This window comes from Talpa occidentalis, unplaced genomic scaffold (assembly GCF_014898055.3).
Source record: "Talpa occidentalis isolate TD23 unplaced genomic scaffold, MPIMG_talOcc4v2.1 talOcc4.2, whole genome shotgun sequence".
Lineage (NCBI taxonomy): Eukaryota > Metazoa > Chordata > Mammalia > Eulipotyphla > Talpidae > Talpa > Talpa occidentalis.
The window spans coordinates 60,682,108-61,258,823 of record NW_023602073.1 but is presented as its reverse complement, the minus strand read 5'-3'; the positions used below and the strand labels follow the sequence as shown (position 1 = coordinate 61,258,823).

The 576,716-nt window shown below is 42.2% G+C and overlaps 6 protein-coding genes, 1 long non-coding RNA gene, 1 other non-coding gene and 2 pseudogenes across 11 annotated transcripts; 5 read left to right on the top strand and 5 right to left on the bottom strand.

The window, feature by feature from the left end:
• Positions 1-1,402: 1,402 nt before the first annotated feature.
• On the bottom strand, positions 1,403-1,505 carry LOC119253604 (U6 spliceosomal RNA). Its single transcript, XR_005127139.1, has one exon. It is a non-coding gene; the product is annotated as a U6 spliceosomal RNA (small nuclear RNA).
• A 45,664-nt stretch (positions 1,506-47,169) lies between these two features.
• Positions 47,170-81,706, top strand: KCNK5 (potassium two pore domain channel subfamily K member 5). Its single transcript, XM_037519643.2, has 5 exons — positions 47,170-47,565; positions 75,739-75,850; positions 76,916-77,082; positions 77,319-77,487; positions 79,486-81,706. Exons 1-5 carry the CDS (start codon positions 47,380-47,382, stop codon positions 80,346-80,348), a joined length of 1,497 nt encoding a protein of 498 aa, XP_037375540.1. The 5' UTR covers positions 47,170-47,379; the 3' UTR covers positions 80,349-81,706.
• Positions 81,707-134,313: 52,607 nt separating this feature from the next.
• On the bottom strand, positions 134,314-168,589 carry LOC129146455 (uncharacterized). Its single transcript, XR_008553207.1, has 3 exons — positions 168,520-168,589; positions 156,178-156,263; positions 134,314-134,454 (listed from the first exon to the last, which is right to left on the bottom strand). It is a non-coding gene; the product is annotated as an uncharacterized LOC129146455 (long non-coding RNA).
• Positions 168,590-168,705: 116 nt separating this feature from the next.
• Positions 168,706-174,590, top strand: SAYSD1 (SAYSVFN motif domain containing 1). Its single transcript, XM_037519642.2, has 2 exons — positions 168,706-168,948; positions 173,673-174,590. Exons 1-2 carry the CDS (start codon positions 168,742-168,744, stop codon positions 174,015-174,017), a joined length of 552 nt encoding a protein of 183 aa, XP_037375539.1. The 5' UTR covers positions 168,706-168,741; the 3' UTR covers positions 174,018-174,590.
• A 13,315-nt stretch (positions 174,591-187,905) lies between these two features.
• GLP1R (glucagon like peptide 1 receptor) lies at positions 187,906-215,528 on the bottom strand. Its single transcript, XM_037518711.2, has 13 exons — positions 215,468-215,528; positions 215,113-215,355; positions 214,097-214,204; positions 206,887-207,005; positions 206,436-206,542; positions 202,988-203,141; positions 202,314-202,473; positions 196,129-196,189; positions 195,237-195,306; positions 195,015-195,103; positions 194,568-194,706; positions 193,652-193,693; positions 187,906-189,276 (listed from the first exon to the last, which is right to left on the bottom strand). The coding sequence occupies exons 1-13, from the start codon at positions 215,526-215,528 to the stop codon at positions 189,139-189,141; spliced, it is 1,491 nt and encodes a 496-aa protein (XP_037374608.1). The 3' UTR covers positions 187,906-189,138.
• LOC119253095 (non-histone chromosomal protein HMG-17-like) lies at positions 196,899-198,120 on the top strand. Its single transcript, XM_037520750.1, has 2 exons — positions 196,899-197,014; positions 197,832-198,120. Exons 1-2 carry the CDS (start codon positions 196,899-196,901, stop codon positions 198,118-198,120), a joined length of 405 nt encoding a protein of 134 aa, XP_037376647.1.
• Positions 215,529-243,911: 28,383 nt separating the features above from the next.
• DNAH8 (dynein axonemal heavy chain 8) lies at positions 243,912-567,571 on the bottom strand. Of its 4 annotated transcripts, XM_037519639.2 has the most exons (93): positions 567,502-567,571; positions 558,101-558,621; positions 557,858-557,992; positions 550,779-550,863; positions 547,520-547,671; positions 542,494-542,683; positions 537,758-537,921; positions 533,963-534,139; positions 531,029-531,142; positions 527,056-527,163; positions 523,661-523,762; positions 517,446-517,592; positions 511,909-512,106; positions 509,120-509,196; positions 507,337-507,436; positions 506,503-506,622; positions 504,636-504,771; positions 501,843-502,030; positions 495,848-495,928; positions 495,328-495,444; positions 494,389-494,508; positions 480,127-480,259; positions 478,736-478,848; positions 476,055-476,161; positions 466,356-466,431; positions 464,905-465,097; positions 457,525-457,721; positions 456,862-456,988; positions 454,278-454,513; positions 452,399-452,503; positions 450,097-450,210; positions 448,465-448,527; positions 445,091-445,191; positions 441,048-441,185; positions 440,640-440,880; positions 439,178-439,377; positions 437,399-437,552; positions 435,917-436,080; positions 434,013-434,115; positions 432,353-432,457; positions 431,832-431,993; positions 428,382-428,606; positions 422,165-422,337; positions 420,620-420,798; positions 415,295-415,482; positions 412,844-412,930; positions 412,637-412,744; positions 411,476-411,610; positions 409,420-409,581; positions 407,236-407,482; positions 406,905-407,146; positions 406,681-406,821; positions 401,798-402,035; positions 389,519-389,661; positions 388,864-388,998; positions 388,351-388,473; positions 383,130-383,343; positions 378,830-378,939; positions 374,240-374,403; positions 372,849-373,041; positions 368,536-368,658; positions 366,836-366,966; positions 361,662-361,815; positions 360,185-360,349; positions 358,872-359,098; positions 356,515-356,633; positions 353,543-353,646; positions 352,175-352,351; positions 349,993-350,160; positions 349,285-349,500; positions 345,227-345,364; positions 343,962-344,089; positions 342,990-343,161; positions 341,044-341,199; positions 336,590-336,745; positions 335,291-335,473; positions 331,112-331,217; positions 329,217-329,469; positions 328,916-329,106; positions 322,987-323,108; positions 319,653-319,771; positions 317,453-317,655; positions 310,145-310,218; positions 308,020-308,172; positions 307,486-307,641; positions 299,227-299,343; positions 297,057-297,158; positions 288,730-288,890; positions 265,189-265,345; positions 261,022-261,174; positions 260,751-260,940; positions 247,478-247,599; positions 243,912-244,423 (listed from the first exon to the last, which is right to left on the bottom strand). In XM_037519639.2, the coding sequence occupies exons 2-93, from the start codon at positions 558,584-558,586 to the stop codon at positions 244,136-244,138; spliced, it is 14,220 nt and encodes a 4,739-aa protein (XP_037375536.1). In that variant the 5' UTR covers positions 558,587-558,621; positions 567,502-567,571; the 3' UTR covers positions 243,912-244,135. The 4 variants fall into 4 exon arrangements, with proteins under 4 accessions (XP_037375536.1, XP_037375532.1, XP_037375534.1 ...); XM_037519635.2 differs by having other exon boundaries at positions 260,751-261,174; XM_037519637.2 differs by lacking the exon at positions 567,502-567,571 and adding an exon at positions 567,363-567,460 and having other exon boundaries at positions 260,751-261,174.
• Positions 286,809-287,639, top strand: LOC119252418 (actin-related protein 2/3 complex subunit 3-like). The gene has a single exon (XM_037519641.2). It carries the CDS (start codon positions 286,850-286,852, stop codon positions 287,384-287,386), a length of 537 nt encoding a protein of 178 aa, XP_037375538.1. The 5' UTR covers positions 286,809-286,849; the 3' UTR covers positions 287,387-287,639.
• On the bottom strand, positions 520,295-522,198 carry LOC119253094 (dnaJ homolog subfamily C member 2-like; annotated as a pseudogene).
• Positions 567,572-568,381: 810 nt separating the features above from the next.
• On the top strand, positions 568,382-574,879 carry LOC119251415 (small acidic protein-like; annotated as a pseudogene).
• Positions 574,880-576,716: the final 1,837 nt, after the last annotated feature.

Genomic DNA, 576,716 nt, shown 5'->3' with positions numbered 1-576,716 from the left:
AGACAGCCCCTCTCTCTGCCACCTTGAGGCCTTTGTCTGAGCCATTTCCTCTGCCTAGAACACCTGCGGGGTCTCCCCACCCCTCATCCCACACACACTCCGGCCCTTTCTCCCATGGGTGCCTGACTCAAAGGACATCTCAGAGGCCTGACAGGACGAGGCCCTTAAGCCTGCCATATGACTGAAACCTTTATGGCACCTATCATACGAGCTTATCACTTTCTATTTATCTGTGTGTTTATTTCAACTTAATTCAACACAATGAATATTTATGGCGTCCCTACTATGTGTCAGCTCCCCTTCCACAGCAGCTCCTCTGGCCCAGTGCCAGCATTTGGGGTCTCCTTTCTGACAGCCCCTCTGAATCTGCTGTTTGCCCTCAAGGGCCCAGACCAGCCCAGCCAGGAGACCAGGGCCTCTCTCCCAGCTGTCCTTTCCAGGGTCCCCCTGGCCTGGCAGTCGGGGCCAGTGGAGCAGGTAAGCATGAGCCAGGCACCTGGAGGCGAGTTCTGGATCAGCTCTGGACACAAGCTGGGGTCAGTCACTGCCCTCTCTGGGCTTCAGTGTCCTCATTTTTAAAAAGAGTAAGTCCTTTGGTATAACTTTGGATGAATCAGGCCTAATTGGTGTCATTGTGCTTTGTAGTTGTTGCAAATTGAAGGTTTACGGCAACCATCTTAAATGGCTTGAATTTACCAAGTAAGAGATTTGGAGCTGGCTCAAATCTTATCGGTGCCATTATCCCAACAGCAAATGCCTACTTTGTGTCTCTGTGTCACATTTATTTAAGATCTATACATTTCTGTAGACCTAATTCTATTGCACATTTAATAGGCTACAGTCTAGTGTAAACCTAACTTTTATGTGTGCGAGGAAACCAAAAAATGTCCTTATTGTGTTATTTATCACAGTGGCCTAGCACTGAACCAGCGAGTTCTCTGAGGTGTGCCCTTAGGCTCTGAATAACTGATGAAGACCTTTATGGAAAGTCCCTGGTGGATTTTAGCTTTCATTCATTCACCATTCATCCATTCACTCGTGGACACACATTTATTGAACATCTCCTTTAAGATGAGTTTCCTGTGAACAGAGACTATGTTCTATTATCCATTCAGTTGCTCTATTCCTTTTGTTTGTTATTCTTTGTAGATGTATTATTTTTATTGGGGCAACATTGTTTTACAATACTGCACACAGTGCAGGGGAAGAGGATCACCCCTCCTCAGATGTGCCTTGCCACATCACACCCGCAAACAAAGCACCCCTGATGCTCCATCCCAGTCCACTGGGCCACCGCCCCATTGATCACCCTGACCCCTCTCTGGTAGCCTCAATTTGACAGCCAGATTTCTAGGGTTGGTTTTAGTTTAGTCATGTCTGTTCGCCTATTTTGTTTCTTGAAAAAAAAACGGAATGCTTCACAAATATGCGTGTCCTCCTTGTGCAGGGGCTGTGCGAATTCTGTGCCATTCCAATGTTAGTGCAGGGGCTACCAAAATGAGCCTCTGCCATGCTTGGTACCTCTTACTTGGTAAATTCAAGCCATTTAAGATGGTCATTGAGGGCCTCCCCGGTGGCGCTGGCGGTTGAGCGCAGCGCTGTGAAGCTGCCCGCAGCCTCTGCAGCGCCGGTTCGATCCCGGCCGGCCAGCGAGGGTCCCACATGGCGCGCAGACCTCTCCTGCCGCCCGCTGCTCCCCTCAGCAGTGTACTTCAGTCCTTCTGCCTGCTCTGCTCCCCGCTCTGGCTCTGGTGAATTCTCTCACCCTCCCGCGCTTCTGACAGTACCCAGTGCTTGTATAAATAAATAAAAATAAATCTTAAAAAAAAAAAAATGATGGTCATTGAAACATGTATTTAGAGCCATTCTTAGGGGGTTGGGGGTGTTTTATAGTCAAACTTTGTCCTTTTATTTTTTAACACCTTCCTTTCATGTTTTGTTTGAATTTTATTTCCATTGTCTTATCTGTTACTTGTATAGATTTATTTATTAGAGGTTATAGTGAGATCTATACCCATGATCTATTTAATAGTTTGATTTCAAGTTCATTCTAATGGCCCATGTTTTTTGGTTTTTTTTTTTCCAAGATTTATTTTTATTTACTTGTGCATACAGGAACTAGGGTCTAGGCCAGAGGTGCAGGGGGAGGGGGTGAGAGGGTTCAGAGACAGAGTGGGGAGCAGAACAGGTGGATCTACTGAAATACACTGCTGAGGGGAGCAGTGGGCGAGTCAGGAGACGTCTGCTGCACCACGTGGGTCACCTCCCTGGCTGGGGATTGAACTCATGCTGCAGTGACTGACAATAGCTTGATAGGACTGAGACTTTAACCCCTGCACCACCAGGGAGGCCCTGGCTCAATTTTTCACTTTCCTCCTCCATGTTGAATAATTTTATCTGTTAGTTCTAGATGGGATTTGTTTTTATTTTATAGTAGTCCCTTTAGTATTTCTTTCAAGGCCAGTTTGGTGGTGATGTATTATTTTAATTTCTGTTTTTCTGTATAGTTTCTTATCCCTCCTTCAATCTTGAATGATAGTCTAGCCAGACAAAATATTATAGGTTGGAAATCTTTTTCTCTGAGGGTTTTAAATAGTTTCTGTCATTTTCTTCTTTACTGCAAGTTTCCACCAAGAAGTCCACAGATGGTCTAGTAAATGTTTCCTTGCTGTAACTCTTCTTTCACTAGATGATTTTAGTATTCTTTCCATCACTATTTTTCAGCAGTTTGATTGTAATGTGTCTTGGGTTTTTCTGTTTGGTATTATTTTGTTTGGGGTCCTTCAGTCCTTTGAATTGGGATATTTTCTTTCTTTCCCAGTGTAGGGTAAAGAAAATATCAGGCTTTTCTGCCCTTCCGCCATCAGGATAGATGATGGATCCTTGTCCTGAATGCATGCCTGATGGTGGGCACCTGGAATAGGGTGTGGGCATAGGTAGATGAGATTCAGCTGAGCTAAGACTGTGCTTTTAAGGGCGGCGTCACGGGGGACGCCAGGAGCAGCAGCAGCAGCAGCAGCAGCAGCAGCAGCAGCAGCAGCAGCAGCAGCAGCAGCAGCAGCAGCAGCAGCAGCAGCAGCAGCAGCAGCAGCAGAAGTAGAAGCCGAAGCAGAAGCCGAGAAGCAGCAGAACGAACGCTAGAGAGCCCAGATAGAGTGAAGACTTGCCTGCCAGCCTCCCAGCCCCCCAGCCAGCACCCCTGCCTGCCATATGCCTGGTGAACCCCAAATAAAAAACCTGCAAAACTACTGAGGACTCTGACTCCTCCTTTACCCGGTCTGCATGGGATCAGAAAACCTGCACTGTGCCTGTTCCTGCCCCTACACCCAGATTAGGGAGCTTCTTTCCTATTTTTTCTTGAAATATATTTTCTATGCCTTTCTCTCTCATCTTCTGGGACCCTCATGATATGGATATTGTTTCTTTTTAAATTTTCCCAAAGAGTTCTTAAACTATTTTCATTTTTTTTTTAATTCTTTCTTCTCCTTGCTGTTCTATTTGTGTTTTATGGCACAATGCACTCAAGCTCACTGATTCTATCCATCTGAATTATTAAATTCAGTTAAGGTGTTTTTAGGTCTATTAGTTCAGTTTGAAGCGTTCTTGTATTTTCTCTATCATGATTGTATTCCAGCTTTTGTTCATCCATTGTTTTTCTTATTTCAACAAGCACAGCTGTAACTGTTACCTAAACTCCTCATCAAGCAGGTTACACAGTTCTGCTGGATTAGCACTTCTCTTGTGATTTTATTGCTCCAGCATTTGTGGGATGTTGTTTTGTCTCTTTATTTTTAGTTTTTATGGGTTGAGACAGGAGCTTTCTTTTCTTATCTTGATGAATTGGCCTTACATTACATTTATAGTTACAAGATGTAATCCTAGATTATTTTCCTGGGATCCTTGGGTGACCAATGCCTCTGCACCTGTTCAGATGACCAGAATACTAACACCTGCAGGGTACAGGAGACAGAGCTGGTGCAGTAGGGACTGGGAGTTTGCTGCTCATGAGCACCATGCGGTTCAAGCCTCCTAAGGGGCTATGGGTATCCAAGGTGGGGATGGTGATCAGGGAATCTATAGTGACCTTCCCCTACCCAGGCCAACTTCTTGAAGTATCCCAAATAATCGTATGCTAGCTTCAACGCCTTCGCTGTAATTCAGCTCTGGTATATGATCTCTGCAACCAGTCATAGATATAACACCTGGAAGGAACTGGTCACTGCCTGAGTGTGTTCCCTTTGCCTTTCAAGTACAGAGTCTTGCCCAGGAGCTCTTGCTCCTGTTGCTAGGGCCAGATGCTTTGAACTCTGGTTAATGACAATGTACCATTTAGTATTATCTCCCCTTTGGCTGTGGTGGACATGAGGCAGGTGATTTGTATAACAAAGCTCAAGCTGCAGAGAAAAGCATAGTCTGTTAGGAGACACAGGTGAGCCAATCTAGCCCTCCGTAATAGTGGGTTCCTACTATTCAGGTCAGGGTGCCTGCCCCATGAGCAATTGAAAAATCAGCACCTTACACAGACCCCAGACTGGCTGCCACCAAGACTATGTACTGTCCTCAAGATCCCTTATTGAGGGGTGCAGTGTTTCATCTCTGGCTTTGGGCACCTAGATGCTATCTAGCTCTGTAGCATCTGGGTTTGTAGTTATCGATTGAGTTACCGCTGTGGCATTCTACCTCGGGTCTCTGCAACCCTACCCTGTAGTTCTCCAGCTGTAGACCATCCGTCCTGCAACCGACCCCATGTACCTCCTCTGCAGCGCAGTCCCTGATGTGGGCATGAGCAGAAGAAACCTTTTGTATTGCAGCTGCCCCTTCCTCTGTTGGGTTGCACAGTCCTGAAAAAGCTCCAAGCAGTTAAATAGTAGTTCTTCCTACCCTGTGTTGTCCCTCTTGATGCTGTTTATCCACTACAGATGGATATATAATCCAGTTGTAAATACATGGAAGAATCAAACCTGGTGTCTTCACTCTCCCACCATCTTGCAGGACTCTCCAGAAACCCTATTTAAGTGAAGCTTGGAGGCAGAGAATACCCACTTATTAGTAAATCAGCAAACCAGCTTGTCTTACATAGCCCACAGGAGGTGCTGCTGTTTCCCACTCTGCTAGAACTGAGGGGGAGGTCCTCCAGAGGACTATTTAGGGGACTGTTGAGCTTGGATTCTGGGAAATGAATGTGGATCTTGTCATAGCTCACTCTCCAATCTGCCTTGCTATTGTTTTGAATAAACACATTTCATTATTGGAATAACTGATTGATTGATTTTTCTTAGGTCAAGAGTTGCATGGATCATCTGCAGATTCATTCACTCTTGTCATGTATTTGAATTTGACTACCTGCTGCTGAGACAGACATGTGGCCTAGGCTTTGGGGCTGGTTGTTAAAGGTGATGAGCATTGGGAGAGGAACAGAATCTGCACTGCCCCATAGGACAGTGGGGAGTCACACACTGTTCTTTGGACCACATTCTGTCCCCTCCAGGTGTCACAAAATCCCACTTTGTTTTGATGGGATGAGGAAATAGACTCCACCTCTTGATAGAAAGTTTCTAAACATGGAAACAACCCAGTGTTCACTGATGGATGAGTGGGTAAACAGATCCATCCACTCGTACAATTGAATATTGCTTTAGAGAGGAATGACAGGAAGGTTCTAAAGAGCAAGTGAAAAAGAAATATGTTATGATCATTTTTGAAAACATGATAGGGTAAATAAAGTTGATCAGGCTTGTATGTCATTGGCCTCTGTGGCTATCACCTGTAGCCTTGATCTTGTTAACGCAGAAGGCACATGGGTGTGGGGCACACGTGGCTGACTATGGACACCTGAGCATGGGTGTGTGTGCATGTGCAAGTGTGCACACCTGTGCCTAGGAGGGAGGGAATAAAAACGGAGGTACCTGGGGAAGGGGACTCATGTTGCTGACTCTCTGCTGTCCTATTTCCCCTGCTTACCATTAAGACCTTTGAAAATTATGCCAAGGACTCCAAAATTCTCTCATTAGAATCAACAGTGAAACTACCCAGCCTGGGATGGTTGCAAAACAACAACCTACCATAAAAGTGGAGAGGAAACCTCCTTGCTTTTTTCTTTACTTTTTAATTGTGATTAAATACATGTTACATAAAATGTACTATCAATCATTTTAATGTACTGTTCAGCAGCAATAAATACATTCACACTGTGGTGCAACCAACTACCATCCATCCCCATAACTCCTCATTTTACAAAACTGAAATGCCATACCTATTAAACAGTAACTCCCCATTCTCAACCCCTGTCAACTGCTATTCCACCTTCCATCTCTATAAATCTGACTCTAGGGCCTCCCCGGTGGCGCAGCGGTTGAGCACTGGGTTGCGAAGCTGCCCGCAGCTTTTGCAGCGCCGGTTCCATCCCCGGCCGCTGGGCGAGGGTCCCACATGGCGTGCAGACCTCTCCTGCCGCCCGCTGCTCCCCTCAGCAGTGTATTTCGTCAGTCTGCCTGCTCTGCTCCCCGCTCTGCTCCCCACTGCTAGTATAAATAAAATAAATAAATCTTTAAAAAAAAAATCTGACTCTAAGTACTTCATATAAGTGGTATCATACAGTGTTTATTTTTTGTGAATGATTTATTTCACTTAGCATCTTGTCTTCAAGAATCACCCAGGTTATCGCACATTACAGAATAGCCTTCCTTTCTAAGTTTGACTAATATTCCACTGTATGAGTGGATTTGCTTCTCCATTGATCCACCAATGGACACGTCGGTTGCTTCCATGTTTTACCTGTTGTGAATAATGCCACTATGAGCATGGATGTACAAATATCTCATCAAGATCCTGCTTTCAACTCTTGGGGTTATATACCCAGAAATAGAATTGCTGGATCACTTGATAACTATATATATATATATATATATATATATATTAAAGATTTATTTATTTATTTATACAAGCACTGGGTACAGTCAGAAGTGAGGGAGGGTGAGAGAATTCACCAGAGCTAGAAGGGAGAGCAGAGCAGGCAGACTGATGAAGTACACTGCTGAGGGGAGCAGTGGGCGGCAGGAGAGGTCTGCGCACCATGTGGGACCCTCGCCGGTGGACAGGGATCGAACTGGCGCTGCAGAGGCTGCAGGCACCTTTGCAACCCAGCGCTCAACTGCTGCGCCACCTGGGAGGCCCTTGGTAACTATATTTTTAATTTTGTGAGGAAACACCATACTGTTTTTCACAGTGTTTCTGCCATTTTACATTCCCACCAACACTACACAGGTTTCCTTCCATTTCCTCTACACCCTCTCTGTAGGGTAAATGAATTAATCAGGTTTTTCACACCATTAGCCTCTGTGGCTATCTATCATTTGTGGCTTTGATCATGTTGCTGCAGAAGGTGCATGGGAGTGTGGGGACAGGGCACGTGTGCCTGATTGTGGACACCTGGAGCATGGGTGTAGGCATGCCTAAGTGCACACCTGGGCCTAGAGGTGGAGATAAAAGCAGTGGCAGTAGCAGCAGTGAGAGGACAGGTGGCGTGACTACAGAGGAGGCGAGACCATGAGACCACATGTGAGCGAGAACATCAGAGAGAGGCCAGAGAAAGAGCACAAAGATTCATGGGGGCACTGGGAGGCTCAGTTGCCTGCCTGCCTCCTAGCACCCCCTGCCTGGCCCATGCCTGCCTCCTGGCATGCCAGCCTCCCTGCCTGGGGTACCTGTGTACCTGGTTCACTGGGAAAGCAATAAAGCCTGGAAAACCCACCAATGGCTCCGAACTCTCTTTATCTGTCTGCCCAAATGGATAGTGAACCTGCTTTCTGCTTGCTGGCACAACTCTCATCAGTACTTTTCAAATTTTTTGATAGTAGCCATCCTACTGGGGATGGTATCTTCATTTCCCTCCTGATTAGTGGTGTTAAACATCTTTTAATATACTTTTTATTTTTTCTTCCATCCTTTTATGTCCTCATTTTCACAGTTCCCCTCAGGGGTTGGTGCTTAAACCACAGTGGCCCGTGAATTTGGTGCTTCTACTATGTCACGGCCCACCCATGAGAGAATGTGATACCAACTGACATCGCACAGTATCACCCAGCTGCTGTGAGGACATGCGCTGTGAGAGCCCAAGGGGACATCTGCCCAGACCCAGGGGGAGGGGAAGCCAAGGAGAGCAGAAATATTTCAGATAAGTCAGTCAGACAAGTGGGGGTGGGGAGTGTCAGGGATAGGGTAGGTGGGATAAGTCCTCTGTGCTGGGTGGGAACAGCGTGTGCAAAACCGCTGAAGGAAGAGAAAAGAGATAAGCAGGAGAGGATACACAGACCAGTTGGGCTTTATCTGGAGTCTAGTGGGAAGTATTTGAAGGGTTTTAAGCAAGAGAGTGTATAAAATTTTATAATCAACTTCAAAGTTTACTTTGAAAAAAGTGAAATGGATTTGAGAAGTATTTAGGAAAGAGAAACATTGGGTGTTGGGGCTAGTTGGGCATAGGGGAGAGGAAAGGGCAGTTCCCCAGGTTCTCATTGCAGCTCCACCTTGGGGTTTGCCCAGATTCTGCCAGGGCAGCACCTTTGCAGCGTTTGCCAGGAGCCATTATGCTCCTGGCACACCGTGCACACCTGTCAGGTAGCTGGGCCCACAGATGTGACAGAGCCCCTGGGACACTCCCTTCCATCTATGAATTCTTTAACAACCACAATGCATGAGTAAGATTCCTCTGGTCTTCCAGAGAGAGCTGCCAAGTTGCTTTCTGAGAGGAAGAGCTACAGGGCTCTGCACACAGGGGAGCATATCCCCAGCCCTCCCCTCACCCAGTGCACAAACTCCAGAGACCAAGTGCCCACTGACCTTCAGCTGGGATACCTGGGTAAGGGAGGACATGAGGATGGAGAGCTTTCTAGCACACCTGAGGGTGGGAGGTGGGTCTACATGAGCCTGGGGGCCTGTGCCACTTGCTCTGGTCACCTACCACTAGCACCCTTGTGCCCAGGGCAGCAAAGCCACAGGTCAGGGGGCCCTATATTCCTGGGACAATAAATTTCAATCAAAGAATTCAAGAAGAATATTATTTTTATATTTAAAACACCAGATACACCAGATTATATTTAATACACCAGATTTAATACACCAGAAAGTAAACTTTCTGTGCCGCTTGTAGAGAAACAGGAAGCTTGCAGGACTCTGAACTGGCTATTTCCAGTAACGCCCTCAGGGGAGTGCAGTCTGGCCGTGTGGGCACCACTTTTGTGGAAAAGTCAGAGAGTGATCAGGCAGCCTGGGTCCCCAGGACAGGCTCTGCAAACAGCAGCCGCTGAGAACAACAACATGTGGAAGGAGCTGCGGGTCACACAGGTGTGATAAGCTGCTCCCAAGGCAGTGACCACAGAGTCTCTGACCTGGAGGGGACGGTAGAAATTTGGCTGAACCTCTCTCTGGTGATCGCCTCTCTGGGCCCTGAGGGTTACAGGAAGTCACTTCTGTTATCTCTCCTTCTGGCTGCTGCTCCAGCCAGTTCGCTCCAGCACTTGGGGCCCACCAAGGACAAACCAGGGCAGCCCAGCGGACTTCAGTCAGAGTCAGCAGGAGGAAGCAGAGGGAAGACAGCCAGTCCTTGCCCCTCTGTTTGGTCTCTGGTTTCACTAGCAGTGCCCATTCACCTTTGCTCTCTGGTCAATGTGTACCAGAGTGGCTGGAGGTTAGACAGGGGACCAAAGGACAGGTAGGTATGGACATGTTGTGGGATAGTGGTGGGTGAGGAAAGGGTCACAGTCCTTTGTGGTCTGGAAGGAGGAGAAAGAAAAGAGGAGAAAGTGCACAGGAGACAAATAAAGGACTGTCATCTTCCTCAGACGTGAGAGACACCCTAGGAAGGACACCAGGCCACTAACTTCCTAACAGTGGGTCCAATAATACCTCTGAAGAGGTGCCAAGTGGCCTGGCTACAGGATATTTGGTACAGAAAAATGAGAGCTGAACCCACTCCTCAGGAAGCTCCTGATAGGAAGGGGAGACATGGCCCTGGCCTCAGGGAGCCCCAGTCTGAGCGGGAGCCCATTCCCTGTCCTCAGGGAGCCCCAGTCTGAGGGGAGATCCAGCCCTGCCCTCAGGAAACCCCAGTATGAAGGGGGACACAACCCTGACCTCAGGGAGCCCCAGTCTGAGGGGGCAGACAGCCCTGCCTCAGGAACCCCAGTCTCAGGGGTGAGACACAGCCCTGCTTGAGGGAGCCCCAGTCTCAGGGGGGATAGAGCCCCTATCCCAGGGAGCCTTGGTCTGACAGAGAGAACTGGCTATGCTCTAAAAAAGGCATGGTGGGTTTGGTCTCCTTATGGCTCTGCAAAAACTCTGGCCAAGCTCACCACAGGTACTTCTGTGACTTTGCTTTGAATTTCTGTAAACAGAAATGGGAAATCCCAGCACCTGAAACTCTTTTAATCAGCCTTCTCAAGTGCCCTTCCCTGGGTGACTCAGCTGTAGGAAAATCACAGCTCCTGAGTGAACCCGGAATGAAAACTGAAAGGGGAGCAATGAAAGGCTGCTATTGACACAGCCTGCGCAGCTGATCTGCTTGTCCACACAGGTGGCTCGTCCAGTCAGTCACCAGCCCTTCCTAAGGCCACTGACAGAGCTCGTGGGGGTCCAGGCCAGGAGGACACCCATCCCCCGGAAGCCCCTACAGCAGGGCTGGGTTCTAGGTCCAGGCTGGGTTCAGTGCCCAGAAGTGAAAGTTTGGATAGCCTGAGCAGCGGGGCGGGAGGCCACTGGCTGTGCAGGACTTCAGGGACACACCACACCCCCAACTGAATGCCCTCCCTTGCCCTTCAGAGTGCCAGTCCTGCCCTCCTTCAGCCTCTCTGGCCCCTCAGAACTAACAACACGCTGTCTGAGTCCCTGCCAGCGCGCGCTGCCGTCGCCTGACTGACTGGGATGGGAGGGTGTGTATCTTCTCAGCTATAACCTCAAATCTCAAGAACAGGTATTTTAAATGTAATATTTGTGGGCCCAGCTTTTGGAAAAATATAAATGAATGAAACTAGAACTAAAACTCCATTTTCTTGGCAGAAGCAAAAGGTCAAAGGACACCAGCCCCACAACCTTTTCCAGGAAGGGTGGGAAGAGACGCCTCCCTAAGCTGAAAGGAGCCTTAGAAATAGTCAGCAACCAAGGTCCAGCAAGGGGAAGAGACCTGCCCAAGGCCACACAGCTTGCCAGGAGCAGAGAGGCAGGGCTCCCACTGGGGTCCGCTGTCTCCCTCTCTCTGCCTGGTCCTCCACCCTTGTACCTGGACCCTGGGCTCCAGGCCAGGCTGATACCTAGCAGGAAACACACTGTTCTGTTCTCTCTCTGGCGGGGTGGGGCAGCACAGACATGGCAGTAGCTGACCAGCTCCACCCAGGGTGGGCAGAGATCATCATGAGAAAAGGCTGGCCAAGCTGGCAGCTTCTGTGGTTCAGGGAAAGCTGTGCTTTGCAAACATGGAGCCCCATCCCAAGTCTAATGCAAACACCAGGACGTTCCAGGCAGTGGGAATACCAGGGCTACCCTTCACCTACCAGGCAGCTCCAGGCCTCCCTTAGGCTATTGTCCCAGAATAGGCTGCTCTAGAGGGGCCTGCCCATTTTCCTATTGCTCCCCAATGGCAGCAGTGTTTAGAGATGATCATAAAACTTACTACCTGACTCTTCACAAATATTTCCTCACCTTAGTCTCTTTCCTAGGCACAAGGTAACTGCTATCATTATCCTGTTTTACAGGACAATGACATTGGGGCTCTCAGATGCAGTGTCTTGCCCAAGGTGGCACAGCCAGTCACCTGTGGAGCTGGGACACCACACTCCAGCTCCCTCTTTAGCACCATCACACCTCTCCAAGCTCTCAAACTCCTCCCAGGACCCTGGAAACAGGAAACAGACTAGGGATAAATGATAAAGTGGCTGCAGAACTGGGGGACTATGTGGTGGTAGGATTATTGCTCAGCCAGAACTGCCCTGTATGTGGGAAACCCATTTGCAGTCCCCTTTGCTCACCTTCCCCTGCTCAGGAAGGGAGGGGACAGGACTAGCATCTGACATCAGAGAAGCACCTACTGGGTGCCAGTCTGGCCCAGGCACTTGTAAGGTGATCTTTAGCCCAGGGCAGGGCAGCTAATTTGAACTTCCATTGAACTAACTGTAAGGCTGGTGCCTTGAGGGTGAAATCTCCATGACAGGGGCCCAGAGCTCAGCTCTCTGGTCTCTTCTGCCCAGTACAGTCCTCATGATGGAGACACAAATGGCCCCTACTGCATTTCCTTGCAGGGTTGCCTCAGAAACACTGCAGAAGGCAGAATCCAGATGGCAGTCCAATGACTTGGTGACATTCAACGTTCTTAGAACAGACATTGAGGGGTACTGGTGCCAGACTCTGGGGACCAAAGGGGACAATGAGGGGTCACTGCCCTTGATGTATGATGGGGGGTTGAGTGGAACTGCAGGTGTCAGCACCAGATTTGGAGGCTGCACCAGATTTGGAGGCTGCCCAGACCTGGGGATGGAATGATTAACTTGGGGGGGGGGATGGGAAGGAAAGAAGGGTTACTGCAGAAGAACTTAGCTGTGCTTTGAAAGGCAAATTGAGATAACAGGTTTTCCTGCCCTAGAAACCACAGGATTACGTGGAAATTTGATAATCACAGGAGATAAAGGAAGGGAAAGTGTCTTGTGACCTGATTTAAAAAAAAAAAAAATCCTAACAGACAACTTGAGGGCCTGTTTCTTTTCCGCAGGTGAGGTAACAGACTCAGAGGCAGAATGTTTACCCAAGGTCAGCCAATAATTTATGGGATAACACAAACTTGAATCCTTCTCAATCCAATTCTGGGTTCTGGTTCCTCCACACTGACTTCCTCAGAGAGTGAATTGCGTTGCAAAGTTATTTTCTTAGTATCTTGTTTTATGAATGCAAATATACCCTCTGGACTAGTGGGCAGCGTGCTTTGCAAAGACAGGGCAAATAACCGGGCAGAGAAGAAAATGCAAATGTGGAAAGGGAGGGAGAAAGGACAAGGGACAGTTTGGGAACAAGTAAGGCTTGGGACTAGGAGGGTGATTAAGGTACCCAGTCAATGGGGGTCAAAGAGGTCTGTCTGGAAGTGAAAAGCAAGCTCAGACAAGGGAGATCAAAGTGTCAAACACAGGCTTTGCCAGATTATCAAAGGCTCAGGGTCCAGACCCTTCCTGGGTGAGAAACTGACATCTGACCCCAAAGACCTACACCCCCACCCAGCCCTCTCAGTCTCCACTCATCTGAGCACTGCACTGGCAGAGGGGAAGGGGGCAAATGGGGGTTCCCTCACCATTTTCCCTTCTCTGTGCAGAAAGTACGAGAAGAATAAGTGCCATTCTGAAATGGTCCACCCTGAAATCCACCCCCAAAGTGGGGCAAGAGCCTTGCTGGATTCCTTTCACTTGTTTCCTAGAAATCATGATCTGGCAGTGGGGTTTTGATTCCAAGAAAATGCCATTTTCATTTCATTTCATTGAAAATGTCAAGTTGAGAAACTTATCCCCAAGTTAAGAGGACTCTGAGGATAATGTATTTTTTTTAATTCTTTGTTGACTTCCTCCATTCCACCTTCCAACCGCCTACATCATGAAGCCATGGACAAATTTGGAGACAACTCAAAAAAAGAATAAAAGAAACTAAAAATTGTACATTACCCCATTCCCTAAGTGAAAAACTTCAGTTAACAGTTCGGTGTATTTTCTCCCGCTCTTTATTCTACATCTACATGAGAATTTCACGGAACACTAGGTGGCTACAAGGCTTTTTAGGGCAACCTTCTGCCTCCTAGCAGGAAAAGTGAACATGGTTGCCTTTTCTAAAAGGCCTAGAGGCACCCACAGAAAGGCAGGTCAGTGGGTCTTCTTGGGGAATCCGGATGCCAAATAATTTGCATGTATTGATTTTTCAGCTTGATTTACAAAAACATTCCTGGGACTTTGACCAAATCCAAATCTACTCTTCCAGCTAGTCCTGTCTTCTTAGGTGTTTATCGAATCTCATGCTCCCGTTTGCTGCAGCCTGAGTTGGAGTCCTTTCTTATACTCAGAAAGAATTGTCCCTGTCCAGGCTGGTTCATTCAAAGTGGTTAGGCCAACCACCACCAAGCATGCCTCAAGGCCCTATGCCATTGACTCCACATTTGGAAAGGTTTGGATAGGCAAATTGTGGGTGTCAGTTGATGATAACAGTAGCTGCCACCTACTTGAGGTTGGATGCCCTAGTGAGCTCTTTACATTGTTGTCTCGACTGACCCTCACAGCCCCCCTGACCTAAATCCTGCTCAAAGAGGGGGGCACTGAGACTCAGGAGCTATAGGGTTATGTGCCTGAGGACACCTGGTATGACAGTCCAAATTCACTGACCTTTGCACTCTTCTCCTGTAAGTCCACTAGGCCCAGTGGAAAGCATGGTTATATGTGAGTGCTGAAGGCAACTGTTGCTCACCCCAAGATAACCCCATGTTACCACACTGCTGTGCTACCATTCCCACCAAAGGCAAAAGATCAGGCCTTTTAGTTAACCTGAGGAGTCTTCTCACATCTAAAAGCATAAATTCCATGAGACTATTTAGACCCTGTAAATAATTGTCACCTCCATTATTGCTATCAAAGGTGACTCAGGAACCCCACTTTGGGGATAGCTAGCAAAGTCAGCACATTTAGTCCCTGGTCCCCCATCAGGTATTCAAATATCTTGGGGATCTCTTCCCTATTGAGTCATCCATGGGTGATTTATTGAGCATCTAGGGTAGACCAGGCACTGGGTCAGGATAGAGGCTCAGGTACTCCCAGGGGTGTGAATTTCTTCATAACCTGGATATACCTGTTTATCAGGTCAGATTCTCTAGGAAGTTGCTGCTGAGATGAAGTTAGGCCTGGGAAAGGGGCATTGGAGTGACTTCCGTGAAAGGAAATGGGCAGAAGCAGGATTGGGCAACACACATTTCTCTACCAGCCCATAGGGAAACTCCAGAGCAAAGATTAACCGCTGGAGGAGCACTGATGGAGGTGAGTGGAAATGACCAGGCCCTGGAACAGATGCTGTGTTCAGCCACCAGCCCCCAGTCTAGGACTAGAGAGCTGTGAGCCAGGGCGCTGCCGGACAAAATAGGAAAAAAGTGCTTGGTTTCCTCAGTCCAAAAAATGGGCAGATGAACTAAAAAGACATGTCTCCAAAGAAGAAATTCAAATGGTCAACAGGCATATGAAAAAATGTTCAACATCACTAATTAGAAGGAAATGCAAATCGAAGCCACAACAAGAAACCACCTCATACCATGGAGAATGGCCCATATTTAAAAAACTTTAAACAACAAATTGTGGCAGGATGTGGAGGAAAAGGAACTCTCTTACACTGCTGGTGGGAGATCAAACTCGTCCAATTGCTATAGAAAGCCGTGTGGAGTTTCCTCAAAACACTAAGAATAGATCTACCATGTGATCAACCCAGCAATTCCACTCCTATGAACCTACCCAAAGAACACAAAGCACTAATTTGAAAGGAAACCTGTACCTCTATATTCATTGCAGCACTATTTATAACAGGCAAGATAGGAAACAACCCAAATGCCCCAAAACAGATGTCTGGATCAAGAAGATGTGGTATGTATACACAGTGGAATATTATTCAGCAATAAAAAAGATAAACTCATGCCATTTGCAGCAACATGGATGGAGCTGGAAGGGACTATGCTAGCCTAAATTAGAGGAGAAAGATAAACATCATATGGTTGTTCACCTATATTTGGAATATAGAGAAAATGAACAAAAGGTCAAGGAAAAGACAAAACTTGCAAGCTGACCATTGATCTGAGGCATACAGCATGGGAGGGGCAGAAGGAGGGGTCAAAACAGTGGAGGGAATAACACAAGGGATTGTGGTGATAGATCATGAGTGCTGTGGTGGTGGGAGAACTATGGGGACCACACCTGAGGGGAGAAACTAATTACTGTATAAAAATGAACAATGGGGGCCTCCCCGGTGGCGCAGCGGTTGAGTGCTGGGTTGCAAAGCTGCCTGCAGCCTCTGCAGCGCCGGTTCGATCCCCGGCTGCTCCCCGGCCACCGGAGGAGGGTCCCACATGGCGCGCAGACCTCTCCTGCCGCCCGCTGCTCCTCTCAGCAGTGTACTTCGGTCCTTCTGCCTGCTCTGCTCCCCGCTCTGGCTCTGGTGAATTCTCTCACCCTCCCGCGCTTCTGACTGTACCCAGTGCATGTATAAATAAATAAATGAATAAATAAATGAATAAATCTTTAAAAAAATCCTAATTCTTAAAAAAAAAAAGAACAATGATGTAAGAAAATAAATAAATATGGGGAGGGGGAAGTGGGTGGTGACCTGGGTGCCTCACTCTCTTCACCCTACTCCCAACCCTGGGGTCCCTGAAGAGGCTAACAACTGGAACTATCAGCTGACCACACCCCTTTCAACTGGGCAAGTCACAGGACAACGTGGTGTGTCTCTGTGTGGGTCACATTCTGCCATTTACCTTGTGTTTCCTGGGGTCCTCCTGGGTGCCAGGCTTTGGGGAAGGAAAATGAGCAAATCGGACTGGCTCTGCCCCTCAGAGCTTACAGTGAAGGGTGTCTCCCTGCACGTCCCTGGGTGTGCCTCAGTGCCTGGGTGGGGGTCAGGTGCCCACCTGCAGAGTCAGAGCAGACCTAGAGCTCTGGCTGTGACCACCTAGGGCCTGCACACATGAGACACGCACGTGCACACAGAATCAAGGGGCAGGATTTTCGGGAAAACTGCCATTTCAGAAGATGGAGGACTGGAGGGGCAGGAAGAGGCTGCTGGGCAAGTGGGCTGACGGGTGAACCATGTGTGGTGGGACACTCTTTTAGGAATGTGTCAAGAGCAGGAGACTGCAAAGGGATCTCAAGAAATCCTGGTTGCCAGCTGGGCTCGAAAGAGGAGCCCACAGAGGAAACATTTCTGCTTCCTTAAGAACTGGGGAATGGAAAGAGAAGGGAACTTGAAGAAAACCCAGAGACTGAGGTCCAGGGCTGGGCAAGGAAGGAAAGGAGCAGGGAAGGGGAGGGCAAGGGTGAGAGCCAGCTGAGGGCCAGACAAGGCACCTGTCACTCCATCAGCCATCACTGACCCTGAGCCACATGCAAACCATGCATTTGAATAAGGAGTGGCAGGGCTATTTGTATAGCCTTTCCATAATGCCCCCAGGATTCCTCTTCACTGAAATGAGTACTTTGCCCAGGCCAGAAAGCTGGGAGTCCTTCTAGATCTCAGCCCATCAGCAACCCAACTCTATGAATCCTGCTCTTGGCCTCACTGGACCACCTCCCCCTCTGTCCCCTCGTGTCAACTGTCTCTAACTCACCTGTCTCCCACCTCCCTGCTCCCTTGGATTCATACTCTTTGCTACAAAACTTATCATAGTACTCTACCCCCTAAACCCCTTACCTTGGTCTTTAAGATAAGGCCTTATTGTGTTTTGCAGCCACCTCTGCTCCCCCTCTTGTAGCTCTGCCTTGCAACTCTTTCATCCTCAACGCACGCCCACAACCCCAAACACCCCAGGGGTGTGTACCTCTGGACCTTCCTGCTTCCCACTGTCTGGAATATGGCCTTACTTAAGCTTACTCAAACTAATGCTGAATGAAGGTTTATTTCTAGCTTCTCCTTATCAGACAAGAACAGCAGGGTGTGCTTGCAACAATGGGACAAAAATACCCCAAACCATTTTAAACAAGAAAAACAAAAATCCCAATCTCTCATCAATTGACAAGCTGTGTTTCAGAGCGCAGGCCAGAAAGAGTACACACTGTCCTTGAGGTGACATTTCATTGCCTGGAGACACCATTACGTTTCCATGGGAGACGGAACTAAGATGCCTGAGTCTTGGTTAGGGGAACAACATTCAGAAGCAAGGGGTGGTCACTCTGTTGCAGTTCTGGATCCAAATTCAATTTGCAGAATCAACTGATGAGACTGCCAGCTTGTGTTTTCTATATTCTTCCACCCCATAAATACTGCTCAAAGCCCTATCCTTGGAGAGATTGATTTGAGAGCCTAGCCTCCTGTCTCCTGCCAGGTGACCTGACATTAAACTGGTTCTTTTCTGAAAAGCTGGTGGCATGGTCTTCGGCTTCCGTGCCGTTGGGTAGCATGTCCATGTTTGCCAGTTATGACTGCTGTTATCTCCAGCTTGTGCAGCCCTACCCCAGGAAGCCTTCCCTGGATTCCTCATCTCCACTCCAAAATGAGGTGTTTCTGCTCCAATTCCCTACCGTGGCCTTTACCAAGAAGAACAAACCCCTGTCTGTCCTGCCCACGTGCTACCTGCAGGGCACGGCACAGCACCCGTGTTTTCAGCAAATACTCTCCGGGCATCTGCTGAATGGCCAGCACCACAGTGGGCCCTGGGGAATGATGGGGGATTATTTTCTGTTCTCACTGTACTTATCGTCTTGATTTTTGCGTCTTTTGGTGACTGTGTGGTTTTAGAATGGGAAAAGGAATAGTGGAGAGAAAAGAAAGGGAGGGAGGGAGGTGGGAGAGAGAAAGGAGATAGTAAGGAAGAAAGAAAACTGTTCCTTATCCAAGCTCCTGCGTAAGGTAAACCAAGGTCTTCTCAAGCTGGGGCCCTGCCCTGTCCAAGTTACTTGTCTCCCTTCTTGTCACTATATGTTTCCAAGAGAATGCAGCACCCCAAGGGGTCACACTCTTCCAGCCTCTGAGCCTTTGCACTCCCCTGAGCTGTGCCTCCTCCTAGACCCCAGCTGCCGCTCTTGGAGTTCCTGGCTGCTTCTTAGGACTCAGCTCCATGCACTGTCTACCCAGCTTGTGTCACATGATTTTTCTCAGGGTTCCCGTGGTGTGGGCAAGCTCCCTGCTGGCACTACTCCTGTCACAGGCTAGCCACTCCATGCCATCTTTCTCCCACCAGGCTGTGCACTCCAGGAGAGCAGAGGCTGAGTCTTACTCACCTAAGAACCTAGACCCGCGCTGGCACAGACCAGCCCCTGGCTGTCAGTGGAGCTGAGTGGGAAAATCTTGACTCAAATCCTGCACTGTGGTCAGCACCTCAGTCTTCCCGGTCCTATTCAGGCCAATACACCGGAAGGCCAATCAGGGCTGACCGTCCAGCCAGCTGGGCCCTGGGGGCTCTCCATGTTTCTATATGGCACTTTCTCCCTGTAGTGATGTCACCCCCACACCCCCACCCCCTCCCCATTTCCTTGAGGGTCGTCAATGCTAGGCTTGTGAGGGGCCTTCAGGGTCCTGAGCCCAAGTGTGGCCTATGGCACCTCAGAAACTTCTCTCTGCCCCCAGTGGCGAATCACCCGACCTCAATACCACAGATTTGTTGTTGCTGCATTCGAGCCTTACTTACATAAAAGCATCACACCACGTGCCCCTTCTTCCACTCAATGATGCGTCTGTGTGATTCACTCGCTTTGTCACACCCAGCAGTCCCGTCTGTGCTCAATTTCTCCCCTGTATGCTATCCCGCTGGATGGCTATGCCGTAACTTATCTTTCCATTCTCCCTTTCATGGGTTTTGTGGACGTTTCCAGTGTTTGACTCAAGGGTGGTGTTGTGAATGTTTTTAGCAGTCTTATGGTGAGGCCACACGTGCACTCCTTTGGAAAGAAACCTAGGAAAAAGTTGTTGCATCATGAGACATAAAAGTTGTCAGCTTGAAAGACGTTGACAGTTTTCCCAAGTTGTTGCACACTTGCCTTTTTATTAAAAAATAAACCTTCCTTTTAATAAAAAGGAAAGTCTAAGCTTCTATAAACATATGTCTCCCCTGATCTTCACAAGCCCAGAGCTGGTAATAGTGTGTTGAGAGGAAGGAGGGAAGCTGGCTCGGTGACAAATTGCACACAGCATGCCTGATACCTTTGGAATTTTGAAGCGTGTTAAAGTATAACCTAGGAACTTTTTTTTTTAACTAAGGGGAGAAAAGCCCTATTGCTTATTCAGGCAGCTTCTAAGGGTCTTTGGAACACCTCCTTCAGCTTTTGCTCACCCACAGATCTCTGTCTGAGACGCGCCCTCCTCACCAGACTGTCCAGTCTTAACTCATACGTGAATGCTTCAGTCTCCAGGAATAGAGCACTCCTCTGTTCCCTGCAGAGGGAGGCACCCAACCTGCTGGGAAGGAGTTCCCAGTGAGAAGCAGGAATTATGGAGCCTCGGAAAGAACAGAGGAGATGGAAAATAGAATTGGATAACAAACACAGGGTTAAGATTCCCAGGAGATAGAGAACAAGGTGTGGTCCAGATTCACCCGAGATGATCTGGAAAGACTTGTTAGGAAGGGTTTGAAGGGCAGGGGTGACAGAAGGAAAAGGAAAAAGGGAAACACCACCCGAATGTATATGGGAGGTGGATATGAGAATGTGTGGGCCATGGGGTGCTCCTCCCTCCTCCTTTCTGTTTGGAAACTTCCATCACCTCCCCACACTGACACCCATATCCCCGACCCAAGAACGCTGGACAATTCTTATTCAAGGACACCCTCTACCACCTACTCACTCAGGCCTAGGAAGCAGACGGAGAACGCCCCTGGCCCACCCTGGCCCGTGATCTGTCAGGGAGCACCTGCACCGCTACCTGCAGCCAAGAGGAAGTCGCTTTGAGCTAGCCCTGGAGAAGGGAACCAGCACCTTCTGGATGCATCCACTTCTCTCCACTCCATGTCCTCTGAGAATGACTAAGAAGCATCAGGCAGCCGTAACACCTGTGCATGTCCTCTGAGAAGGACTAACCAGCCATAACACCTGGCAGAATTTAGAGATGTCACTCACTTACTCTCTCATTCATTTCTTCAGCACAGCACTATGGGCCAGGTCAGCAAAGGTACTAATGACAGAAGACAGACATTGCTCTGCTAGCTTATGCCTGAGATGGTTTCTCTGGTTTGATGTGATTTTAGAGAGTGTTGGAAGATTTCCCCTTCCCAAATGAAGTTTTTCCTTTAGCTTACGTGAAATCCCAACATGATAGTTGCTTAACTTTTAATGAGCAGTGGATTGTGGGGCTTGAAACTCAAACAGTTTGGGAGGGGACATTCTTAGAAAAGTAATTAAAAATGACAAAGTTTACAAAAATATCCGGGAATTGCCAGGGCCTATTTCAGGGCCTGGGAAATGCCCAGGGAAGTGAAAGATGGGTACTAAAGCTTGAGCTCCCTAAGGTCTCAGTAAATCCAGCCCTCTATGGGCTAAAGTTTTGGAATGCAGGCATTAATGAAAGCAGTTAGTCCTCAGGATAAGGTTCATGGAATTGTTATAGGACCTGACCCAAAAGAGCGGTCCTTTGCACTCTAGGGAAAAAATTCAGCAGAGCACTACGTATAGTTGAACAGGCCAGGCCTGATGAAAGACTCGTACTTGAGTGAGCCAGTGCTGGGGAGGAAAACAAACCAGGCTCCTCAAAGAGAGAAGATAATTAAAGAATTGACCCAAGGGGCGGGTGCAAGAGAAAAGCATCATAACTTGTTCTGGGTTGGTCCAGGGTGACACTCCAACTGTGCATGCAGGCTCTGGGCCTTCTACCTCCAAAAAATTGTGAGATAATCACTAGTCAGGGTCTAATCCTTTTGGCCTACAACAGCCCCTCACAGTCAGGGTGGGGGCCAAATTATTTGGACAGGGTTTGCCATTCCACAATTCTAGTCCACCTGTTCATACTAGACTTGGGGCAACTCTTATCCTACCAGGCTCACAATTTCTTTTACCTAGGCTTTCTCAGAGGATGCTGGGCACTGAGGGTGGGCATTCTGGCAAGGAAGGAGGGGCTCCCAGAGGAGTTAAGGCCCAGAGAGGGTGGAGGCAGCAGAGGCAGTCAGGTTCTGCCCTCCCAGACAGAATTCCTCCACATTGTGGGCTCATGGCACGCACAGCTCCTACTGCCCTCAGGGACCTTTCCCCTTCCTTGCAACCCATGGGGTCCTCTCTCCACTTCCCAGCAAAGTCAAAGTGGGTTAGGGGGCAGCATGTAGAAATATGGCCCAGGCTGAGCTTCCCCTCCATCTGAAAGATGACTGGAGAAGAGAGAGTGATGGAAGGTGAATGGGCTTGTTCTACACCAATCCCATGTGAAATTTCTAGGCCTCAATCTTTGCTCTGATTCAATGCAGAAGTGGGTTAATCAGCTTATACCAACCAAAAACTTGTGAAAGTCCATGGTCCACCAAGTTCTTTCCAGTCAGGAAGGTGATGGTATGTTTTAATTAAATTTTAAAGGAGGTATATCTATTTCCATCTCTGCTCCCTATTTTTCAATAAATTAATTTCTTTTCAACCTAAAGATCTTTCTAAATCTTGACACAAAACCTGGAAGTCATAAAATAAAAGCATGATAAATGCAGCTCCAAACAAAAAAGTGTTTTTTTCTAAATTCCACTGACATCATCATAAACAAAATCAGAAGACACACACAACAACTTGAGAAAGTTTTGTTATTAATGTCATAAACAGGTAGCTTATTTCCCTAATATGTAAGCAGTTTCTACAAATAAATAAGAAAAATCCCACATTCTTCAATAGGAAAAACTGAACAAAGAACATCAACAGATAATGCACAGAAGAAAAAGATATTCAAATGACTGTTCAAGCAGTTGAGCGCAGTGCTGTGAAGCTGTCTACAGCCTCTGCAGTGCTGATTTGATCTCAGCAACCCACATGGAGCAGTAGACCTCTCCTGACTCGCCCGCTACTCCCCTCAGCAGTGTGTTTCATCAGTCTGTCTGTTCTGTTCCCAACTCTGTCCCTGGTGAATCCTCTTAGCCCCCACACCTCTGGCCTGTACCCCAGTTCTTGTATAAATAAATAAATCTTTAAAAAATAAATTAATTAAAAAAATTTTATAAATTTTTGGAAAAATGTCCCACCTAACCTGCAATAAGAAAATTTCCTATTTTGACTAGCACTGACATACCATTTCTACCTATCAGATTGGCCAAGATCAAACATTTGTCAGTACACTGAGTTGGCAAAGATAGAGAAAGAGCACTCAGCACTTTCTGCTGAGCATGTAAATTGGAACAAACCCTCTGAAGAACAATTTGGCAACAACTCTCGGGATTATAAGTGCACATTCACTTTGACCCAGCGATTCCACTTTGCTCTTGTAATTTTTGCATTTAAAACCACCTAACCATATTAAGTGTTCAAAAGTAAATTAGAGCAAATTGAAAAGCTTCCCCCTAGAGTGATGTGAGTACTTACTGAGTGAGCAAGCAGTTCTTGTGACTCAGTGAGGGGAGAGGGCACAACTTCTTACTCAGTGACACATGATAATGGATGTGTTTTTTTACCATTAAACAACTTTAAATAGTTTTTAGATATTGTCATTTATTGTTTTATGTCTATCCACAGTGGTTGGTTGGTTAATAAGGGGAAGTAGAAAAATTACTGATACTGAAGCATAGCAACCCAAAAGGGGTTTCACAATTTGCTTCCTAGGGCTCCTTACTCAGTTCATAATTTGCATTCCTCAGATCATTCATTTTAAAACATTAAGATGCTTTCTGTTCCTCAAAGATAATATTGAAATGTAACAATAAAGGGATGAGTCTTTTCAACTGAACTATTCTTGCATTGAAAACAGAGAAAATATATAGCTAATGTATTATGTGTATGGAGACATGCTTGGAAAAACCAGTCTGAAATCCTCTCCCATGGTGTAGAAACCAGATTTTAAATATATGACAAGGGGAGGCCACCTTGGTGACACAAAGGGTTAAGTCTCAGCACTATGAAGCAATCCACATCTACTGCAGCACAAGTTCGATCCCCAGTCAGGGAGCTGACCCACATGGCCCAGCAGACCTCTCCTTTCTTGCCCGCTGCGCCCCTCAGCAGTGTATTTCGTCAGTCTGCCTATTCTATTCCCCACTCTGTCTCTGGTGAATCCTCTCACCGCCCCCACACACCTCTGGCCTGTACCCCAGTGCTTGTATGCATAAATAAATATATCTTTAGAAAAATTAAATATATGACAAGGAGGAAGCTTTCCTCCCTGCCTGCCTGTGACTATGCAAGGGCCTCTCCCTTCCTTTCTCCTTTTCCTCATAAACCTGTCCTTTTAAGATGTAAAATATTTATATATTTGTATATAAAAAGATATGTAATATTTTTGTAAAACATATATATAATAAGGAACCAGATGAACTTTAATGATGTGAAATACAAGAATTTACACCATGTCCTGAAACAGTTTTTGACAGTTGATGGTCTAACATGTAAACTAGTATCAATCAACTTTAAATACATTCTATACATTCATTATATTCAATCCCTAATCTAAACCCAATTTAACATGTCATTGAATTTATCCAATAAATACTTAAATAATAAATATGTTGGAAAAACTAAGTCTTTATATATCATAAATATTTAATTTAAATAATTTAATACATAATCTTAATATATTTCACATATATATATTTTTAAAGATTTATTTATACATACAAGAACTGGGGTACAGGCCAGAGGTGGGGGTGGTGAGAGGATTCACCAGAAAGAGTGGGGAGCAGAACAGGCGAATTGACTAAAGTACCCTGTTGAGGGGAGCAGTGGGCAAGTCAGGAGAGGTCTGCTGTGCCATGTGGGTATCTCCCTGGACAGCCAGGGATCGAACTCATGCTGCAGTGGCTGCGGACAGCTTCATAGGTTGTGTCTTAACCCCTTGCACCACCAGGGAGGCCCTATTTCATATATATTTAACAATATATATTTAACTAGAAAAATAGTTGTCATATTAAAAAGCACTGAAAATGACCTTTTAAAAATATTCAAGCAATTTCCAACATTATATATTGAGGTTGAAATGTCAAAAAATTTTGAATCATCAAGAAACATTTCTGAAGCTATTGACAGTGGCTTCCAAGACTTAACAGCCTGACATGGCGTCCTTCAACATCCGAGGCTGCCCAAATGATGACCCCTGGGCAAGCGCCCAAATGAAGCCAGTGGGGGTTAAATACTACCTTACAGAGATTCCCTAAATTCAGCAATTTGTAAATATTCATGATCTCACTTGTCTTGGAAACTTCTATCCATCCATTAAGCATCATCCATCCCTCCCTCCCTCTCTCCCTCCCTCCCTTCATCCACCTTGTTATTCTCACTTTACAGATGAAGACACTGAGGCCCAGAGAGGTTTATACCACTTGCCTAAGGTCACGGGGGTGTCAAACCCAGTCCTGCAGATCTCCTCGATGTGTCCTCTCTCAGAGGTGGCTATAACACACCTATCACCTCTTCCTCTGCATCCCCCTGTGTTCTGGGGATAAACCTGGTGTTTTTATGATAAAATAAGCTTGGAAGCAATGGCAGTGGGGTCTGGGAGGTAGGCCAAGGCTGAAGGGTTGTTGGAAGAGGCGCCTTCGTGGGAGGCTAGGGCAGAGGGCACGGAAGTCAGCATCAGCACTTCTCCATGGATGGGTGAGTGGTGCTCAGGGGTCATCATTGCCTGACAGGGCCAGAGCCTCTGGAAAACCCCTTGACCAGGCTCTGGTAAATGTTTAAGTACTGGGGTGATGGTAAGAAGTATGTCTTTGGAGGGGAGGGTGGTGTTCAGGTGCAAGAAGCGTGAAAAAGGAGACTTTAACCCCAAGAGTGGGTGGTCTCCCCCCAGCCTCCCCCTCCATCGTGTTCCGCAGAAGCCAGGAAAGAACTGCCTGGGAAGGCCCCTCTCAGGGGACCTGTTCTGAGCAAAGGTGAGAGGTGAGAGACTCTTGAGTCTAGGAGTCCCTCTCCCCACCCTCCTCTTAATCTACGACAGTTTAGTCAGGACTGGGCTTGAAATTAGTGCTTGGTTGACCTCTTTGTGGGGTCAACTCTCCTGGGTATGTGACTATTTAATCTCTACACCCCCAAACCCCAACCTTTGCCACCTCCTGACAGGGCCACTTTCCCAGCCTCTGCCTTCCCAGTCAGATTCCTCCTGGACATGGGACCACCAACCCCTGAAGATCCAAATGTCCAAATGAGTCATCCAAATGACTCAGGCAAGAGGAACATAGTCAGAGTCAGGGTTGCTGAGTCCCAAAGACAGTGTCCTAGCAGGACTGGGGTCTGAGGCTTGCTTGGCCCTGGGCAGACACCACTGGACTTCCTAATGGGGTTGCTGCCAGCTGGGAGCACGTGACTGAAACCACCAGCTCTCCCCTCACCACCATCAATTTCATCATCACTAGCAATCTACCACCATGTGTTCTGCAGATCCTCGATTTGAACCAGTTCCTCTGGGGGCCAGGAAAGTGGAGGCTGCTGGTTGCCACCTCATATCTACCCTCCCTTCTTACTTATCATATACTCAGTAGCTGGAAGAGGCAAGGTACCCGGTTTAAAATAAACAAACTTTTCCCAGGCTCCCTTTCAGAATGGGGTGGTCGATGATGTATTGTGGGATTTTTGGAGGGGAGGGTACTCCAGGGAAAATGTATTAAAGGGTGCTGATTGAGCTGGGCTGACAAATGCCTTTCGTCCTATTTCCCAAACCACCTCCCTCCTCAAACATGCATGTGCTGGCTGGAGCTCTAGCTGCCGTCTTAGACTAACTACGAGGGAACCCTGAAGATGGAGAGTCAGAAAGCTGGAAGGAGCCCAAGGCGTCATGACATCATGGGGTGACCACAGCAAGCCTGGACTGACTTATCTCAAAACTTTTTTTACTTGCGAGAAAGCAAAGTTCCATCTTATTAAGCTACAGTCATTTAGAATATAACTTCCTAGCAACCAAATGCAATTCCTGACTGAAACCTGAACTTCTCTACAATTCCCTCTCAGCCAAGGGTCCCATGCCCTGAAGATCTCAGCTGTGAGGGGTGATGTCACATGTCTTCAGGCAGCAGGTGGGAGGGATTTGAGGTGGGAGTAGTTGGAGAACGTGACCCATGTACTCAGATCTGTGACACCATCTGCCATCAGGACATTGTTGACCCAGGGGAGAACCCTCCTCGCTGTGTAATCAGGAGCTAAACAAAAGGTCTAGGAGGCAAGACTGACTTTCAAGCCAGGGTCCACAATCTCAGTTTCTCCCTTCCAGAGGCCTCCTGGCCTAATTCATGAAGAGCTGGAGTCCTCCCAGATGTTGCTACCCTCTGATGTCTGTCTGAGCAACCACCCCTGGTCCTACATCACAGCTCCTCGGCATGGTGTGGTTTCAGCCACGGTCAAATCCCACTGAAGCTCATTCATGTGAGGAGGCTGCCTTATGGCCCAGGTCGTCCCTGACATCTCCAGAGCCGACTTGGTCCACCTCACAGCCTGAAAGTTGTGGACGTCTCTGAAGCCACCTTCTCTAGGTACGAGATAATGCTCTGGCTCCTGTCCTTCGGCTGGAATGCTCGGGAAGCAGCCTGGACTCTTCTCAGGATGTCCCTGCCTAGAGCGGCTACCTTGATGTTATAACTTATGTTGTTATAATTACGATGTTATAACTTCCTCTTTCTCTGACTCATTCTACCCTCGCTCCTGCCTCCCGAGACCCCCCTCTCAAATAAATTCAGGGCTAAGAGCTGTGTCTCAGCTCTGTTTCCAAGGGCGCTAAAAAAACTCTTTCACCACCTCACTCAGCTCAGTCCTGGCAAGATGTCTGACACATGTCCTAGTTCCTGCCAGTTGTCGGGCAGGACCCTGGGTGCTGTCGAGTCCTGAGGACCCTGGGTGGACTGTATTGGTGAGATTTCCAAGCAGAGGTCCCTGAAGACAGAGATCCAGGCAAATAGGTGGGCCCTTGGAGGAGGTGATATTTGAAAAATGTGGGCATAAGAAGAGAAAGAAAGAAAAGACCCCAAAAGAAGTGAGTCTGATGACTTCTCCTGGACCATGTGGAGGGCAAGAAGAAAGTCATGAAGGAGAATCTTCAGATCAATTTTGTCCATGACATAAAAATAATGCAGGAGAAGACTGAACACCTGAGGCAGATAGTATTAACTCCATTTTACAGATGCATAAGCAGAGGCTCACCAAGGGGTAGAGATTGCCCAAGATGGCACAGCTCATAAGTGGCACAGTGAAGATTTGATCTGGAGCCATGTGGCTTTCTCAGCCCTGGCTACACATCTTGATGCCCTGGAGAACTTTGAGAAAACACTGCCAGTACCCCATCCTCAGAGGTCCCTTCCTAATTGCCTGGTGAGGTTTGCACATTTTTGCAAACTCCTCTGGAATTCGAATATGCGGACAGGAATGAGAACCTCTGATCCAAGGTCTAGCACCTCCTATTCCCTGAGCGAGGTTCTTACTCCTTGGAAGTTGTGTCAGCACACAGGAAGCAGAGGGCTGCCAAAGGGGCACGGCAGGGAGGGCAGGTTTGCACACAGGAGCCCTTCTACCTGACTGTGGAGGGTTCAGGTCTGTCAGGCACTGGAGGTTAAATTGAGCAAATAAGTAAATATTGGGGGTAAGTGGGAGCTAAGTTTCTCCCTGTCAGAGAGGCACTTTGTGCACGTGTGGGAAGGTTAGAAAGGACCTTGAAGTCTGGGAGTGGATTGGGACATCTCGGTATGAAAATATGGTTTTAAATATACTACGCAGATAGATACTGACAGAGTTACGGATGTCCGTGTGTGGGGGTACACACCATATGTCCCTCACAGGGATTCTGTATTTGCAAGTTTGCCTGCTGGTTAAAATGTATTTGCAACCTCAAAATAAATACCCAGGACACTTTTGAGGTCATTGACAGACAATCACAGGGTGGCAGAGAGTTTTAGCAGTCCAACACGTGCCTTCCCGTGGCAGTCAAATAAGGCACACTTGTCTCAGCTGTGACCAAGTGTCCTTGCTGGGAACTATTTAGTGCCACATTTATTTCTTGCCTTTTTGTGATTTAGTTGGTGATTTTGCTGTTTAAATACACCCCAAGTGTAGGGCTGAAGTGCTCTCCAGTGTCCCTAAAGGCGAGAGGGCTATGATCGCCTTACAGAGGAAATATGAGTTCAGTAGGCGCCATTCAAGCATGAGGTAAGCTGCTGCCCATGAACAGTGTTGAAGAGCAGACAATACGTATTAAGTAAGGTGTCTGACCAGAAACACACATAACACAGGGTTATCGGTCAGGTGCTGAAAATGTGACCAGGGGTCACAGGAGCCTAACTCTGTATATCCCCTAGGAACAACGGCCACCACGTATCGGTGGTAGCTTTACCTCTGTGAGTGCTGAAAAGAGGCAGTACATAGAATTATATACACACATATTATACACATATATCTATTGTGAAAGTGTCTATATAGAGCAATGCACCAGTCATAGCACCATGTTGAGACCCCAATCGCTTTCTGAATGCTATTCTCCACTAAAGGGAACCAGGACTCTTTATAGAAACAGCAGGTTCTAGGACAGGAGCAGGAAAATGCAAATGGGCCTGAGCACTTTATTGTGGCAGAAAGCCAGGGAAGCTCAAAACATCATAGCGACGTGACTAAGGACACGAGGAGTCAGCAAGAAGGAGGTCCATCTGGCCCAATTTGTGACAACTTGAACATGAGAATAAATAATATTAGTAGAATTCTGCCAATTAAAAACATTAGAAATCCTTGAGCCCATCCTTATCCAAACAAACTAACTAAGAGCAAGGAAGTTTCCCTTATAACAGAATACCAATGACAAATGGTAGAAGGAATGCTGTAAATAGAGAAATTCTCATTTGACAGCCCCCACACTAGTGTTTGATTCAAACAGGAGTTGTCCACGGACAGCTAACGCTGGTGCTGGTGGGCAGAGGGATGATGAGGCGCTGTATATTCGCAGAACTTCATTGCATCTCTCCACAAAATACATGTTAATTACAAAGGAGAGATGGTGACTTTGGGGTGGAGAGGCCTCCAGACACTAATTTGACCAAGGAAGGAAGGTGCAGAGACATATCTGTGGTGCTTCTGTGAGGAATGCAGGCATGGCCTGGGGCTGGTCAGGAGAAAGCATCAGATACCCCAAGTTGAAAGCCATCCTACATAATAGAACCCCCAATCTTCTTTTTTTAACCTGATATAATTTTTTCCAGTTTTTATTGAAACATACAGCATTACATACAACATAATTTGACATATGCATATATCGTAAAAGTATCTCCACAGTAAGTTTAGTTAGTACAAACCACCTCATAGTTATAAATCATTTCATTCTTCAGATGAGAACTTTTTTAAAAGATTTCTTTTATTTATTTATGCATACAAGAGCTGGGGTATAGGCCAGAGTTGTTGGGGGCGGGTGAGAGGATTCACCAGAGACAGAGTGGGGAGCAGAACAGGCAGACTGACTGAGATACACTGCTGAGGGGAGCAGTGGGCAAGACAGGAGAGGTCTGCTGTGCCATGTGAGTTAGCTCCCTGGCAGGGGATCGAACTTGTGCTGCAGTGGCTGGCGATAGCTTAATAGTGCTGGGACTTAACCCCTTGCACCACTAGCAAGGTCCTGATGAGAACTTTTGAAATCTACTCTCTTAGTCACATTGACATACACAATACAGTATTGTTAGCTATAGTCACTGTGCTGTACTTTACACTTCTAAGACCAATTTATCTTCTTACTGAAAGTTTCTACCTGATCTCTTTCAGGGCACAAAGGATGAGGCAAGATGGAGAAACTATTCTAGATTAAAGGAGACAGATGAAGCATGTCCACTAAATGCAATGACTGGTCTTGGATTATACCCTGGAACACAAAAGGAAAAAGACATTGGCACCATGGGCAACATTTGAACGCATCTGTGGATTGAGTGGTGCTCATGTACAGTATTAATTCCCCAATCTCACTGTAGAGTGATTCAGAGAGGAGATGATTCTTGGAGTTAGGGGTGATAGGCATCATGTCTGCAATTTGCTCTTAAATGTGTATATAAAAAAAGAGAAAGTGACAAAGCAAATGCGAAATATTTAAGAATCTGAGTGAGGAGGATAAGGGTCCTTAGCACAGTCCTTGCAAGTTTTCGATACACTGGAAATGATTTCAAAAATAAATCATTTTTTAAAAAGTGTATCCAGTGCTTTGCAAATTGCCTAGAAAGTATGGGGGGGAGGCTGTTGTTATAAGTTGTTTTTTAGAATAAGGGGTTATTCCAAGAGGGTGTGTTAGGGGTGGGGGGTCGGCATTGCCATGGTGTATGTGCTTATTTATTTTCCAATCCATTTTCCATTCCCCCGATTAACCCTTTCTCCCCCAGGGAGAAACAATCCATGCCATGGCCAGGGAAGAGCCACACCTGAGAAAACACTAAGCCTAGGCTCAACCATGATGAAGGCTGCAGCAGAAGTTTTTATGACCCTTCGTGTCTTCTCATCCTTCCTGTCACAACTGCGTGCTCCTCTGCCATCTGTTTATACAGAGATCTATAAAACAACACGGCTTCATGCCTCGCTTGCTCAGAGCCTTGGGAATATCGCCACAGTGCTGCTGGCTGGAACAACTTGCTTCCTGCTTCCCAGGCTGAGTATTCCCATCCCTGTGGCCTTCTGTGTCAGAGTGGAGAAGGACCTAGAGTAGGCAGTAGGGAACCACCAATCCAAAGTCACCCAACAAGGTCAAGGTCAGCTAGGGCTGACTGCAATTCAGTGTTGAAGGTATTATCAGCCCAAAATGGGCACTGACACAAAAGGAAAAAGACATTGGCACCATGGGCAACATTTGACACTGGGCAAAGAATAGGCATTTCTTTAAAACCTAGTGTGCAGGGAACCTGCTATCAGGCATAGAGCATTGAGAAAAAGGAAGGATGCCCTCAAGCTACCACCATCACCATCATCATCATTTTCATCACAGCGAGGTGTCGGGTTGTGCTCTCTTCTGATTGTCAGTACTCAGAACAGAGTCTTTGCAAATGATGAAGTTAAGATAAGCTCACTAGGGTGGGACCTAATCCAATATGACTGATGTCCTATAAAAAAGGGGTGGGGGGAATTGGACACAGAAAGAGACATGTACTTAGGGAGAACAGCATGTGAATACGAAAGCAGAGATTGCGGTGATGGTCGACAAGCAAAAGAATGCTAAAGGTTTCCAGCCAATCACCAGAGTTAGAAGTGAGGCATGGAAGAGCTTCTCCCTCATACTCTCAGAAGAAACTGACCTTGCCAAGATGTTAAACTTGGGTTCTCAGCATCCAGTTCTGTGAGACAATACATTTTTGTTGTCTAAGCCACCCAGTTTGTAATATTCTAATATAACAGTGCTGGGGAACTAATACAGTCTCTATCGCCATCAGTGGTTCACCATCACCACCACCATTATCACCATCATGTCCATCACCACCACGACCACCACCATCCCTATCCATCACTAAATCCATCATTCGTGGATTTAGATGGAGCCAAATTCATCTAATCCTCGCAACACTTATGAGGCAGATATTATTGTTATACACATTTCCCACAGAATATGAAACTAAAGCTTGGAAAGGTTAAATCATCTTCCCAAGGCCACACAGCCAGGAAATGTTTGCATTGGCCGCATCGTCCCCCCAGGACTGTTCCTTTCCTCTCACCTCCAGAGCCACCTTCCTCCCCAGTCATCAACTGGTGTCCCCAAAGATAAGACTCTCCCAACCCTGATGACAGCAACTGTCAGCAGAGGTGTCAATCACCTTTAGATGCAATATTCAGGTGGATTATGATGGATTGTTATTGCACCAGTTGATGGCTAGGGGCATTCACCAGGTACACAGTAATCATGACTCAGAAGGAAATGATCTGAGCTGCGTGCAGGCATTCCTAACGACTATCAGAAAGAGCCCAGGGGTGTTTGAATTTCCGTGGCCAACAAGAGCACATGGTTCTCCACATTCTCCATTCCACCTGGCACACTTCTTAGCACATCAAAATGCTTCCACCGATGTTTGTTGAATTATTTTCACGTTTCCACCCCAACTAGACTCCCTCATTTTTATCAAATCTCATCCTTCGTGCATCTTCATCCTAATATTTATATCTCATAGGGATAGGAAATGATCACTTTCAAAAGTTCTAAAGGAGTTCTTAGGTTTGGGCCTGTAGTAGATGCTTCCATACCCATCTTCTAACTGCAGACTGTCACTGTTTATAGAACTGGCACTTGTCTGCAGGTGTTCACAGAGCTTGTCACTTTTTACAAGGCCTATAGCTGTCCACAGATCCCACAGCTATCTGCAGAGGGCATCTTTACCAAGCCACTAGTTTGTAAATGTTTAAAAAATTTTTAATTACGACTTCAGATTGTAATTGCTGGAAAATAAGCAGCTGTTACAAGCAGAACTTGCAGGTGTTTATAAGCCTAGAGCTCTTTATAGAGATGATAGTTGTTTGCAGAGCTCTTCCTTTTTTTGCAAATGCTGTAATTGTTTGCAAAGCTTGTTGAATTTGATCAGTTTGCCTGCTGGGTGCTTGGCTTTTGGCTGGGCTTTTCTCTCTGAGCTAACAATGGGCATGTCTGATGAAACCACAGACTATGTGTCAAGCATAATGCCAAGAGATTACAAGGATACAAAAATAGAAAGGAAGGTCCCTGGAAGAAGAGATTTTTTCCACACAGTTGGGGTATGCACAGGCTGTCCCAGAATAATCTTCAAAGGTGTGCAGAGCGTGAGAGATGGTGAGTTACTCTAGGATCAGCCCAACTGGCTGCTCTGGAGTCTGTTCTCCACACACATCTGGGACAGCACAGCTCCAATTGATGTAGACCTCTCCCATGCCCTGCCCCATCCCCGCCCGCAGCCACAGCCTTCAAGCAGCACCTCACCCACTGCATCATCCCCAATTACACAATAGCCTCTGTCTTTCCTTCCCTCATCAAAACTCCTTTCTGACACAGTCCCAATCCTAGTTAAACTTCAAGGAGAAAACGATACTGGAAACCAAATTTGCAACAAGCTTTTAGCCATTGGGATGTGCTGCAATGAAAGGACATTTACATTTTGTAATGAGAGCCTTGAAGTTCTTCTCCAGAGAAACACCCCTTGACGGTGACTTCCAGGCACAGGACAAGCAGACATGAAAGGGGTGAATGGCAACACTGGCTGCCCAAGGAGAGGGCTTGCGCTGCAGACACCCCAACTTTTTGGCCATAGCTATACTCTGGTTGAATCTTCCTTGATCTAATCCTCTCTTCCCAGTGACTCATAAGCCCGTTTCAGGGCAAATGTGCACCCGGAATGAGAAATGGTTCTAGTTGAGGCTTGAGCTGAAGGACGATTCAGTTGGTCCAAGGCAGTGATTTTTACTCAATCCAAGGTCGGCCTGTCTACATGCTCCTAGGTGTTTGTTTTCTTAAACTCAAGCTTGCCTCTGACTCAGTACATGTAACTGATGGCTGTTTCAGTTTCCAGTCCTTGGTTTTGAGGGCTAGTCCAGTTCTCCCCTGCTTCTGTCTCAGCCCTGGGATCGGTTTGCATCCTCATTTCAGCAATGCTTCCTCTCCTTCAAGAGCTCTGAAGCCGGTCACGGCTGCCACTGTCTTGGTTGTCCAGCTTGGGAGCAAGTGTAGGGCAGTTGGGTTCATTTGGGAGCAGGTAACTGCCATTTGGTTGCTGTGATCCCAAATCTGTCTCTACAGACCCCTAAATTCCCAGTCCTACATTCCCACTGCCCTCTGGGTTTCTTCACCAGGGCTGCTGAGAGCATCTAATATGTAAAGAGCCCCAAGGTGAGCACATCATCTTTCCCACCTCTGCTCTACTCTCTCTGCTTTATTCCCTGCTTGGCAGTCCACCTAATTGTCCAAGTGAAAAAAAAAATCCTTTCTCTCTCAGTCCTGATAGTCCTACCTCCAAAAGCTCCCTTACTCTCTACCCTCAGCTACTTTATCAGGGCAAGGCAACAGCCTCCCTCCTGCTCTATCCAGACTCCCACATCAGGCTTCAGCCTGTCACCAAATACTACGAGCACCTACACTGGGCCCATCACCAGCAAGTGCACAGAGAGCAAGATGGTCCCGTCTGACTATTCAGCAGGGTCTTTCTTTTCTTTTCTTTTTTTTAAAAGATTTATTTATTTATTTATACAAGCACTAGATACAGAGTCACGGGAGGGTGAGAGGATTCACCAGAGACAGAGTGGGGAGCAGAACAGGCAGACCGACGAAGTACTCCTGAGGGGAGCAGCAGGCGCGTCAGGAGAGGTCTGCGCGCCATGTGGGACCCTCGCCAGTGGCCGGGGATCGAACCGGTGCTGCAGAGGCTGCGGGCAGCTTCGCAGCCCAGCACTCAACTGCTGTGCCACCAGGGAGGCCCAGGGTCTTTCTCTTCTTGTCTTGAAAGAATGTTTTTCTACTCTTTGGTTTTTAATATTTCCGATACACAGATGTTCATTGAGGAAAACAAAATGTGATAAGCATAATCAAGAAAATAAAAATTACTTTTTTATTAAGATGTAATTGATATTTAACATTGTGTAACTTTAACGTGGTTGCTTAAAGTTACTTAAAGATACTTTTATATATTGCAATATGATTTCCCCTGCAGAGAAGCCAACACCTGTATCAGGACACTTAGTTATCATGTTTGTGTGTGTGATGAGAATATTTAAAATATAGTCTTTCTTAGCACCTTTGTAAAAATCACTCTTGAATCTACCACTCTTTCCAACTCTATAGCCTCCCAGGGCCCCTCTCCTCCTTCCAATAACATTGTTAACTTAGGGTGTATTTCTTCTTCTTTTCCCCCTTGTCCCGCTTCCCTTCTCATTCTTACCCCTGAAGAGAATTTCTTTCTGGACATTTTTCTTCTCCCTATTTGATGTTTTAAAACACTGTTGATGTCCCTTCTTACCAATAATGCATTCATGCTTTTGGTAAATATCTATTACTAAGCTCCACCATATGCCAGGCACTGGACTAGATGCCTTAGGAGGAAATAGACATCAAATAATCATACAGATTAATATATGATATTTTTTTAAAGATTTATTTATTTATTTATACATGCACTGGGTACAGTCAGAAGCGTGGGAGGGTGAGAGAATTCACCTGAGCCAGAGCGGGGAGCAGAGCAGGCAGACTGATGAAATATACTGCTGAGGGGAGCAGCGGGCGGCAGGAGAGGTCTGCGTGCCATGTGGGACCCTCACCCTGCGGCTGGGGAATGAACCTGCACTGCAGAGGCTGCAGGCACCTTTGCAACCCAGCGCTCAACCGCTGTGCCACCAGGGAGGCCCAGTGTTTGCATTTCTAATTATCTTATAAATGTTACAAATGGCTAAGCCATTTTGTTTTTATTTTTCGTTATTTGAAGCAAGAGCCAAATAAAGGACCATACAGGTTAGTGTCCAGTAAACCAAAGGTTCTATTCAATCTTTCTGCCTCCCTCCCATCTTTTCCTTTTGTTAAAGAAAGCAAGTCATGCGAACTGCATCCTGTCAGCTACATCCTTCTGCCTTATGGTTCCTTCAACATATTGTTCTGTCCTTTGTATTTCCTGGGAATGGTAGTTGTATCCAGAGACTTGATCAGATTCAAATTCAATTGTTGGGAAGTCTACTTCTGGTGCTCTTCCCACACAGAACGCAGAGTCATCTTTATCTCTCTCCTGGAGGTGTTAACAGCCACTGAAGGGTGGGCTCTGCCTAAGACATTCGTCCACTGGGGGTTCGTGGTGCTCTCGTGCCAGAGCCAGAAGAAGATAAGGGCAGGTTGGAGGCTTAGGTGGGACCAGCGTTTCCTGAGCCAAGGAGGACTTGTTGGTAGAACAAGGAGTTACAGGGTCCCTGAGACCTTTTCTCTCCATCACCTCTGAGAAGGCACCCTTGGAAGGGAACTTCTCCAGCAAAAGAAGCCTCTCTTGGCAAGTGAAGACAACCTCACCTGGGCTCTTCCTGTGCTTTGGGGAATTGTTAGGGGGAAAAGGATGTCCTAAAGCTAATTCCATACAGGCTTTGTGGACTCCACCCCCACCCCAGGCCAAAGCCAAAGACACTGGGAACTCCAAATCCCATCACCACCAAAGGGAAGGTGGCTGGGACCTGAGGGTGGGGTTAAGCAGCCAGGTTGGTATAAAGCCAGACACGTGGGCTTTGGAGGGGTCCCCCATTTTGGCTCTCCGCCAGCTCGCAGCGTCCGGCCAGCGCTGAGAGCGACTTTGGGTTTCCAGGTTGGTGGATAGGGTAGGACGCATTAAAGACTTTATTTCCCTATTTTCTCCCTGAGTTGTACATGTTCCTTATTTCCTTTTCCCTTGTAAATAAACCTTTTTATTAACCTTTTGTGTGTGCCTGTAGTGGAGTATTAATAAGTCCCTTTTAAGCGCGTGGGTGAGGACCCACAACCAGGCAACCCGTTCAATATCGGGGCTGCCCTATAACAGCTTCAGTTTTAAAGGCAGCAGTAGGGCGGCTCTGCTGTGCCCCAGCAGGTAAAAACCTGGCTCTGGAGGGACTGGGGATTGGGTGCTGGAGGAGTAAAGCTTCCTCAGGCCCAGGCCCGTCTAAGTGCTCTGAGGCTTCTGCCATCAGACCAGCAGGGGCTCCCATCCTGGCTTCCCTACTCTCCATATTGGGCAAGTTACTTCCTTTCCCGGAGCTTCAGTTTCCTGACAAGTAAAATGGGAATAATTATAAGGCTTACCCTCATGGTCATGTTGTTAAATGCAGCAATGTTGTAAAGTGCTGAGTGCAGTGCCTGGCACGTGAGGAGTCCACAGGAATGGTGACTCACCATGACATCACTCTGACCAGTCCCTTCCCTGCCCTGACAGTAGGACAGTAAGAGGAAAGGGGCTAGGCCAGGTATCCTGTTAATTAAAAATGAAGCCTCAATAATCATTAGATGAAGAGTTTATCAGATAACCAAAGTGAGGATTCGAACCCAGGAAGCAGTTCAACAGATGTACTCTGTGAGAGCTGTTCCAATAAATACAGGCTTGAATTTAGTTTATATAGGTAGGAACAATGAGTCATGGACATGAAGAATGTAATTATTCTTGATAGGAGGGGCTTCTGGTTCTAAGTCGTCCTCACCTAAAGATATGCTGATGCTAGAGGAAGGCTAGCAGGATTTAATCTCTTTCTTTCTAAAGAATGTACTGCAGAGATCCAAAGGTTGAGCACTGCAGTTAAATCTTCTTTATCCTTGGTCACCACCTGGTGTGAATGGCAGGCTCTAGCTTCAGGCAGCAGATTCCTGCATATGAGACAGGATAAAGCTTGTTGACGTTTAAGTCTCTGAAGATGCCTTTTCTTTCTTGCCTGCTAGACTAGGGGCAGGATCCCCAGGAATTTTACAATATATTTATAGTCCTAATATGTTAACCTTCAGTAAGGTCCTTAAGCTGATCCCCAATCAATGGCTGCCCCAGACCAAGTCTGGCTGGGTCCCTGACATAAGGATTAAAGAATTTGGAGGTTGGTTTGACAAGGGAGGTGAATTGGACCTGGGACGGAGATTCTAATCCTGTGTAATAGTAAACAAATAGCATCTGACATGTTGGGATCCACGTAGTAAGGCATGAGGCTTCAAGCCCCTGATGCCTGGGTGCCTGTGAGCTGTCACCCGGAAACACATGTCACAGGTCTTGAAGACCAAAGTCCTGTATGTGCTCAACTTCTGTTTATTGCTCAGCTTCTGGCTCTTGGACATCTGCTCTGGAGGCAGAAATTTCAGGAATCTCAGTTCCCCCTTTCCCTTGGCATCCTCTTCATCTTCCACCCCATCTCCTCCAATCTTCAGGCCCCACTTCCAAATGCGAGGACAAGTGGTCAATTGTGTCTGGGATCTTTATGTTTTTTGGCAGTAGCCATGTTGGGGCCAGATGGGGTTGTTGTGAGCACTACACAGTGAGTCTGGATAAGGCCAGAGGGTGACGGAGGTTAGGGGACGCAGCTGGCGGATGCAGCTGAGGGAGAGGCTTGTGTGTGGGTGAAGTGTTCAGGCAATGGGCACAAGAGGCAGATTATCATGGGTGCCAACCTCCAGAAAGCAACAGGCCCTGCTAACAACAGTGTAAAGTAGCTAAGCCCCTTAGCATGTCTGGAGTCCCGTCTGCCCATCACTGCCAACTCTCCTACTCTCCTCCTGGTCTTCATTGTCCCAACCCTGGACTGTTGCCACCACCTCCTAAAGCACACAACTGTCTGGGTGAACTCCTGAAATGCCACAGTGATCAGGACACTTGCCTGCCTCAGCACATCCAGACAGAATGCTTAAACTGACTTTTGTTTCACCCCTCTGGCTATCTGCTAAAGCCTGTGAACTGTAAAAATGTTTTGAAATGCATTAAATAAAAGGTGCTGTTGCCAAGACAACAGCCCTGGTAACATCAAAACACAATAATCAAAAATATTTTTTAAAATAATATTTGTATATAGTCATATATGTATTTTCTTGTTGACATTCAAGGTTATGTTAGTTTCAGGTATACAACATACTAATTTGATATTTATATAAATTGCAAAGTGATATTGGGGCAGTGGCAATGGACATAGTGTGAAGATATGCATTTGTGGAAGTTTGAGCCTATGACCCCCAAAGATGCATTGGTGTAATCAACTGTACTTCAATAAACATAATTAAAAAAAAATAAAATAAAAATGGATAGATCTAAAATAAAAATTTAAAAAGAAAAATAAAATGGTGACTCTTTGAACTGTTCTTAGTACTACAAAACCCAAATTGCTCCAGTATGAAATGCTTTGTTTCACTAGAATTTGGTTGTTCTAAAAGTAAGCAAACTTGGGAGTTGTAGCAGCAAGTTTTTCATTTTACTGGAAAATACTTCCTTTACGTAGAGTTTCCCTGCCCTTAAAAAAAGTCATATTGTCTGGTTACATGATTGTTTAGAGTGCAAATGCGATAAGATGGCAAAATTCTCAGAAAATTGCCAAACGACCACCACAATAAGTCTAGGTAACAGTGATCACCATAGAGAGTCACACATTTTTTTTCTTGTGATGAGAAGTTTTAAGATATACTCACAGCAATTTTCAAACATGCAATACAATATTATTAACTTTGGTCACCAGGCTGTAATTACTCCCATGACCTAACAGGTGTTTTAATTAACAAGTTATATCACAAATTATAGCAGTGGATCTAACAACTGGCATAATTTTGAAACAATATATTGAGACATCTGACACCATTTTCTTTCTTTCCTTTTTTTTTTTTTTTTTTTTGTGGGACCCTCGCTGGCAGCGGGGGAATGAACCGGCGCTGGAGAGGCTGCGGGCAGCCTCGCAGCCCAGTGCTCAACCACTGCGCCACCAGGGGAGGCCGACACCATTTTCCTGTGTTGTCAAAAGCTACTTCTATTGGTGACAGTTTGTTGCTACTGAGGATGGATGCCTACATTTATTACTGAAGGTGGTATTAATTTCAAATGGAGGCCTCCCCGGTGGCGCAGCGGTTGGGCGCTGGGTTGCGAAGCTGCCCGCGGCCTCTGCGGCGCCAGTTCGATCCCCGGCTGCTCCCCGGCCACCGGAGGAGGGTCCCACATGGCGCGCAGACCTCTCCTGCCGCCCGCTGCTCCCCTCAGCAGTGTGCTTCGGTACTTCTGCCTGCTCTGCTCCCCGCTCTGGCTCTGGTGAATTCTCTCACCCTCCCGCGCTTCTGACTGTACCCAGTGCATGTATAAACAAAACAAAAACAAACCAGCAAACAAATAAATAAAGCATGCCTCTATAAAAAAAAAAAAAAAAAATTTCAAATGGAGTTTAAAGCAATGAAAGAGGTAAAATAGGGCCTCCCCAGTGGCGCAGCGGTTGAGCGCTGGGTTGCGAAGCTGCCCTCAACCTTTGCGGCGCCGGTTCGATCCCCGGCTGCTCCCCGGTCACCGGAGGAGGGTCCCACATGGCGCGCAGACCTCTCCTGCCGCCCGCTGCTCCCCTCAGCAGTGTACTTCGGTCCTTCTGCCTGCTCTGCTCCCCGCTCTGGCTCTGGTGAATTCTCTCACCCTCCCGCGCTTCTGACTGTACCCAGTGCATGTATAAACAAAAAACAAACAAACAAGCAGACAAATAAATAAATGGAACATGCCTCTATTAAAAAAAAAAAAAAAAAAAAAAAAAGAAAGAGGTAAAATATTTTTGCATCCTGAATTCTATCCATGGATCTCTTGGCCACCGCAGGCTAAAACCCTTAACAGTGGCACCTAAGACCTTTGTCTGCATGAACACACACACACACACACACACACACACACGCACGCACGCGCGCACTCACACACACCCCATCTTTGTGGTTTTTAGACTTAATCTCTGGCAGCTCTGCCGCCTAGCGCTGGTTTTGTTGAGTCTCTTACAGCTACCGCCTCACTTTCTGACTTCATGATTTATTCCACTCTGCTGGGCCCACCCTGTTCACCTGGTAAACTCTTACATGGCTTCCAAAATAACTATCAAGGTCAGCCCCTCTTTGAAGTTACTGGACTCTACCCAGATAGAACTGACTTTCCCCCTATACCTTTGTGCTTCCCGGCCCCCAATCCTGGCTAGGATTTTACTGACCCTTTGTCTTCTGGACATTCAAAGGCCCTCTGGGACAAAGACTGTGCCCTATCTATTATGGTGTAGACCCAATGCTTGGCACAGAGCCTGGCACATAGTAGCTGCTCAAAAAAACACCAAAGTAATGAATGAATAAATAAATGTGTGAGTGGGAGGTATTATAAACAGTCACCAAAGACACTAGGAAGGGTCAGAATGATAATGTCATCTCTACCTGTGACCAGCAAAGATTGCTGGCTGAAAGGGACAAGTGAGAACAGGTCATCATGTCCAAAAGAGATAACCCAGGCTACAGAGGAATTTGCAAGAGGAAGGCAAGAGAAGCAGACTCAAGGGGCTGCCAGGTGCACCCAGTTACCCAAAACATGCCCTGTTGTGTTACTCTAAAAATGACCCAGTCTAAGAATAGCTTCTGGGGACCTCTGAAACTTTCAGAGTGGGGACCTGTAACTCAGTTGTTTTCCTGGTTGTAGAAATTTTAGATGCTGGCACACAGAGCTGAAATTCTATTTTTTTTTTTTTTTTAAAGAAAAGAGACCTGTACGAAATCTTCAAATATAAATAATTCAGAATCAGTGCTTGAGAGCTGCTGTTAACCTTCAAGGACATGTTTCTCCATCACTTATCTGACTCTCCAAATGAAGGACGTGCACCTTTGGTGTTAAACATAACCAAAACCCTTCCAGGAAAATGATGATCTGACTTCACAGTCACTTAGCCACCTCTCTCCTCACTGCCTAACTCATTCTTGTATTTCAAATATCTTACTGGACATCCCTGGTGGCACGAGGGGTTAAGTCTCAGCACTATCAAGCTATCAGCAGCCACTGCAGCCAGGGAGCTGACACACATGGTGCAGCAGACCTCTCCTGTCTCACCAATTGCTCCCCATAGCAGTGTATTTCAGTCAATCTGCCCATTCTGCCCCCCACCTCCACTCTGTCTCTGGTGAATCCTCTCATCCCCACATCTCTGGCCTCCACCTCCATTCTTGTATGCATAAATAAATTTAAAAAAAATCTTCCCATATCTTACATTGAATTTACAAGTTCTATTTTCACTGCTTTTTAAAATTGTGATAAAAAACACAAAAATGGTAACTTTTACATTTTTACAAATTTTGAGAGGAAAGTCCAGTTGTTTTTTACTATATGCACTTTATATAACAGATCCCTGGGACTTTTATTTTATCTTATAAAACTGAAACTCTAGGGGCCTCCCTGGTGGCGCAAGGGGTTGGGCACTGCCCTCTGAAGCTGTTCACAGCCTCTGCAGATGGATTTCTTGATTCCAGACCTGCCAGGGAGGTAACCCACATAGCGCAGCAGAGCTCTCCTGTCTCACCCACTGCTCCCCTCAGCAGTGTATTTCAGTCAATTTGCCTGTTCTGTCTCTGGTGGTTCTGTAACAGGGTGGTCCCCAGGAAAGGGGGAGGTTCCAGGTTCTCTGCCTCACCCAAATGGAGGGTGGAGCTGAGCAGGGAGAGGAGAAGCTGCAGAGGAGACTGAGGAAGGAAGGAAGCAGGATGGAGCCAGAAGGAGACCTGGAGGAGGCGCATGGAGCCTAGAGACACGTGAAGAATCTGCGCTTGCCTTTTGGTCGTGGACTGGGTGACACAGATGTGGGTGAGACCCGTGGGGAGGTGTCAGTGGCAGCTTTTATCTTGATTTTGATTTTGCTCTTTTCCTTCCGGGCTTGTCTGGTTGTTTCTGACTCTTTTCTGTGGGTCCCCACTGGAAGATGCTTTAGACTTGTGGCAGGCTCTGGGGCCTTGCTCTGGGCCAATCCCATTTGGATGGACTTTTACCCACGAGGGGACGGGTAACTTTGGGTTCTTGATTTAGAAACTAGATTCTTTGCCTTTCCTGTATTGTTTCCAAATTGTATTAAAGTTCCTTCCCATGAAAGTCTCATGTGTTTTGTGTTGATGCGGCGGATGGCAGAACCCATTTAGAATAGGCGGGTTTGCGGGGTTTGGGCTGCCCCTCTCTCTGCCCTGTAACAGTTCCCTTCAACCCCCGCACCTCTGACCTGTACCCCAATTCTTGTATGCATAAATAAATAAATCTTAAAAAAAAAATTAAGACTCTAATACCTGTTGAACAGCCTCTCACCCTCCCCACCCGCCGTCCCTGCAGCTTTCTGTGTCTGAATTGGGCTAATTTTGAGATCTGCCATAAGAGGGGATCAGGCAGTATCTGCCCTTTTTTCTATCTAGCATGATGACCAATGACCTCAACTCATCCAAGTTGTAGCATGTGACAGAATTTCCTTTTTTAAAAGAAGGCTGAATAATATCCCATTGTATGTATAGACTGAAAGGTCCATGCAGCAGGCCGGAATGCAGGAGCCTGGCTCTCCTTGTCTTTACCGCGCCGAACCTTTCATAGACCACTATTACTTCTCTTTTACCTTAATGTCATTGCTTTGTGATTTTATTTTGTTTTTCCTGGCATAAATCAAGAAGGTTGCCTTATCATGTGCATTGAATTTACCACTCAGAAACCTTGAAATTGAATAAGTAGAGGATTCGTAGACATGAAAATTTAGTAGATCTTTCCCCCAGTTTTAAAATGATCTGTTAGAAATAGAGCAAGTTTATACAGTAATTGATATGCCTTTCAAACACAAGTTCCTTTATAAGGCATTTTATACTGTCTGTCAAGCAATCAAGGAGAACAAAAATGAAAATAAAAACTTTCGACCTTGTGCTTTGAGAACTATAAAACTTTTTTAAAAAGGAAACAAGGTTTTCAAGTGATTGAGATGATATTGAACCGCTTTCTGCGATAAATGGCTTTTTATAGGGTTCCTTAGAGAACATGGGAATTTCACAGGGAGGCTATTTATTCCCCTGGAAATTCTGAAACAGAACAAAAAGAAATGTTCCTGAACAGAAATAAAAGGCTGTGTCATAGCGTTCTGAAAGGATTATCAGAAGTTCATCCACTAGAGGTATATAAACCCTTCAACCTAACAGAACTGAGGAAGAAGCAAAGGTGGGTATGGCTTCTTTTGTGACACAAGCTCGGAAGCCTGACCTTGGGGGAAACAACTGATTGGCTCTGCTAATTATCCAGGTAATGCTAAAAAAAAGGTCGGTGGCTATGTGGTGAAACATTCCTCAAAGCTTTTCAAAAGATAGCACATTGAAAGGATAATCAGTCACTGGTGGATAAATAAACATAATAATAAACCTACTGGAATGGTTTTATTTATCTGCAACTAACACAAAGCACACCCCACCCCCACTGCCAGTTAAACTTCTTTTTCCATCCTTCGGACTCAAGTTGTCTAGACATTCACCTGTTTCAATAGTTTATATTTCTCAAAGCCCCCCCATTGGGCATAGCTCATGATCTCCAAGGAAACTGTTGATCCCAATGTGCGGATGGGGCTAAGGAGGGTGGGAAGGGGCAGAGAAGGGGAGGAGAAGCAGGTTGTATGTGAAAGGAGACAGAGCAGAAGCAGGGAAAATGGAGAGTTTTGTTAAGGGGTTTGGAAAATATGGGAAGGTAATGCATGGGGAATAGCAGAGGATGAGAGAGTGAGAATGACATTGGACACTGAGAGGCAAGAAAGAAAGGGACCAGAAATGGAGAGGTGGGCAAAGCAGAAAAACAGAGAAAGTAGAAATTACAAAAACTTCAAATAAAAACCAATTCATTGTAAAATACTCGGCAGTGTTTTTGTGAAACAGTGAGACTGGAATGGGAAGAGGCTCTTTATTTTCTTAGGAAGAGAACTCAGACCGGAGGTGGGAGAGGAATGGTAGAGAATTTTCCAAACAAAGAGAGAGCCTGTGGCCTCTTAAACTGCCCCCACCCTTCCCTGGGTGAACTGTTCTTACCCGACTTTCTCCGTAGGGGGAGGGGAGCCTCGCACAGGCTGGGGCCTGGAGGGTAGAACTGCAGAGTTTGGGGTGCAGGCCACACGCAGGTAGAGAGTAGGTGGTGGGGAGTAGATGGGAGATGGGCTGCGGCTAGAGAAGAGGGGTCTATATCGGGTGGGTGAGGGGACCCAGCCTGCGTGCGGAAAGAGTGGTCTCCACAGAAAGCCTCCCCAAGACCTTGTCCAAGATGAGCCTGGATCCAGGGGGCTCCTAAGGAGACTTCAGGGGCGCAGAGTCAGGAAACGAGTCAGGAAACGTGGGGCCTCGGAGCTTCCTGCTTTGCCACCTGGGGACAGCACCAGGTGGCACAGAGAAACCCAACATCCACAAGCCCACATCAACCTTTCCATCCTGCATGCCTATCCCCTCTGCTCCAGCCTGATTTGGAGATACCAGAGATACCGCACCCCCACCCTCCCAAGTAAAAACTGCTCCAACTCTGGACACCTGAGCGACCACACCCCACCCCTCCCGCGAGGAGAAGAGAAAGGTGGGCTGCCTCGCCGGCCCGCGGAGACCCACCTGAGCGGCTCAGGAACACCCCGCGGTGCTGAGCCCTGGAGACAGTGTGCCCCTTTCAGTTTCTGGCTTTCGCTGGTTGAGAGGTTGAGCTAAACAAACCCAACAAGCTGCTTAGGATCCAAGGATGGAGGGCAGCCAGGAGTGTCATCACTTGAGTGGTAGCAAGGTGAGGAGAAAGATCCTGGGCGTGATGTTGACAAATCTATTCACCCCTTTGTTGCGTAAATACTTATTGAACGGACTAATTATAATAAAGAAAAAATCAAAATCAACAAGCAACCATAAACCAGAGACACACTAACGGGGGGAGGGGGAGCAGAGGAGGGATTAGGGCCAAAATAAGGGGGGGTGGGTATTGCATACATTGTGCAAACATGAAAAATGCTGTAAGAATTATATAAAATAAAATATATTAAAAAAAACTTATATTGAACATTTACTATGTAGCTATCCAGAATCCCCACCTTGCCCAGTTCACGTTTTATACTGTGTTGGAAGGCGACAGAGTAAACAAATGAAGTGAAGTTATTTAATGCTCAAAAAAAAAAAAAAAAGAGGCCAAAAGGTGATGGGGGGGGTGGAGTTTGCAATTTTAAATAGACTTGGGGGTACGAAAGATGTCAAGTATTTCCACTAGAGTTACAGCGGCAGAAGGAGGGGAGAAGTCGCGAACCCAGCAGCCCCCACCTTTTCCGGATGTGGGGGTCTCCCCAAGACAGGTGAGACTGGGGCGCCAGGGAGTCAAGCCTTGGTGGCTGGGTTAGAGTCCCTTTCTAATACCCTTTTCCCAGGCTCCTAGCAAGGCGCGGGGAAGAGACTGCGTCGCCAGCGTTCGTCGCAGAAACATCCGTACGTGAAAACTGGATTAGAATAAAAATGCAACAGTAATGACTTCCTGACCCCCGGCATTGGGTGCGCTCGCCCCAGTGACCGCACCAGCGCGGAGAGCGCGCGCCCCCATCCCGCGCGCAGCTCCTCCGGCAGTGCGGGCCGCGCAGCCTCCCCTGGCGGCGGCCCCCGGGAATTTACCCGGCGCAGGGCTCGCCTCCCCGCGCGCCCCGCGCCCTGACTCCAGGCCCGCGCGGAGCCCGCGAGGGGCGGGGCCTCGAGGGGGGCGGTGCTGGGGGACCCCGCCCCGAGGGGGTCTGGCGCGGGCGGGCGGGCAGGGCTGGCCCCGCGCTGATTAAAGAGGCGCGCCGGGGCGAGCGCGGCGCTCACTGCTAGTTGGGCGCGGACGGCGGGCGCACGTGTCTCCCCTGAGTCTGGCCCAGAGTTCCCCCAACTCTTCGCCCCCGCGATCCAGGGCAGCCCCTTAGCCGCGCGGGTGGCCGCCCGCCCCGCCGCGTGCGCTAGTCCCCGCACAGTTCCCCGCGCTCCGGGGCCCGACTTGGAGTAGCGAGTTTGTCGGGGGGATCGGCGCCCGGGGGGACGAGGTACTGCGCATGCGGAGCTCCAAATTCAAACAGCTGTTTCCAGAGGCTGGAGGGCGGGTGGACGGGGAGCCTCTGAGGCTAAGGGAGGCTTTCTCCAGGCGGCGGCCGCTCGGGAGCCATGGTGGACCGGGGCCCTCTGCTCACCTCGGCCATCATCTTCTACCTGGCCATCGGGGCGGCGATCTTCGAGGTGCTCGAAGAGCCGCACTGGAAAGAAGCCAAAAATAACTACTATACGCAAAGGACGCATCTTCTCAAAGAGTTTCCGTGCTTGGGCCAGGAGGGCCTTGACAAGATTCTGGAGGTGAGCCGCCGCCGGTACCCCTATAAACACACCTAGACCTGGCAGGAGCATTAGGGGTGCTCAAGGGAAGCCCCTCACATCTCTGGATGACTCTTAGTCTCTATGGGTAGTCCTGGGGGGAGGGGGTGTGACAGGATTTTTTACCGGGTGCCGGGCTACTGGGATCTATAGCTCCCCCGGGGACCCTGGAGTCGCCCACGCGCCCATGCTCTGGATGCGGGTTTGCTCAGAGAACTCCCTCCCGGCTTGACCCTCGCGTGAACCAGGACCCGCCGCTGGCTCGGTGTGGGTGTGCGGGTGCCTCCCTCCTTGGAGGGAGGCTGTGGGGTGGATAAAAGCGTTTATCTTTCCTTGGAGACACTCCCGGAGTTCGGGAGCCAAGCCGGGTGCCACCCCCTCGCGTCTCCACCTCCCAGCTCGCCGGCCAGTGCAGCGCCCGACCGGCTTTTCGGAATGAGACCTGCTGAAGCTGCGAGAGAGTCCCCCGGCCGGAGCCTGGACAGGGATCCCCCATTCCCCGCAAGATTTTGCAGAAATTTAGGGACTCTGTCGAGACCCTGCGGAACTGCGGCTGGTGGCTGGAACGAGGAGGAAGCCCTCAGGCCTTTGAGAAGGCTGACATCCCCCAAGGGCTTAAAGTCAAACTTTTTGAAAGTAGCTGGTTGAGTAAAAGAACAGAACCCGGGAGTCCCTCTTTGATGGCAAATGAGAAAGGGTTGCAGAATTTTGGTGATGGGGAGGTATTTTGTGTTGGCATGGGGAGCCTCTTATCTTTTGGTGCATATGTGCGATGGATGGCATTGACCTCACTGGGATTAACTGCCAGGCTAACCATCCTGACAAACAGTTTTGGGAGGACTTCCACCCCAGTTCGAGACTTCGGCTCTTAGTCTCAATCATCCACCCTTCTCATTCAGCACTAATGACCTCCCACCAATGGAACAGCCAGGACCAGGGTAGGAGTCAGTGACTTGTAGATTAGCCTGGATTGTAAAGTAGGGGTAGATTGTCCAAGGGGTTATTTCTCTTGAGATGAAAGATGCCAGAAAGGAGGGTTGATGAGAAATAGCTCTTAGTCTAGCAGTCTCCCAATACTTTATGGCTGTCTTACTGCCTCTCATTGTTCCTGCCTTGGTTTCCCCATATGTCAATGGGAACTAGTCTGCTTTCATCCATCCTTCCTGGCCTGGACAGTTTTTGAAAGCACTGGAGAACAGGAAGGTGGTCTTGCTGGGTACTCTTTTAATCCATGGTATTCGCACAAGTGAGCCCTTATAGGTGCCTTCTGGCAGCTGGGCAGTTAAAGACATGCGTGCTCAGGGTCCATTGGAAGGGGGAGATTTAGGCCACAGGTTGCATGTTGGATGTAAGTGGGCAAAGTTTCTAGCCCTGTAGCTGTTTCCGGGTGGGGCCAATGGGAACTGTGGTTGATGGGGAGGATGAACTTTGGAAAGTAGTTGGTGGATTTAGTTCCTAGTAGCAGCCATTCCAGGATGGGTGCCCTGTGTGTGTGTTGGGGAGGGGGTCACTTTATAATTTCCCTTGAGGAAACAATTCCTCTGGAGAAAGAGTTGTTTAGTTTGCTCTAGGGCTTTGTTCGGAGGGGATGAGGGCCAGCGGGGATGCAAAGAAATAGAGCTGGTCTTAAGTGTTTCACTCTTAGCTGCTCTTCTGCTGCTGCAGGGGAAGGAAGGAAAGAATTCAAGGCTGAATGTGGGAAAATAAACTTCAAAACACGAGAAGAAGGGAAGGGGGGGGGGTCTGGGTGAGGCAGTCGGTTCATCTGGTTGGTGGTAGTAGCTTTGGAGGCTAACAGCTTTCTGTAGGTGTTCTAGCAAACAAAATGCCTCTTTGAGATTGTGATCCCCTCCCTCCCCCCCTAAAAAATGTGGGCAGGTATCTCTTTAGACAAAGGTTTTGGGCATTGGGCCAGTCTGATTAGGAAAGAATTATGGATAGCCCTGTACCCATCCCTGGCCAAAAAACTCTCAAACTGTTTCCAACTGGGCAAGTCCCCTTCCCTTGTAGGAAAAACCCAAAAAAATGGGCTAGTGGAAGCATTTTGCCAGCATCGCTTTTGGTCTGCAGAAATCCGCCTTGTTCTGCTTTCACATGTGTGACTTGGGGCATGGCCTTAAGTCTCAGGAAATTGGCTTAAAGCAAAGCGAAAACTCAGAAGTCCTCTTTCCCATCTGGCAGCTTGGGCATTCATTTTCCACCTGAGGTGTTCTGTGTTTTATCAGATTCTGAATCACCTTTGTAACCCTAAAGGGGTCCCTGACTAGGAATTCCTGAGGTGGGGGCTAGGACTGGGGAAGTGCTGGGAGGGGGGGTGCAGTCTATGTTGGAATTTTTTTTTAAACACTGGAAATTGCGTGCTTTCAAATGCATGAGAAAGGGAGGTGGTGCCCCTTTCTTCTCTTTGGAAATAGACCTGAGTTGTTAGGTGCTTCCTTCCCTTTCGTCCTGTGGTTAAACTGAAGCGCAAAACTCAGTGATCGCTTGGTTGCCCTCCTTCCTGCAGAACCTTCTTGAACCCTTGCTCTCAAGCTTGCTCCTTCAGGTATTGGGTGACCCGGTGCAACTAGCCTCTTCCCAAATTACCAAGGCTCCCACAAGAGGAATCAGCTTTTATTGAACTCCTTACTGTGTGCTGGGCATTGTGAGTGATGCCTCATGGTATAAGAAAGGGCACAGGTGGGTTTTACCAGCTGACTCGACCACTTACCCATCAAGTGGTTTATCTTTCACCCTCATCTGCAAAATGAGGGTCTGATGAGCTTCAATTAAAGTAGAAGGATTCAGCAAGATAGCCTAAGAGGAAAGCCAGCAGGCCACCATCTGTCTACAGCATTAATTGAACACACGTTGGTCAAGGCTTTTACCATTGTTCTTTAAGGTACTCCTTACAGCAACCCTAAGTATTCAGATAAGGAAATTGGAGTTCAGGGACCTCAATGGGGAGGGCACAGCTGAGCACAGGAACCAGGCAACCCAGGGTGCCTGCATCCAGAGCCTGATCCTTGTACATGTCAGCCCCTTGGGCTTGTGAAGCTGCTGAATGGTTGGTATCTTGTGAGCTTAGTCAATTGGTTCTGTCGTAGTCATGTCAGCGGAAAGTTCTATTTTCTGTTTCCCCTACAACGAACTCTCCTGTGTTGTAACACCTGGGTGACCTGGCACCTCCTATTACTGAAGTGAGCAACAGACCAACCCACCCCACTACTTGGAAGCACAAAAAAAAAAAACCCCAAAAAAACAAAATTGGAGGGATGGGGTGAAGAGAGGACAGACACAGCCCCTGTGTGCAGTCAGCATAAACAAGGAAGGATTTGAGAGCTCACCATGTGCCAAAATTTTGAATCTGCATCTCCTGTCCATTCATAACTTAGTCCTGACTACCATCCACCACCCCCCTTTATAGATACTGCTTGAAAAGATGATATAACTTGTCTGGGGTCATATAGTGCAGGGTCAGATTTCAAATCAGAGCGTGCTGTCTTCCCAAGTGTACGGGTCTTAGCAGGCTTGTATTAAGCCCCCACTGTGCCAGACATTGGGCAGAGGGCTGAGAGCACAAAAATGAATTAGATACGCAGCGCTCAGATTGGCAGCTGGAGAGAAAGATGAATTAGGAGGGTTTAGCAAGAAAAAGAAAGGGGAAGTGGGGCCTAACAGAAGGCAGGCTATTGCCCTTTCTCAGCCTGGGGAAGGAGGCTGCAGGCTTTATTTAGGCTGTGGCTCTGGCTGGTGTGCACGAGGGGCCCCCTCAGCTCTCCACTGAGGCATCCCATTCCCAACTCTGGGTTTTCCTAGACAGCTCACATAGCTTTCCAGTTCCCTGAAGCCTCTTGGATCACTCAGGCCTCCTTCCTTCCTAAGCCCCAAACTGTACTGTCCTGCCCTAAGTCTTTCTGAGTGTGCCTGATCCCTCCTCTTTTATTTTCTAGACCCTTCTTACTACACTGGGTGTTCGAGTCCACAGTAGTAGAGTAGTAAGGCTAATTCCAATTTTGTGGTCCTGACATTCTCTTATTAACACCACTCCTCCCAAAGTTTCAAAGAAAAAAACAAAACACTGCCCCCCCCCCCCCATGGATTCATTGGTAAAATTACATCTGACCAAAATACTTCGAATGGGGCTCATTACTTGAATTTTGGAGAATGGAGGGTTAACATGACAACCTCTTGTTTCAAGCCTTGTTGGAAATTGTGAAGTGCACTGGTCCACTTAACTGCCTTTGTAAGCAAGGGAGCACAATGGATCTTTTATCCCCGATGGTGGAGGCCTCTGCTTCATTACTTCAGGCTTGAACTCTCACCACCAGGCCTGCAGATGTGGAAAAGGGGAGAAGTTGGGTTTTGAGAGGAAAGGGAAGAGTGTGATCCCTTTTGAACTGGCTGGTTGTGTTTTGTTGTTGGTATTGTTTTGTTTTGTTGTTGTTGGGGTTTTTTTGTTTGTTTGTTTGTTTCTTGCTTATTTTCTGCTTGAAGTTGAGAACAGCCAAGAAAAAAAATTCTCAAATTGATAAATCTTAGTTATCTGCCCTGATTAGAGTTTTAACAGTTAAAAGTGGATTTTTTACTAAATCATTTGGAGAGTTAACTGGAGCCCTTAAGGTCACTGTGATAAAGAACTGCAGGCAGAAATGAGCAAGTGCTGAAAGGTTTTAGTGGGGGGTGGGGGGCGTCCCATAGAAGGGGGCAAGGGAGGTGATGATGGTTGCTTCTAAGTGTTTTCCTGGGGTCTTGCCCTATTTATAGCTTGGCGTTTAAAAGAAACACAATCCTCCGGTTTTGGATGCTGTGCTTGGCTGACTCTGACCTCAGGCCAAGAGCTTTCATCTTGAACTTGGCTGTTTGCTGTCAGATCGGGCTCAGCCTCTGAACTCTTATATGTAGTGTTGGGGGGAGGGTGGCAGGGAAATATAAGGCTGTGGGCAGAGGAGCTGGGTGCCTGAGATGGAACCCCAAGATAGTCTCTGAATGAGTTGATATTCATTCTGAGTGGTGTTACAGGAACTGATTGGCTAGAACTGGGGTGACAGGCAGGGACAGAGGTGGGTGTAGGAAAGTGCATAATATCCATTCACCTTTTTCCCATGTTCCTTCTGGGGTATGAAGAAGGTGTTAGAGGTGAGTCTTACTTAGAGTCCCCCTGGACTCCCTGGAATAAGAGGAGCTCAGATCTGTCCATCCTCTCTAAGGATGGGCTGACATGCTCACAGCTGGGATCTTTCTCCAGGAGCCACTAACCTCACATCTGAGCAGTACCTCTGGGACCAGGGGGCCTCTGAAGGCAAACTATCATGTTAATCTCACAGGTCCTTGAACAGAGTTTGTCACATAGTTCTGAGACATGTCAGCCACCCTCACCACCATTGCCCTTCTAGACACACAGTTTCCCTGCTGTGGGACATCCATGTCCAAGGATGGTGAATACAGCTAGCATCAGGGATGGGTTTTCGTTTTTATCATAGTAAACTGCACCATGTTAACTGTCTTGAAGTGTACAGTTCAGCAGTGTTAAATATCATATCATCACCTAGTTGTGAAACATCTCTAGGACTTTTTCATCTTGCAAAACTGAAACTAGACCCATAAAACAGCTCTTCTCTAGCCCTCCCCAACCCCATTCTGCTTTCCATTTCTGTGAATTTGACTACTTTAGATGTGTGATAACTGAGTGGAATCATACGGTGTTTGTCTTGTGTGAAATGGGGCAGGCACTGTGGAAAATTGCATAGCGATACCTCAAAAAAGAAAAAAATAGAATATCCTAGGATCCAGCAATCCCTGTATCGCAACCAGGCTTTTAGAGTTAGACAAAGAAGTGGAGTTGGAGGTTCTTTCTGGCCCCCAGTCCCCAGGGTGGTGCAGAGTGCATCATGGTCCTCGGCAGCAGCCACAGGCCGAGGTGAGGGTCAGATGACTAAGCCTTTCTGGGTTTAGCCAAGGAATTTGAACTCACCAAGTTTTTGCAATGTTCAAGTAGAGGAGTAACAGCATTTCACTCCTTCACAGCCGTTTGCAACTTAAAAGAAGTGGAATATTCTACTCTGAAGTAACGGCATTTCTGTAGGCTGGTCCCTTCACCCCATGGGTGTTCTGATAAGAACGCCTCCTCCCTTTTCCTTCTGCTGTGATGAAGAAGTGTGGGTTTTTCCACCCAGTCCACACAGTCACAATCCCCCCTAAAGCCTTCATCCACCCTCCTTCATTGCTCCTTTGTGTAAAAGTGGGGGTGATGTGCTCAAGTTCTGAACAGCTGCCCGAGGCCTCTGGATTTTTTGTGGGGTGATAATCTGTTCCCCAAACCTCAGAGAGCTGGGCAAAGTTAAGGTGGAAACACCGAGGGGGACCTCCCTGCTGGCTGTTGTTTCTCAGAAAGCAGCAGGGGCTTTAGTCCTTGAAGCTCAGGACAGCTGGGGAGAGAAACAGGACTGCAGTGGCGGGACTGCAGTGGTGGTGGCGAAATGAGGGGAAATGGGTCCTACGTGCTGAGTGACGGGTTGCAGATGGGAGAGCCGGGGAGGTGGACGAGGGTCAGGAGGCCTGGAGGATGCAGCTCCTGCTTCCTGAGGCCTGGACAACCCCTTCACCTTTGGGTTCTGGCTCTGAACAAAGCTCAGGCCCTGCCCTCAGGTAGCCCTTAATCTAGAGAAAGGCAAGCAACTGTTACCAGGTAGACATTGGTAAGCATTCCAAGTTTGCACCTTGAGATGAGAAGGGGGGGTTGGGGGAGGGGAGTTGGGGCCAGCCTTGAAGGCTGTGTGGTGTGAGCAGTGGCCCTGCAGGCACTCATTCTGAAAAAACCTACTGTGTTGCAGGCATATATATCTCATTGAACCAGTCCTGTGGGTTCGGTGTTACTGCAGTTCCCATAATGGAAACTGGAGGAGAGGAATTACCCAGGTCTACATGGCCTAGCAAGAGACTGAGTGGCCTCCTCCTCACTGACTTCAGAGCCTTAGGGCCTGTCCCGAGTGGAGGACGCAGATCCAGGCAATGTGAACTGTTTTTGTGCATCATCTCCTCAAAGGTATTTTTACCAGCACAACCTCATGGTGGAAGCATCAGAATGCACCAGAGAGGGGAAACAATTTACTTGAGGCCATTTAGCTAGGAAGGGAAGAACAGGCACTTGAACCCAGGACCCACACTGTGAACAGTTCTGCTCTAGGTGGAGTTATAGTGCAGGTGGGAAAAATCAAGGAGAAAGGCTGATGGGTGGGAAAGAGCAGGGAGTGCATGTTTTCCCACACTTAGGGTACATGGGACAGGGTGCTTACTCAGCTGTGACCTTGAGTAAATCGGTTATTAGTGTAGTATCTCCCACCTGCCCACAGAATGCATGTCAACACAGCAGACAGTGCCTGGCACGAGCAGCAGGTGACTCACTGAGTTCCTGTACCCTTCTTCCTGTGAGGGCCCTGTTGATGATGCCAGCTTCAGGCCCCACCATGGGTTGAGCTCATCTGGAGATGGCAGGTGATAAAACCCACCACAGCTCTCCTAATGGGTTCACCCACTGTTCTCCATTTCTTGCAAAGTAACTCCATCCCTCCCCTTGGAAGAGTTAATGTCAACACCTGAAAATCTGGAAGGATTACTTCTTCCTTTTACCAGGGCCCTGCTCCCTGCTCTGGGGGCAGGGCCAAGCTCTCTGCCCGGTCCTGGCTTGTCACTGCCCTTGGGTAAGCCTTTTCCCTTCTGGAGAATTCCTAGGTCCAGATGGACTCCCTGGAGAGTGGTCAGGAAGGATCTGGGGTCAGAGTTGTGCCCCCCTTGGGGCAGATTCTACCCACCTCCCCTCTCAGGAGGCTCTTGCTGGCCAGGTCTCTTTGATTGTCTTTGAAATGTAGTTCAAAGCCAGTCATTCTAGTTTTCCTCTTTTCCATCTAAATATTTGGGTTTCCTGCTGAAATATTTAGGCAGGATTGTATACTTCTGGCTGTTGTCACCTCCCATGGTCCACTGTAATCTGGCAACAGCTGCTTAGGCAGCCCTTCCATGAGGGAAAGTCCTGAAGTTGGGGAAGAAGCCAGAGGCCTGGTGCTTGGGCAGGGCTGGGGGCTCCTAGACCACTCAGGCTGCCGGGGCCCTAGTCAATCAAGCCCCTCCCTTTGTGAGGACCAGTGTTTGGGGCTAAAGCCCAGAGACCCTTATTTGAACTACTGTGTAGGGATTCTAACCTGGGTCCAAATTCTCCCTGAAGTACCGGTTTGTACTGTGTGACCCAGGCCAGAATTCACATCTCCAATTATTCAAGAAGCCTCAGAAGGCTTGTTAAATTAGGCCCCTAGACAGTATGAGCCCCATGTGGGCAGGGCCATAACTCCCCACCTTTGGCGCTGTGTTCCCAGGCCTGGCCCTCTAGACATGCTCAGTGTATGGGTTCTGGGGGGCCCTTGACTTCCTCAGACATGTCTGTTGGGTGCCAGGCTCTGAGGGAGGTCACCCATTGCCATGTGGACCTTCAGGTTGCAAGTCCAGTCAGGAAGTTCCAACCTCTTGTGAGGTCAAGGTACTTACTTGAGTGGATTCAGCCAAGCTTAGCCCTCTGGCTCCTGGTCATAGAAGCTCCCGGTCATGGAGGTGGTGGTTGGGGGAGCTCAAGGAGGAGAGAACGGAACACTGTCATTATCAATATTTAATATTTTGCTATTAAATTTATTTTGATATTAAATTCCCTCTAAACACCACAAGAGGTGGGGCTGCTTGCCTTGAGGTTATGGACAGACGTTCAAATCGCATGGCCTTTGCAAGCCCTGAGCACAGAGCCTGGGAGAGAGTGATGACTGACACCCACCCCCTCCCCAGGGTCGTGCAGATAACAGCAAAATGCTGGCTCCCAGTCAGCCTTTGTGAGGTCAGCTTATTATCATCTTCTCTCTTTGAGGGACTTCGAAAACTCATAGCCCTCTCTCTGCGTGTGTATTTCCAGGAACCCCTTTCTCTGCTCCCCTTCCTCCCATCCCTTGTTTCATAACTTTTCCTAAACTCCTTTTCATTGAGATTAACAAGGCCAGTCCAGCATGTTTAGCCTGTCTGTGCTGGAGGGGAGCCGCAGATTTGCTTTCAAGGAATTTGAGGCAGAGCAAATACCCTGTCCTTCAGCCAGCAGATATTTACTAAGCACATACTATGTGCCCAGGCCTGTTTGAGGCCTGCTGCAGAGAGAATGCTCCCCGTCTCTGCCTTTTGGGGAATGTCATCAGGCCACGTACGGCGGAAACCAAGAGGGCAAGTGGACGTGCTGGGGGAGGGAAGCAACACCCCCCTGCCCCTTCCTTGTGGAAACTGTGTTTGATCTTCAGAGCCTTCTGAGGAGGAGCAAGAGGAAGGCCGGGCTGTTTGCAGGAAGGCCGGGCTGTTTTGCAGGGGAGAAGGTATCCCCAGCTGATACCTCCTTGGCATGACTGGATTCAGCAATGGGTTTTTCCCACCCCTCAGGGCCTCCCCAACATGCTGACCAGGGATGTGGCCCCAGGGGAGGGGGCAGGGGTGTTGCCTGCACCTAGGTGACCTCCCAGAAGCTTGGGAACACAGACTTTTCACACTTCCCAGACTCCACCCTTGGCAGAGACCCGCGCCTGACTGTGAGGTCCAGCAGCCAAAAGATGTGCCCTTTGCCAGATGGGAAAACTGAGCTCAGTAAAGAACTGGGGACTCAGAGTCTCTATCGTCAACGCTGCTCGCCCAGGCCCAGAATATGGTTTCAGTGAGTTTTTGGTCACCTTGCCTCTTACACCTTTTTAGTGACCTTCAAATTAAAACCTGCATGGTGTTTTGGAATGCAGAACACTTATTCTTGCGCTGAACTGCCCAGCTGATTTCCTAACCCGCCTAGCACACCCTTACTGTGAGTAAGGTGCTTCCCTACCACTATGAGGGTTTTTTTGGATATAGTATAAAAGTTGAAACTGAGGCTTTTGGGGGCCATCTGGAGCCTGGGGTAGTAATGAACTGCTGCCTCCCTGGACAGTTTCCCCATCACAGCCGGCATCCTGCTCCCCAAGTATCCCTGCCAAAGTGCTGTTGGCTGACTGTTTCTCAGGAGCCCAGAGCCCACCTTGGAGTCTGGGGTGGGGCTGGTGGATGATGGAAGAGGAGGGGCAAGCTCTGGGCACCTCTCCTAGTGGTGGATCATAAAACATTGAGGCTGGAGGGTGCTTCATAGTTATCTAACTGACCTCCCTTTATAGTCCTGCAGCCAAAGCCCAGACCTTGGGAGGTTATGTAACTTTTCCAAGGTTAACTGTACTCACCAGGTTGGGCAGGCTGAGGAGGGAAGTACAATAAAGAAGCAATTAAAGCTAAGTGGGGGCAATTAGGGAAGGCTTCTTGGAGCAGGGGCCACAGGAGGTTGGTTGAAAGGTGATCGCCACCCAGCCTAACAGGGCTCTATCCCTTCCATAGCACTCTACCAGGGATCCTGGTGGGGTCGGATGAGACCCCCCCAACTCTGAAAACACTCTGTGACTTCTCCCGCAGACTCAGCCTACATCCTTGTGGAGGCTGAAGTAATTTAGGCTTGGCTACCCCGTGTGGCCTCCCCTCTTTCTGCATCCCTGCCCTTGATTCCAGCCAGCCTCCCTACACACAGGACCCCATCTCTGAGGAAGGAGAGGTATCTGACAGCCCTGCATATTCCCAGCAAGTTTCAACTTTTACAAGAAAAAGTTAGTGGCAGTTAGTGGGGGAAGGGCAGATGGGCTCTGTGGGGAACTTCATTCTCAGATAAGACAAGTGAAGCAGGGAGATTAAATCACTGAGTCAAGATCACGAAGCTGGTGGAGCAGCCCGAAGCTGAGCATTCTGAGTTCAGAGCCAGGACTCTGCAGAGTGGCCTCGTTTTGACTCGCAGTGTCCAAATTAGCACCAGTCCTGCCCATCTTGCTAGGCCACATGCCACCCTCGGGACTGGGTGCCCTGCTCCTGTCCTGCCAGCTTCCACGGTGCTGTGTGCGCACTTGCTGGCCTCTTGCAGAGCTCTGCTCGCTCTAGTCGTGCAGGTTCCGACACCAGCTTCCATCCACATTGACCAGATGTAGGTTTGTTTGCCATTTTTGAGTGAGAAGTTTTATTAAAGCGGGAAAACCTGGGTTGTGTAAGTGCATGTCACAGCTCAGAGTTGACCTGTCTATTCCACCCCCTTCCCCCAACCCGTTTTCCCTGTGTCCTCATCCTTACAGTCCTAACAGATCCCTGACCCCACACTGCAGGATTTGTGGGTCAGGGGACTCAGAGACTGAGCCCCAAAGCTTGCAAGGAACCAAGGAGCTAGAGAGGAGGGTACAAGTGCTGTGGGCTTCCTGTCTGCAACCCCATGTCACTTGCCACTTCCAGTTGGCTTGACCCTCAGCTGGGACACATTTTCCACATCCCAGGTGATTTCGCAGGGCTGAACCCTAGCAGGAGTCTGGCTGCCCCTTGGGAGGGAATAGCTGTAGTCTTGTCTTTCTCCTGGGGTATAAGTGCCACCCAGGTACCGCCTGCCTGGCTGGGCACAGAGATTGGCTGTCCGGCAGTATACTGAGGACCCCAGGACAGGCCCCATGTGGACTTGAATGTTTGTTTTGGCTTGGGTGCCCCTTGTGTTCTGTGCAAGGTTCTTGTGCCTCCCATGCCCCCGGGAGCGTGATGGCACCTGTTCCCAAATCCCTCCAGAGGAGAAAGAATGGTAGCCCACGTCTTCCCAGTCACTCCTGTTCAAATAAAACCCTCACCTCCCGGGCTGAGGAATGCATCCTGACAGTGTTAGCTTTGGAAGGGTGCCCTTCCCTGCTCAGCGTCCCGGCCCCCTTTGGAGCAGCGGGTGGAAGGGCTGCCTGTCGAGAGGGAGAAGTGCTGACTGCGCTAAGTGGGGCAGCCGCTGCAGGAGTGTCTTGTCAGCATCCCCAGGGAGCAGGAAGAGGGAGGGTGTCCTGATTATCAGCTTTTCAACACCCCGCCTCCCTCACCCCCCACAATCCAGCCTCATCTGGGCGAGATCTGTCTACTGAGGAGTAAGTAGCTCTGCGAGCTGGGGACTGGAAGGCAGAGCTGCCTCCACCCTGGGCCTCTGGCTCAGGAGACTTGCTGTGTGGCTCGGTCAGGTCGCTGCCCTTCTCTGAGCCAAGGACTTGCTCACTTAGGCTAATGAGTTATTACTAAGGCTAATGAGCACCAGCTGTGTGCCCAGGACTGGCTTAAGGGTGGTGGGAATTATAAGTATTAGACATTATCCCTGCCTTTGAGGTTGGGGTGTGTGGCCTCCCGCGTAGGATAAGCTAAGTAGGGGTGCGGCATATTGTGTTCTGAGGTAAGAAAAGCTGCTGTAGGCCTGGGCTGTTGGGAAGGGCTCCCCTGAGCCTGGGCCTGGGGGGTTCCCTTCCTTTGAGTCCTGTCAGTCTCAGAACTAACCTCCACCCCCCGAATTCAAGCACCAGGCACTGAGGTAACTTGTTTCTACCCATTCCCACCTATCTCTACAAGGCCCTTGACTTGTGCCCCATTAGATTCCAAGCCTTGTACTGTGCAAGAGGGTAATGATTCAAGAACATGCTCAGCCATGAAGCGGTCTCCTTTGTCTTCTCCCACCAGTCGCCAAAGCCAGAGGCAGGACCATCACAGTGGTCCTTTAGCTTTCACATGAGCCCACCTCCTATCTGGGAAGCTGGGGGGACGGGGGGCGGTTCCTGCTACCACATTCTGCCCCCACCCCTCTGCCCTCCTTGCCAGGGACACCATCCTTGGTCGGGGCAGACCTGCTAAAGTAAATTAGCATCTTTCTGGCTGTGCATCTGTCTAGACCTGGGGGGCTGCCCTGGGTCCAGGGCAGGCAACTTTGGACCATGGAGTAGGACGGGGGTACATTTGGATCTTGCTCTAAAAGTTTCCAGCAAGCATGCTGGGGATCCACCAGGTCACAGATCTTGGTTTGGGCACTGCTTTTTGGAATGCTCGGGGTGGGGTGAAAGTACTCAAAACCCCTGTCTCCCCCACCTGCTCTGTCATTGGGTCTGTCAGGGGTCATCATGGTCATTTCTGAAAGCTCCCCCTCCTAAAGCCACTCTTGCTCTTCCAAACCTGCACTCTGCACACACTTCAGTCTCTGCTTAGTGAGCGACTTGGTGGCCTGTCTGACCTGTGAGTGGGAGACGCCCACAGCCGGACCCTGTGGCAAGGATGCTTTTCTGGTGCTTCAAATTGATATTACTCAAAGTGGGTCTAACTCAGAGCCAGACTTCAAGTTATATAAAAAACAAGATGGGGGTAGGGTAGAGGGCAGCTCAAGTATGCGTGTGAGGTTACTTCCGTGTCAACATTGACTCAGAAATCGATTTAAACACAGAAGGCAGGCAGTGCTGAGTCTGGGAGGTGGGATTATTGGTGCCTATTCCTCTTTCTTCCTCCCAGTTTTCTGCTGTTGTGTCCCTTATAAAACAAAGGAGTCCTTTTTTAAGGTAAGATAAATGCATATGTCGTTAGCCCCTCCTGCACCAGCACCTTTTAATGCATGAAGTGAGCAGAGCACAGGATAACATGGTTTTGGCAACATGCTCTGAAAACTGCTGTCACTTCTGTACTCACTGAGCAGCGTTAGTTTTGACTTTAGCTGCCAGAGAGTGGTGACTCCCTGGGCAGCAGAGCTGGTGATCACTTTTGAGGGGAGGCATCTGCAAGTCTGAAGAAACCAGGTGGTTTAGTCTTCAGACCGAGAAGTTTGAGATTGTGCACCCCAGCCGAGAGTCACCAAGGAGAGTGGTTCCCCAGCAGGCCCGGGCAGAAGCAGGGGAGCCCAGCGACTGCCCAGGGTGTTGGCATCAGCCTCCCCTGCAGACAGGCCCAATGACAAGTATTGTCTTGGCTTCTGTGTGTACCCAGCTCTGCCAGGTCCCACAAGGGCCAAGACTTTTGATTAACCACAAAATGTAAGTCCAGGTGAGATTCAGGAAAGCGAGGGACTGTGCATGTCACCCTGAGCAGGAGTGTGCTGCGACCCTGACCCAGGCTCCCCAGAGTCAGACCCTGCCTGGAGGAGGATCTGGGCAGGAGATGTTTGTTTGATTCTGTCATTGTAGTATTTACCACCTGCTTGTCACTAATTCATTTGGACATAATACTCATTATGGTGGTGCTTCATTTTAAATGAGAAAATTAAAATTTAGAGCCCTGGTCACACAGGCCACATTTTAAGAGCTTGGTAGCCACATTGCCTACTCGCCCCTAGAACATCCCATCAGCATACATGGTTCTATGGGGCAGTGCTGGAGCACGTCAGGAGTTAGCTGAAGTTCCTTCTCTGCTGGTGCGCAGTCCAATGCCAGCTACTGCTCTTGGGTGGGAGCGGGAAGGGCTGGCCCAGCAGTCTTGGAGTGTCCAAAGGCGAGGGGCTTTGCCATCCCTGCCATTGCATGCCACACTGAGGTGAGCACACCCACCTGCCTGGCTCACAGAGTTTGCAGGCACCTTGCCCTCTTAGAGTGCTTGGCAGGAGGCTGACTCCTGGCATCCCAGACCATCTTTGCTGGGTTCAAGCTGTAAGAATGAGTCATTCAGTCTTTTTTTTTTTTTTTAAGATTTATCCATCCATTCATACAAGAACTGGGGGCACAGGCCAGAGGTGCAGGGGGTGAGACAATTCACCAGAGACAGAGTGGGGAGCAGAACAGGCAGATCTACCAAAATACACTGCTGAGGGGAGCAGTGGTCGAGCAAGGAGAGGTCCACCATAACACGTGGGTTGCTCCATGGCTGGTTGGGGTTTGAACTCGTGCCACAGAGGCTGCAGACAGCCTCACAGTGCTGCACCCAACCCCCTGCACCACCAGGGAGGTCCAAGAATGAGTCATTTTTGATGGATCTCCAGCTAGATCTCAGGGTCTCCAAATTCTTCCTAATCACCCAATTCTTGTGGTTTGGGGTCATGGGTGGGGTAAAGTCATGGGTGGGGTGATGAGGACTATGAGTGTATCTTCCCACCGCAAATCTAGAAAGAATGGAAGAAGGGTGTGGCTGGTGCGATTTGGAGGCATCTTCCACATTACCTTTAGGCCGCAGGAACGGGGGTGCTCAGGGTCAGGAAAGGTGGAAGAAGTGGGGTAGGTAGAGATGACACTGGACTAGCTCTTGTCTTGGAGCCTCAATTTCCCATTTATGTTTAGGCTGTTTGTCCTGCTTTGTGTGCTTTGCTGTTCGGACTTGAGCAGGGTCTGGCGCCAGTCTCAGAATGGTCCTGATCTTGCTACTGGTTTCTCTTGCTGTTTCCACAGTCCTGTAATGGCGTGCCATCTGCCTGCTTGTCTAGACCCAGAAGTCCTTTTGGTCAGGGCTTGCAGTCCCTGAGTTTTGTTCACAGCACCAGGGCACATGGCCTGTGCTCAGCAGTACTTAATCAATTACTCCCTTTGAGCAGTGCAATGCAAGAAAAAGTTGACTATGACTCTGATCCACCTTTTGCGTTATATTATCTTGGGTGGATTGTTCTGTGCAGGGTTGGGGCTGAGGCCTGGGCCCCTGTGGTATTTGTGGTAGGCAGGCCCAGCCACTCTTCGCCCCTGAAAAGAGGAGAATGGCCCTGGTGGACATCATCATCTTATTCTCTTGTCCCTCCACTCTTGCTGAGAAGGGACACCTGGGGGAGACACCTGGAAGCCCACTGCTAGGTCACCTGTTTAGCTCTCAGTGGCCCAGGACACACAACCCTGCCTCAGCAGCCTTGCAGGTAGATGGGCCACTCTGGACTAGTCTAAGAAGTGGCCTTCCCAGCCGCCACCCAGTGTGTCCTGAGCAGCTGAGTCCTGTAGGGGACAGGATGTCTCTCCCTGCTGGCCGCACAAGATAGTCCATGGGAGGTGGGGGTGAACGTGACAGGGCGCTGAAAGGAAGCCTATCCCAACATCAGGTGTCTAGAAACTAGAAGTTCTTAAGTCAGGAGCACCTGCTCCTCATGGTCAAGTCCAATGAGCCTTTGTGCCCGTAATCCTACCCCAAGAACTGCTGGGGAGACAGCATTGTTCCTTTGCACAAATGAGGAAACTAAGATGGCTGGTGGCATGGGCATAGCTGTTGCTGTGGAGGCCAGCATGTGGACGGTCCCGACTCCGCTAGGAGGGTTGAGAGGCAAAGGGTGTCTGGGGTTAAGGATTTCCAAGCCTTGCTTAGAAAATGCTGTGGCTTAAATCCAGCTCTGACAAAGGAGCGAGGATGGCTGGTGTCTAGGCTGACCCTCGTCCTTCCTGCCTCCTGCTTCTCCCTGCCCTCCTGCTATTGGTAAGGGGATTGTCTCAGTCAAATTCAACTCTCCACTAGGAGTTTCCCTTTCCTGTCCCTGGTCCTGGGACCCAAGGTGGGGGGTAAGAGGTATTTCCCACCCCCATGTCACCCCTCACCTCAGCTCAGACTCTGTGCAGGGAGGGCCCCGCAGTACTTTTCCACACCTTCAGCACAAACCTGCTCTGCTTCTTCATCCTGGTCACGTCCACGCTCCGGTAGGCTGGGGATGGAGGTGGGTGGGGGCAATGCTTGCAGAGTGGAAAAGGCCGAGGCTACTGGGCCTTCCTGCTAGTCTGCCCATACACCCCTCTGCCTTTGTGAAGTGCCCAGGTAGCCACGGCAGGGGTGGCAAGTGGCAGGGCGGGGACTCTGGTTGTATATATCATGCCCCCTCTCTGTTCCCGCACTATTCGGGGATCCTCTTTGTGGTGTGAGCTCTGTCTGGCAGACTAGGGTGTCAGGTCTGTGCACAGCTCCCCTTTTATCTATCTGGCCCAGTGATTTCAACTGGGGGCCTCCTGCTCTTGGCTCTTGCTTATCATCACTCAAGTCTTCTGGTGGGATTTGAATCTGGGATTTGGGAGGCTGTTGAGAGAGAAGGCTCCCCCACCCTACAAAGAGTACCATCTATCCCCAAATGCCTGTGCTGCTTGGTTAGTAGTTTTTTACACAATTTATTCCCGCGAGCACGCAGGCCAGCTGTTGTCCGTCTCCAGCTGGAGACTGAACCAAAGGAAATGACCTGTAGCCGCAGGGATTTAGGTTAGAGTCAGACCATAAGGAAGGATTTTATGGCAGGTGGTTGGCCCTTGGGAGGCTCTCACAGGGGGTTTTTGGGGGTCGGATCATCCTCAGAGGACCAGATCTGGGTGGGAAGGGTTGGTTTGTAGTGAGCGTGCAAGGAGGCTAGCTCACAGAAGTGGAAGAACTCAGCTGCCTTCCCCTAGTACAAGGGTCATTACCACCACCTAGTATCCTTCTGGAATTTTTTTTGCTTTTTAATTAATAGATTGGTTTACATTTTAACCCTCTGGTCATCTTAAATTAATAATAGTCAGAGTTAATAGCTCCTTATCGACTGAACACCACCCTTCAAGGATGCACTGTTACTTATTACCCTGAGCCAAGCCCAGCCCAGCCACAGGCCAGGGGTGAGGGGAGAGAAGGGAGGGGCAGGTAGAGAGGCTGCTTTCTTGAGGACCTCGGCAAGGGTGCATTTGCCTGTGATCTGGGGAACTTTGAGGGCCAAGAGGTGGGTATGTCAGTCACAGCCCATCACCAAGGATATGGGGGTCACCTAGAGGGGTGAATATGGCAGGTGACAGGGCAGCTTTCAGCTCACGGAGATGGGGGTCCAGGACATTGGTGGGAAGAGTCTTGTCCTCAGGGCTGGCAGCTACCAGAGCTCAGGAGAGCCTGGTGGAGCAGAGGGTGTTTCCTTGCCATTTCTGGAGGAGAAGGGACATAGTGCATGACTGGGAAGATCAACCAAGACATCCCTCTGGGCCCCCACTTATCCCCACCTGTCTGCCTCTTTCCTTTGGAATCCTGATGACTCCAAAGTCTGCATTGCTGCTGACTCACCGGGGCTAGGACTTCCGGACGCTTTGTCCTTGCGAACAGTGAGGTGGGTGAGATGGAGAAACGGCCATGAGACCTAGAAGTAGTCATCCAGCCCCGCTGCCTGCCCCTGTCGGGGCTCCCCACCAGGCCCAGTGGAAGCCAAACCTCAGTTAAATACAACCCCAGAACCCACCCTGCTGCTGTGGAAGCAGTCATTTTGGTATTGGTCTTGGAGACGCACCCATTCGTCGGATAATACTGAGTCCCCATTATTGCTAGGTCTGGTCCAGGGTTGAGGGATAGGGAAATCTCTGCCTGCAGACCTTGTAGCTTATTTAAGGGAGATAGAGAGTAGGTCACAGATATCTAATAGGATGTCGTTTGACAATATGTGCCACCCCAAGCCCTGATCTTGGGGAAGGACCACACCATGGTCACTACCAGCCCTTCTCTCTCGCCCACCACTCCCCTCAGGTGGAGACAGCCTCTGCATCCCTCTTCTACCTGCATTCACTTTTCTGCCCAGTGCCCGTTTCAGCAGCACACCCTTTGTGCCAGCACTGAAGCCCACACTGTTTCATGTAAACTGCACCCCAAGCGGTGAAGTCTTTGTATCCCCACTTTTTAGATATGGGAAATGGAACTCAGAGGGGTGAGAGGACATGTCCATGTGAACCTCTGGTGGATGGTGGGGTCAGGATTTGAATCCAGCTGTGGATTCAACCCAAGTCCCGGGCCTTTCCTCTTCTGCCTCAGTGTTGCTGTTGGAGGGTCCCCAAGTGGACATTGGTGATTTTGCATTGTGTGGGCCATCTAGAACGAGGATGAATGGGGAGCAATGAATCAGGAGAATGGGGAGCAAGCTGGCACGGGGTGGGGAGGCTGGGCTGGTGATAAACTAGATCTCCATCAACCCAGAGTGGGCTGATGGCAAGTCAACATTTCCTATGACCTCCTTTGTGGCCTGCATGAGGGCTGTTTTTAGAAACATCAAGTGGTTGGTGACTTCTGTGTTGCTTCTACCATAGTGCAAGGTCCAGGTAAACCTGGGGCGTCTCCAGGAATGGGAGCTGGAGGGGTTAGACAGAACACTCATCCTAAGTCACTCAACTGGCTGTGACCACACATCCCTTTTACAGCTCATCACCACCTGTCCCCTGCCACCCTGCCTGTTGTCACCTTCCTGGCTCACTGTGGTACTTCTCAGTCCAGTCCCAGGATGGAGAATGGGTGGTCTGGGTGTTTGGAACAAGCCTCCCTGAGCATCGCAGGCTTCCGGCTGGTGCTTAGCCATCCGCTTGCTGTGACTGCCACCATATCACTAGCTCTCTCTGGCTGGTTCCCTCAGCTGCAAACAGAAATCATTGATTCTGCCCCCTTCCTGAAGGGTCTGGAGAGTTGGTGAGATTTGGCCAGGGATTCCAGGTCTGAGAGGCACCCAGTGGCTGTGGGGTTTTGGAGGAGGTAGAGAGATGCTGGCTCGAGGTTTCCCTTAAAGGAGTTGAGTGGGGCCCACAGGTTTCCCAGCCAGCCTGTGTCCTTGCCTGGAAGGGGCGGGCCAGAAGCTGATCCCTAGTGCCCCACACCCTGCTGGGGCAAGATGGGGGTTCACACTGGAAGGTTTGCTGTTTTGCCCTCCTGTCATATTTGAGGGAAGCTGGCTGGAAAGCTTCCTGCTCTCACGTTGTTGACCATTTAGTTGGGAGATGATGCTCAGCTTCAGTCAGAACAGAGAAAGGTCAGGCCTCCCTGGATTTGGATCTTAGGGCAGGGAAGGGGGCCAGGCTGTGAATCCAGATTAGAGACAGTTAACCTGCACAGCCACCAGGGGCAGGGCAGGTGTGACCTGGGGGCTAAAGATGCTGCAGGTATGACTGGTGTCCCTCTGGTCATTCATGCCTGTGACCTGCAGGGAACAAGGCAGGGGCTGGAATTTGAGGACACTGCCCCAGAGGGTCCTCTGGTGAGTGTGTTTGGGCAAGGGAGGACTCCTTCCTCTTCCCTGGGGCCAAATGTCCCACCAGTGGGACCAGGCCCTTGAGGCCCCCATGTCATACTCACGCAAGGGGATTTCCAGTCTAACCTGTCTGCTCAGCCCTCCAAGCGCCTGAGAATGCTTGCTGACATCCCATCCTGAGCTCAGACCCCACCAGCCCTTCCCTGTTTGCTTTAGCCAAACCTGCAGCCCTCCCAGGTCAGCCAGTCCCTGCAGAGTTCTGCTCTGGGCTTGGCTCTCACGGGAGGGGCGCCCAGCTGCTGGGGGTTACCGACCCAGCCTGAGAACAATGGGGGCAGGGTCACCTGCCTTGTTTTCATTGTCCCTCCTGAGTGTGGACTGGGCTCCCAGGCCTGAGAAAATCGGAAGCTCAGAGGTTTCTGCTGAAACTGAGTTTGCCTCTGGCAAGGGCTTGCCCTGTGAGCGTGAGACCCAGCAGTGCCTCTGGGCTTTGCAAAGACTGCTGAGAGATGGCCCCGGAGGGCAGAGGGGAAGCTGGACAGGAGGACAGTCACCACCATGGCGTGCGGGCCCTGGGAAGGGGAGTGCATCGGTGCTGGGCCTTACCCCCTGACAAGGAGGGGAGGAGGGTTTGGGTCTAGTGCAGCAGCTTTGAATAATAATAGTGTCGCCTAGTGTCCCAGTTCCCGGTCCAGGCCCAGATTTCTTTATCTCTGGAGGTAGGACCCAGATTAAGAAGCAGTAGTATAGTGCCCTAAAGTATGCATGGAGGGTGGGGATGATGCGGTCTGGGTTCCTGGCGTTGGGGTTTGACATAGGCATGACTGTTTTTACATAGCCCCACCAAGACAAGGGAGGCTGGGGGGCATCTCTAGCAGGCTGCTAGACTCCTGCACTGCAGACAGCAGCCTGAGTCAGGGCTAGGCATTTTACTTTGGGGGGACTAAAGAGGAATGGATGTAGCAAGGCTCCTCTGCCATCCCGTAGAAGGGTCTGGAGGACAAGGGTCAGGGTGGGACGTGTGAGCGAGGAACAGGGCTCACTCCTGAGGTGGTCAGGAAGCTGAGCCCTGAGGATGAAAAAGTATTTTCCCAAATGTGCTATGGAGGTGCTGACCTGTGCCCAGAAGCCCTGGTTCTGAGCAGAGGCAAATGACTTGTAGAGAGGTGGGGGGGAGGGGGGACAGTAGTCATGTTGCAGTGAAGGAAAGGGGCAGAGATCAAGGGTTCTTGGGAAATCTCACCAAGTGACTGAGCAGAACCTGGGTAACAGACCCCACATTGACATCCAGCACGCCACATTTCCAACAATTCGTCTTTCTCTCTTCCATCTAAAAACATAAATATTCTGTGTAGGGATCGGAGCAAATCTGATGATGTAGATAAGCATAAGAGACATTAACCAAGTCCACTTTGTAATAGTTCAGGCCTGGACTTAGCTAGGGCTCTGACACCTTCAGTTCCACAGATACCCACTTGCTCCCCCAGGAGAGACGGGGCCCGGGCAAGCTGGGCCTGCAGCTGGCAGGTATCGGGGTGGCACCATTGGGCCCTTGCCAATACCTGCTCATAATATGCCTGTTCTCCAAACCACACCCTGGTCACCTGGGCTGAGATGAGGGGGTGGTGAGAATACCAAAAATTCTTTCTCCCTGCCCTCGCATCCTCCCTCCCTGGACAGGAAGATGAAAGGCCTGAGCTCAGTGCCCACACCTGTCACCCTCCACTGAATGAGCCAACGGTGCTTGATAAGCTGGTGCCCTGGACAGCTGCATATGAGGCCCAGGCATTGTGTTTCAGTAAACACCCAGGTGAGCCCAGTGGACAACCTGGACTGAGCCACAGGCTCCATGACTGTGTCATGGCGATGGTCTCTGAGCCTCAGTTTCCTCATCTCAGAGCAATCTTCACACTCCCCAATTAAGGAAAGGTGAAGTTGAAATCATGTGTGAGATGGATCATGAGATGAAGCGAGATAATTGAGGGCTCAGCTAATAGTCTTCATTCTCTAATTGGTTTTGGGAATGAGAGTTACAGGGACTAACTTCTTTCCAAGATACCTTGATCTGCCAACAGCCCCAAAAAGGATGGTCAGATGGAGAATTAGCTGAGCAGCTGACAACTAAGCAGAACTCACCAGGCCCTCTCCTCTCTCCTCCTTCTCAAATTGCTGCCTGGAGGTGGGGGGATCCTAATACCTAGGATCTGGGCCCCTCCCCCTCTGCCATTTATCTGTTCATAAGTTCATGAGTCTTTAACACTTTGAAAACCATTGTTCTACATAAGGCCTAACTGCAAATATTTGCTCATAAAGTGTTGTGATAGGTTTACTAAAATCTCCCATCTGTCCTGTTCAGGACCCTGGCCCCCTTTAACTCCATTCTTGGCCCTCTGCCCTGGGGCTAGGGGGATTCTTTCAGACAAGTTGGACATACAGATAGATGTAGACATGCAGGGGAGTCCCATATGGAGTCTGGGGGTGGGAGATGGATGAGGGTATTGTAAAGCTGGGGGCAGCTGGGCGGGCAGTTGGCATTGCCTCTGCAGCCTGCCTGCCTTTCCTGGAATGTACGCGAAAATGGCCAGGGTAGCAGGAGCCTCGGTCACAAGGGTCTGGAGAGGTGGGCTTTCTGAGATTAGTCTTGGAAATGCCTCTGTTCCCGCTGCCCTCTGATGCCTTTCACACACGCCTCAGCCCCACATCCCGACTCTAGCTGTCTGGGAGACCCACCGAGCCTCAGTTCTCTGTGCTCCCCTTGGATTTTTTTGGGTTCCCCTTGATTTGGAGAAGTCACCCTATGGCCCTAGGAAGCAGATTGATCAGACTAGGAAGGGACAGTTTTCTTTGTTAAAACAGGGAGATGTGGGAAGAGAAAGCTTAGGGATTATCTCTTCTTACCCAGGCCTGTCCTCAGTTAGAGGAAAGCAAACTCTTCACTCTGGGCCAAGCATTTTCCCCCTGGGTCTCAAGTCACCACAGGGCTGGTTTCCTGACACACATAGTCCTGACTGGTTGCAGATTCATTTATTCAATGCACACCACTGAAGTTCAAGGCAACTCTCATATTTTAGGGTAGGTATGATATTTGGCAGATGGGGAAGCTGAGGCTGCTATGCTGTTATTTATCCAGAGACTCAGTGCTAGCAATTGAAAGGAAACCTTCCATCCCTACCCCCAGTTCACATTAGGGCAGTCCCACATTCCTGTGAGCCTCTTCCTGAGAGATAACAGGGTCTGTGTGTGAGAGATTCATCTAGATTTACTGCTAGCCTAAAGTGCAAAAGGGGTGGGCTTATAAGGATTCAGTGAGGAAAGTGCTGGGCCCACAGCAAACATTCCTGCCCATTCTGTCCCCTGTTCTCAGCTCATCCATTCCCCCTGGGAGTTTCTGACGAGGATAGACCTCCCCTTCCTGCAGGAAGGACAATCCCTCCTGGCACAAAGGGACTTCCCCAGCTCAGCTGCCACCCCTCTTGGAAGAGAGAGCTTTGCCTGCCTCCCTCACCTCAGCCCTTCCCCAGCCCCATGTACCAGCAGGCTGGGTCAAGTGGAGACTTACGCCCTGGAGGGTCTTGCACAGCAGGAAGGAGCTCTGGTCTGTGTGGTGCTTCTGGTGCCTTAGCTGCCACCCCGACAGACTGTCAGCCTACCTCAGTTTCCCTTACTCCACTCATGAAGGGAGAGGCCTCTCATGCATGCTAAAGGTGGGCTTCATATCCCAAGCCCTGGCTGTGTCCTCTCCAGACAAGATTCACCCTCTTGTCAGCTTGAATCTCCAGGAAGGGCAGGCCTAGACAGCTGCCAGTGCAGGGGGAACCCAGCAGCTGGGGGTGAGGAGCTGTCCGGAACCCCAGATTTTGTGGACAGTGCTACCCAGGAGGGTGGGGTCAGGACAGCTGATTGCCTGAAGCCAAGGCAAGGGCATGAAACTTCTAGCGGCAGGACTGGCTAGCAGCACTGAACTAGGGTTGGAGTGGATGGACTGGTTTTAGGGGACTGTTTTTTCAGCTGGTATGAAGGGGTGGAAGTATGCACGGCCTCCTTCCTGTGGCCTTTATGGGAAAAGGGGTGGGATACTAGTGATTAGGACCCAGACAGGCCAGGCTTCTCCTGGTTTCATTGCTTCAAGCATCTGACCCTCCGCTACTTAGTGTAACCTCTCTACGCCTTAAATCCTCATTTGCAAAATGGAAAAAATTATGGTATCTTCCCAGCAGGATTCTGTCCTCATTAAGTGAGTGAAAAGCATGCAGAGTGCTGAGCACAAGACTTGGTGCTCGGCAAACTCTCCATAAATCACGGCAGCTTTAGTACGAGGTGACAGAGGTGAGCACTGTGTTCTGTCCTCAAAGGAGCTGCCTGGACTGCATGCAGGATCCCGCCCAGCACTCTCCAGGGCAATGTGGAAAATGAAAATATTGTCTTGTATGAATTTGGGAGCCAAGTTAAAGAATCCTGTGAGTGAACAGGGGCCACCTCCTCCAGCGAAGCTGTTTCCCTAACCCTGAGTACAGCCGGGTGTTAGCCTGGCTCCCACACACCCCCCGCAGGGGTGGCCTCAGTCTTGGGTCAGCACCTCTGTTCTGGGAATTTTCTGCCTTGGCCCATACGACCCTGATCATAACCAGTGAGGTCTCCTCACCAGAGCCACAGCTACCCATGGTGGGAACAAGGAGCAGGCACCCCAAGTTCACATCTGAACCTCTGCTCCCCGAGCCTAGCTTGCCTCACCTGTCAAGTGATGCCTGGCAAATTCACAGGGAGAGCCGTTAGATAGTATAGATGTCCTAGCGAGGGGTGTCTGACATACGGCAATACTCAAATCCTACATCTCTCCCCCAGCATGCAGGTGGGGCCAAGCTGTTCCCCAGGCCAGGTGCTTGGGACCCCAGAGAGGAGGCAATGGGCAGGAGCACTTGGGGGTGCTGGGGCAAGCAGAGGGGTGAAGCAAGGGCGGTGGGGTCTTGTAACCAGACAGTCCGGAAATAGCCCAGTCTGCCACTTACCAGCCCTCTGAGCCTCCACCTCCTGACTCGGGCAGTGGCCATAACTGTGACCACTGGGATTGTCATAAGTGAGTGGTACTTCCAGCCCCCCATGGGGGAAGGCACTTCTGAATGCCCCCTTTGCTTGCCCCTTTTTGGGTGACCAAGGAGAGAACGTGGAGCTCACAGGAAAGCATGGGAGGCTGAGGTTGCCAACTATTACCAGGAGGGCACATCATTGGCAGGGTGAAGGGCAGGATGCCCGGCTATTCTACCTCTCAAAGCCCCCAACTTTAATGTCCTCTTTAGTTACCCTGTTTGGCCAGCTTTTTAGCACTTAATAAAAGGGTCCCCAAATCACAGATGGCCTTTGGTGATTCAGTGTTTCTTATGGGAGCAGTGTTGACAGAATGGGGGAGGCTGTCCCGTGATTTGCAGGGCATCTAGCCGATCTGGCCTTGCCCTTTGATGCCAGCAGCTCCCCCATCACCCACTAGAGCAGATGGGTGGAAAGACAGGGATTTGTCTGCTGTGTTCCTGGAACGGTGCCTGGCATGTACAATGTCCCTCGCTCAGGTAGCATTTCCAAACACTTCCAGAAGGTGCTCCCATTCCCAACTTGAGATCTTGCACTTCAACAACATCCCAGATGAGTAGGGATCAGACCTAGGTCCAAACTTTTCATTATGGATTATGAAATAAATTGCTACCAGGGGGAACCCATTCTCAGGTGGTTCCTTATCCAAGAAAACAACCCTGTCCCCTCTTGGGCCTTGACCTGTTCTGTTAACAAACATATCATGTGAAGTTCAAGACCCAGAATGGAATTGGGTGCTTCCCCCACACGTGGCCTGACCCTCAGAGAACAATGGACTCATCACTTCCGGCCCTGAATAGATGAGGTGTTGACATGGCCTGAGATTGCATTTACTTTTCTTTTGGCAGCCTCGCCAGTGTTTATTGGTTCATAGGCCACTGAAACCAAGGACTGTCCCTTCCATCCTTCCCACCCAAGTATCAGGCATAGGCATTTTAGACAGTCATATCTTTTTACTCTGTGTCCATTTTTCTGGTCTAGGTGATTTTGAGTCCTGAACTGCCATTGTGGTGTGCTAGCTCTCTCCCAGCCCATCCTTGTTTCCAGTTTTGCATCCTTTTCAGATTGGATGGCCAGCCATCTAATGATTAAAATATTGAAGAAGCAAGGCCTTTGGCATGATAATGGAGACTTCAGGCCTGCTTGATAATGATCAATATTTTTGGGGATTGTTTATCTGCCTTTAAGTGGACCCAAATTAATCCCAGCTCCACCCCACATTTCTCTGTCTTGTCTACATGAATATCTTTAAGCCCATCTGTGGAGCTGCCTTGTTGAAATCTAGATTTACTGCATTCCACCAAACTTCAAGGTTTTGGAGAGGGAGATGCACTTAGCTGAGCATGACTTGTGGTTGGTGAACCTGTGCTAGCTTCTAGTGCCCACCACTTCCTCCTGCATGTGCCAAACATTCTGCTGTCCCCAGTTAGACTTCTGGAAGTGTCCAGCTTTGCTTTCTGTGTTTCTTGAATGCGCTTTTTGTCTGCATGAGGATGGGGACAGCTTGTCCTGACATCTTTCCTATCCCTGAGATTCCCCGGAGGTGGCCAGGGGTGGCATTCCAGTGGCACCTTTCTCTGGTCAGCGGCGCAGTTCCCTCTGAAAGCTTCTTCAGGACTCTTCCTGTCTTGGGCTGCCCTCCCTGACCACTGCACTTTCCCCTCACTTGAATCCTTTATTCGAGACAGCAAAAGCTGAGACCAGAGGGAGTGGAGTGGGTCTGCTTTGTCTGCCATCTGTTTAACATCAACACACAGGCCCCGCTATTTCCTTTTTCTCCTGTTTCGAACAGATTTTTTAGTAAACCTTTTGGGTAGACCTTCACCATGGGTTTTGTTTTGTGTTTAGCTCTCCTCTTGGCTTGATTATCTCTAAATGTCCTGGTGATCCCACATGGCATTGACCTGGCCAGCTAGACAGCGGGCCTTCTGAAGGCAGGGCTGAAGGCAGCTGTCTGTCTGCCCACCGACTGCTGCTGAGATGCTTTGGAAATGTGGTGTGGTTTGATGGCCTGTCAGACGAGCATGTCATCATGGAAAATTCTTTATAGAGTCTGCAGATCCATTTACATGGGCCTGCTGCTGCCCCTGCAAACTGCACATTCTTTCGGAACAACCCACCCTTCCCTTTCCCAGCATACTTCAGACACGCGCGGGTGGGTTGCCATCGGGACTTTTCTGCCTCCTGCTACTTCCGCCCCTCATACCCACATTCTTCCGTGATTTTTGGCTTAGTTTCATAGGGCCTTTGGTTCCTAGTCCCAGGAGTAGAGTTCCACCCTTGGGTAGAACTGGAATCCCATACTTAATACAGATCCTGGTCCTCCGTGAACCCTCTTCTGGGGCTAGAGGCAGGATCTGGTTAGGTGGAAACTGGTTTTTGCAGTTTTGAGTTCCTGGACAGATAAGGTCTCTCGTTATCCCCACAATTCCCTCATGACCTCTCACCTGCTATGCATACCTGCTTGAAAGCTCTATGGGGACTAATGATGTGATTTTGACTCACCCCGATAATGTACACACCACCTTCTGATGATCTGATGATCTCTCCTGACCCAGACCTTGAAATTATTCAGCTCAGGGCAGAGAGAGAAAGGGATATAGAGAAAGGAAGGAATGAGGAATCGTAATGGGAGACAATAGAGTCCCTGGATCTGGGAGGAGGCCAGCTGATATTTATGCTCCTGGAAGACAGATGTAGGGGGGATTGAGAGCTGGCCTCAGCAGGTATCCTGACAGTGGGGTGTGAATGTTGTATGGGGAGGGCTCCCTCCTGAGCAGTAGAGTACTTCTGTGGAGGGCTTCAAGTGGCATAGGGGTTCTCCGATGTATCTGTATCACATCTGCCTTTGAGAGGCAAATGAGTCCAGTGTGGTGGTTCTAGAGTATGCTCCCTGGGCCAGAAGCCTCTGTTTCCTGGGAACTTGATGGAAATGTACCTTTTTCAGGCCCTTCCCCAGACCTGCTGAATCAGAAGCTCTTGGAGTGAGGCCCAACAGTCTGTGTTTAAGAAGCTTTCCAAGTGGTTTCTATTACGAGCTAGTAAGTTTAAAGAGCACAGTGACTCAGTCAGAGAATGAACTTTGAAGCCAGATTGCCTGGGTTTTTGTATCCTTACCAGCTATGTGACCTTGGGTAAATCACTTAACCTCTTTGATTGCAGAATGTTTTATCATCAATAAAATGTAGCAAGTGCCACTTGTTAGTGTGATGGTTGAATGAGAATCTATAAGGAATTTAACAGTAAGTTCTGTCAATTACAAAGCATCTGTGAGTCTGGCCTCTGAATGTCATTGTCTTTCTTTTTAGGTAGTTTCTGATGCTGCAGGACAGGGCGTGGCCATCACAGGGAATCAGACCTTCAACAACTGGAACTGGCCCAATGCAATGATTTTTGCAGCCACAGTCATCACCACCATTGGTAAGTCTTCTAGGACCTTCCAGAAACCCACTTCCCTGCCTTATCTATACGGAACCTGAGAGGAGCCCAGCTGTGGTCACATGGCCTTATTGGGGGCAAAACCAGACCATTTGGAGTCTCTTCTTTTGGCAATTTCCTGGGGATTTAGCAGGACTTTGGTGACTGGCCATACCTGATAGACTGTCTTTGGGAGTCCAGACGTGGGCTCTTGGGACAGAAAAGACACAGCCTGACAGCCAGAGCATGTAGGAGGTTGAATAGGTTGCTGACTGTACAAACCCAGCTTCAGTTGCTCACCAAGCTGCCTGTCTACTCTGATTATCCACGGCGGCACCAGCCACTCCATATGTCACTATCAACCCCATTCTGTGGGTTGACTGGGTTCAGCTGGGTTCTTCTTGAGTTCTCTGGGGGAGTGGTCCTCATGGTGGCTGTGGCCAGAGTCATCAGAAAGCCCAGCCCAAGATAATCTTTTTCTATCATGTTTGATCCATGAGGCTGACTGTTGGCTCAACCAGGTATGAAACAGATGCTTGGGTATCTCAGTGTGGTAGCTGGTTTCCTCAAGGAGACTCCCAAAAGATCAGAGGGAGAAACAGCAGGCCTCTTAGGCCCAGCCTACCCAGCATCACATCATTTAGCCTGTGGACAAACAAGTTGCTAAAGCCCAGATTCGAGGGGGCGGGGGAGATTTGGATGCCACCTTGACATCGTGAGCAGCAGATGCTTACATAAGAGGAGAAGGAATTAGGAGTGATTCTTAAGAATGAGCTAGAGGAAGGCCTGTTTATAGTAGAGGCTTGGTGCTCCTCAGGGAGCTCCCAGTCTGATGGAGGAGACATACCCTTCCATCATAATTGTATGTAAATGATTATGATTATAATGTGATCAAGGAAATACTGTTTCCTAAGAATTCATATTAGATCAGTTACTGATGTACTGTAGAGAATTGGTCTGTTCAAGCTGGGGGTGTGGGGAGGGTGGGATACAGGGAGAGACCACTCTGAGTCTGGGTCCATCAGCCAGCTGTGGCTCTGTCCTTGACCTCACTCCCTTACTCTTTAGGTTATGGCAACGTGGCCCCTAAGACCCCAGCTGGGCGCCTCTTCTGCATCTTCTACGGTCTCTTTGGGGTGCCTCTCTGTCTAACGTGGATCAGCGCCCTGGGAAAGTTCTTCGGGGGACGAGCCAAGAGGCTAGGCCAGTTCCTCACCGGGAGAGGCGTGAGCCTGGTATGTCCACAACCCTAGAAACTGGACAGAGGTGGGGGACCCTGGCATGTGATGGGAGGGTGGGAAGGATCCCAGAATTAGAGATACTAGGACAGATGACAAGATGGCAGTGACAGCCCTCCTTGGTGGTATGCTGCCCAGCTGGCCTGCACCCGGGCTACCTCCCTGGGTCCTCCTATGGGTTTCCCCCATCTCCCCAATGTCTGATTTGGTCTCCCCATCCATCACTCTTTCAGCGGAAGGCACAGATCACATGCACAGCCATCTTCATCCTGTGGGGCGTCCTGGTCCACCTGGTGATCCCACCCTTCGTGTTCATGGTGACCGAGGAGTGGAACTACATCGAGGGCCTCTACTACTCCTTCATCACCATCTCCACCATTGGCTTTGGTGACTTTGTGGCTGGTGAGTCCTGCCTGCAGCCCCACCTTCTCTTTCTCTGCCTTTCCTCCAGTTTCGCTTCAGCTGGCCTGCATGAGGCGGGGCAAATAGGCATCCATGCCCTGGACACTGCCCCTCTACTGCCCCCTGTCAGTTACAAGAGCAGATGAAGGCCCGAGGTAATTGCTGGAGACTTGTATTTCCCTTTCTTGGGATGCACTCCTTCGCCCCCTTTCGTGTCTTCAGTATTGGGTTTTCCCTCACCTCCCTCTGCTCCCCTGTCTCCTAAGCTAATAGTCACTGGCAACTGGGTTAGGGGCTTCCACCTGCAGGGTTTGTACCCTGCCCCAGCCATGGCTACCAGGGTCCTCATTACATGGCCTGAGGGCGCTGCCCTAGAGGCTTGGCTCAGAGGCCCAGAACTCTGCTCTTACCACAGTCAGCCAAAAGACAAGGGAGGCCTTCTTTCACACTGCCCTGCCTCCTTGTGCTGGACACGCCTTCCACTCATCTCCATAATCCACACTGGCGTTAAGTTTCTTTGGTCCCTTTGTCCATCCCCAGGCACTCATGTATTTGGGGCTGTGGCCTGAACGACGTCTTGGTTCTTAATCTTCTTGACACCCCATTTGGCTGCCTTGAACCTGGTGTTTGTTCCCTCCTTGCCTGCTGCACTGCCCAGTTGACCTCTGTCTCTGCTCCAGGGGCCTCTGGTCTCCCCCCCTGCCTTTTCCCAAGAGGCAGGAGTATAGGTCACTACACTTTTGCCCCATTGTTGGTTGACATGCCAAATACTGGGATGGGCCAGCTGAGTGGGTCATAGCAACAGGAAAGACAGGCCTGAAGACTCCACTGACCCTGGCAGCTCTGGGCCTGCTGTATTGGGAGATAAGTTAGAGTAGGGGCACAGCCTGCCACTGTTGGGAGACCCTGAGCAGCCTAAGGAGAAGGCTTTATACAGCAATGAATGTCATGGTACTTTCTGAGCTCCACTAGACATTGACCCTCTGCCTCGGGGGGTAAAATTGGTTTTGGAAAACAAAAACTAATAGCCCCTACCTCACAGGGTAGTCAAATGAGTGTTGAGGATAAGGTGTTGCCGTTTTGTGCCCACTTTTGACCGTGAGCCTGGAGAAGATTGGCAGCATCTCCTGTCTCGGGGGTGAGACTCAGCCCCTGCCTGCAGAGAACACTGATCTGATGGGGGAGGTATAGTCTTTACCTGGAAAGAGTGCGCCTCTGGGAGGAAGACCCCTTCAGTCTCTTTTCTGAGTTACTCCCAGGTTAGAGGGTAGACTGGATATACAGAATATAGTTGCCCAGGAGGATCAAGTTACCAAGAAATCTCCACTAATTGGAGGAGTACGAGAGTACTCAGAGCTGTGGAGTGGCTGGGGAGGGGCCTGGAGTAGGCTGAGGCTCCAAGGCCACCCAAAGAGCCAGACTGAGGGGGAGCAGAAAGAAGGTCAGAGGTAGGTGAGCCTCTCTGGAGAATAGAGGCAGCTCACTATTCTTCTTGGCAGGATCACGGCCCACAAGCATCTCAGGCCAGCCATGGCCTCATTCACATTAAAAGCAATGAGTCCATCCCCAGCAATAAGGATCTCCTGATCCTGTTAAGTACAAGATAAACACTATAGAGTGCACCAGGGAGCATGGTGTACTGGAAGGAATAGGTGAAGAGCAAATGTTGTTGAACTACTGCTTGACCTAAGAGTTGGTTCTGTTTCCAGCTCCCCCTCCTTGAACTTCCCTCACCCTAAGGGACTATACTCCTGACCTGACATTTAAGGAAACTGAGGCTCAGAGGCAGGTTGGGTACCGGGGTAGGGACATGAGTGACTGGGCCAAGGTGCTTAGGGATGGATGACCGTCCAGGTTCCAGAAACACCTTTCCTTCGCGGTGTCTTTCCTTCTGTGTTCAGGTGCCATGCCCACTCTCAGACAGCACTGCTTTGGCTTTGGGTGTTGCCGGGTGCCTACTGACCTTTCCTGACCCTGGGCTTCCTGTCCTGTCCACAGGTGTGAACCCCGGCGCCAACTACCATGCCTTGTACCGCTACTTTGTGGAGCTCTGGATCTACCTGGGGCTGGCCTGGCTGTCCCTCTTTGTCAACTGGAAGGTGAGCATGTTTGTGGAGGTCCACAAGGCCATCAAGAAGCGGCGGCGGCGGCGCAAGGAGTCCTTCGAGAGTTCTCCCCACTCCAGGAAGGCCCTGCAGATGGGGACCCCAACATCCAAGGACATCAACATCCTCAGCTTTCTGTCCAAAAAAGAGGAGACCTACAATGACCTCATCAAGCAGATTGGGAAGAAGGCAATGAAGACAAGCGTGGGTGGGGAGAGTGTCCCAGGACTGGGATTGGGACCTCAAGGGGGCGGGCTGCCAGGCATCCCCCCATCCCTGGCCCCACTGGTGGAATACTCCAATAGCCGGGTGCCCAGCTTGGAAGAGGTGTCTCAGACACTAAGGAACAAGGGTCATGTGTCACGGCCCCTCAGTGAGGAGGCCAGCACAAAGCCCCCTGAGGATGGATCCGCCAGTCCCGAGGAGGGCACTAACCAGCTGGACCGCATCAGCGAGGAGGGCGAGCCATGGGACGCCCAGGACTACCACCCGCTCATCTCCCAGGACACCAGCATCACCTTTGTGAGCGAGGAGACCGGCCTCTTGGACGAGGACACCTCCAAGTCCTCGCTGGAGGACAACCTGGCCGGGGAGGAGAGGCCTCAGGAGGAGACCGAGACCGAGGCTCCCCTGAACCTGGGGGAGATCCCCTCATCCGACGAGTCCACCTTCACCAGCACTGAGTCTGAGCTCTCTGTGCCTTACGAGCAGCTTATGAACGAGTACAATAAGACAAACAGCCCCAAAGGCACATGAGTGGGGGCCGGCTCCCCGCCCCACCTCTGATGGCTGCTGTTCCCCTCATCCTGGAGTGCCCTACTATGGCCCTGGGGAAGAGGAGTGGCCCTAGACCTGGGAGTGGGGGGCCAGGAGCCTGCCTCACCTTCCATCCCTTCCAACTAGATGCTACCGGTCAAACACTGCACACCCAGGACAGGGCCTCTGTTCTCCATTGGGACGGACATCCCGGCAGTGGAGGCATCTGTCCTGAGTACGGTTGGTATAGCTGACGGTTCAGAGATATGGGCTGGCAGACTAATCCTCCAGGAGCCCTGTACCTGTGTGGGTCTTCGGCCCATCATCTGGTTGAGAATGTCACACGGTTGCCTAGGCCAGAGCTTTGGCCCTTTGAGGTCACCAGTATTAAGGAGTTCTGGCAGTGAGCTAGGTGTTTTGGGGAGAGGAAGGAGTGTGTGAGACGTGGTCCTGCCTTTGCAGGAGACACAGTTGTGGTGTGGGGGGGCCTGGCACTTGGCACCCAGCAGTAGCAGCCCCATCCCATCCCCCTCCCTGCCTATCCAGCCCCTACTGTGGATCTCAGTAAGGGTGAGATCCCCTGGGGGAAGGGAATACAGAGATAACGGGCCAGTGGGCGCTGAAACACTCCTGGTACATAGGATCAGAACCTGTCCAAGTGTGGCCTGGGCTCCTAGTTCTTGATTTTCTGGGACCCAGCCCAGCCTGGAGAAGCAGCTCAGTTTCCCACCACAGACACCCCTCGGCCCTTCAGTGGTAGATGCAGGAAGTAGGAGAAAGAGGATCGCAGATCATGGCTACTGGGACTGGGGCTCCCAGAGCTGTGGGTAGCCAAGAAGCTGCAGGTGTGGGCTGGGCTCTGGATGCTTCTGCCCTTGCCCTCCCTGTGCTGCCAGCCACCTCCTTCCCTACTGCTCCCAGGACCAAGACCTCAGTGTTCCGCCCCTCCCAGTCTCTCCCGGCGGTGCCTTGGCTCCCAAGTGGAGAATGGCCAAATATGTGAATGTGTAAATCAGATACTGTTTGGAGAGAGAAAGAGTGTGTGTGTGAGAGAGAGAGAGAGAGAGAGAGAAAGAGCGGGAGAGCATGCACGTGGCACATACACAGACTGGGAGGGCAAAAAGGAGGGAGAGAGGAAGGATTTGTGATGGGGTGGAACAAAAACATAATGTGAAACTGTACAGAATTTTATGGTGAGGGGCTGCATACCCTAGGGCTGGCCCACTCTGCCCTGTGTGTTTTGTTTTGTTATTTTAAAAATAAACTGCTGTTTTATATACCTAGCATTTGTTGTCTTCAGAGCCAGAGGGAAAGAAGGTGAAAGAACAGAGTCCATTGATTGGGCTCTCTGTGGATCACTCCCCCCCCCCCCCCCCCCCCCCCCGCCTCCAACTCAACTGGACCTTTCTCGGTGGGGAGGGGCATTGTTGCAGGCGACTAGATGCTGGGTGGGAGGTGTGAGATCACCCTTGACCCCTCAGCCCCTCCCCAAGATGAGGCCAAATGGGCCAGAACCCCACCTACCCCCAGTATGTGAAGAGGGTGATGGGGGTGTGTCTGCTCCACTGATCCTGTAACCAAGGGGTATGATGGCCTAGCAGGGGTGACAAGGAGCTGCCTTCTATTTTTCTGTGAAATATTTTAATGAGCTCATCTTAATGCCTCACCCCCACTCTGCAGGGGTGTCCCTGCCTGCCCTGGAGTGGCACACACTGTATGTACATACTGGCAATGATGTCAAGTGTAATTTATTTTAACATTTTTACAATAAAACAGGAGATGGACAGGCTGGCCTGGTGTCTGCTTTGCGGGGGGCAGTGCTGGGAGGATTGAGGACAGCCTGAAAGGTCAAAAGAATTGGGGTGCCCTGGAAGGGAGAAAATAAAAAGGTGAGGTAGAGGGTCAGGCTACTTAAAGTGAGGTGGTCAGGATAGGCACCTGGAGATAGTAAACAGGTCTGAGTGAGGATGGAGAGGAACAATCCAGAATCAGTCAGGAGGAAGGGGGACAAGAACAAACTTTTTGTCCCTAGTTTGCCGGGCCACATTTACATGCTTTCCACTCAACAATACACAAATTCATTTGATTTTGCAATGACCCTGTGAGGTGGGCATCACATCCCCATTTTAGAGACAAGGAAGCAGGCACAGAGTTGACCTATACAAGAGCCCAGGAAATGTTCAACCTGCATTCATGGTAGGCACCCCACTGCTGTGCCTGTTCCCACAGCTGTGACGTGATGAGCATAGCAGTGCTTTGTGGAATGTTCGACAGGGAAGAGAACTGAGGACACCGCACCTGAGCACAAGGGTTGGGCACCAGACCGCAAAAGACAGTGAGAGAAGGGTCAGCCAAGCTCGGCACCTATCATCATCCATTGAAAGAGGGAGGGATTGTCATGCTCCAGAGGCTCAATTCTTGAGACTGGTTAGCCTCTTATAGGACAGACAGACACCGGGCCCCTTCCTAGCACCACCTGGGAAAACTTTTGGGAAAAACTTTAAGGAGTGAACCACATTTTTGTGAGGGCACATGTGTAATCACAAAGGCTCATCTGTTGAAAATCCCAACCAGTTCTAGAGCTCCTTGATAGCATCCGTCCCTCTGCCAATACATCCCAGGCAACAGAGAGATCCATCACCACCTGGACTCTCCATTTGTTCAATGAATGTTCTTTGAGAACCTACCATGTACCTACCAGGCTCTGTTCTGGGCACTTGGAAAACTACTTAGTGAAATGGACAAAAATGCCTGCATCCATGGAGCCTAGATCTGGTTTCCCTTGCTCTCATTTCTGGTGATTTTTCATGATCTGTGCTTGGTACTGTGTCCTGCCCATATCCCCCCAGGCTCTTTTAAATCTCATCTATTTGTGCCTCTTAGTCTTCACAATGGATATCATTAGCCCCATTTTTTTTTTTTTAGATTTATTTTTTATTTATACAAATGCTGGGGTACAGGCCAGATGTGCGGGAGGGTGAGAGGATTCACCAGAGAGAGAGTGGGGAACAGAACAGGCAGACTAATACACTGCTGAGGGGAGCAGCAGTCACGACAGGAGAGGTCTGCCGTGCCATGTGGGATTCTCGCCAGCCGGGCAGGATTGAACAGGCACTACAGAGGCTGCGTGCAGCTTCACAGCGCTGTGCTCAACCGCCTGTGCCACCAGGGAAGCCCCTCATTAGCCCCATTTTATAAACCAAGAAATTGAAAGAAATGTAAGACTTGTCATCAACAAGTATAAAGTGGCAGAAAACAGCCTCACTGACGTGCATTCCTCAGTCTGCCCCCTGGAAGTCCCTAATGTGATGGGGAGAGGCAAAGACCCACAGTCTGATGGAGACACTTCCTCAGAGTACAATCCAGAGAGGGAGGAGCACAAAATAGGGACGCAAGCACAAACCCTTTGTCCCATCCAGGCCTCGCTGACCTCCCACATGATCCTGGAGCAGCCACACAGTTCCATGCCAAGACTGATAAAAAGAAACCCGGATGTTTGGGTTTCACCCTGGTACTGGAAAGGGCCAGCCGAGATTATCCTTAGCCACCAATGCATTGAAACTTGCTTGACCCCAGAGCCAAGTGAGGGGGAAGGAAGAAAGATCTCTGGGAGTGGCTGCCCTTCTGTGGGACCCTGATGTTTAGGCTCTGCCCTGCCTATCAACTGTCCACTCCTGAAGTAATGGGTCCCCAATTTCCAAGGTTATACCCAACCAGGAAAGAGCTGTCAGTGTGTGAGTTGCTAGGATGTGTTTGTGCAGCTCAGTGGGAGGGCCTCCCTGAAGTTCTGTCCCAGTCACTAGGCTCCCTCTCCTGGATCCCTACAACAGCACAGCACCTGGCACCAGGTTGGGGCTTCACGGATGTTTGTAAAGTGAATGAAGGAGCCCTATCGCGGGTCTCCCTTGTCTATTTCAAATGGCCATCACTACAAACAGCTGAGATGTATCCCAAATTCAAACCTGACTCTTTATATCCTGCTTCAATTCCTCAAGGGCTGCCAATGCTCTTCCCAGCCCCTGCCTCTCTCCCATCTCATCTCCTCCCCTCCTCCACAACAGCAAAGTCTCAAATGTGCGGTTCCTCGGTTTTTGCATGGCTCTCCTCTCTCCTGCATAACCCCCTAGTGACACTGTGATGGTTGTTTCTTGCTTTTCTTTATCTGGCAAGAACAGCAGTGCAGACTTGGAACAATGGGACAAAAATACCCCAACCCATTTTATTTTTTTATTTTTTTGGAAAGATTTATTTATTTATACAAGCACTGGGTACAGTCAGAAGTGCGGGAGGGTGAGAGGATGCGCCAGAGCCAGAGCTGGGAACAGAACAGGCAGACTGACGAAGTACACTGCTGAGGGGAGCAGTGGGCGTGGGTGGGAGAGGTCTGCGAGCTATGTGGGACCCTCGCCCGGTGGCCGGGATCAAACCGGCGCTGCAGAGGCTGCGGGCAACTTCACAACCCAGCGCTCAACCGCTGTGCCACTGGGGAGGCTCCCAACCCATTTTAAACAAGGAAGACAAAACCCCCAATCTTTCATCAGTTGACAAGCTGTGTTTCAGAGCATAGGCCCGGAAGAGGATTCACTGTCGAGGTGACATCTCATTGCCTGGAGAAATAGCCATGGAAGATGGAACTAAAATGCCTGAGTCTTGGTTAGGGGACAACATTGAGAAGCAAGGGATGCTCACTCTGTTGCAGTTCTGGTTGCAAATTCAAGCTACATCATGAGTTTGCAGAACGCAACTGATCAATCTACTAACTTGTATTTTCTATATTCTTGCAGCCCATAAATACTGCCCAAAGCCCCATCCTCCGGGAGACTAAGAGCCTTGCCTCCTGTCTCCTGACAGGTGCCCTGACATTAAACTGACTTTTCTCAAAAGTTGGTGGCATGGTCTCTGGCTTCCATGCCGATGGGCCCACATTGGGCAGCACCAGGACCTGTGGGATTAAAGGTAGACATCAGCTTCTCTGGTAATAGTTCCACAATTACTTGCCCACCTCCCAGATTCAGGTCACAAGTTCCTCAGTGCCCAAAGCCCTTCCCTTAGCAAGCTGACTGCCTCAGTACCATTCCAAGTTGCTTGTCTCTTGGTGTCCCCATCCCATGACTGGGAGTCTGAGGGAGCAGGGAGTGACTTTGACTTCCCACAGCTTTCAGTGTGGGGAAGGCTTCAGGTTTCCTGTATTCCTGGGGAGACACCAGATCAGGAGGCAAAGCTTGTTCCACCGGGGTGAGTCCCAACAGCCTGGTGGATGCTCTTGAGGGACTTGCCACAAGATGCAGTGTCCTGGTGAGTCACTCAATAATGCCAAGTCACCTGAATGTGGTGACAAAGCAGGACAGGGACACAACTTAACTCATTTCTCCCCACCTCGGGGAGTACATCTGGAAGGCCCTTGCCTTCTGGAGTCTCCCCACAAGCCTCTCTCTTCACCACTCATCACCACCAAGGCCACAATGTCCCGTCTGGCCACACTTCCTGGCCACTGGGGGGCTGGGCCTCCACCCCCAGCAGCCCCAAATACCCATGCTTCCTTGGGGAACACATCTGCTCGCAGTGACCCCTCGCCTCAGTTCCAGTCACTGACAAAGCCCTATCACAGCCATTCCTTGTGATTGCACAACAGACCTAGGAGCCAGGTGTGGTATTTTATAGCCCAATTTAGGGTTTTTTTTTCCAAATGAGGAAACTTGAATGTCTTAGCTTGGCTTCCCTGACCTGGTTGATGGTTGGAGGTAATAGCGGGAAGGGAGGGGCAGATAAAGATGGAGAAAGAGGAAAAGGCAATAAAAGGGTATTGTTGAGTCAGTTTTGCAATAGTGGGCAATTGGGGTCAACCCTGCTGGGGAACTCCAGAAAAATCTATAGAATACACCTCACAATTGTCCTTCTTAATCAGAGAACTGCGCTTATCCACAGGGATGGCCTCAGGGCATTAATCCCCACCTCCTGCCACGCAGGCTGGGTGGGGCTGACTGTATCTCTTAGTCCTTGTTCTTGGCAAAGTGACCTTGTTCCTCCCCAGTCAGGGCTGCAGTCTATTTCCCTTGCATGTGGGCTGGCCCTGCGACTGATTGGATGACTTGAATACTGTGGAATTACCCACTATGACTGCTTGCTTTCCTTCCTTCTCTCTCTCTCTTTCTTTCTTTCTTTCTTTCTTTCTTTCTTTCTTTCTTTCTTCTTTCTTTCTTTCTTTTTCTTTCTTTCTTTTTTCTTTCTTTCTCTTCTTTTCTTCTTTTTTTCTTTCTTTCTTTCTTTCTTTCTCTTCTTTCTTTCTTTTCTTTCTTTCTTTCTCTCTTTTCTCTCTCTCCTCTCTCTCTCTCTCTCTCTCTCTTTCCTTCCTTCCTTCCTTCCTTCCTTCCTTCCTTCCTTCCTTCCTTTCTCTCTTTCTCTCTCTTTCTTTCTGTTAAATTTATGTGTTTATTTTCTTACATCGTTGTTCATTTTTGCACAATAATTGGCTTCTTCCCTCAGATGTGGTCCCTGTAGTTCTGCCGCCACAGCACCCATGGTCCATCATCACAGTCCCTTGTGCTCTTCCCTCCCCTGTTTTTGTTATAGGACAGGGAGAGGGGCAGCCCAAGCCCCGCAAACCTGCCTATTCTAAATGGGTTCTGCCATCCGCCGCATCAACACAAAACACATGAGACTTTAATGGGAAGGAACTTTAATAAAACTAGGAAACAATACAGGAAAGGCAAAGAGTCTAGTTTCTAAATGAAGCACCCAAAGTTACCCGTCCCCTCGTGGGTAAAAGTCCATCCAAATGGGATTGGCCCAGAACAAGGCCCCAAAGCCTGCTACAAGTCTAAAGCATCTTCCAGTGGGGACCCACAGAAAAGGGTCACAAACAACTGGACAAGCCCGGAAGGAAAAGAACAAAATCAACATCAAAATAAAAGCTGCCATTGTCACCTCCCCACGGGTCTCACCCACATCTGTGTCACCTAGTCCACGACCAAAAGACAAGCGCAGTTTCTTTACGTGTCTCTAGGCTCCATGCGCCTCCTCCAGGTCTCCTGGCTCCATCCTGCTTCCTTCCTTCCTTAGTCTCTTCTTCCAGCTTCTTCTCTTCCTGCTCAGCTCCACCCTTCCTTGGGTGGGGCAGGGAACCTCCCCCTTTCCTGGGGACCACCCTGTTGCAATCCCCCCTTTTAATTTTATTCCACCATATCTATGGTGGCACAATCTCAGGGTGTAGTCTTAGGAGACTGTTTTTTTCAGGGTTACAATGTGTGTAAGAGAAGCAACAATTAGCAGCATTGTCCATGAATGTCCAGTATGACAGTTTCATTACTTAAAAATAGTCCATTATCCAAGCCAAAAGAAAAAAATTTGGAGCATTGGCTAAAACAAGATAGCAAATATATCAAAATCACAGGGAAAAAAATGTTAAAATGGTTCAACTGATGTAAAACACAAATTTTCTCAACCTTGATCCCAAACTTTTAACAGCATAGCAAAAGTTTGCAAACTAAATCTACTTTTAAACCATTTTTCCTATTTTTGCATAAAATCACAGGGCAGAAATAACTAACAGCAATTTTTAGCTGGCTTTGTTGAAATATTCCATACACGATCAGAGCGAACCGGTGGCATCCCGTCGATGTAGGCTTCAGGTATAAAGTTGGTCTCATCAGACTCCACCTGGGCTTTCCTCTTCTCGAGGGTACCAGGGCATTTTCGTTGGCCGGGTTGTCCAGTCCTGCCAATGGAGGCAAGCTTCCTCACCTTCTTTGGAGGTCTCTGGAACCCTACAAACAAGGCAAACAGGTTCTCCTCTTCTTGGTTCAGCTCTTTTTCAACTTTTTGGAAGAACTCCACACAAAGCCACACAATCAAACTCGCGTCCAATTTTTTTTTTTTTTTTTTAAAACAGACAAAATCCCTATGGAAGTTATGCAAAAACAGACTCTAAGATAAGTAGCAAAAATTACTACCACTATTTGTATGCTGTGTTGGTATCAAGGGGAGAGAAAATGTGACAAGTTAGTTTTGCTGGAAAAAAAAATTACAACCTTTCTGCAGATCCTGGTTACTCAAAACAAAACAAAACAAAACAAAAACTTTGTGGATTCAGGACAGAAATGCATAAAAAAAATTTCCAGTATGTCAAAGAAACCTTAGTAAATGTCAGGTGTATTTCCAGGTCTATTCAGTCCTTTGTAGGAAAGTTTTTTTTCTCTCAACAGTTCCATCAATAGGAATCTGTTGAGACCTTTTCTCCCTATATTTCCGGAAACAATTTCTGTAGGTGTGAAACAATTGAATTATACAATATTACAAGGTGACAATCACCATTGACAATTTACACACATACCAGATACTACTGTTAACATTTTGTACATACCAAAGTTTTACCATTTTCCCAAGTGACAATGCTTCCCTTCCAGTTTTACTTCATTAGGTAAAAGCCAAATAAAACAAATTCATGTAATGCCTTCCCAGGAGGAAAAGGAGAAACTTCGTGGAGTGTCTCAGGAGCTCTACTGAGGTTCCACAAAATTTCCTTGCATCAGTCAAATGACAGGCTACCAAATTTGTACTTGAATTTAGATTTCTGGGAAGCTTTGCCATAAATATCAGAAAATTAACAGAAACAACAATATTCAATCTCTGTGAAGGCACCGGCTTAGTTCAGTAGCACAATGTTGACAATCAAACCATAACTTTTAGTTTTTCTCATAACCAGAGACTCTTTTTTTTTTTCAACGTCTATGGGCACCATGTATACCAATCTGTCAATCACTGGAGGTCAAGACAGACATGAGGACATACAGACATACAACATATAGACAAAGACAGTTTTGTTTTTTTTTTTTTTTAGTTATGCCACGTAGAATGTTATGTAACTGCAGTTTTACTCCATAGGCTCAGAAAAAAAATGTCAAAGTCCAAAAAAAATGTGGAGTGTTGCTGGCAGAAAAATTTCCGGTTGTCATCCTACAAACCTAAGACTTTGGAAATAGGAAGGAAAAGTTTTATTAATCACAAGAGTTACACGACCTTGTTTATCACATTAGGGTTTTCAGTGTTGAAGACTTTTTGTTAGAAGTCAATCCTGGGGTATTCTGTACAGCAACTGAAAGAATAAAAATAGCAGTTAACTTTTAAGCAAAAGGAGTCATCTCTTGTTAGCCACCAAGCAGGCACTCCTTGGGTTTCCTGGAATAGAACCTGAAAAAGCAAAATCAAAATATCAGTAATTAACTTTCAATTAAAAGGAGTCATCTCCTTACTTCTGTTAGCCACTCTGGGACAGAAGCTGAAAGAGCAGATTAAACATCTAAGCACAAATTACACCTCCCCCACACTAGGGAGGGACAACAACAACACAGGTATGAAAACCTGGTACAGTTACATGATGCACCCTAAAGAGTGCTTTCCACAACAGACCTTCCTCAGTAGGAAGCAGAAACTTAGAATCTTGTCTTACACCAGCAATTGAACAAATACAGTATTCAAAATGGCAAACATGCCCAAAACAAATTGTGTAGACAAAATTCACAGCAGCAAATCCTTTCAGACTCAGACAAAATCTTGTTAATTTTCCTGATCCAGACTTTTCAAAAATTCAAGTTATCTCCAAGAATCCATCAAGGATACCAGCGATTACCAGTTACTGCTTAAGGCTACTCTTTCCTTAACACCCAGGCATACATTTGCTAATTTAAACACCACTGCTCCACAATTGGCTTGCAAAATCCATGAGGCTGAGAGCAGGAAGTTGCCAAAGACAAAGCAACATACCACTGAAGAACCATTATTGCCTTTAGAAATGCTAATGAGACAGCAGAGATTGCAAAAAGAAAGAAAAAAAAAAGTTCCAAGTGGCCTCAGACGCCATCTTTGATCGGGCCACAAGGTCCAATGTACTGCCTAATCTTTTGAGTAAAACTGGCACAGAACAATTTCCACAAAATCAAATGTCTTAGCAAGTCACTACAAACAAATTACATACAGACACACAGATCTTCACAAAGCCCAAGCCAGTTTTTCAACAGCAAATAGACATATGAAACAAACATACTGGAGAAACCAAAAATCACATTTGCGCTTATGGTAGCCAGCGCCACAGGGAAGCCCAATTTCCCCATGGGGCTGACTAACCACGGATGGCTCTGTCCTAAATCTTCGTGGTCGCCAAATCTGTTATAGGACAGGGAGAGGGGCAGCCCAAGCCCCGCAAACCTGCCTATTCTAAATGGGTTCTGCCATCCGCCGCATCAACACAAAACACATGAGACTTTAATGGGAAGGAACTTTAATAAAACTAGGAAACAATACAGGAAAGGCAAAGAGTCTAGTTTCTAAATGAAGCACCCAAAGTTACCCGTCCCCTCGTGGGTAAAAGTCCATCCAAATGGGATTGGCCCAGAACAAGGCCCCAAAGCCTGCTACAAGTCTAAAGCATCTTCCAGTGGGGACCCACAGAAAAGGGTCACAAACAACTGGACAAGCCCGGAAGGAAAAGAACAAAATCAACATCAAAATAAAAGCTGCCATTGTCACCTCCCCACGGGTCTCACCCACATCTGTGTCACCTAGTCCACGACCAAAAGACAAGCGCAGTTTCTTTACGTGTCTCTAGGCTCCATGCGCCTCCTCCAGGTCTCCTGGCTCCATCCTGCTTCCTTCCTTCCTTAGTCTCTTCTTCCAGCTTCTTCTCTTCCTGCTCAGCTCCACCCTTCCTTGGGTGGGGCAGGGAACCTCCCCCTTTCCTGGGGACCACCCTGTTGCATTTTCACCCCTCTCCCTCCCCCTCCCTTGCTGTGTATCTCAGATCTATGGTCAGCTTGTGAGTTTTATCTTTTTCCTGACCCTTTATTCAGTTTCTCCATATTCCACATGTAAGCGAAACCATCTGATATTTACTTCTGTGCTTTCTGAACCCACATGTGAAGGCCTGGCAGTTTCTGCACTTGTGCTCTTGGGGAAGCCAGCTGCAATGGAAGAAATCCTTGAGACCCCTGCTGTGAAGAACCAAACTACATGGAGAAGCCACATGGAAAGAAAACCTGCCCAGCTGAGGCACCATCTTGGTCATTCCAGCCCTGGCTGAGGCCATGTGCAGCCAAGTCCAGCCATCCCCCCAATTATGGGAGCTATGACTGGTGGTATTTTAAGCCTCTAAGTCTTGGGCTGGTTTGTTACACCAGAGTAGATAATAGGAACATTGACTGAGTGTACCTGAGTCAAGCAACCTTCTACCAGGCTTCAGAGAAAGTTCTGAGGTTGGAAAGCAGGGTGGCACAAGGCAGACTGAGGAGGCACCAGGTGGCAAGAAGGGGACTGTCCACTGCAGCTATGCTGATATCTGAGGGCTTGGGCATGGGGTGCAATCAGCACCTAATACCCTGAGACTGAAATTCTCTGAAGTGGGACCTTCCTGGTGTTGCAAGGGGATAAGTCTCAGCACTATGAAGCTATCAGCAGCCACTGCAGCACAAGTTTGATCCCTGGCCAGGGAGGTGACCCACATGGCGCAGCAAACCTCTCTTGTCTCACCCGCTGCTCCCCTCAGCAGTATATTTCTGTCAATCCGCTTGTCTGTTTCCCACTCTGTCTCTGGTGAATCCTCTCACCCTCCCACACTTCTGGCCTGCACCCCCAGCTCTTGTATGTATAAATAAATAAATCTCAAAAAAAAAAAAAAAAACAACACAAAAAACCCTAGCTCTCTGAAGTGGCAGAATTGACACCAAAAGCTGTTGGGTCTTATGCAAGATGAAGTTTTTGACTTTCAAGATTTTGAAGTCCCCTCTCCTTTGGAGTTTCTAGCCCTTTCTGCTGTTTAAACAGTTCTGGCACACCTGGTGCCAGAAGCCATGTGTAGGATAAGGTAAAAAGTATCAGGTTTTTCTGCCCTCCCACCATTAGGATAGATGATGGAACCCTGTGGTCCTGAATGCATGCCTGATGGCAGGCACCTGGAGTAGGGTGTGGGCATCGGTAGATGAGATTCACCTGGGCTAGGACTGGGCTTTTAAGGGCAGCGTCACAGGGATGCCAGCAGAACCACAAGAAGAGCAGAGAGCAGAGAAGCAGAGAAGGCCGGAGAGCCCAGATAGAGTGAAGACTTGCTGGGGGCTTGGAGGCTTGCCACCCTCCCGGAACCCAGCACCCCTGCCTGCCGTGTACCTGGTAAATCCCAATAAAAGCTTGAAAAGCCACCAAGGGCTCCAGGACTCACTCTCCCTCCTTCACACCGTGTAGCGTAAGGTAAAAGGTATCAGGCTTTTCTGCCCTCCTGCCATCAGGATAGAGGAGGGAACCCTGTGGTCCTGAATGCATGCCTGATGGCGGGCACCTGAAGTGGGTACACCTGCGCTAAGACTGTGCTTTTAAGGGCGGCATCACAGGGACGCCAGAAGCTGAGAAAGCAGCAGGAGAAGCCGAAAGAGAAGCCGAAGAGAGAGAAGCAGAGAAAAAGAAGCAGAAGCAGAGAACGCCAGAGAGCCCAGATAGAGTGAGGATTTGCTGGGGGCTGGGAGGACTGCCAGCCTCCCGGCCCCCCAGCACCCCTGCCTGCCATATGCCTGGTGAACCCCAATAAAAGACCTGCAAAAACCCACTAAGGACTCTGACCCCTCCTTTACTCGGTCTGCATGGGATCCTAGAAAACCTGCACTGGTCCAGTCCTGGCCCTACACACCGTCTGCTTGGGTCATAAAGAGCCTGCTCCGTGTCCTGTCCGCCTGCCTTTACACCACGTAACCTAAATAACCACATCTGCCATTAAAGGTATCCTTAGTATGAAAGGGCTCTGTCTGGGCTATTTTATGTGCATAAATTTTATTAAATCCCTATGTAGGGTAAAGTAAAAAGTATCAGGCTTTTCTGCCCTCCCGCCATTAGGATAGATGATGGATCCCTGTGGTCCTGAATGCATGCCTGATGGCGGGCACCTGGAGGGGGATGTGGACATATGTAGATGGGACACACCTGGGCTAAGGCTGGGCTTATAAGGGCAGTGTCACAGAAGAAGAGCGAAAGAGAACCAGAGGAGAACCAGAGCAGCACCAGTGGAGAAGCAGAGGCCAGGATAGAATGCCAGAGAACCCAGAAAACATGAAGATTTGCCAGGGGCCGGGAGGCCTGCCAGCCTCCTGGCCCCCCAGTGCCCCTGCCTACCGTGGACCGGGTAAATCCCAATATAAGTCTGCAAAAGCCACCGAGGGCTCCAGACCTCCTCCTTACCCCGTCTGCTCCAGTCATAGAAATTCTGCTTCGTCCCATCCTGCCACTACACCCTACAACCCTCTGAGGTCAGTATTATAATCCCCACTTGGAAGCTGAGGGTCAGAGTGGTTATGTAACTTGCCCAAAGTCACACAGCCAGAAGTGGAGTGTAGGGTCAGGAATGACCACTGAGCAGGTTTTCGATGATCCCATACAGACCGGGTAAAGGAGGAGTCAGAGTTCTTAGTGGTTTTTATGGGTCTTTTATTGGGATTTACCTGGCATATGGCAGGCAGGAGTGCTGGGGGGCCAGGAGGCTGGCAGTGCTCCCAGCCCCCAGCAAGTCTTCACTCTATCTGGGCTCTCCGGCCTTCTCTCTGCTTCTCTGCTCTTCCATTCATTCTGCTGCTTCTCGGCTTCTGCTGGCATCCCCGTGACACCGCCCTTAAAAGCCCAGTCGAATCCCATCTACCTATGCCCACACCCTACTCCAGGTGCCCGTCATCAGACATGCATTCAGGACCTCAGGGTTCCATCATCCATCCTAATGGTGGGAGGGCAGAAAAGCCTGATACCTTTTACCTTACCCTACATGGAGCCTGTGCTATTCAGCCCATGCTTACTGTATAAGCCTGCTGGTGTCAAGTTTTCCTGCTCAAAGGTGAGGGAACAAAGAGAGGGGGTCTTGACTGCAGTTCCTAGTCATCTGCAAGACAAGCATGGCAAACCAATCAGCAGGTCAGCCTTGTGATGACTACCAAAGAATCACCAGGGGATTCCTAATGTCTTGGGAGATTCTGACTCAGCAGGTCTGGGGTATAACCCAGAAAAACATAGGTTCCAGAAATACCTATTGAAGACTGCAGAGGTCGGTTCCTTGTGTGTTTTTGGCATCTCCTGCCCATCCCTTCCAGGCTGTGTTTGCATTTGGCACTGAAGTTTGTTTACCTCCAGTTACGTGAAACATCCTCTTCATTCTTTGATTCCTTCACCTGTGGCTCTGGCCAGCTGAGCTGCTCTATCTGGCTGTTGACATCACAGTTTATTCAATTCAAATGACCTATATTGACTGAGTCTCTCCTAGGTTACCTGGAACACCTGATGTTGATGACTAAGGAGGAAGGAAAATGAGCAGATAATTACCTTCCAGCACTCAGGCCTCTGTCTTACACAGATGATTGTCCATTCATAGAAAAGGTTCTGGCCCAGTGGTCTGGAGCCCATTCAAATGGGCTCATGTAAACCACTGGTTAAAGTTTCAACATTTTACAGGCTGATTGTATGAAAAACTACATTATATAACCCTACAATTAAATTGTGCTAAGATCAAAGGTAATTGGGCCTCCCTGGTGGTGCAGGCGGTTGAGCGCAGCGCTGTGAAATTGTCTGCGGCCTCTGCAGTTCCGGTTCAATCCCCTCTAGCCTCAGAGCAACCCACATGGCAAACAGACCTCTCCTGTCTCACCCACTGCTCCCCTCAGCAGTGTATTTCATCAGTCTGCCTGTTTTGTTCCCCGCTCTGTCTCTGGTGAATCCTCTCACCCTCTTGCGCATCTGGCCTGTACCCCGGTTCTTGTATAAGTAAAAAAATAATAAATCTTAAAAAAAGGGTTAAAAAAGGTAATAAAATTTCAAAACAGGGCCTCCCTGGTGGCACAAGGTGTTAAGCACAGCCTCTTGTGAAGCTACTTGCAACCTCTGCAGCACAAGTTCAATCCCCGGCCTGCCAGGGAGGTACCCACATGGTGCAGCAGACCTCTCCTGTCTCACCCGCTGCTCCCCTCAGCAATGTACTTCAGTCTGTTCTGTTTCCCATGCTGTCTCTGGTGAATCCTCTCACCCCCCACACCTCTGGCCTGTACACCAGTTCTTGTATGCATAAATAAATAAATCTTTAAATAAATACTCAAAATATAACTTCCTAATGATGTTTGAGGTTATTTGCATCCTTGCTAGGTGTATGGTAGAGATACTACATAGCAGCTTGCTACCACATTTCTTTTTTAACTATACATTTCAAGGCATCTAGATGGTAGTTTAAAATCAGCCATCATGGGAGTATTTTGTAAGGTAAGGTAAAAAAAGTATCAGGTTTTTCTGCCCTCCCGCCTTTAGGATTGATGATGATCTGTGGTCCTGAATGCAAGCCTGATGGCGGGCACCTGGAGTAGGGTGTGGGCATAGGTAGATGGAATTCACCTGGGCTGAGAGCCTGGGCTTATAAGGGCGGCTTCATGGGGACACCAGCAGACAGGGGAACAGCAAAGTGAAAGGAGCAGAGGAGAAAAGGCCATGAAAGAATGCTGGATTGCCCAGAAAGAGTGAAGATTTGCCAGGGGCTAGGAGCTCCTGCCGGCCCCCCTACCCCTGGCACCCCTGTCTGCTGTGTACCTGGTTGTAGGGTAAGGTAAAAGTGTCAGGCTTTTCTGCCCTCCCACCATAAGGATAGATGAGGGAACCCTGCGGTTCTGAATGCATGCCTGATGGCGGGCACCTGAGTAGTGTGTGAGCATAGGTAGATGGGATTCACCTGGGCTAAGACTGGGCTTTGAAGGGCAGTGTCACGGGGACACCAGCAGAAGCCGAGAAAGAAGCCGAGAAGCAGAACAGAAGCTGAGAGAGAACGCCGGAGAGCCCAGATAGAGTGAAGACTTGCTGGAGGCTGAGAAGCCTGCCAGCCTCCCGGCCCCCCAGCACCCCTGCCTGCTGTGTGCCTGGTAAATCCCAATAAAATCCTGCAAAATCCACTGAGGACTCTGACTCCTCCTTTACCCCAGTCTGCTGGATCAGAGAACCTGCCCTGTGTCCTTCCTCCCCTTACAATGGGTCATGCTCTAAACCAGAGGCAGAAATGGGAAGAGAGTGTTTGTGTGGCAGGAAGGTAGTTTTGCCTTCAGCTGATCTCTGAAGTCTCCAGCCAGGTATTTCTCCCCAAAGCCTAGTCCAGGAGCTGCCTTGCCCTGGCTGAATGGCACTGGCCCGTCAGTCGAATTCCCCTCCCCTGGGCGTCTTCATAATTAAAAGGGACACCCTTTTGGCAAACACTACGTTTGGCAACTGAACTGGGGCTATAGGGTGGGTCAAGATCTAGATTAAGGCTGCAAGGATTATACTGTTGAACAAAAACACCTGCGGGACACACCGGCTCCTATGCCTGACGTAAGCCAACACAGGAGAGAGTCTAAGGCCTTCCAGAAATTCCCCTTCCCCAGTATAGGGAAGGAGGTGACTCCACACCTCCATGGTGTGGAGTCCATGGCCCCAGTCAGAAGAAAAGTGGGTGCTACAGAGATCCGGTGCCCTATGCTGAAATCCTCCCCGTAGCTTCCTCAGCAAGCCAGCTGTAGCACCAGTGACTTCTGCGTCAGGCATGTGAGCCTCTGCCTAGCAGACCATGAGCTTCGGGCTTCTGAGCCACATGTGGCGCTGTCCTCCTGACAATTACATTATTGACCACTTACTTTGTGTCAGGCTCTATGTGGGGTACCTCACAAGAGAACCCAGGAAAAAGGTCCCTCTTTCTTTGCTCTTTACCACTCACAAGCTCTGTGCATGCCTTGGTGGTAGGAGGCAGAAGGGGAAGATTGGAATTGGGGATCCTTATGACCCAGCGTAACTGCCCTATATTAGACTGGGTTCTCCAAGAAGCAGATGCCTTGGATAGATTCAAGGGGAAAGGATTGTATTAGTGGAACAACTGAGAGAAACTGGGAGCCCCATCTTATTTTGATCCCCAGCAACTGGGAAGGAGCGGAGGTTAGCATCCTAGATAGCCTGACAGACTATGGGAGGCCTGGAGAGGCTGTTGAGATGTTTTCTAGTCAAAGGTGGCTCAAAAGAATCCCAGGTCTCCTGGAAATGCACCAATTTGGCTCCTGCTCTGCCTAGTCACTGGCTGGAACAGCCCAGATCTAGGCACAAACCTGACCACAGATCTCAGGCACAGCAGCTGGGACCATTGGTTTATCATATTCCCTATAGTCACAGGTTTATGGAGTGCACTTTCATAGCCACTACTGTAATTATGGGGGAGCAGAAAGTGTGTTCATGTAGAAGGAAACAGTAGAGAGAGGAGAATGGCGTAGCTATGGGAATGGAGTAGTTGTGAGTGTGTGTGTGTGTGTTTGCATGTGTGTGCAAGCACAGCATGAAATCAGAGACAGAGGGAGTGAAAGGAGACAAATGGAGATAAAGACAGAAGGACAGAGAAAAAGAAAAACCTGAGTGTGAGTGTAGGGTACAAGACTCCTTTCAAGTTACACAAGAGCAGGACACTGGATCACCATGGAGCAATTGGTATACATCCAGAGGAGTGACTGGGAATGCCCAGGGGCCAGTGACTGATGTGCTTTGCACGCCAGGGACTGATCAGTGGAACGCCTTGTTAATAAGATTGGAGCCATGGTGGGAGTCTGGTGTATATCATTGGACTCACCCTTGATAAAGCCCAACATCCAGTGTTCAATGAAAAGGCCAGGATCTTGCTCTTGAGTGGCGTCCTGCATCCTATAACCTGCTCCACGACTCCTGTTTTTTATCACTGCAGTGCTGCTGATGCAGCAACTAAGTATAGAGAAGACAGCTTTTTAGCCCTCAGCTCCTTGCAGGTCTCTGCAAGGACCCACCCCTGGATATCCTTGACATTGCCTGCTATATCCTCACCACAAGTCCCTTTTCTGGAACCAGCTAAAGTGGTCTCTGATTCCACCATGGAAACAGCCTTCATGGTAATATCACCATTTCTCAACCCCAAAGGTCCTAACCTGCCGTCCCAGGAGAGGCACCTCAAGATGTTAGCTAATGAGAAGTTATTTCTCACACTCACTTCTACTGGGTAGCCTGATTCTACTCCAACCCCCTGGAAAGATTCTTTTAGCAGTTCCTGCCTCTCCTGGGATGTCTTCTCTGCTCTTCTTTACCTGCCAGGTAACTTCACATTTGCTGGCTTGTTCTGGAGATGTTTCCTGGGTGCCTATCTCATTTTTCCAATCTAAGAGCTGGTCAGGGATTGCTCTTGGCTGGCTCAAATTGCAGGTTCTACTGTCTCCTAGCTGTGTGACCTTGTTCCAGTCACTTAACCTGTCTCAACTTGTTTCTTCAAAGGAAACATGGGGACTATATGCTACCTCAAAGCCTAACACATAAGGCACTTGGTGTTACTCCACGTTACTGTCCATAGGGGCAATAGGTGTGATACAATCATTCCTTTCACCCTCGGGAAAGCTTGTCAGTGGCTCATGGATGTTGCTAGGAGAATTATGAACAACTTTCATTTTCCAGTTCAGACCCTGACAATTTAGTGCCTCCCCTCTCCTGTTACCTTAGGGAAACTTTAGGCAGCCATAAACCTGAGATTTACCTGGGATTAGGCCTCATGTCTTTGTCTCACTTCATCCTCCCAACAACCTAGAGAAGGGGAACTATGTATTCCTGTTTGCTTATGAAAATCTGGTAAATTGTTGAGTTGGCCTAGGTCACAGAGCTAATAAGGGGAGGATCCGGTGCTGTACCTCAGATCCCTGGGGTGTCATCCCTCCTTGGAGCAGCCCCCCAGCCCCTGGGCCCTGAGAGTGGTGGGAGGGACCAAAGTCAGACAATGCAGCTTGGTCTACCTGCAAAGAACCATGCTGAGATTTTTTCTTAATGGCAGTGCCCTCCCTCTCAGTGTCTTTTTGCCCCTCCTTCTGAGTGAACCCTTTATTTTGGTCACAAGCACCCCCAACCTAACTCTCTGTACAGAACAGAATACTAGAGACAAAGGGAATTCATACCTTACAGGAGCACCTATTGCAGACCAAGTACAATTTAGTCATTGACTATTAGTGTTAATCTAATAATAATAGTTTAATCCAGTGGCTCACAACCTTGCTGTGTACTGGAGCCTTTTCAAAATATGTCACCTAGATTCTACTCCAGCCAATGAAGTTGATGTCGTTTTTGGGGTCAGTGGGTTTGGAGTGTGAGGTCCTTGGGTTCACTCTGGGAAAGGTTTCACCAGAGGTCCCCCTTTCAGCAGCACGTGGTGAGTTTCCCAGGAGAGTTTCTCCATGAGGCAGATAACATTAGTTATATTTAAAGAGCAGGTTCATTAGGGAAAGGATCACAAGAGTAAAAGACACTTGCATAAACACAAACAGGCAGGAAGAGCTGCCCTGAAAGGGAAAGGTTTGCTGAGAGAGGCCTGCATGGTTGCTGGCGGGCAGCCTTGAGGAAAGCTGTCTCTGTTGAGGAAGGTCAATGAAGAGAAGTCCTGGCAGGTACAGGTCATGGGTGGACAGGAGGTTGCTGGCCTGCAGAGGGAGAGAGTTGGTCAAAGGAAGCACCTACATAGTCGCAGGTGGGCAGAAAGACTGCTGCCCCTTTGTGGGGGCAGAGTTAGGTTTTATCATCTTCAGGGAAGGGCTCATCTTTGTGGGTGGATGATTTGAGCTCTTGACACTCCCTATAGCAATCTGATAGTTTCTGGGTATTGTGCCTCCTGATCTGAGCATTGATGCCTAAGGGTCTTGGTTTCTAGGTTAATGGCTTACACTAATCCTTTCTACCTCCACCTCCTTCTGTGAGTTAAGTTCTTGACCTTGTATTTCCTTTCCAGATTTTCTATTCTTCTCCTTCATCAAAGTCAGAATGAGAATCTCCAATTTAGTTGAAACACAGCCCCCTCATATTACAGAGGAGAAAACTGAGGTCCAAGAGGGACAGTCACTTCCCAAAGTCACAAATCTGAACCTGGTTCCTTCATGTCCAAACTCCCAGTACGCTTTGTGAATAAACTTGGTAAATAATTGCTAACGCCATCTGTAATGAATGTGAAGTGGGAGAGGGAGAAAATTCGTGAGTGTAGTAGATATGTTTGAGATGATTTCCTTAATGGTGAACCTTCCTGAAGATGGCACAGCCTAGATAGCCATCTTTGAACCATGTGACCCATACTGATGAAACTTGTTGACTAGAGGAAGAACCTAATCCAAAATGAACCAATGAACCAACGAGATAACAGATGGGCATTCGAAATTAGGCTGAGAGACTGAGTCAGGCAGCTGTGGGGAGCTGAGCTGTGACGTCATGGATGCTTCAGAGTGGTAGCAGGTATTTGGGGTCATGTGTGAGCCAGTGAGTAGTGAAAGGAAGAAGGTGTGCAAAGAGATATAGGAGGAGAGAGCAAACACATAACAAAAGAGGCAGAAACAAGGACTGGGAAGGCCTTGTTTCTCAAGTGTTGTACCCTTTATATTGCCCTTCACCTTTTATAAGTAGTGGGTTCCTTGCCACTCAAAGAGCCTTGATCAATATAGGCAGAGGGAACAACCTGTGTAAAAGCCTATAGATACAAAAACCCTAATAGGGTCTCCATGTTGCCCCCAACCTCCAATAGTATCCCACTGAGAATTGAGTTACCCATCATTCAAAGTGCTCAGGCAAAGGGTAGGTGTCTACTTCTTGGCAACACTGGCAAATTGAACTCAAAGTTCCTGCTCAACCATGTGATTCTGAATTTCCACAATGGGCAGGCAAAGGGGTATTTTAAGATTGTTTTTTTCTCCTCAGCACCAGTGCCCCATGCCTGACACCTGGTCACTGGCAAGGAAGCCTGTACCCCTGGGGATGGGAGTGGGGCCCACAGTAAACAAAGAGCAAAGAAAGTTCCTTCTGCCCCCACCCCCACATCAGCACATATGTCCCCATGGTGGGAGAGACAGGGGTGTGGAAACAATAGGAACCTATGAGTCATGGGGGTAGGCAGGATGATGTTTCTCCAAAAGGCTCCCTCTAGCTATGTCCGGAGGTGCTGACGAAGGCAGCTGCCAGGCAGTGACACCTAGAATGACCCCTAGTTCTGGGCAGTCACTGCCTTGCCCCACATGATTTGGGTTTTCTTTTCATCTGTTAATTCACTTTTATTTTTAGCAAAGTGACATATATGTATAAATACTTTCAAAAAGTCAAATAATACTACACAGATTGTGACGGAAATCAGCAGTTGCCTGCCTCACCCTTCCCCATCCCCAGTCCCTAGAGGTTGCGACTTCTTTTAGACTTTCCAGCTTTTTCTTCCTAGGTTTCCTCTACTTCTCTAAATAATATATGACTGTTTTTTTTTAATTCCATTTTTTAGTTATTCTACTTTAGTTAGTATAAATTCCCTTCTTTCTACAAAAGATGACAATTAGCTCCATTTTGCCTCTGACACACATATTTCTTTCCCTAGTCTCCCAGTATGGCTAGGATACCATATTGAGATGCCCACGATGGTATCTTAATTTATAGTTAGATCTCAATTTGGTGGTTTCATTACGATTATGACTATGTATGTATATGTACACTTGGGTTATACTTTCTTTCTTGTATAGCATTTTGCATTCCATTTTTTTTTTCATTTATTTGTTATGTTCCTGTCACTGATTAATTCCCAAACTTAATGCTACTATTGTAAAACTCCTCTCAGAAGAGAAACCTATCAGTTCCATCTATTTTATCTTGACATTGCTTCCTGTTTCTGCCTGTATAGTTGCTGTCTAGGCCTGCTACATAGCTAGCATCCTGAATTGTCCCTTCACAATTGTTTGGTAATTCCCTTTGACTCCTTCCTACATTGGAGCCCTTGTTTTCTGAATCCAACACCTTCTTTCTTTTTTGCTTGCTTCTTTGTCTGGTGAAGCACTTCCTCCAGTTTCTTTTTGAGAAATGGTACAAGGAAAGTAAAACTTTTGAGAATTTGTATGTCTAAAACAATCTTTATTCTACCTTAAAGCTTGGTAGATAGTTTGGCTGGGTATCCAATCTTAGGTTGGAATTTTTTTCCAGAATTTTGAGGGTTTTTTTCCTCTTTATCATCCAGCTTCCTGTGTGACTGTAGGGAAGTTCAGTGATGTTATAGTTCCTGGAACTTTATATGTCATTTTTTTCTCCTCTCTGAAAATGTTTTAAAATCTTTTTTATTTCCTGGTGCACTTACCAGAGTGCTGAAACCTCAGTGTCCTACTTCAGTCTAGAAGCTCATGCATGCACTTTGATGCTTTTCTTTGTTCATTGTATGCTACCTTCTTGAGTTAGGCCTCTTGAGTCAGTTCTCTGATTTTCTAACCTTCACTTTTTATCTTCTTTTCCTACTTTTAAGAGGATTTTCCCACTAAACTTTATCATTTAATTCTCCTATTAATTAAAATGATATCCATCTATATATTTTTATTTGTTTCTTTTTCTTCTAGCCTTTTATTAAGAAAATTGGATCTATACAGAAAAGCAGTGTACTTATATCCTTTCCCTCTCTGTGTATGTCAGTGCTATTCAATAGAAATACAATGTAAGCCATGTATGTGATGTTAAACTTTCTACTAGTCACATTAAAAAGGTAAAAGGACACAGGTGAAATTAACTATAATATTCTATTTATTTCAAAACATCATTTCTACACAATCATTTTAAAGCTTAATAAAATAGTTTACATTTTTATGTTAAGTCTTTGAAATCCAGTATATATTTTATACTCACAGCATATCTCTTCAAATGATATCAAGTGCTTAGTGCTTAGTAGCTACTGTATTAGACAGTGCAGGACTAAATTGAATAATAATATAATTATAATTATATATAATATATTACATAATTATAATTATTATTTATCTATATATGAACTATGTATGTTTTGGAAGAACATTTAAAAGAAATTTATATACCATATTATTCTTAGTTTTTAAATAATTTAGCCTGGAGAACCCAAACTTAAAGACTTTCTGCTATGTAATTGTTATCATACTTAAGAAAATTAACAATAATCCCCCAATGTCTCTTATATCCTATCTATATTCAAATCTCTTCAATTGTGTCCAAGTTTTCTTTGATAGTGGGTCTGTCTGAACTGCCATTGCATTTAGTTTCATTTCATTTTCAAGTTTCCTTAGTTTTTAAAATAATCTATAATAGTCTTCCTTTCTTTTTGTTTCTCCTACACCATTGACATTTTAATGTTCTAGGCAAGTTGTTGCACATTCTGGATTTGTCTGGTTGTGTCCTCATAGTATCATTGGTTCATTCCTCTATACCATGTATTTATTGGAGACTGAAAGTTAGGTCATGGCTAGATTCTGGTTAAATATTTTTAGCAAAGATACTCCAGAGGTTGCTATCATATTTTAAATTTTCAAGAACTATTTATTTTTCTGTGAATATTACTTTTTCTTTAGCATCCTATTTTTGTTTCAAAGGTGGCAGTATTTTTTCATGTCTGAAATTATTATCTCAAAGAGAAATACACACACATATTCTGCTTTCTGCATTGCCTCTAAGTTATGTTTTTGTTTTGTTTTTTTTTTTTTTCAGTGACACCTCTCTTCTAATGCCCAGTGATCTTTGGTTTTGTGTTCACATTTAAGACCAAGGCTCTGATTATATGAGCAGGGCTTGTGCTAGTGAGCTTGGTGGTAAACCAACATTTTCATCAAGGAACTTCTAAATGTAGTTGTAGATTTTTCTCTTGGGCCAAATACCCTTGAGAGGAGACCCTGAATTTGCTGGGGAATTTGAACCTGTTTCCAATGTTCTGGTATAGAATGGGAAAGGTCTCAGATACATACTATTCAGCATTCAGACCTGTACTTAATTCCCTGGATCAGTGTATAAACCTCTCTGTTAGTGAGCCAGTCAGTTTTCCACTGGGATGGGGAAGGCAGTATCCAAATTTGTAAGTCTTGGAAGGGGTTTGGGGCTAATGGTGCTAATTTACCCACTTCCTGTACCCCTTCATCTGGCATTTGCAAGTGCTGAGCCCTTCAATGCCCCCTACAAGCCAAAGCATTCTGCTTCTTATTGCTATTCTGCCCATCTTCCTACCACTCCCAGGCAGCTTAGGTGCAGCTTCTGTTGGGCTAAGTAACTATCCATCCCTTTTCAACTTCCAGCATTTTGCTGACTAATCTATGACTTTATTCTTCTTGTCCTTGCAGACTATGCCCCATCATGGTTAACTTCATGGGGTTTTAGGAGACAGAAGAGATAAAAATCAGTCCTCCATGCTTTCTCTTCAACAATGGCCCACTATCTGGATGTGAAAATTGAGGCTTCGAGAAATTTAGAGATCCCACATTCAATACCCAATCCCACTAAGAAAGCAGCATGGCCAGAAATCTTGGAGAAACTTGACCCCTAAAAGCTTTGCTCTGTAACCTGGCTTCTGGGAGGATGAGGATGCCAAGACTCAGAATTTGACCACAACAAAAGGGTTCTGAGATGGTTCCCTGGTCCCAACCTAGCTCCTGCAGAGCCTTTTAACATCTTCAGACTCTAGCACAGTCCTTGATGTCTGTCCATCTATTTGCCCTCCCCTGCCTTCTAGGGCCTGATCCTTACTTGCTCTTCTTTTTCTCTCCTTTTATTTCTTTTCTCTCATTTCATTATCTCACTCTTTGTATCTCTATTTCCTTTTTTTCTCTCTCCACCTGTTTCTCTTTTCCTTTTCCTTCATTCTCTATCTCCGCTCCCACTCTTCTCCTGCTTTCTTTTCATCTAACCCTGACCTCCTTCTTTGGTAAATCAGGACCTTTTCTATTCATAACCAGTGGTTCTCAAGTAAGGTTGATCTCCCCTGCAGCTCCAGCAAACTTCTGGCAGCTTGGGGCAGAGGCTTGGTGCTACTGATACCTAGTGAGTAGAGGTCAGGGGTGCTACTAAATATCCTACAATGCACAGAGCAGTCCTCACAATGAAGAATTATCCAGCTCAAAATGTCAATAGTGCTGAGGTTGAGAAACCCTGTAACCCCTAGTTCTCTTGGAGAAAACAAGACTGGAGAGCAGAGGCCCAGAGAAGGAGCCATTGCCAGCAGCCAGCTGGGATGAGTAGCCCAGACAGTGGGTGGGACGCAGCCTCCGGAATCTGCTGATGTTAGTTTTGGCCTTCTCAGGGTCAAACAATCTAGTGGGAAAAAACTCCTTAGCCATTCCAATTGCTGCTGCCAGCTGTTTACCTGGCTGTGAGACCACCCCTAGTCCTGGCTCAGAAGCAGGTAATGAAAACACGATCAGCCCTCCGTCCATCCCAGGCTGACTGATCTCTTCTACCCTGTGAGGGTAGAAGAAGTAGCCTGTGACTAGTATGAACAGTGGAGACTATAACCCCACATTACCAAAGCCTTCATGGGCTGAGTTTACTTCCTAAAGTTGGTAGGAATGAATTGTAGGTGAATTGTGAGGCAGGATGGAGCCTGGCCCTCAAGAGCTCAGTGAAGTAGACCAAGAGCTGAAGGTCAAGAGGCAAATCCAGGAGACACCTGGATGGGTACTCCAGCTTCAACTCTACCCTCAGCCTCTGGGTTACCCACTTTGGCAGAGACTATAGGTTGCCCCTAATATTCATTCTTACATAGTGAAAGAATTTTTAGTTGGGCAAATGGCTGCCCAGCTAAAGACTACATCCTCCAGACTCTCTTGCAGCTAGGTGTGACCGAATACTAAGTGCTTTCTGGTCAATGGGATATGAATAGAATTGAAGGGTAAAACATCCAGATCATTGTTTTAAAAGGAGGCAGTGTGGGGCCTCCCTGGGGGCGCAAGGGGTTAAGCACTGCACTATGAAGCAATCTGCAGCCTCTGCAGCACGAGTTTGATCCCTGCCCAGGGAGCTACCCACATGGCGCAGCAGACCTCTCCTGTCTTGCCCGCTGCTCCCCTCAGCAGTGTATTTCAGTCAGTCTGCCTGTTCTGTTCCCCGCTCTGTTTCTGGAGAATCCTCTCACCCCCCGCATCTCTGGCCTATACCCCAGCTCTTATATGCATAAGTAAATAAATCTTTTTAAAAAATAAAATAAAAGGAGGCAGTGTGATAGCAGGGGCTGGAGCAACCATTTTGAGCTTTGGGAAGCTATATGTTGCGAAACTATGTACTAACTCTGTGCCATCCACTTAAACTTTTACACTTGAGAGAAATGAAATAATTTATTGTTTTAGTGACTATATTCTAGGGTTTCTTTGTAATAATAGCCTAACAAATGTCCTAATTAAAAACTAAGTCTTACCTGAGTTATACTTAGGCTAAGCAATATTGGTGTCAATTTCTGCACCCCCAACATTTCAGATAACAAACCTGTGACCCAAGGTCACATTTACAATTAATTTATGATGGAACTGAGGCTTGAAACCAGGTTCAAAGCATTGGTTTGAATGAAGCCCAAGGTTCTTTCCATTTCTGACATTCTAGGATTATTTAAAACCTCTTAATCAAGGGGTGTGGCAGGCACCAGGGAACTGGAGACTTTTCCATTCAGTCTTATCTGATCCAGTGGTCTTTTCCATTCTCTACCCTCCAGCCATACTGGCCTTTGTAGCTCAGATCAGCCACGCTCCATCCTTTCCTTGTGCTATTCCTCCGCCTGTTAAGGCCCTCTTCACCTAGGTAACTTCTTCAAAATGCAGTTCAGGTGAGTGACATTTCTTCAGGGAAGTCTTATCTGTCATCCCTAAATGTCCCAAGGTGATAGGAACCATATCTTTTTTTCCCTTTATTATTGTATCTCTAATGCCCAGCACCTGCCACAATAAACAAATTTGAAATGAATAAACAAATCCATCTGGGAGACCAGAGACATAGCCACACCTGGGGGCTGGGAAACAACTGGACTTACCTTAAAAGGTGACTTCCAGATTAAGAGCAGAGTCTACTGAGAGTAATGTTATCATCTGTGCCTCACCCACAGGGCAACCTTCATCCAGAGTCCAGGAAGTTTTTACAGAGTGTCTAGAGTTGAATTTGTTTGTTTGTTTGTTTTTTAAAAATTTATTTATTTATGCATACAAGAACTGGGGTACAGGCCAGAGGTGTGGAAGGTGAGAGGACTCACCAGAGACAGAGTAGGGAACAGAACAGGCAAAGAGACCAAAGTACACTGCTGAGGGGAGCAGTGGGCAAGTCAGGAGAGGTCTGCCACACCATGTGGGTAGCTCCCTGCCCAGGGATTGTACTTGTGCTGCAGTGACTGCAGATAGCTTCATAGGTTGTGTGTTAACCCTTTGCACCACCAGGGAGGCCCTAAATGTTGAATTTGAAAGTGAATACCTGGACTCTGATTCAGTAGGTTGGGTTTGGACCCAAGATTCTCCACTTCTAAGAAAATCCCATGTCTTGCTGCTGCCCATGAGCCACATTTAGATTAGCAAGTTGCCAGGGGGCCTGAGATTCCATCTGCCCACCTGTCCACTCCCTAACTCTCTTGGTTTCTTCATGGTGCCCCAGAGCCTGGCTCTTTAGTTCAGGGAAGCAGATCTTTTGTCTTTTCAGCCTCCCAGGACAGTATTCAAGATCAAGGCCCAGTCTGTTGCCTCTAGAGGTGCCACACCACAAGCCTGGCAACTGTACCCGGCAGGTCCTGTCCTGGCCGTCATCTACCACCTCCTTCCCTCTCCAGGCCAGCTTTCCATCTTGGCATTGGTGGCTGTTGTAACACCCTTGGACCAGTGCCATCCCTTTAATTCTGTTTTGCCAATATTAACTGACTTTAAAAAACAAAGGCTGTGTGTGTGTGTGTGTGTGTGTGTGTGTGTGTGTGTGTTCAGGAAGGCTGCATAAGAAAAGTGAACCTAGTCTTGTCACGTGCCCCCTTGAAGCATGCTTCATGTGTATATATGTGTATCTGTCTGTCCAAGGGCCCTGGGCATGTCTGCCTGGCCTCTGGCTCTGGTATGGTACTCTGAGTGTGTGTGGTGTGTGGAAGGGAAGGCAGTGAGAAAGGGCTTCATCCCCAGTCCTCACCTTTTGCCTTCAACAAATAAACATCTTGTTTGTCCACCAGGCAGTAACCCCAGGGCATACTCCTCCTCCTGCCCCCCCAGGGCTCAGGACTGGCTAGACCTGTACAGGAAGTCTGGCTGAACCATAATCCAGCGTGGGAAATGCCAAGGTAGGAGGTGCAATGCCAGGTCCGATGATGGGGACAGGCAGTGCCCAGGCCAGATGTACCTTCACTGCACTGTGCTCAGAATGCAGCACTACCCGTCTCCCTGCAGTGACCTGGGAGCACAATGGGGCCATTGCAGAGAAAAATCTCATCTGTAGAATCTATCTTCCCAGGAACAGTCCCATATTGACAGGAAAGCTCTGGGGCTGCAAGTGCCTCTGCCCCATCTTCTTAGCTGGGCCTGCTGGGACCAGGTGGTGGGCAGAGCCTCCCAACCCAAAGCTTCCATCAGAGGCATCAAGTCAAGGCAAGGGCAGCCTCAAAAGAGAGTGAGTGCCCAGTCACGGGGGTCTGGGCGTCTTCCCCACAGTGAGCATCTGTGGTTGTATCAATAGATGTCAAGCTCTTCACCTCTCTGCCTCCAGACCAGCAGAACTTCAAGGAAGACAACTGGTCCTGAGTTTAAAGTCTTAGAAAAGCTGACTTCTGGGCCTCCCTGGTGGCACAAGGGCTAAAGACAGCGCTGTGTAACTCTCACTAGCCACTGAATCATGAGTTCGATCCCTGGCTGGCCAGGGAGCTAACCCACATAGCACAGCAGGCCTCTCCTTTCTCGCTGCTCCCCTCAGCAGTGTATTTCAGACAATCCATCTGTTCTGCTCCCCACTGCATCTCTGGTGAGTCCTCTCACTCCCTGCACCTCTAGCCTACACCCCAGGTCTTGTATGCATAAATAAATGGAAAAAAAAAAAGAAAAGCTAGCTTTCCAGAGGTTCTGCCTCCCCACGTCACCCATGTCTGCCTTTCTTCCTCCATCTCTCCTTTAGACAGTGTTCATTCCAGGCATCACTTCTACTTTCCATGTTTATGAATGAATTGGAGTGTCCCCAGTTCGTTCATTCAGCCCCCATTTCAATTCAGGACAGAATGCGACTAGGATCAGGCAAGTGACAGAAGGGGTTTTCCAAATAGCACTGGTCTCAAGCTCCATTCAGAGTCCCTTCCTGCCCACACCTTGACTCCCCAGGCATGAGGCCCAAACAAGGGCAGTGGTACATATCTCTGGAAGATGCCAAGGTCTTCCTCTCTCTCTCTCATCTTCTAGGAGTCAAGACATGTGTGTGGGTGGGTGCCCTGGAGTGTCATTCTCTGCTTGTGGCCTGACCTCCCCTGTGGAGCTTGGATAGCTGGTTGTCAGACCCTTCATCCCATCCCTCACGTCTTCAGTCATTCTACAGAGTCCCAGTCCTTCCAGGGCCCTGCTTGCTCAGCAGCCAGACCATCTATCAGGTCATGTGAGGTTGGGAAGGAATAGCTCCATAGAGTGGGCTCACATGCCTTCCCAGTTACCATGGCGATAAGGATGCAGGTGAGGAGGGTCATCACTCTCTGAGCATCAGAAGCCACAGTGTGGGGGTGAGGGTGAATTTGAGACCCTGAGTCCAGGGGAGGTCCAGAGCCTTGCCTTAGCCAATGCAGTCATTATCCTTGGAGTTTGGGCTGTGTTCTTAGCAATTACTGAGATTTTTTTTTAAGTTATTTTTATTCACATATGCATACAAGAACTGGGGTACAGGCCAGAGATGTGGGTCTGAGATTATTCACCAGAGACAGAGTGGAGAGCAGAACAGGCAGATCTGCTGAAATACACTGCTGAGGGGAGCAGCGGGCAAGACAGGAGAAGTCTGCTGCTCCATGTGGGTCAGCAACCTGGTCAGGGATTGAACTCAGGCTGCCGTAGTGACTGATAGCATCATAGTGCTGAGACTTTAACCTCTGCGCCACCAGGGAAGCCCTGCACTTATTGAGATTTAATCTTGAGTCTTTTAAGACTTCTAGATGTCTGCCAGTGGGTGAACATGTGTTCTGCACGTGCACATACATGAGAGGGAGAAGAAGGTAGAGCGATAGTAGAGAACAGAGGCAACAAGACAGTGGCAGGGAAACAGATATCCCATCAGAGACAGACTTTACCTCCCTCCTCAGACTGGGGCTCCTTCAGGCAGGGCTGTGTCTCCCCTCAGACTGGGGCTCCCTGAGGCAAGGCTGTGTCTCCCCTCAGACTGGGGCTCCCTGATAAGCTGATATACCTGAGAATGAAGAATATTCCCAAGCCACACACACTCGATACTTATGTGTACGTTGAGTTTGTGTGATGAGCCCACTGTGTCTTCAGAAGCTTCTGGAGGAAGTCTCTGCTTTTGGGTAGAGTTTAGGGAGTTCCAGCCTGGGGGATGATTTGGATGGACTCATGAGCCTGGGATTCCCCCACAGGGCTGCCTGGCCCCAACCAGTTCACTCTGCCTTTTCTCCTGTTTCTGTGAGGCAGTGAGTGTTGAAGCCTGAGATCTGTGGGCCAAGGCAGCCACTGACAGAGCTGTCCTTTCCTTGCAGTAGCAACAAAGCTAACTCACAGGCGCCATGATGGACAAAGGGCAACCCAGGTCTAGCAGGCTCTGGCCTGCCTTCCTTCCTGCCCAGCTACCCACATGAGAACCCTGGTCACCCCAACGCCCCGTGTGGACCAGTAGGGCAGGCCCCTTCTTACCAGTCAAAATGCCTCCTTGAGCAAAAAGAGGAAGACAAGACCAGGAGGCAGGAAGGACATGGACAAGACAGACAAAGGGTGTGAAGAAAATAAGACAAATCATGAGGGAGGAGGCACAACCACTATACAATCCCACGGGGTAGGCGTGGGCCTTTCAGTCATCATCTTGCCAATTTCGTGTTGTCACAGAACAAACAGAACTTCCACTAGAATTTATACCTCGTGATGATTGGGATCTTTATTTTGTTACTATCGCATGCTGTGTATCTCTATGCCTGTACACAGTCGGTGCTTAATTAATATTTGTTGAAGGAGTGACAGATTCTCAACTGTAATAGCTTTGTAGATGTTTGGCCTCTTCTGTCAGGTTTCTGAAGGTTACGTGTTTCCTTGGCTCTCCACCCCCACCCTGCTTGAACATGCCATCCTCCCCTGGAATGCTATGGGGCATTGGGCCTGGTGGCCAGGAGACCAGGGTTCAGGGGTTGAGCTACTCCTCTTGAGGTGTGGGATTAGGCAAGGCTCTGCCCCTGGGTCTCCGTTTTTCCATCTGTGAAATGAGGAGAATGCATTAGTTTAGTGGTTTGCAAGGTCTTCCTTCCTGCCCCACCTCAACCCCAATTAGGGAGAACTTTCTTCAAAAAAAAATTATAAGCAGCAGCTTAAAATGCAAAACAGCTGATTCTAGACAGTCTTTGAAAGAGAAGGGGAGACAAGGGGCTTTAGTTCTGTCCCCCCCCTCACCCACTCCCTTTTTCTTCGTAGTATCCCTGGGGCCTCTTTAAGACCCTCTTTGTACCCTGTGGCCCCAGTTTGAGAACCTTTGGAGGGGCTATTCTTTCAGAAAATCCTGAGGAAGGGAAGAGAAAGAGGAAGACGTAAGATGGAGCCAACTCTGTCTGCCCAGAGTGCCCAGCGAGCAGCCGGACGGGTGGTCAGCATGGATTTCATGGTAACTCAGACCCCAGGGAGGCCGTAGTGAGGGTCTCTAGTGATGTTTGAGTTGGGGCTGAATGTGGGTGTTTGTGGTGGGAATGAGCCAACTCCTCCAGCAAGAGGCCAACTCCAGGCCAGGAAAACCTGGAACAACCAATCTGAGCCTGAAAACTGATGAGTCAAGCACGGAAGGGAAGGGTCCTGGCATCTGGGAGCTGTGACAAAGTCTTGGGAAGCAGAGCCCCCTCCCCAGTCTGCGGACCTCACACTCTGGCTGTTGGTGGTTGATGGCATGTGCACCACTGCCCCCTTGTGGTCACACCAACAGCAACACTGAAGCTTCTGTCCCTGGGGATGCTGAAAGTGCCTGGGAGCTCAGAGTACCTTTGCCTTTGGTCTCACTTACTCCCATAGGCCAAGACCCACGGATCAGGAACCACCAGAAACTGAAGCCATGGAGTATGGTGTACCCTGTTTTGGGCATCTAGAGATTAGAGCTTGCTGCCTCCAACAAGCTGTGTGTCCAGGACAAGTCAGAGAACTTCTCTGAGCCTCCACATGCTCGTTTATAAAATGAGACGAACAGTTCCTGTCCTGCCAGCCCCAGAGACCATTGTGAAGTTTATGAGCCCCTCTTTGCATACTAAAGATTGCTATAGACTCTAGCTTGGGTTGGAAAGGGGCAGGTTGGAAGGCACCAGCCTGGAGAAAGCAGTACTAGGGGTGGGGAAAGCAGTACTGGGGAGGGGTGGGGTAGCAGGGACAAACATGAAAAGGAAAGCCAGAAGGAGAAGCTAATTTATGCAGGTGACAGCAGACACAAGCTCCAAGAATTCCTCAGTCCTTGACATTAAGAAACTCGTCCTATCTGCAGCCTTCTCTCACCCCAACAGTTCCCTGTCAGGAGCTGCAGCCTGACCCTCCAGTCCTCTGTTGGGCCTCCTGCAGCCCCCATGGCTGGACACCACGCTGTGACATCAGGATCTTCCCATCTGCTGAACAGCTGATGCACAGGAACTACTGCACTTCCTTTTCCCAGCCTTGACATCCCCATGCCCATGGCCACCTTAACCCCAGCAACCCCCATTACTATCTGGAACTGCACCTTTTGGATCTATCTTTTTAGCAACAGCCTCTTTCAAGGCAATTTAGGCTTTTTCTATCACACACCAACTTTTCCCGCCTCTACTCATTATCAATTCCAGAGCCTCTTCTGTATCTTCAGGCATTTGTCACAGTGGCACCCTGAGCCCCCAAAGCTAGAAGGGAGGCCTCACAGTTCTGAAAAGGAACCAACCTTACCAACACCATAATTGCAGACTTCTGGACTTTGAAACTGTGAGGCAGTAAGTTTCTGCTGGTATAAGCCACCCAGTTTGTGGTTACTGAGTTATGGAAGCCCTAGCACATGCATGTGAACATTCTACCCTGTTCCAGTTTCCTGGCTCTGCTCCTGCCCCAGGACAGCCCCTCACTGCAAGCTGGGCTCCCACCATCTTCTTCAGTCTCTGCAGTTGGTCCCATTTACTCCTGTCATATCCATGTCTGCATCTCTGCTGTGATCTCAAGGCAGATTCTCAGGCCCCCAGTGACTACCCATCACCCTGCTGACAGTGGTCGTCAGAGCTCACATTCTGCCTTTATTATGGGGCACTAACTTGCATGCTCTCATTGAAGCCTCCCATGAGTTAAATGCCAATATTATCCAAATTGCCCAGTGGAAACTGAGGTTCAAAGAGGCTAAGTAACTTGCCAGTAACACAGCTGGAATAAGCTCCAGGTAGGTTTTTGTTGAGAGTCTGCACTCAAACCCACTGCACCCTGAGCCTCCCCAGGCCCCTGCCTGCACACTCGTTGTCCTGCCTCTCTGAAAGTCACTATTTTCTGCTGCCTGCTGCATATTTCTTTTTTTTTTTAATTTACTTATTTATGCATATAAGAACTGGGGTACAGGCCAGAGGTACAGAGGGTGGGGAGAGGACTCACCAGAGACAGAGTAGGGAGCAGAACAGGCAGATTGACTAAAACTGCTGAGGGGAGCAGCGGTTGAGACAGGAGAGGTCTGCTGCGCCATGTGTGTCACTTCCCTGGCTGGGGATTGAATTTAGGGCCACAGTGGCTGGTGATAGCTTCACAGTGCTGAGACTTTAACCCCTGCTACCTATTTCTACCTGCATAACCTGAGTTTTACTCGAGTTCATGGTGTATAAAATACACACACACACACACACAGAGCAGCTCTTTATGCCACTTCCTGTAAGCACCTCAGAATTGCCTGGAGAACTGACTTCCCTTCAGTCTTGCTCTGGCGCCTCTCAGGATTTGGGAGAGTCTGGGACCGCTTCTCCTTTTGGAGATCCCAGTGCTTTTTTTTTTTTTAACTGAGGTATTTTTATGACCAGTTGATTTAAAATTTTTAAATACAGTAGTACTCACTTTTGGGAGGTGTAGTTGTTTTTTTTATTTCCACCAGAATCTGGGCGTCTTTTTTCCCCACCACCATCCCTGTGCCCTGTTGTCCCTTCCCCATCTTCCTCCTCCCCACCTGCCCCCCACTTAACCTCAGGATCCTCAGGATGTTTACTGGTTTTTTTGAAAGTGTTTTATGTTTTCACATTATCTGCTATTTAAATGTCCAGTATTTGGGCCTCCCCTGATGGCACAGGCGGTTGAGCGCCACGCTGTGAAGCTGTCTGCAGCCTCTGCAGTGCCAGTTCGACCCCGGCCTGCCGGCGAGGGTCCCACATGGCACGGCAGACCTCTCCTGTCTCGCCCACTGCTCTCCTCAGCAGTGTATTTCAGTCAGTCTGCCTGTTCTGTTCCCCGCTCTGTCTCTGGTGAATCCTCTCACCATCTCGTGCATCTGGCCTGTACCCCAGTTCTTGTATGCATGAATAAATAAATTCCCTCTATCTTTCATTCTTTATGGCTATATAGTACTCCATGGTGTGACTACCCCACATCTTCTTGACTCAGTTGTCCATCAGTGGACACTTAGGCTGCTTCCATGCCCCAGCTATTGTAAATAATGCTTCTATGAACATTGTGGATCACAAAGGTTTTTGTGTTGATGGTTTCATATTCTTTGAACAGTTGCCCAAGAGTGGAATTACCAGTTCATGGGGTATTTCCATTTTTTAGATAGTTAAGGTAAATCCAGATTGCTTTCTATAATGGTTGTACAAGTTTCCACTCCCACCAATAGTGTAAAAGGATATCTTTTTCTTCACATCCTCACCAGAACTTGTTGTTGGGGGTCTTTTTAATATGTGCCATTCTCACTAGTGTGAGATGATATCTCATTGTCATTTTAATTTGCATTTCTCTTATATGAAGTGGTAATGAACATTTTTCATATGTCTTTTGACCTTCTGGATACATTCTTTGGTGAATTGTCTGTTCATATCTACTGCCCATGTATCAATTGGGGTATTTGGTTTTTTAGTGTTAAATTGTGTGTGTGTTTTAATGTATCTTGGATATATTAACCCTTTATAAGTTACATATTGTGTGAATATTTTATCTCATTCAGTACAGTGTCTATTTTAACTGTCTTGCATTTTCTTTCTTTATATAGAAGCTTTTTAACTTGAGGTGATCCCCATTGTTAATTTTTGTTTAATTCCCTTACCACAAGGGTTGGTCACTAAAATATATCTTTATTGTTGATATCATGGAATGAATCACCAATGATTTCTTCTATGTATTTTATTGTTGCTGGTCTCTTATATCTAATATTTTTGTGTATGATGTTATAGAGTAATCCAACTTCATTTTTTTTTTTTTTTTTTTTATTTTTTTTTTTTTTGGATTTAGCAGATATTTATTTATTTATTTTTTTTTTATTTTTTATTTTTTTTATTTTTTTTTTTATTTTTTATTTTTTTTATTTTTTATTTTTTTTTTGAAATTTTTTTTTATTTATTTATTTTTTTAAGTTTAATTTTTTTTTTAAATATTAAATTTTATTTTTATATTCCCCCATACAATTGCAAACGCCCCATTCTGACCCCAATCCTTCCCCTCCCGCCCCCCACCCCCCAAAAAGTGTCTCTGGTTCATAGTTTTTTGTTGATTTTGATTTTCACTTTCTTATATTGATTTTCCTGGTCCCTTATTTAAGTTTTCTAGATTCCTGCTATGAGTGAGACCATCCGGTATTTTTCTTTTTCTTTTTGGCTTATTTCGCTGAGCATGATCCCTTCCAGTGCCATCCATGTTGCTGCAAATTGCATGTGTTTATCTTTTTTGAATGCTGAGTAATATTCCATGGTATATATGTACCACATCTTCTTGATCCAGTCATCTATTTTTGGGCATTTGGGCTGTTTCCAAAGCTTAGCTATTGTAAACAGTGCTGCTATAAACATAGGAGTGCAGGTGCTCTTTGGAATTGATGTTTCTGTGTCCTTTGGGTAAATACCTAGGAGTGGAATTGCTGGATCATATGGAAGCTCTATGTTTAGTAGGTCCAGAAATCTCCACACAGCTCTCCATAGTGGTTGGTTAATGTATGGTTTTCCAATCTTCCCAGCACCATTTTTTTAAAGATTTATTTATTTATTTATTTGTTTGTTTATTTATTTATACGAGAACCAGGGTACAGGCCAGATGTGTGGGAGGGTGAGAGGATTCACCAGAGACAGAGCGGGGAACAGAACAGGCAGACTGACTGAAATACACTGCTGAGGGGAGTAGCGGTTGCGAGAGGATAGGTCTGCTGTGCCATGTGGCACCCTCGCTAGCCGGCCGGGATCCAACCGGTGCTGCAGAGGCTGCAGACAGCTTCACAGTGCTGCACTCAACTGCCTGTGCTACCAGGGGAGGCCCCCAGCACCATTTATTAAAGAAGCTAACTTTTCCCCATTTTTTAGTTATTGCCTCTTTATTATAGATTAGGTGCTGGTATGTATGTGGTTTTATTTCTGTGCTTTTGGATACTTCCATTGGTCCATGCATCTACTTTTGTGCTGGTACCATATTGTTTTTAAAACTGTTGCTGGGCCTCCCTGGTGGCTCAAGGGGTTAATTAAGTCACAGCACTATGGAGCTATTCGCAGCCACTGCATCATGGGTTCAATCCCTGCCAGGGAACTGACCCACATGGTGCAGCAGATCTCTCCTGTCTCTCCTACTGCTCCCCTCAGCAGTGTGTTTCAGTCAGTCTGCCTGTTCTGTTCCCCACTCTGTCTATGGTGAATCCTCTCACTCCCTGCACCTCTGGCCTACACCCCAGTTCTTCTACACACAAAAAAAATCCAAGCATTTATTATATAACAACAGAATAATGAATATTGAGGCAACAGACACCTAAATTACTTGATATAGAGGAGCAAAGTCCACAACATGGCCCAACAGAAGAAGTCAGAGATCAGACCATCAAATGGGTCACACACAGAGAGCTCATAGTAGAACCCTCAAACAAAAATAATAGAAGTAAAGTAATACATAAGACAATGGAAATGGAACTTTAAAAAAACCCAAAAAATAGAAAAGAAAAACCAAAGTAGGAGGCCTCCCTGGTGGTGCAAGGGTTAGGTCTCAGCAGTATGAAATAATCCACAGCTACTGTAGCTCGAGTTTGATCTCCACGAGGAAGCTGACCAACATGGCACAGACGCCTCCTGTCTTGCCCACTGTTCGCCTCAGCAGTGTATTTCAGTAGATCTGCCTGTTCTGCTCCCCACTCTGTCGCTGGTGAGTCCTCTGACCCCCACACCTCTTATATGCATAAATAAATCTTAAAAAAGAAAAAGAAAAACCAAAATAACAACAAAATGACAAAAAAAATTCTCATGTCTCAAATCACCTATAATTATACATAAATGGCCAGAACCTACTAGTCAAAAAGTGTAGAGTGACTAAATGTATTTCAAAACAAAGCCCAACCTTCTGCCATTTATAAGAAACTCACCTGAATAACAAAGACAAGCGTAGATGTAGAATTAGATGCTGTGGTATACGAAAATGGCAACCAAAAAAGACAAGGATCAACTATACTTATAGTTGATTAAGGTAGACTTCTAATTAAGAAAGCACTGAGATACATAAAAAAATAACAGAACTTAAGAGACATACTGACAACAGCATAATGACACTAGAGGACTTTAATTTACCACCTACAACAATGCATAGATCAACAAAGAAAAAATAGGGAGAGAATAAATATAATCAAAATGACTATCTTGCCTATGAAATGACATACAAATTTAACACAATCCCCATCACAATCTCAGCAATGTTTTTATAAAAAATGAAGAGAAAAAAATTGAAATTCATGTGGAACCACAAAAGGCCTTCAATTGCAAAAGCAATCCTGAATAAAAGAGAGAAGTAGAGGTATCATGTTACCTGACTTCAAACTTTACTTACAAAGCAACAGTGTTGTTTTTTTTTTTTAAAGGTTTACTTATCTATGCATACAAGAACTGGGGTACAAGCCAGAGGTGTAGGGCGGGGCGAGGTGGGGGAAGGGGTGTGAGAGGACTCACCAGAGACAGAGTGGGGAGCAGAACAGGCAGATTGACTGAAATACACTGTTGAGGGGAGCAGCGGGTGAGATGGGGGAGGTCTGCTGTGCCATGTGGGTAGCTCCCTGGCTGGGGATAGAAATACAGCTACAGTTTAACCACTAGGCCACCCGGGAGGCCCTGGAATTTTTTTTTATGTGCAGTTGGTATAGATAAATTCTTTTAGTTTTTGCTTTTCAGTGATGCTCCTTACTCTTCCTTCTGCCTTGAATGTTAATCTTGTTGCATAAAGCATTCTTGTTCAGGAGTCTTTTTCTTTAAGCACTTTGAATATCTCTTTCCAGCTCCCTCTTGCTTATAATGTTTCTACTGAAAAGTCTCATTGCTGTTCCTTTATAGTTACCCTTTTGTTTCTCTTTGTGTCTTTAATATTGGGTCCTTATTTTTGGTTCTCAAAAGCTGTATATTATAATGTGTCTTGGTATATGTGTGCCTGATATTAATGTCTTTGGAACTCAAAGCCCCTTGGATCATAAGATTTGGTTTGTCTTCCAGATTGAGATGGTTTTCAGTGATTATTTCTTTAAATAAATGTTCAATGTCTTTCCCTTTTTCCTATCCTTCTGGGGTCCCCATGATGCAGAAATTAGTTCTCTTTAAGTTGTCCCAGAGGGCTCTTTTCTCATTTTTAAAATTATTTTCCTCCGCATTGCTCTATTTGTGTGCTCTCTACCCTTGTGTTTTCAAACTCATTGATCCTCTTCATTGTTTCTGTTTGTCTACTATTGAGACCCTCAATTGTATTTTTTAAATCAGTTATATAGTGTTTCTTAGCATTGTTATTCTAATCGTAGCTACCTTACATTTTCTTTGTCTTTATTCTGCTGTTGTTTTATATCCTCTGGTTGACTTTTGTTTGTTTTTTGGTTGGTTGGTTGGTTGGTTGGTTGGTTGGTTGGTTGGTTGGTTGGTGTTTAGTTCCACAAGCATTGCTGGAATTGTTGCCCTGAGTTCCCTTTCTATCTGAGTCAGGGATCCTTGGCTCTGGCATTGGTAATGTGTTCTGTCTCCTCATTTAAAAAATTTTAAGGGACCTCCCTAGTGGCACAAGAGGTTAAGTTTCAGCACTCTGAAGCACTATCTCTAACCACTGTAGCAGCACGCGTTCTATCCCCAGCAAGGGAGGTGACCCACATGGCACAGTTGACCTCTCCTGTCTTACCCCCTGCTCCCCTCAGCAGTGTATTTCAGTAGATCCGCCTGTTCTGCTCCCCACTCTGTCACTGCTGAATTCTCTCACACCCATACCTCTGGACTGCACTGCAGCTCTTGTATGCATAAATAAATAAATCTTTAAAAAAAATAAAAAATTTTAATGGGTTTTAATAGGAACATATTTTCAGACCGTTGTCTTTGCACCTTCTGATGTAATCTGGGGACTAACACTGGCAAGGAGTAATAGGTACAAAAGAGGGCTGGGGCAGCAGGCACCAAAGGATCACACCTCCAACAGACTCAGGAATTTGAACTTAATGTGCTGTGGGTGCTAGAGTTGTATGGTGGGAATCCACAGTTAGCCCCTCTTCTAGGCCAGCTCCTCAGGTTTAGTGTCTCTTACAGTCTTGTGTCCACTTCCACTCTAGGCTATTTTAAAGCACTAGATGTAGCACTGGACACAGATTGCAGTTGAGATTGGGTTATAGGCCATGGGTTGTTCTCTTTTCTTTCCCATCACAGATTCTTATCCTGGAGTGTTTGTTCCTGTTATTGGTAAGTGCTTGAGCTCCAGTTTGTCCAAGAGGTTGTTTTGATGTTAGCCCTGGGGTTGGGGGTGGCAGGTATTTTGGATATATCAGATTGAGCTTTGAGTAGCAGCCTCTATTCTAAGGAAACCCAGGTGCTGTGTACCGATTTGGGTGAGTTATTCTATATTAAGAGCATCAGATTCAAGCCAGTAATTCCAATTCTGAGCCTCCACCCCTGGAGCTCCCTAACAGTGCACCCTTTGTCCTGCATGCTCATACACCCCTTATCCAGTGCAGTGCTGAGTCTCAGAAACTCCTTGATGTTTACCCGAGTCGACAGCTGTAGGGAGCTCTGCACAGCAGCAGCTCCTCCCTCTTATGGATCTTATTGTCCCATTATCACTCTAAATAAAGATTATTTAATGTTTCTCCTACCCCTTGCTGCTATACCGATGCTCGTAGTATGTTCTGTGATAGTACGATTTTTCCCTGAGTTGGGGGTGGGTGGGTTGTCTTTGTTTTAGATATGTTTAGTTGTGAGTATCTAGAGGAGGCAAGCCCGGTGTCTTCACTCTGCTGCCATCTTACCAGACCTCTGGTGGTGTACAGTTTTATCAATTTTGACACATGCCTAAATTCTTGTAACCATCACCACAAACAGGATACAGAAAAATGTCAACACCATAAAGTATGTTAACCTCTGGAAATCACTGATCTGTTTTCTGTCTTGTATTAGTTTCCTGTGGCTGCTATAACAATTTCCCACAAACCTGGTGTCTTAAAACAACAGGAATTTATTCTCTCACAGTTCTAGAGGCCAGGAGTGCAAAATCAGCTGCACTGGCTGAAACCAATGTATTGGCATGGCTTCAGTCCTTCTGGCGGCTCATAGGGGAGAAGGGGCTCCTTGCTTCATTTAGCTTCTGGTGGCTTCTGGTGCCTGCCAGCCCTCCGTGGCTGTGGCTATAGTAATCTGATTATGAAAGCCAACATCATCAAATCTTTGTTCCATCTTCATCTGGCCTTTCTTGAGAATGTCTTTCTGCCTCTGTCTTATAGAAACACTATTGATTGTATTTAGGGCCTACTGGCTAATTCAGGATCACCACCTCATCTCAAGATGCTTAGCCTAATAACATTTGCAAAATTCTTTTTTGATAAATTAGTTAACATTCACAAACCAGGGGTCATGATGGGAAATACCTTTGGGTGAGCCATAGCTTAGTCTACATATCTTAGCACATCTTTCAGAAGGTCATATAAATGGGATCATGTAATCTTTTGAGACTGGCTTCTGTCGTTCAGCATAATGCCTCTGAGACCCAACCAAGTCATTATATGCATCAAGAGTCTGTTCTGTTTTTATTAGTGATGAGTGCTATTCCTTTGTATGGATGTTTATCTATTCATTCTCTAGTTGAAGAACATTTAGATTATTTCCAATTTAGGTGATTATAATCATGCTACTCTAAACATTTGTGTGCAGACTTTTCTATGAATATGAAATTTCATTTTTCTAGAATAAATGTCTAGACTAGGATTGCTAGGTTTTGAGGGGCGTGTATGTATAACTATAAGAAATTGATAAAACATTTTTCACAGTTGCTATATCATTGGTATTCAGTGTAAGAAAGTTCCAGTTGCCTCACATCCTTGCTAGCACTTGATATTTTCAAAATTTAAAGCATTTTAATTGGTGTAGAATAATATATCATTGTGGCTTTCATTACGTATTTCTCTAGTAACCAAGAATGTCAAGCAGTTTTTCATATGTGTCTTTGCCATCTGTATACCTTCTTGGAGTGTCTGCTGAAAATTTTACACCTTTCTAAAGTTTTTCTTGCTTATTTTCTTACCATTGAATATTGTGATTTCTTTATATATCCTAGATATAAGTCCTTTATCAGATATGATTGGCAAATGTTTTATCCCACTCTATTGCTTGAATTTTCATTCTCTTTATCATGTACACAGCAGATCAAGTTTTCAATGTCAGTGATGTTAAATTTATCTTCTTTTTTATGAGTCATATCTTTGGTAACATATCTAAGAACTCTGCCAAATTCCAGGTCACAAAGACTTTCTCTGATGTTTCCTTGTAAGGATTTTATTGCTTTACCTTTGCTGAAAACATGTCATTAAGTTGTGTTTACATTTGTCAAAAATAAATTGATCCCATTTATGAGTCTGTTTCTGGATTCTGCTTTTCTCTGCTGAACTATATGTCCATTCTTTCCCCAATACTATGTTGTCTGTAATAAGTTGTCCCCAATACTATGTTACTGTAACTCAAAATAAATCTTAAAGTGTGGCAGTGCAAATCATTCAATTTTGATTTCCTATTTCAAATTTGTTTTTGTTTATTCAAGTTTCTTTGCCTTTCCATATAATTTTTGGAATCAGCTTGTCTGTATCTATGAAGAATCTTGCGTTTGGGTGTCTTTGCAATTGTGTATTTAAATTCACCAGGAGATAACCTTAGAAGTTGACATTTGTTTTTTGTGGTTTTTTAAATATTTTTATTTATTTATGCATACAAGAGCTGGGGTACAGGCCAGAGGTGTGGGGGTGAGAGGGTTCACCAGAGACAAAGTGGGGAACAGAACAGGCAGAATGACTGAATTACACAGCTGAGGGGAGCAGCAGGCGAGACAGGAGAGGTCTTCCTCACCATGTGGGTTTCTCCCTGGCTGGCCAGGGATCGAACTCGTGCTGCAGAGGCTGCGGATAGCTTCATAGTGCGGTGCTTAACCCCTTGCGCCACCAGGGAGGCCCTGATGCTTTTTTGAATGCAAGTCTTGGCCCCACCCAGCACTTCATCTCCCAATGGGTCCCAAGTCACTGTCTTTGGCCACTCCCTGTGCAGTCACCAGGTTTATGTTACTTCATTCTTCTATTAACTGTCGCATTTGAGTCCACCCTGCATTGTCACCAACAAGGGTGTTGAATAAGAGGGTTGAACACTCTATGATATTACGCTGAATGGGTATAATGGGTACCTACTGGTCCCTATTTAACTCACTGTTCTTTCTGCATCTTGCTAAAATCTTTATCTGGGACCCTTTGCTGGTTCCCCTTTGCTTACTAATCAAGCCCAGAATCTTCAGGTTGATATTCAAGGTCCCTCATTCTGACTGCTGCAGACCTCTTAGTCTTCTCTTTTCCTCCACCCTCACAGTATCTCCCTCGTCACACTGGGAGGAGTCACCATGTCTTGAGAGGATCTTAGATATTCCTACCTGAGTTTTCTTTCACTGGCTAGTCCTTCAACCCGGCACTCTCCCCTTCCCCCAACTTTTATCTGACTATTTATATCCTGTTGACTGATATATTCAACCAATGTTACTTATTGAGTGATTTATTAAAATGCCCTGGCAGACAGAAACGTATGCCTATCCCTCAGGACCTAGCATGTACACAAGTAGCTGAAATGTAAATAATTTTTTTTAAAGATTTATTTATTTATGCATACAAGAACTGGGGTACAGGCCAGAGGTGTGGGAGGTGAGAGGATTCACCAGAGACTGAGTGGGGAACAGAACAAGTGGATTGACTGAAATACACTGCTGAGGGGAGCAGCGGGTAAGTAGGAGAGGTCTGCTGCACCACTACGTGGGTAGCTCCCTGGGCAGGGATCAAACTCGTGCTACGGTGACTGCAGGTATCTTCATAGTTTGCGTCTTAACCCCTTGCGCCACCAGGGAGGCCCTGAAATGTAGATAATTTATGCTAAATGTGAGATCATACAGACTTGAAATCTCAGAGGAGGGAACATATCTTGAGAGATCATCAGAGAAAGTTTCCTTTAAGGCCTAAGCCAAACTTTGCTTCTTCAGGGACGCCCACTTACTTCTCAGGAATGTAAGGAACAGTGTGAGTGTGTGTGTGTGTGTGTGTGTGTGTGTGTGTGTATCTTGGCTTGACAGGGGCCACCTAGAAATTCCACCTGAAACTCCACTCTACTAGAGTAATATTTCTTTTGTTTTAACTGAATAAAAGTTAGTGTACTATCGATTTTTTTTCTTTTTTCTTTTAAAAAAGATTTATTTATTGGGCCTCCCTGGTGGCTCAGGTGGTTGAGCGCCACACTGTGAAGCTGTCTGCAGCCTTTGCAGCGCAGGTTCAATCCCTGCCGGCCAGCGAGAATCCCACATGGCACAGCAGACCTCTCCTGTCTCGCCCGCTGCTCCCCTCAGCAGTGTATTTCAGTCAGTCTGCCTGTTCTGTTCCCTGCTCTGTCTCTGGTGAATCCTCTCACCCTGCCACACATCTGGCCTGTACCCTGGTTCTTGTATAAAAATAAATAAATCTTTCTTTTTTAAGATTTATTTATTTATGCATACAAGAGGTGGGGTACAGGCCAGAGATGTGGGGGTAAGAAGATCCACCAGAGACAGCATGGGGAACAGAACAGGTAGACTGACTGCTGAGGGGAGCAGCCGGCGAGGCAGGAGAGGTCTGCTGCACCATGTGGGTTGCTCCCTGTCTGGCTGGGGATTGAATTCATGCTGCAGAGGCTTTGAATTGCTTCATAGTGTGGTGCTTAACCCCTTGTGCCACCAGGGAGGCCCCTCAATTTTTTTTCTTTTATAATTATGCACTAAGAGATTTTTCAAAAATGTAGATGTCACCGATGTTTTTGAACTGTACCTCCACAAAAGATAACTATGTAAAACACACTAGATGATTCACAAAGATAAATCTTAGTATCTGACTCAGTTGGCAGATCTTTAATTTCCACAGTAAAGTCAGTAGAAATAAAACTAATAGAATTTTCAAACAATTCATACATGCAAGGAACTTCTTATCTTACTCATGGAGTAATGATGTGTTCTAGTTTATTTGTGGAACTTTCACAAGGCTTATTCAAAAGGCCAGATCTTGCTGGTTTCTATTCCAAAGATTGTTTCCAACACTCCCTTTCTCTGGTAGTATTCCAGGACTGGCTCAGTTTGGGCATTTAGCTTCCTGACAACTGTCTGACAGCCTCACGCTGAGCAAGACCAAGACGTTCTCTATCCAGGTCATCACTGCCCACCATTTGGGGAGGGTTGCATTCCATGTTGTATACTCAGTCACTAGAGGGATGAATCTATTAGTAGTTCTTCATCTGTATGCTAGCTAGCTGGTTTAATAAGTAATTTTTGTTTTGACTATTCAGAAAAGAGATAATACTCCCTCTCAGAGTGCAAGAAATTCAGGGGGGGAAATGCCAAGCATAGCCCACACAAATTTTATGAGATTGAAGGGAGAGATATATTAGTATTTGCTACCTGACTCTGAAAGGGAAAATGGTGAAAGAGTTTCAGGAACAAAAATATAGCCCCAAGGCCTCCCTGATGGTGCAAGGGGTTAAATCTCAGCACTATGAAGTTATCATAGCCACTGCAGCTCCAGCTTGATCCCTGGTCATACAGCTAACCCACATGGCTCGGCAGACCTCTCCTATCTCATCCATTGCTCCCCTCAGCAGTGCATTTCAGTACATCTGCCTGTTCTGCTCCCTAATCTGTCTCTGGTGAATCCTCTCACTTGCCTGCACTCCAGCTCTTGTATGCATAAATAAATAAAATAAATCTTTAAAAAAGACCAATTATTGCCACAAGAAATACCAAGAGTGGAGGGCCTCCCTGGTGGCACAAGGGGTTAAGCACTGCATTATGAAGCAATCCACAGCCTCTGTAGCATGAGTTCGATCCCTGGCCGGCCAGGGAGCTCCCCACATGACACAGCAGGCCTCTCCTGATTTGTCCGCTGCTCCCCTCAGCAGTGTATTTCAGTCAGTCTGCCTGTTCTGTTCCCCACACTATCTCTGGTGGATCCTCTTACCTCCTGCATCTCTAGCCTGTAGCCCAGCTCTTTTATGCATAAATAAATAAATCTTAAAAAAAAAAAAAGAAATAACAAGAGTGGAAATGTGAAGACACTGATGTTGTTTCTTCCTTATTTTGCTCTCCTCAATATCTCAGAATATCATATAACTCTCTGGATTTGTTCTTGAGTTATCAAAAAAACTGAAATTATTGATTTGATTTTGGAGCCTAGAAACATGCCCAGAAAGGTTTATTTGGAAGAGTCAATAATTACAGCACTGCCACCTATGGCAGCACTGGTAAATTACAGATTCAACTTCCCTAACTTCTTACAAAGTTTTCTCAAGCAGTTTCCTGTCAGTTCCTCCCTTTCCTCCCCTGGTCTCAGTTAGCCTGGCCCCACCAATGCTTCTAAAATGGGCCATTTCCAAGCAGCTCATTTTAATTCGATTAACTTATTAAAATGTAAAATGAGGGCCTCCCTGGTGGCGCAGCGGTTGAGCGGTTGAGCGCTGGTTTGCGAAGCTGCTCGCAGCCTCTGCAGCACCGGTTTGATCCCTGACCACCCGGTGAGGGTCCCACATGGCTCACAGACCTCTCCTGCTGCCCACTGCTCCCCTCAGCAGTGTACTTCGTCAGTCTGCCTGTTCTGTTCCCTGCTCTGGCTCTGGTGTATTCTCTCACCTTCCCATGCTCTGACTATACCCAGTGCTTGTATAAATAAATAAATAAATCTTAAAAAATAAAATAAAATGTAAAATGAGCAACTTAGGTGTCATCATTTAAGCTTCTAAGACCCTCTCTAAAATGGCTTCTATTCCAGGCTCTAAAACTTAGGATCCAACAATGGGCTTCAGGGAATATATGACTCTTTTGAAATTGTCAAAGTGTATCAGTATGTGTTACAGGACAGGGTGAGGAGCACCCCAGAACCCCCAAACCTGCCTGCTCTAAATATGTTCTGCCATCTGCAGTGTCAAGACAAAACACATAAGACCTTCAATGGAAAGGAACTTCAATACAATTAGTGTGCAGCAAATAAAAGGGGAAGAATGTAGTTTCCAAATCAAGCACCCAAAGTAACCCATGCCCTCATGGGTAAATGTCTAGCCAAACAAGGTTGGCTCAAAGCAGGGCCACTGAGCTCCAAAAGCCTGCCACAAGTCTAAGGCACCTTCTGGTGGGGACCCATAGAAAAAGGGCAGAAGGGGCCCATCATATCTGGGACAAAAGGAGCAAAATCAAGATAAAAGCTGCCATTGTTAACCTCCCCATGGGTCTGTCATCCACATCTGTTTCAACTGTCCAGGTCTGAGAAGCAAGCACAGCTTCTTGACCTGTCTCTGTTCCATGTGGCTCCTCCAGGTCTCCTGCTCTCCATCCCTTTTCCTTCCTTTCCTGGTCTCCTCTCCAGCTTCTTCCCCACTCAGCTCCACCCTCCCTTGGTTGGGGCAGGGAACCTGGAAACTCCCCTTTTCCTGGGGACCACCCTGTTATACATGTACACATGGGCCTCTTTTCTGAGGAGGGGGTGTTACCAGCAAAGGGCCTAAAAACTGTCACCAGGTCAGAACCTCTTTCACTGCTTCTGCATCCGGCCACCCACCACCACAAATACAAACTGAAGTGCCTTTGGTGTGGCAAAGTTTAAAAAAAAATTTTTTTAACCAGCAGGATAGAGGGAGAGGACAAAGGTCAAGTTATCCACCACTTGTGGAAGTGCAACTAAAGGAACCAGTAGGGTAAGGCAGAGGTCTGCACTGCTGGCCTCCTCACCCCAACTCCCTGTCCCAGGCCTCTGCCTTCCACAGCAGCTCCTACAACACAAAGAGCAAGCCCACTTACATCACTCCATTTTATTTCATTTTTTAAAAAGATTTATTTATTTATGCATAAAAGAAATGGGGTGTAGGCCAGAGGTGCGGGAGGTGAGAGGATTCACCAGAGACAGAGTGGGAAACAGAACAGGCGGATCTACTGAAATACACTGCTGAGGGGAGCAGCGGGTGAGTCAGGAGAGGTCTGCTGCGCCATGTGTGTCACCTCCCTAGCTGGTCGCCTCCCTGTCTAGCCAGGGATTGAACTCATGCTGCAGTGGCTGCAGATAGCTTCATAGTGTTGTGTCTTAACCCCTTGCACTACCAGGGAGGCCCCTCTGCATTTTAAAGGCCCCCCCATATGACCACTCCACTCTGCTCCCTGAGACCCCTCACTCAGGACATCCGGGGCAGAGTTCAGCTCCTCCTTCAGGCGGGAAATGCCCTGGTGGTCTGTGTCCAGCTGGAAGGCTGCTAGGCTGTCCCGAGGGCCTGAGGCTGCAGGGTTCAGATGCCCAGGCCCATCCCCCAGGGCTCCTTATCCTTTGACCAGATTTTCAAAGAAATCTGTAACTCCAAAACTATTGCGAAATTCCTGCTTTGTGGTGACTCAGGCCAAGCTGACGCTTGAAAGGAGGACAGAGACTTGTCTAAATAAGTGAGCATGAGAGAGGGAAAGAGAAACAAATGACATATTTGAAGTTGTGAAGTACGGAAAGATTCGAGCTCTCCCTCCTTTCTCTGCCTCTCTGCTCCTGACAATGTCTCCTCTCTTCTCCTGCTTTCTGTCCCCACATGGGGAGTAGGGAGGGAATTCAAACTTCACTTGAGATGAGTGACCATCTGTCTTTCCAAAGGTTTATGGAGGAGAGAAGAATTTTATAGCCTCCTGGGGAGATAGATTAATCCAAATTAGCTTGAGGCAAAGGAATCAGGCAATTCAAGATAACACCATTTAAAACACCAACCCCCTTATTTGTCTCCAGATCAGGTGCCTGAGCTCTGCATAGAAAGTTGATGAATGATTTAGTTATGTTTTCCGTTTGGGGAAAGTGCCTGCTTTTATCTCTGTGATTGCTTCTTTATTTGGCAACTCACAAACTTATCTGTTTTCCCTAATATAATTGCCTGGCCCCTCTCCGCAGCTCGCAGTAATGTCAGCAGCGCTATCTCTCTGTTTTCCTCTGGAGTTTAATATTGTTTAAGCAAACTAATTGGACTCTATTTCACTTCGCTTTATTTTCCTGTGCCAGGCCTAGCAATGGGTTGTTTGGGTTTTACTTGTTTTGTTGCTTCTCAAAGTTTCACTGGTGAAGTTCCCAGGGATATTGGTAGTCCGCCTCCTCCCATCCCCCGCTTTCCTTCTGTAAACAATTCCCTTCCTCAGTACTGAGGCGTACAGCTCTAGAGGAGGTGGGATTTACAGTTAAATAAAGATCAGGCCCTGTCCTTGGGAACCACAAAGTTTGCACTTCCTTAGGCAGAGCTACCAGGGAGAATCATGAAATCTGCTCACCCTGCACACAAGGGCACCCAGCCAAGGAGTAGCCACTCTGCTTGCCAGGCCTCACCCCTGGGAGCAGGGCTGAGTCCCCCAGGAGGAAGGGATGCCTTTTCTTATTTGTAAAAGGCACCCTTCTGGGTTGAAGCAGCCCTTTCCTTAGTATATAGTTGTTTACCAGAATGAAGACATTAACACATGATTTGAACTCTAGAAACCCAGCTTTGGTCTTGAATATTCAAGACCTTGGTCTCTGTCTGAGCCTCAGCTTCCTCATCTGTATAATCAGGGTGTTGAATTCTAAGACCTGTGGGAATGCTGTCACTTCAGACCCTTTAATATTACTTGTCAGATTTAATGGAAGTAATTCCATCCATCCATCCATTCATGCATCCATTGTTGTGAGGAAGAATTGGGGTGTAAGTCGGAGGTGCTGGGGTGAAAGAATTCACCAGAGACAAGTTGAAGAACAGAAAAGGCAGATTTATTGAAATGCTCTTCTGAGAAAGCAAGGGCAAAACAGGAGAGGACTGCTGCCCAGACAGAGGGTCCTATTCCAGGCATCAATTATTGGCTAGGGTGACTAGTTCTGGGTGCATCCTGACTGATGAGCTGCATCATCAACTTTATCCATTCAAGTCTCCCAAACTTGCTTGCTGGACAAGAAGTGGGGGCTTAGCTTTCAAATTTAATAATGATACCACAACACCCACTCCATCCATTTCAGGAATAGAGACATCCAGGGGGAGGGATGGTTTAGGCCATTGCAGGAAAGAGATGCCAATTCTAGAAAAGTGTACTTGCCTGATCTCTGAGGACACGTCTCTGCCTTTGATAAAGATCCTTTCCCTCCACCTGAGTGTCAAGGTATTTACATGTCCCACTCCAGAAAGCAGCCATCATGTCATTACAGATGCAATCAATACAATCAGCGCCTGCAGCCAGCCATGTAGTGCGGAGAGGCTGGAGAGTGCGTGGGCCTATCTACCACTGCCTCCTTCTGAAATATTGCTAGGGCCATAAAGACTAATGAACTTCTCCCTCCCAGCCATTGACCTCGTGAGGGGTGGTGAGTATTTTCACAATCAAAGCACCAGCAGCCCAAATGGGAGGCAACAGACAATTATAAATATTGGATCAAATTGACCTTGGATACCTGGGGAGGGCACAGAGCCACAGCCAAGTCTTAAAGCAGCAGGGTATAGCTGGCATGCTGAGGCAGGAAGTGAGGGATAGCTGTGCTGGAGAAATCTTCCTCTGGGACCCCTTCTGTACCAGAGCAGGCAGGCTGGGAGGTTTCCAATCGCTTTCATGTGCTTGATTTATTTCTTCTTTTAAACCCAGTTCTCCTCCAAAGAGGATTTGTAATGACTAGCAATAAAGACACCTACAAGTTAATGTAAAGTGAACTGGGAAGTTTAAAGCCTGACTGTAGGCATCACAATTCATTCATTCGTTCATTCATTCATTCATTCATTCACTTGTCCACTTGTTAAAGCAGCAGCTCTCTCCATCACACCCAGTACTATGCTGAAAACTGTTTGATTCCTATGGCTTGTGTCATTAAGGACTTTACAAGGTGACTGAGGGTCAAGATGTGTATGAGGAAACTGGGGCAACTTCCTGGGGTAGGATCCTCAGAACAGCTCCATGTGGTTTAATCTTCTACTGTTACCATCTTGAGGGGTTTTTTTTAGATTTATTTTTATTTATTTATGCATACAAGAACTGGGGTATAGGCCAGAGGTGCAGAGGGTGGGGAGAAGATTCACTAGAGGCAGAGTGGGGAGCAGATCAGATCTACTGAAATAGACTGCTGAGGGGAGCAGCAGCTGAGACAAGAGAGGTCTGCTGTGCCATGTTGGTAGCTCCTGCCTGGGGATCCAACTCACACCACAGTGGCTGGCCATAGCTGGATAACACTGAGACTTTAATCCCTGAGCCACCAGGGAAGTCCCATCTTGAGATTCTTAATACTTTTTTCTTTGAATCTGTGTTTTAGCTTCGTGAATACAGAATCCCACTGGACTCACCACGTGTGGTAGTTGGGTGACCAAGTACTAGGTAAGCAGCAAGGTATGTCTATGACCAAGTGAGCAGGTGAGAGCCCAGAGAAGCCATGCCTTCCACTAGAACTGGAGCTAGCTTTGAAAGAAGGCAGGGGTGTTCTAGGGAACATGAATGACTCGGGAACTCTATTATATACCTTTTCACTGTTTTAGTCTGTATTCACCAGCCACTTACACCAAAAACAGTGACAGAGAAGAAAGCAAAGTTCCTTTGCTCTTCAGTCCTTCTTACTTTACTCATCAGTAAACCAAAGAGAGTGTGTTGGTGCATGTGCCTGAGTCAAGAAATGAATTTTGAAAGGTTGGTTAGTTTTGTGCAATTTCTACTGTTCTGATGAGAACTAAAATCGTATCATGTATGAGAGAGACTGGTGTAATTTCAGGGATTTTTTGTATGAGATGAAGTTCTCTATATTCGTTTTTAATTGCCCTAGGACAATATAAAAAGGGATGGTAAAATTCATACTAACAGTGAAAAAAAATTTTATTTAGTTTGACATAAACGACTGACCCCATGCTATGTCAACACCCTGAAGAAAGGAAAAAAAAAAAAACCTATGTGGTTTAGTACCTCTGATGGCACTCCCCCTGGCCCCCTGCTTTTTGATCAAGGGACTTGAGATTTCATTTTGCATGAAACCCAGCAAATTATGTATCTGGTCCTGGGTAGACGTCTGTCAAGCGGGGCACAGGAGCAGGCTGCACTCAGAGGACATCTTTCATAGGATCTGAAGATCCTGTCTTCCTGGAGTGCTAGTCACTGATGTGTGAGGCACTGGTGTTCTGGTTTTAGTTATATTCATTTCTGTCCTCAGCTGACTACTTGTTTCTTCTCTCAACAGCAGCTCTTCCTGCTGTCATGGATTTTCTAATCAAAAAAGAGCAATTTAGCTTTTATTACATCTCATTGCCTACACCCACCCCTCCAAGCCCTGTAATTCATACTGTACTAAAATCCCCTGCTTACAAGTTTTCACTTTCTCTGCAGCTGCTCCCCTGTCCTCATTCATCTTCCGCGGAGCAAGGCCTCCCTGCCTGTCCTCGTCATTAAGGGTTTCTGCTTCGACTGCAAGACCGTCCATCCATCTCCCTGGTGAGCTTTGATGGAAAGCTATGTCCCAGAGCCCATGTCCAACTTCCTTGTGCTTCTAGGCTATGCTTAGCTGACACCTCATTACTCAGTTTGGATTGGAAATGGACTCTACTTCTTTCAACCATTCTTCACTTTGTCCAAGAGATAGTTTTTGTCTGTTTTCTCTGACTTATCCTCTCATTCTGGTCATCAGTAGCCTAGTGCAATTATTCAAACCAACTGTTTTGTCCTCTTTGTGCAATAGAGCATCTTCTAAGCTGTTCTGAGATCTTTAACAGGATTAGTTCATTTACTAATGAGCTAAGCAACAGTAGTTCCATGTCCACTTACATCTGGAAATTTTTTCTTTAACTCAGTGGTATATAGTCATCATCTTTGCTTAGATTACCTTTACTAGGGATTCTTCCCCTGCTCTGGAAGTTTGTAAACCATGTGCAACCTTTTCATATTTTCACTTTCCCAGTGGATTCTTCATATTTCTCTGTTCCCCAAATAGCAAGCATATTTCCTGTGCATTTGAATTACTTCTTCAAGTCATCTGATTGTATCTTTAAGCTCAGATACTTCCTTAGGGAGGTAGGGGGAGGGTGTCTTGATTTCTCTAAAAGATAATCTTTGCTGCTTTGATATTTTATTCTTGATTAGATAACTTTATATTTCAGTAATTTCATAGCTACAAGGAAAATAGAAAGTCTAGTATAATGAATGTTCCATATCCTCCTCACCAAGATTCACTAATTGCTAACATTTTGCCATATTTATGTATGATACATACTTTTTTTCTGAATAATTTGGAAACTATTCACAGGTATGACACTCCATTCCTAAACATTTCAGCATAAATATTCTATAAATAAGGACATTCCCCATAGAATTATAGTACAATACTCACATCCAGAAAAGTAGCAATAATTCCAAAATCTAAATTACAACCTGTATTAAAATTTCCCTACTTGTTCCCAATATGAATCTACAACTTTTCAATAATTTCTTTTCTTTCTTACAAGATCATTTTAAACTACCCTTTATGAAAGGAGTGTTCTTCCCCCAAAGAAACTGGCAAATGCACCACTCTTAAAAATGTCAGTAAAAATTCCACATTCCCAGGGCATGTTATAAAAATCCATCCTGACCTAAGTTCTGCAGAGTGGTCAGTAACTTCTTGATATATTAATTTAGGCAATCTTCATCTCCATGGCTGTCAGACAAAGTTACTTTTCTGTGTTTATTTCTTGTCCCGATTTGGAGACACTGATGCTTCCAAACTTGTATCAAGTTCCCAGACTCTTCCAACATTTTTAAATCCTTTCCAGGCATTTCCATTCTAGAAATGGACTCAATTTCTCCGGGAGCATCATTCCTTGTGGAATTCCTGGTTATGGTCCACACTATCTTTGGGTTGAAGTTAGTTCTCTGATAGTTTGTTTTGTTTTAAAGATTTATTTATTTATGCATACAAGAACTGGGGTACAGGCCAGAGGTGGGGGAGTGAGAGAATTCACCAGAGACAGAGTGGGGAGCAGGACAGGCAGACTGACTGAAATACACTGCTGAGGGCAGCAGCAAGTGAGTCAGGAGAGGTCTGCTGTGCCATGTGGGTAGCTACCTGGCCAGGGATCAAACTAGTGCTGCAGCAGCTGCGGACAGTCTCAGAGGTTGTGTCTTAACCCCCTGCGCCACAAGTTCTCTGGTAGTTTATTCAGAAAAAGTTTATATGAACAATCCTTCTAAAATTCTTGCATGTTCAAAATGTTCGATTTTGTATCTTTAAAATAAAAGTCAGGTATAAAGGGTATAGAGCACAATTTTCTCAAGAAATTTTTAGGATTGTTTCATTGTCTTATAGCACTGAAGGATGACTTAGAGAAGCCTGAAGTCAGCAAGCCATTGAGCTGGGTTTTGTGCCCGACTGCCCCAAAGAGTCTTTATCTCTGAAGTCCAGTAACTTTGCTAGGATATGTTTTAGTGAAGCAAACCTTTGTCAACTTCTCCTGGAATCAGCTGTGCCTTTTTAAGAGGAGTCAAGTCTTTCTTGGTTTCTGAAAAGAAAAAAAAATTTTTAAAGATTTATTTATTTATGCATACAAGAACTGGGGCACAGGCCAGAGGTATGGGGAGGGGGGTGTGTGTGTGAGAGAGAGAGGACTCACCAGAGACAGAACAGGGAACAGAACAGGCAGATTGACCAAAATACACTGCTGAGGGGAGCAGTGGGCTAGCCAGGAGAGGTCTGCTGCGCCATTTGGGCACCTCTCTGGCCGGGAATCGACCTCGTGCCTCAGAGGCTGTGGACAGCTCCACAGGCTGTGTCTCAAACCCCTGCACCACCAGGGAGGCCCTGAAAATTTTTTGATGAATTACATCTTTAAATATTTCTATTATTACATGATTTCTCTTTTGTCCTGCTGGGCCACCATTTTTGGACATATTGTACTTCTTTGGCTTTTCTTGTTCTTTTTTATTATTTTTTGTGTGTAATTTTTAAAATTATGTTTTGTGGTACAATCATACACAAGAACCTGCACATATTTGAGTGTGTAATTTGATAGTCAAGTTTTAACATGTGTATATTATGCAGCACTGAGCTGCTTTCAGTCACTTTAGATTCAATTGAATTTTCTAAAATTTATATAAATGGTATAAAAATTTTACTCTGGTTTTGATCTTCAAATAGCATATCATCCAATGGAGTTTAACTATAACACTGGTGAGAAAGAAAATCGATTCCTGGTGAAATCCACCATCTGTGTGGAGTTTACATGTTCTCCCCATGTCCACATGGGTTTTCTCCTGTTACTTGAGTTTTCTCCCACTTTCCAAATATGCACATGTGAGGTTCCCCCGTGATTACTTTGTTCTACTCTGAGTGAGTGAGTGAGTGAGTGTGTGTGTGTGAGTGAGTGTGTGTGTGTGTGTGTGTGTGTGTGTGTGTGTGTGAGAGAGAGAGAGAGAGAGAGAGAGAGAGAGAGAGAGATGCTATCTGGGAGGGAAGTGATCCCAAGCCCAATACTAACACAGCACGTACTAGTTCATCTATAACTCAGCTAAGCCCCAGACTGCTCTCAATCCTCTGGACCTAAGTGAACTCGTCTCTCTGTTGGCAGACCAAGGGATGCACAGCTGTGAGACAGGGGTTCAGGAAACCTGCAAACCACCACCGCAAGCCTTTACGCAGATGACAAAACCCAGGTCCTTAGTCCTTGGTCCTTAGTTCTTGGTCATGGCTCCTGTGTGTCTATAAATCCACAATAAACACTGAGCATCCATCTACTTTCCCCCAAACCAAAGCTACTATGGACCTTTCCCCAAATGACTCCCATTGCTCCCTGCTTATCTGCACATAAACCTCCCTGTAAAAAACCCAGAGCCCTCAGTCAGCACAGCGGATTTGAATATTGCCTCCCACTGTCCTGGTCAGACCCTTGCAGAAGTTGAATTCTTTTCCTGCTTGGCTTTCAGCATTTGACTTTCTGCTGTGTGCTCAGCACTGGAACCAGCTGTCACTGGCAACAGAAGGGTGTCCTGTGCTCTGGGCTATCCCGAGAGGCTCCAAGTCCCCCACCAGACCCTGAACTGGAACAAGCGGGTTGGAAAATGAGTGAAGACAAATATGATTGTTTCATATTATAGGAGTTTGGTGACCAGAACTGTGCCACCAGAACTTAACTCTTGTTTATATCTATTTGCCTACATAAAATGGTTTTTTATTATATATTTATTTTTACATTGTTGTTCATTTTTGTACAATATTTGAGCTCCCCTTTTAGGTGTAATCCCCATAAAATTCCCACCACTACATTACTCGTGTCCCTTGTGCGTCACCATAGTCCCTTGTGCTCTTCCCTCCTGTTTTGATCCCCTCCCCCTCCCTGCTTTATGTCTTAGATTTATAGTTTGCCTGTGCTAATGTTGTCTTTTTTTTTTTGACCCCTTGTTCAGTTTTCCTATATTCTTCCTATAAGCAAAACCATCCAGTACTTTTTTCTTTCTTCTGACTTATTCACTCAACAAAATCCCTTCCAGTTCCATCCATGATGCTGCATATGGCATGAGATTATCTTTTTTGATTGTTGAATAGTATTCCATTGTGTAGATATACCACACTTTTTTATCCAATCATTTGTTTTGGGGAATTTAGATTGTTTCCATTTCTTAGCTAATGTAAATAATGCTGCAATAAACATAGGAGTGCAAGTTTCCTTTCAAATTAATGTTTTGTGTCCTAGATTCCTAGGAGTAGAATTGCTGGGTCATATGGTAACTACATTTTTACTAATTTGAGGGTCCTCCATGCAGGTTTCCATAGCAATTTGACCAGTTTGCATTCCCTCCAGCAGTGTAAGAGGGTTCCTTATTCTCCACATCCTTGCCAGCATTTGTTGTTGCCATTTTTTTTTTTTAATATGGACCCCTCTCACTGGTGAGATGGTATCTCATTGTGGTTTTGATTTGCATTTCCCTCTAATTAGTGATGTTGAACATTTTTTCATTTGCATTTCCTCTTTGGAGAAGTGTCTTTTTAGCTCTTCTGACCATAAGATGGGTTTTATTATACATTGTTTCCCTTAAAGCCCAATTTCTAAGAATCTATAGATGCTTGAAAACTTTTGGGTTAATCAAAGCAAAATAGAATGTATGTCTGGTCTGTTTCTGCTGTGGGACTTTGCGGCTCCTTTAGTATGCTTTTGTGACTGGTGGGGAGCTAGGACCAAGAGAGATGGATAGGGAGGAAGAGTTTTATTTTCACACAATGTTCACATAACTGCAATTTACTAAAAAAAAAAAAAAAAAAAAAAAAAAAAAAGACAGGATCCTACACCCAATTCCAGATAAAATGCCAAGCAATTGAAATGGAGAGAACTATGTGTGTCCAGCAGTGGACAGCTTTTTAAGCATACGCAGGAATGAATACAAACATAGTGAATAGAATCCAAACTGGGGAGCAATCTACGCCAAAGTGGTCTTCATTAGGTGAGTTATACCAAAGTGCTCGCAATTTGTGTTTCTTTTTATTTTCTATTCTCATGATAGAATCATCTCCTGGTTTTTATATTGCTGCAGACAGAGCTGGCTATGTAATTTGCAGGACCCAGTGCAAAATAAAAATGCAGGGCTCTTTGTTCAAAAAGCAGAAAAAAGTGTCATTAAATGCAGAAAAATAGAGTGTTCCTTTCTTCTGTGGTCTCCCACGGGTCACGATGCTTTGTATTTAAAATCCTTCTGAGAAAAGAAAATTCAGAACTGTTCCTTATTACGTTGTGCAATGGGAGTTTTAAATGCAAACTATTACAGCAAAAGCAGGGCCCTTTGGAACCCTGGACTCTGAGATCATGAGGGTCGCAAGTTCATGGAGCCAGTCTTAGCTACCCAACAAGGAGAAGCACATCTTCTGTTGTACAATTTTCAGGCAGCAGATTTTATGCACCTCAGCCACTACGATCAGCTTTCTGACATTTACAGTGGGAAGTTATGGCACATTTTGACCGACAGAGTCCACCTTTAAAAGACTGTAGTAACTGCTTCATTAGAGAGGAGTCAGCAAGAAAAATGTTTCCCTTGCACTTTTCGAAGCCGTAAATGTCATTGCACGTTGTAAAGAAATGTTTTGGGGCCCGAGTTGATGAACCAATCATGTGGCCTCAGGTGAAGGCATTTTATAAACACTTTTGAAACCTGTCTGGCAGCTTTAGGGTTGAATGGACTGCAGGAGGCCAGAGGATGAGAACTGGAATTCACTGCAGAGAACAGATGTTACTTTTCCAACTAGAAAAGGTAGGGGAACAGGACATTAAGGGGATCCCCTCTCTCTGTCGAGGTCACATTGAGACAGAGTTAAGGCTGCCTCTCTGCCGGTCCCTTTTCTTTCTCTGCTGTGTGGGGACTTAGCTTACCTAGAAGAGGTCACAATGCCACCCATGGTTGCCTCTTCCTTGCTCATTCCTAAAACCAGCACTTAGTGTTAGAGACATCGCCACGAGAATGGGAGGTTCCGTTTCCTGGCCCCACTTACTTGCAGCAAGCTTTCAGGCCTCAGTGGCCCTGCTTTGCACCAACCCTGCCGTTGATGATGTCATTTTTCAGAATTATTGGGTTCGGAGAGTGGGGTCCTTGGGTTCACGCTAGGAAAAGTTTTATTAGAGCTCCCCTTAAACCAGCACCGGCAAGTTCCCAGGTGAGTTTCTCTACGACAGAGACATTAGTTATATCTAAAAGGGCAGGTTTATTTTAAAAGGGAGAGAAGAATAAAGGACACTTGCATAGACAAAAACAGGCAGAAAGGGGTGCCCAGAAAGGAACAGGTTTGCTAAGAGAGAGACCTGTGTGGTAGCAGGCAGGCAGCCTTGAGGAGAGCTGTCTCTGCTTAGGGAGGTCAGTGAAGACCCTGGCATGGGTACAGGTCACAGGCAGGCAGACCGCTGCCCTACAGAGGGACAGAGAGTTGGTGAAAAGGAGCCCCTGCAGGACCTCCTTGGTGCCGCAGTGGCTAAAGACACAGCACTATGAAGCTATCTGCAGCCACTGCAGCACGAGTTCAATCCCCAACCAGCCAGGGAGCAACCCACATGGCGCTGCAGACCTCTCCTGTCTTACCCGCTGCTCCCCTCAGCAGTGTATTTCAGTAGATGTGCCTGTTCTGTTTCCCGCTCTGTCTCTGGTGAATCCTCTCACCGCCCCCCGCCCCACCTCTGGCCACCTGTACCCCAGTTCTTGTATGCATAAATAAATAAATCTTAAAAAAAAAAAAGGAAAAGGAGCACCTGCATAGGCACAGGTGGGCAGGACTGCTGCCTCCTGCCAGTGCCGAGATTGCACTGATATAGTTTTCTCTTTGGGAGGGGCTCACTCCTTCTTGGAGGGGCTTGCTTGTTCTTGATTTTGAATAAACAGTGCAGAATTTGAAAGGGGCCGGATTTCCACAATGTCCCTCAATCTCCATATCTTCACCTTCAGGTCTGAGCTTCTGATATTCCCTACAGCAGTCTGATACCTGGTTGGGACTTGTGCTTTGTGATCTAGGCATTTGTACCTGAAGGATCTCAGTTCCTATAGCTGGGTCAATGGCTGTGTTAATCCCTTCTACCCCACCTCCAGCTCTTGGCATTGTGAGTCAGGTCTCTGATCTTGGGGCGCCTCCTTTCCAGTTTCTATTCTTATCCTCCATCATTGACATTTGCCTACAAGAGGATGGGTAATTGGGGTGTTTTATGGGAAAACCCTTATTAGCAATATTCTCTCTTCTCTTCCCTTTCTGTGTACACCAATTTTATTAAAGACCTTTCAAACCAAGAGTATGCTTCTGATGCAGGACAAGAATAGAAAAAAACTGAAAAGGAGGTGCACCACAAGACCAGAAACCTGGCTCACACAAGGAGGTGGGGGTAGAAGAAATTAGCATAGCCGTTGACACAGCTATGGAAGTCGAGATCCTTAGGCGCAGATGACGCTAAGATGCTTGGGCACAGAATGCCTAGATTACAAAGCATAACATCCAAGCAGGCATCCGAGGGTGCATCCAAAGGTAAAGATATGGAGATTGAGCCCACTGTAGAATCTCCTGTCCCTTTCAGATTCTACATAGTTATCCAAAATCAGCAACTAATCCAAAGGCTCCCAAGGAGTGGCCCCTCCCAAACAGAAGACGACTGTATCAGTGCAGTCTCTGCACTGGTTTGGAGCAGCACTCCCACTGCCCACCTGTGCCTATGCAGGTGCTTCTTTTCACCAATTCTCTCCCTCTGCAGGGCAGCAGCTTTCTGGCTGCCCGTGACCTGTACCAGCAGCAATCCTCAAGGCCACCTGCCTGCGATTATGCAGGCCTCTCAGCAAACCTGTCCCTTTCGGGGCAGCCCTTCCTGCCCGCTTGTGTCTATGCAAGTGTCTTTTACTCTTCTGTCCTATTTCCTAATAAGCCTGCTCTTTAAATATAAGAACTGTCTCTGTCTCATGGAGAAACTCTGCCTGGGAAACTCGCCACGTGTCGCTGAACTGGGAGCTCTGGTGAAACCGTTCCCAGTGTGAATGAACCCAAGGACCCCACACTCCAAACCCACTGACTACAAAAACAACAACACTTCCTTTGGCCTTATGTGGAATCCTTTAGCACATACAAGTTTAGGGGATCTTGGGAACCCCTCAGTTACAGACTAACATTAAGATCCTTTTAACAACTTTATGTTATTTCCCCCATTTTCCTGATGAATAAACTGAGGTTTTAAGGATGATGTTGTTACAGGGCAGGGAGAGGGGCATCCCAGACCTCGCAAACCTGCCTGCTGTAAGTAGGTTCTGCCATCTGCCACATCAACATAAAACATATGAGACTTTAATGGGAAGGAACTTTAACTTTAATACAATTAGGAAACAATATAGGAAAGGCAAAGAATATAGTTTCTAGAATCAAGCACCCAAAGTTACCCATCCCCTCGTGGGTAAAATTCCACCCAAGCAGGATTGGCCCAGAACAAGGCCCTAAAGCCTGCCTCAAGTCTAAAGCACCCTCCAGTGGGGACCCACAGAAAAGGATCAGAAACAACTAGACAAGTCTGGGAGGAAAAGAACAAAATCAAAATCAAGACAAAAACTGCCATTGTCACCTCCCCACGGGTCTCTCACCCACCTCTGTGTCACACCCAGTCCATGACCAAAAGGCAAGCACAGTTTCTTCATGTCTCTTGGCTCCATGTGCCTCCTCCAGGTCTCCTTCTGGCTCCATCCTGCTTCCTCCCTTCCTCAATCTCCTCTGCAGCTTCTTCTCCCCCTGCTCAGCTCCACCCTCCTTTCAGGTGGGGCAGGAAATCTGGAACCTTCCCCTTTCCTGGGAACCACCTGTTACAATGTGACTGACAAAGTACCTCCAGCCAGAGTGGGCTTCCCTGAGCCTGGAGGACAGGCCTGGCTCCAAAGCATGTCCTCACTCTTATTAACCAAAATAAATATCAGTGATAGTCGAGCAAAAGGTTTGCTAGATAATCAAAGTGAGGCTTTGAGCCTGGGGAGCTGTCTGACAGTTTTACTCTGTGAGAAATGTTCCTGTTAGCTGGCAGAATGGAGGGGTATCCCAAGACCCCCAAACCCACATAGTCTAGATGGGTTCTGCCATCTAGGCAAAGCATAATCTTAGTGTGTAAGACCTTCAATAGAAAAGAACTATAATGCAATTAGTGTACATACCATAGAGGAGAGGAGAAAGGATAATAGTTTTCAATAAACACCCAAAGTTACCCATTCCCTCATAGGTAAATATTCAGCCAGACAGGGTTGGCCCAAAGTAGGGCCACTGAAGCCCAAAAGCTAGCCACAAGTCTAAGGCACCTTCCAATGGGGAACCATAGGAAAGGGGTAGAACGGACCAGGCAAGTCTGGAAGTCATTAGCAAAATCAAAATACAATTGAAGATAGCAGCTGCCATTGTCAGTCTCCCCACTGGTCTCTCCACCTCCATGTCCCCCAAGTCCCTAGTGAAAGTCCAAGACCAGGAAGCAAGAGTGGCTTTTTCTTCACATGCCTCTTTGTTCAACATGCCTCCTCCAAGTCTACTCTCCCAAGTCCTTTTAAGCTTTCCCTAAGAGCTCAGCTCCACCTACACAAGCTGGGCAGGGAACATGGAGACTCCCCTTTTTAGATGACACTGTTACATTCCAACAATCACAAGTTTGAGTTTATGTATGTAGGAAGAATGAATCATTGCTGTCAAAATGTAATTATTTTTGGCAAGAAGCTTCTGGTTTTTTCTTATAGGTTTAAATCTCTTGACTTCCTAAGTTATCTTGACCTAAAGAAGTGATGCTATCTACAGACAGAGGAGGACAAACACCGGGGTTTAACCAACTCTTGGTTCCTGAGGAATGTGCTGTGGAGATGCAAAGCTTGAGTATACAACATTTAAATCTTCTCTATCTTGCTCCTTGGTCATTATTGGGGGTTGAAAGCCTGACTTACCTGCGGGCAGTAGATTCTTGCATGGTTGCTTCACAGAACAGGATGTGAGTCAGTTTAAAATTAAAGCCTATACAGATGACTTTGTTCTCTTCCCTGCTAGGTGAGGGGCCAAAGGAGCTCTCCCAGAACATTCACCATGTGTTCATATTCATAATCTCAATACTTTCCTGTCTCTGAGAGTCAATTGAGGCCTGGCTTTCTTTTTTCTTTCTTTTCTTTTCTTTTTTTTTTTAAGACTTATTTATTTTTATACAAGAGCTGGGGTACAGGCCAAAGGTGCGGGAGTGTGAGAGGATTCACCAGAGACAGAGCAGGGACCAAAAGCACTATTGAAGGGATCAGTGGGCATGACAGGAGAGGTTTGCCGCACCATGTGGGAATCTCCTTGGCCGGCCGGGGATTGAACCCACGCTGCAGAGGCTGTGGACAGCTTCCCAGCACTGCGCTCAACCCGCTGCACCACCAGGAGGCCCCAAACCCTGGCTTTCTGAAGCCAGGTACTGGTTCAACATCACAGCACTGGCCACAGGTCTACCTGAGGTTGAGGATTTTAATAACTGCCAAAGGCACACACTCGTATAAATACAGTGAATAGTTTAAAGAGAACTCTCTAGAATCTGAGCACATCCCTTTGAGTATCCTTTATAGTAGCATATTTTAACCTCTGAATGTATCTTATTTTGCAAAATGTGTAAAAATCATTGGGAGCTTGTACCCTAGAACTCCCTGCATGCTTCTACATGGCTTCTGCCAACTACCACATAAGGACAAATATACTCTTAGTGCATAGGACCTTTAATACCAAAGAACTTTAATACAATTAGAGTACAATCTGAAAAGAGAAAGAATATAGTTAAAATAGCTTCCATTAAAACACCCAAAGTTACCCACCCCCTCATGGGTAAATGCATAGTCTAACAGGGTTGGTCCAATGCAGGGCCACTGAGGCATGAATGCTTGCCACAAGTCTAAGGCTCTTTCTGGTGGGAAAGCAGAGGAAAGCGGCAGAAGGGGCCAAGAAGTCTGAAAGGAAAAGCGCAAAATCAAAATAAAAGTCAAGATAAAGGCTGCCACTGTCAGCCTCACCCACACCTGTTTCAAGCATCTCCTTCCATGTCTCCCAAGTCCCTGGTACAAGTTCATGGCCAAGAAACATGCATGGCTTCTTCACATGTCTCTCCACTCCACAATGGCCTCCTCCAGTTTTCTTCTTTTTCCATTTCTCTGTTTCTTCTCCCTCTCTCTCTGACCTTTCTAGCTTCACTTCCATGCCCAGGTTCACCTCCCTTCTACTCCCACCTTTTGTTAGTCAGATTCTAGTCTTGTGATGCCTCCTTTTCGAATTTTCTATTCTTTTCCTCCATCACTGACCATGAGGTGTCCTGACAGATCCTGACTATTATCTCAGTGTCCTGGAGGGACAAGGCAGAGAGCCCACATGTGCAGTTGGAATGGAATTCATTTTGAGTTGGAATGGAACCCATCTGCCCATGCCTGGGTGTAACCCAGTCCAGAACAAGCTATGAGGCTATGAGAACAAGCTATGAGAACAAGCCCCTGCTCCCCACCTCATGGACTTACCCTTTAAATATCTCCTCTGAATTGCCTTGGAGGAAGCAGGCTAATTCTTCTTTCTGTCACTGAGTCTCTTAATAAAGTCTTACCTTGTTCAACTACACCTAGCGCTCTCTGGTGAATTCTTTCCCTGGAGGAAAAAGACCCACTGTTTTGGGAGGGGTCTGTGACAGAACTGTAAACTCTTTTTTCTTAAGGGAATGAGAGCTTTTTGGTCAAAAAATAAAGAAACAAAGAGAAAGAAGGTAGATAGAGAAATGAAAGTTGCTAGATGCCCATGCATACACATATATATTTAACTGAAGGCCAAAGCTATGATTTTTTATACTATTTATTCTGACCCAATTAGCCATTAGCAATATTTTATTGATAATTATTCTCATGACAATGGAATAAATGAACTAAAAATCTGTCTTTGTTCAAATCAATATTTGAAATGAACTTAGAGTAAGATTTTTAAAGAGGAATACTGTGAAAATTCTTTCTAATTTTTACATTTCTCTTCCCTGACAAGTTTTTTTTTTTTGTAATACACAGGTTTTTATTGAGCTTAACCTTTTTCTGATCTTTTAAGCCACAGAGAAGGATGTTTATTCACTAAATCAACATACACATTGTAATCGTCTACTGTTCCAGGAACTGTTCAGGAGCACAACTATGAACACAAAGTCTTATCCTCCTTGAGACTGTATTGTAGTCAGAAATAAACTAGTCAGACAATAAACTCATCAAAAAACATGTAGTACTGCAGATTAAACTGTATGTGTAAATATATACATTTTATATATATACATAATTATACTTAATTTATATGTTTATAATTTATGCCTATTAAATATATTAAGTACATGTATATGTGTGTATATATATAATAGAGGGGAGGGTGGGGGGAGTGATATTCTACACAGCATATTCAGAGAAGAGCTCACTGATGGGTGGCATCTGAGGGGAGACATACAGGAAAAGGAGAGAGGCTTGGGGAGAAAGAGGGTGTCACCACCCTAAGAAGGTTGACAAGCCTGCCCCAACAAGTTCTCAGAAAGGCCACCAAAGAATGCAGTGAGTTGCCACAGATTTCAGGAAGGAAGGAGAGATTCAGGATAGCGTGGAGGAAGGCAGAGCTTTATTAGAAAGAAAAGGACAGCTCCCACAGGGGAAGGAGTTTGTAGTGAGGGACATGAGGGCCGCTGCTTCAGACTTCTTCACGGGCTTCTGGCTTTTGACTGTGTCAGATCCTGCTGAGATCTGTTATCAGGCAGGCGTTGGTGAAAATCTTCTGGGTACTTATCTTACTATCTGCCTCAACCCTAAGACTTGTCATTGCCACTACCCATAAAATCTGTGGGTAAAGTTTCTCACTGGTTCTAATGCTTCATGCTACTCCAACTGCTACCTCTCCCAAATGAAATAGCATCTATAGTTCAAAAGAACATGCATTTTATTTATTTATTTTCAAGATTTATTTTTATTTTTTTATGCATACAAGAACTGGGGTGCAGGCCAGAGGTGAGGGGGCTGGGAGGATTCACCAGAGTCAGAGTTAGAAGCAGAACAGGTGGATTGACTGAAATACACTGCTGAGGGGAGCAGCGGGCGAGACAGGAGAAGTCTGCTGCGCCTGTGGCACTCCCTGGGCATCAGTGGCTGGCGATAGCGTTATAGAGCTGAGACTTTACCCCTGTACCACGAGGGAGGCCCAGAAAATGATTTTAAACACATGCAAAAGAAAAGTAAAGGCGAAGAGGAAGAGAAGACAAGAGAAATGAGAGTACATTATTGCATATAACACACCTTCAATTAAAAGTGAGAGCAGAGAAATAATGGGAGACATTTAGCTTTGCTGTTTGGGGTATGTGTGTTTGCTTTGCTGCACACTCCTGCTTGTATCCTATTACAATCGTACATTCTAGCAGTTTTAATCTCCACCAACATGAAAAGAAAGAGAGGGGATGTTTAGCCAACAAAACAAGGAGGCAAGGTCTGCAGAGTAAGCCCCATGTTGTGGGCTAGCCCCATCATCAATAAGACAATCCAATGTGAAAGAGAGAGAATGGAAGGTGATTTTCTAATTTGGCTCTGCAGATAATTTTAACCCAATGAATCTGACAATGTTTTGAGAAACAGCAGTATAATTTTAAACGGGTAAGACCCCTCACTTGGCTGCAATATTTTTGTTGTAAGTCAGAGAACTTCCTAGCGGGACCTTTAATCTATTTCCTGAGACCCCAGGATCTTAGCACTTAGAAGGAGCCCTGGACCTCCCCGTTGGGCGTAGTGGTTGAGCGCTGGGTTGCGAAGCTGCCCGCAGCCTCTGCAGCGCTGGTTCCATCCCCGGCCGCTGGCAAGGGTCCCACATGGCGTGCAGACCTCTCCTGCCGCCCGCTGCTCCCCTCAGCAGTGTACTTCGGTCCTTCTGCCTGCTCTGCTCCCCGCTCTGGCTCTGGTGAATTCTCTCACCCTCCCGCGCTTCTGACTGTACCCAGTGCTTGTACAATTAAAAAAAAAAAAAAAGAAGAAGGAGACCTTTTGACCTCCTGCAGCACCCTGATTCCAGGAAAGAAAAACTCAGCTGCAGAGAAGGGGGAGCACTGTGCCCAAGTTCACAAGGTGAATTTGTGCCAGAGCCCTAAGACCCAGTAGCTTGACAACCCAGTGTACCTTCCCCGCAGGACACATATTCTTCCCCACAGGTCCTGTCCCTCCTGATGGATGCTTTCCTCACAACAGGGAGCAATTTTTAATAACAATTTTATGAAGGGCCTCCCTGGTGGTGCAAGGGGTTAAGCACAGCACTATGAAGCTATCCGCAGCTTCTGCAGCACAAGTTCTATCCCCGGGCAGGGAGATGCCTGTATGGCACAGCAGACCTCTCCTGTCTCTCCCGCTGCTCCCCTCAGCAATGTATTTCAGTCAGTCTGCCTGTTCTGCTCCCCACTTTGTCTCTGATGAATCCTCTCTCACACACACCACCCCCACACCTCTGGCCTGTACCCCAGTTCTTGTATGCATAAATAAATAAATCTTTAAAAAAAAAAGAATTTTATGATTCAGACACAAAGTGCATTATTTTACTAAGACTTTCAAGGAAAACTCTGGTTGAGAAGAATCATTCCCATTTTGCAGGCGATAAAACCAAGGGCCAAGTTTGCAAACAGGAATACAGACACCCCAGGATTTGAACCCACGTCCACCCACCCACCTTCAGGTCCTAGGCAATTCACACCCAACACTGCCTCCTTTTGTCCCAGCTCCCTCTCCCTCTTCCTCTTGTGCTCCCTGGGGGTCCAGTATAGAGATTTTCAGGATAAGGCACATTCCACTAAAGCCCACGCTCCCTCCAGCCAGTCACTTCCTTCTTTGGTGTTTATCAACACAAACAGGCTGTCCTCTTCGCACGTTTGTTTTGTTGGAGACCTGCCTCATTCCCTGGGAACCCTGAGGAACAATGAGTTGTTGCCCAAGCTCTCCGGGGCTCCGCCCCCTTCCGGGTCGCTTCCTCAGCTTCCCCTGCTCAGGCTCACCCACCCCCAACAGAGACTGCGTGGAGCCCCCTCCAGCTTGTCTACCAAATGCGTCAATCTCTTGTTTACATGCTTTTCCTGCCTGGCCCTGGGGTTCCGCTGGGTGTTTCTTCCCTCTGGAGGTTCTCCTGAGGTGAGCTTTGATGTTCAGAGGGGAAGGGGCCCCGGGAAGATGATGAGAGATGCGAGGAGTGGGTGGGCATCTAAAAAAAGCTCTTCCTTAAAGCTACCCGAGGATGCTGGTGAGAACTGTGCCTCCCTGCCAGTGCCGGGAAGGGCTTCCTTTTCTCTGAGACACAGTGGGGAAGGGAATAATATCCCACAAAGCAGAGGGTAAGTCCTCCAGGCCTTTCTACACCCAGCGACTAGTGTAATTCCTTGAAGAGCAGAACAACACCGAGGCCGCAGACCCCGCGTTGGAGGGAGACGATTTAGACGTGTAGCTAAAACAAGACTTGGACCAGGTTTCTTGGACAAGCAATCCACGGCAAGGTCTGATTTAACAGCTGACAGGGAACTTTCTGGAGCAGTGCCGGAAATGCCACCCATTAAAGAACCACTTATGTGGGCTTTCTGCTTCTCAAAATTCAAATTAACCAGAAAATGTACCACCGGGTAGTTTCACCTAAATATTAAAATATTGTATCAGTCACAGTCCTTGCAGGAAGCAGAAGGGACACTCGTAGGGCTTAAGTGAAGGGAATTTAATATGGGACTACTTATAAGGCTATGGGGGACACTTAGGGAGCCATCATGGGTGCTGATGTAGGGAGCAAGAGGGGAAGAAATGCCCTTGATCTCTCTTTACTTTCTGTCTTTCTTCCTCCTGCTGGTGCCTCCTACTGGCAGAACCAAGACAACAGAGGAGATTGAGTGATGTGGTTGGTGGAAGTCAGCCTGGAGGGCCACAGAGCAAGGCGGGCAGGCGAGCATGGTTGGGATGGGGAAGAGACTACCCCTTCACACAACCATTCACCTTCCCTCCAGCAGCTTAGGAGGAAGTTCAGAATTGCTGTCCTCGCAGAGCTGGCTCTCATGGAATTCAGGTTACTACCACAGGATTCTAACCACTGTGAAGTCCATTTACTAAACTACTCTAAAAAGGCCCAACACTGTGCAGCTGGTTGGTATTTCATTGTTATTCCTGTTGCCTGTTGGTATCTGAGAGAGGAAATCCTTATGTCCCTTTTCATGTTTCCTTCTGTTCAAGACCCGAGGGCATCTGTGAGTATATGATTTTATTAACTCACAGGGTGGCTTTGGCTTTCGTGTCTCCTTGGTATGTAAATTTTTACTGTTAAGTGATCCATGTATAGAAGAGTACCTTAAATATACGCAGAGTGAAAAATATAATACATTTACACCTATGTACTATCCACAAAAAAAAAAAATTAGTCACCTAAAAACCATAGGCATATATTTCTTGTGTCCATAGTCTGAGGGTCCGCTGAGTGACTACTTCAGGCCATGGGTTGGGTTCAGTTTGGTGCCATTTGTCTCACATTCTGGAACCAGGGGCTGTGCAGTATATGCTTTTCTTGTGGTAGAGGAGCAAATCCATTCCAGTTTAAGTCAGCTGGACTTTTGTCCTACATCATTTGTAATCCCCAAATTCCTTTTTGCAGCCTTAGTAGCCGGCTGGGCCCAAGACTGCAAATCTGGAACTGCTACTTCATACATCAAAGATGGTTTTGCAGGTAGGGGAACATGTAGGTCATTTTTCAATGCATGTGACTTTCTTCAAGCAACCCTGAGCATCACAAGTGGGACTTGGGAGGCAGGACTAGATAGATAAACAGACCCACAAAACTTAATGTCCCTCTTTAAATAAAACCTCCATCTTCCTCCCCAGAGGTATAACCACTATATAATTTTTTTTAATCCTTTTTTTTTTATAGAGGCATGTTTTATTTATTTATTTGTTTGTTTGTTTGTTTGTTTTGTTTATACATGCACTGGGTACAGTCAGAAGCGCGGGAGGGTGAGAGAATTCACCAGAGCCAGAGTGGGGAGCAGAGCAGGCAGAAGGACCGAAGTACACTGCTGAGGGGAGCAGTGGGTGGCAGGAGAGGTCTATGCGCCATGTGGACCCTCCTCCCATGGCCGGGGGGCAGCCGGGGATCGAACCGGCGCCGCAGAGGCTGCGGGCAGCTTCGCAACCCAGTGCTCAACCGCTGCGCCACCGGAGAGGCCCCCACTATATAACTTTTGTGTTAATCATTCTCTTGATTTTCTTTTTGGTTTTACTACATAATTATATATACTGAAACAGAGTGTATTGAGTAGAAGCACACATTTAGCTGAGTAGGGAAAGGTGATGTTGTTTCAGTGTGATGAAGATGTTCAGGAGAGAAATAAGCAAAATGAAGTCTCTGTGCTAGTCTTGTTTCAGTTTCCCCAAGTGTTCACATGAGCTCCTTCTGGGGAAGCAGGTAGGGTAGACAAGACCATGAGTGGATCTTGGGAAACAAAGGACACAGCAGGGTTGAGAATCTGCTAGGGCTGTAATGTGGCCCAGACATTGGGTATCCAGAAGAAATAAGGTCTAGATATTGGATTGCTCTGAATTTTCTGCTTTTCCAGTTACCTTCAGCTTATGAAGAAGAACAAAGCAGAACTGGGGAGGTGGGGGTGATATGACCTTCTTCAGCTGATCCAGAAAACAGGCTATTGCAGGAAAAGCAGCAACCTCATCAGAAATAATTAAGATAAGATAGGAGTATATCAGTCAGAGTCACCCAGGAATTCTGTTAACAGGTTAAAATTAAATAAGATCAATAGCAGTGGGGATGTTGGTGAGGCTACCTCTCAACATATAATATTTTTTTAGGTTTTTTTTTAGCCCTTCTGCTGTTTTTTGGACTGGTTGTCCTCTATGTCTGGAACACTCCTGTCAATCTGAGATCACCATTTACCATCTTCTTCATTTCTCTAATCCCTCTCCAGTGTTGAGCCTCATGTTTCCTTGTTCAGTGTTTTTCTCTTTTTTGGCTTACTATCTCTTTGTTTGTGTGTGGTGGTGTGATGCATACACTCTAACTCCCCAAGGAAGGGGGAGGGAAATTTGTTGAGACTACACAGGGATAGGAGTGTTTTTATTCTATAGTACTTGATTTATAGTTGAGCTGGTTATCAAATTGCTGATGGGGTTAATTTTTCCATCAGTTTTGAATTTTTGCATTTAATTTTGAAGTTACTTCTCCATTGTCTGCTTGCTTCAAGTATGACTGTTGGAAAATCTGAAGCCATTCTGATTCCCAACCCCTGGCAGCTTGTAGAATTTTTTCTTTGTTAACATGTTAATTGCTCACTCTCTCCCTTTCTTCCTCCCCCTTCCCTTAGGCTTGGCACTTTATGGGTTCTTCCTATTTGTTCTGTGAAATTTCTTACATTACTTGTGAGAATTTCCTACTCCTCTGCATTTTTTCTGTTGTTTCCTTTAGAACTGTCATTATTCAATGTTGGATACTTATGATGGCCCTGTCCTCTTTTTTTTTTTTTTTAATTTATTTATTTATGCATACAAGAACTGGGGTATAGGCAGAGGCGCAGGGGGTGAGAGGATTCACCAGAGACAGAGTGGGGAACAGAACAGGCAGACTGATGAAATACACTGCTGAGGGGAGCAGCGGGCAAGACAGGAGAGGTCTGCTGTGCCATGTGGGCCACCTCCCTGGCCAAGATCAAATTCTTGCTGCCGTGCATGCAAATAGCCTCATAGCGTGTGACTTAACCCCTTGGACCATCAGGGAGGCCCAATGTTCTCTTCTTTTTAATTTTTTTATTTTATGTATATTTATGTTCACTCTTTTTGGGGGTTGGGGGTTTGGGAAGTGACATGAAATTTCTTCATTATTTTCTTACCCAGTTACTTTCCCAATTCTATCAGGTTTTTCATTTTTAAAACTTTTGAAAATTTCTCAGGATGTTGCTGCTTGTCCTTGTTCTTCTTGTTCCTCCTCTTCTTATCCTTATCCTTATTCTTCTTTTTAAAAGCATCCTGTTCTTGTCACATGGAAGTCCTTCTTTTATTTCTCAAAGTTAATTAATCATAGTTTATTTGGGAAATTTTATTTCTTGGCATAGTTTTGTTTCTTCCAAATTGGTATTTTCCCCATTTAAAAAAAAAATCTCTAACTCCTATATTAGAGCCTTTCCTTCGATGTAAAACTTGGTTGTATGTCATGATAATGAATAGAAGGCAAAAACCAAAACAACAATTACTGGGAAGTTCTGAATAGGGTGAAACAGGGCCTGACAACTTTGAACTTTGAATTAGGATAATCTGGTTAAACTGTTTGTTGGGAGAACATCACTTCTTTAAGCATTTACGTTTCAGATGGTTAATAACTCAAGGATAGTCTTCCAGTATTCTACCATGAGGGTAAGGATCTTGATGCTAATATATTGAGAACCAAGTGTGGAAATAATATGATCATACTCAGAGTTAGTCTTTACAACTTTTCCCCCCCAAGAATGGAGAGTGAAAAGGACAGTGTCAGTTCATGCTTACAAGACTGAGCATCCAGGAAGTAACAGACAAGAATTTGTTGAGTGTTTCTCTTATTTAAGCAAAATAGTAGTAACTGTATGTACTTGAGTGTCCGGGCCAGCCGGGCAGATCAATGTGGTACCCGGGGGAGGAAGCAGGAGCTAGGTATAGGACAGGGGTACGCGAGGAGTGGAGACAAAGCCAGGATCATTGCCAGTCTCATTTGTTCAGGAATGTGCACAATGTTATATAGGGTTCACAGGAGGAGGTCTCTCGTTATCTGGAACAAGGAGAGACCACCAATACAAACAAGCCACCAGGAGCAAGCAGGGGGAAGGGTTCCGTCGTCACAATAGGAAACTTGAAACCTTCACTGGAGCTAACATTCAGTACCTGCTTCAGGCAAGAACCCGGATGTTCAGGTCTGGGCCCCGAAACTTGAGTTCATTTAGAGAAGGGAGAAGATTAAAAAAATGGAGGGAAGAGCACCAGAGACTATGGTGACAGTACACAGGTGATTGGTTGTGGGAAGTTTATGGGGATTACACCTCAGGGGATAAATCAAACATTATAAAAAAATGAACAATGATGTAAGTAAATTAATTTAATTTAATTTAAAAAAGATTTATAACCTGCTTGCATGCTAGGTACTGGAGAATTATTGAAGGTTTACCCTTTTTCATTTTTCAGTATAAAAATGTCCAGTGAAGGGGCCTCCCCGGTGGCGCAGCGGTTGAGTGCTGGGTTGCGAACCTGCCCGCGGCCTCTGCGGCGCCGGTTCGATCCCCGGCTGCTCCCCGGCCACCGGAGGAGGGTCCCGCATGGCGCGCAGACCTCTCCTGCCGCCCGCTGCTCCCCTCAGCAGTGTACTTCGGTCCTTCTGCCTGCTCTGCTCCTCGCTCTGGCTCTGGTGAATTCTCTCACCCTCCCGCGCTTCTGACTGTACCCAGTGCATGTATAAACAAAAACAAACAAACAAACAGATAAATAAATAAATAAACATGCCTCTATAAAAAAAAAAAAAAAAATGTCCAGTGAAAATTAAATTAACGGATCCAAGGCCAGACAACTATTGACATACTTAGAACTCACACCTCAGTCCTTTGATTCCAAAGCTCTTTATTAGTTTATTTTAAATAGTTTTAAGAGTCAAAAAATAAATTCTATATGATATTATTAGAAAATATATAAAATCCAAAATAAATTTTAAAAATACAAAAGGCCACCAAAGCACTGTAATATACTTTTATAGGGACATGCAATAATTTATGACTTATAATACTAATTATAATTTATTTGACTGCCCTCAAATTTGAATCTTTTGGGTTGATAAATATATGTTCTTTCCATTACATGCCATTAGTCAAGGACAGCAGGCATGGACAACAGTCAGGGTAAAGGAAAGAAGGAGCAGGATTCTAGAGCCTCCCTGATGGTGCAAGGGGTTAAGAGGCAACTTCTGAAGCTAACTGCAGCCACTGCAGCACGAGTTCGATCCCTGGCCAGGGAGCAACCCACAGGGTGCAGCAGACCTCTCCTGTCTCGCCCGCTGCTCCTCTCAGCAGTGTATTTCAGTCAATCTGCCTGTTCTGTTCCCCACTCTGTCTCTGGTAAGTCCCCTCACCTTCCCACACCTCCGGCCTGTACCCCAGTTCTTGTATGCATAAAAATAAATAAATGTTAAAAAAAGGGGGGGGGGCAGGGTTCTAATAGAGCATTAAAAGCTGCTGTTCAGATACCATTCAGTACCCTGGAGAGCGTCACAGACGTACCATTCTCTTAGAGAAGCCACAGAGCAATAATTGGGAGCTCTTTAGTGTTCTGAACTACTTCCCAAGAATTAAATAGCAAATGAGACCATATCACACAGAGAGGTCTCTTTGTCCTGAGGGGTTCATCATCACGATTCCTCAGTTCAAAGAGCTTTGTGAGAGTAGGCCATTATCCTCACCTCTGTGCTTTTTCTCTTCTTATCTCCTCAGCTGGGAATACCTTTCTAATTTCTACTCATCCTTTTATTTTTCCATTTTGTCATTCATTTTTTCTAAAATGCTTTATGAGCTCCCTCTGTCTTCCCCCTCAAAAATTTCTCCCTGTTCCTCCCTTCCTCTGTATCTTTCTTGGTCATCATATATGCAACACTATATTATAATTCCCTGTTTGAACATTCTCCTAACTAGGATATGAATTCCTTTAACTCAGTCTCAGTTATCTTTGGTCTTAGTAAATACTCAATAAATAACATTAAATATTTCATAAGTGAATGCACATTATTTAAGCAATAGGGAGCTATTGCTCTAAAAAATTTTGTCCCCCAAAGGACATCTGATAATGTCTGGAAATAATTTTTGTTGTTGCAACTCCAGGGCGGGGGTGAATTGTGAAACTGACTAGATCGAGACAATGGATGCTTCTCATCAGCTGTGATACACAGGTCAACCCCCGCAACAGGAATTATCTGCCCACACATATTACTTGTACTGAGTTTGGGGAACCCTACTAGAATATTGAAATGGATTTAACCACATTCTTTATTGATTGATTTAAGATTCTTCCTAGAATAGTGAGTCCAACTGGCTCATCTTACAGATAATGAGGTAGTTGGTTGTAGGGCTACACAGCTCTACTTGACTGACATTACTTTTTCAGCCAGCCAGCACTCTCAGTGCCATAGGGACAGAATGGTTTTCTTATTCAGGTTTAGGGGACAAGGATGAGACTATTCAAACTGTAGAAAAATATCATGCAATAGACACATTCACCCTCCTCCCCCATGCCCTCCCCCCCCCCACCCCAGTGGAAAGGTGTGACACAAATCTAGGGCTGAGTGAGAAGAAAGAGTTCCCTCAATAATTCATTTCTGAACAATTCAATCTGCTCCAGGAAATGAGAGATTAGGCTGTGGAAGAGTGAGTTATTTTAAGCCACTCTGCATTAGAACCAATTAAAGCTCTGGAGGGCCCAGCCTGACACAGGAGGATTCACTCTAATTGCTACAGACCAAGGGGATCCAGTATAATTTTCCTCCTATCAGCAAATAATAGCATTTGGGGAGATGAACTCAATCTCCAAGGGAAGCTTTGAAGCACGTATGATAGTTATCTTCCTTTTCAAGTGCCTCAGATTTAGAATACCTCTGATCCTAAAGAGGACCCAGCCATAACTCTCATGAGTGAGACCTGCCATTTTCCTAGCAGTAGTCACATGCTTGGACTTTTTCCATTCAGCTCTGTTGACTTAGAAAAACCAAGTGATTCATGCATAGTACACAGTGAATCAGCAAAGGAAGCAAATGTAGAAAAAAGAATTTGTGTGTCATCTTGAATAAAAGTGCCTTCCAATAAATTTGGGGAATTGTCTTCAAGGGAATCAGCTGAATTTGTTAAGCATTTATTGTATATCATAACTGTCTGGCACATTCATGATTAGCTGGAAATAATATTTGTGGGTCCACTGAGGCTCTAAAATGATTCAGTAGGGATACTAGTTTCTGCAGAAGAAGCTCAACTTTCTTTTCTCAAGTTGGCCTTGGAGCATTAAAGACTGTTCCTGTATTTGCTACTACTGGGGTGAGAATGGTGAAGTTAGTGGGGTGGGGTATGTGATATATGCACAGAAAAGAGTAACAGCAACAGATCCTAACAAGGAAATGCTATCTTACCACTTCTATTTCATGTCCTATTCCTTTCCACTACATCCTCCCCCATAACACACACCATGGGGAGAAGTAATGGAATAACTCTGAATTTGGACTCAAATAGGACTAGGTTTGAATCCCAGTTCTCCTTTTCTGAATCTCACATACATCACCTATAAATTTGGTCCATTAATTTTATCTGTAGTTTGTCAAGGGTTTACATAATGTTTTCATGGCAGAAACATTTTAGACCCATGGCAGGTGATATGTACAAAACACATGACTCATGAATGCACTAAATAAATGTTCTGTCACTATGAGACTCAACCCCTGCCTGAGTAATTTTTGGAAGACAGAAAACTTGGTCTTAAGGATTATTGAGATGGGAATCATGGAATATGGATGGACAAATTAAAAAAAAATCTATATTAGGGCTTCACTTGAAGTTTTAACATCTACTGATTTTCCAAACCTCTTTACAAGATGTAAAAATGTTGGACTTGTGGTTAGCTGAACTTTAGAATTGCTGGACTCTGTATTTAAGTTGCTAGAGAGTGAATTTGTCACTGAGTAAGCTTGGAGAAGGTGAAAGACTTACTGGCCATTGCAATAATCCAGGTTATATATTTCAGAAGTATGTCAAAAAAGCATCACCTCCCATGGGTCCAAGAGAGAACCAAGTTTCTGCCATGAAAGACAAAAGTAATTCAGTTGGTAAATCCGCAGCAAAGAATAAATACAAGGTTGAGGCAGGTCTCCTATGTACAAAGGTGCCCATACTCAACTCTTTATCAGAATCACTGTGAGAATTTTAAAAACTATCTTAGATTCTTGAGCCCCACCGTGGAGATTCAAGGGTTATGGAGGGGCTTGGAATCTTGTTTCCTTTTTATTAAAGTATCAAGGTGATTTTGATGATCAGTCAGGTTTGGAAACAGCTCGGAAGGTGACTGGCTCCAACCCAGGTTCTCCTGCTTTCGAAGTGATTCATTGAGCTGAATCTCACTTCAGAGGCAGTGATTTTGGAGTATGTACCTGAGAAATGACAGTATGTGATGATAAAAGCTACAGATCTTCATCTGTCTATTTTTGACATTCAAGTCATGCTCAGTGAGACCTGCTTCTTCATGATCTCATCTCTAGTCACTCCCCACTGGGCACTCAAAGTGTTTCCCAGTATGCCTTGAACTTTTCTAACTCTTTGCACATCTTCCCTCCCAATCTGCATGAGCTCATCTGCACTGAGACAGGCAGAATGGCATGGAGGTTAAGAGCCTGGCTTTGGCAATAAGGCAGGTTGAAATTCTGGTGTTGTTATGAGCCAACCTACACTATGCTGGTCAACACCCTAAAGGCGGCCATGCAACAATATACAAAGGTGCCCATACCAGAGGGGCCCTGGGTTGCTCTTAAGTAATGTTTAGAAGGAAAACACAAACTTCTATCCTGTTCAAGCCACTATTATTTTGGTCTTTATTAAAAAATCTTAAACTATATCCTACCAACTAGTAGGCCAAGCACTATAATACAGGTGATACGCGTTGCTATAGAAGATGCACTTGGTGCTGACAGAGCATACCTGTGGGAACAAAACCTCACCTTGGAGCAAAGCCTAAACCTCCTTAGAGAAGGAGATAGTCAAGTATTGAGATGAGTTGCACTTTGACGGGTAAGGGAGGAAAGGATTCCCCAGATAACAGGGTGGGCAAAGGTACAGAGGCAGGAAGCAACATGGGATGTTTGGGAAATTATATTAACATTGCAAAAGAGTAGGGTTTGAATGGGAAGTGAGAAATAATAAGGTAGCAATTTGGAAGTAGGTTCTGTTTGGGAAAAGCAGAGGGTATGGTGACCATCAGAGACTTATTATGGGAACTCTCCATACCTTTAGCTACTCCTCATGAGGAAGGACTCTGAAAGCCAAAGATGGTTTCCCCTATGCTTCGCTTTCTAATGAAGATCCCAGATCTGGAAAAGGGCTCAGACCATCATCCCAATCAGTTAGGTTTATTGTGAGGCAGGAATTTCCAAACAGGCCACGGGAGGTTGATAGATTGCTAGGTCTATCAAGACCACCTCAAATCAACCTCAAAGTGAGATCAGTGGTTGAGCAAATTTCACCATGCTTATTAAGGTATTGGGAGGAAGTGGTTTATTTTGATTCAAACAAGTTTCTGCATAGTGCTGAGAGTCAGGAGAGAAGGCAGGAACAGAAATCTTAGGTCATTTTTTTGATATGAAAATAATTTTGATTTAACCATCTCAGATGAATAGTATCTTCCTTAGTCTAAAAATCTACCAAGGGGCCTCCCTGGTGGCACAGGGGTTAAAGTCACAGCACTATCAAGCTATCGCCATCCCTGTGGCCTAAGTTTGATCCTGGCCAGGGAGCTACCCACATGGTGCAGCAGACCTCTCCTGTCTTGCCCACTGCTCCCCTCAGCAGTGTACCTCAGTAAACCTGCCTGTTCTGCTCCCTGCTCTGTCTCTGGTGAATCCTCTCACCCCCTGCACCTCTGACCTACACCCCAGTTCTTGTATGCATAAATAAAAAAAATCTTAAAAACAAGCAAACCAATAAATAAGAACCTACCAAGGTACCAGTTCTCCACAAGTATTCTGATTCCTCTGGGTTAGGAAAATCTTTTCCTCCCTCTGTTTTTTCCCCAGGCCTTTGGTCACCCAATGATTATGGGTCATGCTGATTTCATACTCCATTAACTACCTTTGCTGACCGTGGGTCTGCAATGAGCCTGACATTGCTAGGCACCTATTAGCTCACCTTGCCCTGATATTTTCCTGTGAGGTGTTTCCCTATTTCAGATGGAGAAATACAGGGACAAGTGCCTTGCCCAAGACAAAATAAAAGGTAGAAGCTGGGGATTTTGTTTATTTGACATTTACAACTTAAAAAGTCACAGTTATCACAGTGATACTTATGAAACTTAAAAGTAACTTGCATGGAAATCATTTTATTTTTAAAAAATGTACCAAATTCTATCAAGAGATAAAACTTGGTCAGCATTATTTCCCATTTAAATTACTACTACTTCCTTCTTTCCCACCTTTCTGAAAGCCTCTTCTGGTTCCAAAACCCTGCTTTCGCCTCACTCCATACCATCACCTCTCTAAGCCTCTCTTGTTATAGTAAAAGAAATGGAGCAATAAAGAGAATGAGGAACTTCCCTGTGATTGCATTACAGTACTGGAATTTGAACCCATATGTTCGAAGTACTCTTGTACTTTGGATCATTTCTTCTCTCAACTCACTTTATTCCTCTGCATCTTTGAAGGCCAAGAAAATGCCATGTTCCCCCATAGAAACCTTTAGGCCACCCCTGCCCTCTCTGACCTCTTCCTCTGCCTGGTGAGTTCCTGCCTGCTTTTCCACTGATGGGATACCTTGCAGATAGGACCTGGCATTATTTAGCATTTCACATACTTGTTTCATTTTCCTTATGAGTTCTTTGAAGGCCAGAGGTCATAACGTGACACCTGTTTATAGTCATAGAGCCTTGTAAGTGGTTTGCACAGAGGAGAAAGTGGCAAAAGAGTGGATTCCTGACCTCTGAAGTCAGACTCCGGTTCAAATTTTGGCTTTGCTAGTTGTTTGCTGTGTGACATCAAAATACTTAATCTCTGTCTAAGCACCTTTATGAAGGGTTGTTGAGAAAAAGTAGATATGGTAGTCGGTTTCAGGGGTGTAGCACAGTGCCTGGCACACATGAATCATTCCATAAAGGTCAACTATTATTGGAAGCCAACAAATATTTATTGTTGGTAGTGAATTACTCAAGTTGTCCTCAAGGTCAAAAAAATTCTTTTAAAGGATGAACTGAGACACAAAATCTTTCCATAGGATACAAATCTAAAAAAAGTAACTTGCAAGTTGGAAGGAAGGCCAAATGTTGGGTGGGAATTGCCTCACTTCCCCTCCATCACGTCCATCTTACTACAGACACAGTAATGGCTCCCCAGTGTACAGAGCATCAAAATGACTAACAGCCAAGCGGACGACCACAGAGCCAGTCAGCGGGGTTGGCGGAGTTCCTGCTGCTTAGTCACTCAGAAGGGGCTGGTTTGGCCTCTGAGCCTCACAGGCGCTAATGCTGTTAGGATGAAAGATGTGTCCATTTGGGCCACAAGTCCTGGTGTTCAGAGAAGACTCTAGAAGGTCAACGCTTAAGAGAAGAAATGCAAGGGTTGAAGTAGGAATTTCAAGGGCAAGACTGAGCAGTCAGTTTTGTCAGGAATCAGAAATATGCTACTCTGGGTACACATGCATTTATTTCCGCAACAGCCCATTTCTTCAAAGGACTTTAAAGGGCAAAAACTGGCCTTCCTTCCAATTTTATTCCCATATGTAACTGTGGTAGAGCAGTTTCACCTAAAGCACACCACACCTGCTGCTTTATATGCATTCTCAAAATGCAAAGAGATTCTTCTCCAAATACTTTCAGATAAACTCTTCTTAAGACAGTTTTGGGACGAAGATTACATACAGATTATCTTTGCTGCAATTTGGTGGGTTTTATTTGATCATCTGTCCTGCAAGCCGCAGGAGGCATTTCTCTAAGCATCAGAGCTAAGCACAATAGAACTCAAAATAGAATGATGTGTCAGGTGGGTGGGGAACTGTCAGAAGTAGAGATCTTAGAAGCCAAAGGGAGCTAGGGAGATGCAGAGGAGGGCTAGGAGGAAGCTTCAGATAAATGGATCAGGCAGGATTGACAGGGAAAAGCAGTAGAGCTGGTCTGGCTTTTTGGGAACACAAGTGCTCTGTCATTGGACTGGGGCACAAAAAAGCAAAATTTAAACCAGAAGGTCTTAGGCAAAAGCTATTGTGAGCATCAGCTAAAAGCAGGAGGAGGCAGAGGGGACATGCTGCCACACCTTCCACTATAAATGAAAGAGCTAATAATAAAAAGAATCAATCCATCACCAGATCTGTTTGTCTACAGCAGTGCCCAGGAATTCTATCACCTCACCAGCTTTCTGTCTCTGGCTTCAGTTTCCCCAAATTTAAGTCTGAAGAAATCATCCTGCTCCTGGTCTGAGCCCAAGTTAGTGTCCCTCCTTTGTTCCCACTGGCATCCATCACTGATTTCTGCTTCTTTGACTAGATCTTAAACTCCTAAGGGTTGGGGCTGTAGTTATTTCTGCATCTTCAAAGCCTGGCACAGGGAGGACCATAGAGCAGGTATCCAACCAACAGTTGCTGACTGATGGTCTGTAACATTCTTGGATCAGTCATTCTGATTCTGTCCACCACAGAATTCAACTTGAAGTATGGACACATCCTGTCCCAGAAGCTGTCTTGAGAAGCACTGTGGCCCTGCTCTTTTTGCCCTTGCTCTTTCCTTAACTTCTTTATTCCCATCCCAAATATTACTCTCCTAGGTCCATGCCAACTTAAAGCCATTTTGCTTTTTTCAAACTTCAAGACAGGAGTTCATAAATGTGAAATAATAACCAGGTCTCTAGTTTTCTTTTCCTTTCTACAAGTCCATAGGTCTTGCTCAAGGCTTCTTGGGTCTTAGATTTTCTTGGAAGAAGAACCTGAGATAATGATTTGAATGGAAGAGGTTTACTGGGAAAGTGATTCCAAGAAACGTTGATAATGGAGCAAGGAAATGAGGTAGGAAAGGGAAGGTCATAAAGCAGGTACTGCTGTGGGTAAGCGGGGCTCATGCCTCCTGAGGAGTCACTCTGTGGAACACACCCAAGAGCCATCCCCCAGGAGGCATGAGGGAGCTGGGGTATTTAGCCACTAACTCCCACAGAACATTGATTGGAGGTTATTTGAAGGTGGGGGGAATGACCCCCCACCTCTGCTGCTCTGCCTAATGCATAGTTGAACACACTTCTGCAGCCAGAGGAAACCCCTGGATATTTGTAGAAAGAAGCATCAATCATGCAGCCCCAGTGAGGGGCCCACGGCAACAGAAGCAGCACCTTCTGTGACACCTTCTTAGTCTGATGCCCCACAGTTCCCATTTCTGCCTCCCAGTTTGCTTTACTTGGATTGAAACATAAAGTCCTCTAGTTGGAAGAGATCTGGTCATTGGGTAACCAAATCCCTTTTCACTTCAAAGACCCTCTTGCAACATGCCCGACAAGTTCTTAGTCAGCCTCTGCTCCCACACTGCTAGGGGCGGGGATGTCAGAGTGCTGAATGCCAGTCCATGCTGTTTCTGGAACAGCTGAGTTGTAGAAAAATCCTTTTCAGTTTCCACATTTGTCACCATGTAATTTCCAACTTTTCTACCTTTTGGAGACACAGAGAATGAGTCTCCTTTCCCACTCACAATCCTCCTTTTAATAGTCTTTAAAACTAATAATATGTTTTTGTGATGATTTCTTCTCTGGCTCAAATCATCCACTGCCTTTACTACTCTCACGCCAATATGGTCTTTAGATTAGGCCTCCTCAACAGGGGTCCAGATCTGCTTTGGGGGGACACTTGGCACTGTCAGAGACAGTTTTGGTTGTTACAACTAGCAGAATCGAACTATCACCAGAAACACTTATTATCTGCAGTGGCCAGGATGGTGACCAGGTATGCTGCCAAGTGTCTACAGGACACAGGACGACACTTGCCACAAAGAATTCTATGCACCCAAATGTCTAAAGTAGCAGGGTTGAGAAACCTTGCACTGGACACATCACCCAGCTCACTCCCCCTATAGCTTGCCAGATATAGAAAGCATCGTGTTGAGAACTTTGCATGTGGAACCTGCAGGGATACAGCCACAGTGGAATAGCTCCTCTCTCATAATGACAGTAAGATTCCCTGTAGTGGCTAAAGCATCCACCACATATGTTTTAGCTCCTTCTCTAGTCTGTGGTCAGTAGAAAGCTCAAGTCCTACTCTCAAGTCAATAATTAAAAAATAAAAGCAAATGCAAACCTAAATCAAAACATATATGCAAACCTAAATGGAAGGAGAGTTTCCTCTCAGCATCTCTATAAGCCTTTAATCGTAACTTAAATCAAATTCATCTCAGTTTATTTTTTCCCTAGAGACATTGTAGACTTTTCCTATCACATTTTTGTCACCTGAAAATATGATAAATTGCCTTTTATATTTTTATCCAAGTTATTCCTAACAACGCCGGATAGGACAGACTGATGTTGATCCATTTCTTAATGCTTTTTGAGTAAGACTGTGTTGACCAGCCATGAATCCATTTAATTGTAACTTACATTGTTTTATCTGACCTAAGAAAGCATAAGGTCTAGATGATTTTACTCTAAGTTCTATCAAACAGTCAAGAAATAAGTTAATTTCTATCTTATTCAAAGTGTTCTAGAAAACTGGGCGGGGGTGGGGGGCAGGATGGAGGCATATTTTAGCTTATTTTATAAAACTAGTATCCTAAAACCAAAACATTTCATGTACATATAGTACATAAAAAGAAAAGTATAGGAAAATCTCATTAATGAACATAGATGCAAAATTATTTTTAAACAGTCACCAAATTGAATTGCCCCTTCTAGCTTTTAATTTTATATCTTACAAAGTGACTGAGGTTTATTATGGGAATGGTTTAACAGAAAATTAGCATATCTCACTACATTAATAGATTGAAGAAATCAGGAATGGAACACACGTACACAAAGAAACCTTCTTAAATAGTGGGTATGTATTGGTTCGCTGTTTCTGTGTAACAAAAATACCACAGAATTTGTCAGATATAGTGTAAGTATTTATTTTTCATACAACTTGGGGTAAGCTGGGGACAGCTATTTTACACTGGGCTCAGATGGGCAGCGGAGTTTTAAACACCAGGTCTGTGGGTCATCTGGGTGACTATATCCATGGGATTGTCATTATTCTTGGACCAGCTAGTTGCAAGTTCCTCTCCTGGCATGCAGAGTATTAAGAAGATGTGTTCAATAGGACAAACATACTTCAAACCACTTGCATAATGTCTGCTTTCATCCCACTGGTAAAAGCAGCTTGCAAGGCTGAATTCAAAATCAAGAAATGAGAAGTATACTCTGCTTTATATGGCAGGAACACAAGGAGGAATGAAGAATTGAGGCTTAGGACTTAATACATGACAGTACATATGGTTATTTGATTACTTATATATATCTGGTCTGTACAAACTATTTCATAATGAAAAATGAAATTCGCACATTAAGTACACTTTGGGGCCCTTCTTATTTACTAGTTTTACAATCCTAATCCACAAAAGGAAATGTAGTTCGTTCGTTAGCAGGAATTATTTCACGGTAATCTTTTTCTTGCCTTTTCCCAGTCTTTCAACCTCTTCTAAAAAGGATTTAAATTGGCTTACAAAGTACTGAGACAAAATAAATTTAGAATAAATCAGAAAATACAGCAAAGGGAAAATAAATTTATCAAAGCGGCATGGAGCCAAAATGACTTTAGCTCTTGGTGGATATTTATTGGCTATACTGGTCCTCTTTCCATCCTTCTCTAGCTGTTTAATGCCCCTTCTAGGGGCTCCTTTGTCTCAGGCTTCTCCTGTAGCTACAAGTCTGATGACTGCTTTGTCCTCTTACAGCAAGGGCCCTTGCTGGTAATACTTCCTGTTAAGCATCCCTTGTTGACTTCCTTAATCCTGCTGCACCAGTGTGACTGCTCTCTTTCATTAAGCTCTCTTGTGTAACCCTTTTGAAGGTGCCATGTTTCCTGCTAAAGACCCTGATTGCAACAACCCCTAAATCCCATACCTTAAGTCTACATGCCCACACAAGTAGATCTTAAGTATAGCTCTAAGGTCTCAATGTGATTAACATGTGATAAACATAATAAAAGAATCTTCAGATCCTCAAGAAAAGCAGGCCTACTTCTGACAGCACGATAGGCAAGAAATTTTCTTTGTGGTTACTCAGTGAGGTATAGTGACCCCATTGTTTTCTGTCCCACAAACCATCTCTAATCATTACTCAAATTTTCTTATCCACGCTCACTCTCTATTTGATCTGATCTAGTCTCACAGCTCTAAATACATTACACCGATGACTGCCAATATCTATTTCCAACTCTGACTTTTCCTTGAATTCCAGTTTTCGTTATTCAACTGCCTAACTGCTTATACTGGATACCCAATCGGCATCTCAAGCTCTGCAGGTCCAAAACAAATCTTTGAATGTTTGTTCCATAATCCTCTTTTCCTGTAAGAGGAACAGTGACGTGCAACCTCTGAGTCAGTGGGTGGTGCTCAAAGCCAACTTGATGATAGGAAGCGGTGTTTTCCAGACCCAACCCCCTAATTGGGAGCTGATAGGAAGTTGGGGAGAAACTTGGGTTTTGAGCAATTAAACAGCTAGACTTTTTGGCAGTTTTACTACGGAGGTTTTTGGTAGCTAAACCACTGGCTTATGGTAGTTAAACTGTTGGGCTGTTCTTGAGTGTGGGAGGACCCACAAACTGGGGCAACTCAGTTCCCCTGGGTTTGCTGTTTCATTCTTAGTCTTCCTCCATTTTAGTAAAGTGCCCCATCATTTACCCCTCATGTTTTGGGGACAGATAAAAAATCCTATTACAGAAATCTGTCACCCTTAATTCCTTTCCCCCACACTCCACAACCAGTCCATCTGTATACCATGCTGGCTCTGATCTTCAAAATACATTCAGATTCTGACCAATTCTTACCACCTCTATCACTACCACTCTAGGTCAAACAGCCACTCTCCTCATACTGTAACTGTTTAGGGCAACTAGGGGAGCTAAAATGTCAAAGTTGGCATTGGTGGAGTCTCAGTTGTGTGCCTACAACTGCATCTTCAGGACACAGCTCAGGCTCAGGGTTCAACAACAACACAGTTTCAGAGGAGAGAGAGAAGGTGGGAGAAAGGAAAGAGAGACAGTGTCAAAGAAGCAGCAATGGTTTGAAGGTCTCAGCAGAGGTGCTACCACAGCAAACAGCAAGAGCAATCCTAAGGGCAGAATGGGCAGCATTGGACACCAGACAGGTCAGCACCAAAGGCAACAACACCAGGGTGTGGTGAGGGATGTATCAGAGGCAGGGACCAGTGTTATAGCTCTCAAAGGTGCTGGGCATAAAGCCAACAGCAGCCAGCTCTTTTGGGGATACCTAGCACAGGGCAATGGTGTCATTCAGCAAGTTATGGCAGAGGCACAATCAGAGATCAGGTCTGCAAAGGCATGGTGCCTGAGGGCTCAGTGTTACAGCTCAATGAAGTGTTACCACTCTAGACAAATCTGACTGCATCTTCAAGTCCTCTTCCAAACTCCACATAGGAAATGTTGGAGCCTGGCTTAAATACTCTCCAGGGTGATGGCCTTTCAAGCCTGATTGGTCATTTTAGTTGATTGGCACCCATGGGAGCTCCAGTCAGATTAGGAGGTTTACAATCCTATATTTGCATAACTTCCCTGGGAAGTCCAATCATATTGGAAGGTTTACAATCCTGTATTTGCATAACTGCCAAAAGGGGGTGAGGGGGAGATTTGCACCATCTGAACCTCATAACTGAACACTATGAAACAAGTGGGGGCAGGGCTCCAATCCGAGCTGTTTGATTAGTACTGATCAAGCTCTCATCAAATCAGTCCATTTTCAAGTCCATTTATCAATCTCCTGCAACCTGATAGTAAAGGGAAGAGCCTGACCCTTGCCCAGACTGGACCTGCATTGAGGTCAGGGCAGGCTCCTGGGCTGGAGGGCTCCAAGGAACCATGGCAAGAGCTAGTCTCAGAGGAGCCAGAGGCACCCATTGCCCTTCATGGGGCTGGGTTTAGTAATTTAGGAGGCTCTGCTTCATTGTTACTGTATCTGCTCCTAACTGGTTTACATCCTTCTACACTTGCACACTTCCAGAGCCCTAACTCTGGCAGCCAGCGTGAGCCTTTAAAAATATGCCACATAGGGCCTCCCCGGTGGCGCAGGGGTTGAGCGTTGGCTTACGAAGCTGCTCGCAGCCTCTACGGCACTGGTTCGAGCCCCAGCTGCTCCCCGGCCACCGGAGGAGGGTCCCACATGGCGCGCAGACCTCTCCTGCCGCCCGCTGCTCCCCTCAGCAGTGTACTTCGGTCCTTCTGCCTGTTCTGCTCCCCGCTCTGGCTCTGGTGAATTCTCTCACCCTCCCGCACTTCTGACTGTACCCAGTGCTTGTATAAATAAATCAATCAATCGTAAAAAAAAAAAAAATGCCACATCATGTCATCTCCTACTCAAAATCCTCTAATTGCTTACCATTATACTCAGAATTCAATAAAGTCTTCAGCATGGCCTATAAGAGATTCCATTACCTGGAACCTGACTACCTGTACATCTTTATTTCCTACCATTCCTTTCTTTCCTCCCTCCCTCTGCTCCAGTTATACTGTTTTACCCAATGTTCTGTGTATAGATCAAGCACACTACTTGAGGTCTCAGGACCTTTGCAGTTTCCTGACTGACTTTTCTCCACATATCTACATGCCTCAGTCACTCATTTCATTTAGGTGTCTGCTCAAATGGCAACTCTTTAGAGAACTCTTCCCTCATCATTGACTCTAAATAGCCCACCATTCCTATTTTATACTTTTTAAATAATCAGTAACAAATATAACATGTAAATAAATCAATATAAATATTAATAAAAATACATAGTTATGCAGTTGTCTATTTAGAATTTAAGAGCTAAGAACCGGGTTTTGTTCACCTCAGCATTCCAAGTGCCTGGTACAATACTCAACACAGTGGGTTTATTTTTTTTAAGATTTATTTATTTATGCATACAAGAACTGGGCTACAGGTCAGAGCTGCAGGGGGAGGGGTTGAGAGTATTCACCAGAGACAGAGTGGGGAGCTGAACAGGCACATTGACTGAAATACACTGCTGAGGGGAGCGGAGGGCAAGACAGGAGAAGTCTGCTGCATCATGTGGGTCACCTCCCTGGCCAGGGATCGAACTGGTGCTGCAGTGGCTGTGAATTGCTTCACAGTGCTGCCTCTTGATCTCTTGCGCCACCAGAGAGGCCCCAACACATCAGGTTCTTGATAAATATTTTTAAATGAATGTCTACATTTGAGTTTGTCTAGTTTCTTGACTCAAACTCAGCAAGATACAATAAATATTTGAGTTTCAATTATGAGTGACACTTAGCTAGATGCTTAAGAGCTTTAAAATCAAACAGTCCCTGACCTGAACTGTGGCCTTTTTGGGTGAGTACTAATTGGAAGACAAGGACGCCTTTGGGGATACTAAAAATGTTCATCTTCTATCCGGGAAGTAGTTATATAGCTGTTTACAAAAGCACAAACCTACTGAGCCAGACTCTTAAGATCTGTGTCTTTTAAGTGGCATCCCAGTCCGTCTATTTTAAGTTTCTGACCTATCTAGACACATCAACAAATAATTTCCATTGAGGCAAGAGCAGGGATAGAGGTCTGCACAGTGTCAGTTGTGAGAAAGCCACTCTCCAAGTGCTAAGATCGGCAGGTCCATTCATAGGAAAGGGCAGGCTTTATCCGGATGCCAGAGCTTCCCACAGACACTGGGACTTCTTCAAAAGCCCTGAGGACACCTTTAAAAAAAAAAGTTTGAAACTTTTTTTTTTTAAGATTTGTCTATACAAGAACTGGGGTACCGTCAGAGGCGGGGTAGGGTGAAAGAATTTACCAGAGACAGAGTGGGGAGCAGAACAGGCAGACGGACCGTAGACACTGCTGAGGGGAGCAGCAGGCGAGGCAGGCGAGGTCTGCCGCGCCATGTAGCTATCTCCCTGGCCGTCTGGGATCGAACCGGCGCTGCAGAAGCTGCGGACAGCTTCACAGTGCGGCGCTCAACCCGCTGCACCACCGGGGAGCCCCGGGACACCTTCTTAAGGACTGAAGGATGCCTGACCTGCTGGGGAGCGGATCCCTGAAGTGCGATAATGCACAGTAGAGCGTCCCTGGGAGGAGCTGGGGCAAGAGAGACCAATGGGGCGGCCTGCACGCCCTAAGTCATTTACCACATAGCCTGAGGAGGTGCACGCCGCGTTCACGCGTCTGGAGGTGAGCAGCACCGGTACCGACAGCCCAGTAACGTCACAAGCCCGCGCTGGGGCCCCGGCGCGCATGCGCAGCAATGAGTAGCTGCGACGCAGGCGCGCTCTGGTCCGGCGCGACGCAAAACGCGGGCAGGAGCCCGGCGGGCGGGCGAGCCGGCGCGCGCTTCCGGGCGGGCGCGCGTCATGGAACAGCGGTTAGCCGAGTTTCGGGAGGCTCGGAAGCGAGCTGGGCTGGCGGCTGAACCCAGCATTTCGAGCCAGAGCACACAAAGCTTGGGAAAGAAGTCGGAAGCTGCTACGACGCCAAAGGCAGCCCCGGGTTGGCTAAAACGGTTCCTGGTGTGGAAACTGAGGCCCGCGAGTGCCCGGGTCCAGCCCGGCCTCGCTCAGGTGAGACGAGGGAGGCTTGGCCCCCGGGACCCGGCTTCGTAGCCTCCCAGGAAACTCTGGCCGAGGCCACGCCCCAGCCCACGTGGCGGCTCCAGGCCTCGCCCCCGCCGAGGAGCGGCCCCGCCCACCACCGGGCCTCAGGCCACGCCCCCTCGCGTCTCGCGGCGGGCGGGGCTGTCGCGCCTGCAACTTTCTCGGGCGCTGGACGGCTTGTCCCCTGCAGCATGCTTTGCGAGATCTCCACGGCCGTGTAGAGCCACAGCCCCCTGCCAGTGCAGGGTACAAGTTCTTACGTGGCGGCTGATAAAAAGTGGCAGTAATTAAGGCTCGTTTGATTTCGCCCTTGGGCCATTTGCAGCCAGGAGCTCACCTAGCTGGTGCTTTAGAAATAGGGTTTGAATACAAAATTTGGCCAGTGCAGCCGGTAACTGCCGGTGAGGGCATAATGCTTCTGCAGCACTCTTGAGCTTTACAAGGGAAGCTTATTCAAGTTCGTAATGATTGTCCAAGGTGGGGAAAAAATTAGTATGATAGCCTTTTTACCGTTCAGGCTGCTTTGGTAATCTGTAATTTTGCAGATGAACTCATAAGTTTTGCCCTTGAGTAAAGTGACAGGTAACTTGCTTACGAAACTCGAGTGCCCGTGGGAATACAGGACAAACCTCAAATTAGTGCTTTTGATAAGGCCTTTGTTTCTTACAAGTGTATAAGAGCCAAACATTCTTTTTCAAAATTAAAATGGACTGGAGCCCAAGTGTACCTTACTCCTCTTAAAATTCTCCTAAGTTCATTTATTATTGTGCGACATCGGGTTTCAGGTATTTTTTTTTTTAAATCAAGGAGGACTTACTGTTACTCAATTTTAATTAGATATTAATCTCCAAAACACGCAGAGTTCCAACTGACTTGCAGAAAGAGTGTAGCAGGGTTCAGACAATCCATTTCCTTGCGTGCAGTTTGTCTCAGGATAACTTTATTGTTGATTAGAACTCACTGAGCACAATTGCTCAAGATTTTAGAATTGACTTCCCCTACCCTTTTTCCTCCTCGCAGCTAAAAAACAATATCTAACCCACACAATGAGTTTTTGACTGCACGTCTCATTTCCAAGGGAATGTGAGATCATTGAGTTGCCCCAGAGAAGCTGAGCTTGGCGATGCTTCTATTATTAAAAACCCAAAAAGCTGACATCCTGACAAAAGGGATGGCCAGCTATTCTTATTAATTACTCTCTTTTTCATAAGGAAGTCTGTCTTAAGCTCATTTTCATTGACTCAGTTATTCCTGGATTTGCTCTGGTATGAAAATTCTCACTGAATTTTTTTCTCTCTGATTTACAGTCTCTCTTTCTAATAACTTGGTGGCACACTATGGTTTGTTGGAGATTTCTTTAGCCTTCTCTTTGCAATTGCTGCTTTTCCGTAGTCATTGATGAGGAAGCCTCAACTTTCTCCTTCCACTCTCTGATTTCTCTTGGGGGAAAATAGTCCTCCCAAATAAATTATTTCTGCAACAAGCTGCAATCACTTTAGGACAAAAATGCTGGTAACTTTTTTTTTTAATCCTGCAGAAAGCTTTCCTCCCCAGCCAGGTCCCACACCAGCCTCCAGTACACCATCTAGTCCCCAGATTCATCCCCCACACACCTGTAGCTCCTTGCCTCCAAACTGGCTCTCATTGACTCTACTTTGGAGTCATCAGGCTAGTCACAACCTTGCAGTAGCCCCTGCTCCCCAAATCAAGAGTCCTCTTTTAATTTCTTCCTCGCCCTCACCATTTTTTCATTCAAGAGCATGCATCCATGCCCACTATGTCCCAGCTACTGTTCTAAATCCTGGGAGACAGTGTGGTCAAGACAAAGAAAGCCCTGCTCCCGCACAACTTGGATTTTGAGTTTGGGGATGTAGGGGAAGGTGGGCAGCGAACCAAAGCTCACAACAATGACTGCTATAAAAGGCAAAAACCCAGAATGCTGTGATAGTGAATGGGGACCGAGGGCAGCAGAGTTCTAGTTCAAACTGGGAAATAGGGAGAACCTCACTGGGGAGGTGACTTATCATAAAAAGAAACCTGGGACCTAAGCCAAGGGCACATGCGATGTCTTTATCCAGGATTCTAAGAGTAAAGGGAGCCAGCCAGGTGATGTGAGGGGGCAGGGGCATTCCTCTCATAGGGAACAACACATGCAAAGGCCCTGAGGCTGGAAAGGAGCTTGGTATTTGAGGAATAGAAATGCCTGCCCTAAATTGTGCCTCTGTGTGCTGTGACAACCCCAAACGCTCCTGCACACAGTTTTTACAGCTGAAGGTGAATTGCTAGTCAACCTAGAACAAATGCCAAAAGAGGCAGAGAAATTTCCACCTCCCCCCTCTCGCTTGTTTCCTTTGCCAGTTCATTTAACCTCTCCCTAGGTTTCTGATCCTTCCTTACTAGCTCCATAAAGCCCCTAATTATGTAAAAAGGGCTTCCCAGGGAGAGCATCCCAGGATCCTAGACCTCTCTGGCCTCTGCTTATCACTAACTGTGTCACTAGAGAAGTTAACATCTCAGTGACTTCCTTGGGAGCAACTAAATTGGGAGCAACAATGCCTGACTCCTGGGTTACAGGTCAGGCAGTCAATAAATGCCTGCCATGAACATTCTTCTTTTTATGCTTTCTGAATAATCAAATAAATTCAGTTTATTGTGGATTTCAAGTCATACATATTCAAAGTGTATTCTGTATCCATTAAGCATCATTTCCTCTGACTTCTGTGTCACACTCTAATCTGTGCCTGCTTCTTTCTCACTGGGCCTCCTGCATCAATGACTAACAATTTCCCTGCTTCTGCTCTTGCAGCCCAGAGTGGTTTTAAATATAAGTAGAATGCATTAGTTCTCTGCTAAGGCTTTCAGTGGTTTCCCATTTCCAGCATCTTTACCATAGCCTGCCTGGCCCTAAATGTTCTGGCTCCTACCCCCTCCTTCCTGCATCATCCCCAACTCTCCCTCTTGCCCAGTACACGGCAGTCACACTGTCCAGATAAGCCACCCTGATACAGTCCCTTCTTGAGCAAACAAATGCTGTCCACATGGGCCAAATCTGAAATGGACACTTGGCTTATTGACTAAATGGGAGGGAGGGGAGTGGTGTTGCTGATAGTATGTTAAGTGACTTTCCAATCTAACTGAAAAGATAATAATTACAATGTTGATGATTAAAAAAAGGCTCTAACAAAATAGAATTTCTAACAACTTAAATCTGATGACCTTTGTTTTTTATTGAGACCAAATAACATTTCTGGTTTCCTTTTAAATTTGTATGTGAAAAGTGTGGATATAACTGAGGAGGAAACAAAGTAAAAAGTTCAGCTGTGTATTGAGAACCTATGTGTGGTGCTGTGGTTGACTTTAGAGACATCTAAAGCCAACAAATGGCAGTCTTGGCCTCCTGCTGCTTATAAACAACCAAGGGACACCACAAGTAACCTTTATTGAAAGGGAAGATGACACATCCCAGTGAGAAACAGAGCTAGTTCCTGCTCTGGGTGGCAGGGGGCGCCCTCCCTGATAGCCCAGGGAGCTTGGGTATGCTAAGAGATTACCCATGCTTGCAAAAGGGAAGGCCAGAAGTTGAGCAATGGAGAGGAGAGTAAGACCAGTTGGAGTAGAAGGTTTGTTTATGGAGTGATAGATGGTGGATGTGTTGGACAGGAAAGCTTTTAGACCATTGTTTTTCAAACTTTAAATCATGACCTTTAAATCATGGTGATGTCAATTTAGAGGATCTTGTCTCTCATTAAAAATAAATTTTAAAATAATATGAGCTTCACGTAGAGTAAGGTTATTTGTTGAAGGTGCTTCACATGTAGTGAGGGGTGTGTGTGTGTGTGTGTGTGTGTGTGTGTGAGTGTGTGTGTGTGTGTGTGTGTGTGTGTGTTGGGTTTGAAAAATACTAGCCTAGAAACCAAGCTCACTAAAGTTGCCCAGGTAGCTTTTAGCACCTGGCAAAGGGGCTGTGTCCTGGCATTTCTGTCAGTTCAATAAATGGAAGTTCTTGGTTTCTAGCCCAAGGAAACTGGATTTTCATCAGTGGCAATAGAAATTTGGTGAAGGTTTGTGTATGAGGTTGAGGGGCATTTCAGGAGATTCACCAGGCAGCTGCTCATAGGATGATTTGGAGCAGGAAGAGATAAGAGATGGGGTGTCTAGTTAGGGGGTACTGCCTTGGACCTGTATAGAATGGTCACGGGGAATGGAGCTGATTGTGTTTAGTGTGTGAAAAGGTTTTTTGTTTCCTGTCTCTGGTATAGTTGAATGGTAGTCTCCGTCTTAGAATCATGTCACTCAAAAAGCTCATCTAATCAAGTTGGCAAAAATATTGACACTGATGGTGCAAAGCTGTGTGTGACTGATGCGTTTCAGTTTCCAGGAAGTTTCTGTAGGAGGCCCAAAGCAGCTCTGACTAGCAGCCGACGAATCTGAGGAAATGTCTCTCATGAATGGGAGTCTCTCTGAATGCTGTAAGGTTTTTTTGGGGTCACATCTCAGTGCTGATCTGTTTGATTCAGTCGGAGCAAGGCGCGTGAGCTCTTTGGAGATGGTTGTTTTAGAGAGCAGGGCAAGAAACTAGAAATCAATGAGCCGGAAGCCTTCCCAGGGCACTGAGAAAGGCCTCTCCAGATTTGTTTAGCTTCTCTCAGCCCCACTACCCTTTAGTCTTACTTTTGTTTGTTGTGTCCTAGGAGGCGACTCAGCCTGGGAGCAGCTTGTCACCACCACCTCAGAACACAGCCGTTCCCCCACCCACGCCACTGGACCAGTCTCTCCTGACCAAAATCACCTTCTTGAAGGTTCTCCTCTGGCTGGTCCTCCTGGGACTATTTGTGGAACTGGAATTTGGTCTGGTTTATTTTGTCCTGTCCTTATTCTACTGGATGTATGTGGGGACACGAGGCCCAGAAGAGAGGAAGGCCGGCGAGAGGAGCGCCTACTCGGTGTTCAACCCCGGCTGCGAAGCCATCCAGGGCACCCTAACTGCCGAGCAGTTTGAGCGGGAGTTACTTTATAGGCCGCTGGAGGGGAGATAGGGCCCAGCCGCTGTCCTGCATCCCTGCCACCTCAGACACATTCCGACTTGGGGACAGACTTGGGGGTTCCAGGTGCCGGAGAGGAAGGACAGCTGGTGGGTTAGCGAGTGACCTCGAGTTTCTTCTTCAGTTTTTCTGTGATCTGCTGCTGCAGTTCTATCCTTGAACAGCTTCTCTTTGCTTTTGTTGAAACTCCCTGAAAGACACTGTGGGTCTGATGCAATTTATAAAACTTGCATACTCAAGAAAGAGATCACCGATTATTTGAGGTGATTTTTAGAGTGCTAGAAAGGCATTGGGGAGAAAATTGTTTAAAATATCAAACTGTTTAAAGTAATGGTTTTGCATACATCAAGACTGTGTATTGAAAGTAAATGTTCTCCTTAAGACTTAATATTTATAGCATTTTTTCCCTTGAAAAGTTTTAGGTTGTGAGTTTGTTTGCTTGTTTACTTTTGCTTCTTGCTTTAAGTCTTCCCATTTCAGGTATTAATGGTATTGAAAAATAAAATTTCTTTAAAGCAGCTGCTTTCAGAAAAGGCATGATCATTGTCAGTGTGTGTCTTCTACTCTCTTCAGTTATCTCCACCACCCCCCCCCCCATACACACACACACAGAGTAAAGAAAGAGAAGACAAAGTCCTCAGTGACTGGGGTAGGGAGAGATTTCACAAAGTCAATATTGGTAGATTTGTTATGTGGACACTAATGATAAATTCAAAAAGAAAAACTTTTGAGTGTGTGCAAAGGGGAACTCTGGATGTGGGACTCCACTTATTGGCTACTGATTTTCTGAAGCTTCAGAGTAAGCAGGCAGGCCCTTTCCCTGTGGGCCTCTGGCGAGAAATTCTGTAGATAGTGATCATCAAGCACGCTTTCAGTGTTCCTCCTCTGGGACAAAGTTAGAGTCTGGGTTCATTAAACATGGGCAAAGTAAGCCATTGAGTTCTTTTTTTGTTGTTCATACTGATGAGTAAGCAAACTCTGGATTTAAAACTTTTTTTTTCAAATTGATGATTTTAAGAAATTAATCCTTCAGTTTGTTTATAACCTCAGACTTCAGTTACTATGAAAGTAACTAATATTTATGAGACTTTACTGTGTAATAGAGGTCTTTTGTTGTTCTTTGTTCATTCTTGCCCAATTTACTTATTATTAGTAACTCTGTGCTCATTTTCTTTCTTTTTTAAAAGATTTATTTATACAAGAACCGGGGTACAGGGCAAATGTGTGGGAGGGTGAGAGGATTCACCAGAGACAGAGTGGGGAACAGAACAGGCAGACTGACAAAATACACTGCTGAGGGGAGCAGCGGGCGAGACAGGAGAGGTCTGCCGTGCCATGTGGGACCCTCACCTGTCGGCGGGGATTGAACTGGCACTACAGAGGCTGCGGACAGCTTCACAGTGCAGCACTCAACCACCTGCGCCACCAGGGGAGACCCTAACTCTGCTCATTTTCAATTGAATTTTTATTTAGTGAATGCCAGGAGACTTTTGATATAATAATGAAAAAAGTGAACATATTCCGAGTTCTTCTAACATTGTAATACAATAAGAGACTGAGATGCTTTATTTATAGAAGGAATTACAGGAGGAGATGTTTAGCTATAAGAGCGTGTTCTCATTACTCACACGTAGTAGCTGACTAGCCCCATGTGTTTCAGCCTTGTTGAATAGTCTTCTGATAAGCATGGCTTCTCTCTCCAGGCCTTGAGTGATTAGGAGTCTGGCTATCTCTCAGAGCCACCCAATTAAGCAGATTTCCCTTTAGCTCACAAAGCAGTTTTTCTTCCATGACTTCTATCTGAACTGGACCTGTAGAAAGTATGGGAAGCAGGCAATTCCCTTTTAAACATGAACATTTGTGTTGTATTTAAGATACATGATTTTCTTTGCTGATTAATTTCCTTGAGGTTTTCTTCATTTCCCAATGTGTAACTTGGGCTTTTCTGCTTCATAAAAGCCAAATACAAGGGAGAAATATCCCTAATCAACTATTCACTGCAATCCTCAGGGCAATAAACATTGTTCTAGGAAATAATATGCATTTTAAAATACATATGTATATATTTGGGGAGAAAATGATTTAAATATATATATATAATTCAAACTTTCCCCTAAAATGAAAGGCCTGTAACTGAATTAGGGACATTCGATTCAGTTAGTAAACCCAGCAAGGTAGGAACTTCTTTTAAGCATAGAAGATACTCAACTTTGGAGTGGATCTCAGTAGTGTTCTTTGAAAAACAACTTTTATAATGAGGTGGCACCTAGGTTGCCTTAAGCCCGTCTTTCATGGAATTTTCTTTGAATGATGTGTCACCTCTTCATGCCTGCCTCTTCCCGAAGGTTACATGAAATGAGACCATTAACTTCTAGGAACAGTGACAATTAAATGCTTGACGGGGAGGAGAAGGAAGGACAGTTCGTATTTGCTTGCTGTTCTTATCAGACCATTAAGCTTTAGGTGCAGTCTTGATTTATTGAATTTAGAAGGCCTATTGATCTCGAAATTTCTGCTCGGGACCTGACCATTAGCCTGGCAGGCAACTTCCATTAAAAGCTGCTTCTATCATAAGGGAATTTGAAATCTTAGAGATGTGTGCAGTTCCTGTGATGGCCATGTCATGGAGAGCTTGGTTCTGTCCAAGTCTGAGAATATTCACATTATCCCATCTTGCCTATTCACAGAACTGTTAAATGAGCCTCTACTTGTAGGGCTGAAAGTGACCCCAAAATGATTTCAAATGCCTCTCCCCTGCTTTGGGCAGGGTCACATTTATCCCTAAAGTTTATTTTTTCTTCTAGTGATCCCGAAAGAAGAATCCAGGTATAAGATTAGGGTACTTCCTAGATTTTTTATGGAAATAACCTTTGCCATCCTCCCTGTCACTCCAGATTATTCTCATCTCAGTAGACATGAAACACCATCCAGACTGGTTAGCCATTGCCCAGTTGTTATTTTTTAAGATTTATTTATGCATATAATAACTGGGGTACAGGCCAGAGGTGTGTGTGGGGGGGAGGGGATGGTGAGAGGATTCTCCAGAGACAGAATGGGGAACAGAACAGTCAGATTGATTTAAATACACTGCTAAGGGGAGCAGCGGGCAACTCTGGAGAGGTCTGCTGCGCCATGTGGGTCAGCTCACTGGCCAGGGATTGAACTCGTGCTGCAGTGGCTGCAGATAGCTTCATAGGTTGCATCTTAATCCCTTGCTCCACCAGGGAGGCCCCGTCATTGCTATTTTCTCTTAGTCCTCTCTGTTCTTCAGGCTACATCATCCAAGTTGTACTTTTGGTACATCATTTTCAAGCTAACCCTGACCTATTCTGAGGGTTCCAGGTCTGGGGCGAGATGAACGTCCTGTTGGTAGGTGCAATGAATATTTCTTAAAAGCTCTGGATTTTACCAAAGATGATTTAGGCATGTATATTTTGTGGTATTAAGATTGTGCTTTGAATATAGGATCTTCCTCATTTTCTTTTCAGACTGATCTGTATGTTAAAATTGCACCCCAAATCCCCATACTAAAAAAAAAAAAATTCAAAAAATGACACAATTGGGCAGAAGAAAGTCAAAGTCTGTGTTTTTGTTTTCCGTCACACACTCTTACAGAATTACAGTTCACATAAATATAGGTTAACCCCTAATTGCCAGCAAATATTTGTAGGTACACTGGGCCTGTCACTGCTGGGGACCCCTAAATAAACTTACAGAGTCTGAGTCAGTTTTGAGAGTCCCATGATGTGGGGTGGGGCTGGGATGCTATGGAGCATCTTACCACCAGGGGGTAGCATAGAGCTGCCTCTGTACGTGGTGGCTTCCTTCACCTCACACTTCATAATTAATGTAATGTGGAAACCCCCCTGGCATGTTTATCTGAACCACTTGCGCTGCTTCTCCTGGCAATCCTTTCACTTTAAGATTCACAGAGGAAAGGGCTCATCAGAGGTCCTGGGAATGGCATAGAAAGCTATCAGAAGTGATTTAAACATGTTTTAAAATAAAACAACAGTCCCCCTCTAGACTCAGAGGCTGTATTGCACCGTGTTTGTCCACATCTGAGCTTTGTCAGGACAGGGGGAGAAAAGACCAGGAGCTGGTACAACTGGCAGGGATACGCAATCCCTAAGCCAAAGAAAGCAAAATTTGAACTGTGTGCTTTGCTTTTTGTCACACAAACTTTTATATCACAACATGGGAGCGCTGAGCTGGATGAAGACCTGGATCTCACTTTCAAAACATTGTCAGAGAAGACAAGGTGAGTACCTAGAGCACAATGCAGATGTTCACACAGCTGTGGGGAAAGGGTGCAGGGAGGGGCTGTCAGAAGTGATCACTAGCAAATCTAAATTTTATACTGTTTAACATTGTCACTTTTATGTGAAAAATACAAATTTTCCTGAAGTTATGGAGGAAGGTTGTGAAAAGTATGTTCTGTGACCACCTGCATGAGAATCTCCTAGAGCAATGCTCAAATGTAGGTTCCAGGCCTCCACCCACTCAGAATGACTGGAGGTAGGACCTCAAGAATCTGCGATTTACCAGCCTCTCTGGGGTCATCTCCAGCTCACTGAAAATCTAGAGCCTTCAACATAAATCATAAATGTTAAAATAGGAAGAGAATTTCATGATCAAGAGTGCCAAGCGGAATCTTACAAGGGACACACAGCTCACCATTTTCAGCCTGTTGTTTTGGAACACCAATGCTAAAAAGAAACATATATGTGGCTTCAAAACAATGAGGAACAAATTCCAAAGACAGCTCAGTCATTAATTATAGTAACCACTGTAAGTAAAGGGGCTTTACTTTAAAAATAATTTTATATTAAATTTATAATTTTTTAAATTTAATTTAATAATTAAAAATAATTATTACATAAGGGAGTCCACTCATTTTAGAACATTTTGGAAATGTAGAAAAGACTATTTTGCTTTTGTATTTTCACGCTTGTATTTCAGAACTCACATGGACATGGGAGACAGTCTCTCCCATCATCACATTTGTTCTTTCTCTAGACTACAAATGATATAAATAAACTTCTGTCCCCCTTCTTTTTTTCTTTTTTAGAATTTGGGCTTTGGGCTTTATTTATTTACCATTACCAAAAAAATTTGCAATTTTCATGTAAGAGAATGATGTCCAGTTTTCATTTTTAAAAGATCACCTAGGCTAGCACATAGAGAGTAGATTCTCTATGTCATTCATTTATTCATCTGTCTATCCAGCTTCCGTTCATCCATCCACCCACATCCCATCCAACCATCCATCCATCCATCCAGCACATAATCTTTGCCAGACCTAGTCCTGATCATATAGAAACAATGCAAGCCCTTTTCTCGGGAGCGCACAGACAGTTAAAGTACAGTGTACTAAACAGTATGAGAATGGGTCTTTTAAATGAAGTCCTTAGCATAGGAAAGGGATATCAAACCATTCAGGGGCTCAGGAAAGGCTTCTGAAGACAGTGACAGAAAGAAAGCTCCTTGCTTACTTTTTTCTTTTTTAGGAGTTTGAGTTTTATTTGCATGCACCTCTGGAGCAGATAGACTTTGTAGATCAGACTGTCTCTGGCACAACTACTCAACTCTACACTATTTGTAAAACCAGGCAACTTGACCTATTCCATTGTTCCCTTTGCTGAGGACTCGTTTTTCTGGAGCATCCTAGGACCTGTTCTCTTACTCCATCCAGGCCTCAGGTGTCACCTCATGAGAAAGGCCTTCCCTGACCGTCCAGTCTTTTTTTTTTTTTTTAATTTATTTATTTATGCATACAAGAGCTGGGGTACAGGCCAGAGGTGCAGGGAGTGAGAGGATTTACCAGAGACAGAGTGGGGAGCAGAATAGGCAGACTGACTGAAATACATGCTGAGGGGAGCAGCGGCTGAGACAGGAGAGATCAGCTGTGCCAAGTGGGTCAGCTCCCTGGCCAGCCGGGGATGGAACTCATGCTGCAGAGGCTGCAGACAGCTTCACAGTGCTGTGCTTAACCCCTTGTGCCACCAGGGAGGTCCCGTCCAGTCTTTTGGATCCCTAAGTTTCCATGTCCCTTTCTGCCCCGCTCCTAGGGTGAATACTACATTTCATTGCCTTATTAATACTATTGATCATATTTTTATAATTCCTAGAGAAAAACCTAGGTGTTAACAGCAGAGTACTTTTATACGTGTAGCAGATCATGACAGCGACATCTCTAACACAGAAATAGCTTTGTTACATGGAATTGTTTTAATCATATTCCCTCTAGCAACTTCCCCCCCGAGATTTGGATCGAGGTTGGCAGTGCCAAACATATCTCATGGTGACATGGCACAGAGTGACATGAAACTATTGCCTTGTTCTAAATCTTCATCGTTGAAAAAAGAATGTCTTTGATTCTTCTGGCTCTTGTGGATGATAGCAGCTTCGGCCCCACTATGTCACTTTCAAAAACTTATATACAAAGAGAGCATTTCCTATATAATTTTCATGTTTCTCATAAGCAGGGGAAGCCTCATGGTGTAATAAAAGACCGGTACTGGGTGACTGGGAGAACAGGAGAGACTTCCTGTGGAAAGATGAACGTATAGGACATTTGGGTCAGAAGATGATCAGGTGCTGGAGGATCCAGCCCAAAGGTGGAGAGAGAGTTTCAGAGGAGTCCATACAGGGCATCTGTGACCTCACTGCCCAGTCTTTCAAAATCTACACCAGTGCATCATTTTGATGGAGCTGAAGACAGTGTCCTATGTGGGCCACCGGCACATAGGCTACATGAGCTGCCCATGTCATCGTGCAGGTGACTCCAGTCTGGGCCCATGGCTGGGCTTCTGTGGCTTGATGTGCTCTCAGATGTCTGCACCATGGGCCTGGCCAAACCATGTCTGCATCACGGACATGGCAGAAAATCTCAAGTGACCCCAGCCAGTGAAGGAGCCTGAGAGCAGGGGCTCCCCTCCTGCTGGAAGACAGGCTGGACCTGAGAAGCAGGCAGAGATCCAGGTGAGGCATGTGCCAGAGAACTGCTGCTGCAGCTGGTTCTGAGACTCTGTGGATGTGGCATATTTCCTGACCTCGTGGCCGCACCAGGCTTTGGCTCACAGGCTTCATGTTCTCTACCGATTTCTTCAAGAAAGTATATTGGTTAAATCCCTTGTTTTAGCATGGTGTTCGGGATATTTTTCTCGATTGCTAAGACTATGCCAACACAGTATAATTCTTAATGTAACGCAATTCTTTTATAGACAATGAGTATACAAAGGTGCCTTTCCTTTGTACTTTTAACTATGCTTTTCAAAAGATGCCGTTGGAAGGACACAGATTTCGCTTAATCAGAATGAGATGGCTTTTCTTTGGTGTGTGTCTCCTACATTTTGGTTTTCTAGTCTCCATTTCCCACACCAGGCTTTGAAAAAGGAAAGAGCTTGAAGGTGGTTTCACTGTAAATTGGCATTTAATTGGTGAGTACCACCAGCGGGGTTCAATAAAAATCTAAATTCAATTGCCTAAGAATCTTGAATGTTCTGTAACTCTCTGGAGGGTCAAAACCACGGTGGTTAGACCCCTGTCCCTTCAAGACAGAAAATGTGCGTAATCGCTTATAGATTGTGGAAGATTGGACCTTAAAGTAACTAACATCTTTTTGTTGTGGTTATTCAATTTGTGTAGTTATGTTCCTTAGTCCTGAACTGTATTTCTAATTCTGCCTTAGGTCATTAGAATAGGAAAATCTTCTGTAAACAATATTATTTCAAGTTAAAAAAAAAAAAAAAAGGCTTGCCAATCCCCTCCAGGTATTACCAGCCTGCTTCAGCTCCAGAGCAGTGTTTGGGTTGCTGGGTTGGGACTGCTTGTTTATAATACTCACCTATTGATTTTATTCTTGGAGATTGTAACACAGATAAATACTGACGTCTATTGGCCCTATAAGAGGCAGGGCAAGATTAATTCATCCTAACACTGGTGGCCTGTATAGTGCGGGAATAATATGTTGCCTTTACTCTAGGCAGTGAGTCTTTTCCTCCTTCTAAAATCATTGTGTTAGTTAAAATGAGCCTTTTTACCAAAGAAAATAATCTGTCACAGTTCGGGATTAGAGGACTCAGGAGAACAGGGGAAGAGCTCAGATTTATGGAAAAAGGACTTAATAACATTGACTAGAGATAGGGCTCCTAACCTAGCTGCCTATAAATAGCTTCCCAGTTGTAATTCTCATTCATTTTTCCACCTCTGCAATTTCCTTCTTTCTTTTACTGCAGCTTTCCCTGCCCCACCCCCCACAAAGATTTAATCAGTGTGCTGCTTTTATTTACTTTTCTTATGTTCTGTTCTCTTCAGCATCTCTACCCTTCCTACCACTGGGGACAATTTCTATTCCTGTTTTGTCCTAATATTCAGTCTATTTTCCCATCTCCAACTATCTGGCTAATTTTGTTATTTATTCCAGCTTGTATTGTGTTTTTTTTCCCCCTTATTATCTTTAATAAGGAAGACCCCACTGTTTTCAGTATTTTTCTTTAGTGGGCAAGAGAGAGGAGGGGAGGGAAAGAAGGAAGGAAAGGAGAGAAGAGAGAACTGCATGTGTTGCTGCACCGGCTTTTTTTTAGGATTTATTTATTTATGCATACAAGAGCTGGGGTACAGGCCAGAGATGTGGAGGCGGGGTAAGAGGATTCACCGGAGACAGAGTGGGGAGCAGAACAGGCAGACTGACTGAAATACACTGCTGAGGGAAGCAGCGGGTGAGTCAGGAGAGGTCTGCTGCGCCATGTGGGTAGCTCCGTGGCTGGGGATCGAACTCATGCTGCAGTGGCTGCAGATAGCTTCATAAGTTGCGTCTTGACCCCTTGCGCCACCAGGGAGGCCCTACTTCATAATTCTATGAGAACTCAGCCCTTCCCATCTGTGGGAAACCAGTATTTTCTATTGCATGTGAATGTAGGTGAGTGTGAAGGTCAAGCATTCTCATTTGTTTTCCCTGTGGCTGGGCCTCAGCAGAGGCTCTCCTTATCCTTTCTTCAGGTTGGAGATAAGCCCTATTAAGCCGAAGTGCACCCTCTTTTCCTGAGGTTGCTTATACCTGACTTATACCATCCTACGAATGTGCTGGTCATAATTGGTTTGGGCAGGTGTTTTCCTGGCGGCAGGGAAGGGAGAAAACCCTCCAAGCACCATCTTGCTCCTGCTTTGTAGCAGGGTAAAGACACACACAGGTGAGGAAGATGAAAATCGTGAAGATGAAGAAAGACAATAGAGGAGTGAATGAAGTCGAAAACAAGATTGGTAGATATTCTGTTTGCAGATTCTAGGAGTTGGCTAATTTGTGTTTGTTCTCAGAGTAAGAATTATGATGTTTGAAGGAGACCATTACCACTCTTTTAAAAAGGTGTGTTTAAGGAAACTTTAAAATAAGTACATTGATTTTCAAGCAGTAACTGAAATGGTAGAGGAATGAAGGAGATTTCTGAAGTTCCTCTGCTCTTCTGTAAGAGTGAGTTGTGAATTCAGAGACCGAGCGATTATTTAAATTAGAGAAAATTTTGTTTTTCTGAAAATGAATCTCTGAACAGCAGCTCCATTCAAATTCTGTAGCTGCTTTGCAAACAAGGTTTGTGCTTCTATGGCATTTTTTTTAAAAAAATGGATTTAATGGACTGAGTTTATTTAGACGGGGGAGATCAAATGAATGAGTGGAATGAGAATACACATCCAGTTTGGCCGTCAATCATTGTTTAAGCCACTCGACCACCCAAGTTCTCTAATTAAATGACTTTGCAGTCCCTGTACAGAGGCTGCGATGGATAAATTAGTACTCGGTAAGTGCTTTGAAGATGAAAATCACGATATGAGTAATGAGCGAGGTTTTTTTTTCCTTGGGTTGGAAACAGCATCTTTTGTGTTTTCCACTGCACCGTGAGTCACCTAGGTTGACATTGCAGAAAACCTCCTCTTCCAAAGGAAGAGCAAATGAGACACAGTAATGACAGGCTTTTATTTGATTTAAAGGCAAATTAGGAAAATGCCTGAGCCTGTTCACATCTGTACAAGGAATTATACACCACACACATTTGCTACCTATAGACACAGGTCATATCTTACATGAATTTATACATGAAGGAATAGCATGAAAATTATCATGTTTACACATTCATGAAGAGCAAACATCCCCCAAGAGCACTACAGACAGAAATCCAGCTTTATCCTAAGAGCGTGGCTCACCTTTTCTTGGTGCATTTAGAGATCTATGTAGAACCCTCTCCCAAACCAGTGTGATGCTGAGGTTTATCTTCTTTGAGAAGGTAATCATTATTTTCAGTTGGAGGGACTTAGAAGAACTGCAGATTTATAAGTAAAGTGTGAACTGCTTAGCAAGATCCAGCCCTGTCTGTCTGGAGGGGTAGATCTTGCCTGTTAGAGATTATGTCTGCAGACTCGCCTTGCAAAGAAGCGAGAAGCTAACTTGTTCTTTTGATATTTGTTCTTTGCCAGGAACTCTTCTCACCACATATATTCATTCTCCATTATATCTGTTTCCCTTCTCCTGGACTGCACTGATGCTGTGCTGATTAAGCTAGATGGTCCAGGTTGCCTAATTACTGATACCCTGACAGGCCCCATTGGAGAGGTCACAGAGCCCCAGTGTAAGTCAGGATCCAAGCTGCTGGCTGCAATGCTCCCCGCTGCTCCAGTGTGGGAAGGCGGTACATCATTTTCAGCCCTGGCAGCGCCTCACTCTCATCTGCACCCCCAAATTAGTCACAGCTGAGATATTGGCATTCACAGCACACCTGGCAGGGTCACCTCTTACTGAGGCAGCAAGAGGAAGATTGAGGGGAAGCTCATTTCAGGGATGGGGGTATGGAGAAGAAGGTGGGAGGATGGAAGCATCAGAGGGAAAATGTACCACTGCAAGATGAAACCCCGAAAAACTGGCTAAAATGACCAAAGGGAAGGAGAAAAAAACTCTTCCCTCTGGTAATGTCACATGTAGGTGAAATCCAAGAGATGTTAGGGAGTTAATTGGAAAACAATTATGCTTATCTGCTTCCTGCCAATCTGTACCCACTGACAGAGCAGAAGTAATTATAGATACTGTAGACACACTGTGGCATTAAGTCAAGTGTTTGAAATTATCCTGCTTAACAACGTTTCCTGACCCGCCCCTCTGTGGGACTAGAGGGCTGATCGGAGGGAGCCAGCGGGCCAGCGGGTAACACCGCAGGGGCCGAGTGATGTTGTTTGCACAAGTTTCTCACATTGGACCATTTTCTTTCTCCAGCCATAAAAAGGAGGAAAAGTTTGAGCTGATACTAATTTGGTTCTGTTGAATATTTAGTATGTCATTCACATAGCTGCCTTAGCAGAGTGAGCTGACGTATTTTATTTGAGGGTTTTTATAGAGTTTGCCTCATACGAGGCAAAAGCAGGGTCAGCACTGTAGATTATAATCAATTCAGTGGAAGGAAAACAAACCTTTGGAATATATTTTGCCTTCCCTGAGCACGTCTCAGGCATTAGCAATAATGGGAGTCCTGTCTGTGCATGGAGACGGAGCATCTACTGCTTGGGCCCCCACCCAGCCTCACCCTGGTTGTGCGTCCCACTGACCTTCACAGTGGGTGTGGTGCTTTGGGCTCATCCTCTCTTCACTCTATGCAACTATGCACAGTGTCACACCACACACACACACACACACACACACACACACGAGTTCTCCCTTGTAGAAGAGACAGGGGAGAATGGTGATGAAGCTGCTGAAACACGGTCCACACCCATGAGGAGGCAGCCTTTCAGGGCATGGGTGTGAGCTGACTTTGTTTGCCCTTTTTGGTAGCTGTGCCTGTTCTGCTTGGCTAATGTTACCCAGTTTGCCAGTCTTCTCTAACTTCAGGGAGGACTGGAGATACAAAGGGGAGGCTCAGGACCTTTCTTGAAGTTGAATTTTCAGTCCACTCTGGGTTGCTTTGATGCCACTTCTTAAATAACACAGCTGCATTAGAAAAAACATTAAGCAAAGCCATGCCAGGAGTGCACTGCATTTCCTATCTGAAAAGGCTCCTTTGCTCTTTCTGAGTATGCATGTGTTGTTATGTACTTCATTTCTTAATTTTAAGACAAGGATGAAAGAGGAACTCGAGTAGAGATATAAAGCACACCGTCTCCTCCTCTCAGCAATGTAAATCATTGAGGAGATGGCACCTTCACCATCCACTGTGTCTGGCATTGCTACTGTGTTTCCATTAACGGAAACTCCAGATAATGCTGTGAACTGACTTTTACTTACAGTATCTCTGCTGTTTGTATTTTCCTCCTATCCTTCCCAGTCTCTCACTGGATTGGGAGGGAGCAGTTGGATTGGGTCTAGACCAGCTCAACCATTATCTAGCACTGTGACCTTGGGCAGGTCACCTCTGTAAGCCTCACTCCTCACTTCTCTGATCAGGCAAGTTATTCACTGTTATGAGTCTGCAAATTTCAACTGTCTGATTTTGCACTGAGGCAATTGAAAATAATGCCCATAATCTGGAAAGTTGCTTTAAAGGGAAGGCAACTTTGCAACCAGTTCTGTGATTTTGCTGCTCCAAAGATTAAAATGACAAAAATGAGTTGGAAGGATTTAAGCCCCTAACAAATTTGGGGGAGCTGGCCAGGGTGCTGAACTCAGATTCATGACCATCATTAGACCTTGCATGCTGTCCAGCTCACACGTAGCACCTACATCCTGCTGGCCAGGAACAGGACGGAGGCAGGCAAAAAATTTCTCAGCAAGTGCCAGGCTCATGGCATCAGACATGTAAACAGCTAGTGGAATTTCAGAGTACATTGCATTCCCAGACCTGTTGGAGCTATATTTGGCTTAGGAGAGTTTGGGAATAGCTTGGGAAGAATATACTGCCATTCAAATGAATATTAATAGTGTGGGTCTCAGAGTAAAGAAAATATTTCTTCAGTTCTATATCTGGTGTGTATCTGAGAAAGAAAAAGTTCCTTAGTTAAAAGGCTTGGGGGTGTGGAGGGTGATAAGCCTTCTGAAACCAGGGATCACTAGTACCAGTTGGGAAGTCTATTCATGGTTTCAACCAAATTTTCTGAACTTCCAGGTTTCTAACTAAACACTTCCTCCCCATAACTTCTCAACAATTAATTTCTCACAGACTATAACAATCTGACTTTTTCAATCTTAATTTCTCACAGACTATAACAATCTGACTTTCTCTCTAATACACTATGGTGTATTTGTGATTCTCAAAATCTTCAAGGTTATCCAAAACTTGCACCAGAGCTATACCCTGCATCAACTGGCCACTTTTGGAGCCTCCCCACTGCCAAGAGAAAGTCAAGTTACCTCCTGGTAACTCTGCCCTTTTTCTTATTCTGGGGGCCAGGGGTGAGGGGTGAGGTTGGAGGGGTGAGTTTGGAGGACTCCAACTCTACATTTTTCCAGTCAAAGAGGCCATCTGTGCAATTCTCTTCTCTAGCCTGAGGTCCAACTTCCCTATTAACATACACACAACACTTCGCTGAACCTGAAGTATAAGAAATTTTCTGCTTGATGTATTTTATATCCCATTATTATTTCTCCTGCATAACACATGCCTCTCTTAGGGGCACAGGAGAATGTATCTGGTGGAAGCCTCTGGGGGAAGGCAACCAATCACTTACAAAAGAGTAGGGAGAGACTCAACTCATAAAAGAAATCACCCAAAGCCTTTCCCACTGCCTTCCCAGGAGGCCCAGATTCCAGAGTTCTCTCATGCCCAGAAACTTCCTCTGCATCTATAATCTCAGCTGCCAGCCTCCTTGGGATGGGTGATCCCCTTTAGTCTGGGTCTCTGCAGTACTGCTATGTGTCTGCTTTCTTACTGTGCCCGCGGCAGGATTGATGGGTTTGCCTCAACTATCCTCTCTGCTGCTCATTCTTTATGAGATAGGACTGAAGCAAGGTAAACACTAATTAGCTCAAAAATCAATTACTACTTCACTCCCCCAAACAACATCACAACCACCACAATGATTTAGTTCTTATTTCAGCAGGTGTGAGAAATCAGAATTGCACATTTACACAGATTGTTCACAGCAATAAAATGAAAAACAAATAAAGCACATATAAAGCTCCCTGGTTGGAAAATTTCTCCCTGGTGACAATGGGAGTGGATGGTTTCCCCGGAAGCATTTTTCTTGGTCACATCCCCTAATGACAGAGGGTGCACCAAACTCCCATGTATGATACATAGTCCTCTCACAAATAAAAAGTATTTCTGTGGAGATGTGGAGGCAATCTCTTTCAGTCCCCTGGGTCCCCAACAGCGGAGGTAATCTACACCCTCTGTGTGAACATCCCCAAAGTTCCCTAGGTGAACCCCAGAACCTTGAGCATCTTTAGATACCCAGGGTCAGATCATCAGTGGTGGGCCTGCCTTGGCTCCCTGGGCCTGGTGGAAACAGGCACCAAAGTAACTCAAAACACCAGGGGAGAAGCGGGTACCAGCAAAAGAAAGCTTCAGGCACCTTTCCAATGTTTATTCTCCACACCATCCACAGCCATGTCTAGAAATAGCTGCTGGTGGCCCAAACAAAGGCCCCAAAGAGAAATTGGGTGGAAAGACAAGGGAACAAGACGAGGGAGATAAGCAACCCAGACCTACGAACAGCTTCTGTTAGTGAGAAGCAGATAGGGGTAGTGACCCCAAACTGGAGGCAAGCACTTCTCACAACCCCCAACCTGTGCCTCTGACCGGGATTTATCAGAGCCACCTCCTACTGCAAGCCCTATGCCCACTAATAAGCCATTGACCTTGAGTTTGAATTTGGGCTGATTTGCTGCTCTGTCTGGGGGAACCCCAGGGGCCTTGTGGCTTAACGGGAAGAAATCCTCCTCATTTTAGCAGCAATCGTTTTTTCCTCTCCTCCAGCCACAGTGATCAAATTAGCAGGCTGCTTTTCCTCAGAGAAAATGTGTCCACAGGTCCCAGGAGGCACTGCCCATTTGCCTGTCTGATGGGTTTGGGAAAGGAAACCAGGGATGTATGTGTGCATGTGTAACCCCCCCTTCCTCTGTCCCCAGGAAGGCCTGTCCCACCTGGGATGGCCACCCAGCCAGCACGAGGCCACAGGGAGGGCAGGTGCTGGAGCCCTAGCCGCAGGAGGCCTGGCAGGTGGCTGCATACACACTGCTGGTGGGACACTGGAGGGGCTTCATGCTGCTGTCCCTCTGGATGTGCAAGTGCTCCAGCCGCCAGCGCTCCCAGCTCTTCCGAAACTCCATCTGGACCTTCCATGGGAAAAGGAGGCAAACGAAAGCCATCATGCAAACCGACTGCCCACAGAATGGCCCCGTGATTGCATTAGCAGGAAAGGGAAAACATCCACTACATTATACTAAGAGACACAAGTCAAGGCCTCCAGGCGCCTAAATTAATATCCCAATAAAATTGTTTATTGTTGTCTCCTCAAGAGAGAGATGGGCTTGATGATCTAATTGATCTCTTCCATCTTTAAACTCTGTGACTCAGCTAAGTACCTTTTACGGTCCATCACGGTGCTGCTTAACGGAAGAGGGAGATGCAGGGAGATGGACATGGGAGAGAGAAGAAAAGGAGGAGACAATCTGACTTTAGAGCACACTCTCGGAATGCAGCCTGGACCACAAAAGGGAAACCCTCTCCTACGCCAAACCCTTTGAATCTCCCTGAGGGCTCTCACCCTGGCCCAGCTCCCACAGGGAGGGAGAAGGAATAAGACTAAGACCAGCAGCAGTGGTGAGGAGGGGGCTGCAGGCGGGGGCTTCTCAGCCCAGAATTGAACAAATCCCATCCAGGAATGAGTCCCAACCCATGAACCCAGCCCAGGTGAGCTGAGTCAAACTGAATCCCTCCTGGGCTGGCTTCAGGCCTCCCCATCAGGAAAAGTCTCAAAAGGGCTGAACCTTAGGGACCAGGTTGTTGCTGGGGGTGGAAAATGCAAACTCAAGCTATTTGATCAAGTTATTTGTCCCACCTGGGAGGGCCACCCAGCCAGCACAAGGCCACAGGGAGGGTGGGTGCTGGAGTGTTGAACCCAACACTTCGAGCCTGGGGGGTTCTGGTCCAGTGGAGGGGCTGATGGATTTTGCACAGCTAGCCTGGAGGGGTCTACAGTGTCTCTTGGGAGCCTTTCCCTTACATTTGCTTCCAGACCTTCTCTGCTGTGTCCCATCGTTGTCCCCAGACCTCCCCACACAGAAAAGTCTAGGGCCTGGAATCTCCTCTCAGGCTCCAGCCACAGCAGGGCCAGCTGCCAGCGGCGGTAGCAGGCAGCAGCACGCTGCCAATGTCCCTGTGCAAACATCCCTCTCCTCCTCCTGCAGGCTGTCATCCATCTAGCTAAGCCCAGGAAGATGCCTGGCATAGCTGCATGCCATCCCTTAAAAGAACTCTTCTGCACTGAGTGGAGCTGAGATGACCCAGAACCTGCCAGGATGGCCCCAGATCCCAGGCAGCGCCATAGAGTCCAGGCTGGGATGCCGGAGGGAGGCTGAGCAGACCCCACTATGACCAGCCAGCTCTGTGCCAGCTGGTTGCCTGGCTGAGCCTGTGGGGTGCGTGTGCTCACAGCCAGGATGGGAATACCCGAGGTCGAGGGGGGCCTCTACCTGTGTGGTAGCAGAGAGACCAGTCTTGCCTCACAGCCCTTAATTGGCGAGAGGGTGGAGAAAGACGATAAACTGAGGCACACCTGGGGAAGCCACCTCAGAGACTGAAGAGGCTTCATGAAAAACAGCAGGACCAGGATTTCTCTGCGTGCTGACACACATGTCCCCTCACACCCCCATCTCCCTCAGCACTTTTCTGGAACCTCTGTTCTTTATGCCCAGAATTTTCCATAGAAAATTTCAGTTAATGTTCGTAACGACCCTGTGCAGCAGCTCCTGTTATTATTTCCTGATTAATGACGAGGAAGCATTTCTCATCCAGGGCTTGAACCTTATCTGAGCTGACTCCTGCCATTGGCGTCCAGCCTTTCATGACTGTTTGGGTCACGCTTGTTTCTGGCGGTATCTCCGCCCCACTCGGCTGGGTGCCTGGATATCTTCCTCATGCAGTTTCCCTGAGCCTCACACAGGGCCCAGCAGGCAGCAGGTACTCTACTACGTGTGTTTTTAAATGAGCCAAACAGTGAGCTGACACGGGCTTCTGAGACTGAGTCCTTACACCAAACCAACAAAGTATTCTGGGGACGATGTGCTCCTTCATACACCAAGTTCACTTGCCTTTGCCTCCCATGTCTTCTCTGGCAGGCACCAGGCCAGGCTCTGGGATTTGGATGAATTGGTAAAGCTCACTCACCTCCTTTTACACTTGGAGAGAGACAAAGGGACCACTCTGGGTTACACAGCTAGTCGTGGCAGAACCCACACCAGCACACAGACTCTCAAGAGCTGCATGAGAGGACAGCAGCCAGTCTAGGCCTTTTCTCCTGTGTGCACTGCCCTTCCACCCAGCCCTCCCCCGGCACTGGTGCTGACACTGCCAACCAGGCAGGACTAGTGTCCAGGGCATCTTTTCTCCTTGGGTCACAAGCACCTGGCATTGCCATGGCAATCCCAGGACTAGAGAACAGCTCTTGTGGATGGAGGCCTCAGCCCAGGAGCTACATGTGTCTTGTGGCCCAGTGATGGTGACATGTTCGTCCTTGTGTGTGGAGAAGCCAATGCACAAGGCATCAGATCCTGGGAAGTTTTAAAGGAGCTGTGTGGTGCACTTAAACTAGGTAAGTTCCCAGATCTGCCACTACCACCACTCCTCTGCTCGGTCTCTGCTGAACGCCAGACAGAAGCCTAGGGAAGCCCGGAGGGAGAGATCAGTCGGGGATCTGATGATTCAGGGTCAGTTATTTTCCAGGAGCAGAGTGAGGGGAGGTGCCGATCCCCCACTTCTGCAAAGCTAGGCAAATCTTTCAAGGGCAGGTGAGTGATCAGGTGATGGGGTGGCTGGGCTTGGAAGAATGCAATCAGAAGAGGAGATTGAGCCCGGGTCTAGGGAAGACTCACAGAAGTGGCAGGGAAGACATGCACCCTCACATACAAGTGGTGGGGGACATGGTGAGTGTGCTGCATGGCTTTGGGGAAAGAGGAAGAAGTAGAAACAGGGGCTAAAGGACAAGACGGTGAGAAGGTGTAGTAGGGAGCCTTAAAATCTCTTCACCAGTCTCTGTCCCCTGGCCACATGGGGATACCTGCCACCCACCTCTGTCTCCTGGAAAATAAAACAGTAGAGCTGAGGACCAGGTAGCACATCATACCTTTGGCTAAGAACAATGCCTAAAAGTAACACCAGGCTGCAGAGGTATTATTATGAGCACTTGGATGGGGAGGGTGAGAACCAGGACCAGGGGGAGAAGGAGGCCCCTCTGAGTGTGGCCTTCACCTGCCTTCCTTCCTTCCTTCCCTGACCCACCTCAAGCTGAGCCTGGTGGACCCACTAGACCTGCCCATGGGAATAGCCAGAACCCATTTATGGGCACCACCCATTGCCATGTGCTGTCTCCACCCAGCCACCCTGAGACACCAGTTGGGACCCTCTCTTGGCCTACTAGTTCTACCACCTTCTAGCTGTTGAACTGAGGGTTACTCGCTTCAATTTGCTGAGTCTTAATCTTCTCATCTGTAAAACGGTAATAAATCTGCTAATAGGATTTTGATTTAACAAAAACACATGAGTATCTTACAGTCAGCTCTCAGAAAATGTTATTTCCCTCCCTTTTAGAGATGGGAAGTCTTCACATTACTGCCTCCATTTTTAGATGAAGAACTGATGTTTGGAGTGGGCATGTGACATGTCCAATGGACTAGAGTAGACCTGCCCGGAGCCCACACCTTTGCTGCGTCTTTCCTGCACTATCACATTCTGTCTTTGAGCCATCGAATGGCTCCCTGAGGCACTGAGGCCCTCACCCACCACTCCCTGGTGCCCCTCACCCACAGCAAAAGGCAACTCTGTATTAATGCACTGGCTCTAAGCTGCCTGAGCTCTGGGACCTCAGACTCAGTGACACAAAAGTGGCCCAGAGACTGCCAGGTGTTTGAGGAGTCTGAACGCAGCCCCACTGAGGCAAACTCTTACCTGGGCATGAGTTAACACAGTTCTCATTTTTCCTGAGTCTGGGGTTTAGGGGGTTACCTACACTCTCTTCCCTGCTGGGGGTTAACCCTCTTGTGGTTACTTCCCACAAGCCCTAGTGCTGCCTCTAAGACTATGCTTTGATTTCCCCTCTGGAAGGATTTAGGTAGAGGATATGCTCTGGCATTTATGACACCTAGTCAGGGCCCATGCCCAGGCACCCATAGCTGAGGAGCTCAGAGGGGGCGTGTGTGTTGAATCACCTTATAACACTCACCGCCAGGATCTCCATTCCATGAGCTGGGTCTTTCCCAAACTCACATACCTTTAGGGTATGCCTGATTTTGTGTGTGTGTGTTTGTGTGTGTGAGAGAGAGAGAGAGACCATGATAGAAAACGATACATGGACAAGGTACCTCCTCAACTCTAGTGCCTCATTGGGGTGAGAGGAGGTTTCAGCTGAAAAGACTGAGGGGAGTCCCCTTTGCATAACTCACAGCAGCCCATGGAAGAGGCCACCAGGGTCCAACGTCCAGCCTCAGGCCTTACCTCATTGTTGACAAAGCAGTACAAGATGGCCACCATCAGCCCCTAGAAACAAAGTCATATGAGCAGAGAGGAAGCAGGAAGGAGGAGACCAGCTGGCAGGCCCAGGTCAGCCCCAATATCCTCCTCAGATGGGGCAACCCAGGCAGACCTGGAGGTGGGGGTCCTGGGTTCCTTCTTTCCCTTTGGGAAGAACAAGGGGTTCCCTTGCTCAGAAGCTCTTCAAGAACCCTCTCCTTGAGGGGGTGGAGCCCAAACAGTACATCATCTCTGCTCCTGGGGCCTTCCCCACCCATTCCTCATCTGTTCACTCAGGAGCCCCGGTGCTATGTGGAGGAGTGCAAGTGCATATGTGTTTAAGTGTGTCCATGCATGTAAGTGCACATGTTTGTGGCAGTGCCATATCCTTCCAAAGGCACTGGGGCCAATTTCTTATATCTCTACGCCCTCGCTGACACGCATGCTTCCTTAGTGCATCGAATGCTGGTAGAGAAAACCAATTTTTGCCTTTAGAAACCATGTGCCCCGGCAGATATCTTTTAGCATCTGGAAGCCTCAGTTTCCTCCTCTGTAAAGTGGGGGAGAATCCTGCATACCCCTTGGCATTCTGTGAGGATCAGATGCGCAATGTTGTAAAGTACCTAGTAGGGTGCCCACCACCTGCCACCCAGGGGCTAGGAGCACCTGTGACAGCAGACTGGGGGTCCAGGGCTCCATCGGGAAGGCTTCCTGCCCACCACGCTGCCAGAGAGCCTCGCCTAGGTCTGGTGTGGGGCAGCGGGGGATTCTAGCTCTGGCTCTGCTTTGGGTAAGGAGCACGTCCCCCCTGGCCTCAGCCAGCCCATCGGCACGATGCAGGTTCGTCCCAGCCCCTCCTCCACTTGGGACTTCACAAAGAAGGTACCAACTGGGAGGTCACCTGGAAGGAGGTAAAGGAGAGCTCCGTGAACAGCTTGATGAAGCGCAGTGTCCCCCGGGCGTGCTCGTCCATCACAAAGGCAAAGATGACCTCATGGGTCCCCAGCAGGGGGATGAGCGTCAGCGTGGACTTGGCAAGTCTGGCGGGGTGGTGTGAAGATGTCATTCCACCCCTCTCCAGTGACCCTTGTCTCCTTTCTGTGCCCCCAGCCCCCACCAAGGTCTGGGTTAGGGGTACCCTCCTACCCCTACTCCCCAGGGACAGGCTCTCTAGAGGGGACAGGCTGTCCAGGTACGTCAAAGCGTAGGGGCTGCCCACGTATAAGGGTGAGGGCATGGCCAGGGTGGGAGAAAATCACATAGGGTTCCAAGCTCAGCACCCCAGGATCTCTGCTATGCAAGAAGGAAGGGCTGTGGCCCCCCTGCAAAGCCAGCTCAGTCACACCACCTGCATTTGATGTCCGTCTTGCACATGAGATTGGCTTTCAGTTTGGACACCACAATGCAGATGACCCGGATGAAGATGAGGAAGTTCACCTGCAGGGCATATGGGAGGGTAGCTGGGGGTACTCTCAAGATGCTCACTTTTCCCCAGTCCTTCCCTGGGCATTACCCCAGCCCCACCATGACTCCCTTCTGCCCCTGCTCCCCCACACATACTATCACTCACCCCAATAGCAAAGAGAATGGGCAGTCGAATAATAAGCCAGTAATTCATGTTTGAGTTCCTGGTCCAGCAGCTGGGGAGGAGAGAGAGACTCACACAGGCACCTCACAGGGCACACAGAGACCCTCAAATCACAGCTCAGGCACAGGGGCACACGAATACACATGGGCATACCAAGTGACACACAGAGCCACACAACATGCCACCAGGAGCCACGCAGCAAGCAACAACCAGTCCACAGACTCACACAGAGCACACCGCATGTGCACACACACTCAGAAATACTTGTTCCTAAATACGTAGTCACACTGTGGTCACACACAGATTCACACGACACACCACCCTTCACAGACCCATGACCACAATCAGGTCTGTACCCAACAGGAACACAAAATAACAAAAACATTTCACCCTGTTAACACAGAAACTCCTGCACAGAGCTGCAAGTCCACACAGATGCAGCACCCCTGATGGTCACACGACCCCAGGGAAGGAGGGGATTAGAGAACTAAATTTGTGGGCAGCAGCCCTCCTGCCCACCTGTGACTAAGCAGATGTGTCTCTTCACCAGCCTCCCCTTGCAAAGCCGCAGAGGCGGCTCTCCTCCCTAGGCTGCCCGCCTGGGACTCTCAGGCCTCTCTTTTAGCAAACCTGTCCCTTCCACGGCAGCTCTTTCTGCCCGCTTGTGTCTGTGCAAGCATCCCTGCCTTCCCTTTCCTTTTTTAAAAAACCTGCCCTTTCGATATATAATATAAATATATAAAATAAATAAATAAATACATTAATTTGTAAATGAAGCTCCTGGTCCCTCAGTTTAACCCCCCAACAATTCCAGAGAATCCCACGGGTTTGAAGGGGATTTTGGGTGCACCCACCCCTGCAGCAGGACACTCACCCCTCATCCTCAAAGAGGTACTTGACAATGCCCCAGGGGACAACAAACAGCAGGGGGACACCTAGGAGGAGAGAGGGAAAGAGACAGAGGGGAGAGGGGCTGGCAGGCTTGAGCAACCGCCAAGCATGCACACCTGATGCCTCTCCTGACCCAGGGTCTGGCCCACCTCCAGCCCTTCCCCTGACCTGGCCCCAAACCGCACTTTCTAGCAGGGCTGGAGCTAGGCTGGCCTGGGTGCGTGTGAGAATGGAGGCAGCAGTCCCTCCCAACCACCACACTGGGGCTGAGTTAGTCTTCACCAGTCTGCCCCTCCCATGGCCAGTCACACTGTCAGAGCTGGCCCCCAGGGTCCTGGCTGAGCCCTGAAGACACAGCCACCCAAGAAGCAGAGGGAGAGGGCGGGGAGGGAGAGGACATGCTGGATGAGGTGGGAAAGGTTCAAAGCTCTGATGCCCTTCACCCCCTGCCTCAGGCCACATGCCCAGTTCAGCCAACTTCTTCAGGCACTAGAAACCCCCTCCAGTCAGCTGTTAACTGACCCCCTGCACCTACAGGTCGCTGGATGAAAACAGGAGCCCTATCTTTACTGCCATCAGCCCAGGGAACTGTGTGCTGGCCCCATAACAATGGCCAGCACACTTTCCACTTGGCTGAGACCTGACTGGGCTGCAGGCAGCCTCTGGGATGGTCTCCAACCCTTGCCCTGAGGGACAGCAGTGGCAGTGTCCTGCGGGCACTTGCATAGCCTAAGGAGAGGCCCTGGTCAAGGAATGGAGACTCCAGCCAACAGGCAGCAAGGACCAGAGCTTCTTGCCAACAACCTCATGAGTGAGCTGGGAAGTGGATTCTCCAGCCTCAGTGAGGCCCGAGGTGAGAGCCACCCTGGGTGACTGCCTGATTGCCTCTCTGTCAGAGACCTGTTTCAGTAGCTAAATTGGACCATTCCTGACCTTAAAAATGGCGAGATAATAACTGCTTGTTGTTTTAAGCAGCTAAAGAGTGGGGTCATTTGTTAGGAAGAGATCACTGATACAACCGGTTTCCAGTACCTAAGGGAATAGGGAGACTCATTCATTTTCAGAGCCTCAGTGCCCAGCTCACCTGAGAGCTCAGTAAGTGTCTGTTGATTTCAGATCGGATTATCCATCTTCACATGACAGATGGAGATGGATCAGGAGCTCAGGAGGGTACAGGAGGGACTAGCAGCAGGGCTGAATCCCACACCCATGCTGGCACCGTCAGTGGCTTTCTGCACCAACTCTCTGCCTGCCTGTCTCTATCCGTGCCTCCCTCAGAGACGCAGATGGGCAAAGACATGCATCCTAAGGCAAGGCATTGAGGGGAGGGGGCAGGTGTAAGCACGTGTGGCTTTAGGGCATCTCCCCCAGGAGCACACTTTCAAAGCAGAACCACTTCTGGGCCTTTCCTATCACCAACGTGAATGTCCTCACTCGTAGATGTCTGCTCAGCATTTGGAGCAGTTGCTACACTTGGCTGGGTGCCTACTGGTGCAGACGGGAATGGAGGAGGCAGAGCAGCTCACAGAATAGCAGTAGGCCTTCATGAGATTGGACAATGATGAATGGCCTCCCAGGACACAATTTGGGGCACAATATGAAAATGCTCAGTAGAGGAGCAGGGTGAAGAAGAGGTGAGAATGACTCCCCTGGACTGACCAAAGCCCCTTGGCCCCTGTACCCAAGGGGCCACACCTTTGTCCCTGCCATCACCACCACGCTCAGGAGAAAGGCTGGAGGGGAGGCTATAGGAGATAAGGCCCAAGTGAAAGACGGACCCCAGAGAAGATTCCCAAGGTTATCTGCTAAATTTGCTCTTCCGAAGCCAGAGCCCAAGACTAGAAAGGCCCCTGTGAAGTGGGAGAAGGCACCCCCAAAAAAGGGTAAAGCTGACGCTGGTAAGGATGGGCACAACCCTGCAGGTGCCCAAACAGACCAGGCACAGAAAGCTGCAGGTGCTGGAGATGCCAAATGAAGCATGTGCAATTTTGAGAAACCACTTCTGGTGACTGTACAGCTTGAAATACTAGTTTTCATCCAGTTTTATAAAAATGCAGAATTTTGTTTTACCTTTTTTTTTTAAGCTGTGTTGTTACCTCACAGAACACTTTTTAGGGAAGGGATATGCCATTAATAAAATGTCTCTGAAGTTGGATTGCTGCCCGGAAGAGAACACCTTCCCTTCTCATCTTCCTTGTGGTTCCCTTGAGGGATTCCTTGATGTTGACACACATTAGCCACGGTGGCACCAATGCCTTGTGGTGTGGAAAAACTAGAACTCGTTTTTTATGTCCTTTTCTCTCTTTGCTTTCAGCATAGCCTCGACTCCCTGAAGCACAGAGAGACCTGTTGAGACCTGACTACAAAAAGTAGTTATCAGGTGGGCCTCCCTGGTGGCGCAAGGGGTTAAGCACCATACTATGAAGCAATCCGCAGCCCCTGCAGCACGAGTTCGATCCCCGCAGCCATCCCGGGAGCTACCCACACGGCGCAGCAGACCTTTCCTGGCTCACCCACTGCTTCCCTCAGCAGTGTGCTTTGGTCAGTCTGCCTTTTCTGTTCCCTGCTCTGTCTCTGGTGAGTCCTCTCACCTCCCACACCTCTGGCCTATACCCTAGCTCTTGTATGCATAAATAAAATAAATCTTTAATAAAAAAGGTAGTTATCAGGATGCCAGGCTGTCTGGACTGGCCAGTGTCATCATCGAGATGGTATCCCTCAAAAGAGCAGTGGCTCCTTTTTTATGTTGTGGATCTTCAGATTGATAAATCTGCCATTTTCATTTCATTTCCTGAAAGCCAGGGTTGGCTGGGAAAAGTTGTTAAACAGCAAGCTAAATGTGAAATGTCAACCCTCATGCTAATCTTTCCCTGTTCAGAGCATCACATGGAGACTTCATTGGGTTTGATAGTGGCTTTCTGATTTGGGCAGTCCATTGAAGAGGGGAGTTTGAAAGTTGCTGTATACTATTCATGACTGCCCACATCCTGCCTGAAATGCCAAGATGATTTGTGAAAAGTATCTTTAGTAAAGTTAGATACATTCTGTTCTGTAGAACAGAATGGATGATTAGATGGATAAATGGACGAATGAATGATGAAGGAGTCACTATATCAGTGAGAGAGGGAAAGCTCTCCAGGCAAGAACACACCAATTCCCTGGGCCACACACATAGGGGGCCTCCTTCCTGGGCTTCCCCAGACACCAGCTGTCCCTTTTCTCCGAGGCCCACTCCAGGACTGGGGGGGCTCACGCATTATCAGCCAGACCGGGTGAGCTTCATTCATCAGAACTCCTTCACAGAGTTGTTTGAAAAGCACAGGCACAGCTCTGCTGTCTACACACATTACACATTTCCTACTTGGTTTCATCTTTCTCCCATTTAGAAAATGAACAAGACAGGCTGAAGATAAAGCTCGAATTAAGACACACGGAACTGGCTCTGCGAGTGAAATTCCCTCCTCCATCACCTGCCTCCCTTCTGTTAGCTCCCTGCAGTTTATTATGAGGCCCCTGGCAGTGAGACCACAGCAAAGGCTCATGTGAATTTGGGGGACCCCCCCCGAGTGTGTTGGGGTCCTAATTTTATTTTATTTTTATTTTTTAGATTATTTTTTATTTATACAACAGCTGGGGTACAGACCAAAGGTGCGGAGGTGAGAGAATTCACGAGAGACAGAGCGGGGAGCAGAACAGGCAGACAGACAGAAGTACACTGCTGAGGGGAGCAGCAGGTGAGGCAGGAGAGGTCTGCTGCACCATGTGGAAATCTCCCTGGCTGACCAGGAATCGAATCCGTGCTGCAGAGGCTGCGGACAGCTTCACCGGGGAGGCCCGTGGTAGGGGTGGGGTCCTAATTTTAATTTCTCTGGTCATACAGGAGGCTGAAAGTTGTTTTCCCAAGCATTTTGACTTGCTCTAGGCCTCATAACAGAGCTCTTAGATTTCTAGAATCTCTCTCTGTCCTTCTGTCTTTTTTTTTTTTTTTTTTTAAGATTTATTTATTTATTTATACAAGCACTGGGTATAGTCAGAAGCGCGGGAGGGTGAGAGAATTCACCAGAGCCAGAGCGGGGAGCAGAGCAGGCAGAAGGACCGAAGTACACTGCTGAGGGGAGCAGCAGGCGGCAGGAGAGGTCTGCGCGCCATGTGGGACCCTCCTCCGGTGGCCAGGGAGCAGCCGGGGATCGAACCGGCGCCGCAGAAGCCGCGGGCAGCTTTGCAACCCAGCGCTCAACCGCTGCGCCACCAGGGAGGCCCTGTCCTTCTGCCTTTGTCCCTTTGCCCCTCTCTGTATCTCCCCATCCTAATTCCTAAAGACACAGATGTTTCTAGTTGGAAATAGAGGTCTCCTATTTCTGTTCTTGAGCCCTCTCAGCCTCAGAGCCCCGAGCTGGGGTATGAGGAAGTGGGGTAGGACTGGCACCCCCTCCCCTAATTCTCATGCAGAGACCTCCAGGGCTCCATGTATCCCTACCAACCCCCCACCAACCATTTCTGTTCCTCTGCACACATCACACTGTCCCTTTGGTTGTTCCTGCCCTTGGATCGCCATGGTGACAGGCACTAACAGTGCTGATGCTATTTCCCAGAATGGATAGACACTGTCCCCCACCCTGAGGACAGCCTTCCCAGAGCTCCCCTCCATGGCTTGGCTCCACCCCCACCCATACTTAGCTGCAGGGCTCTCCAGCTGCCCTCTGCCTGTTAGACAGCCCTAATGGGATGAAGAGGACTGGAAGGGGAAGAAGTCTGAGCAGGGAGGAGATGGCCCTGGGAGAGGAGGGAGTCAGGGCGAGGGTAGGGAGCTGTGTGCAAAATCCAGGCCCACCTGCACAGCTTCAGTTCAGGGGACTGAAGAGACACTGCACAGGCCTGAGAAGTCTGCACAGCAGAGTCTGGGAGTCAGGAGGTCTGGCTGAGTGCTTGTTCTATCCACAAGGCCCTTCCATCTTAAGACACCAATAACTCCCCCTTGAGTTACTATACTGTGGTGTGGTTGTACAGAGCTACGGGGCCGAGGAACACCAGCAAAAATGAGTGCAGTGCAAGGACAGGTGAGAGAGAGGCTGAAAGGGCCTGACAGAGTACGGAATCAGGGCCTGGGCAACCTGAGGCAGCTTTCTGAGGAGTCAGGCTGGACCAGGAACACCTTACAAAGGCTCAGGGGCAGCAGCCTGTGGGAGGAAGGGATGACCAGGGAGGAAGGTAGCTGTGGCTGAGAAGGGATGTCCTTGAGGTCAGTGGGCAGAGTGGCCAAAGCAGCCTGAGGCAGGCAAATGAAGGAATGAGAGGAGTGAATAAATGAATGATCTGTTTAAGGTCGAGAATAGGGTCCTGTGGTGAGGAAAGGGGACACCCACAGATTAGGGAGGGTGTGAGGCCAGAGCCTGTTCTCTGGTTCCTTCCTGGGCAGACCCCACCAGAAGAAGCAGGGCAGGGGGTGGGAGGGCTGCCTGGGGGTGTGTGTGTGTGTGTGTGTGTCCCAGCCCCTGCCCCATTCCATCTTTGTTCTTATCTTAATCCCACATGGCGAGAGGCAGAAGCACAATCAGAAATGTTCCAGCAAAAAAAAAGATACAATGGTTCTCGGCAAACTTTTTTGGCTAGAACATTTCCAGCTGGGCTCCAGGCATATCCACAGTCCACCCTCTCTACTCAGCTGGCTCCTGGCCGACCCACCACTCATTTCTTCTCTGCTCCCCTCTCTTCCTCACCATGTGACAGAGCCATAGCCCCTCAGTCCCACCCAAGGCCCAGGACTTTGCTTTTCCTCGGGGCCTTAACTACCCAGCCCCAGAGGCAGGGCTCCATCCCCCGAGACTCTTAGGAGCAGGGAGATTTGAGGTCAGTGTCGTGACTACCAATGGTGTGTGTGGTGTGTTTAGCCAGAGAGTGGAGGCTTGTGCTTCCATTAAGAGAAGAGGGTTTCGCAAAGGAGAAGAGATTTGACCCCCTGCAGTGCCTTGACAGCCCTGTTGCAGGAGTCCTGTGTCCAGGAGGGGACTGCTCAGTGGCTCAGCTGCAGGCTCTGAGTCCCACATTGGGTTCCTGGGTGTAGCCTAAAGCAACAGTTTTAAGAGCGGTCTCCTCCCAACCCCCACCCCCCACCCCATGCCACAGGTCAGGGTGTGGGATGGAGGTGAGGTGAATGGTGGTGGGCCTTACCCCAGCCTATGCTCAGATAGAGCCTGAAGATGCGCTGCTCGGAGAAGACTGAGAAGGCCAGCAGCGTGTACAGGTACACGCCCTCCACCAGGAGCCAGTAGTAATTGGCTGCTACGCAGTACTGCATGAGCAGGAACACCAGGCGGCAGCCCAGAGAGTCCTGGGGGCAGAGGAAGGTCCCAGGGAACACAGCTCTGGTCCTGCCTCTCCTGCCCCTCCTCCCCTCCTGCCCCAGCTGCTATCCTGCCATGTGAAGGCAGGAGGAGGGAACTAATGCCTCCTGACCAGGGCCAGAGCTGAGAATGTGACCTGCTTGTTGGATCCTCACCAAACTGGCTGGAAAAACTATTACTTTCCTCAAGCAGGTGAAAAAACTGAGGCTCAGAGAAGTTAAATGTCTGGCCCCAAACTACACAGCAAGGAAGTGGCAGAACTGGGAATAAACCCAGAACTTTCTTCCTTATCACCCCCCTATTCAGACGGAGAACTCCCAAAGGGCAGGGGCAGTGTCTCCCTCCCTGGGAGGTGGGGGAAGCCCAGGATGCACTGCCTCTCCCATCAGTTGAGGGGCTCCGAGGCATGGGCAGCTCTTGCCTTTCTTTAGCCAGTGGGATGGGGCAGGCTGACCGCTACCGACCACCCATCCCTCCCCAGGCCCTCTGGGACACACATACCTGGTAGGAGAGGAGGCCGTCCCACTGGTGCTGCTGGGCAGCCGTGCTGTACATCCACTTGAGGGCCGCATCCTTGATGAAAACGGACAGAGCTCGAAGGATGAAGGATGCAAACAGGTTCAGGTGGATGTAGTTCCGTGTGCAGTGCAGATGTCTGTGGGGGAGAGCAGGACACTTCCCTTGCGAGATGGCCAAGAGTTCTGCTTTACTACCTGCGGCCCTCAGGCTAATACATACCCCAGGCATGCTCTGAGACTACGCCAGTGTCTTCCTTGCCCTGAGAATGCTCTTCTTCCCCACAGCCTTGAAAATCCTTCAGGTCTTGCCTTTCCATGAAGCCTTCAGCTGTGAAGCCACTGCTCCCAACCCATCCCGGAATACCCTTCTCTCTGTGGCATCTTCTTTTATATAAAGTCATGTGTAACCCAAGTGATTCGTGTTTGAGAAACACCCTTCCGAAAGAGGGCTTTGCTTTGCTCCTTGACCACAGGGCCCACATCTTATATGCCTCCAGGCTGTCTCATAGAGACATACTGGGGTTAAGCACATAGTAGGGATTTATAAAGTATTGCATAGAGTTTCAATAATCTTTCTTGTAAAATGTGTAGCCAACAGAAAACATGAGAGTCTTTTTAGCCTGATAAAGACAATTTACCCAAATCAAGAGCAAATATTCTGAGAAACTTTAGAAGCATTCCCTTTAAAATCAGGAACAGAATCAAGACCATCTAGCTATCAGGAGATGACATCACATCTCTTCAACATTGTACTACAGATCCCAGCCACCATAAGAAGACAAAAGAAAAAGAATTGCCACTATTTGTGGATGATAGACTATCTTCACAGAAAATCCAAGAGAATCTCCATCTGAATTATTAGAACTAACAACAAAGTTTAGCAAAGTTGTTAATATGTGTATTTCTAAGCAGCAGCAACAACTAAAAATTAAAAAAGAATTTTAATTCCTTTACAATATTTTTAATTGGCTACCTAGAAATCAACCTAACAGAAAGTGGGAAGTTTCTCTATTTATTATGAAGAGCATAATAAAACCTGCTTCAGGTCATTGAAGGAGATTTAAATTAATGGAAGATATGTCACATTCCTGGATAGAAAGACGTGCTATTCTCCACATTAACTGATAAGTTAAAATATAGTTATAAAAATTCCAACTGTTAGATTTTTTTAATGAAACTTTATAAAACCTATTAAGAGCTGAGGACCAGGAAAAGTCCAGATTTCCAAAGATCCATAAAGTAGGGGCAATTGTTATAAAAAGAACCATGACTTTTAATCAATCTGTACCAGTTAAGGCACCGGGGCATTGGCAAAGGGAGAAATATTAGACCAATGGAAGAGAAATCAAGGACAGAAACCAGCCCAGCAGGACAGACTCTTGCTTCAAGGCAGAGTTAGCACTACAAGCCAAGGGTGGGAAGGATGGGCGAGCAGCAAATGGTACTGAAGCAACTCACCTTTTGTATATATGAAAACATGAAATTAAATCTCTTATTTCCACTATAGACAAAAGTAAATTCCAGGTGGATCAAAGAACCCTAATGAAAGAACAAACCTAAGACTCTAAGATAAGATTTCTTAAGCAAGACCAGAAAGAAATTTGGTCTTTGAGAAAAATGGATAATTTTTTAATCACGTTTTTATCAATTGATATCATTTATTGGTAAAATTTACATAATGAAATTAGATTCACTGATCTATTTCAGCCCATTAAGATTAAAAACATCTGTACATAAATGGCACCATAAAATGTGAAAAACTAAGCCATAAACTAAAAGAGAGTATATCCTGGATTAGTGTCCAGATATATCAATATAATGAATGCCTAAAATAAAAAGAAAAACCCAAATGAGCCAATGAAATAGTAACCAAAGCGTATGAACAAGCAGAATATTCACAGCATAAAACATTAAAAAATGCTTCATGTCTCTAGGAATCAGGGATATGCAAATTAAAGCTATATAATAAGATATTTCACACACTTCAGATTAGCAACTGTTAAGACTGAAAATACTAAATATTTGTGAGGATGCGAAGCAAAGTGAACTATCAGTGGTCAGAGGGCAAACTGGTAGGACCGCTTTGGAGAAGGATTTAACACCACCTAATAAATTTGCAAAAGCATGCAGTGCTGTTCAGAGAAGGCAAAAGCCAGGAGGTATGTGCCCTTGGGGAACACACTGTTCATTGTAACAAAGTTTACAGATAGGAGAAGGAAAAACTAAGAAACACCTCAAATGCTATGAATAGATAAGAGATAATCAACTGTGATATATCATTCAAAGGAGAGTGCAGAGAGAGTTAAAACCAAGTAGAACTAGCCGCATCCACATGAATCTCATAAAAATACAACATTGGGCCAAAAATAACATTACAGAAGAACCTGCACAACATGCCACCAATAATAGGCAAAGCTCACACTCTGAGTATTTACAAGGACCTACACTTGTGGGGATTAGAAGTGATCCCCTCAGGGGCTCCCTCTGGTGGGAGGGGTGCAGGAAGGGTTACCCAGGAAGCAGAGGCTTTAGTTTGTAGCCTGGATGGTGAGTGCATAGGTGATCGCAGCGTTGGCTACTACATTTTTGGATCTCGGGAGTACTTCAGAATGAAAGGGGAGGTATTTAGTGGGCGGGTGATTGTACTGAGCAGTGACTGGGGGCCAGCGCTCAGCACAGGGGAATGGGGGCTGGCCCGTGTCTTGAAGTCCCTGCTCTCAATCCCTCCAGTCTTTGAACCCAACTCCTCTGGCCCACTTTGGCCAAGCAGAGTGCAAAGAAGCTGGGACTCTGGAAGGGACGGCTCACGTAGGTTAGACCTAAGGACAAGCTTTTCCACAGGGGCTGACAAGTTTCAAAGAGAGCAGACCTCTGAGCCCCTGACATCTTGCCTGATATCACAAAGAATCTAGTTACACTGGAGAAGGTTTCTTATAATCTGACCATCTACTGCTGAAGCTTGGAGATACGCAAGAAGTGTGTGTACACACGTGTGTGTGTGGGGTGTGTGTGGTCCTTTTTCTCTTTTTTGCAGTGTTATATGCACACATTTGCATGGCAGAGATTAGATAAAGTTGACTGTTGTATCCTGTTTTCAACCTCACAGTCTACATGGGCTCGTGGACTCTTTTTTTTTTTCCCAGTAAACTTCTGTAGCAATTAATCTTTTGTTTTTTTATTGCAAAAGTCAATATTTCACAGAAAAAAAGAGAATGTTAAACTTAATGTTAAAACCCAACATTACATGTTCTCTTCCAATTCTTTTCAAAACAGAGACCTTAGTGCTTGCACAAATATAATCAGGAAACACAATAATTCCTTTAGAAATGAAGATTGCTTAAGAGAGGGACTGCGGTAGTGATGTTTTGGTTTGGTATCCCCTCCTCTGCGAGGAGACAGGATGGGAAGTGAGGATACAGCAGCGCCCTTACCTGAAGCCCAGGAGGATGGCGGAGGCGATGACCAGGGCAGAGAAGGACAGTGCGTAGCCCACGGTGTAGATGATGTGGAGGGACAGGAGCTGCTCCTCTGGGGAGTCCTGCGTGCACATGGGACACGCTGGACACGGAGCAGCCGAGCCCTCCTCTCCCATGTCCTTTCTCCCCTACACGAGGGCACAGGTGGAGGCCCAGGGGCAGCCCCACCTGGGATCCCAGGATGAAGAGAGTAACCGATGGGGATGGTTCTCAGATTTCCAGGGCCCCTTTCCGAGACAGGGAGATGAGCACACACCCCACCTCTATCTGGAGAGCCTGGTGTGCAAAGCCCCCAGAAGCAGGAGCAGACAAGATGGCTACAGGCCAGCCTGCCAGATGCCGGGGTCCCTGCCCCAGTTACCCCCTGGTACCCCTTTAGTGACTCAGAGCCACCTCTCCCACTCACTCTCTCCCCTCGCTTGGACTCCTCACACTCCGACAGGTCTCTCCAGGGCAGGCTGGAGTTGTCCTTGTGTAGCCACAGGCCTTCGGCGGTGCAGAACCGGTACACGTGACCCTGCAGCACTGGGCCAGAGATGGGGAGCTGAGCCTCGCCCAATGCCACATGCCCCGCACCCCCACCCCGGGGTCACCCCGGCTCCCTCAGAACTGACCCCTCAGAGTTAGTAACATCTCTCTCCCCCACCTCCCCCTCACCACTCCGCCTTCCTCTGCCATATGCTCTCTGAACCCAGGAACAGGAAAGGGGTTACTAAGGCGACGACCACGCAGCCCCACCCTCAGCCTTTCCTCTCAGCCACCCCGGGATGCAGTTTGATGAATCCATATCTTTGAGGTGAACATTGGTCCACTTCCATGTCCCTGCCTCCAGCCTTACATCACACAACAGACAAGGACTAGCATTAACCAGTAGTGACCCTAAAAGCTCCACTGCCCCACTTTAACTTCTAATTCTCAGGGCTCAGCGCCCTCCCTCTAGCATTTCTCAGGCAGAGCAGACCCTGGGAACAAACTAAAAGCTGCTTCCCCTGCTGCAGGGGGAAGGCTCTGAGCGAAGGAGGAAGAATGGAGATACCACCCAGGCCCTGGGCAGCAGTGGCTGGTCAACAGTGTCCTCCGGGACAGAGGGCAGCAGGACCTGTGTCTGGGCAGGACGTGTGCATGATGGGGAGCAAGGCCAGCCGAGGGCCTGCCTCACAAGGGCCCAGGAGGGTCAGACCACTGAGGACAGGGTCTCTAGTTCACAGTCCCAAACCTGCCCACCGATATTGTGTGCAGAAAGACCTTTACTGCAGTGACCGGTCCGGTGAGAGCCCTCTCCCCTCACTGTCAGGTGCCAGGAGGGCCTGCCTGTGGGGCCTTTGTCCCTCCTTAGCCCATCCCAGCCACCCAGCACCACTGCCCAGTTCACGCTTTCCCTTTCTCCTGCCCCCTTGCATGAACAAATCCTGAACCAGGTCCCTCTTCAGAAGGCAGAACTTTCTGGCAACATAGTGAGGTAAATCAGCTTGCAGTTGGACTATTCTAGCAGACTCTGCTTTGAAAAAGAGACTTCACTGCTGGTGGGAGTGGTGTGGTGAATAGAGATGTCGAGGTGTGAAGTCGTACCCCCAAAATCTAGGCAGTATTGCTAACCAAAGTTACCACAAGGAGAGAGAGGGATGGAGAGAGAGAGAGAGGAGAGGGGAGAGAGAGAGGAGAGGGGAGAGAAAGAGGGGAGGGAGAAGAGAGTGGGGAGAGAGACTGAGAGAGGGGGGAGAGAGGAGAGAGAGAGAAGAGAAAGACAGGGTGGGGGGGAAGAAAGAGAGAGAGAGACAGAGAGAGAGAGAGAGACAGAGACTTACCTGGAAGAGAAAGAAAAGATAAAATCCAAATGGAGGAATTCCGGGAGTGGGAAGTCATGTCCTAATATCCCCATTTATGAACCAAATTGGGCAAAGGCAAGAGCCGAGAATGGGGGGCATGTGGTTTGATTTTAGCAACTTGAAGGGTTCCTCTCAGGTGCCCATATGCCTCTCTTATCTGCTGAGGGGATGCCTTGAATTCTTCACCAGAGGTGGAGTCTTCTGCTAGGAGATCAACCCAGGCTTCTGCATTGCTAACCCCAGAGCAGGGAGGGGACTTGGCCTGGCTCCATGGGACATGAACCTGAGCCAGAGCCTTCTCTCCAGTCTGTTTGGACGGGAGGAAGGGGTGAGAACAGAGGGAGGCAGAGGGGCCGGGGGAGGGAAAGAATATGGCGATGGGGCACACACCTCAGAACTGCTGGTTGACCCAGGACTCAGCCCCCAGCATGTGAGCCTAACAATACCCACTCGCCCCGGCTGGCACTGAGCCTGGCACTGGCACTGGGCCAATCCACCACTGCTGGATCCCCCAGCCCCACATGCTCTCTCTCCAGGCAGAGCACTCACAGGATCATGTCTGTGACTCTGCTCCATGTCTGACACCGCAAATACCACAACCACCTTACAGGGCTGGGCACAGTTAATCTCATTTTACGGATGAAGAAACAGAACCTCAGAGAAGCCCAATGACTTGCTCAGGATGGTCTAGCCAGGAAGGACCAGAGTCAGGATCCAAACCCTCCGTTCTTTGCCTTCCGAGGCCCTAAGTTTACAGTCAAACTCACTAACAGTCAGCAATGGCCGTGCGCAATTTCTCTGCTGCTCGTCCTCTGGACTTGGACTTCTAGAAGATGCCCACAGTAAGGAGGACCCCCAGCAGTCTGCACTATCCTTAGGCCTGCTGGGAGGGTGGGGAGGTGGTGCATGCACAGATGTGTGTTATAGGCACAGTGTCAAGGAATGACTGCATCCCTGAGACACTCAGGAGCTCATGCCAGTGCGCTTGTCAATAATCCTTCATTAGCAGCGAATATTAAAAGCCAGGGCTGGTTTCCGATCGGCCCTGTGGTCCCCAGATGCCCATCTTGGCTCAAGGTAGGGTGAGCATGGGCACAGTCCTGCTTATCATCCCAGCTTTATCTGGCCCGGGAGCTGCTGGTAAATCACAGCCAGAGACTTGGCTTTGGTCTTGTCAACACTGGGAGGCAACGGCGGCATGCCAGGAGGTCCAGGAATATTTCATTAAGCCAGACCCTGGTGCTGGAAATAAAACCCCCAATTAAACACTTCCCCTCCCGGAAACTGCAGCGGCATCTATAATCAAGCCACCAGCCGCCCTTCCACATGGACGCAGGCACTCAGGGCTGTGGAGAGCTGCTCACGAGCCCATTAGCTCCCGTACCCTGGCAACCATGGCAGCCAGCTAGGGCTACTGGGCCCCATCGCACATAGAGACTGGGAAGCTAAGATTTGGACAAGGTGGTCCAGGCACACCCCAGAGTGGTGGAGTGAGGGTCAAAGGAAGGGCTGGAACTGAAGGCGTCAATTTGGGGCAGTGGAGTGGGGAGAGTATCACATTGTGGCCTGGGAGAAGCAGCTCAGTTTCTGACTATATGGACTCAAGGTTGACCTGCAGTGGGACCTTCGGCAGATGTCTCTGGGTCTCAGTTTCCTCACCTGTCAAATGGGAACCATAATGACTTCCCAGATCTGTGGCTTAAGGACCAGCAGATAAAGCATGTGAACTGCTTGGTGCTTAATAGGTCCACAAAACCTGGTCATTGGCCTCCCTGGTGGCTCAAGGGGTTAAGCACTGCACTATGAAGCAATCCACAGCCTCTGCAGCGCTGGTTCGATCCCGGCCAGCCGGCGAGGGTCCCGCATGGCGTGGCAGACCTCTCCTGTCTTGCTCGCTGCTCCCCTCAGCAGTGTATTTCAGTCAGTCTGCCTGTTCTGTTCCCCGCTCTGTCTCTGGTGAATCCTCTCACACACCGCCCCACCCGCACCTCTCTATACCCCAGTTCTTGTATGCATAAATAAATAAATCTTTAAAAAAAAAAACAACCTGGTCATGATGGAGGCCCTGCTGCTGTCGCATCCCAGTTTCTCAAAGGGTGCTCCTTCACTGGGTCTGGGACTCAGGAGATCCCCCTCAGCTGGAACTCCTCCAGGGTCAAGAACGGGGGGCCCCCTGGTAGCATAAGGGTTTAAGCACAGCACTATGAAGGTATCCGCAGCCTCTGCAGCATGAGATCAATCCCCGGCCGGCCAGGAAGCTACCCACATGGCCCAGCAGACCTCTCCTGACTCGCCCAGTGCTCCCCTCAGCAGTGTATTTCAGTCAGTCTGCCTGTTCTGTTCCCCACTCTGTCTCTGGTCAATCCTCTCACCCCCACCCCCTGCACCTCTGGCCTGTACCCCAGTTCTTGTATGCATAAATAAATAAGTCTTTAAAAAAAAAAAAAATGGACCTCTGTCCACCCTTCACAACACAGGCCTTTGGTGAGAGCTCCCGGGCTCCACATTACTCGGGGAAGCGCCTGACAGAGTTTCCAAGAATTGTGAGTTATAGACTATTTTAAAAGCATTTTACGACTCTCGTATAATTAGAACTAAGCTAACAAACAGGTAGGGATCAGGAGGGGGTGCAGCTAATGAGACAGGAATGATTTGTAACAAGCAGATCAGCTGTTTGTGGGTAAACGAGGCTGCTGAAGGGCCCTCAGGCTCTCTGAAGTCACTCCGGCTTTCAGATTTACAGAGAAAATCTTGTTGACACCAGATATCTCCTTCCTTAACTCACCCGTCCCTCCCTTCTCGCGCCATCCTGAGCCCCAAATTCTGAATTAGAGGGCTCAGAATCCAAGGGTTTGGCGGGCTTCCCCGGGACAGCTGAGGTCTGAGATGGGCCCATCTCCCAGGGGGTCCGCGGTCCTCCCTCCCTGGAAAGCCCTCTCTCCAGCACCATCTTCACCGATACGCCCCTGCGGCTTCAACACTTCCTCTTAGCCAAAAGGCCGAGAAGCAATAACCCTGCTGCTTCAATAACCACTTTGCATTCCATTCTTTTTCGAGTCACTCATTCTCCTGTCCGGCTGGACACCCTGCAAGGCTGACCCCTGCGGGCTGCTTTGCTTGGGCCTGCTGCCTTCTATGGGTTTGGTCAATGGGAGGTCAATCTGCAGAAGGTAGGAGGGGAGGAGGGAGAGGCTGAGTCGTTTCTCCCTTGCTCCCTTCAGGCCTTGATTTGGAGGTTCTGGCAGTGGCTTCGTCCCTCTGGGGCTATAGCCCTGCTCTGTCACCATGACCTCCAGCTATTATGTGGCTCCTGTAGCCCCATTCCTGCCCCATTAGGGTCTAAGGACGCTAAAGCTTTGCTCTCTTCTAGTCCTTGCTGCTTTAGAGACCTACTGCCCTCTTAATTCTGCCCAGACTTTATAAGGGGCCCTCCATTAATTTTCTTCAAATTCCCAGCTGAGTGTATTTTCTGCAGGGACTCTGCCTGAGACACCCCCTCTTGTCCCTGCTGTCTCCCCAACTCCAACTCACACAAACACTTCCTTGAAAACTCCAGACTTCCCTCTTCCTGCTCCCCCAGGCCCTGGTGGTGGTCAGGGAAGCCCCAGGTGCCAGCCTCTGCCAGGGGGAGCTACCCGGTCAGAGACAGTGATTATGCTGCAGCAGCCAGCAGAGGGTGTCTCTGTGAGAGGCCTCACTGAGGGAGAGGGGGAGGGAGGCAGAGTCAATGATTTCAAGTGTCAAAAAAGGGAGTGAATTAGCCTGGTGAGTCCGGGGAGGGGGTGGAGGCTGGCAGGGGGCCTGTGCAGCGACTGTTATCTTCATGGAGAAAGCAATAAAACTGTGTTCGCTCATAAACGGGCACCACCAGGACCTATTTCCTGCTCAAATAAAATTAAAGGTGATGGATGGAGCCTCCAGTGGCAGGCAGAGCTGGGGGCGGCTTAGTGCTGAATGATGGGCCCTGTCCTGCTTCTGGCTCCCTGGGGTCTAGAGGCACAGCCCAGGCTGGCCAGGCAGCCAGTCTCAGAGCCTCAGGAGGCAGGAAAAGTATGGGTATTGCGGGAGGTGGGGTAGGTGTGTAGGGTAGGTGCAAAAAATTAATAGCTACCATATTTTGAGATCCTGCAAACCTCCCAACACCGACATCACCCGACTGAATCCCATCTCCCAGATCAGCAAACTGAGGCACAGAGAGGCTGGGAACTTGCTCGAGCACACAGAGCCACTCAGAAAGTCGGCCAGCAGAACCACCAGATTGCACAGTTCAAATTTTTGGTCAGGGAGAAGGAAGGCAGGCAGCTCATTGCTTTACCTTAGGGTGTCCAGCCAGCAGAGGCCCAGGCCACTCGTCTGTCTCTGTACTCAGAACCACAGGCACAGGAGCACACGTGCACACACATGCACACACATGCACACGTGTGTACATGCATACTGAAGGGAACTTGGTGCAGCAATTAAGCAGACTAACTCCTGGAGTGTTGCCTGGATCTGCTACTCTCTAGCTGTATGAGCTTGGAAAAATCACTTAACATCTCTGTGCTTCAGTTTCCTCCTCTGTAAAATGGATAATCAGAGTATTTGCTTCATGGGATTGTGGTGAGGATTCAATGAGTGTACAAACAAAAAGTGCTTACAACAGGCCATGGAAGTACTGTGTGAGGAGCCACTGGGCCACTCTCTCTTGCCCAGACGCCTGCCACTTTCCAGGCCCAGCCTTGCCCTGTGCCCCTCAGAGTGTGATGGGTGTGTTGGGAGGGGGGAGAAGGAGAGAGACTCCTTAGGAGTCCCACCTGGGCCTCATCTCACTTCATTTCTGTGTTCTGAGGTGAAGCTCACGCCAGCCCTGGCTCGATGTTCCACTCAGGGGCCACCACCTCCAGGAAGACCTCTGGCTTCTCACTGTATGACCTCACTCTCATGCTTGCTTCTGGGCCAATGTCTGCTTGGTCTCCAGCCCCTTCAAGGCACAGTGGTTAAGAGCACAGGCTGGGTTCCCAGGCTGCCTCTGCCATTTCCCATCGCATTCAGACCAGGTGATTAAACTCTCCTCATCTGTACAACAAGCAGAGCCAAGGGGTAGTTGTAAAGACAAAGTGCATACTCTGTTGTAAGGCAGGACTTGGCACATAGTAGGTACACAATAAATATCAGTTATTTATTGAGCTCTTTGGGGCAAGGGTGCTGGCCTCTTATCAGTCTTCCCGTTGCCTGGGAAGGTGGGTAGAGGTGGGAGGGCATTAAATACCTCTCAGTCACAGTTCCCAGGCAGGTCTGTACCCCAGCAACCCTCTCACTACACAGCTACACGGTACAGGCAGGAGTGAGGTGGAAAGAGCCTGAGGCACAACCCCCAATACCCTGGCCCATGAAGCCCTAAAGAGTCAGGAGGTGCCTGGGTGCCACTACCAGATAAGGGGTACCCATAAAAACACGTTATTCATACATACATACACATGCATCAGAGCAATGACAGCCCTGGGTAACACCCCACTCCCAGGCTCCCTTTTTAACTGGTAGGTGGAGAGATCTTTCTCTCTTAAGTCAGACCCCACACTCCCTACCACCACCATTTGCCAACATAAGCCTCAGGTCCGGTGGCATCTGCTAACTACCCCCAGTGCCTGTTCCCCCACTCCTGGAAGACAGCAGACCACTCATGAGGAGACATAAGACCTCTAGGGTGAGAGGCTGTGTCACAGATGAAAGGAAGGAGTAACCCCTCACCACCTCCCCCACCAGGGCCTCTTGGATATGGGAGGAGGGTGCTCTGCGGGGGGAGGGGCTCACCGCTGCTGGCCCAGGGCAGGTACCAGGGACAGCTGACATTCACGAAGGAACCAGGCAGCCCATCTGGCCAGCAGGCATAGTCGTCAAAGGTTCGGTTACAGAATAGACCTGTGGGCAGGGAAAATAATCTGAGTCCCAGCCTGGCCTGGGTACTTCCCCTCCTTGGCCCTCCCCATCAAGGAGGCTGGCGGGGGGACCCTGCTAACCACTGCTGAGCTCTCACGTAGTGCCAAGCACTGTCCCCACCCAGCAGGTGCCAAGCAAGGGGGCTAGGCCACTTGTCAGTATTGTGACTTTGAGCAAGTCACTTAATGCCTGTGCTTCCTCATCTGTAAAATGGAGGTCACCTTGGGCCCAGAGGACCTTGTGGGAATTAACAGTATATGTTCTGTAGATACCTGAACACAGTGAAGTGCTCAATAAACCACCCCTAAATGCCTATTCTTAAGTTATACATGACAGATGAAGGGAAAGGAGACGCTCCCGAGGCTGATACACCTTTCCTAAGGTCACCGTGTCGTGATTTCAGAGTCAGGCCTATCTGACTCCAATTCACCCCACCATCTGCCCCAAAACATTTGTTCCTATAAATGTTGCTTGTAGTCCCTCCACAGGTGGGAAGAACTGAGCAGGACATAACATGGAAAGGTCAGGTCCTTGCTCCTGAGGGGCCCAAGCCAGGGCTGAGGAGGATTAAGACAGCAACAGGTGGCTGACTGCGGAGTCAACAGTTAAGAGCCAAAGACCTCAGAATCCCTTGTGGGAATATCTCCTGGAGGAGCTGGGATTTTTACTGGACCCTGAAGACTCAGAGAATTTTCCATGGTGTAGCGAGGGCAGGAAGGATCTGGGTGAGGGAACAGACTGGCCATAGGAATGGAGGCACGGGGCAAATGTGTGATCTTAAAAGGATTTCTGAGCCCAACCATGGACTTGGGGGCCTTCGGAGCCTTTTAAAAAAGTTGGGAGTTGGTGGAGTGGGGAGCACTGAGGATGAGGACCCCATCTGGACTCACCTGTGGCTGGGGGCGGCTCCTCAGTCAGGAAATCCTGGCACTGGCGCCGGTATTCTCGCCATTTCTGCACCGTCTCCGAGAGGGACACAGAGGCACCCTGGGGGGAGGGGCAGAAATGGTGGGCGCTGTGGGTCTGGTCAACTTCTTGTCTGCCCTCGACTCTCCACCCACCCCCACACACACTTGGCGTTTTGATTTCCAGGGCACCACAGAGCCTTAAACTCCACCAAGCATTGGCCAGCTCTGAAAGGAAAGAGACCAGACACCCCCACAGAGAGGCTCCAGTAGGTGTTCTTCCACCTCTACCTCCCCCAGGGCCCTGGCAAGATGCTTGTGTACTGACTGCTCATCAAACCTCTCTTGGATGTTGCTGGGGCGGAGAGAAGAAGGGGTGGGGAATGTTGTGTCTCATTCATGGTCTCCTCTGACCTCCCCAGGAAGGCAGGGAGTGTTCCTCAGGGCCCAGACTTCCTTTTTTGTCATGGGCTCCTTTCCAGAGCCCAGAAGCCAGGTTCTCTCACTTTCAACCATTCAAGTAGGGCTCAGGGTGGGAGAGGAGCTCCGGCAAGGTTGCACAGCATCTCAGGGAGCGGAGCTAAGGCTACAACCCCAGGTCCCTGGATCAGTGACAGTGAGGGAGCACTGGAGGGCCCTGGGCGTGTGTGACAAAGCCATTAGCTGCCCTCCTGCAAGATGCAATCATGTTAGCTCCCAGATCAGCACGACCCTCAGGGTCCCCTTCTGACATAACAACACAAATCAAATCTTCAGTCCCGCTTCTACCAACTGGAGGAGGGGGGGTTCTAAGAACAGAGAGGGACGGGGTCTGAAATGTTCCACAACAGGAGGGCAGCCCTGCAAGGGGAGGGGTCCTCCTGTCTATGGGTAGGGGGAGAGAGACCTCAATTTTCAGGTAAGGTAACAGAATAAGCTTTTTGGCACAGAGACCCAGGCAGACCCACCCAAGTGAGAACTGTCCTTCGGAACCCTGCTGTATACTTCCTTTAGATATGTCTTGGGACTGCGTTTCCTTTTTATTGCTATTTTTCCTAAGCAGGCTTAAGATTATAAATATTCCCACATTTAGAGGCTACAGATGCAGAAATGACCAGAGAGCCCCTTGTGTAAAATTTAGGGCCCATACATAATGTAAAACAAAACTTCACTTTTTGAAATCACAAAAATGTGCCCATGTACTAAAATTAAAATAGCTTCTCTCTAGAAGCTTCCACTTCTGGCTCGTGGAGCCCTACACACCCTGGTCTGGTTTCTGGCCAGTTCAAGCTGGAGTCCTGGCTTACAAGACTTCTCCTGTAAAGACAGATTGTCCTGCTCTCATGCCTGGGGAGTCCCAGGGACAGGGCAGAGCCAGCCACATTCTCGGAGTGTGTGTGCTGAGGTCACTTTTTCTGAAGGACAGATCGCCTCTGAGGGCAAAGATCAAGTGTATTTGTTTAAAAATTAAGTAAAAGAATGACCTCCCTGGTGGTGCAAGGGGTTAAGTCAGCACTATTAAGCTTTCGGCAGCCACTGCAACACAAGTTCGATCCCCAGCCGGCCAGGGAGCTACCCACATGGCACAGCAGACCTCTCCTGCCTCGCCCGCTGCTCCCCTCAGCAGTGTGTTTCAGTTAGTCTGCCTGTTCGGTTCCCCACTCTGTCTCTGGTGAATCCTCTCATTCCCACCCCCGCTCCCACCTCTGGCCTGTACCCCAGCTCTTGTATGCATAAATAAAATATTTTTTAAAAATAAATAAAAATTAAGTAAAAGAACAAGGAATCAAACACAACAGCAAAGGCAGCACTGCTTTCAGCAACTGGGGTGCAGCATGGATGTCACCAGAACTGATGCTAGTGTACCAAATTCCCACCCCTCCCCACCCCCATCCCCGCCCCCACTCTCCTCCCTGCTTGGATTGCTGGAGGTGGGACTTGACTTCTTTTCCTAGGAGGAAAGGAAGCAAGGTCACTGGTGGGAACTGGGGCAGAAGGAGAATGTGTGGCAGGAGTTGGGAGAGGGATCCCATGGAAACCAGAAGCCTGGTTGGGGAGATTGGGCAAGACTGAGGACACCACTGGGAGGGCCAATCTTGTGACCAACAAACACCCCAAGAAGCTTCAAGACAGAGGCCACTCATTCTCTGGTACCTGCTCTGAGCAAGGCTGTGGGCCAGCAACTAACTTCAGACTGCCTCAGGGAGACAGGGCTGTGTCTCTCCGTCTCAGACTGAGGGCAGGATGTATCTCCCCTCAGATTGGGGCAACCTGAGGCAGGGCTGTGTCTCCCCTCAGACTAGAGCTCCCTGAGGGCAGAGCTGCGTCTCCCCACTTCAGACTGGGGCTCCCTGCAGGCAGGGCTGAGCTGTGTTTCCCCCAAGATAGGGAACATCCTGACAATAGGGGTCCTCTACCTTCTCCCTGCACCAGTTCAGAGTCTCCAAATACTGCTCACACACACACACATACACACACACACACACGCAAAGTCCCTAGACCTCTGGCCTCTACCCTAACTTGTGTTTATGGAAGCCATATTATGCCAGGCTCTGGGGTGGGGATAAGGGGTGAAGGTGTTAAGAGGTGACATGAGGAACACTGATGAATGACAGAGCTCTGGTCCAGGAGAGCCCTGGCTACTTGGGGGTGGGGTGGGGGTCAGAGGCCTTGCAGGACACAACAGAGGAGGCAACTGCTGACAGTGTTCAGGGAGGGGCTGGGCCAGGCTCAGTGTAGACTCCAAAACACTAGGGACTCTGGACCTGTGGGTAGCTATGAGTAGAAGTGGGAGAGACTGGACCTGTGAGGGGAGGGGTGGGCATTTCAGCGAGAGGACCCAGCAGGGATAAAGGTGTAGGGGAGGGGGACATGAATGCTGCAGAGGGCAGGGGAAAGCTGTGGATTTTCTGAGCCAGGGAGCACAGTAGGCAGCAGCTGAGACAGATGCAAGACTCTGGCCAGACAAAGCTGGGGCCTCCCAGAGCAGCAGGCCCCATGCTCAGGTGCACATAGAGGAGGCTGAACCTTCCGGTCCAGCTTCGGGCTCAGCTCCAAGCCTGATCCTGGCTCCCCCATATATAAAGCCTGTGACCGCATACATGAGTTTCAGATTCCTCTAGACTCAGCATATACACATGCAAAATGGGAGTAACAATAGGCACAACTGCCACCCCATCACTGTGAGGATGGAGTGAGTTAGAACAGCTCTGGGAGGGCTTCCCCGGTGGCGCAACGGGTTGAGTGCCATGCTGTGAAGCTGTCTGCAGCCTCTGCAGCACGGGTTCGATTTCCGGCCGGCCAGGGGGAAACCCACATGGCGTAGCAGACCTCTCCTGTCTCAGCAGTGTCTTCGGTCCTTCTGCCTGTTCTGCTCCCCACTCTCTCTGGTGAATCCTCTCACCCTCCCACGGCTCTGGCCTATACCCCAGTTCTTGTACAAAAATAAATAAATATTTAATAAAACAAAAAAGAACAGCTCTGGGAGCAGAGAAAAGGTGAGATCAGGGGGCGGCCCTTTTCCTGATTTCTGCTGCTTTTGGGAGAGCAGAGCAGATTTGGAAAGTGGCCTGGCTTCCTGGAGCATCTGGGTCCCACCTCTCCCCCACATGTGGGATCAACAAACTCTCAGAAGGAGGAAATGAACATATTTTCATAGTTCATGCCCACGGACAAATCATTTGCTCATTTTGTGATATCTTCCGGCAGCAACCACAGTAGGTGGCAAAGCAAAGAGGAGAGATTCAGAACTCCATGGCCCTGGGCAGGAAATGTGGGGAGGGCCTTGGGCCCCACTTCAGCCTCCTGTGATATGAGCCTCTGTTGCAAGCCAGGAGCGATGGGCCTGAGGTTGGAAGCCCCTGCTCTCACAGGAGCAGAAGCTGGCCCAGACAGGACGGCCGTGATGCTGGTGGTGCTCAGGGCCTGAGCAGCCTGCAGGAGGGCTGGCTGCAAGTTTTTAGAACTGCAACTTGCTGGACTTCATGAGATCTCTCTGAGAGGATGAAGGCAAATGAGAAGGCCTGGGCTGGGTGGAGGTTACATTAAAGAGGGGGTGTCTCAGATTCAGGAGTTTGGGAGGAAGCAGAATAGGAGAAAGAGGATGTGAGGAGGGAGTAGTATGCAGGAGAGAGCCCTGGACAGAGGGTCACAAGCCCTTGGTTTACAGCAGAACACACTTTAATTTAGGGGCCTCAGTTTTCCCACCTGTAAAATGAGCATATGATTCTTCTCAAAGGGTTACTACACAACTCAACAAGATAAGGCAGAGAACATCCTTTTGAACTATGCAGCCCTGCGCAAAGGCAGCGTGAGGAGAGAAAGGATGTCTGTGGAGTGGACGCTCTCGAGGCGAAGGGCTTTCCTGCCCCTGGGAAGGCATTCCAAAGATGGATGCTGACTTCAAAAATCCCTCCTACCATTTTATTTCTCACTCTGAATACTGGGCACTGTTTTGGTTGAGGGGTAGGAGGAAAGACACCTTGCCTCTCTGGGTTCCAGAGAGGGGAAAAGGGGAGAAAGAGGGCTCCATCGGCACCTCCCGGGCTCTCCCAGCTTGGTGCACTTCTTCATTTTCCCTGGAGACTCGTCCCAGGACCCCCAGATGCCTTCCTCCCTGCCTACCTCCCAGTCCCAGAGCCCAGCCATCACCATCAGCCCCTGTGCTGGACCAGGGGCCTGCCGGAGCCCTAGCTCTTTGCCCTTTTTTTTTTTCTCTTAAGGGTTGTAGGTATCTGGGCAGAAGTTTAGGGAAAGGAAAACTGCACACACACTCCCACATGCACAAGACCCTCACATGGACATGCTGTGACACGTGTTATCACACACCCCATCCAACACATTCTTACATTACACATTGAGACAGAACAGGTCTCTCTCTCTCTCTCTCTCTCTCTCTCTCTCTCTCTCACACACACACACACACACACACAAATTGACTCACATAGACTCACCCCACACTATCACACATTCTGTCACAAGCACCCACACATGGACACATATGGCAGACCCCTATGCACACATCAAGATTTCTCTCTCTCTCTCTCTTTCTAACACACACACACACACACACACACACACACACACACACACACAGAGGAATCTGACTGGGGCAAGCCACAGCTAAGGAAGGGCCTGTTTTCCCCAGCAAGGCATCCAAGGGAAGGATGTGTGGTTTCCCAGCTGCTCCTGCCCCAGACCCTGCCTGGGGTCCAAGTCCAGCAGGGAACCCAGCTCAGAGCAAAGTCCGCGCTGACCGCTGTGCACGGACCCCGTCTGCCCTTCACCAGAGTGCCGAGCCCACTCCAAGCCCTGTTCTGCAGCCCTGAGGAAGGCTTCCAGATTCCTAGGACGAATGGGTCAGTTCCCCCAGCTGCAGTTTCAGGATGCCAGCATCTCAGTCCTCGCCACAACCCTGTGTAGCAGCATTAGTGATGTCTATTTACAGATGAGGAAACTGAGGTTCGAGATGGTTGCGTGTCCTATGCAAGATCGCCAACTGAAAGCAGACTCCATATTTGAACCCAGTTTTGTCCAGTTCTAATTTTGGGTGTCAGAGGCTTGCCTGACTCCTGCAGACAGCTCTCACACACGGGTCTCGGGCAGGTAAGGAATGAGGCAAGGGAGAGGGGGTGCTCCTTCTCAGCAACAATGAAGGGGTGGCCTAGGTCACTTTCAGAGCTCAAGTCGACCCTCACCCACCCACAGAGAGCTGCTCCCAGCCTGGCTGGAGGGACATGGACAGCTCCCTTTGCCTTCTTCCTTAGTCCTGCCGACACAGGCTGGCATTAAGCACCTGCTCAGCCCTGCACCCCCTTCTCCTATCTGTCCCTGAAATGCTGGATCACCTTCACAGGGAACCCTCCTTTACTGAGCTTTTGTGTCCACATTGGTGAAATGGAGGGAGTAGTTCCAGTCTTGCCGACCACTTGAGCAAAACATAAATTGCAGAATTCACCATTTTTTAGAGCTTTGCAAGAGGCACGAGGTTGTCATGTGACTGCAGTCTGGCCTCCAAGCTCCTGTGGCTCAGATCTCTGCAGTGTCCAGGGGTTCTCAGTGCCCTCCAACAAGAGCACCCCCCCAAATCCATCCTCTCCACTCAGAACCTGGCTCCTCCTGTCCTGCTCTGCTTCCCCCGGCCTGTGATGGACCAGGACATGCGGCTTTTGGTCTGGTCCAGGGCTGAGGAATGAAGGATCAGAAGAAAGGGCAGATGCCAGGAACCCAACCCCTCTGGGAAAGGGAACTTGGGGGAGAAGAGAGGCAGCTTCCAGAACCTGTCTCTCCCCTTACTACTTCCTTCACTCCACAGAGGGTCTGCAAACCAAGCAGGGGGTAGGATGGGGCCAGGTAGCTGAGGTTTCCACTTCCACCCAGAGGAGGAGGAAAAGCCGGTCATGGGTCTGCAGTCCTGGCTCCCAAAAGGACCTAAGAAGTCCAGGGAAGCCAAGACCTGCTGGGCTGGAAAAAGGTGCCAAGGGAGAGAGGGCATCTCTTGGGGTTAGGGGCAGCACCTGGGCTGGAAGCAGGGAGACAAATAGCCTGAGTCTGGAAGAGAAATTGGGGGGCTGAAAATGGGCTGGAAGCCCATTTGGAGTCTCAGCCAGGAGTGGAGTAGGCCCTCATCAAGGCAGGAGCCCTTCATCCTGCCTCCCATCTGGTCTGGGATACACTTCAGGGCAGATGCAGGCTCCTGCCCAAAGGTCTCAGTTCTTTAGGTCTGGGCATAGGAGAGGGAAGCTCTGGGAAGAGTTCTCTGGCACAGGCTCCACATTGGCCCTCTGCTCAGTCTTCTCACAGCATCTTTGGATAGCTCCCCTCTCCCAAAGCAGGCCCACCATAGTGCCCCTGGGGCAGGAAAGGCAGGGAGAACCACCTGGACCTCAGAGCAAGGCTGCAGGGGTGCACCTGTGGCCTGCTCTCTCTGGTGGCACCAGGAAAGCCCAGGTGTCTCTGTGCGTCAATCTGTGCCCTGGTGTGTCTTGTCAACCAGAGGGATCAGAATAGGGTATCGGGCCAGTATGTGAGGGGGACTGACTGCTTTCAAAGGAGCAAGGAGCCTCCTGCTCATTTGCAGCAGGGGCTGGGGGGGCACTCAAGTTACATCTGGCAGGTCATGGGGAAGGACAACGAGCTAAGCTGCCACTGTGAGGTCCTTGGGGATATGAGTCAAAGCTGTATTGGGGTGCTGGTGAGGGGCAAATAGAGCTGGGTGTCCACACCCTGGCCCTCTGCATCCACCTGAGCCTGGGGGACAGGTGGGGGTGGTCTTTGATGGCTGCTGGGTTCGGGAAGAGGCACCACCAGGGAAGGAGGCCCAGGGTAGTGGGAGAAGTGAGGTCAGCTGTGCCAGGGGCGCTGACATGGGTTTACTAGAAGGAGTTAGGAAAGTGGTCTGGGGAGATGCAACGCACAAGTCAGCGCCCGGGGCTGCAGGCCAGCTGGTGCCACGGCAGAGGGGTCAGGGCGGCAGGGAAGCGGCCCCTCGGGGATCCGGGAAGTGGTCAGTCATCCAAGCCCCCACCTCGGCCACCCAGTCCAGGGCGGCCAACTCTCCAGACCCTGCTCCCTCCCAGCCTCTCGCTTCCCTCCGCCTGCAGGAGCGGAGTTTCGCCCAAGTCCGGGTCGCCCCTGCCAGGACGCTGCGCCTGCAGCCCGCCGCACCACCCACCTTCCCCTGTCCCCAGGGTCAGCGGAGCTCACCTGCGGGCGGGGGCCGGCCCTGCCCACCGCCCCGAGCAGCAGGAGCGCCAGACGGAGCGGGCCGGGGGCGCCGGCCATGGCGGGGCGCTCAGGACTGGGCCATCGCTGCCACCTGCGGAACCGCGCGCCGCGACTAATCCCAGGCGGGCGGCGGGCGCCGGGGGAGGAGCCGGCGCGGGGCCGCCCCGCCCGCGGGAGGGGCCGGGCGGGGTCCCCTGGCCTTCCGCCCCGCGGGCTGGGGCGGCTAAGCTAGTACCACCGCGCCGCTCAGCTGGTGCCACCGCGCGCCTCAGCCCGTCCCGGGCCCCGAGGTACCCGGCGCTGCGCTCCGGGTGAGCGCTGCTCGCGTTTGGGAAGCGCAGGAGCCCGAACCCCAGCTCCGAGGGCCGGCCGTGCCCTCCACCCGCCCCACACCCCGGCACCGTGGACCTCCACTCAGGATCCCCGGGCCAAGGAAAGCCAAACACCCCCACTTTTTCGGGGTAACACCAAGGACACGGAGGCCAAAGGAGCTCAGGGGTGTAGTCCAGGGTCACGCCGCCCTTCAGATCCCTCCCAGAAAGTGTAACCCTACATCTGTGAGTGACTAGAAAGATCCAACCAGCAGGGCTACCCCCTCCCCAAGCCCTCTCCGCATTCCCCGACTCTGTCCCCAAAGCTGCCCTGGGACAATCAAGGTTGGCGGGAGGAGGGGGCAAAGATGACAAATAGATCAGTGGGGTCTTGAAAGTGAGGGGGTCTAGAGGGATCCCCCTGTCCAGCCCCACTCCTGCAGCGCCTAGGGCTCCTGCTCAGTATCACCAGGCTCTCATAACCCGGGTCTGTGTGACATCAGTGCCATGGCTGTTCCTGTGCCGCCTGTATCTCTCTCTCTGCTTTGTGGGAACTCTAGTTTTTACCAGCTTTTATGTCCCTCCACCCCCAAACACAATATGATGAGGGGTCAGGCGGAACCAGTGGTGCACAGACTCACCCTCAACCAGGTTGTGGGGGCCGTGTTAGAAGGTACTGGTTTTCTGTTCCCTAGTGCTAGTGAGGAATGGGGGTTAACCCCACCCCCACACACTCAAAACACTCAAACACATTTTGATATCACTGCTGGGGAGGGAGGGGGCCGCAACACTCAGCCCTGGACCTGCCTTGGGCATGTCTGGAATATTCCAAAGGGAAAGGGAGTCTGTTGGAGTTAGCTGCTCCTCAGGGAGAGAACAGAACTTCTCAAAGCCCAAAGAGAGTTTGGATCATCTAGGGAGAAAGGGAGCAGGGGGAGGGGAGTGGGGAGAGCAAGTGGGATGGGCCAGGGACTCCCTTTAGACCAGAGGGACCCTCCCCTCCTGCTAGCTCTACCTTTATATCCTGGGAGTCAGGTATTTCCTCTCTCCCCCGCCCAGAAATCAACCTGGCAGCCACCTTCCACTCACCACTTAGGGTTAGCTTGTTCAGCTGCTTGTGACAGAAACCCCCAAATAGCAATGGCCTATCAAGGGCTCTGTGGTGTAAGGCAAAGCCAGAGGTTCAGCCCAGGGCTAGAAAGCAGAGACATCCTCATCTTCAGGATCCCAGGCTCATCAAGCATCCACCATGCTCAAGATCTAGGGTTTCCACCTAATGATCCAGGGTGGGTGGTCTAGCTGCACCCATGCTATCAACACACCAACCAGCAGGAAGGAAGAAAAGGTAAGGACCCCCACAAGTAAGGACACATCCTGACAGCCACAGTCATCCGTTATCCGTTCCATACCCACTGGTAAGAACTTAGACATGTGGTACTCTTAGCTCCGAAGGAGGTGGAAAAAGTACTTATTCCAAGCAGCTGCTGGCAGGGTTAAATATTGGGGCTTTCATTACTCTCGAAGAATGCAAAATAGGGAGATAGGTAGTTAGGTAAATAGATATTTAGGAAAGCAGGATTGGAGTGGAGCGAGAAGAGAACCAGGTAAACGGGTAGAGAAATAGTCAGATAAAACCAGGCTTTTGTTATGAACTTATTAACAGATATACAGGTTAAGTTCATTCAATAAATATTTACTGAGCACACAGTATGTGCCAGACACTGAACTACATCCTTGGCATAAAGTGGTGATGCTGTCCCTCTCCTCAGCACATTATATTCTAATGCAGGAGGGGACACTACACACATAATTAATGGAGTCATTTATGTAATTACAATCTGATTAGCCCTGTCAGGATGGACAGATGCTTGAAAGCCCACTTTCTCTCTGCCATGGAACTTTGCAAGAAGATTTTGTGTTCAATAAGTACAGAGTAGGCGCCCCAGGAGCTGCTCTCAAGCATGGAGGGCAGGAGTGGTTGGAATAATACCCCAGCTCCTCCTCCTCCTGAGTGCCAGTCTCCCAGAGACCCCAGGAATAACCTGCTTAATAATGCACATTGTGTTGGCTTCCTTCCCTGACTAGTCTCCATTTCCAGCAGTGGGGGACTAGTCCTCTCCAGTGAAAATAAATTGCTCATCCTTAAACACTTGCTCAGGGTCTGCTTCTGGGATAACTCAACTTAAGACAGTGGGCATGTGAAACTATCCAGGGCTGGGGACAAGCCCCTTGATCCCAGAGGCATTTGGGTGGCAGATTACTCAACTTCTCCTTTGAACACCTGGGAGTCCAAAGCCTCTGAGTTTGCTCTGAGCCTGACATCTCATGAGCAGCTACCTCTCTGGATTATAACTGTCTCTTCATTGACCAAGGCTCCCAGCAGACCAGCTGTATTTCAGCACTGGCATGGGTCTGAACCTAGTAAGTGCTTGGTGTTGGCAGACTCTGCCTGGGCCTTCTGTAGATGAGCCCTCGGCTCTATGGTCCCGTGTTAGGCATTTTGGAGATTTGTCTTTCCAACTTGCAAGCTAAGTAAACTTAAGAGTAGGTCCAAGGTCCGATTGCTTTTTGGTAACAACTTAACTGTTCTCCCTCCCTCCTTATCCAGTCTCCTAGAGGATATGCTGTCTCAAATCCTCATCTAACCTCATCCCTGAGCCTATCCAGGGGTATCCAGGACCAAGTCCTTGAAACTCATTAGCATCTAAAGAGTCTACTTGGATCTGCTCCTAGCTAGCTTCCTAACCAGACCTCTTACAAGTACTTCCATTGCTTTGCATGCACAGTTCCTGCTGCTGGAGTGTCCTTAGCCACTCTGCTTGCTGATCTGCTCATACTTCAGGACCCAGGTCAGGCAGCCCCCTCTTAGAGACAGTAGAGGTGGTCTTGTCAAAAACAAGAGCACTGAGAGGCTCCCCTACCTATGAGTGTCCTCCAGGATTTAAACTTTTGCCTACCCTCAGACCATCAGAGAATGGGTCACCTCCACCAGGAAGCTTTCCATGATTCCAGACATCCCAATTCTTCAGGGCCCAGTCCCTTGTGCTTACCAGCATCTGAGCATTTTGGAATTCTCTTGGCTATGTGCTGGTCAGTTTCTCAGTTTCCCAGCAGGGTCTTGTTTTATTCATCTCTATATCCACAACACCCAGTGCTGTGCGTGGCACATGTTAGATGCTCAGTGACTCTAGTTCAAAACAATGGATTGAACAGAAGCACTTACATGTTTTGTCACTGTCCTTGTTACGACTTTACCTCGCTAGGCATGAGTTCCATGAGGGAAGGGATGTTTCATTGTTCGTCTCTGAATACCTGGCATCAGCACAGGCGCTGGCAGGTTTTGGGTACTCAGTAATGCTTGTTGCAATTGAAATGTGGCGATCCAAGTGTCCAGTGGACTGTCTGACACATACTGGGTGCTCAAAAACTTAGCAGAAGAAGGGTAGACTGGGAGAGAGAACAGATTATGGGCAGTCCTCTCCCTACATTGTTATCAGGGCCCCTGAGCAGGCCCTGCTGTCATCTGAATGGTGGTTCCCTCCCTGCCCAATTTTTATATTGAAATCCTAACCCCCAAGGTGATGATATTTGGAGGTGGGGTTTAGGGGAAGAGATTAGATCACAAGAGCAGAGTTCTCATGAATGTGATTGGTGTCTTCATAAAAAAAGCCCCAGCGAGCTCCCTCCCCCTTTCCACCACATGAGGACGCAGAGAAAATGGTCATCTATGGACCAGGACACCAATCTACCAGGGCTGTGATCTCAGACGTCCAGCCTCCGGGACTGTGGGAAGTAGATGTTTGTGGTTTATAAGCCACCACGTCTGTGAAGCTTTGGTATAGCAACCCAAATAGACTAAGACAGGCCCCTTAACACAGAAGGCTCTGTGAGCTCCATAAGGGTCAAGTTGAACAGACAGTATCATTTGTCTAACTAATATTAACCGTGAACAAAAACAATAGCTACATTTGTTGAGGCCCCAGTCTGAGCCAGGTGCTGCTGACTGCCCCGTATGCCTGATATCAAGGTTTAGGAGCAAGTATTATTATACCCATTTTCTGAATGAGGAGACTGAGGCTCAGGGTTGAAAAGTGACTTGCTCACAGTGCAACACTGGCCTTCATTCCAGGTCCACCTGCCCTGAAGCTGGTGCAGCAGATCCAGGCACAGCCCAATTTGTGAAAACAGAGGGTGCAGGTATCATCTCTGCCAGCCTCTCTCTGGGGCACCTTTCCTGTTGCTCCTTCTTCAGCAGCATAGAGCTCCTGGCCCTGCTTCTACCCCATGCTCAAGGCTTCTCCTATGGCTTTAAAGTGTGGCCGTAAAACTACCCCCAGCTTCTACTAGAAAAACTATCAGATTATCTTCAGAAATGGGAACGGGAGCAATTGACATATGCACCAGAGGAAGAAAGACTGCAAGGCCCTGTCCCTATGGAGACAGACCCAAGAGCAGGCTGCCCCGCTCTTGCTCTCCTTAGCAGGAAGACCTGGCCAGTGGGGAGGGAGGGAGGGAGGAGGAAATGAGAGAATGTGGCAGAAAGAAAAGGGGAAGGAAGGGAAATGGAAGGATGAGAGAAAGAACTGCTAAAAAAGACAGGTATCTCCCTGGTGGCACAAGGGGTTAGGATGCAGCACTATGAAGCTGTCCGCAGCCACTGCAGCAGGAGTTCAATCCCCGGCCAGGGAGCTACCCACAGGGCACAGCAGACCTCTCCTGACTCTCCTGCTGCTCCCCTTAGCAGTGTATTTCAGTCAATCCACCGGTTCTGTTCCCCACTCTGTCTCTGGTGACTCCTCTCACCCCCCGCACCTCTGGCCTGCACCCCAGTTCTTGTATGCATAAATAAATAGATCTTTAAAAAAATAAAGAGTTATCTCTTGCCCATAGAGTTCAGATTCCTTTTCAAGCTCCAAGTTCTTAAGTAGTTTTCCAATGCTCAAGACTATTTATCTTTTGAGGGGGGAAGAACCAACATTAGTTTAGCCTAATATAGACACATGTGCATGCACAACACACCCCTACACAGATCTTAGAATCTGTCATTCTTGGGTTCAAATCCAACTCAGTCACTCACTGAACATTTTTGAGCCTTTGTCTCCCAAGCTGTAAAATGGGTATAGTAACAAAGGCCAACATTGACTGAGCACCTGCCTGAGCCAGGCACTCGTCTAAGAGCAACTTGAGTATTATTCCATTTAATGTTCACGATGGCCCTCATTCTAGTCACCGCCAGTAGAGTCTGTGCCTGAGGACCTGATGCCGGGAGAAAGCAGAGCCCCAATGGGCACAGGTAAACCTGGCCGCCAGCCTCTCCTGGGGAGTGTGCCATGGAGGGTGTCCCTGTGGGCAAGGCCTCAACCCCGGGCCTCCTGCTTTTCTTCTGGGACTCTGTCCTCTGCCCCTGACACAGCATTTCGGGAGCCACCCTGGGCTGTGAAGTGGGATAGTTTTGTATCCCCATTTTACAAATGATGGTGTGAAGCACAGAGCGGTGACTGAACTAGCGGGAGATGGTTCAAGATGGCCTACGGGAGATTGGATACAAGCACCCCTGGGCCCTACACGCTGCCTGCACCACCCACATTCACCACCCAACAGAACTGTTTTCCCATCAGATCAGAAACAGCCCTGCCCAGAACCTGGCACAAAGAAGTCCTAGGCAAATGGCAGTGCTAATACCACCGTTATTCTTGAGGCCTCCCATCCTCCTGTCTGTCACTGCACCAGCTGGGTCAGCTCTCAGCAGGATACCTAGGGTGCTGGCTTTAATCCACCCCTTCCAGCCCATGGGGGCTACAACCAGTCTCCCAGGCCTGGGGGATGGAAGAAGCCAGCTGGACCAAAAAGGCCCTTCCCCTGTGAGGTGCCCCCATGACCGCCCCCACTACCAATCCAGCCGATCTTTCCTCCCAGGTGCTGGGTCGCGTCCAGCTCTGGCCAGTCAGCTGGAGAGGATTTACAGCCTCTCAAGTCACAGTGATTATTGCTCTCTTGGGTGGCTGCAGCACGCTGTATTTCCTAAGTGTCACCGTATTGTTTCCATAACTGACTCTGTTGTTGAGAGGGAAGTCAGTGGGACTAACTCCCACTTTACAGGAAGGGAAACTGAGTCTCACAGGAGCCAGGGATTTACTCAAGGTCACTCAGCAGGATGTCGGCACGGTCTGTGCCCCTCCAGACCAAGGAAGAGAAAATAACGAGGCAAGAACAAAGTTCCTCTCTCTTCTCCATCTGGGAGCTCTGCCCAGAAATGACTGGGGCTCCCGCCACCTTCCCTGGGAGGGAGTCTGTCTGCGGTGGGGAGAAGGTGAGAGAAAACTCAGGGGAGGGAGATGAAGGGAGGGGGCTTGGCAAGTGTGGTGGCACCAGTGAGGAAGGCACACGTTACCCTCAGAACTGTCCACCTCATCCTACTGATGAGAAGACTGCGTAGCAGAGCTGGCTGCATGCTCCCTAAGCCTGGGCCCACGAGCATGTTGGTTTTCTGGGGCTGACTTCACAGAGCACCACACACTGGATCTCACAGTCTGGTGTCTTGAAGTCTGAAATCAGGGTGTCTGCAGGATTGGTTCTTTTGAGCGCTGAGAGGGAGACACTCTCCTGCCTCTCTCCTAGCTCTGGCAGCTCCCTGCAGATGGCTTCCTCCCGAGGCCTTCACATTGCCTTCCCTCTGCACATGTCCGATTGCCCTTCTGTGTGCGAACACCAGTCGTCACGGAGTAGGGCCTGCCCTAATGACCTCAATTCCATTTGGGTCATTACCTCTGTAAAGACGCTATTTCCAAACAAGTCTACATTTTTACCTCTAGGTGAATATAAGCTTCATCTCACCGGCCACAAAAGTTCTAGTGACCTTTCCATTCTTAGGTTGACACCCTCCAGCTTTCCTTCCCACCCCCGTTTCCTTCCCTCTGGTAACCACTGTATTTTTCATAGTGTCTGAGTTCTTTTTATTGTGACTTGTTAGTTCATTTGCTTTGATTATTTATATTCCACATGTTAGAGAAACCATTAATCCACCCCTTTAATCCACCCCTTCCAGCCCATGGGGGCTACAACCAGTCTCCCAGGCCTGGGGGATGGAAGAAGCCAGCTGGACCAAAAAGGCCCTTCCCCATTAAAGGGGTCAGTCTGCCTGTTCTGTTCCCCACTCTGTCCCTGGTGAATCCTCTCACCCCCTGCACCTCTAGCCTGTGCCCCAGCTCTTGAATGCACAAAAATAAAATAAATCTTTTAAAAAAAATTAGTTTCCTCTTGATGTTTAGTGTAACCAACAGAATGTGGAGGAAAGTAATATAGGACACCTCCAGATTAGCTCATCAAACCTCCCACACGCTCTCTTCCTCCATTTACCAGTTGGACACAGACGAATCAGTGGGGAACCCCAAGGCCCTGGGGGACTATGGAACCATCAGACAGAAGGAGCTTGGGGCTCTGAATGACTGTGCAGAGTGGCTTGGATGGGATCTGTTGAGCCACTGAGCTCTGGGGGCTGTTTGTTGCTGCAGTTTGTCTACTGACAAGCACGGCTGGCTTGTGACCCCAGGTCTGTCTGGGGGCAGAGCTAGTTAGTCCAAGCAGGGGGCTTTGAAGGTCCCCTCTGTGGAGCTGCAGTTAGGGGAGGGATCTCTTCACTTGGGGTCTTGTCTCCTTCTCCTCAGCTCCCCTCACCTTTGTCAGTGGTTGTCTGAATCAAAAAGGGAACTCTGGGTCTGTGTGGCTGTGGCCTCTGTTCCTGGGGAGCTGACCCATCAGTTCTTACCCATCTGGCTCCTCTCCCCTCTTCCCCCAGCTGTTCCCACCTGTCTGCCTTTTTTCTCTGAAGAGAAGGTGGGGAGCCGCCTGGGACTAAGTGGTTATGACAGAGCCCACATTGTGCCCTCACAGAATTAAAACTTGGTAAGAAAAGAGGAAATGTGTCAAATTTCACATGTTTGGGAATCAAGTGAAAAAGAAGCATCACTCAAGCTTTCTCACTGTAGCTTTCAGTGTTTCTGCCGTGGCTGAGAAACCCACTGTGACCAAAATGAGAAAGGAAACCACTGCCAACCAGAGATTACAATCAGAGGTGTCCTTGGACTAACAAGATAACCAGCTCACAGCAGCCACCTCCTTAGAAATTCTCCCCAGCTGTCCCCCCCTACAGTGTCTTCAGACTGCCCAGGCACAGGCTTCATAAACCTGGGTGGAAACACTTGGCAGAGGGGCCTTGTGGGCCACAGAAGTTGTCTCTGAAAAGAATGTTCTGAGCCAGGGAAGGTGAGCGAGCTGTCACTGGCTTTCAAGAATCAAGATCACTGCAGGGCTGAGCCAAGGGTGCTGTAGGAGTCCCCTGAGAGGAGGAAGCACCAGTACATGGGACAGGTGGGACCTAGGCGACAGCCTGGCTCTTGTCTTGGAAGCTTCTGGAAGTCCATTTCACTGACACACTTAAGCTAAACAAAGTCATCTTCCTTCATTCTGCATAAAAGAAAAGTGATAACCAGATAACCCCACATGATCTCTTTTCTAATTAATAGAAAAATGCACAATAGAAAATCTGAATGCTTCTAGCCAACTCCTCCCAGCAAACTGCTCCCTGGTGCCTTCATCCTCTGGGCATAAATGCAGAGATTCATCTATGGCCACCTAAGATCTCACACGTCACACTGGGACCCAATGAAGTGGCTATAGGCACCTGGCCAACACTGCAGACCTTCTGCACCTGCCCAGAGTCACAGCCCACAAGTTTCCACTCTTGTCTCAGGTTATTTCTCAGTCCCAGCTGATTATGACATGAGGTCCCACAAGCCCCTGGCCTGTGCTTGGGGGAAACTCAGAGTTTCCTTCTTTTGTGGTTTTACTTCTAGACCTGGCCTCACATGGACCAGCAGCTTTGCTCAGCAGGTGATATTTTCTGAGGATCAGTCTATTATGTTCTTTCCTTTTGTAAGGCCAGATCAAGAGATACTTCCTTCTCTTTCCTGAAAGACCTCACCCTAATGCATTCAATGATGCTCTGGTTTCTGGCTCATTTGCCCAATGGGAGGGCAAACAAATCTATCCAGCACCTAATGGCACAGATGGCCAATCACCCACTATCCAGGTGCTCTCAGAGGGAGAGCCTCAGAGGCTCAAAGAATTAATTTCCAGCCATATGAAATTGCCATATGAAAATGCACAGTCACTTTTCCAAAAACCAGTGTTGTATGAGAGATCCCATAGTTGTAGACCATATAGGTATTGGCAGCAGTGGCTAGAGCAGAGGGTCTCAGCAATGGTCAACACCAGGGCGGAGGCTCCACAGCCCACAGAGGCAAGGGAAGGACATGGAGTGGGTTCCTACCGTTAAGCAGTTGACAAATCCCAGGTCTGATGATCAAGTCCCTGGAGATCTGTCTCTTCTCTCTGCTCATCAAGAGTTTGAGGTTTGAGGTCATTGACTTGGAGTTGAGGGGAATACTCCTCAAGGATGCAGATCATGTTTGTGCAAGAGTGGGGCTAGTCTGCCAGCAGACCAGGTTCAATGTGATCATAACCATCAGGAGCTGTAGCAGTCATGTCAGTCTGGATGTCAAGTGATTTTCACTGCCACCAATAGGCCTTTGTCCTGCCACCTTCTCTGCCATCCTGATGCTGTGGGACTGCTGGAGGAGCAAGATCAGCAAGCCCCACATAGTGGCACAAGGCCGTGGCTCTGTGCTGGTGGGCCTCACTCCCACCCCTGGTGATGCCTCCATCTCTGGGTCCAGAAACCTGCTGTGGATGGCACTTCTTCTAGCTTCACCAAGGCCACTTCAATATCACCTTCAAGGTCCACCTCTGACCTCTGGAAAGAGACTGTTGGCCAGGTCTCCCTATCAGGAATTCCCTAATCCACACCAGAATACCTGCGAGTGGCCACTGCATGTTGCTTTTCCACAAGAAAAAAAAAAAAAAAACAGTGAATTAAATGAGAATGTAAGCCAGTCAACAAAAATTCCACAAACATACCATCTGGGAAGGTGCTCAGGAGGCTCCCTGCTGCCACGTGGCTTAGGGGACAGGCCCTGGCAGGGTGTGGGGAGCAAATGACCTCAACTTTTTTTCTTTTAAAGATTTATTTATTTATACATACAAGAACCAGGGTGTAAGCCAGAGATGCACGGGGGTGAGAGGATTCACCAGAGACAGAGTGGGGAGCAGAACAGGCAGATCGACCAAACTACAGTGCTGAGCAGCAGGCAAGGCAGGAGAGGTCTGCTGCGCCACATGGGTTGCTCCCTGGCCGGGGATGGAACTCATGCTGCTGTGGCTGGCAATAGCTTGACAGCGCTGTCTTTAATCCCTGAGCCACCAGGGAGGCCCCTGACCTCAAGTTTCCAAGTCTCCTTTCTCTCGTACATATAATCATGCCCACAATTGCCTGCTTTAGGATTGTCGTGAAAACCACATGAGATAATGCATGAGAAAAGCTTTGGAATCAAGGCCACCATCTACCCTAACCCCTCTTGACCCTCCACAGCCACGTGTCCACACATTTTCCTTCCAGCTCTCCCCTCGTGTCATTGTCACAGTTTAAACTTGACCTGCCTCTGTCCACATGGGCCTTTGCTCTGCTGTCTCTCTGCCTCTGCCCCAATTTCCTTGGGTCAAATCCCATTCATCCATCACAGCTCGGTCTAAATTCTACTTCCTCGGAGGACCTGGCTCCATCCTCCCAAAGAAAAGTCAAGTCTCTCCTCTGCACTCCATCCTCAGCGTGAAGAACTCTCTCTGGCTTGAACTCTTCCTGTGCAGTATGTGTTCTCTGCTCTGCCAGGTGCCTGCAGGCTCCCTTTCGCCTCTTGCCTGAGGGCCACCACGGAGCTTGCTCCCCAAAAGCTCTTGACACCATCATATTGTGTGGCAACGAGTTGGAAAGGACCTCGGTTGGTGATCAATGACTTGGGGCCTGGATGCAGAAGACGGTTGTCCAGACTCCAGGGAGCAAGTCCATAAACATCTTCTGACAGAAAAGCCCAACTTCAGAGCCGAGCAATTTTAGATTATATTTGCACGTAAGGCTTTTAAAGTAGCAAAACTTTAGATTTATGTCTCTGTGAACAGATGTGGAAAGGAAAATCAATTCCTCATAGGATTGGCTTATTTGTTTTTTATCGCAGTGCTAAATATTATGCACCGAGTGACAAATTAATACATAAATTGACCTAGAGACATCTACACCCGCCCCCCTCGATGAGAACGATTGGGAAGCTGCCAGGCTGCTCCTGTCTGGACGCTCAGTCAAGTCAGAGCTTCCCAAAAGAAGCTGAAGAAGAAGACAATTCCCATTGAGCATTAAAGAAGTCCAAACTTTTCCCAGGAAGAGGGAAAACACCCACACATTTTGTTTTGGGGAGCATGTGGTAGAGAGGGCATGTCCGATTGTGTTGCTGGCTCAGAGCTTTTCCTGGATGGTTAGACATTAGTTGGGAGACTTGGCAGTATCCTGGCCGCCTGCCACGGTGCCCATCTCTTCTCCAGGATGAGAGGAAGAGAATGGAGAAACATCACACTGGTCCCGAGAGTGGGGCCTTTGGGGGCTGCCCACCCCAACTGACCACCTGCTCTCCCCTGACGTGGCTCCCCAGAGTGATGTGGGCAGATGATGCTTGAGCTGGACCTTCCTCCTGCGGGTGTCAGCCCCTGCAGGGAGCCTGGAGGGTGGGGCATCAGGTGGGCCTGCAGGGGCAGGGCCAGGTGAACACTTCATGCTGAGCCTGTGGGCCAGCTGTCCCACCTAGCAGGAGAGAGACCCCTGGGAAATGTGGGATCTCAGATCCACTAAGGATTTCATGCTGACTTCTGGCAGCCGAGGACTTGCTTGCGCTTCTGGAGAAAGCAGAGCAGACAGAACAAGTCTGTTCTTGAAAAAAAATTCCATAAACATGGAAAAACACTAAAAGTGACTGCTTTCCCCAGGAGAGGGGATGACACATAATAGACAAAGCTTGTGATGTGGACTAGCTAAATGCCAAGGAGATAGTTTTTAACTCTGCATGGGAGGGGAGGGGCGGAGGTTGGGGAGGAAGTGGGGGGGGGCGGGGGGGGGGGGGAGAGAGAGAGAATGAATAGAATTGATTTTTGCCAGTCTGCCAACCTCTCATTCAGGTCCTTATCATGATGGACATCGGCTGTCCTTTGGGGGACAATAGAAGGGACAGGAGGAACAATGGAAAAGGGGAGGATTTGCATAATCAGGAAGGAATACAAGGAAACCACAAAAGACAGATGAGAGTCCTTAACCTCTCAGACACAGATTGAGCTCTCCAATCACATGTCTAAATACCCCTGAATCTGTCAATTGGGAGACTGGAAAAGACCACCCACCCCCGCCCTTCATAAACACCATCCTGAAAAAACTATAAAGCTATCAAGAAATGAGAGGTTCAAACATCGCATGTCTGCATCAGGTCAAATGAGGATTCTGCCTGGAAATAGAGAGAAGGTGTTTTAATTAATCAGCCACAGGCTGAGTAAGAATGAGAGGGAGATGCGGCTTCTGTCAGGAAAGGCTGGGAGCTGCCAGCTCGACACTTGTGTGAAGCAGAGAGGAATTTCCCTGCTCCGAGAATTCTTGCTCAATCACAACTGTTTATAAGGAAACAACTGTAGCAGTGTCACCCCAATATCTCCCACACCCCCAAGCAGGACAATTTTGGAAGCCTCAGGGATGGAAGCCACTGTGAACCCCTCCTTCCCTGGCTCCTGTTGGGGAAAATGGAGCCATTAGGGTCATCTGCCACAAGCCAAATGAGTCTAAGGAATTGATATTGATTCAGGGTAGACGAAGAACATTTTCATTTCTTGAGCATTACTCCAAAGTATTTATATTCATCTCAGAAGATTGTATGTAAATCAAGACTTGTATGTTCAGAGAATCTGGTTCCTTTGTGCAGTCCTAGCCAAATGCTGGACGAGAGAAGCAACAGAGTTCACTAACTTTTTGTCATGTGCTCAAGGCACAGAAGACATTTTTGCAAGGCAAAATACAGTTCTAATGGAATGTATGACTCCAAGAAAAATAGCATTTAAGAATGGGTGTTTTCAGATTTCAGTTGTCTTTATAGACCACCCCCCTCTTGCTCAGTGGCTTACTGGGAAGGGGTGAAAATCCCATTGAAAATCCCATTTCCTTGAGGTATTTCCCCACCTCTTCGGGCTCTCTAGAAAGTCTCTGCACTTCAGGGATTTGTGTGTAGTCTGGTGCAGATGTCAGAAATACTCTCGCTGAAATTAAGCTCCTCTGAGGAGACCATAAAGAGGAAGCAAGGAAAACTGTGTTCATGATTTGTTTTCAAAGTAAAGGAGATAGAGAAAGAAGATGAGAGGAAAAAGGAAAAGGTATGGAGGAAAAAAGTCTATGCCCTGGATATCTGCACCGCCCTGACCCCTTAGGCCCAGGATTTCCTCCCCGCATTGTCAGGGGTGTTGTTTGTGACTGACTTATGCTGCCCAAGCCCCTCAGCCCCCTGGCCCCTTCACTCCTTGTGGGACCAGCCTTCAGGGCCATCCCTCTCCCATGGGCAGCAGAGGCCTTTGTGGGATGGCAGGGAGGCCCAGCTTCTCCTTCTGCCCAGTCTTGCCTCCACTGCACCCCTGCATGCTGGTACCAGGACTCTTCCCAGGAAGTCTGCACTCCTATCTCCAGCTCACTGTTTCTAGAGACCCTGACCTAAGACAGGGAAGAGGGGCAACATTTTTAATGGTACTTATAGGTGGACATTTTTTAAAATCAAATATAGCAAGGGCTCATAAGCCAGTGTCTATATATTCCTGGATAGTTTTTGGTGAATTCCTATCCCTTTAACAACTATCTCTTTAATATTATATATGCTTTTGGATCTATGCCCCATGTCCTCACCATTCCTAGAGTGTTGTCATGTGATGTCTTTTTATATTTAAAGCAGGATGATTTTTGAACCTTAAAAAAAAAATAGACATTCTGTGGCCACTTAGAATTAAGTTACTCACTGAATGACTTCAACTATGAGTGGCTTTTGAACTTTTAAATGAAAAAGAGCCCCACGGTGCCCTAATTTTTTTCATTTAGAAGAGTGAATTTTCATACTTTTGCTCTTTTTTACCCTTTGCCAAATTGTGTTCTTGAAAATAATATTGTAGTTCCATATTCTTCTTTTGCACGTAGCCCAGGAAGCTACCCAGCACAGGGCCAAGGCCAGGACTCCATCCTGGACTCCACTTGGCCTCTAGGACTATTTCTCCAGCCATACTCCTTCCAGTTAATGTATAGTGCACCTGCAGGTTTAGAATGTTTAAGTAAGTCTGGAAACTACACCTTAAATGAACCTATGATATTCCTTCAAAATTCCTGAATTTTACATGTATGTTTGCCTGCATAATGTCCAGGGCTGATCATCTCTGCTATGCACTTTATCTTTTCCATCTGGGTAAGTGTCTCAAATCAATAAATCAGATAAACATAAAGATAATATTTTCTATACATAATTATGAATTTTGGAGATTTATGCCATTAGACATTGGCCTTTGAAAAAACTCCATGCTATCTTGCAGAGTGCATCAGGACATGAAAGCATTCAGCCTGGGTTCAGATTCCAGCTCTGTCCTTTACTAACTGTGGGATCTTGGGCAAGTTATTTAGCTTCTCTCTGCTTTAGTTTCCTATCTGTGAAGTGAAGATATAATAATATTGGTGCTGACTTCACAGGGCTGGTAAAAGAATTACATGTGTTCAATTGTGTCAAGTGCTTAGACTATAAGTACTTAGGCATAAGCAACAGTGTCATGAAGTCCCAGACCTGATCCTGAGCCATGTTGAGCAGACAAATCTTTAAGTCTTTCTTCAGAGACTCTGGCAATTATTTATAAGCATTTGACTAGGAAAAAGCTCATCCCCCTGACTGTAAGGGCAGGAGAAACAACCAACAAAATTCTCTGTGCTATAAACTTAATCGTCTTTTAACCCTTATTGTTTATCTCATTAAATTGGTTTCCAAAACCTGCAAATTCTCACCATGAAGTGCTTTCCTTCCATTCTCATTGTGTTCTCTCTCAACCCCATCCTCTTCTCAGCCTGTTTGGTCTACAGCAAACACCTCCTAACTGACCTACTCCCTTCCATTCCTTTAGCCATGTGCCCTGTTGTCCATGAATTCTAGACTCTCCCAACATGGGCCCACCTGACCTTCTTCCTATCCCAGCCTTTGCCTACTTTCACTATTTCAATTGCATTACTTGCTCTTCATTCCTTCTTTCATTCAATTAATACTTATTGGGGTGCTAAAAGGCAGGATCTGCTTTCAGAAAGCTTTCCTTTGAGTTGGGAAGACAGGCATGTTATTAATTCCTAGGGTTAAGTTTACTAGATTCAGTTGTAAGCAAAATGCAATAAATCCTACTAGGGGGAACAGGGGAGGATGTCCCCACAAAGGGTGAAGAAAAGATTGAGTGGTGTAGGGAAAATGTCTCTTTACAGCATTGTTGAGGTGTAATTGAAGTAGAATAACCTGCACACGTTTAAAGTATACAATTAGAACATTTTGACGCTTGTGAAACCATCACTACAATCAAGAGAAGGAACAAATCCATCCCCTGCCAAGTTTCCTCCTCTTCTTTGTAATTTCTTTCTCCTAGCCTACCCTATTCCCCACTCCAGGCAACCACTGATCTGCTGTCACTGTAAATTAGTTTGCATTTTCTATAATTTTATGTATAAATGGTACCATATATTAGATATGCCTTTTTTTGTTTGACTGCTTTCACTCAGCATAATTATTTTTCACCCGCATCAAGTCTGTTCCTTTTTCACTGCTGAGTAGTGTTCTGTGGAATCAGTATACCATCATTTGTTTATGCATTCACCTGTTTATAGATATTCATGTTGTTTTCAGCTGTTGGTTTTTACAATAGCTTCTATGAGTATTCATGTCTAAGTCTTTATTTGGACACATGCTGTTAAGCAAATACCTAGGAGTGAAAAGCCCTGCCCATCTGGTAGCTATGATGTTTAACTTTTAAGAAACTGGTGGCCTGTGTTCCAAATATGGTTGTCCCCTTTGCATTGCCTTCAAGAAATATGCAAGTTCCAGTTGTTCTATATGGGAGAGTTTTCCTTGATAAGGAAACAACAGGGGGTTAAAAGTATGTGTAATATTCAAGAAACATCAAATATCCTAATGGCAGAAGCAATTCAGAAAGTTGAGTGATAAGGTGACTAGGCAGAAATCTTATTTTTTATCAGTTCCTGGGGAGGCTTTGGCAATTGGAATGTAGATTCCAGCCAATTGAAACTCATGAAGGCTCCTGAGGAGGGGACCTCATGGTCTGGCCTCTGTCTCTGCCTATTCCTTGCAGGTTCCCATCTTGTTGCGTCAGGCAACACCACACTGACAAAAAAACGGGAGTCATGGAGCAGGCTACACAAGACAGGATGCTGCTGAAGTGTAAGATCCTGGCCTTTTTATTGACATACACAGTATCGGTTATAAGGGGACCGAGCAAAGGGAGATTAAGGGGAAGGAGATTAAAGAAAGGGGAAGGGTGTAGAAGATTAGGGATTGTGAGCCTGCCCTCCAGGCACTTCTTATCTACTTGATGACTTGGTATTGTCATTGAGATCACACCCTAATTCCCAGCCAAGGTTTTAATCTTATCAACAAGGCGGTCCACTGATCAGCTTCTGGGGTCCCTTGTCATACATTGATCCTCGCCCCCCCCCCCCCAGCGTTCCCTGGTCATACCTCGTGATGTGTAAGTCGGGAGTACATGTTATATGCATTGGTCCTCAGCCCCCTGGGCATTCCCGGTCATACCTCGTGATGCATAGCCTTCCCAGCGTGATCCAGCTTTGTCCTCTTGTTTGATTTGAAGGGCATCTTGAAGATATTGGGCTCCTGTACCTAACTGACCAGGCCATTTGACCTTGCTTAGGATTTAGAAGTATAGGTGACAAAAAATGGTGGTCAAATAGGCTGTTTAGGAGTAGCAGACCCACACCATCTTTATACTATTCTCTCCCTCATGTTGCTCCCTCCCTTACTATTCTCTCTCCATACTGTTCTTATCCATCTACTGTCTGGGAACCATCCACAGATGACCAAGACTCAAGTGAACTGCTACCTTGTCTTCAAGTTCATCCCTCAAGCCTGGGTTTCTTTAACTGTTCCTTTGTGCTTAAAACCCATGGCCTTGACTCCCACTCATTTGCAGGTGAGTCCTCTAATGGTCTGACAGCAGACAGTTGGGTTCACTCATACACCATCACCCACAAGACCAAGCCCTTTTCAAAGATATATCATTAGATACTTCTCTTTTTTTTTTTTTTTAAATTAAGGTTACCTTTGTTTCCAACACTGTAAGTTTCAAAAGTACAGCTTCACACCTGTAAAAATGTGTATACCACATCACACTCACCACCCAAAGATCTCATTACCATCCAACACCATCCAATCAAACCCTTCTACCCATTCCTCCCACCCCCACCCTCTTTCCCTCTGGTAACCACCACTTTGTTATTAGAATTTGAGAATCTGTTTTTGTTTTGTTTATTCATTTGCTTTGTTTCTTTACATTGAATTTAGGAATAAAATCATATGAGGGCCTCCCCGGTGGCACAGCGGGTTGAGCGCCGCGCTATGAAGCTGTCCACAGACTCTGCAGTGTGGGTTTGATTCCCGGCCGGCCAGGGAGAAACCCACATGGCACAGCAGTACTCTCTTGTTTCTGCCCACTGCTCCGTCTGCCTGTTCTGCTCCCCACTCTGTCTCTGGTGAATTCTCTCACCCTCCCGTGCCTCTGACTGTATGCCAGTTCTTGTATAAATAAATAAATCTTAAAAAAAAATCATATGATACTTGTCTTTCTCTTTCTGACTTATTTTGCTTAGTATAATCCCCATAAGGTCAGTCCATCCATGTTTTTGTAAGTGGCAAGAGTTCATCTCTTTTAATAGCTGCATAGTATTCCATTGTATGTTTTATATATACACCACATCCTCTATCACTTCACTTGTTGATGGGCACTTAGGTTGTTTCTGTATGTTGGCTCTTGTGACCAGTGCTGCCATGAACATAGGGGTACAATATCTTTTTTAAAATTAGCATTTTCACATTCTTAGAAGTGGAATTACAGGATCATATGATAGTTTTATTTTTAATTTTTTGAAGAATCATCACACTGTTTTCCCTAGTGCCTAAAAAATTTATATTCCTACCAACAATGTATGAGGGTTCCTTTCTTCCCCCACACTCTTGCTAACACTTGTTTCTTGTCTTTTGGATAAGGTCATTCTCACAGGTGTGAGATGTTAGACCTCATTGTGGTTCTGAGTCTCTGTAATAACTGTTGTGATGATGAGCATTTTTTTCATGTGCCTGTTGGCCATCTGTATGTTTTCTTTGAAGAAGTGTCTATTCAGATCTATTGCCTGTTTTTTTAATCTGTTTGTGTTGTTGTAAATTGCATGAGTTCTTTATATATTTTATATGTATCAATCCCTTGTCAGATGTATGAATGGTGAGTATCTTCCACCAATCAGTTGGTTGCCTTTTCGTTAGTTGTGGTGGTTTCTTTGGTTATACAGAAGGTTTTTAGTTGTACTCTCATTAGTATATTTTGCTTTTGTTTCCCTTGCCGTTGGAGATGAATCCACAGAGACATCTCTAAGACCTAAGTAGATGAGCTTATCCCTTGTTTTCTTTTGTATATTTTATGATTTCAGGTCCTACATTCAAGTCTTTAATACTTTTGGCCTTATTTTTTATGCAAAGTCCAAACTAAAATAACATTTTAAATCAATGGAGGTATAAATCTCATTGCTTATTTTGCCAAAACCAAAATGAGAATATGTGGACAGATAACCAACGATGAAAAAAGAGTACTTTGCCTCTCTCCCAGTTTCAGTTGGCTTAACCATCATGTCCCCAATCCTTTGCTCTTTTATTCTCACCAGGTCTCCCTCTCTCAAGTGTGGAAAATTATGTAATTAGTGAAAGAGCAACAATTTTGCTGCATAGATGGTTATGTGTTTATGGAAGTTTAATGGCTCAGAATGTCTAAGGAAACCATTTCATGAGCCTAGAGAAAGGAAGCAGAGCTGGATTCCAACCAGCTCTGCAAAACAAGGGATTGCTGAGAAGTACCCCATTAAGAAGGCCATTTTGAGGCACTGCTTGCATGCCAGGTACCCAGTCCTGTGGGGTAGGGCCCTCAACATCCATCTTTCTCTTCTTTTGTTGACATAGAACAAAATAATCAGTAACAATGCAGAGTTCCCAGGAAATGGTATCTAAGCACGTGACTTTAGACACTCTAATTTATGCCCTTTACTAGGCTGACATCTTTTCATCTCGTTTCCAAATTTTCCGTAAGACTTTCAAATCATAGAGAACATTGAAATTAATTGTTATTCTCTAAAAACCTATTAGGATATCCCAGGGTTTAGACTATGCAATTTGCCTTCAATTGTTTTATCAAATGAGCAGGAATACGAGGACAATGTGTGTTTTATTTTGCCACCAAGGTTGACTTGCTTGAAAGTATTTCACTTCCTCCATGCTCACCTAGAGTAGCAGATGCTCCCAAATTCTAGCCTTAATTAAGAACACTTCCTTTCCAGAGAACACTATCTTTTCCTGTCATGTGCCTAGTGCCCAAGGGAAGTGCTAAAACACTTGGGTCAGTGGTTTCATTTCCTTAGTTTTTAAATTACCCTGGAAAGTTCTGTCTCTGATATTGAATCAGTATCAGAAGCATATGAGAGACCACTGCTACCATTTGCATTTCCCAATGTTTTCTATTGTTGGCAAGTATATAAGGCCATGGTTGAATTTCCGCTCCGGCCTTCCCTGGACACCTTCACCTGGGCCATTGTATGACCTTCTCTTTTTGCTTATCGGTGGTATCTATGATCAGAGTGACAGAAGGATGGGAAGGGAGCAAGGCAAGTTGAAACACTTGCCTTCTTCAGAATAAACAGGGAACGGAGCTTGTAAATTTAGCTGGGGGCAGGCAACAAGATTCTAGAAGATCAGTAGAGACACTTCTTCACCATCCTGAAGCTACATAGAGCATTCAATATAGGACCCCATCTGTTTTGTTAAATTGACAATTTCCTTTAGCAGGAAATAAAGGTTCATACTGAGTTTCAGACTAGCTACAGAGTAAGAAATAGCTTCACTTTTAAAAGACTTTGCTTTTTAAGGCATTCAGCATGTAACCTAATTTTATTTGATGGAGTTTGTTTTGCCTCCTCCATTTGCTGCCTAGAAATGTGTGTTTCATTATCTCCTGCAGAGCTGGGGAGGGGGTGGGGCTGGTGAGATGGAGACACAGCTTTCTCTGGGCTCCCAAAGCATTTAAAATAGAACATTAAATAATATTAAATAAAATTAACATGAATAACAAGTGCAGTCATCCCAGTGGATAGTCTGTCTCTAACATTTCACACCACACAACTGTAACGCCTAAGGAATCTGACTCAACCCTTCTAGTTTTCATTTTACAAAACATCAAACACATGCAAGCAAAGGATTAACACATTAGCACAAACATGGTTTGATTTTATTCCAGGGATATATGGTTTTCATTTGAGAGACGCTTGTATGAGGCTCCTTTTTGGGGTGCAACAATTACTACTTTAAGTTTTTTTTAAAATTCAAAACTTCCAAAGTGTTCTAATATGAAGAAAGTTCTTTAGCTTAAATATATGTAGATATGTATGTAAACATATGCACATGCATGTGTAAACATATGTGTGTGTATGTATTTTATACATATCCCATACAAAATTGCAATGGATGGCCCAGAATAAAAAGCAGTACTTTTGAATTACCTTTTTGAATATTGAGATGAGGGGGGAAACACACAAACGACTCCTGCTATAGAAATGTCAGCTTTTTAATTTAGAATGAGCAATAGAGCAATCATCAGAGAGAAAAAAGGCCGGTCGCCAGTCCCTCCAGAGCGCGGCCATCTTCACGCCCTCAGTGGATCGGGGAGTGCAAGTGAACTTACTTGATGTCACACAATAGGGCCACTCCTCTCAGGATCCAGTGATCCGGGGACAAGACCGTGCGCAAATACACCACGGTGATGAACGTCAAGTCAGTTCGCCTCGGTTTCTTGTAAATAGGGCACATGTACAGTTTGGGGTCCTTGGGCGCGGTGGAATTAATGGCGAAGATGTGCAGCACAGGCAGCTGCGTGAAGAGCACCTTGGGGGTGGCCTCTGTGAGCTTCCCGTTCCGTCTGTCCCAGGTGGCTCCGTCCATGTACAGCCCATAAATGTATACGCCTTCCTGGAAGAGACAACCATAAGATCAAAGGATTTCCAAAACAATAGGTGCTATGAGCTGGGCGTCCATTTCTGTAATAAAAGCCATCCGTGAGGAAAGAAAGCATTCACCAGTCTTAAAACGCTACCAAAAGAAGACACCACTGGGCACATTGCATTAGTGAACTCCTGAGCCCAATTTCTCCCCCGGCGGCACAGCTTGAGGCTGTGAGTGCTATAGAAATGTTCCCGTTATTGGGTATTTGAGAGTGGGGGGCGGCCTTCCTCGGACAACGAGCTTAGTCAGTAGCGCCAAATCACCTCTGCAGGCTGCCGGAAATCTCTAGGGGTCTGGTCTGAGTCGTGGAAGGGCGGGAGAACGGATAGGGATTTGGACCTGCGCGCCACGTGGGATCTCAGGCTGCACGGGCCAGGCCAACCCGTGGCTCTCACTTCATCTCAGTCACAGGATAAAATGAGATTTCTGTAGCTAAGCCCTGCGAGCAGGAGTCAGGGCGCCCCTAGTGTCCAGGTGTGGTAGAGCGCGCATGGGCTTGGTGGGCAGGGAGAAGAGTTGGTTCAGCATCCGACCATCATCCTGTGTCTCTCCTGCAACAGTACCTGCCCTTGAGGTCCTCGCCATTAAATCAAGAGAGGAGATACATACATGGGGGAAGAAAAGCAAAAAGCACGAATTGAATACCAGCAAACACTGGATAGAGGAGCTCCCCAGTTAGCAGCACTGAGGGTAAGTGCAGTGATTGGAGGCGTAAGGTTACTATTGGGCCAGATTGCGCAGGGGATTTTGTGAAGATGTTGTTGAATTGGGTCTTAAAGGGTGGGTTGCATTTGTAAAGACAGGGGAGAGAGGGTGGTCTCCCAGGCAGGAGCGATAGTACAAGAAAGGCAGGATAAGTGGAAAAGCTCAAACACTTAATGTGGCAGAAAATTCAGTGGTATTAAAATAAGTTAGGGCTTGACCATGGAAGAGACTAGGTGCCAAGCTAAAGCATTTGAACTTTATCTTTTAGGCAATGGGGAGCCATAGAACATGCATTCGGTAAGAAAAGAAAGGCTAAGAGGAGTCACAGGGGAGACTCAAAAGATCGCCTAAGTTCATAAGACGTATTTATGTTGAAGATGGTGAGCATTTTTCCATTTCTAGTGAAGGTTAGGAATGGGGAAGTAAATGTAGATTATAATAAAAGAGACTGAGACTAGTTGCAAGGTGTTTTCCCGAATTCCCTTGTGGGGGCTAACAGTATAAGGGTCACATATTTTAACCAAAACCTGAAGAACATGTTTAACAGTAAAACCACAGGCAAGTCCAGAAAATCAGGACATAAGATTATTATCATTAAGTCAGTGGGGTGACAATTACTCCATGAATAATACAACCATTTAGGTAGCATCTGAGAGTAAAATTATATGCCTTCTAGACATCATTCAAAGTTGCAGTTAGAAGTGTCATGGATTAAATAACGGCTGCCAAAAATTCATGTCTGCCCAAAACCTCAGAAAGTGACTACTTGGAAATGCGTTCTTTGCAGATGTAATTAGTTAAGGTCACCAAGTCCAGTGTGACAAGGATGCTTATAAGAAGAGAAGGGATCCACAGAGACCCACACAGGGACAAGGCCTGGGGACAATGGGCAGACAGGAGTGATACAGCCACAAGCCTGGGTTGCTGGTAACCACCAGAAGCTATGACAGAGGCGTGAGATTCTGCCTCAGAGTCTTCAAAAGGCACCAACCCTGCCAATACCTTGGTTTCAGACTTCTGGCATCCTGAACTCTGAGATACCTTGTTGCAGTTCTAAGCCACCAGGTCTATGATACTCCATTAGAATAGCCGTAGGAAACTCATACCATCCTGGTTAGCCTCAGGAATCGGGGCTAACATACCTGAAAACATGAATGTGACCTTGGAATTGCATCATGGGAAGAAGCTGGAAGAATTTCAAAGTTCAGAATAGAAAATTCTTAGGTTGGGCCTCTCCTGGTGGAGCAGCGGTTGAGCGCTGGGCTGTGAAGCTGCCTGCAGCCTCTCCAGCACTGGTTCGATCCCCGGCCACTGGCGAGGGTCCCACATAGCGCGCAGACCTCTCCTGCCCCCCGCTGCTCCCCTCAGCAGTGTACTTCAGTCCTTCTGCCTGTTCTGTTCCCTGCTCTGGCTCTGGTGAATTCTCTCACCCTCCCGCGCTTCTGACTGTACCCGGTGCTTGTATAAATACATAAATAAATCTTTAAAAAAAAAAAAAGAAAATTCTTAGGTTGCCTTGAATCTAGAGATTGTTGAAGAAAATAGAGATTTAAGGTGCTTCTGGAAACAGGGTTATTGAAAATGCTATTGAAAAACAGGGGCACAGTGATCCTTGTCAGAAAGTGGCAGTAGGAGCCAGAACTTGAAAAATCTCTGGTCCAGCCTATTTACTTGACAGTTGAGATAAAAGACAGAGAGAGAAAGAGGGACTAAGATTTATGAGTGTGGGGTCCAGCACCAAGCCAAAATGATCCCATTTACTTTTCACAATCATGAGGTTGAAATAGCATCCTCATTTTACAGATGCAGAAGTTGAGGCTCAACAAAATTAAGGAACTTGCCCGAGTTCACAGAGCAGGTACGTGACCAAGCCTCGGTCCCAGAGGTGTCTGCTTATTTTAGAGCCTCTGCCCTTCCCCCGGCCAGCCCCCCTTCCACCCAGCAACACACAGCTCTAAGGGGACAATGCTGGAACTGGCCCCAGAGCTCAGGACCACTACTCCTGTTAGTCTCCACTACCCTCAATACTTGTCAGTTCTGTGGGTAGCTCACAGCAGCAGCTGGAAACATGTGGAAAATCTTTTTTAGCAAATACAAGTGCAACTTGTAATTCTAAAGAAATGCAATTTGGGGAGTCCGCAAGGGAACTTGATCGATCCCTGATCTGGCAAGTGGAGGAGGTTTTGGCATTGAGGTCTCCTGGTTACATGGGAAGAGACCTTGGCTGCAGAGCCAGTGGGCTTCACTAAGGCACTCATGGTTCAGTGTTAGGAAGACCTTGATCTTTCTGCCCCAGTAGTGTCCGGTGGTGCCTACCATAGGGGGGGACGTGATCTCTTCCTTGGTCTGCCGCAGAACTTCATTGTGGATGGTCACGGAGTCCAGGGCCCAGCCTTTATGGGCGCGGGTCACTTCCTGTCTCATGGCTGTGAGGAAGCCTTTACAAAAAAAAAAACACAAAAAACCCAGAAATGATTTTGATGCCTTGTGCAGACCAATCTGGAAAGAAGAAAGGAGCAGTGTTAAGTGTTAGTGGCCTGTCTCCAAACAAGTGCCCATCTGAGAGGAGTGAGCTCAAACCTCGAGGGGACATTTCTTTCAGTGCTTTGTTTCTATGGAGACCTACGGTGAGCTAAATATTTCTCACCAGCTGATAGCAGGAAAGCAGCCACCCTTTCTGCCTCATACAGGGCCTTGGTTTGAAATTCCCCTGGGATTTCAACCGCTCAAGTCCCATAAGGGTTGTAAATCAGACTAGCTCATAGTCGCTATTTGAAAATACAACATCTAGGAATAAGACAGAGATGGTAAAATATTCTGAGAACAGCATTCCAATTAAAACTCAAATCAAACCATTATCAAGCTTCTATTTGCTATAATGGAACAATTGCATTTCGTCTACGGAAATAAAGCATAATGCCAATATAGAAAACCCAACTTCCAATTTGATCAAACAAAGCATTCACAGCGGAAAGGAAAGCTACATGTTTTAATGTCCAGGATACAGTTATTTGAAGACAAACTTAATATTTGCAAACAGTGTCATTCAATTCAATAAGAGAAAGTCTTGGAGAGTAGCATTGGATGTTAGAAATTGTACCCTAAACTTCAAAGGGACCTCAAAACCTACAAATCATATTTAGGATTCTGCATTAATGTTGAAAAAATCATGGGCTCTCTGTGGAATACAATTCTGGGATCTGTATGTCCCTGCTACTCCTAGATTAGTGAGCTGTAACCGCTGTTATGCACAAACCAATAGGTAAATGGTAATATTTTATCAGGCTTGAATGGGAGTGGAGGGAACAGGGGATTTGCAAGGCATAATCACAAGCTCTGAGTTAATATTCCTTGGAGTTGGAGAGACGAGCAGGTCCCTAGCCTGGCTAAATGAGACAGTCTAGTTCTTTCCAAGTCTCTCCAGGCTTATTAAACTAGACACATGTGGAGGCACTCAAACGTTCATTCATTCATTCATTAAATCAGTGTACCAGGTACTGGGGGTGGGTGGGGGGAATGACACAGATAAAGAGGCCAAGGAGCTCAGTCTAGCAGGAATGGAAGGAGGCAGAACACATGCAGCACTATGCCATGTGAGCCATCTGGGAAGACAGGTCAAGGAAGGCTGAATTGAAATAAAGTTGAAGGTGACTCTTGGAAAATATGGGGGAGTTTTTCAGATGGAGCAATTCCAGTTAGAGGAACAGCAAATGCAAAGGCAGGGAGGTCTAGGCTAACATAGAGGCAATGATGCTTGTAAGGTTAGAACAATGGTGGAGGAGCATCAGAGTTTGTACTTGATTTTTGTGGATGATGGGAAGCCATTGAATATTTAAATTAGGCAAGCAATAAGGTTTACTCAGAGCCCTCACTAAAACAGGATTTGGGATGCCCAACAGCTCTCTCTTGCATTAATCCGAAAGAAAAGTTGGTCAGTCAACTGATTCTGATAAAGCTATAGCTTCATGAAACTGAGGGCCTACTAGAAAATGATGATTTTTATGACACAAAATGTTAACTATTTGGGGCAGGAAATGTGGTGGGCCATTGCTGGCCCATGCCTATCCACACTTGAGGGGATTTGATCAGCATGTGATTGTGTTGACTTCCCTTTAAATACTGGGGGTCCCATACTTCCATTTTCTGTGTTTGCCAGTCAGTGGTCTATAGGACCACAATAATAAAATTCAATTCACCCTTCCACCCCACTCCATGAAAATGTCATTTTCATCATTCAACATTAAGTGTGTATCCATATGGTTTATTAGACACTATGTATCCAAGTAGAGTACTTGAAATTAAATTGACCCTATTTTATGATATTTTAAAATTCATCACTGATCTATGAATCTGTAAGGTCATAATGCATAAGACACGAATCTGATCTTAACCATCCATCTGCACAACTTGAGTAGCTGATTTTTCCTATAACATGTTGAATTCCAACTAAATTGCGAATTTGACCTCACTCCACATGGCTATATTTAGAACAACACCCTCGGTGCCAGAGGACTAATTGGGAGCCCCTCTTCTGTAGTACATCTGTTTCAAAGACTCCAGCCATTTTCATAAACCTCTGAAAAAGAAATTTTTCAATTTATTGAAATTAAAAATTTTAGTGCAATTAAAAAGGGACCACATCCTCTCTTCTCTCTGCTGGGGACTATGCACGCTGCTATCTAGCTGACTTCGACAATAAGTCTAGTGTTTAGAAAACACTCTGAGTAAGACAATGGACAGGATCTAAAAAGCATCTGCTCTCGAGCTACTGAGAGAGGAAAATGTTAAATAAATGTATCTGAGGCTTGAGAGTGAAGGCCAGGGAACTGTTCCATGAACCACTCCCATTCAGAGAGCATGGACCATAGTTCTATTTTTCCAAGTCTCAATAGTTTTGTATTGGCTCCCTAAAAAGAACATGATTTTGTAGAATTCAAACCATAGTGAATCCATTAAATTGTTCATATTGAATTTTAAAAATGAACAGCCATTTTTCTCCTAGGCTGATATCAAGTCTGATGGAATCAATATCTGTGTTTTCTGACGTCTGTATCATTTTAAAAGACTATTGATGTGTTTTTCTTTATAAAATCTTGAAAAGCGGTTCTTTTCTCTTGGCACCAAATTAGTTTTACTAATTCTTAAACCAAATTTCAATCAAGAAGGTAGAAAATGATTCATATGTTCACATTTGACTCTGAAGTGAAAAACAGAAGGTTAGGGAAAGTCTTAAACAAAAATAACCTATTCTTCATGAGATTTAACCGCCCACATGAAAATGGGTGATTTGACTATTCAAACATCTGAGTTACATGTAGTCTAAATAAGATGCTTAAAAATGTTTTCCCTTCAAGCTTATACAGCAAAATGAATTCTTAAAACGCTTGTCAAGGTCGTTCTTTAAAAAAAAATTCACTTTTAAGCTAGTATTGTACTTTGGAAACTCAGGTCCAAAGTAACACTTGTTATGTCTTAATTCTTATAATAGCATCAATCCAACATTTTAGCAAAATAATAACTGTGGTTGGACTTTGCAGCCAGTTGACTTGAAGAAAGCTTTATCATTTCAAACAAAGTCTGGAAAGAGAAAGAAATGAGGATGGTTGTCCCTCTCCATTTTATAAGGAGGTGGTTGGTATTATAAGCAATGTTGTGTTTTGTTTTGCTTTTTTAATAAATGAACGAGTACTTATGTAATGGGCCTTAGGTTGTGCCATATTTCCTGTTTTATCAGTTACTAAGCCTTCCAACATCATTTTAGAGGATGAGGAGAAATGATGTGACTGTCACAAGTTTATGACAGGCAGTTTTTCCCCCAAATGAGAAACAAATGGAGTTCACTGGTAAGTTAAATAAAAGGTCGGAAATCATTAAACCAAGATGGGTCGATCCACAAGTTGAATAAAAATGCACAGGGCATCTCCCCTGAACCTTTGCTAGATGCTATAAGGTGGGGATCTGAAACTTGGCAGAAAATCAGAAACATCTGGAAAGACTCTCAAACTCCCATTGCCAGCTCCTTGCCCAGATCACTGAAACCAGACTCTCTAGAGGTAGAACCCAGGCATCCATCGTGTTTCAAGGCAGTGCTTGAAATCACCTGAGAATCACCTGAGGAAGGAGCCCTTATTAAAACACAGGCTTTGATGCAACAGGCAGGTCAAGGGTGGGGCCTGAGATTCTGCATTTCTATCACACTCCCGGGTAATGCAGATGCTGCTGGTTGGTAGAGGGCAGACTGAATTGCAAAGGTCTAAGGCCAAGGTTCTTTACACATTAGAATGACCATGGGAATGTTTAAGAAAACACTGTACAGACCTAGAGGCCTCATCCCCAGAGTCTGATGTCCTTGATCTAGGGCCTCAGGCAATAATGTTTTCAAAGTCCTGAGGTGACTCTCTACACCAGCATAGCTAAGGACCACCACTTTATAAAAAGATCTTCATGACAGGCCATTGACAGGTCACTGACCCACATTTGTTTTAAGAACAAATCTGACAAGTGGGAAGAGAAATGCCTCCTGATACAAGCATACTATCAGGAAGGCTGTCAGTAGTACAAACTTACCAGAGTGCCCCGAGACATGCATGTTCTCTGAAATGTCATGAATCCAGGACACGGTTGGCCCTGGGAAAACCCAAATATAAGTGGGAGAGCTGGACCTCATTCTCTTGGCTGGGTTGTGTTCAGCTAAACCCACCTGTCTCGTGTTCCAAAACGTGATTCCCTGCATTGCTCCAGCTTATCCATATTCTATTTGATACCTTGTTCGACTTCCTCTTGACCCAATCTCCACCTATCCCCTACTCTCCCCAAACCTTCCCACTGTTCCCCTGGAGTGGTTCAGTGATTAACAAACTCTCATATTTTCCCCCTCTTCACAGAACATTCTCTCCATCGTCTTGCCCTTACTGAAGCCTCAACTCTGAAGACATTGGCTTTCCCAATTGTTCCTTCACCTCTGCTTTCTTGATGACCACGCCCTGTAGCCATATACAGCCCCCTTTGATGTCCCTGCCAAATACCCATTTGCTCTCTTTCACTGAATAGCTTGCCATCATCTGGGTCCCTTTCAGCATGGTGATCTCTCAGTTCCTTGACCTCACCATTTTTGATAAGCTTCTTCTCAACTCTACTCTCTCTTCACTTTCTTCCCTATTTATCTAGATCCATCCATTTCACCACTTTCTCAGCAAAACCCAGTTCTGGATAAACACAAATGTTCCACTTCTTATAATTATACCAGTTGCTGAATAAAACTGAGACCACCAGAGAGTTAACCACCACCTCCCTCCACAAGATTCTCAAAGCTGGCAATCGTTATCTGTGCCCTCATGAGTCCTCTTTCTCATACGTCTTCCACATTCCTTAAAGCTGTCCTTTCACATCTTACTCTTGAGATCATTTCAGCTCCTTCTTCAAAAAGAAAATAGGAAGCCCCATATGAAAATTCCCTTGACTTCTTGCCACCATAAAATCACTTTCATCTTATATTCATTCCGACCTTATTGCTCTTGTTTAATGGATGAGGTGTCCCTCTACTGGGGTGGCTCTGGAGTTGGAATGGATACCTCTACTTGGAGCCATCACCCCCGCCCCCAACTCTTATTCCCTCTCTGGTATCTATAGTCTCTCTCTCCGCCCCCCTCTCTTACACACACACACATCTGGCTCTTATTCTTTCTCCTTTATCATGTGTTGAATATACTTAAGCCCGTTCTATCCTTTTTAAAGAAAAAGCAAGGCCATTCTTTCTTCTTACCCATACTCCTTCAATGTGATTTATCCTCCAAAGTCAAATTTCTCAAGGGCTTTATCCATACTGTTCATAGTCACACTCTGTTTTCCATTTCTTGGTCTTTCATTCACTTGGCCGACTCTTCCACCCTCCTGCCCACTCCACTGAAACTTTTCTTGCCAACAATCTCCTTGTTGATAAAGTCACCTGACCATTTTTGGCCCTATCTTCTTTCACCTCTCAGAGCATTTTTCAATTCCTTCCTACTCTCCCCTTCTGTCCCATGATACTATGCTCTCTGGTTCCTGTCTTCCAAACTATTTGGACATGAAGGAACCATTCACGAGAGTTTGGATGATTTGGAGTTTGGTGATGCACAAGCAAATGGAGCAGAACCCTGATGAGGCTGGTTTAAGAGGAAGCTGACCAGATGGTAGCATGCGTGAGGTTCACAGGAAGATGGCAGTGAAGAATCACAGCTGGAAGTGAGGAATCAGAATCTTATACTGAGACTTTAGATAAGTCCTTCATAGGTAGAGGTGAGCAGCTATATCTGTGAGAATGTCTGAGGTCATCAATGAAGGGGCTAGAACCAAGGGCAGAACCTGCCTGAGAGCCCACAAAGTAGTGTGAGAAGCAGCTCTCAGACAGGTCGTTGGAGAACCAAGGAAGGTGACAGACTAAAGTCAAGGTATCAAAGAGCTTCCAGAATCAGCATTCAAGTACAGTTAACCTTTGAACAACACAAAGGTGGAGAGCACTGGTCCACCTCCCTTATATGGTCAAAATTTCTACATAATTTTGACTCCCCCAAAACTTTACTAAACTTTACTACTGTTGACTAGAAATCATAATGACAGCATAAATTGTTGATTAACACATGTTTTGTATGTTGTATGTATTATACACTGTTTTCTCACAATAAAGTAAACTAGAGAAAAGAAAATGTCATTAAGAAAATCATAAGGAAGAGGCCTCTCTGATGGACTAGAGGTTAAGTCTCAGCACTATCACCACTATGGCCTGAGTTCAATCCCCAGCCAGGGAGCTAAACCACATAGCACAGCAGACCTCTCCTATCGGCCTGCTGCTCCCCTCAGCAGTTTTGTTTCAGTAGATTTGCCTGTTCTGCTCCCCACCCTGTCTCTGGTGAATCTTCTCACTCCCTGCATTCTTCTACGCAAAAAAAAAAAAAAAAAAAAAAAAAAAAAAAAAGAAAGAAAATCATAAGGAAGAGAAACACTTAGAGTATCATACTGTATTTATTGATGCTGTTAATATTGTCTGTTCATATGAAAATCAAGTGGAACTGTGTGGGTCAAGCGCCAGCTGCACAGTCAAGGAGGATGACCTTGGCAGGAAGGTCAATTTGATGACCCCGGAGAAAGTAGCTTCAATGCAGTGATGAGCTAAGCAAGTTACAAGGGACTAAAGTGTTGGTGAGGAAGTGTAGAGGGCAGGAATGGCCACTGAGCAGGTTTTCTAAGATCCAGCAGACCAGGTAAAGGAGGAGTCAGTGTCCTTAGTGGCTTTTTGCAGGTCTTTTTATTGGGATTTACCCGGTACACAGCAGGCAGGGGTGCTGGGGGCCAGGAGGCTGGCAGGCCTCCCAGCCCCAGCAAGTCTTCATTCTATCTGGGCTCTCCGGCCTTCTCTCAGCTTCTGCTTCTCTTGCTTCTCTCTCGGCTTCTGCTTCTCCTGGCATCCCCATGACGCTGCCCTTAAAGGCACAGTCTTAGCCCAGGAGAATCCCATCTACCTCTGCCCACACCCTATTCCAGGTGCCCGCCATCAGGCATGCATTCAGGACCGCAAGGATCCATCATCTATCTTGATGGCGGGAGGGCAGAAAAGCCTGACATTTTTCCTTACCCTACAGGAAGGTAACCTGGTGCAGAGACCAGAATCGAAAGAATTGCAGTTGCAACCAAAACCAGTGCCTGTAAGCCACTCACACGCAAATGCAGAGAGGACAGATAGTCATTTACTCTGGAGTCAGTTCTAAAGTGTCCACTGTCCTATTGATCTATGATTCTGGATGGCTGTTACTCAGATTGAGGTCCATTCGCCTGGATTCCTGCAGACTTCATGGTAGCTATGATTCAGTGGTGGGACCTGCTGGAATTGCTATGAGATTAGCAGTTTCCTGGTCCCTTCCAGTCCCGAAGTTCTATTAACACTTGGTGCACTTTCCCACCCAACAAACATTAGGCTTTTATAACTATCCTGAAGACAAGCATTTAGAAATTGCCACTGCTAGCTGATGGCACTGCTTTGAAAGCAAGCACACGGGCAAGAGGTGGTAGATGATTTTTACAGTAACAAAAGATAACAGGACAAGAATGATCCATCCACTTGCTTCAGGGAAAAAAAAAAAAACCCTCTCTGAAAATCTTGATTTGTGTCAGTGAATAATAAGTTGTCGCTGGTGTCTGCTATAATAGACTGGCATGGGCTGTCAAGAGACTGAGAGAAAAAAAAAAAAATACCAGGAAAAAGTAGCACAGTGTGGCATCCAAACGACATCAAGCTCCAAATTGAGTTAAACGTGTGGGAAATAATGATCCTGCGTGGCCCAATCTAATATAGAGGCGTGAGACCTGACAGCACCTTCAGCCACTGCCTGCGTGTCATTAGCAGCACCTGTGAGTCATACCCCACCTCAAATGGCAAAGTGTGGTTAGCAATTAGGAGGTACTGATGTCAGGCAATGCCCCTGTGTGCAGCCAGGCTCATCACAACTCACAGTCTTGGTCTGCATGCACACACAACCTCCTCACCCCACTCACCACCCAGAGTCCAAGTCATGAGTACATGATGCTCTAAAAAAGATACAGAGAACAAGAGACCTCTGAAAAGCACAATCTTAGATAATATGTGACTATGTATACCAGGGACTGCTGGGAAAACCCAGAAGAGCACAAAGTTTCTCCAGGACCCGAATAATCTGCTGGGAGGCAAATCCAGACACTGCCTCAAGCTGCACCATTGAACAATGATGACAGGAACCTGGGTCCAGAGAGTGTGTCCATTTTCATCATTCAATCGAACTGCCACACAGTCGAGTTTGTCCATTGCTACAGCAATGATCGTGAAGGTGGCAGAAAGCACTAGGCTAGCTCCACGTGGCTGACTCAGCCTCTTCAAATAAGACAAAGTACTAGCTCACCCTAAGGGGGCACAGCAGTGCTACAAACAGCATGAATCCCATCATGGGCTACCCAGGGGCAAATAAGGTCTGTGATCTGAACTTGCAGCAGCGTGGACCTCAAAGTCACCTCAGCCTGAGGAGCCATCACCACAGATGACGGGAAATGCACATCAGACAGTATCAGAAGCCACAGAAATTAGAAGAATGTAACATAAATGGTCAGATGCTGTCAAACATCCTACCGTCTGGGTGAGTTTGCCCATTTATACTTATTAAGAAATTATGGCTTCTTTGCAAACGGCACCTACTTTATTTAAACATAATATAGGGCTTTTTTGTTATTAAAAACACTTTCCTTAAATGTTTTGAGCCAAAGAAAGAAATTATTTCATCAAATGGCACCAGGAAATACATTCATGTTGAGAAATAAATTGTGAGTGTCAGATAGTGGCCAGGGAGGCTTCATTTGGAAAAGACTTTATCTGCTTGCCCGCTGCTATGAAAGTGTGTGGAGTCGCTGTCATCTTTATGCTTTCCAAATTTGACCAGGGGATACAGAACAGAAACTCAATTTTCTGCCATGTCAAGAGAAAGAGAAGGAAGCAGAGAAGTGTTTAGTGCGCAGGGAGAGTTCACCCCACCCTTCCGTGCTACAAACAGAAAGCAAGTGTAGGTAAGGGTATCTGTATGTGTGTACACAAAGGATAGGATACTCTGGGCCTCCCCCGTGGCGCAGCGGTTGAGCACTGGGCTGCAAAGCTGCCCGCAGCCTCTGCAGCGCCGGTTCAATCCCCGGCTGCCAGGCGAGGGTCCCACATGGCGCGCAGACCTTTTCTGTCACCCGCTACTCCCCTCAGCAGTGTACTTCGTCATTCTGTCTGTTCTGTTCTCCGCTCTGTCTCTGGTGAATTCTCTCACCTTCCCACGCTTCTGACTGTACCCAGTGCTTGCATAAATCAATCAATCAATCAATCTAAAAAAAAAAAAAAAAGGATAGTATACTCGAATGAGCCAGGACTGTCTAAACCATGAAGACTCACAAGAGAAAGAGTATAAGTTTGACTTGAAAACAGAAATGAAAAGAGAAAGGATTAGTATTATTAATAAGTAAAGACAAGTAAGAAGTTAATTTAAATGGGTATCTATATTTGTATATCTTTAAATATTGCTCTTATAACACTGCTTAACAAATAGTAACAATCAAAGATTAGATCATGTTATACTTTGTCATGTTAAGTCACATGTTGAATGAGAAGACATGTCATTAATAGAAATTCTGGGGCCTCCCTGGTGGCACAGGTGGTTGAGCGCAGCACTATGTAGCTGTCTGTAGCCTCTGCAGTGCAAGTTCGATCCTCATCGACCTCGGAGCAACCCACATGGCGAGCAGACCTCTCCTGTCTCACCTGCTGCTCCCCTCAGCAGTGTATTTTGTCAGTCTGCCTGTTCTGTTCCCCACTCTGTCTCTGGTGAATCCTCTCACCCTCCCACGCATCTGGCCTATAACCTGGTTCTTGTATAAATAAAATAAATCTTAAAAAAAAATAGAAATTCTGTGCTATGTCATCCTTAGTCATCCTGTCTATGGAAAATCAAGGATCAACTGACTCCTCTCCTTTGGTTTTTGTGCATCAAAAATACCATCTTACATTTAAAAAAATTGCTGGTCCTTGCCCCTCTCCTGAACGCCAAGTCAGCCAACACATTGCCCACCTGGGTGTCCTGCCAACTCCAGCTGATAATCCTGAGCGCTTTGCCTTTCCTCCCAAGCTGTCCCACTTTCTGTACTCCCTGTCTGTACCTTACCTGCAGCCCCAACCACTGTCACCTCTTGCAAAGATCCCCATGAGGTATTCCATCAAATCCGCCTTCTCCTTTGCCCCTGACTAAGCCCCAGACCCACTGGGTCCTATCAGTCTCATTGCTCTGGACCTCCATATTCCAGGCTGCCTCCACCTTCTCCTCGGAAAGTCACCTCATCTTTGGTGATTCCCATTCCCTTTATTACCCAGTTCAAACTCCACTGGAAGTCTTCACATTCCAGCCTCACTCCCCACTACCCCTACTCCTGCTTCCTGAGTTCTAGCCACACCAGTCTCCTTTTCTTGCTCAGGCCTCTGCCTGGAAAGTCCTTTTCAAGTGTCCCAGTCTCTGCAAACCCTACTCGCTGCTTCCAGTGGGAAGCTCCCTCAAGCCCTGTCTCAGCTGGATTCATTTCTCTTGTCCTCTGTATTAGTGTGGCACTTAGTTCTCACTCCGGCGGAGCACTTATCACATTACGCTCAAGTTGCTGATATGTCTGTCCTAGCAACCAGATTATGGGCTCCTTTAGGGCAAGAATCAGGTCTCGAATCTCTCTCTATTGAAAGCACCTAGAAGAGAGGGCTGGCAAATGGAAGGTGGTTAAACAATTCTAATTAAGTTAGATGTTATTTCTTCAGGCTCCCAGCCAGGAATTACCTGGTGACAACTTACTCATATTGAGGGCTAATGAGGAAGAGACCCATAAGTAGACACGCAAAATCTGAAAACCATAAAAAAAATTCCTTCCCCAATTCGGTGGAAATTCTGGTAGAAAAAAATAAAGAAAAACCAGAAGGGTGGTCCTTTCCAAATCTACAGTCTATTGATATAACAATATACCTGTAACTTGGTGTATGTTCATAAAAAATATCATGGCTACTGGTTTAGATTTAGAAAATTTTAAGCATTGAAAATGCAGGAAGTGAATGAATGTATGTACACAGAAGACAATTAAATGTGTAATTTTAAGGTATATTATTTGTGAAGTGTTATCTATACAAGAAAAGTACACACATGGAGTGTACAGCTCCATAAATTCTCTCCAATGGAATAAAAGTCATGTAGCTAAAATCCAGATGAAGAAACAGAACACCTCAGAACCCCTGCCCCAGAAAGCTCCCCCCGACAACCTGTGAGCTTTTGCAATCATTGACCTCCCCCCACCCCCACCCCCGCCATGGGAACCACTAGCTTGGTTTTTAATTCCAACCTTTTGCTTGTTTTTATGCTTTGTGTAAACGGAATAATGTAACTGACATACATTACCATTATGGTCTACATATATTGCAGTGTTTTCTGTTTGACTGTCTTTATGCAACATTATTTTGAGATTAAACCACATTGCTTTGAAAAGCAATAATATATCCTGAATCTTTAATTGTGAATGCTTCTTAAATTATACTTCAAATGGAGTTATATGGGGCTATACTTCAAAGAATCCAACATTCCTCCATTTTGGCCATGAATTTCTTGAAGAAAAACCATCCATTGTTGTGAGACAAGAAGTAGTTGTGTTTCTAAATCTTATGAACTCTACAACATACAGCTAACAACTCACTCAGTAAATATTTCTAGAATGAAGGAATAAATGAAATTAAATCACAGCACACTCTTTCAGGAAAACAAAAAAACAAATCCTGAAGGGGACAGCCCCCTGAAGTCCACTGAATAAAACTTCTGCCACGTGGTCATTTTTTAAATCAGTCTAATTTTCTGGACCTTAGGAATAATTTTTGCCAATTGGGTGCTTCATTTTTGTCATTATTATAAACATTTAAAAAGTAAGTTTTGAACAATGAAATACCACCTCACTGTGAGAATAGCCCGTATCAAACAAATAAAAAACAACAGAAGGAGGCGCTGGAGAGGGTGTGCAGAAAAAGGAATGCTCTTATACTGTTGGTGGGAATGTAGACTGGTCCAGCCCCTATGGAGATTCTTCAAAAGACTAAATATGGACCTGCCATATGACCCAGCAATTCCACCCCTAGGACTCTATCTAAAGGACACAAAAACACTAATTTGAAAGAGCACTGCACTGCCATGTTTATAGCAGCACTATTTACAACAGCCAAGATATGGAAACAAACTGATTGCCCAAAAACAGATGACTGGATCAGAAGATATGGTATACATACATAGTGGAATACTACTCAGCAATCAAAAAGGATAAACTCATGTTATTCATGGCAACATGGATGGAACTGGAAGGGAAATAAGTAATTATTCCTAAATGAAATAAGCCAGAAGGAGAAAGATAAATACCAGGTGGTTTCACATATATGTGGAATATAGAGAAACCAAACAAAGAATCAAATAAAGACAAACTTTAAAACTGACCCCTGAAAGCAGTCCATAGATCTGAGGCATCTAGAAAGGAAGGGGAATGTGGAGGGGGAGGAAAAAAACAGAGAGGGAACATAATGGACTATGGTGAGGGACAATTGGTGCTTTGGCGGTGGGAGAACCACTGGGACCACACCTGAGAGGAGAAATCCTGTAATTGTGAAAAAATCAACAAGGAGGTAAAATAATGGTACTTCATTAAATATACATATATTTTTAAAAGTAAGATTTGATCAAAAGTTGTTCTTTTTTTTTTTTTTTAACTATTTCACGTGTCTTAACCATGGACTGGTTGTTTGCTGCAGTGGGTGAGGAGAAAGAGGGAAGGCCATGTCCCCACATTATAGAAACAACATAGTAGAAAGAATTTCAGCTTGACTTTGTGAAACAAATACAGAAGGATCATCTGTGCTCTCCTCCCTCTGAAAGCACATGTCCAGCACCCGGCAAGCTGGACCTTCGTCTTGTCTTAAATAGCATACACTTACCACACAATGCTACTGTCCAGTCACACATAGGCCTAATTTGCCTATTCTCCTATGAGCACATACCTTGGGGATTAAAGAAACCAGTCATCCAAAACACATTGGGTCTCCCTTCAAATATCCAAGTAGAAAACTGAGCATTTCTTTCCAAAAGTTCGGTAAACCAGAAGCCCAGGGTGGATGAATCCCAAGACACTCGCTTCCAGAGCTGAGGTATACGAGCATCATACATGTTGTCCAGGGCGTCTCGCAAGTTCTGCAGAAGGTGAGGTGAAAGGGTGTGAATAATAAAAATCAACAAAAGAAGAAAATGACTACTGATATAATGGCAGCTCACCTCACTCATAATGATTGTTCCTTCGATTGCCAGTTTTAGATCATTCAGGCTACTGCGCAGGATTGAGATGACTCTCTGCATTCGGTCGATTTCTTGTCTAAGAAATATGTTCATTGAATTAAGGTGCCCCATCTTTACCAAACGAGCTTTCACCTAAAAGAAAGCACACAATATAATAGAGGAGAGTTTTAAAATCATCTGTCACTTCTCTTTCAATGTCCTTTCCTTTCTCTATTCATTTTCATCCTCCAGTTGTGTCTCCACAGCCCAAATGAACTCTAAAATATCTCTTGCAGAACCAAACTTGCCATTAAATTCTCCATTTCCCGCTCTTCAAAAACTACTGTTCAACTAAAATGATTTTTATTTCCTACTGATTGTACTTAGTTGATAATTGGAAATGTTACTTTAAAGAGCTGAAATAAAATTGTGCCTTTCTTCCCTTCCAAATGACTGTCAATGAAATATTCTTTTGCAATCCAACCTTTATAAGAATGCAATTTGAAATACTTTTTTTTCATAACGCTCACCACGTTGTTATTAGAAATGTCATGGAAAGTTAGTACAGCCCAAATCTTTTACAGAACAGTAACCAGTGAATGTGATTAGGTGAAGTCTCCTGAGATCATTGTTCCCTGGGGGAGGGTGGCTAAAGAGCACCTTCCCTAATCTAATCAATGAAAAATTTGCCTTTGTGGGGGAGCCATTAAGTACCCGTCATTTGTTCCTTTTGGTATATCATTTATTGACCCTTTTGAAGAAATCAATATAAAAACTCAGGTTGTGGAAACAATAAAATATAACAATTATTGGAAAATTAGCCAGCATGTATACATATTTCAATTTAGTGACATATGTTTGAAGAAAAGACTGAGTTTGCACACTGGCAGGAACTGATAAAGAGATTGGAACTTTCTGCTGGCCACATTCAAAGAGATGCTGGCATCAGAAGAGCGAGAATAGACACGTGGGCATCTGTTAGTGAGAGAGAGATGAAGAAGGGGAGGGGTATTGTAAAACTGAACAGCCTGAATGGGGATACCCGTGATGGTAAAGCAAGTGGTGATGAAATGACAGTCAAACATGCCAGTGGAGGACCCTAACCCATCTGCCATGTCAACTTCTAGGCAGTCTCCCAAGTTCCCAGGAAGAGCTTATAATGTTGTAGGACCCACTACCCTGTTCTCATCTCTATCCTGAGCCTTCAGCACCCAGTGATCGCAGAGCACATATATCACTCTTTGAAAATCATGGCTACTCTGCGGAAATTCACACTTAAGGAAAAAGGAAATTAATGGAAATACATTTGCAACCCCCATTAGTGGGAAATTAAGGTATTGGCTACAATGTAGATCAATAGCTCAGGTACCTTTTAGCAGGCTAACAGCCCCAAACAAATTGCTTTGCCCTACTTACAGTTTTAAAAGAGCAATTTAATTTGCAATAGAGGTATGCTTAGAAGAAACTTAATTTGAAAATGTAAGTTTAGTACAGGTTTTATTTTGAGTATGGTTATTGTTCCTACCTAAAAGTGTCTTTTTATGAATAAAATGAAAGATTTGCTGTAGTTTTGCATAGGATTTTCATGTTTCTGGGATCAGGTAGGATTTTCTATGGCCATGTGGCTCCATTTTTACTATGGAAGGCGATGGTATAATTAAATTTTAATTTACGAAATTCACTTCACAGTCACATTTTCAAGAACACATCTCTTCTATATATATAATAAGGAACACTAAAAAGTTAAGTGGCCTTGGAGGAGAAGCAGTTTTAGATGTTTCTTCGCACAAATTCCCTCCCATACAATAATCCACACAAGGGAGATCCTCACTCGGCTCCCGTAGGTCATTGCTGTGGTGAAGCCTGTTAGCTTCAGCACCACCCCGTCTCACGCTATCCCAAGGTCTTGATCCAACACCATCCTTGCGGTCTAATCATACAGAGTTAAGCTTGTTTATTTATGTATTTATGTATTTATTTATTTAGACAAGCACTGGGTACAGTCAGAAGCGCGGGAGGGTGAGAGAATTCACCAGAGACAGAGCAGGGAATAGAACAGGCAGACTGACGAAATACACTGCTGAGGGGAGCAGCATGTGGCAGGAGAGGTCTGTGAGCCATGTGGGACCCTCGCCGGCGGCCGGGGATTGAACCGGTGCTGCAGAGGCTGCGGGCAACTTCGCAGCCCAGCGCTCAACCGCTGCGCCACCAGGGGAGGCCCCAGAGTTAAGTTTTATTTCATTTTCACTTGCCAGTTTTTTTTTCAGTTTTTGAAGGCAGGTGTTTTAGTCTCATCTATCTCCTGAAGACCACACACAATGAACCATTAAAAATACATACTTAGAGGGCCTCCCCTGGTGGCGCAGTGGTTGAGCCCTGGGCTGCGAGGATACCCGCAGCCTCTGCAGCGCCGGTTCATTCCCCAGCTGCCGGCGAGGGTCCCACAAAAAAAAAAAAAAAAAAAAATTTAGAATATTTATCCATTAAAAATATTTTCTCTTCTTGCAAGGAAACATAGGTTCTAGACTCAGGCCTGTGTTCCAGGGCTTGTTCTACTACTTCTCGGCTTGGCGTCTGCTGGGACTGTCCTGGGGGCTGGGTGGCATGGTGAGTGTAAATCTCCAGGGCAGTGCTGGCATATGAGGAGAGCTGAAAAGTGCCAGCCACTGCCTACAGCTGCAGTCTGGAGCTTGGGTAGGGAGCATCAGCAGAGAGCCAAGGAGGCTGAGAACAGGAGAGGCCCTGGCAGGAAGGCCACATCAGAGGACCTCCTCCAGAACATCCCCACCACCCAGAAATTTTGCCACAATCAAACATTTATTAAGATCAGCAGTTTTCATAGTATAGGTCAGGACCTTTCAAAAGCCCAGGGATCCTTTTAGAGGTGCCACAAGGCTAATTTTTTTTCATAGTAATATTAAGATATTATTAGACCTTTTTTACTCTTCTCCCTTCAGGAGTGTACAATGACATTCCAGGGCTGCATGACAGGTGATATCACAGTAGAATGAATGCAGAAGGAGGGATGAGAATCCAGCTGGCTTCCATTAAAAGCCAGGCATTAAAGAGATTTTGAAAAAAAATGCAAAATAATACCATTCAGTAAATGTTTTGTCTTGGCAAATATGCTCATTTTTTAAAATAAAAATATTATTTGTGTCAACATATAATAGGCTTATTTTTTAAAAAAAAGATTTATTTATTTATTTATTTATTTATTTATTTATTTATTTATTTATTCATACAAGTACTAGGTACAGTCAGAAGCGCGGGAGGGTGAGAGAATTCACCAGAGTCAGAGCAGGATGCAGAACAGGCAGAAGGACTGAAGTACACTGCTGAGGGGAGCAGCGGGCGGCAGGAGAGGTCTAGCGCGCCATGTGGGACCCTCCTCTGGTGGCCGGGGAGCAGCCGGGAATCGAACCGGCACTGCAGAGGCTGCGGGCAGCTTTGCAACCCAGCGCTCAACCACTGCGCCACCGGGGAGGCCCTAATAGGCTTATTTTTATTCTTTATAATATATTAATATTGTTTTTCATTTCTCAGTTTATATTTCTAATAATATATTACATGCCCATGGTTATTACCCACAAATAACAAGTTATTTGGGGTCCTCCAACATTTTTTTGAGGATCTTGAATTTTTTTTTTGTTTTAATTTGAGAAAAGCTCTTCTAGATTAACAAACACCTGGGAAGGTTCAAGAAGCAGAAAATCATTGCCACCCAAACTGGGGAATGAGCTCATAAATTACTTGCTTTCCTATCACCTGGTTGAAAGGGCTGAAGGAATGAAAAGAATGGGGGGCAGGAGACAAAAAGAAGCGATATGTTTAAAGAGTGGACACAGCAGGCTTGGTAGAGAGGTTTGCAGTCAGGAGGGGTAAGCCAGGATCCAAAGCCAGAGGAATCCAGAGATGGGAGGAGACAGAACAGGCAATTGAAAGAGAAACTGCAGTAAAAAGGAGAAAGGCATCCCCAAAACATAGACTATAATTCGCAAGATGCTTGAGAAAAGGTAAGGAAGAGAAGACCAAAAGATTAAAAGAAAACTGAAAAGGAAGAAGGAATGAGCAGAGAGAGGAAAAGAAAACACGTAGTCCCAGGACTGTGCCCAGCTCCCCGCACCCCAAGATGCCAGGACACCCCCAGGGAGGGGCCCTGCTTACCTCATGGGGAATGTAATCAGAAGGCAGTTTGCTCAGCATATCTTCAGATAGTCTGTACACAATAGCTTCCCGGGTCTCTCCCACTCCACCTCCACTCTCTTTGGGTTGAATATTGGTAATTGTTTCGAGAACAGCAGAAGCAGTGTTACTCTGATACCTGATTTAAAAAAGAGTGAACTGCTCAGAACATAGTAGGGAAATGTACCCTGGGAGATCATTACCAAAGTTAAAATGAAATGATAGAATCACTTAAGTTAACTCCCACTAAGAAACAAGCAAACAAAAAATCCCTGCAAGAATGAAAAAACTAGAGATTCATTCTACTGCCTCCTAACAGGATAGCAAGAACATCACAGGAATAAAGAGCCCTCTATTGTCAGGGAGAGTGTGTCCCCAAACGTCCTTGGCAATCCAAAGAGGAGCAGCCGATCTAGCTCATGGCTAACCTAAACACCTCCCACTGGAGACCAAGCACATCTTTTCTTCTTTCCCACTTACGGACTGGTAATAAGAATCTGCCATTCTAGAACAATCTGCCCCATCAAAGAGGACCACTCACTATTCCTCACTCAATTATACATTATTAAAAATATATTTGGCCCTTTCTAGTTTGTTTTCTACTTTCCCACTGTTTTTATGATTTACATGTCTGTTGGCATCTATTCCACCTGTCTGAATGCAGTCACCTGCCTTTAAAACCTGGAAGGGATCATGCTCAGCGAAATAAGCCGGAAAGAAAAAGAAAAATACCGGATGGTCTCACTCATAGCAGGAATCTAGAAAACTTAAATAAGGGACCAGGAAAAAGAATAACTATAAGAAAGTAGAAATCAAAATCCACAAACAACTATGAACCAGAGACACTCTATGGGGGGTGGGGGACGGGGAGGGGAGGGACTGGGGTCAAAATAAGGGGGTTGCAATTGTATGGGGAATATAAAAATGAAATTTATAATAAATAAATAAATAAATAAATAAATAATAAAAAAAAAAAACAAAAACAAAACACCCAGATATTCAATAAAGATTTCTTATGTATCAAGCACTGAGTGAAGGGCTAGGATGTTATGGTGAACAGGTCTCTTGCCTCAGTGCCTTTCTTTAGTGGAGGAGAGGGACATTTGTCAATACCATTGGAATCTGTGTTGTGGAGGAAAAGAATAGGATGCTTTAAGGGAGTATTTGTCTGTCTCTCACTCTCACTTTCTAGTTCTCTGTTGGTTTGACTAGATGAGCTGAGGTACAAGAACATAGTTTGCTTAAACTTGCTGGGTTTAGACACATAAGTGTGTGTGTGGGGGGGGGTGTGCGCGCGCATGCATGTGTCTGTGTGATTGTGTATTGGAGGCCATTTATACTAGCTGATCAGAGAAGGTCTCTCTTAAAATGTCACATGCAGGTTGAAACCTACCATGTGAGCAGGTAGGCCAGGAAAGAGTGGTGGAGTGGGAGGCAAGAAAGGATATTCAGATGAAAGTTAAGGCCTGCAGGTGAGAAGACTTCAGTGCCTTGAGGAACAAAGACAAGGTTAGTGAGGTTGAAGCCAGTGATGATGGACAGGATGGAGATCAAACAGGGGCCAGACTACACAGGCACATGTGGGCTACTTGAAGGATTCTGAGTATTACCCTGAAACAATGAGCAAATACTGAAGATTTCCCAAATTGAGGTGCGGTATGATGAGATTTAAATAATTTATCACCTATAAACACCACACAATTAGATTGTTTGGGGTTATTGTTTTGTTTCATTGCTTAAATTTTATCTCTTTTCCAGATGTCAGTTATATTTACATTTCCTTTCATAGGCGTTAGAGGCAAATCTAAAAGGGATTTAACAAATGCTTGTGATTAGTGACTTGTTTTTTGGTATTATTTCCTCAGACATAAAATAAGTCTTTGTGATAAGGTAATCTGTATCAAAAATTCAAATGTACTTTTTTAAATGTAGCAATCTCCTAAAAAGAGAATCAGACATTTCCATTTGCAACAGTAAGGTGCAATTGTTACCCTGAAAAACTCCTGAAATTAAGTTAAAATGGTGGATAAGATATGAAAAACATTTTTTAAAATATGTTACTGAGCTAATAAGAAATGAAGAAATCCTCTACATTGTGTCAACACAATGTAGAATGAAAGACTGCATCCAGCGAAATAAGGCAAATTTTACCTTGGGGTATCATTTAACCCCTGGTGTTTTGAGTTTCTGTTTGGATGGTATGATGAGAGAAGGGAAATCCTACATCCAGGGTGGGAAGGCTAGTAGCAATCTCCTACATAAATCTTGGACCCCATAGGACTATGCCTTCAGTATCAGGGTCAACTAGAAATAGCCCACCAACTAGAAGGGGATGATAGGTAAATTGAGTACTGGGGGGAATCTATCCTGACAATTCTTAATTCACAGTGTTTGTGACATTTATTATCATTTATTTGAGTTACCTCAAATCAAAAGTTTATTTCCTTTCAGGGTGGTCCCAGGAAGTTCCAAGTAGTACCTGGTAGAAGTAAATTCCCCTAGAACAATATTTCTCAATGCAGGTTTCAAAGACTTCAGTAGTTACTAATAGACAGGAGTTCACAGTCAAATGTCAGAGTCAAGACTCAGGTACTGTGGCCAGAGTTAATAGAAACAACAAAAAGCAGAACCAGACCTGAAAAGATCTTAGTGAATTTTCAGAGGCACCTCATAAAACATGTTTTTACTACATTGAAGAATAAAAAGAGGTGATTAAAAGTATAAGGATAAAAGACAGGAAGTTATAAACATTAATAGCATGTTTTAAAAAGAGCCAAATAGAATTTCTGGAAATAAAAATTAGTTGAGACTTAAAACATATTGTTTCTTTTTTTAATTGCTGCTATAAGATATTACAACAACAAAACTGCTGGCTTAAAACAACACATATTTCTTTTTTCTTTTTTAAAGATTTATTTATTTATTCATACAAGCACTGGGTACAGTCAGAAGCGCGGGAGGGTGAGAGAATTCACCAGAGCCAGAGCGGGGAGCAGAGCAGGCAAAGGACCCAAGTACACTGCTGAGGGGAGCAGCGGGCGGCAGGAGAGGTCTGTGCACCATGCAGGACCCTCCTCCGGTGGCCGGGGAGCAGCCAGGGATCCAACCCGCGCTGCAGAGGCTGCGGGCAGCTTCGCAACCCAGCGCACAACCGCTGCACCACCGGGGAGGCCCCAAACAACACATATTTCTTATCTTATAGTTCTGTAATTACTAAGTTTGACACAGGCATACCTTACTGGGTTAAAATCAATGTATCTACAAGGCTGGATTTCATTTTGTGAAAGGTCTATTTCTTTGTTCATTTGAGCTGTTGGCAGAATTCACTTTTTTGCAGTTGTAGGACAGAGGTCCCCAGCCCCTCACTGGCTGTCCACTGAAGGCCCTCCCCATCACTTAGAGGTCATATACATTCCTGGACTCATAGCTTGCTTCCTACATTTTCAAAATCAAGTTCCTCTCTTGCACTGAATCTTTCCCCTTTCTTCCATTTCATCTCTCTAGCTCACTCTTCTGTCTCCCTCTTCCATTTTTATGAAATCTTGTGATTAAATGGGCCCACTTGGATAAACCAGGATTATATCCACATCTCAAGGATCTGTAATGTTGTAGAAAGGTTAAGAGTCATGTGGAAAAGCTCCAACATCTCAAAAAAGCTTTAGAAAGATATAAAAGAAGAATAAAAAGAAGTTTATAAAATAATGACTGAGAACTGATGAAAGATGGAAATACTCAAGTTCAGAAAACTCAGTGAATCTGAAATAGGATAAACAACAAAATAGAAATCGGTATCTAGACATGTATCACAATGATATTATAAAACACCAAAAACAAAGAGAATATCTTAAAAGCAGTCAGAGAAAAACAGATTATGGAGAAAGAAGGTAGAATTAGACTGAAAGGCAGTTCCTCAGCAGCAACAATGGAATCCAGAAGAAAATAGAATAATGTATTACATGTGCTTGGATAAAACAACTATTAACCCAGACTTGTTTACCAAGCAGAGTAGAATAGATGTTTCACCAAAGAAGATATGTTACAGCCAATAGCACATAAAAAGAGGCTCAACCTTATCATTTATTAGGAACATGAAAAGTAAAGCTAAAATTAGATGCCACTTGAATGGTTTTAATAATTTTTAAAAAACAGACAATAACAAGGGTTGACAGAGATTTGGAGAAACTTGAACCTTCATACATTTCTGGAGGGCACTGTAAAATGGTGCAGTTTATTAAAATGTTAAGGGTACATTAGCCATATGATCCATTATGTTCCTAGTTACCTATCTGAAAGAAATGAAAAGACATATCCACACTAGGATTTGTTCATGAATATTCATAACAGCATTATTCATAATAACTCAAAAGTGTAAATAAACCCAAATGTCCATCAACTGGTGGCTAAACAAAATGTATATTCTATATCAGAATATTATTTGGCAATAAAAAGCAGTGAAGAATTGATCTGTGCTACAACTGGGGTGAGCTCCAAAACTTTTTGCTAAGTGAAAGAATACATACACAAATAACCATACAGTATGTGGTTCCAATTATAGGAAATGTCCAGAAAAGGCCAATTTAAAGAGAAAGTAATTTAGTGGTTGCCTGCAGCTGGGAGTGGAGGTGGGGAAGGAAGTCAGAACTGATTACAAACAGGCACAAGGATTCTTTTGGGGGTGATGAAAATGTTCTAAAATTAGACTGTGTTGATAAGTGCACAACTCTGTAAACTTTCAGAAAATCATTGACTCTTCCACTTAAAAATGAATGAATTTATGGTAGACAAATTATACCTCAATAAAGCTGTTTTTTAGAAAAGGAGAGCAAAACAGACATTTTCAAGAAAAAAAAAAAGTTTATTCACAACAGGCCTCCCCTGAAAGAGAGTCTAAAGGATTAACATCAGAAAGGAGAGTAATTATTATTATTATTTTTAAGATTTATTTTATTTATTTATGCATACAAGAACTGGGGTATAGGCAAGATTGGCGGGGGCAGGGGTGAGAGGGTTTACCAGAGACAGAGTGGGGAGTAGAACAAGTGGATCTACTGAACTACACTACAATGCTCACAAGTGGGCGCAGTGGGCAAGACAGGAGAGGTCTACTGAGCCATGTGGGTTAGCTCCCTGGCTGGGGATCAAACTCATGCTGCAGTAGCTGGTGATAGCTTGACAGCGCTGAGACTTTAACCCCTGCACCACCAGGGAGGCCCAGGAGGATAATTATTCTGATGGAAGATTTGAGGTATAAAAAGAATGGGTGAGCATATAAGCATTGTGGTGTAACATAATAATTATAAATATAATTTTCTGGTGAGAAAAAAGACAAGATAAAACTAAATAAAATACTGAGATGCCAGGAGAGAAGCGACAATAAAATAGGACAAAAATTGATTTTCAGCTAAAAGTCAAAAAGGAGGAAGAAACAAAACATAGTGATGCAAAAAATGCTTTAAAATATTTTACAATTACATTTTATGTTTACACTTTATATTTTATACAAAGCTATAAATTTGCTTATATCTAGCCAGTATTTAATAAATCAGCTTAAAAAAGAAATGCTCAAATAAGTGTACACAAATATATGTACAAGACTATTGATTATAATGGTTGTAATAAATTCTAGTATGCTCTGTAAAAATCTACACAGCCAGTAAAAATGGTTATGTAGCCCTGTATTCATTGGTAAGGCAAGGCTATTAAATCGCAATTTTAAAAAATAAAATAGCATAGTACAAAAACCATACGGTATGATCTAATTTTTTTTTGTTGATAATATTGAATGTACAGGCATAGGGGGGAAAAAGCCTAAAAGCATATTTTGAAAATGGGATTTTTGTGTGGTGAGCTTTTTTTGTAATTATCACTTTATGCTTTCTATTTTCTGTATTGTTGATTTTTCTCAATAAGGAAGTACGGTCTTTATAATAAAGAGTACTAGCACCATTTCATTTGTAAAATAGAGAAAAACTAGGCCCCCAGAGGCTAAGCCCAGCACAAGTATCAAGAGCTCTGCCAGGATGAGTCAGGGACAAACGTAGTGTTATTGAAACACATCTTAAGAAGCCCTACTTATCTTCTGCTGGTGCTCACAGCACAAGGACACAGAGAATTACACCTTCCTCTCTATCCCTAGGTACAAATTAAGCAACCTTTTTAAAAAATGGCCCCACTAACTAGCAGAACCCCAAGGATCAGTTGTTAAGGTTGTCCAGCTTTTTTGCTGATGAAATAGACACATTTTGTGCAAAACGAGGGAATCCTATTCAGCTGGCCTGTAATTACTTAGGAAACAAGCTGAAAAATGGAGGAGACGCTTCTGTCCTCAGCATTTTTATTTGATTAGCAGGTAGAAGACCACATCAGGACCAATCCTGCAAACTACTGCATCCTTGCCAAGAGTCCTGACAAAAGTAGATGCATCTGTCACTGTGCTTTACATAGTGGTCTGCCAGTCAGATACAGTCTTCATGAGGGTCAGACCGAGTAAGTGTCTGTATCAACCAGAGTTGGGGCATTACCTTTAAACACGTGAATGTTACTACTAGGGACAGAAACATAAAAGTTGATTTTTTTAAAATGCAAATTGATTTTGTATAATTTATACATAATTTTTAATTTATTTTTTACTACTTGTGAGCAACCTCTAGTAAGATGTTGGTACTAGAATATCCCCAAAGGCACTTATTTTATTTAATTGTATTTTTTTTTTTATTGGAGGTAACAATGTTTTACAATCAACACATGATTGGGGGTATAGGTTCACACCTCTTCAGTTGTAAGTTGCCACACCACACCTGCCACCAAGCACCCACAATCCTCCCCCATAGTCCATTGCCTGCCCCTTTTACTCCTTACCCCATCCTCTCCCCTTCTGGAAGCCTCAATTCCGCAGTCAGATTTCTAGGTTTGTTTTGGTTTACTTTCATTTGTCCCTTTGTTTTGTTATCTATAATTCTCAGGTGAGTGAAATCATCCATTGTCTTTCTCTTTCTGACTTAGCTGGCTTAGCATAACCCCCTCCAGTTCCATCTATGTAGTCGCAAGTGATAAGATTTCATCTTTTAGTATTCCACTGTGTAAATATACCACCTCTTCTTAATCCATTCATCTGTGTAGGGTAAAGAAAATGTCAGGCTTTTCTGCCCTTCCGCCATCAGGATAGATGATGGATCCTTGTCCTGAATGCATGCCTGATGGCGGGCACCTGGAATAGGGTGTGGGCATAGGTAGATGGGATTCACCTGGGCTAAGACTGTGCTTTTAAGGGCGGCGTCACGGGGGGACGCCAGCAGCCCCAGCCAGCAGCAGCAGAACCTGAAGGAGAAGCCGAAGCAGAAGCAGAGAACGCCAGAGAGCCCAGATAGAGTAAAGACTTGCTGGGGGCTGGGAGGCCTGCCAGCCTCCCAGCCCCCCCAGCCAGCACCCCTGCCTGCCATATGCCTGGTGAACCCCAAATAAAAAACCTGCAAAACTACTGAGGACTCTGACTCCTCCTTGACCCGGTCTGCATGGGATCAGAAAACCTGCACCATGTCCAGTCCGGCCCCTTACAATCTGTCATTAGGCACTTACGTTGTTTTCATAAGTTGGCTATTATAAGTAGTACTTGCAACGAACATAAGGGTGTATATATCCTTTAGAATAAGTGTTTTTGCATTTTTTTCAGTTGATACTTAGGAGTGGAATTTCTGAATCATATCACAGATGTATTTTTAATATTTTGAGAAGCTTCTAAACTGTTTTCCATAGGGCAGGACCAATCTACATTCCCATCAACAGTGTACAAGAGCTCCTTTTTTCCACATCCTTGTCAATACTTGTTTCTGGTCTTTTGATATGGACTATTATCATAAGTATGAGCCGGTGTCTTATTGTGGTTTTGATTTGCATTTCTCTGATGATAAGTGATGCTAAGCAATTTTTTCACTTGCCTTTTGGTCATCTGTATCTTCTTAGGAGAAGAGTCTATTTAGCTCTTCTGCCCACTTTTTGATGGAGTTGTTTTCTTGTTGTTGAGTTGTAGGAAATTTTTGTAGATCTTATATATTAGCCCTTTGTGAGATATATGATGTACAAATATTTTCTCCCACTCAGTAAGATGTCTTTTCATTTTTTATGATAACTTCTTTTACTGTGAGAAAACATTAGTTTGATATAGTCCCATTTATTTATTTTTGCTTTTGTGTCCCTTGCTTTGGAGTCAAGTCCCCAAACATATCTTGGAAGTATGTCATGGTGTGTTTTGCCTGCTTTTGTCTATCTATATATTTATTATGGTTTCATGTCTTAGAGCCAAGTGTTTGATCTATTTTGAATTAATTTCTGTGTATGGTGTGAAATGGTGGTCTAGTTTCATTCTTTTGCATGGAGCTGTCCAGTTTTTCCCACAACTATTTGTTGATAAGACTTTCCTTTCTCCAATGTATACCTTGTCTCATATGTAATAAATTTACTATACATATACATATGGGTTTATTTCTGAATTCTCAATTCTATTCCATAGGTCAGTATATCCATTTTTATTCCAAGCCATATTGTTTGAATTACTATAGTTTCATAGTATAGTTTGAAGTCTGGATATTTCTATTCTTTTTTGTTATGATTGCTTTGGTTATTTGGCTAATGTTTGCTCTTTTTCTTTGACGGATGCCACTGAAACTTTGATAGAATTTAAATTTAAATTCACTAAATCTGTATATTGCTTTGGGTAAAATGGCCATTTTAATAATGTTAATTCTTCCAATCCAGGAGCAGGGAGTAACTTTCCACTTCTTTGTGTTTCTTCAAAGACATTTATTTTAAAAGTTGAAAAATAAGTATATCAAACACACACACAATTGCACAATGGACTAGAGAAAAAAAATCTTAGTAAAATGGAACAAAGGACAACCTATTCCTGAAATATGGAGCTATCTCTGTTTTTTTTTAAGTCATATGAACTATTGGAAAATAATATACAGAAACCTTGTTTAAATAAGGACAGAAGACCAGAAGAGAGTTCTTGTGTACACATAATCAGTTCACAAAACAGAATGCAGGCAGAAGAGTCAGGCCTTGCAGCTCTTAATAAAAAGTGACAGCTTTGCTGCTTCAGAAGAAGAAAGAAGGAGGCTTGATCAATGGAGAATGCTATGACCTGCAAATGAGAAACCACGGCACTGTCCTCCAGCCAACTCTATGTTTACAACAAACTTTCTAAAATATGCCTAAGTGGTTTCTTCTCTTATTCAGAGGAAGTGTATGCTGTCTTGCCATGAGGTCACACTTCCTACTTTTTGCCATTGTTACTAGGCAACTCATCATGTGGGTGAAATAATGTACTGTTTATTTGTTTGGGATCAACAAATACAAGAAAAATACAAAAACTCTCAAGGGGAAAACTTACAAAAATAGCTGATGTGACAACAAAATGAAGTCATAAAAAGTTAAGGATCCACATGTTACTAAAATCTTTTCAAAAATTTAAATTTGTCTGTGATTCATATTAGGCACGATCTCATTTTAGAGTTTGACACAGTAATAATGACAGAGCAAGTGGGTAAATTTCCATGTTAGAGAAGATGCAGGTGTCACCCTTGCTGAAATACAAGGCAAGTCTGGGTAATGTTAAAGCTGTGATTTAATCATGAACTCCATGTCTCCACATCTCCATCAGCAACAAGAGCTCTCTGCTCCTAAATCAAACATATCCAAAGCCTTGCTCATTGCTTTCATTCTCACCGTCCCTCACCTGAAATAGTCTTTATTTCACATTGTCACATCATCAACGCCTTTGTCAGCTGCCCAACCTAGAAATTTCAGAGACAACCTCCTCTTTGATGTGGCTACCCAGCTCTTTTTGTTTTCCACATTCTGTTTCCATCATTTCTAGCATTCTCTGGAAATTTCTAGTAGCTTTATCCCCACTGTCTTTAGAAAATCATGCCCCAAATCTTCAAAAGCCAGTCTCAGCATTTGCATCAACCTCACCACTGGGAGGCCCTTCTTTAATCACCCCCCCCACTGCTGTAGGCCCATGGGTTCACCAAACTTACACATATCTTCAAGACCCACCTTGCCTGGTTCATTTGTTTATGTGCTCTCCTATGTGCCTTTACTTTTTTCCATTGTGCTGAAGTATTTTACTTTTAAATTGTCTATATTTAAGGTACACAATTTGATGCTTTGATGTATATAAACATCCTTACAATTGGTCAATTTCCTGCTTCCTTGCATCCTGCCCTTTTTGTCCCCTGGGGCTGCAGTTTCTTCCTCCCATTCCTTCTCTCTAACCTGAGAGCCTCTGCACATCCCTTAAAGCACAACCCAGAGATGGCCTGTCTCACTAGCATATTTTGATCCCTAAGATGGAATTTATTGCTCCTTTGCTATATATATATATAGATAGATAGATATATCTATATAGATATAGATACATCTATTGATATCAGAACAAATGCATATATATATATATCGATTTTAGTGTTCATCATATTGTATTACATAACTGTTAACCATTCATCTGTTTCCCTAATAGGTGATGAGCTCCAAGGGTAAGGATTGTGTCTTTCTAATCTTTTCATCCCCAAGTCGGCTAGAGAGTATGTTCTCAATAAATATTTATTTGTTGAACTGAAGCCAATCAACTTGAATTCTATTAAACCTAAAATATAAAGGAGAGAAATTCTCTAATATTTAAAGGGCATGAAATTTAATTATATGTTCCTTCTTATAGTAAAGGTAGAGTATATTATCATTGCTATTTGTCTATTTCCTGGCATGTTTCTACACACAAAGGGAAATAGATCCTTATTTATTTATATAAATATACATGTTTCTTAAAAGGCAGGAAAATCAGAAGGATATAATTTGAGGGTGAAAGAAAACTATTTTTAAAATCATTTTTAAATACATCTTTAGAGGTGAAAGAGAAGAAAAATCACAGCAAGTTTTCATTCATGCTAAGAAAATCCGAGTTCATGCTTCCTACTTTTTCTAGCTATAAGTAAAATGGGGCAAGACCCTACCCCAGGATGAGAACCCCATCCTGGGAGTCTCAGGAGCTGTCTCGGCTCACCGTCAGCTTAAATCTTCTTTGGAACGTTCTTCCCAAGCACCGGGTGCCAGCATCTCATGCCACTGTGTACATAACTGCCCACTCTTGTCCTGGCCTGGCCATGTCACCAGCACTCCAGAGAGAGGCAATGGAGATGCTGCTGCTGCTGCTGCTAGGTCTCACCTAAGAAATCACCTTCATGGTGGGTGATTTTATTTTATTTTTTTTTTAATGAGGTTATCTGAAAGCAGTCCTGAGACATGGATGTCGGGAAGTGGACTTGAAAAGCCTTGAATTCGAGTGCGCAAGCCCTCCAGTTCCTCTCATTTTATCAGGCAAGGAGTGCTGGGGCCGTGCCACTTCCGTTTCTTTTTCTACAATGTGATTTTATGTTTGCAAAGATATGAAAGGCGAAAGCCTGATTAGCTAGCTATAACGGAGAATGGTGAAGATCTCTCTATGACTCAAAAGCCCAAGGGGTTTCAGGAACAGTTCCCATAAATGCTCTGAGATGAAGAATGAGAACTATAATACTCCAGGAGCTTTTGGGTACCAAGTTGCTTCTGGAAGAAAATGTCTCTTTGGAGTAAATATGGAAAGCAGCTCATGCTGGTCTTGTAGCTTGGTGGTTTGGGGAACTCATCTACCTCATCTCTGTTGGGTGGGAGTGTCAGAGTCACGGGTGATAAAAATGGAAAGCAACTAAAACACAGAACTGTCTACAAAATAAACAATTAACCATCTAATGAGATATTAGTGCACTATCATATCCAAACTGGTCTAGATTTATCTACAGCTTTGCACATGAAATATCAATGAGCATAAATTTCAAAAAAATCTAAAACTCAAAAGCATCAGCTAACACTAAAAAGAATACAATTAAATTCTTCCTGCATAGAAATGAATATAAAAGTTGTAATGAGACATTTGATAAATTTCAAAAGGTAGAAAAATATGCATAACTGCTAATGAGAAAAAGAGTGAAAATAAATAACTGTTTCGACATTGAGATAGTTGAATTTGCCGAGTCCTTGGTATCTTATAAATCTAGATAATAAAATGTGAATAAATTACGCATTTTTATGGTTTCTGTCACCAAGGTATCTAAGCTCTTGGGAGAGATTTTACTTGTTTGAAAACATTTATTCTGCTTGAATCCCCTCCTCTTTTTACTTGTTTGAAAACATTTATTCTGCTTAAATCACCTCCTCTTTTTCTTGAGCAGGAACCCAGGAGAGAGACTTGTAGCTCTCCTTCCCAAGTCTCCTTCCTTATCTCTCCAATTTATTAATACTAACTTCAGAGTGCAGATAGGGCCATGGCGTTCCTCGGCATGACCCAGTGACAGCCCATGAGTCTTTGTGGAAGCCAGAAAGCTTGAATGGCATGCAGGTGTGATTAACTTATCACACCAGTTAATAAGGGTTCCTCTAGCTGAAGACATTCAGAGAGGTTTCACCAAGATGTCTCGGAGATCACTCCTTTCATGGTTTCACCTGATCTCTCTGCACAAATGCATCCGAACCTGTCACTCGGGCTCCCTGTCCACGTTTCTCTCCCTACTGAAATACATCATAATGTCTATCCCAACTCAACACTCCCCACATAGGACTCCGTAACTCTCCCTCGAATGCACTCCTGTTCCCAGTTCTTCCATCACCACAGGCCCCTGGCCAGACATGGCAAAGGAATCTTTGATTACTTCTTTCATTTCACACAGAACTTGGAGAGTTACATCTTGCTGGAATGGGGAGGGTCAACTTGGGAGACCAGAGGTAGGTTTTAGCTGGGAAGCCTTTTCCTTTATTGCTTACTGCCTCCTAGTGGCCGATGGGGGAACGGCGCGGGACTGGAACGCAGCCCTCCAAGAAGGCTGGCTTGGTTGGAGAGAGTAAGGCTGGGTTACAGTCACCAGGTATTTCAGAGCACAGAGGAAAGAAGGAGCAAACCCAGGACAAAGCTCGGTGAGAGACTGAAAATCGCCTAACCGTGAATTGCAGGACAGAGCCTACTGCCGGAACAGGAACCAGAAACAGACCAAAGTCTCTAGGGAGAAGGAAGCAGGAGTGGAGGTGGAAGGCCCTAGGGCCCATCAAATGGTAACTTGAGATTGAAGAGACATCAGGGGTTGAGGGCCTTGGGTCTTCCAGGTCAGCCAATTGTCTCTCTCTTAAAAAAAACTTCCACTTGAGGCAGAGACCAGTGCTTTTTATCTAACTTCACTCAGTGTGCGAGCCTGACACTCTGTTTTGGTAAAATTGGGTCTTTGAGATAGTCTGTTCATCCGCATAGGACTTAAATAAAGGAATATGTGCTCAGCTTCACTCAAAATCAGAGAGTATAAATTAAACTATGCTAATACTCCATTTTCTTACTTGTCATATTATAAAAATTCAAAAGCTTCACTAACAATCCGTTGATGACACTGTGGTCAGAGTGCAAGCAGCACCGCCCCCTGTGAAGGAGTGTATCCATCTCCTTGGGAACACAGCCCACCCACACAATATACCTGAAATGTATTTCCAACAACATGAGAAACCATCAGCATGAGATTATTAATTGAGGATTATTTGGGATAGCAAAAATACTGGCAACAACTTAAATGCCCATCCATAAGAGGATGAATGAATAAAATATGGTAAACACAAACATAAAGTAACAGGAAGCTGTAAGACAATAATGAAGACGATATTAAGAACTGACACTGAGTGATTTATAGGATGGATTGTTTAGTGAAAAATACAAGACACAAGGTAGTATATATTGAGAGAATGGCAACTTTGTACAAGAAAAAAAGGCTAATAAGAACATGCATGTGTGTATGCACGAATGTATGTATTCACGTATGTAGGTATGAGCAAAAAGAAACATGGGTGATAAACCAGAAATTCCTTTCCCCCATAAAGGAAGGGGGAAATGATTGAGAAGGTGTGAGATTTCTCTATGATCATATTATCTAGTTGTGATTTTAGAGTCATGTTCATGCTTAAATGTAATATAAATAAAAACAAAGGAATGCACCTATACATAAATTGATAGCATATAACCATACAGAAAAGACAATTTGAGTAACTTTTGAACCTATTATTCTATACCTCAGAGGGGATATATTCTAAGAAAAGAATGTCAAAGAGATCTTGCCTTTGATATGTTTGTTGGTGGCAGTGTAATTCAGAGTAAATGAGTAAATATGGTGAAGTTGCTGGGAACCAGAGTTCTCATTAAGAGGTATCATTATGAAATGAGGGGAGAAAAAGAAGGGCCCTGAGGTGTGCAACTGGAATTGGAGTCACTAGCATAGCTCATGACTAATGTTTTTTAAAACATCGTGATTTTTTAAAAATATCTGTATTTTCCTTTTTTAAAATTTTGTCATTTTTAAAATTGTTTTATTTTATATATATTTTTACATCATTTTTTTTTATTTTTGCACAATGTATGCATTTTTATCTTGGCTATAGTCTCCATAACCTTGTTTTGATCCTACTCCCTTCTCCCTCCCCATAGTGTATCTCTGGTTTATAGTTTCCTGTTGATTTTGATTTTTACTTTATTATAATTAGTCTTTTTCCTGGTCCCTTATTTAGGTTTTCTAAATTCCTGCTATGAGTGAGACCATCCGGTACTTTTCTTTTTCTTTCTGGCTTATTTGGCTGAGCATGATCCCTTCCCGTTCCATCCATGTTGCTGCAAATTGCATGAGTTTGTCTCTTTTGATTGCTAAGTAATATTCCATTGAATACATGTACCACATCTTGATCCAGTCATCAATTTTTGGGAATTTGGGTTGCCTCCATAGCTTACCTATTGTAAATAGTGCTGCTACAAACATAGGGGTGCAGGTGCCCTTTCGAATTAATGTTTTTGTGTCCTTTGGATAAATACCTAGGAGTGAAATTGCTGGATCATATGGAAGCTCCATCTTTAGCAGATTGAGGAATCTCCACACAGCTCTCCACAATGGTTGGACCAGTTTGCACTTCCACCAGCAGTGCAGGAGAGTTCCTTTTTCTCCACATCCTCGCCAACATTTGTTGTTGCAAGTTTTTTTTAATATGTGCCATTCTCACTGGTGTGAGATGGTATCTCATTGTAGTTTTGATTTGCATTTCCTTGATTACAAATGATGCTGAACATTTTTTCATATGCCTGTTGGCCATTTGCATTTCCTCTTTGGAGAAGTTTCTTTTTAGCTCTTCTGCTCATTTTTTGACTGGGCTATTCACTTTGTTTTTGTTGAGTCTCATCAGCTCTTTGTAGATTTTTGTGACCAGTCCTTTATCACTAGTGTTGTGTGCAAAAATTTTCTCCCAATTGGTGGGGTGTCTCTGTGTTTTGGTTACTGTCTCTTGCTGTACAGCTTTTTAATTTGTATGTCTTTCTCTTGTTTTATTGCTTTGGATAGGACTTCCAGTATTATATTGAAAAGCAGTGGTGAGAGCGGACAACCTTGTCTTGTTCCAGATCTTAATGGAAATGCTTTCAACTTTTCACCATTGAGAATGTTATTAGCTATGGGCTTGTCACATATGGCCTTTATGATGTTGAGGTATGTTCCTTGTGTCGAAAATTTCAAGGGCCTTTATCATAAATGGGTGTTGTACTTTGTCAAAAGCTTTCTCAGCATCTATGGATATTATCATATGTTTTTTATATTTCTTTTTGTTGATGTGTTGGATATATTGTTGGATTCCGTTACCTAAATTTTATTGAGGATTTCTGCATCAGTGTTCATTAGAGAGCTTGGCCTGTAGTTTTCTTTTTTTGTGTTGCCCTTGTTTTGTTTTGGTGTTAGTGTACTGCTGGCTTCATAGAACGTGTTTGGTATTATCCTTTCCTTCTCAATTTTTTGGAAGAGTTTGCGAAGAATAGGGCTAGTTTGTTTCTGAATGTTGGGTAGAATTCATTTGTAAATTCATCTCGGCTGTTGTTTTTGGGGAGGGTTTTGATTACCATTTCAATTTTACTGCTTGTAATTGGGCTGTTTAGGTGTTCTATTTCTTCATGATCTAGCTTTGGGTGATTGTAAAGTTGTAGGACTTTGTCCATCTCTTCTAGATTGTTGAACTTGTTTGCATATAACTGTTCGTAGTAGTTTCTGATTATTCTTTTGATTTCTGCTGTGTCTGTTGTGATTTCTCCTCTTTCATTTGTGATTCTATTTATTTGTGCTTTCTCCCATTTTTCCTTTGTGAGTCTGGCGAGGGGTCTATTTAATTTAGTTTTTTGAAGAACAAACTTTTGGTTTCATTGATCTTTTGGATTGTTTTTTTTAGTTTCGATTTCATTGATTTCTGCTTTGATTTTTATTATTTCCTTTCTTCTACTGGTTTTAGGTTTTTTTGTTCTTTTTCTAGTTCTTTGAGATGTGAGATTAGGTTGTTTCTTTGAGTTCTTTCTTGTTTTTTGATGTGAGCCTCTATTACTATACATTTTCTTCTTATTACTGTTTTTGCTGCATCCCATACATTTAGGAAATTGGTGTCCTCCTTATCGTTCAACTCAAAGTATTTTTTAATTTCTTCTTTGATCTCCTCATTAATCCAGTAGTTTTTCAATAGTGTGGATTTCAATCTCCATGAGGTAGGAGGGTTCTTTGCCTTCTTTTTATGGTTTATTTCTAGTTTGATGCCTTCATAGTCAGAGAAGATGGTTGGTATGATTCCAATCTTAGTGTGTCTGTTGATGTTTGTCTTGTGTCCCAGTATGTGACTGATGCTGGAGATTGATCCGTGTGCACTTGAGAAAAATGTGTACTCAGATTTTTTGGGGTGTATTGTTCTATAGATGTCTGTTAAGCCAAAGTGGTCTACTACTAAACATAGAGCTTCCATATGATCCAGCAATTCCACTCCTAGGTATTTACCCAAAGGACACAGAAACATCAATTCCAAAGAGCACCTGCACACCTATGTTTATAGCAGCACTGTTTACAATAGCTAAGCTTTGGAAACAGCCCAAATGCCCAAAAATAGATGACTGGATCAAGAAGATGTGGTACATATATACCATGGAATATTACTCAGCATTCAAAAAAGATAAACACATGCAATTTGCAGCAACATGGATGGCACTGGAAGGGATCATGCTCAGTGAAATAAGCCAAAAAGAAAAAGAAAAATACCGGATGGTCTCACTCATAGCAGGAATCTAGAAAACTTAAATAAGGGACCAGGAAAATGAATAACTATAAGAAAGCGAAAATCAAAATCAACAAAAAACTATGAACCAGAGACACTTTTTGGGGGGTGGGGGGCGGGAGGGAGGGATTGGGGGTCAGAATGGGGGGGTTGCAATTGTATGGGGAATATAAAAATAAAATTTATTATAAAAAAAAAAGCCAAAGTGGTCTAGATCCTTATTTAGAGCTTTAGTGTCCTTACTTATTTTTTGTCTTGTTTATCTATCCATTGTTGATAGCGGTGTGTTGAAGTCTCCCACCACATATGTATTTTCTCTGATGTCTGTTTTCAGAGATGATAATAGTTGTCTATTTTGGTGCTGCTTCATTTGGTGAGTATATGTTAATGAGTGTTATGTCTTCTTGATGTACTGCCCCCTTGATCATAATGTATTGACTGTCTGGGTCTCTTTTTACCTTTTGGAGTTTGAAATCTGTTTTATCTGATATAAGTATAGCTGTTCCTGCTTTCTTTTTTGGTCCATTTGCTTGTAGGATTGTTTTCTGTCCTTTTACTTTCAGTCTATTTTTATATTTTGTAGTTAAACGTGTTTCCTGGAGACAGAAAAGAGTTGGATTTTGTTTCTAAATCCAGCCTGTGACTCTGTGTCTTTTTATTGAGGAGTTTAGTCTGTTTACATTTAGAGTTAATATTGATATGTAAGCATCTGTATTTGCCATTTTGTTTGTCTTTTCTGTGGTTTTATTTTTTGTCTTGTTTCATTCTTATTCTCTCTGTTGGTTCCAGTTCTAGGTCTCCTTGTAGTATTTTTTGGAGTGGGGGTTTAATCATAATTAAATTCTGGAGTATCTGTTTGTCTGGGAAGGTCCTCATTCTTTCTTCAAGAGGAAGGAAAACTTTGTGGGATAGAGTATTCTTGGTTGGCATTTGTTGCCTTGGAGTTTCTTGACTATGTCCCTCTACTCTCTCCTTGCCTGTAGTGTTTTTTCAGAGAAGTCTGATGTCAGCCTGATTGGTTTACCTTTGTATGTTATCTGTTTCTTCCCTCTTGTCAGTTTCATTATTTTTTCCTTGTCTTGGATTCTTGGAAGCTTTACTATTATGTGTCTTGCTGTATTTTTTCTTTCATTATTGAAGTTTGGTGTTCTTCTTGCTTCTTGTATATCTATTTTCAGCCCCGTCTTCATGCTTGGGAAGTTCTCTTTGATTATTTCCTTGAATATTTTCTCTGTTCCTATGTCTCCCTCCTCTCCTTCTGGGATTCCTATAACTCTTATATTTCCTTTCCTCATGGAGTCAGATAGTTCCTGAAGTTTTTCTTCATTCTTTTTCCTTCATACTTCTCTTTCCTTTTCTGTTTTGGTTCTTCTTATTTCTGTGTCTTCAAGAGTACTTATTAATTCTTCCATTTCATCTATTCTGCTTTCATTGTTTTTCCCAGAGTTCCTCAGCTCCCCAATTAATCCTTTGATCTCCTGCATTTCTTTCACTTCTCTCTTTAGGGACTCAATTTCATTCTTCTGATTGTTGATTATTTTTCTCATATCATTTTTGACTTCTTTCAGTTTTTCAATCATGGCGATTTTAAATTCTCTGTCAGGAAGGTTCAGAAGTTCTTCCAAGTCACTGTTGTTGCAGTCTGGTGGTTGATTTTATTTTTGTGATGTGTCCTTTCCCTGAGGACTTACTTGGTTGCTTATTGTTTTTCTTCTCCCTGCTGCTTGTTTTCTGATTTGTCCTATGCATTGGGACACTGTGTCACTGGTACTGGCCGGCATCGCTTTGGTGAGCTTCTTCTGAGATGTCAGAAGGTCTGGCTGTGGTTCTAGCCCTTTCTCAGTTCCACACAGTTTTGGTGACCTCACACAAAGCTCCCTGTCTTAAATATGGCGTGTCTCGGGCCTGGTTATTGATTACTCAGTGAGGCTCATTCACCTCAGTGATGGTTCCCGTGGGTCTCCCCACAAACCTAGGTCGTGGGCACGGGGACCTGGGCAGCTGCAATCCACATATGCTTTTTGAGAAAGCACACGTGCTTTTCCACACAAGCTTACCAGATGGCCTTTGGCTATTTTCAGTCTCTCCACAGAGTCCTTATCTTCCTCTAATGGTGCCCAAAGCCATCTGCTCACCTCCATGGTGATTCCTGTTTCCGTTCACGGGGTGCGGTGCCTGCAATAGTTCCTTTCCACTCACTGTCCCGATCGATCTGTGGTTTGTTGTTGTTGTCATTTTCCTCCTTTCTGTTGGTCATAGTGTGCCAGTGGTGGAGGGTAGCAGGGTTCTGAGCTTTCCTCTCTTCTTGTCCTCTTTTATGGCAACTTTCCTCTTTGGGCAGTTTGACAGAGTCATGCATTTATCTTCCGTGTCACGGTTCTTGCAGGAAGCTGCTGCTTTCCCTCCCTATTACCTTTTTTTTTTTTAATGGGATGACACTCGCAGCGTTTCCCTGCTGCCATGTTGATCCGTCTCCTTTTATCATCTAAATATATGTATTTTCTAGCTCTGTCCACTGAGGCCTACACATACACATATACTCCACACACACACACATACACACACACACACACAAATAGATGTGGTATATAGTTATATATGGCTATAACTGTACAGACAGAAACATACAGATAGAGAGAAAAGGCAAATGGAACAAATGATAACAATTAGTGAATTTGTGAGGATTTGTAATAATTCAAGATTCAAAAAAAATTCACTTATTTCCACAACACTGGCTCCATCCCAATTAGTTGCTTTTCTTTGGATTCTTCTAGTTCTGGGAGCTGGCAGTCGTCACCCAGGCAGGGAGGTGCTACCTTGTTAAGTCAGGGTGAACTGGTTTCAAATTTGGTTTATGCTTTCTTGGTAGGGCCTATAGTACTGGGCAGGATCATATTCTCTGAGAACAAGCTCTTTGGACTCCTTGGGCTTCTGCCAAGAATGAAGTCAAGGTTCAGAACCTGCCTATGAGGGACCACCTCCATTTCAAATTTACAAGCATGTTATCACATATTGGCTATTTTTCTGCTACTACCATAACTCAAGAGTTCTTTGTATAGGTTATCCCCATTGATTAGATTCTTCATAATCTAGAAGAGCTGAGTATTGCCGACTCATTGAACAAATATTTCCTGAACATCAAGCACAGTTAGCCCTGGGGGCCAGTAGTGAAAAGAGACAACGTGGAGCTCATGTGTAACGATGGGAGATCCATAATAGCAAATAAAGAAGTAAATATAAAGTCTGTTGGCTGGTGATATGATCTATGGGACAAAGCAGGCCAGGAAGATAAAGTCTGGGTTGGCAGTAGGGGAATAGCATGTGATTTTTAAATAAAGGTGAAGGAGGAAAGAGACTTCAGTTTGCTTTTCTGGCAACACAGACCTCAGTCTGGTCATTTGTTGTCTGTGTGCTGAAAATGTCACCTTTCAAATATCATTGAAAAGGTGACATTTAAGCCAAGACTGGAAGAGGTAATAAGGTGAGACACAATGATATCGGGGGGTAAGGGGGGAAAAGCATCCCAGGAAGTATAAATTTCCTGCGGTAGGGGCAGATAGTATTATTGGGTCTCGAAGGTCATCTGTAGGTCACTGTCAGCCTTTGACTCAGCATGAGACAGGAGCTTTGGAGGGGGGTTCTGAGCAGAGCAGTAAAGGGAAATGGAACAGTGAAGGGAAATAGAAATAGAGTGTGGTCTGACTCACACTCAGCTAATGCGAAACTATGTTCTTCTTTTTAGATAATGTCTGATTCTCAAATGGATCCCTAAGGATGCTTTTTTTTTTAATCTCTTCACTTCTTTCCTGTCTCCAACTAACTTATGGTAATTCCTTTAAGCCACAGAGCCTGTACCAAAGAGCCATCAACCTTCCACCATGGGGTCCATTCATGGGGCTGCTGGGTCATGCCCACCTCTTTGAAGATAAGCATCAGCACAGGAGAGATGAGAGGATATGGAGAAGGTAGAATTCCTGTGGGTGGCAGAGGCAAAATGGTCAACTCTCCTGCAGAAGGGGAGGTGTGTGTCAGGGTGCAGAGAAGATGAATAGAGCACCCTGGCACCTGGGAAAGCCTGAGAAGGGCTGAGGACCAGAAGTTAAGATGTGCACATGCCCATCATCCATACCCCATGACAGGGTTGTTAAAACTGCAGCTGTGGGCCTCCCGGCAGTGCAGCAGGTTGAGAGCAGTGCTGTGAAGCTGTCCACAGCCTCTGCAGTGCGGGTTCGAGTACCAGCCAGCCAGGGAGATACCCACATGGTGCAGCAGACCTCTCCTGCCTCACCCACTGCTCTCCTCAGCAGTGCTTTTGGTCTGCCTGCCTGTTCTGCTCCCAGTTCTGTCTTTGGTGAATCCTCTCACCCTCCTGCACTTCTGGCCTGTACCCCAGCTCTTGTATAAATAAATAAATCGTGCCGCTCGCCCCGACCAGCCCCTCGGCTAACACCAGGACGCCGCCAGGATGCCGGCTTATCACTCTTCTCTCATGGACCCCGAAACCAGACTGATTGGCAACATGGCACTTTTGCCTATCAGGAGTCAGTTCAAAGGACCTGCCCCTAGAGAGACAAAAGATACAGATATTGTGGATGAAGCCATCTATTACTTCAAAGCCAATGTCTTCTTCAAAAACTATGAAATTAAGAACGAAGCTGATAGGACCTTGATATATATCACTCTCTATATTTCTGAGTGTCTAAAGAAACTCCAAAAGTGCAATTCCAGAAGCCAAGGTGAGAAAGAAATGTACACGCTGGGAATCACAAATTTCCCCATTCCCGGAGAGCCTGGGTTTCCCCTAAATGCAATTTATGCCAAACCTGCCAACAAACAGGAGGATGAAGTGATGAGGGCCTACTTACAGCAGCTGAGGCAAGAGACCGGATTGAGACACTGCGAGAAGGTTTTTGACCCACAGAATGATAAACCCAGCAAGTGGTGGACTTGCTTTGTGAAGAGACAGTTCATGAACAAGAGACTTTCAGGCCCTGGACAGTAAAGCCAGCCCAGCAGACACCGTCTCGTCAGCCATGGACAGCGCTTTACAGCAAGATGTACACAGTTCTTTGCATTTATATCTTGCAGTTTTATACAGAAGGAGAAGTGAACATGTCTTTTCTTGAAAAGCTCTCTATCAACTGCCTGTTCTGTTCCCCACTTTGTCTCTGGTGAATCTTCTCACCCCCTACATCTCTGGCCTATATCCCATTAGTTGTATGCATAAATAAATAAATCTTAAAAAAAAAAAAAAAGAAAAGCTCTCCATCAACAATTTGGGTGGGGGTTGAGTGAGGGGAAGATGGGATATCAGACTGATATGAAATTTTCAGACTTGTTACCCATAATTGACAATAAAGAAATTTATAATGTTCCAAATAATTAAATAAATAAATAAATCTTTAAAAAAATAAAAACAACTGCAGCTGCAGGGGCTAGACTAGGAAAGAGGTGTGCCACACCCCTACTCAGTCATTACAGTTTCCCATCTGCCCGAGCTGTCTTGGTTTCTTCCATTTCCTGAAACCTCTCTCCTGGACATAAACACTGTGATCTTCCGGTTGTGGGCCAGAGACCCAAAGGAAAATAGCAGCTTGGGACTTGCATTGCTTGCTGTGGAGTTAGCTGGTCTTGTTTTCAGATAGAGAGATGAGGGGCGAGAACTGATTCAAAGGATGGTTCCTGATGGAAGCTTGAAAAAGAGCTTGGGACTTGGACGCTTTTCTTCTCTCTTCACTCGTATTCTCTTGCCACAGTGATGGGTCAGGGGCCTCACACTGCCGGCACCCCCAGACTTTCTCTGCAGCCTGGGTATATGTGCTAGGCTCCTGTGCTCGTGGCACTGTGTCCACCATGGCAGTTAATGCCAGAAGGATGCAGGTGAACAGTAAGGGAAGGAGGCCATAAAAGAGAGGCTCAAGCTGAAATACAGTTCTCCATCCTTCTTTTTCTACCCTCTTGGCCCTTTTAGGTTCTATTTATGACCATTATTTTTAATGGATTTTTTTGAGGTCAGAGACAAAGAGCTGGGGAAGTATAGTCCTATCGATGGAGAGCATCAATATCAACAAGCACAACTGGTTTTATGATATGACAGAGGAAAAATGTTCAATGCATAAATTAAAGCTTTAACTTTGTCATAAACTCAGGAGCATCAGGATTTAGTGAGGCAAGAGCAGGCCAAGATGTGACAAAGTTATAATTGGGAGACAGAAAGTGACACTATTTTTCAAAGTGAAAGAAAAAGAAGGGAAAGGAAAGAGATTAAGAGAGAAAAAAATGCACAGTCTTTGCCAGGCTGAGTTACAAATGACCCATTCAGATTAAAAAATTGCAAGATCTTACGTGATATCAGCATTAGGGTGAAGCCCAAAGACTTCAGGGTTATCTAGGGATGGCAATGACTGGATGTATTCAAAATACTGGTCCAAGGTTTTGCACACGGGGATTTTATATCCGGTGTAAAAACAGAATGTTGGTTCGAACATCTTCTCACTGAACCAGACCTACATGGGGGAGAAAAGAGATGAAATAAAATTGATGAACAACTAGATGAAAGCTGCCACTGTAAAAAAGGAAGAGCCACCTTATTTCCATGTTAATAGCTTTTTATATTAGGTTTGAATAATATAAACAAAACCACTGATAGAATAATTAGCACATATGTGGTCACAGCATAAAAGCAATGAAGCCTGAATTTTCTTCAACACCAAAGAAAATACTCTCTAAGTGTGAAGAGAAGAGAACCACCCGGCAAGCCCACTCTGCTCAAGTGATTGTCAACCCTTGATCCTGTATTTGAAGAGTGGGAGCATACTGCATCACCGGGGGAGTGGTGGGGAGAGGGTGTATATCTGGGCATTTTCATCACCTCCCTTCTCCCCAAATGGGGTGACGCCAGGGGTCTATGCCTGTCTGTGCTCAGGGCGGCTCACAGCAGCACTGAGCTCCACATACAGTCAGGAGTCAGGGAAAATTTCTTACAAGTGCCTCCTCCCACCCTGGGGTGGAGAACTCCCTCTGTTAATTAAGTTATCTCCCTGACCACAAGAAACAAATGTATCCAACCAGCTTGTTGTTCGCCTTAAGACATCCTTTTGTCATTCCATATGAATTGATTATCTGTAATGTCACAGTGAGAGAACAAATATATACTTGGTGTGAATAGACTTATTGTGAAGAGGGAAGAAAAATAATGCTGAATGCCTATGAGCCAGCGTTGAGGCAATGACTTCAGTGCCTAGCAGTGATTTTCCCAGTAGGGAGGGAAATAATGGGAAGACAGGAGGAGCAGAAATGCAGCAGGATGTCTGAATCACCCCAGGACTCAATGCAAAAAGAGATGGGGACTGTGCCTTACTTCTATTAGTCACACTTTCTTTAGTACCTTCCCTCCATTTCTTGCTTCTAGCTCTCTTAGGTGGAGTCATTACACTGAAATACACTGTATGCTGGTTCTCTTGCTTCCCTCGCCTCAGTTCTGTCCTATTCAACATCTTTGCACAAGGCACTGAGCTGCACATGGGAACAGGATGCAATTGCATGATAAGCACTATACAAAATGCCAGAAAGTAAAAGCCAGAGGACATGCACAATGAGCAAAATACTAAGAAGGCTCAAAGCAGGAAGAAAGAATAGGTGGATGTCAGGTAAAGCTTTATCAAGGAGGTGAATTTGGAGACAAGTGTTGAAGGGTAGGATTTTGACAAAAGACTTTGTGGTTAGGGAGAACACACAAGCAAAGGCATAGAATAACTACTGTGAAGAGTATGAAGCAGGTTGAGTAAATGGTGAAATTTAAGGTAAATGTCATGTAGTGGTAAGAGAGGGCGGGAAAAGTGAAGCAAGGTTATATAATGGATGACTGAGGGTGTCAAGGTGATGACTGGTGCTCAATTTAAGTGGTAGGGAGCAGGTAAAATTTATTAAAGCCAACAGGGCTATAATCAAGGTAATTAATTAGGAAGATTATGTTTTTAGTGGATGACTAGGGAGGCAGATGCCAGGGGGCTTTCATTACACAGATGACAAATTTCTATGTTGAGTTCTGTGTTGCCAGATGACATCTGTCTATAAAAGCAAAATGAAGTTTCCTCCAAAATTTCCATTACCTTTATTGATATGCACACTAATAGCTAGATTCACAAACACGCAAATACTGAGTTTCACCAAATTAGAGAACATCTTGGGATATAGTCAAAATACAGAATTTGTGGTCTATATAAAATTACGGGAAACTATATAAAACTACGGGAAACTCTGGAAAGCATTTTACAAAGATAAGCAGTCATCCTCCACGGTCAATAAGGTCCTACAATTTTGGGGGTTTAGGAGAGATACTCCACAAGATGCTGAGAGAAAAAAAAAGAACAAACAGGGTTTCAAAGACAAGCCCCAAATTGAAATCAAAGGAGCAGAGGCTCCAGTTTGAAGACACTGATACACATCTGGGTGCTTCTCATTCTGGATGACATGACAAGGGTGAAAGCAGCAGAGAAGCTTGCTCAGAAGGTTGGAAGGTGCTTCTGGATCAGAAGGTGCCTCTGCAAGATAGAGTGTATTGGCCCAGGTGTGTTTCTCTAGGCCCAGTCCAGGCCCAGAGTATGGGACAGTCTAGGTTTCCAGGAGAAGGTTGGTATCAGCTGACTAGCCCCAAATGTTGGGGTACAAAGGGGAAGTAGAAGAGGAGAAAGGCATGTTAGTGTGAAAGGAAAGAGTTGCCTTTCTTGAAAGCTGAAGGTGGAGCAGTCTGAACTTCTTCCTCTCTCTCTCCTTGCCCCAGGTCAGCCTTGAGGTAACCAATCAACTACAAGCAGTTTTCATCTGTGATTTGGAGAGCTGGATCATTCTGATATGGAAATAAAGAGGTCTCAGGGCCTCCCCAGTGGTGCAGCGGATTGAGCGCAGTGCTGTGAAGCTGTCCACAGCCTCTGCAGTGAGGGTTTGATTCCCAGCCATCCAGGGAGATACCCACATGGCACAGCAGACCTCTCCTGTTTCACCTGCTGCTCCCCTCAGCAGTGTTTTTGGTTCATCTGCGTGTTCTGCTCCCTGCTCTGTCTCTGGTGAATCCTCTCACACTCCCGCGCCTCCAGCCTGTACCTCAGGTCTTGTATAAATAAAATAAATCTTTTAAAAAAAAGTTCTCAGAAATCTCCTTTGCTTTGCCAGCAAATTGTTGCCTTACCAACTTTGGTAAGGCAATCTCAATAAAGCAAATGTTAAAAGATAAAACGACTAAGATAAATGGCTAGTCAGCACTTTCCTTGAACTCTAGTTTTTAGAAAGAGTCAAAGAATATTCTTTAAAGCTAATATAAAGGTATGTGAAAAATAAAATAGACCAGTTGTGCTCTGGGGTCAGTAAAAATTCAATCCAATCTATTCTGTTTTAGATGGCTTAACCTCAGGCACATAAAACTCTCAATCTGCAGAGATTAAATTATGTTTATCATCATCAGCACATGTATTGGGTGTATCCTTAGGTGCTAGAGAAAAGGGATACAGAGACCTAGAAGATTCCTTTCTTATTTTAGTGGGCTTACAGTCTTGTTGGGGGAGATGAATACATGGATTAAGATCACAAAGGTCTCTTCCACTCCCTAAGGCAATGATCCACACCCATCTCCCCAAGGCAACCATCCACACCCATCTGTCTTCCCCTCAGCTGATGACTGACATACCCTCAGCCAATGAAGATCTCTGTTTTACTCTGAACAGAGGCACAAAGGAGAACAACCTCCTCTTCCCCATCACAGTGACCAGTGTCAGTCCCCGTGTTCATCCCACATCAGGAATGGGCTGCCTTCCTTCTAGCAGGAGGTGAGGGGCAGGAGGTGAGGATGGTGAGCAAAATAATTCCTACACGTATTGGTAAACATAATCACCATTGGTTATTGTTAAGGTGAGTAACAGGAGGTAAAAATAAGGTGGAACCAAAATCTCCACATCAACCATATGGAAATTATAAACCAGAAGGGCTCAGCATTAGAAGTCTGTAAGATGTGGTGAGATTTTTTACTTAAGTAATTCTGTTAGAAATGTAAGGACTAGAATACATCATTTTCAACCATCAGAGAAAAATAAAAATATATTTTTTTAAAGAAGAAGGAAAAAGGCCAAAAAAGTCTGGCTAATGAAAATTATCAAATTCGATAGTAGAAATGTCAAGACATAGCAGTAATTATTACAACAGGAAAGTGATTAATTTGCTTGTTAAAATATAGAAACCCTCAGATGGAGTATAAAAATTCAAGCTACTTATAAGAGATAATCTAAAACACAATGACACAGAAAGGTTGAAATAAAGAAATAGAAAGAATTATAGTGGGTATATTAAAATAAGGATTTTTAATCATCAGCAGACCAATAAGAGAATGAAAAGGCAAGACACAGAGTGGAAAAAGATATTTGCAACCATATAATCAACAAAGGACTTGTATATGGAATATGCAAAATACCATAAGTCAAGTTCTTTCAAAAAACAGACAACCCAAGAGAAATATAGGCATGTCACTAATAAGAAAAGCTAATAAACTTGTGAGGCAGTTACATTCCATTATTATTCAGAGAAATAAAAATTAAAACCAAAATAAGATACTCTTATAGACCTAGCAGAATGGCTAACATTAAAGAGACTAATATCCCCAGTGTTGATGAGGACGTGGACAAACGAGGTATCACAAACCTCTGCAGGATATAGAAATTGGATCGATCACTTTAGAAGCCAGAATGACGTGATTGACTAAAACAGAAATTCCACAAAACTATATAATCTAGCAATTCCATCCTTAACAGAAAGGCACATATATGTGCACGAAGAAATTTTCCCAAGAACATTTGCAGCAGCATTATTCATAATAGCTCCAAATGGAAACAAAGCTTAATTTCCACCAATAAAATACAATGGAAAATTATACAGCAATGAAAATGAGTAAAATGATCATTGCTACATGCTGCAGCATGTATGAATCACAAAATATTATTGGGTGGGGAAAAGTCTGACACAAAAGAGAACATATTCCACAATTACACTTATATAAAACTGAAAACAAATAAAATTAAATGACAGTATGAAGGAGTGCCCACTTCGGTGGGCACTATAAAAGTCAGAATTGTGTTTACGTTGAAGGTATGGGAAGTTATAAGGGAGAAGAGGCATGCAAGAAGTTTGGGGAGTGCTGGAAATGTTTTATGCTTATTTGAAGAAATTTATTAAGCTGTATCTTTATGTTTAAGATATTTTCAGTATTATGCTAAATTGCATATTTTTAAAGTTTTTTTTTTTAAATTTACAAGGCAAACGCAACCAACAAGGGGTTAATATGCAAGATATATATGTTTTTTAAGATTTATTTATTTATGCATACAAAAACTGGGGTACAGGCCAGAGGCATGGAAGGGTGAGAAGATTCACCAGAGACAGAGTGGGGAGCAGAACAGGCAGACTGATGAAATACACTGTTGAGAGGAGCAGCAGGCAAGGCAGGAGAGGTCTGCCATGTCATGTAGGTATCTCCCTGGCCGTCTGGGAATCGAACCCATGCTGCAGAGGCTGCGAAAAGCTTCACAGCACTGCGTTCAACTCGCTGCACCACCGGGGAGGCCCAAGATATATTTTTTAAATGTATACAATTCAACAATAAAAAAAACAAGCAACCCACTTAATAAATGTGCAGCAGAGGTGTACAGACAATTCATCAAAGAGGACATCCAGAAACTCAATAGATACATAGGAAATGTTCACCATTGGTTTGAATAAGGGAGATGCAAGTTAAAACCACAGAGAGATATCATCTCACAGCCATGAGAATGCCATATGTTAAAAGCAAATCCTCACCAAGAGTGCTGGAGAAGATATGGAAAGAATGTAAACTGGTGCAGCCATTTGGAAAGTGATATGGATTTACCTTAAAGAACTAAAAATGGAAAAACCACATGACCCAGCAATCCCACTCCTGGGCATCTACTGGAAGAATGTGAAACCCTGTAAACATCGTGGGCTCCACTATATTTGTTGCAGCACTATGTACAATAGGTAGGACATGGAAGCAACTTAAATGTCCACTGATAGAAGACTGGATCAAGAAGATGTGGTATATTTATACTGTGGAATACTATTCAGTCACTAGGAAAGACAAAATATTGCCATTTATAGCAAAATGGAAGGAGTTCAAAGGAAATACTGGACATTCACATAGTGGATGATTTAAGAAAGTAAAACACTTATAACAACTAGCAGTCATTAATAAAGTTTCTGAGGTTCAGAGAGAGGGGTCAGGGAGAAAGAGCCAAAGGGAGTATAAGTGATAGTCGTGGAAAAAGGAAATTACCAGACAAATGGTAAGGAAAGGTCAATTCCCTTTACTCATCTTCCCTGACCTCTTCCAGTTGACCTTTTCTTCTTTCTTGATACATTAAAGTACTTAGGGCCTTGTCCTTAGTTTTATTTTTCTTTTTATTTCTACACTTTCTTCTTATATGATGACCTCATCTAATATCTTGATTTAAAATACCATCTATATGCTGATGAACTCCAAATCTTTTTCTCTAGCTCTGAGCTCTCAGCCTGTAAATCCAATTGCCTTGTTCATCTTCGTTCATTCATTCATTCTCTTATTCCACCTACTATGTGCTAGTTTCTATTCCAGGCATTGGGAATTTGGCAATGTGTGATCAGGCATTGCCTGCCTTTCTGGAGCTTACAAACTTGGACCACTCCATTTGAATATCTAATTGGCACCTAAAAAGTAATCAGAAAATATTTGACCTAAACAAAACTCAATTTCCACTCCCAGACAATAAAGCTCATTCTTTCTTCAGTCCTTTCCCTTCTCTGTAAATAGTCCCATTTTCTATCCAATTTCTTAGGTCAAAGTGGGAGTGGTCCCTTCCCCCCTCTTTTTTTGCCCTCAGCAGTTTGCTGCCACCATCTGTACAATTTATCCACAATCTAACCACTTCTCTCGGCCTCCAAGGCTGAAACTCCAAGTTCAGGTACTTTCACAATTATTCTGACACAAGATATACTTACTTAGACATCTTTTATTCCCTCCTCTGAACTGCAGATGCAGAGCTGGGTCTATCATACTCCTTTATTTAATTCTGCTCATGAGTCTGGGCCCATTTTCCCCCCATTCATTCCCTGATATCCACTCCCAGTCTCCTTTCCTTACAGGGCATCTGTTTAAATACACTTGAAAATTAACAATGATGTAAAAAATTTTAAAAAAATTAATATTAAAAAAATAAAAATAAATATACTTGATATATGTAACTGGATATCTATCCTTGTGAAATATACATATACCTGTATTACTATATAGACAGCATTTTAATTTTTTAAGCTCTGCACTCATTACCATGTGTCTAAATCTCTGCATGATGTCACAGGGATCATTTCTTTTAAGTGCTGCATTGTATTCCATGATTGGAGTTCACAACATCTGATTTATCAGCTTCCTCGGGACTGACCTCTAGGTCACCTCCAATTTCAAAGTGGAAACAATACTATGAATACTGTCTTTGCACATGTCCATGGATGCGTCTGAGACCTGCTCTGATTCTATAACCAGGAGTGGACTTCTGGATCAGATTAGTCATATTACACACTTGGTCACAGTGTGTGCTTACTACCAGGTTTCTTGAGCTTTTCTAGAAGTTTTCTGAGATTTATCTACCCAGGATATTTAATAACAGTAAGTTTTTCCCAGTTGCTTTCACAGAAGGACTGTGCCAGTTTAATAATCAGCAACTGGGCTTCAGCTCTACACATCCTTATGGCTATTTTATTATCAGTCACCTTTTCCACATACAGCTTCAAGAAAAACATACAAAGCTAAGTAAAGGGCTGAAAGAGAAAAATCCATTTTCTGATGACCCCACAGTTTACCAAAATATCCCCACAGCTTGTGCTTTGTCAGTGAGGTTTTAATTTTGTTAAGGGGGGTGGGGGGAATCATTGAAACAGAATTACAATATAGAGCCTAATATAAGGAATTCAAAGTACCATAAAATATTCCTATCTGACTTCCCTTGTAGGTAAATGTATATTGCCTCTGTAACATGTAAAATTCTTAAGCAGGGTTTGAGTCTGGTGTATGTATTTACACTATTTATCTTTGCTGTGGAAGCCATAATGGTGAAGGAAATGTTTACCAACGTGATATATGTGGATATTTCTGGGCACAGAGAAAAAAATGAATACTTCATCAGTTTTCAATTGTCTGTTCTAATGTTAGAAATGAGGTCTCAAATCATGATTCATTCCCTTTATCGACTTATTTGGGGGCTTGAAATTACCGGGAGACTTGCACCTAGAGAAAGAGGCAGTGGAATTACAGCCAGCGTTTTTCTCACAGGTGAGGCGCTGAGGAAAGGGGAACAAAGAGGCAGGGCTGTGGGGAGGGACCCTGGGCATGAGCAGCTTCTCTGTCCAGGGAAGATTCTCAGGTCTGTGAGAGCTGACTGCTGTTCTGTTCTAGACAAGTACATTGCTAGTTGGTTTGCTTTTGCTTTTGGTGTTGGTTTCATTTATTTTGGCTGATTCTTTCCAGCAACTCCTCTTTATGCTTTTTTTCTCCCTTAAGTTTGATTTACCTATTACCAAAAAAAAATTATTCTTGTTTAAAAGGAAATGAAATGTGTCTTCATCTTTTTTCTCAATTGACTTACTCTAGCAAAGCAATTAAGTAGACGTTTATCAAAATCATCTGTCACTCTGCCTCCATATTGTACTTCTCCAATCATGTACCGAACTGTGCTCCATGATACACCCTTTATGAAAAATAAGAAGAGAGTTACTCGTTGTCAGTCCAAATGACTCTAGACATCTCAGGTCTTTCCACAGAGGAAAGTTCTAGAAAAGAAAGCCATAGCTAGACTGCTTATAAAATTATTCATTATATTAATTTTGCTACTAAATGACTAGAACAGCTATGGTTTGTTCAAAGACAAGTCTGCTGTACAACATTGGTGAATACACTGCTCATTGATTATTTAAAATAGGGGGAAAAAACTATGCTTCACTCTGTGGATTTAATCACCTATAATACACATTACAGTAATACTAAGCTGTTAAAGAAGAAAAAGTCACATTGAGTGAAGGAGAAAAATCAAGTAATCAACGCTTTATATGCTTTTTTAGTAATGTATTTTCCAAATCAGTATGAGAACAACTCAATTATTCATTTGCAAGATTTTTCTACAATGCAATCCTTTGCTGTCTCACTCTGTGAGCTATAACTACACTGAAGTATTAATTTCCATAGCAATATTATACTGTAATACATTTCAGATATTAATAGTTTTTAAATTTTTTATTAAAAAAAAATCCAGTACATTTGGGATAGAAGGATGCTTGATTTTTATTTGTTTTCTTTTGGTTAAAATTTTATTTTTCAGCTTCATTAATTTTCTTTCTTTCTTTTTTTTTAAAGATTTATTTATTTATGCATACAAGAACTGGGGTATAGGCCAGAGATGCAGGGGGGTGAGAGGATTCACCAGAAACAAGAGTGGGGACCAGAACAGGCAGATTGACTGAAATACACTGCTAAGGGGAGCAGCAGGGGGGTAGCAGAGGTCTGCTGCACCATGTGGGTTGCTCCCTGGCTGGCCGGAGATCGAACTCCTATTGCAGAGGCTGCGGGTTGCTTCATAGTGCGGTGCTTAACCCCTTGCACCACCAGGGAGGCCCTTCATTAATTTTCAAGGAATTATTTCAAGTTAACTATTATTTGTATAAAGCAAAATGATCAATACAGAATATGAACCCATGTGATACAACTTTTCATTAAACTGTCATACTTTTAATTTGATATCACTTTGTAATTTTAAGGAAAATTGATGGCTTGACTCGAGATTTCCCACTTGTCCAGGTAAAAAATTTATCATGGGTCACCATCACCACACTGATACTGTCATATCTATAGTTATTTTCAAGATCTACTACGAGAAGGGAGAAAGGGGAAAAAATAGTAGGAAGCGGGCACTTACTGGGCCCTTGTTTTCACCATACCCTCTACTTTTTCACACACGCTAACTCACGTATTCCTCACAGAAACCCCAGCTATTTTACAAATGAGGAATCAGATTCTGAGATCATTAACTTGCTCAAGATCATAGAAAAAAAAACCAGACTCTCAACCTTTTGTGTGTGAAAGGACTAGATTTGCCTTTTAAGCTCTTTGATCTTGGGGAAGACCCTTATTCTCTCTTGTCTGTGACCTCATCAGTAAACTGGGGATAACAGCGATGCCTCCTGTACCCACCTCCCAGAGCTGAACGGATAAAAAGGAGGCCCTGTACATGCCAGCTCTGTTAAAATGTGAAGTGCTGTACACTGGTCAATGGCCATTATTTGAAATGATTGCTATTTACATGCATAAAGTCCCATTTCAGTCAAGATGTGACGGAAGGTGAAAAAGAAGTTTCACATGGGCTGGGAGATAACACTTTCACTTTTGGGGAAGTGAGAGGAGATGACTGACGGGTCAGAGGTCTGATTCTTGGTGCATATCCTCTTGAGGTGCAGGGTGACACTTGAGCGTGACAGGGAGAGCTGCACACTGAGTTTCTTCCTTCGTGGTCTGCCTCTGTTATGTCTGTGAGGGAGAGTGGTGGGGGCTGGGGGACACAGCGGTGAGGTGAGAGAGTCTGAAAGCACTCCTGTGGGCAGAGGCTGTGAGTGGACAGGGCTGCACCAGCTAACTGCACAACAGTCCTTTTTTGGGGAAGGTGGGGGCACCTCAGCACATTCATTGCATATCATAGACCAAAATGGCTGTGGAGGTTTGATTTAAGGATAGCAATAAAAATAGAAACAAGAAGCAGTTTCACTCACTTTTTTAATATCGCATTCATCGAGGTGATTCTGAATAAACTGAACGCTGGCTGTGAAGTCAGCAGAATTGAATTCATAGGGAATATTCCATCCCAAAGGGCCAAATTTGCGCCGCTCCTTGAAAACAGCAAAAGTATTGAGGGAGATTTTAAACTTATAGAGAGCTGATTGCTTCATTATTATTATTATTAAAACATAATCTACAATAAAATTAAGGGATGGTATCAAAATAAGTGACACTGTCACAAGAGAATCGTATATTCATTTGAATATATAAATCATTAGAAATATTACTCCATAGCTCCACAGTCAGATGGTTTACAAGGACAAAGTGCCAGAAACTTGACAAATTGGAGTGCTCAGGCTGAAAAAAAAAAGTTTAGATCTCCAATGCCAACGCAGAAAAGTACAGTGAGTACTCAGGAAATATCTGTCAAATGACTTCCTTTACTCTAAATTGGACTTTCAAAAGTTTCAAGTGTTAAAATGTAAGGGTTTGACTTTTTGTTTTCAGGTTGAATGACTTAAGTACTCAAGTGCATTAAGATTCCCAGCTAGTTTCCTTTTGTAATCTTGCAGATTCAGATTTTGAAAACTGAAGATATACATTGTAAAATATGACACATCTGTCCTACAATTTTCACATTGCTTTCCTTTGCTCACTCCTCTAAAACAGCGGCTGTTTCAAATTGCCAAATTACCCATAAATAATTAAACTGGGCTCAGCTCAAGTGATTCAATTGCCTTGATGTTCTGGGAGCCATTTAGAGGTGTATAAGATTTAGAACTTATAGATCCAGGCCCTGATCACCTAGCAAATCACATAGATGAGCAATTTTCCTTGCCCTAGCACAAAACAGTCCTTAAGAAGGTCCTGTGATTTCTTCATGTCAACTCCAAGGCCTTGATCACAGTGCCTGAGGTGAGGACCCATATGGAGAATAGAGTCCCTGTACATCGATGGGAAGATGTAATTCTGATTCTCTACCTCTAAATACCTACTAACTTTCCTTTCTCTCTTCAGCCTTCTCCAGCCATATATACGAGAGTGTGCGCGCACACACACACACACACACACACACACACACAGTTTTCACAGGTCATTCCGATCCTTCCTTCTACAGCTGCTTTGTAATAGCTCCTGAATAATACCACCAATTACAGGAATCTAAGTGTATTTTAGCTTGGACAAGTTCATGGACAAGTCAAAAAATAAATTCAGAAAAACAAGAAGCTTTTAATTGTTGATTTTCAGGATATGCTTTTAAAATATTAAGCAAACCATGAGAAGTTCTGGCCTGGGGAGATCAGGCTGAGGGCAAACGACTCTTTTAGATGTGAAATACTATCACTTAGTCTAGACCTATACCTCTTTAGGCTCAACTGAAGGCAGCAGACATTTGTATGGTGAGATTCCCACCCCTATTGGCTAATTCTATCAGAGGAGGACAAGCTGCCTGAGAAGAGTCAACCAGATTTCTTTTCCCAGGAATCCACACCTAGGAATCAAAATTGCTCTCCAGAGTTTATCCAAATCAGTGCTTAAACTAGGGAGACTTGCAAATTCAGGAGCTGGGAAACACAGTCTTCAACCTTGAATGGAGAGTTGAGGCACCTTGACAAGAGAGACACATGGGTTTCATCCATAGTTCTAGAAGAGGGGCATGGATCTTAAAGATGTCAGCTTCTCCTGATATATTTCTGCTTCTGGTCTCCACATTCATGCAAGCATGATCTGCTTTTCTAGCTGTTTCATGTATTTTATGTTGAAATATTTGGTACTGCAATCAGATTTTGAGCCTTGAAGTGAAAAAGAGTCTCCCATTTTTGTTTCTCATTTTGCACCTGTACCTGGGGGGTGCACAATGTTGGGGAAGAATGCATCTGGGGCGAAGGATGGTGGGCTGCCTAATAAACAATAGTTGATTATTATCAGAATGAAAGGTATTCTCCCCTTCAACCCCTGTGGAGCCCATTTCAAGGATGACACAAGGTTTTGAATTTCTTGAGTGGATCCCAAAAAACTTGAGGTGAGTTTCTTCGGTGTCATTCTAGGAGCAAGGGTTGGTTGGTAGTTTCTATGGGAGATTAACATGAAAAAGCATCCTCTTAACCCCTTCACTTCTTGGAATTTCTTTCATCATGAGGACTTCAAAGAAAAGAATGCTAACCCCTTATTTGTGAAACACAAGTATTTCCCCATTTTCTTAAACAGAAAATCAAATCTAAAATAGTGTTACTAGGTTTGACTTAATTTTTAAAGTTTACTGTTCAATTAGACAGGAGACTGAATGAAGAATAATTCTTCTTTCCCAATTACTGACGCTGCCTAAATTGACTCTATGGAAACACCCCCATTTATATGCATCGAGCAATTGCAATTTAGTTGCTCCTTAAAATGTGCTCTTGGAAAATTGCCCCAACGCTGAGATTTGCTTTAGTTTGTCATTTGCCATCATTTCATTTAAAACATTCATTTTTAGATTGGTTCACTAAAATCTAGACTCTTTAGCTCACATTGGGGGAGAAAAAGAAAATCTTGGTGGGAGTCTTTTCTTTCACAAACATAGGCATTTCATTTCCTCCTATCTTTTGACCTCACTGAGGTCTCTAAATAACAAGAAAGAAAAAATCCATGCACCTGAATTATCACATTGTGATACTACCAGGATAGATTCAAACTATCAGGACCTAAGAAATCACTGGAAGTTCAAAAGCAGAAGCTTTTGTCAAACTCACTTGAAACATTGCATTTCTTCAGTACAGTTAGTATTTTTAAAGTGATGGGATGAGTCCCATGTGATACAATAGAAAGCTATTAAAGTGTGTTCAAGAAGTTTTAACCTATCTGAGAAAATAAGATTTAGAAATAAAGAACAGAGGAGGTGGAGAACAAGAGGGGAGAGGGTCTCCCCTCAGTGGTTTCTGGTGAAGGTCTATGGGCTGTGGGTGTGGTGTGATAAAAACCTACACCCGACTAGCTGTGAACCTATTCCCCAAATCATATATAGTGTTGTAAACAAATGTTGCCAAAAAAAAAAAGATAAAAAATAAATTAAAAAGCAAAGAAAGGAATGAACCATGAAGGAAATAATCAGTCAGAGGCATCTGGCAAGAATGAAATGAAAACTGGTCTTTGGAAAGAAGAGAGACTGGACTTCCAGGCTTGGCGAAGGTCATAAGCAAAGACATGGATGCAAAAGCAAGGAGGCTGCAGGTCCACGCTGCCACTGCAGCAGCAGGTAGCTTCCCGGGAGGGGGCAGAACTCCATGCTCACGTGATGAGTCAGGGACGGAAGTAGGAAGATTCAACTGTCAGAGTAAAGAGCTAGCACCGATGCCACATAAGGGCATTATTAGGTCTCACTATATCAGAGAGTGATGAGTTTAGGAAGACTTGTCTACTCTTTGATTAATTTAGCCTGCATGGTTCCTTCTTTTTATTGTGAATATTATACAAAACACCAGACTACTAGTGAAACATGGAAAACTTGGACCTTTCCCTAGAACACTGAGGAAAAGTTGCTCCAGTGAGTCATCATTTGAATGATGCCAAAGCTATTTCCAATTTTCTATTAGATTCCAACTCAACCTGACAATTCTACCTCCTACAGCCCAGGGCAAATCACATCAGTTGCATTTTTAAAACAAGGCTCCCTTTGAAGATCATGCCCTATTATTTTTTTAATAACCGGAGTTAGTATAAAATGAAAAATATAATCCATATTAGACAACAGAACAGAAACTATAATTGGTAAAAATAATTATGGAAAATGACCAGAACTACTGGGAAACAATATGGAGCAAAGTGCAAGACTTTTTAAAACTTGCATCATATTATTGTAATTATTCTGAAGACATTTCAACTTTATGATCATACCTCCCAGAGGCAAGAATTTTATATACACTATTAAATTTGAAGGGAGTGTTTGTCAAGACTCAAACTTGAGAATGAAAATGAAATGTAGAAGAAGGAACCACTTCTCTATATGAAGAATTGCTAATAGTGGAACTCCCTGAGTTCTGTTGCTATGCCCATATTTACCTAATATTTAAATTATTTTTAAGAGCCATGATAAAATTTCCAAGTTTGCAACTGCCACTGCAGACCCTCAGAATTCCTATCCACTATTTTTTACAAAAAAAAAAAAAAAAAGACCAGAATTGAGTAGAAGTATTAAAAAAATACCAAATGTGGGTCACAAAGTGAGCAAGACAAGGTGATAGTGGAAAATACAAACTACAAGAAAAATGTGAAAGTGGCTAAAGGATCCCCTCTTAGGGCAGTGACTATTTTGCAATTATTCTCAATCCCTGCTGCTTATTGAAATCATTTGGGAAGCTTTTAAAAGGACTGAACATCGCACATACACCTACACCCGCTGCTCTCAGGGATTCTGGGGCCCAGGCAACAGCTGAGAGCTAGTGCTTAGGACATTCACTGGGTGCAATGTGCTGCTCCAACAAAGACTGGGACGTTGACCATCAGTAAGAAAAATCCAGAAAATATTATCCTGCCATTTTGCAGCAGGCGTGGGGGGCATGGGGGAGACTACAAATGTAATTATTGATTTTCAAAAAGCCAAGACTTTGGAGGAAGATATATTTAAAAATAAAATCCTGAAGGGTGAATGTGGGCTTGCCCTGCGATGCTACATTAGAGGTTCAGGAAAACGATCAAGAGATAATGTTGATTATAAGAGAGCTTCCCTCAAGAGTCATCTTCGAGGTATTGAAAAGTTCTCAGGGAGTAGTGGCCAAATGCAGATGAGGCATCACCAGGTGCTGGAAATGAAAGACTACCCAAGGAAGGTGGGAGGGGCAGCTGGCAAAGGCCATCACCAGATCAGAGTGGGAGCAGCACTGCTGCAGGAGAGTCCTGGCCTGCATGGATGGGGAATTCCTGGAGAGAGGAGAGGGAAGCCAGGAGGAGTCTGGAGCAAGCAGACCTCAGTGCAGAATTGCCTTGTGCTTCTATGCAAGTTCCCAGGGAAGCACCCAGTTCACTATCCTCCTGGATAAGCCTGCTCCCTCGTCAGCCACAAAACAAACCACACCGTCCTTGGGGGGCAGGTTGTCCTTGAACAGCCGGATGTACTCCTCCTTACAGAAGAGGAGGGCCATTCATTTTTGTTCTCTGCAGCAAGAGAAGGGTCTATATAATACACAGTGCCCCTGAGCGAGCGTATGTTGATGGCATAATGCCAAACCACAATCAATAGGAGAAATTATGTGAGGAGCCTTTTATCACTAAGTTCTGCTTTCTTATGTGTGAGCTCCAAGAAGAAATCTCCCCCACCTCTGAAATTCAGATGAGGTGACATGAGTCAATTCCCTGTTCTTTTTTCAGTTGCTGTAGGAATAAGGTATACACATTATGTTTGTATAAAGCAAAGGATACTTCTGCTGATTTGGGGGGATCAATTTACAATTCAGGTGTTTAGTTATTGTGTCCAACATTAAGAAGTTACGGGGAAACGTAGTCACAATCTATCAAGTCCTAGAGTACCTGGACCTCAACCTAGAACAGGCACATGAATCTCCTGTGCATCTGAGCACAGTGCAGATTCTGCTGAGCAGGTCTGGGCTGGAACCTGAGATTCAGCTCATACAAGTTCCAAGTGATGAGGATGCTGCTGGCCCAAGACTGCAAGTCCTAAAGAATTCTGAATTCTTCTACTAAACTGACACTATCCTGTCCAAGTCAAATATTTAGGCAATATCACAGTAAACATTACTGAAATTGGTGGTGAACGAGACAGGGGAAATGCTTGGGTTATCCATATCCCCGTATTGTCATAGAACTAGATGACAGAATGTGAGAAATGGGACAATCTTGAAAGGTCTTGAAAGATAGTGTCCTTCTGCTGCTCAGCTGGCAGGTTGGGAAACAGAGGCCCTCACCTGGACATTGTAACAATGTAAACCCCAGAGAAACGGGAGGTTCCTGGTTCCCTGTCCCACTCTAAGGATATGTGGAGCTGGGCAGGGAGGGGAAGCTAAAAAAAAGCTGGGAAATGGAAGAAGGAAGAGGGGGTTGAAGAGAAGAGTTGGAGGAGGCATGTGGAGTAGAGAGAGACATGCAAAGAAGAAAGCCATGCTTGCTGCTCAGCCTCGGACTACTGCAAGGGACTTGGGAGACACGGAAGGAGACACTTGAAACAGACATGGATGAGGCTCACAGTGGAGCCTTTATCTTGACTTGCATTTTGATTTTGTGCTTTTCTGTCCACACTTGCCTGGCCCCTTCTGCCACTTTCCCCACCAAAGGGGCCTTAGACTTGTGGCAAGCTTTCCGGCCTCAGTGGCCCTGCTTTGCAACACCCCTGTTTGGCTGGGCATTTACCCACCAGGGGATGGGTAACTTTGGGTGGGTGTTTCATGGGGAAACTATTTTAAATATATTATTTCTCTTTTCCCTATTGCATATTAATTGTATTAAAGTTTTTTGCTATTTAAAGTCTTATGCACTAAGAGTATTTTGTCTTTATGCAGCAGAAAGCAGAACCCATTTAGGGCAGGCAGTTTTGGGAGTTCAAGGGTGCCCCTCATTCTGTCTACTAGCAACATCACTTGACCAGCCTCACGTAGTACATTGATTTTACAGCAAGTACCGAAGACCAGGTCTCTAGAGTGTCTGAAGCACTTCTCTAGCATAGAAGGACTAGGTTTTAAGAGTCAACCTCTTCTTCCCATAGATAAGCCTTTGCTAGCATCATACCCATGGCAGTGGAGATTTTTCTCTGCTTTAACACAAATGTATGTGCTGCCAAGGGCCAGTACACTTTAGCCCCCTGGCTGGACTGAGGTCTTGTTGCCCTTCTGTTTAGCACTTGGACAATGGCGACTAAAACATAGGTTGCTGCAGTGACCATATGGAAAATACCCCCAGTCCTCTCCCATGTTAAGTGTGGTGGAAGAGTTGAATCATCACTGCTGGGAACAGAATCATAAAATACATTATTTGTGAATTGGGAATTAAATAACAGAGTTAAAGCAATATTTGTAGTAGAGTGTGATAAGGTCTAGCAAAGAGAACAATTCCCAGATAAGAATGTATGAAATAGGCTTCTGTGGCTTGAAAGCTGTAATTTACAATCCAAAGGCCACAATGGAATTTAGTAAAAATAACCACCCACAAAGCTTTTAACCCCATGTTACCTCTCCCAGGGTTGGGGGCAGAGAAATGCCCTCTCTGTTAGGCAGCATGGAAGCTGGTAAAGTGTTAAGGTCACTGAACCTGAGGACAAATATGCCCCATATTTTCTGGGGTGAGCACCAAATTAGCCCCCACCTGAGGACAGGGAAGGGAGAGACTAGGAGAAGCTCTGTAGGCCTCTGGGCACAGCTAAAGTTTGACTCCAGGGGCCAGCTAGTTCATTTATTTTGTTCTCACTCCAGTCTAAGGGCAGGAAGGAATGTAGGAAGAAGTTAAAGGAGACTCTATCTCCCTGTGAGATCAAGGATGTTAAAATGAAGTCGATTGGAAATAGACAACAAAATATAAAATTCAAATATAGAACCAAACAAAATGAAAAAGTGCCATAGGCAAGAAACCGGGGGGGGGGGGGGGCGGCGCCATAAAGCTGTTAAATATTCCACATTCCATATTACTATGGAAGTAATCAGACAGTAAAAGCAAACAGCAAATATCCTGAGCCATCCAGGTCACCAAGGCGATTCCCCTTCTCAACTCCTGCTCTCCTTTCACTAGTGGGGAGGAGGGCCAGAACATCCAGACCTCTGAGACCAGAGTGCAGAGCTGGGTTCCCAGATCTAGTGAACTTAACTTCTCCCAGTCCCCAATTCCTCATCTTTAAAATGGTGAAATCCTACCATGAAATGGGGTTGTATGACACCAATGTCATACTATGTATGGATGTAACATTCTCAGTCAGCACAGGCTGTTTCAAAAACCATGTTTCTATCTAAATTACTGTTTGTCCTGCCCACAAATATTTACTGAGCGCTGGCAAGGAAGGGCCAAGATGACACAGAGACTGACAGTTAGGAAAGGACAAAGCCTTTGCCCTCTGGGGTCTTACACTCCGAGTGCCCAGGTGGAGGCAGGTCCAGGCGGGAGGACACCTCTACAACAGAAATAAATATATCCTGTGCCTGGTGGGGAAAGTGCCTTAAAGGAACAAAAAAAGCAGGGTGAGGACAGGGGAGCAGAGGGTGCAGCGGGAAGTGAGCATCCCCTCTGAGGTGCGCAGTATCACCCTCATCCCGGGAGCGTCAGACTGAGCCCCGGATTACCTGCACGGTGGAGTGGAGGAAAGCCACGGTGTACAGCATGGGCTTCCACATCGGCAAGTTACTGATATCCAGAAGGTCTTGATTAATTCCAGCAAAAGTCCTTTTTAAACCCGCACGAACGCCTTGGGGTGGTTCATTAGTGAATTTGAGAGATGTCTGTGGTAAAAAGCAAACAGTAGTTTTGTTTCGATAAATTATTATTAAGGATAAAATAGAAATTATAATACGTCAGAGAACAGTGCTTACAGTACACTAAATGTGGGCTGGAATTCAGCATTGTGTAAACTAACGACATTCACCAGAGCTGAAACCCAATGACATATCACCAAGTCTTTTAACTCTCTGATGGAAATATCTGCTATGTAATTTTGATGATTATAATCAAGATTCTGACAATGATAATGTAAGATTTTGCAACACATACTCTACTGGATCAAAATGCCTTATTATGTTTCCATATTTCACTAATGTCAATTAGGCCATCTTTGTTGGTATAATTCTCAAGGAAAAGCCACTTATCTCATAGTAACAAACCTGAAGCAATGTAATTGGAAATCGATCGTGGGGCTCGGTAGTTATCCACACTCGGAAAGAGTCATCATTGGCTTCGGTGACATTTAATGTCTCTAGCAATTCTTCCATGAATTCCAGGCCAAGGTGACAATTTTGCAGTAATACCCAGCCACCCTGTACTCAAAAACATTTCACATTAGCTCCTTGCAACTTTCTGGCTACAATTTAATAAAACAAAATGTACATTTTTTTTTTTTTAACCTTGGTTTAGGGCATGTCAATATTCTGTTCTGAGCACACATTTTTAATAAAATTATTATATGTCAGTGCAGTCATTTCTTCTACCACGGGTACAAACTGACTCCTTGGAATTGAGTGGGCTCCAAATGACTGTATTTTGCCACCCCTGCTCAGAAGTGTGCAGAAATGAAAACTTGAAGTCAAACTGTGTAAGTACAGTGTGTGCACCATCTAGCGGTAGGAATGGGTATTTTGGCTTATGCGACAAACTCCTGCCTGAAGTAAATCAGAACCGACTTAGTCACAAACCAGGTCATCCAGTTTCAGAGTACACTTTATGTGAACAAAGTTGGAGACAATACATTTGGTGACGTTTACTACTATAATACTAAATCTTATTCTTTATCATCACTTTCCCCATATACTCCTGAAGTCATGAAACTTATTAAGTGCATCTAAATACTTTAACAATAAATGATACAAAACCATTGCAGGTCTATGAGAACATAGTTTTTTAACTAGATAGCATTTTTATATCCTTGGATAATGAGAACAGATAAATATATAGCTACAAAGTATTGAGTGCAATAAATACATGGTATGGCTTGTAGAGTATTCCTTCCACTGCCAGAGAAACTGCAACTCTGATGGGCTTAAATAGCAAATGGGATGGGTGACATTGACAAGTAGGGAGTCTACAGGAAGGTGGATTTCACAGTTTGTCTACGTCATCATGGACCCAGCTGCTGTCTGGCTTCCCATTCTATACTCTACATTGTGAGCTTTATTCTAAACCTGGTGTTTCTCAAGGCAATGTGGATTCAAGGACTTTTTTTTTTTTTCCCCAGAAAATGCTACTACTGTGAATATTGATCTCAGCTTGAGAAATAGTACATGGAAGTTATAAAAGCTAGTATTCCAAAGAAGGTTAATGTGCACACAGTAGTTAATTTTAAAAGTTTCTCACTCGCTGAAACTAAAAAAATTATTTAAGACCCAAAGTTAAATTGTTAAATCATTTGATAGAGTGAATCATTTGATCTGAGTAAAAATAATTATATATAATTGCTTTGATATATCTAAATTAAATATATTATATTATTGAATTTAATTATATGATAAAGATTAAGGCTTAGGACACTTGAGAATTAATGACTAGTTTGAAAATTTGATGACCCAAACAGAGTTTTAGCCCATTAACCTTCTCCAGCCATTAATTTCCAAGGAATAGCTACACCAAAGTTGCTACAGACATCATGAGATCAAGCTTAAAAATAAACCAAGATCTTATTTTATTTTTATAAATGGTGCAATTTCTTGTTATAGCTGAAATTGCTATCCACCAGGCATTTCTAGAAAATTAATGTTCTGTGTATTTATTAGGTGTGATGGAGAACATTTCTCAAACATTCTATCTACTTGAAATTTTCAATAAAACCCATTATCAATATTTAAACATAACATCCTAAAATATTTCTTATTTGCTTGAAACTGTCCATTAATGAAAAATAAGTCAACTTTGACCAAAAATTTAAATTTAACTGTCTCAATCTGTCGCGTCTTAAGCACTACCCATTAATATTGATCATGAATTTCCAAGACTGCTAAAGCTGCATCTTTAAAAACCAGAAAGCATGCCTGCCAAATTGTCAAAAGTAATATTTAGTGAAAATAAAATGGAACATATACTATAGAAAACAGAATTCACTTTTTGTGAGGATGTCAACAAACTAGCTTGAGGTTTAAAATGCACTGGTAACCAAGGTTGACTATATAGACACAAATAAATATAGAAAACTGTGGTGGAGGATCACCAGGGAGTGCTTCTCCATCAGTGGTGTCCAAGGTAGACCTGATGACCAGAGGAATAACGTAGGCCTCAGGAACAGGGGCCCTGGCTGCCTACCTGCTGCATTGACAACTGGATCAGTTTCCGCGCATGCACCTCCTGTCCCTGCCCCATGGAGACAGTTCTACATTCTGTAACACAAGAGAAGTTTCACCATGGTAAAACCTAGAATTTTGTAACAGGATTGGGTCAAAAATGAATTTCTGGGCATCATAGTTTCCCTCCCTCTCTCCTGACTTCTAAGAAGGCGCTTTTGATATTTAAACAGGTATAGCCTTTGGTTGCATTGATGAGAATAATGAATGTGGCAGCAAGAGGGAGGCCCAACGTAGAAAGGTCAGGACAAGCAGAGAGACAATGCACCAGGTTGGCCTCTTAGAGAGTTTGGGGGGCATTTAGGGACAATAAGAAGAAAAACTGGGGGTGGGCAGCTACCATATTCTCATCAGAACTCAGGGAAAGAGGATTTTTGAATTTTTCCATATGTTTTGTTTGATTAGACTTCCTTCGATGTTCTACAGATGTTTCAGTAAAGATTTAATTGCCCTTTTATTCTTTCAGGATGCCAGGCTTGCAGTGTTTTCTCTTTATCTGTTTTGGTTTTGTTTGGGTGTTTGTCCACTCTCCAAGATGGAACTTGAGACAGGTTCGTCCTATGAAGGCAGCATTCAGGGGTGACTGCCCTACAGATGAAATCACCACCTTGTAATGGAGCGTGAAGAGAAGGTGGGAATACTCCAAGATCGCAAGTGAGGTTAATTCAAGGGAGAATCCACTATGAGGGTCAAATGTCCCAGGCAGATCACCGTGTTTGTGCCCTGCCTTATGGGTTCACTAAACCCAAGGAGTCGATGAAACTGGAATTGGAAATTACCTTTTGAGCAAGTCTTTGTGGGCATTCTTGAATTTAAGAGACAAGACTGAGGCTGGGGTAATGAGTGGAGTGGGACACTGCGAACCACAGTGTGCTCTTACCCTGCCCTCCAGCGCGAGCCTGAATCCTCAGGAAAATGAACCCAGCACTGCGGTTAAGCAAACAAAATTGGTTTGGGAGCAGCGAAAGAGTCTACAAGGGACTGGAGAACTTCACAGGGTGGAGAGGGAAGTAAGTGAGGAAGCAGATAAGTTGTCAGGACACGTTGCTTCAAAGGTGCCATGTAGTTAATTGCCAGAGAGTCTACCAGGGTTTGCAGGATGCAACAGTAGGGATTATTTGCACATTCAGGGTCACAGGGAGCAGTTTTGCAGTGGGTGCCCACAGATGATGGGAGAGCATTGCTTGGGGAATCACAAAGTGTACTATGTCAAAGGTTACTAAACAAAGCTGAATCTTCCCCACGCCCTGTGAATGGGGAAGAGACACCATTACCAGGGGTATATAGGAGAAGACTCCATACAACCTACAAAAGGAGACAAAAGCAGAAATGGGACTCAAGTGGGAAGAGTTTCTGATCCTACAAAGAGATACTGAACCCCTCTTATTTTGGAAGAATTCAGAAATATTCAGTAGATCGAAGGGGGGGATGGGTTTGACAGGGACAAAAATTATTAAAATGTGATTATGAGACACAACCTCTCCTTTTAATTCTTCGGAAATACGTCTTCTGAAAGGAAGAACTATTTTTTGTTCAGGCAGCCTGATCTTTTTTTATTTTTGTCAGGTCAATAGTCATGCCCTTCTCTTATGCCTGATTTTACTAATCTTAGTCTTCTCTCCTTTTTTCTTATTTATTTATTTATTTTTTTTTAAATGTATAATTTTTTTCTTCACATATTTTTTTTTAAGATTTATTTATTTATTTATTTATACAAGCACTGGGTACAGTCAGAAGCACGGGAGGGTGAGAGAATTCACCAGAGCCAGAGGGGAGAGCAGAGCAGGCAGACTGATGAAGTACACTGCTGAAGGGAGCAGTGGGCGGCAGGAGAGGTCTGCGCACCATGTGGGGCCCTCACCACGGCCGGGGATCGAACCGGCACTGCAGAGGCTGCAGGCAGCTTCGCAGCCCAGCGCTCAACCGCTGCGCCACAGGGGAGGCCCCTCTCCTTTTTTCTTGATCAGTCAAGATTTGTCATTTTTTTTTATCTTTTCAAACAAGATATTTTTGGTTTGTTGATGCTCTGTAGTTTTTCTATTCACTACTTCATACATATATATATAATTTTTAATATAAGTAAGTCTACAGTTCTTCATTTGAAGCCCAAGGGGCCAGAAATGTTTCCAAAATCAGAAATTTCCAGGTTTCAGAAATGCAATATTCTCTATGCTACATAATACACTACAGATAAGAATATTTATATTCATAAAGATAAGGATAAATGAAGAGGATAAGAAACTTCCTATCTATTTCAGGTCAGCTTTTGCCACTAAATGATTTTGTGGCAAAACTTTCCATCTTCAGACCATTTTGAATGTTGAAAAGAGAGTAATTGACTGTGGATTGTGCATATTAAAAAGATTAGAACCAAGATCTCTAGGGAGGGCCATTAATGATCTTCCTGTTCCTCTTTATACGCGCCTACCATTTTCTAAAGTGTTAGCTCTGACATATGTAATTAGAAATAAAAAGCTTTTTTTAAAGAAAGAAGTAAGAAAATACAAATCTAATTTTGGAAAGATATGGAAAGACTAAAATTTCTCAGATACAAGCAACCAACCAAAAATACCCCCTAGTCCCTCCACCCAACCCCCCATACCTGTGTTACCTACACCAGCAGTTCCTGCAGTGCCCCCTGTTCCACCTCACCCTTTATCCTTGGCTTGTGCTTTTGTCTATGGTGTCTTGTCCTTCTGGTTTTGGACTCTGGTATTAAGGAAATCTTAGCCATGCCAATAGTGTAAAACTATTCAATTTATTTTTCAAATTCTTCTATAGCTCAACTGAAACTATTTAAAACTTGAATCAGTCTAGAATTTACTTTGGAGTTTAATGTCAGGTAAAATTCTTATGTTCTTCTAGAGTTAACCTGCTCTCCTAACACTGTTTATTGACTAATCCATTTTTCCTCAACTGATTTGAAATGTGAAGCTCACCATAGAGCAAGCTATCATATATGCTAAAATCTAATCTGGGACCTTCCATTTTGCTCCATTGATCTGTTTATCTATGCCGTGCCAGCTCCACACTGATTAAATTATTGCCATTTGATAAAGCTTTAAAAGTCTGATGGTACCAGTTCCCCATCATTCTTTTTCCTTTTCAAGCTCTCTTAGCTATTTCTGTCCATTTATTTTTCTAGATGATCTAAGAAGCCTCAACAATACAATTAGAAAAAAATACTGCTGGAATTTCAGTTAGACTTGCATTCAATTTATGGATTAATTTAGAGACTATTGACGTCTTTACCAATATTGCATATTTACACTGGGGATGTAATTTAACTTTCCATTTATTAGATCCTATTTTTTTTGTCTCCAAGAAAAGTTTATAGTTTTCTTTTAATAAGTATTTTTAAAAATAATTTCTTGGTTTTATTTTTATCTCTATAGTGAGTGGGATTTGCACATATTATTTTACAAAAGGCACCATTGATTTTTTTAAATGTATTTATTTTGTGACCAGTAATCTTACTGACCTTATTAAATCTAATCATTTTTCAGTTGATTCACTTGTGATTTTTTTGTTAGACGATGATACTGTCCAAGAGTAATAATGACTTTTGTCCCTCCTTTCAAGTAGTTACATCTTTTATTTATGATTCTCACAATATGTTAACTATATCTTCTACAACAATCGTAAATAACAGGAGTGATGCAGACACCTTTATCTTATTCTGACTTTTATGGACACGTCTCCAGTTGTTCGCCATTAAATATGATGCTGATGTTTGCAGTTCATATTCATTACCATATATATAAGATATTCGCCTCTTTCAGCTTTATAAGAGTTGAATACAAATGTTGAATTTTTTACAAAATGACTTTTAGCATCGATCAAGATAATCAGGTGATAGCTTAAGGGAGTCTTTCATTTACTGTGGTGATGAGATTTCTTAACACCCCAGTACATTTCTACTTAGTTAAAGCACATTGTTATTTTTTTTGCATGTTATTTTTTTTAATGTTGCACTCAATTCTTCTCGCTTGCCTTTTAGTTAAAAAATATATATATAGGTAAGCAGGATCAATCTGCGGTATTTTTTTATGCAATTACTATTGTGTTCCCTTTTTTTCATCAGGGGAATGCTATCCCCTTAAAATAAAGAGGAAAATATATCCTCTTTTCTCTATGTTTTGGAATGGAAACATATTGGAAGTATGTGAAGATTTTAATAGACATACCAAAAAAAAAAATAATAACTCCCAGAGCCTTTGTTTTGCTAATAATGTTAAAACTTCTAATTTTTCTCATCTTGATTGTTAGTCTACTCAGGTTTTTCTACCCGTTCTGAGAACATCTTGTAAATTTGTATTTCTCCACAAACTTTTCAACTTTAATGAGATTATCTAGTTTATAAACATAATTATATGCCATTCTCTTGTTATTTACATTTCTTCATCTGTCTATGCTGCTATATTTATTTTCTCATTTCTACTTTTGTATATTTATGGGTTTATATTTTGTTTTTTTTCCTTTGGTCGCATTTGTTTTGGATTCTATTTTCAAACCCCTCCTCCTAAGAGTCTTTTTCTCTCTCAGCCAGGCTTGTGTTAGATCCATCTGTTTTCTCCCCCTTGATGAAGCACCCAATGCTTTTGTGCAAAATTTATCTGCTTTGAATCTCTCCCTGCTGAGCCTGACAGGTATCAGAGAGTACTCACAGTGCCCACAGTACCCACTTTTTTCCTACAAAAACCTCTTGAAGTTTACCCCATTTCTCAAGTTCCCTTCAGTAACTTAAGTCATCAAATAAAGGAAGAAAAAAGGAATGAAAGAGAAAGACCACTGAAGTGGGATTCAGAAGCCCCAGATAAGTACTAAATCAGATCTGTGATTTGATTTGATAACTCTCTGCGGGGTGTGTGTGTGTGTGTGTGTGTGTGTGTGTGTGTAGAAGAACTGGGGTGTAGGCCAGCGGTACAGGGAGTGAGAGGATTCACGAGAGACAGAGTGGAGAGCAGAACAGGTGGATTTACACTGCTGAGGGGAGCACTGGGGAGATAGGAGAGGTCTGCTGTGCCATGTGGGTTAGCTCCCTGACCAGGGATTAACTTCAGGCTATAGCAGTGACAGTGCTGAGACTTAACCCTTAGGCCACCAGAATCCCATTCACCATGGGCATTTTATGATTACAGTACCTATTATCTAGTTATCCAAATAAAATATTTCTAGCTGAGACTAGATTAATGCATTATTTAAGCTACATAATCACTTCATTTTTTTCAAATATTTTGGGAATTTTTAGCCACAGCATGAGCAGTATGAGACTTCTCAACATTTCTAGAAGTGATTTAGCAAAAGAGTTCTTTGCAAAATTTACTGGTTCCTTCCTGTCAAAAATCTACTCTGTTTCACTCTCTTAACAAAGTAATCAATAGAAGCATAAACTATTGTTGGAAAAAATAAAATAGAAGTAAGAAATGGAAATCACCAAATTGCCAAACAGAGCAGTATGATAACACTAAAGGCGATCACACAATTCTGGCCTCTATTTAAAGTCATAGTTATAATTTCTCGCAAACAAGGCCTTGAATTTTTTAATTCTTTCTAAACCCTTGTCCTAGACAGCAGCATTATTTTGAGGTAACAATTGAAATGATAACTTTAATGGAACACCCCCTACTTCCAGGCACAGTGTCCCCTTCTAAAAGAATGCCCCCATCCCAGCTCCATATATATGGTTTCTGTTACAAAACCCATCTCCATAGTAATAGTTCCTTGATTGGCCAGATGAGAGCACATGACCAAAGTTAAGCCAGGAAATTTCTTCCCTGGATATCTGGACTCAGGACCAAGGGATTAAGGGAGTTTCCCTGGGTGTGCTGAACTTACCATCCCTGTAAGCAGTGAAGCCCAAGAACCACCAGAGGCTATGAGTTATGCCATATGAGGCTGGTTTGTGACAAGAAAGCAAAAAGGAACCTATATGCAGAAAGAAGGGGCTGGGAAAAGCCACAGAGGGACAGATCCGAGGAGAGACTTGCAAATGACCAGCCTATAGAGAGGCACCACTTTCAGACAACTGTAGATGACTAGTATGCTGCAGAAAATACTAAGGTAAAACAGCCTATTTTAAAAGGTGGTCAATGAAACTTAACCCTGAGCAATTGCCAACAGAACGTGGGAACACTTTGCATTGGTACAGTGTTTAGACAGAAGAAAATGACCATTCAAATGGGGATTCACATGGAATACACATGAGCAGAGCAAAAATGAGATGAGAAAAGAATGAGGTAACATAGGCATTGCTAATGGTTCCCCATAACTTCTTAGAACAGAGGACATGTGGCAAATACTTGGAAATGATTGAATATTTCATATCATGTTTACATTTCATTTCACAGGATGGGTATAGTGATTCATAATCAGTCTTTTGTATAATATTCATAAAGAATTGAATGAATTAATCAGCAAGGCATAGACACAGAGATCGGAATCCAGTGACTATGCCAATAACACGCAGATTTCCAGAGTTTGAAGGGCAGATAAACAGTGCTCCTATAAAAGTCATCTCCATAAGAGGGTGGTTCAATCTTAGAAAATTATGCTCTAGTTCTTCTCCTTTAATCTCTCACCATTTCTCCCCCTGGGATAACTTTCCTTCTATCTCTCACCATCTCACCTGGTAAATTTTTATTTTTTAGACCTTATTCAAAATTCCATCAATGTGATGCTTTCCCCACTACCCCATGCATCTTTGTAGCTTTGGATCTTGTAATCAAACATGCCTATGTAAATCCAGTATAGTAGTTGTTACATTGTCTTTAATTACATTTGCATGTCTATCTTTTCCAGCTTTGGTGTGTTCCTCTCTGTACTCCCTGAATCTAGCAGACTGCCTGAACTAATGGTTAGTGAGTGAAAGCATGAATGAATGAATTCTTAATTATTAAGCATTACAATATGGTTATAGTTTTTCAATTTTTGACACACAGACTTTGTCATCATTGTACATAGACATGGCAATAAAATTCATTCCTGTGTGTTCATTCTTACTCATCTGCTATCCATGCAGTATGGTAACTTGCTTACATCATTTAAAAAATGGTATATGTTAGATGATTATGATTCTCTCTGATCAAAGATTTCTACATTACACCCTCTAGGATATCTGAAAGGGGGAAAAGAGGAAAGAGTTTAATATTTTTTTTTCTAACTCTGTTTTATAGGTATAGTTGGACCTACGGTACAGTTGTAAGAGTAAGTTACGTAATTATAAAAGGCAAAATTTGAAGCCAAAATGTGAAGGTTTTGCTGATCATACCCAGCTTCAGTTTCTTGGCCAATGCATCAATCTGAATGGTGGGATCAGACCCCATGGACAGGAAACATATGAGAGGTGTTCGAGTGTCACTTTCTTCCCAGGTTTTCTCCAGATTTAAGATAACTGGTTCTGTGTACTTTTCCTCCAGAGAGTCTGCGATATACTTTCTTGCTTGAAAAACAGTGCGATCTGGGCACCAGGACCTAAAAATGAATACAAGTTAGAGGGAAAAATTCAGTGTGTTCATTTCTTATTCAAAGCACATAAAGAATACATTTAATTAGCAAAGGACTAAAAGCTAATTCTCCCTTATGAGCGGTATGGCAAGGCTTTCTATTCCTGGAGGAGTACAAATTTAATCCCAGGGTCTTGGGGACAGGAGTTGGCAAGGAGGAAAGCAGAGTCAGTTCTGTTGTCTTTCTGGAAGGGAACTTCAAAGTCAGCTAGTCTAAGTGTCTCATTTTCAGAAGCAGCAGCAATTACTCAGATACTTTTGTTTCATTTTTAATCAATGATAAGTCCTCATAACTGAGGCTATCATTTTTCAGGTCAGCAAGTCCACCTTCAAACTAATACAGGAGCATACTTAATCTCTGACAAATATTTATCAAGTGTCTACTACACAGCATTCCCTATTCTAGGTGCCAGGAACTCAGCCTACACCCAAAGGAGTCCTGGGGCAGCTCTGGGACTTGGTGGAGGCTGGGCTGACCCTCTGTAGGCTCTGAAGCTCTGAAGTCTTCAACCAGACACTTCAATCATGCTTTATCCATTTAAAAATTGGACCCATGTTAAATGAATAGTGTAATCTAATAGCAAATAAGAATGAAAGTGCTTGTTTGTGATCTAACTGTGTCACTGTGTAGAACCTACCACAGTGTCACAACACAACACACTGTCAAAAGTTGATCAGCAAGCATTCAAATGAATCCCATTCATGTGGCCTACACTGTGGTAGGTTCTGCACAGTGACACAGTTAGATCACAAACAAGCACTTTCGTTCTTACTTGCTATTAGATTACACTATTCATTTGACACAGGTCCATTTTTTTTTTAAAAGATTTATTTATTTATACAAGAGCTGGGGCACAGGCCAGAGGCATGGGAGGATGAGAGGAATCAACAGAGACAGAGCAGGGAGCACAACAGTCAGAAGGACTGAATGCACTGCTGAGGGGAGCAGTGGGTGAGACAAGAGAGGTCTGCTGCGCCATGTGGGTATCTCCTTGGCTGGCCGGGAATCAAACCTGCACTGCAGAAGCTGCAGACAGCCTCACAGCGCTGCGCCCAACCTGCACGTCCAATTTTTAAATGGATAAAGGATTGACATATGTATTCCAACAAAATAAGTAGCCCTATCACATTCTGTAGATGATGAAGTCACCATTGCTGTTTATTCTAATCACTCTCAAAAAATGACATCCAGGGAACAACATTTCCTAAGAAGTGCAAGCTCAAGAGTAGAACATTAGAAAGACAAGTCTGCTCCAAAATAACCAGCACGATAACAAGATGGTCTCTCCCCAACTACTCCATCCTCCTGCTTTGCCCGCTAATATCCTGTGCGCTCTCTCTCTCTCTCTCTCTCTCTCTCTCTCTCTCTCTCTCTCTCTCACACACACACACACACATACACACACACCACCTTGCAGATTTTCCAATATATAAGTCTTGTTCAAGCCGCAGGATATTAATAAAGTACACAAAGAAAAGAGGATGATGTTTTTCCTTAATATCAATTTTAAACTTTTGCTTCCATTTTAATAGCATCTATATAATTTAATAGTGTAATATTCTTTCATCTCAGATGAAACTGAATTTCAGCTTATAAACTAATTGCCTTGTAACTTTCTGAAATCTATTTTTTAAGAAGTAAATTCAACAATAAATGATTCACTCAACAGTAAACGATGAACACAGTGAATAATGAAAACATATTTTTCTTCCTCTCTCTCTCTTTTTTTTTTTTTTTTGCTAAAAGCACTATCATTAATACACTATCAAAATATGCCATTCCCTGCTACCATCTCCATTTTCGTTTGCTTGTCAAGGGCTGAAGAATTGCCATCCAAAACTGCAATTTGGAAACACATACAGCTCTTATAATATGGGGACATAATGAAGTAAACTCAGAGATAAGATCTGTAATTTGACGATATGATGAGTGATGCTTCTAGATCTGTTAATGTCTAGTCTCACCTGATAAGTAAAAGTTTCCGGCAGGTGTCTAGTGAGTCATTATATCCATCTGGGATAATTTCCTCTTCTGGAGCATCTTTATCAAACCAGCTTTTCCATCCCTTCTCATTACGAGATATCTAAAATAAACAAGTCAATTAGCAAGCCTGAGGAAAGCAGGCAATTGGTGGATATTGGAGAAGATTCTCAATTATCTTTTGCAGGTCACTTTTTATAGGCAGATAATTTCTCAAACATAACCACACATTTTGCATTTTGCTTCAGAATCAATGACTCAAATAATGTGGACATCACTCTTTGAGTTTTTCAGTGATTTTCTATATTATTCAATAAAATCAGAACCATGTATCAATTACATTAAATGATCAAGCAAGAAAAAACATAGACCAGGACTTCTCCATCTCATTTTGGCCCAGATTATTTTTTGAGGGGGGGAGGGGAGTGTCCTGTACAGTGTAGGGTATTTAGCAGCACCCAGGGCCTATATGCCCTAGATTCCAGTAGCACCATCCCCCAAAACTCATGATAATAAAAATGTCTCCAGACATTGTCAAAGCTCTCTGGAGGACAGCATTGAAGTTGCCCTTGGTTCAGAACCACCAACCTAAGTAACTAAACCTCTAAATGTTAACCTCTATTTAAATGATGATAGGTGGCAAAATTAGTACTCGGATTTCCTAATGATTCCCATGCCTTGAGAGCTTAAACCTCAGAATGGAAGCCATCCCTCCAAGAGCTGGTTTCAAGCCTCTGTTCTTTCCAAAAGATGGAGAGAACCACAGGTTTTCAGAGGCACTGAAAGGTGTTCCCAGACCCTAAATCTAGGTAATGGTCATTCTTTAAGTAATGCTGACAATGTCTCCTGATGCTCCCAAGGTGTTGATTGACTTTAGTTCCACATACCAAGATGACACACATTAAAAAATGTCTGCTCTGGTCATCTTGGGAAAAGCCCATCTGGGCATTTTGCAAGACAATGATCCTATAGCACCTTGGTAAATGACCATCATTTCCTATATCAACTATATCTTCACTCAAATTATGTTCCACAAAGTTGTCTTTATATTTTTATTGTTGTAAATTGAATCATACAGTTGCACTAGATAAGTTTGTTGTTTGAAAGACTCCATAGTTTCTCATTTGGTAAAATGTGCATAGCTACTAGGAAAAAAAAAAGATCATTTCTTTAAAAATGATGCTCTCCCTGAGGCCCATATGCTGTCAAAACTAATTACAAAACCTATATTGGTGAGCCTGACTGTGGTTCCTCAGCAACAATCAGGCTGGATTGTTTAGACAGTGTTTATAAGCAAGTTTTAGAAGTCACACACAATAAGTGGTAACAGCAAGTCACAGATGCTTATCTAGCAGACACTATCTGCCAGACCCAAGTAATTCTACTTCTATTATCCTCACTTTTTACTGAGGCATAGAGAGGTTAAATTTCCAAAGCTCACATCATAAAAATATTTCATCATATTAGGAAACCAACAGAATGCAAATTAATACCAAATCAAATGCTGTGTAACTCGGGTGCTCTGACTTTGTCCTTGGGACACTGAAAGATCGAGGAGACTTTCTGAAACACTTCACAACTGCCGGCTCTCTCCTGAAAACTGCAGTGGCTCTCCCTGCGTGGCTGCCCACCAAAGAATGTGGCTGGCACATGGCTTGGGGGCCTGGGTGCTGCTGCAGCCCCACCTTACCTCACTTGTGTCTGTGCACTGTTACCCACAGCGACCCCTGCAGGCCTCCTCCACACTAGCGACTAAGAAGGGCACCAGGACTAAAAAGGGTGTCTGATCCCAGCCTACTAGCCTGCCACCTGCTAATTTGGACCCCACCACAAGAGAGCTCCTGAGGGGAACTGCACGTGTGATGGGCATGAGATGACTTCCAGCCCCTTGCCGCCCACCTCCATTTACCCCTCCTTTTCCTGGCCCTCCCTCTTAACATAAACCCTTTCCAGATGCCAAGGCCGGGGCAGCTGCTAATCCACGCTATTTTTGTTTCAGTTCCTGATGCTCAGTCAGTGGGAGATTGATCTCTTTCTCTTTCCTCCCTTCCTTCCTACAGACAAGTCAAATCATTGGCCCCCTGATGGTAGGGCCGCAGAGAACCACTGGACATCGCTGAGAATGACTCCTCTCATTTCTGGCCCACCCAACAGATTGAGAGAGGAGAGACATAGCTCAGGATGTCAGGGAGAAAGCATGAGGTCAAATCACAGCTTTGCCATATACCCGCTCTTCTGTTGAGCAAGCAGTACTCAGCCTGTTTGAACCTCAGTTTTCACATCTAGAAAGCAGGATCAGCCCCACAGTAAGCAGATTCTGCACCATAAGAACTTAAAATCCACTGACAGAGGCAACCAAGAACACATACCTCTGTGTCACTACAACCTGGATGGCATCTGAGTGATTTTTCCACGTTGTTTTTGCAAAGAATTTATTTGGGCCTGGGGGACAAATCTGTGACAGAATCTGCAACAAGGCTCACTCTCTACCACAGATGGAAACCAGGGATTCTATTCCATTGACTGATCCAACCTGGCTGAGTCTGCGGAAGGTTCCAGAAATACTACTCAACGAACACACCTAGTGGAGGACTCTAGGCAGGGAGGTAAGGGGAGGTTCATGTTGTGACAGCACCCTGAGGCCTCACCCCACTGCTGCTGCTATCACCCCACTTGTCAGTCATCAGCAACCACAAAAGAGGTGATTCCACACACCCTCCATGGTGGGGAGAAGTTGCGACCTACAGACCCAGTAATAAAACATCTTAACTTTGAGTCGCATCATTGTTTTCCAGTGAGAGCTGACCCAACAACTAATCTGTTATAACCAACCTAACTATCAAATAAGGAAAAGAACAGAGAAAACTCAGTACCCCTTTGACTATTTTCATCATTATATTTCACCACTTTATATTTCCAATGTTAAAACGACTGGCATCTTACAAAGGACTTCAACTGTTAATTTGCCTCAAATTCAAATTGGCAAAGATTGCTTAATCATAGGCAGAAGTATCAATCACAGATTAAATATCAGCAGGTTACAATAAAGGATCCATTTCCTAGTTCTGAGTCTGACAGTGACTCAGGCAGGCTTGTAAATGATCCATGCCCATCACACAGAAGGAAACAGCAGTCACCTGCACATACTCAAGGCTTCCTTCTGCTGTCCCTCATCTAAATCTCCCCAGAAAGCCAGAGTGCCTTAAAGCCACACTAGTCTTTTGGGTAAAAGAATTGTCGGCAGAAGGTCCTGACTAATTAAAAGCCTCAGGTGTATGTGGGTTTCTAGGTCAGTATTTTCAGGCAGCTCTTCATTACCTGGTTCATAATTTCTGCAAATTGCGGAAGCTTACTCAGCTCTACAAGATTCAGCCAGGTCATGTCCAGAATCCAGCGAAACGGTTTGGGAGGGCAGGCTTTCAGGTCCAGAGCTGCTCCCCCTGGGGAAAGGCATCGGCATCAATCAGGTCAGCTGTGCTTCATTTTCAGAAATTTATTTTGCGATAATAAGAATGAGATAACCATATTACAGGGTAAAAATGGGAAAATTGGAAAATAATCACATAACAGAAAATGTGGTTATCTTTTTCGGTACATTTCCTTCAAGCCTTCGTGTTTTATTTACTGATTTATACTACCTTGTAAAACACAGATAGCAACTCTGCGTCATTTTTGCCCCACAAAGAATTTTTCTTAGGTGCCTGTGATTGTTTGCCTTTTCATTGTCTTTTAACATTATTTTTGAATGATCTGAAATTGACAGTTTTGATAATAATAGCTTGATCTTTTCAAGTGTGATTTTTAAAATCATTGTCACCACCACTCCAGAAGCTTGATATTCAGTACTACCAGATCAAAAAGATGGAGTGATGGAAGGAGAAAGTGAAAAAGGTAGGGTTTTAAGGGGGTAATGTGTATTCAGACCATTTATTCATTGATTATTCGACAACTTCTCTTGAGCAAGCTTTATGTATCTGGCATAATTCAGGCACTGGGGATACAGCAGAAAAAAATCAAACAAGGCCCCCCATGTCATGGAGAGAAGTGGAGAATGTGAATGATGATGTCAGATTGTATTTTGAAGCAAACCACAAGTCAAATGAGGAAATCATCCAACAAGACGTGATTATATTTTGCAATTTCAAAATTCCTTGATTGCATGTCTTTGTAAGTTTTATTATAATAATCCCAGATCCCCTGTTTTATGATTCAGATGTCTACAGAACAGTGATTCTGCACTTTTAAATCCTATAATCCTCCTAAACAATTCATCGAGTCCTTCTACTTCAGGTATCAACACTTGGACAAAAAGGGGAGGAGAAGGGACTCATATCTCTCCTCTACCCTGTGGAATGTTCCCGAGAAGCTGAAGAAGCTGAAGTACTCTTTTAATGCAAATCCCTTAGCTTACCTGGGGGAAGAGTCACACCACCTTTGAAACCTGTAGACCTTCATCTCACCACTCCGCTCTCTGCAAGCCCCAAAAGAGATTTCCACTCACAGGGAGTGAGTCACCTGCAGACTTCAGGGCCTCTGCTTCTTCAACAGAAATAAATGGCCTCCTTTTTTTTTTTTTTTTCTAATTGTTTCATGTAACCACCAGCCTTGAAAACCTCAGCAGAGGATGCTACATCGGTGTTCCCAAACATACTGGGGACCAAAAACTAAGCCAGAACAGTCACAGCCTATCCTTGTCCCCAAAATATCCTGGCTCTCGCAATTATTAGCTGCATACACCTGGACAAAGAACTCAAGCTCTTTCTGTCTCCTCTTCTGTCAAATGAGTAGAATAATAGAATCTTCCATTTTGGTTATTGGGAGAGTAGATAAGTTACAATATAGAAAGCTTAGAACAATCCTGACCCATAGTAAGAGCTATGAGTTGTTATTTTGTCATTGACAGTTTCTCTGCTTCGGAAGGCTCAGGTCCAATCAAACCTGGAAGGCAAGAGCTGACTCACTAAGATGTCTTTATGTCCATGGTTTATGACAAGAGAAAGATGATATCTTTTCAAAATAACCAGGCAGGGAAAACAGGTATATCAATTACTGTATAATGCAGGATTACCCCTGGTATCTATTTCATTTTTCAAATCGTTCTGACATTCTCTGTTGAAAAGAACTCCAAAGGCACCTTACAAATGTTGTAGAAAACAAGTAGGAATTGATACAAAGACAGCCACTTTGGGAAATCAAACATTTCCTGATGATGAATAAGTCTTTCTTCTTACCTAACCCTTAGGTATCAAGTTGAAAACAACACACAAACACCAGAAAGATCTCTGATTTAAGGGTCATATTTGTTAACTTGTTAAAAAAAAATTAGAAACAAAGTCTTACCATCTTTTAAAATTTAATTTAGTAAAAATGTAAGCCAGTTCAAAATTAACACAAACTGTAAAATAAACCAGTTTTGTTTTTTAAGATCTCTTTTACTGCGGAGCTGATTGTACTTTTGTCAATCAACTTATCATACAATCTGAAATTAATCTTCCTTAAGTATTGTGCTGTTCATATTTCTTTCTGCTCATAAAACATCCAATGGTTCCCCACTGCCAACTAAATTAAATCCAATCTCCTCTCCCTGGCTCTCCTGGTCCTTTACAATCTGTTTTTTCTTTACTCTCCAGTTTCCTGAAATGGGGTCACAGATGTGCTATCCTCACAACCCAGATGTGAAACCTTCTTTAATTTTTTGTGATAAATCTAGTCCTCCTCACAAATCCTCTCTCCTCTGTGTTGCTGTTTCTGTCTCCTCTGACTTACATACTTTCAAAGCACCCAGCCTCTTTCAGGTAATAGCCCTGGTCTGGCTGGGTTTGCTGGGTAGGGAGAGGTGAGGTGGGTGGGATTACATCTTAATGGATGCCTGAGCTCTAATCTCCACTTGTCTCTCCCAGGCTGCAACCCCTGCAGGCTGAGCACCTGCATATCCTGCTGACCTGTGTGGGTGCTGGCCTGCTCCCCCAAAGACTGCTCATTATCTCCAGAGCAAAGTTCCCCCGCCCTGCAGCTTCTTGGTTGGAACCGCAGGCCTCTGTCTATAGCTGCCTTCTCAACATCTGACATCCACATCCCTGCTGGCCAACCACAGTCCACGCCACCAATGCTGCTGTGCAGCTTCCATGTTGGCTGTGGCTCTGGGCAGAACACAGGGGCATCTCCTTTTAGGATGCTTCTCCAGCATCAATGCAGTCCTCGAGGTTCTGCCTCAGCACAAGTTATATCCCACAGACATAAGGCTGAGATTTAAGGTCCATTTTGTTCCCAGTGCTGCCAGGACTCCGTGCACTTCAACATTCATCCCTCTCCAGAGCCCAGAGTCCTACCACACTGGAGACGTGACCCCAAGACCAAGTGAGAACTTCAAGGTGACTAAAATGAGTCAAAGCAGCTTTCCAGACTTGGCTATTCAGGCTCAACTTCATGGAAACATTCCAGAGAACACAGGCCTGGAGGTCTGAACTCCCCAGTAGAGCCTGTCCATCTCTCCTAGCTGATGCCACCATTGCCCTCTGGGTACATGCAGGCATGAGGTCAGCTTGCTAGTCTGGTGAGACCCAGTCAGTGTCCCTGGTTCCTAGTGCAGCGCTAGCTTTACTGTCCCTGCTGCCCTCCTGCTACATACACAGTAAGACACCAACCTCTCCAGGTGTATCAGACCAAGAAACATATGAACCAGATGACATACTCTGATATCCTTTGAAATATCAGAAATAAAGCTTATGTTTGTAAAGAAGATAAAGATGATATTTCAGAGATGATGCAAAATCTGTGCAAAGTTTCTACAATAGTAATCTGACCTGGATCAGAAAAAGACATTGTCTGAAGCAGAAAGAGATTAATAGAGTAAGAAGGTATAGGTTACTAGCTGTGAATTACACATGGGGTGTGGAGGATAAAAGTACCTGGTGTCCCACTGTGTGGCAGCATGAATTTGGAAACAGTCAACATTTGCCTCCTAGATGATCCCACTCATTGCCATGGCTTGGTGGTTATTGGTGGTTATTTCCCATCTTTGCAACTGTCTGACTTCTAAATTGTTCCATCTGGCCTCCCTGGTGGTGCAGCCAGTTGAGCGCTGCCCTGTGGAGCTGTCTGCAACCTCTGCAGCACTGGTTCAATTCCCAGCTGGCCAGGGAGATTCCCACATGGTGCAGCAGATCTCTTCTGTCTCGCCTGCTGCTCCCCTCAGCAGTGTGTTTCGGTCCTTCTGCCTGTTCTGCGCCCTGCTTGAGTGAATTCTCTCGCCCTCCTGCGCCTCTGATCTGTACCCCAGTGCTTATATAAATAAATAAATCTTTAAATAAATCTTTAATCTTTAAATAAACAAACAAACAAACAAACAAACAAATAAATAAATAAATAAATTGTTCGGTCTAGCCTTTCTATCTGTCTGCCGAGAGCCGACTAAAATCAGTTCGTTTCCTTTCTTCCTGGCACCTGGGGGAATTGCATTTCCTTGCTGACTTTGAAGTTAAAGGCAGTTGTATGTTTGTGTGTTTTGCTTTGGTAATGAAATATGAGCATAAATCTGACATGTATGTATCAATTTGCCATACACACATTCCTCTGCCATAGTAATTAGGAGAGAAATTTGGATTCCTGGGACTCTGACAAGCACGCTGGGGAGAGAGTGAGGATGACAAGCATGTCTTTGTTGTGTTAAGACACTGAAATTTGGGGATTGTTTTTATGGCCACAAAACTTGGCCAATCCTGGCTGGAACTAAGTCGCCAAATCTCTTCATCCATTCCCACCCTGACACTCAAATGAGCTCTGATCCAAGTAGACCAGAAATATTCCAACTGGAAATCTAAGGCTCATTTCTGACCTCCCCCTGGGCTCTCAGTGCCAGCCGGCTGCCCTTCTGCTCCCGTCACCTCTCACTGCGTGCCCTTCTCTGCGTTCCCACTGAGCTTATCTAGTTCAGGAACACAGTTCTGTGGGTGGGAAGACTGCAATGGGCACCTTTGAACCTCTCTTCTCTAGTTCCATACATGCCTTCCAGATTAATCTCCCTAATAAAAAAAGGACAATAAAAAGTTCCTAAAGGACCACATCACCACCTTACACAACTCCTTGCTTCTTACCAGGTCAAGAACATCCTTAGCCCCAAGGCTCAACCATTTACATACCCCATCATGTCCTTTCTCAAGCCCTTCTGTCTCAGCACGGAATGCTATCTCATATCTACCTATATTCCAGGGTCCATTTCAAATGCCACTTTCCTCTCGGTGGAGGGAAGAGAAACTAGAAAACGGTTTTGAAGAGGAAATGATTAAACTATATTCAAAGATCGTCAGAGACAAGGAGCCACGCTGATGATTCAGGTGCTGTGGTGGTGAGATAACTACAGGGATCACACGGGAGGGGAGAAATCAATACCATTCAAAAACTAACAGAGATATAAAAAAATAAATAAATAAAACATTAAAAAATAACTAAACTATATGCAAAGAACAAAAAGAATAAGAAAAAGATAGGAACACTTTCCCCATGTATCAAATAATCCAAAAAATTCATGGGTTACCCCACAAAGCTTGGTTTCCAAGAAGCTTTTCTTGATCTCACCAACCACACTTACTTGCTCCTTCTTTTTATAGCTAACACTTTGTTTTTTACCTTTCTTATAACAATTAGGTAATTCTGCCTTGTTTCCTAGGTATTTGAAAAATTTTCTCTATCCCCCTCATGAGACTGTCATTTCTGCCAAAGCTATATTTGCTTTATTTTTGTATCCCAAACACCAGCAAAGTGGGTTTACAAAGTACTTGCTCAATAAATACTTGTTTAACTCAACTGAAATGAAAATTTTTTTTGTATTCTCAATTATAGTTTTAACATGGAAATAAGCAACGAATATGATTAACTTCAAATATGAAATACAAGTGTGTTCTTTTTTCCAGTTTTAAAAACCATTATACTCCTGTGTTAGGGAATTGCTTTCTTCCAATTGAAGGCTCATCACTTTTCCTCCCCTAGAATTCAGGTCTCCTAATCACAGGCAACCAGGCAAGCTTAATTAGGTAACTCAAAAAATCATGGTATCAACACCGATCTATAAAAAGTTACGTTGAGTAACCAGAACAAAATGAATGGGAATCAGAAAAAAAAAAAAAAGTATGAAGAACTCCACTTTCATTAGCACCCAGTTTCTCTTACTTTATCATAAAAATGTTTATATATAAAAAATATACCAAAACACTACCCTTTACATATCACACATATATTCTGATCACTTCACCTTTTATGAGAGCCTGAAATTCCCTGTGTTTAACAGTTCCTCTCTGAAGATCAATCTTTAGGGTCATGAGCAGCACAAAAAGGAATTTGTGGTTTTCATACAGGCCTCTGACTGAGTACTGGAAGACTTCATAGGTCAGATACTCAATGATATTTGTAATTCTCTTTTGAGGTAGTGGAGATTTTTCAGACCTGCAAGACATTTTAAACACCAAAGAAGTGAAATGCAATTTTTAAAGGGAATAGGAAGACCAATAAAATTTTTCAGTTCCTGCTTTGGGAGGAACACTGCAGGGCCCCACCTGGCCATGGACTGGTCAAATAACTTCAAGAACTGGGCCAGCGAGGTCTGGTACATGATGTTGACCATGCTCATCTCCGTGATGAGGAAGTAGAGGATGCTCCCGCGGGTGGCCGCTGGCCGGAACTCCTCCTGAGCTGTGTTAATCTTGATCTCTGTTTCTTCAGCCACATGTAGCTTTTCACTCACTTCAGCTGCCGTCTGCTTGGTGATCCGAAGAACACCGATGAGGGATTCGTCATCTACCAAGGAACCTGAGAACCAGAGGGGAGACTGTGGGACACGGAAGTGGCAAGGCCAGATGTGTCACTCCCGAAATCATCTCGTTGATTTCAACTCTGCTTCTTCAAAGCCCAGAGGGTAGGGGAGCAGAATCTGAAGACACCCAAAGGCTTCTAGTTCAACTGCCCCTCATCGGCCCCAGTGGGTGAATCCTTCTAAACATCCTGCAGAGGGGTTAACCCCTACTCTGCCGGAAAATTAGTAAAGGGCAGCACAGACCATCACTTTTCAAATATTTATCTGGAGAAAAAAATCACGTCTCCATCCACTCCCAGTCATCTCAGCTGTTCCTGAGTGACAGCTTTCACCTCCGTTGTCCTCACGGTGTGAGTGGAACCACATGCCACCAGCTACCAGCTGACCTCTGAATAGGACACTCTGCGCCTGCTTTTTTTAAAAAATGTAATTTTCTTTTTATTTTTAAACAATATTTGCTTCCCCCCACCCCCTCAGGTGTAGTCCCATAGAATTTCCTTCCCCAAGGCACCCATGCACCATCACCTCAGTCCTCTGTGCTCCTCCCTCCCTCCCTCTGATCCCTCTCCCTCCTCCTCCCCTGCAGGATGTCTCTGATTTATTGTTGTCTATTTTTGCTGGATGTGCCAGCTTCTTAGGACAGTTGCTCCTGAGAAGTCTGGCCGCTCAGTATAATTAACAGCAGGGGGAGCAGTGACAGTGTCTCGCCAGAAAGAAAAATCCCAATTTTTGTCTTTAGTTTTACTGACTTCATTATTGTTATTAATGGAAATAACATGTCCATGACAATAAATTCAATTTGAAGAGAGGGAAGGACACTTTGGGTGGCAGGGGAGGGCTATGCTCAGGAGCTGCGTCATTCTGATGGGCAGTGCAAGGGAGGGCAGGTCTCAGGACTGCACTGAGCTCACCTTAAATAAGGATTGTGCTCAGAGACTGCTGTGAGAACAAGGTGCAATATCCTAAAGGACTAGGTCCTTCTGGGAAGTTAAGATTTTTGTTTTAAGTGTAAGAATTAAAGCACTGTTGGACTGCCAGTTGTTGGTAGAGTGTAGGTTGCTGTCATTTGTTTGCTATACAATAGAGTGATGTTCATTTTATTTTCCCTAGGTAAAATTTTCTTTTTATATATTGCAGAGCGAGTACATGCTCAAATCTGGCTGCCCAGGGGAGTACCCAAACCTGACCACTAAGAGGAAGGTGGAGATGAGCCAGGCCTTGGGTGCTCATGAGCTCTGACAGATGACACACATCACAACAGTAGGGTAACTGCATTTCAATGCCAAGTGAAAGAGGCACTTAAAAAAAAGAATAGATTGGGCACATTAGTTTCTTTTGGGCAAGAAAATTAGCCTATTATGAGTTACCTAGCTCTATTGGGAGCCCTTATTTTTCTCAGGAGAGAGCAATTATATCAACAAAACTGTGTTATTCGCAAATGCTCAGGCTCTGTTTGCTAATTCAAAAATCAGACTCTCTGCAGTTCCTCTTTAATGTCTAGATGGAAATTGCCTCCCTGGTTTCTGCATTGATAACTCAACTCTTTCCTAGCATCTACAATCATGAGGGCATTTAAAAAAGCGTGTATGAAATCCTTGTTCAGAACCTATTATTAGACTACTTTCTTAATATCAGTACCTTTTGTAGCACTTAATTTATAGAGGAGGTTATCTTCAAGCTCTTTCATCTTCCGCTTATTAGTAGTCACATCCTCCAAAAGTTTAACTCTCTCAGACTCTAACTCCTGTCATTAAGAAACAAGAAATAACAACTGAACTGTAATTGCCAGTTATTATGGCAAATTCAATTTACCAGTGTTTATTATTGATTTTTAAAAGTTTAAAACAAAGGGTCTTTCAAATGGCAAAAGAAATGACTACTATTAGGTCAAACCTACCTATGTGTAGTTTTGTTTCTCTGGACAATTTTTTAAATTATGCTTGTTAACGTTAAGTTCCCTTTGCACTTACACTGACACACAAGAGAATACCCTGCTAAAATAATTTTGCCTGGTTAGCCCCAGATCTCTACTTAAATTAGAGTGTCCGTTCCCTTGGCCCTGTGTCCACACTGCCTCTGTGAGAAATGCTAACCTGATCTGGGGTCAGAGGCAGTAGAAACAATGGGGCGTTAATACCAAGAATTTAGAGGCAGCCTGAGCCAAATGGAGGCTGTTGACAGAGACCTGCCTGTTAGATCACCAGGTTGCTGGGTTGGCAACACCAGATGCCTGTACAAATCCATTTTCCTTCATTTTGCATCTCCTTCTACCAGAGGGATGTTTACGAGGTATACTTTTCCTACATAAATTATGTATTTTTTTTAAGATTTTTTTTAACAATATTTCTAACTTTCAGAAAAGTTGCAATATTGGTACAATGAATTCTCATATACTTTTCACCTAGATTCACCAAATAATATTTAGCTTTATTACTCTCTCTCTCTAAAATACTTATCATTATTGTTATTATTATTGCTGAGCTATTTGCAGAAGTCATAATCCTCTACCCCTAAGAACTTCAGCAAATCTTCTAAGAACGGGAACATTCTCTTACATAACCATAATGTACTTTTCAAATTCAGGAAAGTTAATGTGGGTAGAAAACTCTTGCTAAATAGAGAGTACATTGAAATAGTCTTAGTAACATTCTTTATAGCATTTTTTTTTCCTGATCTATACAGAATCACACATGGTGCTTAGAATTATATTAAAAGAAGATGTATTTCAACTACCTATTTGAGAAAGTTTCTTGAAAAACTGCTTCAGAAATTGTACCACCTTCAGTAAGTGTCCCTGAACCAAGTCATCAATTGACAGCCAAGCACTGCACTCACCTGCACACCTGCCGCTGCCGACGCTGCAATCTGTGTGCAACGTATTTCCCTCCAACTAAATTCTGTGTGTCTAGAGGGCAGGGGCTTATCCCTTATCCCATTCATTTTTTGTATTCTTTTTTTTTTTAATTTCTTTATTTATGCATACAAGAACTGGGGTACAGGCTAGAGCTATGGGGGGTGAGAGGATTCACCAGAGATAGAGTGGGGAAGAGAATAGGCAGATTGACTGAAGTACACTGTTGAGGGGAGCAGCGGGCAAGTCAGGAGAGGTCTGCTGCGCCATGTAGGTTGCTCCCCGGCCAGGAATTGAACTCGTGCTGCAGTGGCTGGGGATAGCTTCATAGGCTATGTCTTAACCCCTTGCGCCACCAGAGAGGCCCCCATTTTTTGTATTCTTGAAAGTGCTTTTCTGGCCACTTTGCAGAGAAGACTTTAATTAGAGCCCAATACATCCTCATGAAATTGAAGTGTGAATTTAGTTTAACTCCTTTATTTTATATCTGGGGAACTGAGGCCCCAGAACTATTAACTCCAAATAATGTGCATTGTTAGTTACTGGTGGAGACAAGCCTAATAATACTTTGTCCTCCTAAGATGAGTGTATGTGGCCACTGTCCTGGCAGGCTTGCAGTAGTGATGGGGTACCGAGGAGGGTGATGGCTTTATTTGCAGGTGAATAACTAATGAATTGCTTTCATTAAAATAGTCACCCCTGGGTGGCAGTATAGGCACACATGAACAAAATGAAATCACAGCTTCCTTTTCAGTATGATATGGAAAAAGAAGCATCATGACACAGGGGGTGCTTGCTGAGTTTTACAGTGTGACTGTGACATCTGTCCAGTTGGCTGGGTAAGGGGAACATCCATGTGGGTTGATGGGCTAAGACTGAGACCATGTGCTTTGATGGCCTTCTGGCCTCCACTTGTTCATTTGTCAAAGGGCAGGATTGACAGGAGGGTTAAACGTCCATCTTGTGACGCTTTCGCCATCTTCCTCTACATGTTATTTTTAATGCAAAAGGGCATCAATAATGTTTTGGTATGTCAATTTAGCCATTGCTATTCATCAAATGGTTTTAAAACATTTTTCATATATGGGCAATATACAATATTGTGATCTTTTATAGTAAGGTAATGAATATGTAAAAAAAAAAATACTCAGAATGCCCTCCTGCAGATTAAGAGTTTTCTCTAGCAAGATGGGTGTGAGCACATTTCTTGACAAGGAAGCTAAAGCCTAAGAATGGCCCTGGGGCGCTCTGGGGACATGGAAAGGTATACATGGAAGGTACACATGGTAGGTAGCTGACCATGGCCAGAGGCGTGGCCTGCCCGACAGGGGTTCTGGACCAGCGAGGCATCATCTCAGAACAGACCATGACTAGTCACATCAGGAAGGAAGGACTTTCAACAGTTGGCCCCTTGTGGCAGGTGATGAAGGCAGTGAATGGAGGGGCCCATGCTCTTGCTGTGCTGTGGGAAGTAGGACCATTCTTGTTCTGGACTGCATAAGCCCCTGGCTGCTTGTTGGAAACTAAGATCATGCAGCTAATGAGAGTCAAAACTGGGATCGGCCTTTGCACAACCACCAGGCTGACTGCCTCTCAAGCACTGTCCCCCAAGGTAACCACCTCTGTTAACCAAGTCAGAGTTTGCTTCTCATTTTCCTGAATTTCTCTGTTTCCTTGAGCATGTATTATTTCTCTTTCCTTTTTCCCCCTATTTGAATGTCTTTCCTCTGTGTTTGTGGCTATCTACTCATTTCTCTTCCCTTTTTTTCTTCATCAAGTCTTTTTCTGCCATTGTTTTTCTCACCCCTGCATTTTATGTCTCTCTGGTCTTATTATTATTATTTTTTAAAGATTTATTTGCTTATGCATACAAGAACTGGGGTGCAGGCCAGAGATATGGGGGGGGGGTGGTGAGAGGATTCACCAGAGACAGAGTGGGGAGCAGAACAGGCAGATCCACTGAAATACACTCCTGAGAGGAGCAGCGGGCAATTAAGGAGAGGTCTGCTGTGTCATGTGGGTCAGCTCCCTGGCCAGGGATCGAACTCGTGCTGCAGTGGCTGTGGATTGCTTCACAGTGCTGAGACTTAACCCCATGCACCACCAGGGAGACCCCTCTGGTCTTATTATTTCTAATCTTGAAACTAAATTTCCTTGAAACTAAATTTCTTTGAAATCTAATTAATATTAAGATTAATTATATTTAGGGCCTCCCCTGGTGGCACAGCAGTTGAGCGCTGGGCTGCGAGGCTGCCCGCAGCCTCTGCAGCGCCGGTTTGTTCCCCAGCCACCGGCAAGGGTCCCACACACACAAAAAAAGATCAATTATATTTAAGTAAATATACTTCCCCAGATTTCATGCAAATATATCTTATATATGTAAACATATAAAATCGTATTTTAGGTGAGGCATTTTATGCATAACATTTAATATTTTCCGAGCTTTAACCTAAAATTAGTTTAATATTATATCAGTCTCTTAAAATCTTCCAGTCTTATGTTGTTCTTTGTTTTATTAGAATTCTCATTATATTTAATTAGTTTATATTTTTATATGAAATTTACTTTAATCTAAGATTACTAGATTGTAATAGTTGAAGCTATTACACTGATAACAATATTCATTCAAAGCAATTTATTATTCTTGAGGATCATTCTTATTGAAGTTTCAGGTGTATATCCATAGGATTATAGATATGAAAGCCAACATACCTGAAAGTTTATTGATAGAATTAGAAAGAGTGGGGTGTGTGTGTGTGTGTGTGTGTGTGTGTGTGTCTGGTTGGAGGAAAGGTGAGGTACATGATTTCTTGACAGAGCTTGAGACTGCAAAAGAAATATTTATGCTAGCAAATAGGGTTTGCTCAATTTTTCTTCACAGATAATGTTAATATACTTCACAATTTCCCAATACATTTTAAACATTTATTATAAGTAGATGTTCTTTGCCTTGAGAGAATTATTACCTGTTTCTCTGTTAGGATTACTCTTCTGAGTAACTGATTTTCAAGTCCTTTCATCGTAACGGTAAAATCAATGACTGACATTTTGGCGTTGATCTCAGGGGCAAAGGCGGGGTTTGCTAACTTTGTGGTAATATAAAGCTTAAATGTATCCATGACATCACATTCCTTATCACCAACTTTCACCTACGTTGAGTCAGATATAAAATTAAAATCAGCTTGAATGACAAGACAAGGAATTTGGGTTCAATTTTAGAAAGACTTTACTAAAGGTCAGTATTGTGAAACTTGAAACAATTGCAAAGGAAAGTTGCCAAATTTTAATCACTAATCTTAAATAATAAAGCCCATTCCTTTAGAATAATTTGAATATGTGGTCCTGCCTGAAGATATTTTTGGCCATGACTATAAGAAGATTAATAAGAAATGTATCTAAAACAAAAATTGAGTACAGGAAAATGCAGACACATCTAGCATTTGACTGTCTTTTCATTCTTCAGGAAATTGTTACCTACAATGGAAATTTATTGTGTTTACAGGAAGTATTATTTCCTTTTGCATTTCCCAATCATATCTAAGTATATTTGGCATGTCAAATATGGCATCTAAGGGAATTCACATTATGGAGAAAGTTTTTCTAAGTAAGTATCTCTGTTTAATGAGAAAATTTGTATTGATTCACTGATATTCATAAAATTAAGTGTCCAAAGCAAAAATACTCAATCAGAAATGCTATGATTCATCAAGAAATAAAACCAAAAAACCCTAAAGGTAGAGAACGACACCAGTTAAAAGAAAAACATATTGAAAACAATTCATGTTATCACCAACTATTGGGAATAAAATGCTGTAACTTGCAGCAAAGTCTATGAGTTTAGATTGAAAGTTAATAAAGAGACAATGAACAAATCAATGTCTCTAGACTATTAAAATGCCATTTTCTCCAGTGAGGAAATCGAATTTTATTGTATATATGTATAGACAGCTTGCAAAGTCAATTTTTTCAAAGTTGCTAAAATATATATTTTTTTCCGTCAACACTAATATATATTGACCAGACAGCATCTCCCCTAATATCTTATTTAGTGTCAACTAAATAGCTACTCTTACTAGCTCCTCCTGTCACTTTTGTATACTATTTTTAAAAGGAGAAAGACTGAAAATGAGTTTGAAATAATTTTTTTCCCAGGTACCAAATACTACCACCAAAGGAAAAATTGCCTTTGCTGCTATGCTCAAAAAGATAAGTAGATGTCACCATTGTTCTTTCCTTTTTTTTCTTTTTTTCCCCCATCAGCTCACCTTGAAATTGGTGCCTGATTTAATGAAATTCTTTTCTAATACATTATCCAGGGCTGGATCCAGCTCTTCATGAATGTCCTCAATGAGAAGGGGTCGGCCCAAGGAAAGGCTGTCCTCTAAATGTGTGCGGAAATATTTATGGTTCAGAGTTGTCACCTAAAAATAGAGTTAATTACTACATAAGTGGTACAAAGATTATGCCTATTCCTAAGTGGAAACCAGGAGAGATTTGTTGGACAGGTGTCTAAGAATTTTGAGGCTGAATAGGAAGCCTTACTTATAAAAATGAAGGCAACAAACAAAAATCAAATTTCCAAAATTTGGCAAGTCATGACTTGTTGAAGTCCTGGATGTATCATAGGGTCTCTCTGATGGAAAGAAGAGGATCAGTGGCCTTCTTTAGAGATGCCAGCGTCTGCTCCAACACATGGAAGAGAACAATCAAGGATTATCCTTTTAAAGTGACATAGCTATAATCACCCAGAGAAAGCACAGTAACTTGCATATTTGTGATATCCACTTATCTTCTCAGGACCCCTATGAGATGAATAAGCAATAAAAAATGAATATTAGGGCCTCCCCTGGTGGTGCAGGCAGTTGAGCGCAGCGCTGTGAAGCTGTCCGCAGCCTCTGCAGCGCGGGTTTGATTCCGACTGGCCGTCGAGGGTCCCACATGGTGCAGCAGACCTCTCCTGTCTCGCCCGCTGCTCCCCTCAGCAGAGTATTTCATCAGTCTGCCTGTTCTGTTCCCCACTCTGTGTCCAGTGAATCTTCTCACCCTCCCGCGCATCTGGCCTGTACTCTGCTTCTTGTATAAATAAATAAATAAATAAATCTTTTTTTTTTTTTAAAGAACATTGAAATGTCAGAAATGATCCCTGAACCATAAAAAAGAATGTCAGAAATGATATATCAAATCAAACCAAGTTCCATCCATGTTTCCTCTAACAGTGATACAAAAGAAGAATATGATTGATAAACTCCATAAAATTAACCTAAAGATTATCCATTCACTTTTTATATTCTTTTTTTAAAGATTTATTTATTTATGCATATAAGAACTGGGGTACAGGCCAGAGGTGCGGGAGGTGAGAGGATTCACCAGAGACAGAGTGGGGAACAGAACAGGCAGACTGACTGAAATGCACTGCTGAGGGGAGCAGCAGGTGAGACAGGAGAGGTCTGCTGCGCACATGTGGGTAGCTCTCTGCTTGGCCGGGGATTGAACTTGTGCTGTGGAGGCTGTGGCTAGCTTCACAGTGCTGTGCTTAACCCCTTGAGCCACCAGGGAGGCCCATATTCTTACCTTAAAAAAAAAAATTAGAATTCTAATGCCTGGTGGGGTCCCCCGTGGTTAGAGCAATGTCTGTTATTAGCTTAACCAGACCAGGCTGGTTGATCTCTGGTGAGCTAATTGACTTCACCTTCCTTTTCTCCTGATTCCCTGCCTATGTGTAAGGCTCCCCAAAATTTCAGTTCTCAATTTTCTGTCTCTTTATACGCTACTCTATGAATTCAATGGTTGCTTTCATGCTACTCTGAGTTCTGATCTTCAGACATAAGGAAGACCCACCAGGAGAGCAGATGATTAGGAGAATGGAATTAAAAAATATATGTCTCACTTGTCATGAAAAAAAGATATGTGGAATTGTGATTTTTTAAACATGTTTTGGTTAAAATGCTTAATAACTGAAACAAAAAATTCTGCATTGAAAGAAGTTGTTCCCCTTGGAAGAATAACTTCATCTTTATCTGTGCTGTGAAAAGCCTCACTATGAGTCCATAGGTAAATAAATGTAAACAGTGAACTTTAACTAGCTTATTAAACAAGATGAAGCACATTCCCAATAAAACCCAATGTAACTATGTCCTGCTCTACTTTGCAGCTCGTAAACTCCTTCCCAAGTGTGATGGTTGATTTTATATGTCCACTTGACTGGCCTAGGAGATGCCCAGAGAACTGGTAAAACATTATTTAGGAATGTGTTGGCAAAGGCATTTCTGGAAGAGATTAGGATTTAAATTGGCTGGCTGAGTAAAGAGATCTCTCTTACCAGCAGGGGTGAGCATTATCCAACCCACTGAGAGCTGAAGCAGAACACAGAGGCAGAGGAAAGGCAAATTTTTCTCTATTTGAGCCAGAACATCCCTCTCCACCTGCCCATGGACGTGGGTGCTCCTGGTTTAAGGCTTCAGACTCAGACAGTTCCTGTCTCCAAAGTCACAGGAACCCATTCATTACATATTGGAGAATCCTGAACTAATACACCAAGTATAGAAATAATAATTTTCAGGGCCTCCCCTGGTGGCACAGCAGTTGAGTGCTGGGCTGTGAAGCTGCCCTCAGCCCCTGCAGCACCAGTTCGATCCCCGGCTGCCAGTGAGGGCACACAGACCTCTCCTGCCGCGCCTGCTGGCCCCCTCAGCAGTGTATTTCATCTCTCTGCCTGTTCTGTTCCCTGCTCTGGCTCTGGTGAATTCTCTCACCCGCCTGTGCTTCTGACTGTACCCAGTGCTTGTATAAATAAATAAATAAATCTTTAAAAATAATAATAATTTTCAAATTGTCTATTGAGTGCAAATCATGGTTAATAATCTTCAATCCATTTTATAAATTTGAAATAACATACTGCAGTCATAATTTCAGTTTAAATGACTTGATCTTTCTTGGGTAGAAATACAAACATAGTGGATCATCTGCACAGATACTCTGGTGTTGGTGAATTCTTTATAGGGAAACTTGGTGAACATGTTCTTTCTCCAGAAGTCAGAGCTATGGATAGACTGAAGGCAACTTTGGCAAAGCTGCCAAGGTAGAGTGAAAACCTAGAAAGGTTTTTCATTTATGCTTTTCATATTTCATATTATTTTCCTTCTCAAGTAAAGAAATAATTTTGTTTCATTTTGTATTCAGGTATACATGAGTATGCATGTGTTCATTTGCCTATTCAGAAAAATAATGTTTTATGAGTAAGGAGAACATAGTTCAGTTTGCTTACAGCCCAGGAGCTGATGGTTTCTAAAACAAAGACATATCTCTGGTTTATTTCTATTGCTTCCTCAAAAGTTTCCTGGGCCCAGGTTGCTGAGGGCTATCAAGTAGCTTAATGCCAAAATGGAGAAACAAAGCTGAGATCAGGAAAGATGAGAAAAAGATGAGCAGGGAATTCAACAGCTAGGGGAGGCAAGAAGGAGGAAGTTGGACACAAGTTCCAGTTGAACTGGGTCCAGGGAAATAAAACCAGGATCAGGGAGATGAGGATTCTCCATGCGTGCACTCATAAAGGTTCCTTCAACACTTCCTCCTCCATTTATACTCCCTAATCCTTTTAAGATTCCTCTGGGTTTTCAAAGTAAATAGACCCATGAAGTGGGGGTGTCTTGGGGTTGCTCCTGAGCACTAGGCAGTGTCCATTTGCCTGCAAAGTCCTGATTTCAGAAGAAAGTCATTCAATATTTCAGCATTAAAAGTGTTTGTTGTAGACTTTTAATAAACACTCTAAATAAAGCCACTCTGACTTAGTTTGCTGAACTTGATATTTACCATGCGCTTTTTTTTTTTGCATTTATCAAGATGACCACGTATTTTTTTTCTGTAATGATAATGCACTTTGATAAATTCATTTTATGCAATAAATGTCACAATTCATAAAGAGCTGTGCAGGAAATCTAAAGATAGTATAAAACTATAAACCTGACCAGGAAGAAGTTTATAGTACAATAGAGGAGACAAATATTCAAAGAATAAACTCAAGATGTACTCTAAATTCACAACAGAAATCCAAATAAGACATTGTGAGGGTTCAGGACAGGCTATATTAAGCTGGGGACAGACACATCTTGAATGTTTGAAATTTTTGTCTGGGATCTAAGTGAAGTGGGCAGCAGGGCGGAGAAAGATATTCTGGTTAGTAGAGCTAGTTCAAGCAAAGATTTGGAGCTAGAATGCTTTGAATTCTGGGAAGTGTTTAGAAAACAATGAATAGTCTCTATTGGTGGTTGAATTAAAATATCAATGGCAACAAGAGCCCCCAAGGGGTTTGAGAATGTTGGAATCCTGTCCTTATTTTAAAATTAAGACTATACTGGCCTCTAGTATGCTCTGGAGTACAAGTATCTGATCCACACTGGAACACGTGGCTGAAGGATCTCAAGTTCTATTTTTGTTGCTTTCCTCTAAGCCCAAACCCAAGGCCCAGAACAAAAGCCACATCCCACACTGGCACAGGCAGAAGAACCAGGGGAATGGGCAGAGGTGAGAGTAAGGGCACCAGCAACTACAAAAGAGAAAATAATCAGTCTTTGCCCCAAACTGTTATTACAAAAATCAAGGGTTTAAGTCAGAAAGCAATTATGAAAGAGGTGACATCTTTATGACTGGCAGATAGAGTGGGAATTTAGGGAAATTTTTCATGACTTCAAGGTCACTTTCCCATGTCCCAAATGGTACATACCTGCAAGTCATTTCCTTTTTCCTTTGATTTAATCCATGTTTTGCCCTGAGTTTGTGGATCTATGAGGAGTGGGTATCTGGTGGCCTTTGTCACAATAATGCCATTCTGAATTGACAGATCATCTCCTGGTAATCCCTGCAGCCCCCATTCGCCAATCTGAACAATAGGAGAGGGAAATGACCATTTTAAGGAGAACAAAAATGTTTTCATTAATGATTAAAGTGCCATGATATATATAAAAATTTAAGATTTAGACATAATGTTTTCATTAAGACCTAGTGGAAAAAACAAAACTTATAAATGTGAGCCAAATAACATCAACAGTAAAAGAAAAACCCAATTTATAATCTAAAAATACTTTCTTCACTAATAACCCAAGAATAAGTTTAATTCTTTACTTTGTATTTTCATCCTTGCGAGTAATACTGCAAATTGGCTGCACTTTAAATCTGATTTGGGAATTTTGTAGTATGGTTGCTGAAGAATCAGAGAATATAGGGGCTTAAAATACAGTGACAATGGGTTGCCTGGTGGGATCCAGACTGGAGGGAGGAGTCAGGTGAATAATGAATATACTGAAATGTCAGAGGAGATAAGCCCCTTTCTTCCCTTTGGTTCTGCTTACATGGGATATAGGGGATTGCATAGCTAACTGCAGAGAAATCAAGGGGAGATGAGACATGATCTTGGTAGAGCTCATCAATGACATTTAAAAAAAAATACTTCCTGACCAGATTAAGAAGGAATAGTCAGGGCCTCCCCTGGTGGCGCAGGCAGTTGAGCGCTGTGCTGTAAAGCTATCCGTAGCCTCTGCAGCGCTGGTTCGATCCTGGCAGGCCGGCGAGGGTCCCACATGGCAACACAGACCTCTCCTGTCATGCCCGCTGCTCCCCTCAGCAGTGTATTTTGTCACTCTGCCTGTTCTGTTCCCCGCTCTGTCTCTGGTGAATCCTCTCACCCTCCCGTGCATCTGGCCTGTACCCCAGTTCTTGTATATAATAAATAAATAAATAAATCTTAAAAAAAAAAAAAAGAAGGAATAGTCAGCCTGCCTCTACATGGTCAACAAAATCACACAGGCTGATTGGGAATCAGTCTCTACCTTTGTTCCACCATCCTAGCACCTTCAGAAAGTCACAATTAATAAAGAATATTCTGGTCTACTTTGTCTCAGCCGTGCCCAGTGCATCTCCAATACATTATCTGTTCCTGTATGGACCAGCTGAACATTGTTTGAATTAGAAAAGATGAATATACTTTTTTTTTTTTTACTTTTAAATACAGAGAATGTGAAAATAATAGCAAGACTTCCCTAAGGAAATGGCAACTGGGGAATATATTTGCAAATCAGATAATTACTTGTGAATACAAATTGCCTGAGAAGGGCTTAATTCCACAGGAGCTATACAAGATGTACCAAAAATTGACAGTGGCTTCAAATTCCCAGCATGGAAAGTTAGTGTAGTAGGGCATGTCATTACTCAGTGATAGAGGCATGTGCTAGTATGTTATACTATTGGACACCAAAAAAAAAAAAAAAAAAAGGAAATTAATGATCAAAAGAGGGCTAAGACCAGTATTTCTGCCCGAAGTAATGTCTATATTTGCCAAAAATTTTTGAGAGTATAACTTAATAGAAGTGATGTAAATAATGACGGTTTTAAGAAGAGCTCAGCATCAGCAAGCTGTAACTCATAATCTTTTTTATTCTTAGCAGTGCAATTGCCATTAATTTGAAAGCAAGAGGCCTCAAAAATACATAGAATCTTATACCACAAAGAAGAGGTTTTTTAAAAAATAGCTTTTAAGCATTTTCAAAACAACATTTTCAAGTAAATGGGGAAAAAAGTGAAAAAAAAAACATTAGGTGTTTCTTGATCTCTTAGTAAATAATAAATTAAATGAGACTGGAATTCAAATAATATTATAAGGAAAGTCACACTTACTGTTGGAGGATCCACCAACATTGAAATAAGATTCAGGTTTTCAGTGAATGGAATTTTTCGTGCTCTCAATTCTATCTCCCATTGATCTTTAAGCAAATAGTTCCTAAAGATCTGATTGAAAGGACCAAGATAGGAAAGGAACCCAGTGCACAGCAGAATATCACCTACGAGTCTGTTAAGAAAACACACAGATTTTTTACTTTATTATAATTAGTCTTTTTCCTGGTCCCTAATTTAGGTTTTCTAAATTCCGGCTTAAGTGAGACCTTTCAGTATTTTTCTTTTTCTTTCTGGCTTACTTTGCTGAGCATGATCCCTTCCAGCTCCATCCATGTTGCTGCAAATTGCATGAGTTCATCTTTTTGATTGCTGAGTAATATTCCATTGTGTACAAGTAACTATAAACCAGAGACACACTGGGGGGGAGGAGGGATTAGGGTCAAAATAAGAGGGGTGGGAATAGTATGGGGAATATAACCAAGATGAAAATGCATACATTGCACAAAAATGAAAAATGATATAAAAACATATAAAAGAAAAGAAAAAAAAAAAAGAAAAAAAGAAAACACATAGAGTGACCTAACACATTTAATGATCTTCCATTAAGGAGCTTGCACAGAACAGCTTCCTTTTGTTACCAAGTGAGAGCCTCTCTGCTCCCTGCTGAACACTTAGTTGCCAGAAGAGGAAAGACTGTACAGGAAGTGGCCACATTTGGGGTAAGGTCAGGGAGTAAGAGAAAAGGCCACTCCTTAAAATCGACAGGTCCAAAGCCTCGACTCTGCCGCATGTTTCTTCCCTCCCTATTTTAACTGAGAGTGGGGGTGTTAAGGTGGAATTCCCAGTAGGATATATGGAAATGAAGGAGACAAGATCTTCACTAGAGAAATGGATTTTTTATGTTCTCTGGTGTCACATGTTCTGGTGATGACTAAGTTGGAGAGCAATGAAAACAAAGACCAGAATGTATACCTATTAATCTGAGCTTTGAACTCCTTGCTTTGCTGAGTCCATCGGACTTTCTCCCCACTCAGTCCATCGATGAGTGTGGAAGCTGCTTGCATCTTCTTCCGGCATGTGTCTGCGTCGTTAAGCAAGTCCTACATTTGCAAGGGCAGAAGGTCTCAGAGAACTTTTTTAAGTGTTTTATCAAACATGCACTATATTTACATGTAAAAATTCATGGCAGAATTTATAATAATTTGCAAAATAAATATAATAAGAAAGCGATGTGTGATTCTTTTCTATGTCAGATTCCAGTACCAATTCATTTGTAATACAATTATTTTTACCCTCTAAAAATTTAAGAAAAACAATTTTGTAACCACCTACATTAAATAGTACTTCTTTTAAATATTTTCAAAATCAAATCAAATCAATGAAAACATACCATTTTAAATCATGCATTTAATCATAATTCTGAGTTCTTTACATTCATAAAGCATTTTTTTCATAAAGCATTTTTTTCCAGGAAAAAAATGCTTCACAATTGTGGTGTCCTCCAGTCAGCTTCTGTCAACTCAAATTATTAAATTTTCAGAAAATTTGTGAACTGGTGTTAAATACAGTCATTATAAATAATTAAGTTATATAAACTCACAATTAAACTAATTCTATTACAAGTAAAGGTTATTAGACAATCAGAACTCATCACTTCCTAACTGTTGACTGCATTTTCATGTTATCTATGCTCCTGAGAGTAATACCATCAAATCTGTGTGGTGGAGATAGGATATCATGGTGCACTGCTGTGCTGATTTTTCCAAATCTGCCTTCAGTGTTGTCACACTGGTAGTGAAAACTGACAGTGATGTGAATACCTACATCATAGAAATCAGAAACACTGCCAGTTGTGGCTTTCTAATCCCCACAATTCCCCCTCCCTCACAGCCAATTGTTGAACATCTATCAAACCACCATTGTTTGCAACCTGTCCCTGTTGTATTAGGCTCTCCACTGACAGATAAAGCCAAATCAACTGCTCCCAAATGCACCACTTTAATAAGTGCCTGAGCTGGATTTCAAACGCAGTTTTCTAACTCCAGAATCACAGTTTACTCTCATAGGATAGAATTATGAAAAGCACAGAAAAGGATTTGGTCAACAGAGTCAGTGAATAATGGCACCCAGGTAAATAATTTCTCATCATAAGCATTTGCCTGAGTTCCAAACACTACACATACTTGTGTAAATTTTCAGTACATCATTTCAGTTTTCAGTACATCATTTACTCTTACCATTTTCTCATTCATTGCTGCATCAAATTTTGCTTGCACTTTATCCAGCTCACCCTGCTTCTCATCAAGCAGTGCCTGTGCCTTCCCCAGCTCGGCATTGGCAACCGCTAAACGGCCCTCTTGCTTGGCTAGGTTAGCCTTAAAAGGAAGACGAGGTGATCAGTGTGGAGTTGTACTAACTCTGCAAGATATTCGTGATTTTAGTTGGCAAATAACATAAATGGCATTATTTTTGCCCTAGATGATATTCAGAGGTCAATTGGGGAAGCAGAGAGTCTTAGAAATATTTCATTAGCATTTTGTTTGTTCTTTTTAATTGCTAGTGTTCGGTATAGAAAACATGGGATGTGCTGCAATACATACATGGAGAAAAATTACCCTGATTTTACTGAGAGTCTGTAAGCATTATCTTTTGGAAGCTGATAAGTAGCACTTTTTAATTTACTGTAATATAATCATTTCCCCACAACTTTCAACACTTTTTCATGAACATGAATTGTATGGCAGCCTAATAGCCCACAATTTGGATGTATCGCAATTTATTTAAACTTTCCCTTTCCTTTTAGATGTTTCCTTTTCCTTTTACAGTGTTGTTTTTTTAGTAGGTTTTAATTTAATTTAAGCATGTTTTTAACTTTTAAGTTTTTTATTTAGGTAACATTGGTTTCCCTGTGTTTGACTCAGGGTTAGGTTCACAGGGAAACAACCTAAGTGCCCAATGACTGGATTAAGATGTGGTACATATACACAAGAGAATGCTACTCAGCTATAAAAAAAAAAGAGAGAGATGAAATCTTGCCTTTTGCAACAACGTGGATGGAATTGGAGGGGACTACGATAAGTGAAGTTCCCTCTCCAGTTTTAATTTTTACAAATAATGCCTTGATAAATAACACTGTTGGGTAGAAAATACTTTGGTTTCCTTAATAAAGATTTTTTTAAATAAAATTACTATAACAGTCGTTTTTTTTTTTTTTTTATCTTTTTCCAAGTCCTGCAAGATGGTAATTATCTGCATCTTATAATTTTTTTTTTTTTGGAAAGTGCTTCATTTACTAATACCAGTTTATTGCAAAGGCTACAACTCAGGAACAGCCAAATGGAAGAGACACACAGACCATGTTATGAAGGTAATTCTAAAATAATCAGTAAAGTAATATAGCCCTACTCCTGCACCTCCATGTTTACAGCAGCACTATTTATAATAGCTAAGCTATGGAAACAACCCATATGCCCAAAAATAGATGACTGGATCAAGAAGATGTGGTATATATACACCATGGAATATTATTCAGCAATCAAAAAAGATAAACTCATGCAATTTGCAGCAATGTGGATGGAGCTGGAAGGGATCATGCTCAGCGAAATAAGTCAGAAAGAAAAAGAAAAATATCGCATGGTCTCACTCATAGCAGGAATTTAGAAAACGTAAATAAGAGACCAGGAAAAAGACTAATTGCAATAAAGTAAAAATCAAAATCAACAAGCAACTATAGACCAAAGATACACTGCTGGGGGGGCGGGGGAAGGAGAAGAGGGATTAGGGTCAGAAAAAGGGGGTAGGAATTGTATGGGGAATAGAACAAAATGAAAATGCATATATTATATAAAAATGAAAAATGATGTAAGAATTATATAAAATAAAATAATTTATTAAAAAAAAGTAATATAGCCCTAAATCTTTTTTGGGATAGATGTTCCTTGAAAACTGTCTCAATCAATATTTTTTTTAATTTAGCATTTTTCCCCAGAAAATGTTTGTTTCAATTAGATTTTTTAATGTACACGTAACTGTAAAATTTACTTTTTAATTATTTAAATCTACACATCTTTAACTATATGGATTCATCTATTTTCATTTGTTTTTGTGAATTTTCTTCTTTATCTCTTACATTTTGTTTTTGCGAAGCACCAATTCTTTTATTTTTTCTCTGATTTTTAATCCTATTTTTACTATTTCTATTCCACTTTCTTTAAATTTTGTGTCATATGTGTCTATAAGCAAGTATGTCCTAGAGTATTTATTTATCTGAGGGCTAAGAATATACTATGTTGACCACTCAAAAGCTCTGGTAAGTAGCTTCTTGTTATCATTTTCTGAACAGAAGTGACAGGCATTTTTAGAATGTAAACTGTGATCTTATTGCTTATTAGAAAATGAAGCCTCAGCAAGTTTTGCTTTTTAGAATTGAATCAAAGTCTTCTGTGAAAAAAAAAAAAAAAAACAAAGTCTTCTGTGAGCACTAGATAGCATCAATTTTTGTAAATATTTCATAGATACTAAATAATTCCATATTCTTTGTTCATTTTCAGAAGAATTCTATATAATTGTTGAACCTTAAAAATAACGAGAGAATAAAATCTATACCAAATTATTAATTTATGCCTACTCAGGACTGGCTACATGACTGGCAGAGTCCAGCACAAAATGAAAATGCCAGCCTCTTGTTAAAAAATTATAAAGGACTTCAGAGAGTGAGAGCAGAGCATTAAGCCTGCACAAGCCCCTCTAAAACAGGTCCTGCGTGCACAGGGCACAGCCATAAAGCCTTCAGCCTATTGTAGATTGACAGTGTGTACACAACCTCAAATTTCAATATTATTTTAATTACTCTCCACTCAAAACATCAATGGATTTTGCTTTATGTGATTTGCTATTATTCTGCTTATTGCATAAAGCATGATTGCATTTAAGTCTTCACTTTGGATCATGATTTTTTATCATGACTCTTATAAGTGCCTTTTTTCTTATTCTACATTTGTAGTAACCTTTTTCCTTTGGTATCTTTTTGTGTTTGCTATAGTTGCTCATCCTTTCCCATTGTTAAAAGTTTCTTACATTGATTTATTTTCTATTTTCTCAAAGTTACTTGTGCATGGAGTTTAAATAGGCAGGCATCTCTTAAGGCTTTTTAGGGAAAATAGTAACCGCTGGCCCATCTATTCAGCTTTTCCCACTCCAGAGAGCAACACTTTCAACTCTTAGCCTAATGTGGTGGGGAAGGGAGGCAGCAGTGGAGAAAGTGTGTGTCTGAGTGGTGTACTAAGTATCTTTGTACTACTGAGAATGTCTTTCTGTTCCCTCAGAAAGAGAAGGACATGAAGGATAGCTTAGCTCAGTACACTCTGTGTGTGTGTGTGTGTGTGTGTGTTTACCATTCAATACTTAAATTGCAACCTTAAGAATGTTTTTTATTCCCTCATACATGAAAAGCAGCTTGTTGAGCTACTGAATAATCTTGGGTCCACAGCAATTTCCTTCTCAATATATTTTCTGCATATGATTGTCTGTTGTTTTCTAGCATTTAGGATTGTGGGAAAACTGGACATCCTGATTTCTCTTCTTTTGTAAACTACCTTTTAAATTTGGTTGGTTGGTTTGTTTCCTAGGTGCATGTAAATTTCTCTTTCTGTCTTTGAGATTTAAAACATTTCTAGGTTTTGGCTTAATTTTTATAATTTTTTTAAGATTTATTTATTTATTTATACAAAAACTGGGGTACAGATTAGATGCGCAGGAGGGTGAGAGGATTCACCAGAGACAGAGCGGGGAACAGAACAGGCAGACTGACGAAATACACTGCTGAGGGGAGCAGCAGGCAAGACAGGAGAGGTCTGCCGCGCCATGTGTGACCCTCCCTGGCTGGGATTGAACCAGTGCCAGAGAGGCTGCAGACAGCTTCACAGCATGGCACTCAATCGCCTGTGCCACCAGGGGAGGCCCTAATTTTTATAAATTTTACTTGGAATAGAGTAATTAGTTTCAGGTTCCAAATCTTAAAGAAATGGCAAGTTTTCTTTTATGACAGTTTGATTATTATTCCCAAATAAATTCATTTTCTGTTTTAGTTATATTGGTTTCAGCTTTACGTCTGGGGTGTTAAGAAACGTGTAACAGATGTAAAAAGAATGAGAACTGTGAGAGGACAGAAAAAAGAAAAATTTGGTAACAGACATTTACTTTTCATCAGTCTAAACTATGCTTTGTTTTGCTAATAGCAGTAATATTGATTGATTTGATTGAGCATGATTTACTAGAGAAAGGAGGAAATTTTTACCTTCAGAGGCAACACTTCTTTGTTGATACCAAAAAATGTCACCATAGCAAGTGTCCAAGACAGCAGACCTGCCACATTTCCACAGACTTTTTTGGCACTTTCAAAATTATAGTCTTCCATATTAAAATATGGCAGCAGAAACTCAACTGTCTCTTCATTGATAGTGTCCTTGGGGAACTGCTGGAGGCTCCACAGGAATCCCGTTGCACTCATCAACTGAAAAACAGTATCACAACCTGTAAATTCTGGAAGAAAATAAATACTCTATTCCTGAGTCAGAATGTGCTTCTAAGCTGATTTATTTTTTTCAGAAAATGTAACATTACTTTTCAATTCAACAAGCAAATCCAAGACCAAGATAGTGGTGAATTTAAATCTGCAAATTGCAAGCTGCCTTTCCGTTTCCATGGTCAGAGTAAAGAGAAGAAAACCTATGTAGATTTACAGTCCTGTGAGTGTTATTCAAAAGCCACCAAGCACACAGGTCCCCTTTTGAAGACTGTGCCACAGCTAGCCAAGGGTTCCGACAGATGTCTTAAAGAGAAGGCATTCAGCTTTAAAATCTTTTCTAATTACTTGTTGGGAGATGCAGTTTACAATAAACTCTTCAACACATAAGGGTCGATTACTGTCTGGTCTATATTGAGTGTCCTGGAACTGGGGGGAGCAGGGTACTTTACAAGACTTGCAAAGATAGATTTTACTTACTTTTAATGACTCTACCCATGATGGCTTGCAGCAAGGCTTCTCTGGATCCATGGTAACAGGGTCAATTTTCTTTTGAAACAGTAACAGAACACAGTCCATGATTCTCATAATAAGATGTGGGGGTTTTGCAAGTTTTCTGACTGTGGCAATATCATTTGGTTTGATAGTCTGTATTTGGGGTTAGGAATCAAATATATATATTGAATAGTATTAGTAGTTCAATGTAAATTAACAGTTTAAAATAAAGTAGAAAACTTTAAAATGTACTTTTCTCCAACCCCTTATCTCCTCAAGGGTTTACCTTCCAAGATTAAAAAAAATTAATTTACTTATTTTAAATTAAATACCATTGTTTCACATCCTTGTTATTAACAGTATGGGATTTCTCCCCTCTGGTGTGGTCACCATTGCTCTCCCACCACCAAAGCCCCCCAGAGTCCTCCTTTGGATGTGAGGGTGATCTGGCTGTGACCATCTGTCACCCCATTGATCACCAGGGTTGGCTTAACTGATCTGGCTGGCTAGACAGATGACCCCTTCCTCCCTCACTGCAGAGTCTACATCATGTGAGGATATTAAAAAAAGTCCTGAAATATAAGAAAACTCACTTTCAGTCTTCATTTGAAGACTGTCTATGGAAAAGGGAGGAATTCAAAGGAGTTAAAAGAAGTTACTGTAACAACTGACTTATACAAATATTTTTGAAAGTTTCTGTGAGCTGGTTTTGGAATAGTCATTATCTGATGATTCAAGGCAAGATAAAACAGAACATCATATAAGCAATAAAAAATTCTCCTACGATTCATTTGGAACAGTGATCACTCCCTTTTTATGTTATTGAGGAGCCATAAAGGGAATGTGAGTAGAGAACATGTCCTGGTCATTACCACAATGTTATTAAAAGATTATCATATCTACTCATTAATTTAACAACTACAGCCATTCTCCCATAGAAAAGAAAAATAGCCCCCTTCCTCATAATTTCCAAAGGAAGAGAGAAAACACAATTGCCTTTAGCTAGAATGATCTGCCACGATCAACTCATGGGCTGAGGGAAAAACAAAGGAGGTGTAAAGTACTGAGAATTTTCTGAAAGGGTGAGGTCTGAGCCCGCTCTTGAAGAATGACTCTTACTAGGTAATGAAGGTTAGGAGAGGCAGTCCTGGCTGGCAGAGGGAGAGGCACATTTAAAGGTAGCACACCATGATTATTTCAGAAGTTTACAAGCGCTTCTGTACAATTGCATCATGTTGTCTGTAAGGACAGCATGACAAGAGAGAAAGTTCAAGGGACAGGCAAGAGCAGGGTTATCAGCAGCAACAGAGCCAATATTTACTGAGTACTTTCTATATGCCCAGCAAACAGTATTGAGTTTTAATGCTTACATGGATCCTTCAAGGATTAATGAGGAATTATAAGCCCATGGAAACCCAAGAGAGTTAAGTAAATTTACTCCAGACCATATTTTTAAGAAGTGATAATCATGAGAGGCTAATGCAGACCTGCCTGCCTTCTAACGGCAGGCCCTGCTTGCCTCATAGCTAAGGGTGCCTAACTTAGGACTTTATCTAAAAGCAATAGGGCCCACAGAGCACTTTAAAAGAGCACATGATAATCTAGAGAGGATGATGGAAGAAGCAAGAATTTTCTCCTATATTATCTGACTCCCTTTATGCTATAGGTCAGGCCATTAATCACTAACACTGTTTCTCAGTTCTCATGGGAGGCTGATTTATGAGGTGAAAATAGTAAGTTAAGGGAAAAAAAGACTTTAAAACATTAGATCGTGGGAAATGTAATCAACAGTCTATTGGTTTCCAGGGCTTCCCTGGTGGCCTAAGGGTTAGGTCTCAGCACTATTACCACTACAGCCTGAGTTAGATCCCCGGCCAGGGACTAACCCATATGGCGCAGACCTCTCCTGTCTCATCTGCTGCTCCCCTCAGCAGTGTATTTCAGTTGATCTGCCTGTTTCACTCTCCACTCTGTCTCTGGTGAATTCTCTCACTCCCACACCTCTGGCCTACACCCCACTTCTTGTATGCATAAATAAATAAAAATAACTCCTTTAAAAAAATAATTCAATTCAGTGTTCTGATTGCAAAAATTATGTAGCTAATTTCATGTACTAAACATGGCGCCTGCAGGACTTGTGTTGGGCGGACAACAGCACACTGCTCACATTCAGGGCTGCTTCTGCTTCTTCCAGTGCAGGTCTAGCTGCTTCAAGTTTGGTCTCAGCTTTCACTTTTTCACTATCAATTTCATCCACAATTTTTTGTGCTTTGTCTTTAACCTCCTGTACTTCATTTTTTACTTTGGAGGCAGCTTGAGCACTTACTGTGACTTCTGCTAAAACCTGTTAAATTGAGGAAACACACGAAAGCAAAGAGAAACCTTTCAAGCAAAATTTACAGATTTGAGTAGCAAGGGAATATTTATTCAACAGAACATGAAATATAAATGAGAGCATGTTTATTCCCCCATCTACATTTCTCTCTCTCTCTCTCTCTCTCTCTCTCTTTCTCTCTCTCTCTCTCTCTCTCTCTCTCTCTCTCTCTCTCTCTCTCTCTCGCGCGCGCGCGCGCGCACACACGTACATATATAGTTTTTAATAGAAATGATAATTGATTTACACACTGTATGTGACTCAGAGGCATAGAAACACACTTTTTCAGATGCAGGTCGCCACACCACACCCTCTGTCAAGGCAAGTCCCTACATCATTATCTATATTTTATATATTTTAAGGGTATTAAAGTAACTCCTTTGAGCAATTCCTTCCAGCCTTCAATTTCCTAAACTTTCCTCAGGCTCAGAATATATTAAAAATATTTAAGCCTTCAGAAAAGTATTTTTGCACCACGTAATTTCTAGAAAATTAAAACAGTAAAGGTAATAGAAAAAGGGCTGGAAGTCATATTAAGACTCATGCAATAACAATAAAAGTCATTCATGTTTGTTGAGTGCTTACCATAAGCCAGGGATATGCTGAGTGCCTCTCCTATGCCTTCCCGCTCATTTCAGTGACTGTCTAAGGATCAAGACTTAATTGTCTGTTCTTAACTGATTCTCAGTGAGTGGAAGCTGAGAACAGTCTGATAGATGAGGTCACAGATAAAGGAATAGCACACCTATATCCCTGCTACCTGGGGAGGAGCACATATACATAGATTTTTTTTTTTTTTAACTTGACCAACTCTTTCTCTTATTCCTTTTCCTCCTTGACAGAAACTTCAGATAAGACTTAGGTCATGCTAGAAGCCTAGAGCATGTCAAGACTAAAGAAAAGCTCAAATATAACTGATAGGAAAGCAGATGTCTCATAAACAGATAAGAGAGACAGGCAGAGAAGTATAGTCTTAGACTAAGCAGAAAGATGCCTTGATGCAAGTTAAAACAAAATATTGAATGATCTTTGTGAACATTATCTTGCCAGAAATAGTATGTAGTTTATATTGTGTTTACCTTTTATTAACATCTTGAAACAATTTTTTTTTAATATGGAAAAATATTCTTCACTTTAGTGAGAAAATAAATGCAAACTCACCTCATCTGCTTTTATGGAAGCCACTGCCAATTCCTTCTCCTTTACGGCAAGGTCCTGGGAGAGTATAGCAACAGATTCACTGGCCTCCATAAGCTTATCAAGACCTTTAAAAACACACATTTTTGCTGAGTAAATGAATAACCCTTTTATCAAATATCTTTTCCCATATCTACTACTTCTAAGGCACTGTAGAAGTACTATGGCAAATGCAAGAAAATTACTTCTGAACAAAAGCTTTAAAAATACACAAACTGGTCCAACCACTATGGAGAGCTGTGTGGAGATTTCTGGACCTACTAAAGATAGAGCTTCCATATGATCCAGCAATTCCACTCCTAGGTATTTACCCAAAGGACACAGAAACATCAATTCCAAAGAGCACCTGCACCCCTATGTTTATAGCAGCACTGTTTACAAGAGCTAAGCTTTGGAAACAGCCCAGATGCCCAAAAATAGATATTACTCAGCATTTAAAAAAGATAAACACATGCAATTTGCAGCAACATGGATGGCGCTGGAAGGGATCATGCTCAGAGAAATAAGCCAGAAAGAAAAAGAAAAATACCGGATGGTCTCACTCATAGCAGGAATCTAGAAAACTTAAATAAGGGACCAGGAAATTGAATAACTATAAGAAAGTGAAAATCAACAAAAATTATGAACCAGAGACACTTTTTGTGGGGTGGGGGAAGGGAGGGGAGGGATTGGGGTCAGAATGGAGGGGTTGAAATTGTATGGGGAATATAAAAATAAAATTTATTATTAAAAAAATAAATAAATATTGAGGGTTATTGATTATAATACAAAAAAAAAATAAAAATACACATATCCCAGCAGCAATAACACTGACTGTGTTTCTGAGAGTTTCAGCAAGGGGTGAGAAAAATAGCTCTGCTTGAAGAGTATTACCTAGTTGCATTTAAGGGACAGTCATAATACCATATGGAGTAAGATTAATTTAGTGGGGACATTTATTTGACAAACTTATCCTCCCTTGGATTTGTAACCAGTTTGGAACTATCATTTTTTTTTTTTTTTTTTTTGTCTTTGAATCATATTGTAGCTGAGATGGCAAATAGACAGAAAATATATATGAAGATTTTTGTGGTTCTCTTTGCTATACAAATGCAAATAATTACTAATGTTTGTGCAATTGGCTCTGTGACTTTAAGGCTGTTCCACCTGTGTTCCAGACAGTGGTGTGTTCGTAAACGTTTAGCATCTGATCTCTTGCTGGGAAGGGAGAAGGATTCATTTGTATGTTTTCTCATTTCCATAATGTAAATACTCTCACCATAACAGATTTCATGCTATCAAGAGATTCTCAGAAGCACACCATTATATAGTGTTTACATGATACAACAGAACTGAAATAAACTCAAGGATGTTCATAATAATAAAATATAGTAAAAATAATTAAGAAATAATGGTTTTAGTATTTATCACCTTCATTTTTAATGTAATTTATTTAATTTTAATGTTAAATGATTTAATTTTTTAAAAGATTTATTTATTTATACAAAAACTGGGGTACAGGCCAGAGGCACGGGAGGGTGAGAGGACTCACCAGAGAGAGAGTGGGGAACAGAACAGGCATATCTACTGAAATACACTGCTGAGGGGAGCAGCAGGGGAGACAGGAGAGGTCTGCCATGCCATGTGGGTATCTCCCTGGCCAGCATGGATGGAACCCAAGCTGCAGAGGCTGCGGACAGCTTCACAGTGCTGCACTCAATCTGTTGTGCCACTGGGGTTGGGGGGCTATATGATTTAATTTTTAACAAAGCCTCACCCCAGATCATAAAATATCTAAATACTTAATGGTCAACTCTCACAAACCAGGGTTCTAAAGCATCACACAACACAGTGGTGAGAATACAAGCCATGAGAAAAATAACAGGTCTCTTTCTTCATAGTGTTTCTATCATCACTATAACTTCGTTGACCTGGGAGCTCACTATGCAATGTCACCAAGTTTTATACAGAAGTAGTGAAAAGAAAGCACTAAGGTTTTGACAGCACAGGTCCTCACGTATAGTCATGGTAACACTTCAGACTAGAGTACACTGATTCTCCACCACACTTTATCAACAAAAAGTAAATAATACTAAATTTAAAAAAAAAAACTCTGAAAAAAAGAAAGCTCTAAGGTGTTTCAGATCATTGGGCCAAATGTTTCTGGACATAAAATCTGCTCCAACTTACACAACTTATATGTTCCAATTTATATCTTTTCCTACTTATTCTATAGCTACAGGTCACTTGGAAAACCATTGCTCAGGTAAATTATCTCTCTTTGGTTTTGTTTCTGTTTTGCCTTTTGCTTTGTTAGAAATTTGAGAAGAATTAAGATGGCAAAGTTAATTGCAAATTGTAATGAAACCAAAAACTGAAATTGAGTGTGGGTGTAGTAAAAAAGGCAGCTTTCAAGTTAGACAAAAGCAGGATGGTTGATAGCCCTGGGGCAATGCTGATGTGCTCTGCACCCCAGGGACTGATCAATGGAACACCTTCTTAATAAGATTGGAGCCAGAGGTGGGAGCCAAAATCCAGGGTTCAGTTTGACCCAGCCTTCTCTGTCAATAAAAAGGCTAGGATCCTTCATCAAGCAGCATCCTGCATCCTACAGTCTGCTCCAGAACTCCTGTTTCTTTTCTTTATCACTGTGGTGTTGCCTGACGCAACAATTATGGTCAGTTCCTACCCTATGTAAACAGCAGCTCACTGACTATGGCAACTCACTACTTAACAGGGTGGGCGCAAAGTGAAAGAGCTAGGAGAATTGGTTCCCAAGGGTAAATAGGCCACTTCTGTTTAGATTTTCTTCTCCCCAGAGTTTCTCGATAAACCAAAAGATCTTTAAGAGCATCCCTCAAAGTAATCTATTACTACTAAAATAATATCCACACCAAACAAAACATTGGTTTCCCTATCAAACAAACTCTAGAAAGATCCGACCCATGAATACTTACCAATATTCATGCGTTGGGCTTGTTCATTAATGTATATCAACTTTTCAGTATAAATGTTTTTATAACCATTTATAAATGAGAGATAGGATTTGGGGGTTACGTGCGCTCTTCGGCGGTATCTGAAAAGAGAATGTAAACATGATTTCCATCTCTATCGTTCTAGTATATTTTCTCATAAATTGTCAAAGCAGTCACTCTTCCCACTGTGAGATCAGTATAACTCTGGAAATATTTTCACATGGAGGAAGGTGGGAATTGTAAATGGCTTCCCTAGAGGTGAGGTAGGAAGAATATTAAGTATCTATTGACTTCTGTAAAGGGTCTGAACTTGTGTCCTCATCTGGAAAAGTGTGAGAATCACTGTCACTGCCCTATAACTTCCAGAATTTTATGGTGGTCAGAAGGAAAAAAATAACATTTGAAAATAGACTTTATAAATATTAAGATTCTGTACAAAAATTAAGGCGAAGGGGTTGGAATGAATCTGTGCTGCACTGTTTTCATTCCACTTGTATGTGTTACTCACTGTCCAGTACTGGAAACCTGTTGGGCGGGCTTACAAAGGAGACCACCAGTCTCTACTTGCTTGACTATAGCATCCTTGAAATCCACACCTGATACAACTATGCAATGCACTATTGCATTTATTCTAGCAATTACATTTAGCAATGGAAATAGGTAAAAGGAATAATGATTTTATGAAAGAAACTCAAGTCAGATAAGAGTTTTTCACATGCTGTAAAATTATTTTATCTTTTGTATTAATTTTCTACTTTTGGAGAGGTGAAGATTTTTAACATTAAAAATATTTTTTTCAGGGCTTGGGCATATATATATTGTTCAAGTGTCATATAGATGTTCATTCAAAATGAATTTCTACAACTTAAGATGTGAATTCTTTGGGAAATATACTAAATGATCCAAAAATGAAGACAGGTTTTTGTAGTTATAAGGTAAAAATTTCTCTCCACAGATGATGAGTTGTTCATGTTAGGTAGAAAAAAGAAATCTTCCTAACAGTGAGAATTAACATGAATTCACAAAGGTATTCAGGAGGTTATCTAAAGTAAAGAGATATGTCCTGGATAAGGTCTTAGGAAAAGTGAAAAGTCTGGGATAAACAACCTTTTGTGATATAGGTGTGAAATGGGGGCAACATGAAATGTAGCAGAGCACACAAGGCCTAAGCTTGAGTTAGCTCAGGAGGACAAGTTTAGGGCTGTGGGGAAAATTCCAGGCCAAAACAATAGAGCCCGGGTTCCCGTCAAAAATAAGATGTATGTACCCTTTGTACCTGAAACATGGGATGTGGTGAAATGCTCAGCTGCTTGGAACAGCACAGTTTGGCTTCTGTACCCCCACTTGCTATGGCAACGGCAAACTCCCAGGTGCGGTATGTAACAGCACAGTTTGCCTTCTGTACTCCCACTTGCTATGGCAACTGCAAACTCCGAGATGCAGTTTTTGGCTTTAAAAACCCTTACCATCCCCTGCTCTGCGCTGCTCCCTATGAGAGGGACAGTCGCCGGCCGGCTAATAAAGGCTTTTTCTAAATTTGATTTAGACTCGGGTCTGTGTCTAGGGGGAGACTCTACAATATAGGAAGTCCTGGAAAATTAACTAAAGTGTTACCCTGACACTCTATGCAGAAAAATAAGCACAGTCTTTCTAGAACCTTCTGTAACCTCCTGAAACCCACCCAGCAGAATCCACTATTCCAGAAATCCACTTTGACCCACTTTCATTCACATCAATCATACACAGTAACTATGATGCTTTGAGGGAAAATGCTGTATTTTTGAACTGTCAACACAGCTGTCACAGAATGAACACCATCACCACTTTCAGGAATAGACTCTTCTATAGTCAATTAGAATTTTGTTTCATAATTATTTGGCATGAAAACATTGATAAGACTAAGTGATGCAAATTCAGAACCAAAATGTTCCCTTAACATAAGGCAATAATGAAACTTTAAACCGGTGTACTTCTTTAATCAAAATAAATAATGCATTTGAATAAGAAACTAATTTCAAACAGTTTATAATGTGTTCATTAAGTCATTTTCAAAAAAAAATCAAGCCAACGAAATAAAATGATTCATTAAGCATCTTTTACTTTGAGGCCTAGAGGGAAAGAGGTACTTAAGTATGGACACTAGTTAATTTTTAAATCCCTTTTATTTATCATCTATTTAAATACATAATTACTAGAAAATAAAAAAAAAGAAAACTCTCAGTGCACCTGGGACCTTGTGCTCAATAAACATGAAGAGTCTTTTACTGGATGATGCATTTAATTCCTCTTTGCAGTGAACTTCGATTCTGCAGCTATTGTGCTTAATTAATGTCACTTACCTTTGGAAATAATTTTCACAGCTCTGTGAAACCAGGTCATGGAAGAGGCCCATTGTTTCTACAACTTGTTTTTTAGTGTCAACAGAGCAGACGATACCATAGTCAGCAAGGATATAGGAGGCCACAGCGATCAGAGCCTCCTTTGGCCAGCGACTAAACCAGTCCATCGTGCACCCAGAAATCAAGCCAGGAAACTTCAGAGAACGGGCACGGAACTTTTCACCAACCTAAGGATAGCAAAGTCAAAAAAGTGTCAGAAACACACAAAGCTTACCAGACAGCCAGAGAGAGGTTTATATATTCTGAGCCATAGTGTGACACCACATTTTGGTTTTTTTTTTTTTTCATCTTGAGCTGCATTCACACATACCTCAGCTACCAGATGCAGGGAGGTAATTATTTCCATGGCCTGCCCCGTCCTAAGACTAGATCTGCTAGATTCTAATGGCTATCTTTTAAGAAGAAACTAGAACGCTACTGGAAGAGATGGCCAGAACAGTAAAAGGCCTGGACACTAGGACAAGCGAAAACAACAGAAGGCACAGGCGGTATTGGGTCTCAAGAGGAAACAATTTAAAGAGTCTGCAAAAATTTTCCCCAAATATCAGAAGAGCATTATTTGGGAGAGGAATCAGGTTCATTTTATAGGATGGAAACAGAACCACAGGGCGAGAGATGGAGAGACAACATTCAATTGATTGTAAAGAAGACCTGCTCAGATATTAGACCACCTAAAATGTAATCACGTCTTGTATGTCCATGAAACCCTGAGAACAGGGCTGCCCAACAGAACTTTCTGGGGTGATGGATAATGTTCTAAATATGTACTTTCCATATGGTAGCCTCTACTCAGTGTAGTTCTTGAGCACTTGAAAATGGAGCAAGTGGGACTGAGGAATTTAATTTTTATTTTTACTTAATTAATCAAAGTTTCAATGCCTATACCTGGATAATGGCAACCATATATTATAGGTGGTGAGTTAGAAATATTCAAACCTACATCAGGGACTTTCAAGATGGTGTGTGTATATTAGAAGTAAAGCTGGAAAAGATTACAGCGCCTAACACCTTACAATTCAAATAATCTGTTTCTAGGTAATTCACAGACGTTGTGGGCTATGAGATAAATTTCTACTGATATTAATATTTCAAATGCTTGCAACTTGGTATGAGATTGGAGAAGTAAAGTATTAACCAATTTTAATTTGATGTAGCCAATGTTTATTTTGGAACAAATCGTCTCATCAGAAAAGGTAAACTATCAAAGTACATTTGAATAAGTAACTCCAATATAGATATAAATAAGTACTCACTGGAGAAAAGCAGAGAACAACATGTAAGTTTTTCCTTGATCTGGAAATGAAGTAGTCATACAGATTATCAAAGGTAGGAGGATGGCGAGGCAGCTCCCTTTTCATCACCGATATCAGACCTTGGGTGATTTCATCTATCTCATCCCGTGCAAACAAATTGGAAATCTTTGAGGAATAGACAAGAAAGTCTTCTGTATTTTAAGAGTTCCCTACAGCCAATTCACTATCCACATTGTGTCTTATCCCCAACCCATGTCATCTTTTTCGTATTTTCTTTCTGCATTTCAAAATAACTATTTTGTCAGAGATTACCCAATTTTTTTCTGTGCAGCTTAATCAGGAACAAATGATGTTTCCCTCTATTCAAATAACTATCACCAAAGAGTTATTTCTCTACCATTCCAGCCATTTATCCTTTAGTATCTTTAAGTTATTTCCTTAATTCCGGTCATCTCCTTAAAATGTCCAGTGATGACCTCTGTTCTCTGACTCACAGCCATTCTCAATTCTGACTCTGAGGCAGTTCACCAGCTTGTGCAACATGAAGCATCAGTCTTTACCCCTGCACAGGGATGCAACCACAGCAGGATGGGCTTGAGAAGGATATGCTGCCAGGGTGGGCCCTTGGCTGGCAACTGGAAACTTGGCTTTTGCAACATCTCCTTCATTATTGATAAGGTTGTTCCACAGTGCCTAGATTATTTATACAAACATTGTGATGGATGATGAACATCTGTCTTCCTTCTGGGGGTCTGGAATTTTGACAATATGACTAGGCAGGGAGAGACTATTTGATCAGCCCCTAACAAAACTGCTGTGACCCAAACAGGTTTCACTGAACAGAAACACAGTACATGTATGTGTTACTGAATTTCATTCTTCAAGGGAACATGGATTCTGTATTGCCCTTTTGGTGTGAGCAAAGGAAGCCTGAACATAGATGCCTCCAGACTCCAGCCGATGTGTCTTTTTCCTTACTGATCCAGCTCTGAGTTACTGCGATAAATCTTAGCTATGACAACTATATGCTGAGTCCCATAGGACTTTGTAATGAAGCACAAGCATGCAGATAGCCATGAGTGTGCTGATGCACGTGCTGTCAGAGGTGAGACTAAAGCACCCACCCACAGCTTCTGGAAATCTTCCAACCATTCTGATCTGCTGACTTGTAGATAGACAGCTAGATAAATAAACTTTGCTTCTCCTAAAATAAATTGCAGCATTAAATTGAGGATTAAGGAGAAAAGTAAGAAATTATGTTTAAAATGGAAGAAAGCATTCCAAAAAATCTAGAGGAGGGCAATCTTAGTGTCATAGGATCTTCAAAAACATGTTAAGTTTCATACATTAATCATTTCTAAATCGAATAAAGTACACTAAATGGCCTCACTTCTGAAGGGTTGTGACATTTTCTATTCAAGTGTAATTCACATTTTTAAAATACGAGCTTTTTTCTTTCTCTACTTTGGAGACCTACCTCCCCTGAAGATAGCAGATTGTTGAGATATTCTAGAAATGCCTCATCCTTTATTTCATTGTCAGTGAAGATGAAGGTGATGCCTTTTCCATCAGCACCAGCAACTCTATATAAACTTTTTAAGTCATCTGTTAGATTATTCACATTATAAGACCTAAAAAAGAGAAGTGGGATGAATATAGATATATCTTCTAATGTATCTCAAAATACAACATGAATATGATATTTAGAGCAACATCTGCACCTGGTCCAAGAGACATAAGTAAAATTGTGCTTATAGCTATATGGCTATATGTTACCATTCAAAACAAATATGTTCTATTTGAAAATTCAGAAACAGGAGTTTACCAGAAATGATTCATGAAGAGTTACTGGGAATAGGGAAGTTTCTATTTCCAACAGTCCTTAGCAACAGATTTGTCCAAATGAATATAGAGTGAATATATGTGAAATACCTGAAACTTGTCTGAAATCTGGATGAGTCTGGATTAGTAAGCATGTCAAGATAAATGATAAATTAATGATAAAGTGCACACATAGTGCACCTTGCATTAAGTGGCAAAATTCAGAAAAAGTCTACAGAGAAAGATGCATTATTGATATAATATAAATAGTAGAAATGTTATAATTACGTAGTTATAGATTATTAAAAGATCTCAGCCTTTTTCTGGTTACTCTGTTTCCTACTAAGTGTTGTGCTACCAGTTATGATATGTAAAAAACAAAGCAAACATTTTCTGAAGTGTTGCTTACAAATCCTCAGTAAGTTAATGAAGAGGATTACAAAGAAACTCTCATATAAAGGAAGTTTTACGGTACAGATACTAGAGAGTGTACTGTAAGCCATAGGGCCTAACAGAAAGATGATGGGCATTGGAACCAGAAAGTTCTGGATTCAAATCTCTACTCTGCAAAATAAAAATAATACCTACCTGTAAATGTTGTTGTGGGCATTGTAGTAAAATGCTTCACTTTATTGCATTTCCATTTTATACAAATTGAGACTTGGGCAACCCTGTGCTGAAAAATCAATTGGACCATTTCTCTAATAGCATGTGTTTGCTTTATGTCTCTGTGTCACATTTTGGTGATTTTTGCAATATTCCACCTTTCGTGATGAAAATCTTAGGGCCATTTAAAATGGTGCTAAACCTACCCTATCTCTGCTCTGTAAATGGAAGAACAAAGTCTGGATGACAGCACATTTGTTTACAAAATGGTTTACTGAATATTTTAAGCCCACTGCTGACATCTACTACTCAGAAAAAAAAAATCCCCTTTTCAAGTATTACTGCTCATTGAGAATGCAGCTGGTCACTGGTGAGTGCTGATGGAGATGTGCAGGGGAATTAAAAGTGTTATTGTAGCTGCTAATATAACATTCAACCAGCAGCCCATCAATCAAGGATCATCTTAAAAGTTTGCCTTTTAACTCTTATTATCTAAAATATACAGTTTGAGAGGTTATAGTTATCCATCCTTTGATGCATCTGGGCAAAGTCAATAGGAAACCCGTGGGTGGGATTCACCATTAGAGATTCCATTAAGAACATTTGTGATTCATGGGAACAGATTAAAATGTCAGCATTCACATGAGTTTGGAATAACTTGATTCCAACGCTCATGGATGATTCTGAGGGACTCAAGACTTAAATGGAGGGAGGAACTACAAATGTGCTAGAAAGAGCAAGACAACTAGAATTATAAATGCAGTCTAAGATGTGACCAAATTGCTGCAATTTCATAACAAAACCTTAAGAGTTCCTATGGATGAGCAAAGAAAGTGGTCTTTTAAACTATGTTGGTAAAGCAGGGGCAGGATTTGAGAAGACTGATCCCAGTTTTGAAAGAGGTTCTACTGTGGGGAAAATGCCATCACACAACATTGCATGTTACAGAACAATCTTCAATGAAAAAAAGAGTCCATCCACACAGCAAACATGACTGTTGTCTTATTTTAAGAAATTGCCGCAGTCATTCCAACCTTCAGCCACCACACTGATCAGCCAGCAGCCAAGGACAGACCCTCCACCAGTAAAATGATTGCAACTCCCTGAGGGCTCAGATAATTATTACTATCTTCAAAAATAAAGTATTTTTTAATTGAGGTTTATAGACTTTTTTTTAGAGAAACTGCTATTTTATACTATTTTTATACTTAATAGATGACAGTGTCATGTAAACATAACTTTTATATGATTCATTTCACTGCTATATGCCTGTATTGCGGTGGTCTGGAAGCGAACCCACAGTATCTCCACAGCATGCCTGCAGAACTCAGCCAAAAGACAAGAGTCATCAAACAAACAAACAAACAAACAAAACAAAACAAACCATACATCCCTTTCAAAATAATTCCCAAAAGGAATATTCATTTAAAAGAAAAATGGGTAAATGGTTTGCTGAGATGTAGCTCCACCGGTGAGACATCACACCCTTCCTGCAGAAGTGGTGCAGTTGGTGATGGCTCCATCTCACTAGATGGGGAAATCTCTGAATCAACCAGGCAATGAACTCACATCTCCATTTGGGCTGATTTTTTTCCCTTAAACTTACTGGTATATGTTGCGTTCATCATATGTAGACACAATCACCACACAAAGCTTTCCACGCCCTGGCCTCTCTCACTTCTTTCATAGCTGAGTTTCTTGAGGAGTTTCTAAATATGCCTTTGCTTCTTCACTCCTTACTTCAATGTGACTCCTGCACTCAGCCATTATACTGAAAGCTTGGTAAGTTTGACTGCTACTATTTCTTATGTCTTAATCAACATTTTCAGGCTCTCATCTCCTTGGTTTCTGGAAATCATTCTGAGTTTCCTCCTCTCTGTCTCTCATGTCCTTCTCACTCCTCATTGCAAGCCCCTTTTCTCTATGTTGGGTGACTCCAGCATTCTTTTTTATAGCTACGAACCCTATTAATATGCCTCATTCACTTAAAAGTGTGTTCACAACCAAGACTTCTATCCTTGTATCTCTGGAACCATCTCCTGAACTCTACAATGATGAGTTTAATCACCTAGAGAAACTGTATATTCTACAAAAGTCTCATACTCAACATGTACTGAACTGAATTTTCATTTTATCTCTTTAAAAAACTGCCATCTATTCACTCGTTCAACACTACTTTTAAAGTGTTAGCTAAAAGTACCCACTTGATAGTAATGGTAGATAAAACAAAGATTACAAAGATCCATCCCTGGGAAATTTACAGCCTAGTGAAGTAGACAGAAATGTGAGCAAGCACTTTCTTAATGAAGTGTGATAAAGCCCACTAGAGAAATTAGGGTGTCATTCTAGATCTTTCTTCTTTCCTCCTATCAATCCTGTCTACTTTATTTATTTAATATATATTTTTACATCATTTTTCATTTTTGTACAATGTATGCACTTTTATCTTGGTTATAGTCCCCGTAAAATTCCCACCACCCTTGTTTTGATCCTACTCCCTTCTCCCCCACTGTAGTATGTCTCTGGTTTATAGTTGCCTGTTGATTTTGATTTTTACTTTATTATAATTAGGTTTTTTTCCTGATCCCTTATTTAGGTCTTCTACATTCTTCCTATTTACAATAGGTAAACTATGGAAACAACCCAAATGCCCAAAAATAGATGACTGGATCAAAAAGATGTGGTACATATACACAATGGAATATTACTCAGCAATCAAAAAAAATAAACACATGCCATCTGCAGCAACATGGAGCTGGCAGGGATCATGCTCAGTGAAATAAGCCAGAAAGAAAAATACTGGATGGTCTCACTTACAGCAGGAATCCTGTCTACTTTAAACTGTCCCATTGGCTCCAACTTTTTTTTTTTTTTAAGATTTATTTTATTTATTTATACAAGCACTGGGTACAGTCAGAAGCGCAAGAGAATTCACCAGAGCCAGAGCGGGGAGCAGAGCAGGCAGAAGGACTGAAGTACACTGCTGAGGGGAGCAGCGGGCGGCAGGAGAGGTCTGCGCGCCATGTGGGACCCTCCTCCGGTGGCCGGGGAGCAGCCGGGGATCGAACCGGCACTGCAGAGGCTGCGGGCAGCTTTGCAACCCAGCGCTCAACCGCTGAGCCCCGGGGAGGCCCTGGCTCCAACTTTTTAGTCCCAATTTCCCTGCTGTTTTAAAATAAACTCAGGATTTGTTTAATCAGGTATGGAGAGACATGTAGACACAGAAAGGACTACCATGAAAGAAGTGGTTTCTACTCACAGATTCCTAGAAACAGGAGAGGGTGTACCATTTTATATGGGGCCACATGCTGCAGTACCAGGGTCTGGCAGGAGGCAGGAGTGAGGAGAGAGCCAGGGCAATGGCCGTCATTGTGATTTCCATGAGAAGAGCAAAGGCAGGCAGACTAAGCAGACTTAGGATTGGCATACAGAATAATTTCAGCAGGCGCTGGGGCATAGGTGCTTCCCCTACTGGACAGGTACTTGGCTCTGGGTTGAGAAGGATAGAGGACTATTGCTTCCTGGACTGTCAAACCAGATACAAATGGTGAGGAGTTTGGAGTGTGAGCTCTGGGTTGGTTGGTTTATACATGAAAGGCATGGTCCTAGGTTAGTCCTGAGCAGTCTCCAAGAATTGCCTGGTCCTGGGATAGACAGTCTCTGCCCAGTCAGCAATGCCCCAGATGGCAGAGCATCAAGAAGACAGAAATATGAAAATATTGTCAACTACATGCCTTAGTTTAGCCACTGTCATGTCTGACTACAGTATCACAAGCTCAGATACACATAGGAATCAGGCAGAGGATGCCATTGCGGCTGCTCAGTGCCAGCCACCTGGAAATGTGGGTTCATTGTTGCCAGGTCTTCCAGTCATTTCAAGAGAAGTAAGAAAGATGTTCGTCTTTATGCGAAAGTTCCCAATTTTTAAATGTTGACAACTAATTAAATTTCATTTAACCAATTTCTCGACACTTGATGTTTTATATTATTTTAATGCTGTTATAAACTGTACCTTATTACATTTTTAGCTCTTTGGCTGCAGAGTGATGTGTCTGTGAGTGTGTGAACTGAAAAGGTGACCTAAAATGTACATAGAAGTACACAAGGGCAAATATTTGGGGAAAACAAATTTTCCTCAAAACAATCTTGAGGAAAAACACCAAAATTGCTCAAGACTGCAGAGAAATTATAGAAAACATTATCATTCTGTTTTGCTTACCATACCTGGTCAGTGTTATCTGAAATATTTGATATCCAGCTATGAAAGAAGCCAATCTTGAGAGACTTTGTTTTCCCGAACCACCAACTCCAACCAGCAATGCATTTCCACATGATGTTCGAATGATTCGTGAAATCTGTTTTTGAAATGAAATTATATTTATTTGAAAATAGGTCAATTTCTTATATTTCTTTTTGCATAAAATGGGTCCAAGCTTTGACCATATGCCTGCAGGTGACATTAGGCCCTTTTCTTTAATGGTGTATTGCAGAACTTTTAAAACAAAAGTTTTAAATTGATTTATACATTTCAAATTCTTACCTTCCCTATCTATATTCAACCTATTCAATCATGTAAGGCAGAACAGACTTTCTTAGCTCCTCTTTCAAAAACCTCTCTCTCTCTTTCTCTCTGTGTGTGTGTGTGTGTGTGTGTGTGTGTGTAACTGTATTAAGTTTAGACTCAATGGACAGTGGCGCTCCTCTTACAAATCCGCAGAAAGAAGTTAGAATTGTTTGCTTCTTTACCCATCAGCCTAACACACTGAATTGTACAGACAATTCAGAAAAGGAATACTTCTGGCAATGAGGAAAAGTTTTAAGCACCAAAATCAGAATGGAGGTGGAAGAGCATTTGTAGAAAAAGATGAAAAGACAATTTATAGTCTTATGTTGTTTTTCTTTGATTTCTTCAGTGAGGATAAGGATCGAGTTGGGGTTGAAATTTAATAAGGTCAGTTGAAGACATTGCTAAAGCACTGCCTTTTATGTTAAAGTCACTGATTTTAAGGAAACTATAGACAAATCATTAAGTTAATTTCAGCATTAAAAAGCTTTATGTTAATGCCAGTTCCACAAGTGACAGATCAGTAATGACACCTTGGTTGTGAATTAATTTCATAATTATATTTCCTAATATGTTAATTATTTCTTTGGTTTTGCACCTGTAACAGTGTTCCAGGCACCTAATTATCTAGCCACAGCAGATACTCTACAATAGGTGAGTGGCTGAAATAGCCCTAGGACATCTGGAAATTTGCCAGCTTTGCAGAAGACAACAACATAGTAAACACAGAGCGAGCAGGCTCCTCTTCACCAAATCTCCCCACTTCATGTTCTGATTTCCTGGAGAAACTCCTTTCCCATCTGCAATTTATACAAATAAACAACTCTTTTCTATAGCCTTTCAGACATGGATCAAATATACTCCTTTTTTGGTGCTGGCTTTAATTAGCTTCTTCTTCTTCTTCTTTTTTTTTTTTTTTTTTTTTTTTGTCAGCCCTTACCACTTCCCCATAATCCATTTATCTGTTTTACTCATGCCACTGATATTTTCTAAAGCATCAACTTTTCCTCCACAGAGAACAGGATTCCTATCATATCCAAAAAATTAGAGAAATTCCTTCCTAGAATTCTCTAGCTTACTTTCTAGAAAGGTTAAAAACTCTGATTCAATGTGTCAAAAGCTCTGAAAACAAAAATCATCAATTTGCCCTTGAAAATCACATGTTGTCACAAAGGTAGATTCAAGTAAGGGTTTTAAAGTAAACCTTTGTTTTCTGAGACAGTGAACTGACTGAACTTATGGACACTCTTTTATATACCACCTGATACTATATATTTATTCTCACCAAAAGTTTATTTGTGAAATTGACTATGTTTTCACAAGATCTAATTTATATCATAAAACAGTCAATTATTAGAACCTTAATTAGATGAGTCATTGCATCTTTAAAAAACACCAGATCAAGAGATGTTCCTCTAATGATTTCATTAAATTGTCTCTGGTAAAACTGGAGTTTTTCAGCAAGAAATTCAAAGGAAGGTACCTATGGGCAAAGAGAGAGAAAGAGAGAAAGAAAGAATACTTAAGATCCACATACTTGTGTGAGGAGCAATTGTAAAGATACTCAAAAGTAACTCTAAATTTATTTGCACTTAAAAATAATGTATATTCTGGGGCCTCCCTGGTGGCGCAAGGGGTTAAGCACAGCACTATGAAGCTATTTGCAGCCGTGTTAATTCCGGCCAAGGAGCTACCCACAAGGCGCAGCAGTCTTCTGTCTTGCCTGCTGCTCCCTCAGCAGTGTATTTCAGTCAGTCTGCCTGTTCTGCTCCCCACTCTGTCTCTGGTGAATCCTCTCATCCCCCACACCTCTGGCCTGTACCCCAGGTGTACATAAATAAAATATACATACCCCAGGTACGCATAAATAAATAAATCTTTTTAAAAATGTATATTCTGTGACCAATGACACAAGTATAATGAAGTTGGCTAAACATGCTGTTCAAAGATCCTATTCTATTATTAATATTCTAGTTATTTTTAAAAGATTCAGAATTTATGTACACAAGTTTGCATCTTTAATATATACAGTTTGGTGAGTTTAAACATATACATATACCTGTAAAGCTACCACCATAATCAAGGTAAAAAATATAAGTTTCACATGTACGAAAAAATGTAACTTTAAAATAATTGTTTTAAAAACCTAAAGTATGTCTGTAGATTTAATCTACATTTAGTCATTTCCATTTGCAAGGCTTAACACTTTTAACTGCATTAGTTGGTTTCCAAAATGAAATCCTTTACAGATCTTTCCCTTCAAACCCCAACACCAACACTTACGGGTGGTAATTAATGTTGGAATTTAACAAATTTTCTCTCAGTTTTTATTTGCTTTTTAATGTTGTTTATGGATTTCCCCACCACCACCACCTCTTCGGTCCCCTTGTCCTTTTCCCTCCCACTCCTTCTTAACCTCAGATCCCCAGTAGCTTTTTTTTTAAGTGTTTTACATTCTTAAATTGTCTGCTGTGTGAATGTCCAATATTTGTTTTTATCATTCTCACTTACTTTGCTGCACATAATTTTCTCAAATTCCATTTTCTTGAAAATGGCTGCCTTTCTTTCCTCTCTCCTTCCTTCCTTCCTTCCTTCCTCTCTCTGTCTCTCTCTCTCTCTCTCTTTCTTATTAATTATTTATTACATCATTGTTCTTTTTTGTACAATGTGTGCTTATATGCTCTCTCCTTTCAGGGGTAGTCCCCATAAAATTCCCACCAACAATTCACCCGTGAACCATCACCATAGTCCCCTGTGCTCTTCTCTCCCCTGTTTTGATCCCTCTATATCCCCCTATTTTTGTTTATTTTTTTTTTTTTCCTGATCCCTTATTTGGTTCCCCTATATTCCTCCTATAAGTGAAATCACCCAATATTTTTCTTTTTCCTTCTGGCCTTTTTATTGAGCATAATCCCTCCTAGCTCCACCCATGTTGCTGCAAATGGCATGAATTTATCTTTTTTGATTGCCAAAGGGTATTCCATTGTGTATATGTACTACATCTTCTTGATCCAGTTATCTATTTTTGGGCATTTGTGTTGTTTCCATGTCTTTCCTATTGTTAATAGTGCTGCAATAAACATAGGAATGCAGGTATCCTTTTGAATGAATGTATTTGTGTCTTTTGGGTAGATTTCTAGGAGTGGAATTTCTGGGTCATATGGTAGCTCCATTTTTAATAGTTTGAGGATCCTCCACACAGTTTTCCACAGTGGTTGGACCAGTTTGCATTCCTACCAGCAGTGTAGGAGAGTTCCTTTTTCTCCACATACTCACTAACATTTGTTGTTGCCTGTCTTTTTAATGTGTGCCATTCTCACTGGTATAAGGTGGTATTTCATTGTGATTCTGATTTGCATTTCCCTGATTATAAGTGATGTTGAACAGTTTTTCATATACCTGTTGGCCAAAAATAGCTACATTTCATCCTTTTTATGGAAACATAATACTCCATAGTGTGACATCTTCTTGATCCATTTGTTCACTGAAGGAGATTTAGGCTGCTTCATATAATTTCATTATTTTTTGTTTAGTTTGAAAAAAATATTTGGTTTTTTGATTTGTATCATGTTAAATTTGTCTATCATTTTAGGGAGGATCATAATTTTGATTATATTGATTTTTTTTCCATCCATGAACATGGTATATCCTTCCATCTACTTATGTCACCATCAAAGTCCTTTAGAAACATCTGGCAGTTCTCATTGTATAGGTCTTTTTCCCCTTGTTAGGTTGATCTGAGGTATTCAATTCTTTTTGAAGCAATTATAAAGGGAGTCACTTTCTTAATCTCTTTTGTGTCTTGCTTATATATAAAAAAAAGCTATGGATTTTTTGTATGTTGATTTTATAGCCTGTCACTTTACTATATTAATTTATTGTTTCTAGTAACTTTTTGACATAGTCCTTAGGCTCTTCCACATATATGATATTGCTTGCTAAAAGTGATAATTTCACTTTTTTCCCAGTTGGACTGCTTTTATTTCCTGCTTTGTCTGTAGTGGTGATCAAAACCTCTAGTACTAAGTTAAGCAGTAATGGTGACATGGGCATCTTCTTTTGTGCTAGATCTTAGGAGAAAAGCTTACCTTTAAAATGTTAAGGTAATTTCCTTCTGTTCCCATCTTGATTAGAGTTTTAATTATAAATGGATGCTGAATCTTATCAAATGCTTTGTTTGCATTGATATTATATAATTTTTATCTTTATTTTTGTTAACATATTACATTACTTGATTTTATGTATATTAAACCATGCTTGCACCTGGGATGAAGCCCACTTCCTCATGGGATTCATTTTCAATCTTTAGGATATACTGCTGAATTCAATATGCTAGTGTTTTTGTTTTGTTGAAAATTTTGCATCAATGTTCATCAGGGATACTGTTCTATAATTTATACCTGTTTTTGTCTCTTTTCAGTTTTAAGATAATGTTGGCATCATAAAATGTATTAGGGAGCATTCTCTCTTCTTGTGTTTTTAAAAACAATTTGAGAAAGGTAGGCATTACTTATTCTTTAAAAGTTTGATGGAATTCATTTGCAAAGCTATCTGGTCCTGGGCTTTAGCTTTTCAACTGTCTCATCCTGGGTTAGGTCTTGGTAGATTACGTTGATCTAGAAATTTACTCATTTTTCAAGGTTATTGAATTTATTGGCATATAGCTGTTCAAAGTAATCTCTTATGATCTTTTGGAGTTCTGTGTTATCTGTAGTGATTTCTCCTCTTTCATTTGTGATTCTATTTATTAATGTTTTCTCTCTCCTTTTTGGGGGGGGAGGGGAAATGAGGTGTAGCCTAGTTATATGTTTATCTGTAATTATACACCCCATGTACTGGACACCAACTCTATGAACCCACTTCTTCAGTGTAGTTCTGGGTCTCCAAAGTCCCCAATACAGATATGTTCCCCTGACTCAGCAACTTTAGGGGTTTCCATACAGAATTCACTCCTCTCTTGGGTTGTACTTGTATCACTGTAAACACAATTTAGTTAAAGTTTTTCCTACTCCTTTCCACCATACCATTGCTCTGTCTTGTACTGTAGTCATTCCTTTGTCTCTCAGGGATTGTTTATTTTGTTCTGCTGCAATTTATTTGTGATATCTTCACTCCTCCTATCTTGTCAGATGCCTCTAAAAATCTTTTTTTAGTTCACTATCTAACAAAATCTGGCAATGGGCTGGATGTGGCCCATGAATTAAAATTTACCAACCTCTAATATGGAGGAGAATTATTGAGTTTTATGTTGATATCATACTTGGTCATCTTACTGGGAACAGACTTTAAATTCTCTTAGATTATATTAATAGATATTCATATTCTCTTAGATTATATTAATAGATATTCATATTACCTGTAATTAAAAATATTTGTTTGTTTTTCTTACCTGATAATTTCATGTTTTCTTTTTAACATTGTGTTGCATATCCCAGAACTTTCAAAGCAATATTTAATAACAGTGATAATAGTAGACATATTTGTCTTATACCTGACTTTATGGGATTGCTAAATTTCACTGAAAGAAATATTTTACATGGTAAATGATTACATGAATCGTAACACTGATATGTCAGAGCTGTTACAGCAGCTCCCTGGTAGGACTCTGGCACTTGTAGAAATAATCTAGTTTGGTGAATGATCAAAAAATTAATTTTAAAGATGAATAAATACCAGTTCATAGACTTTGGGCACTTCAAAGAAAGTTTCTTCAGGTTCATCACCAGTTGGTTCAGGCAACTCACGGAGAAAATCTACAAAGTATGGTTCAGGAAGAACAGTTGATACCAAATCTGGACTGATACTTTCTTCAAGTGCACGAATAAGATAGACATTAAACCACTGTTCATCTTCAGGAGTTATAAATCTGAAAGAAAAATACCAGATGTATTTTTTTAAAATGTAAAATATGAAGGCATCTTTTCCAACCCAACAAGCCTCTCAGCCCCCATCCTGTGCCTGCATCTCCTTAGAACAGGGAAACAATATATTCTCCCTTCTGACAGGAAGGTCATAACTCCATCCAATAGTGTTATAACATTCATAGTATTATTTATGAGTAAATGCTGAAAAGTAGTCTCTCCTTCACTAAACTTAGGCAAGTTCCTTTGAATGTTCTTCCCAATAAGGCCTCAAATTTTGGACTTGACGTTCTTTACCTCACCCAGTTTTAGCAAGAATCCTGTCAAGTCAGTATACCCAGAATCCCCAAACCCCAATATCCGATCATACTTGATAGCTGCCCAATTCCTCATTCTTCATTATGCCCCAGTTGATTACCTGGTCTGCTTCAAATCCTCCTTCACTCCTAATAGTCATTCTTAGTAATTTTCTATCCACCAACAGTCCTATTTCTTGGCTTCAAGTTCCAATTTTTCCTTCTTGTATTTAGAGCTGAACTCAATCTCTGTCCCCTACTGCAAACCCCATTGTAGGAGTACCCGTGCCTTTCATGAAAGTCCTAAATAAAGCCTCTGACTGTCTTATGGTTTTAACAAGTGTCATGAACAATTTTCTTTATTTAACAATAGAGAATCACTTAGGTGAGGTCAAAGGTCCCTAAAATGTGCAATAGGGATATACAAGTTATGGTCAATAGCATCCTCTTTCTGAGTTTGTGGGCACATGGTGCAACAAGATCCACTTCAGATTTACAATAGTAAAGGGGGAAAGTGTGGTAGACCCTTTAAATTTTGTCAGATTGCAGTAACATCCATATTTTATAGAGGAAGAAATAGAATCTCAGAAAGATGAGTTAGCTCATATACCAGATTTCACCATGCAAAATCTATACAGAACTCCAATTTACAAAAATATCTAGATAACTAAAATTTGTCTCTGATGATAATGTGGTTATTTAAAAAGACATCCTGCTGAAAGTAAGATTGGTAGAGCATTTTTTTAAAGTGACCAGCAGGTGGAAAATGACATCAGTGCTGTACAAACCCCTCAGCAAATGAAAATAATGTTTCTTACTCTACTAATTTGAGTAAATAATGCAGGATTACTCAAATAGTATAAACATCTTACATAGACATTTGGAGTCAATAACTGTATATACACACCTGTCTGCAATTACTCGGTTACACTCATGTTTGAAAAGCGATAGGAGAATGGGTACTGAATCACACTCTTCAGCTTTTATGGTTAACATTCCTTGCCAAAGTCTGGAAAGATCTCGAAGATTGAAAATGTAATGAAATTTAGAAGGAGTTGGCAGCATCTTTACCTAGAGATTTAAAAAGAAACACATAATACTTAATTCATTTTTCAGATAGAACTAAGAGTAGAGCTGCTTTTAGATTTTTAATGCACACACTCCTATTTTAAATAAAATTGACTGAGTAAATAAACCAAGATGAAGTTTATATTTTGGTCACAGCACCCACAGAAATAAAATGCATCACAAACAAACCAATATGGAATTTAAAAGACCATAAACCCTTGAAAAATGATGACTTCAAGAACAATGCAATAGATACAGATTCCAACACCTGTTCTACCACCATGGGTTGGCTTTAAACAAGTCACTTTCTCCTGAGTTCTTATAAACTATGTGAGTTGTGGGAATAAGCCTTCGTAGCAAATACTGACCTTATTTAGTATATGTCTGGAAATATGTTATAACAAAAACTGAATGTGAGTTGGTTGTTGTGGTGTTAAGAACAATAAATGTTCACTTCTAAAGTCAATAATGACTCTCTTCTACAGATTGCTTTGTTAAGGTCCTCAGTGTTTTTGATTTCCACAAATACAATTGTGTATCATAATCTGAATTTTACTGTGGGGACCCAAATTCAGTCAACAAGCTTTCATATATCTTGATATCAATGATAAATTGACAGGCAAGTGTAACATACAACCATAAATACTAGGTGGTTTTATTTGTTGAACACAAAGACTGTGTTCAGTATGTTAATTTACTTATTATTTCTACCAACTTCTAGAATCTGAATAGGTAAAGCTGTAACAAGGACACATTGTTATACAGGGAGATGCCAGTTAAGGGGTAAATGAGATGTAATAGTAGGGGAAAGCATTGCTTGCTATGTGTGTGGATTCTAAGTCCTATCGTTAGCCTCATTTCTTGAAAGTAAAAACAACAATAATTCTGAAGATATAAAGCAAACTCTCCAAATAATGAATTCAGGAAAACAAATGCTTTCTTTAACATCTACTCCTGAAATAAAAGCCTTTACTACATCGAAAAAGTATCCTTTTGAGTTTGTAGGGTAATTTTTACAGACTAATTCATAATGCCAGTTTAAAAAGCAGGTAGTATGGGGAAATAGAATGAATAGAAATGTTAGTTTATCAATCACCTTCAATTTTCCTTTTTATTCAGTTCAATTCCAAGTTAAAATGTTCATTCCACTCACCAAAATGTAAAGTATAGCCTTCTATTACAAATACAAATAAAGAGATATGGCCATATAAATATTGTTTTCTTTTTCTTCCCATAAAAGTCTGTAGCTCTGATGGTAGTCATTGCTAACAGAAATAATCACAAAAGAATTAAATAAGCTAATTTATTTCCCTCTTCTTTTCATTTATTAACCTGCTTCTTTCCTTTTCCTAATATTTCTCTTAATTTTTATCAACTTCTTTCTTTTTTCACCAGCTTCTGTTTAAAGCTCTGTAAAGTAATAGAAAAGTGAAGTGACATACACAGAAATGCATAGATTAAAAGAATGTTTAATGAAGATGATTAATTTGGAAAAAATAAAGAAATAAGGAGGGCTGCTCATTTGGGGGTTGGAGTGAAGGAAGATAACATTAATTTTTCAATGACTATTTCTGATCTTGTCACACTGTTTCTATGATACTGTAGTAAATAAGCAAATAATTCTGCTCTGACTGGAGTTTCCATTCTAGTGGAGGAGTCTGGTAATTAATAAACAAAGATATTGATTAATGAATAAACATATAAAGAATAATGGTAAAAAAAAAAAAACAATAAAGCAGGAGGCAAATAATGCAGTAATTTTTGAGGAAAAGGTCCAGGAAAGTTCCATTGAAGTTAAGAATGAAAAAGTAAGTCAGATGAAGTATAACAGTCAAAAGGATCTGAAAAACCGGGGATGTTCAAAGAACAGTGAGAAGGGCAGTGCAGTTAGTGCAGAATGAAGGAAGGGAAGAGAGGTAAGCAGGGCCAGCTCAGATTGCATTTCATGGGATTTATTGTAAGTACAACTGGGAATCTACTAGTGATTTTAAGAAGTAATACTCTCTGGCTTACTTTTTGAGAAATCAGTAGAGAATAGACTCTAATCAAACATGAAGAAAGTAAGGAGATTGGTCAGGAAGTTACTGCATGGTCCAAAAGGCAGATGATGGAAGCAACTACTAGGGTACACAGTGTGATGGCAAGAAGTGCTCAGTTTGGGGGGATATATCTGAATGCAATGTCACTGAGAGTTGCTGATGAAATTTGATGTGGGGGATGAAAGAGACAAGTCAAGGATGGCACCCAAGTTTTTAGCTTGAGAAGCAGGGTAATTAGTGTTTCTGCTAATTAAGATGCAAAAGTTTGAGGAAGGAAAATTAAGAACTCTGTTTGGGCATGTTAACTTGTGTTGGTTATTAGACTAGACATCAAAGTGGTGATGCCAAGCAGTTAGAAATAAGCCTGGAATCAAGCAGAGGAGCCTGGGATGGCGCTACTGGTTTTGAAGTCATCAGCAGAGAGATGGATGAGATTATCTGGGGAAAGAATGGAGATAGGAAAGGGGTCCTATGGAATCCCCAGGCTGCCTTGTTCTTGGTGCTACTGTGTTGGTGCCCAGAGTTCCTGCTGATCAAGCTAAAACAGAGAGTCAGGCAGGGAACCTCCCACCAGGGCAAAAGTCATGGTATGAGGAACATACTGGGAAACCAGCAGGCAGACATTATGGCCAGATTAGCAAGATCAGCTAGAATATCTTACTTGTAAAGATTAGCAGAAAGTTAGGTAAGAATAGGAACTAGAGATAATAGGCTTTGATTAGTGGGAACTATGGAGCCCCTACCTCACAAGCAAAAGTCCATGGTCACTCCACCCTAGCCTGTACCAGACAATGACACATCCCCAATAACATATTTCCACGCATGTACATTCCTCTACACTCTTGCCCATCTTCTCTGAACCTGGTTCTAAATAAATACGAGACTGCCCAGGAATCGGGGCTGCACCTATTTTGGTGTAGTTCCACTAGGTCTTTCAATACTTGGATTTTGAGTAATCTTTCCTTTGTCCTGTGCTGCTTCCAAGGCTGCTGCCCTGTGAGGCAACAGGGTCCCAACATGGAGATCAGGAGCACTCAGTATTTAGAGGAAGGGAAGAAGGTAAGCCGTGACATAGGAAAAGAGCCAAGAGCATGAATCTGAAATCAATCAGCATCCCCTCTGAAATCAAATGAAGAAAGTGTTTAGAGAGACATTTATGTCCATTGCTACTAAAATGTCGATAAGAGGAAGAAGAAAATCAACCACTGGATTTGGCAATATTGAGGTCTTTGGTGATCTTGATAAGAGCAGTGAACATGAAAGCATGTGCAAATGGGTCAAAGAGGTAAAGAATGGTGAAGCGGAAGCAATGAACATTCATAAAACAAAGACACCAGGAAAGCCAAAGCTTTTCAGAAAAACATGTTTGTAAGCACATTAAATAGAACAGCCCTACTGGAACACAGCTGGGTCTCTACCACAGAAAATCATCTCAGACACTCACACCCTGCCATTCATTTTGGAGCTTCTTTCAGAACGGCCTGTGCAGAGCTGCTGTGTTGGCAAGGCACAGGCCCCATGCAGGGAATTGCTAATGCAGGCAGCTGCATGTTTCCTAAGAAACACCCAATTCCTCTTCTGATAATTCTGTATCTAGCATTCCCCCAGCACACCCAGGTGGCTGAAAGGCTGGCACATTCTCGATTTCCCCAGGACATAAGCTTCTGCCCAGATGTGTGTAATTGGCCTAACAAATGTATCATTGACTATGACAACTAATCCTTATCTCCTTTGCCATTTTGGGGGCAAATACATCAACTTTGTTTTTATTGCAGATCTACATTTAATTGCCATCTCATAAGTTTGCCTCAAGCCATATGGTGACAGCTACAGCTCTCCTGAGCTTTATTTAGGGCATTGACTTGTGTGTTAAAATCTTGCCTATTTTAAATATACTTCCATCAATTTACTACTCTTGCTCCACCTCAGAGAAACAACTCAGTGAAGACTTTGTCTTGGTTAGCTAAGAATACCAGGAAATCCATGTATTCACTCAGTCTGTAAACATTTGAGCATCTGACATAGTTTGGGAATGGGAGTGGGGGAAAACAGATACAGGGAGTTACAAATAAAAATAACAAGTGGAAAGGCATGTGCTCATTTCAGCAAAATCCTATTTTATCTTGGATGCTGGGTCCAGTTTAGAGTAATATCTCATACATTATGGAAAGCACCACTCAGTCAAAAATTTGCTCCCTGGAAAGAAAAGATGTCATAAATTTATGTGAGTATCTAATTTATCTTTTCAAAAAAAATACAAAAAACACATTACTACATATGATATTTTGATAATGGCATGAGGCATGGGGTATGAGCTGGCTTGAATAATAGTTGACTTTTTAAATTATATTGACAACTATATTAAAACAATTATATTGACAATTCTGTACCTTAGTCCATTGCCATAGCACTCTGCCCACTAAAACTAAAGTTGAAATCATCTCACATATTTGAGGTTTGAACTTTCTGCAAGGATCAAAATAGCCACAGCCAATAACTCCTGAAAAACATAAAAGATCGAACAGATAAGCTTACTGAAAGATTACAAAGTGCATGAATAAATCTGGGGCTAAAGAAGACAAACACTGAATTTCATGGACCATAGATCTGAGGCATCCAGGATGGGGAGGGAAAGGGAAAGAATAAGGAAAGGGGTGAAAACAGGAGGGGGAAGAGTACACAGGATTATGACTAAGGCTACCAAAAGGGAAGTGTGGTGGGTGGGAGCAAAGGGGAACTAGTGGTGTCCAATGGAGAATTACTGTGGGTGTGGTACAATGACATACGTTCGTTCGTATAGGTGTAAACTTACACTCCTAAGACATATATTTTGATGTAAATCAACATTACCTCAATAAATTTAACTTAAAAAAATCTGGAACTGACTGACTGACTGACTGACTGACTGATGTGGGTGACAAGAATTTCTCTCAGGGAATAAGTAATTCCTCAGGGAATCACTGGCAGCTGGGCCAGTGTGACTTAGTTTGTGATAGGCATTTTATAGGTGTTAGATCCTCCCAAGATCCTATGTGAAAGAATCTGGGGCAGTTATTATTCTTGTTATTGTTATTATTCCCATTTTTTAAAAAGATTTATTTATTTATTTATACAAGAACCAGAGTACAGGCCAGATGTGCAGGAGGGTGAGAGGATTCACCAGAGACAGAGCGGGGAACAGAACAGGCAAACTGACGAAATACACTGCTGAGGGGAGCAGCGAGCAAGACAGGAGAGGTCTGCCACGCCATGCGGGACCCTCGCCGGCTGGCCGGGATCAAACCAGTGCTGCAGAGGCTGCAGACAGCCTCACAGCGCTGCGCTCAACCGCCTGAGCCACCAGGGGAGGCCCATCCCATTTTAATATGAGTTTAGTGAATTACCCAAGGTCACACAGCTTGCAGGTGGTAAATCTGAAATTTGAACCCAGCCTGGTTCTGGAGCCTATAAAACAGCACTCACCTTAAAGTGAATGAGAGCTGGAAAAGAACTTAGAGGCTCCTTTATCTTATAGAGAAGGAGACCAATACTACCCCTCCCTGACCATCCCCTCTCAGTTAAAGGGAATTGTTCAAGGTCACAAGGATTGGTTGTTGACAGAACCAGCACCCAAATCTGTGACCTGCCTTTCATCAGTTCTGTAGCTTAGGCAGGGTCCCCACAAAACACCAAGCACAAGAATAGTATGACATAACCACCCTCAGGATGGACCAGCTGATAGGTTTAGAAATGTTCCATAAAGTCTCAAATGTTTTTGGTTTTAAACCACAAAAATAGATTTACTCTACTTTGCTCAAGTCAGACTCTATGTTGAGTGATATATTCCGTTCTGAATATGGGCTTTGCAGAGGAATATGAATACGAACATGTGCTGAGCATTGCAGAGCAGGTTTCTAGATGGGCAGAAGCTAAAGAAACTGCTCATTCACACTGACAGAAGAAGAGCTGCCTTGAGCAAACATGAAATTATGCATCAGACAGGCGGTTGGAGGAACTAGATGCCCAAGGGCCCTTCTACTTCCTGAAATCTTATGAGTTTAAACCTCCAACTTCCTGTAGGACAAATGTGTTCCAGAAGCAGCAGGAAACAGGATTAGCATCACACCTCTGCCAGGCACTGACTATGCAGCCTTGATGGACACTTACCTCACTTCTCTGAACCTCAGTTTCTGATGTTTCCCTATTTAGTTTTCAAAAGTAATCATATGCAAGACTATATAAATTAGTTTAACAAATAGCAAATACAGTCCACAAGATTGAAAAATACAACACTAACATAGCACACTAGGCCACCTTGGATGCTGGGTTAGTTTATAGTAATGTCTTACACATCTTCCATCCCTGTCCACAACCCCTACCTTTCTCCACTATTCTGACTTGGTAGGAATCAAGAATATATTTTTCTTTATAGTTTTGCCACTTCAGTTTTTGAACTTTAATCTCTTTATTTCCAACCTAATTTTTGAAATTTAATGAAATCATGTTCTCTAATCCTCTGTGACTTGTTTCTTTTGCTCAACATTATATTTATGGTCATCATCCACTGTGAAGCATGTGGCCGTGTTCATTCATATTCAAGGCTGCACAGCATTAGACTGTGTGCCAACATCACAATTTATTTCTCCAATTTTACTGTCAGTAAATATTTGGGTTATTTCAAGGTTTTGGTATCATGAACACTGTTCTTTGAAAATTCTCATCTGAGTCTTCTGGCACACACATGCAAAATCATTTACAGGTAATTAAAGACTTCGATGTGAATGGCAATGTTTGCAGAAAAATATAGGAGAATATCTGTTTGACTAATGGGTAGGAAAGGATGTCTCAAACGAGACTCAGAAAACACAAACCGCAAAGAAAAATGATAAATTGGTATATACCTGGAAGTGGTACTACTTGCAGAAAATAATGTTGAATAATTTTTCAAGGTACCCAATTCCACCCCTGCCAGCAGGGGATGAGGGTCCTAATTGGTTTCCATTCATACCAATGCCTGGTTTTATTAGAAATTTTCATTTTTGCAAATCTAATGGTTATTTTCTTGGTGTTTTAAATTTGTGTTTTCCTGAATACTAATGTTTCTCATCTTTACATTTGATTATTGGCCATTTGGTTTCCTCTTTTTAAAGTGCCTGGGTTGTTTTTTTTGTTTTTTTGCCCATTTTTAAATTAGTTTGTTTGCTTTTGTTGATGGATTCAAAAACTTTCTTTCTACACTCAGAATGCTAACTTTTTTGTTTCGATATAAGTGTTGAAAATTTCTTTTTCCACTCTGGTGCTTCTCTTCTCATTCTTTTAAAGCTGCATTGTAGATGAACAAAGGTTCTTGATGTTAATCTATCAATTTCATCATATTTCCCTTCAAGATTTTCTGTTTTCTAAGTCTCATTCTTAAAGAACTTCTTAAAGTTCTTCCCTACCCAAAGGTCATTCAGGTATTTTCCTATCTTTTCTTCCAAATATTTTATAACCATGCCTTCCATATTTAGGTATTTAATCCATCTGCCTGGTTGTCATGCTTACTGTAAGCAGATTTCAGTTATTTTCTCCTAAGAATTACTCAATACCCCAGAGTACCACCTATGGAAATTCTGCCCCTTCCCTTCTGATCTATGTCAAGTAATTACTGTCCATATATGCATGGGCCAGTTCCTCTTACATGGCTTCCTGTACATAATTTTTTTTTAAGATTTATTTATATATACAAGAACTGGGGTACAGGCCAGATGCGCAGGAGGGTGAGAGGACTCACCAGAGACAGAACAGGGAACAGAACAGGCAGACTGACAAAATACACTGCTGAGAGGAGCAGCGGGTATGACAGGAGAGGCCTGCCATACCATGTGGGACCCTCATTGGCTGGCCGGTATCTAACCAGCACTGCAGAGGCTGCAGACAGCTTCACAGCGCGGCGCTCAACCACCTGCGCCACCAGGGGAGGCCCTACATAATTTTTGATGGTACAATTTATGTGAGCCCAAAGTTGCTGTTGAAAATCTCATTTCATTAACCTATCAAAATGTTACATTTGACTGGGTATTTTTTTATTATTATTTATTTATTTATTTTTAATAGAGGCATGTTTTATTTATTTATTTATTTGTTTGTTTGTTTGTTTTGTTTATACATGCACTGGGTACAGTCAGAAGTGGGGAGGGTGAGAGAATTCACCAGAGCTAGAGCGGGGAGCAGAGCAGGCAGAAGGACCAAAGTACACTGCTGAGAGGAGCAGCGGGCGGCAGAAGAGGTCTGCGCGCCATGCGGGACCCTCCTCCAGTGGCTGGGGAGCAGCCGGGGATTGAACCGGCGCTGCAGAGGCCGCGGGCAGCTTCGCAATCCAGCGCTCAACTGCTGCGCCACCGGGGAGGCCCTGACTGGGTATATTATATTAGCTTAAGGTTGATCATTCTTAGCCCATTTTTTTCTGATTAACTATGTCAAGAAAACCAAACACAAAGGACTGTCTACCTCTAATGCTAACCTCAAAAAAAATCATTTGTAAATATTCCTAAATCTTAGGATAGGATAGAATGAGTCTTCCTAGTATTAAATCCCACTCTTTGGGCATTTAGATCTCCATCTCACATACTTATCCCTTACTTCAGACAGAGCCTTTTTATCTGTAAAAGAAAGTTTGCATAGTACATTATTTACTGCAATAAAAAAACTAAACACCAAACATAGCCATACCAAAAATTTTATCTATTGAAGCATTGGAAGGCAATGTGCAATTAAATATAGTAAATTGTCTTTTCAAACGTTGTGGAATGTCATTCCGACCACCTCCAGGGTGGATCATTGCTGCTATGAGGTACACATCAACAATAGTAGTGAAGTCTCCAGGTTTATCCAGGCTATACATTCCTTGCATTTCCATCATCTGTCGCACAATCTCGTTAGTTATCTGAAATTTTATATAGTAATATTTTAGTAATACATCATTATCATATTTCTTCAATGTTACTATAAAATAGTATAGCTGAGATTAGAAGAAACCATTTAACTCTTGTCAACGAAGTCCATGTGACTGTGGGCAATCACCTTCGAGGAAATTTGACTTAAATATTGCCACTTATGAACTCCAAACCCAAAGTTAATCATGTCTGAGAAAAGTCCAGCATGCTTTCCACCACACGGATAAACCCAATTTCCAAGTAAATGTGTATAGGTGAGCGATGGAATATTTTGCTACAATGACAACAGTATTCAGAGTTACAAGTTTTACTACAGTTATGTTTCACACTCAACATTCAACACTGTGAAGTACTTTAAATCAGAATATGGGGTGATTTTACTCTTGAGCTTTTACTATATATATCACTGACTGTCTTGGTTTGGGGATTTATGTTTTTATCTTATTTCCTCTGTGGTCTCTAACACTGCTAATACTCCCTCATTATTGAAAACCTTTCCTCTTTTGGTTTCAGAAGTTCAGTTCTTTCCAGGCTCATCGCAGGACTCTGCATCACTTCCCAAGTCACTCATTCTCCAGTCATCTCTCACTATTCTCCATGGTTCCATCCTTGACCCTTTTCCCTTACTATTTCAAGGATACCATCTCACCCTATACCTTCAAGTATCTCAATTCTGTAAGTTTAGATTTGGATTCTCCATGCATGTATATTCAAATTCTTATTTGGGCAAATGGGTGACACACAATCACCTCATATATGTAACACTACTTCATTCAACAAACATTTAAATAATGCCCACTGTGTGTCCAATTTTGTTGAAGCATACATAAAGCATATATCCTAGTGCTGGGAGACATACATCTGTCTGGATATACAGGTGTATGTAAAACATGGTATATTGTAAGTCTTCTAAAGAAAGAAGTGAAATAGGAGGTGCTGAAGGATACAATTGAACATAGAGAGCAGGGGAGACTTCACCTCCCATGATATTTAAGCAAGGACTTGAAAGAGATAAGAAAATAAACCATTTATATATGTAGGGAAAGAACATTCCAGACAGAGAAAACAGCAAATGCAGAGTCATTGAGTGAATATTATACCCAGTATGTAGAAGGTTTAGTAAGTGTGGTTAGCAGAGTCATGGGAAGATGAGATCAAACAGGATAGGGCCTTTGGGTGACCGTGAGGATATTGGCATTTATATTTTACAAGTCTTATGGGAGGGTTGAAAGCAGAGAAGTGTGTCTGCTTCATATTTTAATTGGCTGCTGACTTGATAGTAGAGTGAGAAGGGAATTGGAGACAATGAAGACATGCTTGTGATGATCATAAAGAAAGTGCCTTGCACCAGATATTAGCAAGGATAAGTAGTGCTCAAATCTTGGTTACAGTTTGATAACAGTCAACATGATTTCTTGGTAGATTAAATGTGAAGTTGCTATTTCTTGAATTGGAAAATACAACTTGAGAGGCAGGTTTAGGGAGTAACAGGAATTTGACTTTGGCCATGTTAAGTTTGGATTCTAATTAGACATCCTTGATTGGATAAGTGGGACTGGAATTCAGGAGGCCTTTGGCTTATAGGTGATATCCATATATGCTTCTGCTCTCATCACTTTCCTGAAACTACTGGAAGGCCTATTAATCTCCATGCCTTGCTGAATGGGAGAGGAAAAAGAAAAGAAATAGAAGCCTTCCCTGAGAGGTTATAACTTCATAGTCACTCTTGCATGGATTTGCACTCTAGGTATAGATCACCTAAGTGGCCAGAGAATTTCAAATCTTAATGTAGCTTTGAGATGATCTTGCTGTATAAGCCCTTAATGATTTGGCAGAAGAAAACTCAAAACCTGTCTGGATGAGGGCACATGCATCTGAGGCTTCAAGAAACAGCTACACATAATTTTTCAAGGGTGATGATTTAACAAATTGACAAAGATACATGCAGAAAAAAGACAGTTTGAACATAAACAAGAATTATTAAAACCAAAGCAAGAAGAAACAGACCCACATAGACTTCAGATGCTGGAATTAAAGACACAAGACTTTAAGGCAACTATGCTAAACATGTTTAAATAAATAGACAATAAGTTTGAATATATACTCAAGGAATAGAATAAAAATGGCAACATATTTGAAAGGAAAAAAAATACTAACTGAAATTAAACTCAATGGATAAGTCTGACAGTCAATTAAACAAAACAGAGAAGACAATCAGTCAGATAGAAGACCAAGAGGGGAAATTATCTAGAAAGTAAGAGAGAGAGGAAAGGCTTGAAAGTACAAAGAGAAGTACAGAAATATAGAAGGCATAGAAGAAAGTCTAACATACATTTAGAGTCTGAGCAGAAGCAATATTTAAAGAGATTGGACTGGAAATTTTCTAGAACCAATGAAAACACCAAACCAATAGATTCATGAGATGCAAGAAAATAAATATAAAAAAATCTACAACAAGGAACAAAATTTTTAAAAAGACAAAAGAAACTGTAAGAAAGTAAGACAATAAGAAAGTCTTAAAACTGAAAAAGAAGAATGACTTTAGAGGTGCAATATGAGGTAGAGGTGCAATATGCAATATGAGGTGCAATATGGCTTACTCTTCAATAGCAACAAGGAAAACCAAAGACAGGAAATACATTCAAATACATGAAAGAAAACCACTGTCCACCTAGATTTTTACATTCAACAACAATGTCTTACAAAAAAGATGATGAAATAAAAATACATTTACAGACAAAACTAAGAGTTTGTCTTTAAAAGACTTTCTCAAAAGAGTTCCAAAAGCAGAAAGAATACCAAATGGAAGGTCTGAGAAGCAAGAAAGAATAAAGAGCAAAGAAAGTGGTAAACATGGATAATACACATGTTTTTTGTGGATAAATCACAAAATGTGAATACATAAGACAATGAAAACAAAGTCTCATTCTTTTTTAAAAGAGAGATATATACTTAAAAAACAAGTCAACAATAAAATTCTCAGTCAGGAGAAAAATCAACGAAATTAAAATATTCAAAGGTCATTGGATATATAAGAGGGGAGCAAAGAATTTGGTGATTTTTATTTTTATTTTCTATGGATGCAGAATACACTGTCTAGGGTAAGTACTAGAATACAGAAATTGAGTACAGTATATAGATAGTAACAAATACAAGGGAAAAATCAATTTCCTCAAAAGAATATGAAGAAAGCTACCATACATTTATGCTTAGCTGACAGTAGGAAATGGAGGTGTCAGAGGGATGAGTAAAAGAAGAAGGGATGAAAAAGTCATCTGACAGAGCAGGAGATGGAATGGAAATGCAGCACAGGAAGAGACAGGACAAAGAACACCAATGTATCCTAGGCTTCAAGGTGAGACAGGCAATGTATCTGCAGGGCAGCATTAAGAACTCAGTGGAGGTTCATGATCATGATTTTAAAGTGAAACCAGGATTGTTTGATTTTCCGCAGTCAAGTCCATATGCATAGGTGTAGGTGAGTGAGAGCAGGGAGAGAGGTTTAACAAGGATTTAACACAGTTAAGGCTTTCATGATGAGTAGAGGGCATGTGCCAAAGTGATTATCTTGATGGATCATGACATTTTACCTGGTTAAAGAACAAAGTGAGGAAATGGGGTATAATTTAACAACAGGTAAGAACAATGAATGGTTCCTCTATCTGGAATCTGGCTAGCAGAGAGAATGAGCTACAGAGTGGACATGGTGATCAGAGAAACTGAAATAATGAAGGGGTCACAGTTATTGATAATGACAAAGTGTAGAGTACAACTGCATGAATGAGTAAGTCCAACAGATTGTAGGACACCTTCAGTGGAGGAGACATGGTCAAGGAACTAAGAGGCCCAGATCAAGTATGTAGATACAGGCATCACCGAGATCAGGACAAGCAGGTCCGGTTGATAATTTGCAGGATCCAAGGTAAAATGAAAATGCAAGGCATTGGAGAGCATTAAGAATTTCTAGATGGTGACAGCAAAGCACTAAAGCATGTGCAGGGCTTTAAATGTGAGCTCTTGTGCAATGGCATAGTTCACATAGCCACAGTGACAGGGACAGTATTAGAGAGAGTAACAGTGCCTGGAACTGGAATTTTCAGGGAAAGACAAATTGTGATCTAAGGGGTCAAGAACATTGCAATAACAAGGGGAGTGTGAGATCAAACAGACAGGTTTTTAGGGAGCAGGTCAATAAGCAAGGAGGACATACTCCTCCCTTCCTGGCCCAGGGGTTCAAAATTTGAGAAGTCTGCAGGGAAAGCTACATTGTAGGCTTCCATCTGAGCAAGAGAGTGAAGGGAATGTTCAGAAAAGAAGCTGAATTTGTAGGGAATTTGGGCATGAACTCGGGTATACTGGAAAGGTTTCAGGAATGGGAAGAGGAGGAGGTAGGGTCAGAGTCGTGCAATGCAGAGCTGCTGGTGGAGTAGACTCAGGGCAAGCTCAGACCTGGGAATTCTGTCCTCCTAGTGGTGTCTTAGGTGAATCTAGAAAAATGGCAGATCAGGGTCAGTCCTGGCAGAATCCAGGGAGGTAGTATTGATGAAGCAGTGGATGGCCATGACAGGCAGTTGTTGGGGATGCAGAATTCTGGCAGCACCACTGAGGTCCTCTAATGGGGAATGACTCTGGGGTTGATAGATGTTCATAACTGGGACAGAGGGATGTGGCAGAGTTGTTTTTTGTTTTTTTTTTGTTTTTTTGTGGCACAGTTATTAAAGAAGTGTTTCCTAACAGGATCTCCTTAGGGAGATTATGTAGAGTAAGAGGTAAGAGAGAAAGGATAAAACCCCGGGGAGAGGAAAAGTGAATACTCAGGGAGAGCACTGTGGGGAGACCACATAGGGACTTCACAAAGAGAGAACTTTAGCTGTAACTGAGAAATCAAAGATGACCGAGAATTATTCCTAGACCGATTAAGGTGAAGGCTATTGACATGTTTATATATAACTAAAAATACAGATTACTTTCTTCTGCAGGAGATATTTTTGTCCTACCTGATCTCCCCATTCATTAATCACAGGCATATTAATATCATCAATAAATACAGTCATTTTTCTGCCTCCTGGTGGCCCATAGGTGCTTCCCATTCGCTTATCCACATAGCTTTCAATTGTTCTCTAGAGAAAAGGAAATGATTTATCTAATGCATTAGATTTTAGCATTATGAGCATATTATTCAAAGTTGAATATAATATACACATTTGCTTAATGTGTGCATATATAGTTATTATAATGTATACTGTGAACATTTTAAAAGTAAGTTATTGGAATAATCATTAATTTATATTAGAATAGATACACCCTAAGGGTCAGCTTCAGCTTCAGTATTAAAGACTTAAATATGCAATTTGGATTTGGGTTCAACCTCAGTGTTAGGAGCCTAGATAGCTGAATACCAACTGCAGTACCATTGCCTCTGAGATACAAATACATATGTATGCACATTTTATTGTAACCACCACTTATAATATTCAGTGCTAATTATTACAGCAAATGAGGAGTGTTACCTGAAACATCATTGGTTCTGTAGCAGATGAAAAGTTTAGACATTTGGATAATTGTATTTCAGGGTCAAATTTTTTCAAATAGGCTTTAATCATTACAGTTTTTGCAGTTCCCTGCTCCCCTGTAAGCAAAACAGCCTGCAATCATAGAATAACAATGTTGCAAGGTATTGTAGCATGTTTCCTTTTAAATACCTTATAGTTCTACTAGCCATTCTTTATTTCTCCAAACTCTCCAAATGCAGCTAATTGCTTTTTACAATTATATTTACATCAAAATAAATCCTAGTTTTATGAAAGACTAGTTTTACGCTATAGTGTAAAACATACACTATACAAGTGCTAGGGGAAAAAGGGAGATATTCACATTACCATAGGAAGATGGATAGATTTTAGAAGCAGACATCACTTTCCCTCTAGCTGGGAGTCAGCAGTTGGAGGGAATACTGAGTTGCAGTGTACCCTGGCATTTGGGGTTCATTTGCCAAACAATTTCACCTAACTGACATTACCCACAGCACTTTGAGCTGAAATTTAAATTTTCTTTTCTTTCCCTTCTCTATTTTTCTTTTTGGAATTTAATTTTTCTGTCTGTACTGTGTGAAAACGGGATGTTTCTTACATGATTTTCGATCATTTAAGAAACCACCAAACTTACTTTATTTTGCTTTGCAATGGTGTCTATCAAAAAATTTGTTCTAACATTGTCAACATTTGGAACCAAAATTGATGCATATTCTGGAATGCTGTCTGTTGGATAATAGTACGGCTGAAGCTTCTTATTCCAGTGTTCCCAATCACCTATGCAATAAGTAAAAATTGAACTTAATAAAACTGTGCTCTTGGAAAGTTATCTTAAAATACAAAAATGCAAGCGCTAGAATAATAATCAGAATCACATAAACATTTAAAACATTTTTGAGCACTATTTACAATAGCTAAGCTATGGAAACAACCCAAATGCCCAAAAATAGATGACTGGATCAAGAAAATGTGGTACATATACACCATGGAATATTACTCAGCAATCAAAAAAGATAAACACATGCAGTTTTCAGCAACATGGATGGAGCTAGAAGGGATCATGCTCAGTGAAATAAGTCAGAAAGAAAAAGAAAAATACTGGATGGTCTCACTCATAGCAGGAATCTAGAAAACTTAAATAAGGGACCAGGAAAAAGACTAATTAATACAAAGTAAAAATCAAAATCAACAAGCAACTATAAACCAGAGACACACTACGGGGAGGAGGGGAAGGAAGTGGAGAGGAAGGACTGGGGTCAAAATAAGGGGGGGTGCAATTGTATGGGGAATATGACCAAAATGATAATTCATACATTGTGCAAAAATGAAAAATGATGTAAGAATTATATAAAATAAAATATTAATTAAAAAATTAAAAATTAAAAAATAAAATAAAATAAAACATTTTCCTAAAGCATGTTAAAATATCTGCTTATCCATTGTATGCCACATTTGATCATTTAAATTTGTTTTTTCTATTTACAAGGTCAGGTTTTAAATTGCTAAGTCATCATCTAGAGCAATCTGGGGTGGAATCTGAAATGGAATGAGAATCAGCTAATGATAAAACAAATGATCTGACTAGTACCTGGTAAGAAAGCCACATCAACTGAGAGGATGGGAGAGACCTGGTGGTGCAGGGGTTAAGGACAGCACTATCAAGCTATTGCCAGCCACAGCAGCACCAGTTTGATTCCGATCCCGGCCAGCCAGAGGCTACCCACATGGTGCAGCAGACCTCTCCTGCCTCACCCACTGCTCCCCTCAGCAGTTATTTCAGTAGATCTGCCTGTTCTGCTCCCCACTCTGTCTCTGGTGAATCCTCCCCCCTCCCTGCACCTCTGGCCTACACCCCAGTTCTTGTATGCATAAATAAATAAATCTTTTTTTTAAAAAGGAAAGAATAATTAACTCCTGGTCATAGGATGTTTGTGCTGAAAAACAGGAGGAAAAGATCTGGGCCTAAAACTAGTGTAATATAGAGTGTTCAGACTCCTGATGTACAGAAACTACCAATGTGCTGATCCATGTAATTGTTATTATATGGTAATAATTGTTATTACCAATTTAAATTTATTTTAATTTCCAGTTTAGCATCTCTGGGATGCACCTTGGAACCTGTGATGTCTTACAGTCACCATAGGCTAGGCAGACTTACTCAGAGCTGTTCGGATTGCTGCCATTTAAGTTGAATTGTTGGCATGGTTGGGCCTGCATTGTTGAGTTTAACTGCCATTTTAGGTCTTCAAAAAGATTATACTATGATTTGGAATTGTCCTCAAAAAGTTACTGTGCACACAGAAATGCATGATAACAGAGCAGGGGAGCACACATTTGATAGTAGCAAAGCAAATAATCACTACTAGAATGTAACCTCAATTTCAGATTTCCTGGCAAAATAATTAAATTATATGGTAAGCACATGCTTCACTTTTAAGAAAATCATCAAACTGTTTTCCAAAATAGCTGTGCCAGTTGTTCAGAGACATATCAGAGCTCCAGTTGTTCCAATACTCATCAATATTTGGTTTCATTAATCTTTTTAGTGTTGGCCTGCTAAGGGCAGTGAGATCACATCCCATTATGCTTTTCATATGCATTTCCCCAATGAGCATTGATGCTGCTTATCTTTTCATGAGCTTTTATCATTACTCACATATCCTCTTTGGTGAAGCATCTATTTAAATTTATTACTTTTTTAAAGTTTGGGTTGGCTGTCTAGTTGCTATTAGTGAAATGTAGGCATTTTTATGCATTCTAGATAAAATCCTTTAATCAGATACATATTTTTCAAATATTTCCTCTCACATCATGGCTGGATTTCTTATTAACAATGACTTTTAAATAGCAAAAGTCTTCCATTTTGATGACATTCAAGTTAACAATTTTTTTCTTATATAGTTTGGTTTCTTGTTTTCTTTCTTTCTTTTTTAATGCTTCTGCTCTCGGGAAGGCAGCTTTTTTATAAGTTTTTAGTCCTAATTTATTGAGAGTTTCATCATGAGAGCCTGTTAAATATTGTCCCATATTTTTCTATATCTCTTTAGATGACTGTATGATTTGTTTGGTTTTAGTCTGTTAATATGGTAAATTATATTGTTTCTTAAATGTTAGCCCAAATTTCCATTCCTAAAATAAAAACCCATTTGAACTTAATACATTGTCCTTTCCATATACCTTTTTAAATGCCATTTGTTAAAATTTTAAGAAAGTTATATAAATGTTCCTAAGGAATACTGGCCTCTAGTTCTTATTTCTCTGCTTTTTTTCTAAAGATATATTTGAAATATGACATTATTAGTTTCAGATATACAACATAATGATTCCATATTTGTATATATTGCAAAATGATAACCACAACACACTTTTACGAAATATCCTAGTGAAAACTTGTAAGATTTACTTTTAGCAACTTTCAAATATGCAATATAGTATTATTAACTATAGTCACCATGCTGTACATAACATCCTGAAAACTATTTACTTTGTTTTCCATTAGTTTGTAATTGTGTTATTTTTACAAGTAAGTTTATTTATTTTCTTACATTATTATTTATTTTTGTGCAGTGCTTGATTTTTCCCCTCTAGTCCCTGTAGCTCTCATGAGTGCTATTTATTTTATAATTGGAGGTTTATAACCTTTGACCCCATTTAGCCATGTAGCTTATCTCCACTCACACCTGGTAGCCACCAGTCTGTTCTCAGTGTCTATGAGTTTGGGTGATTTTTGTTTGTTTTTTAGATTCCATACAAAGTGAGAGCACATGATTTTTTTTACATTATCTAACTAATTACACTTAGCATAATGCTCAAGTTCTATCCATGGTGTCACGATGGGACTGTTTCATTCTTTTTTTTTTTTTTTTTTTCCTTTAAGTATAAATTTTATTTATTTATTTTTTTTATATTAAATTTTATTTTTATATTCCCCCATACAATTGCAAACGCCCCATTCTGACCCCAATCCTTCCCCTCCCGCCCCCACCCCCCAAAAAGTGTCTCTGGTTCATAGTTTTTTGTTGATTTTGATTTTCACTTTCTTATATTCATTTTCCTGGTCCCTTATTTAAGTTTTCTAGATTCCTGCTATGAGTGAGACCATCCGGTATTTTCTTTTTCTTTTTTGGCTTATTTCGCTGAGCATGATCCCTTCCAGTGCCATCCATGTTGCTGCAAATTGCATGTGTTTATCTTTTTTGAATGCTGAGTAATATTCCATGGTATATATGTACCACATCTTCTTAATCCAGTCATTTATTTTTGGGCATTTGGGTTGTTTCCAAAGCTTAGCTATTGTAAACAGTGCTGCTATAAACATAGGAGTGCAGGTGCTCTTTGGAATTGATGTTTCTGTGTCTTTGGGTAAATACCTAGGAGTGGAATTGCTGGATCATATGGAAGCTCTATGTTTAGTAGGTCCAGAAATCTCCACACAGCTCTCCATAGTGGTTGGACCAGTTTGCACTCCCACCAACAGTGCACAAGAGTTCCTTTTTCTCCACATCCTCGCCAACATTTGTTGTTGCTAGTTTTTTTAATATGTGCCATTCTCACTGGTGTGAGATGGTATCTCAAGGTAGTTTTGATTTGCATTTCCCTGATTACAAGTGATGTTGAACATTTTTTCATATGTCTGCTGGCCATTTGCATTTCCTCTTCAGAGAAGTTTCTTTTTAGCTCTTCTGCCCATTTTTTGACTGGATTATTTTCTTTGTTGTTGCTGAGTCTCATCAGCTCTTTGCAGATTTTTGTGATCAGTCCTTTATCATTAGTGTTGGGTGCAAAAATGTTCTCCCAGTTGGTGGGGTTTCTCTTTGTTTTTGTTATTGTCTCTTTTGCTGTGCAGAAGCTCTTTAATTTGATGTAGTCCCAGCTGTTTATCTTTCTCTTCACTATCACTGCTTTGGGTGATGTGTCTGTAAAGATGTCTTTGATGTGCAAATCCCGTAGTGTTTCGCCTATATTTCCTTCTATGTATTTTATGGTTTCAGGTCTTATGTCTAGTTCTTTAATCCATTTTGAGTTGATTTTTGTGTATGGTGTGAGGTAGTGGTCAAGCTTCATTCTTTTGCATGTAGCGACCCAGTTTTCCCAGCACCATTTATTGAACAAACTTTCTTTGCTCCAATGCATAGTCTTTGCTCCTTTGTCAAAGATTAGTTGACCATAAATCTGTGGGTTTATTTCTGGATTTTCTATTCGATTCCATTGGTCTGTATGTCTGTTCTTGTTCCAATACCATGCGTTTGATGATTATGGCTTTGTAGTATAGTTTGAAGTCTGGGAGTGTGATGCCTCCATTTCCTTCTTTTTTTTTCAGTAGAGCTTTGGCTATCGGGGTTTTTGGTGATTCCATATGAATTTCATCAATAATTGTTCTATTTCTTTGAAGAATGCCATTGAGATTTTGATTGGAATAGCATTGAATCTGTATATTGCTTTGGTAGGATGGCCATTTTAATAATGTTTATTCTTCCATCCATGAGCAGGGGATATCTTTCATTTCTTTGTGTCTTCTTCTATTTCTTTTAACAGTGTTTTATAGTTTTCTTTGTATAGGTCCTTTACCTCTTTTGTTAGATTTATTCCAAATATTTGATTTTTTTTGTTTCGATAATAAAAGGGGGTGTTTGATTTCTTCTTCTTCAGATTTATTGTTTGTGTATAGGAAGGCTACTGACTTTTGCGTGTTGATTTGTATCCTGCCACTTTACTGAATTGATTGATGAGTTGAATTAGTTTTTCTGTGGAGATTTTGGGGTTCTCTATGTATATTATCATATCATCTGCAAATAGTGATAGTTTGACTTCTTCTTTTCCTATTTGGATTCCTGGATGTCTTTCTCTTGTCTTATTGCTCTGGCTAGGACTTCCAGTATTATATTGAAAAGCAGTGGTGAGAGTGGACATCCTTGTCTTGTTCCAGATCTTAATGGAATTGCTTTCAGCTTTTCACCATTGAGGATGATACTGGCTGTTGGCTTGTCATAGATGGCCTTTATGATGTTGAGGTATGTTCCTTGTATCCCAAGAATTTCAAGGGCTTTATCATGAATGGGTGTTGCACTTTGTCGAAAGCTTTCTCAGCATCTATTGATATCATATGGTTTTATATTTCTTTTTTGTTGATGTGTTGGATAACGCTGATTGATTTTCGGATGTTAAACCATCCTTGTGCCCCTGGAATGAATCCAACTTGGTCGTGGTGAATTATCTTATGGATACATTGTTGGATTCTGATAGCTAAAATTTTATTGAGGATTTTTGCATCAGTGTTCATTAGGGAGATTGGCCTATAGTTTTCCTTTTTTGTGTTGTCCTTATTCGGTTTTGGTATTAGTGTAATATTGGCTTCATAGAACGTGTTTGGTATTGTCCCTTCCTTCTCAATTTTTTGGAAGAGTTTGTGAAGGAAAGGCACTAATTCGTCTCTGAATGTTTGGTAGAATTCATTTGTAAATCCATCAGGTCCTGGCTTTTGTTTTGGGGAGGTTTTTGATTACCATTTCAATTTCGCTGCTTGTAATTGGTTGTTTAGTGTTCTATTTCTTCTTTATCTAGCTTGGGTGATTGTAGAGTTGTAGGAATTTGTCCATCTCCTCTAGATTGTTGAACTTGTTTCCATATAACTGTTCATAGTAGTTACTGATTATTCTTTTGATTTCTGCTGTGTCCGTTGTGATTTCTCCTCTTTCTTTATGATCCTGTGTATTTGTGCTCTCCCTTTTTTCTTTGTGAGCCTGGCTAGGGGTTTGTCTATTTTATTGATTTTTTCAAAGAACCAGCTCTTGGTTTCATTGATCTTTGGATTGTTTTTTTAGTTTCAATTTCATTTATTCTGCTTGGTTTTTATATATTTCTTTTCTTCTACTGGTTTTGGGTTTTTTTTGTTGTTCTTTTTCTAGATCTTTGAGCTTCGAGATTAGGTTGTTTCTTTGAGTTCTTTCTTGTTTCTTGATGTGAGCTTCTATTGCTATATATTTTCCTCTTTTTACTGCTTTTGCTGCATCCCATACATTTAGGATATTGGTGTCCTCCTTGTCATTCAATTCAAAGAATTTTTTAATTTCTTCTTTGATCTCCTCGTTAGTCCAGTGGTCTTCCAGTAGTGTGGCTTTTAATCTCCATGAGGTAGGATAGTTCCTTGCCTTCTTTTTATGATTTATTTCTAGTTTGATGCCTTCGTGGTCAGAAAAGATGGTTGGTATGATGATTTCAATCTTGGTGTATCTGTTGATGTTTGTCTTGTGCCCCAGTATGTGATCGATCCTGGAGAATGATCCGTGTGCGCTTGAGAAAAATGTGTACTCCGTTTTTTTTTGGGTTTAGTGTTCTATAGATGTCTGTTAAGCCCAAATGCTCTAGGTCCTTATTTAGAGCTTTAGTTTCCTTACTTATTTTTTGTCTTGTTGATCTATCCATTGTTGATAGTGGTGTGCTGAAGTCTCCCACTACATATGTGTTTTCTCTGATGTCTGTTTTCAGAGAGGACAACAGTTGTCTGATATATTTTGGTGCTCTTTCGTTTGGTGAGTATATGTTAATGAGTGTTATTTCTTCTTGAAGTATTGTCCCCTTAATCATAATGTAGTGACCATTGGGGTCTCTTTTTATTTTTTTGAGTTTGAAGTCTGTTTTATCTGATATAAGTATAGCTGTTCCTGCTTTCTTTTTTGGCCCATTTGCTTGTAGGATTGTTTTCCATCCTTTGACTTTGAGCCTATTTTTATCTTTTGTAGCTAAATGTGTTTCCTGGAGACAGCAAAAGGTTGGGTTTTGTTTCTTAATCCAGGCTGCAACTCTGTGTCTTTTTATTGAAGAGTTTAGTCCATTTACATTTAGAGTTAATATTGATATGTTAGCATCTGTATTTGCCATTATGTTTGTCTTTCCTTTGATTTTATTTATTCTTTTAATAACTTTTTTTTTTTTTTGGTCTTCTTTCGTTGTTATTCGTCCCTCTGAGGTTCTGGATTTAGGATTCCTTGTAGTATTTTTTGGAGTGGGGGTTTAGTCGCAATGAAATTCCGGAGTTTCTCTTTGTCTGGGAAGGTCCATATTCTTTCTTCATGGAGGAAAGAGAGCTTTGCGGGATAGAGTATTCTTGGTTGGCATCTGTTTTCTTGGAGTCTGTTGACTATGTCCCTCCACTCTCTCCTTGCCCGTAGTGTTTCTTCAGAGAAGTCTGATGTCAGCCTGATTGGTTTTCCTTTGAATGTTATCTGTTTCTTCCCTCTTGTCAGCTTCATTATTTTTTCCTTGTCCTGGATTCTTGGGAGCTTTACTATTATGTGTCTTGCTGTGTTTTTCCTTTCGTCGTGGAAGTTTGGTGTTCTTCTTGCTTCTTGTATATCAATTTTCAGCTCCTTCTTCGCATTTGGGAAGTTCTCTTCAATTATATCCATGAATATTTTCTCTGTTCCTACATCTCTCTCCTCTCCTTCTGGAATTCCTATAACTCTTATATTTCCTTTCCTCATGGAGTCAGATAGTTCCCGAAGTCTTTCTTCATTCTTTTTCCTTCTTACTTCTCTTTCCTTTTCTGTTTTGGTTCTTTTTATTTCTGTGTCTTCAAGATTACTTATTCGTTCTTCCATTTCATCTATTCTGCTTTCATTGCTTTTCCCAGAGTTCTTTAGTTCCTCCATTAATTCTTTGATCTCCTGCATTTCTCTTACTTCCCTCTTTAGGGACTCAATTTCCTTCTTCTGATCTATCACTTTTTTAATCATGGCAATTTTAAATTCTCTTTCTGGAAGGCTCAGAAGTTCTTCCAAGTTGCTGTCGTTGCAATCTGGGGAGTGGTTTTCTTTTTGTGGTGTGTTTCTTTCCTGAGGAGTTGTTAGGTTGCGTGTGGTTCTTCTACTCCCTACTGTCTGTTTTCTAATTTGTCGTATGCATTGGGACACTGTGTTGCTCGGACTGACTGACATCTTGGGTGAACTTCTCCGCTCCCCTCTGGCTCTTCCAGGAGCCATCTCTGTCTTCTGGGGGAGCTTTCTGCTGGTTTTAGGCAGTTTTTACTGAAGAAATGTCCCTGTTCTCAAATGGCGAAGCGGGATGCAGTCCCTGCGCCTCCGGTTTCAGGCACACTCTTCTGCGCACCCGGTCTGCCCCGGACGTGGGTGCCTACTCCCTCTGTGGGCTCAGACTGCTGGTCGGAAGGGGCCTGGCGTGGAATAACTTCCCGGCTGGCCACTGGGTCCTCCAGAAGCCTTCTGCCCTTTTCAAGCAGTCTTAAGAAATTTCCTGTTTTATGGGGTGTTAGTGACTTTTTTTCCTGGTCGCTAGGTGGCGCCAGAGATCTCTCCTATTGTCCTTGGGGGGCTGTTTTTCGCCTCCCCCCACCCCGTGGGACAGGGAACAGAGCGGGAATGGTAGGGAACACCTCAACAGCTTTGGGGTGCTGTGTCTGCCCTGCACCCCACAGTCGTGGAGAACCCACGCCCCGAATTTTCGTGCCCCGGGTCTCAGTTCAAAGCCCTCATTTCCAGGACGCGGGCTGTAGCCCAGTTCAGTGGCGCGGGAATGGCGCCTTTTGCACTGCTCCCGTGCCTGGACCCCTGGTTCCTGCTCACTCAGGGAGGGACCTTCACCTCAGTGAGGACCTCCGCGCGTCTCCCCGCGGTCGTCTCCCCGCAAGCCTAGGTCGCAGGCGCGGGGACCTGGGCAGCCGCGATCCAGGTCTGCACTTGCTTTTCAAGCACGCGCCGAGCGCACCGCTTTCCGCGCCAGCTTACCGGCAGCCCGGGCTGTGTGCGCGTCTCCCGGGGTCTTTGTTCTTCTCTATTGGCGCCCGGAGCCGTTCGCTCACCGCCGCGGCGGATCCTGCAGGGTTCGCCTCAGCTCCCGTTCATGGGGTGTGGTGGCTGCAATAGTTCCTTTCCACTCACAGTCCCACTTGCTGCGTCGTTTGTTCTTGTTGGCCGTTTTGGTTTGTTGTTTCCCTCCTCTCTGCCGGTCGGAGAGTGCCGCCTCTGTGGGCGGGGGAGGGGAGCAGGGTTCTGCGCTTCCCTCCCTTCTAGTCCTCTTTTATGGCCACTTTCTTCTTCGGGCAGTTTGCTGGCGTCACCCGTTTATCTTCCGTGTCCCGGTTCTCTCTGGGACCTGCCGCTTTTCCTCCCTATTAACTTTTTTTAATGGGAGATCTTACTCGCAGCGTCTCCTCACCGCCATGTTGCTCCGCCCTCTCTGTTTCATTCTTTTTTATTACTAAAATAATATTCCACTGTGTGTGTATGTGTGTGTGTGTGTGTATGTATACACACACTTTTTATTTAACTATTGATAGACACTTAGGTGGGCTTTACATCTTAACTATTTTAAATAATAATGTTGCAATGAATATGGGATAGGAGTGAATATATGTTTTTGAGTTACTATTTTCATTTTCTTCAGATAGGAGAGAAATTGCTGAATCATATGACAGTTCTGTTTTTAATTTTTTTTTTAGGAAGTTCCATACTGTTTTCCATAGTGGACCAATTTACAGTCCCACAAACAGTGTATAGGGGGTCCCTTTTCTCCACATTCTCACCAACACTTGTTATAGCTTGTCCTTTTGATAATAGCAATTCTAACTGGTGTGATATTTCATTGTGGTTTTGATTTGCATTATCCTGATGGCTAGTGATATTAATTGTCTTTTCATGTGCCTGTTGATCATCTGTTTATCATCTTTGGAAAAACATTTATTTAATTTCCTACCTATTTCTAATAGGATTGCATCAGTTAGTTAGTTTGTTTGTTTATGGGTTGTATGAGTTCTTCACATATTTTGGCTATTAAACCCTTATCAGATATGTGATTTGCAAATATTTTCTCCCATTCAGTAGGTTGCCTTTTTATTTTGTTGATAATTTGTACTGCTTTGCTGAAGCTTTATAGTTTGATGCAGAACCACTTTCTCTGGTTTCATATCAGGATAATGTTGATTTCATACGAGGGACTTGGAAAATGTTTCTTTCTTAAACATTTTCTTTATTTTGGAAGAGTTTATAATAGAATTGGTATTATTTCTTCCATAATAACTGGTAGAATTCATCAGTAAAGTGGGTCTAGAGCTTTCTTTGTAGGGAGGTTTTCAACTATACATTCAATTTCTTTAGTAGAGACAGAATTATTTATATTTATTTCTTCCTGATACTTTGATAGTTTGTATCTTTCAAGGAATATGTCTATTTAACCTACATTGCCAAATGTATTAAAGTTTTTTTCCAATATTCACTTCTTATTTTTTTTTTTTTAAAGATTTGTTTATTTATTTTTACAAACACTGGGTACATCAGAAGCGGGGGAGGGTGAGAGAATTCACAAGAGCCAGAGCAGACAGAAGGACCGAAGTACACTGCTGAGGGGAGCAGCGGGCGGCAGGAGAGGTCTGCGCGCCATGTGGGACCCTCCTCCAGAGGCCGGGGAGCAGCCGGGGATCGAACTGGCGCTGCAGAGGCTGCGGGCAGCTTCGCAACCCAGCGCTCAACCACTGCGCCACCAGGGAGGCCCTTCACTTCTTATTTTTAATGCCCTTGAACCTAGTACCTATTATCCAGAGCTTAACTCAAAATTCTTGAAAGCCCCAGAGAATAAAAAGCATGTTTCCCAAGATATTGTTTACCTCTGATTCTTGGAAGCCCCAGAGAAGAAAAGAGATGCCCCCTTTTTTTCTTGACAGAAGTAATTTAAGTTTTCTCTTTATTTTCCTTATATTTCTAATAAGAGATCTATCAACTTAATCGATCTATTCTAAGAAACATCTTTTGGTGTGTTCTGATTAAAGATGGTCAGCTGAAAAATTTCATTTACCTGAGTCTTTTTATAAAGGCCCTTTACAACACAAACTTTCACTTAATCACTTAATCCCCATATTCAGTATAATACTTCCACCCCTAAATGTTCCTCATGTCCCCCAACCATGTGTTAGATTCTCAAAAAAAAACATTCTTTAGTCTTTTCCACTGAGAGGCAGTATAGCTGTCTAGTAGCATGGTTTTGGAGTGTAGTACAGGCAATTTGTTTCTGAAGACGATTTGCAACCCTCTGGTTTTAGCTCTACCTTCAGCCCAATTTCCCATCCTGAGCCCTTTGAAGTTTCTGCAATAATCTTTACATTGATCCTCATCTCTTCCCACTGTCAGTTTAGCCCAGTGGGTTAAACTGTGTGTGCTAACCCAATTGCCAATTACCTTTCTTGCTTTCAAAATGTTACTGTTGCCTACTTTTCTGTTCTACTACCCTTTTGAGTTTACCCATTGAAACAAACAAAAAAGTACCTTTGATGTTTTGGGGTTTTAAGAAGAATCAGAGGTGAACACTATTTTGGGAAGCATGCTTTTTCTTCTCTGGGGCTTTTAAGAATTTTGAGATAAGCTCTGGGTGATAGGCACTAAGCTCAAGGGCATTTATTTTAGGGAGAGATAAGTAGGGCCCTGTCACACAAAGTAGGCTGGGGGCTGAGCCATAGCACAGGGCTTTGTCCAGTCTGCTACTTATAAGTAGGACCCAATCTGCTTGGCTCATTCTCTATTTATTCTGACATTTCCAAGACGGAAGTTGCAGGACTGCTCTGTTATGTGCATTATTATGCTTTGCATCATGAAGAATCTGTGTTCTCTGCACTGCTACTGTCCTCTTCAAGTAATATAAAGTAGACGATGTAAGAGGTATCATTAATTTATTTATACCAGATTTCACTTAGGGAATTCCAAAAGGAGAAGCTAGGAGTGTCTCTAAACAGTTCCTGGGGCAGCCAGTGTACAGAATTCTATCATTTCCCTTATAGGTCCTTTTGAAAATGGTATTAACAATTACATTGTCATTGGCTTACTATTTTCCCACAAAAAGAGTTTATGTAAATTTGTATTTTTCCAATTTTAAAAAATGTCATTTCGCTATAAGTATATCTCAGTGCACTTACCATAATCAGTAACATAAAACTCATACATGGTTTGATTTGTGTCTTTGGGTATTTCTGGTAAGTCTAAACGGCTTTTGTGGTTTCGTAAAAAGACTTCAAGCTTCTCTCTGCTGTCCAATTCCAGAAGTGCTCCTAAACTCCACATCAGGCCAAACACAAATAACTTATGTAGATGTTCAACACATGAAACACCCCCTTCTTCTTTGGAGGGAATCAATCCTTCCAGAAGAGTGAGAGACTGAAAATGTGTAAAATAGAATAAATTTTTATATTTAAATTTTTAATAAAATTATTAATAATAAACATAAAAGGAGGAAGTAAAGACAGAAGAAAACAAATATATCTCCAGATTTTGCTTGAGCATTGTCCTATAGCCAACGGTACTTAGAAGAAAAACTATCCATTATTTAAACAGGTTGCCATGGTTAAGCAGAACAGATTCCAATTGAGAATCTGGAGGTGTGGTTTCTACTCCACGTTCATGCCACTAATCTCTCTGAGTCTCAGTTTCCTAACCTAAAAAAAAAAAAGAAAAAAGGCCTAGACTAGATGTTTGCAAAGGCTATTTCTGAATCTAAATTTAGTTTGGCTGGGGCCTCCTTGGTGACTCAGGGGTTAAACTCTCAGTGCTACTACCAAGCTATTGCCAGGCACTGCTGCATGAGTTCGATCCCCGGCCAGGGAGCTAACCCAGATGGTGCAGCAGACCTCTCCTGTCTCCCCTGGTACTCCCCTCAGTAGTGTATTTCAGTAGATCTGCCTGTTCTGTTCCCCACTTTCTCTGGTGAATCCTCTCACCCCCCACACCTCTGGCCTGTACCCCAGTTCTTGCATACATACATAAATAAAAATGAATCTTTTTAAAAAGTAAATAAATTTAGTTTGGCTATTCAGACATTTGTAAGGGTCAGCAAATTGTGGCCTTAGAAGTCAATCACTTATTTAGCAAAAAAAGTTTTGCTGAATCACAGTCATATTCATTCATATATACATTGTGTGTGGCTGCTTTTGTGAATCAACAGCAGCATTGAGTGGGTGAGACAGAGAATTGTCCAAAGTCTAAAATATTTATTCTCTGGCTCTTTAAGAACAAATGTGTCAACTCCCCGTTAATCATTAGAAAGAAATTTACACTACAGTACAATAACCTCAGTCTTTCAAAACAATATCATTTCAAAATAAGATTTTACTTATATTATGCATATTAAAGCAACTGCTAACTAATTGATTTGTGTTCCGAGTATTTCTAAAGTACACACCGTTCACTGACTAGTTCCTCTTACACTAGCATGGATAATCAGAGATCACCTACACACTAGAATTAAATAGTTGTTAGAAATCTGTGATTTTAGGGCCTCCCTGGTGGCACAGCGGGTTGAGCGCTGTGCTGTGAAACTGTCTGCAGCCTCTTCAGTGCGGGTTCAATTCCCGGCTGGCCAGGGAGAAACCCACATGGCGCGGCAGACCTCTCCTGCCTCGCCCGCTGTTCCCCGCAGCAGTGTCTTTGGTCTATCTGCCTGTTCTGCTTCCTACTCTGTCTCTGGTTAATTCTCTCACCCTTCTGTACCTCTGACTGTACCCCAGTTCCTGTATAAATAAATAAATCTTTTTAAAAAAAAAGAAATCTGTGATTTTTTGGGTATATTTCATGAGGCCAACATTACCCTGCTATCAAAAGCTGACAAAGATATCACAAAAAAAGGAATCTACAGACCAAAATCCCTGATGAACATGGATGCAAAACCCTCCATAAGATCTTAGCAAACAAAATTAAACAATACATTAAAAGATCATACATATGACCAAGTGGTATTTATTCCAGTGATATAGAGATTGTTTAACATATAAAATCAAATAGCATTATTCACCAAATCAACAAAAGGAAAGATAAAAAGTACATGATCAATCATAGATACAGAGAAAGAATTTGCCATTAGAAGGTTAAAAAGGTATTTGACAAGATTCAATATTCATTTATGTTTAAAATGACAGTAAGGGCCTCCCCGGTGGCGCAGCGGTTGAGCGCTGGGTTGCGAGGCTGCCCGCTGCCTCTGCGGCGCCGGTTCGATTCCCGGCTGCTCCCCGGCCACCGGAGGAGGGTCCCACATGGCACGCAGACCTCTCCTGCCGCCCGCTGCTCCCTCAGCAGTGTACCTCGGTCCTTCTGCCTGCTCTGCTCCCCGCTCTGGCTCTGGTGAATTCTCTCACCCTCCCGCGCTTCTGACTGTACCCAGTGCATGTACAAACAAAACAAACGAACAAACAAATAAATAAATAAATAAAACATGCCTCTATAAAAGAAAAAAAAAATAAAAAAAAAATAAATAAAATAAAATGACAGTAAAATGGGAATAAAAGAAAAATACCTCAACATAATAAATATTATATATGACAAACCCACAATTAACACCATACTCTATTGTGAAAAACTGAAAGCTTTCCCTGTAATATCAAGTATAAGACAAGGATGCCCACTTGTTCATTGCTGTTATCTAACATGATATTGGAAGTCCTAGCTAGAACAATAAGGCAAGATAAAGAAATAAGAGGAATCCAAATGGGCAAAGAAGTAAAACTATTACTATTTGCAGATGGTATGAAAATATACATAGAAAACCCTAAAGACTCCACTAAAAAGCTATTAGAAACAATAAATCAGTACAGTAAATTAGCAAACTACAAAGTCAATATACAAGTCTGTCACATTCCTATACACAATGAACTAAAAGAAAAAGAAATCAATAAAATAATCCCATTTACAATTGTATTAAATATTTAAGTACAATATACACAATGGAATATTACTCAGCAATCAAAAAGATAAACTAATGTCATTTGCAGCAACATGGATAGAGCTGGAAGGGATCATGCTCAGCGAAATAAGCCAGAAAGAAAAAGAAAAATACCGGATGGTCTCACTCATAGCAGGAATCTAGAAAACCTAAATAAGGGACCAGGAAAAAGAATAACTATAAGAAAGAAAAAATCAAAATCAACAAACAACTATAAACCAGAGACACACTATGGGGGTGGGGGGGGGAAAGGAGGAATTGGGGTCAAAATAAGGAGGATGCAATTGTATGGAGAATATAAAGATAATAAATAAATAAATAAATATTTAAGTACCTAAGGATAAACTGAGAAAAGGAGGTGAAAGACTTATACAACAAACTATAAGATATTGCTAAAAGAAATAAAAGACAACACAAGGAATTGAAAGATATCCCAGACTTATAGATTGGAAGAAATAAGATTGTTATAATGGCTATCTTACCCAAAGTAATAGACAAATTTAATGTAATTCCTATCAAACTTGCTTTCTTCAAGGAAACAGTGCAAACATTACTGAAATTTTGTATGGAACCACAAAAGACCCTGAATAGCCAAAGCAAACCTAACAAAAAAAAAAAAAGAAAAACTGGTTTTGCACTCCCAGGTTTTAAAGTATACTATAAAGCAATATATATTGTAAAGTAATCAAAATAGTATGGCACTGTAATAAAAAGTCAAATAGATCAATGAAATAGAATTGAAAGCCCAGAAATAAACCCACACTTATATGGACAGATAATTTATGCAAAAGAGCCTGTAGAATGGAAAGTCTATTTAACAAATGGTATTGGAAATACTGGACAGCCACAGGCAAAGGAATGAGACTACACCACTATTTCATGTAATACACAAAAATTAATTCAAAATGGTTCAAAGCCTTTGATAAAAGACCTGAAACCATAAAATACATAGAAGAAAAATATAGCAGAATACTCTACAATATTGGCTTCAGGAATGTCCCTGGGGACTCAACTACAGTGACATTAAAAATAAATGTAATTTAAAATTTTTGCAAGTGAAAGAAATTATCATTAAAACAAACAAAAAAAAAACCACTGTACCAAATGGAAGAAAATTTCTGTACATTTTACATCCCACAAAAGGTTAATATCCAAAATCTACAAAAAAACTCAATAAGAAAACAAATACCCTAATCAAAAAAAAAAAATGGGCAAAAGACTGAAATGGATATTTCTCCAAAGAAGACATCCAGATGGCTAACAGGAACATGAAAAAAGTCTCATTGTCTTTTATAGTGAGGAAAAGGCAAATCAAAACTACAATGAGATATCACCTTACACCTGTGAGAAGACCCGAAACAAGTGTTGGTAAGGGTATGGGGGGGGGGACGGGGAGAAATCCTCATACAGTGTCAGTGTGAATAAACACTAGTCCATTCTCCAGGGAAAGAATATGGAGGTTTCTCAAGTCATTAAAAATAAATCTGTTGTACATTTGTAGAGGTGTAAAGTCTTACTCCTGTAACAGGGCAGAAACAGGGCAGAAATCAATGTTACTCCAATAAACATAATTTCAAAATGAAAAAAATGTAAAATAAAAAAATCTGACGATTTCTGTTCCAAAAGCTAATAAGGAAAACTAAGTGTAGGGGGAAATGCTATAAACTACTCAGAATTGTTTAAAGTTTTCCTCTATCTGATATGTGCTAAATTTGCATAGCCAAAATTGCCACCTAAGTTTTCCTGATTGCCCCAAGCTCCTTTTTGTATTCTTCTATAAAACTGCCAGTTTTATTTATCTTGTCTACTCTCATAATTGAAGACACTCTGGGAAGGTTACAAAACTTGATGATGGGAAACATAGTTCATTTCTCCTCCCCTGACAATGGGAAGTGAAAATATTAAAGAAATGTCATTAAGAGCATTAATGAGATCTTTAAGAGGAATCAGACTTGTCAGCACCTTCAAAGCCACATCACAAAAGGATTTCTATAGACTATATGACTTTTCTATTTCAGATGCCTCTAAACTGCAACTGAGTGGGAAAAGGATCTCAAAATCTACAAAGTGACTATCCAGAAACAAACTTACTTGTACAATATAGTTGCACTCTAAGAGCTGCATTTTTGGATGGAGGTTTAGCTTCATATATGTATGCACATCTTCAAACACTTTATCAAACAGATTTAGGAATACAGTAGCTTCCTGTGCAGTGCGCTTCTTCAACCAGGCCTGCAGCAAAAAGACAGGTGTCCTGTTTATTAAGAAAGTGAAGCATGGAAAGACAGCATGCGTGTGAGGGTCTCTCCTCCCACCTGTAATATGGGCCTCCAGGAGAGAGCAGAGCTGCTGATATAGACCATGCCCATCCTAGAGACCGTGGCGGGCGAGGCGTTCTCAATGTTGTGCACTTCAAACAAGAGCTTGCAAGTAGGAGCCATGGGGATGCGATCGCCATTCGCTAATGTGAGGGTTTTATTATCGTCCAACACAGAATTTAAGTTCTCGATCCAAATGGCATCTACAGGGCCATCCAAAATGAGGAAAATGTTTTCACCTGCAAATAATTAAAACAGAAAATTGAATAGGTCATTGTGTCATTAATAAACCGGCAAAGAAAATGATCACAAAGGGGAGTGCATGTACCTTTTTTAGCTTTTAATGTTTTTCTCCACAGAGTAGAAAAAATCCCATCTGTCCAGTCATTGGTAGCAGTGTCCAGTCGGCCAAACATCTGCGGGGCAGTGATAGCTTTGGGATTCATTCGCATTTCTCTGTGAGGCCTCCCGCATTCTGTTAATGCCTTCATCAGGATTGTGATAACGGTTGTCTTCCCAGAACCGCTGGGCCCAAGAGTCATCAGCCCGTGGCGCACCAGAGAGGTCTCGTAGAGCTGCAGAACAAGAGAATTAGCTGGAAGATGTGGCTGAAGGCACTCTCTCCGACATTCATAGAAACAATGCACTGAAATTTAAAAGGCTTTCAATAAGCTCTTCCTAAAGTAACTAATTCATTATTTAAAATATTTTTTAAAGAGCAAAATAAAATTTTATTTGTTTTAGTAAGTATGGAGAGCAAATTAGCACCATGTCATAAAATTATAGCTGGTAAGGTAATGACAGTGTGGCACTTGAATCACATTTTGGAAATCATTCAATTTTTGCTTTACAAACTGCTATTCTTTTTTTAATATTTTATTTTATATAATTCATACATCATTTTTCATTTTTGCACAATGTATGCTTTTAATTTTGGTTATATTCCCCATACAATTGCACCCCCCTTATTTTGACCTTGAGTCTAAACAAACTGCTATTCTTGAGATGTTGATTTGCTGAGACTTGACAAGCAGCTTTCCCAAGCAGGTACCTCTCGGCATCCAATGTGATGGCACTGCCCCCTCGTGTCAGAAAGCAGCAGCACACACCATCACATGAGGCTGAGCTACATTTGCCCTAAAAGTAGATACAGCTTGAGATGAGGATTCTGTACACTGAGTCACTTGTACTACTTCCCCCCAAAACTGATGAAGAAGCTTTGGGGGCAATGGGACAGGAATGGGGGACGTCAAGCGAGGTGTGATTGAGGACAAAATCTATAGAAGGCAGATTGATGTGGCAAGGGACATCGCACTTCAATGTTTGTTCCACACAGAACCAAAGAGACTGAAATTACCTACTTTATTGCCCATCAGTACATAACAAAGGAGAGACTGGTTGGAAGATGTGTGGGAAATAAGCTCCCAAGCATGGCACTGCCTGCTTTTTGTACTGGACAACAAAGTGGCTGCACCTTTCTAGGGTGGACTGAATGTCTAGTAGCAGCTAAAGCATAAGTATGCAAAAGCCAGGGAAGGAGCGTATCTATATATAAAATTCCCTAATAGAAATAAGAAGTCAAAGTTCTTATAACTTCTGAGAGATAAAATTTGAGTCACTGCCTAAGATAGAAATGTTTACTACTGCAACCCATAGTGGGAAAGTAACAGAAACATTGGCTGTGACAGTATGTTCAAAAGTAGCGAGACAGCCTTTGAGATGGCGAGGATCTTAGTCCTCAGTGTACTGTTTGTATGTCATATGTAAAATGATGTTTTCCTAGAAATTAAAAAAAATTAAGATGGTTTCTCACACATGGGCAAAGAAAAATACTTAAACTTTCTCCCATAGATTTCCTTGTAAGATTTGGATGTATTTGATACACGGAAGATACATATACTTGCATGTCCTATAATCTGGCAAGAACATAAGTTAAAGTAAGAATTGTTATTCTTCAAATACAGCTTCTAACTCTCTGCAATTTCAGCTCAAATTCAAAGAGCTCTAATCCTGCAACTCTGCTCCAGTTTGTTAATTCGCTTATAAAGTAGGCAGGTGGATGTCACAAGGAGGAAATGTGATGGACAGAAAGACACCTAAAGATAAAGTTTCAGTGCAGGTGTGAACATGTCCAATCCCAGATTCCTTGGGCTGGTGCCAGGAAAGCACCATGAAGGCACCAGGTGCAGGCAATACCTCAGACTGGCACAGTGCCCAGCCCAGCTGTCCCATCCCCTCCCAGTCATCTTGAGCTTCTGGGTCTGCCTTGCCTTCTCAGCAGCTATAAGTAACCATAATTATGGCTTGTTCACCTTGAGGCAGGGAATCTACACCATTCCTCTGGGACCTGCATTCACATCCCCACCCCCAGGGCTCTTCTTGCAATGATGATGATTTTGATTTAGTTTCAACATTTCATCAAGTCAGACGAGTATTGTGAGTTCTATTCAAATGGAGACCTTTAACAGCACACATTGGTCATTATACTGAGAACAGATTAAAATGTCTTTACCTGCACAAGTTTGAGATTCCAAGGTGGATGGTTAATCAACCCTTCTAGATTAACCTGCTTCTCCACTGCATTTTGCAATTCCACATAAGTACTACTATCCAGCTGTAATCCTGGAAACAGGTCATTGATTAAGCTGAGGAACAGAGGTTCATCTTCATCAACCTAAGATATCATAGGATAATTTATTCATTCAGTCAACAAATGTTTACTGTCTGGCAAGGAAGCACATATAACTTCACGCTCAAATGATCCTCACTTCTCTCCTAACCAGACTCACATTCTCTAGTCCTTTCTCCTGAAACCACCACATTACCTATAATATTGCATCCCAAGATCCTTGACATTCACAATTGTCTTCCACAATTTAGCCTCAGTCTTCTGCTCTAAGGTTTGATCACATTACCTTATCATAAGAAGGTTCTGCTTCTCACAGACAGCTATGTCCACTGACCTTGAAAACATGCAACATATAATCCCAATCCCATGAGAAAAGAACATTAATATTTTACTTATATAAGGAAATTAACATAATCCTGCAAGACTGGCTCATCCAACATTGGTTGAAAATTCTAAAACTTCAGGGTCTTGCTCTGCCTTATGAACAGCAGGCTGCCAACCACTGACTCACTCTGATTTCACCTTATTTGCTGGGGCTTTTCTGATCCTTTCTGGAATTCTTGTCTAGAAATTTCAAGAACACCATTAATTAAGGGAGGTGATAAAGTGTTCTGAAAAGAGCAGAGGATTTGGCATTAGAAAGTCTTGGGGATCTTTGTTCTAACTTCTCACTAACTATGATTGTGTGAATCCTCCAAACTCAGTTAGTTCCCTCATACAAAAAACATGGCCACAGGCACACCTAACCATCTAGAGCCCACAGAGCTGCTACGAGGCCGGAACAAGACAATACCCCTGTGAAGGGTAAATGGAGTCATCAGGCTCTTTTCCACCTCCCTATAGCTAGCCTCTACAGATGCTACCCATGGCCTGCACAAAAAGTGCTTGGGAGCGTGAGCATAGAGCATGCGCACCTGTAATTACAGACACTGGGCCCAAAGAGCACAGGATTGCACACACGTAAATGCTCACACCTGTGCCTAGAGGAGAAGGATAAAGGCGGTGGGGACAGCACAGTGAAGGGGACCACTCAGCAGTGTGACTTCAGAATGCCAGAGAGAACGCCAGGGAGCAAGGGTGGCTATTATCATGGGTCTGGGGTCTCGTTTGCCTACCAGCCCCCACCCTACCTGTCTCCTTGAATGCCACCCTCCCTGTCTGGTGTGTCTGTGTACCTGTTCCCTGATGCACCATTAAAAGGCCTGTATCCACCAAGGGCTCCTGACTCTATCCATCCGCCTGAATCAATAGTAAACCCCCCACCCTGTGCATGCTTGTACCAGACCTTGTAAAGGCTTTTGTATTGGTATGGAAATAAGCAGATATTGATTGTTAGTTTTTGTAACTAGAATGTGAGCATCGTAAGAAACATTTCTTCCTAAACTTTGTATTTCTGGGGCATGGACATAATATGGAGCACAAACCTACCTATCAGCTAGTTCAGAAGAACCCAGATATACTTATGATAAAGCATGGAAGTAGTGAAATAACTGTTGCAATTTCCACAGCAAAATTTTAATGCATTTTTGGAAATTAGAAAAGATGCTGCTGTTTTAGGAGAGACATAGTCATGAATTAGTCATCCTGAGAAAGAAAAAGGTTCGCCTGGTTCCCTATGAATCCAGATTTTCATGTTTAGAATCTGTGCTACATTATGAAAAAACGGTAGCTGGTCAGACTGATATTTGGGGGCTGAAGCCCCCGGGAGCTGTTTTGTGGCACACAACTGCTAAGAGGATGCATTTCCACAATCTGCTGGTCATTCAAGGCCATGAGGTATATTCCCCCATTTGGAAGCACAGTGGTTGCTTTGCATGCCCACTGTCCCTGCAATTATTAATGCTCACAGCTCAACATGAGCCAATCCCCATTTGTCATCTGAGTAGAAAGAAACCAGGTCAAATCTTGGAAGAGAAGTGAATTCAGAGATGAAAGATACCAATTTAGAAAGGTTCATATCTCTTAGTCCTCGCATGACAGTGCTTAATTCACTATCTTCAGGTCTGGCTCTTTTTTGAGATCCAAGTGTTCTCAACACGGATAGAATATTTCTCAACCCAAAGTCATAATGAACCTAAGATAGGGAAAAAGGGAAAAATTATTTGATTTTAATTTTCAAATGTAGACTCACTGCAAACGTAAAGGTAAATATCTTGGTACTAAGACTCTGTAGGGGTTTTCTTGCAATTTTTTTTTGAGTTTTTTAACATCTACGATAAAATTTATATACAGTGAAATGCAGATGTCTTAAATGTATAATGGTTAAGTTTTGACAGATGCAAGCTACTATGTAACCCTATATATATATTTGTACCTTCGAGTTTTGGAGGTGATTAAGCTGTAAAGTTTTATGAGTTCAATTCTCCTGCCCTTCCTTTGACTGACAATGACCAAGCTGTATGATACAGTGTTCACACTTTAAATATCTTTTGAGAATAATACTATCTACTACAGTCTGAGCAGCAAACATGTAAAATGCATAACCAACAGGTTACATACTATGTGTTTTCCTTTAACATTCTTGAAATAACAAAATGATAGAGATGGAGAAAAATTAGAGGCTGCAAGAGATTTGGAATTGGGAGAGAGGAGACTGTGACTCTAACGGGGTAGTGTGAGGGAACCTTGTGGTAATAGTACAATTTTATATCTTGATGATGGTTATAAGCACCTACACATGAGCATAACAGCCTAGAACTACACACACACACACACACACACACACACACACGCATTCTATAAAGTTTGTTAACTATTTCTTTTGGGTGTCAATTATTATTACTATTATTATGTACTCAATTCAACCCTCTGGTTTTGTTATCATACTATAGTTATAAAATGTTAACATGTCAAGAAGCAAGGTCAAGAGGACAGAGGACCTCCCAGTGCATTTCTTTGCAACTTCCTGTGAATCTATAATTACTTCAAAATAAAAAGATTTTTAAAATGCATAATCAATAGGTCAAATTAATTATAAATATATTTTAGAAATAATCCATAAGATTTTGCTTAACTCACAGATCAGCATTTATCAAGATAAAATTGCAAAGTAAAAAAAATGAAGTTTGATAGCTAAGGGAAAAGAGATTCATAAACTTACCTGTTTAGTAAGTTGCTCTTCACAGAGCTTATAAAGAACATAAAACTTCTGAGCCAAGATAACATTTTCAAGAAAACCACAGCTTGCAAGTTTAACTCTCATAATGATCTGAAAATTAAAATAGTGATATTTTCAATGACTCTTGCATCAAACTGAAGAACAGAAACTCTGTTATGTTTTTAAACTGTATTTTGTATACACACATACCTGTCTGTCAGGAACCATCATAGCAACAGTTCTAAACTGAATTTTTAAGTTTTCTGGAAGTTCCTGGCGCCCAGCATATCCAGGATTCTAAAAGTTAAAATTATTTCATTTTTAATTGTTGATATCATTTCATCTCATGAGTACAAACACATTTCAAATCCCTAGTTCAGATTCTAAGGTGGTACTGAAAAACATTAGATTCAGATCACATCCCTTCTTTCTCAGAAATGTGTATTGGAACATAATAGCTATTAATGTCACCTCACTCCTGCTTATGTATTCCCCTATTATTATACTAGTAAAGTTAAACACAGAGAGAGATACAACTTTGTGTAGCAAAAAATTAAGCATTGTGTATCTAATGGTTAAGAAATTAGAAAACAAGTAAAAGAAAATAAATAAATTCTAGGATAATTATAATCTAATATGTGATTGAAAGAGGAAGAAAATTCAGGATTTCATTGTGGAAAATTTACTTAGGTAAATTTTGTTTCATTTGTAAATTGTGAAAGGAATAAAAGTAGAAGTGGAAAGGAAGCTAAGGCCTGATAAGTAGTTGAAGGTTAGGGATAGGTCAGACCCAAAAATCCCAAGGGAAATGTTAGGGGTTCCAAGACAAGTAAGGCAGAGAAGGGTCAGTTATTTTAAGAAACTACATTAAGAAACCTTCACTCCCTAAACATTTCCTGGGCACTGTCAGATATCTTATTTCATACTGGAAATATAAAGATTGCTGGTTGCCTATAGTATTCTTTTTCTTCTTCCTTAGACAACTTCCTTGAACCCCAGCTGCAACCCAAGTGCAGTACGACCCAGTTTAAAAACTACATTTCCCAGCCTGCCTTGCAATCGAATGGGCCTGTTAGATTCTACATTGTACCTACAAGGGATACATGGTATGAAGTATCCTTGATGTTTGTTCTGAAGGAAGTTGATTCAACCAGCTTTGTTGCAACAAAATAGAAATGCTTCTGTAACATCTTGGATCATAATGTAAAGTGAAGATAGAAACAGAAGCAGGATTGTAGGAGAATGCTACATGTTAAGCAATTGCTTTTAATGTTTGTTATTCTCACAGCCTAATGCAGTAGCTAATTGATACTTGTAATATTATTTTTAATCCAGCCAGAATGTTAAACTTCTTTTAAATTCTCCTAAACCAAAGTTTCATATTGAGTAAGTTTCTTTTCCCATTTCCTGAGTTCTAACTGGTCACTTTAAATTGTTATTTACACCCAATTACTTATATAGATGCTTGCTAATTAAAAAAAAATTCATCAGAAACTTTCCTGATTTTGTGATTTATAATTTATCTTTGTCCACTGGGACAAAGATAATTTATGATAGCTCGCAAATTAGAGAACAAATATAGAGAACATTAAGTAAAGGTGATTCAACATTAATTTGACTTCTCCAGTTCATAGAAAATTTATTTATTCAAGCCTTCATTTTCTTTTTTAAAAATTAATTTCTTTATTTGTATATGTTTTACATCAGGTATAGTCCCCATAGAATTTCCAACAACACTTCACTCCTGTACCATCACCTTAGTCCCTTTTGCAGTTCCTGCCCTCGTTTTCCCTCTCCCTCCCCCTCCCCTGCAGATGCCTTTCATTTTCTGGACAACACTGTATCTCAAAGCTCTGATCTCAATCACATGGTAACTGAATTTGCTACAATTATTTGTTATAGGAACTTTATGAATTATTTTGGAAATTTTAATCATTTCCATCAGAGAAAAACCACATGCGGGGGTAAATAGGCAAGTTTTTATGTTAGACAGACAATAATGTTTTTAGCTAAGTGGCTGTGTGACTTAGTTTTTAAATCTCCCTGATCCTCATGTACCTGTTATAAAATATCCATCACACAAAATACAGTATCAGAACTGCAATTTCCTAGCCCCCTGAGGTTGGGCGCGGCCATGTAAAGTGCTTTAACCAATGACTTGTGACTTGTGTCACATCTGTACAGAAACTCCAAGAGCCAGAACATAATTTTCATGTGTTCTTTTTCCTTTGCTACAGCAACCAGCAATGACGGAGAGAGTACGAGAATAAGAACATACAAAGTAGATCCTGTGCTCCCTACTTCTACCTTATCACCCTACAATGGAGATGTGACATGAGAGAGAAATAAAACTTTGTGATTTTAAGTCACTAAAATTTGGGAATTATTTATTACTGCTGCTAACCATTCTGATACAATTCATAAAACACTGAGCTTCACATTTCATACACAATAAGTGCTCAAGTGCAGTGCCATTATTATTGTTAATGTATTACTATCTTATCTTCTGTCTGAGCCAGTTTTACTACTCAAAAATAATCATACAATTAAAAAGAATCGCTCACCATCCCAGGATAGTAACTTATCCACTAATATATTTCTTTTGTTTTAAGTCTATAACAATTAAACCAGTCAAATTGCATTTGAAGTCTATGTTCTTACCATTGTTAAGAAGATTCCAAATTCTGGATTTAAATCAACACAATCACCATCAGAAAAAATGAACTGCTTTTTTCTCTCTTTTCTTGCTGTCAAAACAATATAAATTTGTTGGGCTGCCACTGACAATACAGGCAATTCAATTCTGTTAAACTCATCAAAACAGCCCCAAGAACCTGACTGTGCAAGACCTGGTAGTGAAAAACAGTTAATTTGAAAGGTGTTACTTTATAATATACCTTCTGGACACCAATTATTTTTCCAAATTGCTCCCTAGCAGTTATGTATTGAAACATAATTGATATAAAGCTTCATATCTGGTTATTTATAAAAACATATTTAACTACAGTGATGTAGACAGGTTAACTATTTGTACATTATCAGCAAAACAATGAAAATAGTACACTACCAAACTGAAAATGCGGACATGTCATTACACCCAGCGATGCTGAAAGGTGATAAAATTTGATTCAGTCTGGAAATGCCACCTCTACTGGGGACAGGGGTGGAAGGAGCCCTAATATTTAAGGAAACTGACAAAATAAAGGATGCCCTGTCTGGGTCAGATCATGCTTTTCCCTTTTTGTTGCAATGAGATAGAAATGTCAGGATGCTGGGTGAGACAGGGAAAGACCAAAGGGATTTCTATTTATTCCTTACATAACCCAGCACAAAGAAAGACCTGAATAGCATGAACATTGTTCCTGTCTAATCTCTAAGGATGAAAACCTTCATTATCTTTAGGGGTACAAAATGATCTTTCTTTTATTATTGCCCCCTCCAGTTTTTCCTCTCTCCCTTAGGAATTTACATTGCTCGAATGTTGGAATTCATATGTCTACCCTTTAACCCTTACATTTTTCCGTCAAATTTTCCATTTCTTTTTGCAATGTATTCTCTCGACTAGAGATTCCAATTCAAGAAAGTGTTTTTAATTGATATTTTTGACAATGATTATTCCAATTGTTAGTTTTTTCATAGCAGTCTGTTTTTCTTTAATTCGTTGTATATGACAAAATGCTGAATCTCTCTGAAGACATGAATTTTATTAACTTTGGAGTTTTCTTCTCAATTAATTCATTTGGTAGTCAGTACGTCTCTTTGCTGCTTGGGTGTCTCCTTAATTTCTTCAAATACTTTATAATTTGTTGTTGCTGAATTTCTCTGTCTATGTGTATATTTCCTCATTCCAAATGCAAATTCCTGTTGGAGGATGCATGCTCGCCTCTGTGATTTGGGGGAAAGGATGGAGGAGGCAGGAGAGCTTCTCCTCTCAGTCTGAGTCTTTCAACCTGACCTTGTACTATGCTTGCCTTTTCCTCACAAACACCCATGGGGCAGTTGATCTTTATCAGGACCCACTTCAGAGAGCTGTGTTAGGACAGCTTTTGTATGGATGAAAAATACTGGAAGCAACCAGTATTTTGTTTTATTTTCCTTCTGCTATAATTTTGGCATTCTAGGGTTTACCTTGTGCTCTAGTCTACATTTCTTCACCACCCCCAACCCTCAGCTGGGAGTGATTCATAGAAGATCCCTTCTCTTTGATCAAAGATGACTTTCAGGGTTCAAAGATGTTTTAACAGGCAATGATAAAAAATAATTCAATGAATATCAATGTTCTCTCCCTATCAAATTTTAATAATTTGCCTCAGATTTCACCCTATAGAATAAAATATTAGAACTATAGTTCACATCCATGTATGCAATACTCCTTCCTTCTTCAGAGGTAAACTCTATGCTGAATTTGATGTCAGTGGTTCCTTTACAGGGTTTTAAACTGTGGTTCTTATGCATGTATTCACAAACACTATACACACTGCTTGTTCAAAATTTGTATGTGTATATATAGCTACCTATCATCTATCTATCAAATACCATCTATATCCTCCAGAAATTTGAGTATTTGCTCAATATTATTTTTTTAAAGATTTATTTATTTATTTATACAAACACTGGGTACAGTCAGAAGCGCGGGAGGGTGAAAGAATTCACCAGAGCCAGAGGGGGGAGCAGAGCAGGCAGAAGGACCGAAGTACACTACTGAGGGGAGCAGCGGGCGGCAGGAGAGGTCTGCGCACCATGTGGGACCCTCCTCCGGTGGCCGGGGAGCAGCCGGGGATCGAACCAGCACTGCAGAGGCTGCGGGCAGCTTCGCAACCCAGAGCTCAACTGCTGCGCCACCGGGGAGGCCCCTCAATATTATTTTTAATGTTTTAGAGATTCCATGCTGATATGTGCAGATCTAATTCAACATTTTTAACTGCTATATTGTACAGAATTCCACTGTATAAATATACCAATTTAAAAATTCACTGTATTCTCAATTGCTATTTGGGTTGTTCCTAATAATTTACTGTAACAATGTACCAGTCTTATTTCTGTATTCTTGCAATATGTGTGTGGAGTGGAAATGCTGGGACAAAGAGTGTGTACTCTTCATATTTACCACTGGTTTTCAAGCTGTTCTCTGAAGCAGCTCTACCAATTTACACACAGACACACACACACGCACACACATGCACACACACACACACACAGTATTAAGAGTTGTGATTTCTGTACATCATTGCCAACAGTGGTTTTGTCAGACTTTTCCATTTTTTGCCAACTGGCAGAATAATGGTATCTCAACATTGTTTTATTTTGTTTCTTAATGATATGAAGAAAATCTTTTAAATGCTGGATATTAAATTTTTGTTAGCTACATTTGTTAAAACATCTTCTCCCAGTCTGTAGTTTATGATTTGTTCCTCCTTTTTAAATGGAAAAATAACACAAAAGATTGTCTAACTATATAAATGTATAGAACACACTTACACCTAAATATATATACATTATATACACACACCTATATAACACATAAAGTTATATACATATATAACTCTAATGGCCAGATAATTAAAGGTGTGAGGAGGATATGTAATTTCATGGAAACTATTACAGGGACATTCTCAAATCCCACTGAAAGGAAGGGCTGGATGAGTGAACTCATGATACTGAGCACAGGGAAGCCCCACTGTACATCTCCCCAACTAAGTCCTCTCCCTCACTCCCAGAGGGAGGAACTGTTAGTCTGAACTTTGTGTTTTTCTTTCCTTTTTTCACTATCTGCATATAAATACATTAATAATATACATTTTAATTTTACGTATTTTTGAATTTTAAATAAATTTAATCATAATACATATTTCATGAGACCTGTTGCTTTCATTCTAGATTATATTTGTGGACTGTTCTATGTCAATGCTTCAAGTTGTAGTTACTCATTTTTACCACTATATAGCATTTTCATACAGAATTTCATACATATTTCCCTTTATATGGAGTACACAAATGATATATTCACAATTCATTATTTCTCTGTCCATCCCACTGTAGAGGACACTGAGTTGTTTCTAGTTGTTTGCTGCCATAAGCAATGCTAATGTGAACTTTACACACAAGTGCAGTTTATCAGAATATCTACTAAGAGGTTGGGTAGCTGAAAATACACATATATACTGTTTTAAATTATTGTCAACTAATTTTCAAAAAATCATTTTATACTCCCACCAGTAGTGAATTATTATTTCTGTTGCTCACATTCTTACCAAAGGTAACAAATGTCACACTGAATTTTTGTTCATTTCTTGATAATAAATAGGCAGTTCTTTGATTGCTGGTCATTTGGTTGTCTTCATTTGTGAAGTGCCTGTTCAAGACTTTCCCTCATTTTGCTGTTGGTTTATCTTTTTCTGATTGGTTCATAACCATCATTCATGTATTTTAGGATATTACTCCTTTATTGGTAACATATGTTGCTAATGCCTTTTTCAATTTCTGGCCCATTATTCCTCTCTCCTTTTTAGTATCCATTGAGGAATAGAAGTTCTTAACTTAGAGTAGGCAATGTGTCGATCTTTTCTTTACAGTTCTTGAAATTTGTATTACCAACCCCTTTCTACTCTGAAAATATATCCCTGAAAAGCCATATCATTTGTCTTCTACACTTAAGCTTTTAATCCCCAGAATTGATTTTTACAGATGGTGTAAGAGTTAGGTTGGTAGGGGTCCAATTTCCCTTGTTAAATATTAATCCTTTCTTGTCACAGAGCCATTTGTTGTACAGTTGATCTCTTCATCGGTGATTTACAAACCATCTTTGTCATGTCATGTGTTTGTCCTGTTTCTGCATTCTCTATTATATCCACTCTACTGGTCTATTAATCAACAAATAGGGTCTGTTTTTCCTGCCCCAATACCACATTTTATTAATTATGTCCTCAGTGGTATCTCTCTTTCATTTCAATTTTTGTGTGTTTTATAGAAATAAAATTTATTTCCTATTCTAGTAAGTTTCCTAAATTCTATTTTTCTAGATTCATTAAGGTTTCATTACAGTTTACCAAATAATTGGATGGTTGTTGTTGTTGTTTTGTTCCTTACCATACCTTTAATTAGGATCTAGAGTACAATGATGAACAGAAGAAATAATAATAGGAATCTGTGTTTTATACATCATCTCAAAGACAATGCTTTCAAATTCTCAACAGTATGGTGTTTGCTGTGGAAGACTGAAAAAGGAGTAGTATGGGGAGAAGTTTGTTTTTGGATATGGTGAATTTGGACCTATTAGACATTAAAGTGGAAATGTCAAATAGGCAGATGTTTCTGCCTAAGAATGCAGGGTTTCATGGCAAAGTCCAAGCTAGAGATATAAATTTGGAAGCCACCATATTAACAGTATTTAAAGTTTGGATCTGCATAAGTTTACCAAGAGAATGAAGGTAGATAGAAAGATCATATTCTAGTACTAATAGTGAATTCCCCTCTAGTATTTTTTTCTTTGTTCCTCTAAAACCATCTCCTACCTATCTTTTAGGATTGTCTCAAAATTTCCCACCTGTTAATGGTACCCCTTTTTGTTTTCTAGTGTTGCCATACTTTTTTTATATCTTTCATTTAAATGGGAGGTAATGCAGAAAGGAAATTCACATGTGTCATCTGTTTCATAGTCTGATTTTATCTCCTTCACCATTGTTTCAGGCAATAAAGAATTTATTCCATTTTTAATAATCCAATAAAAATTCAATTCATGGATTCTATCAGCAGCAGTAGTTCTGAACTACATGAAGTTGATGAACTATTTTTGACCCAGAAAAATGGCAATTACTTATGCATCAACCTATACTAAATTTGGTTATTTGGGATTATATCAGTTTAGTTTATATCAGAAAACAACATTAAAATGAGAGCAAATTCCTTCTTGGACTTTTGGCTAAGATCAAGTGTAAAATGCAATCAAAATGAATTGACCAAAATAACTTAACATTGTTTGACACTTACCTTTAAAAATCCTTCCTAGGCCTCTGAAATCCATTTGATCTGAACAGTTAAATACAACCACATATTTTCCCAAACACCTTCCCATGTCTTTTGTGGTTTCTGTTTTTCCAGTGCCTGCGGGTCCTGCTGGAGCACCTCCCATGTTCATTCCCAAAGCTTGGGCTAAAGTGATATAGCATCTGTGAAGGTTAATCAGATAAAACAATGTAACTATCAATTAAGTGATAATGCAATTTACAGTAAAGCTCATGCAAGTTTCTGATGTGACTGGAATAGGCCTATTTTTTAATTTAAGCAGCTCACATAAGAGACACAAGCAACTAAATAAGGCTGCAATAACTTGATATTCATTAGTAGTATAATGACTGCAAAGAAATTATTGGGACAAACTTCTAAATTCCTCAGTCCTCACTTAAAACCTTGAAGTCTTTTCTTCTACTGTGGTCAAGACAAAAAAGACCCAGTACTTCTTCTAAGTCAGAGAACCAAATAAACAATGATGTGATGGCAGATATTAACAACTAATTTGCCAGGAAAAATATAAATCTGATCTTTTTTGCTGATTTTTGCTGTGTAAATACCTCCACCATGGTGATGACAAGCTACCAATGTGATATCACAAAATTGGAAAGAGATGCACATATGAAATTGGCTCCTGCAATGTGTAAAAGCAGACTCAATAAATTATTTTACCACAAAAGGTTTCACTCATTTCAAGAAGTGTAAAGACTAACGTAATGAGTCTCCTTGTGTCCATGATTTAGCCTCTGCTATATTTGCTGCAGGTCTAAATAAAACTCAGTAGAGTTCAATGAGAGGTGAAGTTTAATATATACACAACAATGGAATCATAAGCACACTTACTAAATTTATGCTACAGTAGCCCTGGGTATCTAAAGAGTGGTTGGGTAAATCAAAAGGAGATTAAAGACATAATTTGACTATGGATTAAGCTAATGGCAGAATTAATTGTTCTGTGACTCAATGTAAGTCAATACCACAAACATTTTTGAGTGTCCTCTATGCACAGCTTATTGGACTGGTGTTGTAAAATGTATAAAGATGAAAAAAGACCCAGTTATTCAATGTCATTTACTGGGAAACACTGTTAGCGGGGTATGCCATTTCCTGATTATTCAGACCTGGCCAAGAAACTTCATTTTAAGTATCATTCCTGTATCTGAAAAAGTAGGAGACTAAATTAGGGGTCCGTTTTCCTTTGCAATTCATTATAGTTGCAAGGACTTCCTTTATAGTTCTAGAGAGATTTTTCTATCTTATAATCTAAAATTCATTACTAAATTACTCATAGTCAACAGTAAAAGCTGGTTTTATTCTTTTATCTTTTTCTACTTCATAAAAATTTAATGTGCATATATATTTAAGTAAACAACTATGGTTATTTCATTGTAAGACTGACTTTGATGAGCTAATATAGACCAAGAATAACACTATGGTTTTGTTATTATTTCAAATGCAATTTAAAATAATTTTATACATGTTATTTAATTACAGGATAGAATACAAAATAGCTGGGTTTCCTACCTATCTGTCAATGGAGTAATAACAAGACGATCAGTGCATCCCAGAAATTCATTTTGGTAAATAAAATCAACATCTGTAATAGATACCACAGTTTGATCCAAATCTTCCTTAAAATAAAATCTACTTTGTTTTAGCCATTCAAAATCGGTAACTGATTTGATGTGCATTTTTACCTTAAAAACATGAAAAATACAAAAAGTTTATATACTGAATTGCAATCACATGAAACACAACAATATGGCAGTTTTTATCCATTTGTTCATGAACTGACTCTCATTCATTTGACAAATATATATTGTATCCCTCCTTCATCCTCTGTAGAGTAAACAAAGACTGGTATGGTTCCTGCCTTCTGGAGTTTACAGAAAAGAGTAAAAAACAAACAGATAAATGGGTAATTGCAATGATGCATGAAAAGCACTACCAAAGAAATTCAGGGATCATGAAATATATAGCAGGAGGATATACTCTACATAGCCTGATAAGAGTACTGAAGAGAAAAAAAAAATCTAAACTAAAACTGGATAAATAGTAGGGATTGGACAGGGAAATAAAATGAAAGGAGTAATGGCAGTGTGGAGAAAATGTTCTAGGCAAAGACCCAGAAGATCTTGTTGAAGAAGTTCAGTACAGCTGAAGCTGAAGCATCCAGGACTCCAGAGATGAGAATTGAGGCTCAGGTGGTCATGAGAAGGGGGTTGGGCATTGTTCTTATGGAAATGGGAAGCCTCTGATGGGATTAAGCAGGGAACCACATGGTCATATATGCATACATTCCTTTCTATACCACTGAAGAAAAAACAAACTGCTCAGTCATGGTTATCATCATATACCTATGGGGCAAGAGGTTCTGACTGCCATGGCTGTTATGAGACAGAAACTAGCTAAGCACGTGCAGGAACAACATCCTATCACAAGCACAATCTGACTTCCCACTGGCAAAACTGAGTTCTGTCCTTTGAGGGGTATCAAATAGGAAAGTGGCAAATGGCCCACTTCAATGCTTTTAAACCCAGTGGCCCACTTCCAGATAACCCTAAAAAACAGACCTCTGACAACTGTATAATGTTCAGATCTCCATAAAATCAAGTCTTCTTGTCCATGCTATTTACAGTCTCACATTTTGTTGTTTCATTGTTTATGACCTTCATTCTCCCTGCAGTTAAAAATTCCAACATCTCTTCTAAAGCACAGTTTGTTTTCATCACCATAAAATAGCTACTTTCAGGTAATATAATCTGGATCCTATCCTCAGGGACTCTATTCTCTAACCCAAGACTCACAGTCATGAAATGCAGTCAGCCAGCATCATTTTCACAATCTGTTAAGAGGGTAGGGAGGAGGAGGCAGGGAAAGAGAAGAGTAACTGGTATTTATTGAGTTCTTACTGTATATCAGGCTCTTCTAAGTATTATACATGGAAAAGTAAAATGCAAATGTGCTAGCCATCAGATCTCATTTAGGTTTGGAAGTAAACTCATTCTGAGTTCAATAGTGACTAATACAGAATGAAAATAATTTTATAGTTTTAAGTTTTATATTATTTTTAAAAATCCACTCTGTATGGAAGGTTTTTCCCATAAATATTTGTTCAGTACTTAAAGAAATTTCTTTCACTGGATCGCAACCTTAACTATCAGTGAGAGATGTATAGACAACATTCTCAATGGTGTGCTGAGAGCAGATAAATTAATGGATTTCACACAATCAAGCATCATCATGTTTCTTGAGGCAGACTTCAATGTAAATCAAAGTATAATGGAAATTGCAAGTTAGTGAAACTATAAAAGACCAAAGCAATATCATCCAAGTTGGCAGCTTTCTAATGGTTAGCTTGATATAGAGATCCTCAGACCTAGAGAAGAGCTGAGTCTTGAACTTTAATGTATATATTAATCACCACCCCACAGTCTTGTAGAAATGCAGATTCTGATTCAGCATGTCTGAAAAGGGAAGAGGACAGAGGTTCTGTTTTTCTCACAAGCTCCCACGTGATGCCAATGCAATTAGTCAGGCATATAATACTTTGAGAAGTGAGGTACTAGGTTCCAGAGTAAAAATGGACTGCTTATCCTTCAGTCTTTAATAAATATAGCCCCTGATCAGAACTTTTATTATAAGTTTGAAAGAGGCTGTCTGTAATCCTATTCTCTAAAAAAAAGGACCCCAGTTTGCATGAATTATGTCTCTGATAAAAGAGATGCTTTTAATATGAATCAAATCAGATAGAATATAGGAATAATAGTTAAAGACAAAGATAGCTAAATAATGGTATACCATGGCCGCCTGGGATGTCTATCCCATAATAGATAAGTACTGCATCAGGAGAACTTGGTCTTGCTCAAGACCACTGGTTAGAAAGAGTGCTATTTCCAAATCAAATACCATTCCTCTTCCTCCCAACCTACAGAACCTTGCTCAAAGCAAGCTGATGTTGCCCTGTTGGACACTATCAATTGGATAAATATGCATGAGAATTCTCTGAAGCTCGATTCTACTCAACTTGAACTTCTCCTTTTTCAGTTGGCCCATCATATCTCAACCACTTCCACATAAATTACATCATGTTATTTGTTTCATGGAACAATTCATTTTTATCACATGACTTGGCCTCCAATTTCAGAATGTCAAATGCTAATATACATATGATTATAAACCACCAAGACAGATATACAAAGACATTTGTGAAAAAAGTAGGTGGAATGTTCATAAAGTTAGGAAAAATATCTAATTATTCATTATTACTAAACTATTAATTAGGATCCACAAAATGGAAGAATAGTAAGATTCTGATAAACCTTTCTTCTTAGTACAACCAGAAAGAATAAAACATTGCTCACAGGAAATTTCAACAGTCCATTGTTGGTATTGAAGACTGATCCATGGATATCCTACTCTAAAGTTGGTATCTCATAGTGATATTAGAACAGGAAGAGGAAAGGAGTGTCACAGCCCAGCTTAGAGCCCATTCCAGGCAGTCAAACAAATTGGAGACCAGGCACAGATTGTGTGGCACACAGACCATGTGCAGTGAGGGAAATCTTTGCAGTGGGGGTGAAGTGCAGACCTAAATGCAGAGAGGGGCTGAGATTTTTGGTTCAGTTGCAGAGAGTCTGGCTGTTAGCAGAATAGGTGGTGGAGTTACCACCTATCTCTCTTCAGGGATACTGGAGAGAGAAACCTGATGTATATCATGGAGATAAATGGCAAACAGGGAGATCCTAGAACTCAGACTTATGTAGTGGATCAGTTCTTACTCTGGACCCCAGGGGAGAAGGGGCAGTAGAGGATTCTCCACCTGAAATAGCTCTCTCTTCCATCCCAAGACCAAGACTGAGTCACTGTGCTCCCACTTTCCTTCCCTCCTCCAGTTGCCACCAAGTTAAATAAAACATAAATAAAAGTAAAGGCACAATACTGCAACCAGAAAAACAAAATAAGGTAACACACACATGGCTAGGAAACAAGGGACCTTGGAATATCAGATGGAAAAGCTGAAAGAGAATAAAAGCCCAGAGACCTAAATAAATGACACAAAATTCAAGGTCCTAACACAAAGATTTTTAAATGACTATCAGAAAGACACTCAATGAAGGCATAAACATACAAACATAAAAAGGCAGGCTCAGGATCTTATAGAAAAGAGATATAGGAACAGAAAAGTTCTCCACTAAAGATATTGAAGCCATTAAAAAGAAAAAAAGAGACACTGAAAACAAACATGGAAAGTATACTTAGACTAGCACTAGAATTTGTGAAATTGAAGGTTAAAATGTAAAAATGACCCTAGTGGAAAAGGTGAGAAACATAAGAGTTAGAAAAGTGAAAAAAACTCTGTGAGAAAAAACAGACTCTATCAGAATAGGAAACATAGAAAAAAAGACTAATCAATACAAAGTAAAAATCAAAATCAACAAACAACTATAAAACAGAGACACACTACAGGGCAGGGGAGGGTGGGGTGGGGAAAGGAAGGACTAGAGTCAAAATAAGGGGGGGGGTGCAATTGTATAGGAAATATAACCAAAATGAAAATGCGTATATTGTGCAAAGATGAAAAATGATGTAAGAATTTTATAAAATAAATATTTAAAAAATTGCACATTTAGCTTGAAAAAGAAAAGAATAGGAAACATAGAGATAAGGGGTAACCTAGAAGGTATACAGAGAGAGAAAGTTAGACTCTATTCAAAGAAACAGTTGCTGAGAACTTCCCTAAGGAAGGAACTAACCCTAGATGTCCAGGAGGCTGACAGAACACCCAAATTTCTAAGTGCAAAACAATGTACACCGGGCCTCCCCAGTGGCGCAGCGGTTGAGTGCTGGGCTGCGAAGCTGCCCGCAGCCTCTACAGCGCCAGTTCGATCCCCGGATGCCAGGGAGTGTCCCACACGACGTGCAGACCTCTCCTACTGCGCTCACTGCTCCCCTCAGGAGTGTACTTCGGTCCTTCTGCCTGTTCTGCTCCCTGCTCTGGCTCTGGTGAACTCTCTCACCCTCCTGCACTTCTGACTGTACCTAGTGCTTATAAACAAATAAATAAATAAATAAATAAATAAACAAATAAACAAACAAACAAATAAATAAATAAATCTTAGGAAAAAAAAAAAAACCTACACCAAGACACATCATTGCTAAATTAGCAAAAGTCAGTGATAAAGAAAAAATATTACAGTCTGCTAGGGGAAAAAGAATGTAGCATATAAAGATGCCTCAATCAAGCTTTTATCATACTTCTCAGCAAAAACTCTACAGGTTAGAAAAGAGTAGAATGACCTATTACAATTCAAAAAGATAAAAACTGTCAGTCAAGAATACTCTAGCCTAGAAAATCATCAATCAAATATGGATTATATCAATCTCAAAATATGGAGTATCAAAGACTTCCCAAACAAAAGTTAAAGGCATTTACACCATCAAATGTTGAAAGGAGTTCTTCTATATGAAAAGAAAAAAGAGAAGAACACAAAAATCTTGAGCAAGGTGATAAATATTAACACAGTATCACAAGTATAAACAAGAATAATATGAAATAAGACAACCATAAAACAGGGCCTCCCCTGGTGGCTCAGCGGTTGAGCGCTGGGCTGCGAAGCTGCCCGCAGCCTCTGCAGCGCCGGTTCGATCACCAGCCACCGGAGAGGGTCCTATATGGTGCACAGAACTCTCCTGCAGCACCTGCTGCTCCCGTCAGCAGTGTGTTTGGTCAGTCTGCCTGTTCTGCTCCCCGCTCTGGCTCTGGTGAATTCTCTCACCCTCCCGCGCTTCTGACTGTACCCAGTGCTTGTATGGATAAATAAATAAATCTTTAAAAAAAAAAAAAGACAGCCATAAAACACAAAGGGGAAGGACAGAATCTGTATAGTCAAATGACAGTGTGTTGATACTGTCACACAAAAAAGACTTTTAGATATAGAAAGTTTGTTTTTGTTTTGAAAAATTTCTTAAATGTAGTTTTTTTTCTTACATCATTAAATTTTGGACAATATGTGATTTCTCCACTTTAGGGATAGTCACTGTGTATCTCCCACCACCAAAGCACCCATAGCCCATCCCCATCTTCTCTTTTCTCTTCCACCCTCTAAGTGTTACCCCCCCCCTCCTGCTTATCCTCCCCCCTCCCTCCCTGGATATGCCTCGTATCTGTAGTCAGCTTTCAAGGTTTGTCTTTGTCTGATGCTTTGCTTGGTTTGTCTATATGCTACATAAAAGTGAAACCATCCAGTATTTATCTTTTTCCTTCTGACTTCTTTCACTTAACATCAATTCTTCTAGCTTTATCCATCATATTGCCATATCCATCATATGAGTTAATCTTTTTTGATTGATGAATGGTATTCCATTGTGTATCTATTCCCACAGTAATCACAAACAAAAATATGGAATAGAGACACTTAGAAGAAAAAATAAAGAAACTGAGAGAATCAGTGGGGAAAACCAAAACAAATGAAAAGGCAGATAGAAACACCCGGAAAAAGAAGCAACAGAAAGAAAAAACAGCCAGGAAACAAAATATACAGTGGCAGTAATTAAGCCCCATGTATCAATGGTAACTTTAAATGTGAATGTTCTGAATTCATCAATCAAAAGACAGAGATGGCAGATTTGATTTAAAAAGCATGATCTATCTCTATTATGCATACAGGGTCTCACATTAGATCTAAATTATTAATTAGTACACTAAATTACTGTTTATTAAGAAAAAAGAGATACTCACCAAATCATCAAAAATATCTCTCTGATGCACATGAATGGTAATTAAAGTTTCAAATTTCACTCTGTTAAATTTGGTGAGGTCATGTGTTGTCTGAGCAATTAGCAAATTTAGAATATCCAAAAATTTCTGATTGGTCAATTGCATGATTTTCCTGTCATCTTTAGCATTGTGTAAAGCCTCTTCTGAATCATGTGTCCACAACATCTGAATTCCCAGAAGCCCAACCTACAAATCCATCAGATAAATTTGCCAAATATTTAAAACACATCTGGAATAACATTTGGGGGTCACTCATTCACACAAAGGCAAAGCAGGTTTTACTCACTTTCTACTGAAAAACACATTCATTTCTCCAGTCCTAAAAGGGGTAAAACCATTTAAAGTTCTAGCTAGTGATATTTCATTATTTCACTGTAGATAGAAAAATATTAAAACAATGACTACCATTTATTGAAGTAAATGTTATAAAAGATAATTAGGAAATTTTTCTATTAAGGGTCTGAGACTAGCAGATACACCCATTCAATGATTTTTCTTTCTTAGTAAAAGCAAATGGAATTAATTGATTCTTTATTATATATTTTTCTTCAATAGGATTTTCCAACAGTCTCTTTGAATCTTCTAAAAAGTTTATGCTGCCTATCTTCTTTCCTGATCTCTCCCTTTCTCATATCCATATCTTTATGTCTATTTCTCTGTCTACATATTTATCTATAGAATAGAGACAGAAAGTAAAAGGGAAAGAAGTTTCTCCTGTGTACCCTAATGAAGGTGTAGGAAACTGTGAGTGGGGTCACCTTAGGCCAACAGTTTCTTCCCCAGTCAGAATGCCCTATCCTCACCCCACTTGCTGAAAGATATATCACTTTGGGAGTTTTTGTTCACTCTCAAAATCAAGCAACAGATCTTAGATTATTTGGGCCAATAAGGAACCCACATTTGGCAGACAACTGATAGTGGGGTGAGCAGCATATGGATACTGCCGGCCATAGTATTCATTGCAGGTAAAAAGCAGGAATAAAACCCTTTCCTTAGGAACTTTGATGTTTTTCCTGCTAGAGCAGTGACTAATCCTAGAGTCTGCAAGATTAGGCAACATCAAGAAACTCCCAAGAACAAGCTGATTCTGACCTGACCCTAATGCAGCAGATGACAAGCACAAGATAAATAAAACAAAGAGAAAAATTACAGAAACAGCTGTGTTAAGTTTGTCAGACTTAAAGACAGACCAGTAGACCAGAATATTCACCTTAAAGTAGTACACTCTAAAAACTAGTCTTTAACATGATTAACCAAAGTGACCAAGAAAAGTTTCAATTACGTTCTTTACTTGGTTTAAGAAGACAGAGAACTGGTGAAGGCTAGAGGAAGTTTCATTGCAACAAAAACAAACTAAGAAAGCTCATTCTCATGAATAGCATTTGATGTCTATAATAAGCACATTAAAAATACTGGAAGGGAATAAATGCACTGAAATATAATAGTCATCTTTCCCGGAGGCAGAAATATGGAAAATTTATTTCCATATTTTTCAAATTTATTTTTCACATATTTTTCAAATTTTTCCAAAAGTTTGCTACAAAGATCCATAGCATTCATGATCTTCCAAAATGTGTTTTGGAAGAAAACAGAGGTGAAATTTAGAATAATTTTAGATAAAAACTTAAATTAACATTGTAGTGGGCAAATTCGTTATTTGGAAAAAATGCTTTAAAGAATAATGAATATGGGCCTCCCCGGTGGCGCAGCGGTTGAGCGCTGGGTTGCGAAGCTGCCTGCAGCCCCTACAGCCCCGGTTCGATCCCCGGCTGCTCCCCGGCCACAGGAGGAGGGTCCCACATGGTGTGCAGACCTCTCCTGCTGCCCGCTGCTCCCCTCAGCAGTGTACTTCGGTCCTTCTGCCTGCTCTGCTCCCTGCTCTGGCTCTGGTGAATTCTCTCACCCTCCTGTGCTTCTGATTGTACCCAGTGCTTGTATAAATAAATAAAAATTTAAAAAAAAAAGAATAATGAATATATACATGCGTATTTATTCAGTATATATGTCACTCAATATATACATTCAGTATATCCATTCATCTACATTAATACATACATTGCTCTAGGAAGCAATTTTTCCAAATATCTTAAATTTGCTCTCTACAATGTTAAAATTTTTATCTACAATAGCTTAAAATTTCACATCTCTGTATGTGTGTACGGCATACACACACTAGTAAATCCTGAAAGCTAGCCAACTTTCTTGTTATGTACTGTTCAGTTTCATCACTGCTTTGAACTTGCTCTTCAACTTTTCCACCTTTAATGCTAAATCCTCTGTCTAACCTAGACTGAGCCTCTCCTTTGGAATATATAAGGTGGTCAAGCTTTCCTGGGAGAGGGAAAGTGTGTTGACTTAGTCTAAGGAGCTATTTTCTCAGCTTATCAAATAAAGTATTTTATAAAGCCTTATCACAAAGGTAATAATGCTAATAAGAATATATTAAAAGTTTTCCCAGGATATTATACAATACAAGAAAACCACATTATTAAAATATTCTCCCTAATAAAGGTTGATTCTATATCTCTACTTGTGTCACCTGAATAAATAATTCCATATCATTTCAGCTGTCTTCAGTACATGCAATAAATCAAAGTCTAGAGTTTGGGGCAGAGCAATCAGAGAAGAAATAAAGTTAGGGGAAAACCTCACATTTTTTCCTGAATATTCCTTGCATTCTTTCCCACTCTATGTCTGACCCAGATCAAAGTCATCACTTTTCATTTATCTTGGCTGGAAATTTAATGAAACTGATGGCTCTTCATTTTCTAAATCCAGTTTTAATAATACTTGGTGCATTACAATGCACTGCTAAGAGTTATAGGCCATGAGAGCTATTCAAGAGCAAGAGAACACCTGCTCCAACCCCAGCCTCTTCAAAATCTTCTCTCTTTAAAAAGTTAGTTGTATATGAAGGTATCCTTTAACAGACTATGCCAATTTTTAATCATTTGAAGGGAAAATAAAAGGCAAGGCAAATTTCATTTCAGGAAAAAGATATGCTTATCCCTTTTATATATGTCCATATCTGTATCTCTATCTACATCTGAAGAGAGGAACAGGGAGAGGGAGGAGCAGTATGAGGGAGAGGGAGGTAGAGGGAATGGGAGGGAGAGGCTAAGAGAGAGAGAGAAGTCTTTTACATATGCGAGATGAAATTTTCCCTAAGTGCTTAAAGTCTCAGTGTTAATCCTTAGATGGCAGAATAGTGGCACATCCTCTTCTGGGGGGTGGGAAGAGTTGTCCTAAAACAGTCTAGGTGACAAGCAGGTGGTTGGGAGTTTAGGGTGGGAAGGCCCCCCAACTCATTCAGGGCTACAACAGTCTCTACAGCATCTGAATGACAATCTCCTGAGTATCCTTCTACCTTACTTCCCTTGTGACCACTATTTAAACATTGTGTATTCTCACCTGTGCTGGGAAGTTATTGAGGAAAGGCAAGAGTTGAAATCCTGAATCACTGATTTGATAGAATGCGGACCTAATTATATTATGTAATGATGACATCTGTGTCTTTAGCAATTCCAGAAGCCAAATCTCTACAGGACCTTTGGCCATAACAGGATTATCCAACTAAAAAACATATTACAGATGTATTACAAACTGATAGTAATTTGGTATGTGTACAAATGTCACACACTTGACAAACCTTGGTATCTCAATGTAAAGCAAATAATTGTATGCAAATATTTAAAACTTGAGTAAAATCAACTAATGCTATAAAGATCATCTGGTGGTAAAACTTTCATTTCACAGATAGCAAAGTGAATCTCAGAGAAGTTAAATGAATTATCCAAGGTAGTTTCAACAAAGCTGGGATAAAGAACTAGACCCAAGTCCACCACCGTCTTTTGTCATAAGTAAATTACATTCTCCTCAACCTAACATTTTTTTTTAACTCTAGTAACAAAATTTTAGCCAAGTTAAATTACAATAATTTTCTCTCCTTCTCTTGATATGACGGCCAGGATGCGATCATAGTCCTTGGCATGAAATGTCACCTCATTTATGTTGTCAGATACTGCAGGGAGATGTGGCTGTAAGAAGCACAAGACAGAACGATCACGTCAGACATGAGACTCAACACCAGAGCTGTGGAGATGTTTTTAAAACCCTTAATATTCTTTCATCTTTGTAAAAGATTAAGAATTTACTTCATTGTCTCAAAAAAAAAAAAAAAAAAAAGGCTGCTTTGACCCTGGACTGAGTTGGAGACCCACATTGTGCGTGCTATGTTGAGGTAACATTGGCTCACTGCGTTATGTATGTTTAGGGGCTTAGAGTCACACCTCTGCAAATGGATGTGATCACACAACACCCACCACCACCCCATAACCCTGAGGCCACAGTCCCCTGAGGCCCTTCTCCTTTTGTTCCCCCTTACCACCCTCCCCTTCTGGTAGGCTCGGCTTCACAGTCGATTTCAAGGATTTGTTATTTTTGTTTTATCTGTCCTTTTGTTTGCTTGTTTTATATTCAACAGAGGCCCACTTTTTAAAAATCCAGCTCTACAGAATGTTTTCTCCAAGTCCTGGAAATGCCCCTTTCATGACAGAAACTGACTCACACAGTTTGCAGTCCCTGACCTCTTCCCTCCCAGAGACAGCTCCATTCCGCCTTCTCTCTTGGTTCTCTAACTACCTTACACAGTCATTACTTCCCTTCTCTCTTTTCTCATCTCTCTTTTCCACAGTCCCTGGAAACCAGCAAGGAAGATGTTATTAGCTGTGTCCCAGATTCCCAAATGAGATACTGCTCTGGGGTAGTGTTTCTGGGCCTCCCACACCCAGTTCCCTATCCCTTTTCCCTTCCTTCTGGAAGTGTTGCTCAAGGGAATGACTAAATGCATAGAAGCATTCAGGAAGGGAAAAAGGGTGGAGCCAAGCCACAACCCCTACTTGATCTAAGAATATTTAGACTGAAATGCACATAATAATGAATTGCATTTAGTGAGCAAATACTGCATGCCGGACACTTTTCAATGCATTATCTCATAGAATCTTTACCTAATATTATGAGGTAGGAACCATTAATTGTTTGATTTTACAGAAGAGGAAACTGAGGCACAGGAAAATCAAGTTTGCCACCGTCATCTGGCTGGTGAGCGGCTCCATCACTGACTTGCTCCCCAATACCACTGGATTGCCTCAGACTCAAGCCTCCAGACAGAAAATAGGACCGTTTAAAATCAACATAATTTTGGGGGGGCCTCCCTGGTGGCGCAGCGGGTTGAGCATTGTGCTGTGAAGCTGTCCACAATCTCTGAAGCGCTAGTTCGATACGATTCCCTGCTGGCCCACATGGTGTGGCAGACCTCTCCTGCCTCGCCCGCTGCTCCCCCCAGCAGTGTCTTTGGTCCGTCTGCCTGTTCTGTTCCCCGCTCTGTCTCTGGTGAATCTGCTCAACTTCCCACACATCTGGCCTGTACCCCAGTTATTGTATAAATAAATAAAAATCTTTTAAAAAATACATTGAAATCAACATAATTTTAATACTCTTTTTCCTACCTGCACTTTTAAGATGTTAACATCATTTTATTATTGATTATGTATGCTGTGGGAAAGAAATGATTCAGGTAATACTCAATTATACCTGTATGGTGTGGGAGTCACTGGCTTGTCCAAGAATTTCCAGGAGAACTGGATCAGATACAAAGAAGAATCTTGGGAATAATAATCGCTTCTTCTCCAAGTACCTTTAAATAAAGCCACATTACCAATTTTTTTCCCCTGAACTGTTGATTTTTGGTTTGTTTAGCCAAAATACAATCACCAGCATCTTCAAGAACGTAATAGCAAATGACTAGTCATTTCCCATTTGCTTTGAAATGTTTGGTTGGAACCAAAATTCATGCTCCACCAGTGGAACAAGAAAGAGTGCAGAGCAAGCCTGTCCCACCCTCTACCACTGCTCTCACTGACAGACATGGGGGAAAGTCCCCCACCCCTCTGTGCACTTCTGAAGCAGGAAGAACAAATTAACATCAGATAGATTAGAAATGGGAAAAGACCAAATTGAATTACACGGCTATAAATCCTAAAGTAAATGGGGCAAACCAGGGGCTCATGCCCTGTGCTGAGTATCAAGGAGAGAAGAGGGGGTTCCTCATAACAAGGGGGATGACTTCACATGACAAAACATTGCCTCTGGATATTTGCTATGCCTTAAGATAGGTTTCTCTGATTTTAAAAGGCTGTCTCTGGAGATATTCCTACATTCAGGTAATCTTCTTTAAGTAATAGTTACAGTTTCTCCTGAGGCCTATAGGACCGTAATTGACCTTAGTTTCACATATCAAGTCCACGTATTAGAAAAGGCTGCCTCTGGACATCTTGGAAGAGCCTGTCTGAACCTTTTTGGGAAAGCCAACATCTGCCATTGAATATAACTTTTCTAGGTATTGTGAATCTCGTGGCTTAATCCCATGGTGAATACATAATTTATCTCCAAACCAGGACATTCTGAGAGTAAAATGGGCAAGAGGGAATTAATTATTAAGCCAGGACAGAAGCATAAACCAAACAAAACAGGTTATATTGACACCCTATTTCAAATTAAAATTGAAAAATAACCTGCCTTTTAAGAAAATGACCTGTGCATTTGTCTACTTGTTATCTCAGTGCACATGTGTACTCCACACCTGTAGTGGGTTGAATGGTAGCCTCCCCAAAAGTAAGTGCACATCCCATTTCCTAGAACCATGACTGTGACCATATCTGTTTCTTTTTAATGTTTTATTTATTTTCTTACCTCTTCGTTCATTTTTGGGTAGTATTTGATTTCTCCCCTCTGGTGTAGTCCCCATAGTTCTTGCACCACCATAGCACCCCTACTCCATCACCACCATCCCTTGTGCTCTTCCCTCCCATTTTGACCTTTCTACCTCCTCTCTCCCCTCCTCTGCTGCAAGTTTCAGATCTATGGCAATGTGACCATATTTGGACAAAGGTCTTTGTCAAAGTATTGAGGTTAAGGATCTCGAAAAGAGATTATCCTGGATTATCCAGATGAGTCCTAAATCGAAAGACAAGTGTCCCCATGAAAGACACACAGGAAGAAAAGTAGAAGGACATGTGAAGATAGAGACAGAGACTAGAGTTAACTAGTTATAAGTCAAGGAGCTCCTAGCCACCAGAAATTGAGGGACAAGGAAAGATTCTTCCTAGAACCTTCAAGAGGAGCCAACAACTTGATGTCAGCCTTCCAGTCTCCAGAATGGTGAGAAAGTCAATTTCGGTTTCAGTGGTCATTCATTACAACAGCCCCAGGAAACTAACACAACATCTTCAATCATCCCCCGCACACCCACCCCTTTAAGTTGAAGGTGTCTTCTTTTTTTTTTTTTACAGAAAATTTAAATCTATGTGAAATAGTAGATTCCTATCCCCTTTTGAGCCAAAACCACCAAACCAGAAATGCAGTCAATACTATTAACTTGTTTGGGATAAAACACCATACATATAAAATAACAGGTCATTAAAAAACTGAACTCTCACCCTGAAAGTGACTTCTGACATACTTCCAACTGTTCGTGTAAATGAGGTAAGAGTTGCCCCATGGTTTCGTCTCCAACACAGCAACTAATGACATTGGGATTCTCATGAGCTCGCTGCATTATTTTTATCCATGACTTGTCAATGTTCTGAAAACGTTTTGCTTCCTAGAAATGAATCCATAGTAAAGATGAGCATTCAGACAACTGAATAAGGCAAAGTCTTCCATTTGGAATTTCTTATAATTCTTCAAACCAGCCTCTATTAGTCTCAGTTGATATAATTTAAAATGGCAATTATTTTCATCTGAATTAATTCTGAATGACAAAAACCCAGTCATAAAACTACTTACCAAAATACTACTTTATCACAATGGGGTTTATCACTTATTTGTTGCCTTACATTTTTAATACCTTTTTCAGAGTGCTGCGTGATTAATTTGCACAGCTATCAACTAAAAGTTCAAGCCTAGTCTTTCAGCACCTGAGGTGTTTTAGTCTGATGAGCAAACTGAAGAAGCATGAACATTATTTGATCTCAGGATTCTTTGAATAATTACAGCTCAATAGCACCCCAAGAAAAAGAAAACAGTCAAAACCCAAAACAAAGCTTCATTTACATTTTTGCAAATGAAAAATTTCTATTTACTATGGGTGACATTAACTTTGCATTCAAATGCAAAAATGCCTCCAGAAATTGGCATAAACTGGCCTTATCTAAAAATGTAACTTTCTAATTAAAAAAGATTTATGTTTCAAAAATAAAAAGGAAATCAGCCATTTTCAAAATTTTTTATCCATGATTTTTAATCTATATAGATCCTATTTGTAAGTATAGAAAGTCAAGAAGAGCAGGCTTAATTTTATAAAAGGAAATGAATCAACAATTATTTAAAAGACCCCAAAAGAGCTGTGTTAAATTTTATGTTAGAGGCATGTAAGGCTAATTTTTCCTTGTCCCACAGTATGTTTCTGATCTGTTATTAGTCAACTTACTAATAATTCGTTTGTACAGAATATAAGTTGATATTTATTCTACTCTCAAAAGAGTATAATGCACAACCTTGGAAGGGATGACCTACTATAATTTAATAGTGTCATATTTGATGGTATCTCACATTCAAATAACACAAAGATTAATTACTTGGAAATACATGAGTTTCTTCTTTATGCTGATGGAAATAAAAGGTCAGCACTTTTTTAAAATTTCTTTTATAGAGTCAGTGAGTAAATATTTTAGTCTTTGCAGGTCTCATAATCTGTTACAACTATTCAGTTCTGCTGTTGTGATGTCAAAGCAGCTACAGGCAGAACATAATGAATGGCTGAGGTTGTGTTACAAATAAAGTTAAGAAAACTTTTTTTATTCACATACACACATAGGTGGGCTATTGTTTGTCAATCCCCGGTGTAAATAATTAAGACATGACACACACCAAATTATTCTATCGGTGGTTTATAAAATCCTGAGGTGGTTTTTATTTACCTGAGGCAGCTGTTTGGCAATATCCCCACCTACAAAAACAGCCTCAAGATAAATCCAAAGGTTCTGGACTACTAGCCATTCTTCAATTATATCTGAGGAAGTGGACAGTTTATATACCCAATTCTGGATATTTTTTTTAAATGGAGCGTTATATCTAAAAAGTAAGATAGAAAAATATTACATTTCAAGGAAGATTCAGAACACAGTACAGCCTAACAAAGTAAATTACAGGAGAAATGTCTTTGGGAATGAACATTTTTTCTATAAGGTAGGCCCTAATAAATTTCCTATACCTAATGATTTTTTTGGATTTTTACACATAAAACTCTTATAATTAATTCATTTGGCTGAATATTAATAAATATTATTTATTATAAATATTTATATCCTGTGGAATTAGGGACCCATCAGGAAAATGTCACAAACCAGGCGCTAGCTAGAGTGAACTCTCACCCATGGACATATATAATTTCATGTCACACCCAGGAAGCCCTAGAGATTCAGCAGGCACTGATCAGACTGTACTAGAAAAGGTTTTCTGCATTAATCCATTTGGTGCTACCAAGTTCCTCAGGAGAGCAATCTCCTAGAATATAGCGACTTCTTAGATACTCTCATGCTCTTTTCAGTAGGCCTCAACATGGAGTTTATTAGTACTAATGTATAAATACGTATTATAATAATCAGGTCGTACGGGAGTGAAGAATGAAACTAAGAAAACCTTCAAATTCTAAATTCTGTAGCCAGAGAGACTCTGTTCAAGTGAATGGACAGCCCTGTTCAAGAGGTCATCATCCAGGAAATGGCATGGCAAAACCTGCAATGAACCATGAGGAAGTAATAGCCATAAAGTCTAAGAAGCACTGAATATGTTTGTGCACTTTTGCCAGGGTTGTTCAGATTCCTGAATTTTCCAGAAAGCAAATGATGTACCCTAAAATTTTAATCATAGTAAATTCACACAGAACTTTCTTGATTAGGAGTTTTGTGAATTAGTACAGTATCCAAATGCAAGATTACCTCTGGAATCAGAGGTCATGTAGAATGCCATTAACCAGCGACCCCTACCTAGAAGATGGTACTAGAATCCCCATGCTCCCTGAACATTGACCTCAGTTGATGATGGGGTTGTGACTTATTTCATATGTGTTTTAGGATGAAGAGCAGTTGGAAATTATTGTACAGTCAGCTAGGGGATGAGAGATTGCTAATGCCCAGACATTGCAGTGCCCTGACAGTGTACTAAATCTGAATCCCACCGGAATTTCCTAAAGCTGCATTTAAGATCACAGGCACTTTCAAGTTGGTTCTGCAGCCCATACAGGACAGAGGAATCAGCACAAATAAAGAGCTTTTTCATCATAAAAAATGCAAACCTTTAAGTTCCAAACCACAAATAGCATTTTCCTTTCAGGTGTTGCCAGGATACTTTTCTAGACCACTTGAGCAGGGTTAGCCAAAGAGAGAGAAGTATGACAAGTTAAGAGTAGTTAAACAGTCATCTCAGTGGGGAGCCAAGATGTTCAGGAAATAAGATACCAATTTGGGGGAGAATAATTATGATGGAGCCCAGCACAAAAAAATAGGAAGGGAAGATGAAATGTAGGCCATGGTTATTAGGAAAGATAGGTTGTTCACATAAAGACAGACAAGAGTTAACATGTTAGTACAGAAACTTGTGTTCTGTCCAGGTTGCAAGACTGGGCTTTTACCTTGTATTTTATAACCCTAAATTCCAAACTAAATCCTCATCCCCCCAAAAAAGAAATGTAAAATTACCTGTTGCTTAGTAAGGAACCTAAGATCATCAAACTATCTTCCATTAAGGTGATAATTTCTCCTGATTCTGTTCCTTTGAGTAGGAGTTCTCCTTTGCCCTTAAATTGTGCAAAACTCAGATTCTGGTTGGTCCAGTTCTCAACCACCTGATTCAACTTGGCTTCAATATCCTTCTCCTTAATGGCAGATATGCAAATATCCTTCAAAGAAAAAACCAAAGCATCTGTCATGACAATTTCAATTATGAATTGAGTGGCATCATAAAATCATAGAGTGTTTGAGCTTGGACCTAGAAGTCATGTAGTTCGGTTAGTCACTTTATGACCAAGACTCAAGATCATTCTGCTGTGAGTTCAAATCAGAACCTATTACACTCTAACTACTAATTATTTTCCTGTACCACGTGCATGAGACCACGGAATTTAAATCACTTTTCTTGATGATATAATTGGAGTTTTTCAGCCAAAATGGAGATAATCACAGCTGCCCTATCCCAGTGGCTTACTATAAGAGCCAAGTGAGAATATGTGAGTCTTTTGAACTCTTAAATAAAACTTATTCTGACCCTGAATGAATATCCTTTTCAAAATGATTTGTTCAAAAGTAATGAACAAAATGATTTGTTCAAAAGTAATGGTACTAGAATACAGACTGTTATTTTTTATGTTGAATTATTTCTATTGAGTTAACATTGGTGGACAACTCTTTGTTTTAAGGATGTAGGTTCACAACTCATCACATGCATGTTACCATACCACTCTAATCTATACCCATAGTCCACTGGGCCCCCTCCACCAACCACCCTCTTCTCTGGTTGTCTCAGTTCTGCAGGCAGATTTCAAAGGTTTATTTTTTTTTTTATTTTGTCTGTTTCTTTGTTTTGTTTCTTTGCATTCCACATATGAGTGGAATCATCTCGTAGTTTTCTTCTGATTTATTCATTTAGCTTAATCCCCTCCAATTCCATCCATGTTGTTTCAAAAGGCAATATTTCCTTATTTTGCATATATATGGATTATTTTTACACATTTCTCTTGCCTAATTTCTCTAGCTATGACTTCCAATTGTGTTGAATAATAATATGAGAGTGGGTATTGTTGTCTTACACCTGATCTTGAAGGGAAAGCTTTCCATTTTTCACCATTAAGTATTATATCAGTTGTGGGTTTGTCACATGTGGCATAAAGAATGCTATAAAGAAATAAACAGGTTTTATTTTTAAATGGAAGTACAGTTAAGGAATAAGGAAGATAGCCTGTGGAGTTCCAAAACGAATAAATTTCAAATAATCATTTACTTGAATTACAGCATTATTTTACAAAACCTAGTAAGGTATATGACCCTTCCAAATTTTAAGGGTATATCATAGAAAGTAATTTGTATACCCTTTGTACTACTCTGAGAAAAGAAAAAGGAGACATTCTTTAATGGATCCTTGATAAGACCTTAAAATTTTTTGTACCTCAATGTCATCCTTATTTTTAAGAAGTGGTGCTTCCATAATATTTCTAAGACAAAATGAATCAGATTCCACGTCAAATGGGGTTCCAGTTAACTCAGAGATTCGGTCCCAGTGTCTCTGTTTCATTGCCTTATTGGTCATCATTTCTAGTAGAGGACAAGACTCACTAAAATCATCAATTCTTTTTTTGAGATCCAAAAAAGCTTGCCAATCTTTAAGTCCTTTTGGAAGTTTGCGACATCTTTCCAAAAAAAAAAGAGACACAAATTATTTTCACCTACACATTTCTTTGAAGAAGGTATTAAGTATATGCAACAATATGTCAGAATAAATTCACTGATGAAATACCTAGAAGATCCTAGGAACACGAGCACCATAAATAGTAAGCTCAATTTGATCGAAACTCACCTGTTTTGAAATTCCTGAAGTTCAGCATTAATTTTTTCAATGTCTACATCTCCCCAAAGTATTTCATAATAACCACTAATACTGCCCATTACAGTATCGTACAGTCCATACAGCTTCTGCAGCAAGTTGAGTTCCTTTCTGGGAAACCAAATAATGTAGTCATTACATAATGCATACTTTGAAAATAAATTCAATTATTAGATAGGCAGAGTTCAAACAATCAAGTATTTTATACATTATGTGTATAAAGTCTTATAAACAATAACATTCATACCACCATAATGGCTTGCAATACACTTTATTAAACCTTGATCAAATAGGTGAAATTTATAACCTCTCAAATATTCTAAATCAGGGCCTCCCTGGTGGCGCAGCGGTTGAGCGCTGGGTTGCGAAGCTGCTGGCGACCTCTGCGGCGCCGGTTCGATCCCCGGCTGCTCCCCGGCCACCTGAGGAGGGTCCCACATGGCGCGCAGACCTCTCCTGCCGCCCGCTGCTCCCCTCAGCAGTGTGCTTCGGTCTTTCTGCCTGCTCTGCTCCCTGCTCTGGCTCTGGTGAATTCTCTCACCCTCCCGCGCTTCTGACTGTACCCAGTGCATGTATAAACAAAAAAACAAACAAACAAACAAATAAATAAATAAAAACATGCCTCTATAAAAAAAAAAGAGGTTTTAAAAAAAAATATTCTAAATCATACTATGATTTAACTTTAAAAATGTTTTTATTGTTATTACTACACCAATCACTGCAAATGATATGACCAAAACTTTATGATAAAAAGATCAAAGCTAAGGCTAAGGTTTTATTTGATTATTTTTTCTATTGAAGGCAAACAAGATTTTTATGAGACCTTCTGCCTTTAAGTTGAAATTAAATATTCTTTTGTTAACAAAAGTTTTCCTTCATGTTACCAAATGAAATTATAAACAAACAACAATTAAAATAGGGATTCCAGGTTTAAATAAAGTAAAAGTTCCACATTTTGTAAAAACGAATTGATCACCCAACAGAGATTGAGTTTTCCTCAGAACTTCCTCAACTTCAGCATACCATGAGAGTCTAATTTTAGTTTCTGAGTTTACTTTTTAGTAGTTCTATTTATAATAATTAATATTCAAAACTTTATCATGTTTATCATAAATGATACAGACAAAAGAAAATTTTCTTATGTTTTAATAGACTAATACTAATTTTACCTTACAATTATAACATGGATAGATAGGACCCTTTGATAAATCTGACATTTTCTGCAATCTTAGTTGTCTTGTTTTTCCAATTCTTGATTCATTTTGCTAATTCACCATCCTAGAAATTATATTACTATTAATCACTAATTATTTCCAACTATGTTAAAAATGAATAAATGAATAAAAAAGCAGAAAACAATGAAACCAACTTTAGGGGTGATATAATAGTGAAGAAAATAATCATTGTTGTATCACCCTTCAGTTTCATTATTTAGTTGCCCAAATTATTGCACCATCATTAAAGAAAGTATCAAGAATTCAAGAAACATCATTTTCGTTTTCTGTTGATATTTGTTGAGCTTTTACAGTTCAGAATTCAGAGTTTTTTTTGTTTTCTACCTAAAATAGCAAAAAGAAAACTGACAAAGGGTATTAAACAGAAAAGAGACAGAAAGCAGTACTCTACACTCTTAACTTTTTAAATGAAATCTCAGACTATGAATCTTCAGATGATGATTATCTAGATAAATTCTATTAAGCTCAATAACTTAAAAGTGCAAATATATTTCAATAGAATCAGGGTCTTCATCATACAATATTTTGCAATAAGAATCTAGACCACCTGGTGAAAGATAAGTGGCAATATTCTGTTATTACTTACAATGCTTGTGTAAGTTTTATTTTATACATTCTATTAATAGAGGATGTTGAAGGCAGATGTATATTCAAAGTAAAGGAAATAGATGATTTAGAAAAGGAAATAGATGGTGTAGAAAAAGAAAAATTCAGGGCCTCCCTGGTGGTGCAAAGGTTTAAGCACCGCACTATGAAGCAATCCACAGCCTCTGCAGCACGAGTTCGATTCCCAGCCAGCCAGGGAGCAACCCACATGGTGCATCAGACCTCTCCTGACTTGCCCACTGCTCCCCTCAGCAGTGTACTTCGCTCAGTCTGCCTGTTCTGTTCCCCACTCTGTCTCTGGTGAATCCTCTCACCTCCCACATCTCTGGCCTGTGCCCTGGCTCTTGTATGCATAAATAAATAAATCGTTTTACAAAAAAAGAAAAAGAAAAATTCATTGAATTGTCTATTCAAATCTATAAAGATTTTTATATCTATAGTGCAAAGAAGATGGCTTTCTTCTCTTTAACAAAATTATCAGTGTCCAAATTTTAAAAAATCTTGAGTTTTAACAACACAGATGCAAGAAAAATCAGAAGTAAAGATAAGCTGGAAACTACTGGAGATGGACTTGAAACCTGGGATCAGTGCTGACAAGATGGGCATGCTCTGGCTTCATGCATGACAGCTGATGAGCGGTTTGTATTTGAAAGTATAAAAAAAGTTTAATTAATTAATAAAAAAAGAAAGTTAGCCCCAGTTACTTTTGCGGTTACTCTGCAAAAGTTTACAGAGTAAAAGTTTAGATTTTCTTTGATTAAATTGTCTAATAAAATTGTTTCTTTACTATTCCTTTATTCTTACTTCTATGAATTATTCATAAAATTACTTAAAATAATTAAAAACTAAAAACAATAAATGAATAAGGATGATTTTTTTTAATATACTGAGAGTTAAAATTAAACACTGAATCTTAGACTGACTCTGCAAAAGAATGAATTAGAGAGTTCATGCAGATTTCCTAGGATCCAATCCCAGAGATCATAACTCAGTAAGTCTGGAGCAAGGACTTTGACATCTGCAATTCTAATATGATTGTTTATTTGAGTTAAGCTTGGAGAATGACTGCTAGAGAAAAATACATACCCTAATGATTGAAATGCTAATTCATTTTACAGCAATTTCATGTCTGTTTTGCCATGACATTTTCATACTGTGACTTTGAAAGAAGTCAACATAAAGTCCTGATCTAAAGCCAACATCCTAAAAAGCGAATACCACTCTTTTAATTTTACTTTTGAGGAAAACTATATTGAAAATTCTTTTAAAATAAACTTGTTTCAAAATCAATTATTAAAGGTTAAAATAAAGAGGCCTTCAATCTCAATGAAGTCAAAATCTACTCAATGGATAAAGCTCTTAGCATAAAAGTAGTAAAAGAATGGTTGAAAAGGTTGGGCCTCTCCGGTGGCACAGTGGGTTGTCTGCAGAGCTGTGAAGCTGTCCACAGTCTCTGCAGTGCAGGTTCAATTCCCGACTGGCCAGGAAGAAACCCACATGGTGTGGCAGACCTCTTCTGTCTCGCCTGCTGCTTCCCTCAGCAGTGCTTTCAGTCTGTCTGCCTGTTCTGCTCCCCACTCTGTCTCTGGTGAATCCTCTCATCCTCCCACACCTCTGGCCTGTACCCCAGCTATTGTATAAATAAAATAAATCTTAAAAAAAAAAGAATGGTTGAAAAGCTTAGGACAGCTATTGCTCTATCCAAATTGCAGTGTTTCTGCATAATCACTGATGCTACTCAAAAATCATGAAAAGAGAAAACAAAGCACAGGCTAAATATGCTAGGCCATGAATGCCCATAATTTATTTTCATTTATTTTTTATATTTTACATCATTGTTCATTTTTAAACAATATTTGCTTCCCCACCCACCCCCAGGTGTAGTCCCCACAGAATTTCCTTCACCAAAGCACCCGTGCACCATCACCACAGTCCCCTGTGCTCCTCCCTCCCTCCCTCTGATCCCTCTCCCTCCTCCTCCCCTGCAGGATGTCTCTGTCTATTCCTCTACAACATCACTTTTGTATATGGATGGGTGAGAAATAGCCAGGCATAAGGGGAACATTTAAGAGTAGTCTAAGCTAGACCTCACTCTGCATTCAAAGGGGATGTGATTCTTCTAACAGACAATATTTAGTTATTTGCATATAACACTTGTACAGTTTCTCAACTTACCTGGTTTTGTGCAAAACTTCATAGTCAGTAACAGGCAGCCCAAAAAGCTGTTCGCCAGATGAATACGTAACAAATTTCCTCCACAGATCATCAAAGTTGGCCTATAAAAATGGTTTCAAAATTATACTAAAATGTAATTAATTCAGACTCCATGAACATGAAATTTATTATAACCAGCTACATTGAGGTTTATTTAGTAATATCTATGAATAAGGATTTCTACAGAAAATTTATGCTGATACCAAACCACCAGAGGAAAAGTTAAGCACTTAGGAAAATTAACTTTCAAGCATTCTGATAACATTCATTTTATACAAAATTACTTCTTTAATAAATTAAATGGTCTCCACAAGACCTATATTTCAAGTTTCCAAAAATATGTCTAGCTACATTAAAAAAAAACTATAAATCAAGCTTTTTCACAAATTTAGATGGTCATCTCTCCCACAGAGTTCAAATGAGGGAAGCATTTGTGTAATTCATTCAGGCCTGTTTTCTCTACAAGCAACAAAATCTGTAAAACAAATGATTCCATTGTAACAGCATTTGAAATAATGCTAACAATTTAAATCAGCAAAGTTAATGATCAAGTGATATGACATAACTCTAACATAGGTAAAGAGATACTCAGAAATACCACTTGGTATGTGGCAAAGCTATGTTTAAACTACGGAAAGCTTTCATACCAATTGATTTGCTGCAAATGTATGTATTCCTATTAAAGAATAAAATAATGGTTTTTTGGACAGCAACTCTGTGTCTCCCAGTAGAGTGACTGTGCAAGCTGCCTGCATATAAATACAGACAGACATTGGGGTGGGTGAAAAAAAACAAAACACTAAAGGGGATGCAGAACAGAGAGATGTTTATTACTCCTACTTTAAGAAGGAAAGACAATTTTTAAAATCTGCTAAGGGTTCCCCTGAATGGTTTTTTAAATCTGCTAAGGCTTTAACCCTAGTTGGGCAGGGTTCAAGTCTCAGCGCTATCAAGCTATCCACAGCCAGGGAGCTACTCACATGGTGCAGCAGACCTCCCCTGACTCACCCACTGCTCCCCTCAGCAGTGTATTTCAGACAGTCTGCTTGTTCTGCTCCCCACTCTGTCTCTGGTGAATCTTCTCACCCCCCACCCCGCACCTCTGGCCTACACCCCAGTTCCTCTATGCATAAATAAAAATAAATCTTTAAAGAAATTAAAAATAGGGCCTCCCCGGTGGCGTAGCGGTTGAGTACTGGGTTGCGAAGCTGCCCGCAGCCTCTGCAGCGCCGGTTCGATCCCCGGCCGCCAGGCGAAGGTCCCACATGGTGCGCAGCCCTCTCCTGCCACCCGCTGCTCCCCTCAGCAATGTACTTTGTCAGTCTGCCTGTTCTGCTCTCCGCTCTGGCCCTGGTGAATTCTCTCACCCTCCCGTGCTTCTGACTGTACCCAGTGCTTGTATAAATAAATAAATAAATGTTTAAAAAAATAAAATAAAATAAAATCTGCTAAGATTCAGTAAAGAGGAAGAAGTTAAAAGTAAAGGAGAAAACAAGAAGAGACAAAAAATACTGTGAAGACCCCCATCCCCCACCATGAGAAGATAGGCCCATCTCTCTGAAATTTATATCACAGACCTGAAATTTTCCCTGTAAATTTGGAGACAAGGTCATCTGTTCAAACAAATACCAAAACTCCTCCTGTTTCCATATTTCTGTCAGTGAATAGCCCTACCTTCTGAAACTGCTCAAGCTGGTAACCTTGATCATTTCCCCTCAACGTCAAACCTATCAAGACTGTCTCTTTCAAAAACTCATGATCCACCTAGTTGTCTTCATTTTAAAGAGTGCCATTTGGATTGGTCTCCATTTTTACACATCTCTTGCTTGTATCACTGAAACTACTGTCAGTCTAGACCATTCTCCCTTGGAAGCATTCTCCATACTAATACCTAATGCCAGAGAAATCTTTTAAGATCACAAGCGTTATAAAATTCAAATGTGTTCATGTCATTCACAGCTTAGAACCTCCAACCCTCAGGCTAGGCTCCTTGTTCTAATCTACAAAACCCTCCACGAGTGATCTCTGCACACCAGGCCTCCATCCCTCAGCATTCTTTTGGCTCACTGCACCCCACATTTCACACCTTACTTCTCCCAAAATCTCCCAGCTTGTACCCTCATTGTTGGACCTCTGAATCAGATACAAATTCTGCCTGACCTGTTTTTTCTCCTTTCCTCTTGGCTGACTCTAACTTGACCCTTAAGGCACAGCTGAGAGGTCTCCTTTTTCTGGAAGTCTCTGCCAACTGCACCAGACCCCTGTGGCCTGGGAGTTCCTCACATCTCTTTCCACAGAAGAAGTTCTTTTACCTAAATCACAGAGCTCCCCATATGGCACTATGATTAGCTCTCTGTCTCCCTATCAAATCTTAGCAAATTAGAGGTAAGGGTCATTTATTAATCATTTTTCTATCAATCAAGCCCCACAGAAGGTATCTGACAACTAGGACATCAAGAAAAGATGAACATAGAGACATTCACTGTATGAAAGAGGATGGAGGACAGTAACAAATGACAGGACTGCCTGATGCTCCTGAAAATCAAGTTCACAAAGAAATTCATGAATCTGTAAAACATTCATCCCAAAGGGTGTGTAAAATTTCTCTAGATGAGATGGTGAGGGGTTGACCAGACCCAGTGAGAACTGTACAGTGCGAGGCAAATCAAGGGAACTGGGAAGTTTAAAGTGAAAGTTACAGAAGTAGGAATAATAATGGACACACAGGAAGAGGGGAAAATCATTTGTCAGTACTTAAAATCTTATTTTGATACATTTTATTATTCCATGATTTTTTCCCTATCATTTTACATATAAATAAGACACCTGGAAATCAAATAAGGTATACACTTATTCTATAAAAATACAGAAAGGCACTCTTTGGAGAACAAGAAAAGGAATCAACCACCTTATTTAGCAGGTAAGAATACAATTAAAATCTGTACACACCTGAAATAGTAACATTTCTACTATAAAGTAAAACACATAAATTTTCTCCTAAAATCATTTAAAGAATAGTAGTGTAGGGCCTCCCTGGTGGCGCAAGGGTTAAGATGCAGCCTATGAAGCTGTCCACAGCCTCTGCAGTACCAGTTCGATTCTTGGCCAGCCAGGGCCACATGATGTAGCAGACTTTTCCTGACTCGCCCGCTGCTCCCCTCAGTAGTGTATTTTGGTCAGTCTGCTTGTTCTGTTCCCCGCTCTGTCTCTGGTGAATCTTCTCACCCCCCAACCCGCAGGCTTGTACCCCAGCTCTTGTAAGCATAATAAATAAATCTTTTAAAGAAAAAAGAATAGTAGTGCATTGTCAATTAACAAAAAACTTTGAGTTTTACCTGAAATATCTGAAGTCTGTTGCTAGCTTCTTGGGGTGGAATATTTGGAACCATGGGTCCTTCCTGTAATTAATAATATCTCTATTTTAATTCTTAATCATATGTATTTATAAATTTATTGGGTTTGTCTATAAATACCTTTTAAATAAATAAACTTTGCTTTTAATGTAATGGTCTAATTTTGTCCTGTATGTAAAGCTTTCATTTATTTTTTCTAAGATTTTTATTGAGCTATCATTCACATATTATACAATCCACTCATTTAATCTGTACAATTCAATGATTTTTATTATATTCACAGAGTTGTACAACCATAACCATAATCAATTTGAGGATATTTGTATCACTCTAACTTTCATTCATTTTTAAGGGACCTTGATGCAGCTAATAAAAAAAATCTGACAAAATTATATCCTGTAGAAAGCTTGTACCACAAGAGCTCATTTTAATTTCATTTATGATTTTAAATGATGATGTTGTGGATTACAATAAATACAGAAATCTGAGAACAGCCTGTTTTCACTAAGAGTTTAGCTCAATATAGAACACACATGAACAAAGCAGAAGGCAGTCTCTGAGTCAGAAAACAGTGGCAAAAAAGGACCCCAGAAGGGCGATATAATCGTGAGTTTATGAATATATTAAATAGACCAGATTACCATAATAGAATGATAGGGCAATAAAATGTGGGTAATGCAACTACGAGGTAAATTTGGTTGCTGTTTAAAAAAGGTGCTATAAAAGTAGTTCCAAAGTTTAAATTATCTTAGGAATAATTGTGACCACTAAAAGGAAGTAAAATGTGTTGGGCAAATATATCCAATTTCTGGGTTTAACTTCAAAGAGGTCAATCATTATCAGTCACTTTACCAGGCTGAATAGTCTGTGGAACAGACCCAATATGACATTTATAATTTATTTTCAGTGACTCTTTTGGTTTTCTAAGAGTTAGGGGGAAGTAGTTATATAATGCCCTGGTAGTAGGCATTTATAGTTTCTTACAGCCTTCCAAAAACTATATTACATTTTCCATTATGAGAATTTTGGCCCTGAGATTTCACAATCTTCAAATTCGTTGCTCCTTTTAACAGTTAGATCTTTCTTTTTCTGTATAACATGCTTAAAGGGCTAGCTTTTTTTTTAACATTTATCATTTTTTACATTTTTTTAGACAATATTTGCTTCCCTCCACTCCCTCAGATTGAGTCCCCATAGAATTTCCTTCCCCAAGGCACCCGTGCACCATCACCACAATCCCCTGTGTTCCTCCCTCCCTCCCTCTCACTCCTCACCCTCCTCTTCCCCTGCAGGATGTCTCTGGTTTATAATTGTCTGTTTTTGCTTTGTTGTGTTTTGTACTGTTATTTTTTTTAACACTGATGTCTTATTTGGTTCCCCTATATTCCTGTTATAAGTGAAACCATCTGATATTTTTCTTCTTCCTTCTAGCTTATTTCACTGAGCATAATTCTAAAGGGCTAGCTTTTTTATGATAGTTGCAAATATACAAATATAGCCTCTTACCTCAATGTACAAATCATAAAAACCCTGTATTTCTCAGGGTTTATCACTTTCATCTCAAATAAACATTCAACAGAACATTGAATATACAGTATGAAAATACTTAAATACCATCTCATATGATTCTGCAAAGTTCATGACATCTTCACGAAAAACTTCCACAGACTCAAGTAGATTACTTTTAAACTTTGGCTGCACTTGAACTAATTCATCTTGAACAGAAACCTACAATAAAAAAGAATATTCAACCTGAGAGTGAAAGTATAGCATTTAAATGAAAACTATAATTCTTTTCCAGCAAGTTTGTAATCACATAGATGTCATGAAAGCAATAACCCAAATGTACTACAAAGAGACTCCAATTACTGTGGCAAGAGAAACAGTTACTACTATAGGTTACATGCAGTCTCAAGGGCCAGGCTAAGATCTGGGATTAGCAATAGCTAGTAGGTTCACAAGGGCACAGTGTTTGAGCAGTTCCCTGAAAGAGATCTCTATCTTGGTAGAGATGCCCTCCAAATGGTTTTCAATGACGTTTCTCTTAAACCTTCAATCATAATAACTAGCATTCAGTTCATGTTCACTTTCTACCAGGCTCTTTATGTATGTTATCTCATTTAACCTTCACAACAACCCTGTGTGGGAAATATTAATATAATACCCATTTAACAGGTGAAAAAACCGAGCCACAGCGTGACTAAGTATCAGTATGACGTAAGGTTAAGATTAAAAACCTGGCAATGTGGTTCAGGGTCCCTCCTCTCAATTAGCCTTATCCATAGCATCTATCTAGAACATATACTACTTTAAACATAATGGTAGTTGTAGTAAAGGATGGGTCACTGGGCTTAACACTAACAGTTAAAGAGAAAGAAGAATAGTCCAAGTGAATCTTTTCCATTGAATAACAAAGTTGGGCCTTACAAAATCTCAACAGAGGGCCCCTATTTCCTTCCTACCACATTCTCCTAACTAAGCAGCAAGAATTTTTCAAAATAAATGATAATCAATAATGAGCATAAATTTAAATAAACATTTCATACACATCATCACAGAAGCCTCATAACAACATACCAAAAAATCTCTAAAACATTTCTAAATGACCATATGAAGAAATTGAGAAACAAAATTTTTTAACTTGCATAAGGCCACCCTACTGACTGGTGGCAGGACCAGAATCACAAGTCATGGCCCCAGTTTTCAATTCTGTTCTTTGCCACAACAGCTTGCTTCAAACTCATTCAATAAACACTTCCAGTACAAATAAAGGATCTGGATCCTTCCTTGGAGAGCATTTTTATTTTTTTTTTTTCAGATTTTATTTTTATTTTATTTTATTTTTATATTCCCCATATAATTGCAACCCCCTTATTTTGTCCCCATCCCTCCTTTCCCCGCACCCCCCCCCCATAGTGTGTCTCTGGTTCATAGTTTTTTGTTGATTCTGATTTTTTCTTTCTTATAGCTATTCTTTTTCCTGGTCCCTAATTTAGGTTTTCTAGATTCCTGCTATGAGTGAGACCATCCGGTATTTTTCTTTTTCTTTCTGGCTTATTTCGCTGAGCATGATCCCCTCCAGCTCCATCCACGTTGCTGCAAATTGCATGTGTTTATCTTTTTTGAATGCTGAGTAATATTCCATTGTATATATGTACCACATCTTCTTGATCCAGTCATCTATTTTTGGGCATTTGGGTTGTTTCCAAAGCTTAGCTATTGCAAATAGTGCCGCTATAAACATAGGGGTGCAGGTGCTCTTTGGAATTAATGTTTCTGTGTCCTTTGGGTAAATACCTAGGAGTGGAATTGCTGGATCATATGGAAGCTCTCTCTTTAGTGGGTTGAGGAATCTCCACACAGTGGAGAGCATTTTTAATGTGCAATTTGTCATGTGACAAATGAACGTTTACCATGTTCAAAAATGCTTAGAGGGAAATTTATAAACTATAAACAACAACACTAAGAGAAAAGAGATCTCAAATCAGTAATTTAACCAACCACATTAATGAACTAGGCCAAGAACAACAAACTGAACCCAGAGCAAGCAGGAGGAACAGAAAATTTTAAAATAGAGCACAAGGATATGATATAGATAAAAACACTAGAGAAAAATCAAACTAAAAGTTTCTTCTTTGAAAAGATCAACAAAATTGATAAGCCTTACCTAGAATAAAGGAGAAAGGATTCAAATTATGAAAATTGAGAATGAAAAAAGGGGCCAGCACTTCCTACATTATAGAAATAAAAATTATTTAAAGATCACAAGTTGCCAGAGGCAATCTATGAAATGGAAGAAAATATTTGCAAATCATGTATCTAGTAAGGAGTTAATATCAGAATATATATAAAGAATTCCTATAACTCATCAACACATAAGTAACCAGTTTAAAAACAGGCAAAGGAGTGTACTTACAGCTTTACTCTGCAATTTGTTGAAAGAATATCTCAAGGTATCAACTGCTTCTGATTCTTCTTTGGTTACTTCAACTTCAAATCTGTTTAAAATAGCATAGGCTTCCTGGAGGAGGAAGGAAAAGGGACAGAAGTTCAGAATCATCACAAGAAAGCAACTGCCAAATGATTTAGTTACCGTCTAGAAAAACACTGTAATATCTCTGAAGAAGAGAGTATTCTAGAAGAGTGCTTTCCCAAATTAAACATGTATAAAAGGCACCTCGAGATCCCACTGACACTAATATTGAGTCTAGGTCCTAGACACTGAAATCTGCATTTAATAAGTACCTGAGTGATTCTGATGGGGATATAAGCAGATCACACTGAGAAACTATTCTAGAAAATATCCCTAGGGTTATTTTGTGTCTCTCTCCCTCCTTAATCTGGTGCCAACACCATGCAAAAAAAATTTTCAATATCTTTCTATCTATACATATATATATGTTATATAAAGAATGGAATAAATTGATGATGTTGTAGGAGACACTGAAAAAAAAAAACAAAACTAGAATGATCAAAGGGATGCACTGGCAATTGACTTTACCAAAAGAATTTATGCTGAAGAATTAAGCTTCTGCAGTTAGAGAAAAAAAAATGTCATGATAATTTGTTAAATCTTGAGGAATGGGTGGTAGCCCATACCCAAACTTCTCAAATACCAATATTTAAAGGAGTAGTAAAAGGATGAAGTTCGTTAGCTACTAAAGAGTGTGAGCTCTAAGTGGGACTTCAATCATGAAATCATGAGTACTGGGGATCAAGAGATGGCAGTGGGGGGGCTAATTCTCCTGCAAGCAATAAATAATGTCTACAGACAACTGTAAGCAATATATAGTCTATAGATGATTTTAAAGAGAGTAATAAAATGAATTAAGTTTTATTTTTATTATCACCATGAACGAGAAATTCTAAATGTTAGTCATAAAATAATTGTGGAAGACCGAACAATGGTCTCCACACTATTGTCCACATCGTAATCTCTAGAACCTTACCTGGCAAAAGGGACTTTGTAGATGTGATTAAACTAAAGAATCTGAGATGGGGAGATTAGTTCAGATAAACCAGGTGAGCCCAATATAATCACTAAGGGAGAGAAAAAGTGACTGAGAATGTCACTATTCTCTAAGATGTCAAAGATGAGATGATCTCAAGGGAGAGTGTGATGGTATTGCTCAAATGAGCAAAAGACTGCAGATAGTCCATAGAAACTGGAGGCGGCAAGGAATGGATTCTTCCCTAGAAACTCTAGAAGGAATGCAGCCCTGGTGATATATTAAGTTTATCCCCATGAGACACATTTTCAAACTTTTGATCTCTAAAATGGAAAGATAATAAATTTATGTTAGGGTATGGTAGTGTGCTGCAGAAGTAACAGGCAACTAATGCAATACTCTTCCATATAAACATCATTTGTTGATCTAAGTTGCAACAGTTTGCTATTAAGCCTAAATGTACCATTCCCACCACACTGCTGACGGTCTCCAACAGTCATGAGTGAGAGAATCCTATAACTGGTTTCCAAGGAAAGCCAAAAATATTTGGGTAACTTGCCTGACATGTGGGGACTGAAGTAAGAGTGTACAACCCTTTTCTGTACAATGTTGGTGCCAGCATAAAAAATAATACAGTCTATTGTTCTGCAGTAAGTGTCCAGTAGTATTAATATATTAATATTCCTTTGTATACTGTTCATTGTTGATAATTGTCAGCATCAGAAAGGAGAAACAGGCAGAGTGTGCCATAAAACGGATGAAATATGTTAATAGAATTACTTTTTTAGTGTGTACCTGTTTTTTAAAAACAGTATTTCAAGAAAGAAATAGGCAATTATTTCTTACTTCAATTGGTCCCAAAGTCATGTCCATTTGAATTTCATTATCACGGATACAGGACAAGGCTTCCATTGCAAATCTGACATCATCTAAATCACGGATAGGTCTAGACAACTTTTTCAAGTATTCATTGATAAATGTTATCATGTCTGACATTTTCTTTTTGTATTCCTCATTCAAGTATCTGCAGAGTAACATCTTCCATGCCTTAGCCTCAATTGATAAGGCCAATTTCATGGGCTCTGGTGAAGACAAGAAAAGATCAAAATAAAATGAAATTTGACATTCTGAAACTACACATTCACTTTTTGTATAATCTGGAGCATCTATAACTGTACTGTCCATTATACATGTTGAACACTTGAAAAGTTAGCCTGAATTAAACATGCTGTAAGCAATGTTATTTCAATTTTTAAAAATTAAGAAAAAGCAAATGTGCTATAAGACTACTAGATTTTGAAGACTTAATTCCTATCTCCATAGAGTATGTTAAACTGTGCATGAGAGGAACACTAAAACTTATGGGGAATTACTTTGAGAATTAGTTCTATGGGAATTAGTTCTAGGACTGTCCAGTTGTATCTGGCCATCCCATTAGCAGCCTTCATTCATCACCCCCTCCTCCTTTTCTTCTAGGTGGCCCAACACAATGGAATGGAAATTTGGATTTCTGCCTTGGATTTCTTTATACTCCAATCTTGACCTCTTCTGCATGATTAGAAAATGTATTGATATATAACCAGGCCATGTACCCAGAGCCTACCCGATTGTCCCAGGCAATCCTGGCCTTTCATGGTTCAGTTCAGAAACCCTTCTTGAGAGTTTGGAAGGATATTTGAAGAGGAACCAGATAGAGAAGCAGAAAAAGTCATGCACAGAGGCAAGAAGAATTGAGAGGCAGAAAAAAAGGATTTCCTCAGCTTCCTATACTGTACCTGCTTCTGGTCTATTCCTAAGATTTCATTGCATCTTGGATTCTTGGATATACTTTTTTCCCCTTAACATAATTCAAGTACATTTTTATTCCTTGAAAACAACATAGCCCTAAATCATCAACTTTTGTGCATTCTTTCTTTCTCCTCACAATACCCATAATCCCTAGTCCTGCCAAGTTTGAAACATGGCTGCTCCCCTCTCTCTCAACCTCCAACAGTTAAACTGAGTATAAAGAGTATAAAGGGCTGCTCCCCTCTCTCTCAACCTCCAACAGTTAAGCTGAGGAAAGTGCAGCCTGAAAAGAGACACACGCCAGCATGCTGACTTGAGGCTGTGAGGTATGACCTCATGAGAGATCTACATCTCCTAGACCTTTCTTCTTCTTTTCTTCAGGCCTAGAGGATTCATTCACGTTCATCATTCTTTATAACTGTGATCACCTGTTCCATTTCTTAGTTGCTTCTTTCTAAAATCAAGCATCTGACCAACTAGAACACTGTATTTAGGCTAGAGTATTACCCACTCTAAGGGAAAAACTCGAGTCCTTGTAGTTATTGTGCCGGGTGTATAGCTTCTGATTCCTAACTAAATAATTTCCCCAAGTATTTGGGATTCTTCTCCAAATCACATCCTTCCTTGATATAATAATAGTATTTAATATTTATTAAACATCAATTATTTGTTAGACACCAAGCTAAGTGTCTCATACAAAATAGATTATGAGGTGGGCACTGTCATTATTATCAACAGGAGAGATGGAGTTTAAAGAAGTCAAGTAATGCTGGTAAGGCAAACTTGTCTCCTTAAAGGTAGAGCTGAAAATCTACATAAGGTCATTGAAATATCTTCTCAGAATAAAATCTTACAACTTAGGAACTTAGGACAAGACTATTATATCTCTGTGACTATAACAATAAGTAGACATCACTACTAGTTTTAAACCCAAACCATAAACCAACTCACCTCAGTTCACATATTTTTACAAGTAAATCAGTGTCAGCCCCACCCTTCTGAATATCAACCAATCAGGAAGAAAATCTCAAGAAGCCCACCTCTGAGTGACAACCAATCAATTACAGTCTCACATGAAATATCTTTTTACAGATGATGTTAACTTATTTAAACCCACAATCGTTGGGCTCCATGCTGCCCAGATATTCTGTATGAGGCCAATTATCTCTTCTGCTAGGAACACTATGCCTGAACAAAGCTCTCCCTCACTAGATAAGCTATAAAGTCAGCTTGCTCTTTTTATTTCAGAAAGGAAGTGGCTGTTTGATCATCCTTTGACACTGTACTCCAAATGGATTAACTATTCCAGAAAACCCCAAACTGTTTGATTCCTATCTCATACATACAACCTGCTCTCCTCACAGTAATCTGAAAACATGTTTCACCTGTGATTTTATTTGTTTGCCAGTTGAGGAATTGTGAAGTGTATTAAGCCACCTGGCATAATATTATATATGAAAGATATATATAATATATACTACATATGTTATGTGAACATAAATATTTTATATATGAACAACATTGGTGGTCCAGAAATATTTACAATATTGTATAAAGGTACCTCACTCACCGATTTCCAAATAACATAAATTTCATGTGGAAATACAGATACTTTACATAATTAATAAATATTCTTCAGTACCTGTATGCAATTCAAGTGCTCCTACAACAATAACAGGCTTCAACTCATCAATCTCCTGTTCAAAGGTAGCGTAGCGTAGAATTTCTGACCTGATCTCAGTGAGGGAAGGGTTGTTAGCCAAAAACTCCTGCAGTAAGGAAACAACATTATCATTAATGTTTGGACAGTATAAAGTTTACAGTTTTAATAGTTCAATTAGAAAATTGCATTAGCTTATACACTTTTCCATGTGTATGTGCTGTCAGGTTAGTGTCTGGGTAAAGAAAGCGATGAACCAGTAGCACTGGGGGCAGAGGCTCATGGAAGGATGTTCATAGACTATCAGGAAAGATGATTCAGAGCTATAATATTTCCTTGAGTCTCTAACCAAAAACATAGCTGAGTCTGTTTAAGTGTGACACACCCTTGAATCCTTGACCTCTAGAGAGTGTCTGGAATACAATTTACTGAAGTGAATTAAAAAACAAAATCTACTTGAGCCTCATTATTATCAACAGCCTTAGAGTGAGAATGACACCAGATACAAGGCGTCAGGTCACTGACATGTATAGGTTCTTGGCCTCTGCTCAAGAATTCTCATCAATGTCATTACTGTTTTCCTGGTTCTCCCATGAGTTAGGGAAAATTAAAACCCACACTGCATCAGAGTTAGTGAAAATCCACCTTCACTCTCATGTCCCGGTCCTCTGTCCAGAGAGTCTTGTACTTTTGAAAGTCCTGCAGGGCCTCCTGAGCTACCTTTCTCAGAGAGTTCACAGAGGAAGAAAGGAGGAGGACCAACTTGGAGATATCCTTATGCTCGGCTACTCCTGGATAAAAATTCTTCAGCTTCCTCGGAGGAATAATTTCTTCAAAAGACCCTAAAAGTAGATGTTTTTATACTATAGATAACTTGCTATATTCCAACTTTAACATTATCAATTTTAATATTTATAGACTTTTTTCAAGATGTATTTTCTGAAAGACCCTCCCTCCAAGTAATTAATAACTATTCTCTTCCTATGTTCACTTATTCTAACTAAACTATTATGCCAGATTTTGAGGTCCAGATTTCTTTAATATGGGAGAACTATTATCAGAGGAGAAAACTGAAAGACATTGATTAAACCCCCTCAAAGTTTTAAAAGTCTTCCAAGGAAAAACAAAAAGAGTTGAAATTGCTACCCTACAGAACAGCATCATGATTAAAGCACTGTATGTGTTACCCAAATTGTTACAGGATATGTCATCGCAAAGGGGAGAGTAGCATCACCATGGCTGTGGGCGCAGAAGCCATCTTCCCTGCCCCCATTTCTGCCCATCAGCATCTCAGGTGCCTTGGACTACAACTCCCAGCATGCTATCAACCAGACAGCTGGAACGGGGGAAGCCGGGAAGGAGGAAGGAAAGACAGTGGAGAGGCTGCTCCTGATACTTTAGGGTAGCGGCAGGCAGCTACATCAAGGACAACAGCAGCCATCATTGACATTGAGGTGGATTATTCAGCTGGGATGGTATATTGTAAATCTCAGATCTCTCCCCCTCTTCAACCCACTGGGCCCTGCCCAGCTCATGGCTTGTTTTCCTTGTTGGGAGGCGGTTTGGACTCCTAGTAAGCTTTCCAGCTTTGGGCCAAGCCTCTTTGGCAGGGAATTTGCCCACAAGGGAACGCATAATTTTCAGAGTTTGATCAGGAATCTCTCTCCTACTCATCTCTATCCATTCCTTTTTACCCACTCCCTGATAAAGATCATTGATCATGCTAGAGTTTCACTGCTGCTTTGACATGGTGTAGATGGTCAGACCCTTTTAGGAAGGGCAAAATAGGTTTTTCCCCTTAATGGTTTGAGGGCTTCCCTAGAAACCCCTCAGTTTGATGCAGTTTCAATTTGTTTCCCTAACTGGGAATGAGCCTCCTCGTTACAAAATTACCTTATGTCGGTTATTTAATATTCACAGAAATATTTGTGAGGATTAAATGAAGCAACATATGTTCCTCTTCGGCTTAGCATCTGGTACATAGAGGTGATGGAATCACTGCCATCCACCACCATAAACATCTCTTGCCAAAATCTGATTCTGTCAATAACTTAATGGAAATTGTCAAGTGTTCTCTATCAAGCAAAAACCAGATATTTTTGTTTTGCACAAGCAATACCTGACTAATTTTTTTGACTTTTTTAAACATTTATCATTTTTTACATTTTTTAGACAATATTTGCTTCCCCACATCCCTTCAGATTGAGTCCCCATAGAATTTCCTTCCCCAAGGCACCCGTGCACCATCACCACAGTCCCCTGTGCTCCTCCCTCCCTCCCTCTCACCCCTCCTCCTCCTCCTCCCCTGCAGGATGTCTCTGGTTTATAATTGTCTGTTTTTGCTTTGTTGTGTTTTGCACTGTTGTTATTTTTTTACACTGATGTCTTATTTGGTTCCTCTATATTCCTGTTATAAGTGAAACCATCCGTTATTTTTCTTTTTCCTTCTGGCTTATTTCACTGAGCATAATTCCTTCTAGCTCCATCCACATTGCCGCGAATGGTATGAGTTTATCTATTTTGATTGCTGAATAATATTCCATTGTGTATATATACCACATCTTCTTGATCCAGTCATCTATTTTTGGGCATTTGGGTTGTTTCCAGGTTTTACCTATTGTAAATAGTGCTTCAATAAACATAGGTGTACAGGTGCTCTTTTGAATCACTGTTTTTGTGTCCTTTGGGTAGATCCCTAGGAATGGAATTGCTGGATCATATGGTAGCTCCATTTTTAGTAAACTGAGGAACCTCCAGACAGCTTTCCACAATGATTGGATCAGTTTGCACTCCCACCAGCAATGTAGGAGAGTTCCCTTTTCCCCCGCATCCTAGCCTACATTTGTTGTTGCTTGTTTTTTTTTGATAGGTGCCATTCTTACTGGTGTAAGGTGGTATCTCAGTGTGGTTTTGATTTGCATTGCCCTGATTATAAGGGATGTTGAACATTTTTTCATATGCCTGTTGGCCATTTGCATTTCCTCTTTGGAGAAATGTCTTTTGAGTTCTTCTGCCCATTTCTTGACTGGATAGTTTGTTTTTGTTGAGCCATGTGAGTTCTTTGTATATCCTTGTGATCAGTCCATTATCAGTTGGATGGAGTGCAAAGATTTTTTCCCAACCAGTGGGATGTCTCTCCGTTTTGGTTAATGTCTCTTTTGCTGCGCAGAAGCTTTTCAGTTTGATGTAATCCCAGGGGTTTATCTTTGCCTTCACTATCACAGCTTTGGGTGATGAGTCTTTAAAGACGTTTCTGAGATAATACCTGACTATTTAAAAACAGTTGCCAAATGCTTTTTTCTGTAATGATCCTGTGGTTTTTGTCCTTTAGTCATAGGGTATATTTTAGTAAGTTAAAACTATCTTGAATTTCTGGGATAAACCCTTTTTACATGTTGCTCAGATTCAGTTTGCTAAATATTGTTAAGGATTCCTGTGTGGTCACTTCAATTGAAGAATCTTTAAAGAACATTTTTTTAATATAAAGAAGTGAAATTTAAACATATTTTCTCCTATGGTTTGAGCTTTTTATGTCTTGAGAATCTTTCTCTGCCCTGATGTCATAAATATATTATGCTATATTTTATTCCAAAAGTTATACAATATACACTTTATATTCAATAGAAGTGTTATAAAATATAGAATAGCTACTAAGATACATGCAAGATCTACTTTTTCTCCTATATAGATAAAAGCCCCTACTCCACTTATTAAATAGTATATTCTTATACACACACACACATATATGTAGGTGTCTGTGCACTCTGCCCTATTCTGCTGACCTACTCTTGTTCCAGGGATCTATTCTTGGACCATTAAAAGACTACAATTAATTAGTCTGACTTTATAATACTACTACTATTTGGCAGGGCTAAATCATTGCAGAATTTTTCTTCACAATTTTGGAGGCTATTTTTGACTTTGCATTTCCACATACCTCTAAAATAAAAATTCACAAATTATTGAAAAAATAATGTTGGGATTTTGTAGCAATTGTAGTGAATTTGTAAATTAGTCAAGGAATTGGTTTGTTCCTATATTTCATGTCATTCAATAATAATAATTTTCTACAAAAATGCTACGCAAATACTTTTTTACACTTACTTGCTAAGTACCTTATGATTTTTGTGGCTGTAAAATATCTATTTTTTATTACAGTTTTCCAAGATATGATTGACATGTAATTCTACTACATTTTAACTGAATTATTGGTCATTATAGAAATATTTTCTTTTTGCATGTTGGTCCTCATAAATAATCATTACTGAACACATTGCTTTGAATAATTGTTTCTAGGTTCCTTGGATTTTCTATGGATTGATTTACAATCATTATTCTCATTTTTATTATTTTATTTCATAGCAAAATACTGAATAAGTGATAAGAGCATACTTGCTTGTTTACTCTTCATTTTAATAGGAAGGAAATATTTCTTAATTTTCCACAAATACCATTCTCAGAAAGTCTCTCATATTCCTAGTTTGCTAAGAGAATGTGTGTGGGTGAGTGGAATATAGTTCTATGTACAGAAATGTATATAAAATACTTGTTAAAAAAAGAATAACATGTATATAAAACACAGGCTAAAGGAGAAAAAGAATTCCAGCATACTCAGCAGCACCCAGGGTAAGAATAGAAGCTGCCAATATAGGTAATCCTCTCAAAGCCCCTCTCCAATCACAGGGTTCTCCCTACTCCCAGAGTAACCATAATCTTGAATTTTCTTTGACAATAACTGGCAAACCTATGGTGGTTATACCTGGTTTGCAGGGGGCGGGGGAGGGGTAATCCTAACATTACCTCAATTTTAAAAGTAAATAAATTTATAAAAATATATCTCATGCCAGGCCTCCCCGGTGGCACAGCGGTTGAGCGCTGGGTTGTGAAGCTGCCCGCAGCCTCTGCAGCACCGGTTCAATCCCTGGCCATGGGCGAGGATCCCACATGGCGCCCAGACCTCTCCTACAGCCCGCTGCTCCCCTCAGCAGTGTACTTCGGTCCTTCTGCCTGTTCTGTTCCCCGCTCTGGCTCTGGTGAATTCTCTCACCCTCCCACGCTTCTGACTACCCAGTGCTTGTATAAATAAATAAATCTTAACTATATATATATATATATATATCTCATGCCTCTAAAAAAAAGATAATTTACAGACAGACCAATGTGCTCATCTCTAAACACATAGTGTTTAAGCATAAACCTAGCTGTAAAGGAAAGAACACGAATTGCCCATGTTTAGGTGAAGGTTCCCAAGAGAAACACTAAGCAGAATCTCTGGGTCTGGTCTGGCTTCAGCTCTCCTACACATTTACAACAGTCCTATGTAGGAAATTTGTGGGATAGGATCATAAGTGAACCCTAAAGAGTATACATCTCATTATACACAGGGTATCCATGGCTGTTTATTAGCCAAATAATGAATTTCCATCAGAAATAGGGTCAGGACAGAGTGCTAATCTGTATTTCCTAGATCACAATTCCCTAAAGTTCTCAGTAGCAGGTTAAAACAGAATTTTTCCAAGTGATGAAATGAATTTCCTCAGCCAACGTAGGGCAATGAGAATAGAGCAGTGAATTCATCAGCACAAGGGAAAAGCAAACAAGCACAGCCAAGAATACAGACCAGGCTCACCCAGGCACCCAGTCTTCAAGTTAGAAGACAGTACAGTGGCATCAGGCATCTTGCTGAAGCCAGTCAAAATTTGACTATTTCTTAGGTAGCAGTGGCTGCCTGCTCTTCTTAGAATAGAATTGTCATTTTGTAATCATCCTTCAGCATTCACTGGGAATTCCCTTCACCTCTCTGCTGTATTTTATTCCTGTTTACAATATTCTACATTTTTTCTCTTTTTATTTTCTTGTTTTGGTGACTTTGTGGAAAAAAGGTGTATTAAGGGTAAATTTTTTTAAGACATTGCATGTCTGAAACTCTTTACTTACCATCTTATTTAGCAGAGAATTTGGCAGAGAATAGAATTCTTACTAGGAAGGTTGATGATAAGTCAAAGATTCTTGCATCTAGTGACTTTAGTTTTACATTTAGCTTATTATAATAATAGAAAAACATATGGAATGAACCAGAGAGAGAGGAAACAATAACAGCAAACAGTTGAATTCTAGTCCTCTTATCTAGGTACATCCCCAGTGCTGTCATGAGGTGAGTGACCTTGAACAAATTATTTAATCTCTCCAAAGAAAGTGATGAAATATTTATTTCACTAGGCATTAGATATACATAGATTATGTATGTGTATGTGTATATATACAAATATAGCTCCATCCAGACCTCCTTGCTTCTAATTTTCAATGTTGTTACTTCCAGATCAAGTCTCGTCATTCCTCACTGCCCAGGAGTTCATAGATATTGCTTCAGATCATTTCTCCTGCCTCAAAAAGATAAGACTCTTTGAAGTTCTCCCGACTGAGGAAATTCCTCCTCTCACTGTCCTATAGGGCCACTCCTGAGTAGGCTGTAGTGTAACAGAAATCCTTTTCAGCTCACACCAATATATCAAGCCAATTCATCATAGACCAGACCTGAGGTTGTTCATTCTCCATTAGTGGGCAGTAGGGATGTAAACAGAGAAATCAGAGATGGTGTAATATAAGAAGGGGACCTGGGCCACTGTTTATGTAATTCACTTGGTGTCTTGAATTTGCAGTGGAGGCAGTATCATTTCAGAAAAAAAGATTGAAAATTTTCTTTTTCAGTTCCACCTATTGTTGAGATCATGCAATATTTGTCTCTCTGGGTCTGGCCTATTTCACTTAGCATAATGTCCTCCCGGTTCATCCATGGTATCACAAGATAGCAGGATTTCCTTACTTTTCAAGGTTAATAATAATATTCCAGGGCCTCCCCCATGGCACAGCGGGTTGAGCACAGCGCTGGGAAGCTGTCTGCAGCCTCTGCAGTGCGGGTTCTATTCCCAGCCAGCCAGGGAGCTACCCACATGGCGTGACAGACATCTCCTATCTCACCCGCTGCTCTCCTCAGCAGTGTATTTCAATCAGTCTGCCTGTTCTGTTCCCCACTCTGTCTCTGGTGAACCCTCTCACCCTCCCACACCTCTGGCCTGTACCCCAGCTCTTGTATAAAAATAAATAAATCTTTAAAAAATAATAATATTCCATTGACTGTTATTCAATTAATTCAATAATTCAATGAATAATATTCCACTGTTAACAAACTCATAGTAACAGAGGTTATCAGCGACTGGGGTAGAAGGGGAGCTATTGATCAAAAGGTACAAACTTTCAATTACAAGAGAAATAAGTTTTTAGTCCCATTGTACAGCACAGTGACTACAGTTAGTAATAATGTATTATATACTTGAAATTTGCTAGAGAGCCAAATAAATCTCAAATGTTCTCATCACTAAAAGGTAACTGAGAGGTAATAAATACATTAATTGCTTTGTGGTAACCACTTTACAGAATATCCATATATCAAAATATCAAGTTATATACCCTAAACATATACAATTATTACTTATCAAAAATAAATAATTTTTATTTGTAGAATGGTAAAAAAAAAAGTTTTGCTTTCAATACAAGGAAGTATCCAAATAGCAAACATGTCCATGAAATTGGGGGTATCTTATCATACCCATAATTATTTAAGGGAATAGCATATGTACACTACATATATTTACAAGGAATACATGATCCAGGTCTTTCAAGCACTGGGTTCTAGCAAACTAACTTTATCAGATCAAATTCAATACTGAAAGTACATGAGTACTAAGAATTATTGTAATTTTAAACTTCGAATTTAAGATTATATTAGAATAGTGATAAAAATCCTTGTTCGCCCATGACTGAAATCTAGAAAGAAAGCTATGCATGTTGTTTAAGACAGAAGATGAAAAACCTCACCTTTTGTTTTGAATACTGAAGTTAACAAATAAACCTGTAAAAATTACTTTAAAAATCAATATTTATCATAATCAGGAAGAAAGAAAGATCATCTACTGACTGTCATAATTTTAAGATTCTATTCTTCTATATTTGTTTTAACATCCTTACTCTCTTCCCTCTTCAGCTTCTTTCCTGTTGGATGGGACTGTTCAGTAGTGGTACGGGAGGAACTGGAAATGGCACCCTTGATGTTGCGGGTTTGCTGTTGCCCCCAATGAGCCACGCCTCTGCTGACCTCCAAGGTTAACTGGATCATACGGTTAATGGCTTGTTGAATGTCATCCAAACTAGGAACCATCACCTGGGGAAAAACCAAACGAGTTCCTGATACTGTCAGCCCATGCAAATGGCTCCCTCTGATTCTCACCATCCCTTTCTCCTGAGTGGGGAAAGCCTCAGGCTGTCCAGTGGAAGGCTGCTTCAAGGAGAGGAATGTTAGAGGAGGGTAAGCTGCAAACACTCTCTGACCTCAAGTCTTCCCATTCTAGGCATCCCTGCAGACCAAAAGATCAAACACAGTACCTGTCATCCTTTGCCTGGGAGAGTGGCTGGATGCAGCCCAAAATTGTGGGCCATATGTTGGATGTCTATGAAGCAGAATAACTGAAGAAACTATACTGCCCGAGATTCTGACTTTAGTTCTTTGAAATGTGTGAAAGAAGCTACTCTTTGGGAGGCCACACTGAGTAGCTGTGGTGTTAGGTGAGTCATAATTATCAGTGTCTGGGCCATCACCGAATGTACTTCAGTCATTCTGCATGACTTAGAGTTCCAGATGACAATAAGGGGCTGGAGTGAAGATGCAGATGTGCGTCATGAGAAGGCACAGGGATCCACAGAGCTCAGGGCAGGGGTGCTGTCCTTCTATTCTGCCATCCTCAAAGTTGTATCTTTAAAGGCCAGGATATAGTCATATTTAGATAATCATCTTAAGAAAAAGCAAGATTTTGGGGGGGGGCTTGAAAATTGATGGCTGAATGGATATCGTAAATGAGTTAAATCAGGCTTTTTTACACCGTCCCACCACTAGCCTCTATGACCAGCATCAACAGCCTTGCACGTCTCCCCTGTTAAGGACACCTGGGCCCAGGGAGCACAGGCACGCCTAAGTGTAGGTGCACACACCTGGGCCTAGAAGGCAGGGCTAAAAGGGAGGTGTCGCTCTGGTGGGGGTGCGGGGTGGTGGGGGTTGGGGCTCAAGTTGCTGTCTCCCTGATGGCTAGTTTCCCTTGTTCAGTATTAAAGACCTATAAAAATGATACTGAGGGCTCAAAAACTCTCTTTTCCATCTGCAAGAACCGACAGTGAACCTACCTGGCCTGGGATGGTTGCACAAACTTAACTCTAATGTCAACATTCAACACACCATTAATTATGCAGAAGTTTTTACAACAGATATATGAATGTCATAATTTTGAATTTTGTTAAATACTAAGACAAAGTCAAAGGATACACAGAACCAAAAAGTTATTGTAAATGAAACTCACATCAAAGGCTATACTTCTTCAATCCATTACCAAAATATGATTGTGTTCATTTGAATACTTAATGATACTTACCACATTAGGAATTGCAAGATGCACTTCAGCTTTTATAAAGGAAACAACATCTTCTGACTTTTTTCGTCCATAAGGGCTGTAATAAAATGGACATTTAACTTAGACACCTTCACCTAAAACTCCACAGGTAGCTTGGTTATGCTATAACTTTTAATCCTAAAAATAAAGGCCATTTGCAAAGTACTGAATTACATGAAGTGAGGAGGATATTTATAATGGAACCACACATCTCAGAGAACTAAGAAAACGTAACTTTATATTCTTGGAAGTAAAATATTAGTCTCATATATATTTCCTAGCATTTTAACATTGATCTCTCATAGTTATAATAATAAAAATATAATAAAAATATGTTTACTAAAAGCACTCCTTGTTTCCAGCCCTGTAACAAATGCCAGATAAAATTACCAATAAAAAGCATATACCAGCATATATGTTTATATATTTTTCTGCAAGATTAAAACAGAAGTTTCTGATTAAACTCTTCTATAAATTGTTGTCATGTTCAGGCTGTACAGACATACAAGTACAAATAATGAAGGACACACAACAGAATTACATATTATTTTGGTTAGCACCCTCTGCCTTGACCTCTGACCCCATCCCAGACAAAATTATAATAAGTGTAAACTTACCATAGCAAGAAATACTGTCATTATAAAAGCTAAACCTCCATCTACAAATATAAGCAGATGAAGGGATAAATCAAAAGAAACATAAAGCTTTCACAGTTCAAAGTAGAGACCCAGCTTTAGCATTCAAGGCCAGAAGTTCCCAGATAGACATACAATTGCAAAGAACTCTTTGAACTAAAGTCAAGCATGCCAGCAGAGGGAATAACTCATCTCATTTACATGTCACTGTAAAATTCAAAATGCAGCAGTAAAACATGGGTAAATTGTATTAAAAAGGAATCTATCTAAGAACAGGAAAGAGTTTCATCAAGTAAAAGAGCTGAATAGAGGCAGTAAGCACCACCTTCGTTCATTAATTTTTTTGACAAATTAGAAGATTCATTTAAGGAATTCTCCAAAATTTCAGATGCAAGAAACAAAGAAGATAGAAACTTCAAGATAAGGTAAGAAAAAAGATAAAGATAAGTCATGTTCATTGAATGCTTAATGGATGCCAGGCACTTTTCCAAGCACATCCCATGAATTAATGGGATCCTCACATAAACTGCATGAGACAGATGGTATGATTATTTCTATTTTGTAGAGTAGGAAGCCCAGGTAGGAGGAAGTTAAATCACTTACAGAGGGTCACTCAGCTCAGCTATTCCTTACTACCTTATGAACTGTACATAAGGTAAATTAAAGCATAGAACTGCTGTAATCTGAAGAACAGATTGTCTTTCGTCTTGAAAATGTGTGCCCAACAGGATTACTGGGGAAAATGATCTATACTTAAATGGAATAAAGGGGGAAACCTGTAAGCACGAAGACAATGGGCAGTTATTTAAAAATAACATAAGATTGGCGCAGAACTCTCATCTGAAAACAAGAACAAATGAAAACAATGAAAAAGAATTCATAGTCTGTAAGGAAAGGGGATTGTGTTCCGAGGAGATTAAACAAGCATTTCTATGCACAGGTAAAAGAAAGGCATTTTGGATAAGGGAGGATTTTGAAAAATTATATCACGTATACCTATTCAAAAATTACTGAAGTGCTGCAGGCCATGTTAATCCAGTCTTAGTGAGTTAAGAATTCCAAAACACCTCTTTGTGCTAAATACATCAGAACAATGGATAGAACATAAAGACATGAGAATGCTCAGATACAAGATAAGTATCTCCACGAATCAGAAATGGATCAGAAACACAAAAACAGTCTGAGTGGAGAGTCTAGCAAGATGGTTGCAGAGTGAATGCTCTGGGTTCACCTCCTCCAGATGCACACAACAAAATGTATGAAAACCCAAGCCAAGTACCCCTGAGGGGAAAACTGATTACAGTATACACAAGAGGAGCATCAGCCTGACTGAAAGGGGTAGAAAAACTGTTAAGCGAAGTTTGTTTAAAGTAATTATAGGGCAGCACAACCCACAGAGGGAGAAGTTGCTGCAGTCAGAGCCCCTACAGCTATTGACTATCCAACATGTGAGCTACTAAGACCCGGTGGCACTGCACTGGATAAAAGGGTGCATGATCAGACACCCAGGATGAAGGGTGTATCGTTGGAGAGCTACAGAGGTAAGACACAGAGGCCTCCTAGAATCTGAGGCTCATAATACAACTGCTGTAGCCTGAATCAGTTGAGAGCACCTGTACTTCCTTTAAAAGAAACTACTACTAAAGGCCAGGCTAAGATATCTAAAACACTTGCCAACCTTCACAAAGAAACATTTACAAAAGGAATTTTAAATTATTGCCCTGGTCTTCTTTTATACATACTACCCTTCACTGGCACCCTCCCTTAACTATTCCAAAAAGTATAGATTTGCAAATCTATCCTCACCAAAACCCATACAAAATAGAAAATAAGAGTCAAAAGACAGTACAAATGACAGAGCAAAATTTAAAAAACTTGAAAGGAGCACCAAATCAGTGGATTTGGGAAGTATGACAGAAGAGGGATTCAGAACAATAGTCCTGGCAACCGTTTTGGAAAAAAAACAACGGCGATCATTTGTAAATATATATAAATATAAAATATACATAAGTGTAAAACAATGGAATAAGCATAAAGAAAATGTGAAGTAGCTACATTAAAAAAATAATGGTGATGGGCTTCCCCGGTGGCGCAGCGGTTGAGCGCTGGGTTGCGAAGCTGCCCGCAGCCTCTGCGGCGCCGGTTTGATCCCCGGCTGCTCCCCGGCCACCGGAGGAGGGTCCCACATGGCGCGCAGACCTCTCCTGCTGCCCGCTGCTCCCCTCAGCAGTGTACTTCGGTCCTTCTGCCTGTTCTGCATCCTGCTCTGGCTCTGGTGAATTCTCTCACCCTCCCGCGCTTCTGACTGTACCCAGTGCTTGTATGAATAAATAAATAAATAAATAAATCTTAAAAAAAAAAAAAAAAATAATGGTGCTAACCGCACTCTGTCTCTGGTGAATCCTCTCACTCCTTCCTCTAACCCTCTCCCCACCACTACCTGTGGGGCTTATACCTCTGGCTTATACCTCAGTTCTTCTATGCAAAAATAAAATATTCTGAAAAAAGTAATGGGGCTAAGAAACACTATAGCTAATTTAAAAAATACACTTGAGGGCCTTAATAGCAGACAAACAGAACCAATAAAGAGAATTAATGAACTTTAAAACACAATACTGGAAGACATAAAAATAGAACAAGGTAAAGAACAGAGAATTTTTTTTAAAGATTTATTTATTTATTTATACAAGAACCGGGGTACAGGCCAGATGCACGGGAGGGTGAGAGGATTCACCAGAGACAGAGTGGGGAGCAGAACAGGCAGACTGACGAAATACACTGCTGAGGGGAGCAGCGGGCAGCAGGAGAGGCCTGCACGCCATGTGAGACCCTCACTGGCTGGCCAAGATTGAACCAGCGCTGCAGAGGCTGCAGGCAGCTTTGCAGCCCAGTGCTCAACTGCTGTGCCACCAGGGGAGGCCCAAAGAAAAGAGAATTTAAACAATGAAAATAGTGTCAGAGCTCTCTGGGACAATGTAAAGAGAAATAGTATCTATATCATAGGGATCCTAGGAGGAGAAGGGAATAGGAAACCTATTAAATAAATAAATACTGAAAACCATCTCACTCTGGGAAATGTACCAGTAGTTGATCCAAGAGGCCCAAAGGGTTTCAAACCAAATAATATTAGATAGACATACACCAAGACACATAATAATAAAGCTACTGGCCACATAATAATAAAGCTACTTACCAACAATAAGAACAGAATATTAAAAATATCAAGATTGGGGGAAAAAAAACAAGGCTATAAGAGATTACTATGAAAAACTATATGCCAATAAATTTTATAACCTTGAAGAACTAATAAATTTCAAGATTTTATTTTGAGAAAAATCTACCAGAGATAAACCAGGAAGAAACAGATGAACTGAACAAACTAATCACGGACATGGAAATTGAAACAATGATTTTAAAAATCTGATAAATGAAAGTCTAGTGCTAAATAGCTTAACAAATGACTTCTATCAAATTTTCAAATAAGAACTATTGCCCACCTTGCTCAAATTGATTATTAAAATACAAGAAGGAAGAATGCTCCCTAATACATTTTATGATGCCAACATTATCTAATACTGAAACCAGAAAATAAAGCCCAAGAAAATTATAGACCAATATCCTTGATGAACACTGGTGCAGAAATTTTCAACAAAGTACTAACAAATTGAATTCAAAAGTAAAACACAAGGATTATGCACTATGATCAAATGGGATTCATCCAAGGATACAAGGATGATTTAATATATATAAGTCAATTAATGTAATATACCATATCAACAAAAGTAAAGATAAAAATCATACATTATCAACAGATGAAGAGAAAGTTTTTGATAAGATTCAATACCTATTTATGAGAAAAACTCTAACCAAGATGGGAAAAGAAAGAACCTATCTCAATATAATAAAGGCCACATATCAAAAACCAGCAGACAATGTAATACTCAATGGTGAAGAACTGAAAGTTTTCTCTATAAGATTTGGCACAAAACAAGTTTTGCCTATTGTCACCACTTCTATTCAACTTAGTGCTAGAAGCTTTGACCCGACCTAACAGACAAACACAGGAAACAAACGGAATCCAAATAGGAAAAGAAGAGAAATTATCACTACTTATAGATGATACAACATTATATATAGAAGATGCTAAGACTCCATTAAAAAGCTAATAGAAACAATACGTGAATACAACAGAACAATAGGCTACAAAATCAAAATACAAAAATCCAAACATTTTTATATACAATCAAGAAACAAAAGAAATTTTAAAAATAACTCTTTACAATGCCTCAAAAATAATTAAATACTTTGGAATCAACTTAACAAAGAAGGTAAAAGACTTATGCAATGAGAACACAAGATGTTACCTTAGGACTTACATAGCAACAAAATGAGATGGAAGGATATCCCATACCCATGAATGAAAAAAATCAATACAATTAAAATGACTATCTTGCCTAAAACTACATACAAATTAAACATGATACCCCATCAAGAGCCCAGCAATATTTTTTTAAGAAACTGAACAAAAAATATTGCAATTTAATGTAACCATAAAAGTCCTCACATTGCAAAAGCAAGCTTAAGAAAAAAGGAGAGAAAGGTATCATGTTACCTGACTTCAAACTTTAGTATAAAGCAACAGTATTAAAAGCAATATGATACTGACACAAAAAAAGTTATGTGGATCAATGGATCAGAAACAAAATTATAGAAATTAACCACTATGTATATATATACCAGTGCCTAATCTATGATAAAGCATCCATGACCATAATATAGGGAAAAGCTCATATTTTTAATAAATGGTACTGGAAAAATTTGACAACTATACATAAAAGAATGAAGTTGAACTATTAGTTACACCATATGTAAAAATAAATCCCAAATGGATGAATTATTTAGGTACGACTAACAACAACAAAATACATAGAAGGAAATATTAGCAATACATTTCACAATATTAACAATAAAGGTATGTTTGGTGGTGACTCAACCCTTATGACAAGGGAATTAAAAAACCAAAAATAAACAACTGGGATCATCTCAAGTTGAAAAGCTTCCATACAGCAAAAGAAAATAAAAGATGATGAAATAGATACCTTACTGGGAAAATATATTTATACAATAAATAACTGATAAGGGATTAATATTCCAGATATATTTTTTTAAAACTCATACAATTCAAGGGAAAAAACCAACCATTTACAAATGGGTAACCAATATGAACAGACAATTCACCAAAGATATCCAGAAAGTGAAAAGACATAAGAAATGCAGGTTAAAACTACAACTCATCACACCCATGAAAAGGTCCCCCAACAATAAGTGCTTGAGAGGAGAGGATGCAGACAAAAAGAAACCCTATTACACTGTCGGTGGGAACGTAAACTGGTAAAACCATTATGGAAAGCAATCTGGATTTCCCCTTAAAAATTAAGAATTAGAAATACCATACAAACCAACAATCCCACTCTTGGTTATATATCCATAGAATATGAAATCATCAACAAATAAACCCATAGGTTCTACAATGGTCACAGCAACTTTATTTACAATAGCTAGGATATGGAAGCAGCCTAAATCTCCTTCAAAAAATGAATAGATCTATAAGATGTGGTTCATACATACCTTGAAATATTACATAGCCACCAGAAAAGATGAAAGGCAGCCATTTTTAATAAAATGAAGGGAATTTTTAAAAATTGTATCAGCAAAGCAACTCCAGACAAGAAAGGAAAATATTGGACATTCATATAACAGACAATTTGACAACATAAAACACTTTCAAAAACGACTGTATACCAGCAAACATCCTAAGGGCTCTGAGGTTAAGAGGGAGGTGGCAGGGAAGGGGCAAGGGAACAGGAGAGATGGTGTTAGGGGGTGGGGAAGAGAATAAATGTAACTAAGGAAAAAATGGAAGGATGAATGGATACAGTGTATCCAGATTAAAAACAACCCAAAAAACAGCCAGGCCAGGGTTCTGGTGTGGAAATAGGCAGTGAGGCTTTCCAGGAAGCAGAAACTATGAGCAAATATGCAAAGACTTGGTTCTGAACTAAATGTTCCTAGTATCACCTGGTGGCAAAAGTGAAACTTCTAGACAAGGAGCTGGAAGGAAGGAAAGAAAAACACATAAAAGTGAAAAAATCCTCTTGCTCAAAGAGAAAGCCTACAAAAAATGCAAGTCCCAATATGCATGAGTAAGTCTAACAAAAAGGGAGAAAGCTAAAGAAATCAATAATTGAAGCAGAAACTTATTGCAGATGAATTTCAATTATGGCAGTATGACAACATCTAAATTAAGCATCCAGGAAATGTTCAAAGAGATAAATGAAGACAATCTTACCAAAAATGATAATAAATTGTTCAGCCAAAAAAGTAGAATGATGCAATGTGTAGAGGATAAGAAAAAATGAAATATTTAAGATGCACTAGATCACTAGGTATAGACTACCTACATAGGTAATTACTCATAATGTATTCCAAAAAGGTCAAAAATATAAAATACATGTCAGAGTAATTAGAAGACAGAGAAGAAATTGACCAAGAGGTGCCCATCTTTGAGACAAATACATGTCCGTGTGTCCAGGACAGTTCTAGAAAAGGTCTATCCTGACATTTCATCTAGATAGTGCCCTTTAATTCAAAAGAGTATCCTAGCTGGAATAATAATTTATGTGGTGACATATCAAAAAGACTAGCAGCAACAAGTATTGGCAAGGTTGTGGAGAAAAAGAAACTTTCATATATTACCTATGTTTCCCTAAGGGAGAAATTCTCTAAGGAGAAAAAGGCTTTAAAATGGGACACTGCATTATTTTAATGCACGATAAAAGAATAAAGAGTCAATCGGGTATATATCTCTTAAAAGCTTCATATACTCAATTGACTTTTTATTCTTTTATCGTGCATTAAAATAATGCAGTGTCCCATTTTAAGATGTACCATGGAATATTACTCAGCATTCAAAAAAGATAAACACATGCAATTTGCAGCAACATGGATAGCGTTGGAAGGGATCATGCTCAGCGAAATAAGCCAGAAAGAAAAAGAAAAATACCGGATGGTCTCACTCATAGCAGGAATCTAGAAAACTTAATAAGGGACCAGGAAAATGAATAACTATAAGAAAGTGAAAATCAAAATCAACAAAAAACTATGAACCAGAGACACGCTATGGGGGGTGGGGTGGGAGGGGAAGGATTGGGGTCAAAATAAGGGGGTTGCAATTGTATGGGGAATATAAAAATAAAATTTATTATTAAAAAAATAAAATAAAATAAAATGGAATAAAAAAAATTTAAAAAAAGATAAAAATTATGCAGAGTCTTAAAAGATAGAAAAAGATGTACAGAAAAACTGGGAAAGTAAAATTAATGACAGTCTGAAAAGAATTTGAGGAATCAGGATTAATATGGGTAAAGAATTTCACAAAATAAAAATAAAATAACTGTGGGGCCTCCCCTGGTGGGGCAGTGGTTGAGCGCTGGGCTGCCAGCAGCCTCTACAGCGCCAGTTCGATCCCCGGCCATCGGCAAGGGTCCCACAAAAATAAATAAATAACTATGCTCTAAGAAGACTTAACTACTATGACCTTGTATGCACCTACCAACATAACCTTAAGATACACAAAACAAAAACAAGGAAAATTTGAGAAGCTTGTGATGACATTGGGTGGCTTTTACAGTACAATTAAACTAAAATCCAGCAATGAATAGTTCAGGACTATATCTAACAAAAATGTGCAAAGTCATTACAGAAAATTATTAAACTTCATGGAAAAATATTAAAGAATACTTAAATGAATGGAGAGATGATTCATGATTTTGGATATTTTAAGGATGCTAATTCTTCCCAAATTTATCTATCAATTCAATGTAATTTAAATAACATTCTCAAAAGAAAAATTAATTTGCAACAACTTTTAATTGCTTAATGAATTAACCAAATGGTAAAATATACTGCTCTCCTACTATGCGGATTAAATAAATCCCTATAAAAGATGAAAAGAAGGCATAACAGAGTAGGTAAATATTTATTTTAAAAGATAAATCACTAGGAAAAGATAGATATACTTGAACTTTTTGAACTCAGCAAAGCATGCTATCAAGAGAAGGAAAGATAAAGAACAGCTGAGGAAAGCAATGTGCCATATTATCATCAACAAAATAATCTATGAGAACACATATGAGTGGAAAGAAAAGAGAAGGGGGGAGAGAAGAGGGTGAGGGGAGGGGAAGGCAGGGAAAGGAAAGGAAGGACTGGGAGGTGGGTCCTTCCTCCCAGGGAACAAAGAGAAAAAAGAAAGAGCACAAAAATACAAATGGCTCAAATGGCTTCTAAGTGAGAAAATATGTTCAATAAAATCAGAACCAGGAAAATGATTGTTTAAATCCCATGGCATGCCATTTTACACCCCTTATTCTGGCAGGAGGTTTTTAATTGAATGATACCATCTGTGTGCAAGGATGTAGAACCATGGACACTCTCATGTTGGCACTGCTAAGTAGTGAGGCATATAACTCAGGGCCCAGCATTCCATCCCTAGCAGGTGCAGCAGGAGACAGGGACAAGAATGCCCACAGAGGCTTTATTCACAACAGCCCAAACTGGAAACAAACCAAATGGTCATCACCAACAGACCAGGTAAACAGATTATGCATTGTCCAACAATAATAAACTGTATCAACAGATGAATCTCATACAGACAAAATTTAATATGCATTGATTAGGGATGTAGAGATGTGGTAAACTGCAAGAAAAACCAAGACAATAATAAACACTAAGTTCAGGACAGTGGCAACCTTCAGGTGAGCACAAAGAGGACTGGTAGTGTTCTTTATCTTGACCTTGGTGTCAGGAACATGTTTTCATTTGATCCTGTTGTTGCAGTATTACGCACATTTTCATAGTCTTTTCATGAATGTTGTATTTTAAATTTTATAAATAATAAAACCAATATAATTAATAAAAGTCAGAGGTGCCATTAGCACTGTTGTTACAGATAATACCATCAAATATATTTAGTATATTTCCAACTTGCCTTGAAACAAATATTCTTTTTTTCATTGTGTCCAAAGACAACCGTGTAGCTTTTTGAAGACTGTCCAGTAATTGATGAGAGAAATAAGCATAGACCTCTTTACATTCCTGCAATGAGAAATCATAATAAATTTGCTGCAAAATAACCTCTTACACACCCAAAGCAATAATACAACATCAGAGGTGACCTGCTGAAAGATGAAAGGTAACAAACTATATCATTTCGACTATATTTCAGAAATAAATTCAATCTCAAAGTACTTGTTTTCTTCTTTTTTAACAAATAGCAATATTTGAAAAGTGTTCTTGCATAAACACCCTAGCAAACCATGATGTATTCAAAAGCCAAAATTCAAACAACAGTCTATTCAAAACAATTCTTTCTGCTCAGTCTATTCAAAACAATTCACACAACAAAACTGAAGCACTTATTAAGTGTGGTACATTTCTCAGTGCTTAAGGATATGAGCATGAGAGATACTGAGTTTCCATCCTCAAGAAGCTCAGCTTGGTAAATAAACATATTTTAAAAGCTACAATACAATACAATACCAGGGCCTCCCTGGTGGCGCAAGGGGTTAAGACGCAACCTAAGAAGCTATCCACAGCCATTGCAGCACGAGTTCGATCCCCAGGCAGGGAGGTGATTCACATGGCACGGCAGACCTCTCCTGTCTTGCCTGCTGCTCCCTTCAGCCGTGTACTTCAGTCAATCCACCTGTTCTACTCCCCACTCTGTCTCTCACTTCCCACACCTCTGGCCTGTACCCCAGCTCTTATATGCATAAAAAAAATAACTCTTTAAAACAAAAAAGGAATCTCCGGGCCTCCCCTGGTGGCGCAGGCAGTTGAGCACTGCGCTGTGAAGGTGTCCACAGTCTCTGCAGTGCCAATTTGATCCTGGCCAGCCAGCAAGGGTCCCACATGGTGCGGCAGACCTCTCCTGTCGCGCCCACTGCTCCCCTCAGCAGTGTATTTCATCAGTCTGCCTGTTCTGCTCCCTGCTCTGTCTCTGGTGAATCCTCTCACCCTCCTGCACATCTGGCCTGTACCCCGGTTTTTGTATAAATAAATAAATCTTTTTTTAAAAAAAAAAAAGGAATCTCCACATCCTTGGGCTAAGCCCTTCTTTCCTTCCAGAGAAATAGCCACATTTATTGGTGAGAACAAAGGAGAGTAGGAGCCCAAGCAAGTATGTGGACCTCAGCTCTTGCACGCATGGGACTCACATCCAGGGCCAGGCTCTGGCCAAACTGTTCCTCCCCATCCTGCACCTCCCTACCTGACAGTGAGTGGGTCAGTCAGGCTGAGCTGGGTCAGATGCGGGGGCTTGGTTACCAGGCATGAACAAAGAGGAATATGATCAGGCTTTGTGAATTCTCAGGCTAATGCACAGGCACGACAATGAGATCTTTGTTAGAGGCCATTCTGACAGCAATGTGGAAGATGGATTTGAGAGGCAGAGGCTATTCTGGAAGCTCCATAATTCTCCCAGTTTGAGACTCAGGTGGGGTCTTTTTCTAGGGACCCCAGGTAGTGTCAAAGGAAATACAACTGAAACACCAGTACCACTAACATGGGATTATACTCACTCTTTCCACCTGACTCCCAGCAAATGGCTCTGAGGGTCTGATGCACAGTACTGAGAAGAACTTATGGCAAAAATCTAGACTGAGGGGCCTCCGTAGTGGTGCAGCGGGTTAAGCACAGCGCTATGAAGTTGTCCGCAGCCTCTGAAGCATGGGCTTGATTCCTGGCCGGCCAGGGAGCTTCCCACATGACGCGGCAGACCTCTCCTGTCTTGCCTGCTTTTCCCCTCAGCAGTGTATTTCATCAGTCTGCCTGTTCTGCTCCCCACTCTGTCACTAGTGAATCCTCTCACCCTCCTGAGCTTCTGGCATGTACCCCAGCTATTATATAAATAAAAAATAAATCTTCAAAAAAAAAAAACTAGACTCGGCAAGAAAATGTTTCTGGATGAGGTGGTCATATCATCCTTGTACAAGAAGGTGAAAGTGAAATGAATGTGTTGTTTATTTCCAGCACCACAGAGTAGAAAAGTGTATAAAATCAAGAATGAAAAAATGAGTAGGAGGGATTAACAGAAAACCAGAAGGAACAGGAAAAAAAAGAAATAGTACAGATGTGCAAGTGGTACTCAGAGTCAGTGCATAACCTAGAGTGAGGTCTAAGGAGCAGAAAGAAACCTTGTGTCTCCTTCTCAACCTGTATTCTCAACACATACCAACACCTGTGAAAATGGGCCCATCTAGGGTTTCTCCTGTGCTGGTTTAAAATGCAGCTCCCTGGGCCCCAAGTAACCTAAAATCTGGGTCTGCAATATAGATAATTCTATTAAACACTGTTCTTCATTACTGTCAAATGGATTGATACTTAAGGCCCCAGAAGTGACATTTACTATATAAGAAAACATGGTCAATAACAAGGGGGGGGGTAATAACTATAAAAATTGCAATGGACAGATCACATTAGAAACTGATTATGTTGGGGAAAACTGTAAAGAGAGCTATTTCTTGCAGATCATACGTGTAAAATTGACGATTCTATTTTGTGGATTTTGTTACAAATCCATATTGGTTATAAACCCACACAGGCTGTCATTTGGAGTTGTCTATAGTCATAATTCTGTGAAATCACATGCAGTTGTCTCACAATAAATACCTTTTTAAATTCATCTTCTTTCTCATTAACATCATCAGTCACTCTATTAGTATCAAATTCAGTGCTTTCACCCTCTTCTGCTTCACTTCCAAAAACAACACGTTTCTTCTTTTCTACAGATAAAAGACAAAACAAAAACATAGCATCTGGCCTGTTCTTACAGAGATCCTTACAGAGATGGGCAATCCTTACAGAGATCCTTCTTACAAAGCTCTTACTTTTAAACTTTTTGATTTGTTGAATTAAATTAAAACACTCATCTCAAAAGACTCATCATTCCACCATATATCACATAAATATACTCTAGTGTCTAGAGTTAAAAATATTTTAAGAAGTTTTTACATGTTATCTTTCTAAAATATCTGAGTTTTCTAAATTAACAAATTGACATTTTTCTGGTTTGACACTTCTTAAGAAACTGATGGGGATCTCCCAATGTTAAAGTTAAAAAAAACTAAATTTTATAAGATTTCAGGAATTCTGCAATGCAGTTAAGCACAGCCATTATTAAAAATTAAATCATATAATTTCAAAGGTAAACAAATTATGACTAATATAATAAATACTTCAAAAAAAGAAACTAACTGAATTAAATGGAAATTCTACGGGAAAGAAGATAATCTGTAAATGTTTATCATCAGCTCAGAGTTTCTCAACCTCAGCACCATTGACATTCTTGCTTGTCAGGTGCTGTCCTGTGCATTGTAGCAGCAGCCCTGGACTCTAACCACTTGGAATGGCCAGCAACCCTGATCTCTACCTGCTATGTGACAACCAAAACTGTCCCCAGATATTTTAGAATGTTGTATAGGGGCCTCCCCTGGTGGCACAGCAGTTGAGCACTGGGCTGCGAAGCTGCCCGCAGCCTCTGCAGCGCTGGTTCGATCCCCAGCCACCAGCAAGGGTCCCACATGGTGCAACAGACCTCTCCTGCCTCTCCCGCTGCTCCCCTCAGCAGTGTATTTCATCACTCTGCCTGTTCTGTTCCCCACTCTGGTTCTGGTGAATTTTCTCACCCTCCCGTGCTTCTGACTGTACCCAGTGCTTGTATAAATAAATAAATAAATCTTTAAAAAAAAAAAAAAAAGAATGTTATACAAAAAATAAAAAGCTAACAGCAGACCTGAGACTTAACACTTCAGAAAGACCTCCCTGCAAGGCTGGTCCTTGGTTGGCACTGGGGCCCTGGATTCAGGGTTCCCACCACTCTTTAAGTGATTAAAAGGGCTCACAGTGTCCATTTATACCATTTGTGCAAATGATATGGTTCATGCTGAACAACTGCTTTCCTTCTGGGAGTCTGGAATTTTGATACCTGCTAAGCAGAAAGTGCCTGTTTGAGAATCTATTTGCAACTCTTGTGACTCAAACATTATAACTAGTGAAATTACCTCGTTGTTTTCCTGATTTCCCACTGTATTTAACTTCATAAATACCCTCAAATATAACTATAAGTTCTTTGACAGCTTCTTCCACGTGTCTACTTTTGTGGTTTAGAACATCAGCCCATTCTTTTGTGTATGTCTATTAAATAAAGAAATGACCATTAATTCCAGATACTTAAAAAACTGAAAATTATTAACATGACTTTACTGTATAACTAGAATTCAATGCCACTTGAAAGTATTGTAACTAAGGATAGTTGCATAACGTTTCAGACTCAAAACTGTCAATAGCTACAGGCACAACTGCAAAGAAAAGAAGGAGAAAGAAGAAAAATACAAAGTCTTGGTTTGTTCTCTGATTCAACCACACATAGAAATCTATGTTCACATTCATGGTGAAAAGAGAGTAGGTTGGAGATGCAGAGCTGATATGGCGGAAGTGGCAGCAAAGGATGCATAAAGATGCCACCATGGTATAGCACAGAGGTGGTGCAGAGACAGTGGCAATGCCCAGTGTCTACTGGCTGTGGCTCTCAGATGACAGAAGCTCACAGAATCCCACTGTGGAAGTAGCAGTGGCGGTAGCAGTGTCTGGGTGAATTTATGGGTCTCCTCCTATGCAGGTGACCTTCTCCCTTCCTACAAGTGAGTGGAAGTCACAATGATAGTAACAGAGTAGGTCCCTGGTTTTCCTACCAAGAGTAACATTTAACACTTAAGCAGAGGGGAACTGCATACAGACAGTTTCCCAAAGCTAAGAGATGAACTTGAGCGCCCCCTGGACATCAGAGACCAGTGTAGGCTTCAACAAAGGTGACACTGAAGAGATTCATGCTTCACTGAACAGGAGGTACGCGGAGAGAGAAGACGGGAGTACATGCTATGGGGCAAGGGAGACAGACAGTAGGGTTATCAACTCAATCAGGGTCCCTCCGGAGATGGAAACAGAGTCAGCGTGGAGGCACACACCCTTGAAGGAGGGGAAAACCATGCAGGGGCAAAGGTGCTCCATGCAGGTTGGACCCCCAATAAAGATAAGAGCAGAGCAAGTGCTCTGGTTTTCCCCTCCCCCTGGGACAGATGCTTACCTCATGAATGCACTGAGTTTCTTCTCCTGAATCCCACAGAGGAGGGATATCATCAGTGCCACAGCATGAGCCAGCACTCCCACCAGCTCCAACAGCTAAATCCTTCCAAACCCTTCACCCTCTGCCCCACCTCCCCATTTTGCAGGTACAGAAGCCAGAAATGCAAATTAATTAATTTTAAAACCACAGTGCTACCTCCAGGAGAAATAAAATTATTTCAACCCTCCAAGTTAATGCTACAGATATTTTTAAAAACAACTCTCCAGAATCTAACCTCAAAAACATGGAAGATTACATCTCCCTACCAGATAGAGTTGAGAACTGCTATAATAAAGAAACTCAAAGAGATATAAGAAAACTCAGATAGGCACGTCAAAGTGATATAAAAGAATTCAGAAAAGCTAACTGAGAAATATGACAAAATTCAGAAAAAAAATTGAGCTCAGAAATAAAATTAAAAAAAGAAATTCAAGTTTTAGATAAGAAAGTCACAGAGAGTCAAGATGTTAAAAGTTTAATAAGTGAAATCAAGAATTCCAGAGAAAGCTATGGAAAATTAGTTCTCAAAGTGCTTCATTTGTTTACATCCCAGTTCTCTCCTTCCACTTCAATCCTTAGTATTACTACCTTCAAGGTCACTGATTCAACCTTCATTTGACTATATAAAACACCTATTTATGATTAAAAAAATAACTTAATAAATCAGGGCAGGAGGAACATTCTTCAACATAATAAAGGCCATATATGCCAAACCCATAGCTTGCATCATACTAACAGGAGAAAATATAAAAGCTTTTTCTCAAACATCAGGTATAAGAGAAGAATATTCACATTCATCACTACAAATCAACACAGTATTGGAAGTCCTAGATATAGCAATAAAGCAAAAGAAAGATATAAAAGGAATCCAAATTGGAAAAGAAGTAAAACTAACATTGTTTGCAGACATGATAATATATGTAGAAAACTCTAAAGTCTATGGTATAATACAGCAATTCTACTCCTAGGTATCCACATAAAGAATGCAAAATACTAATTAAGAGGGATATATTCACTCCTTTATTCATTCCATGCTATTTACAATAGTCAAGCTATGGAAACAGTCTAAATTCCCAAGGACAGAGGAGTAGATTAAAATGTATCACATATACATAATGTAATACTATTCATCTAGTTAAAAAAGCAAAAGATGAAATCTTGCCATTCACCATACATGGATGGAACTTGAAGGAGAAAGACAAATACTAAATGATTTCACTCATATGTCCTATGTAGGATATAAAAAAATAAAGGAGCAAATATAAACACTCTCTAAAAATATAACTGTATATTTGAGGTTACCAGAAAGGAAGGGTACAGACAGGGAATAAAAGGGGAGAGACCAATGGGCTATTGGGAAGATTGGTTGATGGTCTGGTGGTGGGCATGGTGTGTTGGCATATATTTAAGTAGATGTGAGCCCCTAAAGCATAAACAGTGTGATAAACCAAAGTCACCTCAATAAAAAAATGTTTTAAAATAGAAGGCTAAAGGAGTCAAAAGTTGAAAATGAAAAGTGATTTTACAAAAGGACAACCCAAAATGTTACATAGAGACTCAAAAGATATCAAGTTTTTAACTGAGCATGGTATTGAATGCCAGGCAACAACTGAAGAGTTTTATGTGTATTACCTTATTTAATTAAAGCAACTTCTTTGGGTATTCAAGCAAAGAAAAAAAATAACCCTCACTGACTACCAAAAGTTTTTCTGTACTGTTAAAAAAATGTAATTGCATTCACTGATGACAAGTGTGGGAACATCTGGCAGGCACAGGGAAAGGACTTCACTCTGCATCTGCTGTTCAAAAATTCTCTTATTCTATTAACACTTTTCCTCTTCATATCATCCAAAATAATTTTTTACTAATTATGGTGACACCCTCATAAAACCAGAATTTTTCTTATCTCTCAACCTTAACTGTCACGATCTGCATTAATGTGTGGTGTCTTTTTTCTCAATATCACAAACACATAAAAAAATACTTTTGGGGGCTTCCCCTGGTGGCACAGTGGTTAAGCGCTGGGCTGCGAAGCTGCCCGCAGCCTCTGCAGCACCTGTTCGATACCCGGCCACTGGCAAGGGTCCCACATGGTGCGCAGACCTCTCCTGTCACACCCACTGTTCCCCTCAGCAGTGTATTTCGTCGGTTTGTCTATTCTGTTCCCCGCTCTGGCTCTGGTGAATTCTCTCACCCTCCCGCGCTTCTGACCATACCCAGTGCTTGTATAAATAAATAAATAAATCTTTTAAAAAAAAAAAGAAAAAGTACTTTTTGAAACTAAAAAACCCAACAAAAACCATCAACTTCTCTGGACAGGTAACATTATTATGCACATTTCACAGATGAGAAAACTGAGGCTCAGAAAGAATAAGAAAGTTGCCCAAGATCACATAGTGGGTGGTAAAAATGGGTGGTTGAAACCCACTTTATCTGTTTCTAATAACCATACTTTCTGAAATTCTCTAATAGCAAAGACTTTAGGAAAAAGTTGAAATCAAATTCAGAACAAGGATATTGAATAAGTCTTTTGACATGTTCACAATGTCAGTGTATTTTAGGACAGAGAAATATAAACAGGAGCATCCGTTTCATATGCTTGCCAAAGCATATGAAAAAAAAAAAGGAACCTGAACAAGTCTAAGTAAATCCTCCTTCAGAAAAACCTTGGCAATTTCCATGTCCTCCATGTACTGTCCTCATATGTTCCTGTCCTCATATGAGTACAGGTACTCATCTGTACCTGTATTTGAATCCATCCTCATCTCTTCCCAGTCTCAGAGGAGATGGTGTTCTTCCTCTTACCCAAAGATATTCTCTGACCTTCCCCACCATGACTTATTCTTCTGACCTTGCTCCATCATTCATTCACTCCACCTTTTCTGATTTATTTAACATGGTGTTAAATATTAGAGTGGTAATAGTGACCGAGCCACTTCAGTCTAGCAAGGAAAATAAGTGTTAAACAAGTAGATACTCCCCTCGAACCAAGGCAGATATAACACATATATTTATCTACAACAGCTTCCTACTTGCTTTGAAATCCCCAAAGAAAAGAACCAGACACTATTAGCTAAACATGATAGATAGAACGCACATGTTTATCTCAGCACTCCCCTGATATCTCTGAAAACCTCAACAAATAAATATAAAATAATATTTTAAAAAGAATATACCCATGGGAATAAATAGGAGGAGGTCATATAAATTCTGCATGTTCCCAACACCATATATAACAAAGTTATTGTGATTCAACAATTGGTGCTGGGACAACCGAATATCAACTTGTGAAAGAATTAAATTGGATTCCTTTCCTTACACCATACACAAAAATCAACTCAAAATGAATCACAGACCAAAATTAAATGTAAGAGATAAAATTGTAAAACTCTTCAAATAAAATATAGGCATAAGGGGTCCTTCCTGGTGGCGCAAGGGGTTAGGACACAGCACTATGAAAGTGTCCACAGCCACTATAGCACAAGTTCAATCCCCAGCCAGGGAAGTGACCCACAAGACACAGCAGACCTCTCCTGTCTCACCTGATGCTCCCCTCAGCAGTGTATTTCAGTAGAAATGTCTGTTCTGCTCCCCATTCTATCTCTGGTGAATCCTCTCACCACCACACCCCTGCATCTCTGGCCTGCACCCCAGCTCTTATATGAATAAATAAATCTTTTAAAAAAAGAAAATATAAGCATAGAACTTCATGATTTTGGATTATGCAAAGTTTTTTAAGATATGACACCAAAAGCAGAGAAAGAAAAGAAAAAATAGATAAAGTGGACATCATCAAAATTTAAAATTTTTGAGGTTCAAAGGCCAGCATCAAGAAAGTGAAAAGACAAGTTATGGAATGGGGAAAAGGTCATAAATCATATGTCTGATAAGGCAGTAGAATTTAGAACATACAAAGGACAATTGCCATTCAAAAATAAAGACAAAAACTCCAATTTAAAAATGAGCAAAAGATCTGAATAGATATCTGAAGGATGTTTTACCAGTCATTAAAAAGACAACATCACTAGTCATTATCAAATGCAAATCTAAACCACAAGGCGGTACCACTTGCTAGCCACTAGAAAGGTTATAATCAAAAAGACAAACTATAAGTGTTGCCAAGGATACAGAGAAATTGGAGCTCTCATCCAACGCTGGTGGAATGTAAAATAATGCAGCTGCTTTAGGAAATAGGTCTTCAAAAGTTTTATTATGGAGTTAACATATTATCCACTCCTATACATGCCCATAAGAAATGAAAATGTGTCCTGGCTAACATATGTACATTTATGTTCACAGTAGCATTACTCTTAATGGCCAAAATTGTAAACAACCCAAATGTCTATCAACTAATGGATAACTAAAATGTAATAGATCCATACAATACAATAAAAAAAACAAAGTACTGAAACATAGGAAAATAGATGATCTTTAAACACTGTATTAAGTGAAAAAAGTCAGCCACAAAAAAATGAATATTGTATGATACCTTTTATAGAGAGTGTCTAGAATACAGGCAAATCTATACAGGCAGAAAGCAGATCAGTGGTTGCCTAGGGTGGGGAAAGTTGAGAGGAAGCAGGGAATGACTGCTAAAAAGCATTGGTTTCTTGAGGTAATGAAAATATTCCAAAATTGGTCCTCCCTAGTGGCACAGGCAGTTGAGCTCAGCGGTGTAAAGCTGTCCGCAGCCTCCGCAGCACGGGTTCAATCCCAGCCAGCCGGAGAGCTACCCACATGGCATCGCAGACCTCGCCTGTCTATCCCGCTGCTCCCCTCAGCAGTGTATTTCAGTCAATCTGCCTGTTCTGTTCCCACCTCTGTCTTTGGTAAATCCTCTCACCCTCCTGCACATCTGACCTGTATCCCAGTTCTTGTACAAATAAATAAATCTTTAAAAAACTTGTACAAACAAAAAAATCTAAAAAAAACTCATTAAAAAATATTCCAAAATTGACTATGGTATAGGTTGCATAACTCTGTGAATATATTAAAACCACTGGGTTGCATACGTTAAAAAAAAACTGGATAATCTGGTATATGAATTATACCTCAGTAAAGTCATTTAAAACAATAATTAGTGCCAGAAATTTTGGAAAGAAAATGGAGATGGGAAATGAGAAATGGAAAGTGAAGGCAGCGTGTGTGATAATTCAGAGAAGTTTAGTTGTGAATAGCAGTGCAGGAAGGTGTGTGGAGGTTTTATTTTCTTGGGGAGTAAAATGAAAAAAGCATGTTAGGCTGCTGGTGAGAGGGGTCCAACAGAGAGGACAAACTTAAAGACAGAGAAGAGAAGGAGGAAGACTGGTGGAGTAGGGTGTCCAAGAAGGTAAGAAGGCATGAGAATTAGAGCTGATTGGGAGGACCTAGATTTTGAAAAGAGGTGGGAAGTCAGAGGATGGAAAAGGTGGATGCAGAAGCAGTTGACAAAGTACCAAGAGCTCTGATGGTGAAAATTATTCACATGGCCTTAATTTAGAAAACTATAAATAGGGCCTCCCCAGTGGTGCAGCAGTTGAACACTGGGTTGTGAAGCTGCCCACAGCCTCTGCAGCGCCGGTTCAATCCCCAGCCACTGGAGAGGGTCCCACATGGCGCGCAGACCTCTCCTGCAGCCCGCTGCTCCCCTCAGCAGTGTACTTCGTCAGTCTGCCTGTTTTGCTCTTCGCTCTGGCTCTGCTGAATTCTCTCACCCTCCCATGCTTCTGACTGTACCCAGTGCTTGTATAAATAAAAATAAAATAGAAAACTATAAATAACTCCTCCAAGTTTTGCAAGATCACCAGGTGCTGGTTATTCTCTAGCATATTGTTGGCTCTTCTTTGCCCTTCTCTGTGTAAAGGGAAATTGGCTAGTGGGGCCCCTTATTCTCTGGCTTCCAGTTGTTTTTGTTTTTTTGTTGTTTTTTTTTTTTTTAAAGATTTATTTTTATTTATTTATACAAGCACTGGGTACAGCCAGAAGCGCGGGAGGGTGAGAGAATTCACCAGAGCCAGAGCGGGGAGCAGAGCAGGCAGAAGGACTGAAGTACACTGCTGAAGGGAGCAGCGGGTGGCAGGAGAGGTCTGCGTGCCATGTGGGACCCTCCTCCAGTGACCGGGGAGCAACTGGGGATCAATCTAACCGGCGCTGCAGAGGCTGCTGGCAGCTTCACAACCCAGCGCTCAACCGCTGCGCCACCGGGGAGGCCCTCCAGTTGGTTTTGAATTATGGGAAGCTCCAGCAGAAGCTAGGCGAGGTGGAGGAGAGAGGGTAAGTTATTTCTTTGTCATACCCTCCTTGCTGGAAGGTCTGTACCTTCACAGATTGAGCTCCTTCTTCCATGTGGTGCCAGGTTTTACTGGGCTCTGAAAGCACTATTTCCTCCTCTGGTGACTTCAGCCCACAGGTAGCCAGGGAGTGCCACCAGAGTGACTCCTGAGGTATCTCACCTGCTGGATCATCACTGGTACTGTCCCATACACAATTCCCCAGCTTCATCTGAGTACCCGAACCCTGGTCAAAGAACACCTGCAGAAAACCTTATATTTGGCCCTTGCTGACTGGATCATCCCAGATGGTCATGGCAATGCACACTGCTATAAATACAAGAAACTTGGATGCACACATTTCACTGGAAAGAGATTTCATAGGAAATTTCAGTGGCCCTGCCATCTTCTATTCAACACACAGCAAAATAATGCAAGCAAGACATATAGCAAAAACATCCTCTATACTGTATCACTACCAGTTGAGGCCACACAAACTGAAATAAGTTTTCCTGTTAAGGGCTCCATCTCTTCTTGGAAGATTAACTTGCCCTTGAGGATTAAGAAAATTCTTACAACTCAGTGAAGAACAGACTGAAATGCTCAGGGGCAAGTCAGAGACAGACTGGAAGACAGATAAATTGATTTTCTGTCAATTTACCATTGTAGAAGACTCATTGGCTTTTAGCATATTCATAGAGCTGTGTTAATTCTAGAACATTTTCATCACCTCTAAAAGAGTAGTACCCATTGGCCTATACCCATTGGCATTCCCTCCCTGTTACCCCATCTCCACAGACCTGCCAAGCATGAATCCACTTTCTGTTTTTATAAAGCCAAGTTGATTCTGTTGATAGAATTTTGAGTACCTTTTAATGTAGTTACTGGTGTTTTCCTATCATAATTTGAATCATAACATTTCCCTGATTGTCTATTCCATCTGTATATCTAAATGGTTCAGATATGTCAGTCAGGGTTCAATGAGAAAAACAGAGGCAACATCAACTTTAACAGAATGAGAGAATTTGATACAGAGAATGAACAACTGTTAAAGGAACAAAAAAAAAAATGCCCAAGGGAAGATAAAAGTCATACAGAGATAGTCCACCTCCTATATCTTGATTTACATTATTAACACATATCAGCTTTCTGATAATAACAGCTTCTTTTGCATCATCAGTTGCAACCACCACATTCACACTCAGGCACCCTTAATTTATCCCAGTTTGCCTTATTTGTATAATCTCTTTCTATGCATATAAAAAGTCTTTTTTCCTACATTCAAGGTAAGTGAATTTTACCTCACTGAACAGTCAGTAGTGTCAAAACAATTATAGGTATATATACCAATAAGAGATGCAAAAAAAACAAGGAAACTGATATTGGAATTTTCCTACTTCTTTGTTCATTTATATTCTGTTCACGTATAAGTAAAACCTGATAGGAAATGCATATAGTCAAAATTAGAATGAGCAAGAAGAAAATGACAGGCAGGAAATTATCCTCCCTCCCTCTCTAGGGTAGGAAACAAACTTCTTAAGACAATTTTCATTGCTAAGAAGACACCACACAGTGTTAAAGGGGCTCTCCATCCTAGAATAAAATAATCCAAGAAGTAGAGGAGACAAGGAAAATCTCAGGTGATCAATTTCTCCACTGACCTGTAAGTAATCAATCCAGGTTGAAAAAAGAGGGTTCTGAAAGGTCTCTTGGTGGGGGAAGGAAATGAAGCTCTGATATAATAGTTTGTGTGAAAGTAAATGTGAAAAAAGAAAGACAATTAGAAACCCTAGGAAAGATAAAAAGTTGTATGAAGAAAGATAGATTACAAATACAATAGATGGTTCTGCATTGCCCAATATTTACATAGGCATAATCATATATTATTATTTAGAGTTAATGCTGAAGTAAAATAATTACAACTACATTGAGATGACAAGGGAGGAGTAATAGAGAACAGGGTCAAAGAGCTAAATGTCCACTACGAAAGTAGGAAGAAATATGTATAAATTGGCCAAATCAAGAAATAGTACTCTAAGTATATTACTTAGAGGTGCAGAATGATACCATAAAACAGCTAAAAATTAAAAATGAGAGCTTTTCCTAGAACTCAAACTGTGAATCTCCAAATGCCATTTTTCACTGGTAACATGGAAAGGACCAAGGACTGATTAGAGAAATAGGAGGTGCATATCTAGGGCAGGAAATGCACAAGATGAGTTTTTAAGATGTCCTACAATTCCAGAAAGCAAGGAAGTTTTCAAAGACTACCAGAATCATATCAATGTGACTCTCAGTCTTTTGGCTAAGACCAAGTGTGGAATCATATCAAAAACATAGAAGCTAGCCTAAAGAATTCCACGAGACAAAGATGGGAAAATTCAAACATCAAAAAGAATAATGACTACAATGGACTGAATTTTTCAGTCTATGTATTCATAAGATTATTTAAACAATTTAAAACTGGTATATGAAGGAAAATTGAAGCATTGAGTCCGACTTTTCTGGCAAACACTTTCTGAGTAACCAAACAGTTAATGAGGGTAATGTCTTCCCTATAGAGGTATTTCATCCATAAAAGCTATAATTAGAAAATCAACACTTTGCAACCTCCAAAAAAGAATGGTTCTAGGCAAAAATAATCAATCACAGGCTGCTAAAACCTTGAGGTGAAGGGTTTGTGGCTGATAAAGCTGGTTATATCTGAGCCCATGGATCGATCTTAATATTACTAAAAGGGAAACAACCTGATATTATGTGCCTCCTGATGTGATGCAATAGAAAATAGCTGTGGACTATTCTGGACTATTCTGCCAGAAAAAGAAAATAAATTAAACCTGACCTGAATCAAGTCTTCAGATCTAATTAAAATTTACAGGAAATTCAGGGGATTGAGGGATATATTAACAAATTAAATTACACTATTCAAACATGATCAGCAAAGTCTAGATGGGAAAAAAAAACATGGAAAAGTCTATAAGACAAATGATACCATTTCTTCAAAATAAAAATCATTAAAAGAAGAAAGCTGGCAAAGGAATTTTGTCTATGCAAAGGACTTGAATAGACATTTCTCCAAAGAAAATATACAAATGACCAAAAAGTATATGAAAAGAAGCACAACATCAGAAGTAACTAATGAAATGTAAATCAGAACCACAATGAGATATCACTTCATACCCATTAGGATAGCTATTAAGAATTCTTTTATTTAAAAATAAAAAGTAACAAGTATTAGTAAGCACATGGAGAAACTGGAATCCTTGTGAGGGAAGGATGATAAAATGAAATGTGAGAGACACAGCAGTCAAATTCAATATGTGAATCTGTTCGGAACCTTATTCAAAGAGATCAACTCTAAGATGACAACCTATAATTCAGAAATTTTGCTTCTCAGTATAAACCCACCAAAAGGAATGCTTAGGTCCACAGAGAAACACATATAAGAATGCTCACTGTATACTCATAGCAGAAATTTAGAAAACCTAAATAAGGGAGCAGGAAAAAGACTAATTATAATAAAGTAAAAATCAAAATCAACAAGCAACTATAAACCACAGACACACTATGGGGGGTGAGAGGAGGAAGGAGTAGTATCAAAACAAGGGGGAGGGCTTCCCCTGGTGGCACAGCAGTTGAGTGCTGGGTTGCAAAGCTGTCCGCAGCCTCCGCAGCACCGATTCGATCCCCAGCCACCAGCGAGGGTCCCACATGGCACACACATCTCTCCTGCCTTGCCCACTGCTCCCCTCAGCAGTGTATTTTGTCAGTCTGCCTGTTCTGTTCTGTGGTGAATTCTCTGGTGAATTCTGGCTCTGGTGAATTCTCTCACCCTCCCGCACTTCTGACTGTATCCAGTGCTTGTATAAATAAATAAATAAATCTTTAAAAAAAAAGATTAGACAATGCCTAAAAAAAAAAACAAAACAAGGTGGGGGGTGGGAATTATATGGGGACTATCACCAAGATGAAATGCATACATTGTGCAAAAATGAAAAATGACATAAAAATATATAAAATTTAAAAAGTAATAAAAAAAAAGGTATAAGTGATCCAAATGCCCAATAGTAGAATGGATAAACAAACTATAATAACTTCATGCCACAGGATACAGTACCATAATAAAAATGAAGGAACTCTTGCTTAACATAACTACAGGGACGAATCTCACAGACATAACAGTGAGAAAATAAGTCAGATATAAAGAACATGTGCTGCAAGATTCCATGTATATGAACTTCAAAAACAGACAACAATCTAGAGATAGAAGCCAAAATGGTAAGCAGTCTGGAGGGGATGGCAGTTATTGCCTGGGGCAATTATCTGTGTTGTGGGAAGTGTTTCCTATCATTATCTTGGAGATGGTTACAGGTGTACATATATAAACATTCACTCAACTGGTGCACTTATGACTTGAGCACATTGCTGTCTACACAATATATCTTGGTTTTTACAAAAGTACATGGGCCTAAAATGAAAAGTAAGTGGAAGCCCCAACTTCTGTAGGGACTTTCTTATTTTTCCATAACCAAAATACCAAATAAAGCCTTGGGTCCCTCACAAGGGTAGGAGACTAGAGCTGAGACCTTCCCTACCCACCTTCAGGCAAATCAATGGCTAAACTTTCAAGGAAAGGGTAAACTAAAAGTAAGGTCAGCTATCATGATTAAGCTCTGGGGCAGAGGACTAATCCTCCTTTGGGAATTTACAACTGCTATCTTTTCCTCACAAAGGCTTAAGTCTTGAGAGTTTATACCACCTTGTAGTTTGGGAAATTCTGTACTTGGAGAAAACAATATCAAGTTAACCCAATTGGTAAAATTCCTGGGTACCACAAAGAATCAAATAAAAATGGACAAGTTCTCAATCAAATGGATGTGTGTGCATGATTTACAACCTAAAATATTAAAAACATGAAGAAACAAGTCACCTTGAGCAAGAGTTGGAGGAAACAGCAAAGGTCAGAATTAGACACCCCAGTCAATTCAGATAAAGAAATTGTTATAAAATATAATTAGATGTCTACATAAAAAATAGAATAAAAAACACAAGAACAGAAAAACATTTTATACACATACACACATAGTTGGAAAAGACTAAAAACAAATTTCTAGAAATAGATAACTCAATAAGGTAAGTAGAAAACAAAAACCAAGAAGTTAGAAAGCAAAAGTATATCCAACTATGTTGAGAGTTAGAATAAACATAAACAGACTAAAATTACCAGTTTAAAAAATTTTTTTCATAATAAATTAAAATTAAACACCAGTTTAATGTTCTTTACAAGAGAAAATGGTAACATTAGAGAACCCAGAAAGCTTAAAAATATTGGAATAAAAAAGAATATATACATAAAATAATAACCTAAAAAACTTTGTGACAATATTAATATCAAACAAAAGAGACTTTAAGAACAAAAACTTATTAATGATAAAAGAAACAAATGGCCAGAAAGATAAAATCATTTAAAACTTTCACGCACCAAAAACAGAATGCTAAAATGGCTCATTTAGTGTTGTCTCTGTTACAGTCAAGGGCCCAACACTGAGAACAAATGATTTTAAGATCCAATATATTAAGAAGACAGTAGTTCTTAAATAGTAGCAGTTGATGCAATCCTCAGCCCATTGCCCAACTAGAGATTATAGATGAGAAGCTTGCTCATTGGCGGAGATTGGTAGAGATGAGTGTAAGGAACTTTAGAAGAACCACTCAGAGACCTTGACCTATGTCCTCTAGAATTGGATGATGAAGGGGCTGACCCAAGGCTAAGTAGTCCTGAGGCAAGAGACTGGCCAGCTACCTTGGCCCCCCAAAACAAGAAGAGGTATCCTGGGAAGAAGAAGCTGCATTTCCATACAAAGTGGTCAAAGGCACCCATTACCGATGGGCCAAATTAGGCCTCGTGATGGCACCACCCTTAGGTGTCTTGTAAAGGACATTAGCAAGGTGATCCAAACCAACAGAGTGGTATTAGCAGAAGGCAGGCAAGAAAGAATTCATTTCAGCAGCAGTGTATTTCAGTAGATCCGCCTGTTCTGCTCCCCACTCTGTCTCTGGTGAATCTTCTCACCCCCCACATCTCTGGCCTGTACCCCAGTTCTTGTATGCATAAATAAATAAACCTTAAAAAAAAGAAAGAATTCATTTAAAGACATAAAATGAGTGCTTTCAGGAGAAGTTGTAATCTGCCAGGCCTCAAAAATGCTTTAGACAGAGTTCATGTCTTTGTGCTTTCAAGCCAATTGGGGATAAATGGGTATTTTTAAAATTTCAACATAATATGATACTAAAGAGGTTAGGTTTTTATCTGGTAGGGATCAGGTGCTACTGTCATTGAAGAACTGAAGCTGTGGAGTGGTACTGGGGACAAACATGGAGACAGAGAAATGGGTTAGAGCCCAAGGTGACCCTCAGAGGCCTGGCCTTAGAAAGGGGTGGTAGGTATGGAAAAGAAGACACAATAGAAATAAAATGTGAGTAAGAGGCAAAGCCTGACTAAGCCTTAAGACTTCCTGGATTTAGGAAATGAGTGGGGAAAGGAGTTCAGATGCCACCTCTGTTTCTGGTTACTTAAAAGGAAAGTAAGGGGTATTTGAAAGTAAGGGGTATAAGGATAGATGCTATTGCCCTGGGAACATAACAAAGAAAGAAGAGTGGTGAACTACTGAGAACCCCAAGGACAAAGGTGAGGACACTAGTAAGATAATGTCTAGGGTTGGGTCATGAGCCTGAGCTGCTGAAGACTTACAAGATTTTGGAACTGAGGATGTCCAAGAAAAAAGTTAGGTCATCTAAATACTACTGACACATATTTCTTTAGATCATAAATTAACATTTTAGATTTATAAGCCAGTATTTCTATGATTAAGATGCAATAAATAAATGCCTACCTCATTGAGAGTCAACATATCTTCTACTACGGTTGCACCATGTTCAGGCAGGGAAATTAACACGGTTTTGGCTATCTCCTTTAGGACTGTATCAATGTGCATCTCACACAAGTCATTGATCTACCAACAAGAAGGAAATATATGGAAGAAAACTCTTCTTTTGTCCAAATGTGTACTTGAGCTATAAATTAATTTAGAAGACTAAATTTGGAAGCTTGCTGCATATATATTTGGTGGAAATTTTAGGAGTATGTCTGCAAAGAAAGCTTGAGAAGGAACTAGTTTTATTGAGGAGCAATATGTGCTATAACATCAAAGATTTATCTCCTTCAATCCTCACTTCAGCATGAGTCATTACTAATTTCAGTTTTACAACTAAAGGAACCAAGACTCAGTGAAGGAAAGTAACCTAGGGAGGAGCACACAGCTAGTTAAAGACAGAGAATCAAACCCAGGTTTACCTGACTCCCAAGTCTCTGAATAGTGTCTATTACACCATGTTGCCACCATAGACAAGAGAAGCACATGTAAAAAGATATGCACATTCTATAGTGCAAACATGGCAGAAATCAGTGGACTGTCCCTAGGTAGATGGCATTGCCTTATCTTGTTAACTTTATATGCATCAATATCAATATTTAAGCACCCCACTCTGCCATCTTTCACAGTCTACAATCATTCCCTTTTAGGTAGTGAAGTTTAGTGAAATTTAGGTTGTGGAATTTGATCATCCTTTAAGCATATAAAAAATAAGGGACAAAAAGAAGGCAAGCCTAAATATAAAGAAACAAAAAACTTTTTTTTTAATTTAATGGATGTTCTTTTAGTTAAACCTCCCATCCTTTAAAAAGTTTTTATAAAAAAGTTTTTATAAATGATCAAATATTCCTATAGCCTAAGTATTGATGTACGTAGTTTTAAATTTTTTATGTAACATACCTTCTTTAAAAGTTGATTGAACATATCCAAAACTGAGTCAACTTCTTGAAAGAAGCTTTCTAATGTTAAAGATGACCATGTTAATATTGTGAGTCCCTGCCTCAGCACGGATTCCACCTAGAAAAAAGTGAAAATAGAACTGCTTCCACCAATAAAAGAAGCATGTTTATATAAAAAAGGATTTCCTTTATTTCCTGGAAATACTGCAAGTTACAGCTCTCTAACTATGCTTCTCCTCCATGAAACCTAATAAAGGTGACTTTGTCTTTTTAATCATCTTTGGCTGTCTATGAAACAATCATGGATTCTTAGAAAGTACTCATTATTTAGATTTAGTTGTTTTTCAAAGGCAGCAGAACTTAGACAAGAAATAATTCCGTAGAACAAATAGAGCCATAACATTGAACTAGGAAGACAGAGGATCTAGGTAAGAATAGATTTTCAAAAATCCATAATCTATAGAACCAGAATCTAATTTTAAGTTACAGGAAAATCAACATAAACTTTCAGCATTACTAACCTTCTTCATTTTAGGGGTCATCAGATTGACAAACACAGAAGGCACTTCCTGACACAACTCATCATAATACTGCAGAAGACCCTGTAAAAAGTTCAAATGGCATATTTTACTTTAATTAATTTTAAAGCAACAGTCTCATTTTAACTTATGTGAGGAAGGCTTCATTATCCCTCTTTCTTCATAGTCCTGACAAGATAGAGGCTGATCATTCAGATTTATACTAATTTACTGTGTTTTTCTCTCACCTATCAATTACCTGAGCATCCCCGTTAAGCAACAATTCAATGGATCTTTCTGTACTCTCATTTTCCATACTTATTATTTACCTTTCTCTATTTATGTTATTTTCAATAGTTAGGATAATTATATTTTTGTGATTCTGGTCATTATACATTCTTGCCCTTTTTGTTCCTTCTGACATATTAAAACACACATCACTGATGCCACACTTGTACACTTGAATCCAAATAAATTTACAGAGTCAGAATTAATAAGCATTTCTTTTCTCTTTTAGATCATTTTTAGGAGATGAACTATAGTGGTACATTTTTTTATGATTTGGAAACGTATTGCACACTGTGATGGAAGAAGTGGATACAAGTTAATTCCTCCCCAAATTAATAATATTAAAATGTTCCAATGTTAACTTAATAGTTTCCAAGTTCTTTATTCCTTTCTTCCTTTTCTGTTATTTGTAGTTTAACTTTTATGTATTCTCGACAGTTCACAAAAAACTTGACTTTCACAATATCATTTAATACTAACTAAAATCCTTTAAGTGCAATATGAGATAGCAACCTGAATTTATAATAGTACCTTGACACTCAACCCTCTAAAGTCGTAACTAGGCAGTACAAAAGCCTAGGGCTTTTGATGCTAAAGCAAAAGTTTCCACAATAATAATATTCCTCTGAGGGTTTTTTTTTTTTAAATACTAATTAAATCCTGTTTTGGCAAAGGCTTAAACTATTAAACTCTTGGAAGAAAGCATACACATAAATCTTTGGGACCTTGGGTTAAGCAAGTGAAGTGCTTAAAAGCACAAGGGACAAAAAGAAAAAGGAGCTAAATTGGATTTCTCAAAATTAAAGATATTTGTGCTTCAAAGGATACTATCAGGAAAATGAAAAGACAACCCACAAAACAAGAGAAAAGTATTTGCAAGTCATATATCTGATAAGGGATTTGCATCTATAATGTATAAAACAAATGTTAATAAATTCATGAAGATTGAAATTATATCAAGTATCTTCTCTTATCACAATGGTATCAAATTATAAATTAAGCACAAAAAGAAAGCAGGAAAAACCTCTAATATGTGCAGACTAACCAACATACAATTGAATGAGTATTGGGTTAATGAGGTAACCAAAGAAGAAATTTTTTAAATACCTGAAGACAAACAAAAACTAAAACTGCTCAAGAGATGCTAAGGTTACTAATATAATTTGTTTTACAGTGTTAGTAAATCATTTGTGTGTCTAAAAAAAAATCTGACACTTTAGTAAAACTGACACATAGATACTAGGGTTACTATTGTAATCTACATTATTAGTGAATCATTTGGGTATTTGAGGAAAAAAGAACTCTTTACATTTTAATAATAAAAAGACAAATAACCCAGTGAAAATGGGCAAAGGATATGAACAGACATTACTTCAACAACCTTCAAATGATCAATATACCATGAAAATGTGCTATACATTATTAGCCATGAGGGAAATGCAAATCAGAATCACAATGAAATACCACCTCACATCCAAATGACATTAAATGAAAAAGATAATAGCAAATGTTGGCAAGGATGTGACGAAATTGCAACCCTCATACACTACTGTGGGGATATAAAATAATACATCCTCTTTGAAAATTAGTGTGCTAGTTCTTCAATAGGTTAAACACAGAGTTACCAATTGCTGAAACCCAGCAATTTTACTCCTTGGTATATACCCAAAAGAATGAAAACATGTCCACAAGGAAGTCTGTATACAAAACTTCACAGAAGCATTATTCATAATAGCCAAAAAGTAGAAGCAAACCGAATGTGCATCACCTGACAAATGGATAGCTAAAATGTGGTGTACTTACAAAAGAGAATGTTGTTTGACCATAAAAAGATATGAAGTATTGATACATGACTCAATATGAATGAACTCTGGAAAGATTGTGCTAGTCAGAGAAGCCAGTCACCAAAGACCATATATTATGTGGCTCCATTTGTATGAAATGTACAGAATTAACAAATCCACAGAGATAGAAAGTATGTTAGTGTTTGCCAAGGGAAGTTGTGGGGAGAGCTAGAGGAAAATGGGGTTTCTCTTGGAGGTAATGAAAATGACCAAAATTTATTATGGTGAGACTGACAGAGGCCTTGCAACCTCCCTTGAGACCCCACCAGACTGAGGAGACCACAGACATGCACCAGGGAAGGTACCAGAGTGGCCAGAGATCTCACAACATCCCATAAGACCCTGCAAGCACCCACCCAAACCAATGAGACCCAAGACTCACGCCAGGGAAGGTGCCAGAGTGACCAGATGCCTCCTGATCTCCCACAAGACACTGCCAGTACTTGCCCAGACCAGTAAGACCCCAGACTACACTGGGAAAGGTGCCAGAGTGGCCAGAGACCTTGAGACCTCCTGTGAGATCTTGCAAGTTGCTCACCCAGAGAGTGAAACCCCTGACCAGGGTGGTTGGGGAGCCATGCCCAGAGGAAGCCCCACAGATAGCAGCTGGGTTCCAAAGCTAATAATGGGGAAAGGGAAAACCCCAGCAAACAGCAATGTGAACCCTCAAGGACACAGTAAAACACACAGAGAGAACAAATCTCCAAAATTCAACCTCAAAGACAAGGAAGCTACATTCTCCCTATCAGATAGAGAGTTTAAATAAATTACAATGATAAAGAAATTCAAAGACATGGAAGAAAATGCAGAAAAACAAAATGAATATCCTTAGGGAAAAAATCAATTAACTGAATATAGAAAATAAATCTCTAAATAAGATATAAATGAAATTTCAGGATCTATAAAAAGAGAAATACAGGAAATAAAAAGCTCAGGAGAAAGTCACAGAAGTAGAATAGATCAAGAAGAAGAATTAGTCAATGTAATTGAAGATGCGAATGTACAAAGAACCCAGATAGAGGAGAGAAATTAAGAGGAAGAGGAACAGGAGGAAGAGAAGGAAGAGAAAGAGGAAGAAGAAAAAGAAGCACTCCAAGAATTATCCAATTCCATGAGGAAAAACAACATAAAAATAATGGGACTATCAGAGTCCCATTGACCCATTGGGGAGAGAGAAAGGATCAGAAATGTACTTAATCTTTGGTCAATCTGCCTGTTCTGTTCCCCACTCTGTCTTTTGTGAGTCCTCTCACACACACACACACCCCCACACACACACCTCTGGCCTGTATCCCAGCTCTTGTATGCATAAATAAATAAATCTTTAAAAAATAAGAAATAATTGGGGAAAACTTCCTTAAAATAGAGAAAGGAATAAATGTACAAATCAAGAAAGCTAAAAGAATTCTGGCGTACCTAAATAAAGTGAGTGTAACACCAAGACATACAGTAGTGAAACTTCTAAGAGTTCAGGACAAAGAAAGAAAATAGAAGCTTGCAAGGGGGAAGAAGCAGATAACCTATAAAGGTACCCAGATCAGGCTAACAGACTTCTCTGAAAAAACACTATCAGAGAGAATAGAGTGGAATGATGTGTTCCAAATACTAACGATTAAAACTACCTGCCAAGAATGCTCTATCCTGCAAGATTTTCCTTCAGATATGAGAGGAATACAGTCCTTTTCAGATATATAGAACATCAAGGAGTTCACAAACACTAAGTCACATCTCCAAAAAATATTGAAAGGAGATTACACATCTAAACCAAGAGAGAAATATGCACAAATAACTAAATAACAGACTATCATATATCTTATTGATTAATCATGCTAAATGTAAATGGACTGACCTCACCAATTAAAAGACACAGAGTTTCTAGCTGGATGAGAAAACAGAATCCAACCTTCTGCTGTCTCCAGCAGGCACACTTAAACTCTAAAGACAAACATAGGCTCAAAGTAAAGAGCTAGAAAACAATCCTACAAGCAAATGGGACTCATAAAAAGAAAAGACAGCCAAAATTATAACAGAGAAAACAGAATTCCAATTTTAAAAGGTAATGAGAGAGACAGGCAGGGACACTATATAATGATTAAGGAAAAGATACATCAAGAAGACATAAAACTCATCAACGTATATGCACCAAATGAAGGAGCAGTAAAATACATTAGGCAACAACTATCAACACTGAAAGCAAACATTGGGAAAAAACACATATACAGTAGGAGATTTCAACAGCCCATTCTTATCAATGGACATATCAACTAGACAGAAAACAAACAGGGATACACGATAGCATTAAATAGAGAACTAGACCTCATTGCCCTCATAGACATTTACAGGGTACTGCACAGCTAAAAAGCAGAATATATATTTTTCTCAAGTGTAGTCTATTCTCCAGAATAGACTACATTCTAGGACACAAAACAAATATCAACAAGTTTATGAAGATTGAAATCATACCTAGTATCTTCTCAGACCATAAAGTATCAAGCTCGAAATCTATCAAAATCTTTTGATCAACTATCAAAAGAAAACAAGGAAAATCTTTAATACATCAAGACTGAATAACGCACTACTGAAAGACTAGAGAATTAGTGTAAATCTGCATGTTCTATTAGTTTACAACCATTATACATTACACAGCCTTCTGAAAATATTTAATGACATGGAGAAGATGCATATGTTATAATGTTAAAACAACATGCAGAATATATATATGGGGTGCGTGTGTGTGTGTGTATGTGTGATCACAACTGTGCAGTTAAATATGCATGAAAATAGTTCAGAAAAAAAACGTGACTCAAAACTACAATGATATCATCTCATACCTGTTAGAATGGCTATTATAAAAAGGGCAAGAAATAACAAGTGTTGGCAAGGATGAGGAGAAAAGGGAACTCTTTTGCACTGTTGGTGGGAATATAAATTGGTGTAACCACACTAGAAAACAGTATGGTGGTTCCTCAAAAAATTAAAAATAGGATTACCATATGATCAAGCTATGCCATGTCAGGATACTGAACTAATACATGAAAAGAAATGAAAACAGGATCTCAAAGAGATATCTGCATTTCCATGCTTACTTATTCACAATAGCAAGATATGGAAGTAACCTAAGTATGTGTAGATAGAGACAGATAGAAGTAGAGGTATACAGACAGACAGATATGTGTCTATATATCTTTATCTACATTTATATAGTTATATACCCTTATCTATCTATAACTGTATATGGAATATTATTCAGCCATGAAAGAAAGGAATTCTGCCATTTGCAAAAACATGAATGGATAGCAAAAGCATTATACTAAGTGAAATAAGTCAGACATAGAAGGATTCAGTGTATGGTATCATTTGTATGTGGAAGCTGAAAAAAGCCAAATTTATAAAAACATAGAATAGAAAAATGATCACCAGGGGTTGGTAGTAGAGGAAATAGGGAGAGATTGGTAAAAGGGTACAAACCTTCAGCTATAAGCTGAATGAGTTCTGAGGATAGAATATATAACATAGTTGTTTGTAGGTAATAACACTGTATCATTTAATTGAAATCTGAAGAGAGTAGAATTCAAATCTTCTCACCAAAAAAATGTATATGAGTATATACATACATACATTGTGTGTGTGATAAATGTGTTAACTAATTGAATAGGAGAAATAGTTTCACAGTGTATACAAACATCAAATCATCACAATGTACAATTATATTTCTCTGTTATGTATCAACAAATCTGCAAGAAAAAGAATCAACATAGTAACAAATATCTCCTCCATGTCATATCAGCAAAACTGAAGAGAAATGCTTTTTATTTATAAAAAAAAAACCCTACTTAAAATTAATTAGAAAATATAATTGATCTTACCTGCAAATACAATTTGTCTCCTTTCAATTTACTTTCCAATTTTAGCATTCTCTTTGCTTGTTCTGGAACCTCTAACTTCATTTTTATCATGCACTTAGTTTCTCGAACAACTTCCAAAATTTTGGGATCAAAATTAACCAGCAACTTCCCGGTTTCTGGATGGCGCACAAAAAGTGTGGCTTGTAAAGCTATGAATAAAGAATGGTAGATATTACTTATTCTGGATTGTTTCTGTTCCCAGCTATATTTCTATGTCTTTCCTCGCCGGATTACTGACTCTTTAAGAGCAGAGCAATAGCTTCAGATGCCCCATGTGCCAAGGGATAGTATGATATATATGGTCAGAGCTCAAAATTGAGATAAATGGAGTGTGCAGAGGCCAAACATCAGATCCAGAGAGATAAAAATGGACCAAAATGACTCTGAAAGGGTGAAAGAGAGCTGTAATACAATGTTGGTTTGTTTTTACAGATTGTGAATTGACCCCTGACAGAAAACTGGGAGATGTGCACAACTATGAATCTGATACACCGCACCAGTTTCAAATCCTTTTCCACACCTACCCAGTTGGCTTCTTTAAGGAGGTTTATCTGAATTAAATCTCTGTTTTGAGTTTCTGGTAACTACATTCAATATCAGTAAGAAATATTTATTAAACCCACTAACATTCTAAATTCCTAGAATGTAGAGATTTTTTGGTACTACTTCTGAACTACTACCTGGATATTATTCACATAAGTAAGCATTTTCAGATATGCTTTTTATTATGACTTCATATAATCTCAACTAGTTTTTGCAGTATAGTCTCAGATTATTTGCTATCCTAACATGAACTACTTCTAGAGGCAAAATAATAGCACACTTTTAGACTAGAATGTGCAAGCTTGAATTACATCTTATTACTAAGAAACACTACAACATGAGAACATCACATGTATCTCCCAAGCTTCACGTTACTTACTAGAATGTAGTGGCATCAAATTTCTAGTAAAATAAAATAGGCTACATATCCCTTTTAAGTTAGTTGGCTTTTACTCATCAGACAAAATTAGTCCAGATAGGTTCTTTTTTTTTAAAGATTTATTTTATTTATACAAGAGCTAGGGTATAGGCCAGAGGTGCGGGAGGGTGAGAAGATTCACCAGAGACAGAGAGGGGAACAGAACAGGCAGACGGACTGAAATACACTGCTGAGGAGAGCAGTGAGACAGACAAGAGAGGTCTGCCATGCCATGTGGGTATCTCCCTGGCTGGCCAGGATCGAATTCACACTGCAGAGGCTGAGGACAGCCCCAAAGCGCTGCACTCAACCCACTGTGTCACCAGGGAGGCCCTTGATAGGTTCTTAATGATACTGGTTTCATGAGGATTTGAACTAAAAATTTTACCCAATTCATTTGGAATCTTTTGAAAATTGGCTTAGAAATCATTTGTCCTCACATGTAAATTCCAAAATTTCCTCTGAATATTCATGTAATTAAATCTGTGTTTGTTAAGGATGTACTGAGCTTGCACCAAAGATCATAAAGGTCAGCAAGACACCAAGAATGACAGCCAGGAAGTTGCTCCAGGACTGAGCAAATGTTTCATTCCACATGAATCACTATCAGAGCATCTATATAGATAAACCAACTAAACAGGCCAATACCTGGCCCCTATTATTATTCCAAGTTCCTATAGAATTAAATGTTATCACATCAACATGACAAAAGCCTTCCAGGACATTCATCCCACTAAACTGTGTTCACATGTCTCTGTTGCATCCAGGATCTGCCATTCTCTGGCTGTGTGATCTCGGGCAGGTCACTTAACATTTCAGTGTCTTTGCTTCCTCATTTATAAAATGAGGACAAGAACGGTTTCTAGCAGGGTTGCCATGAGGATTAAAGGAAGTTATATATGTAAAGTGCTTAGACAGAGTCTGACACATAATTAGCACTTTGCGTTAACTATGTCTGTCATTTAAAGGGCGCAAAGAGGAAACAGACATAGAGAGTATCCTTGAAATATGTAGGGGAGATAAGACAGATTTATAAAGCATAAATGTCAAGAAGAAACTGCATATAAAGTGTGTGGAGAACTTAAGAGGAGGAAGACATTATTTTCTGTCAAGAAGAATAAGGACAGGCTTTATGCACCAGGTGACTGTTGAAGTTTTTTTTGAAATGTTCAGATAAAAGCAAAAAGCAACAGGACAGGGCAAAAAGTAGAAAGTATAAAGTATTGCAGAATCAAATAGCACATGCTCCATAGTGTTAAAAATCCTCTTTTAGGAAGTCCTCTTCAACAAATGATGTTAGGAACCTTGGACAGTCACATAAAATACATTTCAAATAAAATGAAAAAGCTAGATCATTATTTAACTCTTTACACAAAAATTAATTCAAATTGGACTAAAGATTTGGACATAAGACCGGAAACAAAAAAATACATAGAAAACATAAGTGATACACTTCTGGACATCAATCTCAGAAACATATTTGAGGACTCAAATCCAATAGCAAGGGAACAAAGCAAAACTATGCAAATAGGATCACATCAAACTAAAAGATTTCATACCTTGAAAGAAACCACCATTTTTCAGGGGGCAGTGATAATCTAAGTATATCAACTTGAAAGTCATGATAATTTTTTATTTATAAAACCAGTCACAAGTGTAAAGAAACAAATAATTGTACCATTCCCAAAGTGAAGTTTAACCATCATAAGATTGTATTGAGGGGATATAAAAAATTGCCCATAAACTCATTCCAAATCTCCTAACACCCCTCTGCAGCATGGTCTCATACATACCATACTGTAACTGTGAGATCTCTTTGACCCAGGCCGTGTGATAGACCACTTCAAACTCCACCAGAACATAGGAAATTTTGTTATACTGACGAATGACTGCTTTACCTTCTGCACTTGATAAAATATCTGAGTTTTTCTGTGTTAAGAGAAAAAGAAAGATTTATTTTTAAAAGACTGTTGAGCACTGGCATGTCCATATCATAATGTTGTTCATGTATAAAATGATATCACATATGATAACCTTAGATTTTGCCTCAGAGTAAAAGAGATGAGGAAGGCCATGTAAGCTAGACATGGAAATAGGGAAATGTTATCAGTAGAAAGGGAAAATTGGATAAGGAAAGAAAGGATTTTTTTAAAGGTCTATTTTATTTATTTATGCATACAAGAACTGGGATCTAGGCCAGAGGTGTGGAGGGTAAGAGGATTCACCAGAGACAGAGTGGGGAGCAGAACAGGCAGATCTACTGAAATACACTGCTGAGGGGAGCAGTGGGCAAGACAGGGGTGTTAGCTCCTGCGCCATATGGGTAGCTCCCTGGACTGGGATTGAATTCCTGATGTGCCACAGTGGCTGGCAATAGTTTGATAACTCTGAGACTTAACCCTTGCACCACCAGGGAGGCCCAAGAAAGGAAAGATTTAAAAAGAGAATGAGAAATATATCTACCCCCATATCCAGGCCCAGGCTTTGAGAGACTACATCCAATTCTGTATTCCCTCCCCCACTTTTCTGGACAATACACACAGAGTGATTTTTCTTGAACTGTGACTATTAGGGCAAATTCCTACATTCCAAAGAACAAATACCAAATTTTTTTTTTATGTACAAACTGGAGGCTATAATTTTTGTTCACCTATGTCAAAACCAGCACAATCTCTGCTTTGTCACTGGAGTCATTCAATAATCAAATCCCCACCCCAGCCTCTTATCTAAAACCAGAGTTTCTATTTATTTTTTTGATATTGAGAACAGTCAAAAAACAGCAGTCAAACAGAAACAATGGGAGCTTAATATTTAATAATGATTAAATAAAAAAATTACTTGCAAGACTAGGACTGTTTTGTTCTATATTTAGGCATGCACAACAACAAGCAAACCAATGCTGCTTTGCCCTTCTGTCTCTAAGAAATCAAACAAAACAAAGAAACAAAGAAAAAATAAGCTGGTAATTCCAGAATGCCAAGAGGGCTTAAGAGCATCCTCGTGTTTTTCAGAAATCAGATAACCAGAGACATGGAGAATCAGGGGACTGTGGTATTCCTTGCCCTACATCTCCATCCCACACACAGGAATATAACATGTAGAGTGTCTTTGATTGTATCTTTACCTTCACTAGCACTGCAGGTCCCTGAATAATGTTGTTTTATTCAACATATGTCCTTATACTGTTGATAAGAAAAGTTGAATGTTACAACATAAGGACCTGGTCTCCCTTTACATCATTTCATTTCAAGTGGCAGTTTCCAGAAACCTACTGATGCTATTAAGTGAGGACTTACTGCATTCACAGATGTAAGCTTCAGTACTAGGCCTTTAGTTTCAACAAAATTTTTTTTAAGTCTTTATAAAGTGCCCTATATTAGAACAATTAGTTTTTAAAGCCTTTATAAAATACCTTATGTTATTCATGAAGTTAAAAGATTCATTCCCTTAGAGATAAATGTAATTAAATAGGGTTATCTACCCAAAAGGAAAAAAATTGGCTTAGTGTCTTTCAAGCATATTTATAAACTAAATGTTCTTTGCCTGATAAAAGAATGAGCTCTAACTACTGCTTTGGATACAAATATTACAGCATAAAATGTATTTCTTGCATTAAAAACCACCATAATCCATATCCTGTGAATTTAACTATTGACTTACAAAGAAATAGTTGATGGGCTCACTTATGCGGCGATACAGCTGCCTCACCCACAGTATTTTTCCTGCTATAGGGGGCATGTTGCGAGCAAGAGGGGGGTCATCTTTTTGAGAATGATAAAGCTGTAATTGAAGAGCTGGTATTAATGTTTGAAAGTCAGTACAATGATACAACAAAAAATACACAGCTATATTTATATTAACATTTTACCATTATTCACTTGCTTATATATGCACAGGAGGTAGTCAATAAATATGTAAATGCACCTCAGAGATGATCCCCTAAGCTTCAGAAACTATGCTGTTTACAGTGTATGAGCTTTAATTCTGTCTTAACCCTCATATTTCCTATTACATATTTTTTTTGCCTTTTATGCCAAATGTTAGGGAGATATGCAAAAGAGGGCACTTGTAGTATTATGCGCTCTACATTACATCTACCATAATATTCTCCAGTGCTTGTATTTCTACACACAAATACATTAACTTCAACAGGTTTTTCCATACACATGTGAATGCTGTTACAAAAGACAATTCTTAAGAGCAAAGGGACCCACATGTAGCTGGCATACGCTATTATACAACCTGTCATACATATATATAAACACTGTCCTACACACTGTCATACATATGCATGTATATACATATACGTACACACTGTCATTCAAAGTGACATCCACTGTCAGCACCTTCCCACATAAAGGGGGGAGCATTGAAGGTACTCAACAATGATGGATCACTCTGAAAAGCTTGGCCCATGATAGTGATGGCAAATACTTTCAGAACACTTTTATTTTTGTACTAAAGTACTATTCTATTTAAAAACATGACACTTGCCTTCTTCGTAGCTTCAAGTTCAGCCACATAATAATGAAGAATACGCTCAATTGTGTGGCTTATTTCTGATTGAAGACAGGGGATGTTTAGCTTCTGGAATCTGAAAGTTATTGAAGGCAAAGAGTTAAAAAGTAAATAAGAAGCCCACTTAAGGACTGCTGCAGTCAGCCCTAAAAATCCAATCACTTATTTGACTAATGGTCACACATTGTCTTAGGAGGAGTTATGAGGAGATGGGTGTGGTTCAGCCCTCTTGGAGTGTACAGTTATCTTATGGAAAAGGCAGATATCAGTTAAGAGATATGGTCAAGTCTGGGGAGTCAGAAAAGATTTTCCTGAGAAAGTGGCATTTCAACTGAAAATTGAAACATGAGTGGGGAGCTGACTTAGTAGAATGGAGGGGAGAACACTGTCTGTCACTCTTTCAACGTCAATGCTCACATAATTCCACATAGCTATAACCAGTCATGATTTTATCAGCCAAATATCACTTCCTCTTAGAGACTAAGGGATGCATAGAAAGCACTAGAACAATAACATTGTGATAATAAAATGGACACTCATATTTTACCAGTAAAAACAGAGGTAGAGAAAGAAAGAGAAATACAAAGACAGAGAGAAAAATGACTAAGAAATGGTACCCATCATCTGCATAGTACCGTCACTCATCAAAATAATTTTATGCTTGTTTTGACTCTTATGATGATGTTATGAGGTGGGGTCTTACCAGGTATGATTCATTTATAGAGATGAGGAACTATGGAAAAGTCAGACCCAAACCCAGACCTCTGGAGAGAATTCCAGCAGGGTCCCTGGTGTGGTCATGAGCCCTCCAGAGCTGGAAAGAAATGGCATCATATTCAGCCCATCCCTCTCACCTGGGGTGTCTCTGCCTTGCAAGGGAGCACTACTATCAGGAATAGGGTAGAAAGGAAGCTGCATGAGCACTCGGGAGGGAAAATGGAAAATTTCACTTTTAGAAGTCCATTCAGTACATTGAATTAAACATTATTTGTTTCCTTTCCAATAACATCCATGAAACTATAGCCTCAAACATATTACAAAGTATAGTAGGGGGAGGCATATGAAATAATTTAATATTCTTATTGAAAGACTTTCTACTAGAAAAAAAGAAATACGGAATATGCCATATTTAAATTTTTTACTAGACTATTTAATGGTAATGTTACAGGGCGACCCCAATGTGAAACAGGTTGGCCTGACTATGCATCCTCACCCATGCACGTAAAAGGGACTTATAATGAGACTCAACTACAGGCACACACAAAAAGGTTAATAAAGGATTTACAAAAAGGGAGAAATGAAGAAAGGACAAACTCAGGGAGAAAAAGAGAGATAAATTGGTGAATGTGTCCTACTTGTTCTGCCAAGCTGGGACCCCAGAGCACATGCTGAAAGCATGCAAAAACGCAAACTCCCCGAAGCCCATATGTCTGGGTTATATACCAAGCCTGTCTGCTTAACTCCACCCTGAGTTCCCAGCAATCCTCCCATTGGTGGCAAGGACATTATGGGATTTGTACTCTTTGCTGTCTTGGATCTCTTTGGTCTGGAGTGAGGGAGAGGTCCAAAAAACTTATTTGTGGAGTTTGTTCAGGACATTCTTCACCCTCCAACAGTAACTGAAAATTACAATATTTATCAGTTTTCAGTTTTTAAGTTAACAGAGGAGAGATTCCCAATAACATCTTAATTGAAATTGTATTTTCAGATATAAAATGATCCCACCTAGAAACTATCCTGCTTAATGCATTTTAAATACCTTTGAAGCAACTGAAGAGCCTGCTGAGAAGACAAAATTTTTCCAAAAGTACTGTTCATAAATGCCTGTATTTGGACCTAAAGTAAAATATTAAGATTTAAATGATATTTGACTTTGAAGAAGAGATTCATTTTGTTTAACAGCAACTAATGACTTACCAACAGAATCAAAATAGCCTTAAACACATTTACCTTCTGAATAACCCTAACTGCACTGGTGACTGAAATATCCCATTAATGAGTTTGTACTGGGGCCTCCCCTGGTGGCGCAGGCAGTTGAGCGCAGCGCTGTGAAGCTGTCCACAGCCTCTGCAGCGCCAGATCGATCCCAGCCAGCTGGCGAGAATCCCACATGGCGAGGCAGACCTCTCCTTTTTCACCTGCTACCCCCCTCAGCCGTGTATTTCGTCAATCTGCCTGTTCTGTTCCCTGCTCTGTCTCTGGTCCCTGATCCTCTCACCATCCCGCGAATCTGGCCTGTACCCCGGTTCTTGTAATAAATAAATAAATCTTTAAAAAAAATGAGTTTATACTGATAACTTGTTAAAATTATATTTTGAATATGCTGGGTTGAATAAAGCATATTTTTTCAAATTAATTTTGACTGCCTTTTTATTTTTACTACCAGAAAAATTAAAATCACATATGTGGCATGCATTCACTGCTCATTATTCATTAGATATTACTGATTAGGAGAATTTATGAATGTCCCATTGCAAGCATATTTCTTTGGAACATTTAGAAGTTCTAAGCATTATTGGCAGATAAATATAATGACACCAGTAGAGAGCCAGGACAATGGGTGTCATTATTTAGCATAGCCACTCTCAGAAACCTGTCTGTACGTTACAGAGGAACAAGAAGCAGACAATATTTTTCCAAGCTCCTACCTTCCCTAGCAGTCAATTCTCAATTCCTAGTACCCAAACAATGAAATAGAAACACTCTTTGTAAATTTGTTGCACTCATAAATGATACTGGTGTGGTTTCCTGAATCATACCACACCCTTAATCAAACATTGGAAAAGAAAGTAAAACACCTCCTTTTTAAATATTAAAAAGTTATCATGACCTCTAAATTTACTGAAAGATAAAATTTGTAACTATGGCCACAGTAAAGCCTTTATAATATGGCTTTCTTAATATTTTTTTTAATTTTTTTAAAGATTTATTTTACTATTTATTGATACAAGCACTGGGTACAGTCAGAAGCACGGGAGGGTGAGAGAATTCACCAGAGCCAGAGCTGGGAACAGACCAATGAAATACACTGCTGCGGAGAGCAGCGGATACGACAGGAGAGGTCTGCACGCCGTGTGAGATGCCATGTGAGACCCTCGCCGGTGGCCGGGGATTGAACCGGTGCTGCAGAGGCTGCAGGAAGCTTCGCAGCCCAGCACTCAACCACTGTGCCACCAGGGGAGGCTCATGGCTTTCTTAATAAATTATAAAAAGAATTTAAACAGTAAGTTTAAAAACACACACACACAAACTCCCATTATCATGAAGACATAATTCCCAAAGCATCTGAGAAGCAAATTCCACTCATCCCAACTAATTAAACACTAATGCAAGAACTAATATATAAGCAGATAATACAGATCAATATCTTTCAAAAACTAAAAGAAAATCCATGCCAAAAAAAAAATATTATTAGAATTTTAGGACCCTTATTTATATTGCCCAGATTACGATTATAGGCAGTGTCATTTTTAAAGAATTTTTGGGAAAAAAAATAAGAAAAGATATATAAAATACATAATTTTCCTCATCTCTATGGCAAGAATTTCAGACTCAGGAAGTGGACAAAATACAATGTTGTCCCTCCCAGTGTCTCTGCTGTTACTCAGCAACAATCTTGGGTGGAAATCTGGATTCAGAGTTGTGTTCAATGAGAATAACTGAGATCCTATAAGGCCAAAAGGTGAGAGTAATATGTTAGTTTCACCTGACACCTTTTAACCACCCTTCATTCCTCTGATGGTGCTGAGCTGTGATACAGGATGAGGGCTTCTTTGGAGCCAGCGGACATGTAAACAGCAGCGAGAATGTGTGATTTGTCTTCCTAATCTGTTCTCGAAATTTTTTTTGAAAGAATAAGCATTACAAATTCTCTCTTAAGCAGGAAAAATGGCATTGGCTCTTCCACACAACAGAGATCAAGTACAAATATTTTTTTCTTACAACTTTGCTCATTTTTATACAGTATTTGATTTCTCCCCTCAGGTGTGGTCTCTGCAGTTCTCCCACCACCATAGCACCATAGCCCCTTGTGCTCTTCCTTCCCCTGTTTTGACCCCTCTCCCTTCTCCTCCCCTACAACATGCCTCGGATCTATGGTCAGCTCGCAAGTTTTGTTCTTCTCTTGGCCTTTGTTCAATTTCTCAATATTCTACATATAAATGAAACCATCCGACATTTATCTTTTTCTTTCTGACTTACTTCACTTAGCATAATCTCTTCCAGTTCCATCCATGTTGCCACAAATGGCATGAGATTATCTTTTTTGATCACTGAGTAGTACTCCACTGTGTATATATTTTAATGCAAACTAAAGGTAAACACTAGAAACAATAGTCCTTTGGATTTCTGATGACTCATGGGAATCTCATTTTACATTTCTCTAAAAATGTAAAATATTCCATGAACCAGTTAAAATACTATTCACATTGTTAAATATTTTTTATGAAATTTGCAAGAATAATTTGTAATAAATAGCAAATACGTGCTTTCCAGTACCAATGATTACATTTCAGCTCCTCTAAAATAAAAGAACATAAAATTACTCACCTCTAAACCATTGATTTTTGTCATGAATTCTAAGAAATCTGTGTCAAATTCTGTCCTTCTTGGATCCAGAACGTCATATTGCGTTTTCTTAACCCCTTGATATATATTTTTGAATTTTATTGCCAAAATATCTATTCCCTCTATGGTAGAACTACTCAAGGCTGAAAAGGTTTGCACAATAGTTATCATTTCCGTAATCTTAAAGAGAAGTGAAAATTTTTAAATGGGATATTAGCATCCTTCTTGATAATAAACTCTTAACAAATCATTGATTAAAAAAAATAAATAAACAGGTCCTACAATCACTGAACTAAAACCAACCAGAGATAAAATAGAAGACGAATGTTTGTCACCAGTCATCACTACTCTTTGATTAGACAAGAAAAATGCTGCTCTATCATATGCAGAGAGTACTGAGACCTTTTCTCAGAATTTGATCACTTTGTTTTTTAAGGGGAAAGGGAGATAGTTTGAATAAAAGCCCTGTGGATGTCAAAGAATTTCCTTCTTTTGTTCTTGAGAATCTTCTGAAAGTCTTTGTGCTGGATCACTAAATTCAAAAGCTTTGCCATTCTTCTTGGCCTTCTCTGTAGTAACACAAACAAAATCCATACCTGCTCCTTTTGCACCTGCATTCAGGTAAATGCAAGGCTCAAGAAGCCTGAAGGATGAATGCAGTCACTTCAGAAACCTGTAGAGCCCTGGGGACCCCTGACAATGATCTTTATCTTGCAAATGCTGCCTGCATCTGCATGACCACCATCACCTGCTTCACACACACACACACACACACACACACACACACTATTCCTTCCTGTACACAGCCTATTCAGTCCCTTAATCTTCATCAATGGCTCCCCATTTTGATTCCTGATTTGGAAACTAATATTCAAAGTTCTCTAGGGCTAGCGTGATTCAGCCAATAGCTAAACAGAACAAATATGTTTTTAGGGAAAATCTCCATATACCACACATCAAGAAGACAACACCACAGGTCCTCATATGGAGTCTGAAGAATTCACAGTCTCTGAGCATATCAACCAAAAATGGCCACTTTCAGAGAAATTGTCATTCTTAGACCACTCTTTCCCTATACTTATGAAAACGATTATCATTCTAGAAGCCAGCCCAAGCCTGGAGGAAATACAAACCACCTGGAAATTACAGCTCCATCTATATGCTCTCTGTAAAGATAGGAAATATTTGAGTCTCTTCCAAACACATGTGCTCCATTCACCTACTTTACACACTTGTTCAGTTGTTCTAACCTGCTGAGACCCCTTACCTCTTACCCTACTATTCAGAGGCTGGGATGAAATTCCTGTCACTAATAGGTCCTCTATTTTTTTCCATGAGCAGATAAAGGTCATCAAGAGGCAGAGAGAACAGTCAGCCCCATGCTTGGGCCTTCAAACTTAGCACACCCCTTGCATCCCTGCCCACCATGTCCCATAGCAGCATAGGCAAATTGTGCTAATTATCCCTAACCATGCTCCTGCTTGCTTATATGGATTTGTTTTTTCACCAGTTCTCTCTTTATCAACTTTTGACCTCTCAGTATTGACAACCAAATTGTAAATCCTTCTCCACTAACCAACATTAGCATTCCAGTTCTCAACTTGCTATAATTCCCTCATCTCAGTGTCACCATTAATAAAGACCCTATCCCTCCTACCAGCTCCAGTTCCTTTCATCTTCCCTAGCAAAACTAGATTCTCACCCCTTCTCTCTGTCTTGCAAATGTTCATGGAGAAAAGAAAGAAAAACTAAACACAGGGCACTAGGAAGCACCAAGTTCACCAAAATATAACACAACAAGAAGAGGAATGAAAAACAAAATACGTATACATTTAATTCTAGCTCTTTAGGAGAGACTAACACTAAATGTACCAGCATGTCTCCACCTACCAAAAAAGGATGCAGCACCCTAAGCTGACATGTTAGAACCTCCCTGCCCAACTTGGAGGTCAAGCTCTCCAACCCCAAGTACAGACCTGTCTGTCCTTTGACTATGGCACTTAGCCACCCAGATACCTGAATCTCACTTTCCCCAATAGACGCTGTCTTAGCTTGCCCTTCTGACTCTCCTCTTCAAGTATTTAAGAGTTTACACTTTGGGACAGACCTAAAATGTTCCTACCATGACCCATTCATCAGGGCAGCTCAGTAGTCACCTCTAGGGCATTATGCAAAGTATTGACCATACTTCAGGGTAAGCTTCATAGTTCCACTATTGAAAGCCTGGACACCAATTACATATGGGAAAGATGCCAGCACAAGGGAGTCAGGGTAAAGAACAGTCAAGATACACTTCAAGGAAGGTCTCTAGGAGGCACTACCTAAGATCTGTGTGTGGAATCCTCGTGACTCCAACTTATATTCTTGTTTTTTAAAAAGATTTATTTATTTATGCATCAAGAACTAGGGTACAGGCCAGAAATGCGAAGGGTGAGAGAATTCATCAGAGACAGAGTGAGGAACAGAACAGGCAGATTTACTGAAGTACACTGCTGAGGGGAGCAGCAGGTGAGACAGGAGAGGTCTGCTGCGCCATGTGGGTAGCTCCCTGGCTGGGGATCCAACTCGTGCTGCAGAGGTTGTGGATAGCTTCACAGTGCGGTACTCAACCCCTTACGCCACCAGGCAGGCCCCTCCAACTTGTACTCTTACTACAACATATGTTCGCACAAAGGCATGTGTATATAAATGTTCATAGCAGCATTCTTTACAAGAGCCAAAAGTGGAAAACAACTGAAATATCCATCAACTAATGAGTAGATAAATAAAATATGATATATCTATTTAAAGAGTGAAATATTATTCAGCAGTAAAAGGGCTGTTAAAACATAGATGGACCTTGGAAACATGATGCTAAAGGAAAGAAACCACACAAAGACCACAGAATGTATGAAGTATCCAGGAAAGCCAAAGCTATAAAAAATAAAAGTAGATTGATAGTTTCTTAGGACTGGGCAGAGGGGAGAATGGAGTGGGACTATGAACACTGCAGGGTTTCTTTTAGTGGGAATGAAAGGTTCTAAAACCAGATTGTGAATACCATTGCACAACCTGTGACTGTATTAGAAAATACTGCCGTGTACACTATGAATGGGTGAATTATATGGAGTGTGAATTAGATCTCAGTAAAGCTGCTTAAGAAACAAACAAAAAATTGCCCCACAGAAGTATGTACAAAGGACCCCATACAGTCATTTAGTTTTCTTCTATGGGTGTGCTTCCAGTCCCAGCTGGTTCCAGAGGTTACAAGTAAAAAAATAACCTCATGAGAATTGTTGTGGGTTTTGGGGTCAGTGGGTTTGGAGTGCAGGGTCCTTGGGTTCATTCTGGGAAAGGTTTCACCACAGCTCCCCTTTCAGCAACACGCAGCAAGTTTCCCAGGTGAGTTTCCCCAAGAGACAGAGACATTAGTTATAGTTAAAGGGCAGGTTTATTAGGGAAGGGATAAAACAGTTAAACACACTTGCAGAGACACAGCAGGCAGGAAGAGCTGCCCCAGAAGGGACAGGTTTGCTGAGAGAGGCCTGCATGGTTGCAGGTGGGTGGCCTTGACAGGTCACGGGCAGGAAGAAAGCTGCTGCCCTGCAGAGGGAGAGAGTTGGTGAAAAGAGGCACCTGCAGAGTCACTGGTGGGCAGTGGGAATGCTGCCCCAGCCAGTGCAGAGACTGCACTGATATAGTCTTCTTCTGTTTGGGCGGGGCCACTCCTTGTGAGTCCTCAGTTGGTTGGTAATTTTGGATAACTGTAGAATTTGAAAGGGACCTGAGATTCTACAAAGGGCTCAATCTCCATATCTTTACCCTGGGGCCTGTGCTCTAGACAGCAGTCTGATACCTGCTTGGATGTTATGCTTTGTAATCTAGGCATCCCTCACCTTGGGATACTAGTGTCTTCCATGCCTCAGGATACTAGTTTCCTCAACTGTGTGTTATGTTAATCTCTTTCGCCCCTACCTCCTTGTGTAAGCCAGGTTTCTGGTCTTGTGGAGCCTCCTTTTTTAGTTTAGTTTTTTTTTTTTCCTATTCTTGTCCTTCATCAAGAATGACTAGGAAATGCCCTTCAACCTGTGTGATTTCCTCACCAGTGTCCAATAAATGATGAGCAAGCTCCTAAATATACTACCAGGACCAAGGGAGTTGACAAAATAGTGGAAAATAGGGAAGCTGGAAGGATGGTGCCTAGATGGTATCTTTATAGACTTTTCAAAGGCTGACTCCAAGAACACTCTCATATGGGCTGCCTTATATCCCCTGAAAAAGTATCACCAACCCCTCACAGACCACCCCCTACCCCACCCTATCAGGCCTCCCTGGAGGCCTAGGGATTAAGTCTCAGAGCTATCACTTCTATGGCCTGAGATCGATACCCAGCCAGGGAGCTAAGCCACATATGGCCAGCATACATCTCCTGTCTCGCCTGCTGCTCCCATCAGCAGTGTATTTCAGTAGATCTGTTACAGGGCAAACCCCAATATAAAACAGGGTTGCCTGACTGTGGGTCCTCACTCGTGCGCTTAAATGGGACTTATTAATGCTAAACTGCAGACACACACACAAAGGTTGATAAAAGGTTTATTTACAAGGGAAGGGGGAATGGGGAAATGAATAACTCAGGGAGAAAAAGAGGGAGATAATTTCGTAAATGCATCCTACCTGGTTCCGGTTCCGCTGACCTGGAATCCCAATGACCTGCCGAGCTGGCAAAAACCTAGCACACCTCAGGGCCAGGAAGGCGACCCCCTGGCCACATGGTCAGTTAAATACCCAAACCGAGAGCCTAGTTGCTTAACTCTGCCCTCAGGTCCTCGCAACCTTCCCTTTGGTGATCATGGGATTTGTAGTTCCCAGTGTCGTGGTGGGTGGAGTCCACAAAGCCTGTATGGAGTTTGCTCAGGACATCCTTTCCCCCTAACATATCCACCTGCTCTGCTGCCCACTCTGTCTCTAGTGAATCTTCTTACCCTCCAGCACCTCTGGCCTATGCCCCAGTTCTACACAAAAATAAAAAAAAAAATTTAAAAAAAGTATCACTCTCTCACCAGCCAGTCTCAATAAATGTATAAAAGGTGCAAAGCTTTCTAACCTGGCAAAGGCATCACTTGCACAGTGCTTATGTAGCAGACACCATGACAGGCCTAGAGAGAGAAGGTACGTGTACACCCCAGTTGTTACACAGCTGCTAGGTTCTACAGATATTCAAGATATTTTGTCTCACGCTTTTTCTGTCTAATACAATAGTTAAGAGCAGAGGCTTTTAAATTCAAGCTCCACAGGTAGCAGCACTGAGATCTTGAGACAGGTAAAATTCTGCAATAGCCTTCATGTAAATGGCAATAGACCACAATCAGGATTGGAAAAATAAGTTGTAAAACACAGTGATCTGTGAGCAATAGTGGATGTAATCATGATAACAGTGAGACATGAACTATGGAACAATAATTCTCAGTGGTGCTACATTAAATATGAAATAATAAGGAAGGTATGGCTGGGAGTGGATACAGTGAATGCATAACACTTACCTTTTCCAGTCTTTTGCAGAAGGCTTCAAATTTGCCAAATATATACATTTCTGAAACCTCAAAAGATTTTTCCCCTGAGGATTCTAAAATCTGTTTCCTTGTTTTGTGAAAAGATGTCTGATATTCCTTGAATAAAAAAATGCAATCCTATAGGAAAATTAAAAGGGGAAGAAGGGTGATGAGACATAGTTCAGAAGTCAATAGTTTAAAAATTTGATTCTCATACAGTCCCTCAACAGGTGCAGTTTCTGTTAACATTAAAAATTCAAGTTTTCTGTCTGTGTATTGATAGGTATATGAAAATCAACATACTCTTTTAAATTAACATCACCTTTGCATTTTCTTTATTCTCACATGACAAACACTAATTGTTTTTACATTTTCATGACTAATCAAAACTCCTAGAAGATAGAAATTATCTATCAATTGTATCTGTTATCTATGGGTACCTTATAAATAGCATTCTTTACATACAGATATATAAAATAGTAAGACAATGACTTATTAATTTATCATCCAACCATCATTTCTCTACAAGGAGAGCAAAAGCCTCTACTGAGTATTTTTCTGAAATCCTAATATTTGACCACAGCTATACCATTTGCTGTTCAATCAGGCTAGTGAAACTACTAGAAATAAACAAAGAGGACATTATTACTGGTCAGTAGGAATCCACTGTCATGTCAACATTTCCTGAAAACCAAACCATCTTTAAAAGTAATGTTGAACTTTTTCAAAATCACCAACGGCCACTTGAATCTTTATCATATACTGTCTCTCTGCTTCTGATCCCTCCATTTCCTTCTTCCTAATATCAGGACCTTGGTGATTACATGGGGCTCACTTGGATAATCCAGGATAATCTCTCCATCTCAAGGTCAACTGATTAACAACCTTAATTCAACCTGCAATCTTAATTCTCCCTTGCTGTTTAACACACTATTTTTCCCAAATTCCAGAGATTAGAATGTGGTCACCTTTGAGAAGTCAGTATTCTTCCCACTACAGTCACTGAATAAAAATTTATATGGGTGGGACTCAGGAATCTATATTTTTAGCAAGTTTCCCAGGTGATTCCTACAAACATCCAGATTTGTAAATAATTATTCTCATAGCTACTTCAAATTACAATATACCTTCTCTTCTCTATCTCAGTCTCCAAAACATCATCTGTACTGGCCCAGGCACTATGGAAAGCTGTATGGAAGTTCCTCAAAACACTAAAAATGGATCTACCATATGATCCAGTGATTCCATGCCTAGTAATCGACCCAAAGAACACAAAAACACTAATTTGAAAGGTAACCTGCACACCTATGTTTATTGCAGCACTTTTACAATAGCCAAGATACAGAAACAACCTAAATACCCCAAAACATGACTGGATGAAGAAATTGTGGTATATAAACACAACGGAATACTATTCAGTGATCAAAAATGATAATCTCATGCCATTTGTAGGAACATGGATAGAGCTAGAAGGGATTACGCTAAGCAAAATAAGTCATAAGGGAAAAGATGAATATCAGATTGTTTCACCTAAATGTGGAATATAGAGAAACTGAACAAAGAGTCCAGAAAAAAGACAAACCTTGGCAGCTGACCATAGATCTGAAACACACAGCAGGGGAAGGGGAAATAGAGGGGTCAAAACAGGGGAGGGACGAGCACAAGAGACGATGGTGATAGGCTATGGGTGTTTTGGTAATGGGAGAACTACTGTGACCAAACCTGAGGGAAGAAATCATATATTGTCACAAAATTAACAACGCTGTAAGAAAAAAGTATTATAAGTAAAAAAAAAAAAAAATACAGTAGCTCCACAGTGCTCTGGGAATGGGAACATTGGGTCAGGGAAAGGAAACTAATTGTGTTCTGGATTTTATAATCTTGAAGCATGGCGTGGCTTCTGCACTGGTTTCCTGCCAAGGAAGGGGATCCCTTGTCATAGTGCTGAGTCCTGGAGAAGCCAGAGACAGACTATGGGAAGGGGAGAGGCAGGTGGAGACACTCCCATGAGGATCATGGAGAGGACAGGCTGTGCTAGGGAAGCAGCATATCCCAGACAGCAAGAGTTTGCATTCTGGCTCGACATTAATTTGCGGCTGACTCAACCTCAGCCTCCAGTCTGAAAGATGAATGTATGAATGTGCTCATGTGCATGAGCTGTGGAAGAGTTAAATGAGGCACCAGCCACACCAAAGATGGAGCACATTCAGTAAGTGAACAATAAATCTCTCTCACTCACTCACACATATACACCCGTCCATCAACAAGGCCACCATTCCAAAAAAATGAAAGAAAAGGAAATGGTTAAAATGGTAAGTAAATCTCATGTATGTTTTTGCTCAGCGAAATAAGCCAGAAAGAAAAAGAAAAATACCGGATGGTCTCACTCATAGCAGGAATCTAGAAAACTTAAATAAGGGACCAGGAAAATGAATAACTATAAGAAAATGAAAATCAAAATCAACAAAAAACTATGAACCAGAGACACTCTATGGGGGGTGGGATGCAGGGAGGGGAGGGATTGGGGTCAAAATAAGGGGGTTGCAATTGTATGGGGAATATAAAAATAAAATTTATTTAAAAAAATAAAGGCATATGTAAAAAGTAAATAAATAAATAAATCAGATATCTACATTAAAAAAAAAAATCTCATGCATGTTTTAGACAACTTAAAATTTTTACTTAGAAGAAAAGGAAGCAAGATTTTTAAATCTTCCCACAAAGAACAAGTCAAGTGCAAGTGACTTAACAGATAAGCTCTATCAGACTTTCTCACAGACTATTTTCAGGTTTTTAAAAAAGGCACAACAACAAAGATTGTCATTAATTTGTGGTTCTACTTGCATTCAGCACTTGTTCTTGAACGTCTTCCTTGGCCTCTTACACCTCAACAAGTTCCTTGTCTCATTTCAAGTAGCCCATTTTGTCCTTCTAGAACACTGCTTCTATTCCCCTCCACATGATACCTTATCTTCGATGAAAGCCAAGTTTTTGGAGACTTTTCTTTGCCAATAACATCTTTGGCAGTTCTTATCACTTCAGAAGAAGAATGTGTGTTCTTATAATTGGCAATAACTTCCCATCCTGAATTTGTTCCAGCAAGGAAGAGGTTCATAGCTTTAATTAGCAATTACAGATCAATTCTCTTCTGATCAATTTTTCCTGGCATTTTCCACTTTCACCCGTTGATTTCTCTGCTTTCCTAGATGTTTATCACATAGAAGCATCAACTTTCTTTTTCTCTTTTGTAATTTGCTCATTGATTTCTTCTATATGTTTACCGAAGGAGTCATTCTTACTTCTTTTGTAGGTGATGTGTTTCATTTAATTAATGTAAGCTTGCTAGTTTGAGCTACCACAAAGTTTTCCCACTTCATCATATTAACCTGCTGTACATCATTATCAGTAAAGTGATTCCAGAACTTTCATGAATTTTGAAGCTTTTGCTTTTGACATATAACATTACATTAAGATTGAATATGCAACAGAGTAATTTAATATTGTCTTTCCTTTTTAACAGCCTTTTTTCCTGGATATCCTTTTCCTTCTTTGACAATAATAATGCTTGTTATCTAATTTTCTCTTCTTTCTTCTTAGCTATCCAAGCAGCTTCGAATTTTCAGCTTGTCTCTGGTTTTCTTTAACTTCTCGAACCATCCATTTCCCTTCTGCTTTTGTTTTTTCTCTGCTTTCTTCTTGGCTTTTTATCTATATAAGGCTTTATCTGTATATGTATTATCATCTAGTGTTCTTATTCAGTTCATTTCTTCTTTTTTCTTTGTTCCCGTGTTGCTCTGCTTTTCAATGTCTCTTCTCATTGTGACAATCTGGGTTTGTTTGGGGATTGTCTTTATTTAAATAAGAAAATTATCTCCAAGAATAAAAACTATATCAGAAAGATAAAATATCTCTAGATCTTCAAAGGATGAATTTATATAATCAAGTTTAGGAACTTTCTTTTTTGGATGACCTAAAATTCCTCTTAATCACTGGAGGAAAAACACTGAGGCCTCCCTGTTGGCACAAGGGATAAGCACCGCACTATGAAGCAATCCTGCAGCCTCTGCAGCATAATTTCGATCCCCACATGGCGCAGCAGACCTCTCCTGACTCGCCTGCTACTTCCCTCAGCAGTGTATTTTGTCAGTCTGCCTGTTCTGTTCCCCATTCTGTCTCTGGTGAATCTTCTCGCCGCCACATACCCCGCCCCCGCGACATATCTGGCCTGTACCCCAGCTCTTATATGCATAAATAAATAAATCTTTTTAAAAAAACACTTTGAAGAAATTACCCTTTGTTTCACTTTTAGAAGGATCTGGGTCATCAAAATTAAAATCTACAGGGCCTCCCCTGGTGGCGCAGGCGGTTGAGCACAGCACTGTGAAGCTGTCCGCAGCCTCTGCAGCGCCAGTTTGTTCCTGGCCAGCGGAGAGGTTCCCACATGGCACAGCAGACCTCTCCTGTCTCGCCCACTGCTCCCCTCAGCAGTGTATTTTGTCAGTTTGCCTGTTCTGTTCCCCACTCCGTCTCTGGTGAATCCTCTCACCCTCCTGCGCATCTGGCCTATATCCCAGTTATTGTATAAATAAATAAATCTTTAAAAAAAATTAAAAATCTACATTGTTAAATTCTCCTTTTTTCATCAACCAGACATTTCATAAGCTTTAGTTAGTCCAGTGTAGTAGTCACTATCTCCTCCTTTTATTGTTTCACCTGCACCTTTTGGTGATGTTTTATAAGCCATTGCTTTATGAGCTGCTTTGGTCTGTCTGTGTGATTCTGTATCTTACATGGCCAAATCCAAGATCCTGAATGTTCCTGTCTTTAGAATCAAGTATTCATCAGCTTGGGAAACTATCCTAACTGTAATTCATCTTCTGATTCCTATGACAGCTCTTTCTTGTCTTCTATTTCTAGAGAACAGAGCATGGCGATGTCAGTGCTCAGAGCCAGCAATCTGAGTGCAGAGGTTCATGTCCAGGTTGAGGGTAGTCAATAACCACTGAAGACAGTCAATAACCACTTCCAAATGGAGCCTTCCTAGTATGGTCATTTCTTTCAGATATTCCAAAACAAGCTCTCTTTATCTTTCTACAAACTTCTCCAAGGAATAGAAAAAGGGGGATATTTCCTTTCCAGTCACCTCCCCCACCATCACCCACCCAACATTCATTCTGAGATGTTAGTGTCAAAAATACTGACAAAGACATTATGAGAAAGGAAAATTAAGGCTATCCCCCTCATAAAATTTGTTACAAAATATCCTAAACATGGCAAACTGAATTTGAGTCTTTAAAAAAGAAAACTGTTGACTGAGTGCCACGCTGTGAAGCTGTCTGCAGCCTCTCCAGCACGGGTTTGATTCTCAGCTGGCCAGGGAGATACCCACATGGCACAGCAGACCTCTCCTGTCTCGCCCGCTGCTCCCCTCAACAGTGTATTTTGGTCTTTCTGTCTGTTCTGCTCCCTGCTCTGTCTCTGGTGGATTTTCTCACCTTCCCTTGCCTCTGACCTGCAACCCAGTTCTTGTATGCATAAATAAATAAATCTTAAAAAAAAAAAAGAAAGAAAACTGTACTACGACTAAGTTGAGTTTATTCTAGGGTTATTAGAATAGTTTCATTTTAGGAAAGCTAAAAATGCTATCCATTACATTAACAGACTGAAAAAAATCTTAGTAGCATCTTAATAAATATGTTCAGAGAAGTTTATTTCAAAACACAGTCATATTTTAAAAATTACCTCCTCATACTAAAATTGGGAATAGAACTTCCTTAATCTAATCAGTTAAAACCTGTGAAAGCACCAGACTAAATGGGGAAATGCTAGCAATATTCTCTTCCAAAAGAAAATCAGAATCACATGCCAACTATCACCATGTCTATTTAAAAATTCATGGCAAACTTAGTCAATGAAAAAAGGTGAGAAAATGAAATTAATGAGAGCTGGAGAGAGATCATGGGTTCAGAGTACATGAAACAGCACACAGGCAGTGTCTGATAAGGCAGCCATAGACAAGATGAGGACTAAATTACACTCTAAAAGTAGGACTTCCCTAGAGGGAAGTAGGTAACTTCTTTCTATATTCTCACACTATTGTGTACAATGTTTTTGCAAATTTATATGCCTTGTGTATGAACAAAGTAAAAAAGTTGGGCTGTCTTGTGAAAGGTTTGCTTTATGAAAATAAAAATAGCTATACAAACCTGAATTTTCTTTAGTACAACTGGTGTCTCCTGATCCCACACATGGACTGTTCCCCCATCAGTAATATATGCTTTACATGCTGTCACCATTTGATTTGTTACCTAAAATAAATATAAATCCAAAATAATTGTAAAGATAAAACTAAATTTTATTTAAATCACAAGTATTAAAGTAGGATAATTAGTAAATATATGGCATGAATTAAACAAAAATGTTAAAAATAAACAATGAAATATACAGTCCAGTCAAAACAAGGAAACCCAAGATCACATTTAGCTACTGCATTTAAGTCAGTGTCACCAGGACCATACATTTCAAAGTCAATTTTATATGTTCTACTTATCCATTCCTCCCCTACCTACATCTTGATCTAGTCCAAGTATAATTCTTCACCATCCTTCAACATGGAGTGCTGCACCTCCCCCTGCAGTGACCTTTAGGGTTAACCGTCCCTAGGTCCGGCTGGGCAACCAGCGCGCAGGGGGAGAACAGCAAAACCCTACATACCTGCTGCACCTCCCCCCGCAGTGACCTTTAGGAATGGCTTTCGCCACGGTCCCTAGGTCCGGCTGGGCAACCAGCCTGCAGGGGGAGAACAGCATAACACCCTGAAGCAGAGGAAGTACAGCGGAAGTTCCCTGAAAAGGCAGAAGCTTATCAAAAGATAAGACCACCAGGAACCATTACAAGAATGCTAAAAATCTTATCCCGTCTTTCTAGAACTACAAACTTTAATCCCTTATTTGTCTTTCTAAACTTCCTTCTTTCTTCTATAAAAGTCATTGCTTGTTATGTAGATCACCTCCCTGATGGTCATAGACTGAGCCCATGAGCAAGCTGATTTCATTGATATTCATTGTCCCTGTGCTTTTGGAAAACATATATATATTGGTCACAAACTCAAAGAAAATTACACTCAGATTTTCACTCTTGAAGTGTGTCTGTTTGTCATTTCTTTCACCGATGCCCTGACCACCCTGCACGCTTCTCTCAACCCTGAGGTGGCCTCATCGTCTACTGCTGTGCTGGTCCGCGGCAATGGAGAATGAATACAAAGTTATTCACATCTGACATTCCCCAAAACAGGGGAAATGAAGTTAGCCATTTAAATGGTCGAGAGATCAGAATAAGATGGCAGGCTGACACATAGAAATTTGGGGGAATTCCTAAAATATAGAAACCAGACAGAATGAAAGCTACAGAAACAAACAAGACTAGAGAAAACCAGAAACCATTTATCAAGAGGTTTAGTGTGTAGGTAGAAAAGTCAAGGGAAATTTTCAAGATAAGAGATGCTGACCTTGGCCATGACTCGGCACACTGAGTACAAGCAGCTTGTACTGCAGGCAAATCGTGACATTTGCTAAATAGATGGGCTCATCAGTGTGGGTCACAGATTAGAAGGAGTGTGGCCATGCTCAGGTAGCTGCTGCATCCCAGAAAAAACTCTCCACACACTCCTCCCAACAGTAAGGCAAATCCCTTCCCCACAACAGACAGGCTACAATAAACAAAACAGAGAGGCAAATTAGGGGACTCAAATATAACTAAAAACAGGCAGGTGGTCAGTAATCACCAAGCACTTGGGGAAAACAAAAATGGTAAGAGAGGAAGTATAGAAAAGACCTATGTAAAATCTTCTAAAATGTATTCTATCCAAACTAATGCATGAGAGAGAGATGAAAGAAGTTTACATCATGAAAATAAAATAACTTGGAAGCTGATTTTTTTACTTTCAAAAACAAAAAAACAAAAAACTCTATTGATAAACTACCATCATTTGGGACACAAATGAAGAGCAAATGAGTGAGTTGAAAGGTCAAAGGGCAAAGATGAACCAAAAAAAAAATAGTGAAGGGGAAAGGAAATTAGATTCCAGGGACATAATTTAATGAACAGGTGCATAAGAAGTAACCAAAAGCAAGAGAGGAAAATTTCCCAGCACTGACAAGGACAAAGTCTTTAAACTAAAACAACCTGACATACATAGAACAAGATAAATGTAAAACAAAATGAAAACAAAAAGAACCACATCACTGAAATTTTAGAAGGTCAAGGACAAAGGAAATAAATTCTAAAAGCTTCCTGGGAGAATAAAACAAGTTTCCCAAAAGGGAAAAAGCATCAGATTAGCATCAAATTTCTCACCAACAAAACTGGATAGTAGAAAAAAATATCTTGAAAGTTCCAGAAGAAAATTAAGTTAAAACTTTAATCCCAGTTAAGACTATTGGGTGACGGACAAAACAAAGCTATTTTCAGACATGCAAGAATTGAGGAGTTCACCACACACAGACCCCCTCTCTGAAAAAACCACTTGAGAATTTTTTTTTTTTCTGTGAAAGAAATAATGAATCCAAGATGGAGCAAGGTGTAGAAATCACAAAAACCATGGAGATCAAAGAAATTAGCAATGCTTAGATTTTTGCCTAAATACTTACTGATTCATATTGTTAAAAAAATGTTAACAATGGGGCCTCACTGGTGGCGCAGGGTTTAGGACACAGCCTGTGAAGTTGTTCGCAGCCACTGCAGCACGAGTTCCATCACCAGGTCGGGCAGGGAGCAACCCACACAGCGCAGCAGACCTCTCCTGCCTCACCTGCTGCTCCCCTCAGCAGTATATTTCAGTCAGTCTGCCTGTTCTGCTCCCTACTCTGTCTATGGTGAATCCTCTCAACCTACCCCCCTCCCCACACCTCTGGCCTGTACCCCAGTTCTTGTATGCATAAATAAATAATCTTTAAAAAAATGTTAAAATGGAACTAGAAATCTCTGTGTGGGACATATTTGGCAACTGGAGGGAGATAAGTGACAGGGAAGAATTCTAAGATTCTTGCCTTGCTTAGGACATAAATGATGATTAAACCTATCCTTGTTATTTTTTTTAAGTTATAGTTTGTTATGTTTTTAACATAATATTCAAAATATTTCTATTAAATATGTACTTATGTTCTGCTTGAATCATTTACAAAGAAATTCTATTCTCGTATTTCTTGGATGATTTTTCAAATTATCTGAGATCATTTGTCGTATGACATTACACAGGAAGATTTTACACAAACAACAACTTTGGTGGGAGTAGCTAAAGAAGTATTGTTAGTAGTGGACACAATTCTTATCTCTTGAACAGAACTATTCGGAATGAATAAATTAGAAAAACAGCAGCTACATCTGTAACAAAAAGCCTGGGGCTTAAAAAGAGAGAGGTACCCCTTCAGTCAAGTATAAATGACTATAGTCAATACCTTTCTTTTCTTGTCCACTCAGAGTACTAAAACGCAGAACTCTGAGAGAACCCCAACTTCCCATTTCCCTACCTTTACCCAAAAGTCAAGCATTGTGAACTTTTTCACAGGCTTTTGTGTTGCGATCTCATCCCTAGGAAACTTACCTTGATAAACAATGAGGTCATTCTCTCTGACGTATTATAATACCTGGACACACTGTGAATCATCCTAATGGCATTAATTAAATTTTGTATTCCATGTGCCATGGAAACCTAAAATGGAAATATATTAAGTGAATTCCATCATATGGTTATAGTTTTAATCACCAATATCCTATAACTCTGAACATACATAAAACAGTATTATATTTTAATCTTAAAGTAAATTTTACTAAATGCTCCTGGAACAGGAAAAAAAATTAATTTTGACAAAAATACCAAAGTTATACAAGATGTTAGCAGGAGAAAGTGGCTGAAGAGAATTCTATACTATCGTTGCAAATTTTTTGTGCATCTAACATTAAAAATTTATTTTAAAAAATTTCGAGGTGAATGGTTTTAAAGTTTAATAGTTTAGCTGCCTCTTTTCAAAGATGAAACAATTAATACTTTGAGGAATAAAATGACTGAGTTATGGTGGAAAAGCTAGTTACAAACAACAGATGAAATGAGAATTCATTTTTTGCTGAATTCAAATCACCTTTCAGTAAGCATAAGTGCCACTAAGTTTTTGGAAAGGATTTGGAAAGAAATCTAAAAATAAGACACCGACTCCAGAGGTTTCTCCAGAGTGGAAGAGACACACACAAACAACTGAAACAAGTAGAACAGAATAGAGCAAAGCAGAACAAGAACAACCAAGATAGAAAACAATCACTAACATGTTTTGAGTGTTCACTGCACCAGGCACTAATCTGCACATTTCAAAATCACTTTACTTTGTGCTGACAATGACCACTTAAGGTAAGTTTGATTTCATCAGCTCTAAAACATCACTGGTTTTAAGATTGTACCATTACTTTACTGGTATTGAGAAAGCAAAACTGCCCAACATGGGGAATGTGGGTCCCACATAAAACAGCTCCTCCAGGAGAAAGGGAAAACAACACCCCCACACCTGCGCCCACCCCCCGGAAAATTCCTAGCACCAGCCACTGTTCACTCACTGCAACCCACATTCACACCAGTGGAACAAGAAACAAAATCAATCAAACAAAAATCCACCCTTAAAGGAGAGAATTGATTGTTTAACATTGGGTCAAGTCATATCCATGATGATTCATAAAACCTAATCGGCTGTAAAATGTGTCTTTGTGTTCTGAGTACAAAGATGCTAAAATGTGTGTGTAGGGGTGGAAATGGATATTTTAGAATCTATAAAGTGAAAGTGGTGTTCTTAACTGCTATTTGGCAATGAGAATATGGAGAGGTCCCCACCTCTGTTCAAAGCGCCCCAGTTGTAACATAACCATAATTATATGCCTGAGATTTTAAGACTCTGATTTTAACTATAATGCAAATTAAGATGGAAGAACAGATAAGGTCATGGCATTCTGGCCTGCTAGGAGCTTGCTTTTTAATAACTAGGACAACTTAAAATATATAAAAGTTTTTAAATAATGATGGCATAATTAAAAGCAAAAAGAACAACTACTTATCAGTGCAAAACATATTCTAGGTTTGAATTATAACTATGATATAATGAAATCAATTTTATGTGACTCATAGAAATTGACATTATTACTTTCTAGTTAGCCTTGAAAGTAAAAATACATGTGTTATCTGCTGTTCAAAAAGATTCTAATAAAAATATGCCTAGGAGGAATTCTACCTCAAGAAGGCAAATCTCGATCATATGGAGGTGCTATCTTCAGTAGGTCAAGAAATCTCCACACAGCTCTGCATAGTGGTTGGATCAGTTTGCACTCCCACTAGCAGTGCAGGAGAATTCCTTTTTCTCCACAACCTCGCCAACATTTGTTGTTGCTAGTTTTTTTAATATGTGCCATTCTCACTGGTGTAAGATGGTATCTCATTGTAGTTTTGATTTGCATTTCCCTGATTACAAGTGATGTTGAACATTTTTTCATATGCCTGTTGGCCATTTGCATTTCTTCTTCAGAGAAGTTTCTTTTTAGCTCTTCTGCCCATTTTTTGACTGGATTATTTTCTTTGTTTTTGTTGAGTTTCATCAGTTCTTTGTAGATTTTTGTGATCAGTCCTTTATCATTAGTGTTGTATGCAAAAATGTTCTCCCAGTCGGTGGGATTTCTCTTTGTTTTGGTTATTGTGTCTTTTGCTGTGCAGAAGCTCTTTAATTTGATGTAGTCCCAGCTGTTTATCTTTGCCTTCACTATCACTGCTTTGGGTGATGTGTCTGTAAAGATGTTTTTGATGTATTTACCCAAATGACACAGAAACAGTAATTCCAAAGGGCACCTGCATACCTATGTTTATAGCAGCACTATTTACAATAGCTAAGATATGGAAACAACCCAAATGCCCAAAAATAGATGACTGGATCAAGAAGATGTGGTACATATACACAATGGAATATTACTCAGCAATCATAAAAGATAGACACATGCAGTTTGCAGCAACATGGATGGCACTGGAAGGGATCATGCTCAGCGAAATAAGTCAGAAAGAAAAAGAAAAATACCGGATGGTCTCACTCATAGCAGGAATCTAGAAAATCTAAATAAGAGACCAGGAAAAAGACTAATGATTATAAAGTAAAAATCAAAATCAACAAGCAACTATAAACCAAAGACACACTATGGGAGTGGGGGGAGGGGCAGGGAAAGGAAGGACTAGAGTCAAAATAAGGGGGTGGGGGTGCAATTGTATGAGGAATATAACCAAAATGAAAATGCATACATTGTGCAAAGATGAAAAAAGATGTAAGAATTATATAAAATAAAATATTTAAATAAAAAAAAAGAAGGCAAATCTATGAAGTACTTCTAACTCCAATGAAGAAGGCTCAGGAACAGCATCATTAGGAAAATGTCCTTCATCTGAATTTTAAACATCATTATTTATAATAATAAATCCTGAGTGCATTCTTACCTATCTATACACAATGTTCAGATATATTACATGTGAAATATATAACAGTAGAAAAATTTTAAAGTACAATACCAGGATGATAAAATGAAACACTAAACATAAAATTCACAAAATTTATCAATGAGAAATGGAAGCATCTGTTCTCTGCACTTTTGCTGCTCCAGTGGCAGTTACAAACTAAACAGCAATTGCAGGCTGCTTTTAAGGAGAATTTTTAAAATGAGAGAAGAACTTTTGAAACTAGAGAAACAATGGTGTATAATAAAGCAATTTTATTACTCAATACTATTAGTACTTGTCTAGTTTCAAAACATGTTGAAAACATTCCTACATCAGAAAATGTGAAAAGCTTAACAACAAAATAATAATCTGTATCTAGAGCAACTGAACGAAGTTTCTTAAATCACAAGGAGGAAAAGAATACCGGAACTAAAAGACTTGAGAATTGTATTCACTTAAAACAGAAGTTGAACATAGTATACCTTAAAATTTAGAGTTCTTGATAACAATAAAAAACATTGTATCTTTCTTCCAATTTTACTTCATAAAATGAAAAACTTTAAATACATGGAAAGTCACAAAGAAGAGAATAATAACCACCATTGTGGAATAATGCTCTATATTTAAATGTAGGTAAAAATATCAAAGGGCCTCTCCGGTGGCGCAGTGGTTGAGCGCTGGGTTGCGAAGCTGCCCGCAGGCTCTACAGCGCTGGTGCGATCCCTGGCCATCGGTCAAGGGTCCCTCATGGCGCACAGACCTCTCCTGCAGCGCCCACTGCTCCCTTCAGTGTATTTCCGTCGGGCTGCCTGTTCTGTTCCCCGCTCTGGCTCTGGTGAATTCTCTCACCTCACTGGGTACAGCGCTTCTGACTGTACCCAGTGCTTGTATAAATAAATAAATCTTAAAAAAAAAAAATCAAAGATAGTTTCTAATTCATTATAGATATATAATAGGAAAAAATCTTTTAAATTTTTCTTCAATTTAAGTATTCCCCAATAGTTACATATTTAATTATTTTTAAATGCATTAATTTTTTAAACTACACCATATAAAGCATACTTACTAGGTCATAGTTATAGAGAGGCTGACACACTTTTTCTAGAGTATACAAATATCTGACATTATCTTTTGACTCATTTGCTGTATCAGTGATTCTTGCATCCAAATCACGCCAATTCTAAGGAGAAAATGTACATGAATTCTCTGAAATATCCAAATATACCAGTGTGCTATTATTTAATTAAGAAATTCAATCAGCCTTCCATAATTACATATACACTAAGATAGTACATATGTAACTGTGGTTTATATAACTTTTCTTCTAGTATTTAAGTTAACTTAAATAAAATTAAAGTTATTATAAACACCTTATATGATTTAATAAAACTGATACTCATTCTATTTGTAATTGGTACCCTGTCATAGGCTTACCCAGACCTGCCTTCTGCTGGAGTTACAATAAAATATAAGATGTTTAGAAGAAAATACAATAATGATGAGAAAACTAGCCATCCCTTGGGGAAAAGATGTAAGAGGAAGTAAAGTTCAAGGGTTAAGTGTATGATCTTACATCCTGTTTCTTCTCTCGCTAGCTCTGCAACCTTGAGTAAGAATTGTAACCTACCAGCGCTCTATATTCAAAGTGGGGAAGATAATAATTTTACATACTTGATAGTGCTGATGTGAGGAATAAATGAGTGCAATAGGTAAGATATTTAACAGTGTTTGGTAGAGAGTAAGCCCACAATAAATGTTGGCTGCTATAATAGCAATAATTGCTATTACCTTTATTATTATGATTTTAAACTTTCATGATTCACAAAAATAAAGTCCAATTTAACTAAAGCATGTGAAAACCAAAACCCTAAAAGTAAGGGAATGTCAAAAAGGACAATTCTATCTTGAATGTAGATTAATCTTTATTTACCCTTTGTAAGAAGGCCTTTTACATGAAAGACAAAAAGCAATGAAGACTGATAACATTCATCTAAATACAAAACTTTGATTGTAAGTGATTTCATTTTATAAATATTCAAATACAAGCCATAAATAAGCACAGCTAGCACCAGATTCAGTTTCTAAGTAACATCCAATAAAATAAACCAGGTCTTTTGTAAAAGTGGTTGATTAGACAAGGTTAGGAAAAATATAAGGGCCTCCCTAGTGGTGCAAGGGGTTAAGCACCTCACTATGAAGCAATCCGCAACCTCTGCAACACGAGTTCGATCCCTGGCTGGCCAGGGAGCAACCCACATGGTGAGGCAGACCTCTCCTGACACGCCCACTGCCACCCTCAGCAGTGTATTTCAGTCAGTCTGCCTGTTCTGTTCCCTGCTCTGTCTCTGGTGAATCCTCTCACCCCCCACATCTCTTTCCTGTACCCCAGCTCTTGTATGCCTAAATAAATAAATCTTTAAAAATATATATATAAGATGAGCCTTGAGTATCTTGTACCAGTAAATTAAAAAGTGCTCCAGAAAGGACAGGGGCATGTCAAAAGGACACAGGCGCCAACCTGAAAGATTTCCTAGTGATCAAAGCTGGAAAAATTTGAGCAACAAAATTAATGATGGAGGTATTAGATTATATTCCAAAGCTTAAAATAAATATCTATGAGGCTATAGTTATAGAAATCAATGCCAAGTAGATAACTAAAAGGAGAGTGGGACAATTTTATTCTTAAATAAAATTTCAAATCAATAAATGTGGAAAGAATGAGAGAACTAGAACAGCAGCAAATTCTATGGGCAAGCTCCACCTATGAGAGCTAGTTATGGAGTTTTAATGCAGCTATCCCTAAATGGTCATTGACTACGAAAGATAAAATAGAAATTTAAAGTAAGTTGGCAGACTCCACCTTATGCAAATGATCAAGGTTAAATTGCCAGAATTCTGCGGCATTCTTGCAAAAAATGCATAACCTCAATCTACTCAGAAAAAATCATCATACAAACCCAAACTGAGAGATGATCTACCATTTAAGTGACAATTACTACTCAGAATTATTGAGGTCATGAAATACCGGGATAGAATGAGGAATTATTATTCATTATAGATCTATAATAGGATTGTTAAATAGAGGAAATCTAAGGAAACCTGACAATTAAATGTAATGCAAGACTCTAGATCGAATCCCAGAATAGAAAAAGCACATTAGTGGGAAAACAAGGAAATATAAATTAAGTCTGTAATATAATTAATCATATTGCACCAATACTAACTTCTTAGTTTTGAACTCTGTGCTGTAATCATAAAAGGTGTTAACATTAGGTGAAGCTAGGTTAAGAGTATACAAAAACAATGTACTGTCTTACTAACTTCTGTAATTCTAAAATGATTCCAAATTTTAAAATATAAAAAAATATGAGTCACAGACTAGGAAAACTTTGCACTATTGTCTTGGAATTTTACCTTACTGACAAGCTAATAAATTATCCTGTCCTGTTTCATGGATGCTAAGGGAAGACATGAGAATCCTGGGTCAGAGGCAAGGATTATATTACTCATGGGATAGCAAGTAGCAAGAGCACTGTGTTGTACTGTTCCTCCATGTCCTTCAAAACCTCTTACCACCCCACCCCCCCCACCCCTGCAAATGCAATGGTTCTATTGTGGGAGAGGAATACTGAACTTGGAGGAATTTAATAAAATAAATAAATTAAAATAAGAGCAATTCTGCCTTGCCCTTATTGTGTAGTTCTTTGCCTCAGTGAGCCTGCATTTATTAACAATTTCAAAAACAATTTAAAAATTAAAAATGACCACTTTTATGGCAATCACCCATAGTCAAAATTGGTGTGCAAAATATTGAGAAATAAATCTTCATTTCTATACTTCCTTTTCATCTTCTGGAAATAATTTTAGTATAAGAGAAGTCTTAAAGTTTAACTTCTAAGTACGTGGTTCTGGTGTATGATGCAAAGAAGCAGTTTGTAAGGGTAATTTTCTAGTTGGCTGTTCTGAAGTATACCAAACTTTAAAATAAAAGTCCTTTTACCTTTAACAATTTGGAGTGTGCAACATTAAGCACATTTATGACAGCCTTACAACTTGGGCCTTTAATTTGCTCAATGATATAATTGAATTTAGCTGACATGCGTTTCCAGTGTTCCAATTCAGTGAGTGGCCCTGAGTCATCAGCTTCTTTTCTCATCTGCTCACTCTCAATAAGTACCTACAATCAAAAGGATTCACAGAATATAAAAATGTTACTTACTTTGTTATTAAAATTTCCCTACTTGCCTCTTCAAAGGAAGCAAAAAGTGTAAATGATATTCAAGACTGAATGATGTTCAAAACACTTAGAAAACTAAGAAGGTGACTCCTAAATGTGATCAATAAGATCTAGCAAAAATCTCAGCAAATACCATGAATAAATATGAAATGTTAGGAAATTTCATTTTAAAATAAGGTTGCCACTATCACCACTCATTTCTATTCAACCTGGTAGTGGTGGGCCCAGAGTAAGATAAGATTTAAAAGATAAAAGAATTGGAAAAGAAACAAACAACAGCCTAACAGCTGATTATATGGCTGGCCACATTTTAAAAATTCAAGAATATCTAAAGAAAAACCTTCATGTTCATGGATAACTTGGTGATGGTAATTTTATGGGGATTACATCTGAGAAGAGAAATCAAACATTGCACAAAAATGAGTAATAATGTAAAAAATGTATATATAAAGAAAAAATAAAAACCTTCGCAACTAACAAAATGAAAAATTCAGTAGGGTTGTGACATGCAAACATAAATATCAGCAGCATATATTTATAAGCTATCAAACAATCTAAAAAGTTTTGGTAAAAGCAATTTCTAAAAAGATACAACTTTCTATGACAAATAATAATAAATGATTTGCAAGATATTCTTGAAGAAAATTAGAAAACTTTCTTTCAATACACAAAAGAAGACCTTGATAAAGGGAGAGATACTCCATATTCATGGATGGAAAAATTGAATAATATAGATGGCAATCTCTGAATGTATACATTCAATGAAATTCCAATCAAAATTTCAACAGAGCTTTTCATGATATTTGACAAACTAGTAAAAAGGGACTGGCCATACCAAATGCTGACTTAGCAAAAAAACTACAGAAATTAAAACTGCATGGTATGTAAAGCAAATAGGTAGACCAGGGGGTGGACAAAAGGGTCTAGAAACTTGATATATTACAGCGGTGATATTATAATGTGTCAGGAAAGAATAAGCAGTTCCAGGTCAACTGGTTGACTATATAGAAAAAGACAAAATTAGATTCCTACCTCACCTTAACACACACACACACATGCACACACACACATATTCCAGATGAATGAAAAACCCAAATGTTAAAAATATAGTAAAACTTTTTTAAAAAGTAGAAGACATAGAGGCAAAACTGAAAAGGGGGAAAAGCATGGAAATGACTACCATTAATTGTGAAGAAAAAGCTACCACATGGGGGAAGAAAAAGGAGTTAGAATTGACAAGAGGAATGTAAGGTGGTTGTAAGGCACAGGTAATATTCTATTTCTTAATTTGTGCAAAGGCCATAGAGGACTTTGCTTCACAGTAATTTGTTTCTTTTATCATGTTCATGTTGGCAAGTTACATTTCACTATTTGGAGTAAGTGAAAACTTTAGGAGACTCTTCTATCCCTAGAAAGTTATGGGAAGAGTTTCCAAAATAAAAGACCAAAAAGCCACAAAGTTCCTAAACCCTGAAGGTAGCTAATGAAGACTGGATTACCTTCTGCAACTAATTTTTTGCAACTAATTTTTTAATAATTAGATTGTAAATTTAACTATTAAATTGTAATTAAAATGTAAAGGTTTCACATGACCAAAGACACCACACCAAATGAAAAGGCAGGACACAATGGAGACCAACAAAGGATTAACATCAGGGAAGTATTATTTGGAGTCCAGCAATTCAGTAAGATATCAAGCAATCAGAAAGAAAAGTAGATAAAGGGTATGAACAGGAAATTCAACAAAGGGGAATCTTATGGATTCAATTAATAATAATCAGGGTAATGCAAAATAAATCAAGACCATTTCACATTCAACATACTAACAATTAAAAAGCTGATGATTTTAAGTGTATTAAAAATTTTTAAGAAATGGGAATTCTCATATGCTTCCATTTAAAAAAATAGGTTGGTATAGCCACTATTTGGAGGGCTTGATAACATCCAATAAAACAACCACATATAACTACTCCCAGAAATTCCACTGGGAATCTCACACATATTAAAGGAGACCTGGACAAAGTACTCATTACGTATTACTATTATTATTTGTACAGCAGGAAAGTAGGAAAAAACTGTCCTCCTCAGGAACTGGCTATCAGACATAATTTAAATATCTCCTAAATTCTGAAAAATCTATATAATAAACTGTGGGTTCTTCATAGAGGAATAACAGACAGCAGTTAAGTAAATGAAAATTAAATTCACTTACATGAACCTGGATGAAAGGGAATGTTAGATGAGGGGGAAAGCTGTACAAGGATATTTATGATATTATACCATTTATGTAAATATTTTAAACATACACATTCTCTATATATAATTATATATAATTTTATTATATAACATAGCATAAATGAATATATTATTTTAGTTTAATGCATGATGCTTATAAATATGCAAATGAAAGTAAGATTTTCAAGAGAATGGAAGGTGACAGTAACATCAAAATAATGTCAATAAGGAGGAGGGAAAGTAAAGGATTAGAGGCTTTAATGAAAAGAGACCTGAAGCAAATATGGAAATGGTTTAGTCACAGTGGTGGTTAGAGGAGTGTTTGTTATATTATTTTCTGTACATTTATATTTATAGCTTTTTATAAATATATCTAATCTAGTACATTACAAATGTATTATAAATATGTTTATACTTTAAACTGTGATGGGATTTTTAAGAATAAGAATGAGGTAAAATACATAGTTGATTTTTTCAAACCTATGAAGGTTCTAGCTTTAATCCATAAAATGCTTTTAATTTTAATCATGATTTATGGAACTCCTTTCTAATGTCTGTTATTCTACTCCTTTCTATCCTATTAAAACCATTTCCTTCAATAGAATATACTAGACATAATCTAAATTTTCCCCAAATGGCTGAAAGTCTAAATCACTGAATAAAATAAGTAAAATCGACATTAAAAATTAACTAAATCAAATTAGCCCTCACTTAACTGAAAGTTTTCTTCTCTAGTTCCACTGTTCTGTGTTCAAGAAACATAGATCCTAGAGTCCTCTGTCAGTTTAGGGCAATTACATAATATCTGATCTTTGGTAGTCCTGGTACTCTAAGCTGGCACCTCTTAAAGTGTTGACATAACTCCATTCATATCACTGCCTTTCTTACTGCCACAGAAAACTGACTACCAGAGAGCTGAGCTGCAGACTTGCCACTGTAGCACTGATGTTAAGAAGCCTAGTTTGAACCTCTTTGTCAACACTGCACAACCAAGAGGTATTTATGTATGTATTTGATGTCTATAGTATCTTCATTGTGTTTTTTGTTCTCGCTTATGGGGAGTATAAGCAATAAATATAGTACTAGTGATAAATTCTGGCTATTCCTGATTCTTTATTATTTCACTCTCATGTTTTCCTCAAGAAATATCTTAAAATTGATTTAATAGAAAACAGATTTTGCACTATAGGCAAGAATAGACTGAGTTTCATAATAGAATATGGAGGACTGCTCTCTTTCCTTTACTTTTAGGGATATAATGTAATAGGGAGGATACAGATGAGAGTTGAATCATATCTGATACAATTATTTGAATGAGCTCACCTGTTCGATCTGTTTGTACCATATCATTAACACCTCCTCCAGTTGATGAACAGTTTCTGAATTGCTAGCTGCAACTGTCACTTCTTCGAAAGTGTGCAGTTTAGAAAAATCAATATTGTCTATCTGCTTTAACTTTACTGTTCCTTCAATACTTATTCTAGCACCTAGAATGGAAAAAATAATATCAAGAGCAGGTGATTAATGTCAATGTATTAAGTGTCAATTGTGGATTCTAGCTGAAATTACTGAAATGTTAGAGATCTAATATTTTGTAGAGATATAATTTCAATTGATCATCAGATAATGACTTGACTTGTTAATTTTTTTTATTTTAACAATATGAAATAATTAAGTCATATATTTTTAAAATAATTAACAACAAAGTACCTATATTTTAATATAATGGATTTTTTTTACTTAATGATATGGGAATGATAGTTCTTAATGATATTTCTACCATAATGAAAAACTAAATATATCTTACTCTTGCAAAGATCTCTGGAAATAAGAGGAACCAATGATTTGATATTTTCCATCATTTCTCATAATTAGTTTAACAACACTTTTAAGATGGACATTTACTCTAATTTTTTTCTTCTCAAAAAGATTTAATTTTATTGAGATAATACTGGTTTACAACAATGTATGCAAGTCAAAGGTATAGGATCACATCTTCTCAGAAACATGTAACCATACCACACCCATCACCAAGGCACCCTCAGTCCTGTACCATAGTCCATTGTGCCCACACATCTTGGTTTCTCTTCTTCCACCTGCCTGTCTTACATACAGATGCATTCCAGATGTAAAGGGTTTGTTACTGGTTTGGTTTTGAATGACCCATTGTTTGTTTCTCCATATTCCACATATAAGTGAAGTCATCTGGTATTTCACTCTCCCCTGACTTATTTCACATTGCATTATCCCTTCCACTTCTAGCCATGTAACAAATACATCTGTGCAGTATTCCATCATACATATACACCTCATCTTCCTAATTAACGCATCTTTTTTGGGCACTTAGGTAGTTTCCATAGGCTGGTTATTATACATAGGGCTGCAAAGAACATAGGAATTTGTATATTGCTTCAAATTAGTGCTTTTGCATTCTTTAGGTAGATACCTAGGAGAGGAATTGCTGGATCATATGTTAGGTCTATTTTGAATATTTTGAGACACCTCCATTCTGTTTTTCAGAATAGAGGTAGACTGGCTGAACCAGTCTACATTACCACCTACTGAATATAAAGATTTCCTTTTCTCCACATCCTTGCCAACACTTGTGCTTTCCAATCTTTTTGATATGGGCCATTCTCACAAGGGTGAGGTGGTAACTCATTAAGGTTTTGATACGTATTTCCCTGATGATAAAGGATGCCAAGCACTTCATCATGTGCCTATTGGCCATCTGTATGTCTTCTCTGGAGAAGTGTCTATCTCTTCTGCCCATTTTTGGATAATATTGTCTTGTTCTTGCTGAGTTGCATGAGTTCTTTATTTATCTTGGATATCTGTCCTTTGTCAGATGTATGAGGTACAAATATTTTCCCCCATGCAGTTGGGTGTCATTTTGTTTTATTGATAGTTTCTTTCACTGTAAGGAAGCTTTTACCTTGATGCAATCCCATTTGTTTGTGTTTACTTTTGTTTCTTTTGCTCTTGAAGATGAATCCACAAAGACATCACTGAAGTCAGTGTCCTGGTGTGTCTTACCTAGGCTTTCTCCAATGTAGTTTATGGTTTCAGGTGTTCCATTCCAGTCTTTAATCCTTCTTGGGTTAATTCTTGCATAAGGTGTGAAATGGTGATCTAGTTTCTAGTTTCATGCAGATGGCTGTACAGTTTTCTCAACACCATTTGCTGAGGAGATTGTCTTCTCTGTTGTATACTCTGGGTCCTTTGTCACAGATTAGCTGTGCGTAGATGTGTGGATTTATTTCTGGATGCTCAATGCTATTCTGTGGGTTAGGGCTTCTGTTTTTGTTACAGTATCGTGATGTTTTGTAGTGTAGCTTTGTAGTACAGCTTGAAGTTGGAGAGTGTGATAACACCACGCTTCCTCTTTTCTGTCAGAACTGTTTTGGCTATTTGGGATCTGTTGTGGTTCCATGTGAATATCAACGTGTTTTGTTCTATTTCTTTGAGCCTTGTTTGAAGGCACCATTGGAGCCTTGATTGGGATTGCATTGAATCTATAGATTACTTTGGGTGGTATGACCACTCTGACATATATATTTTAATGGTGCTGTGTTTGGTGAACATGTATTGATGAGTGCTATGTCCTCCTGATGTATTGATCCCCTAATTATATAATGTCCATATCTGTCTTTTGTTACATTTTTTAGGTTTAAGTCTTTTTTATCTGATATATGTATGGCTGCGCTTGCCTTTTTCTGAGTCCTATGTGTTATAGGATTGTTTCCCAGCCTTTTACTTTGAGTCTGTGTTTATCTTTAGAGCTGCAGTGAGTCTCATGGACATAGGTAAAAGATGGGTTTCATTTACTGTTCCAGCAGGCCACCCTGTGTCTTTTTTTTTTTTTTTAAGATTTATTTATTTATCCACACAAGCACTGGGTACAGTCAGAAGCGCGGGAGGGTGAGAGAATTCACCAGAACCAGAGAAGGGAGCAGAGCAGGCAGAAGGACCGAAGTACACTGCTGAGGGGAGCAGCGGGCGGCAGGAGAGGTCTGCGCCCCATGTGGGACCCTCCTCCGGTGGCCGGGGAGCAGCCGGGGATTGAACCAGCGCCGCAGAGGCTGCGGGCAGTTTCTCAACCCAGCGCTCAACCGCTGCACCACCGGGGAGGCCCCACCCTGTGTCTTTTGATTGATGAATTCTGTCTGTTTATATTTAGGGTAATACTTGATAGATGAAGATTTATTTCCACTTTGTCTTTAAGATCGGTTCTATCCAATTCCTTATTTGGTATTTTTGTAGATTTTTTTCCCCATTGTTTTAGATAAGAAAGCCCCTCTTCCAACATTTCTTGTGGGATATATGTGATGTTGACAAACTCCCTCAGCTTCTGTTTTTCTGAAGGGAGACTCCTTTCTCCCTTGTATCAAAAATAAAGTCTTGCAGGATATAGTATTCTTGACTGACAATTTTTACCATTAAGTATTTTGAATATTTCTTTCCATTCTCTCCTTGCCCTTAGGATTACCTTGAAAAGTATGTCAGTTTACGGGATTTCCTCTATAATTTACCTGCTTCTTTTTTCTAGCTAATTTCATTATTCTTTCTTTGTCTTGAAATTTTGGTAATTTCACAACTATTTGACTTGATGTAGGTCTCATTACATTTTGATAACCAGGTATTGTTTCAGCTTCACGGACTTGTATATCTAGTTCCTTGCCCAGATTTGGGAAGTTTTCCTCTATTATTTCTCTGAATAAATTCTATGATACTTTCCTACTCTCTTCCCCTTCTGGAATGCCCATTATTCTTATGTTACCATTCCTAATGGAACTGGATAGGTCTTGGAATGAGTCTTCATTTCTTCACATTTCTCTTCATTTTTCTACCTGGATCCTTAGTCATTATGATCTCAGGTCACTTATTTGGCCCTCCAAATGGTCTAGTCTTCAATAGCTTTACACAGAATTTTGTATCTCCTCTCATTTTTTCCTATCCTGAAAGTCCCTTATATATATAGATTTGTTTTTGCTTAAAATTTCAAATTTCTATTCATTTTTTTTTGTATTTCTCATGTTATTCATTTTTTTCTGCATTTTTTCATTTTTTTGGATTTCTCTTTAATGTTAATTACAAACTCTCTGATAGGAAGATAATAAGGTCTTTCATATGTTTTGTTTGGGTTCTGGAGAATTGTTCCCTCCATGTGATGTCATACTCCCTTGAGATCTCAAGTTGTTATGTGCTGTGTTTTTTGTCTGTTTTATAATTTTTGATGTTCTCCCCAGGAGCTCTGAACTCTCCAGCAGCAGCAAGTTGGGAGCTTTAGGGAAAGCCCAAGAGAACACAATGGGGGCAAGTGGATACCACTCCTGACTCTACACTGGCCACCAGCAACCAGGATGCTCTTTGTTCATAGGCTATATAGACTTGTAATTTCTGACTACACACTATGGGCACAGGCCCATAGATCATTCAGAGGGGAGGGATGGATGACTTCCCTGGTTTTTCAAAGTCTGTTCAGTTACCCCTGCAGATAGCACTATGAGCAATCTTCCCAGTGGATCTGCAATCTCCCACTATGCAAGGAGGTGGCCACCAAAAATCTCACTGGTCCCAGGCCTGAGTTTCCACTGACTCACAAATGGGGACACAAAAATATCATCTGGACAGACCGAGTTCACTATGGCTATTTTCAGTTTCTTCCTATGTACTTTAGGTGTGGCCTGGAAGTTGCACAGGGTAAAGAGGGAATGGTTATATATTCACTCTTTCTAATCCCTGTAGTTTAAGAGTCCCCTGCCAAAAAAACTATGTATAATATGCCCAGAAGTACTGAACTCTCTCTATGCAGTGAAACAGGTGAAGAAATTATGCCTGCTCGAGACCACATCTTTTCTGAGTTCCAAAGATAGGCACAAAAAAAAAATCCATTTGGTAGACTGAGTTCACTATAGCTATCTGTAGTTTCCTTCTCTGCATTCTAGATATGGATCTCAGGTTGTTTAATGCTTATTTTTAATAACATCTTAGGTTATTCTATTACAGACAATTTGCTGGCTTTTGCTAATTTGATAAACATTAAAATGTATACTTACCATCTAAAAATGAAAGATATCTGTTTATAGTTTCTGTGAAAATGCATTTTTCAGATTCTCCTTGCTTGGACTGGTTTAAAGCTCCCCAATTATTTGTTGCAAGAATGGCTGGTAGAAATATGTTTGCCAGCATATTTCTAATCCCAATTAGGAGTCCTTTTGATCCATCCAGAACAGTAAATAGCACTTCCTAAAAGGGAAGTGTTCAAATGTTCTTTTATATGCTAATCCCATTAATTATGAAAATCACAAACTATTTCACATTACAATAAGCATAGACAACACATTTCATAAAGCATTATGAAAACTGAAGTGCTTGTGAATAATAGAGCTTTGAACTCTCCTGCACTGTTGGTGGGAGTACAAAGTGATGCAACCACTATGGAGAGCTGTGTGGAGATTTCTGGACCTACTAAACATAGAGCTTCCATATGATCCAGCAATTCCACTCCTAGATATTTACCCAGACACAGAAACATCAATTCCAAAGAGCACCTGCACACCTATGTTTATAGCAGCACTATTTACAATAACTAAGATTTGAAAACAACCCAAATGCCCAAAAATAGATGACTGGATCAAGAAGATGTGGTACATATATACCATGGAGATTACTCAGCATTCAAAAAAGATAAACACATGCAGCAACATGGATGGCGCTGGAAGGGATCATGCTCAGCGAAATAAGCCAGAAAGAAAAAGAAAAATACCGGATGGTCTCACTCATAACAGGAATCTAGAAAACTTAAATAAGGGACCAGGAAAAAGAATAACTATAAGAAAGAAAATATCAAAATCAACAAATAACTATGAACCAGAGACACTCTATGGGGGATGGGGGCGGGGAAATGAGGGCTTGGGGTAAAAATAAGGGGGTTGTAATTGTATGAGGAATATAAAAATAAAATTTAAATTAAATAAATAAATTTGAAAAAAAATTTTAAAAATAATAAATAAAATCAACAAACTTACATTCTGCCCCATTTTAACCATTCACTTGTTGCTCAAGGAGACAATTTACTTGCAGCTTTAATTACTGCACAAGGAAGGAGACAAGGCCCGGGGCTATACAATTTAGGGAAATGACTGAGTTTCCTCCATTAAAAAAAAGCTTTCAATGGAAGGATGCTCTGTCCATGAAAGGAGATCAGGAAAACTCTTATCAGGTTAGGCATAATATTTTGATTTATGAGAAATAAGCATTTGGTAATTCAGATGTATTTCTCTTATATATTTAATGTTCTTCACGATTTCTAACTCACAGTACCCAAAATCCTTGGAATTTCCTAAAGATTGAGATTGAAGAAGTTATTTATTGTTATGTTAGTAAAGTTGCTATTGGACCTCACATGGCTGATTGCCAGTGGGAACAACATATGATTAGAGAGCTGAGACTTTCAGTCTCTGAAGAGAGGTGATGGGCTAGAGTTGAATTAATCCCCAATGGTCTATGACTTAACCAACCATGTCGACATAATGAAGCTTCCACAAAAATCCGAAAGGGAAATATTTGGGGGCTTCCAGCTTGGAATGGATAAAAAAGAAGTTATACTTATATCAGATAAAACAGATTAAAAACTCAAAAAGATAAAAAGAGACCCAGAGGGTCACTACATTATGATCAAGGGGACAATACATCAAGAAGACATTACACTCATACCATATACTCACCAAATGAAGGTCCACCAAAATACATAAGACAACTATTATCACCTCTGAAAATAGACATCAGAGAAAATATATATGTAGTAGGAGACTTCAACACACCACTATCAACAATGGATAGATCAATGACACAAAAAATAAGTAAAGACACTAAAGCTCTAAATAAGGATCTATACCTCTTGGGCTTAATAGACATCTATAGAACACTAAACTCAAAAAAGTCTGAGTACACATTTTTCTCAAGCCCACACAGATCATTCTCCAGGCTCGATCACGTACTAGGACACAAGACAAACATCAACAGATACACCAAGATTGAAATCACACCAACCATCTTCCCTGACCATGAAGGCATCAAGCTAGAAATAAACCAGAAAAAAAAAGGCGAGGAACCCTCCTTCCTCATGGAGATGGAAACCCACACTACTGGAAGACCACTGGACCAACAAGGAAATCAAAGAAGAAATTAAAAAAATACTTTGAGTTGAATGACAAGGAGGACAGTAATTTCCTAAATGTATGGGATGCAGCAAAAAAGCAGTAATAAGAGGAAAATATATAGCAATACAGGCTCACATCAAGAAACAAGAAAGAACTCAAAGAAACAATCTAATCTCACAACTCAAAGAACCAGAAAAAGAACAACAACAAAAAAAACCCTAAAACCAGTAAAAGAAGGGAAATAATGAAAATCAAAGCAGAAATAAATGAAATAGAAACTAAAAAAAGCATCCAAAAGATCAATGAAATCAAAAGTTGGTTCTTCAAAAAAATAAATAAAATAGACACACCCCTAGCCAGGCTCACAAAGGAAAAGCGGGAGAAAGCACAAATAAATAGGATCACCAATGAAAGAGGAGAAATCACAACAGACACAGCAGAAATCAAAAGAATAATCAGAAACTACTATGAACAGTTATATACAAAAAAGTTCAATAATCTAGAAGAGATGGACAAATTCGTACAACTTTACAATCACCCAAAGCTAGATAATGAAGAAATAGAACACATAAACAGTCCAAATACAAATAATGAAATTGAAATGGTAATCAAAACCATCCCCAAAAACAAAAGCCCAGGACCAGATGGATTTACAAATGAACTCCATCCAACATTCAGAAACAAGTGCTCATCCTTCACAAACTCTTTCAAAAAATTGAGAAGGAAGGGATAATACCAAACACGTTCTATGAAGCCAACATTACACTAATACCAAAACCAAACAAGGACAACACAAAAAAAGAATACTACAGGCCAATCTCTCTAATGAACACTGATGCAAAAATCCTCAATAAAATTTTAGCTAACAGAATCCAACAATGTATCCATAAGATAATTCACCATGACCAAGTAGGATTTATTCCAGGGACACAAGGATGGTTCAACATCCAAAAATCAATCAGTGTAACCCAAGACATCAACAAAAAGAAATATGAAAAACATATGATAATATCAATAGATGCTGAGAAAGCTTTTGACAAAGTACAACACCCATTTATGATAAAGGCCCTTGAAGTCCTCGGGATACAGGGAATATACCTCAACATCATAAAGGCCATATGTGACAAGCTCATAGCCAGTATCATTCTCAATGGTGAAAAGCTGAAAGCATTTCCATTAAGATCTGGAACAAGACAAGGATGTCCACTCTCACCACTGCTTTTCAATATAATACTGGAAGTCCTAGCCAGAGCAATAAAACAAGAGAAAGACATACAAGGAATCCAAACAGGGAAGGAAGAAAGGACATGCTACTAGTTAGTGGGGGAATTAGCAGGCAAATTTGTGTCTATGAGATGAGAATTCCTTTTTACCCACTCTGTCATCCTGCATTCCTAGGACTAGGTAACTTATATTATCTAGGTTAATTCTAGGTCAGTTCTCTCTTCTCTTTCTAAACCCATTAAATAGTTAAAATATTAAAAGGAGGCTACATTAAGTAAATAGTACTTAAAATTATATGAGCAAAGTTAAATGTGTCCCCAGTGAGTGGAACAGTGGTATTTATTTGCATACTATCTAGAAGAAAGAGAATTTTCATGAATCTTAGGCAGTATCTGTTACAGGGCAGGGAGAGGGGCAGCCCAAACCCTGCAAACCTGCCTATTCTAAATGGGTTCTGCCATCCGCTGCATCAACACAAAACATACGAGACTTTAACGGGAAGGAACTTTAATACAATTAGGAAACAACACAGGAAAGGCAAAGAATCTAGTTTCTAAATCAAGCACCCAAAGTTACCCATCCCCTCGTGGGTAAAACTCCATCCAAATGGGATTGGCCCAGAGCAAGGCCCCAAATCCTGCCTCAAGTCTAAAGCATCTTCCAGTGGGGACCCACAGAAAAGGGTCAGAAACAACCAGACAAGCCCGGAAGGAAAAGAGCAAAATCAAAATCAAGATAAAAGCTGCCATTGAGGGCCTCCCCGGTGGCGCAGCGGTTGAGAGCTGGGTTTCGAAGCTGCCCGCAGCCTCTGCAGCGCCAGTTCGATCCCAGGCCGCCGAGCGAGGGTCCCACATGGCGCGCAGACTTCTGCTGCCTGCTGCTCCCCTTAGCAGTGTGTTTCTTCAGTCTGCCTGCTCTGCTCTCCCCTCTGGCTCTGGTGAATTCTCTCACCCTCCCGGCTTCTGACTGTGCCCAGTGCTTGTATAAATAAACAAATAAATAAATAAATAAGCTGCCATTGACACCTCCCCACATCTGTGTCACCCAGTGCACGACCAAAAGGCAAGCACAGTTTCTTCACATGTCTCTCCATTCCATGTGCCTCCTCAAGGTCTCCTCCTGGCTCTCCATCCTGCTTCCTTCCTTCCTCAGTCTCCTCCTGGCTCTCCATCCTGCTTGCTTCCTTCCTCAGTCTCCTCTGTAGCTTCTCCGCTCTCAGCTCCACCTTTCTTTTGGGTGGGGCAGAAAACCTGGAACCTCCCCCTTTCCTGGGGACCACCCTATTACATATCTAAGGTATACAAACTGCTCAGTTTCTTTGAATATATGAATACATTATTTTCTTAGAGTCAGTACCATACAGAGGAAGAGAGAGCCAAATAAAATAACAGTATCAGTATAACAATATACTCAATGCTTAACTTTAGACTGTCAATATCATGTCAGATATCATAGCAATATCTCAATTGCTATAGCAGAATCAGATGTCAATATCATAGCAGAATCAGATGTCTCTTGTTTGTGCTTTGTTCCTCCACAAAAAAAAAAATAATAATAATAATTTAGTATCCATCCATGACAAAAAAATCCTCAACACTTTGTACCTCTTTAACATATATAACATTATTTGCAAATTATATCAGAATAAAACTGGAACAAAATACTAATTGAATGTTTGGGGGAAATGTAAACATACCTCAAAAACACTTTTGCTATTTATAGCATAATCATTATGGCAGCGAACAAAAAATATACACAGTCCTTTAAGGTGCTCTGGGAATGCATTATCTATATAAAATCTCATCATTTTTGCCCCTTTTGTTGCTCCAGGAATTGTTCGACCACATTCTGAAAACAAAAGTCAGGAACTTAGCATATGATCACACAGCTGATCAAGTGCAGTAAATTACTGTGGATATTATATCACTGTTTCTTGTTTTATTTTATTGTAAGAAGTTTTCAATATGATTTATAGATAAGCTTTTGTTGTTGTTTTTGCTAAAACAGTATCAATAAATGTATTTTGTACATTTCAACCACCTCTTGTGCCTTTCCCTGAGCTCTTCACTGTTGTTCCTTTTGGCCTGGTCTCAGGTATGATCTTCACCAAACTGTACTCCTACCCCACACCACATCCTTTAGCTACCTAATTCTTAAATCTCTTTCAGGTATCAGATGAAATACCAAAGTTCAGAGAGGCCTTCACTAATTCCGCTGATATGAGCTGGTCCTAAATACTACTAAATTTCTACTAAATACACACAGGACATCCAAATTATATTAACTCCTCCCTTGAGCTAATTTCAATGAAAATCAAAAATCTTAATTTAAAAACTATTAAAAATAAGTTTTGTTAAATGGCTGACTGTACTATTAATAGGCAAAAATCAACAATTCCTACTCAGTAAAATGAGCAACTGAAATATAATTTAAAAATATTTTTAAATCCCCAACAAAAAGGTTCTGTTTGCCCAGTCTTTCTGTTAGAAGAATGTCCAAACTCCAAACCAGTGAACAATGCCCTGAATGGACTCCATCCCTATCTCCATGCTGACGAGATCTCAAGCACTGAGAGTTACAACTCCCAGAATACCATGAACCTGACTTCCTGAATTGGGGGTTAAGGGGATGGGAACTAGAGGTAGAGCTAAGAGATCACATTGGGCTTAAAAGAGTAAATATATGTGTGCTCTTTCTCTTGTTTTATAGCTTTAGCTTGCAAACTGAAGCTTGCTCAGATGAAGTCTCTGCTCACTAGGCATTGCTGGTGGGACAGATGATCTGGCCATATGTCAGCCAATTAATCTTCTCTCTTTCTGTTCTCCCTCTTATCATTCCCCTTGTAAATAAACCTTTTTTTATTAATTTCTCCCAATGGGTCTGCTTTTGAGTCTTGTCCCAGTCTTTAATCATGCAGGGGAGTACTCACAACCCAAATAATTCCCATTTCCCCCAGAGGTTGCCCTATAACATTCTTTTCTTTTGAGTGGGGGGTTTCTCCTGTCCTGTGATTCTGTAGAATACCAGTCTCAGGGCTCTGAAGGGTTGGCATGTGATAATTAGATTAATTTGATTCTCTTTAAGAATGTAAATGTTGGAGACACACAAAGACAAAAGGAGATTTTTTGAATGATGTCAATGTAAATGATGAATCAAAGAAACTGCCCTCAAGTTCATGATAATGCCCTATTCCTATCTTTCCCAAGGCCTTATCGTTCAACTAATTCTAAATTTTGTGAACTACTCACACATTTTTTTTGCTAATATAATCAAGTCTATTTCTATTGTTTGCAGACAAAGAAATCTGAATACACAGTATGTAGCCATGTAAGAGCTCAAAACCTCATTCATGGAGGTTGATACAGCGAGTTATCTCTACTCTTAATATCTTCCCATTTTCCTGAATAAGAAAACCTGAAATGTTCCCATTCAGCAACATGTGAGTTCACAGGGTGACAAATACTTCCTTAGTTTCCCTAGCCCCTGGGATAACAACAATGCTTCAAAGGCTCAACAGTGCCATCAGAAACCCAGATTTTTTTCTCTCTATTCTACCACTCTAAATATTTGGCTTTTGTGTTCATGTTTGCCCCACATCATTACAAAGTAAAGCTTTATGGATCACATTCAAGGCACCTGTGGGAAAGGGCCCAGCCACACCTTTCCCCATTATCAGGAAATCCCAAACTTGTCTTATGTCTTATCAATGAGAACTGTGTTACATATGGCTTCTAAAAATCACAATACAACTATAGAAACTATATAGTGTTTTTTTAAACAATGGAAATCTATGTGTAATGACAGGAAATATCCAGGCTACATTTTCAAGTGCAAAAAGCAAGTAAAGAATGAATTTTGTATTATATGATCATATTTTAAAATAATAATCATTTATATGTTTGTAAAAGCACTATAAGACAGACATGTAGAAGAATACTCACTAAGCTTCCAAGTGTATTACTTTTGTAGACAGCAAAAACAATGATTAAAAATATGTCCATCTTTTTTTCTGGCAATTCCCCTACTAGTAATTATTCCTTAAAAGTCTTCCTAATCCACATAGAATTTAGCTTCAAAATATTCACTGAGGCATTATTCAAAGAAGCAATAAGTAGCAAACAACTTAAATTCTAATAAAAGGAGATATGCTTTCAAGTAATAGATATGTTAGCATAATGAAATACAATGCAACTGTTTAAAATTTAATTGTAGAAATATATTTAGTGATAGGAAAAGTAAATATTATCACATTTAAATAGAATAAGCAAAGATAAATTACAAAATGGGATCGAACTCTACATATATATTTATATATACAGAACTATAGATATGCAACTAGATATACAAGTATATATTTATATATATATATATAAAACATAACCAAAGGCATATTCTCTTTTTCTCTCCCTCTCCTTTTTCCTATATATAGCAAAGGAGTCATAAAGAGACATTCATCAAGGAGTTAACAGTGCTTATTAAATAGGAATGAGAGTGATTTTTGTTTTGTTATCTTTATATACCTTTCAGCTATTGTTTTTATTTTAGTGAATATGAAAGCATGGAGCATATAATAATCTCTCCAGAGTAGGAATTATGAGGGACAGAAAATCCATAGATCAGAGCTAGTCATTAATTTTGAGTTTACATATTTTGTTGAGGAGGAGATATATATGGGTATCTGTGTATATACAAAAAATACACGTGTGTGTATATATATATATACACACACATATATGTGCATATATATGTAAAATACAATTCTAGTGAAAATGTGTATCCCCAGGAGAGATACACATTGCCAAAAAGACATATTTCCTCCCTAAATCATTATGGTAATGCCATAAGCTTCTGTGAAATTTCTTTATAAATATAGGACTATCTATGTATGAGAGAAAAGATATACTGCACTTTAACATTCACTATTTGCTAGCATAACCTTCATAAGTCATCCTTACCATAACCAGGTACCTCTCCCTCCTGATACAAAATTTTCAATGTCTTACAACCATCTTTCATAAAAAAACGAGTAAATGCATCCAACTGTAAAATAAAATAGAAAATGATGATCAATAAAATGAGGAAACTACAATAAAATGAACCAGCCTTGTCTTGTGCTGGCTCATTTTACATTACCTTAATCATTTTTGTAGATAAAGAAAATGAGGCTCAAAGAGTTTATTCAAGGTACACAAAGGTGGGTACATGAGAGCCAGATTTAGAATCTAAACTAATTTAACTTCAAAATGGAGTATACAGTGAAATATAGTTCCAAAACTACACTAACCATTTACATATATACATGTGAAGCAACTTACCTGACCTCACAGAATCTTAGAAGAGTAAGTCAGTGAGCTCAACAAGAGATAAATATAAATAATTATTAAAGAAACTTGTAAATAGTTGACTTGGGAAACAGGAATCCTGTCTTATTAAACTATTTTGTTTGAACAATTATGTAACAATTATGTAAGTGGTTATCAAGTTGTGATCTGACAAACACTGCAGACAAATTAACTAATATAACAGCAAATGATTATGAAAATGTTCCATATTTGTGAGCATGAAGGTCTCATTACTTATAAGTCAGTGTAATATCTTCATAAATATAAAATTTAATAGGTCACATAAACAAAAATCCTCACCATCACTCAAACTACCAAATTATCATACCACTTTCACCGATTCCCACTAATTCCATATAAGTCTCTCCTGGACAGTGGGTTAGTTCTCACATACTCCAAGTGAAGGAAAGATCCCAAGACTGGCAAAGCCTCTGTCTACTACTTAAATTTAAGTGTGCATCAAAGAAGCATCTAAGAGATCTTTTTAAAAAATATAATGCTATACCTGAGAGTTTGAATTTCTGAAAAGTTAAGGTGATACTGATGTTTCTGGTCAAGAGAAGAAATTTAATAATCACCACCCTAGGAAACGAAATGGAGCCAAAGATATGGAAAATTCTAGCCCTTAATTTTCTACCATTCCATTATAACATAATAATAACGTTCAAGATACAAAAGCTCTCAAAACAGCTATTTTTGTCCAGCACCACAAAATACATTCTTATTGTATCTGCATACCAAGCAAAGGATCATCAAAATACATAAGGCAATTATTATTAAATCTGAAAGCAGATACTGGCAGCAATACAATAGTGGTAGGAGAATTCAACACCTCACTTTCACTAATGGACAAATCTACCTGGCAGAAAAGCAACAAGAAAACAATAGCCTTAAATGAGGAATTAAGACACTTGGGCTTATTAGTAATTTATAGGATCCTGTACCTAAAAAAAGCTGAATACACATTCTTCTCAGTGCACACAATATATTCCCCAGAATAAACCACATGATAGGTCACAAAACAAATGTCAGTAAGTTCATGAAGATTGATATCATATTGAATATATGCTCTAATCACAAAGTATCAAGGTAGAAATCAACTACAAGAAAGCAGGAGAAATCTTTAACATATGGAGACTGAACAGCAACCTACTAAACAACCATTGGATAAATGAGGAAATTAAAGAAGAAATTAAAAAGTACCTGGAGACAAATGAAAATGAAAGCACAATCTATCATAACCTATGGAACACAGTAAAAGCAGTAGTAAGCAGAATAAATATATCAGTATAGTCCCACATCAAGAAAAAAATAAATCAAATAAATAAATTTACCTCTCATCTCAAGATACTAGTAAAAGAAGAACAAAGCCAAAAAATAGTAGGAAAAAATGAAATTAATAATTATAGCAGAAATAAACAAAATAGGAATTTAAAATACACTACAAATTACTGACAATATCAAAAACTGATTCTTAGAAAATATCAACAAAACAGACAAACCTGTAGCTAGACTCATTACAAAAAAAAGAGAAAAATTTAATAAATATGACAAGTGAAAGAGGAAAAAACATAACAAGACATTGAGAACTACAGAGGATCCTGAGATTACTATGACCATCAATAAGCCAGAAAATTGAATAACCTACATGAAATGGAGAAATTCTTAAAAAATCTCAATCCTCCAAACATAACCTAAACAGACAAATACAAACAAAAAATGAAAGAAATAGGGCCTCCCCTGGTGGCACAGCGGTTGAGCGCTGGGCTGTGAAGCTGCCCGCAGCCTCTGCAGCGCCGGTTCAATCCCCGGCCACCGGCGAGGGTCCCACATGGCGCGTAGACCTCTCCTGCCTTGCACGCTGCTCCCCTCAGCAGTGTACTTTGGTCCTTCTGCCTGTTCTGCTCCCCGCTCTGGCTCTGGTGAATTCTCTCACCCTCCCGCGCTTCTGACTGTACCCAGTGCTTGTATAAATAAATAAATAAATCTTTAAAAAAAAAAAAAAAAGAAAGAAATGAAAGAAATAATCAAAAGTCTCCCAAAAAAACAAAAGCCCACACCCAGTGAGATTCACAAATGAGTTCTACCAAATCTTCAAAGATAAACTAATACCTATCCTTCTCAAAAAAAAAAAAAAAAAAACAAAAAAAAGGAAAAGCTTCCAAACACATTTTGTGAGGCCACTGTCACTCTGATAACAAAACATGACAAAGACATCCATCAGAAGAGAGAGACAGGCAGACAGACAGAGACAGAGACAGAGACAGTGAGAAGTATTGACCCATTTCCTTGGTGAACATAGATGCAAAAAACCCTAGCAAAATCTTAGCAAACCAAATTCAATTATCCATCAAAGGGATCATACATCATGACCAAGTGGATTTATTCCAGGCATACGGGGATGGTTCAACATCCAAAAATCAATTGATGTAATTCACCACATTGACAAAAGGAAGATAAAAATCATATGCTAATAGATGCATAGAAAGCATTTGCTAGGATTCATTTATGATTAAAAGCCCTCAAGAAACTGGGGATAAATAGAACATTCCTCAACGCAGTAAAGGCCATATATATGAAAAACACACAGCAGTTTCATAGTCAGTGATAAAAGATTGAAAGCTTTTCCTCTGAGACCAGACACAAGCCAGGGATATCCACTTTCACACTACCAATCAATGTATCAATAGTATTAGCAGTACTAACTAGAACAAGTAGGCAAAAGAAAGATATAAAAGGAATCCAAATCTGAAAAGAAGGAAAATGATCACTGTGTGCATAGAGACTCTTTAAAGATGCCACTAAAAAGCTAAATGAAATGATAACACAGTCAAGTGGGAGGGTACAAAATCAACTTGCATAAATCAGTTGCATTTCTATATGTAAACAATGAGTTAGAAAAGAAAGGAATTGAGAAGACAACCACATTCACAATTACAACAGAAGGAATGAAATATAGTCATAAACTTAACAAAGGCGGTAAATGACTATACAATGAAAACTATTAAGAAACTGTTAAAGAAACAGAAGACACATGAAAGTGGAAGGATATTCCCTGCACATGGCTTAGAATAATTAATGTTGTGAGAGTGGCCACACCACCCAAAGTAATCTATAGATTCAATGCAATCCCAATCAAGGCTCCAATGGTGCCTTCAAACAAGGCTCAAAGAAATAGAACAAAACACGTTGATATTCACATGGAACCACAACAGATCCCAAATAGCCAAAACAGTTCTGACAGAAAAGAGGAAGCGTGGTGTTATCACACTCTCCAACTTCAAGCTGTACTACAAAGCTACACTACAAAACATCACGATACTGTAATAAAAACAGAAGCCCTAACCCACAGAATAGCATTGAGCATCCAGAAATAAATCCACACATCTACGCACAGCTAATCTGTGACAAAGGACCCAGAGAATACAACAGAGAAGACAATCTCCTCAGCAAATGGTGTTGAGAAAACTGTACAGCCACCTGCAGAGAAGATGAAACTAGATCACCATTTCACACCTTATGCAAGAATTAACCCAAGAAGGATTAAAGACTGGAATGGAACACCTGAAACCATAAACTACATTGGAGAAAGCCTAGGTAAGACACACCAGGACACTGACTTCAGTGATGTCTTTGTGGATTCATCTTTAAGAGCAAAAGGAACAAAAGTAAACACAAACAAATGGGATTGCATCAAGGTAAAAGCTTTTCACAGTGAAAGAAACTATCAATAAAACAAAATGACACCCAACTGCATGGGGGAAAATATTTGTACCTCATACATCTGACAAAGGACAGATATCCAAGATAAATAAAGAACTCATGCAACTCAGCAAGAACAAGACAATATTATCCAAAAATGGGCAGAAGAGATAGACACTTCTTCAGAGAAGACATACAGATGGCCAATAGGCACATGATGAAGTGCTTGGCATCCTTTATCATCAGGGAAATACATATCAAAACCTTAATGAGTTACCACCTCACCCTTGTGAGAATGGCCTATATCAAACAGATCAGAAACCCTAAGTGTTGGCAAGGATGTGGAGAAAAGGAAATCTTTATTCATTGATTCTTCTAATCCATTTACACTTTCTGTGTCTTCTATTTCTTTAACAATTTCTTATAGTTTTCATTGTATAGACTGGCCTAGCCCATTTGGAAAACAGAACAGAGATTTCTCAAAATATTCAAAATAGATGTAACACATGATCCAGTAATTCCTCTCCTAGGTATCTACCTAAAGAATACAAAAACACTGATTTGAAGAAATATATGCACTCACTCCTATTTTCCTTGCATCCCTATTTGTAATAGTCAAGTTATGGAAACAATCTATGTGCTCAAGGACAGAGAAGTGAAACACAAAAATTCAGAATGTATACACAATGGTATAAATAAAAGATGAGCTCTTTCCATTTGCAACAGCATGGATGGAACTGTAGAAATGCTAAGAAAAACAAATCAGGAAAGAGAAATACCAGGTAGTTTCACTTAAATGTGGAATGTGGAGAAACAAAACAAAGGTGAGACAAAATCAAATCAATAATAAATTCTTGACATCTGACTGCAAAACTGAGGCATCCAGAATGGGAGTACCAGGTGGAAGCAGGTGAGGGAGGGGTCCCAATGTAGCATGGTAGAGGATAACAGGGGTTTTGATTGTGGGGATGGTGTGAAAATACACATTTGGAGAGGTCTGAATCTATAACCCCTTAAACAAAATACAATTATGTAAACCAAGTTTATCTCAATAAACACGATTGTGAAAAAATTCTTAAGAATTTCACAATGGCGGGCCTTCCCTGGTGGCATGCCTCCCCTGGTGGCGCATTGGTTGAGGGTTGGGCTGCAAGGCTGCCCGCAGCCTCTTCAGCACCGGTTCGATCCCCGGCTGCCGGTGAGGGTCCCACTTGGCGCGGCAGACTTCTCCTACCTCGCCTGCTGGTCCCCTCAGCAGTGTACTTCGTCAGTCTGCCTGTTCTGCTCCCCGCTCTGTCTCTGGTGAATTCTCTCACCCTCCCGTGCTTCTGACTGTACCCAGTGCTTGTATAAATAAATTAATTAATTTAAAAAAAAAAAAGAATTTCACAATGGCAATAGATCTTTAAACCAGGTACAGAGCTCTTCAACACGGGGAACTATTTAAACACGTAGCTCACACACCATGAAAACAGCCTAACAACACATGTACACTCCCATAAAACAACTTTGGTAACAATAAACCATACACTACTCCAGTTGCTTGTATGTCATGTTTGATGTGCATATCTCTGCATTTTTCTATCCTTTCCAGTTAAAATAGCTCATAGCTACTGACTTCTCCACACCAATCACATTCCCATATCACTTAAAGGCCTGAGGAAAGAAAAAAAAAAAAAAAAAAGAGCAATCCCCATCAGGCACTACCAATTCTAAAATTTCATGGAAGAAGTGAAAGTCAGACAACTTTCCAGAACCTGGCAACACTGCACCAAGCATGGTGCAAGAAAAAGGCTCTTTTAGGAACCATTCCACAGAATCTTGTTTCCTACAGCAAAAGCTGAAGATTTTTGCCTAAGTTCCCTGGCTCCTATAAAAGCAGGGGCGATGGACCCCAGAGATGATCACATCACCATACCATCATCATCCAACACTGTCACCAGTGCATCCAGTGGGACAATGCACTCACCAGCAGGATACACCTGTTCACTGCTCTTACTGGGGTGCCAGCCTAGTCTACCCCTAGATTTGATTTAAAAAAAAAAAATTGAAGCAGCTAATAGCAATTTAATGGAAAATTGAGGACCAAAGCTAACAGAAAGGAAGCTACCACAAAAATTGAGGACCAACGCTAACAGAAAGGAAGCTAGCACACTTTTGCTTTTTCTTGTTGTTGTTAATTTTTTCTTGTAGAAGAACTGGGAAGTAGGCCAGAGGTACGGGGGTGAAAGGATTCACCAGAGACAGAGTGGGCAACAGAACAGGAGGATCTACTGAAATACACTGCTAAGGGGAGCAGCAGGCAAGACAGGAGAGGTCTACTGCGCCATGTGGGTCAGCTCCCTAGCAGGGGATCGAACTGGTGTGACAGTTCAATAGTGTGATAGTGCTGAGACTTAAGCCCTAGGCCACCAGAGAGGCCATACCATACTGTTTTTGAGTACTTCTATGAATGGCACAGCTTATCATACATTATTATAGTGAAGATTACCAGATAAATTCACCCATCCAAAATTTGGACACTTTCAGGAGTGAAGGAGGGACCATTAATAATTATGCCAGGAAAATAAGCATAACCGATGCATTTCCCTAGCATGCTGAAATGTGTGGTAATTGCCTCAGATTCTACTATACTTACATAGTAGTCACTGTTTCCTAGCTCACATTTATGCATTGTGTTTTCCTACCCCAATGATTTGCAGATGTAGTTCCTATAACCTGTATTTTGAAAAATCTCTCTACTGGCATTTGACTAACCCTCTACCTTCTAAGCCATTTTGAGTTAGAATTTTAAGCCAACTCTGTTAACTTCTCTTTCCTTCCTCCCCAGAGTAGACAGAACTAAAAATATCAACTGCTACATTACTCTAAGTTTCTTCTCTAGTCAGTATAATTCCAACCTTCTCTTTGTAAATATTGTTTTTCATTATGATGACTCCAGTTTCTTAAATCAATCATGTCTCAAAAAGCAATTTAAAAATGAAACTTACCGATGGACAATCCAAAATTAGTTCTTCAACAGTTCCCATGTCCAGTCCCACCTTTTCTGATAAAATTTCAAATATGTATTTGAAGGAAGGGTCAATTTTCGTTCTTCGGTTTTCCCTTGCGTCTCTAAATCTTGCCTAAAGAATGAAAACCATACGTACACATTGTGATTATGAAAAAACCCACCAACACGTTTCATTTGAAATTAAAGTGATGCATAGGAAGAATCTTATTATATGCATAACCTGTTTCTCTTTCAAGGTTTCCTGTAGATTTGGAATGCCACTCATGCTTCGGCGGTATCTGGACGATTTACGGGAAGACGGAGAAACCATATCAGAAAGCCTTGATTCAACCAATCGAGGTGCAAGCCTAGGTCGAACTCTTTGAGGGTCCAATTCCTCATCGTCAGAAGAAAAGAGATTCAGTAATTCACTTGCAGAAAGAGCACTTTTACTCGGAGAGATGCCTTGCTCAGAGGCTTGGCCTCCCAGAGGGGACAAGATCTCCTCTCCGGAAGGAGGAACCCCTTCTTCTGGAGGAGGAGGGGCTTCTTCTGAAGACACTGGGGCGTCTCCTCCCAGAGGGGGGGCCTCCTCTTCCTGAGGGGGCGGGGCCACATCTCCTGGAGGGGGTGGTGCACTATCCTCTGAAAGTGTAGGGGCTGTCTCTTCGGAAGAAGCTGCTTCGTTTGGAGGGGGTGGATCATCTTGATTTTCGCTCATATCCATGCTTTCCTTTGGCAGAGCAAGTTAAACTTCAAAACCTAGAATTATATAATGTTTTCTTTTAAAACTGTACAGTAAATTGAGTATTATGTGTTAATGTACTCCTTTCGTTATAGCTAGACAAGTAGGAAAAGCATCCATTTCTCCCTCACTATTTATCTAAAGGAGCTACGTTTACAGTCTAGATGGATTTTTTTTTTTAACCTTTCCGATTCACTTTATTATCGTTTTTCCTCCTCACATACAGAGCTTCTCCACACACATTTCTTGTTGTTATAAAGTCACGTGAAGTTTGTCAGATACCATTTTATCTAGAGAGATATTTTTTAAGGAGGACCCCCAAGGGTTTTTCAAATAATCAGTCCTCCTTCTGATTATAATATGACCCTAAGGGATTTTGTTTTACACACAACCCTTTCTTGTCATAATAACCACTGACACGCAGTCCTGTCCTCGAAATAAAAAGAGCCCAAAAAGGGATTGAGAGCTGTTGAATGAGAGGACCAACTGATGATCATGGCCAAAATATTGACTTGGCCAAGTGACCAAGCAAAAATTATATGGATTGAAATATTCCTTGCTTCCAAAAATTGAGTGATATCATTTGCTAATCATCTCAGCCATCTCATCTTAGCATAACTCAGAACCCCAAAAAAGCACAAAACAATCTCTTAACAACCAAAATGAATATCCCCAATTCAGACATAAAATTCAAGCTAGAATGTGACTGACTACTTACAGAAGCAATGGTATTATAAGAAGTATAAATCTGATTTACCCAGTCAGAAAAACTCTAATTAAAAAGGAATGTGGGGCCTCCCCGGTGGCGCAGCGGTTGAGCGCTGGGTTGCGAAGCTGCCCGCAGCCTCTGCAGCGCCAGTTCGATCCCCGGCTGCTCCCCGGCCACCGGAAGAGGGTCCCACATGGCGCGCAGACCTCTCCTGCCGCCCGCTGCTCCCCTCAGCAGTGTGCTTCGGTCCTTCTGCCTGCTCTGCTCCCCGCTCTGGCTCTGGTGAATTCTCTCACCCTCCCATGCTTCTGACTGTACCCACTGCTTGTATAAATAAATAAAAATAAATCTAATAAATAAATAAATAAATCTTAAAAAAAAAAGTCCTTGAAGAAAATTAAAAAAAATAAAATAAAATAAAATAAATAAATAAATAAAAAGGAATGTGGAAGTTATCATGGACAACAATTATGAAAATTAGGGACACCAGCAAAACAAGAGCAAACACCAGTTACAGAAAAAAAAATTGTAGAACAATAATGAAGTTTCCATCAAAGTAAACAAGTTTTTGATTTATGGTTAAGATCCAGAAACCAGAATAACAGTTAATACTTAAAGAACAAAAAGAATACATTCCAAAGCAGAAAGAGGCTGTCTAGTGAGAAATTCTGAAGACATCACTGCAGACCTGACCCAAGTAATAATGTGCTTCTTATGGAAAGACACCAGTCAATCCCCATTAGACAAACTGCACCCCACAGCTGCACTCTCCAACTTTTCCAAAGAATCCATAAACACCTGAAATTGTTCTCTTTGATATCCTACATTGACCTGAGCTGGACTTTGTTTAAACTGTCAGCTCACCTGTACCCACCCACCACCAAGATGTGGAGACAAGAATGATTGTGCAGTCTGCAGTCTTTTTCTTTACCCTTTTCTTCTTTCTTTTTTATTAATCCTGTTTTTTTTTCCCTTTGTTCCCTGGCCCAATCTATTATCTGTCTTCTTCATACCTCAGTAAATTTGCTTGGAAAATAACTAATTAAAAGTCTCTGAGTTACTATTTGACACAACAAAGATATACAATACCCAGGGGTTGCATGTGGATTACATTTTTACACTTGAAATTGGCCTAGAGGAGTTGGTTGGGCAATCTATAATAACTCAAGAATAAGAATGATGACACCTATTAGTGAAGTCTTATCAACTGCCTGTCATTTGTGCCTTTGAATTTTGCAAAAATAATTCACTTTACTTAATAAGAGAATCTGTGTGCCTCCGCTCAAAGGATATTGATAGGCATGGGTGTTTGGTTTCTAAAGAGAAAGCAAAATCTACTTTAATTTCAATATAGTGGTAAAACACTTGTACTGATGGAACTCAGTAGGACTGGAGAGCTTCTCTGTAGGCACTAATGCTTTTTATAGAGCTACATGGTTAATTAAGTCGCTATTATTTAAACTATGAAGGAAAAGTTAAAATTGAATCATGATATTTTAAGAAATCAGGAAAGTATGCAATAAATCTTAATGAGTTTTCTATCTAAAAATAGCTACCATCTTTTAAGTGGTAGCACAGATTAATTTTCAGAAAATGTTATTATCCAATACAATTTATTTCCTGAGGATTCCAGATAGTTGACATTCATGGCACATAATTTCAAAACCAGAAAAAAAGCTTAGAAATCATCAAGGTCAACTCACCCTTCTTAGTGATAATGAAACTAAGATCCAGAGAAGTTACAGGTCTTACACCCAATTACAGTCAAGAACTATCTTTCTAAACTTCATATCATACACATTACTGCTCTACTTAAAATCCTACTCTGGGCGCCAAGTACAAACTCTGAGTCCTGGGCTTTCTGATAAAATCCCAGTTTTCTTTTGCTGCCTTTGCACTTTGTGCTGCCTGTAGTCACAGAAACTCTAGTAGTTTCTAAAACAAGCAGTTTTCTCACCTCTAGGCATTGGCAAGGGGCTCAGTCTAATGAAGGAGGTAACATACCAATAAATGCTGGTGGTTTCATTATGACTACCCAAAACTGTAGAATCTGTAGAATCACAAGAGAAAGTACAGGAGGGAAATCTCCAAGGAGGAGCTATCATATATATGAGTATTTTAGAGAAGATTGGGGAAATGATATTTTCAACAAATGTATGACAGTTTCTGTTTGGTGTGATATATATTGTGCTTGATGTAGATGAGAGAGAGAGAGAACATGAGAGAGATGACTATTCTATGTAATGTTCAATATATTTAATATTTAACTTATATGTTAAACATGTAAATTTTAGCATTTTTAATATACTAAGCCTAATTTACTTGAGTCTTTCAACATTTATATTTTGCTCAGATGAAGGATTTCATTTTTTTAAATAAATGACCAACTGCAGAGCTCACACTTACAAATTTCAAAGCCTTTTAGACTACAGTAATCAAGGCAATGTGTTATTGGCATAAGAATAAAGAGACAGAATGCACTCCTATATTTATTGCAGCACTGCTTTAGGTTGTTACCGAAACAACCTAAAAGCCCATCAATAGGGCAATGGATTAAGGAGATACAGCCCAGCTATTAAAACAAACATGAACTCTTGCCACTTGTGACAATATATATGGAGCTGGAGAGACTATGCTAAGTGAAATAAGTCAGAAGGAGAAAGACAAATGCTGGATGTTTTCACTCATATGTCGAATAGAGAGAGGTGGGTAAAGGGATCAGACAAAACAAACCCTAGAAATATGACTGAAGAACTCAGACTACTAGATAGGAAGGAAAGGAGGGGGCAGGGACAAAGAGGGGAGGGGGTCCAATGATTAAGGGTGAAGGATTATGGGTACATTGGTGGTGGGTGTGGTGTGAAAACATACATCTGTGGAGTTGTGATCTCATTTGCCTAAATCATGTATAGTGTTGTAAGCCAATGTGAGAGAGAGAGAGAGAGAGAGAGAGAGAAAGGAGAGAAAAGGAAGGAAAGAAGAGAGGAAGGGAGAAAGGAAGGAAGGAAATAAGGAAGGAAGGAAGGCAGACAGACATATAGGCCAGTAAAATAAATTTATGAGACTAGAAATAAGCTCATATTTATGGCCAATTGATTTTTCACAAGTGTGCCAAGACAGTTCAATTGAGAAATAATAGCCTTTTCAACAAATGGCACTGAGACAACTGGAAAATGTATGGGTATATGTGTAAAAGAATGAATTTGGATCTCACACCACATGCAAAAATTAACTCATGATTTGTCAATGACCTAAATGTAAGAGCAATTTCTACAAAACATTTGCAAGAAACATAAATGAAAATCTGTGTGACCATGGGTTCAGAAGAATTGCCTGAATCATGAAATAAGTAATGGTTTCCTAGCTATGACACCAAAACCCAAGAATTCAAAGAAAAATAATTGAACCTCATCAAAATTAAAAACCGTTATACATCAAAGAAAGACACTATCAAGAAAGTGAAAAGATAACATACAAGGTAGGAGAAAATGCTTGCAAATCATATATCTAAAAAGGATCTAGTATCCAGAATATATAAAGAACTCTTACAACTCAATAATTACATGATGAATTGCCAAATCTAAAATGGATGATTTAAAAATGGACAAAGAATCAGAATAGACATATCCAAAAGAAGTTATATAAATGGTAAACAAGCACATGGGAAGATACTCAACATTATCAGCCATTAGGTAAATGCAAATCAAAACTGCAATGAGTAACACTTTACATCTACTAGGATAGCTATAATACTTTTTTTGGCCATAATTTCTTTTAAGACAACAAAAAAATATTGGCAAGGATATAGGGAAATTAAATCTTGTGAAATGTTGAGTAGTACAGTTTCTGTGGGAAATATTTTGGCAGTTCCTCAAAAAGATAAACATAAAATTACCCAATGACCCAGTAATTACACTCCTAGGTGGAATTCTACTAGCAATTATATCCAAGAGAGTTAAGAACACATGTGCACACAAAAATGCAGATGCAAATATTTACAGCAGTATTGTTCACAATATCAAAGAGTGGAAACAAGTCAAAAGCTCACATAGGTGATGAATGGGCATATCCATGTAGTGAAGATATGGCATATCCATGTAGTGGATTATGATTTAGTCATAAGAAAGAATGAAGGACTGTCACATGCTACAACATGAAAGAGCCTTGAAAACATCACTAAGTGAAAATGGACAGACACAAAGGCCACATATTGCATGAGTCTATGTATAGAAAAGTCCAGAAATAATAAATGCAGAGTCAGAAAGTAAGTAGTTGTTGCCACGGAGTAATGGCACTAACTGCTAATATGCCTGGATTTCTTTTTTGGGTTATGGGAGTGTTCTGGAATTGTTTCTGGAATCCAGCCACCTCAACGGTGGGAGCCAGCAGGAGTTGTGGCATTCTTTTACCCTGCTGCTCCACCACAAATCAGTGTGGCAGTTCTCCTTAGAACCCAGTAACTGCCATTTTGTCAGTTATGGCAGTTGCTCCTCAGAGACCTTTTATATAACAATGTACTTCCTGGATCATGAAATGGACCAATCAGGTATGAGCTATGAGCTGATTGGTGATTAATGGCCCAATCAGCCACAGTAAATCAATTTTTAAAAGGTCCAATCAGACTAATGGGTGGGACACCCTGAAAGAGGATGTTAGCCAGGGTCTGAGGGAGCTGGAGAAGAGATGAACAGGAGAGAAGACACCAGATCCCGAAGAAAAGAAGACAATTCCAGTCTCCAAAGGAAGAAGAAAGGGAAAGACTCCATTCATTTCTGGCCTCTGAAGAAGGAAGAAAGAAGTGTCCAGCAGCCAACCTCCGAGGAGGGAAGAGAAGCCAAAGACCTTTGCAGAGACTGGGCCTTGGTCCTGTCTCTGACATCGCCTGAAAGGAGCACCAAAGGCCCTGGGCCTGTGTCTCAAAGAGCTGTTGTTGGTGTAACCCAACCACTCACAAAGAGTCGTTAACATTGGGTGTCTCTGGCACCACGTCTGAGGGACCAGTAGTGACCATCCCTACTGGCCAGGGCTGTGCAGCACTCCTGGTGACCGGTGGCGACCATCACTGATGCCAGCTGGGTGAGATAACCAGGCACTTGTGGACACAGTAAGCTCTTTGTTTCCCCTGTTTGTAAAATAAACCCCATGGTGGTTGTTCCTGGAGCCCAAGGTCTCTTGCAATTATGTGTGCGGGTGAGAACCCACAGTGACCAGAAAAAAGTCTTTATTTTATTAACTTATAGAACTTTTAAAAATAATAAAGGAAAAGAAAAAAATTTTTTAAAAGGATCCTTATGGTTTAAGCAGTTTGTGAACATGGAAAACTGATAATCAGGTATCAATCATTATGATGGAGAAACAAATTCTAAGCAATTTATTATGATTTAAGATGTTAAAAATAAAATGCATAACTTAGACTCTATAAATAACCACTGCTATTTGGGGAGATTTTTGCTTAGAGAAGTTGTGTTTTCTATATGCATTTCAAATGTCAAACTGTATTTGGCATATAATGAACCCAAAATATTAAAATAACAGCTTACCAAAACTTGATTATGTAGTTGATTATAGAACTGAAATGGAAAACTCTTATTGCATTTATTGAACATATTATATATACACTAATGTATACAATATACATTATAATTATACACACATGATGTTGTTCACTGCAACATGTTTGTAATTGCAAAAACGAGCAAGAAAACACACTCCCTGAATAACACCAAAATGATCCTTGATAAAGTACCCATTCATTTTACTGTAGTACCCTGTTCAATAAAAATTTTAGGCAGAATTTAGAGATAAAAAGACTAATGTAGAGTTATATATTATAGGAAGACTTTCCAGACATATAATTATATGGGAAGGAAAAATCAAGATAACAATATATTGCATAACAATATCAAGTGTGTACATTTTATAAGTGTATATATTCATATATGATATTGCATCTATTCTAAAATGCACACTTTAAAAAGATTTAGTAGCAGCATTTTTTCTTTCTTTCCTTACATATTCCCTTATGCAGTTACAAATAATGTATGATTTTCATGTATGAGATTGTATAAAATTACAATTAGTAATAGTTTATTAAAAACTACCGAGGGAAGGGAAATCTTGAGTGGGAATGACTGGAGGAAGTAGAGGAAAAATTATGGTTTTGGGGCCTCCCTGGTGGCACAGTGGGTTGAACACAGTGCTGTGAAGCTGTCTGCAGCCTCTGCAGTGCGGGTTTGATTCCCGGCCTGCCAGGGAGATACCCACATGATGCAGCAGACCTTTCCTGTCTCGCCCGCTGCTCTCCTCAGCAGAGTATTTTGGTCCACCTGCCTGTTCTGCTCCCCACTCTGTCTCTAGTGAATCCTCTCACCCCCCACACCTCTGGCCTGTACCCCAGTACTTATATAAATAAAAATCTTTAAAAAATAGAAACTCTTTAAAAAATTATATTTTCAATATTGTAATTTTCTGTATGTTTTTTAAAAAATATATGATCAGGTATATTTTATTTGTATTATATGTGTGTGTGTCATGTATCATAACAAACAATATATATTGATAGTTTCTCCTGTATCTACATAAATACATATCCTAGAATGTAAAATTTAGAACCTAAAATCCCCTATGGATTTTAAGATTTAGCAAGACTACTTCTATAATAAGAGACAGGTCCTTATTCCAAGTATTTACACTTTGCTGGAAGAGCAGAGTTAACACAGGATAAACTCCCCTTCGTCTCCTTTCTCCCTTCTTTCCACTTTTTCATTGATAACCTGCTGCAGCATGTGATCATTTTAAATCTCACCACCCCTTCTCTTTAAGCTCAACTTTGGACATTCATTAAACCATCCATGAAGGCATCCTCTGCCATCTCAGGAGCAGTAAGCCCTTGGCCTCCTCAGCCACAGGAATAGTGGGGTAAGGCACAGTCACTGCACCCACAATTTTTCCTCTTGCCCAATTCTGTGCCCCTATGCCTTCAAGATATAGTTCGTTCACAATTATTCAAAACTTCAGTATGCTTGGCCACTGTGGTTATATATAAAATTAAGAAGTTCCTCCAAAGGAAAAGGTATGAGTTGGGGAGGCTGGCTTAAATATACATAGGATTTTCAATGCCAAAAAAGAAAAAGTATATTTACAATAGCTAAACTATGGAAACAACCCAAATGCCCAAAAATAAATGATTGGATCAAGAAGACGTGGTACATATACACCATGGAATATTCCCCTCAGCAATCAAAAAAGATAAACACATGCAGTTTGCAGCAACATGGATGGAGCTAGAAAGGATCATGCTCAGTGAAATAAGTCAGAAAGAAAAAGAAAAATACCAGATGGTCGCACTCATAGCAGGAATTTAGAAAACCTAAATAAGGGACCAGGAAAAAGACTAATTAAGACAAAGTAAAAATCAAAATCAACAAGCAACTATAAACCAGAGACACAGGGGGGGGCGAGGTAGGGAGAGGAAGGATTAGGGTCTAATTAAGGGGCGGTGCAATTGTATGGGGAATATAACCAAAATGAAAATGCATACATTGCGCAAAAATGAAAAATGATGTAAAAATTATATAAAATAAAATATTAAAAAAAAGAAAAAGTAAATTAACAAAGGACTGAGACATCGGCAGGAAGAGAAACTTCTGGAGAGAAAAAACTTGATGGAGAAGTTGACATTTGAGTTGGGTCTGAAGAAGAGCTGACCTGGAGGTTGGGATTGGGGCGCACTCTAGGCTGAAGGTAGTGACAGTGCAGAGCGAGAAAGCAGGAAAGGGCATAGCTTGTTTGGGAAGATGATAAATTGAGTGATGAGACTTTCGTGTAGAGGAAAAAGGCAGAGAAGCAGAAAATATGCCTGAAGAGATAGGTACGGTGTCTGTTTCCAAAAGCGGGGAGTAAGAGTATGAAGTCACCTAGCTGTCCAATGACCGGATTGGGAATCACCAGGGTCAGTGACTTCGCTGATTTGTGTAGCAGGATGTTAACTTGGCTTGTTAGGAGGAGAGCTGGGAGGTACAGGGCTGAAATATTTGCACAGACTCTGACCTCCCAGAAGAAAAATGCAGGCGCCGCCCTACTCAGCCACCCCGGATCCTTGCCAGAGGAGGGCTCTCAAGGCCGGAGCCAGCGAGTCCGCCCCCAGCGCGTCCCGGCCGCGCAGTCACCGCCACTGCGCTGGGCTCACCCCAGTCTGCCCGCTGAGGCCGGGCTGCCCCCGGGGAGCTGCTCCGGGTCTCCGCCGCCGCCGAGGCCTGGCCGTTGGGAGTCCGAGAGCAGCTCGCTCTGGAGCGCACCGCGCGGGCCGCGCAGCACGCTGCTCCCGCGGGATGCCCACATCCAAGTGATGTAGGCGAGCTGGGGTGGGGGGAGCTGGGGAGCACTTGTGGGGAGCGGGTGGGCACCGACATGACGTCTCCCAGCCCAGGCCCCACGTATTTGCCAATTTAGTCACACTCTGCCAAGGCCAAGCAGTGAAATATTGTCTAGGGGCCCCCAGGCCACTGGAGGGCAGCTATCTAAAGATGCCCCTTGTAAAGGGAGGGATTTGGGGTTTCAGGTTTCAGAGGATTCCAAGGCATAGTTGGAGGGGATTGGCATGAAATGAGTAATTATGTAAAATAATGTTTTCTATGGCATTTACAATCTGAAGCTATTTGTGTCTCAGCTGAGAACATCAAATGTTTGTTGTTTGCTTAGGAAAAAATATAATATGATATATAGTCTGAAGGAAACTGACTTCTTTTCAAAATCCACCTACCTTCCCTTTCCTGTACATTTCTGCTTTTCCTATTGTTGTAGAAATAAATTCTAGCCTTTTACCCAGGCATAGGAAGAAGAAGTGGTAATTCAGGAATGGTGAGGTCAGAAGAAGCTTTATTACTCATGCATGAAGTCCCAAACCTGGGTAGCCGGGTAATGTCTGAGCACCAGTTTAAACACCAAGGGTTCCTTTTCTACACAACTGTCCATATCTGTTACATTGATAGCAATCATTTTTCAGCAGGCAAAACCATTTCCGGCAAAGTCCCCAGACAAGTGGGGCAAGGCAAGGGGTGTGGGGAAAGATGCAGGCATTAGGGCATGGCCTTGGAGAAAGAGAACAGCTTGTCCAGCTGCCCCATCTTGTAGATAAGAGTGCTGAAGCCCTGGTCATGAGTCTTGCAAGGGGAGGAGCTGTAAGTAAGCAAACTTATTAATTATGCCTGCATTGGAATGTTCATTGCACCTGGGCTGGAAGTTCTGCTGCAATCTTTATTATATTCATTTGCTCAATAATATATTTTCTCATCACTATAACTCCCTGACATTATATGATTGGTGTCTGTTTTAATTGAGTATTAAAGTGGACCTTTGAAAGTACAGCAGATCAATTTAAAACGAGGACTGAAAGATATGCCTGCCAACTGGGGGGGGGTGGAAACAATGAATATAAAACTCAAAGTTAGATAAACCAGTCCATCTGTATTAAGAAATACCATGCAGCTTTTATACTGTACGAAACTGTGGGACCCGCAGAGGCCCTGCACATATTACAGACCTAACTGTCCTCTGACCATAAGCTTCTGTCTTAACTAGTATGTAGGCAATTAAGGAGGTGACTGTGTGACTGAGGAGCAACTACTTGTTTCCCAGGGAAGGGGGATTCAATTTTTTATTGCTTGCTACAAAAGATGTTGAGCCCCTGGACCTGGATTCCTTCGCAGACCTGCAACCACTGCCTGCATCTGGGCCCACAGTGTTGCCCAGGGGAACTTGGGAGCAAAACTAGATTCCTATTGCGTAATCCCTGCAATTCACTCCACTGTGAACAAGGATCGCTCTCTCTCTTTGTCACTCTCTCTCGCTCTCTCTGGCTCTCTCTGGCTCTCTGTTTCTCTCTCTCTCCTCTCTGTTTTCCTCTCCTCTCTCTATCTCTGTCTGTCTCTCTCACCCATTTTTTGTCTCATTGTCTATTTTTGAGACTTACAGAGTTGTGGTACATTTAACCCTTAACATCTTGCTAGTCAGCAGTATATCTATGTGTAGTAAGAAGCAAATCTATATGAAATAAGAAACAAATGACAGAATTTTACATTGTTCAAAGAGCTTTAAATATATTCATATGCCTTAACCAATAAATAGCTCTCTGTTGAAAATACATTCTAAAGAAATACTACTACATATGAACAGAGTTTTTGTTCTAAGGATGTTCATTGCAGAGTTAGGTTTGTAGAACCATATGCACATATTGGGTTGTGACCTGAGGATCATCCCAGGTATAATCTGAACCCAAACAGAAGGTAAAAGAAGGGCCTCCCTGGTGGCACAAGGGCTTAAGACCCAACCTATGAAGCTATCCGCAGCCACTGCAGCACAAGTTCAATCCCCAGCCAGGGAGGTGACCCACAAGGCGCAGCAGACCTCTCCAGTCTCTCTCATTGCTCCCCTCAGCAGTGTATTTCAGTCAATCTGCCCTGTTCTATTCCCCACTCTGTTTCTGGTGAATCCTCTCACCCCCTACACCTCTGTCCTGTACCCTAGTTCTTGTATGCATAAATAAATCGATCTTTAAAAAAAAAAAGAAGTAGGCAGCCACTCTGCATTGGTCAAAGGCAGTTTTAATAACAAAAGGAACTTAGCTTTGAGGCTTGGTCTTGAGTGGCCACAAAATGGGTGTAGTTTTCTGCACATGGCCACCAGATCTTAAAAATTTATGTAGTTTAAAAGTTTATGTGCATGTATGTATTTTGTCTTATGCAATAGATTATATTGTTGCACAGTTTAAAAGTGCAAAAAATAGTATTGTGCCTCACAGATTCTTCAGCAGATTTTAATTAAAGTTTATGTTTACTGGTTTAATCATGGGCACCATCCAGATAGCGTTAACAACACATTTTATCTCAAGGGCATGTCCTTGGGGAGCCTTTGGAAGCAGGATGGCAAGTGGAACAAACATTCCAAGGATAAGAGAGGGGACAAGGAGCCTCCAGTGGCTCTGGCACTGCTCACAGGCAGCAATTCTTTTGATTGCTTTCCCCAACAAAGGCAATAGTTTCATTCATTAACCCTGACAGAAAAGCAGTTTCATGGAATACAGCCAAATGATGGCACTCCTGAGGATGCCTGAGATATGGGAAAAGCATACCTTCCATAGAGTTCTCTTGAGGCTTCATAGAAAGAAAACAACATGTAGCATATATAAAACATTAAGTCTTTAGACTGCCCAAGACACTGAAAATTAAATGTATTTTGAAAACACATCCAGAGAACATATATATAAACACTATAGCACAGAAGTAATGACTTAATCAATGCTAGTTGTTATTAGTACTATTAATATTAGTGTATGCCGTAAAGGAAAAACATATTGAACTGGTAATCAGGAGACCTGAGTTTTAGTCCTGGGACTGTATTACCCAATAACTCAACTAATTAGTTCTGACACTCAGATGGTGAAACTGCTCCAGTACTGGAAAACCTCATTTATAAAATAGAATGTGGAAGATGAGCTGATCTGTCAGTTCCTTCCCTATTCAAAAATCTATATCTGCATGATGTCTGGTTTCAAGCCTCATCAACTGAAAGAAAGATGATACTATTGACAGGAATAAAAATGTCAAGACAACCAACTGGAAATGTGTGGCTATTGTAAGGAATATGCAATTAAAGTACACAGATTATCACTATCTGTAATATGTAATAACTGCCCTAACATACCACACGATCATATTATCAGATGACAATTTTTAAGTAGCCAGCCATTCAAGTCAATAGAATATATGTAAATATCGAATAGCTATCCACAGTTCATTCTCTTGAGTTTTGCTTTCAGGATTATAGGATTTTGATTGCAACAGCACTAATTCATATCCTATTTTGTTTTCGTTCTATTTGGCTAAAAAGAAAAGAAGAAAAACTGCCAGTGCAAACATATAAAACATCTGACAAGAGGAAAGGAGACAACTAATAAAATAAATTATATTGGGATACATTAATAAAGAAAAAAAGTGACTATTTACCCAACTTTAGTTATATAACAGCTTTAGTTATAAAATAATTGGTAATAATAATATGAAGCAATTGTTAATAATATCAGGCAAATCCCCAGTACATCCCTCCCCTATTGCTTCTCCCACTGCCCCTTAGAGGAAATCATGCTCCTGGATTTGGACTTGTTTATTCCCATGCACTTCCTGATGGTATTACTAGATGTGTATTTTGTCATAAGCAATATGTTATATTGTTGCACAGTTTAAAAGTGCAAAAATAGTATTGTGCTACATGGATTCTTCTGCAACTTTAATTTCAAGTGTGAGATTTATCCATATGGGACATGTACCACTGAGTCATTCATTTTCACTGATCTGTAGTGTTCCACTACATGAAAATAACATTCTGGTTTTTTTTTTATTTTTTTTTTTATAGAAGCATGTTTTATTTATTTATTTGTTTGTTTGTTTTTGTTTTGTTTACACATGCACTGGGTACAGTCAGAAGCGCGGGAGGGTGAGAGAATTCACCAGAGCCAGAGCGGGGAGCAGAGCAGGCAGAGGGACCGAAGTACACTGCTGAGGGGAGCAGCGGGCGGCAGGAGAGGTCTGCGCGCCATGTGGGACCCTCCTCCGGTGGCTGGGGAGCAGCCGGGGATCGAACTGGCGCCGCAGAGGCCGCGGGCAGCTTTGCAACCCAGAGCTCAACCGCTGAGCCACCGGGGAGTCCCCGAATAACATTCTGTTTTGATGTTGGACATTTAGGTTTTATCCATTCTTTTTGCTATTGAAAATGTGTTCGTTATAGAGTATAGGTACAATAATCCTCTAAGATTTACAAAGAGCAGTGAATACTAGGATGTGCTATTGAATACCTTTAACTTCACTAGATATTATCGAATTATTTTCCAAAGTGTTTATAATAATGTAGGTTTTCATCGGCAAAGGTAAGAATTTCAGTTGTTCCACACCCATGCAGTGATACACAACCCAAAACTTAGCTGAAAACACACATCACCCAAAAGGGTAATCAAACTGCCATGTTATGAGCAACACCATGCAGAGACTCATGTGGAATGGAACCAGGGCTCTCCACAACAGCCAGTGAGGAACTGACCTGTCCAGACCCATAGGCGTGACAATCTGTGACAATCTGTGACAAGTGACAATCTGTCACCTCACTGCAAGTTGTTGGCATCCCCAGACAGCAGCAGGGACAAGGAGCCAGTGGCAGTGTTGAAAGCAGGAAAAAGGACAGTGGCGTGTGCACAGCAAGTTTATTTGAAGCAAAGCACAGCAAATCTTTATTTGAAGCAAAAGCAGCAAGGCAAACCTCCTGTTACCAGGAGGGACTCAACTGAGTTACTGTTACTGGAATTAGGGAGGGTGATCTTAGGGAGGGTTTGAGTTTTTTGTTAGTTTGTTCTCTTTTGGGGGGGCAAGGGGTTTGTCAGGGGGCAGTTTCGAACTTATGTTTCTTTGAAGTTGCTATTCACTGGTTTTCACCTGTGGCTGCACTCTGGACTTGGGAGCCATCATGTCCCCCAGGCCTGCACTTCCCTACCTCCCTGCAGCTGTCTCCTAATCTGGATCATTATCTCATGCTTTCTGGGGGGTAGGAGTCTAGGAATCATCCAGTTGGGTTGACCATTCTGACTCAACATTTCTCACAAAGTCAAAATTAAGGGATCAACAGTCATCTCAAAGCTCTGCTAGAAAAGGACCCACTTCCAAGCTTACGCCTATGGGTCTGGACAGGTCAGTTCCTCCCTGGCTGTTGCGGAGAGCCCCGGTTCCATTCCACATGAGTCTCTGCATGGTGTTGCTCATAACATGGCAGCTTGATTACCTTTTTGGGTGAGAGATTGGAGAAAAAGGAAGTGAGAGACAAGAATCAGTTGTTAACATAATCTTGTCTAATCTTAGAAATGACAGACCTCACTTTTGTGATATTCTGTTCCTTAGAAGCGAGTCACTAAAGATCTTTCTCAGGGAAGGGAATAAGAGGAGAGGGAGAATACCAAGAGATAGAGACAATAGGGGCCATCATAAGGCTGCCTACCACAGTTTCCATTTCTTGATCTATATCACTGTCATTACCACACTGTCTTACCTTAGGTTTATATTAAATCTAAAGGGTCTCCTACTTATTTATTCTTAAAATATGTCTTGCCTATCAGGGGCTCCAAAAACAGAAATCTAGAAGCAGCTTATTCAGTTCAATGAAAGTCCCATCAGGGGCCTCCCCTGGTGGCACAGCATTTGAGCACTGGGCTGTGAAGCTACCCACAGCCACTGCAGTGCCGGTTCGATCCCCAGCCACAGGCAAGGGTCCCACATGGCGCACAGACCTCTCCTGCCACGCCCGCTGCTCCCCTCAGCAGTGTATTTCGTCGGTCTGCCTGTTCTGTTCCCCACTCTGGCTCTGGTGAATTCTCTCACCCTCCTGTGCTTCTGACTGTACCATGGTTCTTGTATAAATAAATCTTTTTTTTTTTTTTAAAAAAAAAAAAAGAAAACTCCATCAGGTCTGCCTGTTAAAGCGGTGCTGCTCTGGCCTGAGACAGATCGCAGTCTGCTTGTGCCAGGACAAGGGAGAATTGCTAGCCGGTTCAAGACTTCCAGCCCTGGTCCCCACAAAGCTGAGTGCTGCAGGGAGCCCCATTAGCAAGAGGTGAAGTAGTCAGCCTCTCCAGACGACGATATTGGATCTAACAATTGGCAGGCAGCCGACTTAGGTAAGAAAGAAAGACGAAAGTTCTTAAAAAAACTTATGGGCAGAGGAAAGAAAAAACATATTGGTGGTTGTCTTGTTATTGGGGACCCACAGGGCCAGCAAGGCAAGGGGCAGGTTCTCTATGGATTCACAGGTAGAGGAAAATCCTGGAGCCCTCCATGGCTTTTTCAGGCTTTTAATCATCTTTCTACGCCATTTGTAGTGCTGCAACCAGGCGCAGGGCAGGCAAGGGGGCTGGGGGACCAGGGGGTTGGCAGGCCTCCTAGGCCCCACTGAATCTTTACTCTTTGGGCTCTCTCTGATGTCCTCTCCTGGTCTCTCTAACACTCTCCACCGCACAGCTTCCTCTGTGACACTGCCCTTATATCCTCAGTATCTCAGCTCAGGTGTGCCCTCTTACACTCGCCCACACTATACTCCAGGTATCCACCATCAAGTATGCAAACACCTCTTGCATTCAAGGCTGCAGGTGATAGCCATAGAAGCCAACAGCAAAGAAGTCTGAGCAATCGTCATTTACCCTACAAAATCACAAATCAACATCTCACTTCTGAAGTGGAGAAGAAGACAGAAAAAAGGAAACAAACCAAGGATGAACTGGAGTCTCAGCAAAGTATGGATAGTAAATTATCTGGAAGATACAGTGTTGTGGCTTCAGTGAGAAAGAAGGTCTTGATGGAGAAGGAGGAGATGTACTGGAGGTAATGATGATGAAGACTCGCCTGACCCAGCTGATTAGTGAAAGAAGGATCTGCTCCAGCTACTGAGCATCCTGATAAAGTAGAGGATCTCCAAAACAAAAATGACGCAAAAAGCAACTATAGAAAAGGATGTTTGTTAAATCCAGTGATTCATAACTCCCAAATACATAGTCTTTGTGTTAAAGGTAAGTTTTATTGCACAGTGCGCAGTGGTGGGCTGCTTAGAGCACAGACCTTTGTATGATACTTTTTTTTTTAAAGATTGTTCTAAAAGATTACAAAGAGCTTTTGGATGCCTGGATTACATTTTTATGAGCATGATTATAACCATTTTTGTAAAGAGTAGTGTAAGGTAAAAAAGTATCAGGCTTTTCTGCCCTCCCGCCATTAGGACTGATGATGGATCCCTGCGGTCCTGAAAGCACGTCCAATGGCGAGCACCTGGAGTGGGGTGTGGGCATGCGTAAGTGGGGACACCTGGGCTGAGAGACTGAGCTTATAAGGGCATCATCATGGGGATGCCAGGAAGAAGCAGAATCACAGGAGAACAGAGACCACCAGAGAATGCCTGAGAGCCCAGACAGAGTGAAGACTTGCTGGGGGCTGGGAGGCCTGCCAGCCTCCCGGCCCCCCAGCACCCCTGCCTGTTGTGTACCTGGTAAATCCCAATAAAAGCCTGAAAAGCTACCGAGGGCTGCAGGACTCCTCCTTACCCCGTCTGCTTGGTTCATAGAGATCCTGCCCTGTGGCCATTCCTGTCACTACAAGTAGAAGTGGTATAAAATGAGAAATAAATACAATGGTCAAATTCCTTTCATATTCGCAGCCTCAAACCTCTCAATTCACCTTTTGACCTCTTCAAATAGTTACAAGGAAGACACTATTTTTATTTATAGTAGCTGTTTCAGCTTTTTGTTTCTTCATATTTTTTCTTATAAAAAGTTTATCTGATACTGTGATATATTCATGAAAGGTATTTTATTATATATTGTCATAGCAGAACTATTCATCATGGAAATTTCTGCTGCCAGTAACAATCTAAGTCAATATTGGCCATAGATTAGGTACTTAGTTCACTTATTCAGTTCTGTTCTTTTGAATGAAGTTGCAGCTGTTACATATTTGGTACATTATGGTGCCAAGGTCTTTATATAATTTGAATTACATTGTTAGATTTTTAATAAATTTTGGTGAATGTTTACAGAATTTATTCCCCTGATTTTTTCGTCCTTTTTTAAGATTTATTTATTCATAGAAGAACTGGGGTATTGGCCAGAGATGGGGGGAGAAAGGATTCAACAGACAGAATGGGGAGCAGAATAGGCAGATCTACCAAATACACTGGATACCCTGCAAAGGGGAGCAGTGGGCAAGACAGGAGAGGTCTGCTACACCATATGTGGGTGTAGTGGCAGGAAGGCACAGAGCAGGATCTCTATGATCCAGGCAGTCAGGTTAAGGAGAATTCTGGAGCCCTTGGTGGCTTCTTCAGGCTTTTACTGAACTTTTTACAAGGCAGGGGGCCAGGAGGCCTACTGCGAATCTTCGCTCTTCCTGGGCTCTCCTAAGTTCTCTCGTGGTCTCTGCTACTCTGCTGGTCCTGCTCTCGTTCTGTAGCTCTCGTTCTGTTGCTCTGCTGGCAACCCCCTGACGCCACCCTTATAAGCCCAGTCTCTCAACCCAAGTATGCCCACCTATGCATGCTCACAGCCTACTCCAGGTGTCCTGCCATCAGGCACGCATATAGGACCACAGGGATCCATCATTAATGCTAATGGCAGAAGGCCAGAAAAGCCTGATAATTTTCACTTGCCCTACAGTGGGTTAGCTCCCTGGCCAGGAATTGAACTCAAGCCCCAGTGTTGATAGCATGATAGTGCTGAGACTTAACCCGTATGCCACCAGGGAGACCCAGTCCTATCTATTTAGAACTATGTAAAACTGAATCTTTTAAAGGATGTTTTTGACAAAAACACAAAATTAAAAAAATCAG

What these genes read in the sequence shown, in the direction of transcription:
- GLP1R (XM_037518711.2), bottom strand. Translation starts at nt 215,528, where the DNA reads ATGAATGAGACACAACATTCCCCACCCCTTCTTCTCTCCGCCCCAGCA. An exon ending in ACGGCCTCCTCTCCTACCAG is followed by an intron (nt 202,474 to 202,987) that starts GTATGTGTGTCC and finishes CTCTGCCCCCAG; the next exon opens with GACTCTCTGGGCTGCCGCCT. An exon ending in TACCTCTTTGAGGATGAGGG is followed by an intron (nt 195,307 to 196,128) that starts GTGAGTGTCCTG and finishes TCTCCTCCCCAG; the next exon opens with CTGCTGGACCAGGAACTCAA.
- SAYSD1 (XM_037519642.2), top strand. Translation starts at nt 168,742, where the DNA reads ATGGAACAGCGGTTAGCCGAGTTTCGGGAGGCTCGGAAGCGAGCTGGG. An exon ending in TCCAGCCCGGCCTCGCTCAG is followed by an intron (nt 168,949 to 173,672) that starts GTGAGACGAGGG and finishes GTTGTGTCCTAG; the next exon opens with GAGGCGACTCAGCCTGGGAG.
- KCNK5 (XM_037519643.2), top strand. Translation starts at nt 47,380, where the DNA reads ATGGTGGACCGGGGCCCTCTGCTCACCTCGGCCATCATCTTCTACCTG. An exon ending in CACAGTCATCACCACCATTG is followed by an intron (nt 75,851 to 76,915) that starts GTAAGTCTTCTA and finishes CTTACTCTTTAG; the next exon opens with GTTATGGCAACGTGGCCCCT. An exon ending in CTTTGGTGACTTTGTGGCTG is followed by an intron (nt 77,488 to 79,485) that starts GTGAGTCCTGCC and finishes TCCTGTCCACAG; the next exon opens with GTGTGAACCCCGGCGCCAAC.
- LOC119252418 (XM_037519641.2), top strand. Translation starts at nt 286,850, where the DNA reads ATGCCGGCTTATCACTCTTCTCTCATGGACCCCGAAACCAGACTGATT.
- LOC119253095 (XM_037520750.1), top strand. Translation starts at nt 196,899, where the DNA reads ATGGAGACTCCAGCCAACAGGCAGCAAGGACCAGAGCTTCTTGCCAAC. An exon ending in CGAGGTGAGAGCCACCCTGG is followed by an intron (nt 197,015 to 197,831) that starts GTGACTGCCTGA and finishes CCTGTACCCAAG; the next exon opens with GGGCCACACCTTTGTCCCTG.
- DNAH8 (XM_037519635.2), bottom strand. Translation starts at nt 558,586, where the DNA reads ATGGATATGAGCGAAAATCAAGATGATCCACCCCCTCCAAACGAAGCA. An exon ending in TGACCCCTAAAATGAAGAAG is followed by an intron (nt 495,445 to 495,847) that starts GTTAGTAATGCT and finishes ACTTTTTTCTAG; the next exon opens with GTGGAATCCGTGCTGAGGCA. An exon ending in TTCAATAGATAAAATTTTTG is followed by an intron (nt 378,940 to 383,129) that starts GTATGGCTATGT and finishes TATGTTTTTCAG; the next exon opens with GAGTTATTGGCTGTGGCTAT.